This window comes from Balaenoptera physalus (assembly GCF_965194825.1).
Source record: "Balaenoptera physalus genome assembly, chromosome: 1".
NCBI lineage: Eukaryota > Metazoa > Chordata > Mammalia > Artiodactyla > Balaenopteridae > Balaenoptera > Balaenoptera physalus.
This window is the reverse complement of record NC_138882.1, coordinates 150502795-151061424: the sequence shown is the minus strand read 5'-3', so window position 1 is coordinate 151061424 and position 558630 is coordinate 150502795. Positions and strand designations below refer to the sequence as shown.

Sequence of the window (558630 nt, the reverse complement as noted above, 5' to 3'; positions counted from 1 at the left end):
AATCTTCTTCAAAATACCATGCCGGTCTGCTTTCAGCGGGAGGGTTTACCTTTAGTTCACTTATTCTCTAAGGGTGATGACCTTTGTGGTACCTGGCTTTATGTGGGATTCTGAGCCTACACCCCATTCTAGCTGATGCAAGACACTGCCTTATGTGCCTGGCAGGAGGCCCAGGAAACTCAGGCTCTGACTCTCAGAAATTGGCAGATGCCCTCGGAGTGGCCCAGTGACTTTAATGCTTGTTCAACTCCCCAGAGTGAAGCTCTCAATTGGTTCCTGGCCATAGAAAACTTTATTTCTGCTAAGTTCAGCCATTAACTTCAAAAGGTGTATTAAAATATTTTATCCAGCATTGTTAGATGTTCGATTCCAGGATATCCAATTGGCCATATAGATTACATCATTGAAAGTCTCAAGTATGCAGTTTTTTGAAGAAGGGCACACGGATCCTGTATTCCCTGAAGTCTTACATGCTTCTAACGACCAGCTGTTGTCCTTAAGCCTGAAGGATATCTGGCTGGGTTTCAGATTCTTATGTTTCAGTCTCTTTACCTCAGAGATTTGTGGACATTGTTCCACTGTTGTCTAGCTGTTATGAGAGGAAAAGTCTGAGGCCAGCCTAATTTATTTCCCCTGGCACTTACTTGCTTTTATTCTGCCTGGAAACTTGTCAGATTCTTTCTTCATATTTGAAGTTCAGTAACTTCACCAAGACGTAGTCTAGTGTTGATTGTTCTATGACAAAATTTACTGCTGTGGTCTGAATGTTTGTGTCCCCTCAGAATTCATATGCTAAATCTTGAAGCCCAGTGTGATAGTGTCAGGAGGTGGGGCCTTCGGGAGGTGATTAGATCATGAGGGTGGAGTCTTCATGAATGGGATTAGAGCTGGCTTGCCCTCTTCCACCATCTGAGGATACAAGAAGTCTGCAATCCTGTAAAAGGGCCCTCACCTGACCTTGCTGACACCCTGATCTCAGATTTCCAGCTGCCAGAACTGTAGGAAATGTTTCTGTCATCTATAGGCCACCCAGTCTATGTTATTTTTGTTATAGTAGACCGAAAGGACTAAGGTAAATACAATATCCTCTTTTGATCTTAAGATTTTTTTTTTTTTAATTTCAAGGACATTTTTTGTTGCCTTGAACATCTTCTCTGTTGCCTTTTGTCCTATTATCTTACTCACAGACTATAATTATGGGTATGTTGTATCCTTTTTTCTTCCATAACTATTATCTTCTCCATAACTTTTAAAATCTTTGTTCTTTTCGATTCCATGTTGTGATTTTTCTCAAAATTTTTCCTCTGACCCCGATTCTTCTTAAGTTGGGTTTGTTATTGTTCCAGATACGGCTTGTTTGTTCTCACTCTTTCCTACTCTTCCACAGTCTCCTCTGGGTTTCAGGAGGTAGAAGCTTGAACACTGCATTCTGGTTAGGTTCTGCCAGTGGGAAGCACTGGTAGAGATTAAAGGTGGGCAGAAGGCAGAAGTCATTTTTTCCACCTCTGGCTGTAGGGATTGCAGGAGACTGTGCATGTTAGCTGCTTTGGGATCACCAGCCATGGTGGTGGAGTGGCTTCTGTTCAGAGCCAGTAATGGTGCTTCCACTGATCAACAGTGAGTGTGGCCCATGGGCTCCAGCTCTGGGTTACATTCCCATCTTCTGTTTGTTTTCCCAGCCTTTTCAACACTTTGTAACAAATTGCCTGAATTATTTCCTTCCCAGCTTTAACTATATATCTAGATTGATTTCAGTTTTCCTAACTCAATGCTGACTGCTACAATTATCATCATCATCCCTTTGCTTCTTATGTGGCTCTCACCTCTGAAACAGTTTATTTTTCTCTTGCATTTCTTTTCTCAGCTCTGCCAGCTCAATTTTCATCTTCTGTGTCTTCTTTTACTTTAAATCTTCACATCTCTTCTTTGAGCTCTCTGTCTTTTTTTTTTAAATTAATTTATTTATTTGGCTGTGTTGGGTCTTAGTTGCGGCATGGGGGATCTTTCGTTGTGGCTCACGGGCTGTTTGCTGCAGCGTGCAGGCTTCTCTCTAGTTGTGGCGCATGGGCTCTAGAGAATGCAGGCTCAGTAGTTGTGGCACGTAGGCTCTCTAGTTGTGGCAAATGGTCTCCAGAGCGGGCGGGTTCAGTAGTTGCAGCACGTGGGCTTAGTTGCCCTGCAGCACGTGGGATCTTAGTTCCCCGACCAGGGATTGAACTCTCATCCCCTGCACTGGAAGGTAGATTCTTAACACTGGACCACCAGGGACGTCCCTCTTTTTGACATTTTGAGAGATAACTATTGGGTCTCCATTCTTGATGTGTTCTTTGTGTAATTTCTGTTGCAACAAGGGTCCTGTAACTGCCTTATTTTTCTGGGCCCCCCTCCCATCTTTTTGTTTTATAGTTTCTAGTCATAGGTCCCTATAGCACAATGGTTCTCAAACTTTGACATGCATCAAAATCACCTGGAGGGATTGTTAAAACAGATTCATGGGTTTCCCCCTGCCCCCCCAACCCCGAGTTTCTGATTCAATAGATCTGGCGTTGGGCTAGGGAATTTGCATTTCTAACAAGTTCTCAGATGAGGAGGAGGTTGCTGTTCCAGGGACCACACTTTGAGAACTATTGTTACTATAGATGCTGTCGGTGTTCTGCCCAGATCCCTTTTCCACATCAGTGCATCCATCTGACAGCTGCTGTGAGTGTTGGCTGCTAATGGTTCAAAGTGTCTTTTCTCCTGAGAATTGCTCTAAGTGACAGGAGCTACAATGCCTGAGAGGTCATGTTCCCCTGAGGGTGGCCCATGGCCAATGACTGATGGATGTGAGAGCACAAAGGCCTGGTCCCTTGCCTCCAAGTTGGAGAGCTTACCTCTCTGGTGTCATTCATGCTCCAGAGCTCCCTATGGCATCAGGCTGAGGCCAGACTTCAGCTGAAGCCATCTTTGATTAACTTTCTCCCCTGACCTATTCTGCTTCTGGAGAGCACTCCCTCAGTAAATCACTCTTACAACCATTCCTCTCTAAAGCTCTGTTTCTAGAGACCCTGACCTAAAGTAATCCTCTTCTGGGTCTTTTCTGATTGTTCTTTTTTAATAGGGCTTGTTATTTGCTGAAACATAATATAGAAAGAGGAACTGTAAGCTAAGGCAATCTGCAACTTTGATTTAGATTGGTTGTCTTGAATACTCTCGTTATTTCCTTTGCAATAGGGCTCATAGAGCCAAGGTGAGCTGCCTTCTGACCACCTGCTCTGGACTTAATGTGCCCTCCCCCCACCCCCATTCATATGTTGAAGCCCTAAGCCCCAGTGTGACTGTATTTGGAGATAGGACTCATTTAAGATTAAATGAGTTCATGGGGTGGGTGGGGGGAGGCTGATACGATAGGATTAGTCATTATAAGAAGAGACATCAGAGGGACTTCCGTGGTGGTCCAGTAGTTGAGAATCCGCCTTCCAATGCAGGGGACGCAGGTTTGATTCCTGGTCTGGGAACTAAGATCCCACATGCCGCAACCACTGAGCACGTGGGTCACAACTGGAGAACCCACATGCTGCAACTACAGAGCCCACATGCTCTGGAGCCCAGGCACCACAACTACAGAGCCCACGTGCTCTGGAGCCTGCGCGCCACAACTGGAGAGGCTGTGCACCGCAACTACTGAGCCTGCACCACAACGGGAGAGAAGACCACATGCCACAATGAAAGATCCTGCAATGAAGACCTCACGTGCCACAACTGAGACTCGATGCAGCCAAAAAGAAAATAAATAAATATTAAAAATGATACCAGAAAGTGCTCTCTTTCCTCTCTCTTCCTCCCTCCTTCCCTCCCTCCCTCCCTCTGCATTTGCACAAAGAAGAGGGAGCACACAGCACATATGCGCACACAGCAAGATAGTGGCCATCTACAAGCCAGGAAGGGACATCTCACGAGAAATTCACCATGCTGACACCCTGATCTTAGACTTTCAGCCTCCAGAACTGTGAGAAAATAAAGGTGTGTTAAGCTGCTCAGTCTATGGTATTTTTTACCGCAGCCCGAGCTATCTAAGATGCCTTCCTTCACCATGCGTTACCTCCAGCAGCCTCTGCTGGTATATCTTGCCTGGTTCCTCCTTCAGCTCCACCTCCTCCACCATTTTGAATGATTAACCCTGTGGAGACATTCTCCATCCTCCTGAAGCTGCCTACAGACCAAGATCTCTTCAATCTAATCAAAGGATTGTTGGATAAACCTTTCAGAACTGTGACACGTTTAAGAAAGTGTCTAGCTCTGGGAGAGCATGTCAAGTCTCATCTTCCTCCTTCACTGAATCCTGATTTCACAGTACTTAGCGAGTATGCTTCCCAGTTAGAGGTTGTAACTACTTCCTTGAAGAGAAAACTTTTTTCTTCCTCTTTATAATCTTTTTTGTTGTGAATGACTTTTGAGGAAGAGGGTGGAGTAAAAATCCCTTTACCATCTTTAACCAGAAGTAACCATTCTATATTTATACATGATTTATATCCCATTATAAAGTATGATATATGATGTCTGTATATATCATACTTACTAATGTATGGATGCAGAGTCGTCTCCAGATTCCCATTTTATAAACAGCATTGCTAGACATCTTTGTCCATTTGTCACTTATCTGATTAGTTTATTAGAATAGATTCCTAGAAATGGAATTTCTGTGTCAAAGGCTGTACACATGTTTAAAACTTTGATGCACTCTGCCACATATTAGTTTTTAGAAGGTTTGTTACCGGGGTCAAGCTACAAAGGGCTGTTGGAATATCACCTAGAAGGGGAAGGTCCCAAAAGATGCCTCACACAGAGAGGCATTCTTGAGATATAACTCACAGCACAGTGCTTTTTGAAAAAGTCTGTATAAGTAAGTGATAGACACAATTTTCATCTGTATAATATTTCTTTGCCTTGCTTGAGTACATGGTTAAAAAGTTATTAGATTTTTACTTTTTTATCCAATCCTTTAAATAAATACTGATTGGTTAACTTTACGCAAGGCATTGTGACAGGCACTGGCCCACAGTAAGTGATCCAAACATGTATATATTATTAGCTAGCTTTATTAAAAACTCCTCAAGGATTTTACAGTATAAAGAGATATAGACATGCAAATAAATGAACAATGTTCATTTAGTCAACAAATATTTATTGAAAATCTGCTATGTGCCAGGCACTTTTCTACGTCCTGAGGATAAAGTCATGATCAAAAGCAACAAAACTCCCAGCCCTGTGGAACTTACATTCTAGTGAAGCAGAGAGACAATAAACATGATATACAGGATAAGTAAGACAAAATAGATAGTGATGAGCAGGGCTGTCCCTAAAACGGTATGGAAGCCAAGGGCAATTCATTCATTTGAGCCCCCAACCCAAGATATTCACGCTTGAAAGGAGGCTGCACTGCCCTCTTTCATAGTATGCTTGGGATATCATTAACGAAAAAAGAATCTAAGTTGAATTTTAGAGGTAGTGAGAAAAGAGGAATAAGGTACAAGAACCCTTGAAGCACAGGATACAGACTGGCTACCTCAGCTGCCTAAACCCATGGGCAGGGGGGCAGGGTTGGGGGTGGGAGTCTGGTGGTGAGGGTAGGGAGGCTCCGTAATTTGTGAGGAAGGCCTCACTGAGAAGAAGATTTTGAGTAAGGATCTGAAATAAATGAGGAAGCTAGCTGTATAGATACCTAAGGAAAGAACTTTCCAGGCAGAGGAAACAGCAAATTCAAAGGTCTGAATCAGGAGTTCCCTGGTGGTCCAGTGGTAAAGAATCCGCCTTCCAATGCAGGGGAAGCAGGTTCGATCCCTGGTCAGGGAACTAAGATCCCACATGCCGCGGGGCAGCTAAGCCCGTGCGCCACAACTACTAAGCTCGCGCGCCTCAGCCAGAGAGCCCCACGCCTCAAACTACAGAGCCCACTAGCTCTGGAGCCTGTGCGCCACAACTGGAGAGAGAAAACCCACATGCCACAACTAGAGAGAAGCCCGTGCGCCGCAACAATGATCCCGCATGCCGCAACTAAGACCCGACGCAGCCAAAAAAATAAATTAAAAAACCCCCCAAAAAACACAAAGGTCTGAATGGCAGTCAGGAGTTGGTGGGCAGGTGGAGACAAGGCCAAAGGAGGGGGATAGAAGTAAGCCAACTGGGGACAAATGAGACTTTAAAAAGATGATGGGTTCAGCAGTGAAAAACAAAAGGTAAAGCCACATATTATTGTAGCTATTGCTTGAGACTTAGAGTGGTTTTATCAAGTGAAAATGAGTTTTTAAAGCCTAGGAAAATGAAGGTGAAAGGATGCTGTTTTCAAATATCGTAATGTGGTATTACAAGCACTGCACTGAGAACTTCTTCTCTGCATTCACAGAAGAGAGAGACAGAGAAAAAGACTTGAAGATAATTTACTAGGCTTGTGCCAAAGAGATCAATCAGATAACCTCTGGAAATCCCTTCCAGCAATCTGTAAGCCTAACACAGTGTTTCTTTCTTTTTGTTATTTAGTTTTTTAACATCTTTATTGGAGTATAATTGCTTTACAATGGTGTGTTAGTTTCTGCTTTATAACAAAGTGAATCAGCCATACATATATATATATATATATATATATATCCCCACATCTCCTCCCTCTTGGATCTCCCTCCCACCCTCCCTATCTCACCCCTCTAGATGGTCACAGAGCACTGAGTTGATCTCCCTGTGCTATGTGGCTGCTTCCCATTAGCTAGCTATTTTACATTTGGTAGTGTATATAAGTCCATGCCACTCTCTCACTTTGTCCCAGCTTACCCTTCCCCGTCCCCGTGTCCTCAAGTTCATTCTCTATGTCTGTATCTTTATTCCTGTCCTGCCCCTAGGTTCTTCATAACCTTTTTTTTTTTTTTTTTAAATTCCATATGTATGTGTTAGCATACGGTATTTGTTTTTCTCTTTCTTACTTCACTCTGTATGACAGACTCTAGGTCCATCCACCTCACTACAAATTACTCAATTTTGTTTCTTTTTATGGCTGAGTAATATTCCATTGTATATATGTGCCACATCTTCTTTATCCATTCATCTGTCGATGGACACTTAGATTGCTTCCATGTCCTGGCCATTGTAAATAGAGCTGCAATGAACATTGTGGTACATGACTCTTTCTGAATTATGGTTTTCTCAGGGTATACGCCCAGTAGTGGGATTGCTGGGTCATATGGTAGTTCTATTTTTAGTTTTTTAAGGAACCTCCATACTGTTCTCCATAGTGGCTGTATCAATTTACATTCCCACCAACAGTGCAAGAGGGTTCCTTTTTCTCCACATCCTCTCTAGCATTTATTGTTTGTAGATTTTTGGATGATGGCCATTCTGACTGGTGTGAGGCGATACCTCATTGTAGTTTTGATCTGCATTTCTCTAATGATTAGTGATGTTGAGCATGCTTTCATGTGTTTGTTGGCAATCTGGATATCTTCTTTGGAGAAATGTCTATTTAGGTCTTCTGCCCATTTTTGGATTGGGTTGTTTGTTTTTTTGATATTGAGCTGCATGAGCTGCTTGTATATTTTGGAGATTAATCCTTTGTCAGTTGCTTCATTTGAAAGTATTTTCTCCCATTCTGAGGGCTGTCTTTTCATCTTGTTTATGGTTTCCTTTGCTGTGCAAAATCTTTTAAGTTTCATTAGGTCCCATTTGTTTGTTTTTATTTCCATTTCTCTAGGAGGTAGGTCAAAAAGGATCTTGCTGTGATTTATATCATAGAGTGTTCTGCCTATGTTTTCCTCTAAGAGTTTTACAGTGTCTGGCCTTACATTTAGGTCTTTAATCCATTTTGAGTTTATTTTTGTGTATGGTGTTAGGGAGTGTTCTAATTTCATTCTTTTACCTGTAGCTGTCCAGTTTTCCCAGCACCACTTATTGAAGAGGCTGTCTTTTCTCCACTGTATATTCTTGCCTCCTTTATCAAAGATAAGGTGACCATATGTGCGTGGATTTATCTCTTGGCTTTCTATCCTGTTCCATTGACCTATATTCCTGTTTTTGTGCCTGTACCATACTGTCTTTATTACTGTAGCTTTGTAGTATAGTCTGAAGTCCGGGAGCCTGATTCCTCCAGCTCCGTTTTTCTTTCTCAAGATTGCTTTGTCTATTCGGGGTCTTTTGTGTTTCCATACAAATTAACACAGTGTTTCTTAAACGAAGAATTACTGACATTCCGGTTTAGGAAGTTGGCAAAAGGAAAATCCTCAGTGTTTGATTTTATTGAACATGAACACAATTGCTCTAAGTCCCCTTCCTTTTCAAAAACCTTAAATGGCTCCAGCATTACAGGAAAATATCTGAAAGCATTAAAGGCTCTTTCTGATCTGGCTGCAATGTCTGGTTTTAGTCTTCTCCTTTGCCCTAGTCAGACATATGTATTCATCACTCCCTAAATACATTTTATGAGAGTACTCACCTTCATATCTTTGACGGCACCAACGTTACTCTTGAAGTACCTTTTCTACTCTCCTCCACTTATTTAAAACTTACCTTTCTGAGAGTAAGTAAATTTGTGCAACAAATCTTGTTAAGCAAATTATCAGAAAGTATCAAAAGCCTTATAACTGTTCCTTACTTTGACTAATTCCCTTCTGGGAATCTCTTCTAAAAAACTCATCTGAGGGACTTCCTTGCTGGTTCAGTGGTTAAGGCTCTGTGCTTCCATTGCAGGGGGTGTGGGTTCAATCCCTGGTTGGGGAACTAAGATCCTGCATGCCGCAGCACGGCCAAAAAAAAAAAAAAAAAAAAAAAAAATCATCTGAGGGGTAGGCAAAGATTTATGCACAGAGATCTCCTCCGTAGCATTTATTGTTATTTGTCTATTATGAAGAATTTCAAGCATACATTAAAGTAGAAAGACTAGCACAATGAAGCCCCATATATCCATAACCTAGATTCAACAATTTATTGTTATATTTACTTCAATGAACACTTTTTCCTTTAAAAAATATTCAAGTATTTTAAAGCAAATCCCAGATACCATGTTATTTTACCCTACATACCTTAAATGCATCTCTGAAAAATATGGGCCTTTTCTTAGATAAGCTTAATGCCAGTATCACACTTAGCAAAATGAACAATAAAACCCAGTCCATAAGCAGATTTCCCCAATTATCTTTAAAATGTCTTTTTTTCAGTTGGTTTGCTCAAATCAGCAACCAAATAAAATCCACACATGGCATGTGTTTTTGGGGGCTCTTACATCTCTCTGAATCTAGAGTGGATCCCCTTCCTTAATTAATTAGCATTTTTCATGCCACTGACTTGTTGAAGAAACCAGGTCACTTGTCCTGTAGGATAAGCCATATTCTAGATTTGTCTGTATATCAGCCAGGATAGGCCAGGTTATGCCGGGGTAACAAGCAGCTCCAAAATATGTGACTTGGGAATTCCCCAGTGGTCCAGTGGTTAGGACTCTGCACTTCCACTGCAGGGGGCCCAGGTTTGATCCCTGGTTGGGGAACTAAGATCCCGCACATGGCCAAAACACACACACAAACAAAAAAAAACAATGAAGCTTTATTTCTCCTTCTATGTGTGCCTCAGATTGACTGGGACCTCTGCTACCTGTTATCACTAGTCTCACTCCCAGACCTAGAATGATGAAGTAGTTACTGTGGAGAATATCATTGCTGGTCATTGTGGGAGAGAGAAAAGAGCTTTGAAGGGTCTCTTGAAGGCAATTAAATGCTCAGCCTAGAATTCAACTACCCTTCATCTCATTGGCCAGAATTGGTCACATGGCCCTACCCAAACAAAGAAGGCCAGGAAGTATATCTTACCATGGGCAGAGAAGGCACAGATCTGGGCATTTCAGTGAGCTGCATTAATGGCTACAAGTCTATTTGCTTCTTTGTGGTGTCATTTTACTTGTTCCTCTCTCTCTTGAACTTCCTGAAAGTGAAAGATAACTCTAGAATTTGATTTGATTCAGGCTCAGTAATTTCGGCAAGTGCACTTCATAGGTTGGTCTATGTGCTTCATGTTGCATCATATCAGGAGGCACCATGTTTAATTGTAGTAGATTCTAGCAGTAGTGGCCACCACTTCCTCCCCACTCCCAATTTAGTCGCACCTCCTTACATCCATGCCCTTGGGTAGACCCCTCTTGTTCTGACTCTGGGCTTGGCCATATAACATGATTTGGGAAACAGGACAATAGCAAATATGATACAAGCAGAGACTCAAAGTGTTGGCACTTTGTGGCTGTCCCTCTTTTGCTACTTTTTAGAATGCTGAGACTGGTAAGAAAGTATCATGTGATAACAAGAAAGCTGGCAAATCCAAAATTTGTAGGGTTGGTCAGTGACCCAGGGAAGAGCTGATGTTGCAATACAAGTCTGAAGGCCCATCTGCTGGCAGAATTCTTTCTTGCCCAGGGGAGGTCAGTCTTTGTTCTACTAAGGTCTTCAACTGATGGACGAGGCCCACCCACATTATGGAGGGCAGTCTGCTTTACACAATGTCCACCAATGTTACTGTCATCTAAAAGATACCTACACAGAAGCATCCAGAATAATGTCTGAACAAATATCTGGGCACTGTGACCCAGTCAGTATGATACATAAAATTAACTATCACATATAAATTTCACTAAGACTGTGTTGTGGCTTGAACTGCATCTTCAAAAAGATATGATGAAATCTTAACCCCTGGTACCTGTGAATGAAACCTTACTTGGAAACAGGGTCATTGCAGATGTAATTAGTTAAGAAGAGATAATACTGGAGTAGGGTGCACCTTTAATTCAATATGACAGTGTCCTTATAAGAAGAGGAGAAGACACAGAATATGCATTGAGGGACGATGATGTGAAGAAACACAGAAAGAATGCCATATGAGATGGAGGCTGAAACTGGGGCTATGGTGCCACAAGTCAAGGAATGCCAAGGACTGCCAGAAACACCAGAAGCTAAGAGAAAGGCATGGAACATATTCTCCCTCAGAACTCTGGTAGGAACAAACCCTGCCAATACCTTGATTTCCAACTTCCAGCCTCCAGAACTGTGAGAGAACAGATTTCTATTGTTTTAAGCTACCAAGTTTGTGGTACTTTATTACAGCAGCTGTAAGAAACTAACATAGACTGCATAGATAAAATACTATATTCTAATGCCATTTTTTTCCCTGTGGGTTTATTTTATCAATTGTAATAGAGTTAGGTTCATGCATTTGTTTTCAACATTTTGGAATTGCTTTTTAATTTTAACTTTTGGCTATATTAGTTATTTATGTTTTCAAATTCAAGTTGTATAATAAGATATATTCAGAGAAGTCTTATATCCCCGAATCTGTCCTATCCTGTTCCTTACCTCCCCAAAATATAAAGAAAAGCAAATAATATCAATAATGGTTGTCTCTGGGAAGTAAGATTATATGTTTCCTAACTCTTCTCTGAGGTCTTGAAATCAAAACAAAATAAAGAGAAAAAAATAAAATGATTTGTCCTACAGGGCCCAGTTCAAGTTCCATGAGCTCAAAGAAACCATCCCATAAATACTTTCTCGTTTTTGAACTCATACATTGTTTACTTTCCATATTGCTCCCTTAGCCCTTTGCATCAATCAATCAATAAATTTAAAAATTAATGCAGTGATATCTGAAGGGTACTATGTTAGATGCTGTGGGGACACAATGTATTACCAGTTGTTTTCATGTATAGTCACGTCCTTGATTAAGCTGTATACCGAAGCAAAAGCTTTCTTATGACCTACATGGTGGCCGTCACTGCTGTCTGATGAACCAATTTCCTACAAAATGTTGAAGAGAAAATAAATAAAAACTGAAACAGATTGATACAAATCCCTTTAATAATAACAACTTCATGTTTAAATAAATATATTGTTAAAAAATAGTGCAAGAGTATTTTGTTATAATTATTAAGAAAGATTTGAGACTGCTATTCCCTCTGCAGAAACACTATGCACAGATGCAAAATGATCAAAGGCTGATACAATAATGAATCTCAAGTAAGTGGCGTGGCCATCACGTGCCTGTAGGGGAAAAATCAATACAGATGATTTAGAATTCTAGTTAACTGTTAAACAAGCAGTTAGCAGAAGAAAGTGTTTGATGCAAGAATAATATTCTAAATATATAATGATTTATAAGATATAATGTTCAGAAGAGAAGCCAGCCACATGTAACAGTACAGTTATTCTGATATGTAGCAGCCAAATATCAGCCTTGGTTTGAGGAAGAACATCAGGTGGAGCTAAAAATTGCACTGTACAATTCTGATTAATTTTTTTAATTAATTTATTTTATTTATTTATTTTTGGCTGCTTTGGGTCTTTGTTGCTGCGCATGGGCTTTCTCTAGTTGCGGCGAGCGGGGGCTACTCTTTGTTGCAGTGCGCAGGCTTCTCATTGCGGTGGTTTCTCTTGTTGTGGAACACGGGCTCTAGGCGCACGGGCTTCAGTAGCTGTGGCACAAGGGCTCAGTAGTTGTGGCTCGCGGGCTCTAGAGTGCAGGCTCAATAATTGTGGCACACGGGCTTAGTTGCTCCGTGGCATGTGGGATCTTCCCGGATCAGGGCTCGAACCTGTGTCCCCTGCACTGGCAGGTGGATTCTTAACCACTATGCCACCAGGGAAGCCCTGATTAATTTTTTTAAAGTGTTTTTCTGAAGTATTTTTCATAATTAAGAGATTTCATTTGTTGGATGATGCCTCAGAATACACTACCCTGAATATTACTATACTTTTACATTTATATAAAAATGTAAAAAAATGTCTCTGAAAAGCAATTTGGCAGTATATATAAGAAGCTATAAATATGTCTATACCCATGGACCCAGTAATTCCATTCCTTGAAATTTAATTTTAGAAAATAATTAAAAAGGTGAACATTGTGGTAGCAGGAACAGGCATAAGATGTCCCCTGTAGTATTAGTTATAATGACAGAGAGAGGAAAAAGGAAATCAGTTAACATCTGTCTATCTGCATACACTTAATTTTAAAATTATAATTATGAAGCTTTTGATACAATATTAAATTTTTAAAAGATACAAATTTTTTCATACATACTATTATAACTATGTAAATGCATCTGGTTAACAACTAGAAGAAAATAAGTATAGTAAAAGCTGTTGTGACAGGGTACTAAACTTTGGGTGATTTACAGCCTTCCATTCCCCCTTACTTTTCTCCAAATGCTCTATGATGCTGCATCCCTCCCTGATCCACAGTGAGTCCTGAAACAAAATACTCAGCAGAGGCTTACTAACCATAACCCATTAATAAATATGGAGAAAAATAGGAAGATAAAATTCAGTCTAATTAATCATTTTTCTGCTCCCTACTGGCCTCCCCAGTCATTGGGCACACTTAGGTGGTAGAGAAGATAATTAACAGGATTCAAAAACTCCTACAGAAGCATTTGAAACACCGATTTCATAGCAGCTGCCAGTAAGTTGTGAAGAAGGAAACCTAATGGACAAAGTACTCTTTAACCCTTATTTAGAGACACCTTAGTTAAATAAACACTACCACCTAAAAAGCACATATTCACAGTTGTTTGGCTTTTTGTGTTTGTCTAAAACCAGGACCTGACAAACTAGCAAGAACAGAGAAACTCCTGATGAGGCAGCAGCTTCCTCATCAACGGGCATTCATTCCACTTGACAAGCAAAGCCCAATGGAATGTTGTTGGAAAATGCTGGTTCTCTTTTCACCTCATCTCTCTTTGGCTTATTTGTTGCTGATCCTATGCTCCAGTTCCCTTATCTGAATCTCCCTTGTCCTTTCATGCTTAAATTAACATCCGATTTTGGCATCTCAACCTTTTTTGATTCCTATTCTATAAGGCCTACAGAATCAAATGAAAGGAAAGCAAGTACATACTTCAAAATAAATGAATAAACAAAATAAAACAAAAACAAGTGAATTCTGTTCTATCCTTGCTGTCATATTATTATTATGCTGTCATATATTATTGAGAATAACCTTCTCTATTGGTTGATGAGACACAGAACCTATAATATTATGAGGGTATTTATTAACTTTATGACTATGGAGATAGGTTTAAAATTTAAATACGTTGTGCTGGCTAAAGATAATGTTTATCTCTTCAAAGTATATTTACTTACCATAATTTCTTCATTTTGAAGCTGCCCCTCTGTATGTACCAGATCTAAAACACAAATTCAACAGAATTGAGGTAGGGCTCAAAATGCATGAGGACATATTGAAATTTATATTCAGCAACACATGATATCTGGTAAACTATAGTCAGACCAGATTTACCAGTGTTTTGGGGTTAAAATTCAATATAAAAATAGAGATATTTGATATAAAAGGTATGAAAGATAAACTATGAGCTATAAAACATCTCTAGTGAGTATAAATAAAAGTAAATGTAAATGTAAATTACAGTAAAGGAATATAAAGTGAAGAATTGATAAAATGTGAAAGTCCTTTTTAAGGATCAAGTTACTAAGAGTAATTGCAGGCTTGAAAGGAGCCATCTTACCATTCTCATGGGTACTGACTAGGGCTCAGCTTCTCACAATGAATTTTCACTGTGATGCTGAGTTACGCCACCCATGAATTGATCTTTTCTGGTGTCCAGCTATAGAAAACCTTTACTTGTTTAATTTTAGGACAGATTAACTTATCTGGTCATGAGTTAATCACATCAAACATTCATCTGGAAACATGAAATATTTAATTGATATAATAATGTCAACATTATTTAGAAATTAATTTTGTTTGTATCAAAATAGTGTACATAATTTTAAAAGGCATGTAGTACAAAAAAGGGAAGTTTCTGGGAAGTAAGATTATGTATGACTTTCTTTCTGTTTCGTAACCTTTCTCTGAGGTAATGAAAAATAGTAATTCCCTGCTTGACCCCTTTTCCTCCAGTCCTGCTCCCTAAAGGTAAATGTTTTCAACACTTTAAGCTGTTTTTCCTGGAATTATGTTTTATACTCCTTTTCTTGATTTATCAATTTTTTACTGACTTTATATTACGGTAGGTAAAATTTATGTCTCTTGGACCAATATCCTCTTCCTCCCCCTCCTGCAAATTTTCCCTCCTACCATCCTCTCAGTTTTGAAATCAATACTTGATGGTTATACTATTATCTATATAAACATTATTTACTGCTGAAATAAGTAATAAATTGTGACACATTTTCTTTCTTAGACAACTCCTCCTCTACTAGAAGTTAATAATAACCTCTTCTTTCATTTGCTTCATTTTTTTAAATAATGAAAAATTGGAAAATCTCAAACATACATAAAAAGGACAGGATATAACTCCTATATATACCCATAATCTTGAATTTGCAATTACTAACATTTCACCATACTTGATTTATCTAATTTTTTTTGCTAAAGTATTTTAGAGAAAGTCTAATACATCATGACATTTTACCTTTAAATATTTGGTTATCTATCTCTAAATAAGAATATTTTCTTATATAACTACAATGCCATTATCATATTACAATAAAAAAAATGCTTTAATACCCAGTCCATATTCAAATTTCCCCATTGTCCCCCTAAATGTCTTTTTATAGTTGGTTTATTCAAATCAGAATTAAGTCTCTTTTAATCTTGAACTGCTTTCTCTCCCACACACACATTTTTTTCCCCACACCACTGACTTATTGAAGAGACCAGGTCAGTTGTCCTGTAAAATGTCCCACATTTTCTCATATTGCCTTCTCGTCGTTTCATTTAATTTGTTCTCTATCCCCTTTTCCTATAGATTGGAATTAGAGCTAAAGGCTTCATTATATTGAGGTTTTAAGGCCTTCATCATAAGTCTGGTGATTTTTGGCTTCTGTTACTCACGAACAGATCATTTGAAAAATGTGCATGAGCCAGACTCATTGACTACTGGACTTTGATAGGGTAACCAGGAATGAGCTAGCCTGTGTCAGTATCCATAGATCTTCTGGGACCATTCAGTTTCTCCAAAGATGAATCCTCCAATCTGTGGCTGGGGCTATATTCCTGGTTGCTGAACAGAGCACAGGAAGGAGGCTGGAGTTCCCACCACTCAATATGTAGGCTTCCACTTAAATCCCTTGTTTTCCACTCTGTGTCTCACTCACTCTCTTTACTATGCCTGGTCTCCCTGAGTCCTGAGCCTCAACATTCAATGTTCCTAGTCACCTCTTGGGGGTGGTTTGTGGGAGGAAAGACTGGTCACTAGCTTTATAGGGTAGGAGAAGGTACCTAGGATCATTTTTAATATATATATACATATATATACTTTGTATATAGATGTTCAACTAATCACCTTTGTTTTCTGGACCATGCCTCACTCACACTTTCCATGGTAACTTTGCCTTCAAGTTCTAGACCTTTCTGGGATTCTGTTGGATAAACTGGTTTGCTTCTCAGTTGATATTCTCCTCGGCAGGTACTTAGGTTATACTCTATTCTGCTACAGAAGTTACTACTCCTTCATCTGCTTCCTCTCTTCCATAATATATATTGATCTCTCACATCTGTTTTGGTTTCTTGGCTTTTTGTTTGTTTTTATTTTTTGCCCTTGTAGATTTATGCCTCTTTTTATTCCTTTATTATTATTTTCATGGTATTTTGGGAAGGAACGGAGATAGACATATGAAGGCAATATGCTGTTTTTAACTAGAGGCTACCAATTCTGTTGATGATATTTAAATAGTACCATTAATCAGGAAGGACGGAAAGATGAAAAACTAATATTTATGTTTGTCTACCGTATGCCAGACACTGTGTTCTCAAAAACTTTAAATAGTAGGTATCATCTCCATTTTTTCAGATAAGGATACTGAAACTCAGAAAAATTAAGTAACATGTTAACAATTACATAACCAGTAAGTGAAGAAGTATCTTTGTATTCAAACCTGGGTTTTCTAGGCTCTAAATATGTCACAAGAATCATTCAAGTCATGTTTATTCACCAAAATGCAGCCCAGTTGGAAATACAGAGTAAAGGACAATTCTCTACTTCCTCATGATCAGAACCACATTGGCGAAACAGCACATACCTCTTTCAATCCACTGCTCAAAATCAACTGGCTCTTTAGAAGTGCTCTTTTCAATCCTCAAGGTCCGCACTGACATTGTAAATAAACAAAATAAAGTGTTAATTATCTACCTAATTCTATGTTGCTGTCACTATATTGCTTTTTTCCTTTGTCTGAGACCATCAGGCATTGGTGGGACTGCACAAAGTACTGGGATCAGGAACAACATGTTCTGAAAATCACTCACTCACTCTGTTTTTTCCATAAGTCCCTATGGTAAAATCCAGACTGTGTAACTGTAATCTTACAAGTGTTTGCAAGAATACAACACAAAGCTAGTAGGGCCTTTCTGCATTTGGAATCATCTAGTTTTCGGGGTTTTTTTTTGTACACTGGTAAATAATACCATTAGTGGTCTTGATCATAAAGCTTTATGGAGAAACTACTATGAGTCAGACATATTCATTGACTCTTGACTTCACTCTTAGGAGAACGGTATTATTAACTTACTTTACTGACGAGGAAACAGGCTTAAAAAAATCAAGCAACTTAGAGAAGTCAGGTGAAATGTTCAATGATATAGAGCTAGTAAGTGCCAGACTGGAATTCAGACTTTAGGTCTGACTCCAGAGCCTTCACAATTAATGACAGAAGACAGAATGCAGTCATCTTCCTTCTGCACTGGTTTTTTTCCTTTACCCCTAAACCAGTTCCCTTCACCCCAAATCCATTCTTCCCCTTCTCTGTTCTGTGCCCTGCGGGGAGGACCCCGGGGACTGCTTCACCTGGACTCACTTGCCCACTGACTACTGGTTGTATTTGGCCAACTGGAGGCACTGGAAGGAAATTGAAGAGCAGTGGGGAAGTGACATCAGGTTGTATTTCCTCCGCGCCCTTCCCATTTCAGTGCCGTGTCTGACAGTTGTTATGTCCGTTCATGGTTACAGCTCCTGTTGGGCAGGCTCTTATGCATGGGCTCCAGCACTCACTGGGCTCCACCAATACTATTTCCTTCCCTTGGTCCAGGGGAGGTAATGGCTTACTGCTGTAGCCACTTTCTGGGTGTCTCACCATCCCTAGTTTGTTCCCTTAACCCAGGCCATAATTCTGTAAGTAGTCCCATCAATAAGGTCTCTTCATTTGAGTCATCTGGGATATATCCTGTTTCCTGCCATGATTTTGTCTGACATACTTTATCCTTAAATAAACAAAAGACAGGATTAGGATGATGTTCCAGTGGGAGATATTCTTCCTAAATCCCTCAGAAAATGCCATTATTAATAAAAGAATCAAAATTACCAAATGCAAATAATCAGGGTTATCAGATTTTCAGAAATAATTTGACAGAGAACCCCTAGTCAAAAGAATCTGGAATAAAGATGTCAAGAAACCTAGTGTTCTGGCAAGCTGGCTTCTTATATTCATAACACGGTCTTTTGCCAAAGGCTTTCACGTAGTAAATTGCATGGAAATTATGATGTCCTTTGGAAGGGTTTCAAATTTGCAGTTTCAGAGAGGCTAACTGTGTTCAAGGCAGTTAACCCATACTCCCCACCCATCAACCCCAGCAATAAAACTGGATTCCATGCGGTAAAAAAAAATTAGTGTTTTGCCAAAAGTTTACATATGTGCCTTCTGCCTATGGAAAATCTGAAAGATGATGAAAATTAATGAAGTGAAATGAAAATATCATGCTTACCAAAGTAACTCTGGATTAAAAGCCTTTCAATCCTTACATGTTTGTGAAAACAAATAATGAACTCTTGGGGAAACATTCCTGTGGTAGTCCAAAATGTTTCTGGATTTCTATTGTTAATTTTAAAGAAAAAGAGAAAAGAATAGCCAAATGTTTAGAAATGTTTAATCACAAAATTCTAGTGAATAACTATTTAAAAAAAATAAACGACCACTGGATTCTTGCAACCCCTTTCTTTTTTTTTCTTTTTTTAATATTTATTTATTTATTTGGCTGCACCGGGTCTTAGTTGTGGCACATGGGATTTTTATTTGCGGCATGCGGGATCTAGTTCCCTGACCAGGGATCGAACCTGGGCCTCCTGCGTTGGGAGCGCAGAGTCTTAACCACTGGACCACCAGGGAAGTCCCACAACCCCTTTCTAACTGTTCATTCTGCCTCTAATCTCTCCCCAACTTTAATAATTCTTTACTACTACCAGATATATTTTTTAAAAAATGGAACTGATGTCACTCTTGTGTAAAAGCAGTGACCCCTTATTGCCTATGAATCTAAACTCCTCAGTATGGCATTTTATGACCCTGTACAATCTGGTCCCATCATTAAGTATATCGTCCCCCATCATGATATCATCTCCCATTATCGTTGGACCAATTAAAATTCTGCAAACACGTCATGTAGGCTCATGCCTCTGTGCCTTAGTCCATGAGGTTCTCTTGACCTAAAAAGCCCTTCTTCCCATGCAAAAGTTTATTCACTTTTTGGTCACATCGCTCCAACCCCAACAAATCACAATAACTTTCTCCCTCCTTTGCACTCACCTCACACACAGCATCCATTTTTACATTAGCACTTTTCTCTTGTGTTTTTATTGCTCCAGCTACACCCTCTTTAAGTCCAGCCACTTTCTCTTAGTCACCTTTATATCCCCAGCAACAATCACAATGGCTGACCCACAGCAGATACACAACAGATGTTTGTTGAAAAAAATTAAAACATGCACTCAATGTGGGTCATATACTATGTAAAATTACATATATACCTAGACACACACACACATATATAGTATTGACTACAGAAATAATCACTTCTATTTTAATTATATAAGGTTTTTCTTTCTTTTTTGGAGGTAAAATTTACCTACAGTGGAATTTCTCTTAAGTGTGCAATTCAAAGTTTTGATAAATGTATATGCTTATGTAACCAATATCGCAAGGTAACCAATACCCTAATCAAGATAAAGAACATTTCCATCACTCTAGAAACTTCCCTTCTCTTCCCTCCAAACAACCTCCCTTATGCAACCACTGCTCTGATTCCTATCACCATAGACTATGCTATAGCTTGTTTTTTATTTTTTTTAAATTAATTAATTTATTTATTTATTTTTGGCTGTGTTGGGTCTTTGTTTCTGTGCGAGGGCTTTCTCTAGTTGTGGCAAGCGGGGGCCACCCTTCATCGCGGTGCGTGGGCCTCTCACAATCGCGGCCTCTCTTGTTGCAGAGCACAGGCTCCAGATGCGCAGGCTCAGTAGTTGTGGCACACTGGCTTAGTTGCTCTGCAGCATGTGGGATCTTCCTGGACCAGGGCTCAAACCCGTGTCCCCTGCATTGGCAGGAGTATTCTCAACCACTATGCCACCAGGGAAGCCCTTAATTGTGTCTTTCAATGAGTATTAGTTTTATTTTTGGTGAAGTCCAGTTTTATTACTTTTTTCTTTTATGCTTAGTAATTTTTGTACCTGCCTTCCTTCCTTCCTCCCTCCCTCCCTCTCTTTATTTTTGGCTGCGTTGGGTCTTCGTTGCTGTGCATGGTCTTTCTCTAGGTGCGGCGAGCAGGGGCTACTCTTCATTGCAGTGCGCGGGCTTCTCACTGAGGTGGCTTCTCTTGTTGCGGAGCATGGGCTCTAGGTGTGTGGGCTTCAGTAGTTGTGGCACAAGGGCTCACTAGCTGTGGCTCGTGGGCTCTAGAGGGCAGGCTCAGCAGTTGTGGCACATGGGCTTAGTTGCTCCGCGGCATGTGGGATCTTCCCGGACCAGGGCTCGAACCCATGTCCCCTGCATTGGCAGGAGGATTCTTAACCACTGCACCATCAGGGAAACCCTGTGTCTTTATTAAGAAATCTTTGCTACTTCATTGTCACAAAAGTACTTTCTTAGATTTTCTTTTAGAAACTTATTTTAGCTTTGAATTGAGTTCTATTATCCATATTGAATTAATTTTTGTGTTTAGTATGAGGTAGGGGTTGAGGTTTATTTTTATCCACGTTTATTCAGTCGTTCCAGCAGCACACGTTAAAAAGACTTCCCTGGTGCCGCAGTGGTTAAGAATCTGCCTGCTAATGCAGGGGACACGGGTTTGATCCCTGGTCCAGATAGATCCCACATGCTGCGGAGCAACTAAGCCCATGCACCACAACTACTGAGCCTGCGCACCACAACTATTAAAGCCTGTGCGCCCTAGAGCCCACATGCCACAACTACTGAGCCCGTGTGCTGCAACTACTGAAGCCCATGCACCTAAAGTCCGTGCTCCGCCACAAGAGAAGCCACCACAATGCGAAGACCATGCACCACAATGAAGAGTAGCCCCTGCTCACCACAGCTAGAGAAAGCCTGCGCACAGCAATAGAGACCCAATGCAGCCAAAAAAAAAAAAAAAAAAGACTTTCCTTTTCCTATTGAATTACCTTAGTGTCTTTTCCTAAAATTAATGGACTGTCTATGGGTGTATGTACTTCTGCCCCTCCATTTTATTCCATTGATCTGTTTCTGTATCCTTAGCCTTTTGTCAAAAAGTAATTGACTTTATATGTGTGGGTCTATTTCTGGGCTCTCTAGTCTGTTCCACTGATCTATATAGATCTATCTTTACAAAAATGCCTTGCTGTTTTGATTACTGTGTATTTATTTTAAATCTTGAAATCAGATAATTTAAGATTTCTTCTTTTCAAAATTAGTTTGACAAGATTAGTTTGCATTTCCATACACATTTCAGAATCAACTTGCTAATTTCTATGTAAAAGTTTATTGAGATTTACTGAATCTATAGGTCATTTAAGGGAGAAACTGCCACTGTAACAATATTGAGTTTTCCAATCATGAATATAGTATATCTTTTCATTTACTTAGTTCTTTAATTTCTCTCAGCAACATTTTATAGTTTTGAGTGTAAAGGTCTTGCATGTCTTATTAAATTTATTTTTAACTATTTAATGTCTTAAATGCTAATGTAATTGGAATTTTTTAAAATTTCATTTCCTAAATGTTTCCTACTAGTATATAGTAATACAATTGATTCTTGTGTATTGACCTCGCTAAATTTACTTATTAGCTCTAGCAGTTTTTTGCAGATTCCTTAGGGTTATGTAGATTCACATAATCTGTGAACAAAGGCAATTTTTATTTTAGTGGCCAATAGCTCTTGCTTTACACACACACACACACACACACACACACACCCCTGGAGAAACTGAAACTCAAATAAATATTATGAATAGTTCAAAAGGCTACTTGGTTACAAGATATGTAAAGAGGACTCATTCCAAAACTTAGTTTTCCTTGTTGCCATCTGGAAGAGGAAAGCTCTTTGGGGAAATACCACAAGGGTGCATTTTGATCATTATCCTCATTATAATATGTCTACTAATTTTCTTTAAAAAAATTTTTTTTTAAATTTTATACAATTTTAAAGGTTACTTTGCATTTACAGCTATTACAAAATATTGGCTGTATTCCCCATGTTGTACAATACATCCTTGAGCCTATCTTAAACCCAATAGTTTCCCCCTCTCCTCTCCCCACTGGTAAACACTAGTTTGTTCTCTAGATCTGTAAGTCTGCTTCATTTTTTGTTATATTCATTAGTTTGTTGTATCTTTTAGATTCCACAAATAAGTGATATCATACTATACTGAATAAAGATAACTTTGCTTTCTTTCCAATCTTTAAGACTTCTATATCTTTTCTTGCCTTATTGCATTGTTTAAGACCTCCAGGACAACAGTGAATAGAAATGGTGAGAACAAACATCCTTGATTTGTTTCCAATACTGGGGGGAAGCATTTTTTTTTAACCGAACATAGTTGATTTACAATATTATATTAGTTTCAGATGTACAGCACAGTGATTCACTATTTTTATAGATTATACTCCATTTAAGGTTATTACAAAATAATGGTTATATTTCCCTGTGTTGTACAACAGGTGTCCCCAACCCCTGGACCACGGACCAGTACCGGTCTGCAGCCTTTTAGGAACCAGGCCGCCCAGCAGGAGGTGAGCGGTGGTCAAGCGAGTGAAGCTTCACCTGCCGCTCCCCATCGCTTGTGTTACTGCCTGAACCACCCCCTCCCCAACCCCTGGTCCGTGGAAGAATTGTCTTCCACAAAACCGGTCCCTGGTGCCAAAAAGGCTGGGGACCGCTGCTGTACAATATACCTTTGTTGCTTATCTATTTTGTATGCAGTAGTTTGTATCTCTTAATCTCATACCCCTATCTTGCCCCTCCCCACATCCCTCTCCCCACTGATAGCCACTAGTTTGTTTTCTATATCTGAGTCTGTTTCTGTTTTGTTATATATACTCATTTGTTCTATTGGGAAAGCATTTATTTCACTATTACGCTGAAAATTTTTAGTAGATGCCTTTATCAAACTGAGAAAATTCCCTTCTCTTTTTAATTTTTTGAGAGTTGTTATCATGAATGGATGCTGAATTTTGTCAAATGATTTTTTGGAATGATCATATGATTTTTTTTCTCCCTTGTTCTGGCAATATGGTAAATTACACTCAATCTGTATTCCTGTGATGTGGTGAATATGCCAATCTTGCATTCTTATGATAAACTCCATTAGCTGAATTCAATTTATAAGGTTTTTTGTGTCTATGTTTACAAAGAATACTGTTCTGTAATTGTCCTTTCTTGTAATGTCTTTGTCAGGTTTTGGTATCAGGGTTACGCTGTTCTCATAAAACAATCTGGGAAATGTTTCTCCTCTATTTTTGAAAGGGTTTCTGAAAGATTGGTACTATTTTTTCTCTAAATATTTTATATAATTTAATTTCTATAATCAATATAAACTATTCAAATTATTAAATTTCATCTTGTGTCATTTTTATAGGTTGAGTTTTTCAAGGAATCTGTCCATTTCATCTAAGTTGTCAAATTTATTAGCCTAAATCTGTTCTTGATATTGACTATTGTTTTAGAATCTAGTGATATTGCTTCTTTCAACTCTGGTACTAGTAATTTGCATTTTCTCTTTTTATTTTAGTCAGTCTTGCTAGAGGTTTATAACTTTTATAAACCTTTTCACATAGTCAACTTTTGGCTTTGATAATTTTTTCTATTTGTCTATTTTCTATTTCATTGATTTCTGCTCTTACCTTTGTTATTTATTGTCCTCTACTTTCTTTTGGTATAATTTGTTCTTTGTTATCTAGCTTCCTAAGGGAGAAATTTAATTACTGGTTTTAAAACATTCTTTTTTTTTTTTTTTGGCTGTGTTGTGTCTTCGTTGCTGCATGCGGGCTTTCTCTAGTTGTGGCAAGCAGGGTCTACTCTTCATTGTGGTGCGTGGGCTTCTCATTGCAGTGGCTTCTCTTGTTGCACTGCATGGGCTCTAGGCGCATGGGCTTCAGTAGTTGCAGCACGTGGGCTCAGTAGTTGTGGCGCACGGTCTCTAGGGCACACAGGCTTCAGTAGTTGCGGTGCGTGGGCTCAGTAGTGGTGGCATGCAGGCTCAGTAGCTCTGCAGCAGGTGGGATCTTCCTGGACCAGGGATTGAACCCATGTCCCCTGCATTGGCAGGTGGATTCTTAACCACTGTGCCACCAGGGAAGTCAGAATATTTATGTATTTATTTATTTATTTGGCTGTGTCAGGTCTTTGTTGCGGCATGCAGGACCGTTAGTTGTGGCATGCGGGATCTTTTAGTTGCGGCACGCAGAATCTTTAGTTGTGGCATGCGGGATCTTTAGTTGCAGCATGCAGGATCTTTAGTTGTGGCATGCGGGATCTTTAGTTGCAGCATGCAGGATCTTAGGTGCGGCATATGGGATTTTTAGTTGTGGCATGTGAACTCTTAGTTGCAGCATGTGGGATCTAGTTCCCTGACGAGGGATCGAACCCAGGCCCCCTGCACTGGGAGGGTGGAGTCTTAGCCACTGGACCACCAGGGAAGTTCCCATCTGTCAGTTTTTGCTTTATGTATTTTTAATATCAATTATGAGGTCAATGTACATTTAGATTGTTATTTCTTCCTGAAGAATTGATATTTTAACATTATAAAATGTCCCCTTTATATCTGGAAATACTCCTTATCTTATATTTTACTTTGTCTGATATGACTATAGCCACAGCCACTTTCCCATGCTTACTATTGATAGGGTGCATCTTTTTCATCCTTTTATTTTCAACATATTCATGACTTTATATTTAAAGTACATCTCTTGCAGACACCATATACTTGGGTCTTTCATTTTTACCCAGTATAACCCTCTCTGCCATTTAATTGAAGTGTTTAGAATACTGGCATTTAATATAATTATTGATACGGTTGGGTTTAAGTCTTGCTATTCATTTTTTATTTGTCCCTCCCATCTATTTTTTCCTGTACCATTTCTCCTTTCCTACCTACTTTTTTTAAAAAAAATTTATTTATTTATTTTGGCTGTGCCGGCTCTTAGTTGCAGCACGTGGGCTTATAGTTGCAGCATGCAGACTTCTTAGGTGCGGCATGCAGAATTTTTTGTTGTGGCATGTGAACTCTTAGTTGCAGCACACATGCGGGATCTAGTTCCCCAACCAGGGATCGAACCCATGCCCACTGCATTGGGAGCGTGGGGTCTTACCCACTGGACCACCAGGTAATTCCCTCCTTTCCTATCTACTTTTGAGTGAATCAAAAAAAGTTTTAATGCTGCTTAATTTCTTTATGAGTTATTTAACTATACCTCTTATTTTTAGTGGCTGCTCTCAAGGTTATCAAACCTCATGACAGTCAATTTGCACTGAACTCCACTTTTGTGCCACTGTTTTAATATATTTTATACACACATACATATATAATAAATCCCACAATACAAAATGTTTTTTCCCATTAAGTGGTTAGTTGCCTTTCAAAAATATTAAAAGAAAAGATAATCTTTTATATTTACTGAAATATTTACCATTTCCAATGCACTTACTTTCTTCCTGAATGTTTGAATTTCCATCTAGTATTTTATCATTTCAACCTGCAGAACTTTCTTTAGCATTTCCTGTGATGCAAGTCTGTTTGTGGTAAGTGAAAAGTCTTTCTTATATCCTATATTTTTTAGTGATATTTTAACTAGACACAGAATTCTGGGTTGACAGTTTTCTTATTTGTTTGTTTCTCTTTTTTCCCCAGCATTTTAAAGATACGGTTCCATTGTCACCTGAATTCCACTGCTTGTGATGCAAAGTTGGCTGTCACTGGTACCACTGTACTCCTGTATGTAATGTATTTTTTTGCTCCAGTTGTTTAAAAATTTTCTCTATCTTTGTTTTTCAGCAGTTTGGCTATGATGTGGGCTCTTATTCATCCTGCTGGGGGTTTGCTGAGTTCCCAGGATCTGTAAGTTGGTATTCTTTAATAAAACTGGGGAAAATTCAGCCAAAAAGTAGAAACAATTCAGATATCTATCAACTGATGAATGGGTAAATAAAATTTTCCATATACATACAATGGAATTATTTGGCAATAAAAATGAATGAAGCACTGATACATGCTACAACATGGATGAGCCTTGAAAACATGTAAGTGAAAGAAGGCAGTCCAAAGACAACATATATATTATTCCATTGATATGAAATGTCTGGATAAGCAAATCTATAGGGACAGAAAGTAGATCTGTGGTTGTCTAGGGCTCATGGGGATAGGGGATGACAATGAAAGTGTGTGAGGTTTCTTTTTGGGGTGCTGAAATGGATTGTGCAGATGGCTGTATAACTCTGAATATGCTGGAAGCCACTGAATTGTATATCTTAAATGGTTGAATTTTATGGTATGAGAATAATATGTCAATAAAGGTGTTACAAAAAAAAGAAAAAAACAGAATCCAGGTCTCTAACTCACAATTCTTGATTTTTTTAATACTATGCTTACTATTTCATAATTTCTTTTTATTTATATGGTTTAAAATTTTATTTATTTAAATAAATTAAACAATATTTACTTGCCCTATGTTTTTTCTTGGGTGCTTTTAATGAACATGATCAATGCAATGACATAAAGATATGTAGAGATGCACTTGGATTTTAAAATAACATATAACTGAATTCCTGTAATTAAGTAATATGAAGTCATCAAAATAGTAGTTTCCTTTAAAAGAAGGCCTTATAGCCATTGACTGTTCAACATCTATCATCTCATGTGATAATAAAAAAAGTCATGTAATTTTTTCACAACTCTGAGGTAGTCAGGGAAGGTGGTATTATTCCCATTTTTCAGATCAGGAAACTGAGGCTCAAAGAATAACACATATATTCTTAGCCCAAAGTAACACACATAGTTCACTTACCCAGGAATTTTAACTGTGAATCTCTCATTCTTTTACATTATGCCAAAGGAACCAATTCTTTCTCTCTTCTACTTTTTCTAACTCATTATTTTTCTTGTGTAGAATTTTTCTCCTTTTTCATTGACATGTTAAACACCAGGGGTCAAAAGTAGAGTCAAGAGGAAGTAGAAATATAATCACTTTTTAAAACTCTATTTCTGAGGAAATTGAGAATTGGGAGCACTATCCATTAGAGGCAAATTTATAGCACTGTTTTCTCCGAATAATTCTATTGTTACTTCCACTTAGATAAATCAACTTATGAGCAGAGAATAAATTTTACTATCTACTATATAAAATCTAATTGTATTTGTTGGAAATGCATATGAATTAAAAGTCTCTGACGTGCTCTGTTCAGTTATTGGGTCAGTAACTACTTTACTCCATATAGTTTTCTGTATTAAGGGTCTTTGTCTAATCTAAAAAATATTATGTACTTATTCATTAGTATGGACTGATAAAGTCTAAAATATTATGTTACATATAACAACCAATTTTAATGATCTATAAACATATTCCCTTGAAAGAAAGGTCACCAAAAGGGTGTAAGGTAAATTGATCTTGCCTTGAAAATTTGATTTATCTCCAATCAAAGACAAGGAGTATTTTTGGAAAGATCTCTATTTCTGGCAAACGATTTAAGGTAAATCTCTATAGGTCTGTGATCCTCATAGCAGTTCCCACATTTATATCTCTACTCTAAGGCAGAGTGAGATAAATAACTATTACCTGAATTTCAGAAAATAAAAAACTAAGAAGGATTAAGAGGCACATATATTAAGTTTTTTATTCAAACCTTAAGTTTTAGAAACTGGGAGTTAGAAGACATGAGTGTTAGTTTTGATTCTGACACTTGCTTATCTGTATGATTTTGAGTAAGTCATTTTACCTCTGATCATTTTTTTCGCCGTCTTTATAATGAGGTTGAAAATACTTTTTTTTTTGGCCTCTTACTCCCCAAGCTTACTGTGAGGGTCTAATGACATAACATCTATAAAACTATAAAGCCATATGCAAATATATGTTAATATATGTAAGTATGTGTGTATGTATATGTGTATACGTGTGAGTGTATGTATGACTAATCTTTGATGGTCTAATTCACAAGCTACTCCACAAATATTTTAAGACACTGTGGAATCAAAGATGAAGTCATAGTCTCTGACTTCTAGAAATTTCCAGTTGAGAGGGGAGACATACATTAAAAATAAATAATTATATAATAAAGGAATAAATAAGATAATAGAGGTATATATCAAATTCTACTGGAGCCCACCAAAAAGGGAAACTATCCTACCTGAGGGAAAGGGACAGATGTCAGTCAGAGAGGAGGTAACAATTGGGCTTAAAGGAACAGGTCCAATTACTAGAATTTTATACAGATACATGGACCTCACAATAGAACACAAAGAGCCACGAGATCTGTGTTACAACTGGCTCTGCCTTCAGTAGTTAAAACAAGTACCTGACCTCTTTAGACCTCTCTTACCACAAGTTTAAATGAAAGGTTTCGATAAGATGAACTCATAAGTCCTTCCAGCTCTAAAATTATATGATCCCATGAGTCAAACTCAGATCACTGTACAAATACCAAGAAAGAGAACTCAAGAGGGTAATAAAATTGCCAGAACTATTAAAAAAGGAGTTTTTCTTGGATGGACTTGGAGGGTATTTGCTAATGAATTAAGTCAGACACAGAAAGACAAATACTGTATACCACTCATATGCAGAACCTAAAAAATAAAACAAACAAGTGAATGTAACAAAAAAGAAAGAGACTTACAGATAAAGGGAACAAACTAGTGGGGAGAGGGAAGTGGGGAGGGGCAAGATAGGGCTGGGGGACTAAGAGGTACAGACTACTATGTATAAAATAATTAAGCTACAAGGATATACTGTACAACACAGGAATTATAGCCAATATTTTATAATAACTATAAATGGAGTATAACCTTTAAAAATTGTGTATTGCTACACTGTACACCTGAAACTTACATAATATTATAAAGCAACTATACTTCAATTTTTTTTTTAATTTTTTGGCTGTGGCATGCGGGAACTTACTTCCCCAACTGGGGATTGAACCCGCGCCCCCTGTAATGGAAGTGTAGAGTCTTAACAACTGAACCACCAGGGAAGTCCCATATACCTCAATCTTTTAAAAAAGGAAGTTCTTCTATTAACTACTTTTTTCCTGGAATTTAGAAGTCTGAGAATGATATCTATCTCTACCCAGAATAAGCTCTAGCACAGTGAAGAGCAGTAACTGGAATGATATCAAGAAGCTGAGAACCAAACAATGCAGGTGGGTAGCAAGAAGTGAAGCATTCAGTTCAGCAAAGATGTTGCTTAGACCAGAAAGAAAATAGGCAGTAGATAGTAAGCCACACTGTTTATATCCCTATTTACCAAGAAAAACTTGGAATAAAACCATAACCAGATATTAAAATGTATACTTCCATAAAATGAGGTAGCTGTTGTTTGAAGTTTTGCCTTGTTAGACCACATCTTTAAAAACTATTTTTATAAAAAGTTCAGTTTAGGAATTATAAAGAAAAGGATCAGGGACTTCCCTGGTGGCACAGTGGTTAAGAATCCGCCTGCCAATGCAGGGGACATGGGCTCAAGCCCTGGTCCGGGAAGATTCCACATGCCGCGGAGCAACTAAGCCCGTGCACCACAACTACTGAGACTGTGCTCTAGAGCCCACACACCACAACTACTGAACCCGTGTGCCACAACTACTGAAGCCCACACACCTAGAGCCCATGCTCCACAATGAGAGAAGCCACCGCAATGAGAAGCCCATGCACCGCAACTAAGAGTAGCCCCCGCTTGTCACAACTAGAGAAAGCCTGTGCGCAGCAATGAAGACCCAACACAGCCAAAAATAAATAAATTAAATAAAGAAATTAAAAAAAAAAAAAGGATCAAGACCCTAAATATACACAACTGAATTAGCTCCAGGGATGGTACTAAAGTGGGTAGTCAGGTAATTTAGTTCACCAGACATTTATTAAACTATGTTTAACAGTGCTAGTTGTTGTAAAACACATAATCTCAGTACTCAGGGGGTTCACTGACCTAGTATTAAGACTTTAAGGAAGAAAGAACAGTAACTCTTACCCATCAATTATATTTTCAGGTGGGTGTTTTTCATCACTTGATGTAGCTAAAATCACTTCAGTCCCTTCAGAGCTCAAACAAACATCAATGTTTCTCATCTTAAAGTGTTTAACCTGCAAGGAAAACAAAACAAAACAATAACAACAAAAGCAACCTTTTTATTCTCTGAATTTTATCTGAGCAAAGGAAGAGAGAGAAAGCCTGTTGCCTAGCACAACGCTTACCAACCAAGTTATTCAACAAGTGGGAGGGACTCTTAACATGTTTATTTACTTATGTAAACTTCTGACCTCTCCCAGGGATAATCTGTGAGATATGAGTATTTACACTACTCTACTCCACAAAACAAGTCCCTGACACCAACATAATTTTTCTGTTTCTAAAATTAAAAACCCTCAATAATTATATGGAAACAGTTAATACGCTAGAGTGACACGACTTAGTAGGTAAGTGTTTTAAAAGTGTTTATGTAGTTATAATTCAGAAATTTTAAAAAATGAAGAGTATAAAAACAGACACTTTATAACTATTTATCCATACACTTATCAATTGAAATGGCAAGCAATATTATTTAAATCTTAAATAATACTTTACAATCGGTATTTTTTTTTTTGAGCAGAAATGTGAAATGAAAAAAGACAACTTTTCCCTTATTTTTAAATTCTAAATCAGTCACTTGGTTCTTGAACTTAAACACATTTCTGTTGAAGAGTAATATTTTAAGTCTGATAAAAAGCATACTGAAAAGATATTGTTGAGCTCTACTATGAACCCCAGAGGGTAAGACACAAGGAAGACCATAGAAGATTACATCAGAACTCACCCTTCTCCTTGATCTACTGGTGATAAGGCACAAACCAATATATAGATGTAAAGTGATGGGGAAAGCTGTATCTATAAAGAATTAAAAGATGAAGAGTGTTTGGAAAAGGAAGAAAGGCTTCCAATACACCTCATACCCTAGCCCCAGTCTAACTTTAAAAAAAAAAACTATTTCAAGTAAACAAACAACAAGGTAGAGCGAATATTACACTTATTCAACAGCTATGTACTGACTTCCCAGATTTGATGTTAACATTTTTCCATATGTACTTTTTTTTTTTTTAAGAAATAAGTAGCCCCTTACTGTCCTTATTTTCTTCCTTGCCCAGTGGTAACAGCTATTCTGAAATTGGTGAATATCCTTCCCATATTTTTATTTATTTATTTATTTATTTATTGGCCAAGTCACGCAGCATGCAGGATCTTAGTTCTCCAACCAGGGATCGAACCCGCCCACTGCAGCGGAAGTGCAGAGTCTTAACCACTGGACTGCCAGGGAAGTCCCTGACTATATTTTTATACTTTTACCATATATGTATCAATATGTACTGTTCTTTTAAAACTTAGATGTTTTCACAGTATATATACCCCTTGCTACTTGCTTTTTTCATTCAATATTATGTTTTCAAGATTTTATTATGTTGATACATGTAAATCTACTTTATTCATTTTAACTGTTGTAAGGTATTTCTCCGTTTCTCTAATGATGGATATTTAGGTCTGTTTCCAATTTTTTGCTATTAAAAACAAATTTGCAATGCACATCCTTGTGCATGTATCCACTGGCAAATGTGGGACAAGATCTTTATAATAAAGAGTATCTTTCTTTGTAGAATTGTAGAAATTTAGAATCACTGTATCTCCAAGTCAATAACTGATCTATTTGATCTCTAAATTATAACAATTTACATTACCACTAGCAGTGTATGAAACTTTCTGCTCCCTCATATTCTCACCAACTTGTTATTGTTAGACATTTTAGCTTTAGCCAATCTCGTTGGTGTGAAATCGTATCAAATAAGCTTATTTTTTTTAATACATTTATTTTATTTATTTATTTTATTTTTTGGCTGTGTTGGGTCTTCATTGCTGCACATGGGCTTTCTCTAGTTGTGGCGAGCGGGGGCTACTCTTCATTGCGGTGCGTGGGCTTCTCATTGCGGTGGCTTCTCTTGTTGTGGAGCACAGGCTCTAGGCACAAGGGCTTCAGTAGTTCTGGCACATGGGCTTAGTTGCTCCGCAGCATGTGGGATCTTCCTGGACCAGGGATCAAACCCATGTCCCCTGCATTGGCAGGCGGATTCTCAAACACTGTGCCACCAGGGAAGCCCTCAATAAGGTTTTAATTTGTATTTCCAGGATTACTAGTGAGGTTGAATACCTTTTCATGTTTATGGGCTATGCAGGCCTCTTCTTCTCTTATTTGGTTTTTCTTATCCTTTGCTCATTTTCTATTGGGTTGCTTTTTCTCCTTCTGTCCTTTTCTTTTTGATTTGTAGAAAAATTTAAAACAAAATATCCTGGATAGAGCTCTACGCACCACCAGAGCCTACCATCAAGCCTCTTAGATAGCCTCAACCACCAGAGGGCAGAGAGCAGAAGCAAGAAAAACTACAATCCTGCAGCCTGTGGACCAAAAACCACAGTTACAGAAAGATAGAGAAGATGAAAAGGCAGAGGGCTATATACCAGATGAAGGAACAAGAAAAAACCCCAGAAAAACAACTAAATGAAGTGGAGATAGGCAACCTTCCAGAGAAAGAATTCAGAATAATGATAGTGAAGATGATCCAGGACCTCGGAATAAGAATGGAGGCAAAGATGGAGAAGATGCAAGAAATGATTAACAAAGACCTAGAAGAATTAAAGAACAAACAAACAGAGATGACCAATACAATAACTGAAATGAAAACTACACTAGAAGGAATCAATAGCAGAATAACTGAGGCAGAAGAACGGATAAGTGACCTGGAACACAGAATGGTGGAATTCACTGCTGCGGAACAGACTAAAGAAAAAAGAATGAAAAGAAATGAAGACAGCCTAAGAGACCTCTGGGACAACATTAAACGCAACAACATTCGCATTATAGGGGTCCCAGAAGGAGAAGAGAGAGAGAAAGGACCAGAGAAAATATTTGAAGAGATTATAGTCGAAAACTTCCCTAACATGGGAAAGGAGATAGCCACCCAAGTCCAGGAAGCGCAGAGAGTCCCATACAGAATAAACCCAAGGAGAAACACGCCGAGACACATAGTAATCAAAGTGGCAAAAATTAAAGACAAAGAAAAATTATTGAAAGCAGCAAGGGAAAAACGACAAATAACATACAAGGGAACTCCCATAAGGTTAACAGCTGATTTCTCAGCAGAAACTCTGCAAGCCAGAAGGGAGTGGCATGATATACTTAAAGTGATGAAAGGGAAGAACCTACAACCAAGATTACTCTACCCAGCAAGGATCTCATTTAGATTTGATGGAGAAATCAAAAGCTTTACAGACAAGCAAAAGCTAAGAGAATTCAGCACCACCAAACCAGCTCTACAACAAATGCTAAAGGAACTTCTCTAAGTGGGAAACACAAGAGAAGAAAAGGACCTACAAAAACAAACCCAAAATAATTAAGAAAATGGTCATAGGAACATACATATCGATAATTACCTTAAACGTGAATGGATTAAACGCTCCAACCAAAAGACATAGACTGGCTGAATGGATACAAAAACAGGACCCATATATATGCTGTCTACAAGAGACCCACTTTAGACCTAGGGACACATACAGACTGAAAGTTAGGGGATGGAAAAAGATATTCCATGCAAATGGAAATCAAAAGAAAGCTGGAGTAGCTATACTCATATCAGATAAAATAGACTTTAAAATAAAGAATGTTACAAGAGACAAGGAAGGACACTACATAATGATCCAGGGATCAATCCAAGAAGAAGATATAACAATTATAAATATATATGCACCCAACATAGGAGCACCTCAATACATAAGGCAACTGCTAACAGCTATAAAAGAGGAAATCGACAGTAACACAATAATAATGGGGGACTTTAACACTTCACTTACACCAATGGACAGATCATCCAAAATGAAAATAAATAAGGAAACAGAAGCTTTAAATGACACAATAGACCAGATAGATTTAATTGATATATATAGGACATTCCATCCAAAAACAGCAGATTACACATTCTTCTCAAGTGCGCACGGAACATTCTCCAGGATAGATCACATCTTGGGTCACAAATCAAGCCTCAGTAAATTTAAGAAAATTGAAATCATACCAAGCATCTTTTCTGACCACAACGCTATGAGATTAGAAATGAATTACAGGGAAAAAAACGTAAAAAAGACAAACACATGGAGGCTAAACAATACGTTACTAAATAACCAAAAGATCAATGAAGAAATCAAAGAGGAAATAAAAAAATACCTAGAGACAAATGACAATGAAAACACGACGACCCAAAACCTATGGGATGCAGCAAAAGCGGTTCTAAGAGGGAAGTTTATAGCTATGCAAGCCTACCTAAAAAAACAAGAAAAATCTCAAGTAAACAATCTAACCTTACACCTAAAGAAACTAGAGAAAGAAGAACAAACAAAACCCAAAGTTAGCAGAAGGAAAGAAATCATAAAGATCAGAGCAGAAATAAATGAGATAGAAACAAAGAAAACAATAGCAAAGATCAATAAAACTAAAAGTTAGTTCTTTGAGAAGATAAACAAAATTGATAAGCCATTAGCCAGACTCATCAAGAAAAAGAGGGAGAGGACTCAAATCAATAAAATCAGAAATGAAAAAGGAGAAGTTACAACAGACACTGCAGAAATACAAAACATCCTAAGAGACTACTATAAGCAACTTTATGCCAATAAAATGGACAACTTGGAAGAAATGGACAAATTCTTAGAAAGGTATAACCTTCCAAGACTGAATCAGGAAGAAACAGAAAATATGAACAGACCAATCACAAGTAATGAAATTGAAACTGTGATTAAAAATCTTCCAACAAACAAAAGTCCAGGACCAGATGGCTTCACAGGTGAATTCTATCAAACATTTAGAGAAGAGCTAACACCCATCCTTCTCAAACTCTTCCAAAAAATTGCAGAGGAAGGAACACTCCCAAATTCATTCTATGAGGCCACCATCACCCTGATACCAAAACCAGACAAAGACACTACAAAAAAAGAAAATTACAGACCAATATCACTGATGAATATAGATGCAAAAATCCTCAACAAAATACTAGCAAACAGAATCCAACAACACATTAAAAGGATCATACACCACGATCAAGTGGGATTTATCCCAGGGATGCAAGGATTCTTCAATATACGCAAATCAATCAATGTGATACACCATATTAACAAACTGAAGAATAAAAACCATATGATCATCTCAATAGATGCAGAAAAAGCTTTTGACAAAATTCAACACCCATTTCTGATAAAAACTCTCCAGAAAGTGGGCATAGAGGGAACCTACCTCAACATAATAAAGGCCATATATGACAAACCCACAGCAAACATCATTCTCAATGGTGAAAAACTGAAAGCATTTCCTCTAAGATCAGGAACGAGACAAGGATGTCCACTCTCACCACTATTATTCAACATAGTTCTGGAAGTCCTAGCCACGGCAATCAGAGAAGAAAAAGAAATAAAAGGAATACAAATTGGAAAAGAGGAAGTAAAACTGTCACTGTTTGCGGATGACATGATACTATACATAGAGAATCCTAAAACTGCCACCAGAAAACTGCTAGAGCTAATTAATGAATATGGTAAAGTTGCAGGATACAAAATTAATGCACAGAAATCTCTTGCATTCCTATACACTAATGATGAAAAATCTGAAAGAGAAATTATGGAAACACTCCCATTTACCATTGCAACAAAAAGAATAAAATACCTAGGAATAAACCTACCTAGGGAGACAAAAGACCTGTATGCAGAAAACTATAAGACACTGATGAAAGAAATTAAAGATGATACCAACAGATGGAGAGATATACCATGTTCTTGGATTGGAAGAATCAACATTGTGAAAATGAGTATACTACCCAAAGCAATCTACAGATTCAATGCAATCCCTATCAAATTACCAATGGCATTTTTTACGGAGCTAGAACAAATCATCTTAAAATTTGTATGGAGACACAAAAGACCCCGAATAGCCAAAGCAGTCTTGAGGCAAAAAAATGGAGCTGGAGGAATCAGACTCCCTGACTTCAGACTATACTACAAAGCTACAGTAATCAAGACAATATGGTACTGGCACAAAAACAGAAACAGATCAATGGAACAAGATAGAAAGCCCAGAGATTAACCCACGCACCTATGGTCAACTAATCTATGACAAAGGAGGCAAAGATATACAATGGAGAAAAGACAGTCTCTTCAATAAGTGGTGCTGGGAAAACTGGACAGCTACATGTAAAAGAATGAAATTAGAATACTCCCTAACACCATACACAAAAATAAACTCAAAATGGATTAGAGACCTAAATATAAGACTGGACACTATAAAACTCTTAGAGAAAAACATAGGAAGAACACTCTTTGACATAAATCACAGCAAGATCTTTTTTGATCCACCTCCTAGAGTAATGGAAATAAAAACAAAAATAAACAAGTGGGACCTAATGAAACTTCAAAGCTTTTGCACAGCAAAGGAAACCATAAACAAGACGAAAAGACAACCCTCAGAATGGGAGAAAATATTTGCAAATGAATCAACAGACAAAGGATTAATCTCCAAAATATATAAACAGCTCATTCAGCTCAATATCAAAGAAACAAACACCCCAATCCAAAAATGGGCAGAAGACCTAAATAGACATTTCTCCAAAGAAGACATACAGACGGCCACGAAGCACATGAAAAGCTGCTCAACATCACTAATTATTAGAGAAATGCAAATCAAAACTACAATGAGGTATCACCTCACTCCTGTTAGAATGGGCATCATCAGAAAATCTATAAACAACAAATGCTGGAGAGGGTGTGGAGAAAAGGGAACCCTCTTGCACTGTTGGTGGGAATGTAAATTGATACAGCCACTATGGAGAACAATATGGAGGTTCCTTAAAAAACTAAGTATAGAATTACCATATGACCCAGCAATCCCACTACTGGGCATATACCCAGAGAAAACCGTAATTCAAAAAGACACATGCACCCGAATGTTCATTGCAGCACTATATACAATAGCCAGGTCATGGAAGCAACCTAAATGCCCATCAACAGACGAATGGATAAAGAAGTTGTGGTACATATATACAATGGAATATTACTCAGCCATAAAAAGGAACGAAATTGAGTCATTTGTTGAGACGTGGATGGATCTAGAGACTGTCATACAGAGTGAAGTAAGTCAGAAAGAGAAAAACAAATATCATATATTAATGCATGTATGTGGAACCTAGAAAAATGGTACAGATGAGCCAGTTTGCAGGGCAGAAGTTGAGACACAGATGTAGAGAATGGACATATGGACACCAAGGGGGGAAAACTGCGGTGAGGTGGGGATGGTGGTGTGCTGAATTGGGCGATTGGGATTGACATGTATACACTGATATGTATAAAATTGATGCCTAATAAGAACCTGCAGTATAAAAAAACAAACAAAACAACTAATACTAAACTTTCATTGGGTTATTTGTATGGAAATATGTTAATATAAATGTTTCAGACATTACATGAAATTCCTAAAAATCTTTTATTTGTATTTGTATGGAAATATGTATGGAAATATGTTAATATAAATGTTTCAGACATTACATGAAATTTCTAAAAATCTTATATTTGTATTTGTATGGAAATATGATGGAAATATGTTAATATAAATGTTTCAGACATTACATGAAATTGCTAAAAATCTTATATGTTCTGGTATAATGTTATAAGTAATAATCCTAGTTATTACTTTAAAAAAAAAATATCCTGGATATAAGTCCTTTGTTATAGAATTGCAAATATCTTCTATTCTATAGCTAGATTTTTCTTTTTAACTTTGTTTTTTTGTGCAAGAGCTCCTCCCCCACCATACACACTTTCTTTTTTGTTTTTGAACTATAACACACATAGAGAAAAGAACACAAATCGTTAAGTATATGGTGCAATAGATTTTCACAAAGTAAACACACCCAGGTAACCACCACCCAGGTAAAGAGACAGAACATCACCAGCATTTGAGACAAGCCCTTCTTATGCCCCCTCCTCATCACTACCCCTTTCTCCTTCCCAAAGGTAGCGTGGTTCTTATTTCTAATGCTGCAGATTAATTTCACCTGAACTTTATGTACATGGAAATCATACAGTTTGTACTCATTTGTATCTGGCTTCTTTCACTCATCATTATGTGTTTGAGATTTATCCATGTTGTTATGTATAGCAGAGTTGAAGTGCAACTAAGTAACCCAGTCCCCACCCAGCTCAACTCTTAATCAGATCAAGGAAATCAACCCCTAAGTGGAGCTTCACAGGAAACTGGGTGTGAGCTAAAAAGCAAAGAAAGATTTCTATGGCCTTGGGTACTTAGATCCCAAAGCCCTGATGAAGGAAGGAACTGATCTCACTCTCAAATATGTGAAATCAGAGGTAAACTTAAACAATTTAAATAAAACTACAACTCGGTACAATCCCAGCATAACCCCTAGTTGGACTGAAATGATCTGCCCCTTATCCTAGCTACCAGACAAAGAAAATGGTGTGTTCTCTCTGGGAAAAAATACATTATCTACTTCAGTGTCTACTGTTCTTTTAAACACAATGTCGAACATGCAAAGTCATCTGAATAGCACAAGGAATTATAACCATTATCTTTTAATAACTTTTAGCAGAGTATAATCCGTAAAAATACTGAATCACTATATTGTACACCTGAAATTAAGATAATATTGTAGAGAAACTATACTTCAATAAAAAATTTAAAAATAAAAACTTTTTAAAAATTAAGAACTTAAAAAAAAGTCATTTGAAGCAAATCTACAGATGACCCAGGTGCTGGAATTATAAATTGATCAGAGAATTCAGTGAAAAGATGGACAAAATGGGTGAACAGAAAGGGAATTTTAGCAGAGAAATGGAAACTATAAAAAAGAACACAGTGGAAATTCTAGAACTGAAAAATACCATATCTGAAATAAAGAATTCATTAGATGGGTTTAACATCAGATTGGACACAGCACAAGAAAAGGTCAGTGAGTTTAAAGATAGGTCAATAGAAATAATCCAAAATGAAACAGAGGGGAAAAAAATGAAAATAACAGAGCATCATATACCTGTGAAACAATATCAAACTAGTCTGAAATACATGTAATTAGAATCTCAAAAGGAGAGGAGAAAGAGAATAATATAGAAGAATAATTTAAGGAGATATGGCTGAAAAATTTCCAAAATCTATGAAAGACATAAACCGACAGATCCAAGAAGTTTAGTGAACCATAAGTTGCATAAGTACAAAGAAGATCCCACCTAGGCACACCTTAGTCAATTGTTGAAAATTAAAGAAAAGAGAAAAAGTTAAAAGCAGTCAAGGAAAAAACACCTTATATGCAGGAAAGCAAGAAGAATTAAAACTGACTTATCATTAACAGTGGAAGCCAAAAGAAAAAGGAATGACATCCTTGACGTGCTGAAAAAAAAAATAGAATCCTATACCCAGCAAAAATATCCTTTAAAAGTGAAGGCAGGGACTTCCCTGGTGGTGCAGTGGTTAAGAATCTGCCTGCCAGTGCAGGGCACATGGGTTCGATCCCTGGTCCAGGAAGATCCCATGTCCATGGAGCAACTAAGGCCGTGTGCCACAACTACTGAGCCTGCGCTCTAGAGCCCATGAGCCACAACTAATGAAGCCCACATGCCCTAGAGTCCGTGAGCCGCAACTACTGAAGCCCGCGCACTCTAGGGCCTGAGTGCCACAACTACTGAGCCCGTGCGCCTAGAGCCCATGCTCTGCAACGAGAAGCCACTGCAACGAGAAGCCCGTGCACTGCAACAAAGAGTAGCCCCTGCTTGCCGCAACTAGTGAAAACCCGCATGCAGCAACGAAGACCCAACGCAGCCAAAAAAAAAGATGAAGGCAAAATAAAGACAAAAAAACCAGAAAGTATTTGTTACCAGTAGACCCACAGTACAAAAAATATTAAATGAAGTACTTTAGGCTGGATATGATTCCAAGTTGAATCCTGGATCTGTAGGAAGGAATGAAGAGCACTGGAGATGGCAAATATATTGCTAACATAAAACAATATTCTTAAAATTTCTTTAAGAGACTACTGAGTAGGGGACTTCCCTGGCAGTCCAGTGGTTAACACTCTGCACTTCCACTGCAGGGGGCACAGGTTTGATCCCTGGTCAGGGAACTAAGACCCCACATGTTGCATGGCATGGCCAAAAGGAAAAAAAAAAAAAGACTACTGACTAAAGTGAAAACAATATTAATGAATGGTAGAAATTTAATAGATGTAGAAGTAATAAATATAATAATAACACAAAACGCAATAGAAAAGTAAATGACACTGCTTTCTGTGAAGTACTTGTGTAAAGTTCTTATGTTGAACATGAAGTGATATGCTATTAATTCAAAGTAGAGTAAGATAGTAAGGATGGGGCGGAATCAAGATGGCGTACTAGGAGGATACGGAATTCATGTCTCCTCACATCTAGGGCACCTACCAGGCACCGGTGGGGGATCACGGACACCTAAGGGGACGGGAGGAACCCCCAGCGACTGGCTTGCAGGATCTTGGTCCCCAGGCCGGAGGTCGGGCCCAAGCTCCTGTGGTGGGAGCTCCGAGTCCAAACCGCTAGACTAACAGAGAACCTCAGACCCCAGGGAATATCAATCGTAGTGAGGCCTCCCGGAGGTCTTCATCTCAGCACCAAGACCCAGCTCTATCCAACTGCCTGCAAACTCCAGTGCTGGATGTCTCAGGCCAAACAACCAGTAAGACAGGAATACAAGCACCACCCATCAAGAAAACAAAAAAAAATGGAACGACAGAAAAATACATTACAGACGAAGGAGCAAGGTAAAAACCTACAACACCAAATAAATGAAGACAAAATAGGCAACCTGAAAATGAATTCAGAGTGATGATAGTAAAGACGATCCAAAATCTCAGAAACACAATGGAGAAAATACAAGAAACATTTAACAAGGATCTAGGAGAAGTAAAGGGAAAACAAACAGTGATGAACAACACAATTACTGATATTAAAAATACTCTAGAAGGAATCAATAAGAGAATAACTGAGGCAGAAGAACAGATAAGTGAGCTGGAAGATAAAATGGTGGAAATAACTGCCAGGGAGCAGAAAACAGAAAAAAGAATGAAAAGAATTGAGGACAATCTCAGAGACCTCTGGGACAACATTAAATACACCGACATTCGAAATATAGGGGTCCCAGCAGAAGAAGAGAAAAAGAAAAGTCTGAGAAAATATTTGAAGAGATTACAGTCAAAAACTTCCCTAACATGGGAAAGGAAATAGTCACCCAAGTCCAGGAAGCACAGAGAGTCCCATATAAGATAAACCCAAAGAGAAACATGCCAAGACACATACTAATCAAACTATCAAAAATTAAATACAAAGAAAAAATATTAAAAGCAGCAAGGGAAGAGCAACAAATGACATACAAGGGAATCCCCATAAGGTTAACAGCTGATTTTTCCGCAGAAACTCTGCAGCCAGAAGGGAGTGGCAGGACATATTTAAAGTGATGAAAGGGAAAAACCTACAACGAAGATTACTCTACCCAGCAAGGATCTCATTCAGATTCGCCGGAAAAATTAAAACCTTTACAGATAAGCATAAGTTAAGAGAATTCAGCTCCACCAAACCAGCTTTACAACAAATAATAAAGGAACTTCTCTAGGTGGGAAACACAAGAGAAGGAAAAGACCTATAAAAACAAACCCAAAACAATTAAGAAAGTGGTAATAGGAACATACATATCGATAATTACCTTAAATGTAAATGGATTAAATGCTCCAACCAAAAGACACAGACTGGCTGAATGGATACAAAAACAAGACCTGTACATATGCTGTCTACAAGAGACCCACTTCAGACCTAGGGACACATGCAGACTGAAAGTGAGGGGATGGAAAAAGATATTCCATGTGAATGGAAATCACAAGAAAGCTGGAGTAGCAATACTCATAGCAGATAAAATAGACTTTAAAATAAAGACTGTTACAAAAGATAAGTAAAGACACTACATAATGATCAAGGGATCAATCCAAGAAGTAAACATAACAATTATAAATATTTATGCACCCAATATAGGAGCACCTCAATACATAAGGCAAATGCTAACAGCCATAAAAGGGGAAATTGACAGTAACACAATAATAGTAGGGGACTTTAACCCCCCTCTTTCACCAAAGGACAGATCATCCAAAATGAAAATAAATAAAGAAACACAAGCATTAAATGACACATTAAACAAGATGGACTTAACTGATATTTATAGGACATTCCATCCAAAAACAACAGAATACACTTTCTTCTCAAGTGCTCATGGAACATTCTCCAGGATAAATCATATCTTGGGTCACAAATCAAGCCTTGGTAAATTTAACAAAATTGAAATTGTATCAAGCATCTTTTCTGACGACAACGCTCTGAGACTAAATATCAATTACAGGAAAAAAACTGTAAAAAATACAAACACATGGAGGCTAAACAATACATTACTAAATAACCAAGAGATCACTGAAGAAATCAAAGAGGAAATCAAAAAATACCTAGAAACAAATGACAATGAAAACACGATGACCCAAAACCTATGGGATGCAGCAAAAGCAGTTCTAAAAGGGAAGTTTAAAGCTATAAAAGCCTACCTCAGGAAACAAGAAACATCTCAAGTAAACAACCTAACCTTATACCTAAAGCAATTAGAGAAAGAAGAACAAAAAACCCCCAAAGTTGGCAGAAGGAAAGAAATCATAAAGATCAGATCAGAAATAAATGAAAAAGAAATGAAGGAAACAATAGCAAATATCAATAAAACTAAAAGCTGGTTCTTTGAGAAGATAAACAAAATTGATAAACCATTAGCCAGACTCATCAAGAAAAAAAGGGAGAAGACTCAAATCAACAGAACTAGAAATGAAAAAGGAGAAGTAACCACTGACACTGCAGAAATACAAAGGATCATAAGAGATTACTACAAGCAACTATATGCCAATAAAATGGACAATCTGGAAGAAATGGACAAATTCTTAGAAATGCACAACCTTCTGAGACTGAACCAGGAAGAAATAGAAAATATAAACAGACCAATCACAAGCACTGAAATTGAAACTGTGATTAAAAATCTTCCAACAAACAAAAGCTCAGGACCAGATGACTTCACAGGCGAATTCTATCAAACATTTAGAGAAGAGCTAACACCTACCCTTCTCAAACTCTTCCAAAATATAGCAGAGGGAGGAACACTCCAAACTCATTCTATGAGGTCACTATCACCCTGATACCAAAACCAGACAAAGATGTCACAAAAAAAGAAAACTACAGGCCAATATCTCTGATAAACAGATGCAAAAATTCTCAACAAAATACTAGCAAACAGAATCCAACAGCACATTAAAAGGATCATACACCATGATCAAGTGGGATTTATCCCAGGAATGCAAGGATTCTTCAATATACACAAATCAATCAATGTGATGCACCATGTTAACAAATTGAAGGATAAAAACCATATGATAATCTCAATAGATGCAGAAAAAGCGTTTGACAAAATTCAACACCCATTTATGATAAAAACTCTCCAGAAAGTAGGCAAAGAGGGAACCTACCTCAACACAATAAAGGCCATATATGACAAACCCACAGCCAACATTGTTCTCAAAGGTGAAAAACTGAAACCATTTCCACTAAGATCAGGAGCAAGACAAGGTTGCCCACTCTCACCACTATTATTCAACATAGTTTAGGAAGTTTTAGCCACAGCAATCAAAGAAAAAAAAATAAAAGGAATCCAAATCAGAAAAGAAGTAAAACTGTCACTGTTTGCAGATGACATGATACTACACATAGAGAATCCTAAAGATGCTACCAGAAAACTACTAGAGCTAATCAATGAATTTGGTAGAGTAGCAGGATACAAAATTAATGCACAGAAATCTCTTGCATTCCTATATACTAATGATGAAAAATCTGAAAGAGAAATTAAGGAAACACTCCCATTTACCACTGCAACAAAAAGAATAAAATACCTAGGAATAAACCTACCTAAGGAGACAAAAGACCTCTATGCAGAAAACTGTAAGACACTGATGAAAGAAATTAAAGATGATACAAACAGATGGAGACATATACTATGTTCTTGGATTGGAAGAATCAACATTGTAAAAATGACTATACTACCCAAAGCAATCTACAGATTCAATGCAATCCCTATCAAACTACCAATGGCGTTTTTCACAGAACTAGAACAAAAAGTTGCACAATTTGTATGGAAACACAAAAGACCCCAAATAGCCAAAACAATCTTGAGAAAGAAAAACGGAGCTGGAAGAATCAGACGTCCGGACTTCAGACTACACTACAAAGCTACAGTAATCAAGACAGTATGGTACTGGCACAAAAACAGAAATATAAGATCAATGGAACAGGATAGAAAGCCCAGAGATAAGCCCACGCACATATGGTCACCTTATCTTTGATAAAGGAAGCAAGAGTATACAGTGGAGTAAAGACAGCCTCTTCAACAAGTGGTGCTGGGAAAACTGTACAGCTACATGTAAAAGAATGAAATTAGAACACTTCCTAACACCACACAGAAAGATAACCTCAAAATGGATTAAAGACCTAAGTGTAAAACTCTTAGAGGAAAACATAGGCAGAACACTCTATGACATAAAGCACAGCAAGATCCTTTTTGACCCACCCCCTAGAGAAATGGAAATAAAAACAAAAATAAACAAATGGGACCTAATGAAACTTAAAAGCTTTTGCACAGCAAAGGAAAACATAAACAGGATGAAAAGACAACCCTCAGAATAGGAGAAAATACTTGCAAACGAAGCAACTGACAAAGGATTAATCTCCAAAATATATAAGCAGCCCATGCAGCTCAATATCAAAAAAACAAACAACCCAATCCAAAAATGGGCAGAAGACCTAAACAGACATTTCTCCAAAGAAGATATCCAGACTGCCAACAAACACATGAAAGGATGTTCAACATCACTAATCATTACAGGAATGCAAATCGAAACTACAATGAGGCATCACCTCACACCAGTCAGAATGGTCATCATCAAAAAATCTTCAAACAATAAATGCTGGAGAGTGTGTGCAGAAATGGGAACCCTCTTGCACTGTTGGTGGGAATGTAAATTGATACAGGCACTATGGAGAACAGTATGGAGGTTCCTTAAAAAACTAAAAATAGAACTACTATATGACCCAGCAATCCCACTACTGGGCATACACCCTGAGGAAACCATAAAGAGTCATGTACCACAATGCTCACTGCAGCTCTATTTACAATAGCCAGGACATGGAAGCAACCTAAGCGTCCATCGACAGATGAATGGATAAAGAAGATGTGGCACATATATACAATGGAATATTACTCAGCCATAAAAAGAAACGAAGCTGAGTTATTTGTAGAGAGGTGAATGGACTTAGAGTCTGTCATACAGTGAAGTAAGTCAGAAAAACAAATACCGTATGCTAACACATATATATGGAATCTAAAAAAAAATGGTTCTGATGAACCTAGGAGCAGGACAGGAATTAAGACACAGACGTAGAGAATGCACTTGAGGACACGGGGAGGGGGAAGGGTAAGCTGGGACAAAGTGAGAGAGTGGCATGGACTTATATATACTACCAAATGTAAAATAGATAGCTAGTAGGAAGCAGCCACATAGCACAGGGAGATCAGCTCAGTGCTCTGTGACCACCTAGAGGGGTGAGATAGGGAGGGTGGGAGGGAGACGCAAGAGGGAGGAGATATGGGGATATATATATATGTATAGCTGATTCACTTTGTTATAAAGCAGAAACTAACACACCATTGTAAAGCAATTATACTGCAATAAAGATGTTAAGAAAAAAAACAGTAAGGATACATGTTATAATCGTAGACTTAGGATAAAGCAACCGCTAAAAAACATAAAGTTATAGGAAGGAGGCCAACAGAGAGGAAAAAATGGAATACCATAAAATACATGGTAAATTTGAAAGAAGGTAGAAAAGGAAGAAAAGAAGAATTAAGACAGATAGGACAAATTGAAAATAAATAGCCAGAAGACAGATTTAAGTACAAACACACAGATTATTCCATTAAATGTTAGTAAACTAAACATTATAAGACTGAAGAAAAAAAAACAAAACTAAGTACTCTTTTCAAGAGACACACTCTAAATATGAAAGTAAAAGGATAGAATAAGATAGAATAAATCTTAATATCTGGTAAGGTAAATTCCCCTACTTAATTTTCAAAAATTTTTTGGTTTATGCTTTATACTTGATTATTATAGTTTTGTTAAATTATATTAAAACATTTTCTGAGATGTTATTATAATTCAATTCCATTATAGATTAATTAGGAGAGAAGTGACATGTTTATGATAATGAGTTTTCAAATCCATGGATCTGGAGTATCTTTTCATTAATTTAAGACTTCTTTTAAGTCCTTAAATTGTTTTAGTTTTCTACAAACATATCTTCACCTCTTTCATTAGATTCAGTCTTAGATACCTCATCATTTCCATTGCTACTATAAATGAGAGCTTCAAAAAAATAACATTATTTTTTAAAAAATCTTATTCTTTACCATACAAGGAGTATTTCTAACATTTCACCATTAAATGTGATGCTCACTGAAGGTTTTGTTAGACACTATTCATTGGGTTATAGAAATTCCCTTCTTTTTAGTTTGTTAGCTTTTTTTTTTTTAAGCACAAATGAACGTTGAATTTTATCAAATGCTCTTCTAACATTTCCTAAGGTGATCATATAGATGTTTCTACAGGTTGTTAATGTGATAAATTAAATCAAGATTTTCTGTTATAGCATCCCCAGTTCGCAGCATAAACTCTATCTACACAGCCAAGGTGTATTGGTATTTTTATCCATAGTTGGATTCAGTTTGCTATTATTTTTAGAAATTTTGCAAATATATTTCTAAGTGAAATTAGCCTATAATTTTTTTTGTTGTTATTTAGTCCATGTCTGGATTTGGAATTTAGACTGTACCCCAAACATAAAGAAGTTGGAGAGCTTCCCTTATTTTTCTATTTGCTGGGTTATTGGATCCTATAAGCCTAGTAAAGTGTTTGTACGTAGATTTTTGACTATTTTCAATTCAATAGTTCTTTTCAGGTTTTCTACACTTTCTTGAGTCAATTTTGAAATCTGTATTTTGAGAAAATTCTTTCTTCCTAGTTTTTATATTTATTGGCACAAAGTGCATTTTCTAGATTTTTAAAATCTAGTATTGATAGTGTTAAAAGCTGTGGTAAGATTGGTCAAATGTTAAAAGCAGTGGTCAAGAAAAAAGCATATATTCTAATATGTTGTTATTTTGCCTTTTTTCTTGCCAATCTTATTACAGCTTTTAATACTACTGATACCAGAGAACAGGTGTTATATGAACACTGTTAACATTTAGTTTGAAGACAAAAAAATACGGTGAATTCCTGGAAATAGAGACTGATGTACTTGGATGTGAATTTTCAACAAAATTCTAAAATTACTAAATTTCATTATTATTAAAAGGATGGCTATGAAAATCTAAACAAGAAAGTAGTAAAATTGGAAAGCAACAGTACCATTAATTCACAAGTTATACCAAACCTACATATTTCTTTTTGTTTGCTTGACAGAGTTACTAACTATTAGGGATATTTCTGAACATTTCAACAAAACTTCAGACAAAGCATCCCAAGACAACCTGTGGATGAGATGAATAAATATGGGATGGGTGATAGGCAGTACTTTAGGTAGATATTTATAATTCTTGGAATGGTAGTACTCAAAGAATGGTGATTAATGGAACAAAATGAACTACGGAAGACCTTTATCCTTATCCCATTCAAGATTATTGTTAATTAAGGATGGAAAAAATATGTTTATCAGTTTTGCAGATGATACAAAGTTGTGATGTCAGCTAATATGCTGGATGAAAGAATTAGCACACAAAAAGATCTGAGCAAGCTGGAAAGATAGGTTGCAATGAATAAGATATTTAATATATCTCAGACTTAAAAAATCAAGGAACGGCCTAGATCAGGGACTGGCAAACTACTGCCTGTGAGCCAAACCTACCCTGACACCTGTTTTTGTATGGCCCATAAACTAAGAACGTCTTTTACATTTTAAAATATTTTTTCAAAGTCAAAATATTTTGTGGCACATGAACATTATGTGAAATATGAAATTCACAGTTCAGTGTCCATGAATAGTTTTATTAGAAATGGCCACACTCATTCATTTATATATTGTCTATGGCTACTTTTGTGCTATAGTGACAGAGCAGAATAGCCGTGACAGACTATAAGGCTCATAAAACCTAAGATATTTATTATCTATCTTTTTTATTAGATAAAAAATTTGCCAACCTTTCATCTATAACATGTAGAGGATTAGTTGATTGCAAAGTCACTATAAGGCAAGAGTGTACTATATCTGCCCCCAAAGGTAAAGGAATGTTATTTTAAATTACATTAATGTAGCTAAGAAGGAACTACATTCTACCAAAATCTTTGAAAACCAACTAAGGGCCAGGCACTGTGCTAGTAATGCAAAGACACCACGCAGTAATCTTTGACTATGTAAACCTAAGACAAAGATGGTGACGTAAGAGTTGGTTTTTGCCTTTAAGCTCAGAGTCAGGGAGAATGGACAAACATGAAACTAATAATTTGTTATGTGCAAATAGTGTGATCCACATCTAGAATACTGTGTTCAGTTCTAGGTAGTATAATTTAAGTAGGACATTGTCAGGCTTGATATTGTTCAGAGGAGAACAGAAAGTTCATGATGATCTATAAACTATGTTACATGGAGGGAGTTGAAAGAATATCGTTTCAAGAAGAGATAATTTAGTGAGAGAAATGTGACTACAAGTTTTAATATCACAAGTCTTCACAAATGGAAAAAGGATTTGAACTGGACTCAACAAATACAAACTGTAAGCAGGAAGACATCATATATGTAAGAACTTTCCAGCAAAGTAAAGATTTTTAATCTTTTCCATCCCTGAAAGTGTCCAAGAAGACTAGGTGATAAGCTACGGAGGGAACCAGAGAAAGAATTCTTGCACTGGGGTTCTTTTAGCCTGAATGAAATTCTAGGAAAGGTAGATTAGGAACAGATAATGAAAAAACTTGAAAGCCAGGTAAAGATGGTAGGCTTTAGCCTGTAGTCCAGTAGTTCTGAATTGGACTGGGGGTGATTCAGCCCCCCAGGGGACATTTGTCAATGTCTAGAGCCAGTTTGGCTGTCATACTGGGGGTGGGGGGGTGATTCTATTGGCATCTAGTGGGCATTTCATGATGCTCCTAAATATTCCACACTGCACAGCACAGTCCCCCAAAACAAATAATTATGTGGGGGTTGGAGACTTAAGGAGAGAATTTGCTTTAAAAAAGTAATATGTTTTAGGGAAATATATCTAGCATTGACGTGTAGTAGATAAATAAAGAAGAGAGTGTATTCTCCAAATGTTCAGTTCTTTTCTTACGTCACATTCTTACCACCTAAGTTGTCTGAAGGAAGCAAACATGTACTTTAATACAAAATTCATTTCATACATCCTATAGCCACCAATACCCTTCCTTTTTCCTGTGTTGGGTGGAATTATTTAAATAACAAGTAAGAAGTGGCAGAATTTGGGTTCACTTTAAGGTTCCTTTGTTGCACTTAATGCGAAAGAGGCACACCAATCCCGAAGAAACCCATAAAACAACTCAACATATATGTTGCTTCCTTAACTCCAAAATGCAGGTTCAGGATGTAATCTAACCCCCCATCCTGGGATGCCTTACTTAACTCACACGTGTTCACACAGGGCCTCAGCTCATCAAAGGTGGTGTACTCTGGGGTGCCATCCTTTGCATTTTTAAAACTCCCTGACCCTGGACTTCCCTGATGCCTTATCCTCCTCTAAACCCAGTGCCACTTACCCAACCCTTTCACCTCCAGTTCACGTAACCTTTCTTTCTGAAAAGCTTTCTGCGCCAAGCCTTCAGTTCACTTTCTTCCTGTGGTCAGGAAAGAGTACCCCTTGCGTCTGGTACTCTTAGAATCAGACTCCTCAAACCCTTTCCCATAACATCATCCACTGGGAACTTTTGTGTAAATAGAAAACGGCCATCCTCTGCCTCCCCAGGGCCAGGGCCTACAGCTTGGTATCACTTGAAAGGCAACCAGCCCTGACAACACCCTTTCACCTCCGTCCCAAACGCTTCTACTCAGTTCAAGACCATTTCAAGAGCTCCAAGGGCCCTAAACATACTTTTGGACGCCCGGCCCCAAATTACATAAAATATATTATATGAACCCACATCCTACATCAAATATAATTCTTAAGTATGTGGGTTACGTTCCAGTTAATAGGTTACATTTGGATACTTTATTAATTTCTATTTGGAACTGATTTTCCCTTTTGGGGGTCAAAACATTATTTCTGGCTTCCAGAAAGTTCGTGGGATGGCACTAGTGTCTCTAGGACTCCGGGGAGTGCACAGACCTGCGTCATGCGTCAGTCTTCCACCATCCCGGTCACCTCAGCGCCCGCCCACCGTCCGCCTCCGCGCCGCGCGTCTCCTCACACCCCCAGCCACGCTCGCTCTCTCTCTCCTCCACCAGCATCCCCCCAACTCCGTCGGCCTCGCCTAGCCAGGCTCCCACCTCCCCCGTGCCAGCCGAGCCCGCCGAACCACCCTGCTCGCCTGGGCCACCGGTTAGCTCCAAACGCGCTGATTGTCGGGCCTCGGGTTCTCCCTACCGCCCCCTTCCCTTCCCTTCCCGCAGGCCTCCGCGGAGTTCGCGGGCGCTCAAATCCTACTCCCGGCTCTTCGCTCCACCCCACCCACAGGCTCTGCCCCGTCCCGCCCCACCCTGCGCGGCGCGCCGGTTCCCAGCTCCGCCCCTCTCCCGCTCAGCCTCCTCCGAGATCCCGGTCGCGCACAGCTGTACTCCCGGATCTACGCGCCCAGTCTCCCTCAGGTTCCGCCCCCAGACCACGCCCCCGTGCTCTTCCTTAGTGCGCGGGCTGAGCTCCGCAGCCCCGCCCAAGGGCCTTTCCCTAGGCAAGCGCCTGAACACGCGCTGCTTACCCTCCCCCAGCTAAGCTGGATCCCTGGGGCTTGTGAGACCCACGGGACCCGCCCTCGCGCGAGCACGCACGCGCAACCCCCACCTCTCCCTGCTCAGAGCCCTAGGCCCTCAGGTCGCCGTCCCCGGGTCCGGCCCCGCCTCCAAGCGCGACCCCGCCCCTCATGCCGGGTATCGCGCAAGCGCGCCTCCCCTGCCCAGTCTTCCCCCCGCCCCCGCCGGCCCCGCGGTCCCAAGGCGCAGGTTGCCCCCAGCCCCCTCCCTTCTCCCGCACACTCTCTGTCCCACCCTCCCGAGCTTTGTGCCGGGGGCGCGGAGCCGCTTCCCCCCTCAGCTGCGCCGCGGGAGGAGGGACCCGTCAGCGAGGAGCTGCCGCTGGCTGCCCCAGGCAGGGGCACAGGTAGGTGGCGGCCGCGGGCTGGGCCGCTCACCGAGCCCGGGGCTGCGAGTGGGGGCGGGTGTGAGGTTTGAGGGAGGGGTGGAATGGGGGAGGGGAAGACCGAGAGGGACGGGGCTGGGGTGTGGTTGGGTGAAAGGTGTGAGGATCTAGGGTTGTCAGAGATGGGTTTAAGGATGGAGTTGGGGTGCTGGGGTAGTGTATGGGGGCGTGTGAGACTTGGGGTTCGGGGCCTGGGTGGGAAATGGAGCAGGATTAGCTGGGGTGGATTTGGGGAGGGACATGCGTGGAAATTTAGAGAGAGAGGGAGAACTGCAGTACTGGGGAGGGGGAAAGTGGGATTAGAGGAGTGCAAGGAGGAAAGGATCTAGGATGGGAATAGGAGAAGGGGTGGGGTTTGGGGGCAGGGAGAAGAAGTTGGGGCTGTGGATTGTGAAGTTGGGCATAGTGAGCCGTGAAGGAAGGAGATTTTGAAGGTTGAGGGCAGAAGACAAGGAAAAAGATGGAGAGTTTGGGGTCCTGGGCGAGGGAATCTCAGAATGGGAGGAAGGGAGGAGTACATGGTGAAGGACAGAGGAAGAGTGCATGGGGGTTAGAGAGGGCGCGGGTGGAATGGTGGCGGGTGGGGGGGGAAGGAAGGAGAGCCAGGTGGAGGTGGGCTTGCAGCTGGGCGACAGGGAGCCGCATTTCAGAAGGGATGGAAGGATTGGAAGGGCGTGAGGTTTGAGAGGTGGGGGCAGGGGAGCTGGGCGTGGGTGAAGGGGACGGATTAGGATTTTTGGTGTGGAGATTGGATTTTGTGTGAGAAGCTTTGAGTTGGCAGGTAGAAAAGCTGTGAAATGTCAGGATGTAGGAGAGATTGGCCTGTTCTAAGAGGGAAGTAAGGAGCTAGGTATGGGTGAGAAGGCAGGTGGGAAAGTGCAAGTTATATAGGACAACAGAAATGAGTTGAAAACTGGATAATGGTGGTGACCCAGAACAATAAACTTGAGATTGTTAGTTGGTTATTGGTGGTTTGGAACTAGTTTCTGTTCAGGTTTTTATGTTAGAAACTTTCTTCAGAATACTGCATTTTCAAATAAACCAAGGGTGTCTGCAGCCTTGGGATGAAGGCCATGGATTGACAGGTGTTTTCCTGGTGTGTGGATTTGGGTAATTTCTGCCCTGGCAGAGGAAGGAGGGGAGGCCTCAGTGTAGCTCTGTCCTGGCTCTGTTCCCACCAACTCTTTCCTCAGTTGTCCACTGTTTTTTTTTTTATCTCCTCCCTCTCTCACCTCCCCCCCCACCCCAGCTTGAGTCAGTGAATACCAGAGGGATCCAACAGGTGGGTGAGATTAATTTTTAACATTTTTTTATCCTTAAGGCTGATGTCATACTTTTATTCTTGAGAGACAGCATCATGCAGTGGAAAGAGCTTGAGCTTTCGTGTAGTATTTGTGCCATGGTATAGAATAGGCCCTGTCTCCTGAGGGGCTCCCTTATAATAGATCACTCTGTGTAACAGCCAGGCCCAAGCAAAGCCAAGTTACAGAAGCTTTGTTTGGAATTTTCTCACCTTTATGGTTCTTAACCTTGAAAGGCTTAAACATTAATTCAATTCTTAGATCATTTTATAGTACTTCACAAACTCTCAGGAAACTCCTTATTGTGAGAGTGCAAGATGCACAAATTTAGTAGGAGAAATCACAGGTCACCAGGATTTCCTGACCATGATCAGTTCCTCAGGTATCATAGTTGAAGAACAGAGAGCCCTTGGGGTTTCTGGACAGATGATGTGGGTTTACGCTTCAGGAAATATTTGATTTTTTTCATCGTTTAGAAAGAGAACTAGCATTTGATGAGTAATTTAAAGGTAAAATATAGCCAGAACTGTGCTGTTTTTGAAAATGATCCATGGAAGCCGAGGCAGCCTGGCTAAGTGTCCTCACTTTGGTCCCAAGCTACTTGTGCCCTCTGCTGGATGGAATCAGATTTTTTGGATTTTCACCGGAAGTGGTCATCCATTCATCCATTTGTCCATTTTACTCCAAAGTTTATGGAAGACACTATTGCAGGTGATGGTTAGGGGTACTACAGATAGGCAGACCCTATTTCGTTGCCAGGAAGCTTATAGTGTGCTGATTACTTATAATATGTTATCTTCCATGGAATTTGTCTTTCTACTTTTAAAATTAAGTCATTCTTGTTTGGGGCCATACCTGGTTTGGGGCCATACTTTCTGATCTACAGGTAGAGTAGGACTCTGAATGTCCAAATCCAGAGATAAAGACCAAAAGGGATCTGCTTTATCTCCTTATCAAGATTAAACTCTGTGAGCCTGAAGGGGCCAGGTGCTTACTCCTGGAAGAAAAGCTTAGAATAAGTGAAGTATCTCCTTAGCAGCAGGCACTGAATACTGGCGAGAGTATGGGTTATGAGAGCTAGCCAATTTTTTTTTTCTGGTTTTTAGATTTTTTTTTTCCTCCCTGGTAGTACCAGTAGCAATATACTCCCATCATCCTCTTTGCTTCTACCACCTGCAGAAGGGTCTGGTGAGAGGGGGAGGAGTCTGCAGCTGTTGCCTGGTAGAGGAGCTGGCTCCTAGCAACAGTATCAGCAGGCCTTGCAGCTCAGAGTACTAAGTCTGTCCTTTTGAGGTCTCACCCTTCCTCTTCATTTGGTTCAGCAAATATCTGTTGAGGACTTATTCAAGCTAGGCTCTGTGTTGGGCCTGGAAAAGAAAAGAGAGATGAATCAAGTTAAGTGCCGTGTACTCAAAGAGCTCACAGCTTTGGGAATATTAGCAAGTGAACGGACAGTACACAGTGCAAAGTGCTATGTAGAAAGAGACATTGGTACTCTGGGAAAACCAGACAGACATGTGCACTAGTGCAGGGGTTAGGAAGTTTTCCCAGGAGAGGGATGGTGGGTGAGCTGAGTGTTTATGATAACTAGGAATTAGCTAGGTCAGGGAAGCAGAGAAGGGTGTGCCAGCCAAAGGGAGCAGGATGTGCAAAGACCAGTGAGACAAGAGAGCACAGCCAACTTACCTGGGTAGTATGGCTTAGCCAGAGAGTAGGGCATAAGGAGATGGGCAGGGAGGAGAGAGGCTCTCGGGCGTGGCAGGGCCCTCTTTTCTGATGTGCTTTTACACACATAATTATCCTCAGGAGAAACATGGATCATACTGATACCCACAAACAGGATCAGTGTTTGATCTCCAGAGACTCAGCATTTTTGATCACTGACTTGATTGATTGTTGACACTTTTAAGTGGCTTCAGAGCTACATCCTAGACCTGCATTGATGCAGAAGAAGCTGGGTTTGTTCACTCTAAACGTCAGAGTCTTTTAGAGATAATAGTGGCTTTTTGACTTATATTAAGTTTTACCTAAAAATTGTAGCAATGATAATCATATACTTTCATTTTATTTAACGTGGCAATTTCTCGAATATTTTGAAACCTCACGGTTCCTCAGGAAAGCAAGTGTTTATTTCAGTTAACGCTTAGACCAAAATGCCACCCATATGATTGCATAAATACCCTGCTGTTTTTGATATGTTGCCTTACTTCGGAAGTGCCAGCTAACTGAAGAAGTTAAGGCACAGGAGCTAACTAAAAGCTATTCTAGCCCTTGGAAGCATCACACCTTAATAGCTTTTAGTTAGCTCTTGTGGTGGAGGTCTTTATTTGTGGATCCAAAAAACCATGTTGCCTGTGGTCTGTGTAAGGTTTAGCAAAGGAGTAAACTTTAGTTCCATGAATATCTGCTCAGGGACTATTACATGCCAGAGCACTATGTTGTTAGGGTGGATGAATTAAACATGATCCCTGCTCTCAAGGAGCTCAAATCAGCAGAACACGCCCAGAAATAAATCAGTAGCAGAACTGTGGGCCAAGTGCAATAAAGAAATGTGTGGAAGGTGCCAAGGTAGCAAGGGAGCTATTAGTTTCTAGCCTTTGTTCTGTGTGTAAACATGTTTTAAAAAACAGAAATAGTTGGACTTCCCTGGTGACGCAGTGGGTAAGAATCCGCCTGCCAGTGCATGGGACATGGGTTCGAGCCCTGGTCCAGAAAGATCCCACATGCCTCGGAGCAACTGAGCCCGTGTGCCACAGTTACTGAGCCTGTGCTCTAGAGCCTGCGAGCCACAACTGCTGAGCCCATGTGCCACAACTACTGAAGCTCGCCTCCTAGAGCTCATGCTCTGCAACAAGAGAAGCCACTGCAATAAAAAGCCCGTGCACCGCAACGATGAGTAGCCCCCGCTCGCTGCAACTTGAGAAAGCCCACGTGCTGCAACGAAGACCCAATGCAGCCAAAAATAAATAAATAAAAATAAATTAATTTAAAAAAAACAGAAATAAATTCCACGTGTATGATTTGTAACTTGCAAATCAATAAAAAATTTTATCATTTTAATGGCTGCATAACATTCCATGGTGTGGATGTATCATCATTTATATAATAACACCCTTGTTGAACATTTAGGTTATTTTCAGTTGTTTTGCTAATATCAGCTGTGCTGCCATGACTTTCCTTGTAGGTGACTCTTTGACCACTTCTGTGATAACTCCCTTAGAGTGAATTTTAGAAATGAGATCTGAGCTGACTTTTGAAAGATGAATAGGAGTTCACCAGATAGACAAGAAAAGGGGAAGCATAGGAGAGGGCATTCCAGGTCGAGGTAATAGAGGTAACCTCCAGTGCCAGAGTTCACAGGCAACTGGTAAGCTTTGATTCCCCAAAGCAGCCACAGGGCCTGCCTGGAAGGCTCATAAAGCTCTGGGCACAGCAAGATGAAGTTACATGTTACAAATGGCATTTTAATTGGATTTGATTTCCTTGTGCCTTGCTTTTACAGTTGCAACCAAGGCAATGTCTTACTACCTCAACTCAGAAAACCACCTGGACCCAGGGCCCGTCTACGTGCGAGAAAATGGGCAACTGCACATGGTCAATCTGGCCTTGGATGGTGTCAGGAGTAGCCTGCAGAAGCCAAGGCCTTTCAGACTGTTTCCCAAAGGCTTTTCGGTGGAGCTTTGCATGAACAGGGAAGATGATACTGCACAGAAAGAGAAGACTGATCATTTCATCTTCACATACACTCGGGAGGGGAATCTTCGGTACTCTGCCAAATCCCTCTTCAGCCTCGTCCTGGGCTTCATCTCTGACAATGTTGATCACATTGATTCCCTTATTGGCTTTCCTGAGCAGATTGCTGAAAAGCTGTTCTCTGCTGCTGAAGCCAGACAGAAATTCACAGAACCAGGTGCAGGGCTGAGGGCTTTACAGAAATTTACAGAGGCCTATGGAAGTCTGGTGCTTTGCTCCTTGTGTTTGCGAAACAGGTGGGTGTTCTGATTACGATAGTGAGTATTTTATTGGGTGTGTGAATTCTGTCAAGCTCTGGGGCTTAGTGGGCTTGGGCACTTTCCCCATCAAACAGCACTTGAGTTTAGAATTTCCATACACAAAGTGGTAGGCCATTTTGAGAAAAATCATTGTCTTTCTCCCTTCCCTTACCCTCCCAGACAACACTTAGGTTTATTTTGAAAACACTTTACAAGGATTAGTTGATTGCCACAGCTCCTCCATTAGGTAGAAAATACTCCTCTACCAACTTTTCTAGAAAGAGAAAATAGAAAAGACAAAATGTGATTTGCTAAATATCTCTTGATATGCTCTCGGGGATGTGAAGATTAGTAACCAGAGTTCCCGTCTCTATTCCAGTTTTCAGACCACTAGATATTGAGCATTAGATAAAAAGCAACTTTAGAAGAATAAGTGATTAAAATTTCAAGTGTCTTAAAGTTTGGAAATTTTCAATAAGGTCCCAACATCAGAACCAAGGTCTATTTGCTAACAAATCAGATGTTTTCTCTTATGACCTGCCTTTGCTCATATACTTTTATTGATTTATTTAAAAATCTTATACCACCATCGTGTAAAATGACTTTCAAGGCATCTAATAATTAAAAAGAAAAACTTGAAAAAATACACAGAAAAGAATTTAAACACAAACACAAAAAGGTATAAAGTGGAACATAAGCCTCCCTCCCATCTCTCTCCTGTTTCCCTTCCCCAGAGGCAACTACTGTTATCAATTTCCTTTACATAATTCCAGAGATATTCTGAACATATACATGCATGTATAGCTGTCCCCTTTGTTATACAAACGGCAGCACAGTGCTCACACTGGTAGGCACTTTGCTTTCTTCACATATTTTGAAAATCATTTACCATCAATATGTGTAGATTTTTTAAATAGCAGTATAGTATACCATTATATATATCTTTATACATTTGGGAATATACTCTATCTATAAATTGTATTCTGTTTTTTCCTCCACGTACCATTATACCTTAAGTATTTCTCACAATAGTGAAGATGCTTTTTATCCATTTATGATGCATACTGTTCCGGTGGTCAAATTGGATGAGAATAGCACTTTCATTCACATTTGATGAGCACATAAATTAATGTAACATTTCTGGAAAGAAGCTTGGCAATATGTATCAAAAGCTTTAAAAATATTCATATCATTTGTTTGACCCATTAATTCCATTTATTAAGAGTCTGTTCTAATTTCTAATGTAATAATCAGATATGAGAACAAATACTTCACATAAGGGTGTTCATTGTAGTACTATTTGTAATAGTGAAAATCTGAAAGCTGAATATCCAACAAGAGGAAATTAAGTAAATTATAGTACATTCATATAATGAAATAGAGTATAACTTTTAAGATAATATCTAAAGATCATTTAAAATGATGTGGTAAAATGTTCATTATATAATAAATGAAAAAAATAAGAATTAAAATTATATGTATGATCCCAATTTTGTTTGTAAAAAAAATAGAAAATTTTATATGTATTGCATATATAGGGGGGAAAAAAGAGAAACCCACTGAAATGTAATTTAGGTAATGAGATTGAAATTGGTTTTAATTTTCTTCATAGTTTTCCAGATTTTCTTAATTTTTTTCTCCAAGGAATGTATATTATTTTTATAATCAGAAAAATATAAGAAACATTTTTAACAATCTTTTGGCTCATATTTTATTGCAACAATTACAAATAAGACAATAACTAAGACAGTGCTGCCTTATTCAGATATAAGAGTAAGATTTTTCAGTTGTGATCAGAAACTTTCCTTCTTTGAATCCCCAGAGGAAAATAGAAGAAGGCAGGAGATTTGGGTTTGCATTTGCAATTCTCAGCTGAAGCTGCAGCAGCAAAGGTTTTACCAGCACGAAAGGGTTCAGGTCATGGGGAAAGAGCTTGAGAAAATAATTGAAAAATAAGATAATCGTGTAGGTACAGGCACTTGCTTTGTGGGGTTGGGTCATAAAGCTGCCTGCCAAAAGGAGAAGCCAGTGTCTTTACAACTGGGTTTCAACCCTACAAAACTGTCTCCTCCCTGTGATTTTTAATCCCACTGGTGGTCACAGGGAGGCAAGTTATTTGCCTTAAAATATCACCCTGTGTAACCGAAGTAATTATAATAGCTACCATTTAATGAGGGCCTATGAGATGCTGTTTACTTTTGGAACATTTTTTCTGATTTTCTTAATAGTCCTTAAAGGAAGTGATCATCAGCTCCATTTTCTAGCTGGAGAAATTGAGGCTCACAGAGGTTAAGTAAGTTTCTTACAATCATACAAGTAATTAGCATTGCTAGAATCCAAACTCAGGTCTGACACTAAAATATCTGTGCTGTTACTGTTGCTTCTCCACTACACTCTGCTGAACTTTTTAAGGGGCAAGTTGGAAGACTAATTTTGAGCGAGACCCTAGAACTTCAATTATGTCCTAGATAAGCATGTAGTAGTGTCTGTGGTTCTACGTGTTCGTTTCTCAGCCTTGATTTTTGTAATGTTTGTTAATCATGTTATCTGTTGTTGTGTCCTTCCCAGATAACCCTTGTTTCAGAATTACTAAATATCTTTTGGTTAACTGATGAAAGGATGTGTGTTTTCCTTTCTGTAATTGCCAGTAATTCCCCAAATTCCCATTAACCCACTTCAACTCTGTGATTGGAAGATGGAAAACAGCAGCTTTATTTACAATGCAATTAAAATATGTCTGAGTAAATAAAGCTCATTTGTGTACCCAGCTGAGCTCAGTCACCAGGCAGCTTAGAGGGGGTATCAGTGCCCCAGGCCATCTGTACCCAGCAGTCAGGCCAGCGATCAGCTTCAGTACATCTTATTCTGATTGGAAGTAGGAAGAAAAGAGATCTAACTCCCTTCTTGTCCTTGGATTATTCAGTGCTGTTTTTGGTAATTATGATTCTGGCCACAGTAGAGAAATGTGAACACTTTTAAGTATAACCCCACTGATCCTAGCTTACCATCTCGCTGTGGAAACTTCTAGACATCCATGAGAAAAGTGGATGAGAAAGGCATGCTCTTGCCCACAAGCATTTCCCTGTTCTCTTAGACTCCTCTCCTGTTTCCTGTCACTTCTAATCCCTTTTCATTTTTTCTCACTGACATCATATGAAATAGATGGACAACTAGAAAGCAGGGTGGAGGCCATAGCCTGGGCTGTGCAGTGTCTTTTTGATCTTTTCCTCTCCAGAGGCCTCCTGATACTTCCCGATAGCAGTTTGGCAAGATGCCCCAGTGTAATTAAAGTGTTCATGCTCACAGGTTTGCCTTAATAACCGTCTAGTTTAGAGTGAGTTCTTATAATAGTCATGCTGCACATACTTTCGGAGTAAAGTTAGCAGGATAACAGTGGCACAGTGACGTGGGCAGCTACTCAAACTTGTGTTTGAATAGAAAAGATAAAACCTGACTGTCAAATATATCTTGGTATGTTCTTGGGGATGTGCAGGTTAGAACCCAGAATTCTTGGCCTGTTCCAGTTTTCAAAGCACTAGATACTGAGCATTAGATAAAAAGCAACCTTAAAGGAATGAGTGATTAAAATTTTGAGTATCCTAAAGTTTGGGAATTCTCTGATAAAATCCCAGCACTGACACCAAGGTCTGTCTGACTTCTAACAAAGCAGATTTTTTCTCTCGTGTCCTGCCTTTGCTCGTATGTTTTTATTTATTTATTTAAAGTTTTTATTCTACCATCACGTAAAAAGATTTTTAGCTTAAAAAATTCAACCTGTGCCTACATAGTAATCAGTAAAGTCTGCTTATTACATAGTACCTTGTCCTGATGGAATGTTGATGTGTCACAAAGCCACAAACAGTGATGTTTTAAAAGAAGGAAAAGAAAAGCTGTTGATTGCTCTCCACGCCCCACAGATATCTGGTGATTTCAGAAAAACTCGAGGAGATTAAGTCTTTCCGGGAGCTGACCTGCCTGGATCTATCCTGTTGCAAGCTTGGAGATGAGCATGAACTTCTAGAACATCTCACCAATGAGGCCCTGTCTAGGTATTGACCTGCCACCATTTGTAGATGAATTGTTTAGTTTCTTTTTTTAAAGGATGATCCAATGGGATCATCTTGAAGAATGTTGATTACTTCCCAATCCTGTGTTTATTTGCTAATTTTTTTTCTAAAACGATTCAATCTCCATTTACTTGGTACAAGCAGTATAGATTGGACAACTCTTAGGAAAGTAAGTCACTAGGTTCTTTACCTAAATAAACTTTATTTCAACATATAGTACTTGACGCTACCTGCGTTGAAAAATTATTTTGCCCTGGTTTATTCTAGCAAGGGATGAGAAGTTATACAATTTCCACAGTCATTATCATTTTCTATTTTAACTGCCAGTGAACTATAGATTATTTAAAAAGTGAACTATTAAAAGACAGACAAATAAATCCTTTTCAAGAACCATAATTTAAAGAAATCATCCAGTTCACACCAATCACAAATAATCCGACTGATCTCAGTATGGCCAGCAGAGAGAAGGCCAGATGGATTCCTTTGTGGTTTAATAAACACCCAGAAGGATAACAGTACTACAAACCTGAGTCTAACCTGTTTCTTGGGGCCTGCCTAGGACAGTGACACCTATGTACTGCCCTGTACAAATGTTTTTTTTTTTTAATTTAATTTTATTTTTTTATACTACAGGTTCTTATTAGTTATCTATTTTATACATGTTAGTGTACACATGTCAATCGCAATCTCCCAATTCATCCCACCACCAGCACCATACCCGCACCCCCGCCACTTTCCCCCACTCGGTGTCCACACGTTTCTTCTCTACATCTGTGTCTGTATTTCTGCCCTGCAAACCGGTTCATCTTGTACAAAGGTATCTTTGTACAAGGTTAGTAAAGGTTCGGATTTCTTGCGTGGGGGACGGTGGAACACATTAATAACACCAGTTACAGGTTAGCTGAATGGATTGGGTTATGTCTGTACCTTATAAACTCAGTCTGAAATCGGATTTATAAAATAATTAGAATGAAAGAATTGTGCTTTGCATAAAGAATTCTCAGAGGAGTTCTTTAGCAGACTTTCCCAGTATATTTAGAGGGGTTTTGGTTTTCACATAGCATTTGTCAGGAATGCAGCTTTTGTGATAAACAAGTGTATTTATATCCTTAATGAAGTCCCTGTTTACCTCATTCCACCATATACCTTTAGTGCCCTCTGCCATCTGAGACTAGTACTACATGACACTTTGATCTGTAAGTTAACCCTCACTTAGCAACTGAAGTAGCACCAAAAGATCTTTAACTCTGTTAAATGCATTGTGTGTGAAATAGCAGAGGTTAGAAGATATATTTTTGAATGAAATTTATGAAAGTATGTTCTCATGACTAGACTTTCTCAAATGCTCTTTAAGCAATTTACTTATGGACTTTGTTTTCTAGTGTAACTCAACTCCACCTGAAGGATAATTGTTTATCTGATGCTGGGGTGCGGAAAATGACGGCACCAGTTCGAGTGATGAAAAGAGGCCTTGAAAATCTAACATTATTAGATTTATCTTGTAAGTTTTATTAGAAGTTATAGATGATTAATGTTGGAAGAATAGACTTAGAAATCATTTAGTTCTTCCCCTTTGTTTGAGAGGTGATAAAATTGAGGGGAGGTGACTTTCTTAGGTGCCACAACAAGTTAATGGCAGAGCAGGACCTAAAGCCAGAGGCTCTTGACTTCTGGCCAAATACCTTTCCTGGCATGGTGCCACCTCTGTAAGGTAGTAAAAGCCCTTACAGATTCACCCATGCCACTTACTCTCTGCAGACAGAGCAACCTTTCATCATATTCACAGCATATATAAAGGACGTTTGGCTCATTTTTACTTTCTTTGAGTTGCTGATCCATAGTGTCTGTCAGCTAGGTCATTTTTTATCAATAATTGCTTGGTGAAAATCAGGATGAAATTCACAGTTTTGATAACTTACTCAGAATGAGCCAGTTATTGACTCCAGTAATAGAAAGATGGTAAGATGATTTATGATTTAACTGAGCATTTATTAAATATGTGGCAGGATGGTACGGTGTCAAAAAAATAGAAGGAGCAGGGGTTTGAGGCCAGAGGACACTCCTTGCTCTGCTACTGTGTGCCCTTGCGCAAGTTATTTAACCTCTCTGAGCCTTGGTTTTGGCTTCTGTGAAATGAAGATAATAATGAATGCCCTCCCTTCCTCCCAGGGAAGTGTATTCATTTAACAAATATTTTGTGAGTGTCTACAATGTGCCAGGCACTGTGCTCATGGTCTTTAGGACTCAGTGCTAAATGCAGTACTCTCTGATATGAGAAGGTGATATGTAAGAAAGGATTAAAAAAAAAATGCAGGTTAGTGAGACATTAATAGTCTCTGTGCCTCAGTATCCTTGAAAATCTTTTTAAAATAAATCTTTTACTTTGGAGGTAAAATGGCTGTGAACAAAGTCTAATATACCATTCTAATACATGTTTATGTATGTTGTTTTCATATGGTTCCAAATTAAACCCTTTGGAATAACTATCTGTTTCATTAATTTTTCTGCTAACCCCCAACTCCTAGAAAGTTAAAGCTATGAAGGATCTTAAGGATCATCTAGTGTGGCTCCTTCACATTACAATAGGAAAGATAAGATTTCTATATTCAATTTACTCTGAAAAGCTTGTTTACTCAGTATTTTCTATTTTATCATTGTTTGGCCTTTTTTCCTGAGCTTATTGTTGGCATTGTAGCAATACTTACAACTATAACAGAATACTATCTATGTTTTGACATTTAGGTAACCCTGAGATCACAGATGCAGGGATTGGATACCTCTTTTCTTTTAGAAAACTAAACTGCTTAGATATCTCTGGGACGGGACTCAAGGTAAGACTTCTACTCCCTTCTCTTACTTTTCCAAACTTACAATTTGATATTTTGCTTCTGCTAATTGACATTTAGAAAGGACTGGTATCTGTGATGGTGTTTATTTCCTACTGAAAGCAAGTAAGAGTTAACCAGATGTGTGTGCATTAGTGTTCTGGTTTTCCCTTACTAGGACGTCAAAGCTGTCAAACACAAGCTTCAGACCCACATAGGTCTCGTTCACTCCAAAGTGCCTTTGAAGGAATTTGATCACAGTAACTGCAAGACAGAGGGCTGGGCTGACCAGGTAAGGCAGAGTTTTCTCCCCTACAGTTAATGTGGCTTCATTTTAATTCCAAGTGTCTTATTCAACACTTGAAGAAATGTTAATCCTCTTGGTATTCCTTGGCTGAATTGTCGTCTTCAGTCAGATCCGAGACACTGATGGCCTTGTAACTAACCCAGTTACTTAAGAAAAGGTGTTAGATGCCAGTCCTTAAATCTCATGCTCTGTTTGTTAGATTGTGCTTCATCCATATGGGACCTAGAAGAAAACGCCTTCTTATAAATGACTCAGAAAATAAATGAATTCTTGCTTGCTATGCAAAAAAGCAGTATGACCCAACTTCACAAGGACAGATTCTCTTAGCAGTGTGTGTGTACTGGAAAGAGAATAAGTCACACTGATAAGAATTCAAATCTAACTCTTCCCGTTTTTGGGGGCAAATTTCTTAACTCTTAGAGCCTTAGTGAAGAAACATCTTTTTTTATCCTGAGTTCTCCCATTTTCTTTCTTTCTTTCTTTTTTTTTGAAGTTTTAAAAATCTTATGTACAAAGAACTAGGACTGTTTCTTTGGAAAGGTAGATGTCCGGGATGAACCATTCAAGGAAGTTCGCTTAGTCCAACTCAATGAAGCCGATATCCTCCAGGTACTGGCAGAAACACTGGTGACACGTATTGAGGCCATATTTCCAGATCAGACCATGCTAGTTTGAGCAGACTGAGCCCTTCTATTTTCAGCTTCTTAGCTGAACTTTGATGCTCTCTTGTCTTTTTGATGGTCTTCCTTAAGTTGGTAAAATACAGACTTAAGTAGAGAGTCAGAAGGTAAACAAGTAGTAGAGCACCAGTAGATGCCAGCCTCCCTGTGGCTGGTGCCTTTCTCCTTCAGATACTTTAAACCAGTGTTTATTGGTGGAGGCCTAGAGGACCCACCAAACTTTTTGTTCTGGATCCCTCCTTGGCTCCAAGCAATAATGCATGGTGGTGGAACTATCCAACCACCTGATTGTAGCATCACCTCTCTATAAGTAAGCAAGAAGGGGTGCTGGTGAATCAGTGTTTCAGAAACACTTTGAAGTTTGTGAAAATGCATGCTGAAATCATTACAACAGTTCATTGCCAGACAAAGTTTATAGTGCTGGAAGAATCCTAGATACATCCAGTAGACTTGGAACAGGTGTGGGATGGTCTTACAAGGACTTGGTGTAGTTTGGTTATGGTAGCAGGTGACATGGTGGAAAGAGCATAGGCTGTAGGGTCAGAGGCCTGAGTTTGGGATCCTAGCTCAGCACCCCAATAGGGATACGACTTAGGCAACATTGAGTCTCTGTTTATTTATCTGTAAAATGCAGAAACCAGGACCTTTCTTGCAGAGCTAAGGATGAAGTAAAATACCTAACAGCCTGGACTGGAAGCACCATGCAATCTCAGCTGGGCCCTAAGACTTGGCAGCAGTGCTTTATCTATCTTTTGTTGATCCTTATTGAAACTGTTTCAGGCTGACTCCATCCTCCTCCTGCCTCATTCTCAGCAGGTGACACAGAAAAATGAGGCCATCTAACAGGAGTCCATTTACTTCCCTCTGTCTCAAAATTTCTCCAATTCTGCAATATACCCCACTTTCCTCCTATCTAAGGGAACAGGTATGCCTCTTTATTCCAGTGATAAGCCCTTTAGTGGCTTCTTTTCCTTTCAGTTCTGTTCCCTAAGATCTCCAGCTTACTCTGTGATATTTTACTAATAATTATTTCCCCTCTACTGCCCCACCACTACATCTTCAATCTCGCTCTCTGTCGGCCATTTTCTTTCTGTGTATAAACATGTTACTTCTTTTCTAACATGTTCTTCACCCCCCCATTGCAATTGTGAGTTGCTTTTTTTTCTTATCTTCCCACCTCCTCACTGCCTACTCAGTTCTTAAGCCCTTGTGAGCTAGTTCTGGCCCCCACAGCTCTGCTGCAGGTGTTGTCTTGAAGGTGGCATGTGATCTCATTCTTCACCTTCCTTGGCTTTTCTGCAGTTCTGATATAAACATGCATGCCTTATGCTTTTTCTCTCTGGCCTTTCTGCTCAGTATCCCCTAACTTTCTCGCTTCTCCCTTTAGCTCTTGCTGATTCCTCATTTCCTCTTCTCTTCTCTTCTATCTCCACCCACTGTCCTGGTGATCTGAACTGTTCTCAGAGCCTTTACTGTCCCTGCGGGAATGATATCACCTTCTCTTACACGTTAGACCTGTTCCTAAATATTCTCCATAAATCTCTGCCAGGCACCTCAAATTCAGCTTGTGCAGAACCAGGCTTGTCTTCTTCTTCCCCATCCCCAAACAGCTCTTCCTAATTGACATTCTTATTTCTGTTAGTAGAAGCACAGTTTTCCTTATTGTCCCCTGAGCCACCAGATTCAGTTCATCTAGCATTCTTTTAGATCTGTCCCCATTTTCCATGCTCAGGGAGGTATCATAGAGGGGATGACAACTAAGATTTATTGAGTGCTTCCTATATTCCAGACACTGCTAAACCCTTCATGTATGTTATCTCATTTAATCCTCACAACCGCCCAGTGGGCTATGTACTATTATTAATCCCGATTTTACAGATGAAGAAATTGAAAGACAGAAATTAAATCACTTGCCAAGGGTCCCCTGGCTAGTAAGTGGTGGAACTAACTCTGGAACGATATTCTTAAACTATGTGTTGTGCTGCCTCTGTGACCTGAAAATGTTTGTCTTGACCTTCTTTTATGATCATTTCATTGCATACCATGAGAAGTGTTCAATTTAAAGTTCTTGCTACTTGTGCTATATGTGAAATAATTGTTTACTTTATGTGTAGTTTATACTAAACCAAATTTTCAAAAGAATTTGTAGTAGCTTGTAATAAAAATATATTTGTAGCAGTTTAAAAAAATGGAAACTGATCATGAAGTGTCATGAGAATATGGAAACATGGTCCTTTCACACACGTACAAGAGTGAGTTATGGTTGGTATAGTTTAAGGCATGGAAGTGAGTCTAGGAATGTGTGAAAAGTATTATGACTAAGGTTTTAAATTTTAGTATTTAGTTTAAGGATATGCAGTTTATTTCTAGATTGGAATAGAGATGAAAATAGGGAGTCAGCTTTGTAGATTTTTTCTGAGTCTTGCAAATATGTATATCCAGCATGTTTGTATTCTGACCAACTCATGCCTTAAAACAGAAAATCCAGACTTGACTTGGTTCTTTTTCTTATCACCATCATCTGAAGTAAGATTACCACGGGGGTTTGTGTTTATGGAAAGAGAGGGGTGGGGAACAAGGAAGGCTTGAGATTAAAAGCTTGAGATTTTGTTTGGATTCAGATCTTTCCAAATACATTTTAGATTGTTCTGCAGTGGGAGCGTGTGACTTTGGAAGCTGTGAAGCCACGAGAAACCTCGGAGCCTGGAGCAGCAGCTCAGCATTTCTGTGAGAAATTCCCTTTCCTTTGGAGTGTTTTGCCCTTAGGTTATTTGCCCTTAAAGCGCTTAGCTCATCTTCACTCAGTGGGAAAATTAATTATGATAGCATTGACTTAATTAGATCACTGAGACTTGTATTCTGTCAGCACAGCTTACAGTGTAAGTTCACACTTAGCTTTGAGTACCAGCACCAGGGAAATAACTTACTAAATGTATGTATGTATGTACATATGTGCTTATTGATATCCCATCTTGTTCCAGAAAAGATTTGCAGTGGTACAAAAGTAGATAGATACAGAACATTAAAAAGGAATTAAAGTGTAGCCAAAAGGGACAAGCAACCCAAGTGTCCATTGACAGATGAATGGATAAACAAAATGTAGTGTTTACATACAATGGAATATTATTCAGCCTTAAGGAGAAAGGAAATTTTAACACATGCTATAACATGGGTGAAATTTAGAGACATTCTGCTAAGTGAAATAAGCCAGTCAAAAAGACGAATGTTGTATGAGTCGTCTTACGAGATTCCTAGAGTGGTCAAGTTCATAGAGACAGAAAGTAGAATGGTGGTTGCTGGGGACTGAGGTGAGGAGTGGTAGGGAGTTATTGTTTAATAGATACCAAGTTTTAGTTTCCGGATACCAAGTTTTAGTTTCGCCAAGCTGAAAAAGTTCTGGAGGTGGATGGTGGTGATATTTGCACAACAATGTGAATGTACTTAATGCCACAGAACTATACACTTAAAAGTGGTTAAAATGCTAAATTTATGTTATGTGTATTTTACCGTACTTTTTTCTGTAAGGAGTTAAAGGATGAAATCGAAGTGAAGAAAAAATAAAGGTAGAAAAATAAGAAAAATTCAGGGCAAACCAAAAAATATAGGATAAGGTTGTATCATTTGCTAGAGTTGTGCCGCAAACTTGACTGTTTTTAGAAGACAGAGTCAAGTCCAGATTTTGAGTAATGACAGCTGACATTTTTCGAGCTTTTACTATTGTGCCAAGCATTGTGCTAAGCACCTTATATTACTTTATCTTCACATCACCCTTATGAAATAGGTTTTATATCCCTCTAAAGATGAGAAAACTGAATCTCAGACAAGTCACTTGCCCAAGGTCATTTATCCGGGAAGTGGCAGATATGAGATTTGAATCCAAATCTGTGATACTCTAGTGTGAGTACATACCTTCAACCTGTGCTGGTGCATTTGCTGTAAGTTACTTTACAGGGCACTCAAAAGGGAATAAAATTAATCCAAACCTCACCCTGTTTGGGCCTCTTATCACTTCCCTTGGATCATCTTTCTGGACTTAGGCAGCCGTTAGCAGCGGCATAGGAAAGCTCATTGCCCTTCCGTCTGTCACCCTTACAGATGGGAAGCGGGCTCGAACAGAAGCCCCAGTGAAGTGTCACCTGGCAGATGCCCACATGAATTCTTCTGAGAAGCTCCAGTTCTATAAAGAGAAAGCCCCAGATTGCCATGGACCACTGTTGAAACACGAAGCCCTCTCAAGCCAGGAGTCAAAGAAGAGCAAGAAGAGAGCTTTTGAGGAGCCAGAGAAGGAACAGAGCAACTCTTCACAGTCTTCAAAGCAGAAATATGTGTGTCTTGCTGTGGAAGACTGGGACTTGTTAAATTCCTATTGATTGGCAGATATAAGTTGACCTTTTTTCCCTCCAACTCTAATGTACGAGGAAGGGGGGCTGATGCTGTTTTCCTTTTTGTTTGAATTTACCTATGGCATTAGCATAGCAAGCGGATATTTCTACTTTTGTGGTGGGGGAGGGGAATGCTATGGAAGTATGTAATAATTTCTAATGTATATTTTCAATACATAGTAATTTTTTCAAGTAAACGTTTTTGCTGTCCTTAGGTTCTCCTTGTGAAAAATAGACTGGAGCCACAGGAAGTAACACTTTGGTTTGGGACGAAGGCCATGTGAACTAACAAGGCAGCTTAGCGTCATTTGTTACTACTCCAGTTTGGCCCAGCCTCAAGTGAGTTGTTTAAGGTCCGGAGCTTATAAGAACCAGAATTTATATTTATTTCTGTCCAGTTGTAAAGCCCACTCTATTACATTGCCTTCTTAAATAATAGTTACCATTCATTAAAATTTCAAATATTAGGTCTATTAAGTAAACCACCAAGAATCTTCACAATAGTCCTGCCAAGTAAGGATTATCACCTCCATTTATCAGATGAAGAACCTGAGACCAATGACTCACCTTAGACCAGTGCTTCTCAAGCTTTATTGTGCGTGCAGATCACCTGGGGATTTTTTTTTTTTTGGCCACGCTGCGTGGTTTGTGGGATCTTAGTTCCCCAACCAGGGATCGAACCCACGCCCCCTTCATTGGAAGTGAGGAGTCTTAGCCACTGGACCCCCAGGGAAGTCCCCTGGGGATCTTTTTGAACTGTAGATTCTGATTCAGTAGATCTGGAGTTGGGCTTGACATTGAACATTTCTAACAGGTTTCCAGATGATGCTAGTGCTTCTAATTTGTGGGCTACACTTGGAGTAGCAAGACTCTAGACCTTCACTGTCCAGTACCGTGGCCCCTACTCACATGTGGCCCCTGAACACGTGAAATGTGGCTAGTCCAAATTGAGATGTGCTGTAAAATGCATACTGGATATCAGATATCAGAGTCCAAAAGTATGAATGAAAAAAATCTCCATTTTTAAGTATTGATTACATGTTAAAATGGTAATTTGGGGGTTAAAATATTAATTTCATCTGTTTTTATTTTTCTGATGTGGCTACTACAGTATTTACATGGCTTGCATTCGTGATTTGCATTATATTTCTGTTGAACAGTGCTGCTCTAGACCATATTCCATCCATAAAAGGTGAGCTTAAAGCAAGACTTACTGGCAAGTAAAAGGAAGGGAGAGAATGCCTCGAGGAATTGAGAATATCGGTGTGATAGATTTGACATCTGGAAATGCTCTGGAGTTTAACCAGGATTTTAATAAAAGTAGATCTTGGATCTGATACGTGTTCTATTTGCTATTCAGAGCTAGTCAAGGTGCTACTCTGTAAGTGTGGCCTGTTGCCCAGGATCATGTCAAAAGTTCTGATTTTTGAAATTTATCCATTGAAAAAGCAGATTCAGTGCAGATTGTTTTTTGTTGTGGAAGTAGAGTTGAGCTTTAAAATGTCATTTGGGTGAACAGGAGCACAGCTTGCCAAATTCCTAGTACAGACAGCCTTACTTGTCGAACTTAGCATATATTGTTAGTCAAACCTGAGTCTAATTTGATCACCCCCCACTATCACCACCCCCTTGTTGCTGTGGTGCAGTGCTGTGTCAGAAAGTGGCATCTGATTACTCTTCAAACATCCCACCTGTTCTGATCATTTTGGAGGGCAAATCTTCCTTCAAAGCAACTTACGATTACTTCTCTTTTATAAACACAGTATACTTTTGAAGCTAAGATTTCATTTTCTTTAATCCTTTTTTTCTTTCAAGGTTCTCATTTTCCTCTGCTGGTGAGTCCTTTAAGCAAATATTTCTTGTTTGATCCGAACAATTCATTGTAGTCATTCAGATGGAGTTATGAAAGTCTAGTCTTTGTTTTAATGATTGAAACAAATGATGAAGGTCAAGAAATTATGACTAGTGTAAAATAGATGAGGTAATCTGTGTGTGTTTAACTTACATGTAAGATTAACTTTTTTTTTTTAATTAGAATTTCTTGTTTCTTCTTAGAATTCACTTTCTGACTCATTATGAACTTTGGGCAAGTGACTCAGTTCTGCTAACACTCAATTTACCTCTTTAAAACTAGGCCACCTACCTACATAATGCTTGCAAGAATGAATAAATCAGTGTTACTCAAAAGTATGGTCTGTGGACCCCTGCCCCAGAGTCTCCTGGAGATTTGTTAAAATGAAAATTCCTGTACGCCACCCATATTTACTGAATCAGAATCTTTTAGTTTGTTAGAATTACGTAATAATCTGACATTAAGCCAAATATTCTTTTCATACATTTATTCCAAAAAATGCTGAGCCATTCATATATTCATTTGAAAAAGTATCCATTGAACATTTAACCTGTGCCAAGTGTTGGGGATTCAGCACTGAACAAGACAAAAGGTGGTGTATGCCTTCAAGGAGCTTCCATTCAAGGGAGGTGAGACAGACATGTAAGTAAACAGGAAAGTAAGTCAGCAAGCTAAGTTCACATAGTGATCAAGTGGAGGTGGTAATGAGATACGGGGGGACAGGGATGGGGAGAGTTCGGTTTTTTTTTTTTTTTTTTTAATTTTTTATTTTTTTAATGCTATTCTTGTCTGCTTACATTCTTTTTATGTACGTATGTATGTATGTATGTATGGCTGTGTTGGGTCTTCGTTTCTGTGAGAGGGCTTTCTCTAGTTGTGGCAAGCGGGGGCCACTCTTCATCGCGGTGCGTGGGCCTCTCACTATCACGGCCTCTCGTTGCCGAGCACAGGCTCCAGACGCGCAGGCTCAGTAATTGTGGCTCACGGGCCGAGTTGCTCCGCGGCATGTGGGATCTTCCCAGACCAGGGCTCGAACCCGCGTCCCCTGCATTGGCAGGCAGATTCTCAACCACTGCGCCACCAGGGAAGCCCGAGAGTTCGGTTTTTAATTAATTTAGGGGGTTGCAGAAGGCCTCTCTGAGGAAGAGACGTTTGAGCTGAGAAGTATGACAAGAAGGAGCTAGTCATGCAAACATCTGGGTCTGAGGAAAGGAAAGAACAAGTGCAAAGCTTGAGATGGGAAATGCTTGACACATTCTAGGGACAGAAAGAAGAAAAAGAGTGAAAGCCAGGTGGCTTGTGCATAGTGAAGAAGTGGTAAAAGATTTTAGGAGAGAGACAAGTGGCAGATCATCTAGGCCTTGTGGGTCATGGAATTTGAATTTTACTTCAGTGTAACAGAAAGCCACTGATTAAGCATAAATCACATGTCATCTGACTTCTCTTTTGAAGAGTGAACCTTTGCTGCTCTATGGGCCCAATGTGTAGGGCATGGATCACAGTGGGGGCAAGAGTAGAGCAGGGAGGTCCAATCAGGACCATTAAAGAAGTCCAAGTGAGAGATGCTGGCAGCTAGGACTAGATAGTAACGATGGTAGTGATGATGAGAGGTTGGATACAGGGGCTAATTTGGAGGTCGAGCTGATAAGTCATGTTGATGCATTTGGTGTCAGGGAGTAAAGGAACAGAGGGAGTAAAATCAAAGGTGACTCCTTCCTACGGTTTTGCCTGAGCAACTGAATGGATGGTAAAATGCAGGAGAGGAATAGGTTTGGGGTGGGTGGGGAAATCAAGACTTCTGTTTTAGACAAGTTTGAGAGGCCTAATGAGATGCACAAATAGGCCGTTGGACACATGAATCTGGAGCTCAGGGGAGTGATCAGGACTGAAGATACAAAGTTGGGGTTCTACAGTATAGAGTTGATATTTGGAGCCCATGACTGTATATGATCACCTAGGGAGAGTGTAGATAGAAAAGAGATACGGGGCCTGGGGCCTTCCCACACTTAAGATCATGCAAAAGAGGAATGGGTGTTGAAGACAGAGGTAAAACCAGGAGAGTATAAGCCTAGAAGTGAAAATGTTTTGATAAGAAGGGAGTGGTGAGTTGTGTCAAATACTTCAAATTGGATGAGGACAGGTGATTTGGCAATTTGGAGGTTGTTTGTGGCTTTGATTAGGTTTGGGGGAGAGGTGAATGTTAAAAACCCAACCGGAGTGGATTAAAGAGTGGGAGATGAGGAAGTGGAAATAAGAACCACAGAAAAAATGCCTCAGACCATGTCTCTTTTCTATTTGTACTATGTAAAGGAGTATAAATTCCAAATTCTTGTAGTAACTGGGATCTTGGGGTCAAAGAAATATTTTCTTTTGTAGATTTTTATTCAAACATTTAAAAGTAGAATAGAGCAAACCCTCATATGCTTGTTACTCATTGTGATAGGCGTATAATGGCCCCCCAAAAATGTCCAGGTCATAACCCCTGGAAATATGTTACTTTACATGGTAATGGGGACTTTTTGCAGATGTGATCAAATTAAAGATCTGGAGATGGGGAGATTATCCTGCATCATCCAGATAGGCAATGTAATCACAGGGGTCCTTCTAAGAGGGAGGCAGGAAGATCAGGGTAAAAAGCAGGAGATGTGACGACGGATCCAGGAGGTTGGAGTGATACAGTGAAGGGGTCACAAACCAAGGAAGACAGGCGACCTCTAGATGTTGAAGAAGGCAGAGAAATGGATTCTCCCCTGAAGCCTCCAGACAAAGCTAAAATACAAGAGAATGAGAAAACATGAAGAGTGTTAAAGAAAGAGCAAGGAATTAGCTCTCCTAATAATGGAAGTGCTTGGGACACTTAGCTTCTTGACAAGTCTTGCAGAGTTAGCTTGCAGCTTTTTTTCTGGTCTTCAGATTCTCCCCACTGCCTTTTTAGTGTTAAACTTAGCTTTGATCTTCTAGAGTCCTGTAAGTAATACCATGTCAAAATAAATAGAACATCTTACCAGAAGGCCTTGCTCTGTTTCTAGTCCTTCCACTGAAGGTTTTTCCATACCTTTGGGGATAACATTAAGGCCTAGCTTTGCAATAGATTTATAAGAGAATATTCTGGTAACATTAAATGCAGTATGACTTCTGGGTAGTAAAGAGCAGCGACACAGCTTTTCTGGCCACCTTTAACCATGTGTCTTTGGCCATCCTTATTTTTTGAAATTTATCCTAAAACCCAAGTTAGTACTTGATATACCAGTGTTGAGCCCTGGCCATACCTGTATCCTCTCAATTGGAGAAGAGAAATTATATTCTGGAATTCCTAGATTGGCCTGACCTGGCTGATTTTGACATCCTGCTGTTATGGTCTTGCTCTCAGTATCTGTAGCAAAAATTTCCCCTCTGCTTCTGCTTCAGCCTCTTGTTCCTGGCAACTTCCTCTCTCTATCAACTCTCAAAGATAGTTCTTTGGGCTGTGAAGGATCAGCTCTAGACTAGGAGTCAGAAAACCCAGGCTCTAGTCCGTGTTCTGTCACTTACTAGCAAATCTCTTCCCTTCTCTGGGCCTTGATTTCCTCATCTGTGAAAGAATGTAATAAACCTCCTTGTTTGATAGGATTGTTATAGGAATTAAATGATATAATGTGAGTGAAAGTGCTTTAAACTATAGAGTCTAATTTAGATGTTATCTAATTATTTATTTCTTTGTAGAATCCTAAAACATTACCACATCTCTTCATGTTACAGATAGGGAAGCTAGGTCTCAGAGAGAAGAAACTTATTCATTATGGCAGTTAATTTTATGTGTCAAGTTGGTTAGGCTGTGATGCCCAGTTGTGTGGTCAAAACCAGTCCAGGTGTCACTGTGAAAGTGCTTTATAGACATGATTAACATTTAAACCAGTAGATTTTTAATAAAAGAGATCACTCTCCATAATGTGGATGAGCCTCATCCAGTGAGTTGTAGGCCTAAGAGAAAAGACTGAGCTCCCTAGAATAAAATTTTCTCTCTCTCTCTCTCTCTGTTTGAGAATACACATATACACATACACACCCTACTGGTTCTGTTTCTCTGGAGAACTCTTACTAATATATTCATTCTTTCATTCATATGGCAAACAGTTACTGGGTATCTACTGTGGGTTTTGTTAGAGCAAATAAGACAGGGGCCCTGCCCTCAAGTAGGGAGCAGACTAGTGACTTCCCAAGTACAGTTTAGTGTGATCATTACTGTGATTTGGGTGTGCTTTGGGAGCTTTGGGACCACAGTGAAAGAATGCTCAAATGGGTAACCAAGACCTTTGAGGCAGGAGATGCTTCCTGAATGATGCTTGAGTGAGTTTTGAAGGATGAATATGAGTTAGCAAATCAAAGAGAGGGACCAGGCATTTCGGGCTCTATAGAGTGTGAAAAAGAGTGACAGCATTTCCACGTGTGAGTCCCTTAGGAGTTCTGGGTGGCTGGAGCAATGGGAGTTGGAGAGGGTTGAGTGATGAAGCCAGAGCAGTGAGCAGGAACCATTTAGGGGAAAGCCTTGATCCTGAAAATCATAGGGAGCCATGCAGGGATTAAAGTAGGGTGACAGAGGTCTGTGTTTTAGAAAGATGCCTCTGTCTACTAGGTGGAAGCCAACCAGGAGGGGAAGTCCAGTGAGAAGCCGAGGGAGACCTAAGCCAAGGCGTAGGGATGCAGCAGTGAGATGTGATCATTCACTCAATACATACTTGTTGAGCATCTGTTCCGAGCCAGGTACTCTGTTTGGCGATGGGGATCCATAATGGACACAGACTCTGCTGCTGTGGAGCTTGGTGTGGAACTGAAAGGATTTGGCATTGACTTACAGGAGAGAAGGGGTCAAAGAGGACTTCAAGGTTTCTAGCCTGAAGTAAGTAACCACTGAGATGGGAGTGTTGGAGCAGGAAGAAGTTCGCGGGTCAGATGAGTTCAGTTTTGGAGCTTGTAGAGTTTGAGGTGGTACAGCCAGATGAAACTGTCCAGGAGACTACTGATCTGTTACTCTGCAGGGCAAGAGAGCTTTGGGCCTGGGAGAAAGATTGGGAAGAAGCTGGGGGTGGGAATGAAGTCACGCAGGAAGAACAGACGTCAGGTTAAGAACCTGGAACTGTATGCAAAAATGCTGCGTGTTTGGATCATGTGGGTTTACCCCCTCCCTGTGAAGTAGATCCATAGCCGTCATGATGGTCTCAAAGGGGAGAAGATGTGCGCTTCCCCCTCACCCCCTGCCAATTATTAACCACTGAGATAATGCATTTTAATTAAGCAACACATCCCCACCCCTCCCAAAATCTGATGTGGCAGATCCCAGGACTGTCTTTGAGAAACTGAATGAAGGTGTGGAATGAGGGTAACAAGGATCCTCCAAGTAAAGTGCTCTGTAATTTCAGTGTACTTTGCAGATGGGAAACTACTCTCAGACGTGTTGGGAGCTTGCTGGGAAAGTCAAGATGTAATCTCAGATTGACTCTCAGGTTCAGTATTTCCCCACAGCGTTGAGCAGGCTAAATGGAGTTTTGCAGGCCTTAATCTCATTCACTCCCACATTCCCATCTGAAGAGAATAGAATCCGCAATGAGATACCACTTAACACCACTTGAGTCATTGCCTAAGTCTCCCAACCTTTAAAATGAAATAATGATGGTTGGACTCTGTCTTCTCAATGAAGGAGGTAGAACAAATCTGGAGGTATAGACCCGTGGCCTGGTGGGGCCGAAAAACTCTGGGAAAGTGTCTCCCCCTGCCTTGCTCAAAGGATTCAGAAAGCAGCCACAATGCAGTAATGGGACCAGCTTTGCCTTTCTGCCTGGAACAACTGAAAAACCAGGCAGAATATATGAAGCGTCAGTTTAAAAACACTGGACATCAGGCAATAAAGGACAGTCATCCCCAAGAGACAGGAAACAAAGTGAGCCCTATGACTGCTTCAGCTTACTGCCTAGAGAGAGTTCCAGGCTGCAGCACAAAGACAGGGAGTCCAGGCAGAGCCTAACAGAATCCATGAATTGAGGAGTTGGAACTTAGAGTTCAGGGAAAGCAAGGCAGCTAGAGTTCACAGGACAGATAGTAGAGAGGAGAAAGCTGCAGACACAGAGAACTCTGGAGATATGCAGAGAGTGCCCCTCCAGTATTCAGTAGATACTGATCAGCACATGCATGTAAGGAAACTACATCAGGCCAGGGGAAGAACCGCCCAGAAGGGTTAGAGAAAGCAGTGCTTGATGGCCACACAGGGCTGGGAATACTGGAAAGCCTCATTATCCATGGGTATTAAATTCAGAGAAGTCTTAACTCAGTAGTGGAGAATAATTAGTCATAAATAGTAATTAGCCTAGGCTAAACAGCTCTAATCCTGCCCAATAAGTCTTAAAAGCAAGACCTTAAAGGATCAAGTGTTACAAGTAACTTAACCACATCCAAGAGCAGTATCAAGAATATTTATAGGAAATGAAAAATATCTAACACCCAACAAATTAAAATTCACAATGTCTAGTATCTAATAAAAAATTACCGGGCTTCTCTGGTGGTGCAGTGGTTAAGAATCTGCCTGCCAAAGCAAGGGACACAGGTTCGAGCCCTGGCCTGGGAAGATCCCACATGCCGCGGAGCAACTAAGCCCGTGTGCCACAACTACTGAGCCTGAGCTCTAGAGCCCGCAAGCCACAACTACTGAGCCCACGTGCCGCAACTGCTGAAGCCTGCGCGCCTAGAGCCCGTGCTCCGCAACAAGAGAAGCCACGACAATGAGAAGCCCGCGCACCGCAACGAAGAGTAGCCCCCGTTCACCGCAACTAGATAAAGCCCGCGCACAGCAATGAAGACCCAACACAGCCATACACAAATAAATAAATTAATTAAAAAAAAATTACCATATATAGTCTAGAAATAAATCCTCAATTTACAGTTAATTGATTTTTGACAAGGGTGCCAAAATAATCCAATGGGGAAAGAATAGTCTTTTCTACAAATGATGCAAGGCACCTGGATAGCCACAAGCAAAAGAATAAAGTTAGATCTTTCCTCATACCATATAAAAATTTAACTAAAAATGGATCATAGACCTAAATGTAAGGGCTAAAACTGTAAAACTCTTGGACGAAAATATAGGCATAAATCTTCATGACCTTGGGTTAGGCAAAGTCTTCTTAGGTATAACACCAAAAGCACAATCGACCAAAAGTAAAAAATAAAGAAGACAGGTTAGACTACATCAAAGCTAAAATCTTTTATGCTTCAATGGGCAGCAGTGAAAAGACAACCTACAGGATGGGAGAAAATATTTGCAAAGCATGTATTTGGTAAGGATCTAGTATCCAGAATATATAAAGAATTCTTACAACTCAGCAATAAAAAGTTAAATTACTAAAAAAATGGACAAAATATCTGAGTAGACATTTCTCCAAACAAGATATACAGATGGCCAATAAGCACATAAAAAGATGCTCAACATCATTAGCTATCAGGGAAATGCAAATCAAAATCACAATCCACAATGAGATACCACTTCACATCCACTAGGATGGTTATAATCAGAAACAATAGCAAGTGTTGGTGAGGATGTGGAGAAATTGGAACCCTTGTATGTACTCTACTGGTGGGAATGTAATATGATGCAGCCACTGTAGAAAACCATCTGGCACTTCCTCAGAAGGTTAAACATAGTTACTATATGACCCAGCAGTCCCACTCCTAGAGAAATTAAAATGTTCATCCATACAAAATCATACATGAATGTTCTTAGCAGCATTACTCTCAGTAGCCCAAAAGTAGCAACAACCCAGACGTCCAACTGAGGAACTGATAAACCAAATGTGATATATCCATACAATGGAATATTACTCAACAATAAAAAGGAATAAAGTACTGATACATACTACAACATAAATGAACCTCAAAAATAATTAAGTGAAAGAAATCAGCCAGAAAAAAACACATATTATATGATATCATTTATACAGAATGCCCCAAACAGGCAAATCTGTAGAGACAAAGTAGATTAGTGGTTGCCTAGGGATAGGGGGTTGGGGAGAAATGGGGACTGACTGCTAATGGGTATGGGGTTTCTTTTTCAGGTGATGAAAATGTTTTTAAGGTGATTATAGTGGTGGTTGCACAACTCTATAAATATACTAAAGACAATTGTACATTTTAAAGGAGTGAATTGAATGGTATATAAATTATACTACAATATAGCTGTTACAGTATATAAAAATAAAATTACCAGGCATGAAAAGAAGAAAGAAAATAAAATCCATAGTTAGGAGAAAAATCTATCTAAATTTACCCAGAACTGACACAGATATTAGAATCATCAGAGAGGGACATTAAAAGTCATAATTGTGTTCCATGTATTGAAAGAGTTAAGCAGAGACATGGAGGATACAGAAAACACCCAAGTCCAGCTCCTAGGGATGAAAATAACATTGTATAAGATGAAAAACGCATTGTCGGCATTAATGGCAGTTTAAAATTGCAGAAGAAAATATCAGTGAATTTGATGACATAAAAATAGAAACTATCCAAAACAAAATATACATAGGGAAAAATAACTTCAAAAAGATGAGCAAAGCAGCTTCAAGCAGCCAATATGTGTGTAATTGGATATCAAGAAGAAAAAGAGAAAAGGGGACAGAAAAAATATTTAAGGAAATAATGGTAAAAATTTTTGCAGATTTGATGAAAGGAGAGCCAAGAAGCCCAATGTGCCATAAGCACAAGAAACGTGAAGAAAACCACACCAAGCACCATATCATAATCAAATTGTTCAAAAGTAATGATAAAATCTTGAAGCAGTCAGAGGAAAAAAAGTGCCTCATATACAGAAGAACAAAAATAAAGATGACCATAGGTTTCTCATGGGAAACAATGCAAACAGTGGAACGACCTTTTTAAAGTACTGAAAGAATTTATCACCAGCAGACCTAAAGTACATGAAATGTTGAAGTCCTTCAAGCAGAAGGAAAATAATATGAGGTGGAAATATGAATCTACACACACACACAAATAAGGAGCACATGGAAATAACTACATGCTAAATACATAATGGCTCTTTCTTACTATTTAAATCTCTTTAAAGGCAATTGGCTATTTAAATGAGAATAACAGCAATGTATTATAAAATGTATGACAATAATTGCACACAGAGTTCAGGTAGGGAGAATGGAATTATACTGTTGATACTATTAGGTTCTTAAAAGTGAATTGGTGTAAAATCACTTAAAGGTAGACTGTGCTAAATTTAAAATGTATACTACATACTCTAAAGGAACCACTAACATAACAAAACAGAGTTTTTGTTTATAAACCAACAAAGTAGATAAAATGGAATCATAAAAAGTATTTAATCCAAAAGAAATCAGAAAAAAAGGAAAAAGGGGAGAAAAAACAAATGGGGCAAATAGAAAACAAATAGCAATATAATTTCAACCATATCAATAGTCACAATAAATGTAATGTAAATGGTCTAAATATCCCAATTAAAAGGCAGAGGAGACTGTGAGATTGAATAAAAAAGCAAGACTCAACTATATGCTGACTAAATGAAACACATTAATATTTAATTTAAATATATTTAAATTATATTCAATTTAAATATATTTAAATTATATTTAATTTAAATATAAATACACAAATAGGCTAAAAGTAAAAGAATGGGAAAATGTACCATACTGACATTAATTAAAAACAAAACTGGTGTGGCTAAATTAATATTAGACAAATAGATTTCAGAGCAAAGAATATACCAGAGATAAAGAAGATCAATTCATAGTGATAAATAGGTCAATTCTTCAAGAGGATATAACAATCCTACATGTTTATGCACCTAATAACAGAACTTCAAAATGCATGAAGCAAAAGCTAATAAACCTGCAAGGAAAATAGACAAATCCACAATTCTGGTTGGCTATTTCATTACCCCTCTCTCAAAAAATGATAGAACAAGTAGACAGAAAATCATCGTTTATAGTAGACTTGAACAACGCTATCCACTGTCGACTGAAAAAAGAAGCACAACTTGAGAGTTGTGAGTTAAGTTTTATTGATATTTGGGGCAAAATGAGGACTGCAGCCTAGGAGACAGCGTTCCAGATAGCTCTGAGAAACTGCTTCAAAGAGGTAGGGGGGGAAGCTCAGTATATGTGTGATTTTGGAGAAGGGGATGCAATCAAGCACATTTTTTTTTTTTAAGAGCTATTCTTTTTTTTTTTTTTAATTAATTAATTTATTTTTTGGTTGTGTTGGGTCTTCGTTTCTGTGCGAGGGCCTTCTCCAGTTGTGGCAAGCAGGGGCCACTCTTCTTCGCGGTGCGCGGGCCTCTCACTATCGTGGCCTCTTGTTGCGGAGCACAGGCTCCAGACGCACAGGCTCAGCAGTCGTGGCCCACGGGCCCAGCTACTCCGCGGCATGTGGGATCCTCCCAGACCAGGGCTCGAACCCGTGTCCCCTGCATTAGCAGGCAGATTCTCAACCACTGCACCACCAGGGAAGCCCAAGCACATATTTTTTTGCAGAAGGTTTCTGCTAGTCTCGTACAGGTAACTGCTAGTCACAAGGAGCAGATGTCACCATGAAGGATTTTAGTGCTTTTCTAGATATGAGGAGATGCAAGAATTGGGCTCATAAAATCCTCTCCTAAAAATAACTATCTGAAGACCTGTTCTGCCGGTTTTTCCCAGAGCACAGAGTGCCTCATTCCTGATCTCCACCCTGAACTCCTTTCAGGGGGTGTTGAAGGTCAGCAGCTTCAGCGGCTCATAATTTGATCCTTGTAGAGGTAGATGGCAAGTGCCAATTTGTAGGTGATACCACCAACCTGATTTATAGAATCCCACAGCAGCAGAATACACATTCTTCTCAAGTGCACACAGAATGGTATATTTCTACCAAGACCAGCAAAAAAAGAGAGAGAGAAGACATCAGTAAAAGTGATAAACCTCTAGCCAAACCGATCAGGAAAAAAAGGGTGGAGACACAAATTACAGTATCAAGAATGAGAGAGGCAGTATTACTACAGATTCTACAGCTATTAAAAGGATAATAAGGGAGTATTACAACCAACTTTATGCCAATAAATTCAACAACTTTGAAGAAATAGATAAATTCCTTGAAAGACATTACCAAAGTTCACTCAAAAAGAAATAGATAATCTGAATATTCCTGTATCTATTAAAGAAGTTGAATTTGTAGTTCAAAACCTCCCCTCAAAGAAAATTCCAAGCCCATATGGCTCCACTAATGAATTTTACCAAACATTTAAGAAAGAAATAATACCAATGCTACACAAACTATTCCAGAACACTGGAGAGGAGGGAACACTCCCTACCTATTCTGTGAGGCTAGTGTTACTCTGACAAAGACATTACAAGAAAAGAAAAATGCAGGCCAATATCCCTCATGAACACAGATGCAAAAATTCTTTTTTTAAACAATTTTATTTATTTTTTATTGAAGTATAGTTGATTTACAATGTTGTGTTTGTTTCAGGTATATAGCACAGTGATTCAGTTATATATATCTCTCTCTCTCTATATATATATACACATATACACACACACATATATATAGTTATATATGTATATAACTGAATTTTTTTCAGATTCTTTTCCCTTAGAGGTTATTATAAAATATTGAGTATAGTTCCCTCTGCTGTACAGTAGATCCTTGTTGATTATCTACTTTATGTATAAGTAGTATGTATATGTTAATCTCAAACTTCTAATTTATCCCTTCCCACCCTGCAAAAATTCTTAATAAAATTTTAGCAAATTGAATCCAACAATATATATAAAAAGCTTAATACATTGCAACCAAGTGAGGTTTATCCCACAAAAGCTGGATTAATTTAACATTTAAAAATCAATTTATGTAATTCACCACATTAACAAACGACTAAAACATAGATCATCTCAACTGACACAGAAAGAGCATTTGACAAAATCTGACATCAATCCTGATAGAAACTTTCAGCAAAGTAGGAAAAGAAGGAAAATTTCTCAACTTGATAAAGGCCATCTATGAAAACCTACAGCTAACTTATCCTTAATGGTGAAAGACTGAATGCAAAGCATCCAGATTGGAAAGAAGAAAGAAAACTGTCTTCACTCACAGATGATATGGTTATATATATAGAAAATCTGATGAAATCTACAAAAAAGAAAATCTACTAGAATGTACAAAATTTCGCTGTATTTTTATATACTAGCAATGAAATATGGGAAGTTAAAATTTTAAAATATGACTTGCTGTCAAAAAATATGAAATAAGAATAAATCAGACAAAGGATGTACAAACCTGTACACTGGAAACTATAAAACATTGCTGAGAAAAATTAAAGGTGAACTAATAAAGGGAGAGATGTAATCACAGGTGAGAAGACTCAACAATATTAAGATGTCAGTTCTCCCCAAACTTGATCTGTAGTTTCAATGCAATCTCAATCAACATTCCAGCAGAACTTTTCTGTAGGAATTGGCAAACTGATTCTAAAATTCATATGGAAATGCAAAGGAGCTAGAATAGCCAAATCAGCTTTGTAGGGGGAGGGAAATGGTAGGAGGACTAACACTACCTGATTTCAAGGGTTATTGTAAAGCAACAGGAATCAAGACAATGTGATACCGGCATCAAGACTGACAAATAAGTCAATGGAACAAATGGACCACAAATATATGAATTACCGTTTTTTTTAACATAGATGCAAGAACAATTCAATAAAGGATCGTCTTTTCAACAAATGGTGCTGGAACAATTGGATTCCATGTGCGAAAACAAAAACAAAAAGAATTTTGATTCATTACTTGCACCATATAAAAAATGAACTCAAAGTTGATCACAGACCTACTTATAAAACCTAAAACACCAAGGTTGCCTCATAACTGGAGAGAGGTCAGGACAGATGTTCAACTCTGTGAAAAGACTCTGAAAGCACTCATGGACTTCCCAGAAGCCTCTTCTTCCAGATGTGATATGTATTGGATAGCCATTCCAAATAGGAAATACTGATACTTTAAGCAGTTTGTTTAGGTTATACTTAGAGTTCTATCTAGGTCACAGCAGAATACCCTTACTGCAACTACACACCGAGTACCTGATTCCAAAACAGAGTAATTCAACATGGAGCATGAGGCATTGGAAACTTCTGGATTCTTTTTCTAGGCTTTAAAAATGCTTTACTGAACAAGTCTAATTACTCTATTTCTTTGCCAGAATTTCACCACTGGTTAAATGAATTCAGTAGCATTCACTTCAAAGTAATATTTTGAAGTTTAATTAATGAATGTCTTATTTATAAATCCTTACAAAGAATTGTTTGACTTCAAACCTTCAGGATGAAACCAAATTGAACTTGAATATATTTTTGCCAGTGACTTTTCAGAGAAATGGTCTCTTTTTTCTCCCTGTGGAGAAATCAGCATAAACACTATTGGAATTTATCTAAGCAAAAGAATGGAGGGCTTCCCTGGTGGTGCAGTGGTTGAGAATCTGCCTGCCAATGCAGGGGACACGGGTTCAAGCCCTGGTCTGGGAAGATCCCACATGCCGCGGAGCAACTAGGCCCGTGAGCCACAATTACTGAGCCTGCGCGTCTGGAGCCTGTGCGCCGCAACAAGAGAGGCCGCGATAATGAGAGGCCCGCGCACCGCGATGAAGAGTGGCCCCCGCTTGCCACAACTAGAGAAAGCCATCGCACGGAAACGAAGACCCAATACAGCCAAAAAAAAAAAAAAAAGCATTTTTAACATTCCATGATAAAATGGAATTTTTCTTGGAAAGGAAAAAAAAAAAACCCAAAACTATAAACCTTCTAGACGAACATATAAGATAAAATCTTTGTGACCTTGGGTTAGGCAATTATTTCTTAAATACAACACCAAAAGCATGATCCATAAAAGAAAAAATTTGATAAATGGGACTTCGTCAAAATAAAAAACTTTTGCTTTTTGAAAGACACTGTCAAAAGAATGAAAAGACAAGCCATAGACTGGAAGAAGTATTTGCAAATCATAATCTGATAAAGGGTGTGTGTATTCAGAGTATACAAAGAGCTCTCAAAACCCAACAACGAAAAAACAAGCAATATAATAAAATTTTAAAATATTTAAACAAACCTTTCACCAAGGAAGATAAGCACATGAAAAGATGCCCAACATCATTAGTCATTGGGGAAATGCAAAGTAAAATCACAATTAGATGCTACCACACACCTATTAGAATAGCTAAAATTAAAAATACTGATTATACCAAGTGGTGGCAAGGATATAGAGCAACTCAACTCTCCTACTCCAATGATGGGAATGTAAAGTGATACAACCACTTTAGAAAACAAGTTGTTTCATAAAAAGTTAAACATACACCTACCATATCCAGCCATTTACTTTCCAAGATAAATGAAAGCATATGTCTGTTGCAGGAGAGTGGACTCGAATACTCAGAAATGAATTGTCCGAGGAGACACACATGCTGACAAAGCAAGAGACTTTATTGGGAAGGGGCACCCAGGTGGAGAGCAGGAGGGTTAGGGAAACCAAGAGGACTGCTTTGCCATGTGGCTCACAGTCTCGGGTTTTATAGTGATGGGATTAGTTTCCGGGTTGCCTCTGGCCAATCATTCTGACTCAGGGACCTTCCTGGTGGCGCACGCATCGCTCAGCAAAGATGGATTCCAGCGAGGAGGATCTGAGAGGTTGGTAGGACATATGGACTGGCTTCTCCTTTCTCCTTTTGACCTTTCCCGGATTCTTCCGATTGGTGGTGGCTTGTTAGTTCCGCATTCCTTACCAGGACCTCCTGTCGCAAGATAACTCAAATGGTTGCTGTGGCGCCTGGCCAGGGTGGGCGAATTCAGTCAGTGGTTCCCCTAACATGACCATGTAAAGACTTGTGTATAAATGTTCAGAGCAGCTTCATTTGTAATAGCCCAAACTGGGAATAACCTAAAATCTATTAACAAATGAATGGATAAGTGGAGAATGCATTTCTTCAGCCTGGAATTCACAAATTATGTATGGTACACGCACATGATGGAATACTACTCAGCAATGAAAAGGAATGACTATGGGCATGCTACGACATGGATAAATCTTTATATGTTTTTTTTTTTTTTGCCTGCACCTCTCAACATGTGGGATCTTAGTTCCCCGACCAGGGATCGAACCCATGCCCCCTGCAGTGGAAGCTCAGAGTCTTAACCACTGGACTGCCAAGGAAGTCCTTGGATAAATCTCATAATAGTTATTCTGAATGAAAGAAGTCAGAGAGACCAAAAAAAAAAGAGTATATGCTGTATGATTTCACTTATATAACATTCTAGAAAAGTGCAAACTAATCTATACTGACAGAAAATCAGTGGTTGTCTAAGTATGGGAGTGAGGATCAGGGTGGGGTGAGAGTGAAGGATTACCAAGGTGCACAAGAACTCTTGAGCGTGATGCACACGTTCACTATGGACATGAAACTATGTGATAGTTTCATGGGTATATATCAATACATGTGTCAAAACTTATGAAAGTGTACATTTTAAATATGTGTAGCTTATTGTTTGTCAGTTATACTTCAATGAAGCTGTTTTAAAAAAACTCACTGGGCTTCCCTGGTGGCGCAGCGGTTAGGAATCCGCCTGCCAATGCAGGGGACACGGGTTCGAGCCCTGGTCTGGGAGGATCCCACATGCTGCAGAGCAACTAAGCCCGGGCACTACAACTACTGAGCCTGTGCTCTAGGGCCCGCAAGCCACAGCTACTGAGCCCACGCACCACAACTACTAAGGCCTGTGCGCCTAGAGCCCGTGCTCCACAAGAGAAGCCACCATAATGAGAAGCCCGTCGACACAACTAGGGAAAGCCCATGAGCAGCAACGAAGACCCAACGCAGCCAAAAATAAATAAGTAAAATTTTTAAAAAAGACCAAAAACTCACTGAACTATATACACTTAAGATCTGTGTATTTCACTAATGTAAATTACAACTCAATAAATGTTTTTTTAAAAAAATGGAATCAAAGAAATTGCTTCTACCTGGCCTGAAGTTGCTGGGTGGCCCTCAGAATCCCAGTGACAGCTACCAGGCAGTGCCAGTTTGGGCTGGAACCTTCCCTCTCTGCCTCTCTGAGAAGCAATGTCCTCCTATCAAAAGTCTGGCTGGGCTCTGAGCTCCTCGCCAGCTCTGATGTCTGTGGTTTTGTTAGTCTAAGGATGAATGGAGAGTCCTGGGAAACAGTGATGGCAGAAGGTTAAACCAGACCAGATTTCCAGTCCAAACCCTGCGGTGAAGCCTGAGTCACTTTAAATTCCATTCATCTGTACCTGCGTGTTTGCACAGCAAAGAACCTGTTGTACTTAAGGTACTGATCTTGGAGCCAGGGCCAGGGAGGCTGGGAGATGGCAAATGTTGACGCTCCACGCCTAAGTTCTCTCTGCAGGCTGTGGCATTAAATCCCCTGCTCTGCTGATGTGAACCAAGGGAGCGGCCTGGCTGGCCGCCCCAGGCTCTGTGTCTTCCTGGACCTAGCTTATGGAATGCTGTTTGGGAGGTTGCTACAGCACCTGCTTCTTTGTGAAAGGAAGAACCAATAAAGCAGAAAAGAACAAACACCGTTCTTCCGCCAGCACCAGCCACCTCCTGTTTACAGGCTGCCTCCCCCTGGCCTGGACTCCAGCTTTCTCTTCTAGGGAGTCCTGGCTAAGAAAGAGTGAGCCATCAAGGAGTGGGGATGGTGGACTCTGGGTTTGAGCCTATCAAGCTTTGATCCTGACTCCACCCTTTAAAAACTGTGTGATCTTAGCCAAGCAACTTCATCTCTCTTAGCCCCTGTGAGGTACAAATAACCAAACCAGGTTCCTGGAATGGTTGTGAGGATAAGAGAAAATGGGATACAAGAGCTAAGACATGTACCAAATGCTCACTAAATATTGCCTGGTAATATTTGTGGACAGGGACTGTTGCCCGCCAGTCCAGTAAACAAAGAATGTTGCCCACCATCCCAATTCTATGAAGATCAAGCCATTAGGCACTGCAACCTCCCACCGATGGTGTACCCTGAGGGGAATTCAGGATGGAGAAAAACAGGAAGCATTCTGGGCTTTGAATACAGGCCTAAATAATTAAGATGCATATGTAAAGAATAATTTCAATGAACCCAGATCCTTTCATTTTTCCATACATAGAAAAGTGCCAAAATCTTTCATTTGTGATGTCTGCTCTTTGTGATTAGCAGTAATCTTTTGGTGTTAGACAACATGTTTTTGTTTTTTCAGCAAAAACCTCCTATATACCCTGGTTCCTCCCTTACCTCTTCAGAGCAGTTCCTAGAGCTGTCTGAGAGGCTGTCTCCTGGGCTATAGTCCTCAGTAAGGTCCCTGGATAAAACTTAACTTGCAACTTTTAGTTGTGCATTTTTCTTCTGTCGGCATATTCATTAAAGGCCCTCTCCTTTCTTCTGCTTGAAGCTTTACTGTTTCGCAGCAGCATTCACCTTTTGGATATCACTTTTCCCCCTAATGCCTGCAAAGTAGTCTGATCATGACATCCTTATTCCTGCTGTACAGAGGAGAGCCTTCTTTGCAGCCTCTCCTCAGAAGGAAGAATCAAATGTGTTTCTCCTGCTGAATACCTCTGCCAGCACCCAGAATCCAAGACTCTTCCTCATCCTCCAGCCATGGGGGACAACTTCACGTGCCCTTAGGTGCCCCTCTTGCACTGGCCCCTGTGGCTCTTCAGCCTGGTCTGCCCTGTCCCTGGCTCCTTCATCACCCTGCTCAGGCATCACTGCCACTGGAAGCTTCCCAGACCTCCTGAGACATAGCACGAAATAGCCAACTGCCGTGGCTAAGTGCCCAGACTCCTGGTGTTGTCAAACCCAAGTCCATGTGCCTGAGGCACAGTGAGGCCAGACAAACGGAAACAGAGTTTGGAGCAGAGAAAGGTTTATTTCAGAGCCAAGCAAGGAGAACAGGTAGCTCATGCTCCAAAGACCCAAACTCCCCAGTGGCTTTCAGGGGAGCATTTTTAAATGCAACATTTGGGGGTGAAGACTGCAGGACTCATGACTTTCTTCTCACTGATATGTTGTGAAGTAACAGTGTGGTGTTTTAGGAATCTTAATCATCAACTTTCTGGTTCTGAATGGTCTGGGGTCTCGTGCTTGTGCTCAGCAGGTAGTTGCCATCCTCCACCTGAGTGCAGGGCTCTCAGTTCCTGTAGAACAACTTAAAGATATGCATCAGATTGTTACGTATATTCCTTGAGGAGGAACTAGGACTCTGTTTTCACTAAACTATTATCATTACTTTTCTTGTTTAACTGCTTTTCCTTTGTTTCTATATTCCTGCACATCCCTAGTTAGTAACTGCTTGAGTCCATTCTTTGGAACTCAGGGAAGGCCTAGGAGACTAAGCAAGAAATGAGGGGGTGGGGCACGGAAAGGCTCCCCCCTCGCCTTCCCGGGAGGCCCTGCAGGGTTCTTCTCAGTTTCCCTGGCTCTGCCCCTACCAGTCATACACACTTCAACAAGCTGCCTGGCCCCTCTAAGCCTCATATAAACACAGTACCACCCTCAGAGCCTTGTTGGAGGATGAGAGGTAAAGCTCCTACTTAGCATAGTGCCTGGCTCATAGTAAGTGCTCAGCAAGTGCCAACTGTGTGCACCTAGAAAGCTGGCTTTTGGTCTTCCCCTGCTACTGACATGCTGAATTGTCTCGGGAAAGTTGGTCTCAGCTTTGGTTTCTCCGTCCTGTAAAATGAAGCATCTTAACCCCATGGGCCTGTTAGGGAACTGTTGACCAAAACCGCCCGCCTTGGCCAGACACGGTGATAACTATTCATGGGTTGTCTCACAACAAGAGGTCCCACCAGGAAGGACCCTGAGTCAGACCAAATATGGGCCACGCAAGATGATTGGCCAGAGACAACCTGGAAATTAACCCCATTACCATAAAACCCGAGACTGTGAGCCACGTGGCAGAGCTGTTCTCCTGGGTTCCCTTACTCTCCTGCTCTCTGCCCAGGCACCCCTTCCCAATAAAGTCTTTTGCTTTGTTGGTATGAAACCGTGCACCTCAGACCGGGACGTGAACCCATGTGCCGGAACTCAAACCCGGCCAAAACCCATAGTATTCCAACTGAGATCACACACCTGGTCTCAGGACTTAATGAAGCTCAGGTTCTTGATGTCTCACTGCAGAAAGAATTCAGTGAGAGACAAAGTGACGGGTAAGAAGTGGATTTATTTAGAGAGAAACACAGACAGAGTGTTGGCCATCTCAGAAGGTGAGAAAGGCACCAGGGTATGGGGTTGTCAGTTTTTATAGGGCTGGGCAATTTCATAGGCTAATGAGTGGGAGGAGTATTCCAGCTATTTCGGGAAGGGGCAGAGATTTCCAGGAATTGGGCTACCACCCACTTTTTGATCCTTATGGTCGGCCTTGGAACTGTCATGGTGCCTGTGGGTGTGTCATTTAGCTTGCTGATGTGTTACAGTGAGTGTATACTGAGGCTCAAGGTCTAGTGGAAGTTGACTGGTCCTCCATCTTGGACCCATTTGGTTCTAATCAGTTTATGTCATGTCCTTGGGCTATGTCATTCTTTCAAATGTTGTGCCCTAACCCCTTCCCTCCTATTTCAAGTACACATGTCTCCTCAGACAATTCATTTCCAAGTGTTAGACAAGAGGCCCACTCTCAGGCCCTGGAAGGGGTCCCCTTCCTGCAACAGGCCCATAGATGGGCTTGGTTGGGAGGGGAGGGCAGAATTATGTGCAACCTGTGGTGCCAGTGCCTCTGGGCATTTTTCTGAGAAAGCCACAGCCCAGTGAAGAAGCCCAGGAATGGATGACCACTGAGGTCTCCCTGTCTCTCTCTTGCGGGGACCAACCGCGGCACCACCAGCCCCTGGCAGGAACTGGGCCTCACCTGCACCTGAACCACCGAGGCTGACTGATATTGAAACAGCAGGGAAGTGGGCAGGGCACAACCTATAATAGAATGACATAGCCCTTGAGGATACAACAAACACTGGTTAGAACTGTTAGGTCCAAGATGGTGGAAGATTCAACTTCCAGTGGACCTTAAGTCTCATTATACACTCATTGTAATATATTAGCAAATGCTAAATGACACACCCACAGGCGCCATGACAGTTCCAAGGCTAACCATAAAATGTCAAAAAGTGGGTGGTGGCCCAATTCCTGGAAATTTCTGCCCATTTCCCAAAATAGTTGGAATAATCCTCTCATTCGTTAGCCTATGAAATTACCCAGCCCATAAAAACTAACCACCCCATATTTTGGGGCCTCTTGCCTTCTGAGATGGCCCACGCTCTGTCTGTGGAGTGCTTCTCCCAGGGCCATTCTCAACTTTTGAGACGGGCCACATTCTGTCTATGGAATATGTATCTCTCTAAATAAATCCACTTGTTACCTATCACTTTGTCTCTCATTGAATTCTTTCTGCGAAGAGACATAAAGAACCTGAGGTTCGTTAAGTCCTGAGACCAGGTATGCGATCTCAATGAAAAGACAGTGGGTTCAAATACCAATGTGAGTTGTGCAGTTTCAGCATGAGCAAACATAGGCTCCTTCTTCCTTGGCCTCTCCCCAGTGACCTTGTTTTCAACAACCGATGCTCAGGATGTCAGGAACATGTTGGTATTTGAACGCTGGAATGAGTTTCTGAAACTTTTCTTGTTCCTCAGGGGTGAGTCAGCTCAACTCTCTTGTCCTCTCTCAGGCTTCGGGGTCCCTGTTGTCCTCATTCTCACTACTTCCCTCCCCCCACAACACGTGTTCCACCAGTAAATAGCCCTTGATCATCCTCTCTTCTCTGCCCACTTGGTCATGCCCTGGCATGTTCTTCTTGGACTGTTACTGTTACTGTTGTAATTAAAGGTCACTGTAGCTCCAGGTGACTTCCTTGCTTACCATGCCCTGATGACACCCACTGCCCTTAGGTTGAAGTGTGACACACTATGCCCTCCAGGATCATGTCCTTGCCCACCTCCTCACCTCCTATTGTCCTATTGCTTTGGCCACGTGGCCTGCTGGGCATTCCCACACCTTTCTTCATGAGGCCCCTCAGCCGGAAATGCCTTCTCCTCCACCTGTACTACTGGAAATTCTCCTGCCCTCCAGAGCCAGCCCAAATGCCCCTCCTCTGGGAAGGAGTGGCTGCTCTGGATCAGTCTTCAGAACAAGGATGCCCTGAGTGTGCCCGTAGTACCTCACTTGTGCCGCACTTGGAGAGAAACTCAGCCAAAGATGCCAGAGCCCAGGGCTGAGGCTCCCTCAGGCAGGATCCCTGAGGCATCCCGTTCCGGGAACTGATCTTCAGGTCATCAGAGCCCAAAACATGATTGTGTCCTGGCTCCCGAAGGCCCCTCCTTGGTGCTCTCAGCCCAGCATTTTCTGCTGTCCCACCCCTCCTCCCAGTGTAAGGTGCCTCCTCCGTGGGATCCTGTGCTCCTCCAGCGTTGGACCCAGGCCTGCTCACTCCTGGGTGCCTGGCGCCCGGCTTGGCACAGAGCAGGCGCACAGCGTCTGTTTAGTGTGTGAGTGAATGAATTAACGTGGCAGTGAATGAACTAGAGCTCACCCGTCTCTCTTGGTGCCCATATTTATTTCAAAACTCACGTGAGACTGATACACAGAACTGATTTTATTAATTTCCAGTGGGGATATGTCCGGCTCCCTCAACAGAAGTCCCCTTATTGGCCAGATTCCAAGTCCATCTTTCAGAATAAGGGTGGGGCACTTTCTGACCCTCAAGCCACCTTTTTAAATACGCTACAGAGACTCTGCCTCCACCCTGGCCAAGATAGAGTCACACTGGTAGATGGAAAGACTTTGGGGTTGGGACACCATGGATGGTATTTGAGTCCCAGTTCCAGCCCTTGCCTTGCTGTATGATCCTGGTTATTTCTCCCTCTGGGCCATAGTTTCCTCATCTGTTTAATGGGGATATCCATCCTTGCCTGCCTGGGTGCTGTGAAACTGGAAATGTACGCCGAGAAACAACTCTTTCACTCAGGCTCCGGAACCCAAATACAATCCCTACTTGAAGGAACCTGGGCTGTTTTGTTGGGCAGCTGGTCACGGGGTGAGGGTGGGAGTGGTTGGGAAGAGAAGGGATGGAAGGGGTGGTGGCAGGGGGGCTCCTCAAGCTGTTCTTCCTACAGCTCAGAGCTTCCTGGGGTGGCTTCCTAGGGGCAGGATGACAAGTACCCCATCTCACGTGTATCTCATGTGATCCATCAGTGGGACCTGCTAGGCTTACTGAGCTGAGAAAACACTGAGGCTGCATCCAAGCCCAGCAATATCTGCCTTAGGTACCAAAAGGGCAGGAAGTGGCATATATTTCATATATGTGCCATTCATAAGGGCTAAATTTCTCAGCTTGGTGTTTAAGCCCAAGACTTATCTTTTCTCCAAGGGGTGACAAGGTCAGTATCTGCAAGCCTGTCTTGGAGTGGAGGAGCAGATTTCCTCTGTGCGGCCCCAGAGGCAGGCCTCCAATCATGGAAGCAGATTCCCTTCGTCTTTGTTAGGAGTTGCCTAACATGGTAGTGAGCTCCCCGTCACTGGAAGAATTCAAGCAGAGGCTGAAAAACTTGAAAGCAGGAGAGGCAATTCCTATTCAGAGACAACGGTGTGTAGATCCCACTACATGATCTCGAAGGCCCCTTCCTGCCCTTGTGTACTTGGATTCATAGCACGTGTGATGGGTTATCAGTGCCATTCCAACCAGCCTCCCACTCTGGCCTGGGTGACCCATTCAGGGTCCAGGACACGAGTACTCGTCAGACCAGTCGGAGCAGTGCTGCACGTGATCACGGCAGAGGCTCCTGGGGATACAGCTGCAATATTTGAAGACAGTCGAGGGACAGCGCCACCAGCCAGGGCCGCAGGGCGGGCACGTAGTCACTGGGAAGACAGAAGAGCAGCTGCTCTGTCCTGGAATGCCCTGTGCACCAGGGCACTCTTTAGCTCTGAAACCTACCATTGCCTCCACAGCCCTGCCCCATCTGACACTGGTTGACTATATTCCTTATTTCCCTGGAGAAGAGAGAATCTAGACTCCCCAGCTCATAGGCTGTGCGACCTCAAGCAAGTCTCTCACCCTGTCTGAACCTCAGTTTCCTCATGTGCTCAAGGCTGTTATTAAGGAAGATAGGCAAAGTGCCAGGTCCACAGTCAGTGTTCAGTTACTAATGGGCGTATATAGTCTCCCATCCTCTTCTCTCACCCTGATTCGGTCCCACCAGCCTGCTTACGATTCCCTGAGGGCACCTCGCAGACCTCCCTCCTTTGCCCTGGACCCTGGGCCTCCAGCATTCTTCCCTGCACACCCAGCCTCTGCCTGTTGAAACCCTGTCCATTTTTTAAGGCCTGCTTGAATACTGCCTCTTCTGAGAAGTCTCCCTTGATGATTACTTCTCCTATCTGCCCCCTCCACAAAAAACCTCTCCAGGACCCCGGCACTTCCTTTTGGCATCAGCATGATGTGAGTCCTGGGGGTGGGACATATGTTTGACTCCTGACTGTGTCCCAGCAGAACCTGGCACCAGGCCAGCCCCCAACAGTGCTCAGAACATGTTTGTGGGTTGAACACTGGGGAAGAAATTGAAAGGAAACTCTGGAGCAGTGAAAGAACTCGTCTCAGAGTCAGGAGACCTGGGTTTACACCCAAGCCCCCTTCCTATCACTCATCATATTAAGTCACTTCTCCTCTCTGGTCTCAGTTTACCTACATATAAATTGGGGCCAGCGATTCCTGCCTTCCTTTCCTCGCAGGGTTGTTGGGTGGTGCAGAGAAGATGAAGGAAGCCCAGGTTCAAACCCCGGCTGGGCCACGTACGTACTCCTTGCACGACTGCCCTCTGGGTCCCAGTTTCCTCGTCTGCGACCTTGAAAGCAAGTTTCCCACCACAGAAGAATAACTCTCCAGAAGGAGCCCCTTGGAGTGGTAGTGAGCACCCTACCACTTGCGGCATTCCAGGAGGAGTGGGAAACTTCTTCCTAGGATGCAAGAAGGGGATGCAGGGGGGACTTCGGAGATTCTCTCTGTTTAACTTCTGCCCTCTGGCCACTGCCTGGCCACCTGCCCCAGCCAAGCTCGTGCCCAGACCCCCACCTGGGCTCAGTTCATCTGAGCAGTCCCCACAGTTGTTGATCCCATCGCACTTTTGGTCTGAGTAGATCCAGGAAGCGGGGTCTCCGCAGTGAGCCACGAGGAAGCCAGGGAGGCTCTGGGGCATGTCTCCTGCAGAGGGAGAGATGAGGCAGGAGGAAGTCCACATCTGGCTGCAGCTGCCTCAGGACTATCGGAGGTGGATTGTCCTGGCCACCCTGGCAGCTGTCAAACTCGGGGTCACCGCCCATCTATCCAGGAAGGGCAAAAGGAGGTTTCTTGGGGAGGAGGTCAAGTCAAGGAGAGAGGAGGGTTCTTTCCCTGTTCACCCAATAGAATGCCCAGAGCCACTTCTCCCTACTCAGCTCTTGCGCCTTCCCACTCCACACCATTGCTTGCTTTATTCCTCCCTCCAGAAAAGTCCTTCTTGACACCTGTCCAAACCCATTCCACCTGCAAGTCCAGGTTCAAGTTCCTTCACCTCCAGGAAGCCTCTTCCGACTGGAACATAGCAAGAATAAATATGAAGCTTTGCACTTGGGTCCCAGAACTCAGGGAATGTGGGATCACATGCTTTGTAAAAGAGAGTCAGAGCATCTTTCTTGAAAGTGAGTTCTGTGTTAGACAGCAGTGTGACAGGTATACCAAAAATTAACACAAACTCAGGCCACATCACTGGAGGTATAGCCCAGACTTGGGAGGGGAAAAGCCTTTGTTCCTTGGACTCCCCAGAGCCAGCCAGGGGACAAGAAAACAATCTCCAAATCCATGCAGTGCCATCATCATGGGAGACAGATTGAAATGTGGTTCTTGGGGGGCAGGGGTTAATGAGGGCAGAGTTGGAACCAGTGAAGGATGCTACTGGGAGGCAGCTCTAAACTCAGTACATGGGAGACGTTCCCATGGAAAAACCAGGCAATGATGGGAGCAGCTGCCTAAAACTGTAGTGAGCGTCCCATCCTGGAAGTGTGCAAGGAGAGGCAGAGGGGATTTGGGCATGAGCTGGGACATGGACTAGATGACCTTTAAGATCTCTTCTGGTCTTGAGGGTCCATGATGCAATGACCCTCCCCCCATAAGCTACCCCATCCCACCACTCCGGCTCACCAGGCTCTCTCCCTCCTCTGTGGCAAGTGCCACGCTCCTCTCTCTTGAGAACTGTCAGGTCTTTAAGGTCTGGGACTAGACCTTCCCATTCATTCATTCATTAATTCACTCATTTCATCATTTATTCAGCAAATCATTCCCGATACCTCTCTGTGCAGTGCCCTGTGCCAGGCACTGGGCCCCAATATCAAGCAGATTAGGTTTGCCCCAGAGGAGTTCACAGTCTGATGGGGGTGGCAAACATGCCAATTGAGAGTGACAACCAGTGTGACTAGGGCTGGGGTGCAGGGAAGCACAGCAGTTGTGAGAGCCCAAACGAGGGAACTTAATTTAGTTCGGGCGTCAGGGAAGGCTTCCTGGAGGAGGTAGCACTTGAAATCTGCCTTGAGGGTTGTACACAGGTTCTCTGGGCACAGAGATGCACAGAGTGGAGGCATCCCCTAGTGTGGGCACATGTGTGTGCATGTGAGTGGGACAGGGCAGGGGAAGATGTTCCTGGCTGAGGGCAGCATATAAGCAAAGGCCTGAGGACATCAGGGTGCCTGGTATGTTCAGGGGTGGTTGAGCTTCAGCATGGCTGCAGGGAGAGCTGGAGCTGGGGGGCAACTCCCAAGGGGCCCTGGAGTAGCTACTCACGGCACAAGGCCTCCTCCTCATCCTCGCCGTGGGCACAGGTGCGGACGCCATCACAGATCCTGCTGGCTGGGATGCAGCTCCTCCGGTCATGGCATAGGAAGCCCGTCCTGTTCATCTGTGTCACGCAGGGCTGGGCCCCTGAGTGGGCAGGGCGAGCCCCGGAAGGGTCAAGGGTGGTGTTTACAAGGGCATCACCAAGTTCTCCCCGCTGAGCCCCACCTGAGCTGGGGTGAGAGGCTGGGGCAGTGGGGAGGACACTGAGCTCCAAGCCCCAGCTCAACCACTTGCCAGCTGTGTGACCATGGGCAGATGACCCAACCTCTCTGTGCCTCAGGTTCCTTTCTGCAAGATAGGGATCATAGTACACACCCCACAGGACAGTTGGGGAGATTACATAAAAGCCTCTGTGTGAATAACCCTAGAGAGAGTGCAGAGAAAGTCATGGTTTATTGAATGACTGTCTCACGGGAAGTTCCTGAGGACAGTGCTCAAGTTAGTGAAGTGGCTTTCATGGTGGGGCTCCTGGTGCAGGTGTAGGTGTCAGAGGCAACCTCCTGGGGCTGGCTGGGGACTGTTATGCCACAATCCCTTACATCTGGGACAACTTTACGGGCTGCAAAGCGCCTTCACATTTTTATTCTATTGTTTCCCCAAAAACCTCTGTGAGGTGTGATCATTAGCCCCATTTCATAGATGAGGAAAGTAAGACTCAGAGGTGCAACATGCCCGGCCGCACGGCTGATACCCCAGGCTGCTGCCTCTGCTCTTTCCTGAGGCCGGGTCGCTTCCCCAGTGTCCGGGAGTGGTGGGGACCATCTGAGTGTCCATCCTTCTGAGAGTCTTCCCTTGCATCCCACTGCGGGGAACACCCAACCCTGGGGCTACCCCCAAAGAATTAGGGGAGAGAAACTGACAGACGGGCTGGGAGGTCCGGCTCCGCAGGCTGTGCATGTGTACACGCGTGAGTGCAGGTTGGAGGTGGGAGCGGGTTTGTGCCTGTGTGTTTGTGCACATGTGAACCACAGCTCATCTCCTGGAACTGCCTCAGCTAGTGTGAGGGGGCCGGCCCTCAGAGACAGTTACTTTGTCACACACACACATACTTCAGTATACTCGCACATACACAGACATGCACACACACACAGATATGTACCTGCATACACAGACATGTGCGTATACACAGACACCTGCACACACACGTACACACACACATAAACACACACACAGGTACATACACGCAGGCAACTCCTTGCGTGCTCACATCTATCCCCAGTGCCCATGCTCAGGCATGTAGGGTACTGTGGATTTTACCCCCTACTCCACCTGTCCCCTTAGCACCTCCTGCTAGGTGACAGAGCCATCTCTCAGAAAGGTAGGTCTGCTGACACTCTGCCCCCGGCTTAATCCCCGCCCATGGCTCTCTGGATGGTGACCTCCCTCCCCAGTGCAGCCTTAGAGGCCCTGGGCCTCGGCCCCACCTGCTGCTCTGTCCTTCGTGTCCACTGACCTTCTCCTCACATTTCCTCCCATCCCAGGGACTCTGCACAGGGTGTTCCCTGTGGTTTTCCTGCCACCCCTTCCACTAACCAATCCCACTTTCCCTTCATGCCTCAGCCCCCTTTCACTTCTCAAGGAGCCCTTCCTGACTCCTGGACTGGGTCAGAGCCCTGCTCCAGACTCTCAGAGCCCCCATTAACCCTGCCTTACTGTACTTATTGGATTAATATCTGCCTCACTTTCCAAACTGTTAGCTGCATGATGGCAGGGTCGGTGTTGGGGCTCACCACTGAAGCCGGGCCTCAGGGATATGCTGGACAGGTCCCTGTCCTCTGTGGTGAAGGCAGACATGCAGATGGATGGCACCACCCAGGGTGACCAGACTGGGGGAAGAGGAAGTGTGAGAGTTATGGGAGCTGAGACAAGGCTCCTAAACCAGGCAGGCAGGGAAGGCTTCCTGGAGGAGGTGGCATCAGAGCTGGGTCCTCTCAATAGCTCATGCTTATAGGTGTGCAAATGGAAGCTCAGAGACGTATATATGTCAGTGTCTGTGTGTGTCTGCACATGCACCCTAAGGAATTGTCCAAAAGTCATTTCATGGAGAAGCCAGGCAGGGTCAGTTTTCCCCCATCTCTCTGTGTCCCCATCCCCTCCCAACAAGTCTGACCCACCCTCTCTTGCCCACCCTGACCTGGCGTGCGAGGTGGGGGTCCAAGGATGGCGACCAGGGCAATCAGGGCTGCAAGAGTTGCCAGCAGGAACATCAGGAAGGCTGAGAGGCAGGCCCCTCGGCACGAGCAGCAGAAAGGGCTGCAGTCTGCTGTGTGGGGTGGGAAACCAGTGATGGAGCAGCCAGTGCTGGGGCCCAGGGATTTCCTGCCCTGACCGCTGTAAGTGGTCCCTCCCCACTGGGGTCCTGGGGGGCAGGACAGGCTTCCCTGGAGGAGAGGGCTCCCAAGCCCACCATGATGTTCTCAGCTCTGCCTGTGGGCCCACCCCCACAAAACACCTGTCTCTGGCCCAGGTCCAGTTGCTGGTGAATGGCAGTCAGGATGAGGGTCCCAGGTCTCTGCTCCACCCCCCTCACCCTCCTGTCCTTCCATGAGGCTGTCTCCTCAGGAGGAAGGGAGAGATGTACACCTGCGTATCAAGCCCCTACCATGGGGCAGAGACCAAAGCAGGCCCTTCATAGCCATTATTTGTATTTTCCAAGACAACATTTATTTTATAAATGAGGAGACTGAGGCTCAGAGAAGAAAAGGTTCAGGTCACCTTGTGTGGAGCTGGGATGTGAATCCACACCTATTTGCCACCCAAATGGGTGCCCTTTCCACATACCAACTGATTGCTCATTCTGGAGCCCGTCAGGAATTGGAATCCCAGCTGCACCACTTTCCAGTTGGACCACACTGAAAAGCCACTTTACTTCTCTGTGTCTGTTTCCTCAAGTGGAAAATGGGGGTCATAATGCCTACCTTAGAGTTGTTGAGAGGATTAAGCTAGGTACTGTATCAGAACAGTGCTTGGGACATAGTAAGTGCTGTAAAGGTTTTAGCTACTATTCATGTTTTTGAGCATCTACTATGTGCCATTCTGTATCTGAAGTACTGTGGAAATAGGTGATGTCCTCCTCCTTTAACTAACTTCGATCCTTTAATATTTGCTTGCTTGTGAAATAATGAAACAACGTCTTCTTGGGATCCTACTAGATGCCCTGCTCTGTAGAGGACACAAAATCAGTCACAACTCTGATCCCCTTGCCCTCCAAAAGCTTGTAGTTGCACTTAGAAGACAAGATGTAGACAGAAGAGTGTGGGCACTCCTGCTGTCCTCTGGGGCACAATTATCTCAGAGAGGGGGCAGGAGCGGGTCTGATGCATCTACGTCCCCAGGATCCAGCCTGGGGACATAGTAGGCAGGCACACAGTAGGTGCTTTCTGAATACTCTGATATAGAGATCCAGGAAACAAGGGAAGGGCCCAATTCAGGTCAGTTCAGGTCATTTCCATGTAATCCATTCACATTTCCAGAGCTGCCTACTCTGTACTCAGGCTATACCTATACACCCGCTGCTCACAGAACCAGGTGGCAAATGTGGTTAAGAAAGCGTGAACAAGGTGTCATGGGTGCTTGAAGGAGGGTGGGATTTCCACAGGCAGGCGAGGGGAAGGTGCAAGGAGAGGGCACTCCAGGCAGAGAGCGCCTGGATGGCATGCGGGGGACAGCAAGTGGCCCCGTGTGTCTGGAGCCCGGGGTGGGCGTGCATTGGGAAGGGAGACGATAGCCGATTTATGCTGTAGGAGATGCAGCATAAATCTAAAACCCATATTCCCTGCAGCCTTAGTCCGTGGCTCCCTTGTAAACTCAGGTAACCAGGGAGACAGCGGGAAGGCTGGCAAGGAGCAGCATGGTTGGCCAAGCAGCCACTCCTCAAACATTTGTGCAGCACAGGCCGGGTGGGTGGGGTCACAGGAGAGCCTCGGGGCCCACGGCCAGATGAAGGCTGCACTTCAAAGCCTGAAAGCCCTTAGGTGCCGATGCCCCAGGGGACAGACGGGAAAAGGAGGCCATTTTCCCACATCACGCCCACCGTGAGCCAGGCTTGAAATAAACAAGCGCCAGTGTGGAGCAGCAAAGGCACCGGGGCTCTGCAACCAGAGGGACCCTGATTCGGATTTGAACCCTGCCTCCCTCCTCCCATCCGTGTGGGATCCCAGCTTGGCTGAGCTACCTGACCTCCCTTCACCTCAGCTGCCTCATTATTGCTGTTATTGCCCCCTAATAGGAGCCCCTCTCAGAGCTGTCCTGAGGGCTGAAATAGGCCCTGCGATGCCGGGCACATAACAGGGCCTTGATCCTTGATAGTTATTAGTAGTAGCTACCTCTCTGGGGCTGTTTCCTTAAACGATCAAATGAAGGCCAAGATTGGAAACACATAACAGGTGCTTAATAAATGTGTTCTTTCCTTCCTTTATTCCACAGAGGTAAAGCAAACTGTCCTGGTCACATGGTGAGCCAGTGGCCAAGAGCAGGTGCTAAATAAGTGCGTAATCCTGCCTATTTTATCCCTCAGAGATAAAGAGAATCACCCAGGTCACCCTCTGAGCCAGGGACTCGACTCCAGAGCTCTTTCCTCTATAGGTTACCAGGGGGTACTGTATGTGGCACAGTGCCTGTGAGGTGGGCAGCATACAGTAGGTGCTCCACACGTGCTTGTGCATGGAGAGAATGAACCACCCTATTAAGCAAATGGCTGTCATCATGGTTGGCCAGGACGCTGGGAGCAAGGGGACATCAGCAAGGGGACAGAGAGCGGGACAGAGCTCTCTCTGTCTGAGAGAGCGGGAGCCTTAGGGATCCCCCTTTGTGTCTCTGTAGCAACAGCCCAGCTTCAAGGGAGCCCCACGTGGGGAGGGACTGGCACCAGGCCCCCCGTCCTTTACCTTCCCTTCCAGGGAGGGCTTGGCTTCCAGCGGCAGCAGCATTGCCATCCCCCTGCCCAAGAGAACAGAGTGAGGGGTGGGCTGAGGTGAGGCGAGGTCCAGCCTCAGGGAGCCAGACTGAAAAGTTTTTCAGAAGTGTCACCAAGAGCCTCGGGGGAAACCACGGGCCCTCCCACTCCAGCATGCTGAATGCCCCAAACTCATCACGTCCACTTCACGTTCCCACACCCATGCCTGTACTGTGCCCTGGAATGCCTTTTCCTCCACTGTCCACTTGGCAAACATTCATCCTTCAAACCAGCTCAGGCGGCTCCCCTAGGATCCCCCTGATGCCCCCTCCCATAATGTCGATCGTTCTCTCCCTTGGCCTTCTGTCCCCTCCCAGCACGTATCACCTGAACCGTGTACCTGGTTCACCTGTTGGGTCCCCATACAACCTGGTAGAGAGCCTCCAGGGTGGTGGAGGACCCGAGTCACCTCAGCGTCTCCCCTCTTTACTGCCCACCCTTAGCCTGAGGTTGGCTCCCCCTGGTCAGGAGCTGTCTCAGGGCAGCTCTTACCTGGGGGAAGATCTTGTTCATGTCTCCGGCTCCCGGCTCCAGTCTCCGGGGCCCTGGGTGGGTGCAGAGAACTCAGCGCAGGCTCCCTGCCTGTCACCAGGGGCAGCCTGGGGGAGGGATGACAGAAGGCCTCGCCTGGCCGCACCCACCCTGTGGGCAGGCCCCTCCCCGGCTGCCTCCCATGCCGAGGAAAGGGCAGCAGGGCCCTGCTCCTGCCTGGCCCTTCCCCACTCTGCAGTCTGACAGCCACACTCCAAGGTTGGAGTTCTCATCCCCATGTTACAGGCGGAGAGTCTGAGGTTCATAGAGGGAGAAACTGCCCTCAAGTCACACAGTGTGGGTTTGGTGCGGGCGTTAACCCAGGAATTTCTCAGGGTGTGATTTTTCCTCCACATCAGTTATGAGACTGGAGGATGTCAGGCCCCGCAACTGCATGAAGATCCAGGTAGAAATACCCAGGATTAATGTTCCAGTGGCTAAAAAGCAGGGGTCATTTTTTTCATTGATGTTTGTTCAATTAAATATGTAACCTAGGTGGAAAGAGTATGCATTTCCCACTAAAATTATAAAGCAAATATAATTTTAAATTATTTTCTTTTTTTTTTTTTTTTTTAATAAATTTATTTATTTATTTATGGCTTCGTTGGGTCTTTGTTGCTGCGTGCGGGGGCTACTCTTGGTTGTGGTGCGCGGGCTTCTCATTGTGGTGGCTTCTCTTGTTGCAGAGCACGGGCTCTAGGTGCGTGGGCTTCAGCAGCTGTGGCCACGGGATTAGTTGCTCCACAGCATGTGGGATCTTCCCAGACCAGGGCTCAAACCCGTGTCCCCTGCATTGGCAGACGGATTCTTAACCACTGCGCCACCAGGGAAGTCCCTAAATTATTTTCTTTAAAAAAGTGGCCATATACTTTTAATGTTCCGGAGATGATGCCTGTGATGGGGGAGGGGTGGGGGCAGGTTGCTTCCCTGAATAATGCCTTCTACCAATTCAGCTCATCCCTCTGCTGAGGAGACCAAGGTCCTGGGAGCTTAAGGGTCTGGTTGGAAGCCCTAGACCAAGGGAGGAGCGGTGTCTACCTCCAGAAGTGAGCTTGGGGGCTCCAGGGAGGGTCCCTCTGTATGTAGCCTGCCTCTGATGCCCATGGGCTGCCTAACCTGTAACCAGCCTTTTCTTTTTTGTTGGGATATAAACTACCAAGTCCACGGGGATGGGGGTTGGGTTGAGGGTGGAATGGACAGACTCAGGGGCAGCCCTCAGAAGGCGGCAGCGCTGGGAAGGGCTAAGCTATAGGTCAGGGGAACGCGGTTCTCCTGAGGGCCCTGCCACTGGCCCTGCCGTGGGCAAGTCACTTCCCTTCTCCGAGCCTCAGTTCTCTTGCCCAGAAAGAGAAGGAATTGGACTGAGTGAAGAGGATGTCTTAGTTTGGGGATCCCCATAATCAGACCTAAGGCCAGTGTGAAGGCAAGCAGATTTAAGAGGGGGCGGGTCCGGGAAACACCGGGGGAGTGAGGGAAGTGAGGCCCCAGTAACAGGAGTGCTATCACACCTGTCCCACTGTGGGCAAGAGGAACTTTCTCTTGCTAAGGAATTCGGGAGAAGATGCACCTCAGAGTCACCCCACCCGAGGGTAAGGGAACTGAGATATGCATTTGCCAGTTCTTGCCAGTCACTGGCTGAGAACTGCTGGAGGGTATTTATTCCTGGCACCCCTTGGCCCACCTTAGGCAAAGAGATGCCAGTGTTGGCAGCTGCAAGCTAGGCTGATGTGCCCTGAAATGGAAAGGGCTGAGGGGTACGGGCAGGACCCTCATGGCATGTGCTGAAGATGCATCGAGATTTCACCTTGCATGCCAACTCCAATTGATTGTTGAGAGTGTCTGGAACATGAGGTTCAGAAGGATTCTGAGGTCAGGACTCAGGGTGTTGTGATTGAATAGTGATGTCTGCCATGGGTATAAGAATGGAGAGTGGTATCATGCATGATGACCATTTTGCCATTCTGGGACCAACACATGTCCTTCAACTCTGGCCTTTTTTTTTTTTTTTTTTAATAAATTTATTTATTTTATTTTTATTTATTTCTGGCTGCATTGGGTCTTTGTTGCTGCTTGTGGGCTTTCTCTAGTTGTAACGAGCGGGGGCTACCCTTCGTTGCAGTGCACAGGCTTCTCATTGTAGTGGCTTCTCTTGTAGCGGAGCAAGGACTCTAGGGCACGTGGGCTTCAGTAGTTGTGGCACAAGGGCTCAGTAGTTGTGGCTCGTGGGCTATAGAGTGCAGGCTCAGTAGTTGCGGCGCACGGGCTTAGTTGCTCCGCAGCATGTGGGATCTTCCCGGACCAAGTCTTGAACCCGTGTCCCCTGCGCTGGCAGGCAGATTCTTAACTACTGTGCCACCAGGGAAGCCCTGGCCTTTCTTGACTGTGATTCTTTAGTGTTCCTTTACGAAAAGACTCTTCAGGGATGTGAAATTTCCCTTCCTCTGGACTCCTGCTCCAGTCCAGGTACAGCCACACCTGGCTGTGCTGGCAGCATTGTATCTCTCCAGGGCTCAGGCTGTCACCAAGAACCCTTGAGTGAAGCGCAACAGGGGGTCCTGGAAAGACGGAGGAGAGGCCCTGGTGCCTCAATCCCTGAACTCCCTGGTGTCACAGCCAGGTTATATTGAGGAGAGAAAGGACTTGGGCTGCATTGTACAACCTCCACCTCCACCCTGCTGGGCTCCCTTCCCTGCTTGGGCCATGGCACACCTGGGTAAACTTCTAGCAAGAGAGGGAACTTTGGAGCTGATCGTCCAAATGGTCCCACCACTAGCTGTGTGACCTCTGATATGTCACTTAACCTCTCTGAGCTTCAGCTCTCCCATCTACCTCTATAAACTTCTTTTCCACTCATTCCTGAAGAAAGGTGGTGCCCCAGTAGATGGACCTCTTCGCCCTCCCCACTCAGTACCCAACACTGCATCAGGCCCCCTTGGCCCACCTGCTCCAAATTCTCCCTTCTTCCCCCCTCCCTTTCCCTGGGAAAAAAGTTTCAAAAACTTAATACAGAAAACTTGGAAGAATAATGTATCCACCATCCAGAGATAACAAATGTTAAAACTTTTGTCATTTTTGCTTCAGACTTCTTTTTCCATCAAGCATAGCAAAAATTGAAGGTCTCTTTTCTTCCCCAGTTGTATTATTCCTTCCCTCCCTCCCCAGAGTTAACCAGTTTCCTGAATATGCCTTGCATGCTTCCAATGGCTGGGTTTTACACACTCTCTAGACACACACATACACATACATCTAGAATCACAGTGCAGGGGCCCCTCAGCTTTACCAGATATGGCCAAACTGCTCTTCCAGGTGGCTGTACCAGTTTGCACTTCCATTAGCAGCGTGTGAGAGTTTCTGTCTCCCCAGTCTTGAGTGTCAGACTTTCTGACATCCATCTGCTGTCTGGTAGGTGTGAAATGGTATCTCGGTGTGGTTTTTTTTTTTTTTTTTTGGCTGTGTTGGGTCTTCGTTGCTGTGCGCGGGCTTTCTCTAGTTGCAGCGAGCGGGGGCTACTCTTCACTGTGGTGCACGGGTTTCTCATTGTCGTGGCTTTTTTTGTTGCGGAGCACGGGCTCTAGGCGCGCAGGCTTCAGTAGTTGTGGCACGTGGGCTCAGTAGCTGTGACTTGTGGGCTCTAGAGCTTAGGCTCAGTAGTTGTGGCGCACGGGCTCAGATGCTCCGTGGCATGTGGGATCCTCCTGGGCCAGGGCTTGAACCCATGTCCCCTGCATTGGCAGGCAGACTCCCAACCACTGTGCCACCAGGGAAGCCCTCAGTGTGGTTTAATTTGCATTTCTCTAGTAATTCTTATGGCCACCACCAATTGCTAACATTTATTGAACACCTATTTTGCCACATGCTGTACTACATGTGTTACATATATTGACTCATTTAGTCCTCCCAACCACAGATGATGGGAACTATTATTATCTCCATTTTACAGATGAGGAAATTGAGGCACAGAAACACTAAGTTACTTGCCCAAGGTTCACAGTTGAAAGGAGGCATAGCTGGGATGCAGACTTGGGTGGCTGAAAAGTTCACACTCTACTCCTACCTATCCCCTCACTTCTCAGAAGTGTGGTCTTCGGACCAGCAGCATCCTCATCATCTGTGAGAGATGGGGTCTGACCCCAGAACTACCAAGCCAGAACCTGCATTTTAACAATGTTTTTCCATGTTATGGAAAAAACCAAACGAACTTTTTGGCCAACCCAGTATATTGGTCATATGGATTTCTTCCCTGGTGAATGGCTTTTTCCTATCTGTTGCCCACTTTTCTATGGGTGGTTTATCTTTTTCTTATTGATTTATGGATTTCTTTATGTTGGATTTGAACCATTTGTTGCATGGATCATACATCTCTCTCCCAGTCTGCAGCTTGTCACTTGCTTAGAGTGATTTCTGCTGGCTCCCTCCACCTTTCTAAATCCATCTTTCTTGCCCAGAACCAGGCAATAATCTCACTTCATGAAGCCTTCTTCGACTCTCCCCCTTACCCTGGATTTACCTTTCCCTATACTCCTTATGGTCTAGGGCCCCATCTTACCCTGGCTGTGGCTAGCGGAGACCCTCTGCACATGAGATCAGTAAACCTCACCTTGAGTCAGGCAAACCTGGGTTTTTATCCCGATTCTGCCAAATTAATACCTACCTAATTTAAGATGGCAAGTCACAGCCTCTCTGTTTCCTCATCTGAAGAATGGGGATAAGAATACTTACCTCAAATAGTTGTGGTTAGAACGAAGCGAGTGCACATATGTGAAAGGGTTCTGCACCCTGGGAGGGTGCAATATTGTTTCTGGATGACTTGGTTTGTTTATAATTACAAAGAGATCTGCTTGAGGGCTGGGACTGCTTCATAGTCCAGTGCCCAGCTCTGGGTTGGACAATGCTAAGTGGGAACAACTAGATTGACCCAGGGACCTGAGAGATCAGCTTCCAGACCTGCCTAGAGGTGAGGCCAAGTCCCTGCCTCAACATTTACCACTCCTCCCCTGTGCCTTCCATAACTCTGAGAGCCCTGGCTGGCCACCTCCTCTCTGAGACTGTTTCCTTAATTCTAAAATGGAGATGTTAAACCCCATTCTGCTTTCCTAGAGGGATGCTGTAAGGACCCATTTAAAATGACAGAGTGCTATAAAGGGCTTTGCAAAAGTCATGGGGAATCAATAGACAAACTTCATCATGAAATATCTAAGTAGACACTTTTACAAGATAGCATTATAATATTGCTTAGTGCAGATGATTCAAATTTTATTGATGCTTACAGACTTAAGTGTTATGAAATAATCAGATGTGGGGCTCCAATAATGACTACATGATGGTATATCCTGAGGTAACATTATCAAGAGCTTTTGTTGAAACCTCTCATTTCTAATCAGTTGCTGATTTCTTTCCATCCAAGCCTTCAATTATTGCTGCAATGTTGCAAAATAATTCAAGTATGAAAAGCATACAAGAAACAGTAAAATGAACCCAAATAATTTAGAATTGAAGAGGCAAACAAAAATATTTTACTCTTAAAACGACAAAGTAAAATTAGACAACCTCTAAACCAGGGGTTCAGTGAACTTGGATGAGAAAAAAATTAAATATTTTCACTAACTTCGAACTGAAATATAGCATTTCCTTCAATTATGAACATAGGCAACAAATGACAGGGCTGTTAGCAGTACTGTGACTTTATCACTAACAGAAATCAGACATGTAGATATCACAGATGTTGCAGAGATTTCAAAACAATAGTTTGAAATTACTTTGAAATTCCAATAGATTTAGAACCACCAGTAGGCCTTATTTTATGTGTTAATAAAGAAGTACATATATACATAATTGCAAAATTTTGAAAATACCTTAATAACTGTATTTTAATATAGTTTCCTTTGCAATCCTTCATACTTAGTTTTATGCATGTGAAAACATTATTCTGAGGAACAGTCCATAGGCTTCACCAGATTATCAAAAGGGTTCATGGCATGAAAAAGGGTTAAGAACACCTGCTCTAAAGAGATAAGTCATTAACATCACAGGAAGAGAATACTTAATAGTGAAATATGTAAAGCTGGCTTCAACAATTACACATTTCAGAAAAGGTATATAAACTGTACTTCAGAACCTAGTTACAGTATTGCAAGGAGTCAGAAAATCCACACTAATTGTACAATCTAGCTTTCCACAGAAGGCTGCATTTCCCACTATCTCAATCTTTTATCTCTGTCACTGTACATACCTCCACCCCCAGACTCTAGTCTAGAACAAGTAGTCAAGGAAAGAAAGATAAAAAAGGTAGCTCATACTGATGATACTCATATGCAAACATAACCTGCTCAGCAACTGGAAATGTGGTGGGAGGGGCTCAGGAACACCTGGGTTAGTTGAGGCTGGGCTGGCAAACCTAGAATTTGAGGACGGTGATAAGTTGACCAAGTATTGTGGTTTAAAAATTTAGCCCAACGTGAAATCTGGTAAGAAGATTAGGAATGCATGGGACAGCCTTCCCAGTTTGCTTGGCAATACTCAGATTGTGACTGTGACCCAAAGACTAGGCTTACCATCCAAACAGTAAGGTGGAGGAACAGACAGCCTTATACATAAAAGCTCAAACATATACGTGAAACAAAATGAAATAGGATTACTGGGCATTCAAAACCAAAAACAAAACCCTGGGAAGGGAATGGAATTTCCCATTTCTCTGTGGCTGGATAAGCACAAAATTTAATAGACCCGGGTGGTTACCATAGAGCTAAGACATTGCTGGCCTCTGGACTTGCCCCTCTGGTCTATCGGGCACGCTGTTGCCACGTGCATCATTCTAAAGCATTGCAGCTCTTGCTTAAAACCTTTCTATGCTTTCCACCTTGCTCAGGACCAAGTCCAGGTTTAATGAGGTCCTTTATTATGTGATCCGCCGAGCCCTATCTATAGCTATACTTTTGTATGCTCTATGTCTGCCTGCTAAACAATTTGCTGTTCTCCACCCTCTTGCCTCTAGGTCTTTGAGCATACTGTCCCCACTGCCTGGAACACTGCTCCCTGTATTTTGTTTGGCTTTCCTTTAGGTTTAAGCTTGGAGATCACTTCCTCCCAGAAGTTAGGGGTCCCCTCACAGTACTCCATGCTTATCTGGTCACAGCACTTACCACATTAATAATAGTCTGTCTCCGGGCTTCCCTGGTGGCGCAATGGTTAAGAATCCGCCTGCCAACACAGGGGACATGGGTTTGAGTCCTGGTCCTGGAAGATCCCACATGCCGCGGAGCAAATAAGCCCATGCGCCACAACTACTGAGCCTGTGCTCTAGAGCCCGTGAGCCACAGCTACTGAAGCCTGCACACCTAGAGCCCGTGCTCCACAACAAGAGAAGCCACCACAATGAGAAGCCCGCACACTGCTATGAAGAGTAGCCCCCGCTCGCCTCAACTAGAGAAAGCCCGTGCACAGCAGAAGATCCAATGCAGCCAAAAAATAAAAATAAAAAAAAAATAATACTACTAGTCTGTCTCCCTCTTTAAAATCTGAGTGACCAGAGTTGGGCACTGGGTCTTGTTTGTTGTTGCAGTCCCATCTCCCAGCATGGGGCTTGGCACTCAGGCTCTCAAGTTGTTGTTGAATGGTTAAACTGTGGATCTCTAATATGGTATCTTGGCAAAAATCACTACCATGGTGTGGGGACTCAGCTGAGAATGTTATATACACTGCACCAAAGGTTGGGGGATTAGCTTTATCAAAAAAGGTCTAGAACCCTCTGATTCTCCACATGTGGTCCTAAGATACTTAAGAGCCCACAAAAATTATAATAGAACTATTTTATATATTTAAAAAATCATAATGGAAATGGCACATTTATCTAAGATAAAGCCACACAGACTAATAATAAGGGATAAAGTTGTTTGCTTTTGGCTCAGAGTGAAAGTACCAGGTTTCACATGCTAATGAGCAGCTCAAATTGGCTGATAATACATCATAAGAATTTTTGAGATAAGATTGATAGACCAGATAATCTGGTAATTTCTGATTTACAAAAAATATATCATATATAAAAGGTATTCATGAAGTTTTGTGAAAAGATTGGGAATCTTGGGCCTAAATCATTCATTATGGTGATTACTACTGTGTTTGTAATTGCCTGAATCAGTGTATCTCTTACACCAGGGACCTGAACCAAGCAAGAAGGACCTTAGGAGTCTGGGAGGTTTGAACCAGACTCAAGGGTCTTGATAATTTGCCTAGGACCAAGGCAAGCTTCCCAAGAAGATGCTGTGTGGTAGGAAAGGTGATACCTGTCTAATGGAGACAAGTAAAGTTGGGCCCACCCAAAGGGCTAAACTGTTACTTTAGAAGGGGCCAGTTTCCTTGCTTTTGTTGCAATTTTCAAGTCATATTTTTATGCTGTATACCTTTGGGGGGTGGTGGTGGTGGTAATTTTTCTTTTCTGTTTTAAAAGTAAAACTGTTTTTGAAAACGTCAGTCCAGTTTAATCATGCGAAAATAAAAAGGCAGGACACAAATATTTGAGTGCCTACTAAATAACAGGAAAGATTGGGTATTTCCTCATACAAGGAATTGTCTCTTACAAACAAGAGGGGAAGGTTTGTCTAAACTTGGATCAATGCTTTCAAGAGTAATGAGGGTATCTCAGGGGTATCTCATTCGGGAAGCAAAGAGAAACAAAACCAAGGGAAGGTGGAAGAGCAAAGGACAATTATACAGTTGCTCTTTCTTATCGAGATATTCTTTCGTATTGTTTTGTTTTTATAAGGGAGGCCTTTCCTAATAGTGGGATCTCTGACTCCTATAAATCTGCAGCATTTTGAATATATTCCCCTCAGTTGGCCTCACTGGGTGCACTGCAGTTAAATGTGTGTCTGATTTGTTTTTTTAAATAAATTTATTTATGTATTTATTTATTTATTTTGGCTGTGTTGGGTCTTTGTTTCTGTGCGAGGGCTTTCTCTAGTTGCAGTGAGCGGGGGCCACTCTTCATCGCGGTGCGCGGGCCTCTGTCACGGCCTCTCTTGTTGCGGAGCACAGGCTCCAGACGCGCAGGCTCAGTAGTTGTGGCTCACGGGCCTAGCTGCTCCGTGGCATGTGGGATCTTCCCAGACCAGGGCTTGAACCCGTGTCCCCTGCATTGGCAGGCAGATTCTCAACCACTGCGCCACCAGGGAAGCCCCTGTGTGTCTGATTAATGACTATAAGTGTATACCATGGGTGGTAAATAAGACAACTGGGCTTATTTTAAGGTAAATCCAGTCCATTTCTCATGTTTTATAACTGTTTTCTCACAAAAAATCAGAAAGAGACAACTGCCTGACATACTTTCTAACCCTCTTCCAAATCTAGACAACCTACTATTTAAAAAAGCAAAACCTATATTTTGTGACCAAAGCCTTACTTGATTAGTTAATTGTATTTTCTTTTGACTAAGAGAAAGCTAATGACTAGGCTGAAGGCAAGTGTGTGACTCACTCTTTATTCAAACAGCACTACTGCAGTTGCCAGTAATGCCCATGTGAGTGAGGAAAGTATTGGTTAGCAAAGTCATTTAACATTTCACGTCTAATGACACTGAATCACATTAAGACTGTGGTGTACTATGTTACTTGATGTCACTCTTATTTTTGTATCTGTATTATTGATAATAATAATAAAGGAATGATAATAACAGCTTTTGCAAAGTGAATTCTATACTTAATTGTGCAACACGAGAGTCTAATTCTTACTATCAAAATGAAAAGCTTTCTCTGATAATATCTTTAACTTGTATGCTTTCTAACAGAGAAAAATAGTTCTTTGGAAAGATCCATCCAACAAAAAAATCTATAGCCTGTGCAAAATAACATAAAATGCATTTGTGAGAGAATCATTTTTGCTTTAATTTGCTCCCTGATCATCATATAGCAATAAACAGACATAGAACATTTCCTAATTATCTTCTGGGTTGGGTAGGGGTGAAAGGGAAGATCTGGAAAATTAGGAGTATATTAACTCAAATTTCAACACATAATTATTCAAATAAAATTTTAATGATTTCAGTTCAATACAACTGAAAATGTAGTGTATTAAAGGGCATTTTCTACTAAATTTCAAATTACAGGTTGTGGGCCATTGCTGAGCAGGAGTGTCATATCCTACTGAGTATTCCGCTTATTAACTAAGGTGATTGACATGGTAGGAGGTAGGGAAGAACAATGATCAGCTCACAGAATTTGGCTAAGAAAGGAAACAAACAAAAACAATGCAAATAATAATTAAAATAGCACAGATATTAGTAAAATAAAAATACAATCCCAAATATCCATCTCTTAAATTATTAGAAAAAAATTACAGGTAAAGTTACAGCAAATACAGTCGTCACAGATTTGGGTAACTTTATTTGCATTTAATAGTGATTTTTAAGTCCTATAGCCAATGAAACCATTTTAAAAAGCACTATGAGGAATGGAAATTTAGATGTCTATACACTTTTCTTAAAAAAAAAAAAAAAGCTTAAATTTCTGAATGAGCAAGATTCACTTTTGCAGGTAGAGGCCCTGCTTCTTCATAATCTTCACCTTTAGATCTAACAACCACAAGAGAAGAAGCTGGATATCTGTTTAGCTTTTGTTCATTCATGAATTCCAAGTCACCATAGATACTCAGCTTCTGCAAAAAACAATCAATGAACATTAGCAATTTGGATAATTAGGAACCTCTCCAAGTAAGTCTTCAAATAGCAATTTAATCTGTGGTTATTTGGTAAAAAAAAAAAAAATTTCTATAAACATCCTCAAAAATGCTTTTACTCAAAGTGTTAACAGATACGTGATTCTGTTCCCAGTGGATGGCCAAAGAAAACTTTTCCACATGTACTGACTTAAAATACTTAGACGTTAACAACTGAGCATCAAGAAAAATTGCTCAGGTTTAAATGGAGTAAGTGTGGTCATACAAGAGCATGGATTCTGGATGCTTGATGCCTTAAGTGATCAATTCCTTTAAGATCTTAGCTCTCCAACCAAGTGGTCAAATGATTTGGGGTAAGTTTCTCTGCTACTAAATGTTCTAAATTAACATATATGGAAAATGGTATGTACTATTTTAAAAGGCTGTGAGTAGAACAAAGAATGTACATGAAATACTTTAACATTGATAGAAAGGTCTTCAGAAACATATAAAAGCTCAAATTATTACTAACATATCCAAGAAGATAGATACTAAAACGAAAGAATGAAAGCATAACACAGAATCAGTGCAAATGTCATAAAACTCACTGAAGTATAATGGAAATGTCTAATATCTTTTGAGAGTAGGTCTATTTAGATATAGGTCTATCTCCTAAAGGAAAAAAGAGAAAATGAAAAGTTTTTACTAACAAATGGGATAGATTTTGTTGTTAATGCATATGGCAATAAATCTCTGATTCTGTAAGTTAAAAACTGAAGTGCTGACATTATTGACAGGGCAACTGACTATATTAAAAAGACAGATCCACACAGAAGTACCTGATGTTGGAAAGGTGCTTTTAGAAGATGCTGAATAAAGAGCACCTTCAAAAGTTTAACTATCTACAATACTAATACATGCTACAACATGGATGAACCTTGAAAACATTATGCTAAGTGAAAGAGGCCAGTCACAAGAGACCACACATATTGGTCGTCTATGGCTGGTGAAGATGCTTGGGAGGAAATGGGGAGTAACTACTAGTATGAGTTTCCTTTTTGGGGTGATAAAAATGTTCTAAAAGTGATTGTCATGACGGCTGCTTACTTGAAGACATTTCAGATGTGGTCTGCTGTCTACTGTTTCAAGCCAACAACTATCCTGCACCAAGGAGGTGGCCCAGTACCTGACACTTTTCCAGTAAGAGAATATTTTCAAGACAAATTCAGTGGTTGATGGATTGGACATGGATCTGATACACTAAGGCCTCCTTAAAACCCAAATTAATATGTGATAATTTGCTCTGGGGCACAATGAAAGAAAAACTTTCACAACTCTAACATTTAAAAACCTTGAAACAGCGACCAGGAACTGTTTAAATGATTTCAAACATCTATATGGAAGAAGCTATCTAGAAGATCAGGGAGAAAGAGTAAAATTCGTGCAGAGAAATGGATGGGAGCATATGGATAACCTCTAACCAGTATGTTTAGAGATTCTGTGGCTACTCTGTATTCTCAAATTACTAATCAAATACAAGGGTACAATAGAGGTATTTTCAAAAGTGTTACCTTGGGAAGTTTATTGCCCAAGTACCCTTTATGAAAAAAATTACTTAAGGAGGTCCAGCAAAAGTAAAGAGGAAATCAAGAAAGAAAATAACATACAAGAAACAGTAGCAACTGAGATGACTTAGAAAATGGGAAGAAAGCCAGAACAAAACAAAAATGGGTTCCATAAAACAGATATATGGAAGATTCTCCTGGGAACACTTTGAAGTAATTCAGGTTTATATTTGCCAGTGTTCTAATAGAACCAGTGTTCTACTCTGAATATTTATATAATCATAATATTGTAAATGCTGCCTAGTGGATTTTAATTTTTCAGATCAACCTATGAAAGTATATATACAGAAGAATGAGTATATTTTATTGTCAAGGATCATAATAATTAATGAAAATTGAGACAGTATGAAAAGGGAGAAGGAAAGGCAGTAATGAGGAATCAACAGAAATTTGTAAAGCACTCACTAAAAGTATACAAAATAATAATATACATTATAAAAACCAGCAACTGGGGGCTTCCCTGGTGGCTCAGTGGTTAAGAATCCGCCTGCCAATGTAGGGGACACGGGTTCAAGCCCTGGTCCAGGAAGATCCCACATGCCGCAGAGCAACTAAGCCCGTGCGCCACAACTACTGAGCCTGTGCTCTAGAGCCTGCAAGCCACAACTACTGAGCCCACATGCCACAACTACTGAAGCCCGTGCGCCTAGAGCCTGTGCTCTGCAACAAGAGAAGCCACCCCAATGAGAAGCCCACACACCGCAACGAAGAGTAGCCCCCGCTCACCTCAACTAGAGAAAGCCCGCGCACAGCAATGAAGACCCAACGCAGCCAAAAAACAAATAAATAAAATAAATAAATTTATATAAAAAAAAAAACAAAAAAACCCCCCAGCAACTGAAGAGATGGAAGTGAGAGACAGTATAAGGGAACTAAACTCATCCTTTAGTAGGAGGACATCAGATAATGTCTAAAATTGATAAAACAAAAAATAGAAGATAAAATTGTAAAATGGCAACTGCTTGGAAAAATTTTTAAAAACTATTGACTGGTTTATCTGAGAAGTGAGGAAGAGGAAGTCAATTTTATGTCACATGTATTACTTCTAAAAGTTAAAAATAAACTCAATTAGTATGTATTTGGGCTTTAGGCCTGCCTTTGCCACTAACCAGTTATGCAATCTTAGATAAGTTACATAAATCTTTTCTAAAACTCATTTTCTTAACAGAATTTAGATTAAAAAGCTATGGCATTTACATCGTTTTCTGATTGTCTCTCTTGAGACTTAAAGCTTTTAAACAGCAAGATTCTTAGTCTTTTTTTTTTTTAGACAAATAATGTTTACTATAGTTTAAGACATGTTTCACCCTACTTTTTTTTTTAATTAATTAAATTAATTAATTTATTTCTGGCTGCGTTGGGTCCTCGTTGCTGTGCGTGGGCTTTAACTAGTTGCGGCGAGCGGCGGCTACTCTTCGTTTCGGTGCACTGGCTTCTCATTGTCGTGGCTTCTCTTGTTGCGGAGCACGGGCTCTAGGCACGCGGGCTTCAGTAGCTGTGGCTCGTGGGCTTTAGAGTGCAGGCTCAGTAGTTGTGGCGCTCGGGCTTAGCTGCTCCACAGCATGTGGGATCTTCCCTGACTAGGGATCAAACCTGTGTCCCCTGCACTGGCAGGCAGATTCTTAACCGCTGCGCCATGAGGGAAGCCCCCACCCTACTTCTTGAGTCGTTGCAGCCTTTAACATTTAACTTTGTTCCACCTTCATGTTATTCTTCATTGTACCTCTAATCTCTTGAACAGGGCCTAGCACATAGTATGTTATCCGTAAGTGTCCGTGATTTACTAACATGAATGTTATTTGAAGTCTTCTAAAACCTTTCTTAACTAACCATTTGAAATCAGATGATCATGGTCTTGACAAATAAGAAAAAAGAATGCAAACAGATAATGAGATAACACTGAGGTAGCAGTTATATTATTATTTGTTGCTTTGGCAATTTTCTGAGGCTGCCTGGTCTCTAGAAAGGAATATCCAATATTGCTAAACCTTGTTTTTATAAGTCAGGTCTGACCTGCCTGACAAGGACTGCTGTGAATGACAACTCTTTATTATCTTAAATAGACAGCTCAACAAGAGAAAAGCATTATTTCATGAAGTTTCAAAAAAACGACATCATAAATGTGAAAGAACAGAGAAAAACAGTGGAGAAAAAAGGATCAAAATCTTTGTAAGTCACTCAAAATGATACTGCTTTAAGATCAACAAATGCCAACTCTTTCTGGCATTACTATCAAATGGTATATGATTAGTACCTATTATATACAAAACAGGCTAAGGATAAATTATTTCAGAACTTTCCTAAATAAAAAAAATAAAGCTGCTCATAAGTTTCCAAGACCACATTCCTGGCCCTTATTAGCACCATTTTAAGCTTTATTTGTAGTGACTGAAAAGGAAGCTTTTTATATTTCATGTTTGAGCTCAAGATACCAGGTCCATACTGAAGAGAAACATTCTCTCAGCAGGTTTATAATTTCCTATAAACACATAGGATTATATATATAAATAATATAACAAAATATAAATAACATTGCTCATTGCTTGTATTACTTAAAATGGAGTCTCATGTTACTATGGAGAGAGGTCAGAAGTAACTTATGTTCCAATAATAAAATCAATGAAAAGGTTTTATGAAAGTAAAGTTTAAAATAGGTGGCTTTTGATTAAGAAAATCTGAATAACTTTCCTAATGCTAAATTCTCGGCTACTTTTACAATAAATAAAGGAGAAAATACCAGGGAAGGAGTATTTACACTGCAATATTTTAAAATAAGAAACATTAATATTGAAATAGTTTATACAGCTTGTTTTTTCTCCTTTTTGTTTTGGCTGCGCTGTGAGGCATGCAGGATCTTAGTTCCTCTACGAGGGACTGACCCAACACCCCCTGCAATGGAAGCACGGACTCTTAACCACTGGATGGCCAGGGAAGTCCCAGTTTATACAGTTTTTTTTTTTTAATATACTTTATTTATTTATTTATTTATTTTTGGCTGTGTTGGGTCTTTCTTGCTGTGCACAGGCTTTCTCTGGTTGCGGTGAGCAGGGGCTACTCTTGGTTGTGGTGCACAGGCTTCTCACTGTGGTGGCTTCTCTTGTTGCGGAGCATGGGCTCTAGGCACGTGGGCTCAGTAGTTGTGGCTCACGGGCTCAGTAGCTGTAGCTGTGGCTCAAGGGCTCAGTAGTTGTGGCTCGCGGGCTCTAGAGCGCAGGCTCAGCAGTTGTGGAGCACGGGCTTAGTTGATCCACGGCTTGTGGGATCTTCCCGGACCAGGGCTTGAACCCACGTCCCCTGCATTGGCAGGCGGACTCTTAACCACTGTGCCACCAGGGAAGTCCTATACAGTTTTTAATTGTGAAAACAAATCCACTAAAATGGCAATATGAAATAGTTCTGGATGAGTGATTTTTTTTCCTGCTTCTTTATATATAACTTTATAAATTCTATACCAAGTAGATAGAATTTTTATAATTAAAAATAGTTGAAAAACCATTATTACTTAGCTAAAGTGTGGTTTCAGATACAAAGTAAAGCCTAAAAGCAGTGAATTCAAATGAGTGTTTTCGCTATATTTTTCTAGAAAATGTATCTTAGGAAAGCATAGGCTCTTTGAGGGTGTCACCGTACTTTTGATTGTTAAGGACAGGAAGAAGAGTTCTAGAGAGGGGAAAGAAAGTGACACCCATATACAGATATCAGGAGGGAATGTAATAGCTGCCAACAGGACTCCACGTATGGTTCTGATGCTTTAGGCTTTATGATCCAGGGGCCTGGGCATATGTGGGAACAACGAGGCGTTCTACAAACAACTTAAAAATAAGGGGAAAGAACTTCTCACAGAATTAAAGCTATACAATCAAGACAAAATTTATCACAGCAGAGACAACATCTAAAAGGAAGAAAAAGATCAAGAGTAATCTGAAAGGGAGGGACAGATCCCCAGGTCTGTAAGATGTAACCAAAACCACAATGTGAAGCACTGTTATGTCTAAACAACACCAGAAGAGGAGGTCAATTCCATAAGTCAAGTAAGGAGGTAAGAGAGGAAAAACTATGAAATGTCCATCTAAGAACTGTTTCAGTAAGAGAGTTTGAGCATCCTGGCTCAAAAACATGAAACATGTGGTCCCAGTGGTGTTCAACTTCCTAGTGTCAAAAGAGGTTACACAAAAGATGAGCTCCTGATACAAGTAACATAATCAACTTCCCTAGTGATGATTCCAGGTTAACTAAAAAAAATTAAGGGTACTGGCTTTGGAGTCAGACGACCTGGGTTTAAATTCTGGTTCTACCACTTACTAGTTATGTGACACTGGGGTAATAATACGTTCTTTCTTTCAGTTTTCGTATCTGGAAAAGAGGATAATAATAGCAGCCATCTCACAGAGTTACTGAAAGGACTAAATGAGCTAATTCATATAAAATGCTTAGAACGGTGTCTAGGAGAAAGTGCTCAACATTAGTCAGTAGTCCTGGGAACCAGAAGCCAGGTAGTGGTGATTTTATCAAGGTAAATTCCACCTGAGGCCAGTAATTCAATCTTTCCAGGAAATAACCACACCAATCTCTACGTGTATCTTTCTTTTACAAGGGGCATCCTAGAAGTAAAGAGAAGGAATTGTGCTTATTGGAAGGAATAAAGTACCACAGTGTCAATAAAGATTTACTACTCTGGGTTTGTAGCTTTGTTGCCATGAGGATTTAGAGTGCATGGGGCAGTTCAAAAGCAAGTAATAGGCAAAGGCAATCCTATGTAAGATGTGTAATTTCAACTTTATCAGGAACAATAAAATGATTAAAATATGGATATCAGAACTAAACAAGAACACAAATAGGTAATTAGCAAGAGGATGTTCAGATCATGTCATAAACAGATGAGTTCTACAGAAATTTACCCATTGTCTAACACTTCCACAATTCAAGGTTCTTCCCAATCCTGTCTAACTTTATTCATTTGGTTTAATTTCCTAATTTAAGTTCTTTTAATCAAGTCAGCTGCTTACAGTCCTTCCCTGATAGTAGCTTATTCTTGTCTGTACCTGGGAATATTGTCCACCCTCCTGTCTCTGCTAATCCATACCATTCTTCAAATTTCCCTCCTTTTTCTTTTCTCTCTTTTTCTATTGCATTCTGGAGGCATATGAGAACTAAAGTTTATTTCAGTTGGATCTGATGTCAGTAGAATTTATTATCTTATGTTTAGTTATATAAATAATTTTCCTTCCTTGAAAGCTAAGTTGACTCATCAAATTAGACTTTTTTTTTTAGAGCTCAAAAGTCATTGTTTTTATTTATTTCTATTTATTTATTTATTTAAACATCTTTATTGGAGTATAACTGCTTTACAATGGTGTGTTAGTTTCTGCTTTATAACAAAGTGAATCAGCTATACACATACATATATCCCCATATCGCCTCCCTCTTGGGTCTCCCTCCCACCCTCCCTATCCCACCTCTCTAGGTGATCACAAAGCACTGAGGTGATCTCCCTGCGCTATGCGGCTGCTTCCCACTAGCTAGCTATTTTATATTTGGTAGTATATATAAGTCCATGCCACTCTCTCACTTCGTTCCAGTTTACCCTTCCCCCTTCCCATTTCCTCAAGTCCGTTCTCTACGTCTGCGTCTTTATTCCTGTCCTGCACCTAGGTTCTTCATAACCATTTTCTTTTTTTTTTTGATTCCACATATATGTGTTAACATACGGTATTTGTTTTTCTCTTTCTGACTTACTTCACTCTGTATGACAGACTCTAGGTCCATCCACCTCACTACAAATCACTCAATTTTGTTTCTTTTTATGGCTGAGTAATATTCCATTGTATATATGTGCCACATCTTCTTTATCCATTCATCTGTCAATGGACACTTAGATTGCTTCCATGTCCTGGTTATTGTAAATAGAGCTGCAATGAACATTGTGGTACATGACTCTTTCTGAATTATGGTTTTCTCAGGGTATATGCGCAGTAGTGGGATTGCTGGGTCATATGGTAGTTCTATTTTTAGTTTTTTAAGGAACCTCCATACTGTTCTCCATAGTGGCTGTATCAATTTACATTCCCACCAACAGTGCAAGAGGGCTCCCTTTTCTCCAAACCCTCTCCAGAATTTATTGTTTGTAGATTTTTGGATGATGGCCATTCTGACTGGTGTGAGGTGATACCTCATTGTAGTTTTGATGCATTTCTCTAATGATTAGTGATATTGAGCGTTCTTTCATGTGTTTGTTGGCAATCTGGATATCTTCTTTGGAGAAATGTCTATTTAGGTCTTCTGCCCATTTTTGGATTGGGTTGTTTGTTTTTTTGATATTGAGCTGCATGAGCTGCTTGTAAATTCTGGAGATTAATCCTTTGTCAGTTGCTTCATTTGCAAATATTTTCTCCCATTCTGAGGGTTGTCTTTTGGTCTTGTTTATGGTTTCCTTTGCTGTGCAAAAGCTTTTAAGTTTCATTAGGTCCCATTTGTTTATTTTTGTTTTTATTTCCATTCCTCTAGGAGGTGGGTCAAAAAGGATCTTGCTGTGATTTATGTCATAGAGTGTTCTATGTTTTCCTCTAAGGGTTGACAGTGTCTGGCCTTACATTTAGGTCTTTAATCCATTTTGAGTTTATTTTTGTGTATGGTGTTAGGGAGTGTTCTAATTTCATTCTTCTACATGTAGCTGTCCAGTTTTCCCAGTACCACCTATTGAAGAGGCTGTCTTTTCTCCATTGTATATTCTTGCCTCCTTTATCAAAAATAAGGTGACCATATGTGCGTGGGTTTATCTCTGGGCTTTCTATCCTGTTCCACTGATCTATATTTCTGTTTTTGTGCCAGTACCATACTGAAATTAGACCTTTTTTCTGAAACAAAAATCCTTTACCTTAACAGTATGTTTCTTGAGCCAGTTAAATTTTAATTACCAAGAAAGTCAAGACAGTTTTCCATCTCTTTCAGGGTATACCAGAACACATTACTCAAAGTCAAAAGCTCTAGCCTTGCTGCTTCTAAAGCAGCAATTATTCCTTAACATTTGTGGCAATGTTAAATTTAAAATTTTAAGTAGTTCTACAAGTCTTGTTTCTTATATATCACCTTAGAAACTGATGTCAATGGGTTTTTTTCAGTCTCAAAGATCTAGGGAGAAGAGAGACACTGTACTCAAATCAGCCGGCATACACTGGTCATTATGGTAGTTAGCATCACAGAAAATTGGTAAGTGATTCTTGTGCTGCGAACCTGTAATTCTCATGTGTGCCAACCCCGGTGTGTGATTAAAACCACCAAATCTTCTCTCATTCTATTAGTAGAAAGGTTTTGTGTTTCTAGCTAAACCAATAAGGCATTAAAAAAAGCAAATCATATGGCTCAGTCTTCAAAAGGCCTAAGAGTTGGAATTAAATTTACCTCAGAGGGAACATACTGCTCCACAGCTGTAGCAACAGTTGCACAACAAATCCAGAGCAATACCATCACGGAGAGGACAAGAGTCATGGTTAAAATCCAGCCGGAGTTACTGGGGGAAAAAAAAAAATCAACAATTAGTTATGTTAAAATTGCATAATATAAAAAATAGGAGGCTCTTAACAATTACAGGCAATCAACCTTGTGTACTTACTTAATAATATAATTAAAACTTTATGTGTACTACCTTTAAAACTATTTTAAAAAACATACTTATAGAAGAAAATATTATAATAGCTATTATATTAGGGTGATATGATGTCCTTTCCTCCATTACTCAAGTTTCTATAACATGGCTACGTTACTTTTATAAATTAAAAAATCAGACATACTGGCTTTCTACTAAATATATGAAATTAAAGCAAATTACTGTTAAGGGTATTTTTTTAATTACTAAATGAGATAAGGCAAATCAAAGTGTCCTATAAACTGTACAGTGCTACACAAATGTCATATATTATTTTTCAAGGTATTAAGATAATACTTGCTTTAAGAAAACCCAATATTCCAAAGAATTAAGGTACATAATAGGTAAATTATGAAATGATCATTTGTTTTATAAATGGATTCCCAACAGGCTTCCAGAAGTTAGCTTCTCTACTACATTTCAAATATTTAACTTAGCACAATTTACTTGAATTTCAACTTACAAGAGCATATCTATTATGAAGCATTCTGTATCCATTAGCACATATCTTAAAAAGATATAGTTATATTTTTCTTATGATTAAAATATCTTAGGGTAGAGGCCAGTTACAAGAATCAGCAACTGGAGTTTTTTCCATAAGTGACCTATTGTTTGCTAAACTATAGATTAAGATTTAAAGAAAAAGTGAAGCTATTTTTAAAATGTTAGCTTTAAAAGAATAACATAAAACATGACAAAGTGTTAAAAGGCAATAAGGCATCAATAAGATGCTAGGTAATGCAGTATTAAGGATAAACTGTAGGGAATTCCCTGGCAGTCCAGTGGTTAGGACTCAGTGCTCTCATTGCCGGGTCCCCAGGTTCAATCCCTGGTTGGGGAACTAAGATCCGGCAAGCCGCGTGTCGCGGCCAAAAAAAAAGAGAATAAACTGTAACTTAAGATTAGATAATTACTTAGGTTTCATAAAACTTATTAAACTGCAACAAAAATCCAAAATACTGAGAGAGAGAGAAAAATTGCCTTTTTTTCTGTACAAGGTCAAAAGCAAGTTTAGCAATGAAAGGAAGGGAAAATTTAAATTCTCATTTCCTTATCCAGTCTTTAAAGAGTTTATTCAGTAAAAAGTATTAATTTTTAGGTTCTAATATAACCCTACTGATATCTGATAAAACCTCTCAAGAAACTATTTCTACTCTAAGAAATTACAGGAAGCATGTAGTGTGGACTACTGAAGTGTTACACTTGAGACAGAACAGTCCACTAGAGTATATACACACTTGTTCACCTCTCTACTCAAGTGCTTGGTCTGGTACCTGACACAGAGTAGATAATTATCACCAAGTGCTATGGCCTACTGTCTCTTTCTCTCTCTTTTTTTGGCGAGGGGTGGGGAGTGGTTGCAGGGAGAAGGCTCATATCAGAACTCCTTGGAGGAGTAGAAGCATGCATACTTTGATAAAACCCTTCTCACCCTCAGAAGGCCTGATATTCCTTCCCAGGAGGGCACAAGGTACCAATTACCCTCGCCTGCCCACTTTCTCTTGCCACCCTTAAGAATCCTTGGCATGGGTACTTCCCTGGTCGTTGTGGTTAAGAATCCGCGTTCCAATGCAGGGGATGCGGGGTCAATCCCTGGTCAGGGAACTAAGATCCCACATGCTGAGGGGCAACTAAGCCTGGGTGCTCTAGAGCCCGTGCGCCACAACTAGAGAGAAGCCCACACCGCAACTAAGACCCGACACAGTCAAATAAATAATTAAATTAAAAAAATAAAAAGAATCCTTGGCATGGAGATGACACTCAGTATAGAACACAAAGCCCTCCTTTATCTATAGCCCTTATCTACCTCCCGTAGCCTCCTGTGTGGCCATATAGATAAAAACAAAAATCCAACCCCCAAACCATTCAGACACACAGTCATCCGTTGGTATCCCCAGGGCACTGGTTCCAGGACTGCTGCCCCCTCCCATACCAAAATCTGAGGGTGCTCAATTCCCTTATATAAAGTGGTGTAGTACTTGCATATAACCTATGCATATCTTCCTGTACACTTTAAATCATCTCTAGATTGCTTATAATATCTAATAAAATGTAAATGCTATGTAAATACCATTGACCCTTGAACAACATGGATTTGAACTGTGTGGGTCTACTCATATGTGAATTTTTTTCAATAAATATTAAATTAAAGCTTAACTGAGATGTCTGAAGAAGCACATATCGTAACATAAATCAAAGACTCCCAATAAGAACAAGGATGCTTTTGTGCTGTGAAAAAAACTACCCGCTTGGGTTTGATTAAAGTAGTATGAGAATTACCTTTTAAACAAACTAAAATATCCAAAAGTACAACTTTGGATTTGGTAGGGAAAAGGTAAAAGGTGAAAAAAAGTTTTCTACTTTTGAGCAGCTAATATAACTCTAAAATAATAAAAAGGACTGCATCTCTCTGATACAAGCCAGATTTTATCTCCTATATGCATAAGTGAAGATGAATACATACAGAGAGAGACATCTTAAAAAACCATCACGTTCTCCATCTTCAAGATAGTTCCTATGTGCTTGTGAACTTCTCATTTGCAGATCTGCTGAAATAATAAGGTACAAGTTTATGATATCCTATTTTCCAAAAGCTAGTCTCAAATGACTGCTTCTAGATATATACACTGTACAGATATCCAGCTGCTTTTGTAAATGTAATCTGACATATTTTATAATGAATGCAAGTTCCTCTGGCACATTAAAAACCAAGTGGATATTATACAACATTATGAATTTCCTATTTTACTTTCAAATTCTTATTGACATTGATGCTTTCTGTTTAATTATATTTCTGAATGTAATAATAGAATTTGGTTTGTTCAAGTCTAAAGTTAAAGATGGCCTTGTGTTATGTGCTGTCATTATCCACCCACCAAAATAATTAAAAAGTTAATAAAATCAGTGTCTAAAATAAGGTATGAGCTAGCACATTTTAAAAGGTAAGCAGTTTTAGCCTGATGTTTTCTATTCCTATAAGTTTAAATTCTCTTCTAGCATAGAAATAAAAATAGAATAAAAATATATTTTCAGGGTAGTTTCACTATTTGGTTAGTTTGTTGGGAGATACCAGAATCTCTCATTAGTTCATACTCAAAACATCCTTCAAAGCAAACTAAATGTTTTTAGAATAGTGATTCTAAAGTGTGGTCCCCAGACCAGCAGCAACAGAATCCTGGGATTTGTGAGAAATGCAAATTCTCATGTCCTATCCCAGATCTAGTAAACTGGAAACTTTGGAGGTGGGGCTCAGAAATTGCTTTAACAAACTCTACAGATCCAATGCATATTAAGGTTTGAGAACCACAGTTTTAAAAATTATTTATTCACCTTCCATTAGTGTAAAAACAATCATACAACCAATTCTACCACCACCAGATTGGACTGTTAATGTTTTTAATCCCAAGCTACTTAAAATAAAACTTACAGGACATTTTGCTTAGCGACGGTTCTTTCAAATTTGTAGGCTCCTGCTCCAACTGTGGTGCATACTGGATTTCTGGCTTAGACTAAAACGATAATGAAAGCAATTAAGTCATTTGTACTTCTTCTTAAGCTTTTCTCAGTAGGAAGTTCTATAACATATCATCTCTACAAACATTCAAACTGAGAAAAAGTAACAGAAGTATGGTATAAAAAATAAAACATGTTAACCACAATATATTTTAATTGCACTTGCTAAACATTAGATCCAGTGCCTTGCAAAGAAACAGACTTCGAGCATCATCAAGAATTTAGTCAGTTTAATTTCCTGACAACATAAAAAAAAAAAGAGGGACAAATTACAACATAGTACATTAAGTATCATACCATGCAAAACTGAGTTCTAATTCTGGTTGATCAGGAATAATTTAGCAGACTGCCAAAATTTCTGGTTAAACACATATTATCTTTATTCTTTCTCATCTGAAACATTCCATTCTTCCCTAAGTATGAGTAATTCATAAATTATAGCTCAGTTCTCCATACTTTACATCTTCCATGTAGCACTGATTCTCTGGAGTGGCGTTTTCTCCATCATAGCCACACTTAAGTTGACATAAAGAGAGAAACAGAGCTAATCTCACTTCTAATCAGGAATGAAGGAGGACTCCGCTCTGAGAATCAACTTAAGCTTTAACTTAAGTAGCTTTCAGACACAGAACTTATTCATGAACTTCAAGAGAGAAAACTCCTTCTGTGTTTTACATATTACCAAATTAAGTACAGGGGACCCAAGACTCAGGACGATGCTAAAAATCACAACTAGCCTTATAGTAAGCCACTCAATTGGCAATAATAATTAAAAGGTTTACTTTAATTATTACCTGAGAGAAAGCATCACAACATAATTTGTTGGCTGGTAAGTTTGAGGAATTTAACAACCAAATTAAAAGGAAGACAGCATGGTAGGGTGGTATATGAGCCTTGGAGCTAAAGTAACCCAGGTCTGAAGCCTAATTCTGTTACTTACTGGCAGCGTGACCTTAAATAAGTTAGACTCACAGTTTACTCATCAATAAAATAGTGATAATACAACCTCATGAAGTTGTTTGAAGATTTGAGATAATATATGTAAATGCCTAGTACACATGAACCTTCAAAGACAGCAGCTATTATTATCATATCACATGGTAAATAATGAGGTAGGAGAAAAGTTACCTCTCTAGAAGGCAATATGCTTCTTCAACAAGCTCTCTTATAAGAGTTATGAGAAAAAGCACTATTAACAACTAAAAATTATGTTCTATTGCTTTTCCCTAATATCCATGTGATATAAATACACACCATTATTTATATTCAAACTACATTAATTTTTCTTATGTCTCATATCTAGAGGTTTCATTTTTATCAATTTAACCACTCTAAAATTTAGCAGATTCAGAGTTCTTGTAAGATAAGGAACAACAGGCTTTAAATAGGTTTCCAATGGGCAGAGGGAAGGGTAAGTCACATTGGGTCCTGATGCCCAATGTTTTAATGTAGGTTAGTAAGTAATTATTATTTGATGATAAATATTTGTAAGGGACTAAGTACATGGCTCTATACTAAGACATTCATTTAAGACATATACGTTACTACTGTCAGTATTTAAATGAATCTATGAAGCACAGTCATCACCTGGAATATAACTATTTTTCCATCATCAGCTTGAAGATAAAAAGTCCATGAAGACGTTATGAAGCTCTGTGCAGAGTCCATCATATCACTCCAGAATGACCTTACCAGAGTTAGAGGGAAGAGTAGATGCATTTTTGGCATCAGGGACATGAGCTTAAAAAAAAAATTAAATCATGAGAAATACATTATTTTTTATATATGTACATTCAAGAGAGCAACATAATCAAATCCTTATTGGGACAGAGTATAAACCATTAAGTGATTCTACCATAGTCATCAGCATTACAGTAAACGCTTCATTACCTATGCAAATTAACTATGAGAAGCTTAAAAATCCCAGGATCCTTTAATTTGCGACCAAACACACGTATAAGCTACCTGTCACCTCTATCAAAATAACAGGCTTTTGAATTAGGTCCAAAAATGTGGAGAATCTTAAGATTTGATTAAATAAGGATTAGCAAGTCCTCAAGAGGTAGAAGGGGAAGGGACAAATCATACTATTCTCATCTTTAATGCTTTCATGTAAAATAAACCATGCTATAATGAACACCAATGGGAAAAAGGGAAAAATCAATCAAAAGAATATATGCATCATAAAATGTGAGGTATCTGATAACAGGGCGAGTGAGGGAAGTATTTATGGGCTGACTATATACAGTAAGCTACTGATGAGATTTTTACATTAATTGGTATCACCTCCCCTCCAATTCTGACTTCTTGACTTATTTAGCAGCAGTGGGCCCCTCTAGAGCACAAGTGTGGGATACAACTTGCTGAACTCTAGGGATAGCTTTTGTTCTGCTATATTCCAAAAGAGAGGCAGTATGGGGTATTAAGAGAGAAGAGTTTTTAGAATCAGAAGACCTGTATTCATGATCCAATTTTCCCACTTAATAGCTGTGAAATCATTCATTGATTAGTTCACTAAACAAGCATTCGTTAAGATTATAAATTTTAAGATTTTTAAACCATGTGTGTTTACTTATCACTGTATATCTGTGTTTAATCTGTATAGGACAGAGGTGAAACACAGGGTGATACATGTGTATGGGAAAAGGCACATAACCCAAACTAGGGTGAGAGGTGGTTAAGAAGGCTTCGCAAAGGACATGACACCTGCCCTGAGTCAAGAGGATTCACTGAGCAGATGGGGAGTAGAAGGGACAGAGGCAAGAAATAATGTCATATTACAAACATTAAGAACTGTTCAGTACGTACATAAATTAAGAGAAAAGGAAATAAAAATGGGTCTTAAATATTAGAAATTATGTTTAAAGTTACTCATAAGAGAAACACAAATTAAAACTGTAATAAAAGTATGTTGCCAAGGACTGGGAGGAGGAGGAAAGGAGAGTGACTGCTAATGGGTATGAGATTTCTTTTTTTGATGATGAAAATGTTCTGGAATTAGGTAGTAATGATGGTTGCACAGTTTGTGAATATACTAAAAACTACTGTACCGAACACTTTAGAATTTTATAGAATGAATTATATGTCAATTTTTAAATCTGATACAAATTCCATGGAGGGCAGTTTTGCTCTATTTCTCAAAATTAAAAATGCATATACCTCTTAACTCAGCAATTCTACTCCTGTGATTTTATTCTATAGATATAAATGTGAAAAATATGCAACATCATTTATAAATTTAAAAAATTAGAAACAACCTACATGTCCACAAATAAGGGACTGCTTAAATAAATGATACATCCATACAATGAAACATGTATGCAGTGAAAAAAATGAGTAGACATTCTTTATTACTTATATTTTAGAAAAGAAAGAATACATGTATTCTTGTATATATATAAATTACCTCTGCATTGGTAACCCTGGCTACATTAATGGAGCAAAATGGAGTGGCTAAGAGATACAGAAGTAGGAGACTTTTCATTATACAGCTGATCCTTGAACAATGCAGGGGTTAGGGGTGCCAAAATCTGTGCATATACACAAATTATTGTTGGCTCCCCATATCCACGATTCTGCATCTGAGAATTCAACCAACTGCAGATCATGTAGTGCAGTAGTACTATGGGTCAACTGTATACTTTTTTTTTTTAACCATTTGAGTTTTGTACCATGTGGCTGTACTTCCTATGCCAGAGTTAATAAAATTAAAAAACTTTTCCCAGCATGTTTGGATAGAGTATGAGGGGTGGGGAATTATAAGAGATGATATAGAGGAGGTAATCAGGAGCCAGGCTGTGATAAGTGGTTTGGACTTAAACCTGTATGTAATGGGGAGCTACTGAAGTATGTAAGATAGGAGAATGACATGACGAGACTTCCATTTAGAAAATAAATATCTGGACACAGACTAAAGGATGGACTAGAGGGGGCTGAAGTGGGAAAACAGATTGGAATTTAATTTAGTAATACAGATGAGAAATAATGATGATTTGAGTTAAGGCAATGGCAGATGGGATGAAAAAAAGGAACTCTCAATTTTTCTGAGCCTCAGTTTTTTCATATGCAAAATGGGGATAATATTGTCACTGGACCGAGAAAAAAACCAAAATGAGATTATAGGTGTGAACATACCTCTTAACAGTAAAGCATTATACAAAAGTAATTAAATCAATTGACTTTTCTATTTGCAAACATATCATTTGTTTGCTGAAGACTAATTATAAAATACAACACTAAAATAGGATCGTGTGGGCAATATACATTTCAATACAAAGTGCGATCTAAGCAGTCATTTCTGAAAGGCAGAATTGTTTCGTACTTGTTCTTGTCTCAATTCAGCAAATGGCAGCTGATTCTGGCAACCAAGGTGACAAGCATATTGCTCATCAGATTGGGAATATGCTTCTGTACATGCTGGAAGAGAAAAACAGTCAAATTACAAGAAAAAAAGAGAAGGAGAGAAAGAAAAGGGAGAGAACATTGGCATCTTATAAAGAAATTTTATAAAACTCCATATCTTCTGCCTCCCACAAGTCAGATCTTCCAGGTATAAATCTATTAATTACATACTCAGGCTCTGGCTACATGATGACATTCATATGAGGTGATCCTCATAGCTAAGGTTTGCATAGTGGAAAAAACACTGAACTGGCATCCTGAAATTCTGGCTTCACCACTTGTTGGCTGTGTATGTGACCTAGGTGGAGCTGTTTAACCTCTCTATTGATTTCTGTATGTCTAAAACTGAACTACCACCACCTATTTCATGGAGTTGAACATAATAATATACTGTAGTAATTTACACAAATATATGATATTACTGTTAGGAACTGAATCACTTAGTTGAGAAGCAAGGGTATTCACATGGTAAGGAAAAATAAAACAAAGCAATCAGTCTAACATCCTAAATTCTGAGAAATCTGAACTTAGAAAATGTTCCACAGCAGGATTCTAAAGTTGGAATGAGTCTCTACCATATATACTCTTCATTTAGTTCACTAGAGCCATTTCTTTCCTGTGATATAACACTTCACCACTATAACAATTTTATTTTTCTTTCCACCCAGTCATGCATTTGTAATATACTTCCCAAAGGTGCTAGATAATAAACTGAACCGCATTATGCACATATAAAGATGGCCATTTAGGAGACTGAGCCATAAAAAAAGTTTATGATATCACAGAGGCTAAATGTGAGTACTGGCATAGTGATAGGGAGAAAGGTACCTCCTGCTACACTGAATAAACAGTGTAAGGTAATGAATGGAGAAAATTCCATTACAGTTCTTTAAAAAGCTAAATGTCAATTTTGTCCTGATTACAGGTTTATTTTATTAAACACATCACTTTTGGTAAAAGGTAAGAATAGTGGTTTAAGAGACGACAAAAACTCTGGTTACTTCTTTTATTGGCATGACCCACAAAGAATACACTATTAAATACTGAGTCAAAGGCCTGATTCAGTAAAAAACTTGGAGCTAAGTCAACTAGCCTATGAATGAAAGGCTTAGGAAAATTATACCATCCATTGAAAAGGTAGTGATGAATTATAAGAAGGGTAATTACTATTGCATTTGTCTAAACCAAATGCTTACTTAAACAAAGGTGTCCTATCCACAGCATAAAATAAACATTGTCTCAAAAAATAGATGAAATTTAAAGCCCATGAAATTTCTAGCAGTAGCTACTAAAAAGTTTAACTTCATAATAATTAAAGTATGCTGGATGAATAGTTTAAACAGTATGCCTGTCATCTTCTGAGGAAAACACATAAAAAGCATAACACAACTCAAAGAAAACACCAATGTTATATACTGCTGATGTCATTAGCATAGCATCTTACCAGATTCACATTCCAATTTGGTCTGATTTAAATCAATTCCATCATCCACAAATTGACAAATTGAAAACAGCCTGCAACCTCTCTGACATGCGTACAACTCCTCTTCCTAGGGAGTTCAAGAACAGGGAGGATTACCAAAAACTAGCATTTTTCCTTCAGGGGGAAAAAAGGTCAAAAAGAAAGCAAAGTTAATAGGGTTTATTATAATTGTCCAACAAAAGATTTATGACTGAAAGAAAAATGATAGGAGCCAGGTAATACCAAGACCTTTGCCATACAAAGAAGTTTTAGTTTCTTATTTTAACAGTGACATCCAAAATAAATAAATAAACTAATGAATAAATAAATAATAAAAGTGATATCCAAGAAACAAACCTAGTGGGTAAAAACATCACCCTTTTCCCATATTCCATAGTCATATTTTGGGGGGAAAAGTTGAAAATAAAAATAACAGTGACATAATCAGAACTTTAATAGAGGTAGAAATGAGTAAACAAGTACTTTAGGGACCAATGGTGTACTTCTGCCACATAAATGTTTATACGAATCATCAGGCTTATCAGGAAAAGTATCACGACTAGCTTCACGTGGCAAATAGTGCCATAAATGCCCCCACAAAGTGAGGTATACATCTAAAAAAATGCTTAAATGAAAGGATTTTTTTAAACTTGGTTTACCTGAACTGAGAACACAAACAAGGCCAACATGTGACATATGGGAAAGGCCACTGGAATCAGCCAGACTTGGAATAAAACCTTTTAGGTCAGTGTGTACAAGTTACTTTACATATCTAAATCTCAAAAAGGAAATAAAAGCTATAAATTATCTCCAAACCCCTCAATAATGCTGGAAGACAGCTATTCCTAGTGCAGTGCCCGGGACACTGAAGGTGCTCAATAAATGGTAGTAGTGTTAATCATAATAATTGGTTTTAAAAATAGAAAACAACAGTTATAAGCATCATTGCATATGTGTGAGAGCTCAAGATAGGAAAGACTCTTCATCGCTGGAAAATGTGAACTGCTTAATAAGACTAATGACAGCGTCTTCAACAGGCTTTTCTTTGGTTAAATGTATAGTATTTGAAACAAACCAGTACATGTGGGGGAGCCCCCTCAACTTACTGTGTAGTTCACTGTGTACAAACTGGCAGGCACCTAATAAGGAAGGAAACAGCATGTGCATATACCAGTTAGCAACCAACGGAATACAAAGGTATGCATTTCTTTCCAGCAGGATTAGTAAAATTTATGTAGCAGCAACAATCCATTAAGAGGAGATGGCTGCAGTCTAATATTAAACAAGCTTTATTACACAACTTTGAAGGTAGTGCATTTTTGGACTTCAGTTCTAGCTGCATTTATTGTTATGGTGAAATTGAAAGAGTTAGCAATTAAAATAAATTTCATACCTGAGTAGCTTTTGCAGGCTTTGTAAAACAGTGGAAGAATTCTCTTACGTCTTTGGAGCACCACATATTTCCTTATATTGCATAGGGGAAGCATGAGCTCATTAGTATGAGCTATACTGCATACCATTTCATTTTCAGATATGTTTTCATTTGTTAAACCAATCCAATAAGCCCTCCAGTACCATTTTCAGAAGAGACTGTAGCATGGTGAAAGAGCCTAGGTTCAGGAATTAGCCCTGGTTAGAAGCTCAGCCTCACCACTTATTCTGTACAACCTTGGGCAAGGGACTTAATCTCTCTCAGCCTCAACTCCTTAGTTGTAAAACAGTGACAATATTCATATGCCAATCTTGAAATATGAGGATTTTATTTTATACTTTATTATTTTATTTATATATTATCTTATATCTACATAATTAACATTATGCTATACTAACTAATAAGTAGACATAACATTAATAATATATTTCATGAGCACTCATAATGTGCCAGGCATGGTGCTAACACTTAATGTATCACAGGATACCTGGCACAGAGCAGGCACTCAATTGATAGCTATTAAAAATCATAACCTTATTCCAAGTAAGTGTTTCATGTTCTAGATAATATTTCATGCCCTATGTATCCAAAGTGACTGGCAAGCTTATATAAAATAGACCTTCCCTAATTTAGAACACAAGGAAATGGTGCTCCCCACCAAACTGAATACCAGCTAAATAATTAGAAGGAAACTTAATGAATCCTCCTTAAAGAAGGAACCCTACTATCCATAGATTTTACATGCATTTTCTTATCCTGAGCTAAGTCAGGCTAACTATTCTCCCTCTTATTCAGTATTACTAATATACTGTATGTACCAAATTGGTTTTATGACACTGGGCAAAGGAAATAACTATCTATTGCCACGTGTTAGGCACTGTGCTAAGAGTGCCATGTATACTATCTTTAATCCTCACACTTGCTCTGCAAGGTGTGAGGTGTTTTTTTTGTTTTTTTTTTTATAGTTGACAAAATGAAGTCATGATAAGTTAAGTAATCAGCAAGGACGCACAGATAGTAAAAGTGAAGCTGGGGGGCTTCCCTAGTGGCGCAGTGGTTAGAGTCCGCCTGCCAATGCAGGGGACACGGGTTTGAGCCCTGGTCTGGGAAGATCCCACATGCCGCGGAGCAACTAAGCCCGTGCGCCACAACTGCTGAGCCTGCCCTCTAGAGCCCACGAGCCACAGCTAGTGAGCCCTTGTGCCACAACTACGGAAGCCTGCACGCCTAGACTCCGTGCTCCGCAACAAGAGAAGCCACCGCAATGAGAAGCCCGCGCACCGTAAGGAAGTGTGGCCCCTGCTAGCCGCAACTGGAGAAGGCCCACGTGCAGCAACAAAGACCCAACTCAGCCAAAAATCAATCAATCAATCAATCAATCAATCAATTTACTAAAAAAAAAAAAAAATGAAGCTGGGAATGGAACCCAGGTTTGTATGGTTCCAGAGCCCACACTCTGTTAAAAAATGACCAGGCTACCTCTATAATTATCTTTGTTATTAACATGACTTATGTCTCCTGCATTTGGACCCAGACAAGTTAAGCAATTATACTTCTGAGGAAAGTTAAAGGGTAAAATATAATAATTTTAAGTATCTACTTACAAACAAGTAAAGTATCCTACTTTCTTGAAACAAATAATTAATTCTGAAAAAGAGTCATTAAAATGAGAGCTCTATCTGCCAGTCACAAATACCAGACCAAGAGAGGCTACAGGACCTTGTAAATTCATCTAATTTCTTATAACACACACTGCTTTTCCCTGAACTGTAAAGCACAATAATTTGAAGGAGGACTGACAGACATCAGTGAAATAAGTAAATTAAATATTTGTCATAATACAACTTTATTAACAGAAGGCACCATAATACAGCCAGTTTTAGGACTGAATTCCTATTACTCCACTACTTCTTGGCTATGTGACCTTGGGCAAGTCACTGAACCTTTCAGAGCCTCGATTCCCTCAACTGTAAAACCCAACTTTGCAGGGTGAGAATTGGGGATAATGGAGGTAAATCTCCCATCATACTGGCTAACAGAGAGCAGACAGTTAATAAATTTTAAGGCCAGGACACACAGGGAGCCAGATGATTTAGAGTTCCTGGGGAGAACAGCTTTACTGAATAAGTAAAAAACACTTAAGATATCACATCAATTGTTAGAAACTAGTGGATATTATAAAAATACCTAGAGGTTTCAGAAATGTTTATCCTTTTAAATTGTTTATTATCGCAGCATATGTATTCAAAAAACTACAAATTTGCTAGGAAAATCTCAGGAAAAAAAACCAAAACAACCAACACATCCAAACACTAGAAAGATACAAAATAAGTCTCTGCCCAATTCCAGGCCAAGTCAATATTAGTTTCCTCATACAATCCTCTTACTTATGAGAGGTTTATAAGAAGAGAAAAAAATAATGTATCCAGGAGCAGTACACATGGATTTGAAAGTCTGGAAGTCAGAATTCCTCATTTCTCTCTCTTGACTGCTATATTTGTCTCTGACTGAAAATTTGATAATCCCCTCTCCCACACTTTTTCTTGAAAATTGATAATCCTCAAGCAATGTAAAATCCAGCAGTAAACAAACATACGGGCAGTGATAGCATTTAGAACTTCAGAATTTCAAAAGCCTGAAAGCACTTGCCAATAAGGAACATCCTAAACCTGTCACTTTGTAGTTTGAGAGAGCAAAGAGGGCTAGCCACACAGTTAAGCATACAGCATAGGGAAGATGAAGGAAAAGCAAGGGCAAAAAGACCAGCAAAAGCTCTCATAAGGAAAGGCGGGGGAGGAAGGATGATATACCCAAATTATATATTTGGAAGGGTGGGGGAGTCACCACGCAATTTAGGATGTTGAGTCAACAGTTCTTCTAGAAGCTGCAAAACAACTCGATTAGCGGAATGGAATTAAAGGAAAGGCAGCACCTGAGGGCGGACAAGGAGGGGAGGAGGGGTCACTCTGTCTGTAAGTTGTGATCCCCCTACGAAGGGCAGTCTCATTTCTTTCCCACTCCACTTATTCCCTCTGTCTTCTGCTGCACTGAATGGTAAGTTCTCTGAATGCAGCAACCTAACTGCTTTTTCTCTAAGCCATTCCAGTCCCAGTGTGAGCGCCTTGTACAGTTACTCAACACAGGCGGAAAGCCCTTCCTGAGCGTCTCCCAACTCCTTGATGTATTTCATACTATGGTGGAATTGTCTACTTGTTTCACTCCAGGAACAGACTGCAGGCTCCCAGCCCAGAGAGGTGCTCAGGGAACAGGGGTTAAGAGTTAACATTTTCTGGGCTGGCGTACCTGCAACTGCCCCCCTCCCCCCCCGCCGTCCCTGGAAGGTGAGGACCCCGCATTAATCATCTGGATACTCCTCCCCCTCCGAGTGTTCGTCTCCCCTGCTGCCTCGCAAGGCCCCAGAGAAAGGGGTTGTGTCTTGCTTATTTTTTTGTGTCCCCAGCCTATTACAGGGTAGGTGCGGCACAAACTTCCGGTAATTACAGCAGAAGCGCGGTGCGGGTAAGATTAGGGAAGAAAACAGGAGCCACACAGATGGGAGACAGCGGTTGAAGGGTGGATTCAACAGTCAGGCTCCCAGAGCCGACAGAGGTGCGGGAGAGCGGAAAGATGGGAGACCACGGAAGGGTTGTAGCCCGGTTTGGACGGGCCCTACCTTGGGGTAGGTGTGCAAGGGGTAGGTCAACTGACAGGCCCGGTGACAAGACGCCGTATCACCCAAGACCGAGTCAAAAGCTTCAGCCGAAGCGGTCCCCGAGCCTCCGGTCAGGGCCATAGTCAGCAGCAGCAGCAGCGGCGAGAGCCCCAGTTGGGCCCTGACCCAGAGGCTCCCCTTCGGCGCCGCCATTTTGTTTGCCTCTGTCACAGCACCTCAGCTTGTTGCTGTTTTCTTTTCAGGTTTCCTCCTCCTTCCGGGACCAGCCCCTTCCCAGTCCCGCGGGCCGCTGCTTCCGCCTCTTCCGTCCTCTCAGCTCCGCCCCGACCCGCCCGAAACTGCCGCCTCTAGCCCCACCTCTAGGTCTACGAACTTCTAGGTTGGCGAGAGGAAGTGGGTCCAAACATCGCGAGTACTAGAGCGAAGCGACACCTTAGCTTCGCGAGGCACGCTGGGGCATGTAGTTCTCCGTAGGCGGGAGGTGCACAGTGGGTTGGGAAAGTTGGTCTCGGAGAACTACAGCCGTCCTAGGTGCGCCCGAGCCCGCCCCTTCGCGGTGTATTCTGGGGAATGTGGTTTGGTTCACACCCACCCTCTCCACCCCGCTGACGGGCGTCGGTGATCTCCCGGCTGGCTGAGCCACAAACGAGAAATTGTAGCCGTGGAAGGAAGCGTCGGTTTAGTTCTGACCCCCAAGGTCTAGGCTTGGGCCCTCAGAGGGTGCGTTCTGGAGAGGCCCAGCTGCTGGCAGGGCTGTTTTCCTGGTGGGTCTCACATGACATCGTTGTTAGGCTTCCCCTTCCTGGGCTCCTGAGTGCTGAGGGCAGAGGAAGGTGGTGGTTCCCTTTGCTCTGGGATCAGAGCAGGACAGTCGTGGTTAGGGTCCTTTGACCACGGAGTAGTTCCTGGAGATGACTGGTTGCTGTGAGGACCCTGCTGAGATCTGGAGGAGGTTGTTGGTTATTGGTTACTAGGGGAACCCTTGGGGTTGTGGCTATGGTGCGGTAATTAAGACAGCTTCATAGAACCCGGGGTAACTCTAACCCTGCCACAACCCAACCTAAGTTGGAAGAGGCTTTAGAAGTCACCAGGTTCAACGCCTGGCCCAGTATTGGAAGCCCCTCTACAGTGTGCACTTCTGAAAGCTAGGCACCTCCTAATTCAGGAAGTAGACCCATCATTGTATACAGTTTTCATTTTTTAGGAAGATGTTTCTTTTTCAGGAGGAAATCTTCCTGTGAATTGCACCCAAGAGTCCTAATAATTCAGGAATGCTTCCAGAGTGTGTAGAACCCAATTGTGTCACTTTAGGGAACACACATCACAGAAGCTTTGATGACGTTTTAGAACCTGCCCTCTTTCTTGAGCAGAACACGGTGCAAACACGTGAAGGTAGTTGGAGTCCCCTAGCAATGGATAAATTCGTCCTTCGAACACCCAGAATCCAGAATAGTCCTCAGAAGAAAGCTCCTGGAGGAAAGATTTACAAGCAGGCCACGATTGAATCTCTGAAGGTGAGAGGGGATCTGGGAGTGGAGAAAATGTGCAAAGGACTGTGATAGCCAGGAGGTCTGGAGGAGTTCTACTATGGAAGACCTATGAATTACTTATTTCTGTGCCTCCTCCCCAGAGTGTTCCTGACCACTCCAGGTTTGTTTCCCCCATACCTTGTTTATCAATTCCTGCACTTACGTTACACTCTTCTAATTACTTTGACTTTGTGGTATGTTTTGCTAGCTGGTAGGATAAGCCCCCTAAGTTATTCTTCTTTTGCAAAATTTTCTTCTCTATTAAATGGAATGTTAAAGTACCAAATATGATTTTGTGTTCCCTGTACAAACTCAGTAAGATTGGGTGATGATACCGTACCTTCATATCCTATTGACCAGAACTGTATCACATGGCCTTCACAGCGACAGCTGAGACTGGAAGAGAGACTGTTAAAATACTCTTTGCAACCTCAAACTGTCTGATTTCTGTTAGCAAGGAAGAGGCAAGGAATAGATACAGGATAGACAACCAACAGTGAATCAATGGATATAAGCACCCAATTAGTGGTAATTATTACTTCACTAAAAACAAACAAAAAACCGTTTGTAATTAGTTCCCTTTGTCTTCTTGAACCTCTCCTCCTACATTACTGACTTTTCTTTTCGGTTCCCTTTATTGCTTCCTATTTTCTCCTCTAGACTAATGTTTGTGCTCCCCAGAGCTTTGTCACATTTTATGTATTTGGCCAGGGTGATCTTTTTCATCTTAAGGCTTCCCATGCTGCTGACTGCCAAACTTGCACCTCTAGACTAGATCTGTGAAGGTGAGAGTGAGACCTGGGGCTAGAGAAAATGTACAAAGGGCTGTGATAACAAGGTGGCCTTCTGAGTACTTGACTGATATACTCAGTTGGATTTCTCTTCTAGATGTGCCACAGGTTTACCAGACCCAGATTAGAAAGCAGTAAAGGGGAGTATAAACAAAAGCCCTGGGTTCTAGGCCCTACTGTGCAGCTGTGTGATCTTTAGCAAGTCATTTCCTTCTCTGGGATCTCACTTTGTCCTCATCTAGAAACTGTGGTGTTTGACCTATAGCAGTGTTTCTTCAAAGGAACACTGTTGTCCTTTGGGGCAAGATAACTGTTCATCATTTGGAACTGTCCTGTGAGTTGCACAAAATTTAACATCCCTGGCACTCAGACAGTAAATGTCAGTAGCAGTGTCCCATTGTGATGACCAAAAATGCCCTACATATTTACAAGTACCCCTTGGTTGAGACCTACTGAGCTCTAGATGGTCTTTAAAATCTCTCCTAGTTTTGCAGTTTTGTGACTTCCTGGAACACATTCAAGGTTTTCAACTGTTTGTCAGAGTATCCATGGATAATTGTACACAGTAGTGATTCTCAGTGAGGGATGGTGGTGGGCAGGATTGTGATATCAGACTGTCTGGAAGAAGAAGAGGATGGTAGTAATTGAACTACATGTACACTCACATACAAATACCCAGATTCTAATATACCTTCACCCGACCCTTCTGCCCTTTGTGTCCCCACGTGGGCCCCAGTTGAGAATCACTGTGTGTGATGATGAGAATGAGCCAAGTGAAGATTATGGAATCAGAATAAACAATATGCATATGGAATAACATTCTCTTTAAATGCAATAGTTTTTCTTCCAAACCTGTTTTTTATTCTCCTGTATTTATTTTATATCCATATACCAAGAAACTGGGACTAGAAACTTAGAAACAATCCTTAATTCTTCTCTCTTATATCTAGTTTTTGATTCTGTCTCCTAAAAATCCTTTTTGTCCTAACATCTCCCACTTTAAATTCAAAATCTTGTTGAGGGCTTCCCTGGTGGTGCAGTGGTTAAGAATCCGCCTGCCAATGCAGGGGACACGGGTTCGAGCCCTGGTCTGGGAAGATCCCACATGCCACGGAGCAACTAGGCCCGTGCGCCACAACTACCGAGCCTGTGCTCTAGAGCCTGCGAGCCACAACTACTGAAGCCCGCACACCTAGAGCCTGTGCTCTGCAACAAGAGAAGCCACCGCAGTAAGCCCACGCACTGCAACCAAGAGTAGCCCCCCCTTGCCTCAACTAGAGAAAGCCCATGCGCAGCAACAAAGACCCAACTCAGCCAAAAATAAATAAATAAGTAAATTTATTTAAAAAAAAATCTTGTTGAATTTAGAGCAGTGCCATGGTCTGTTAACTTGTCTCCGTGCCCTTGGCATCCCCTGTCATTCCAGCCTCCACACTTAAGCCAGAGAAATAAGTCTTTAAAAAAAAAAAGAAAATCTACTCAGGTCACCTTCCTGGCCGAGGAAACCACTTCCCTTAGTGGTTTCAAATTACCTTTTGATAAAGACATTTCTTTACGTGGTACCCAAGGCCCTCTTGTGACCTGGTACCTGCTTGCCGGGCTGCTCTTCTTATTTACATTCCATCCAGTGTCAACCACTCACAATTTCCCAAAGATGTTGTGTTCTTTCATACCTCTGTACCTTTGCTTATGCTGTCCTGTTTGCCTTGAACGGCTTTTTTCTCTTGTCTTGGAGGCAATATAGTGTAGTAATTAAGAACACAGACTCGAGCCAAACTACCTGTGTTAAAATCCCGGCTCTGCCACTTAAACTACCTGTGTGACCTTGGACAAGTTAACCTCTCTGTGTCTTTCCTCATCTATAAAATGGGATTAGTAATAATATCTATTTTATAAGGTAGTTATGAAGTTTGAGTGAGTCGATGTATGTAAAGTGCTTGGAACAGAGCCTGGCACATACTAAATACTATGTAAGTGTTTGCTGTTATCAGCTACTTTATGAAATCCTTTGTTCCCATGACCTAGTCAAGAGTTTCCTCTGCTATAAGGTCTTTCCTAACCACCCTCTGTCCCCCAGATACAGAGCCAATCTAATCTCTCCCTTCTCTAAGCCATCCCTATATCTTAACATGCCTCTACCATCGCACTTAACTTGTGCTGTATAATAAGTGTTTCTTTACATGCCTGTGTCCCGCTACACTCTCAGCTTCGTGAAAGACTATGTCTTTTTGGTTTTGTGGCCCCAGTAGCTGGCATGGGGCTTGGCATATAGAAGGCCATGGTGCATTTTTCTGAATGACCAAATGGTTAGTTTTTTGTTTTTTTGTTTTTTGGCTGCACCCTGCGGCATGCTGAATGACCAAATGAATTAAACTCTAAAAGCCTTGGCATGGCATATGAGACCCTTTCTATTCTGTTCTGTCTGAGGTGCCATCTCACCTCATCTCTTATAGCTCCCCATTCACGGGAATGCATTCCAGCCACACCCCATTTCTTGCTCTTCTCTAGCTAAGCTATTCTCTTTCATGTCTCCAGGGCTTTGACTTGATGCTGGTCCCCTTTCCTGCATCTTTTACAGAGTGAATTCCTACCCATTTGTCATCCCGCTCAAGTGAATCTTAGATTGTTTCATGAGTACAGGGACCTTGGACATTTCATTTACCTCTCCACCCTTGGACCTATCACAGTGCTTGGCACATACTTAGTGGTCAATAAATATTTAAATAAGTGAATGATGAAATGCTTCCTGGGTCCTTTGTGGGGAATTAATCTTTCCCTCTTCGATACTCTCTTGGCACTTGGTTCAAATGTCTGTTGTAGCACTTACCTTACTATATTGTAATTATCTGATTACCTGTAGTTTCCCCAATCTATTATGAACTATTAGGACTGGGACTGCAGTCTCTTATGTTCTGATTCTGCTTTAAGACCTAACACAGTGCCTGCTACATTGTATGTAAAAATTTATTGAATAAACAATAATCATTATTTGGGGATGCCCTTGCTGGGTCTGGATAGTAAGCTACTCCACAAATGTTATTGTGAAACAACTTTATGCTCAGTACTATGCTAGGTACTTTAGGGAACATAAGAAAAATTTAAGATAAAAGTATGAGCCTTTAAAAAAAAAAAAAGTATGAACCTTTATGGGACTTCCTATTAGGGCATCATATCATAAGAAATGAAAAAGTAATGGTACAAAATCATATGTTCTCCATTACAAAATTGTTGATTAGACAATAAGGGTTAAGAGTTAAAAGAGGAGGGACTTCCCTGGTGGCGCAGTGGTTAAGAACCCACCGGCCAATACAGGGGACACGGGTTCGAGCCCTGGTCCGGGAAGATCCCACATGCCGCAGAGCAACTAAACCCGTGCACGACAACTACTGAAGCCCGCACGCTCTAGGGCCCGTGAGCCCCAACTACTGAAGCCCGCACGCTCTAAGGGCCCACATGCCGCAACTACTGAGCCTGTGTGCTGCAGCTGCTGAAGCCTGCGTGCCTAGAGCCCGTGCTCCGCAACAAGAGAAGCCACTGCAATGAGAAGCCTGCATACTGCAATAAAGAGTAGCCGCCACTTGCTGCAACTAGAGAAAGCCCACATGCAGCAACAAAGACCCAACACAGACCAAAAAAAGAGTTAAGAGAGGAAAGAGCTCAGCATCTGTTTTAGTGGTCAGAGCACCTTAAAGAGATGGAAAGATTTGGCTAGGTAGAGGGAAGTCGCGACATAACCATTCAGTAAGTGGTACTTGCTGTTCTCTTTCGTTTATGCATGCACGCATGCTTACTTTCCTGTGTACACAATGACAAATTAAAAACAAGTTGAGTTAAATATGAATTCTAGAGAGTTAACTAGGTCCACGTTCTGCCAAGTGACTATTCCCACACACCACTATCATGTTTTAATGACAAGAATCTGCTGAATATTCAAGCCTCAGTTTCCTCATCAGTAACATCAGAAATAATATTTAACCTGCAGGGTTGTTATGAGGGCTAAATAAATGCATATTGAAAGGGCTAAGCATTGTGCCTGGCACATAATAAAAACTAATAAATAGTTCCCTCTTTTCTTGTATGGAAAAAAAGAGGCTGTGTAGTAAAACTAGAGCTGAGAATGATGATGATGATGGTGATGATATAGTAATAATGATTCCTGCTTACATTTATTGAGCCCATTTCTGTGGGCCAGGCATTGTGCTAAGTCTTTACATATATTAACTCTTTAAATTCTAATAATAGCTCTGTGAAATGGATGCTTTTATCATTTATATTTTACAGATGAAGAATCTAAGGCACAGAGAGATTAAGTAGCTTGTCCAAAGTCATGAAGCTTTCAGTGGCAGAGCTGGGATTTGAACTAGAAAATCTGGTTCCACAGTCTGTGAACTAAAAAAAAGTGGAGGTTTCTGAATGCCAGCAGAGGAGGTATAAAAATCTTGGAATATTAGGACCACTGTACTTCTGTTATCAGCATATTGCAAGTAATTTTGCCATAGCTTTATCACATTCAATTAAAGTGACACTCAATAAGCTCATGTGGTGTACATTTGAATAGTAAAGGTTAATTTGGTTAATCTCGTCTTTCTCCCTAAGGGAAAGTGATTTCTTCTGTTGGTTGCAATAGGAGATTATTTTAAATGGAAAGATTCTGAAAAGATACTAATTATTTTAGGTTCTGCACTTAAGAATGCTCTATAAATCTTTACTCCCTTTGTAGGATTGACTAGCCAATATGTTGTCCCCTGCCCCCACCAGTGGAATGGTGCCCATTTTATTGCTTATGAGCGAAGCATTTTCCTTAATTGGTTTTACCAAACCTGATATTCCAGCTATCCACAACTGTAAGACCAGATGGTATTTTGGAGAGCACGTTTTCTTTCTGGCAGTAACCATTCCACTACTCATTATAGCTTCCCCATTCATATTTTATTTCCACTTCCCTTTTTCCTCTAAATAATTCAGATAAGAACGTGTAGTATCCGTTTTGGGGCCCATATGTGGACAGAAATAGGGAAACATTCTTTGTATGTACATGGAATTCTTCTCTGGAACGGGCTGCTATATTTTTCTATTTTTGCCCTAATATTTCAGATCTGAAGACTGTACTGTACTTAGTCCTTGAGGGTAGATATAACTTTGTTCAATTACATCTACTGCACGCTGGGGATAGAGAGAAAAATAAGAAATTGTTCTGGCCCTCAAGTTGTTCATAGTCTGATGGAGAAGACAGCCTTGTACATAACTATTTGCAGAAAGTACAGATGGGGTAATTGAAGCCTGTGCAGATTACAAACTCAAAAGGGAGTTTGGTCAGATGTGGTTGGAGAGAGGCAAGCAAGGCTTCATACAGGAGGTGATTCTTGAAGAGTCTTTCAAAATAAGTAGGTGTTATCACGTGGTTCAGGCAGAGAAAGAGCATCTCAGGCAGAGGATGTGAAATACTGTGGTTTGTTTAGGCAGCTTCAAATAGTTTGATGTATGTTGAGCCAATGGTGAGGCTGAAAAGGATGTCAGGAGCCAAGTCATGTTTGTTAAGACCTTTTATGCCATACTAAAGAGCTTAGGCTTCTGTAGTTCCATATGCTGGAATGATCTGATCTGAAACCCCCAACCTCATTCCAGCCATGTAGAAATGCTCGATAAAAAGTCTCCAATACAGGTTTTCCCTGGCAGTCCAGCAGTTAAGAGTCTGCTCTTCCACTGCAGAGGGCGTGGGTTCCATCCCTGGTTGGGGTACTAAGATCCTGCATGCTGCATGGTGTGGCCAAAAAAGAAAAAAAAAAAGTCTCCAATACAGAGCTGAGCTTGAAAAGAAGAAAGAGAAACCCTCAGGTGCCAGGAAGAAAGAGGAAATCCAAACCCAGAGCTGGAGATAACAGGCATACCTTGGAGATATTGCAGGTTCGGTTCTAGACCACTGCAATTATGCGAATTTTTTTGGTTCCCAATGTATATAAAAGCTACATTTCCGCTATACTGTAATCTGTTAAGTGTACAATAGCATTATGTCTAAGAAAATGTACATACCTTAATTAAAAAATACTTTATTGCTAAATAATGCTAACCATCATCTGAACATTCAGCAAGTTGGAATCCTTTTGCTGGTGGAGGTCTTGCCTCGATGTTGATGGCTGCTGACTGATGAAGGTGGTGGTTGCTGAAGGTAGGGGTGGCTGTGACATTTTCTTAAAATACGACAATGAAGTTTGCCGCATCAATTGACCCTTCCTTGCAGGAATGATTTCTCTGTAGCGTTCAGTGCTGTTTGATAGCATTTTACTCACAGTAGAACTTCTTTCAAAATTGAAGTCAATCCTACCAAACCCTGCTGCTGCTTTATCAACTAAGTTTATGTAATCCTTCATTGTCGTTTCAACAGTCTTCACAGCATCTTCACCAGCAGTAGATTCCATCTCAAGAGACCTCTTTCTCTGCTCATCCATAAGAAGTAACTCCTTATCTATTAAAGTTTAATCATGAGATTGCAGCAATTCAGTCATATCCTTAGGCTCCACTTCTAATTCTAGTTCTCTTGCACTTTCCACCACATCTACTGTTAATTCCTCCACTGAAGTCTAGAACCTCTCAAAGTCATCCATGAGGTTTGGAATCAGCTTCTTCCAAACTCCAGTTAATGTTGATATTTTGACTTCTCGTGAATCATGAATGTTCTTAATTGCATCTAGAATGGTGAATTCTTTCCAGAAGATTTTCAATTTACTTTTCCATCAGAGGAATCAACTATCTATGGCAGCTATAGCCTTATGAAATGTATTTCTAATGTATTTCTAGATGTATGTATCCTAGAAATGTATTTCTAGGACTTGAGAGTCAAAATTACTCCTTGCAGCAGAATGGATGTTGTGTTAACAGGCATGAAAACAACATTAATCTCGTTGTACATCTCCATCAGAGCTCTTGAGTGACCAGGTGTATTGTCAATGAGCAGTGATATTTTGAAAGGAATCTCTTTTCGGAGTAATAGGTCTCGACAGAGGGCTTAAAATATTTGGTAAACCATGTTGTAAACAAATTTGCTGTCATCTAGGCTTTGTTGTTCCATTTATAGAGCCCAGGCAGAGTAGATTTCGCATAATTATTAAGGGCCCTAGGATTTTCAAAATGGCAAATGAGCATTGGCTTGTACTTCAAGTCACCAGCTGCATTAGCCCCTAACAAGATCGTCAGCCAGTCCTTTGAAGCCAGGCATTGACTTCTCTCTAGCTATGCAAGTCCTAGATGTCATCTTCTTCCAGTATGAGGCTATTTTGTCTACATTGAAAATCTGTTGTTTAGTGTAGCCACCTTCATTAATTATCTTAGATGGATCTTCTGGATTACTTGCTACAGCTTTTACTTTAGCACTTGCTGCTTCCTTGTACTTGTATGTTATGGAGACGGCTTCTTCCCCTAAACCTTATGAACCAACCTCTGCTAGCTTCAAACTTTTCTTCTGCAGTTTCCTCACCTCTCTCAGCCTTCATAGAATTGAAGAGAGTTAGGACCTTGCTCTAGATTAGGCTTTGGCTTAAGGGAATGTTGTAGTTAGTTTTTTTGTGTTTTTTTATGATTCTGATATCTCTCCTCTTTTTTTTTTTAATTTTATTTATTTATTTATTTATTTATTTATTTATTTATTTATTTATTTATTTATGGCTGTGTTGGGTCTTCGTTTCTGTGCGAGGGCTTTCTCTAGTTGTGGCAAGCGGGGGCCACTCTTCATCGCGGTGCACGGGCCTCTCACTATCGCGGCCTCTCTTGTTGCGGAGCACAGGCTCCAGACGTGCAGGCTCAGCAATTGTGGCTCACGGGCCTTGTCGCTCCGTGGCATGTGGGATCTTCCCAGACCAGGGCTCGAACCCGTGTCCCCTGCATTAGCAGGCAGATTCTCAACCACTGCGCCACCAGGGAAGCCCTCTCCTCTCAACATATCAATTATACTTCTTTATTTTTTTTGAATTTTATTTTATTTATTTTTTTATACAGCAGGTTCTTATTAGTCATCCATTTTATACATATTAGTGTATACGTGTCAATCCCAATCTCCCAATCATCACACCATCACTCCCCCTCCCCGGGAATGTTGTAGTTAGTTTGATCTGTACAGACCACTAAAATATTCTCATATCAGCAATAAGGCTGTTTTGCTTTCTTATCATTTGTGTGTTCACTGGAGTAGCACTTTTAATTTCCTTCAGGAACTTTTCCTTTGCATTTATGACTTGGCCAACTATTTGATGCAAGACGCCTAGCTTTTGGCCTGTCTCGGCTTTCAACATGCCTTCCTCACTAAGCTTAATCATTTCTAGCTTTTGATTTAAAGTGAGAGACGTGCTTCTCTTCCTTTCACTTAAACATTTAGAGGCCATTGTAGGGCTATTAATTGACTTAATTTCAATATTGTTGTGTCTCAGGGAACAAGGAGGCCCAAGGAGAGGGAGAGAGATGGGGAAATGGCTGGTTGGTGGAACAGTCAGAATATTTATCAGTTAAGTTTGCTGTCTTGTATGGGCATGGTTTGTGGCACCCCAAAACAATTACAATAGTAACACCAAAGGTCACTGATCACAGATCATAACAAATATAATAATAATGGAAAAAGTTTGAAATGTTGCAGGAATTACCAAAATGTGACACAGAGACATGAAGTGAGCAAATGCTGTTGGAAAAATAGCATCTGTAGACTTGCTCGTTGCAGGGTTGACACAAACCTTTAATTTGTTAAAAAAAAAAAAATGCAATATCTGCAAAGTGCAATAAAGTGAAGTGCAATAAAACAAGGTATGCTTGTATATGGTTCTATGCAAATCAGGTACAGAGTTTAGGGGCTGGGGTTTTAGGGCCAGTATGGGGACAGCAGATAAGGCTTCAGGCCACATGAAGCCGGGAGTCAACACAGGGCTATTATGCTTTTGAAAAATGAACTAGAAAAATTCTATCCACCAGTCCAAGATATCAGCATGAAGATTGTATCATCTCAGGGTTTGAGTTCAAAAAGAGTTGACCATAATAAATTAGAACCTCACACTTATTACTATGTGTGTATATATATTTTTAACTTCGTGCTATCTGCAAAGCTGGAAAATTAACATAAAAACTGGCCCAGAACCAGGGAAATCCAAAGGCCTTGGCAAAGGCAAAGGTGAGATTTCCCTGTTAAGACACTTCACAACCTAGAGTACACAGGACTCCTGTGGAAAACAGTCCCCATTAAAGATGAATTCATGGTCAAAAATTACAAAACTCTACAATAAAATAAATTACCAGGAGGGAGGATGAGCAGGTAGATGTAAATAATAGAATTTCTACTCCAAGAAGCAGAGATAACAGTCTGAAAGAGACCTTAAATATGTTTAAAATGTTCACAGGATAATGAAAGTAATAGAAATGATAAGAATAGGATAGTATGAAAAGAAAACAGGCAGATTTAGAGAAAAAAACAAAAACAGAATTTGTCCAATGAAAAAGCATATTTGTTGACAAAGAAACACATTGAACAGGTTAAAAGTAGGTAAGTCATAGCTACGGAGAGAAATGCTGAATTGAAAGCTTGATCTGAGGAAATCACTTAGAATGCATCCCACAGAAATAGAAATATGACAGAAAAGTTAAGAGACTTGAAGGACTGGCAGAGACCAAGTATATTTCTAATAAGCGTTTCAGAAGGTAGAGAATTGTGAGGAGGATACTGGTATAGATTTCATTGAGTATCTTAAAAATTGTAAGGGCAAACACTAAAATGATAGAAATAGAATGTATAACTTCTAAACCATGAAAGAAAAAACAAGATTAAAGAAAACTCAGGCTGTTAAATAAAAGATAAGAAAAGAAAAAAGCAAAGAGAAAGTATGTCCATTGTATCAGTAATCATAATAAATGCAAATGGATTAAACATGCCTATTAAAAGATAGAAACTCTCAGATTGGATAGGGGAGGAGGAGCAAAATAAAGCAGCCATAGGCTATTAAAGCATAATGACCCAGAAAAGTTGAAAGTAAAGGATGGAAGACATATGAATGTATAATAGGCAGGAGTTCATTGAAGCAATGTTTATAATAGGGAAAATGTGAGGGGGGAAAAAGTCCCTAATTATCCATTAGGGGACTAGATTTTAAAATTCTAAGACATTGTATATAAAAATAATGGAATAATATTCAATACTATTAAAATAGATCAACTGGGTTTATACGTATCAGTATGGATAAATCAAGAAATTATACTGAGTGAAAAAAAGCAAGCTGCAGAATATTATATTTACACCTTCTTCCTACTGAAAATATCCCCTACCTGGCTTCATCGATTTATTTGTCATACCATTTAACACTAATAGTATTTTATATTGTAACAGATCATAAAAAAGGGCTCTGTCTCAATTTTGGCTAGGGCTCCTAAAGGCTGAGAACAAAGGAATAGCTATAAAATGTGTTCCCAAATGTTATTCTAGACCATCTATACAGAACTTGTGAAGGCAGAAAATGAAGACCAGTTTTGGAATTCTCAACCTATCACCTACCTTAGGCAATAAAGAAAGTTGAAGGTAAAGAAAGAGAGGAGATAGAATTCCTTTGGATAAAGTGGGAGGGCTATGGTATTTTCACTTGGAGAATGTGACCTCAGTTCCTGGAGTTGGTGGACACAGAGACCAGACCTGTGCCTGGGAAAGTCTAAAAACAGGGTGGCAACTGATGCCACAAGAAGGAGAAGTGGCTGCTGTGGGAAAGCTGTTATGCACAGAGTTTTTCAGGGCAAAGATATGGGCATAGTGGAGAAAATGCTAACTGGCCTGGAGTTGAATTAAAGGGGCTCAGTTCACAAGGACCCTTGGAAGGGCAGTGGGACCCCTACAGAGAGAGTGGGTGAAGCAATTGCCAGAAACTGGAGACTTAGGGTGGACCTGTAAGCGGCTGGCTGGAAGAGGCCTTGCCAATGTTGTGGGAACTGCAGGTGAGATCTCAACCATGGGCGCTCTCTACGGAACCACAAAAACACCTCATGAATATCTGCCAAGTCTAGAGAGCACTGAAACCTGATGAGCGTAGCATCACAACCAAAAATAAGGCTTTTGCTTTCCCTTACTGCTTTTTTTCCCAGTTTCGAACCTGGAAGGGCCAAAGACCAAAGCAAACAAGCAGATGGGGGAGGAGGAGAAGGAAAGGTGGGGAAATAGAGAAGTCCCCAGACATCCCCTTCTCCCACCACGGGCAGCTAGGCTAGACCCCAGCCAGGGAGGGAGTTGAGACTTTTTGGGTTGCTTTTTATTGAACTATCACATGCATGTAGAAAAGTAGACAAATATGTACGTCTTAACAGATTTTCACAGAGAGAACACACCTGTGTCACCAGTATCCAGATCAAGAAACAGGACATTTATCAGAGGCCCCTGTGCCCCTTCCCAGTCCCTAACCGGGCCCACCTCCCCAGGGTAATAATGATAAAAACAAGAAAAAAAAATTTTTTGTGTAATTATGAAAGCGACTTTTTTTTTTGTCTCCCAATTTACTTAAAAAAAAAATTCTTGAAATAATTTCAAAACTACAGAAAAGTTGCAACACAGTACAAAGACCTTCCTTTTGCCTTTCACCCAGATTCCTTAATTGTTAATATTTTACACTTAATGGAAAGATTTGTGTCAACTTTAAGATAGTGGTTTCTTCCAGAAACGGAAGGAAGGGAATGAAGGGCGAAAGGTGTAAGGAGACTTGAACTTTACAGTGTTTTATTATTTTATGTGTAATGGCAAAATGTGAACTTTTTTTCAGTATAAATAGTGAGTTACTCTACCTTTTTATGTGTTTAAAGTTTTAAAAAATTCTTCAAACAAGAAAGGGTTTGAGTTTTACCATCTAGGAAGTAGGGAGCTGTTGAAGTGTGCTTTTTATTGTTGAAATAAATATCTCTTTATGACTTCTCTGCTCTCTGTCCTTGCCTATGAATTAAGATACTTAAGTGAGCTATAAGGTTGATTCACCTCAGCATCGTTTTTCTTTTCTTCCCCTCCTTACTGCCTCTCAGTGCTAAGTGCCCAGTGGTGTCTGACATGGTAAGATTAAAACTTGCACTTTTCCTAATAGATGTAACCCTCTTCCTGATTTGCAGTAAGCAGGAGCTGCTTTTAAGCAATTACCCATCATTTGGGGCCATCACATATATTGTGCTTTGGTTCAGGTCATAATCAATAATTCATATGTCAATAGGAGCCCCATTAGCTCAGGTGAAGGCAGATGTCTTTCTAATGAAAATGTTCCATTTTCCAAATGACTTTTCTTTTTCTCAGAGAGTTGTGGTTATAGAAGACATAAAAAGATGGAAAACTATGTTGGAGCTTCCTAATCAAACCAAAGAGAATCTAGTTGAAGCCTTACGAGAATTAAAGAAGAAAATACCCTCCAAGGAAGTGTTAAAATCAACAAGGATAGGTATGTTCCTTCCGAATTTTATAAGTGCTTATATTTTATCTCCTTCTTTCTCCTTTCCTCCCTCGCTCAGACATTATCTATCATATCAGTGCTTCTCAAACTATCTGTGGTGAGAGATCATTGTTTAAAAAATTCTCCATTGGTTGCAGACTAATACTTTTAAAATATAATAAAAATTACCAGAAAAATGAAATTAAAATATACAAAATGTAAGCCCTACTTTTAAAAAAAATTATACTCAACAAATGTAGAAGTACTTTGTCAAACTGCTATAGAAGTTTTAAATGCTTACTTCAGTTTCTGTACTTACTGCATGAACTTGTAACTAGCATGATCTGTGGATAACGTTTTGAGTGTCCTTGATGCTAGGTGTGCAAAAATGAAGAAGACATGATTTGTGACCTCAAGGAACTTAGGGTTTGGTGGAGAAACAAGCAGGTAGACAAATGGGAGTAGTAAAATAGTATAGGTTAAAAATAAAAGCATATAAATAATGTCCATGGTACCATTCTGATCTGTACAAGGTATATGCTGGCACAGAGGACAGAGTAGTCTTACATCTGGGGAATTCAGAAAAGGCTCCATAGAAGAGGCGACATTTCACTTAAATCTTGGCTTTTCCGTCTTGAGTAGAAATAACTTCCAAAGCATGGTTTGTAAAAACAAAATAATAGCAACATTTGCTGCTACATCATTTATTACAGCATTGGAGATATTTTAAGAGGTAAGTCAGGAACTACGTTGAATTACCATTTTAGTACAGTACACAACTGTGAATAATATGCGAGGGAGGACCAACATGTGTTCCTCAAGCTGCTCCCAAGTCCCCAGGGAGTCCAGGGTAGTCGTTCACAGCTGCTGTTCTTGCCCTCACCAGTGCAGCCATTGCCTTCTCTGCCTCCCCTTGACCTCTTGTTCATGAGAAGCAGGAGAGAAAGCAGCTTCAGACTGGCGCTAACAGCTGGCAAGAGCTGTGTGAAATTCCCCCGAGGTTCCCCCAAGAGTCTGGAGAGTTGCACCCCTGTAATATAAACCAGAATCTGAGAAAATTAGATGCTTAAAGAACATAAAACCCTATCATTATAGCCAAGGAGAGTCTCCCATCTGCTGCTAGATTTTCTCTTTATAGGTTGTGGTCACTAGAGGGCAATAAGACCATTCATATGAGCAGATAAGGTATTTCCACCAGTAGAGGGTACTAGTGGTTAATATTTTATGACATGTATACATGTACATATGTGTATGTATATGTTCATATTTAAGCACACCACAAATACCACTTACAATCAGATCTTAAATATCAACATAATAGTCTGGAATTGTCCTACAAATACAGAACAGATGATAATTTTTAAAAAATCATTTCTCTTTGTCCTTTGAGTACCATTGTGAATATGCTTTCAAGAATGGGTGTGTCTGATGTTCAGAGATTTCAATTCAAGAATCATAATGAAACCACAACAAGGGAGTATAACTTAAGAGGAGCTGGAAACCATCCAACTTTTGAGTCTTGACCCTATCCCAAGCCTTGCCATAACCTGAGGTTGTGTGGAATATACAGGTTCCTTGGTCAGTTGCTAGCCTGAAGATTCATTTGGATCATTGCCTGAGAATGTTTACATTCTTCCACCTTTAGCCTCCTGCCTGTCCCTATCCTGTGGGCTGTAAGGGACAAATATTTACTGAGTACCTTCTTTGTGCTAGGAACTATGCTGGCATAATGATGAAGGAGACAGATACTGTCCCACCTTTTTGGAGCCTGCAGTCTAGTGGAAGGACAGGCAATTTAACAAGACTTTATCATACAATGCAATGAGTGCTCTGATGATGAGAAGTTAGCCCAAGGAGTATATGTGTTGGGAGTAGAAAAGATGTTAAAGAATGTGTCAGGCCTGGGTATATCACGTGAGCTGTACAGAGGGCTGGAGGTGGGAGAGAGCACGGTACATTGCAAAAACTAAAAGAAGTTTTGTTTACTTGAAATGTAATAAGCTGGAGACAGAGTCTGGACCAGATGGAGAAGACTCTTTGTAAGCCATTCAAAACTGTTTGGTCTTAGCATGCGTATTAGTTACCTGTCCCTGTGTAAAAATTATGCCCAAATTTAGCAGCTTAAGTGTCTGTTATCTCACACAGGTTTTCTGAAGGTCAGGAATCAGGGAGCTGCTTATCTGGGTGCTTCTGGCTCATGGTCTTTTAAGAGGTTATAGTCGAACTGTTGGCTGGGACTGTAGTCATCTGAAAGCTTGACCAGGACTTGAAGATCTGCTCCTAACTGCTCACTTATGGGATTGCTGGTAGGAGGCCTCAGTTTCTCATCACCTGGGCCTCCCCATAGGGCTGCTCATGACATGGCAGCTGACTTTCCCCAGAATAAGTGATCCAAGAGAGAATAACCAAGATGGAAACCATAGTGTCTTTTATCATCTAATCTTGGAAGTAACATACCAACACTTCTATTATATTCTGTTGATCACACAGACCAACCTGGGTACAGTTGGGAGACAACTACACATGGGTTATGAATACGAAGAGGTGAGGATCATTGGGGGCTATCTTGTAGACAGGCTATCACAGCATGTATTTCTTTTAATTTAACCTAGATATATTCTACTTCTGAACCTGCAGATTTATGTTCATTTGTAGAAGTTTTACAGCCATTATCTCTTCAAAAGCATGTCTCCTTTATTCTCTCTATTTCTTTGTTCTGGGATTCTACAATTAGAAATTTGTTAGATCTTTTATTTTCCATGCCCCTTAGCTCATATGTCTCCTTGTCTCTCAAAAAATTCTGGGCAGTTTCTTTAGTGTCCCACTATTGTGGGACATCCAAGAGGAAATGTCCAACAGAATGTTGGATGTACAAGGCTAAAGCTAAGGAGGGACAGTAAATATATACTTGAGAGTCATCATCAGCATATAGTTAGAAACTGAGGCAGTTGCCCAGGGAGAGTATGTAGGAAAAGCAAAGAGCCAAGTCCCAAATCCTGAAGCACATCAATATATGAGGCTCACAGGAAATGGAGAAGGTGTGTGCGGGGAAATGGGAGAGAACGCTGTCACGGAATGGGAAGGAGGGCTTCTGAGAGGGGATTCGTCAGCAGTGTCCATCGTTGTCAAAGGGCCAAAGAAGCTAATTCTAAAAATTGCACATTGGATTTTACAAAGTAAGGTCATTAATGATTTTGGTAAGGACAGTTTCAAAGGCAAGGTTAAGGGCAGAAGCTTGAGGAGTGAGGAGGAGGTAAGGAAATGAACTGTGAAAATAGACAACTCTTTCAAGAAGTTTGGTATTGAAAGGAAAGAGAGAGGTGGCAATATCAGAAAGGAATGTGGAATTGAAGAAAGTTCTAATTTTTAAAATAGGAGAGAACCTAACCTGTTGAGTGACAGGTTCGTAGGGAGACCTTATCAGGGAAAATGGACCAGACTTTGTAAGGATTGACTGTGGAGATGAGGATGCCATGATGCCTCTCATTTTGTTGTCACCCACACCCCCTTTACTGGCTCTTTATTTCTACCTTCGGATACACTTAAATCTTCTCCTTTAATTGTCTGCCATCTTTTCCAGATACCTCGTTTCACTTCTTCCTTTTATAACCAAATTCCTTTAAATATGATTAATAATCACAACTCCCATTTCTGCCCCTTACCCTCCTTCATTAAATTATTTCCATGCTGGCTTCTCCCACAAACACTATTCTTCTCTCTAAGGACACAAGTTATTTCATTCTATCCAAATCCAGTAGTCTTGTCTCAGTTCTCATCTTCCCAGAACCATGAACTTGAGACCATTGATTACTCTCTTTTCTGTCAGTATGAATGACACTGAACTTGTTGCCAATTCTTTATCTATTTTTTAAAGGTTTATTTCCTTCAAGCCCTTATCTGAGTTTGTAATTACTTATTTAATTATTTACTGAGTTATTTTTTGTTTACTGTATAGTAACTCTATGCCAGCAAGACCATGCAATATATTTTATTCACCAATGCATTTCAAGCATTAGTGTGGCATATAGCAGATGCTCAGGATATGTTCATCAAATTAATGAAAATGACAGGATCAAACAAGATTTTCTCCATGGCGCTTTCTAGCTTTCTGTATTCCTGTTTCTTGCCTTTCTCTGTTTCCTCCGTCTTTGTCCCCTGTCCTCTCACAGGAGGTACTTTTCCAGAAAGCTCAGACCTCAGTCTTTGGCTGCTGCTTTAGAGCACTTAGCCAGAGAGGCCGTCCACTTCTCCAGCTTAACTGAGGCCTTAATTCAGACAACTCCTGGGTATGCATCTCCTGTCCTGATCCATTTCTGAATCTTAGATTTTTAGAAATACAGTTCCAATTTACATTGCTACCATTTTCTTAAAATCTTACTAATTTACTGGGTAAAAATAGCATCTTGTTTTCATTTGCTGTATAGAATGGATTGTTTTCTATTTGTTTATTGGCACTTTGTCCTTTTTTTGTGAATTGTTTGTGTTCTTTGTCCATTTACTGTTGAGATCTTATAGTTTTTGTTTTCTGTTTCTGAACTTTATAAATGTCAATATCATAAACATTTAAATCCGTTTAGCTACCTCAGTTTATAAACACGGAAATTCAGATTCAGAGAGATGAAGTGACTTATCCAGGGCCATATAGTGAGTTAGCACCAGAGATGTAATGAGAACCCAGGTCTCTTGGGGCAGTGTTCTTTCTTGGTTAGCAGACTGCCATTGTGCCCTGAATCCCAGCCATATGTGCCTTTATTTTACTGGACCATCTCTATGGGTTCTGCCATCTGCTCAAGCTCACCTCTTTTAAATCAGAATTTAGTGCCTTTTCTTGTGTACTTCAAATGGGAGTTTTCTCCTAGTATTTTCGTTTTAGTCAGTGTTTGCTCTGACATAAACTCTTTAGGTGCAAATGTCCAGCAGGCAGTTGGAGATGTAGGACTGAAGCTCAGATGAGAGATCTAGACTAAAAATATGTATTTGGAAGACATTCGCCTGGAAGCATTTGCTTAAAATCACTTAAGTGGATGAATTCTCTGAGTAAAAGAAAAGATTAAAGGGCTGAAGGATTGAGCTGGGGAGAATATCCGTGGCAGGGAAATGGGAGGAGGAAGAGGAGCCGGTGAAGAGGCAAGAGTGTAATTAGAGAGCGGAAGAGAGCCAGGGCTGTGCAGTGACACGCGGGCTGAGGAGGAGAGTGTTTTGAGAGGCAGGGGAAGTGAGTAACCTCACTGCTCTCAAGTGGTCTGGGGAGTTGAGGGCCAGCTGGGCAAAAGCCTTTGGATCTGGCACCCAATGGGGCCTCTGTGACCGAATACCTTTATTATAAAGGAAACCAGTGGGCGTGGGTATTGAGTAAATGGCTGATGAGGCAGTGGAGTTAGACCTTGCACTCAACCTGGTAGGCAAGCATGCCCCACTTCTGCAATACTGTAGATATAAATATTCTGGGAGAAGTTTTAAGTCCATCATATTGATCTGATTTTCATTTATAATTGATTAACAACAAAAAAACCTTGTACTTACAAAGTGCTTTCACATCTACGACTTCATTTGATCCATATAACAATTCTATAAGGTAAATATTATTATTTCCTCATTTTACAAATGAGAACACTGATTTCCTCATTTTACAAATGAGAACACTGAGGCTTAGAGAGTTTACAGTAACTTGCCCCAGGTCGGGAAACCAAATAATAAGCGACAAAACTAAGGTGGACTTATGCCATGTCATGCCACCTCCTGAAACCCAAAGATGCACCCTTGTCCATGGCAAGCTCTTACTTGTCTTTTAAGACCCAGATGAAACATAATCTTCTTGGTGAAGCTAAAAATGTTTGTTGAATGAATAAATGAGTTAGTGAGTGAGTGAATGAATGGGTATGTGATTGACTTGCCCAAGTTCATGGGATAAGTTAGTGGCAAGGAACTTTCAAATGGCCTTCTGTTCTTAGGTTGTCCCATAGATTCAGCAATCCTGAACTGCTGATAAGCTCCTGTATTCATTATCTATGAATAGTGCCATAACAAATTGCCAGAAAATTAGTGGTTTAAAAAACACAGATTTATTATCTTACATTTCTATAGGTTAGAAGTTCAGTACAGGTCTCAGTGAGCTAAAATCAAGGTGTTGGCAGGGCTACATTCCTTTCTGGAGACTCTAAGGGAGAATCTGTTTCCTTGCCTTTTCCAGTTTCTAGAAGCCACCTGCATTCTGTGGCTTGTGATTCTCTTCCTCCATCTCCAGAGGTGGCAATGGTGGGTCGAATTCTTTTCACACCTCATCTCTCTGACCCGCTCTTCTGTCTCTTCTGCCTTTAAGGACTCATGGGATTAGATTGGGCCCGCCTAGGTAATCCAGGCTCATCTCTCCATCTCGGGGTCCTTAACCTGAATCACATCTGCAAAGTCCCTTTTTCCATGGAAGGTAACATATTCACAGGTTCTGAGGATTAGGGCATGGATGTCTTTAGGGACTATTATTTTGCCTACCACAGCCCTCCAATTACTCTGTGCTCTTTCAGGTTCTATGCTTTTGTTCACTCTACTGCTTGTCAAGACTCAGGACGAGAATTGCCTCTTTCATGGTATTCCCTGGCCCGTTTGCCACCCAAATTGACTCCTCTGTCCTTTTGGCCCTCCCTTGGTTTCCCCCTTCAATACTATCTTAGGACCTGTAACACTTTGGTGCACTGTTTTTGTTCAGGTGTCTTCTCCTGTGCTTAGACCTACCTGGAGCTCCTTGAGTAAAGGGCTGTGTCTTGTTCAACATTCTATCCCGAGGTCTAGCACAGGGCCTGGTACTTACTAAGTATTTGATAATGTTTGTTAAATGAGCAAAAGACCACTTCCTGCAGGGAATTTGTCTTAACAATGTGCTGGGATGCAGAAGCCCCGTACTCTTAAACCCAGGGGACTTGACCTAGATCATAAGACCAGCCAGTGGCACTGCTTGCTTTAACATAAACTTCATGGAGCAAATAATGACTTTTTGCAGATCATTAACTTCCTCGATGTAGCTACTGACCAGCTTGTGACCTTGGGGAGAGGTCATGGAGCCTCATTTTTTCCATCTGAATCAGGAGGAGGTAGGACTGTGTGATCACTGGAGGCAACAGTATAGGGTTAATACGTGAGCTCTGCAGCCAAACTGCCTGCATTTGAAACTTGGCCCTGCTTCTTACTTGCCATGTCCTGCACAAGTTCCTTAACCTCTTAGTTCCTTAGTTCTTTACCTGTTAAACGGGGAATCATTATAGCACCTACCTCGTAGGGTGTTCTGAGAATTCCTTGACTTAAAGGTAAAGCATTCAGTGCAGTGGCTGTCATTATTGTTATCATGAAATTCCCTTTTTCATTTAAAGTTTGTCATTTTGTCTTGTTTTTTATAGAAGAGTGTTCCCTAGGCCTCCTCTTTCCTCTTTTCCTGCCCCAGACTCAGTGCCTTCCCTGCTGTTACTCTTCCTTCTGTCACCCTCTTGCTTGCAAAGCTTGCATCCCCCAGGTCTCCTCATAGCCCCTGCCCTTCTTGGAGTGGTTTCCCTGGTGTTGGGAGAGCCTCCTGACCAGTCCAGGTGGGGCTCCTGTGGGAGTATCTGTGAGGTGTACTGCCCCCTGCAGGCCAAGAGCAGTGATTCCCTTGCCCTGGCCTGAGAGTCGAAGACTTCTGCCCTTTGGCTCTTCTGATTTAGGAATATCAAGAAGGTGAACAACATTATCTCAACAGAACTTTATTAGACACTCTCTGTGTGCCAGTCCCTAATAACAGAGAGGGACAGGGTGTTGGGGCGTTAAGTATGCAGGCTCTGGGGTCAGGCTGCTGTGCTCAGATCCTGGCTTCCATGCTTACTAGCTGTGAAGCCCTGGGCAAGTTGCTTGGCTGAGCTTCTTTGTAAAAAGAGATATAATAATAGTATTTACTTCATTGTGTAATTATAAAAAATTAAATGATATAATTCCTATAAAATCTGGAGTAGTAAGCAGGAAGGATTCTTAGCAATGGGTAAGAATTAGAAACTTTTCATTCAGTTCTTTACAGTATAGTTCCATTATTTTGTTTGCAGTTGTGTGATTTTCCCAATCAACTGCATCCATATTCAAATGTTAGTACAAAGCCAATTTGAAAGCCAAATGTAAACTTTTTTTTCTTTGTAATATAACTGTTTGATTCAGTTCAGCAAACATTTCTTGATTGTTTTGTGGTAAGGCACTATGCTGGGAGCTGGGAATGTATCTTGGAGTAAGGAGTAAGGTATGGGGTTCTGCCCCCAAGATGTTTATGTCAAGTTTAGAGGGAAAAGTGGGCATTTAAACCTTCTAGGCAGAGGGAGCAGTGTGAGCTAAGCACAGAAATGTAAGAAGGCCAGACAGCCTGACCCTATCAAGGACACGCCAACTGCTTTCTATGGCTAGAACTTAGCACCTGGAGGCCAAAGGGGTAGGAGGGCTGGGACTGAGGAGAGGAAGGAAAGAGAGATATGGTGAGAGGTATGGCCAAAGAGGTTCCAGGTCATCGAGGGCTTGAATCTATACTTAGAAATTAATTTGAGGACAGAGGAGAGAGCCATTGAAGGGCTTCTGGTAAGGGAATGATGTGATCAAATTGTGTTTTTAAAAGGTTAATTTGACTTTAATATAGAGGATGCATTGGAGAAGGCCACTCTGGGGACAAAGATTGATTAGTAAGTCATTGCAGTAGACCTGTGGAGAGGTGATGAGGACCTGAATCAGGGCAGCAGGGAGAATAAAGAGGGACGTGAGGAAAAGGAAAAGATGCAAGAAATGTTAAGGAGCCTAGGGACTTCCCTGGCGGTCCAGTGGTTAAGGCTTCGTCTTCCAATGCAGGGGGTGCGGGTTTGATCCCTGGTGGGGGAGCTAAGATCCCACATGCCTTGGGGCCAAAAAACCAAAACATGAAACAGAAACAGTATTGTAACAAAGTCAATAAAGACTTTAAAAATGGTGCACATCAAAAAAAAAAATCTTAAAAAAAAAAATGTTAAGGAGCCTAAAATAATGGGTGAATGCTAGTGCCATGTGTGACAAGAAATACAGGAGGAGGGACTGAGGGGGATAATAATGAGTTCCATTTTCCATTTTAGAAGTGTTGAGCTAGAGGTGCTTGCAAAATAAGCAGGTAGAGATGTCCAGTAGGGGACTAGATATTTGGGTATTGTGCTCAGTGAGAGCCTTTAGGCTAGAGATACGTATTTGGGAGTCATCTGCTTGCAGATGGTAGTTGGACCACAGGAGTGGGTAAGATTACTCAGGGAAAACAGGTGAAGAAAGAAGAGAAGAGGCCAAGGCCAATGTCCCAGCTGGGGTTCACAGGTAATTAAAGGTTGGGCAAGGCATATACAGCCAGCAGAAGAGATGGAGAAGGAAGAGGAGAATCAGTAACAGGTGGTATCTCAAAAAGCAATGGAAGGGCTTCCCTGGTGGCGCAGTGGTTGAGAATCTGCTTGCCAATGCAGGGAACACGGGTTCGAGCCCTGGTCTGGGAAGATCCCACATGCCGCGGAGCGAGTGGGCCCGTGAGCCACAATTACTGAGCCTGAGCATCTGGAGCCTGTCCCCTGCAACAAGAGAGGCTGCGATAGTGAGAGGCCCGCGCACCGCGATGAAGAGTGGCCCCCGCTTGCCACAACTAGAGAAAGCCCTCGCACAGAAACGAAGACCCAACACAGCCATAAATAAATAAATTTAAAAAAAAAAAAGAAAATTCTTAAAAAAAAAAAAAAGCAATGGAAGAGACTATTTCAGAAGGAAAAAAGCAGCAGTGTCAGATGCCACAGAGGTATCAAGTAATGTCACGATGGAAAAGGTCCATTGGATTCGACAAGAAGAAGGACTCTCTGTGGAACTTGTGCATCTTCATTTCTTGTATATAAAGGTGGATCAACGGTGCCTGTCTTGGGGAGAGAAAAGGATAAGGTGGGGAACACATGAAGGGAAGGATCTCTATTCCAAAGAAACCTGAATGCACTTCTAGTATAGCATATCCCGTGCTGTTAGGATTGCTTACAGGTTGAGCCAGCCCATGAGATTGTGAGCTGGACTGCATAGATACATACAGTCCCACTGCTCAGAGGAGACCCTTGTTAATAATTTCATTATAAATTCTTTTAGACTCTTTTTCTCTGTGTATAAACAAATATATGTGTTTGTTTATGTATATATACACAAATGTAATTTTAAAAATAAATATTGGCTTATACTGTGCGTGCTCTTCTGAGAACCTGAGTAAAGTAATCATCTTTCCATGTTACTACACGTAGAGCTATTGCAGTCTTTAATGGCTGCCAAGTATTCATTGTTTGAATGGACTATAATTCATTTAACAAATTGGACCCTTAATGGTGAGCTTGTAGGTTGTTTTTAACTTTTTGCTGCTGTACACAGTACTGTAATGAATATTTTTATACATGAATCTTCTTTGCACACTTTGGCAGGGTGAGTGTAGGTTAAATTCCAGGGGCTATGTCTCATTCATGTCTGTATCCTCAGCACCAGGCATTAAGTAGGTGCTCTGTAAAAGTATTAAAATGCCCTGAATTTAGGTCTTTGAGGTCCTGCAGTATCTCATTTACCTTTCTGTTTTTACCATCCACAACAGTGACCAACAGCACAAAAAATTGTTTTCTGAATGAATAATCTCAAGGATATGGAGAACTCCAGCCAGAAAAGGAAAGTGTTGAGTAGTGACTTCAGCTTTAAGTGGCATATGTTTCAGAAGCACCTCACTAAGCATCGCTAGCTAGGAAGCACCTTGAGATATTTCTAATGAGGGCTCTGCATTCCTCCCCTTCGCCTTCCTCCTTGTGATGAGTGTTGATGTACTTCTTTCCCTGGTCAGTAGAAAGACTAGATAAAAATTCTTGGGAGGTAATTGGATAGAGAGAGAAGTTAAAGAATCTTGTCTTCCCTTCAAAGTTACCTCCAGCATGCTCTTCACAGAACCTTTAAAGCAGGGACAGTTTCTTGTTCAGCCCTGCATGACTAGTACCTAGGGTACCCAGTACAGAGAGTAGGCCTTCAGTTGACATGTGAGGAGTAAATAAATCAAGCAAGTGTTGAGCTATGCAGTTGGTGTCACCTGAGAAATTTTCTAAATGTTTTGACCATTTTCCCAAAATTGAATTCTTTTCCATTTCCTTTTGTTCATTGATGCCTCTTTTATTGTATATTAATTTTTATATACAATACGGTTTGTTCCTGAGCTTAATTATTTATTTATTTATTTATTTATTTATGGCCGCATTGGGTCTTTGTTGCTACGCACGGGCTTTCTCTAGTTGTGGCGATCAGAGACTGCTCTTCGTTGCAGTGCGCAGGCCTCTCATTGCGGTGGCTTCTCTTGTTGTAGAGCACGGGCTCTAGGCGTGCAGGCTTCAGTAGTTGCGGCACGTGGGCTCAGTAGTTGTGGTGCACGGGCTTAGTTGCTCTGCGGTATGTGGGATCTTCCCGGACCAGGGCTCGAACCCATGTCCCCTGCATTGGCAGGTGGATTCTTAATCACTGCACCACCAGGGAAGTCCCCTGAGCTTCACTTTTTATTCCACAGATCTATCCATCTGTTTTTTTGGTGCCAGTCCATATAATTTTAGTTGCTTTATAATATGTTCCAATAGTGTATAAGGCTAGTTATACCTCATAATACATAAGAGTATTTTTTGCTATTACCCATTTGTTTTTCTAAAATAAGTCTAAAGCTATTTGGATGTATTCTAATAAAAGCAGCCTACTGAGATTTTTTAAATTGTAATTACATTAAACCTACAAATTAATTTCTGTATTGACATCTCTGTACTGGTCTTTCCATCATATAATATGGTATATTTTCCCCTTTCATTCATATTTTCTGTTATATATTTTAGTAAAAACATATGTATTTCCTCATCTGGGTTTCTCATTCCCCAACATTTACCAAACACCCACTCTCCCGACCCCCTCTCCTGCCCCTGTTTTCTGCTGGAGATACAAAGATTAACGTGTCACAGCTCTTGCCCTCAAGGAGCTCTCTTTGGTGGGCAAGAGAGATAACTGATCAGATAATTACAACTAATTGTAATAGTTATTGTGATGAACAGGAGCATGAGGTGCTAAGGAAGCACAGAGGAGAGGTACCAGCCAAGACTGGGGGTTATTATATTAAGGAAGACTTCCTGGAGAAGGGGACTCCTGAACTGAGTCTTAAAGGCAGAATGTAAGTTAACCAGATGAAGAGAGAAGAAGGAATATTCCAGGCAGACAAAATGCTCATTGGAGTATATGTTCAAAAGTAAAGAGGTGAGAAAAATATTGAAGTGTCTTAGGAGCTGCAAGTAGCTAGAGTATCAGATGACAGTGGGGTAATAGCTGGAAATGAAGCTAGAAGGTAGATGGGAAGGTGGCAGATTGTGAAGGTACTTGTGTGACTAGATAAGAATTTGGATATAGGATTGAAAGATTTAAGTGGTGGAGTGTAATGGTCAGATTAATGTTTTAAAAAGTATCCCTGAAAGAGAAAATAATAAAGTTAAATAAAGGCCACTCTGGCTGCAGCGTGCAAGGTGGCATTAAGGGTTCCAGACTTTGGCTGAGAGGACAGTCAGGCTGCTGGAGTCATCTGGAGGCAACATGCCCTAAGGCAAGGTCAGTGGTGATGGGGATGGAGTTTGAGTGGTTCCAGAGCTATTAAGGAGATAGGCACATACACAAGCTGCACATGGGCATGCAACCCCCTCTTGTTAATGAGCTGCTAAGTGGTTTATGGTTTTTACTAGTTTAAGCATGATTTTCCCCCTATTATACTCTGACTGTTTATTGCTGACATAAAAAAGCTATTGATTTTTTTTTTTAAAGTATACCTATCTTATATTCTAACATTTTTTGAACTTTAATTCTAAATGTTTACTTGATTTCTTTGGCTTTTCTATGTGTTTATTTTTATCTAAGTACTTTTGCATATGATATTTTTTGACCCTTTCCTCTTTTTCCATTTTTATTATGAAAATCTCAAACATTCACAGAAATAAAGAGAATAGTACAAACCCCCATAGGCCTTTCACCTACATTCAGTAACTATTAAGGTTTGGTCGCATTCACTTTATCTTTCCCTTTTTTGTGTTTTTGTGCTGTTACTGAAGTATTTTAAAGCAGAAGCTCAGACCTTTTGTCATTTCAGCTCTACATACTTCAGTATGCATCTCTAAAAAATATGGATGTTTTCTTACATAGCTACAATGCCATCATCATGCTCAACAAAATCAACGATAATTCTTTGATATAATTTAATAACCAGTGTATATTCGTATTTCTTGTTTATCTCAAAATATATTTTAATTAGTTTATTCCAATCAGGATTTGGATCACACATCACATTTGATAGTTTGGACTCAAAAGACTCTTTTATTTATTTATTTTTTTTTAAAAAACTGGAGCTGAGTAGTGGCTGCCCTTTTTTATTTATTTATTTATTTATTTATTTATTTATTTATGGCTGTGTTGGGTCTTCATTTCTGTGTGAGGGCTTTCTCTAGTTGCGGCGAGCGGGGGCCACTCTTCATCGCAGTGCGCAGGCCTCTCACTGTTGCGGCCTCTCCAGTTGCGGAGCACAGGCTCCAGACGCGCAGGCTCAGTAGTTGTGGCTCACGGGCTTAGTTGCTCCGTGGCATGTGGGATCTTCCCAGACCAGGACTTGAACCCGTGTCCCCTGCATTGGCAGGCGGATTCTTAACCACTGCGCCACCAGGGAAGCCCTCAAAAGACTCTTTTAATCTTTAGCAATCCATAACCTTACTCCCTTTTTTTTAAAGCGCCATTGATGATTGAATGTTGTCCTGTAGAATGTCCCACATTCTGGATTTGTCTCTTAGGCTATAATTTAACTTATTCCTCTGTCTCATATTTTCTATAAGCTGGAGGTTAGCTTTGAATGACTAGTTACTAGGGTTATGGTTCATCTTTTCCTTGGGAGGAGGGTGCAAGACTACTTCATAGGTAGGGCTGTGAAGTACTACCTCTATCTGATAGTGCCACTCTTAGGGATGCTAAGATTGATCAGTGGAGATGATGACACCTCACCTTTCCATTGTACATTTCCCCATCAACTTTTCATTGACTGATTTCATCCACTGTTGATTGTCACCTGAATGAATTATTTCATCATGGGCCACAAAATTTTTTAAAATTCTGTCAATTTTATCACATTTATTAGCTGAATAAAGAACATTCTGTGAATAACTAGGACTGTTTGGTTGTCCTGAAATATAATATGTACTGAAAAGACAAGATAAATGCTTAATTCATTTTCTTTTATTGCAATTTTTGGATTAAGGAGTTGGTACCTTAGGTGTTCCATTTTAAGTATCTATTGATCGTGCTTCTGTTTTATGACTTATTTCATTGGCTAGCCCAGTGATTCTCCCCCAGTGATTATCTTGTTATCTCAGCCTTTGAGAAACAAGTCTTCATTTGCACAAGAGCCTTTACATCCTTAGGTGTGTGAATGACTTGCTAAGTGCCACACATTAGTCCTTCCAGTTCTGTACTTTTCAGAAGAATACAGAACAATCTTTTCTTTGGTTTCTGTTCTCTTGTTCCAGGTCACACTGTGAACAAGATGCGTCAACACTCAGATTCAGAAGTGGCTTGTCTTGCCAGAGAAGTTTACACTGAGTGGAGAACTTTCATTGAAAAACACGTGGATAGACCTTCTATAGAAGTCCGAAGTGATTCCAAAACCGAGACATTTAGGAAAAACGCCCAGAAATTACTCTCGGAAGCCTTGGAATTGGAGGTAATGTCCTGGTTGGAATGTGATGACTAGGTACTCTGGGTTAAATGACCTTCATATTTTCATAATGAACTTTCATGGTCTTAAGTGCTATGGCTTTATTCTAACTTTTTTTTAAAAGATTCTGGATTTGTAAACATTCTGGGGGACAGTATTGTATAAAGAGTGCAGGCTCTGGAACTAGCAAGACATGGATTAAAACCCTGGCTCTAGTATGTGCTGGTTGTGACACCTTAGGCAAATCTCTTAACATTTCAGAGACTTGATTTTTTATCTGTGAAATGAAGATTATAATTCCTAACCTAAGATTATTGGAAAGATTAAATGAACCATATATACAAAAGAATAGGATAGTGCCTGGTGGTTAGAAGTCACTTAATGAATGTTGGTTCCTTCCCATTTAAAATTCTTACCCTAACAAATACCATATGATATCACTTATATAAGGAATCAAAATATGACACAAATGAACATATTTACAAAACAGAAACAGACCCACAGACACAGAAAGCAAACTTATGGTTACCAAAGGGGAAAGGGGTTAGGGGAGGGATAATTAGAAGTTTGGGATTAGCAGATAAAAACTACTATATACAAAATAAATAAACAGCAAGGTCCTACTGTATAGCACAGGGAACTATATTCAATATCCTGTAATAAACCATAATGGAAAAGAATATGAAAAAGAATATATATACACACATATATATATGTGTGTGTATATATATATAAAACTGAATCAGTTTTCTGTACACCAGAAACTAACACAGCATTGTAAATCAACTCTACTTCAATAAAAATAAATAAATAAAATTCTTTCCCTTTCCACTGAAGCAAAAATTCTGAGATGGACTCTGTTACGGAATATCAATGGCAAAATAAATAGCTGTCTTTTGAAAAGACTGTACTCCATTTTTGGTCAGCACTCATACCTTTAGTTCTAATGCATATAGTCAATTGCGCAATCCCTATCATCTTCATGACCAACAGTTAGATGGTGTTAGCGGTTTGAGGTACACATGCTGGAAGAATTTTTGCTCATTAGCAATAATATTAATCATCATCATCAAATAAATCTTATAGGTCAATTAATATTCTGGAAAAATCAGACATACAACATCCATATTTTTTCCTCTTCTCAGGGTATCCCTAATAATGTAGCCTTAAAGAATAACTTAATATTATTAACAAAAGAAGCAATTCAGAAGTCTGATTTAAATACTAGATCTGTCACTGCATTCTCTGAAAAAATATTTTAACCTTTCTATCTCTATTATGTATCCACAAAAGAAAGGCAAATGGGCTTGTGGTATATTATTTACTTTTTAAAAATAAAGTTTTGGGTTTTTTAATACAAACTTACGATAGAAAATGAAAAAATATGGAAAGGAAAAATAAGATCACCATTGAACCTACCATCCAGACATAGTCTTGTTAACATTTTGGTGCATTTCCTGTTTGGTAAATTATTGTAGCTCTTTCTTTTTTTTTTTAATAAACTTATTTATTTATTTATATTTTTGGCTGCGCGCGGGCTTTCTCTAGTTGCAGTGAGCGGGGGCTACTCTTCGTTTCGGTGCGCGGGCTTCTCATTGTGGTGGCTTCTCTTGTTGCGGAGCATGGGCTCTAGGCACGCGGGCTTCAGTAGTTGTGGCACGTGGGCTCAGTAGTTGTGGCTTGCGGGCTCTAGAGCGCGGGCTCAGTAGTTGTGGCACACGGGCTTAGTTGCTCCGTGGCATGTGGGATCTCCTGGACCAGGGCTCAAACCCGTGTCCCCTGCATTGGCAGGTGGATTCTTAACCACTGCACCACCGGGGAAGTCCCTGTAGCTCTTTCAATGAATACTGGGCAAGTTATGATTATCCCAGACTTATTAAGAGCCAGTTATGTACCAACTGTTCCATAAGATATTTTTATTGATTATTTAAATAACGTTGCAGAAAATTGACAATTATTCACATTTATGTTGTATTTTTAATCTTGATCAATATCAGTTAGTGTCATTTTGTATATACTTTTCTATATATTTCTATTCTTATATTTATAATTTTTAATGTCCATTTGATGGTTCAGTGAATTAATATACTGTAAGTTTGCTTAACTTTTCCTAAGAAAGTATTAATATGAATATTAAGCCCTTGGAAGAGAGGAAAAAAAATATAAAGGTTGTAAGTCTAATTTTCTGGAGTATCGATTAGCCAACAAGACTCGCTATTTGATGTTTTAAAAGAAGTTTATTTTTTAAATAAACCAAAATTATTGCAGAAACATAGAGTGTGGGTATATAATATGTAGTTAATGTGGTGGTAAATACCAGTTCCCTGTGGTATCTTTTTAAGTAAATGATAATAACGAAGCTATGCTTGTAAGGATTAATGAGCAGTTTGCCTGCTATATTAAACTCAATAATAATTATCCTTTTAGTTTATCCATTAATTATCCTTTAACTGGCACATCAAGTGGTAAGCACTCAAGTGTTACAAAGCAAAGTTAAAAAAGTGTGATACATTCGTTAGTGCTTTCCAGTGTAATTGGAAAAAATATCAGATTAAGCATAGTTGAATGGTTTTGTTCCCAAAGAGTAAATTTTGAAAATTAAAAATGTGCGTCTTAGCCATCTTCCTTGGCCGAAGAAAATCAATCTGTTTTCCCTGCATAAACAACATTTTATAGTATTTTCTTATCAGTTTGGTATGTCAGAAAATATAAATACAGACACTTTTTACATAAAGTTAACTCTTAGCACCCATCATCATCTGAAACATTTTCATATTAGGGCAAATCAGTGAACCATCTAATCCAGTATCTGGTCTTTGACAGTATCCAATGTTGAGTGCATTCAAATCAGACATCAGATCTCCATAAATGTACTTTATCAGGCAGTAGTAAACCATTGGGTAAGTTATTGGCCCAATAACTAAAAAGCTTTTGCAATTTGATCTTAGCATGTGTTTTTTCAAATCCACTCATTACATTTTTATAGAAAATAATGTTTCTGTTATTTGTTTGGTCTTATCCTTTAGTAGTGAAAGCCACAGATAAAGAATATACACACACAGCCCAAAAGTGCATCTCTTTATTACTCTACAGATCTTGCTTTCCAGATTCATGGATTGTTTCCTTGTTCTTGGAATAAAGGAATAGATGAATAAAAACTCCATTGTTGAGACCCACACTCCATTCCCCTTTACTTTCTCCCTTCCAGATCGTCTTTGTTCTTCCCTGTCTTTTAGATCTTTCCTCATATGAACGTCCCCTGTGGTGTCATTCTCTTACTTCCCCTTCCTCATTATCCACTCTCCTTCCTACCTCACGGCCTGTGATCATTTTCCTATTATGTCATTTTAAAAAAATGAATCTGATTCTCAAAGTGAGCCTGTTATCGTTAAGAGTTATGAAACACTGGCTGGTTGGCCCAGTTGGTTGTCAGATGGTGCTAATGAGATCCAGGTCAGGGGTACATCCCCATATGGGACTGTTAGTTTTTTTTTGTTTAATGGCCTCAGACTGTACCTCTGGCTTTGACCAACTCTTTAATAAATGTATTCAACTGGTCAAAAAGGAGTGTGGGTATATATGTACAAATCCAATCATGCTATTGGAAAACTCATACAAAGTTTGCTTCTAGTGGATATTCAATTCACCAAATGTTTAGTTCTACTACTACTAGTGCCAGAGGAGAATGCAAACATGAATGAGTTGCAGTCCTTATCCTAAGAAAGCTTACTGTCTCCTGACTAAGAGCCTGTAAATGACTGACTAAATACGAGGCAGGATGAAATATGTCTGAAATAGTGTTACTAGCAAGTGGTATAAACACACAAAGGACAGAACAATGAAATCTGATGGGGAAATCTGGGAAGGTTTCATGAAAAAGACAGCACTTGAACTGGCCTTTGAAAGAGTGGTTGGATTTTGCTAACTAGAAAATACATATAAAATAGAAACATATTTCATATTTCATATGCTATGTATAGGATGTTACTGAAAGAGCAGAAAAGGAGGGAGGTATATGTGGGGAAAGAGGAAATTCATTTCACAAATATTTACTGAGCACTTAATATGTGCCAGTACCTATGCTACTAGGCATGGGGAGTTTAGAAGTGGATCCAAAATGGTACCAGCCCTGGAGGGGCTCACAATCTTCTGAGGGAAGTAGGCAAATGAGTAGTTACAATACAGTGTGGGAAGTTCTGCACTTAAGGTAAACACATGAAGAAGAGCTTCTTCCCTTGTTTTTAAAGAGCTTACAGATGTGGCAAACATCACTAATTGATTATGGCACCATTTCTTCTGAGTTCAGAATCCTTGACAAAAGACAGCTCTGGGTGGATGTGTTTTATATCTTCACCCAGCTATTGCCAGTTTGTCCAGGATTGGACAACTGAATACCACATACTCAACTCACAGGTACAAATAGATAAGGAAGGCAAATCAGATTCTCTGTCTCTGGGAAATTGAACTAGGAAATACCAAGAAGCAACAGTGGGAGTTTTGAAACAGAAGGGATATTGGAGGAGTTATGAGGAAGCAGAAGCTATGGGTAGAGATGTGTAGAATAGGGGGAGAGAATAAGGCAGTTAGAATTGATAGTCAGTAAAAAAAAGCAAATGTAGAGGAACAAAAACATGTGAAAAAGAGACCAGGCAAATCATGAGAGACACAGAGAAAGGATATGGTCCATAAATAAATCCCTAGGTTTCTTACAGCATTCTCGTTCCCATTCATACACATGTATCTCATAGTAAATCCCCTTTTTCTCAAGGTCTCAGTAAGGCTCTGGTCCTTTCACCCAAAAGGGCTTACCTAAATTATCAGATTAGAACCCATTGGGAAGGACTCTCAACTTGGGTAGGTTTGGATTATCCAAAGGCAGTTATAAGGTAGGCATTCTTCACTTTGTTCAATGAACATGTTATACACAAGGATGCATGATGAATCATTTTCCCTTATGGTATACATTTTAATATTACAAATGTTTTTCTTCATTTCTTCATTCCGATTGGCCTTCATTTAACAAGAAGCATGCATGAGAATTGATAGCTACTTGCTTCTTATTCCCATCACATTGCTGGTATAGCACCTATCCTGCTGCCCCTTGGTTTTCTGTGTACATGCCTCTCCTTTCTAGGTTGTGACTTCTTAGAGGGTAGGGGGTCAGGTGTTTTCTGCTTGGGTGTCTCTAATACCTAGATCAGACCATACTCAGAGTAGCGACTTAGTAACTATTTGCTGAATGAAGTATGAATAAGTATCCAGTTCTGTGAATTTCAAGGCACTCTCAAGGTTCTTTTTTTATATATACTACAGTTTGATGGAATGGCCATGACTTATTTTTGCAAATGCACACATACCCTTCTTCCCCTAACAACCACTCCCCTCAAAAAAAGAAAATTAAAAAAAAAAAGCCTTTTTTCTTGCCTGTCATATTAAGTGAATCTCTAAACAGTCAGTGACTAACCATCCTCACACTGGGACGAGGAACCCTCATTGGGGTGAGGAGCCTCTTTTGCAAACGTTGCTGGACAAATGCTGGGCAGACGGCCAGCCACCCTTATAGCCTTGTAAAGTAGTCTGGTACCCGGGATGCCGCAGGCTGGGGGCTAGTTCAGTGCCCACCAAGGAGGCCATGAAAAGCTCGAGGAGTCTGGGTTCTGGAGAGCCATGGCACCACGTCCACTCACTCCAGCACCAGCCTTGGAGATAATCAGTCAGTCATCAGGACCCCAAACTTCCCTGAACACCTTTTGTCTGTTACACCTAGGCAGATGTCTGGACCTGGATATTCATTCTCTCTCTCCCTTTCTCTCTCTCTCTCTCAGTCCTGTTCTGTTCCCTGCGTGGTCCTCATTTCTTCCAGGTTTCTTTATTATATTCATTTTGGTCTGCTGGTCTCTCTCTTTTGTTAGGACACTTATCAAATGTCTGGTGATCCTTTCTTTATTTTGGTGCATTTTTTCCTTAAACTTTTCCTTTTTAAAATATAAGTATAGTACATATATGGAAAAGCACACAAAAGATATATGTACAGCCCACTGAATTCATCACCAAGCAAGTGCCTGCCTCACCTGGCCTGATCCTACTCATTCTCCAGGTCTCACGTCAAATGCCATTCCCTCCTGAGGCCAGGAGCTGCCCTCCTGGGTCAGGTCCCTTTGCTGCAGCTCTGTGCCCCAGAACTGGCTCCTGTCCTCTTTCCCAGCCCTCGGTACACTTGCAATCCCTGCTTCTATCTGTCTCCAGCCAACCCGTGCTCCCTGTGGAGTCAAGAGCTATGTTGACATTGTTCACTGCTCTTTCCTCAGCCCAGGCACATAGTGCTGAGTAAGTTTGAATGTGTGGTAGGGTAGGGAGGGAAAGAGTGAAGGGAAAAAAGCAAGTGAGAGAGAAATTTGTTTCCTGTTTTCAAGGAACTCACTCTCAGGGAAGACAAACTCAAAAAAATAGATCATTATAATATGTTATGAAAATGACTAAGGGAAGCTCGGGACACTGGCAGCCCCAAGGGGAACTTTCAGTCCTTTAAACTAGGATTTGCTTTTTTTGCTTTTTGTTTTTTAGCTAAGCTTTGACATACAAATAGGAATGAGTTTCCTAGGGAAATTGCGCCTTGCTGAGGAAACGTGTACCTGTGCAGAGGCGTAGAGGTGTGTAAAAGCAGCTGAGGTTGTTCAGGCTGGGCCAGGGTCAGGACCAGGGAGGCGAATAGTGAGCGATGCGCCTGGAAAGGAACGAAGTGAGGGGGTCCCTGACCAGCAACCCAGTCTGGCCTGGATCCGGATCATGTGGGCAAAAGTCTCAGACCTGTCCTGCTGTCATTAGGCCTGTGACTTCAGCAGGGCTTGGGCCTGAGCCAGACCACCCCAGAATTGCCACAGGTCCTATCCTCTAGGCCCCTTTCTGCTTAGCTGATCCTGCAGAGGTCTCTCCAGACTCAGCTGGTCTCTCAGAAGGTTAAGGGGGCAGTGAGTATGGTGAAAGGGAAGAAACATGGGTGTTGGAGTCGGGGGCTCCGAGTCAGAGTCCTAACTCTGCCTCTTAATAGTTGTAAGATCTGGAGCATTCCTTTACCTTTGAACCTGTTTCCTCATCTATAAAATGAGATAATAGGACTTGTGAGCAGTAAATGTGAAAAATGATTTATAAACTGCTTTACACACATATTAGAATCCAGACCCAGTGTTTTTAAAATACTGTAAGGGGTTAAAAGGCACTTAAAAAACAAACAAACAAAAAGGTATAAACTGTTATACTGATTTATTATCCTTGATCTTCGTTTCCTGGTTGGTAAAGTACAGGGCCCAGGGCCCAGAACCCATTGCTTGGTTCAAGCCAGTTTCCTGTTATAATGGCAAATATTACCACCCGGCAGGGGTTGTGAATGAGGTCCCTGTCACAAAGCACATGGCCTTGTTCCTTAATTGCCAGGGTGGAATTAATTTGCTCTTCCTGTTTCTTTTGTGACAGGAAGTAGATGTCCTTGAATTTCAGTTGATTAATGGAGGCCTCTGAGCAAAGTGCTCCAGCCTCTCTTGCTTTTAATCCTTATGCAATGCAAGACCCTAATTTGATAATTTTGCTGTTTTTTTAGATGGATCACCTACTGGTTGAAAATATTGAACGGGAAACGTTTCATCTCTGCTCCCGCCTCATTAATGGGCCATACCGGCGGACAGTGAGAGCCCTGGTCTTCACATTAAAGCATCGAGCTGAAATCCGGGCTCAGGTGAAGAACGGCACGCTGCCAGTCGGCACGTTTGTACAGACCCACAAAAAGTGACCTGAGGATGGTTCCAACCCTGGGCTGGGCAGAAAGGAAAATGGGCCTTTCTCTGCCATTCAAAGACTCTTTTGAGTTTGGGCGATGGCTGATGCTGGCGGTGCTGAATTTTCCCATGGTGCCATTCCTTCAGACAGAGGATACAGAGAGCCCCGGGAGACAGACCTGCAGGAAATGCTTCATTAGCTGGAGTGCGCTGGTGCTGCCTAACAGGATGTGCGCTCGCTGTCGCTAGGAAGCGCAGTACGGTTGCCATCACCCAACACAGTGAAAGGGTGACGGATTCCACTGTGAATATGCCAGGGACACCTCTAAACTTCCCCCGTGTCAGGCAGATGAAATTACTGCTTTATTTTGCCACCCTGCAGGTAACTGAAACTCAATTACCGCAGCTGCTCACTCGGTTCCATCCCCCTGAGTTTAGATAGCTCCAGTGCCTCTCAGAACTCCCCTGTCTGTTCTCTTTGCTCTACCCCAGGGGTGAGCCTGCCGGAGCCCGCCAACTACCCCTTCTTTCCAGAACTCACTTATCTGAACGTTTCAGCTCTCCCTGGAAGACCTTCTGCGTTGGTCTCCAGAGCCCCCGTGCTGAGGCTTCTAATGAGGAACTGGCCTGAAGCATCCCCACACCTTGGGGTTGATTTGAATATGTTGGCTCTCTTGGTTTAGGGCTCTGTAGAAGATACATAATGAAATTGCTCTTGAAATGAATTACTGTAGGAGAAAAATTATATACATATGTATTTTCAAATGAAATACCCATATATAGACTTGCTTGAACAATTATGTAAGTGATATTTGCTTTTTTAAAAAAGGAATAATAAACTGGGGCTTTTTTGTCCCTAAAACCAAAGGTATGGCTTGTTCACTGAAAAGTGTTTTGGGTTGAGAAAGAGTATAGTTGGTGAAAATAAAGAATGATTGGACAGGAATTTGAGGGAGATAACAAGACCCAAAGAAGGTTTTTTAGGTTAGGGGAGCCTGGAGCATGTTTGTAATCTGAAAAGAAGGAGCCAGTAGAAAGGGAGAGATTTAGGGAATTCTCTGGCAGTCCAGCGGTTGGGACTCTGTGCTTCCACTGCTGGGGGCCCGGGTTCGATCCCTGGTCGGGCAACTAAGATCCTGCAAGCCTCACAGCGCAGCCAAAAAAAAAAAGGGAGAGATTTAAAATCCAGAAAAAGAAGAGATGGATTAAAAAGGAAGGACACCCTCTCTCTCACACTCACACACACACTCACCTTTTTTCTGACACTCTTTTGACAGTAAGTTGCATACATCACAGATCTTTACCCCAAATGACCAATAAACAAGAAATGATGCTTAGGGACTTCTCTGGTGGCACAGTGGATAAGACTCCGCTCTCCCAATGCAGGGGGCCTGGGTTTAATCCCTGGTCAGGGAACTAGGTCCCACATGCATGCTGCAACTAAGAGTTCACATGCCACAACTAAGGAGCCAGTGAGCCGCAACTAAGGAGCCTGCCTGCTGCAACTAAGACCCGGTGCAACCAAATAAATAAATAAATATTAAAAAAAAGAAAAAGAAATGATGCTTAACCTCAAAAATATTCAAGAAAATGCAAAATAAAGCAATAATACAATGCCATTTTTCACCGATAAAACTGGAAAACATTTTAAATTAGGACACAGGGAGGGGGAAGGGTAAGCTGGGATGAAGTGAGAGAGTAGCACTGACATAGTATATGTGTCATAGTATATATACTACCAAATGTAAAATAGATAGCTAGTGGGAAGCAGCTGCATAGCACAGGGAGATCAGCTCGGTGCTTTGTGGCCACCTAGAGGGGTGGGATAGGGAGGGTGGGTGGGAGACGCAAGAGGGAGGTGATATGGGTATATATGTATACATATAGCTGATTCACTTTATTATACAGCAAAAACTAACACAACATTGTAAAGCAATTATACTCCAATAAAGATGTTAAAAAAAAATAAAATGCCAACTTCTGGTGAAGATGTGGGGAAATGGTCACTTTTATACACTGATGGTGGGAATATGAATTACCACATCCTTCTTGGAAAATAATCTGCTGATATTTACAAATATTTAAACATATATGTACATTGACCCAGCAGAAAGTTTTCCTAAAGAAACACATAATACATACAAGGATGTTTTGTGCAGCATTATTTGTGTGTGGGGAAGACTGACAATGAATAGTCATTAAAAAGGAGGGGACTTCCCTGGTGGCGCAGTGGATAAGAATCCACCTGCCAATGCAGGGGACACGGGTTCGATCCCTGGTCCGAGGAAAATCCCACATGCCGCGGAGCAACTGGGTCCGCGTGCCACAACTACTGAAGCCCGTGCGCCTAGAGCCCATGCTCTGCAACAAGAGAAGCCACCGCAATAAGCTCGCGCACTGCAACGAAGAGTAGCCCCTGCTCGCCACAACTAGAGAAAGCCTGCGCACAGCAACGAAGACCCAATGCAGCCAAAAATTAATTAATTAATTAATTTTAAAAAAAGAATGAATGACTTCTGTATCCATTGACCTGAAGGGTTGACCAAGATGTATTATTAAGTGAAAAAATTTATAGAGAAATGTCTTTAATAAGAACCCACTTTTATAAAAAGGAAACAAACAAATCCTATATATGAATGTATGTCTTTGTACAGGATTATATGAGCACAGAGAAATGTATGAAACGATAATATATCAGGTCATTTCCATTGGCTGTCTTAGGGAGGAGAGGGGAGTCTAGAAGATGGCATGAGAGGAGATAGGAGATGGGGAAGAAAAAAGTCTGTAGCAAGATGAAATCTGCCAATGTAATGATGTTGAATATACTCGTATGATTTTGTGTGTTATTTATGTTTATATTGTTGTTCTTTTAATGGATTAAGCTTATCAGAGATTTATTTGAGAAATTTAAAAGAAGAAGCAAGGACAGAAAGGAAGGAACTAACATTGTCTACCTTCTAAGTGCTAGATACTTTTCCTAAGATAATTTATTAGCATTTACATTGATCTTTATATAGTTTTTTAAAAAATCCTGTTGAATCATCTCATTGTATTCGTAGGTACTGTTTTAGTTTTTTAGATTTCTTCTTTTATTCAGCAGCCATTTGCTGAGCACCCTTCCATGGAGCCTTGTGGATACCTAGCAGGAGCTACCGATGAGACCCTGAGGCTCACCAAGCAGAAGTATCTTGTTCAGTTTCCCACTGCTGGTAACTATGGGGGCTGGAATAATAATTGCTCAGCACTGTGCTAGACATTTTAAAAAATACCCAATTAAAGGTGAGAAAAGTGAGGCTCAACAGTGGTTTAGTAACTTCCTCAAGGTCACACGGATAGTGAATAGCAGATCTAAGATTCAAAACCCAGGCCTGTGCTCAACATCACTAATCATTAGAGAAATGCAAATCAAAACTACAATGAGGTTTCATTAGGTCCCATTTGTTTGTTTTTATTTCCATTTCTCTAGGAGCTGGGTCAGAAAGGATCTTGCTGTGATTTATGTCATCGAGTGTTCTGCCTATGTTTTCCTCTAAGAGTTTGATGGTGTCTGGCCTTACATTTAGATCTTTAATCCATTTCTTTTTGTAGTGAGGTGGATGGACCTAGAGACTGTCATACAGAGTGAAGTAAGTCAGAAAGAAAAACAAATACCGTATGGTAACACATATACATGGAATCTTAAAAAAAAAAAAAAAAAATGGTCAGAAGAACCTAGGGGCAAGACGGGAATAAAGATGCGGACCTACTAGATAATGGACTTGAGGATACGGGGAGGGGGAAGGGTAAGCTGGGACAAAGTGAGAGTGGCATGGACATATATACACTACCAAACGTAAAATAGAAAAGCTAGTGGGAAGCAGCCGCATAGCACAGGGAGATCAGCTCTGTGCTTTGTGACCACCTAGAGGGGTGGGATAGGGAGGGTGGGAGACAGGGAGACGCAAGAGGGAGGAGATATGGGGATATATGTATATGTATAGCTGATTCACTTTGTTATAAAGCAGAAACTAACACACCATTGTAAAGCAATTATACTCCAATAAAGATGTTTAAAAAAAAAAAACAAACTGCAATGAGGTATCACCTCACGCCAGTCAGAATAGCCATTATCAAAAAAGCTAGAAACAATAAATGCTGGAAAGGGTGTGGTGAAAAGGGAACCCTCCTACACTGTTGGTGGGAATGTAAATTGATACAACCACTATGGAAAACAGTATGGAGGTACCTTAAAAAACTAAAAACAGAACTACCATATGACCCAGCAATCCCACTACTGGGCATATACCCTGAGAAAACCATAATTCAAAGAGTCATGTACCACAATGTTCACTGAACCTCTATTTACAGTAGCCAGGACATGGAAGCAACCTAAGTGTCAATTCACAGATGAATGGATAAAGAAGATGTGGCTCATATATACAATGGAATATTACTCAGCCATAAAAAGAAACGAAATTGAGTTATTTGTAGTGAGGTGGATGGACCTAGAGTCTGTCATACAGAGTGAAGTAAGTCAGAAAGAGAAAAACAAATACCGTATGCTAACACATATATATGGAATCTAAAAAAAAAAAGGTTCTGAATAACGTAGGGACAGGACAGGAATAAAGACGCAGACGTAGAGAATGGACCTGAGGACACGGGGAGGGGAAGGGTAAGCTGGGATGAAGTGAGAGAGTGGCATGGACATATATACACTACCAAAAGTAAAATAGATAGCTAGTGGGAAGCAGCTGCATGGCACAGGGAGATCAGCTCAGTGCTTTGCGACCACCTAGAGGAGCGGGATAAGGAGGGTGGGAGGGAGACGCAAGAGGGAGGGGATATAGGGATTCATGTACGCATATAGCTAATTCACTTTGTTATACAGCAGAAACTAACACAATATTGTAAAGCAATTATACTCCAATAAAGATGTTAGAAAAAAAAACAACAGGTTTATTTGCCTGTATATAGCCTCCCAGTTTGATTTCATCCACTCTCATGGTTTCAAGCAGCTTTTACATGCCGATGACAACTCCAGTTTGTATCTTCAAACCATCCTTGTCCCCCAAGTTTCAGACCCTGGATGACCAGGATCAAATTTGAAGGGTCTTTGGAGCACTAGGCGAAGGCGTTTGGACTGATTCCATGCAGGAACTATGCAGTTAGTTTTCTGGTTAAGGGGCTGTCTAGAAGAGAAGCTGGAGCAGGGAGAGAGACCGGAAGTGGGAAGCTTCATTTTTAAACAACCAAAAGGTTCTGTTAACTTAGGAACCCAGAGTAAGTTGAAGACAAATTGCTCTCTGGCTGAAAGGCTTCAGTGGTGATAGTTGGAAACTACAATGATTGCAGAGATGTGCTTTGGAGATTTGGAAAGCAGACTATGTTATTTGTGGCTGTTTTCTCCTTGATGCATGTGCAGAATTTCCATGAACACTAATGGGGCTATTCTGAGTGCTTGCTGAAGGGAAGGAGGCTTGCAGATATCCATCCAAGCTTGCCCACCCACTAAGAAGCACCTCTGAGTTCCAGCCTCTTAAAAATGAAAGGGTCAGCTCGTGAAATGAAGTGAGAGAAGTTCCTGGGACCTCTGAGTTGCCTGTAAGCCTAGGCATGAATATGTTTTCTAAATGTGTTCAGTTGCTAGGGGAAATTTGGGAGAATAAATACCAGTAGAATCTGCTCCAGCAGCTTATTGATCCTTTTCTTGTGGTCGTTAAATTGGAGATCCTGGTCTTTGGAGTAGGGAGCTTGTCTATTTTCATTCACTCAACAAAAAAAATGTTGCCCAGCTCCTCTGTTCCAGGGACTAGACTGGCCCTGGGGAAACTACAGCAAATGAGATACAATTTCTACCCTTCAGGAACTCTTAGTTTGGTGGGGAGACAGACAGGTAGGGAAATAATTACAGTATAGCATATTAAGTGTTTACTGTAGATATTTAAAATGTTGAGGAAGTGGAGAAAGCAGTGATTAACACCATTCTAAGGGAAGGAAAGTCTTCACACAGTTAACGTTTGAACCACATCTCTAAGGGCAGTTATGAGATCTTAGCAGAGGGGTCAGTATGTGTGCAAAAGCACAGAGGTGTAAAGTGCATGGCTTGTTTCAGTAAAGGCAAATAAAATGGGTGGTCGAAGCATAAGGGTCTTAGGAATGGAGAGAAATGGGGCGAAAAAAAGCCTGGAGGGCTTGTGAAAGAGTTTGCACTTTGACCTTCAGATCATGGGAAGCCATGAGAAGTTTCTGAGGAGGTGAGGGAACTAATAAGATGTGTGTTTTAAAAAGATAAAAGTGTTCCTGTATAAACAGATATTTAAGAAAAAAATTTTAATGAAAAAAAAACACAACTATTTAAGGCAAAGGAAAGAAACACTTGCGATTCAGTAAGTTAGAGATTTTTTTTTTTTTTTTGACAAATGAAGTTTAGAGTTGACCAAACAGATATCATTAGAGAGTCCCAAGTTTGAAAAATGGCAGAAAGCTGAGATAATGCATTTACTGTGTTCAGTGGTGAAGGAACAGGCAGCTGGCCTTTCTTCATTTATAGAATATCAGGTTTTTAAACTTGTGCTTGTCAACCTTGGTTTTCTTTTGCTACAGCCTCAGGCCTCAGAGCCTCACTCTGAGATTTGTAATGTGTTTTGGATGCGTTTATCACAGCCAGATGGGCCAAGGGCTCAGTTTGTTACTGCCCATTATTGCTATCGAAGGGAGTCCATCCAGAAAACAAGGCTTTGGAGCTTCGATTAGTTTAGTGACACTGCCTTGGTTTCAGAAGAGAGATGATTTGATTGGATGACTTTGTATTTTCTTTTAAATCAACCAAAATGATACAATTGCTGCCAGGAATAGGCTTACCCATAAGCTAAGGAGGTTGGTTTCAAGATCCAAGAAGACCAGGATGTCCAATCAAATGCTACTTTTTCATCTTGTTAAAATCTTTGATTTAAGGAATTCCCTGGTGGTCCAGTGGTTAGATCTCGGTGCTTTCATTGCCGAGGGCACGGGTTCAATCCCTGGTCGGGAAACTAAGATTCCACAAGCCACACAGCATGGCCAAAAAAAAATAAGAAAAAAATCTTGGATTCAGGGCATATTTACTGAGTTCTCATGTGCCAAGCCCAAGGGTCAAAGGGATAAATAAAACAGACTCTGGCCCCAGGAAGCTCACAGTCTAGTGAAGGAGACAGATAAACCATTTTTTAAAAGGCAGACAATTATGAATTATGAATTTAAAAAGAGGAAATAAGCCAATTAACATATTAGAAGATGCTCAACCTCACTGGTAATCAGGGAATGGCAAAGATTAATGCCATCTTTAAAGACCTAAAGGATGCAGGGATAGTGTTCCCTTTAACTCTCTATTTAATTCACTGGTCTGGCCCCTACAAAAATCAGATGGATCCTGAAAGATGACAGTGGACCACAGCAAGATCAACCAAGTGGTAGTTCTAATTGCGGATGTGGCATCTTTCCTAGAGTACATTAACATGTTCTCAGGTACATAGTATGTAGCCAATGATGTAGTGAATGTTCTTCTTTTCCTTCCCTATCAGAAAGGAAGATCAGAGTTTGTATTCACTTGGAACAGACAAAAGTATACATTTAGTCTTGCTGCAAGACTGTTAACTCTCCCGCTGTCTCACAACCTAGTCTGTGTCTGGAAAGACCTGTACTGCCTAGGTATCTTGGAGAACATCACACATATCTACTGTATTAAAGACATCAGCTAATTGGACCAGATGAGAAAAAACAGCGAGTATATCAGAAGCCTTAGTGAGACACATGCATTGCAGATAGTGGGAGAAAACCCTATGAAGTTTCAGGGGCCTGACATATCAGTGAAATTTTTAGGGACCTGTCATCTGGGATAAGCCAGGCATATTCCTTCCAAAGTAAAAGACAGTATTGCATCTACTCCCCCATTATGAAGGAAGCACAATGCCTGGTAGGCCTCTTTGGGTTTTGGAGGCAGCATATTCCTTCCATACCTGCGAATACTGCTTCATCCCATATACTGGATAACACAGAGGTTGCCCATTTTGATGGGGACCCAGAGTGGGGAAGGTCTCAGCAGCAGGTCTAGGCTATAAGACAAGTAGCCCTGCTGTGTGGACCATATGATCTGGCAGAACCCATGGTATCTGAGGTATCTGTAGTGGGAAAAGATGCCTATGGAGTTTATGACAAGGCCTAGTAGGAGAGTCACAGTCTAGACCCCTGGGGTTCTGGAGCAGGGCCATGTCATCTGTAGCCAGGAATGACACAGTTTTCAAAATACAGCTCCCAGGGACTTCCCTGGTGGTCCAGTGGTTAAGAGTCTGCCTTCCAATGCAGAGGACGTGGGTTCAATCCCTGGTCGGGGAACTAAGGTCCCACATGCCGCGGGGCAACTAAACCCGCGCGCCACGACTAGAGAGAAGCCTGCAATGAAGACCCAGCGCAGCCAAAAAATAAATAAAATAAAATTTCAAAAAAAAACCCTCAAACAAACAAACAAAAAACAAAATACAGCTCCTGATTTGCTACAGGGTTTTGGTAGAGACAGATCGTCTGACCACGCATCATCAAGTTGACCATGCAGCCAAAGCTGCTCATCGTGAGCCGAATTCCTTCAGATCCACCAAGTCATAAGGTCAGACAAGGCCGGCAGCAATTTGTCATGAGATAGACCTGGCACAAGTGGGATTGGGCACAGCAGGGCCACAGGGCAGAAGGTAGCTGCATGAAAAGGTGGTCCAGACACCTATGTCACCCACCACATTTGCACCGGTGTGTCTTCCTCAGCTCACCTATGATTGTCTGGGGAGCTCCTTATATCCAGCTGGAGGAGAAAAAAACCAAAATTTGTTCATGAGTGAGTTGGCTCAGTACATGTGAGCAAGCCAAAAATAGACCGTTGCTGCACTGCAGGCCCCACATAGGGGTGTCCTTGAAAGACAGTGGAGGAGAAAATACTTTCAGTGGGCAGAGCTTTGAATAGTACGTGTAGTCATCCACTTTTTGGAGAAAGAAAAGGGGCCCAAGGTTAGAATATTACTGGATCTCATGGGCAGCAGTGAATGGTTTGGCTGGTTGGTTAGGGATCTGGAAGGATAAGATTGGAAAACCGGGGACAAGGAGACCTGGGGTAGAGGCATGTGGATGGACCTATGGAAATGGGCACCAAGCGTGAAGGTCATTGTATTCTGGTGGGTTAACACCCACCAGACAGTGTATACCATGGAAGAAGCATTAAACAACCACGTATATGCAGTCGACATCAGCCAGCCTCTAAGGCCACCCCAGTGCTGGCAAAAGAGATGCCTATAAACAGAGTAACCATGATGGCATGGAGAAAGGGCACGTATGGGCCCATTAGCATGGGTTCCCTCTCACCAAGACTCATCTAGCTATTGCCGATGCTAAGTGTTCAACCTGCCAGTTACAAAACCCAACTCTGAATCTCAGATATGTTTCTTTCCCTTGAGGAAAACAACCAGCCACTTGACAAGTTGATTATATTAAACCCCTTCTACCCTGGAAAGAGCTGTGATTCATCTTCACTGAAATAGACATACATCCTCGGTATTGCTTTGCTTGTAGGGCTTCATCCTGTGTAACTCTCCAAGGGTTACAGAGTGTTTAATCTACTGGCATGGGATCCTGCATGACTCTACAGCAGTGGGCACATGGCCATGGAGGCAACTCATCCCTTCACATACTGCACTATCCTTAAGCTGCCAGCTTGGAACTATCTGTAGAAGGCATGGCTGAGGTACCAGCTCAGAAACAATACTCTGTGAGGACAGGATGTTGTCCTCCTATAAACAGCATATATTCTAAATCAAAGACCATTACACAGTGCTTTGTCTCCAATAGGTGTTATAGAATACATGGGTCCAGGAACTAAGGGATGAAAGCAGGAGTGGTCTCATGCTTACCATCACTCTCAGGAAGCATCTATGCTTCCTGTCCCCACAACTCTGGGTTCTGCAGGTTTAGAGGTCCTGGTTCCCAAAGAGGCAACTCTTCAGCCAGGGGAAACATCAAGATGACTATTGAACTTTTCGCCGTGTCTGACACCCAGGCATTTTGAGCTCCTGGTGTCAAGGGACCAGCAGGCAAAAAGCAGAGTCACCATTCTTTCAGGCATAATTAACCCTGATCATCAGGAGGAGGTAAGGCTGTTGTTAAGCACTGGAGAGCAGGGAGGTATATCTTTGGTACCCAGTTGATCCATTTGGAAACCCCTTGGTACTCCCTTGCCCAATACTTACAGGAAATAGACAAGTGCAGGGGCCATGGCTTGAGAAGGATAAGGTGACCACAGGCTGAGACGTCTCAGGATGGAGGGTCTAGATCATGCCACCATGTAGGTCACTGAGACCAGAAGAGGTGCTAGCCAAGGGTAAGGGGAATCGAGAATGGATAACAGAAGAGGAAGATGATGAGTGTCAGTTGCGGCCTCAAGACCAGTCACAGTGGTGAGGGTTGCAGTCTGTTCCACTAACTTTCCTCTGTAAGTTTCCCCCAGGAAAAAAAGCCCACCAGAATCCTGGAAGAGATGCTCCCAGAACTTAAATGAAGAAGCGGGGCTGGATGGCACAAGGTGTGGGCTCTAGAAGATGCTGTTCTACACTTCCCAGAACCCCAACCCTATGACCGATGCACCCATTCCCCCTCAGCTAGCATCTAGCAGGGGATTCCCTCAGCTCAAGAGAGTTACCTCACCCCAGGTCAGACCCCTCCCCCAGGGCAGGTTGATTCAGGGTTATAAAGGCCTATTTCCACTGCCCCAACTCAGCACAACTCTGAAGGACCAGGGCTTCACAGCTCTGTGGCACCAGCTGAGGTCTTACTACTGCATCTTACTACTGTGGTAGTAAAACTACTGCACCAGGTCTTACTACTACTGGTCTTACTATTGGTCTCTGCCTAATCTTGCTCCTTTCCCTTCCACCACCCAAGAGCAACCCCTAATAACTTCTTGTATGCTAATCTCCATCTCAGAGACTCCTCCCCAAGGAACTGGGCCTGCAACATGGCTCTTCTAGTTGTTGGTAACAATTCTTAGAGCAGGTGTCAGCAGACTTTTTTAAAAAAGGACAGATAATAAAGATTTTAGACTCTGTGGGCCTTATGGTCCTTGTCACAACTACTCAACTCTGCCCTTGTTGTGCTAAAGCAGCCATAGACAGTATGTAAATGAATGGGTGTGGCTGTGTTCCAATAAAACTTTATTTGCAAAAGCAGGCAGTGGGCTGCATTTGGTCCATGGGCCTTAGTTTGCCAGCCCCTGCTCTAGAGAAATATTTTTACATGTGCACAGAGTAGGCAAGTACAAAGATTTTAATTGCAACATGGTTTGTGATAACAAAATTTTTGGAGCAAGCTAAATATACATTAGAAAAAGAAAGGTTAGAACTAACTGCTGAACAATCATCGACAGGAAGACACTGGAACTCACCAAAAAAGATACCCCACATCCAAAGACAAAGGAGAAGCCACAATGAGACAGTAGGAGGGGTGCAATCACAATAAAATCAAATCCCATAACTGCTGGATGGGTGACACAAACTGGAGAACACTGATACCACAGAAGTCCACCCACTGGAGTGAAGGTTCTGAGCCCCACATCAGGCTTCCCAACCTGGGGGTCTGGCAACGGGAAGAGGAATTCCTAGAGAATCAGACTTTGAAGCCTAGCAGGATTTGATTGCAGGACTTCGACAGGACTGGGGGAAACAGAGACTCCACTCTTGGAGGGCACACACAAAGTAGTGTGCGCATCGGGACCCAGAGGAAGGAGCAGTGACCCCATAGAGACTGAACCAGACCTACCTGCTAGTGTTGGAGGGTCTCCTGCAGAGTTGGGGGGGTGGCTCTGTCTCACCGTGAAGACAAGGACACTGGCAGCAGAAGTTCTGGGAAGTACTCCTTGGCGTGAGCCCTTAGCCCCACCAAAGAGCCTGGATAGGCTCCAGTGTTGGGTCACCTCAGGCCAAACAACAAACAGGGAGGGAACCCAGCCCCACCCACCAGCAGACAAGTGGATTAAAGTTTTACTGAGCTCTGCCCACCAGAGCAACAGTCAGCTCTACCCACCACCAGTCTCTCCCATCAGGAAACTTGCACAAGCCTCTTAGATAGCCTCATCCACCAGAGGGCAGACAGCAGAAGCAAGAAGAACTACAATCCTGCAGCCTGTGGCACAAAAACCACATTCACAGAAAGATAGACAAGATGAAAAGGCAGAGGCCAGATGAAGGAACAAGACAAAACCCAAGAAAAACAACTAAATGAAGTGGAGATAGGCAACCTTCCAGAAAAAGAATTCAGAATAATGATAGTGAAGATGATCCAGGACCTCGGAAAAAGAATGGAGGCAAAGAGCGAGAAGATGGAAAAAATGTTTAACAAAGACCTAGAAGAATTAAAGAACAAACACCTAGAAAAATTAAAGAACAAACAAACAGAGGTGAACAATACAATAACTGAAATGAAAAATACACTAGAAGGAATCAATAGCAGAATAACTGAGGCAGAAGAAGGGATAAGTGACCTGGAAGGCAGAATGGTGGAATTCACTACCGCAGAACAGAATAAAGAAAGAATGAAAAGAAATGAAGACAGCCTAAGAGACCTCTGGGACAACATTAAATGCACCAACATTCACATTATAGGGGTCCCAGAAGGAGAAGAGCGAGAGAAAGGACCGAGAAAATATTTGAAGAGATTATAGTTGAAAACTTCCCTAACATGGGAAAAGAAATAGCCACCCAAGTCCAGGAAGCACAGAGAGTCCCAGGCAGGATAAACCCAAGGAGAAACAAACTGAGACAAAGAGTAATCAAATGGACAAAAATTAAAGAGAAAGAATAATTATTGAAAGCAGCAAGGGAAAAATGACAAACAAAATACAAGGGAACTCCCATAAGGTTAACAGGGATTTCTCAGCAGAAACTCTACAAGCCAGAAGGGAGTGGCATGATATACTTAAAGTGATGAAAGGAAAGAACCTACAACCAAGATTACGCTACCCGGCAAGGATCTCATTCAGATTCGGTGGAGAAATCAAAAGTTTTACAGACAAGCAAAAGCTAAGAGAATTCAGCACCACCAAACCAGCTCTACAACAAATGCTAAAGGAACTTCTCTAAGTGGGAAACACAAGACAAGAAAAGGACCTACAAAAACAAACCCCAAACAATTAAGAAAATGGTAATAGGAATATACATATTGATAATTACCTTAAACGTGAATGGATTAAATGATCCAACCAAAAGACACAGGCTTGCTGAATGGATACAAAAACAAGATTCATATATATGCTGTCCACAAGAGACCTACTTCAGACCTAGGGACACATACAGATTGAAAGTGAGGGGATGGAAAAAGATATTCCATGCAAATGGAAATCAAAAGAAAGCTGGAGTAGCAATACTCATATCAGATAAAATAGACTTTAAAATAAAGAATGTTACAAGAGACAAGGAAGGATGCTACATAATGATCAAGGGATCAATCCAAGAAGAAGATATAACAATTATAAATATATATGTACCCGACATAGGAGCACCTCAATACATAAGGCAAATGCTAACAGCTCTAAAAGAGGAAATCGACAGTAACACAATAATAGTGGGGGACTTTAACACCTCACTTACACCAATGGACAGATCATCCAAACAGAAAATTAATAAGGAAACACAAGCTTTAAATGACACAGTACACCAGATAGATTTAATTGATATTTATAGGACATGCCATCCAAAAACAGCAGATTACACTTTCTTCTCAAGTGCACACGGAACATTCTCCAGGATAGATCATATCTTGGGTCACAAATCTAGCCTCAGTAAATTTAAGAAAATTGAAATCATATCAAGCATCTTTTCTGACCACAATACTATGAGATTAGAAATCAATTACAGGGAAAAAAACGTAAAAAAGACAAACACATGGAGGCTAAACAATACGTTACTAAATAACCAAGAGATCACTGAAGAAATCAAAGAGGAAATCAAAAAATACCTAGAGACAAATGACAAGGAAAACACGACGATCCAAACCTATGGGATGCGGCAAAAGCAGTTCTAAGAGGGAAGTTTACAGCTATACAACCCTACCTCAAGAAACAAGAAAATTCTCAAACAAACAATCTAACCTAACACCTAAAGGAACTAGAGAAAGAAGAACAAACAAAACCCAAAATTAGCAGAAGGAAAGAAATCATAAAGATCAGAGCAGAAATAAATGAAATAGAAACAAAGAAAACAATAGCAAGGATCAATAAAACTAAAAGCTGGTTCTTTGAGAAGATAAATAAAATTGATAAACCATTAGCCAGACTCATCAAGAAAAAGAGGGAGAGGACTCAAATCAATAAAATTAGAAATGAAAAAGGATAAGTTACAACAGACACCGCAGAAATACAAAGCATCCTAAGAGACTACTACAAGCGACTCTATGCCAATAAAATGGACAACCTGGAAGAAATGGACAAATTCTTAGAAAGGTAAAACCTTCCAAGATTGAACCAGGAAGACACAGAAAATATGAACAGACCAATCACAAGCACTGAAATTGAGACTGTGATTAAAAATCTTCCAACAAAAAAAAGTCCAGGACCAGATGGCTTCACAGATGAATTCTATCAAACATTTAGAGAAGAGCTAACACCCATCCTTCTTAAACTCTTCCCAAAAATTGCAGAGGAAGGAACACTCCCAAACTCATTCTACGAGGGCACTATCACCCTGATACCAAAACCAAAGATACTACAAAAAAAGAAAATTACAGACCAATATCACTGATGAATACAGATGCAAAAATCCTCAACAAAATACTAGCAAACAGAATCCAACAACACATTAAAAGGATCATACATCACGATCAAGTGGGATTTATCCCAGGGATGCAAGGATTCTTCAATATACGCAAATCAATCAATGTGATACACCACATTAACAAATTGAAGAGTAAAAACCGTATGATCATCTCAATAGATGCAGAAAAAGCTTTTGACAAAATTCAACACCCATTTATGATAAAAACTCTCCAGAAAGTAGGCATAGAGGGAACCTACCTCAACATAATAAAGGCCATATAAGACAAATCCACAGCAAACATCATTCTCAATGGTGAAAAACTGAAAGCATTTCCTCCAAGATCAGGAACAAGACAAGGATGTCCACTCTCACCACTATTACTCAACATAGTCTTGGAAGTCCTAGCCACGACAATCAGAGAAGAAAAAGAAATAAAAGGAATACAAATTGGAAAAGAAGAAGTAAAACTGTCACTGTTTGCAGATGACATGATACTATACATAGAGAATCCTAAAAATGCCACCAGAAAACTACTAGAGCTAATCAATGAATTTGGTAAATTTGCAGCATACATAATTAATGCACAGAAATCTCTTGCATTCCTATACACTAATGATGAAAAATCTGAAAGAGAAATTATGGAAACACTCCCATTTACCATTGCAACAAAAAGAATAAAATACCTAGGAATAAACCTACCTAGGGAGACAAAAGACCTGTATGCAGAAAACTATAAGACACTGATGAAAGAAATTAAAGATGATACCAACAGATGGAGAGATATACTATGTTCTTGGATTGGAAGAATCAATATTGTGAAAATGACTATACTACCCAAAGCAATCTACAGATTCAATGCAATCCCTATCAAATTACCAATGTCATTTTTTACAGAACTAGAACAAAAAAATCTTAAAATCTGTATGGAGACACAAAAGACCCTGAATAGCCAAAGCAGTCTTGAGGGAAAAAACGGAGCCGGAGGAATCAGATTCCCTGACTTCAGACTATACTACAAAGCTACAGTAATCAAGACAATATGGTACTGGCACAAAAACAGAAATATAGATCAATGGAACAAGATAGAAAACCCAGAGATAAACCCACACACCTATGGTCAACTAATCTATGACAAAGGAGGCAAGGATATACAATGGAGAAAAGACAGTCTCTTCAATAAGTGGTGCTGGGAAAACTGGATAGCTACATGTAAAAGAATGAAATTAGAACACTCCCTAACACCATACACAAAAATAAACTCAAAATGGATTAGAGACCTAAATGTAAGACCGGACACTGTAAAACTCTTAAATGAAAACTAAGGAAGAACACTCTTTGATATAAATCACAGCAAGATCCTTTTTGATCCACCTCCTAGAGTAATGGAAATAAAAACAAAAATAAACAAATGGGACCTAATGAAACTTCAAAGCTTTTGCACAGCAAAGGAAACCATAAACTAGACAAAAAGATAACCCTCAAAATGGGAGAAAATATTTGCAAATGAATCAACAGACAAAGGATTCATCTCCAAAATATATAAACAGCTCATGCAGCTCAATATTAAAAACACAAACAACCCAATCCAAAAATGGGCAGAAGACCTAAATAGACATTTCTCCAAAGAAGACATACAGATGGCCAAGAGACACATGAAAAGCTGCTCAACATCACTAATTATTAGAGAAATGCAAATCAAAACTACAATGAGGTATCACCTCATACCAATTAGAATGGGCATCATCAGAAAATCTGCAAACAACAAATGTTGGAGAGGGTGTGGAGAAAAGGGAACCCTCTTGCACTGTTGGTGGGAATGTAAATTGGTACAGCCACTATGGAGAACAGTATGGAGGTTCCTTAAAAAACTAAAAGTAGAATTACCATATGACCCAGCAATCCCACTACTGGGCATATACCCTGAGAAAACCATAATTCAAAAAGACACATGCATCCCAATGTTCATTGCAGCACTATTTTCAATAGCCAGGTCATGGAAGCAACCTAAGTGTCTGTCGACAGATGACCGGATAAAGTAGATGTGGTACATGTATACAATGGAATAGTACTCAGCCATAAAAAGGAACGAAATTGGGTCATTTGTAGAGACGTAGATGGATCTAGAGACTGTCATACAGAGTGAAGTAAGTCAGAAAGAGAAAAACCAATACCGTATATTAACACATATATGTGGAACCTAGAAAAATGGTACAGATGAACCGGTTTGCAGGGCAGAAATTGAGACACAGATGTAGAGAACAAATGTATGGACACTAAGGGGGGAAAGCCGTGGTGGGTGGGGGTGGTGGTGGGATGAATTGGGCGATTGGAATTGTATACACTGATGTGTATAAAATGGATGACTAATAAAAACCTGCTGTATAAAAAAATAAATAAAATAAAATGCAAAAATTCAAAAAAAAAAAGAAGAAGAATGGTTAAATAAATTGTGGTATGTGCAGATTTTGGAATACTATACAGCACATGAAAAGAATGAGTTTAGATCTATGTAACAACATTGTACAATAGAATTATAATATGAGCCACATAGGTAATTTCAAATTTTCCAGTGGCCACATTAAAAATGTAAAAAGAAACAGATGAAATCAATAATAGATTTTGAGCCCTATCCACCCAAAATATCATCACTTCAACATGTAATCAAAATAAAAATTATTAATGAGATAATTTACATTCTTTTTTTGGTACCAAGTCTCTGAGATCTGATGTGCATTTTACACTTAGAGCACATCTCAGTTTGGGCTACCTGCAGATGGTCCCCTACTTACAGCTGGCTGACTTAAGATTTTACGACTTTAAGATGGTGTGAAGGCGATACATACTCCGAAGCTTGAATTCTGATCTTTTCCCAGGCTGGTTATGTGCGGTGGGTCCTCTCTTGTGATACTGGGCGGCAGCCGCAGCTCCCAGTCAGCCACGTGACCACGAGGGTGACCAACCAATACACTTACAACCATTCAGTACCCAGACAACCGTTCTGTTTTTCACTTTCAGTATAGTATTCAATAAATTACATGAGCTCTTCAGTACTTCATTATAAAATAGGCTCTGTGTGAGGTGATTTTGCCCAGCTGTAGGCTCATGTCAGTGTTCTAAGCACGTTTAAGGTAGGCCAGGCTAAGCTCTGATGTTTGGTAGGTTAGGTGTATTTTTATCAGGAAGCAACCCCATCGTTAGTCGAGGGAGATCTGTACATATTCAAGTGCTCAGTATCCACTTGTGGCCAGTGGCCACTGTACTGGACAGCACAGGTCTGTAAGTACCGACATGGAGATACCACTGAGACATATTGTTACATGCAAAAGGGAAGTTACAGAATAATACGTACAGTATGATGCGTCTGTGTAAAGTGAAAAAAACTATTTCTATAGGAAAATATTGAAAAAAAAAAGCAAAAAGAAAAAGATGTATACAGCTATATACCCTAATTAGGGAGAGGCTTTGAATGGAGTGGGGCTGGTCTGGCGGGGAGGGACTTGCTCTCTCCTTACTGATTTTTAAAAAAAAAATTTTTATTCAGGGATAATTTTAGACTTACAAAAGGTTGCAAAGATAGCACAGGGAGTTCCTATCTGCTCTCACCCAGTTTCCCCTATTGTTAACATCATACATTAATGTAGTTCATTTGTCAAAATTAAAAATCCACTATTGATACATTACTGTTAACTAAACTCCAGACTTCATTCGGACGTCGCCAGTTTTTCCCCTCATGTCCTGTCTCTGTTCCAGGATTCAGTCCAAGCTTGAGTTGCGTTTAGTCATGATGCCGCTCCAGTCTCCCCTACTCCATGACAGTGTCTCAGTCTCTCCTTGTTTCCCATGACCTTGACAGTCGTGAGCAGGGCCAGCCAGGTAGTTTGTAGAATGTTCCTAAATTTGGTTTCGTCTGATGATTTCCTCATGACTAAACTGGGGTTATGGGTTTGGGGGAAGAATACCACAGAGGTGAGGTGCCCTTCTCGTCACGTCACTTCCGGGGGTACATGATGTCCTCAGACTTTATCACTGGTGATGTTAACCTTGACTGCTTTGTTGAGGTGGAGTTTGCCAGGTTTCTCCCCTGTGAAGTTTTCTCTTTTTCCCTTTCCATACTCTATTCTTTAGAGGCAAGTCACTGAGTCCAGACTCTACTCAAAGGTGATGGGAATTAAACTCCACCTCCTGGGGGAGGGTGGAGTATCTACTTATATTATTTGGAATTCTTCCCTAAGGAAGACTTGCCCGTTCTCCCCTATTTATTATTTATTTGATATGAGTATGGACTTTATACTTTGGGTTGTAATCCAATCTGACTTTTTTCACAGTGAATATCGACTCCTGTATTGTATTTTTTTTTAATGCAGAAAACATATAAACAATGATGCCGTGTGAAAAATAAATTCTATGACTGGCGAGATTTTTTTCTTCCAAAGCACTTCATGATTGCCTTTGAGTAAAATAGTCATTGGCTTGTTGCTGTTCAACTAACAACTTTAGGCAAGCTATTTCAACTCTCCATGACTTGATTTCTGCTTCTGAATGAGGGAATGTTTCATGAGATGGAGTCAGAGGCCAAGAAAGGGATGATTTTTTATGTTTATAGATGTACAGGTGTTTTGTTGTCTATTAATAGACCTTAAGTTCTTAATGGCAAGGGTTATCGTCTCTTATTTATGTTGGAAAACGGACCCAGAGCTAATAGCCTTTGAGAACATTGTGTAAACATAATTAATATTTATATCCCCTATCATAATCCCAAATAGTTCTCCTTCCTCGCTCTTTCATCTCTCTAAGTGGGATTTAGTTTTCCTGTTCTTCCTCAGCTTTTTCTCCAGTGGCTGAAATCCACCCCAAGGCCTGGCATTCAAGGCCCTGCCCTAGCAGGTGTCTGCTGGCCTCTTTGGCCTCATGCTTTTTCCTCTCATCCACCTATAACCATGGCCACACTGATGGGCTTATCACCCAACAACGATGCTTACTGACTATCTCCCTCCTCTACACCAGGCCCTGTGATGGGCCCCAGGCCACAGAGATGAACCGAATAGGGGCTCTTTATCACAGCTCACAGTCCAATGCAGGGACTGAGTCATTGACCTGTAGCAATCTGATGTACTAGAGCGATGAGTGGAGGACTGTGGGAGCATCGTGGGGAGGGAGCTAACTGTGCCTGTGGAGGGCCCTGGTCTGGAGCCAATCAAAAAGGCTTTGCCAAGATGCTAATTTTGGAGCTGGGCTTTGATGGGTGTATGGAGTTTACCAGGTAGTGAATGGGAAAAGTGGTATTCCAGGTACGAGGAAAGGTAGCTTAAGTCAGAGAAATATCAGAGAACAGGGAACAATAATAAGTGTCGTGTGGCAGGAGGCAAAGTGCATGAAGAGGAAGAATGGCATGGAGTGAGACTGGAGAATGAGGTGGGGGCCAATCTATGAAGGGCCTGGATTCTGGGCTGGGAGTTTCTACTTGGAGAACTTTAAAGATTTTGGGATGAGGAAATACCAAAGTAAAATTATCGGTACGGTATCAGGGGCTTACTGCGTGGGTAACTGTTAATTAACAAATACTGAGCACCTACGAATATTGAGCGCCGTCAGGCGCTATTTGTTTCCCCCTCCAACTTAACGCGAGCTCCAGGGCAGGGACTGTGTCTGGTTGCTTTCTGGGTCCTCAGCATAGTCTGCTACAGAGCAGGAACTCAGTCCACAGGCACGGGATGAGTGTGATTGGAAGACCAGGGGAGATCCTGGCCTGGGTCCTGCTTGGGATCTCCCCTTGCAGGCCTGGGGCCAAACCCTCCCTCAGCTGTGGATTTCTCTTGATTCTGAAGTTTGTGCTGGGTCAGTAAATCTCTCTGTGTTCAAGAGTCCCATCCCCTCCTGCCTGATGCAGAGAGCAAGTCTCCCTGAGGAAGCACTAAAGGTTGGATTGCTTCAGAGCCAGAAAATGATCGCCTGGCCCCTGGGAGGTTCACTTCAGAGGAAAGCAGCCCATGTGGCTTTCAGGGACATGACTTGAGGCCAGCCCACCAGGGAAAATGCCCAGAGCATTGTCATGGGGGCCTCGGGGCCAGTACTTGAGCTGACCAAATATCAGGATTTTTAAAGGGTATTATTTTGGAGAGGCTGTGTGGCAGAGGAAAATCAAAATAATCAAAACCCCAGTCGTCATGGAGTGAGCTCCTGCTGCATGTTAGACACTGTGCTATGTACGCCACACTCTGTATCTTATTCACATTGTTACCTCCAAAAGGTAACCCCGATCCTAACTCTTCCCCCATCTCCAGCGCCAGAGCCTCTTACCTGGTCTCCTGGGGGCACTCTTGTCCCTCCTGTAATGGATTCTCCACCCAGCAGCCAGCATGAACGTGTAAAACAAACTGCAGGTCATGCCACTCAAAGCCCTCCAGTGGCTCCCGTCACACAAAGTCCCTACTGCAGCCTACAGGGTCCCACGTGGCACCAGGGTTCTCCATCTGGTCTCCTACCCTGGCTCCAGTGCTCTGGTCTCTGTCCCTCAAACTCGCCGGCCGTGGCCCTTCCTTGGGGCGTTTGCATCTGCTGTTCCCTCCACCTGGCGCACTCTGAAGGGCCCGGGTGACTCACCTCCTCAGTGAGGTCTCCCCTGGCCACCCTCTTGTTAGGTCACTCTCCGACACATTTTTTTCTTCATGGGATTTAACCCTATCTGAACTTACCTTAGTCACTTATTTATTCATTTGTGTTTTCGCCTCTCCCATCAGAGCGCACGTTTCATGGGAGCAGCGACCTTGTCTGTTTTCTCTCCACCGGGTCCCCTGCGCCTGGCCCAGGGCTTGGCCTCCAGCAGGGCTCCGTACATATGTGCTCAATGAATGGCACCTCCAGGCTGGCCCACGAGGGCTCACGCAGCCCAGCGGTAGGGCCCTTGCTACCCAGGAAGAGCTCCTCTTGAGCGAGACAGACAGATGGAGTGGAGGCCAGAGCCAAGGCGCCGCTTTTATTAGTGAGATGCTTTTGCTGGGAATAGGATTAGCATAAATACCGTCCCGGGCAAGCGGATAAGGAAAAGCTCTCTTAGTTACACTCCAGAACTCTCCTTTTGTGGGGCGAGTCCAATTCATGGCTGGGGCTGCTGCTCAGAGAGGTTAGATGGGGTGGGTGTGAGGGTCACAAGCAGAATCCTTTTCAGTCCCCTCCTCGCTCTCCCCCTCCAGTCCCCTCTCCACACTGACCTCCAGAGCAACCTCTCTAAGAATGCTTAAAATCCAACCTTACCGCACCGGGGGGAAAGCCTTTTACTGGCCCCCACTGTGCCCAGCTGAAGGCCAAATGCCTCACAATGATAAAGATGAAGATGTGATGATGGTAGGTACCACATAACTCTCTGAAAACCCTCCCAACGGCCCTGCAAGGCAGACCAGTCTCATTGCCCTCATTTGTCAAATGAAAATCTGATGGCTCAGAGAGGTTCCTTGACTTGCCCAAGGTTACTCCGCCAGCCAGCGGCAGAGACAGGTGCCAAGCCCAGGCCAGTGGACCGATTGTTTGACACACATTCAAGGCCAACCTCCCCCTCCAGTGAAGCTGCCATGATCCTCCAGGTGCCCAGGTGTCAGCCTTGCCTGCTTCAGCAAGAAGCCCAATCAAAGGCAGGCATTTGCCCCATGAAACTCCTGTTTTCTGGCTAAGAAGCATCCCTGGTTTTAGCCTCTTCCTCTTCAGCTCCATCAAGGTTTTCACCTTTGGTGGGGAGGGAGTCATTTTCCACAAAGAAACAGAGTTCATAAAAACTGCTTTATACTAACATGTATAATAACTATAAAAGCTAACATTTATGTAGTATTAAATGTCAAGACTGTGCTAAGTACTTTATATGTATTATCTCACTTTTTGAAATTCTATTAATTTATTTGAAAAGGAACCCCCTACACATGATTAAAACAAAACAAAACAAGAGATTACAAAAGAGTATATGGGGAGAAGTAAACCTCTCTTCCTCCTCTGCACCCGTCTCCCACTTCTCCTCCCAGAGGCCACACTGCACCACCCAGTTCCTTGGTTATCCTGAGAGTCCTGTCAATTACTACTATCTCATTTAGTCCTCTCAACAGCCCTTGGAGGTAGGTACTAGTATCCTTGTATTACATATCAGGAAACAAGTTCAGAGACAGGAAGCTACTTACTCAAAGTCACACAGCTTCAAGTGGCAGAGCTGGGACTGTCTGTACCCCTGTGTGCGTTCAACCCCAGGCCACCCTGCCTCCCACAAGAAGGGGAAAACCGGAAAGTTGAGCTGAGAAGCGTCCACTGGCCAGTCAGCTGGACGGGCTCACTGACAGGCTTTTACCCCACTTACTGGTTTTGCAGCAAAGAATTCAAATTTGGGCCTCAGTAAAATGACAAATTATGACCTGTCACAGACCTTCGAGGTTACTGACCTATTATTCCAACCCTGAATAGCTCTAGTCATCAGTCCTTGCTGTTTCCTGCCTCCTTGTACCTTCGGGCCCTTGGTTTGCCCTTTGGAAGTGTCAGCTCTGACAAGCTGCTCAGTGTAAGCAAGGCCACGTGAGACAGTGAAAAACGCAACTGTTCAGCTTTAACCCCGGCTCGTGCCTCAGCTCTGCCCCTGACCTGCGCTGGCTGTGACGGGTGACGTCACCTCTCTGTGCCTCAGTGTCTTCACTTGTAAGATGGGAATGATTACATCTAACTTAAAAGGTTTGAGGATCCTCAAGTGAGGTGATAAAGGCCAAATGGCAAGTAGCAAAGCCTCATGCAAATGCTGTTACTTTTAATAACAATAAAAGCTGGAGGCAATCTGGTAGTCTAGATAAAAACAGCTGGCTACTTTCACAACTGCTGTCTGTTCACTTCTTTTCATCCCTCCCACAAACCTGCATCTGTCAAATCTGTTACAGCTTATAAAATCCGTTTGGTCTATTGTCTTATTAGTCCTTGCCCAAGCCCCGAGAGGCAGAATGCTACAGGAATGATCTCCCCCAGTTTACAGATGAGGAAACCGAGGTTCCAAGAGGGGCAGTGCCTTGCCCGAGGTCACAGAGCTGGTGAGAGGAGGTCCTCACACCCGGCCATGTCACTGCCCCACCCTTGCCCATGGGAGAGAGCCTGTGCTCCTTAGCCTGGCACCAAAGCTCATCTGGATCTGGCCCCTGCCCTCCCCCCGCACATGCATCTCTCAGCACACCCCGTTATTTTCCAAGTGTACCATTGTTCCTCAAACATGCAATGACCTTTCTCAGTCCCTTGTCTTTGTACCCAATGTTCCCTCTGCCAGGCTGCCTGGGGGACTCCTGCCATCCTTCATCAATTCCTCCTATAGTCCCTGTGATGGGTGCCCCACACAGTAAGTTATCACTCTTATTATCATCACTACTGTATGGACCATTTTGCAGAGTGATCCAGCGCCCAGACTTGGAGCCAAACTACCTGGGTTTAAATTCTGGCTCAGCCACCCACTAGCTAAGTGATGCTGGGCAATTTACTTAACATCTCTGTGCTATATGTTCTCAACTATTCTCATGAGGGTAACCTCTGGCACTGTTGTGAGGAGTAAATAATATATGTAGAACAATAAGCACAGGGTCTGGCACAGAATAAACACTCAATATTAGTTATCATTGCTATTGTCTATTATTGGTATTCAGCTATGCCTCTCTTCTCCCTGTCCCTGTGCTGAGCACCACGAGCTAACTCACACACAGTGTCTGGCTTCAGAGTCCAGGGGAGGAAAGAGGCGTGTAAACACTCCATGACAAAGCATTCATTCTGACCAAATCGCTGTTTTGCTTAAATCATCTTGTGCCCCTGTTCACGTGCCCCTGTTCACGGGCCCCGAGTAGAAAAGAGCATTCTGCAACCACTCCTTCCCCGCCCGCGGTGGCCTGGGTCCTCGTGCCGCCCACTCTGTTGGGTGTCTCATCCGTGGGGAATGGCTTTGTCAGCTCCCCTTCTCTCCATGTTAACCCCAGAGACAGGCTGCCCCCAGAGCCAGGAAAGAGCCAGCCGCAGTACAATTTAGCTCCTTGGGCCGCTTCCCCAGCTGAGATTTGCAGGCTGTGCCTGTCACAGTGACCCTGCAGGCTCAATTACAGATCTGCTTCTAGGCTAGACGGTGGCAGGAACCTGCCTAGATTTGCCAAACAGCCCCAAGGGAAAGCCACGGGCCAAACCTAGGACCTCAGAGAGCTTGGGGCTCATTTGGCTGCCTCACTTGTTACACATGAGGAAACTGAGGCCAGAAATGGGCGGGGGGGGGGCATTCCAAGCTCCTCTTGGGAAAATGGGCCCAGTGTGAAGTCTAATGTGGATCCCTGAGTACCGTCAAGGGAGCTTATTTTTTTTACTGTACATGAGCGTATGACTTCATTATTACCCAAATAGATTTTTTTTTTTAATTTATTTTTGGCTGCGTTGGGTCTTTGTTGCTGTGCAAGGGCTTTCGCTAGTTGCGGCGAGCGGGGACCACTCTTTGTTGCGGTGCGCGGACTTCTCATTGCGGTGGCTTCTTTTGTTGTGGAGCACGGGCTCTAGGCACGTGGGCTTCAGTAGTTGCGGCACGTGGGCTCTAGAGCACAGACTCAGTAGTTGTGGCACACGGGCTTAGTTGCTCCACGGCATGTGGGATCCTCCCGGACCAGGGGTGGAACCCGTGTCCCCTGCATTGGCAGGCGGATTCTTAACCACTGCTCTACCAGGGAAGTCTCAATAGCTTTCTTTTTATATAACAAAATATTTTATATGGAACCATGCTTTAAAACTTAAACCTAAAGCAAGACATTGACTGCCATAAACAAAGACCATATTCTGTCCACACAAACACATTTAGAATGTATTAGACACTGAATTGGGCGATTGGGATTGACATGTATACACTGATGTGTATAAAATTGATGACTAATAAGAACCTGCAGTATAAAAAAACAAACAAGCAAACAAATAAAAAAACAACTAATACTAAACTTTCTTTGGGTTATTTGTATGGAAATATGTTAATATAAATGTTTCAGACATTACATGAAATTTCTAAAAATCTTATATGTTCTGGTAGAATGTTATAAGTCATAATTCTAGTTATTACTTTAAAATGTATATCTCAGAAATAACTAAATTTCCTTGTCAACTGCACTATTATGAACTTTCATCAAATCTTTAACCGTGGTCATTTTTAAGTCTTTTGTCATTTACAGATAGTTCTGGGTGTACTCTGATGCTTTTGCAAAAATGTTCCTATAAAAGGGTTTCATCTTCAAGGAATTCATGGAAAAGACTCTGACAAGTACAGGTTTCTGGTAACTGACTGTACTGCTGAGCTGAATGAATAAGCATTTTCAGAACTCTAATGGAAAACTGATGAATTCATAAAAGTGCTAACAAGAGATTAAGATAAAAAAAAATTAATTACATGGGACTGAGTGAACTGATGAGGATGATTATAATTTTTGTGACTTTCTGTTTGAATAAATTAAAAAAAATAAAAATTAATTAAAAAAAAAAGAATGTATTAGACACAAACTAAACATTGCCTGGCTTCACCGACCTGTGATTACAAAATGGAGTCCCATTTTTGTCCAAAGAACAATGATCTTGAGCCGCCTTCTACGTAAGCGGGAACTTACCCTTCTCAAAGGGTTCCCCGGCTATTCCTGGGAATCCCCAAGAGTAGCCAAAAGACAGCCTGTCGATGGCAGTCATCATAAGATATTTGCCTGTTCTTCCTCTGCAGCTCAGGGCTACATCTTCATCAATATCCTCAACTAGTGACACCCTTCGAAGGAACCCACTGCTGCCACTGTTCATGGTGCCTGCCGTGAGGACTGTGTCAGGGCTTAAAAGTGCTCCACACTGCCTTTGTTCTGGGTGCGACCAACCGTTGAGGCTGGGCCCCTCGGCCAGGTCTCTTGGCACCCAGTCCTACCAAGTGCAGGGAGTGGACCCCCACCCCCTTGTGGATTGAAAGCTTGCCAGCTAAGAGTCCTTGGTCAGGCCACCTCCCCTCTGAACCTGAGCCATCTCAACAGTGACATAGAGGTGATAATGTCCACCTGGAAGTATTGTCAGGAGGATCACATGAAGCCTATATACATGAGGCCTGGCACATAGTAGGTGTTCAATAAAAGGCAGTTATCATTATCATTATTATACTGTCTGAGGCTGGGTTTCCCCAGGAACTGTCCTTGAAACAAGGATCTGAGACAAGAGGAAGCACCTGTAGACATGTTGGAAGGTGAGACAAGGAAGGGAAAGAAGTGGAGGATGTTATCAAATAAGTTTCTGATAAGCAAGGATTCCACCAAGGGATTCTGGATGATAGTGTAGAACGTGATTCAAAGTTGTCCCAGTCAAGGAGCAAGGGAGCTGGGATGTGTATCCGCCACTCATTGGCTGCGATCTGCTGTGCTGTGTCTGTGTTGGTCTCTGTATGGCAGTTTGAAGACCTAGAATGTCAGGGCATTAGGCAGTCAAGTGAATCCATGGTAGAGACGAGAAACAGCCCTGGAAAAGAGGAGCCCTAGCCTGCGGCCACTCAGTGAGAAAGTGAGAAGCCAGATCCAAAGCCCCGGTGTCCATATTCTTCCCTCAGCTCCTACCACCGATGTGGACATCACCTCTGGGCTAGCAGCAGGTGGGAGTGGGGGTCCTGTGAGCCATCTGGATTTAAGGCCAGCCCTCCCTTTAACTTTAGGTGCTCCTGGGGTCTCTCGGCCTCTCCCAGATGCCTTTCCTCTTCCCATCTGATGTGCCTGGGGCTTATGAAAAATCTCAGCTTCCGAGAAGAGAAGGAAAGCTATTATGGAGCCCTAGAAACTCTGGGAGAACAGCCAGAAGCTTCTAGTTCTGCCTTCTCCACTTACCTGCTTCCCAGGACCACTTCAAAACAGGGGACCCATCAGTGTTCCTTGAGGTAGGGAGCCCTTCCCTATGCAGAGCCAAGGGGCCTGGGTCACAGTCCCAAGTAAGGGGGTCCTGGGGAGAGTCGGGGGGTGGGGGATGTGCAGCTAGTGAGGATGCAGTAGAGTCACTGCAGATTCTCCAGGAGCAGCCGTTCAAATGCCTGCGAGGGGAGGGGACTCAGCCAAGTCACTCAGTCAGATCCCGGCTTCCTGCCCAGGGCCTAGGCTGACCAGATGGGACCTCGCAGCTCACCCTCTCCACTCCGAGCACCTCTCCTGCAAGGGCTCTCGGGATTGCCCCAACTTTGCACCACTGCAAATCTGACTCCACGCTCACTGGGCATTGACCTTCGCCTTCACCATGTCACTTGCCTGTGTCACCAGTGCTCTCCTCATTCCTAAATATAAGTCAAAGCTGTTGGTTCTTAACAGAATGATGGCTGGCTGCAACATCAGCACCGCTGACCACTTCATCCTTGAAACACATTCCTCTCGATTTTTCCAACATCATATTTTTCTGGTTTCTCCTCCTGGGTCTCTTGGGCTTCTGTGGATTCCTTCATTCATTCAACTAGGATTTATCTGGCTACTTTTGTGTGTTAGTCATTGTGCTTCAGCCTGGTGAGTCAATGGTGAGCAAGATGGTCAGGACCTGCCTTCCAGAGCACACAGTACAACGGGACCCTCAGGGTCCTGTTCTGAGCCTCCCACTATCTGCTACCTCCCCATTCCCTCCTGATAATCTCAGCTACAGGTTGATGACTGTCAGACTCCAATCTTCTGCCCAGACCTTCTTCTTGAGCTCCAGGCCCACACCTCTCACTGCTTGGAGGACATTTCCATCTGGTCCATAAGCAACTCAAACTTGCAAGGTCCAAACAAAACTCATGACCTTCTCCTCAAAGTTCCCCTCCCCTATAGCTTGTCTCATGAGCAATGAACTGGGGAGTCATTTTGAACGCCTCCCTCCAGCATCTTACAACCATCTGCCCTCTATACCGATGCAGCCCTTCTGTCTTCCCACAGTCAGTGACCTAGGTCTGCATCACAGACACAGCCTCCAGCCCATCTTCCTCATCCAGTCTTGTTCCCTCCAAACCATTGCATGGACATTGCTAGAGGGATCAAAAGTAAACCCAGACAGCCCAAAGGGCCATCAGTGGATAAATGGATAAACAATCTGTGGTTTATACAGTTGGCCCTCTGTATCCACATGTTCTTCATCTGTGAATTCAGCCACCTGTGGATCGAAAATATTTGGGGGAAAAAAAATCCCAGAAGTTTCCAAAAAGTAAAACTTGAATTTGTTGAGGGCTGGCAACTATTTACATAGTACTTACATTGTATTTACAACTAAGTCCATTGGATTAGATAATATAAGTAACCTAGAAATGATTTAAAGTATACGGGAAGATGTGCCTAGTTTATATGGAAATACTAGGCCATTTTATATAAGGGACTTGAGCGTCTGTGCATTTTGATATCCACAGGGGTCCTGGAACCAATCCCCACAGACACCAAAAGATGACTGTACATACAATGGAACTTATTCATCCATAAAAAGGAATGAAGTATTGATAGATGCTACAGCACTGATGGACCTCGAAACCATCAAGCAAAGGGAAAAAAAACAGGCACAAAAGGTTTCATATCGTATGGTTCTATAAATGAAATGTCCAGAATAGATAAGCGTCCATAAAGACAGAATGCGGGTTGATTGTTGCCAGAGGCTGCGGGGAGGAAGAATGGGAAGAAACTGCTTAGTGGGTAAGGGATTTTACTTTGGAGTCATGAAAATGTTTTGGAATTGGATGTTGGTTGCACAACAGTGTGAATGTACTAAATGTCACTGAATTGTTCACTTTAAAATGGTTAATTTTATGTTATGTGAATTTCACCTCAGTAAATTATTTTTTAAAATACCTTCTTACACACATTAGGATGGCTAATATCAAAAAAGCAAAATAACAAGTGTTGGCACGGATGTAGATAAATTGGAACATTGTGCATTGTTGGTGGGAATGTAAAACAGTACAGCTGCTGTGGAAAACAATATGGTGATTCCTCAAAAAATTAAAAATAGAATTACCATATGACCCAGGAATTTTACTTCTGGGCATATATCCAAAAGGACTGAAAGCAGGGTCTCCAAGAGATATTTGTACACCCATGTTCATAGCAGCATGATTCACAATAGCCAAAAGGTAGAAGCGACCCACATGTCTATAGAAGGGTGAACAGATAAACAAAATGTGGTACATACGTACAGTATTCAGTCTTAAAAAAAGAAGGAAATTCTGCAATATGCTACAACATGGATGAACCTTGAGGACATTATACTAAGCGAAATAAGCCAGTCACAAAAAGACAAATACTGTATGATTCCACCTATATGAGATGCTTAGAGTGGTCAAAACCGTAGAGACAGAAAGCAGAATGGTGGTTGCCAGGGGCTGGGGGGCCGGTGGTGGGGAGAATGGAGAGATCTTGTTTAATGGGTACAGAGTTTCAGATTTCCAAGATGAAAAGAGTTATGGGGATGGATGGTAGTGATGGCTGCACAACAATGTGAATGTATTTCATGCCGTGAACTGCACACTTAAAAATGGCTAAGATGGTAAATTTTATGTTATATGTATTTTACCACAATAAAAAAATTCTTTAAGTAAATCTGACCTTGTCACTATCTTTTCAGTTCCCTGCAAAGGCCCCATTGTTCTTAAGATTAAGTTCCAGCTCCACAGCTTGGCAGCCAAGGCCCTCTGTGACCTGGCTCCCTACCCACTTCTGAGGCCTCATGTTCTGCTTCTTGCCACACACATTCTTTAGTCCACATCCTAGTTATAGTTTGTCACACAAGCCAACCATTTTCTCTAACGCTCTGGGTGCCCTGCACATGCTATTCCTTCTGCCTGGGACACTTTTCCCCATTTCTTCAGGCTCACGTGCCATCCTTTAAATTATGCTTGGGGATTATTTTCTCTAGGAAGACTTTTTTGCTCCACTGGTCCCTGGTCCAGGGCCTCTGGGCTCCCCTTCATCATACGATACTCATGTCACAGTACCATCCATTTATGTGTCTATCTCCCCCTGCCCCCCAGGCTTTGTGCTGAAGGAAAACCCTGACGAAGTTTTGTTCATCTCTGTGCAGGAGTCAGCAGAGAAGAAGGAATATTAGAGTGGAGATTACTGAGGCGGTAAGCTCTCAGGCTAGGCATGTGAGTAAGACAAGAATACAGGAGGTAGAGCCAAGCAGGGTGTACAGAGGAGGGAGCAATCCCATCCCTGCCATTGAGCCCCGGAAGCTTCTTGGAGGTAGGGGCATTTGAGAGGGTAGCATTTCTACAGACAGAGATGGAGGTCTTCGAAGAGCGTGGGTAAAGCACAGAGATGGGAACCCGCTTGGCATGGAGGAGGAGCAGAGAGCAGCAAGTCATCTTAGGGCAGCGATTCTTCATAAGCCTTTCAGAGCTGCAAAAGCCTCCTTACAAGTGAAGTCATGTGAGAAACCAATGCTTTGAAACAGATGCAAGTGGATCTGCTCTGGTTGAAGTAGACTTGAGGGGTCTGAAAGCCCTATTCTGTCCCCACCACCACACACACCATCGTCCCAGCCACTACACACACCGTCGTCCCAAACAAACACCACACCATCATCACAACTATCACATACACAAATACCACCAACACACACACCATTCTCACACACACACACCATTACACACATATCCTCTTTCTCTACAGAATGCAGTTAGAAAATCAGCAACAAACCCACGCACCTATGGTCGACTAATCTATGACAAAGGAGGCAAGGATATACAATGGAGAAAAGACAGTCTCTTCAATAAGTGGTGCTGGGAAAACTGGACAGCTACACGTAAAAGAATGAAATTAGAAAACTCCCTACCACCATGCACAAAAATAAACTCAAAATGGATTCGAGACCTAAATGTAAGACCGGACACTATAAAACTCTTAGAGGAAAACATAGGAAGAACACTCTTTGACATAAATCACAGCAAGATCTTTTATGATCCACCTCCTAGAGTAATGGAAATAAAAACAAAAATAAACAAACGGGACCTAATGAAACTTAAAAGCTTTTGCACAGCAAAGGAAACTACAAACAAGATGAAAAGACAGCCCTCAGAATGGGAGAAAATATTTGCAAACGAATCAACGGACAAAGGATTAATCTCCAAAATATACAAACAGCTCATGTAGCTCAATATTAAAAACACAAACAACCCAATCCAAAAATGGGCCGAAGACCTAAATAGACATTTCCCCAGAGAAGATATACAGATGGCCAAAAAGCATATGAAAAGCTGCTCAACATCACTAATTATTAGAGAAATGCAAATCAAAACTACAATGAGGTATCACCTCACACCAGTTAGAATGGGCATCATCAGAAAATCTACAAACAACAAATGCTGCAGAGGGTGTGGAGAAAAGGGAACCCTCTTGCACTGTTGGTGGGAATGTAAACTGATACAGCCACTATGGAGAACAGTATGGAGGTTCCTTAAAAAACTAAAAATAGAACTACCATATGACCCAGCAATCCCACTACTGGGCATATACCCAGAGAAAACCATAATTCAAAAAGACACATGCACCCCAGTGTTCATTGAAGCACTATTTACAATAGCCAGGACATGGAAGCAATCTAAATGCCCATCGACAGATGAATGGATAAAGAAGATGTGGTACATATATACAATTGAATATTACTCAGCCATAAAAAGGAACAAAATTGGGTCATTTGTAGAGACGTGGATGGAGCTAGAGCCTGTCATACAGAGTGAAGTAAGTCAGAAAGAGAAAAACAGATACGGTATATTAACGCATATATGTGGAACCTAGAAAAATGGTAGAGATGAACCAGTTTCCAGGGCAGAAATTGAGACACAGATGTAGAGAACAAACGTATGGACACCAAGGAGGGAAAGTGGCGGGGGGTGGTGTGCTGAATTGGGCGATTAGGATTGACATGTATACACTGATGTGTATTAAATTGATGACTAATAAGAACCTGCTGTATAAAAAAATAAATTAAATTAAGTTAAAGGAAAATCAGCAGCATAGCAGGTACAGGTAGAGCAATGGATATAAGCATCACTCTGAGAGTGATGCGAGCTGGTCATCAGGGCCTTGTGGGCAAGGTTGAGGAGCTCCACCCTCATCCTGAGGACAGTGGGGAGCCATGGTGGGGTCTCAGCAGGAAGATCTCCACTGCAGTGTGGGGATGGAGTAGAGGGGCCCGCAGCCAGGATCAGCCTGCCCAGACAGAGGCCCTAAAGGATGGAAATGGGACCCTCACAGCCCCTCCAGTGCAGGGTAGGTAAGGAGTGTCCTCAGGCTGGCATGGCAAGAATTCTCAGGACCCAGAACTTGGAACCAAGTCCAAGCTAACATTTTTACTTATCCTCATGCTGTGTCCAGACTCCATGGTCTGCCCATGGTCTAGATGAACTCCAGGCAATGGCTGGAGGCAGGGGAGGCTAATGATGGCAGTGTAGTGGCAGTGGGGATGAGAGAGACAGGAACAAACTGGAGACATGGGGGCACATGGAATTGACAGGCTGGATGTGGGAGGCGAGGGAAGGGGAGGGATCAAAGATGAGCCCAGGTATCTGTTGGGGTGACTCACTGAGATAGGAACACAGGAGGAAGAAGAGGCTTGGGGAACATAATGATTCCATTTGAGGCTTACGGGGTGGCTTTGCCTGTGGGGAAGCCTGGAACTGTCATCTAAAGCAGCGGAGGAGGGGACTGAACCCAAGAGAGAGGTCTGGGTGGAGACACAGGCTGGGAGTCACCAAATACCACAAAGATGGTACCAAAACCCCCAGGAAAAACAAGATTGTCCAAGACCCTACTGGGTGAGGGCAGAGGCCTCCTCTGACCCTTCAGACTTAGCTAAGCTCCTGGGAAGTTGTCTCCACTACACTGGCTGTTTTCCCTTTGACACACTCACTCATCTAGGAGACTAGCAAGTCCAGTTTGCCCAGGACTTCCCTGACTTTAGAACTGAAAGTTCCACATCCTGGGGAGCCCCTCAGTCCTGGCAAACCAAGGCAAGCCAGGACAACTGGTCAGCTTTCACATATCCCAGTTTTAAGGATTTGGTCAGTGTAATAGGATTTAAGAGTCAGGGGAAGGAGAAGGATGCCAGGAGGATTCAGGGCTGTGTTTGGGATGTTGGAGAAAACCCTCTAGGAGGCATTTCAAACCTTTTTCCTGCTGGGAAACTGGCACAACCCGGATGTAGTGGCTGAGTCTGGCTCCACGGGTGGTTTGGCCTTCCTGGTCCCCCAGGCCACGCTTCCCCATCACCATCCGTCCTCCCCAGGGAGTGCCATCAGCTTCCTGGTGATGCCACGGATCCCTCCTTGCGGCTCCACAAGGTGGCGCTGTGCCCAACGCCAGCCCAGGCCTCTGCCAGGTGGGCAGAGGGGCCTCCAGAGCCTCCAACCCACCCTCTGGGCTGGCTCCCCCATTCTCCCCAGGCCTCGGGCCCTTAGGAAACCTCTGGTGGAGGAAGACACCCCAGTGCAGCCACAGTACACACAGGGGTTCTCTCTTCTCTCTCACCAGGCATGTACTCCACACTCTCCTGCCCACACAGGCTCCCCAAGTACCCCAAACCCGACAGCCCTGAAGGAACATGCTCGGCAGAGCCAGGAGGGATCTGAGGGGTCACCACTTCCGGTCCCGTCTAGTGATGTGCACACACACACACACACACACACACACACACACACACATGGGAACACCCCTGTACATGAACCATGTAGCTGTCTCCTGCCGTCAAGTGCCCCTCCCCTCGCTTCCCTCTCAACCTCCCTTTCTCCACGACCCCCTCACAGCCCTTTGGTGGGGATCAAATGAAACGCTGGAGGATATGGGGTTTCATAGAGCGAAGCAGGTCGGGCACACATGAGAGTGCAGTGGGGGTAATGTTAGACACACACATATATTTCCAAACACACCTGCACACGCAGCAACATGCAGCCTCTCGCACCTGTGACCCAGCCACACGCGAGGGAAATCCTGTCCAGCCGCACGTGTGAAGGTCGGCACAGGGACTCACGCACACAAAGTCGCCTGCTCTTCAGAACTGCAGGCCTGGTCTGGACACCCAACGCCCAGCTGGCCCCTCCCTTCCAGGGTCTCTTTCAGCTTTGAAACAGAGTTGGCAAAGAGAGCCATTGTCCAGGCAGGGTTTCCCCAAACCTCCAGGCAAGCCCCCAGCCAGCCTCAGTTTCAGCTCCGGATGGACATGTGCTCTTGAGACCTGTCCCCCACTGCCAGCCCTTGTTCTAGCTCCCTCCACTGGCTGTGTGACCTCAGGCAAGGCCTTCCCCTCTCTGGTCCCTCCTCTGTTCCCTCCTCTGTTCCCTGAGACTGGATTGCCCTCTACAGACCTTAAAGGGGCTTGGGGGTCCTGGTGAGAAACTTGGGCAGTGAGGGACACATTGCTCTGGGGGGTCCCATCCACCTAAGTCGGAACTCCCTTTCCACCTCTGACTCTGGGTGACCTTGGGCATGCTCTCCAGGGGTGACACTGTTAGTAAGGAGTCTGGCACATGACCTGGTACACCAGAGGCAGATGGGAAATCTTTGCTTCCTTCATGATAGGGAAGCATCATTTTGTGCTGGGGATTGTGTGGACAGGGACGACTGTAAAGAAAGCATTTCCACAACCCTGACACAACTAGAGTTGCCTAAGGACAGGGAGCTGCAACCCAAGGAGAAGTGGGTGAGAGACTCAGAGCCCACCTGAGCATGGGGCTGTGGCCTGGGCGTCCATGTTGTGTGCGTCCATATCTGTGTATGTGTGTGTGTGTGTGTGCACATACGTGTGCAGGAGGACATCTCTCCACATGCCTGAGAGCATGTGCAAAATTTCTCCGATGAGCCTGTGGCTTGGGTTTGAATTCCAGAGATACTTCTGGGCTTTGTGACTTTGCCCAAGTTACTTCACCTCTCTGTGCCTCTGGTTCCTCATTTATAAAATGGAGATTATTATGATAATACAATTTAAATGCTAGCACAGGCCTCAAGGGATTAAAGAGAGGATACATGTAGAAAGCAGTTAGCCAAGCACCTGGTGGCACACAGTTGGTGTTCAAAAAGCTGTTAGCTGCTATTTCATATGCAGCCCCAGCACTGTGGACTTATTCATTTATTCATTTTTATTCATTCACTTACTCCATCTCTATGCCAGGCCAGCCCTGTGCTGGAGGCTGAGGACACAGAGATGAACTGGACAGGGTCTTTGACCTCCAGGAACTTCCAGAATGATGGGGGAGACAGATCTGAACACTGACAGTGACAGCAAAGCAGATGTTGAGAGAGGCAGCTGGAGACAAAGGAAGGGAGAAGGGGGCCCCTGGGATGGAGGGAGAGCACCTCCCACATCCCCACACCCCCTGTGCACCAGCCCCCTTGGAATACTCCCTGTTCTGGAACTGTCCACCTGCTTTCCTACCTCCAGGCCTTTGCTCACTCTGTTCCCTCTGCTCAGAAATCCCTTCCCCTGTTCTGCCTGGTGACTGCTGTGCATCTTTGAAGGACTCCGCCTCAGTGTCACCTCCTCTGTCCCACTCAGACCAAATGCCTCCTGGCTTTACCCACCACCCTCATCAGGGACGAGCCATCTGGTCGATGTGTGGGCAGCAGGTGCAGCCTCCTGCGGCTGCTTGTTTCTAACCTTAGATCTGTCATCAACTCTCAGTGTGACCTTGAGCACATCGCTTCACCTCTCAGGTCTCAGGTTCCCCCTCTGCAAAATGGGCAACACCTCGGGACTTCCCTGGTGGCGCAGAGGTTAAGAATCCGCCTGCCAATGCAGGGGACACTGGTTCGAGCCTGGACTGGTCCAGGAAGATCCCACATGCCGTGGGGCAATAAGCCCGTGCGCCACAACTACTGAGCCTGTGCTCTAGAGCCCATGAGCCACAAATACTGAAGCCCGCATGCCTGGAGCCCGTGCTCCGCAACAAGAGGAGCCACTGCAATGAGACGCCTGTGCACCACAACGAAGAGTAGACCCCGCTTGCTGCAACTAGAGAAAGCCCGTACGCAGCAACAAAGACCCAACGCAGCCAAAAATAAATAAATAAATAAATAAATAAAATTTTTAAAAAATGGGCAACACCTCCTTCTCAGGACAGATGTGAGGATCAAAAAGACAGAATATTTGGAGAAAGCACTTTGCAAACTGTAAAATGCTGGGCACCCATCCAGGGGCGTTTTTATCCAAACAGCTTCCTTCCCTCTCCTGAGTGTGAGCCAGAAGGTGTGTACACCCCATAGGCTTGGGCTGTGACTACCTGCAGCTCAGGTGTGGGGAAGTTTCTGTTTGGGGTTTGTTTGTGTTTGATTTCAAAGACAGGGAAACTCCCTCACCCAGGTGATATGGGTGGGGCCTGGTCAACAGAGTTGCCAAGGGAATCCCAGGGGTTGGGGGCCCTGATCGACCCCCACGGTTATCAGGTGGAAACTCACCCCCCAGGAAGGAGAAGGGCCATGAGATTGCGCTGCAGGGATAGAGTGTCCCTTGGAGTCAGGCGACCTGGGTGTGATTCTGGCTCCTCAGGGTAACCTTAGGCCAATCGCCTTCTCTCTGGGCTTCGACTATAAAGCCAGTGCACAGGCTTTATGATTTGGGGAGCCCTTTATACTCCATGGAGTCTGGCAGCACCAAATGGGGACCAAGAGCTGACGTGGCCACCCAAGATCCCCCAGGCCTTGGCCTTGCTGTGTGGGAAGAATTTCGACAGCCAGGCGTTGTCCCCACCTGCCTTTCTGGCCTTGTCACCTCCATTCTCTGCTCCCACTCTGTGCTGTCCCACCTGGTGAACTTGGGGTTCCCTCGAGGCTCCCGAATCTCTGATCTACAGCCGTGCCCTGACTGAAATGCCCTTTCTCCCCTTTCACCTGTTTAACGCCTCCTCATCCCCTAGGACCCTGCCCAGGCATCACTGCCTTCAGGGGACCCTCCCTGCTTCCAGGCAGTGTTGGGACTCCTCTTTTGGCCCCAGTGCTCACCTGCTTTGTGTCACTGTTGGTTTAGGAGCAGGTTACCCACACCACTCACATCGCCCTGTCTCCCCAGCACCCGTAAGTTCAGGGCCAGGCACCCAAAGGCATGAATAAATACCCCTGAAGTGTCCTCTTGGCACAAACAGCAGGAGGACCATCTGGGAGAATCCATATGGTTTTGGTTTCATGGAAAGATCCCCAGAAGGAGCTGGGCTCAAGTTCCCCCTCCACCACTTACCAGTCAGGTGGTCTTTGGTAAGCTCCTCAGCCTGGCTGAGCCTCAGCTTTCTCATCTGTAAAGTGGGATAGTCATGAAGAATAGGGTGGGTGAAGCACCCATGTCCCTGGGGGGCTCAGTGAGCAGGAGCAATTGCTACTATGTCTCCATTTCTGCAGCAACTCTGAAAGACATGGCGTCCAGGCTCTTTGCAGTGCAGCCCCCAGAGCTGCAGCCAGGGATGTTCAGTGTAGCCGTGGGGTCCAGGCCCAGGTGGAGCCAGGGTGCTGAGATCGCCGGAGCGGCCTTCTCAGAGCCTGGGTGGGCTTGGAGGAAGCCAGCAGAGGGCAGTGAGCCCACTGATTTTCCAGGAGGGAGGCCAGCTGGGGCGTCGTTGACTTTGGAGGGGAACGTAGAGTGGCCCTGGGAGGCCCTGAGGCTCAGTGTCCAGGACAGCTGGGCCTGGCTTCGGGCACTGTGTGTTCCGGGGCCTGCAGGGACAGAACAGCAGGCCAGGGTAGCCAAGGGCTCCTGGAAGGCTCCACCGGGAGCAGCCTTTGACAAGGAACCCATGATGGGGCAGCAGTTTGTCAGGGCCTCTCTGGGACCTCAGGAGCCCCAAATCATTTTGCAGCTTCAGGCTGGGACTGGTCAATACTTACCGAGTTCGTGCTCTGCACTAGGCACTGTGCCCCAAAGTGTTAGTGCTGCTGGACTCTGAAATCGGAACTCCTGATTTGAGGCCTGGCAGCACCACTAACTAGTGATACGACTGTGGGTAAGACACGCACCCTCTCTATCCAACCTCCTCTCCTGTGAGGCCTAAACAAGCTGATCCACGTGACGTGTCTAGAACAATTCCTGCTGTCAGTATTAGCCTTCACCTAATGAGAGCTACAAGCTGTGACCTCAAGCAGGTTACTCAATTTCTCAGTGCCTCAGTTTCCTCATCTGTGAAATGGGTCTCATAACAGTGCTCATGCCTCATAGCATTATTACAAGGATCAAAGGGACTAATTTATGGAAAGTGCTTAGATTCTTAGAAGAACACCAGGCACAAAATGCTCAGTATTAATATCTAAAATGTATTTTGTTACAGCTACAAGCGTGAGTTACAGTTGTTATCTGTTTTTCTCATTGACTCTCCTCATCTGCTCTACTGTAAGGTCTGGGCTCTGCAGACAGACCTAGTGCCTGGGTTTCAATCCTGCCTCCACTGTTTCTTTGAGGAAATAATAATAATAGTTACTGTTTAGAGAATTAAAGGAGAAAGTAAATGCAAAAAAGAATCTAGGAAAATGCCTGGCATAGAGTAAACTTCAAAAAATGCTTCTACTATGATTCCCAATTCACAGATGAGGAAACTGGGATTTGGAGAGGTTATGGAAGCTAGTGGCAGAGCCAAGATGGGAACCCTACTCCCAAGCCCAACTCCTGACACCACCTGTGCCTCAGTCCTCTCTGGACACCAGCGCCTTGGCCCAGGTCCTGGCTTGTGGTGGGTGCTGGGGATGTGCCTCTTGAAGCGGACCTAGAGAACTGGTGGATGGACAAACCGAGGTTACTTGGCCAGGAAGCGGCAGAGACAGACATGAATCTAGGGTTCAGCTCACGGTGCTAAGCTGGTTTACTCCCCAACAACGTGCGTGGTGCCAACAGATTTAAGAGCTTTTCTACGTGGTGGGCTGTGTCCCAGGAGAAGACATCAATGACAGCTAAGAGCGGCCACGTGGCCGTCTTGGTCCAGTGGGTTTCATTCTGAAGCCAAGGACACAGGGGCTGCTTCCATCATTGTTCTGAGAGAAGCAGCTGGTGTCATCCAGGTGCCCTAAATAATAACTTCCCAGCTTGCCTTTCCAGCTTCGCCCCCCAGCATCCCTCCCAGCCCCTGCCCCCCGCACCCTTCCTGTCTCCCAGTCATGATGTGCTCTTTTGTGCCTCTTGTGTTAGCACATGCAGTTCCCTGTGCCTGCATGCCATTCCTCCTCCTCCGCCTGTTGAGCCTCCTGGCGCCAGGAGTCTCTCTGGGCTCCTCTAGCACTTACACAAGTTGAGTCAGTAATTTTAACCCTGTCTTGTTCCCAAAAGGCTTTGAGAGGAAAGTACTTTGCTTATTTCTGTGCTAGTCTCCATTTGTGGCTCCAGATCCACTGTCACTCTTCTCCACCCTGCTCTGTGCCCCTCCCTCTGGGTTCAGCCAATGAGGAGCCCCCCCGCCTCTCCAGAAGACTAGAGGGCAGGAGGAGCCAGGGGTCCCCTGGCTGGCTGTGTCCCTCCAAGCACAAGTCTCCTCTCCTCACCTTTCAAGCCAGAGGACAGTAAGGACCCCACTGTTAACTAGCCCCAGGTTCTGCACACTCCCCTGTGGTTTCTCTGCACCCTGCCCGCACATTTGTAAACAGCCCTTTTATTTAACTCGCTTCAGATTCCGGAATTCAGTGGGCTGTCTGCTGGTTCCTGCCAACCCTGACTGACTTAGCTGATACAGTCCCTTTGAGCACTGTGTGCCTTACAGCTGGCTCGTCCCCCAACATGTGAGCTCCTGAAGGGAGGGGTCATGTCTGAGCCAGTCTTCATCTCCGTGCACAGGTGCAGTACCCAGAAGACATGGGAAGTGTCCTTGACTCAGAAAGCACCAAAGTACCAGTATTGCCACACACGTGGGGTTGAATGAAGGGAGTTGCGTGAAATCGTCCATTCATTCACTTGTTTCACAGTCACCTGGTCACGTGTACCAGGTTCCAAGGAAGACAGACTTCATGGAACTGGTGTTGCACTGAGGGAAGCGGGCGTAGATAGGCAACAGCAAGCACAGTCCTTACACCATTTCAGGTGACAGTTCATTCTGTGAAGGAGGCAAAGCAAAGCAAAGGGATACAAAGTGACGGGGTGGAGGTGCAGTTTTAGATACGTGGTTGGCGGCCCACTGGGCAGAGAAGGATGTGCAGGAGCCAGGTCAGGGGACGCTCGGTGCAAGCACATTCCACACAGGGGGACCAGGAGCGAGCAAGGCTGAGGGTGGGAAGGACCTCGGTCTATTGACGAACAGCAGGGAAGCCGGGAGGCCAGGGCAGGTTGGGTGCAGGGGAGACTCCTAGGAGTGGGTGGGAACTTGCTTTCTTGTAAGGCCCTTCCAGCTCTGGGATATGAGAAAAGCCCAGGGCCGGCCAGCAACCACCTCCTGAATGGTCCAGGAGGAGGCCCCATGTGGGGCACACTCCCTTGTTCTCTCAGTCCTCACAATGACCTCATGAGGAGGGTTTTTCTACCCCCAATCCACACATGAAGAGACTGAGGTTCAGAGAGCTTAAGCAACTTGCCCAAGGTCACATAGAGTCAGAGAAAGAACTGGAAAGGAACCCAGGTCTGCCTGACCTGCAGGCCAGGAGAGGTTTTCCCAGGACCAGCACAGCCATTTGCCAAGGGCTTCCTCATCAATAACATTGGCCCTACAGGGACAGGCTGGCAGGAGGAACCAAAGCTCCAGGCTAGGGGGAGGCACATCCCAAAGCCATACGCCAATAGAGAGGGACCTGGGGTCTAAGCCTGGCTTTTTCCACAGTCCCCTACCCTCTGAAAAGGGGAAATGGTAGGTGAGCAGGAAAGCAGCCCCATGCCTGCCCCCTCCACCCCCCGTGCCCGATACTTCCAGGGCCAGGGCACACTGGCTAATGGGTATCATTTCAGCCCTTTCATTTCTGGAGACACTATGCTGTCATAAAGACTGTCATTTCCTGCAGGATGATCAATGCACTGGCTGCCCGGAGGGCTGGGAATGGCAGTATCTGGGTACGTTCTGGAAGATAAAACCATCCTCTCTTTCTCTGCCATTCCAGTCCTTTCCCAAGCAGACACAGCCCTCGTGTTTCAGAGCATTGGCCTGGGGTCCCAAGAGGCCCCAGATAGATGCATAGTCCCCCCAGCTCAGGGAAGAACTGTCCCTCTTAGCCTAGTTTCAATATGTCATAGCCATGTGACCTTGGGCACAGCACTTTCCCTCCCCAAACCTCAATTTCCTCATCTGTAAAATGGGGGCAACTATGTCTGCCTCACAAGGTGGCTTAAGTGGGATGATATATCTTAAACCCTTGCCATGTAGGGGTGCTTAAGAATAGTGGCTATGAAAATGATGGTGCTGGGGGTGACAGTGATGCCTGCCACATTTTGGAAATAGGGAAACTGAGGCCAGAGAAGGAAATGGGCTCCCCCAAGGTCACACAGCAAGTCAGTGGCAAAGCCAGGCCTAGAACTTGGGTTTCGAGGCCAGAGCCTTTGCTCATTGACTCATAGGTCAATGGTAATAAGTGAGTTTTGTTGACTCCTTCCATGGGCGGGCACTGTCATGCATTATCTCATTTAATCCCCACAATGGGCTGATGAAGTCAGTGTTATTATTATTCCTACTTTGCAGGTAGAAGGCTGCAGCTCAAAGAGATGAGGTGACCTGCCCAAGGTCACACAGCTAGCAAGTAGCGGAGCCTGAGTTCAAGCCGGGTGGTCTGTCTGCAGAGGCGCAGCTGCAGCCTCCGTGCTGGGGCCCCTGAAGATCAGCTGCTGAGGGTGGAGATCGAGGCTCCCAGATTTGTGTGCAGACGCCCTTGGCCCTGCCCCAGGCTGGCCTATCGTCTCCCCCATCTGATGCACTGATGAGGGCAAGGCAAGCTTAGGTCCCGCTGCCACCCCAAAACCCAGCTCATGGGCCCTGAAGGGCAGAACCCCACCCAAGGTCGTCCTCAGAGAGTGTATGCTGTGTGTCCAGTCCTGCCCAGACAGGGAAATTGAGACCTGGGAAGTTTATGAGGTGTTCACAACTCAGGCTGGTGGAGGAAGCCCGGCTCAGCGGCTGGAGGAGTCTGAGAGCAAGAAGTGGGTGGGAGAGAAAGAGGCTGGGGCCTCTGCTCCAAACACCCCAGAGTCTCCTGCTGGCACCTGACCCTGACAGACCTCTAATTCATCATGTTGCTACGCCCTCACAACAAACCAGGAACTGTGGTCCCATTCTGCAGGTGGGTATATCAAGGCTCATAGCATCAAAGTGGCTTGCTCAGGCTCACTCAATTAAAAAGAAGAGTGTGGACTTGAACCCAGTTCTCCCATTGTCCAGGCTACTCTTTTTCCCTTGCTTAATTCATTTCTTGCTTTATCAGCTCTTTTCTCTCTAGGTCTTTTCTCTGCAAATTACCAACTTATCTGCCCTCCCTGTCCCTGATTTGGCTCCACTTAACTGTAAGCCTCTTGAAGTCAGGAATCTCTTTTGACTTGCTCCCCTCTGTATGCCTGGAGCCTATCACAGCAATAGGCACAAGGCTAGAAACCAGTGGATGTTTGTTGGCTTGTTGAAGGGATTGTAATTGGACTACAAATTTTTAAATTGATGTCAGTGGTCGGCACGGTCAATTTGGAGATTTTTGTTATTATGAAAGGACTCACTTGAGTGATTCATTATGCAAATATAAAGGTGAACAGGGGAAAGTCATGTATTATAAATGTATTTTTTGTTTATTTTTCATTAACAAGATTGCTCCACTTCTTGATATATAGGGCTCTGGGGAGTGCTGGACCAGTTCGCATAAGGATCCCAGAGGTCTTCTCACAGGGGAGCATTGGAAATCCAACCCCTGCTCACTGTGGTGTGAACTTAGAAAAATGTGGGTGGACTGGAGTAGCTCTGAGTGAAGTCGAATGGCAGGAGAAAGTCCAGAGGGCTCCAAAGAGAGCTCAGCTGGAGGAAAAGGATGGGCTAGTAATCTGAGCTCAACATCAGGGTGAGGACAGAGACACATGGGACTTCAATCAGTTTTTCAGTCAAGGATCATGGTTTATTTAAGGAAAAATGCCAACATGAAAGAGACACTGGTCCTCAGCCTCCAGCCTCACTACTGAGCATAGTATGGGCCTGCCTGTGGTTTATACTCTAGGGGTCTGTCCACCCGGTGGACAGGCAACCACCAGGATGCACAAGACCAGTCTTCAACAGCGCCACCATGTGGCAGGGGCTAAAGCAACAGCACTAGGTGGGGTTTCAGCTTCCTTTCTCTCTGTTCCTGGAGTTTGGAGGCAGGACTAATCTGCTTTAGATAAAGTCTTCAGGGTTCCTGGATCAGTTCAGGAGAGTGGAGGCCCCTGGATGGATACCGAACTTCCTGCTAATGAACACTTAGGATGAGCAATTAGTCAGAAAATTAGGAGGGGCCTTATTTGTATCCTGAGTTGGTGAAGCAGTCGTACAAGCTATAGAAAAAGTCAGTTTTATCAACTCTGTCACCAGTGACCACAACTATCTATGCTGACAAATAAACACAGGAGAGTTCTTTTCTATAGCAGAAAATCTTCAAAATTAGTAACAACAACAACAACTGCACACACATGCATGGCATGCTGTAGTTTATGCAGCTCTTATCCATGCTCTTCTCTGAGCCTCACGCCAGCCCTGTGAGATAAGCAGGGCAGAGTAAAGGTCCCCAGGAAACTGAGGCTCAGAGAGGGATAGTGACTTGCCCATGGTCATCATAAAGTCAACAAGGCCTGGTCCTGCCCCCTGTTGTGGGGTGCCCAAGCTGCCTCCCAGGGATGCCAGATGCCACGTCCCTACCCTCCCGGCTTACAGCAGCATCAGGACCACTATGGCAATGACCATGAGAACTCCAGCCAGGATGCAAAGGCCCAGGAAGACGATGTCACTGGTGTCCTGGGCCACCACGGCCACGGGGCCCTCCAGTGCCTCTGCCTCGTCCCTGGGTGGTGCCTCCTGAAGGTGCTCAGCCGTGGCAGCATAGGGCCCAAGCCAGTGGGAGCCGGACAGCAGGTGGACAGAGGCCTCCTTTCGCCTCGGCTCGCAGCGGACCTCGTATTCGTGGATGTCCTCCTGTCCACCCGTTGAGAAGTCGATGTACAGCACACTGACGATCACTGAAGTGTTATTTCTTCTCTGTGGGGGTCAAGGGGCACTTGCTCACACCTGAAGGGGCCAGGCCTGACCCTGTTCCCCTGGATAGGTAGGCACTGAGTGCCAAGGGGGCAGAACTCCAGAGCCTGGTTTCCAGTCCCAGCTTGGCTACTGACTCCCTTCCCACTCAGAGCCTCAGTGTCCCCACCTGTAAAAGGGGCACTACGAGGGTGTCTGAAAGGACAATATATATTTGATGGGTCAGTGTTTGCTCTGGCTTGAAGGAGGTGGTGTCTATGAAAGGTAGTAACAGTAACAACAGGGACATTCGCCATGTTCCAGGCTCTGCATTTTGAGGGCATTATCTCATTTAATTCTCACAACAACCTTCTCTTATTGGTGCCATTAATATCCCCATTTGCCAGATAAGGAAAATGAGGCCCAGAGGTTAAACCCCTTGTCTGAGGTCACACAGCACACAATTGACAGGGAACGTATTCTCTTCCAGATCTGCCTGATTCTTAACCGGGCTCTCAGCCATCACACCTCACTCAAACCAAAGAATGTAGAACCAAAGGGGAATTTCAGGACATCTAGTTCAATCTCCCTTCCTTGGCAATTTACAGATGTGGCTACTGAGGCCCAGCAAAGGCAGTAATTTGCCCAGAGCTAGATCCAGAAGCCGAGTCTCCTGCCTCCCAGTTAGATGCTCTGTCCCTGGTGTTACGCGACTTTCCTTCTGGAATCGTTTTGCCCAATTATGTCTGTGGCAGTTATGTGTCCCTGTGGTTGAGTACTGTTCAGCCCAGCAGCACCACCCCGGGGTTGGGAAGAGCCATTGAGGAGTGTGATGTGGGGAGCCTGTCACGCTGCTGCCCTCCCCACCCCGACGGATGAAGGAGGCAGGAGTTAGGACGCCCTGAGACAGTGGAGTGTTTCGGCTGGGGACTGAGGGACAGCATTTTGACGGGCAGTCTGGTGTGGTCTGGATTGGGGGCTGCAGTGATGCCGGGCTACTCTCCCCACCCACCCCTAATCTAGAGCAGCGGTTACACTCCTCAGGCCGCCCAGCTGCCCCTGTCCAGTCATGGCTCTTCTGAGCTGAGGCTTCTCTAAAAACCAAAGCTGCCTAGAACAGAGCAAACGGGCGTGACCTGCAGGAAGCTGCCATCACTGGACACTGGGTGGTCCTTTTGGGGACGGCAGTGAAGGGGAATCACGGATCTGGAGTTTCATGGACCAGGTGACCTTGTGGGTCTCTCCCAACTCTGGGCTTCCAGAAGGCTCTGCGTCCATGTCCCCAGAGGAGCCTTCTGCATTGCGCCCTCAGCCTGTCTACCACCGCACCCTCTGAGGAGAACCGGTGTCCTGGACTTTTGTGACACAGAATCGGAAAAAGAAAGACAGAACCTGAGAGTGGAAGGGGACCCAGTGAAAGGGCCGAAGTGAATCTACATAATAAAGAAGGGAGGGAGGGCTTCCCTGGTGGCGCAGTGGTTGAGAATCTGCCTGCCAATGCAGGGGACACGGGTTCGAGCCCTGGTCTGGGAAGATCCCACGTGCCGCGGAGCGACTAGGCCCGTGAGCCACAATTGCTGAGCCTGCGCGTCTGGAGCCTGTGCTCCGCAACAAGAGAGGCCGCAATAGTGAGAGGCCCGCGCACCGCGATGAAGAGGGGCCCCCGCTTGCCGCAACTAGAGAAAGCCCTCGCATGGAAACGAAGACCCAACACAGCCATAAATAAATTAAAAAAAAAAAAAAAAAGACAAAACATTGCCTATGGGAGTTAAAACATTAATTATAAAAAAAAAAAAAAAAGAAGAAGGGAGGGAAAAATCACACAAAACAGGTGTGTGGGGAAGTTTCAGGGGTTTTTGATGAATGAGACTTGAGGAGGAAAGAAAGTCCACACAAATGTGGTGTTACGGTTATGAAATCAAGTCTCTGTGGTTTTAAAGGGATGCACAGATAGGTTGTCATGGCTTTTGGCCATTTGAACTGTGCATCTTTGAAAGCAACTCAATGCAGAGACTGGTCCTCATGGGTCTAGGACTTATAAGTGTTACACTAAGAATCCATGAGTCTGAGGTTCGCAGCTTTTATGTTTCCATGATATTGATGCCAAGATTCTATGATTATGTGGCTCCAGGTTCTAGTGGTGGTTCTGTGACTTTGAAACCCTGAATGTCTGTGAGTTCTTTGTTCTAGATTTCATGATTCCTTGCTTCTGGGGTTCTCTGTCTCCATCATTTTATGACTCTATGGAACATGGTTCTGCCCCCAAAGAAAACCCCAGGGGGATTTAGGGCATGGAGTAGAGGTGAGGGCAGATTATCTTGGCAGCTAAGACAGACTCCCGCTTCTCCTCTACTCAGGTTAAAAGGATGGTGGCCGCCAGGAGGCTGGGGAAGCAGAGGGTGGACTTGAGGGGCCAGAGGCATACATCCGGTTAATGTTGGGTGGTGGGGAAATACGGTTTGCTGGAAAGCACGTGATTTCTGCCAAGGCAGTCTGACAAATTCCCAGATTCGTCACCAAGGCTGCGGTGTTGTCCCCGATGGAGACCACTGTGCCTTCTCCCCCTTTCCCCTTCCCAACCTGTCCCTGAGAATACAAACATCCAGGGTTCTTGGGCCACTGCCAGGTGACTTCTGAGGGCCCCAAGCCTGGGTTCTAGGCCTCCGAAATACAAGGATAGTAGAAAAACTTCATTTGTACACCTCGCTCCCTTTGGAGGGAGGTGGATCCTGTCTCTTGAAGGGCCCCTTTGTTTTGCGGAGCCCAGCGATGGATTTGGATCACAAGGTTGGGGAGGGGGTGGGCAGGAGGCAGCAGCGCTCAAACAGCTCTGTGCGTTAGAGGGGTGGGGACCAGGTGGCCCTGGGGAGCTCCAGTGGGGGGGGCAGCAGGAAGGCCCCCAGGAACAGTCAGTTCACAGGACCTTGAGGGAGGGGCCTCCAGTAGGGGCTTTTGGCTGTCGCCAGCTTGTGCAGCAGGACACCTCTTCTCTGTCTCCCCTACCTGAGTTCTTTGTTGTGTCTACACTGAGCAAGTTTGTTGAGGTAAAATCAAAAGAGGCTGAGTTCTGCATCCTGGCTTGTGGGGTGACCAGAGCCAGGAAGAGAAACTGAATTCTCAGGTCTGGCAGGTGCCTCTCCCCAGGGATCAGAGCCCCTCCCTCATGCCTGCCCTCCTCCCCCAGCCCCTACCTGAGACTCAGTGCCGCAGGTGTCAAAGCGGGCCTGGATCCGGAAGTTGCTGCCAACTTCCTGAGCAGCACAGCTCCGGCTGCCCAGGTAGACTTTGGTCCGTTCTAGAGGGGCCAGTGCCTGCGCGGAGATCAGGATCTGGAAGTCCGTGCGGGAGCAACTCACGTTCATGGGGACCACTGAGGATGGATGGGAGCAGGGAGCTGGAGGCCATGGGGGCAGGCGGTCTGACCCCCACCCTCTCCAAGCCCCTATCCAAAGGGTGGTGGATGGAAAACCGAGGCCCAGAGAGGGGATGGCTCTTAATCAGTCCTACGAGGACGTTTTACAGGCGTTACTCCATTTAACTCCATCAAACTATGAGCTCCAGGGCAGGCCCCGTGCCTACTTCTCAGCGTCCTCTGAGCCAGCACAGAGCTTGGCAGGTGCAGTGAATGCTGAATAAACGACTGACTGACTGAACAAATGAATATTCTTAATCAGAATGAAAGCTATTATTTGCTGATCATGTTTGCCATATACCAGGCAATTCATTTAATCATTTGACTAGTATTTATGGCCCACTATGTGCAGGCACTATTCTAAACACCAGATACAGAAATGAAAAGAAAAAAACCAGCCACAAATGCCTACTCTCTTGGAGCTTACATTCTAGCTGAGTGAGGAGGCAGTAAATATGTAAGATACACCTAAGCGTCAGAGTAGTCTGAAGGAAAATCAAGCAAAAAAGAAAGACGGGGAGCGGGGAGAGCAGAATGTGTGTGGGTAAGGGTTGCGGTGGCTGCAGTTTGAAAAGGGTGGTGAAGGAAGCCCCACTCTCCCTCCTCATGATGACCCCTTGAGGTGGACATGACTAAATGCATTTGAAAGTTTTGGAACCCAGAGCTCTGAGAGGTGAAACTGTCAGCAGTGGCTAAGCCAGGATTTTAATCATTGCGTCTGTAAGATCCCACAGTTCCTGGTCTCTCCACCTTATGTGGTGGCCCCCTGCAGCCCCTCCCAGCCAGGCCTGTGTGACTCTAAGTGTCTGGGATCGTGAGAGCCTGTGTGTGTGAGCACGCGTGTGTGTACCGGGGCAGTGCTTGCTGGGGCAGGGGTGAGGGTAGGGGGAAGGAAGCGGGGTGGCTGGCGGGAGGAAAAGGAAAGAGCTGGTAGGCAGAGGCCTGGAAATCTCAACCCCTCTCCGGGAAATGCCTCAGACATATTTCAGCCTCTGGTGTCTGGGCAGTCGGGGATTTATGGGCCCGCCATCTCCCACGATGATCTTGGCGATGCTGAACTGTGTGTCACCCCTGATTGATGCTGAGGCTGTCCTCCAGCCGGGAGGCCGCCTGCAGCCTGGGCCACATCTGGAGCCTGGCCCAGCATTAGTGCCGTGTCTGACCCTGGGCTCCCACAGGCATCTGGGCTCCCACAGCCATCGGGGAGGTGTCTTTGGAGGCACCAAAAGGAGAAGGAGCTTGTCCAAGATCACATACAGCTGGGAGAGGACCCAGAGCAAGACCATCAGACCATCAGAGCAAAAGGGACTTTACAGCTCCTTCAACTGATATCTTCATTTTACTGAGACCCTCAGAGAGAAAGCGACTTGCCAGCTAGCTGTGGCAGAGCCCCATGGCACCTGGCTCTCTGAGTGCACTCCGGGAAAGGGGTCGCTCTAACAGAGGGACAGCTCTCCTCCAGGTTTATGGATGGAGATGACTGAGGCCCACAGAGGGAGCGTCTGCCCAGGTCACTTTGCTGCCACTAGCTTGCTGCAGCTCTACTGTTTCCCTTCACCATTGCTGGGCCCCCAAACTCCTCTTGCACATGGGTAAGGAAAGAGGAAGAAGGACTTCCCTGGTGGCACAGTGGTTAAGAATCCTCCTGCCAATGAAGGGGACACGGGTTTGAGCCCTGGTCCAAGAATATCCCACGTGCTGTGGAGCAACTAAGCCCATGCGCCACAACTACTGAGCCTGCGCTCTAGAGCCCGTGGACCACAACTACTGAAACCCGCACGCCTAGATCCCATGCTCCGCAACAAGAGAAGCCACCGCAATGAGAAGCCTGTGCACTGCAGCGAAGAGTAGCCCCTGCTCGCTGCAACTAGAGAAAGCCTGTGCGCAGCCACGAAGACCCAACGCAGACAAAAATAAATAGACAGAAAGAAAGAAAGGAAGGAAGGAAGGAAGGAAGGAAGGAAGGAAGGAAGGAAGGAAGGAAGGAAGGAAGGAAGGAAGAAGAAGGAAAGAAAGAAAGAAAGAAAGAAAGAAAGAAAGAAAGAAAGAAAGAAAGAAAGAAAGAAAGGAGGAAAGAAAGAAGGGAAGAAAGAAAGAAGAGGAAAGACCTTTTTTTTTTTGGTTGCACCGTGTGGCATGCAGGATCTTAGTTCCCTGACTAGGGATCAGACCTGCGCCTCCTGCACTGGGAGCACGGAGTATTAACTACTGGACCACCAGGGAAGTCCCAAGGAAAGATCTTTTGAATGCAGACCAGGACTGAGACACATAAGGGAAAGAAATCCACACTCAGCAAGGATGCCCTCCGAGGCAGGCACTGTGCCCTGTGTTACCTCATTTCATCTTAAAGACCACCTGTCTAGAGCATTCATCAACCCCTCCTACAGGTGAGCACCATTGGATGGTCAGTAAATGGCAGCATTTGGATGTGGTCCCCATCCGTCTGAGCTCAGTCCTGGGCCTCCTCCCCAGGCCCTGCTTAGCCACACAAAAGGCAAGGGTGTGAGTTCTAGCCTTGGCTGTGCCACCCACTGCCCGTGTGACAGCAGTGAAAGTCGTTTCCTCTCTGCACCTCTGTTTCTGCACCTGCACAACAAGAGGCTCTAGCTTAGTCAGGCAGAGGGCAAAATGGGTCCAGAGCACAGGCATTTCTGGGACCGTGGCCCAGGGAAGGGTGATGAGAGGAGGGGATAGATGATAGCTGCTGTCAGCTGGCCAATCTAACTAGCACTATGGAGGATGGAAAAGCTGAGTGCCAAGTTCCCTAGCCAGCTCTTCATCTAGGCATGGCCACATGACCAAGTTCAAAATAATGAGAATAAGAAGAAGTCTTTTGAGGGCTTCCGAAAATGCTTTTACTTTTCTGATAAAGGAACATTTGTGGCTGGCTCCTCCCCTACCCTCTTCCAGCCTTGAACATGGACATGATGCCTGGAGTTGTGGCAGCCATCTTGTAGTCATGAGGTCAAGAGAATCCCAGACATACCAGCTGGGACACTGTTGAGTCCCTGAACCAATACAGCAGCTGCCTAGCTCTAGGCTTCTTGTTATGTAAGGAAACCAAATGTCATTTTTTCAAATCTCTGTCAGTCAGGACTTATGACTGTACAAGCAAGGTTGGTCGGCATCTCCATGATTATATCAATTGTTTTCCATAAATAGTATTACCATATCTTGTGTATTACCCCTGGATACAGAGGATTAGTCATAGTACAAGAGAGGCCAGGGGCCCATGGAGGAAGGTGACAGATAGGGAGGAATTAGGAATTGTGGATTTGGAAGCTGGAAAAATAGGGCACTGTAATAGTGAAAATAAGCAAGGGCCATATTGATATAGCCTCAGAGGTCCCAGGGCAGGAGTTGGCAGTTGTGTAGCCAACCGAGAAGTTGGTGAGATGGAGCAAGGAGGCTGCAAAGACCAGGAACCCCGGCCTCACCTTCCCCCACCAGCACACCCATACCCTCAACCCCAGCTGACCTCCAATGTAGGCCACAGAGAAGCCCCTGTGGGTGGTGCTACGGTCTGTGTGCAGCAGAAGCAGGAGCTGGTTGTGGCTCGAGGTGACCGGTGGTGGCAGGTGGTGGCCACACCAACTCCCCAGCAGGGGCGCCTCCTCGCTGGCCCCGTCGAAGGCTGTCAGATGGTCAAAGTCACAGGTCCTGGTCAGGCTGTTGGGCCCCTCCAGTTCCAGGTCCAGGAAGAACACTTTGACCCGGTAGCCAAGAGGCAGGTGGATGGTCCAGTGGCACCGGATGTGGTTGGGGTAGGAGCTGGGGTACTGTGGGCTGGAGAAGTTGCCCCGCACCGCCGTGTATACCTCCTGGCATTCTCCTGGATTGGGGAGAGCAGGACAGAAGGAGCAATGGTGAGAAGGGTGTAGACTGTCACCCTCTGCAGCTACAGCTTGGGCAGTAGACGCTAAAGGGTCCTAAAACCACCCTGGCAGGTTGTCGGCATCATGGCCAGAAGACCAGAAAACTGATCCCAAAGCCTGCTTTAAACTGAAACTAGCTGAAAGCTGAGACTGTCATTCCAATTGGTAAACCACTTCATGAGTGTTGACCCTGATTGGAATTCAATAACAATGCCTAATACCTGTCCTCGGAGTTGAGTCCAACTTGGACTTGACAGACAAGGTGGCTCATGACCTGACCTTGCCCTTTTTCTCCCTGCCCCTCATCCAGCCCTACCTTCCAGCCTCACCAAACATTTCCTAGCAATACAAGCACACAAACCCTCTCTGTCCTCCATGCCTCTGCACACGCTGATCCCTCTGCTTGGAACACCCTTCCCTTTCTTCTGCCACTGGCTTACACCTTCAAAGCACTGCTCAATTCTCTCCTCCTCCAGGAAGTCATCCATGATTCTTACTGTTAGACAGCACATATCACAGTGCATTGTCATTGTCTGTTTCCTTCTCTATCTCCTCCACTAGACAGTTTACTTCCCAAGGGTTCATTCATTCATTCGTACAAACATTAATTGAATACCCTCTATGTAGCAGGTACAAAGATAAGTCCATAGGAACTCACAGTCAAGCAGAGGAAATCAGCATGCAAACCAGGTACAGAAGTGATGTGTTAGATCATCGCTATGAGAAAACTTCTCTAAGGAGTTGAAGGAAGGGAATAATTCTGAGTGAATCAAGGAGCCTTCCCCGAGGAGGTGACACGCTTGTGCCTTGGCATCGGCCAGACGGGAAAGGGTGTGCTAGAACATTTCAGGCAGAGAAAGAGCAGGAAGTGTAAGGCCCAGAGGCAGAAGAGTACAACCCCTCCCTGCCCCGCCGCAAGCGTGATGGGGAGGCAGGAGCCCAGCACACACGGGGCACTCAGGGTGCAGCTCCGGCCCTCCTACCTGAGAAGTAGTAGGCCTTGAAGCCCCGTCCCCCGATGTTAAAGTCAGACTTGAAGACCACCTGCAGCTCGTGGCCCAGTGACACGAGCGTGGGGGGCCTGGAGCTGCCGCAGTAGTGGTGCCCACGGGTGGGGCCGGGCCCCCCAAGCACAGCCACGTAGTCGTAGGTGCACTGCTCACTGCCCTCCACCTGGAAGTCCACGAAGACCAGCGTGACGGTGGCGGGGCCAGCGGCTCGGATCAGCCAGCGGCACTCCACGTCGTTGGGGTAGTCGCTGGGGTGCTCGGGGCTGGTGAGCACGCCCGACAGGCCCGTCAGGACGCCGCCACACGCGTCTGCAAGGGAGTCCGCTTGAACCGAGCTTTCTCCCTCCCTGTGGCTCCCCCAGCTCCTCCCTTGGGAAATGCCATGCCCACGGGTGTTCACAGGACTCTTGTCACCACCCACTGAGCGCTTGGTAAGTGACAGGCACAGGCCATCTTTCTAGCTCATCACCATAACCCCATGAGGAGCGCACCGTGGTTTCCCCCGTTTTACAGCTGAGAGACTGGAGGCAGAGAGAAGTTAAATAACTTACCTGTGTGAGTTGGGCTTCACCCAGGCTGAGCCTGAGACAAGGATTTGAGCCCAAGTAGTTTATCTGGGAGAGACAGAGGACCGCAGATGGGCAGCAAGGGAGAGAGGGTGGGGGAGCGGGGGCATTCCCCAGAATCGAGGCTGAGGGCCGCTGGGGGTAGAGGTGACCTGCCAAAGCTTCGGAAAAAGCCCTGGAGCAAAGAGATGTGGAGATTGGCAAGAGCCATTGCAGTGGCAAGGCCCCAAGGGACAGGGCAGGACCCTGACAGCAGGTCACACCCCTGGTATCAGGGAGGGCAGGATTTGACTAACTTCAGAGTCTGTGCACGTGACCTTATCAGTCTCACTGTCCCCTCCTACCAGGCCAGTGGAGCATAGAGGCTGAGGCACCTGAGACCAGGAACATTATCAAATCTCCCGAACAGATGAGGAAACAGAGGCTTAGAGGGAGGATCTGAAGGAGTAGAGATGGGCTTGAAGTCTGAAGACAGGTCTCCTCTCAGCTCAGTCTTCTATTGCTGTGTGACCGTGGGCAAGTAACTCAGCCTCTCTGAGCCTCATGGGAATATCAGAAATCATAAGACCTGTTCAGACTGATCCACGAGGCTCAGACTCATGCAGAGTTTAAGAAGTTTCTGGTGAAAACCCTTTGGAACCCAGTGTAGCCAGTACAACTGGGAGCTAGGTGATAATGAATGCCAGGACTAGCTGGAGGCCACCAGCAGGGAGGGGCACACTCGGTTGTGTCTCCTGAGACTCCAGAATCTCACTCCATGGCATGGCTGTGTGAACAGAGCACTGTGCTGGGCGGCTACGGACTTGTCTTCTTGTCCCAGTTTCCGCTTCCCAGATGTGTGACCTTGGGAAGGCACATTCCCTCTCTGGTCTCAGGTGTATTGTTTGTCAAATGAGAGGGCAGGTTTTGACAGTCTGTGAGATCCCGTCTGCTGTCAACACCCTTAGCAGAGACTTTCAAAATGTGTTCTGGGGCTCCACGGTGGCCCCAGGGCATCTATTTGCAGACATCTGATGTAAATGTCATTCTTTTTCTGTATTCAAACTATTTTTTAACTCAATGAAAGATAGCATCCACAGTCACATATCTTATATGTAAAAATTTAACTAATCAGAGGACATCAATATTTACTTACGTTTTCAATGACTGGCTTATAATAAGTAAATGTTAAAAATACGAACTTATAAATGCTTACAACAAAAATGCTGCCTTTGGGACTTCCGTGGTGGTGCAGTGGTTAAGAAGCCGCCTGCCAATACAGGGCACACGGGTTTGATCCCTGATCCGGGAAGATCCCATATGCCACGGAGCAACTAAGCCCGCGCACCACAACTACTGAGCCGTTGCACCACCACTACTGAGCCCTCGTGCCACAACTACTGAAGCCCACACACCTAGAGCCCATGCTCCACAACAACAGAAACCGCCGCAATGAGAAACCCACGTACCGCAACGAGGAGTAGTCCCCGCTCGCCACAACTAGAGAAAGGCCACGCACAGCAACGAAGACCCAACGCAGCCATAAATAAATAAATAAATAAATAAATAAATAAATAAATAAAAATTTATTTTTTAAAAATGCTGCCTTTATCTCTTTTACATATCAGAGATTAACATAAGGTTCCATTTGGTATAAGGGTACTCCTGTTTTAAAAAATATTGGAAAACATTGCACATGGTATTATAACTTTGATACCCTAAGAGTCTAAAAATCTAGGGATCTAAAACTCCACTGCTATGATTAGATCGGTCTGTGGTTCTTGTGTTTTACCATTCTACAATACTATGCCTCCAAAGCCAGTGGGAGCGGGTGTCTGGCTTTGGAGGCATAGAACTGTATGCACCCTCGCCCCGGCCCTGATTGCTGCTGGTGAACCCTGTGCACCAGGAGCCTCTGTGGAGCCTATTGCTTGAGCTGTTGTGAGGAAGGCCTTTGGTTTTGGCCTTGGGAGAAGGTAGGAGGTCTGAGTCTGTGCAGAGAAGCCTGAGGAAAGAGGAATGAGTCAAGGAGAAAGAAAGGCAAGGAGGGTGAAGCCTCTGCTCCCCTCACTAGCCTGAGGGGTAGGCTCCAAGCCTGGCTGGGGGAGGGAGGGGTTAGGGACCACGATATAGGAGGCGAGCTCAGGAAAGGCTTTGGGAGGGAACGCGTCACCAGCTCCACGCAGACGCTCATGCACCTTGCACTCCCGAGGACATGATGGGGAGGGGAGAGAATCCTGTGCCCGTGACATGAGAGGCCACAGAGGGGTCAGCAGCAGTGGCAGCACGGTGCCCCCTCCGGTGTCCCCTCCAGTGTCCTGATGCCAAGTATGGGGTGAGAAGGACAAGGATAGGAGAGCCCGAGAGGCCTCATTCCTGAGCACAGTGTGACCCTCCGAGGACTCCCGGAATAACGGAGGGAGACGTGGGGAGTGTTGCCATGAAGGTGGGAACACACAACCACCAAGACTACCAACAGAAAGAAAAAAAAAAAAAGACTACCAACAGAGGCTGCCTTTGCCCCGTGCGCTATGAGAGCAGGGGCAGCCAGGTTAAAGAGCAGCCTACACGCTAAGATGCTGAGACCCTGCCCGTCACCTTACCCCGCCGCCCTCCCCCCATCCCCACCCAGGGCCACCCTCTCCACTGCCAAGTCCCCCTTGCCTTTCTGGTAGCCCGCGGAAAAGCCTCGGCTGGCCACGTGCTTGTCTGAGTGGAAGACCACAGACATGACGTGCCAGGAGGAGGTGAAGGGCGGCGGGGGCACCTGGCCGCAGAACCTCCCCAGCAGGTTGCCCTGGTCCCCGGAGGCCCCGTTGTAGATCTCCAGGAAGTCGAAGCTGCAGGTGTCATGGTACTCCAGGTCGAAGGCGTGGAAGGTGAGCAGCACGGAGGAGCCCTCAGCCACCACAATCAGCCAGCTGCACTCCGTGTTGTAGGGGTAGAGCCTGGGGAAGTTGGGGCTGGAGAAGTTTCCAGAAGGTGCTGAGAGCACACCCCCACATTTGACACCTGTGGTGAGAGGCAAGAATGTCTCAGAGTCAGCCCTGAGGTCTTGGGTGGTGGCCCAGCTCCAAAGCGGGTTCTTTGGGATGGGATGAGGGAGCATGAGGTCATGGCCCTAAGTCAATTCATTTATTCATGTAGCTGTTCATTCATTTACTTATTCTTCAAATACTTGCCAAACATTCTTTTATTCATTCAAGAAATATTGTTTGAGTGCTAAGCATTGTTTTAGGTGCTGGGGTTACAGCAGGAACAAATAGACTAAAATTCTGGTGGGGAAGACAAACAATAAACATAATAAGGAAAATATAGAGCATATTAACTAGTGATAAGTGACCTGGAGAAAAATAAAGCAGGGAAAGGAGACAAGAAGTGTCAGGTGGGACTATAGTTTTAGATAAAATAGTACCAAATGCTAGGCACTAGAGATGTGCATTGGGGAATTTGAAAATTAAAAATAATATTACCTGCTCCCATCCTGAGTGAAAATGTGCACAGTCTACTACAAAGTTAAAACTACATTCTTTTTATTATTATTATTTATTTATTTATATTTTTGGCTGCGTTGGGTCTTTGTTGCCGCGCGCCGCGCACGGGCTTTCTCTAGTTGCGGCGAGCGGGGGCTACTCTTTGTTGCAGTGCGCAGGCTTCTCACTGCGGTGGCTTCTTTTGTTGCAGAACCCGGGCTCTAGTCATGCAGGCTTCAGTAGTTGCAGCGCGTGGGCTCAGTAGTTATGGCACACGGGATTAGTTGGTCCGCGACATGTGGGATCTTCCTGGACCAGGGCTTGAACCCGTGTCCCCTGCATTGGCAGGCGGATTCTTAACCACTGCACCACCAGGGAAGTCCCCAAAACTACATTCTTATATGTGCATATTTGCTTATATTTTGAAAACAATGGAAGGAAACTAATAAAAATTGTTCTCTGACACGGGAAGATGTAAGCCAAGGGGAGGAAACAGGCGTGACCGCTAGACCTCTTTAAACGCAATTTATTTTATAATTTTAACTTTATAATCATGAGTAATTTTTAATATAATTTTTAAATTATCAAAAATATTTAAGTAACCCATATGCCAAACTAAAACAAATAAGCTTAACTATATGTCAAGTTGGAGGCACATTCACATGGGAAAAACGATTTCAAACGATGTTGAAATACACTATTTTGACTGTACCTTCCTAGTGGAATAGATCCCAAGAACAAAATGAAACACAAAGAAATATTAAACTATATTCAGTAGACTTACTATTAGTAGTAATAGTGAATACTGTTATTTTACAATATTTTATATATTGGAATAAAGGAAGTATGTTAATGTCAATAGAAACTAAGATTTGCAGTGTAAGAGGAGAGCGATACAAGTATAAAATTAAAAAACTAAGTAGAACTCTTGAGATCCTTAATTTGAATTGAAAACATCAGTACGAATTTGATTTATTTTTATTTCTAAAAATATTAATTTCCTAGCTTTGTTCATTAAAAACCCTAAAAGCAATGATATTCCAGTAGTATTTGTACCACTTGGACTTAGATTAGGATTATTATGTCCAACTAAATTAGATTAGGATCATTATGTCCAACTAAAATGAAGCAGGGCTCCTTAGAGAAATAGTTAGTCTAGGGCAGTAAATATACAAAACACACTTGGGATATCTTGTCACACCAGAATGTAAAGAAACTACCGGAACTGCTGGGATTGTGTCAAAAGACACAGAAACTTTCTTGAAGGGGCTCCCACTGGCTAAAGAAGGTATACTTTGAACTTCAAAAAAATTTATTGCAGGGACTTCCCTGCGGTCCAGTGGTTAAGACTCTGTGCTTCCAATGCAGGGGGCGCGAGTTCGATCCCTGGTCAGGGAACTAAGATCCCACATGCCACGGGGAGTGGCCAAAAAAAAAAAACAAAAAATATTGCAGTGGGTTGAAACCCATCAAATATATAAAAATTCATGAATTCATAATACAACTAAAAGAAATTAAAAAGGAACTTATTGATTTCCTTTAGAGATTGCTCGGGCATGAACTCATTTTCTTCTTGATACGTGGAGAAAGAATTAAGCATTTACTTTGCCTTTCCTGTTACAAACTATATATATCAGGATAACCAAATAGCTGATGAAGAAAAATTGTTATTTAAAGAAGACTACAGAAAGAATAACAACATTAGAAAAACATAACTTTGCAAACCTTAATGAAATCATCATTATCATTGTCTGTTCTAATCACTGAGAAAAAAGGTAAATGATGAGAGGTAAAACCTAGATGGTTGAGTAGATAAATATTTTCTGTAAAATTCTTTCACCTTTGCTAATGTATGAAAATTTTTATAATTAAAAAATGCCAAAAAAGTTACCTTTATAGGGAACTTTATAATGGATGGATCAGGCTAACAACCCCTGAACTCACTGACCAATCTTAACGTCAAAGTGAAACACTGGATAATCGGTGCCCTGATGAAACACCTGTAACATCTTCTTGGGGGAAAAAAAAAGGAACCTTTATCTAATGGAGTCTCTGGATCTGTCTACAAGTTAGAGTGAACATGGAAGCTAGAGGAACAATCTAAATGACACCGTGAGGACACATTCAGTCAAGTCCAGAATGTGGGAAATTCTAATGACCCAGGTGCTTCAACAGTAAGTAAGGTTGTGGGGGGGAGACACAACTGTTATATTAAAAAAGACTCATCTAGAAGAAAACATAGGAGGTAAGCTCCTTAACACTGGTCTTGGCAATAATTTTTTGGATTTGACACCAAAGGCAACAAAAGCAAAAATAAACAAGTGGGACTACGTTGAATTAAAAGCTCTGCACAGCAAAGGAAACCATCAATAGGGACTTCCCTGGTGGCGCAGTGGTTAAGAACCTGCCTGCCAATGCAGGGGACACGGGTTCTGAGCCCTGGTCCAGGAAGATCTCACATGCCGCAGAGCAACTAAGCCTGTCAGCCACAACTACTGAGCCTGTGCTCTAGAGCCCAAGAGCCACAACTACTGAGCCTGCGTGCCACAACTACTGAAGCCTGCGCACCTAGAGCCCCTGCTCCACAACAAGAGAAGCCACCGCAGTGAGAAGCCTGCGCACTGCAACGAAGAGTAGCCCCCGCTCGCCACAACTAGAGAAAAGCCCACGCACAGCAGAGAAGACCCAACACAGCCAAAAATAAATAAATAAATAAATAAATATAAAGAGGAAGGCTTTCAACACTTCACCATTAAAAAAAAAAAAAAATGAGTAGAGGACTTCTCTAGTGGCGCAGTGGTTAAGAATCTGCCTGCCAATGCAGGGGACACGGGTTTGAGCCCTGGCCCGGGAAGACCCCACATGCTGTGGAGCAACTAATCCCATGTGCTACAACTACTGAGCCTGTGCTTTAGAGCCTGCGAGCCACAGCTACTGAGCCCGTGTGCTGCAACTACTGAAGCCCGCATGCCTAGAGCCCATGCCCTGCAACAAGAGAAGTCTGTGCACTGCAATGAAGAGTAGCCCCCAGTAGCCGCAACTAGAGAAAGACCGTGCAGCAACGAAGACCCAACGCAGCCAAAAATAATAAATAAATAAAATAAAATAAATTTAAAAATGTAAAATAAAAACGAAATGAGTAGAGAAACTGAATAGGCAGTTTTCCAAAGAAGGCGTACAGATGGCCAACAGGTATATGAAAAGGTGCTCAACATCACTAATCATCAAGGAAATGCAAATCAAAACCTCAATGAGATATCACCTCCCATCTGTTAGGATGGTTATTATGTAAAAGACAAGAGAGTAACAAGTGTTGGCTACGATGTGGAGAAAAAGGAACCTTTGTGCACAGTTGGTAGGAATGCAAACTGGTGCGGCCTCTATGACAAACAATATGGAGGCTTCTCAAAAAATTAGAAATAGAACTCCATATGATCCAGCAATTCCACTTTGGGTATATTTCAAAGGAAATGGAAACAGGGTATCAAAGAGTTATCTGCATTCCCATCTTCATTGCAGAATTATTCACAATAGCCGAGATATGGAAACAACCTAAGTGTCCATCAGCAGATGAATGGAGATACATATGACATGGAATATTATTCAGCCTTGAAAAAGGCACCCATCCTGCTATTTGCAGCAACATAGATAGACCTTGAGGGCATTATGCTAAGTGAAATAAGCCAGACAGAGAGAGACGAATACTGCATGGTATCACTTATATGTGGAATCTAAAACGTCAAACTCATAGAAACAGAGAGTAGAAAAGTGGTTGCCAGGGGAGAAGTCGATTAAAAAAGAGAGAGAGAGACTGAGAGAGAGAGAGAAGGAGGCAGACTTGAGTCAAATATCAACCAAAAGCAATGTGTGGACCTTGTCTGGATTCTGAGTTGAACAAAAAAATTGCAATGGGATTTTTTTTTTTTTTGCCGTAATGGGGAAAATTGAACATGAACTGAGCATTAGATAAAATTAAAGAATTATTATATCATTATAATAATATCGGGAATATCTATCTATCTATATATCTGTTAGATATACTCTGAAATATTTATGGGTGAAATAGTGTGATATCTGAGATTGTCTTTAAATTTCTCCGATCTGCCCCCCTAAAATGGGGGTAGGGGTAGGATAGAAGAGCCAAGAAAGGCAGAATGTTGATAACTGTTGAAGATGGTTGCTGGAGACATCGGGATTTATTATACTATTTTCTCCACTTTGTATGTGAAAATTTTCATAGTTAAAAGTTGAAAAAAATGACCTTCTCAGTGAGGCTTTCCCCAACCACCCTATTTACAATTGAAATCCTCTCCCCATCCCTGTACCCCTTCTCTCCCTTTTCTGCTTTATTTTCACCATAGCACCCATCACCGTCAAATGTACTATTTATTTCCTTATTTGTTTGGTTCACTGCCAAGTCTCTCTCCACAAAACTGTCAGCTCTATGAGAGCAGGGATTCTCGTCTGTTTTGTTCTCTGCTGTCTCCCAAGCACCTAGAAGAGCTCCTGGTACAAAGCAGGTGCTCAGTGTATATTTGCTGAGTGAATGAATCAGTGAACAATCTTATATCATCCTCACAATATCCCCATAAAATAGGCAGCGCAGGTGTTATTGACTCCATTTAACAGATGAGAAAACTGAGGTCCAAAAATGGAAGTTACTGCTGTGGCTGACATCTCCTGTTTTGTTCCACCCAGCCCTCATTCCTTCACCTCTTGCAAGAACATGCCCTCGATTTTAGACACTGCTCCCTTCCCTTGTCTCCATGTGGTAACCCTCCCTCATCTTTCCCAGGCCCACAGGAGGACACAGGATCCTTGCTGGGCAATCCTGGGGCCTCCAGCATTGCCACAGCGACTGGCCTGTGGGGTGGGCCTGTGCCACCAGAGTCCTGCTGCTGAGTGCCTGGGTGAGAACCCTTTCCTGCCTGGTACCTAAGCTGGGAGTGAGAGCCCTGGGTGGACCCCGCTCAGGGCCCATTAAGAGAGCTTGTCAGCAAATGGCAAGAACCATGTGAAAAGAGGAAATGGCCCAGAACCCAAGCTGCCCAACTCAGCTATACTCCCGCCTCCCTGGCACCAGCCACTGCATTTCTCTTCTTGCTTAAATTCATCCAGATTAGGTTTCTGTCCCTTGCAACCAGAAGCATCCTGAAGAATATACTTAACCAAAGTTCCTGTAAGAGAGACATATTTGCCAAGCATGTGCCCTGTACAGGCCTGTGCTGACTCAAAATGGGCCCCTTCCTGGGGAGCTCCCAGTTGTGGGGTAAGATGGGGGGAGTTAGGCAAATGAGACAAAGCCATGTGGCGTGATTGTGCTGGGGCCACACGGGCTCTGGGGTCCAGAGGGAGGTGGGGGCAGTCTTGCCAGGGCCAGCACTGTTAGGGGAGGGACACAGGGGAGTTGATGTTTGAGTTTGGCTAGAAGGAGCAAGAAGGCTTTGTGAGTTGGGGAAGATTTGGAGGGAGGAAATGGCATGAATAAAGGCTCAGACTCACAATCACTTAGCCTACCTGAGCCTCAGTCACGCATCTGTGAAATGGGGATAATGACCTTGCTGGGCGGCTGTGAACACGGATGAGAGAAAGCAGTGCAGAGGCTACAAGATGCACATCCAGTTCACATCAGGGCTCCCTGCCTGGCCCTGGGGGCAGGCCAGGGCGGGAGCAATGTCTGATTCATTACTCTATGGCAAGAGGACAGAGGGATATCCTGTTCATTGCCTGTCCTTGTCCTTCCCCCAGCCTTGCCCATTGGACGGGAAAAGCCATGAGAAGGTTGGAGCAGAACTCCTGGTGGCCCAGGAGGTCCTGGGTCCCAGCACAAGTAGAGGCCTTGTCCGGCAGGCACCCTGAACTCCAGGGTCACTCCAAGGCCGCTGAAGCCCCAGTGGCTAGAAATGGGAACAGTTAGCTTCTCCCACCACCCAGGCATGGGGTGAGACACCTGGGTGCCCAGGCCATCTCTGCCACCAACTAGGTGACTGGAAAGTTACATTTCCTTCCTGAGCCCCCCTTGAACCTGCAGGAAGACAAGGCACTGGCAACCGCTGGCTGAGCCCCCGCTACACACACGCCCCTTGAAGACGGGTGAAGTGATATTGCCCTGGCTTCCCAGACAGGTACACAGTGCTCAGAGGGCTGGCAGCACAAAGCAACCCGGGACCAGGGTGCCAGCAGAGGGTTCTAAGATCTCCAAGGGGGGAGTTTCTGAGGCTGATGAAGGGATGCAGAAGTCTTCCTGGAGGAGGTGGTGTTTGACCTGAGCTTGATGGATGAGCCAGATGTTCTCAGGTGGAAAAAGAGAAAAGGGACCTTCCAGGAAGAGGGCACAGGGGCTGAAAGCCCTGAGAGTGGAGCATCTCCAGGAGGGGGTGTGATCCTCTGCCAGAGCATGTGATGCCCGAGGGACTCTGGGAACCGAGGCTGGTTGTTATATAGAGATTGGAGCCAAACCTGGAAAGGCACTGAATGCCTTTATAAGGAACTTTGATTTCACTTGGCTGGCGATGGGAAAGTACAGCAGGCTCTCAGGAGGAAAATAAGGACTCATTCCAGCAACAAATCTTTAATCGTTCTCTGAGCCATTCCCTTCGCCCTTGGTAAGCATGTAGTCTTGGACAGGTTACTTAACCGCCCTCTTCCTCAGTTTCCTCATCTGTAAAAAGGAGGACTAATACCCACTTTGAAGTTATGAAGATTAAATGCATTCATACGTGGAAAGCACCCAGCACATAGTAGACACTTAATAAATATTGTCTTTCCCCATCTCAGAAGCAATACATCCTCAATTCGGCCAACTGCCCCCAAAAGGGCCTTCCGCTTTCTGGCCTTCCACATGGAAACCTCCTGAGACCCCGCTGCTACCTGCCACCCCTCTGCCCCCCTCCAGGTTTCCTGCCTGTCCCCAGCAGCTCCTACCTTTCATGGCTTGGGCCCTGGGGACTGGGCCCAGCAGTGTCACTGCCAGCAGCACACAGAACTCCAGCTCTGCCAGCATCTCCTCGCTGGGGGCCCCGCAGGTCTGCCGAGCTCGGGGCAGGCCAGGACCTGAGGGTCTGGAGCAGGGGAAAGAGAGGTGAGGCTGAAAGGGCCTCCAAGTTAATGGTGGTGTGAATAATTCATCAGCACCTTGAATTAGTAAGCTGATCCCCAGGTGCTTCCTTCACTCCACCCTAAGGTGACGGATCTAGTGTCACCAGGTTGACACTTCGGAGGTCTGCACTGGCCACACTGGATGGGGAAGGGAAGCAACTTAGGGCTGGGAGGGAATTTGGTGGTGGAGAAAGGGCATGAGTTTTGGGGCTAGGCAGACCTGAGATCATCCCTGATCAGCCTCCGATTGGCCAGGTGACCTTGAACAAGTCATCCAACTCCTCTAGGTCTTGACCTGACTCATCTGTCCAGTGGGGCCATTCAGCCCTGCCTCTAGGGCTATTGTGGAAATGAAACGTGGTAACATACACTAAAGCACACAGTGAGCGCTTGCTATAGGTTTCCCTATCCCCCACCGATGGGGGAGTGGGACAAGCATCCCTCAGATATGCTTAGATGAGCTCAGAGGGAGAGCGAAGGGAAGAATGCAGCAGGGACAACAGAATGGGAAAATCGTATAGGACAACTCCTAATGCAGTCATGGATCTGGGCCACAGTGTAAATTCTGGCCAAGGATATTAAATGTTCACCTTTTTATTGATCCACAAACCTGGCTTGAACATCACTACGTGCCAGGCCCTGTGCTAGGAGCTGGGCCGCAGCAGTACCCTCAGGGGTGCCGTGTCCAACAGGAAACAGGATCTTTTACTCTAGGAGCCCTATTTGGTTCAGTCCGGCCCAAGGCTCATTTCCTAAGCTCCTTCTCTGTGCAGAGCCTGCACCAGGCACAGGGCATCCGAGGTGAACATGGCATGTTCCTGCCTCCCAGTGAGGAGCCTGGGCTCTGGCTTGACAGACAAGGGCTGAATCCAGGCTCTACCCTTCACTGCTGGGCTGCGGGGGCCTCTCTGAGGCCCAGTCTCCTGGACCACGACAGGAGAGAAGTGCAGTGCCTGCAGTTTGTGGAGAGGATTAGATGAGATAATGTAGGGGAAGCCCAAGCCTGTGCCTGGCTCAGTGCATAGGAGGATATTTATTGACCTCTGAGGAGCTCAGACGTCCATCTGCCAGACCACGTGTTGCCTCTGGCCCATCCTTTTGTCAGGAGGTCCCCAGGGAGCCCTTTGCTGCCAGCATGGGAGGGAGGCCACCTGGAAGGTTTTCAGCCAAGAGCATCGGGAATGGTCAGGCCTGAGGGATTGGCTTACCGGTGGGGCCTGATTGGCCGGAACAGAGAGGTTCTGTGTCCTGAGCCGTCTGAGGGGACCGGAGCTTTTATTAAACACCTACTGTGTGTATAAGTAAGGGCGCTAACCCAGTGCCTGCTGAGTACTGGGCATGGTGCTGAGCCTCCCAGACCTGTGCTTGTGTCCCCCCAGTTTCAGAGGCACGTATCGGACCCTCCATCTTGCAGAGGAGGAAGCTGAAGTGCAGAGGGTTTGAGCCACTGTCGTGGCTTGAGTCGCTTCACAAGAAGACCCTGTGGCAGGGAGCTGAGGACGAGGAGTTTATCCGGGAGGTGATCCCCGGAAGCACAGGTAGGGGAGGGGGGCAGGGAGATGGGGGTGAGAAGAAGCCGATTCTAGGTATGTTAGCCAGCAGCTGACCTCCGTGGGCAACCGAGGCTCCACCCCCACGGGCAGCTCTGGGAGATGGTGTTTCAGTGAGGCAGGAGGAGGCAGCGTGTTTGTCCACCACTGCCAGCTGCCCCTGGGTGACGGCCGCTCGAGGCCATCCTCTCCCAGGCATTTCCAACCTGCCTGTGTATGCCCCAGTGTCCAGGGGTCGCAGCAGGAGCTTGGGAATGGTGAGGGCCACAGGGTGTGGGCAGGGCTGTGACAGCATCCACTTGTTACCCCCTGAATCCCTCATCTGTGAAGTGTTTGTCCCACTCCTGGAGCAACCGCCTCTCTCCCTGCACCCCAGTGAAGCTCCAGTCTCCTTTCCCTGCTGTTCTCCCCGCCCCGCCTCGCATATCCCTCACCCCATCTTCCCCCTTGGGCTGAGATTCCAGGCTCAGGGTCATCCTGCCCTCCCTTCATTGCATCTGCTGGACGAGCCCCGCTGGCCACACTCTCCGCCGGGTGTCTGGACCTCTGGGCGCTGCTGGGCAGGGTCCCGTCACCATGTAGTCAGCACCAGCACCCGTTGTTCATGGTCTCCAGCCTCGTCTAGGGTCTCGGCTCCGCCCCCCAGCCTTTCCATGTTTCCCCAGGTGACTCTCTCTGTGACTCTCCACAGACACCATCCCAGGCGGTCACCAGTCTCCCCGAGACAGTGCATCCCCACCTCTCCTGCAGATGACCCCATCCCTTCCCGTGGAGGGAAAAAGGCAAACAGTAAAGCAGGAACCCTTTCACCTTACAGACCTCACCTTGTGCTCATACATCCCTCCCCGCAGCCTCTGGGGAAGGTGTTCCCACCTCCTGTCTGAGGCCAATCCCTCCAACCTGTGCCGGGAGCCCAGCCCTCCCACTGCTTTGGGCACCTAGCTCTCCAGTAGCTCTCGCCTCCCCCATATCCTTAGAGCCTCTCCTGCCCAGCTGGCGCTCTCCATCCACAGTTAAGCGCATGCAGGTCTCCCCACCGTGGCTGGGGATACAAACCCTTTCCGTGAGCCTGTGTTTCCCTCCAGCTCTCACCCTACCCATCTGCTGGCTTTCACTGCCAGGCTTCTTGAGAGCAGTGTCTACACTTATCTCTTCCATTTCTCCCCTCCTCTCCCTCTTCCAAGGTTTGCTGGGCTGTACTCCCCCGCTGCAGTCGAACTATGTGTCCTGGTCACCAACAATTTCTGGTCACTAAGTCCCATCAGTGTTCCCCCTTTCTCCTAAATAAACCATGTGCTTTCAAATCCTGTCTCAAGGTCTGCTTTTGGGAGGGCCCAAACTGGGATGCACGCCCACTCCTAGAACATCACTGGCAAGAGGAGGTTAGCATGATTCATCCCAAAAGACCAGGCATTTCACTTCCACCATGCTCCAGAATTTTGGTTAGCAAGAGCAAGGATGGCCGTTGGGCTGGTAACCACCGTAGTGCCCCTCGGGTCCCCCACAGCTCCCAGCTGAACTTATCGCCACCCCTCCCCTAAACTTGCTTCTCCCTCAGGTTTCCTATTCAACGTGGCAGCACAACCAACCCACCAAGCCAGAAACGCAGGAGCTGCCTCGACTTCCCCTCATCCCCATATTGGCAGTCACACTTGAGTTTGGTCACCACTCTAGGCTCTGACACAACTTCTGAAACCATCACTACCCCCTCCCCATCTCTCTCTGCATTTCTACAGCAGGCTCTTCCATCTCACCGGCTCGCGTGTCTCCGCTCTTGCCTGCTCCTTGCCCACCCCACCCACTCTCTACTCTGATCTTTCTAAAATGCTAATCTGACCATGTCAGCCCTCTGCTCAGGATAAAATCCAAAGTTCTCTGCTTGGCATTCATGCCTCTTCAGGACACCCCACCACCCTCCCACACATGGAGCGCATCTCAGACTTTGTCCCCATCCTGAGAGTCACATCCCAGCTACCCGTGTCTCTCTCACTTCTCCTACATGCTGTGCCCTGAGCCTGGATTGCCTTTCTTTCTGCTCTATCTTCCCTTGACAGACTCTTACTCATCCTTCAAAACATTGTCACCTCCTCCAGGGAGTCATCCTGACCCCACCCCAAGCTGGGAGTGTGCCCCTCCCTGGGCACACCCCCTAGCACAGAGAGGACCACCCGTGCTCTGGCTGCCTGGTTTTTCTGTGAATACCCTCCATCTACTTGGGTTTTCATCCCACCGCCCAGCACAAGCTTCACCCAGAGCATATCCTTTCATTGTCTCCATCCAACTGCAATGAAGAGTAGCCCCTGCTTGCTGTAACTAGAGAAAGCCCGTGCGCCGCAGTGAAGACCCAATGCAGCCAAAAATAAATAAATAAATAAGAAATATATTTAAAAAAACAAAACAAAAAAACAAAGGCTGCAAAGAGGCTGCACAGACCCCAGGTCTCGCACGTGTCTTTCTAACCCATCTCTCCTTGAAGTCACCTCTGGGTGGGGCCTCCCCTGCCTGGCTGCCCCTCCCCCCAATCAGCAGCCTGGCCTCAACTGCTCTCCCAGTCCCCAGGGGAGGTGGTGGAGAAGGAACAAAGGCCACCGCCGCCACCCCGCCAGGGTCACTGGGGAGTGCCTGTGCCATCAACAGGACCGTCACCCTGCGCAGTCGGGGGCCTTCCAGTGTCTTGCTGTGCAGACTCCCACGGCTGAGCCCTGAGGACCCACCTCAAACTTCCAGGGGGAGTCTTAGTGTAGAGAGGACCCTCCTTTCTGCAGCACCCTAGAGCTACTGGACACAGAGCTGTCCCTGAAACGGCGTTGTGAGTATGTCCGGGGGTGGTGTGCTGCCATGCTGTTTCTGTCACTGTGCATATTTGTCTGTCTCTGGGTGCACCTGTGTTGCCATCTGGTCACGCTGTTTTCTTGGGCTCATGAGCCCACTTTAGTGTCTATGCATGGGGCACCACGTACGTTGATCTCTTTGTGGGTGACTGTCCATTGCTGAGTGTGAATATGCCCTTTTGTGACTAGAGCCACTCATACCTGTTCCTTTGCACACATCTCTGATGCCCCTTCCACACTCACTGGCTAGACGTTGTGTTGGATGGGATGGTGGGCGGGGATGGGGCAGGCTACAGTGCCTGCCCTCATGCAACACCACTTTCTCCACCAGCTGTTCTACCCTGTGAGCATCCGTTTCTTTGCCTATAAAACAGGGAAGCTACTGCTCTCAAGATGGTGAGAATTAAGTGAGATAACTTAGTGGACACTGTTGATGTGCCGCCTCTGTCACCCTGGCCCAGCTGGAGGAACACGCACCGGGGGCTTCCTGCGTCTCCCTGCCTGGGGGCTTCTCTGGCTGCCAGGCTGAGCCCACACCTGGGAGGCCACAAGCGCCAGGAGTTGGAACAAGCCTCAGTCCCAGAGAGACAATGGATGTTGGTGGATAAACACCCCAGCTCCCTCACCCCTGGGTGGGGTAGTTCTGAGTGCCTTCTGCGGTCAGTGGCAGGACCCCAGCGGATGAGCTCCAGCTGTGCAGGGAAAAGCTGCCCATCAACACACGCTGTGCTGGCTTCCCTCCCCACTCCCTCGCCGTGCTTCCCTGGATCCCCTCCCACATAAACTTCTTGCATCCACATCCCCACTCAGAGTCAGCTTTGCGGCACACCCAGCCTGAAACAGATGACTCAGACCTGGAGCTCAGGAGACGTTCAGCAGGTGCTACTTACCTCCATGCTCACTTTTCCAGAATTGGACGTCTTCGAGAACACAGTCGTGACTCCAGCTGAACCGCCACCTGCCCATCAGCATCATCCAGGAGCAGGTGTGGGCCAGAGGCCTGGGGATGCAGGGAGTGGGAGGGGAGTCGGGGCCGTGGGTGCTCGGGCACCTACCACAGGCTGAGCGCCTTGGAAGCACAGGACTACAGAGTTGTACAATTACGTTCTTGTGTCCCAGGTTCTACATTCCATTGTCCACCCCACTGCTCAGACTCAGGGTTCTATGTCCAACATACAGGCTTCAATCCCCAATTCTGTAGGCCTTGTTGCAAAGACTCCCCACCATCACCCCCCTCCTCCCCTCTCTCCATGTCCTCTTGCAGGCGGCCAGGCCGGAGGTGAAGTTCCTCTGGGTCCGGGCGCAGGAGTTGATGCAGGCTCACCTGCCCAACAAGCTGGCCGGTGTGGCCTACCATCCGGCCCTGTGTGCCCACCTGGCCGCTGTGCTGTGCCGAGATCCAGGACCTGGTCAAGACTGTCACCCCGCCCTGCTACAGGCTGGTGTGCTCTGTCAGCATCGGGAGCAAGGGGCAGGACAGCGTGGTGGTCTCCAGCGGGTGCCTGTGGGACCCACATGCAGACAGCTTTGCCATCTCCCACTACGTGAACCCCACGCTCTTCAGCATGGCACTGGTGCATGCCATCTATTTGGAGTGAGCCCTGTGGGATGAAGGGTCTGGGACCTTCATGGGGCCCTGTACTAGAGCCTGGCAGGGAAAACTCAGCCCCGGACCCATCAGTCAGTGACCTGGGAAAGCAGCACCCACCCAGGCAAGGCCAGCCGCTTCCACAGCTCTTGGTCAATTAAAAGGAAATGAGTAAGGTGCATCTACATTTGCCCTCCTTGGGCCACCCAGACCACACACACCGCTGAGTTCTTTTGCCTCTGGCTGGAATTATGTCATCCATGTGCGGCTCCTGGCGGGCTGCACAGATCAGAAGCTCTGAGGGGCAGCTATCTATGTCTTTGATTAATAAAAAATGGGAAATAAATTAGTAATGACTTAATACATGCAATTTGGGATCAAAATCTTCCAAAGCATGGGGAAAATAACAAAAAAGGGAGTTCTTTTTTAAAAATAAATTTATTTATTTATTTATTTTTATTTATTTATTTTTTTGGCTGCATTGGGTCTTCGTTGCTGCGTGCGGGCTTTCTCTAGTTGGTGGCGAGCGGGGGCTACTCTTCGTTGCGGTGCATGAGCTTCTCATTGCGGTGGCTTCTCTTGTTGTAGAGCACGGGCTCTAGGCACACGGGCTTCGGTATTTGTGGCTCACGGGCTCTAGAGCGCAGGCTCAGTAGTTGTGGCGCACGGGCTTAGCTGCTCCGCGGCATGTGGGATCTTCCCGGACCAGGGCTCAAACCCATGTCCCCTGCATTGGCAGGCAGATTCTTAACCACTGCACCACCAGGGAAGTCCACAAAAGGGAGTTCTTGATAGTGACAAGTTTGAGAACAAGTGCTGTCATCCAGAGGCCAGCATGAGCCAGGCACTGCTGGGGAGGGCCTCCAGGGAGAGGAGAGAAAGGGGGCTGGTTCTCACACTCGCTCCGGGCCAGGCGCTGTGCTTGGGCATCACATACGTTTTCCTCATCCTCACACAGTCCCGGGAGATGGCGGTACCATCTCCACTTTATAGATGAGTAAGTAAACTGAGGCCCAGAGAGGCCAAGTTACTTGCCCTGTATACCTACAGCATCAGTCAGAGATTTGAACCTAGGTCTGCCTCACTTAAAAAACGAAAACAAAACACAATAAAACAAAACAAAAAGTCCAAAACTGTGGTGTCTGGAAAGTCACTCTGGTCTGAGTTTACGAGGAAAAGAAGAGGGACAAGCAGAGGGAACAGCATGTAAGCTATGGGTGCTGGGCATGGTTTATACTATTGACTGTTGTGACTAATCAGGGCACACGGTAGGTACTTGCAGTAGTTTCAAATGAAAGATTGAAAAGCTTGGAGGCATAAAAGGGCACAGCCTACCCTGAGGTGGGAGAGAAGGAATGAATGTTTTTAAGCCGCTAGTTTCTGAAGCACTTTGACCAGGCATATTTAATCTTATTTTAACAAATCTCTAATTATGGAACTATTTCAAACACAGAAAAAGATAGAACATTAATAAAGCAGACAACGGTGAACCCATCACCCAGATTTACCAGATGATCATACTTTGCTATATTCATTTCAAATATTTTTATAGTAAAGTGACACAGATAAAAGCCCTCATCCCATCCCATCCCACTCCCTTCTCTCTGTCAGAGGTCACCACTGTCCTTGAAGTTGGTGAATCTCCTTCCTGAGCGTTTGGTATTATTTTGTGTTTTTAAATTTTCCAAATATGGCTATCTTACTGTACCTTTCCTTTTACAATTCGGTTTTCACTCAATTATTATGCTTTTAGGATTTAGTCTATGTTGATACATGTAAATCTAGTTTACTCACTTGAACTGCTGTATGGTATTCCACTGTGAGTCTACACAGAACAGTGCATTTCTCCGTTTTCTTACCGATGAACATATAGGTAGTTTCCATTCTTTGCGGTTTCAAACAGTACAGCAGTGAAAGTCTTTATACACGTCTCCTGGTGCACCCTCGTGTCACATACAGCCTTTATAACAATTGCAGCATGTACCCCTGCGTGACCTTGGAGAATTGTTTAATGTCTCAGAAACTTAGTTTCCTCATCAGTAAATTGGGATAATAAAATAGCATGCATTTTGGTGACGACTGCATGCTTCAATGTAGGTGAAAAGCCTTTTGCAACCTGTAAAGGACTCCATGAAATGTTAGCTGTTTATCACTCAGGTGTTTGACATCCAGGATGTACTGAGCACCCTTCCACGCTGGGGACACAATGAACAGGGACGACCCCTGATGTGCTCACATGCATAAGAGACAGTTTGATGGGTGCAGCAACAGAAGAACGCGCAAGACTCTGCTCAGTAATCTAGCCTGGAGTATAGAGGCAGGCAAGGCTCCCGAGAGGCAGTGACACTAAGCTAAGTCCTCTAAAGACAAGGAGGCTTAGGCGAGTGGAAGATGGGAGGGTGGAAGGCTGGCCCAGGCAGAGGGAGCAGCAAATGTGAAGGGACTGAAGGACGCAAGAGAACGTGCTTGGAACATAAGAGTTGAGGGGAGGGGTGGTAAGACAGAATCAGCCTGGAGAGGTAAGCAGAGCCACGATGCTGTACCCTGAGGGCAGCAGGAAGCCACTGAAGGATTTAAGCAAGGGAGTGACAGGCTCAGATCTGCGTGTTAGAAGCAGCAGTCTGAATAAGCTCTGGAGAGCTGCAACACGGTACTCACACTCAACAACAACGTATACTACACTTAGAAATTTGTTATGAGGGTAGATCTCATGTTAAGTATTGGGTTGGCCAAAAAGTTCGTTCCGATTTTTCCATAACATCTTACGGAAAAACCCGTACGAACTTTTTGGCCAGCACAGTGTTATCACTACAATTAAAAAAAATGGGTCTGGCCACAGTGTGAAAGGGGGTGTAGGGGAGAGGCCGGAGGTTGGAGGCTGAGGACGGGAATGCTGCAGGCAAAGCATGATGAGGGCGGAACCAAGGCAGCCATTGATTTTGCCACCAACGCCCTGACAGCATCACCAGGAGAGATGGGAGGAACGGGCCAGCTCACCCTGAGCTGGGAACCTCACCCTGATTCAAAGAGGTTTGTGCTCACGCACTCCAACTAGTCCCCTTCTTGGACTCACTTATCATCTTTCGAGGCACAGGACCCAGCCATGAGCTCTCAAGTTGCCGGATGGTATGAGCCCTTTGGCATCTTGGCACCAAGGGCGTGGCTTGGTCTTTACCAATGTCCCATACGGAACCCCACCAGCATCTAGACTGCACAGATCCCACACGGAGTGAGGGGAAGGGCAGGGTGAAACATTCTAGGGTAAGAGGGGCTGTTGGTTATCACTGGATGGTAATAGCTAAACATCAAATATCTAAAATGGGAAAAGACAGACATACAGACCCAGACCCCTCACTCCCTAAGTGGGGACCACCTACCACCCCTAACTGTGAGTGAGAGGCCTCTACCCTCAGGGCAGTGGTGCGCCCTGGCCTCCCCTAGGCCAGGCTAGAGCACTGCCATCCATTCTCCTAGCGCGCCATACTTCCCTTTTCAGCACACTCATCCCTTTTAGAATTACAACTTTAATTTCTGCCTTCCTTGTCGGACTATAAGCTCCCCAATGGAGCTTCCCAGAACCGTACCCACCTTGTTCATTGTTCTTCCCTCAGTGCCTAAGAGCCTGGCTCCTAACAGGCCCTCCAGGAGTATTTGTGAGTAGAATCAATAGGACGCACTAACTGAGGGAGAGGAAAGGGCGGAGGAAGATGAATAGATTCAGAGGCCCTGAGAAAGTCTTGCTCAAGTCACAGGAGAGGCTGAACGAAATCACAGTTCCTGCTCGGGACCTCTGCCTCCCAGGGAAGGGCCTCCCCACTGATTACGCTATGCTGAAAAGAGGCTTTGCAACAGACCAGCATTTCCTGAAGTAGTCCATGGAATGCTGGTCTCAAAGTGTTCTCTAATTAAGTAAGCTTGGGAAACTCTGGGTTAAACAAAATGAAAAACGTTTCTTCACCACTGGACATTTCAGAGCCTTTAATATGCTCGTGTGCACGTGATTCCTGGTGAAGGTCACATGCAGTATTCCCCACATCTATTTGACCATGGAATTCTGTCTGTGAAACTTGGTTTGAAACCTTTGGCACCATCCCCCAACTGCTTGCCGTAATTATTTATTGAACATGGCACAGCAAGGAGATTTGTTGCAACTTTTTGGGCAGTGCAGGAAAACCCTGTTTCACAAATGAAAATGACTCCAAGCTCCAAGATATAAATGGGATAAAAACAAAACTGTTCTGGTTGGAAGGGGGCCTGGAGATCCCACCTGGAAATTCCTTCACTGCTGTCGTGCCAGGAACTGTAGTGTCCTGCAGAGCCCAGTTTAAAAGTCACTGGTACAGAACTCTGAGGACAGGGCTGACATTAGAGACCTGGCTTCTGACCCTGGCCTTGCCATGAACTGTTTTACCTTGGGCAGGTCACATGGCCTCGCTGGGCCTTGGTTTCCCCATTGATACGATGAGTCTGGTAGATGGGATGCTTTTTGGAGTCCTGAGCTTTAACCTCTGATATGATGAGAGCTGTGATTCTATGACTGCAAAATTCCAACTCTACGATTCTATGGTTCTTTGATTCTGAGATTCCATGGCTTAATATGGCTCTGGGACTGCCTGTAGCCAGCCTGAGCTGGTGCAGCACACTGGAGCCCAGGCTACAGAAAGCAGAATTCATTAACTGCGGTGTGCTGCCCAGGATTGCTAGGTTCCCTGCGGAGGGCATATGCCCCATGAAGGATGGAGGGGGAGGGGTGGGGGGCTCAGAAGCAGCAGCAGCTCAGTGGGCAGAGCAAGGAGAAGGACCCAGGTCTCCGGACTCCTGCTCTATCTTTAGATCTCCATAGCAACCATCACCAGGGCGCTGCAGCTGAAGGCATGGCTGAGCTGGCTGCCTGCAGGAGGGAGGGGCATTTGCTTTCACGACTCTTTTGCTGGGGAAAAGACTCTGGGCTGGGCTCTTGAGCCAGGAAAAGGAGACTGAGAGTGAAGCCTTTTGCAGCACCAAAGGCCTGGTGCCAAAATAAAGGTAATCTAGGGCCCCACCTTGTTCTAAGACATGGTCAGGTCACAGAACCCACGACCTTCATTGTGTCAGGCTCACGCCACTGGAGGTACATACAGCAAGTGCCTCCTCTAGCCTCCGCTATGGTCATTCCCTAACCAGTGAGCACCTCATCTGAGCCAGCCCTGAGGGCACAAGAGACACACATCTCCAGGGAAAGCAGGCTTTGGCACAGGCATTACAGGGCAGGGCCCAGTGGGAGCCCCTCTCAAACCCTTGAAGCTGAGGAACCAGGAAAGCCCCTCCTAGTCCTTCTCCTGCCAACTCCTACCCAGCCAGGACCTGGCTCCCTCCAGGGAGTCCCCCTGACTCCCGGCCGGATACTCTCCTCCCCAAGGTTCCTACAGCTCCATCTCCCTCCTCCCAGTAGGATGCCTGCTTGAGGCAGTCAGGAACCGCGTGGGGTGGATGAGAAACGGAGGTGTGCAGAGGTGAAGACATGTGTCCCAGGTCACTTGGAGAGTCAGCAGCGGTCTTCCATTCATGTCTTTGGATTCCAGTCTGTGTCCCTTCCTGCGTCCCAGTGTCAGGCCCCTGGCCTGGGCTTTAGAAGGGAGGCCAGGCCTAGAAGAGGAAGTAGGAGTCCTCGGCCAGGCCTGCGCTCAGCAAGTACCCGGCCACGTCCTTGGTAAACTCAGTTGAGCCACAGACCAATGCAAATGGCTTTCTCCGACAGGAGCCGACCAGCTCTTCAATCAGGTCCTGGCCCAGGCGGCCAAAGTGGGTCTTGTCCCGGTAACTCCAGGGAAGCTGCTCTAGGGAGTTCTCCTGGGAGGATGAGAAACAGTGGGGGTGACTACTGGGGGTCCTCAGAGTTCACATGGTCAGCTCCTCTCTGGCAAAGAAGGAAGCTGAGGCAGAGGGGGTGGGAAGCCAACCTTCACGCAACCCCACCACGGGCCAGGCACCTCCTCACCCTGGGACTCAAATCACCCTCACAGAAGCCTGTGGGTAGGTAGTTATCCTCTACAACAGCTGATGCACAGGGAGGAGGGACGCCTCTCGGGGCACACGATGACGCAGGGGCAGCAGCAGGACCAGAACCTGGGGCCACTGCACCTGTCACTCTGGGGGGAATGTTTTCTCACCATGACTGTGGGTCTCCTAGCATCTTTCCAAGGTTATCCATCACCATCACCCTCGGAGCATAACTTTTGTTCATTTAAGATTTCAATTAGCTTGTTGAGTTAACAAATGTTTACTGAGTGGACTGTGTGCCTGGCCCGGTGCTAGGCAATGGGGATACGGCAGCTGCCCTAAACAGACAGGGTTCCTGGCCCCATCTTGCTGTGTGTCAGAGATCCCGGACTGCAGTGCCCTAACCAAGAGAAGGGTTTATTTCTCTCACATGAAAAGGCTAGAGGTAGTATTCTCGGGGTGTGCAATGCCCCAGGCTCCTTCTCTTTCTGCCCCTCTAGACTTAGCTTGTGGTTTTCATTCCCAGGATCACAAAAGAAAATCTCCACTACTTAGAAGAATATCTTTTAAGTAAACATTTTATTGGAGTATAACATATGTATAAAAATCGTAGTTTATATAGTTTGGAGAATTTTAACAAAGAGAAGAAACCACGTAACCAGCGTCCAAAACAAAACAAAACTCCCAACAGAACAGGACAATCACCTCTGCAGACCCTATTGAGATGAACTTCTGGTTCCTGGGGCCAAGCAGCGAGATAGGATGGAGAGAGAGGGGTTGGGGCTGGAATCCAAGCTTTGCCACCATTTTCTGGTGAGGAGCCGTGACCTCTCTGAGCTACTGAGATGAGCGCAGCGGATGGGAAAGCGCAGAGAGAGGCTCCATGAATGCCGGCCTCGAATCTCAGGCGCACTCACAGAGCTCATCAGACCCCGAGGGCCTCTGAGGACAGTGCTGTGCTGCTGACAGGGGACACTCTCTGATGATCTGCATCTTCTTGCGTGCCCTTCGTGCTCTGACCTGCCCGATGGGCCCTCGAGGCAGGAACGAGTAGGGCCCATTGGCCTTGCCCCTCCTTCCCAATGCCCGATCCCCCCAGGCCAGTTAGGTTCAGTGCAGCTGACCTTGACTGTGCACCCAGAGATGCACAGGGTCTGGTTGCTGCTCAAGTGGGGAGGGGACCCATAAACAATGATGATGCAGTGGGGTGGGGTGGGTGCTAGGAAGCAGAGCCTGGGCCGTGACAGCAGAAACATCTACACCAGCCTGGAGGCTCAGGGAAAGTTCCCAGGATGGAATTACACCTTAGCAGAGAGATGTGAGGGATGAGTGGGTGTTAGGTGAAGAAGTGGGAAAAAGTGTGCCTGGCAGGGGGAACCGTACGAGCAAAGACCCAGGAGCCAGAAAAGCACAGAGCGCTTGCGACCACAGGCAGACCAGTGACACCAGAACGCAGCATGCAGCGGGAGTGGACCAGAAGGCGAGGCCATGGAGGGCTGGCACAGCCATGTGGGCTGGCACATAGCCTTGAGAGCGGTGGGGAGCTAGGGAAGGACAGGAAGCAGGGCAGTGATGTGGTCAGAGCTGCCCTTCCGGCTGCAGGATGAAGGACAAATCGTCAAGGAGTGGCTGGAGCAGGGAGACCCTTGATGATGCTGTCGCTATGGCCCAGGCAGCACCCAGAGTGGAGGGAGCACGGCCAGGCAGGAGGCACCTCTCACTCCATCATCCCTCACCTTCCCCGGCTACTGCCAGCCAGCCCACTCGCCTGCCCAACCCCAGGGCACTGGCCTCATCAAAGCCCCGGCCCAGGGTAGAAGGTCCCCTATTGCTGGTGAACTTTAACTCTGCCCTCAAGCCCGGGCTCAAATGCCATCTCCTCTGTGAAGCCCTCTCTGCTTGCCTCCAGCACCCTGAACACCCTCCACAGCACCTATCCCTGTGCTGTCTTACACTGACAAGCAATAAGAGCATGGCCTCGCCACCAACTTGCTGTGTTACCTTGGGCAAGGTTCTTAACCTCTCTGTGTCTCAGTTTCCACATCTATTAAAAGGCCATGATGGCAGGATAAGCCTCCTAAGATTGTGGTGGGGATTAAATGAGTTAATACACATAAAGTGCTTAGAACAGTGCTAGGCACAGAGAAAGTGCTCGATGAAGGGGAGCCCTTGTCAGCCATCTCTGTGGCTGTCTCCTCATATACAGATGAGCACCTGGAGGGCAGCAAGAGGTCATCTTCATTTTTATCTATTAAAAAAAAATTTTTTTTGGCCGCCCTGTGTGGCATGTGGGATCTTAGTTCCCTGACCAGGCATTGAACCCCCGTCCCCTGTAGTGGAAGCACAGAATCTTAACCACTGGACGGCCAGGGACGTCCCATTTTCGTTTTTAAATCCCTGGCACCTGGCACGTGGTGGGGGAAAGGAAGGCTGGCCAACAGCCAGGGCATTTCTGCCAGGTGCCTGCCTTCCTGCCACCTTCCCCGACCAGCTCTTGGGCAGGGCTGAGCGTGCTCCCGGCAGGAGTGGCCCTTCCCTTGCCCCTCTCCCCTCGGCTGTACCTTAGCCCTCTGCTTCATCCCTGACCTTGGGCACTGCTGTCACTGCTAATGTTCACCAAGCACGACCCCCTCGGTGTTCATGCCACTGAGCATTCTGTCCCATACAGGCCTGTGGACTCTGGCCCCTGGGGACCTCAGGGCCTCTGGTTTCCTGACACCCTCCCCCACCCAGCCACAATGTCGAGGATCATGTAAGTCTTTAGGGACACTCTAAAGTTGTCTCAAGAGGAAACTGATGACAAGGGTGCTTCAAAGTACAGGGCAATGAGGCTGACCCTGACCAAGAGAATGGAGGGGAGGCACCAGCAGGGAACCTCAACCCAGGGCGTGCAGGAAAGAGAAATAAAGCTACAGACTAGGCGAAGGCCCGTGAACAAAGATAGCTGAGGGCCTGGCTTGAGGTAAGGGGCAAGACAGACCTCCATGCTGCGGCCCTGTGGGGAGGGCCCAGAGGGGTGGCTTGAATGAATGGAGGGGATGGGGAACCAGAGGGAAGAGGGCTCAGGAGGCAAAGCCGCTTCCAGCTAGAGTGGCTGTAACTTGGAGGATTTGAAAGCAGCTTTGTTCCCAGGCAGGAACAAAGTGATGTGGAAAAGACCCTAACAAATGCAGTGAACTGGATCCGGTTTACTCCACCAGCCATTGCCGGGGTGAGTGCCTACTCCGTGCCTGGTGCTGTGTAAAGCACTGAGAGTGTGGTGATCCAGACACGTGGTCCCTGCCTCAAGGAGCTATCACAGCCAGAGGACGTCTGTGCCTGGCCCACTGATTCTGCAACAGGCCCCCTGCCCATACAACAGAGGATGCCAGAGGGTGGATGGCAGGCAGCAAAGCATGGTGGGTGAGAGCTGGCGCTCTAGAAGCAGACAGTCTCGGGTTCATATCCTGGCTTCACCCTGTCTGGCAGCAAGACACCAGCTGGTGCCTTCACCTCTGAGCGTCAGCTTCCTCATCTGCATAATGAACACGGCAACACCTGCCTTCCTTGCCAGGCACACACTGGGGGTTCCACCAGTGGCAGGGATGACTATTATGGCACGGGGCAGAGAGCCCACAGCATGTCCTCAAGATGGGTGCAGGGGACAGCAGAGTCTCAATCAGGGAAGGAAATCATCCCCCTGGGCTCACCTGGCTGAGTACAAAGAAGGTGCGGACATTCCAGAAACGAGCCTGCTCCCGGAGGAAGGTTTTCAGGTAGATGCCCTCAAAGGTCTTGAAGCAGCCGACCAGGGTGATGAAGGTCTCATCCTCTGCGTTGTCTGTGATGCTCTGCAGGATGGGCACCATGGGGGCCAGGCCGGTGCCAGCAGCCAGCATGAGGAGCTCACCGTACTAGGGAACAGGAGGGTACATGACAGGGGTGGGCTGGGAAGGGGTCTGACCCCACCCATCCACTATGGGGGCTTTTCTTGGGCTTGCTTGAACTGGATGGCACTGCCCTTCCTGGGTGTCCCACCCATCTGAGTTCGCCTCTCTACCTCCTCCAGAAAACCATCCTTGCCTGTGAAAGGCCACAGCTTATGAGGTCTATGGAACAGAAATCATGGAATCTGGAGGCTGAAAGGGAACATGATGGTGCAGTCATCCTGTAAGTGGCTTGGCTGCCTTCTAAAGCATCCCCACGGGACTCTGCTTACATACTTCTGCTGATAGGTAGTCCACTACCTCCCAAGGAAGTCTGCTCCATTACAGACTGACTCCCCTTGCCAGGGAAGGCTTCCCACCTCATACTGAGCTGACACCTGTTCCCACCAAAGCTTTGCCCTCCCACCCCCATCCCAGCCCTGCCCTCCGGGCTGCTTCCTCTGCCCCAGGGCAACCCTGCAGAGATCTGGGGGCCCTGGCTTGGACCCTGAGCCTGCTCGTCTCTAGACTAAATGAGATACTATACTTCAGTGCCTGGCACAGAGAGCCAGGCAATCAAAGTGAGCTCCTAAGAGGCACTTGTTCCATCAGCTCCCCATCACCAAACCTATTTCCTGGCTCTAGGCCTCCTTAAGATCAGTGCCTAGAAGGTTAGTGCCTGACCCACACAGTGAGGTATTCACCGACATCTTTCTAGAGATTAGGCCTCTGTGTGCAGTCTGAGTGTTCACCAGCTTTAGTGACAGCCGCTGCACACCACACTACTGCATGGAATGCTTCCTGGAGTACCAGAAGTCATGTAGATCTGGGGGTAAACCCCCAGTCATGTGATCTGGGCAAGTTCTTTCACCTCTCTGAGCCTTGGTTTCTTCACTGGTAAAAAAATAACAGCACCTCCCCAGAATAGCACCTATCTCAGAACTGTCATGAGGATTAAAGAGATGACATAAAGTACCTGGTATGGGACTTCCCTGGTGGCGCAGTGGTTAAGAATCCGCCTGCCAGTGCAGGGGACACAGGTTCGATCCCTGGTCCAGGAGGATCCCACATGTCACGGAGCAACTAAGCCCGTGCGCCACAACTACTGAGCCTGTGCTCTACAGCCCACGAGCCACAACTACTGAGCCCGTATGCCGCAACTACTGAAGCCTGCGCACCCAGAGCCCATGCTCCGCAACAAGAGAAGCCACCGCACCGCAACGAAGAGTAGCCCCCGCTCACCACAACTAGAGAGAAAGCCCACGTGCAGCAACGAAGACCCAACGCAGCCAAAAAAAATGAATAAAATAAAATAAATTCTAAAATAAAATTTAAAAAATAATCAAGTGCCTGGTATGGAGCCTGGGGCTTAATACAATTAGATTCCATCCCTCACTGAGCCCTACTGCTAGCCCATCATCCTGTCCTGTGTTCATGGTCTCCCAGCCTCCCAGTCACGGAGCGTGCCGTGCTCCCCCTTTCTCCCATCACTGCTCAGGCTCTCATCTGGGGAGCCTTCCCTGAGCCAGGGGCAGGTGAGGGGCCCTTCTTGTGTTCCCACAGCCCTCTGTGCATCCCTCCTCACACTTGTCACACTGTGTTGTTGTCATCTATTTGTGCGCCTCTCTCCCCATCAGACTGTGAGCTTCTGGAGGACAGGACTCATCTGACCCATCTCTGGGCCCCCAGGGTCCAGCACTGGCCTGGCCCTGGGTGAATACCTATGAAAGTCTGTGGAACGAATGCAAGACAGATTCTAATGTGTCAGTCTCAGGGCTGACGTGATCCATCTGCATTGAAGATGGCTGCAGAGTGGCAAGACTGGGCTGCATCCCAGCATCCTCACAGGCGCAGAGCCGAGCCTCAGCCACAGTTTCAGCGGCCAAGTGTTCACGTGTGACACACCATGTCTCTTCCCTCATGGCCGGGCCCTACACCCTCCCAGACAGGAAGTGCAGGGCTTTCCAGTGGGGTCTGTGGATGCCAAGGTAGTAAGACTGGTATGTCCAGGAAGATGGCCTGCAGGTATTCTTTATTTCTTCTTTTAGCTTCTTTATTTATTTTTGAAAATGTTTTTGGCTGTACCAGGCAGCATGCGGAACTTCCCCGACCAGGGATCGAACCCGTGCCCCCTGCAGTGGAAGTGCAGAGTCTTAACCACTGGACCACCAGGGAAGTCTCTTTTAGCTTCTTTATATCTGCTGAATTTTTTTTTGGTAATGAACAGGTGCTGCATTTGTAGTAAGGAAAATACCAATAAAAGCTATTTTTAAATCAAACAAAAAGAATGGACCCACAGACACAGAAAACAAACTTATGGTTACCAAAGGCGAAGGGAGAGGAGGGATAAATTAGGAGTTTGGGATTAACATATATACACTACCGTATATAAAATAGGTAACCAACAAGGACCTGCTGTATAGCACAGGGAACTATACTCAATACTTTGTAATAACCTATAAAGGAAAAGAATCTGAAAAAGAATAGATTTATGTGTGTATGTGTATATATATATATACACATACACACACATATATGTATGTATAACTGAGTCACTTTGCTGTACACTTGAAACTAACACAACATTGTAAATCAACTGTACTTCAATTAAAAAAAAGAATGGAGAGGAAAAATGATTTGTTTTTGTTTTGCTTTGTTTTCCTAATTGTAAAGGTAATAGGTACTCATTACGGATAATCTGGAAAACATAATGAAGAAAATAAAAATCACCCATAATTCCACTACCCAGAGCTGCTAACATTTTATTGCTTTTTTTAAAAAAATATTTTTTCTGGGGACTTCCCTGGTGGTCCAGTGGTTAAGACTCTGCACTACCACCGCAGGGGGCCTGGGTTCAATCCCTGGTTGGGGAACTAAGATCCCGCATGCCATGCGGTGTGGCCAAAAAAAAAAAAAAGAAAGAAAGAAAGGGAAAGGAAGAAAAAAAGAAAGAAAAGGAATCCTTTAAATATATATATTTTCTGTGCAATTTAACTTAGTTTCCTAACGTTGTATATTCAGTTTACCTAGTGTTTGTCACTTGATCTTACAGCTTAAGCATTAACATCATTTATAATCATAATTTTAAAATCCAAGATAGTAGTCTATCACGTATCTGTAACCCAGTGTACTTAACTGTTCTGCTGTTGGATGTTCAGTTGTCTCCAATTTCTTGCTATTATAAATAAAGCCGCAATGAACATGTGCAAGAGGTAGCATTTTGGATTCTTTCCATAGGACGGACTTCAGAAGTGGAAGCACTGGGTCAAGGGTGTGAAGATTCCTAAGACTCCCAGTGCATATTGTCAAACTGCTTTCCAGATACGCACCAACTGATGAGAAATTACTGATTCTTCCTGGGAATGTCAGGGGAGGATGTGAACATGCCATGAAGATGAGGGGAAGAGCCTTGGGGTTGGGAAGCAGGGGGCTCCCAAGCAGTGAGCCACAGGGCGTATTTAGGGAGTGGTCTCATAGTCTTGTAAATGGAATGTGAAACTGGAAAGATATCTGAGAGTCAGATGGCATAAGGGCCCTAAATACCTAGCTCATAGTCTGAATTTTTCCAAGCAATGGGCAGGCAAGGATGGTTCTGGAACATGGGCAGGCAGTTTTGTTTCTTAGTGCCTATTCCCATCTCCTCCCATGTCCAACCCCAAGGATACTCTCGGGATCAGGTTTGGGCTCAAGAAGAATGGCACAGTGAGATTCTATGGCCTGAAACATGAGAACCACATTCCTGGAAGCTAAGCTGGGAGGGGTCGCCTGAGGACTCAGTGCGGGCACTGACCTGGTTTGGTTTATAGAAGAAGCCTCCGAAAGGTCCTCGCCAGAAAGCCGTGTCTCCTGCTTTCCAGGACTCCACATACTGGGACATCAGCCCTGTCTGGTAGCACTGGGAGGAAACGAAGGGAGACCTCATTAAGACAGGCACATGTTGCCAATACAAACCACGTCAGCCTCGAAAGTGGAGCCCTTCCTGCACTCTCAGTGCTTTACACGTGTTGTCTCATTTAATCCTAATTACCCATGAAGTTGGTACTGTCGTTCCCCGTTTTCAGATGAGGCCAAGAAGCTTACACAGAAGGTAAATGGTAAGACTGGGATGAGAATCCGTAAGACCTACGGCCTTAACTACAGAGGTCTCAAACCAAATAACTACAAGGGCCATGCGGGTAACATAACTGAGTGAAGAACTGGGTATGAGATGACTGATGGCAACTAACAGTCTCAGCGTCAGGGAGACAAGAGTGAGTGGTGGGGACTACAGTAAATTGGTGAGTGAATACGCTTTCTAAAGGAGGAAACCACTCTGCAAATTCCAGTACACAGTCCACGGGGCCAGCGACGCCGGATCTTCTGACTCTCTAAGAGGGGCAGGAAATCCATATTTTTGTGAAAATTTTCCCATTTTTGAAATGTTGGCAATTAATTCAAAATTTTAAAACACTGTGCAGGCCAAGACCAAATATATTTACGGGCTAGAGTCCGCCTCATTTGCAATCTCTGCATATCCCTGCACTGTCTTCTGGCTGGATGAAAAAAGTGAAGATTGTGGAGGGGATTCCTCCATGGGGGAAGTACACACTGCCCTGACTCTGTGTCAGGCACCATGCTGGGGCTGCAGGGGAGACAGCTGGACCTTAAGCTCCATGGAGGCAGCCAGTGCCTGAATCATGGAAAGGACTGAATGAATGAATGAATGAACCCAGATTCAGGCCCTCCCTTTAAGGAGCTCACAATCTAAGAGGGACCTAAGTCTCAGACATATACAAGGTAGAGACTACCTAACCCCCCGTGAGAAGGATGAAGTGCTAGGAGAGCCCCGAGGAGGTGCAGTCACTTCCAGTGGAGTGGGATCGAGGACAGCTTCCTGGAGGGGGAAGCTAAGCTGGACCTTGAAGACTGGGTAGACTCAAACTCACTGGGGATGCGGGAAGGGCAGAGAGAATTCTGGGCATCAGGTGTGGTATGGTCAGGGGTAAGACAGCCCAGGAAGGGTGTCTGGAGAAATTATAACCAGGGTTGAAGGAGAGACTGGGCTTTGGTCACCAGACATGCTTTTTAGCACCCACAGCTACTTCTGGTACCATCCCTGCCTTCCTTAGGCACCACATGCATAAAGCAAGGGAAGTCTTCTGCTGACCTGAAGAGGTCTTGGGAGGAGGCTAAGTTTTTCTCCTAACTTGCTGGAGGCTGTATTTCAGCGCACACCTTGTTTTGTGGCCCCAGTATCGGGGAGGCACAGCCCCAGGGGTGGCCTTAGTGGCCCTATGGCACAGACAGCACTCAAGGAGAAAGGAAGGATTTTTCTGTGCCTCTGGTACCCACACGGAGCCTGGCACAGAGTAAATGCTCAATACATACTTGTTAAACAGAACTGACACTGAACTTGTTCTTCCACTTGAGATCATATTACCCCAGGGACCTTGGGACAATGACATCATCTCTCTGGGCTTCAGTTTCTTCATCTGTAAAGTGGGGAGAATATGATCTACTCTGCAGGGTGATTATGAGGTTGAAACCAGGTAATTAAAATAAAGAGCTGGAAGCAGTACCTGGTGCCCAGAAGGTGCCAGAGAAATGGGAGCTCCTCCTTCCCATCTACATGGGAGGGTAAACCTTACAAAACCCTCCTGCCTTCCCAATTTGCAAAGACATTTCCAGCTCTTCCCAGCCAGCGGCTTAGGGATAATTAAGCATCTCTCTAAAGAGAGGCTTTCCGGTAAACGAAGGAGAAAATCAGCCTTACAGCTGGGAGAGATCCAGCTGCCCTGAAGAACTGTCTCCAGGCTTATCCTTTCAATAGAAACACACCCAGACAAGCAGCTTGGGGAAGCAGGCCATTTGGAGAGGATTTGTGGAATCTCCCAGACAAACAGTTGCGTGGAAAAGGGATCCCATCCAAGCTTATGTGTGAGGGAATAAATACTCCAGCTCTGAAGGCAGGCGGGGATGGTTGGGAGCCAGAGACGGTGCTGGGGACCTGGAGTCAGAAGGCCAGGGCTCACCTACCAGCTGTACTTCTTACTACCTGGGGAGCCTCAGGCCCTCCTGGGGCCTCAGTTTGCTTATCAGTGAAATGGGGATAATTCCCGTCCTACAGGGGAGACAAAGGATGTGAAAACTATTCCTAAATATAGGTGTTCCCTAGGATTCCATTTGGGAAATGATCTAGAGCTATGTATTAGGCTGATCCATATGAAACTGCTGTTTCTGTAAGTCAAAAATGTTAGCATGTCAGCAATTTCATGTATTTCAACCTAATTATTTTTGCACATAATTGGACCTTCATGAGGTCTTATACATTTGTTGCCTATTCCTTGGGTCTCTGGGATATTTTGCATCCAGCCCACTTTGTTCATCTCATCTCTGCCAATTTCCCCACCCATCTCGGTTGCCCCTACAAGCAACTCTCCTCCCGCCACTCAGACTGGGTACAGTTCCCAGAAGACCCTGCTCTATTTCACCCCTCCCTGCCTTCGGTTATCCGTCCCCCTGGAATGCCACTGCTAACTTGTATTCCTTCCTCAAGGCCCAACTCAAATGCCCCGACCCCTGCCAACCCGCCTGTGAGATGATTTCAAGTTACTTTGGCCCCCAAGGTCCTCCATGTCCCATCTTTTGCCTACAAAAGTGTTCCAGGACAAATGACTAACAGTTCCCCAAATCATGCCTCCTTCGCCGCTGTACGTGCTGACACAGCACTCAGAGCTTCCTTCCCACTCCTGAGCTTAAACATAGAGCTCAGACACACAGCTTCCTCTGGGAAGCCCAGCTCACCTTCCCTGCAGCCCCAGCTGCCCTGAGTTGGGTTGGGGCCTCCTGTCACAGCATCTACCACCTTGTACTGCCCCAGTCTGGCCCCTGTCTGAGGGTGGGCGCCGTGTCTGACTCTCCCTGGACACCCGTGCCCAGCACACAGTAGGTGCACATGACTTGGTTCCCCTTTCCCCGGCTCAGTGCTTACGCTCCATCAGTAGGGAAGAAGGTGAGGAGGAACAGCTTTACTTTTCTCAGTCCAAGCCTGTTTTTCATAAAATCTATCAGGAACATGCCCTCTGTTGGTGGACCAGTAGCCTCCTTTCCCCAGGAAAGGAGGAGATGAGAAAAGGCCTCTTTCATTGTCCTTGCTCTTCCCTCAAGCCAGCCTCCTCCCATGTGAGCGCTGGCTTTTCCCACGTCAGAGGGAAGTGCCCCACCCTGACCAAGCTGGCAAATGGAGGTCCAGTCCACAGCCTCTTAGAGCATCCGTGTGAGTTGGCTCACCTTGATTAAAACTTCAAAGTATCCTTTTGCGTTGGCAGGGCTGATGGGCGTATAGGCTCTCTGAATTTCTAAGCCATCTACTATCCCTCTGGGAAAGAGAAGCACTCAGTCAGGCAGTCAGCCAGTCATTCAACAAACCCTTAGAGTACCGAATCTGTGCCAGGCTGGTGAAAGTGAAGGTGGGGGCCCAGTCATCCCCAGTGGTCCTCACTGAGGGGCAGGCAAGATGGAGCAGAAGAAAATAGCACTGGGCTCCCCCCACTGCCACGTGCTGGCTGTGAGACCCTGGGCAGGTCATTTAAATCCTCAGCTGCCCCTTCTGTAAAATGGGGACAACTGTCTATGCCCCTGCTGTGTGGCTCCACAGGGGTCACAGATGAAAAAGTGCTTCAAGAAGTACAATGATGGGCTTCCCTGGTGGCGCAGTGGTTAAGAATCCACCTGCTAATGCAGGGGACACGGGTTCAAGCTCTGGTCCGGGAAGATCCCGCATGCCACGGAGCAACTAAGCCAGTGCGCCACAGCTACGGAGCCTGGGCTGTAGAGCCCACGAGCCACAACTACTGAAGCCCACGCGCCACAACTACTGAAGCCCACGCGCCTAGAGCCCATGCTCCACAACAAGAGAAGCCACTGCAATGAGAAGCCTGCGCACTGCAACAAAGAGTAGCCCCTGCTCACTGCAACTAGAGAAAGCCCGCGTGCAGCAACGGATACCCAATGCAGCCAAAATAAATTAAAAAAATAAAAAAATAAAAAAAGTACACTGATGATGTGAGCTATTTTAGGACATCACTGGGATTTTTCCTGACCTCTCCTAGACCACAGAATGATCAAGATAAAAATAACTATATTGGGCTTCCCTGGTGGTGCGGTGGTTGAGAATCTGCCTGCCAATGCAGGGGACACGGGTTCGAGCCCTGGTCTGGGAAGATCCCACATGCCGCGGAGCGACTAGGCCTGTGAGCCACAATTGCTGAGCCTGCGCGTCTGGAGCCTGTGCCCCGCAACAAGAGAGGCAGTGATAGTGAGAGGCCCGCGCACCGCGATGAAGAGTGGCCCCCACTTGCCACAACTAGAGAAAGCCCTGGCACAGAAACGAAGACCCAACACAGCCAAAAATAAATAAATAAATAAAAACAAAACAAACCAAAAAACAACTATATTTAACAAGCGTTTAACATTTATCAAACACGACCGCATGCCAGGAGCATCAGAAGTGAAAGGATCCTCAAAGGTGCCCTAGTCCAAAGCCTGACGCCATGCATGAGTCCCCTCCAGTGTTATCAACAAGGGGGCCGGGAGCACAGTCATGAGTAATAATAAGAGCAGCCCTGTTGTAGTAAACGCCTATGATGCACCAAGCATATTATATGCAGTATCTCATTTATTTCAAACAGTAACCAAAATGAGGAAACCAAGGCTTCCCTGGAGCACCTAAGCACTCCTCTCTTGAGCCCTACTATGTACAAAATTTTCTTCTTTGAGGTGTGCAAAGATTAAAAAGGCCTGTCCCAATGTATCAAAAGTTGGGCAGAAATATTCAATAAATGCTTACAGAACAAACAAGGAAATAACAAACAGAACATATGGCATGGCTCGGATGCAAAGGGCACTGTGACATTTGCTATGACAGAGGTAAAAGTGACAGGCACTCTCACCTAGGGAACCTCAGAAGGCCTTGAGCTCAGAAGGTCTTAAAGGACAAGCAGGCCACTAATAGGTAACAATGGGCAGGAAGTAAAGTAATTCCAGGCAGAGGGAACAGCCTGGGCAAAAGCCTAGAGGTAGGATAATGTAGGGCAAGCCAGGAACTGGCGAGTGGACCTCGGGGCTGGAACAAGGGGCACGTATGGGGGTGGTTGGGGGTGGGTGGAGAAGAACTTGGTGGGCAAGGAGGCGGGGGCCTTGGGTTAGAGTGTCACTGGGGAGGCACTGTGGAGTACCAGAAGGCGGCTGAATGAGGAGGGATGTGGTCAGCTGCATGTGTTAGGAATGTCACTGGAGGGACAGAGAGGGGCCAGACTAGAGGCAGGTAGTTCTGGGCATCCCTGACTTATGGATGGAGGGTTGCTTGGGGCTGTGACCTGTCCTGTGGCCCCTCTTGTCCACTGGAACAGTGACCTTTAAGGACCATCAGCCAGGCCACAGGCCAGAACAAGCTGGGCACAAACACCAGGGGTCAGTGCGAGGCAAGTGACCAGAGTGTGATGAGTAATAAGCTCTCTCCTGGTTTCCTTCCTCGTCCTCTGGCTATACTTTCCGTCTCCTTTGCTGGCTCTGCCTCCTCTTGCCAAGACCATAAATGCTGGAGTTGCCAGGGTTCGGTCCTACCTCCTTCCCTCTTTCCATGCCCCACATGCTCCCAAATGCCATCCAGGCATAACAATATACCTGGATGATTCCCAGATCCACGTCTGCAGCTCAGATTTCTCTGCTGAGCTTCAGACCCAGAGAGTCAACTGCCTGGCAGTCACCTCCATCTGGAGGTCCCAAAGGGTCTTGTCCCTGTGTAGGTGGAGGTGGGGATCAAGGTGGGAGGAGAGTACAAATGTAAGCTGGAAGGAAGAAGGAAGTTCAGAGGAGGTGAAGGGTGTAACTCAGGAGGCGGGCTGTTTGGGTTTGAATCCTTATTAGCTGTGTGATACTGGGCAACTCCCTTATTTTCAACAACAGTGTCTTCTCTATCAACTGGTGCTAATCATATGAGGTTAATACCACAAGCTCTGGAGCCACACTGCTTGCTTTCAAATCCTGGCTCCAACATTTCCTAACTGTGTGATCTTGGGGAAGTTACTAAACCTCTCTGACTTCAGTTTCCTCTCGGGCATGATAATGGTGTCTACCACACAGGATTTTGTGAGGAATGAATGAGCTTATACATATGAGCACACAGAACTGTGCCTTGGATACTAAGTGCTAAAAAAGTGTTTGCTGTTACTGTTATTATTATTTATTATGAAAATGCATTATCTAGTTCAATTCCAAGAGCTCTCTGAGTCATGTATTACTACGTTTATTTTGAAGATGACAAATGGAGGTTTAAGGAAGGTTAAGCAAGTTGCCCTAGACCACACAGCTAGCAAATGGCAGAGCAGGGCTGCAAAGCCTGGGTCCTCCCACTACCTGAGTGTACCGTAGGATGAGGTGCTGGCCAGGTCGCAAGCCGAGCTGGCTGTTCCCAGGTAATGCAAACCGGACAAGGTAGGTGTCCTTAGTGAGTCTGTCTGTGGCACTGATGAGGAAGGCCAGGAAGGTCTCTGGGCTCAGCTTGGAAGGACAGCTCTGCAACAGGAAAAGATTCAACAGCTAGAAGCTGGGACTCAAGAGACGTGCAAGCATCCATGGGCATCCTCCCCACAAGGAGAGGCTATCAAGGCCAATAAGTTTTCTCTGTAATAGCGTAGTCCCACCTTACTTCCCTTTCAGGCTCTAAGAATGCCAGAACACTTTACACTGGGCTCACCCTGCTCTGAAGCCTTGTATGGCTCCCCTCAGCCCCAGGATAAAGTGCAAGGTCCTTAACTGGACACTCAAGGGCCCTGTGGATGGGCCCCAAGGCTCATTTTATCTCCCAGGCATCAGACACCAGACTTTTCTCTGTACCCCCAAGAATAACTTGCGGCTTCCTACCTGTGAGTCTATTTGCTCAAGCTATGCCCTCTATCCAGAACACTCATCTCCAGTGTATGAAAGACCTACCCATCCTTCAAACCCGCTAAAATCCAGATTTGCACAATTTAGAAATTGATGGGACCTTACGGATGATCTAATCCAATATCCTTATTTTATATGTGGGGAAACTGAGGCCTGAGGGGTAGTGACTTATTTGTACAAGGTCACACCATAAGCAGGGACTCAAATTCATGTCTTCCAAGTCTCAGGCCACTGTCCTTAATATTCCACCCCACCTCTACCTCCTCCGGGAAGTCTTCTCTGAATGCCACGACTCACAGATCTCCCTCTCCTGTAAAATGCCCACACCCAGTTCATTCCTGGGACCTCCCCTCGCCACCTGCCCCATGCCCCACTCACCAGCTCAAGGCCAGGCTTTGAACCTGGGTCAGTCTGCTTCCATTAAGCCCACTCTTTTCTCTCTGCTGTACAGAGTCAGAGGATGCTTCCCCGAGCAGGTACACTGCACAGGGCTGAGGCCAGGTGGACGCTGCCACCTGGCCCTCATGTCTGAGGAGCGGCTCCCCCTCACCTGTGTCTCTTCTCCACTCAGCAGGCTCCTGTCCTTGCTGGCTCGGGCTGCCTCCCAACTTGCTAGGTCTCGCTGGTAGAGGTCGAACACGCAGGGGGAGCAGCCACTGCCGCAGCACTGGGAGGGCAAGGGCTCCACCGGCCGAAGCTGCAGCCAGGCTTCCTCCTCGTCGTCTTCCTCCCCCTTGTCCATTGTCAGTGGGCCTTGGTCAGGCAGGGGGTGCGGGCAACTGCGTGCTCTTCCCAGGGTAGGCCCAGGCCCTGCTCCCTTGCCAGCCTGGGAGAGGGAAGACATGTGGTTACGCTCTGGTCACCTCTATTCCGCTCATTCTCCCTGAGGCCTGCAGGTGCCAAGCTCTGTGTGAGCACTGGGGACAGGGATGAATCAATCCTGGGATCTGCTGCCTGGTGGGGGAGGGAGGGAGACAGGGCACAGCGATCGGAACGGGCAACCACGGTTTCTTGACCTCTTCCTGTGCTCTGAGGAGTGCTGGATTAAGATTACATAGAAAATCTCACTGAATTTTTAAAATATTTTAAATGATGAAGTACAACATTTATGTACAACTTAATACTTATAAAAGTTATAAAAATAAATTATAGATAAATTATAAATAAAAATAAATAAAAGAACCCTTTCGTAACCACCACTCACTCAAGTAAAAAGAACCTTGCTGGCATCCCAGAAGCCACACATTTGTGTTCCTTCCTGATCACACCCCCGCTCCCCATTACCACCACCCTGACTTTTGATATAATCATTCCCTTGCTTTTCCTTAGTTGTGCCACCTTTATTTGCAACCCTATCCACTATTTATCAGCTTTGCTTAGTTTCTACCTTTAAACAGAATCATATGAATGCATTCTTCTGTGTCTGGTTTCTTTTACTCACCACTGTTGGTGAGTCACCTATCAAATTGCTGCATCTCACTGAATCTTATACAACAAGCCCAGTCCTGGAGGTGTCATTTTATGGATGGGAAAACTGGGGTCCGGAGAGGTTTAGTAACTTACCCAGGGTGACAAAGGTCCCCAAATGATGGCACTGGGACTTTAACTCTGCTCTGTCTGGTTTCAGAACATATTGTTCTTCAATCACAGGAAAACAGGAGGAGGAGGAAGTCATGATGGTCCAGGTGAGAGGTAATGAGGACCTGGACCAGGGGAGCTTCAGGGAGGACGAGAGGACAGGGGTCAATTAGAGAAATCCTGAAGCAGTAATTAACAGGACACAGAGACTGATGGCTGTGAGGTGAGCAGGTGAGGGGGATAGAGGGGTTGAAGGGACATCCAGGTGTCTGGCTTGGATCTGTGGGTGGATAGTGGGTCCAAGAGAAGTTGAGTTTTAGGGGAAAGAGGAAGTGGGGGAAATGGTTAAGTTCAGTTTGAGGTACACTGAGTGCCTGTGGGACATCCAAGGGCAAAATCCAGCTGCCAGTTGGATTAAATAGGTCTAGGTACCTGAGTCTGGAGATGGAGCTCTGGGTAACTGACAACAAGGGAGGGATGAGTGGGTAAAGGAAGAGAACAGGCTGCAGCCTCTGAAGGCCTGCTTGGCCTCCTGCTTCCTGCAGCACTCACTGCACTTGGTCCAGCCCTGGTCACTGCAGGTGCTCAATAAATGCTCTTCCAGTGAATGAATCTCTACCCTATAGCATTTCACACTGTTCAGAAATTACATGTTTACGTGGTTTTCTCTTCTTTTGAGACTGTGAACTCCTTGAGGGCAGAGACCTGTTTTTTATTCATTTTATGAACTAGCACAGTGTACATTTAAAAATACGGATGTTGGCTTCCCTGGTGGCGCAGTGGTTGAGAATCTGCCTGCCAATGCAGGGGACATGGGTTTGAGCCCTGGTCTGGGAGGATCCCACATGCCGCGGAGCAACTAGGCCCGTGAGCCACAACTGCTGAGCCTGCGCGTCTGGAGCCTGTGCTCCGCAACAAGAGAGGCTGCGATAATGAGAGGCCCGCGCACCGCGATGAAGAGTGGCCCCCACTTGCCGCAACTAGAGAAAACCCTGGCACAGAAACGAAGACCCAACACAGCCATAAAAAAAAAAAAAAAAGAAAAAAAACAAATCCCCCCCCCCAAAAAATATGGATGTTATATGAAAGGAAGGAAAGAAGGAAAGGAGCTTGGTTTCAGGGCCATTAGGTAAACATTGTCTGAAAGAAAGATCAGGGAGGAAAATTTAAATGGTTATGATTTATTTTGAGATGTTTCTGTGAGGGCACTTTGGGATTTATCAAGGTTCTCTGTCTTTATATGTGGACCTCTACAGTTTATATAGAAATAGACCTGGTCATCTCACCTGTAAGGAAACTATTCATTGAAAATTCCACAGGCAGGGACTTCCCTGGTGGTCCAGCTGTTAAGACTCTGCGCTCCCAATGCAGGGGGCCCGGGTTCGATCCCTGGTCAGGGAACTAGATCCTGCATGCTGCAACTAAAAGATCCCGCATGCCACAACTAAAGATCCCGCATGCCGCAATGAAAATCCCACACGCGGCAATGAAGATCCTGCGTGCGACAACTAAGACCCGGCGCAACCAAATAAATAAATAAATATTTTTAAAAAATCCACAGGCAAATCAAAGTAAAAGAGGGTCTTCTCTCCCTCTTGTCTGAGAACAGAACTTAGGGGAAGTTTGATGTCCCAGAGCATTATTTGATGTAAATATCACTCCTCTAAAAGCTCCAGTCTTGGACTTCCCTGGTGGCACAGTGGTTAAGAAGCCGCCTGCCAATGCAGGGGACACGGGTTCGAGCCCTGGTTGGGGAAGATCCCACATGCCGCAGAGCAACTAAGCCCGTGCGCCACAACTACTGAGTCTGCACTCTAGAGCCCGCGAGCCACAACTACTGAGCCCACGTGCCACAACTACTGAAGCCCACGTGCCTAGAGCCAGTGTTCCACAACGAGAAGCTACCGCAATGAGAAGCCTGCGCACCGCAGCGAAGAATAGCCCCTGCTTGCCGCAGTAAGCCCGCGCACAGCAATGAAGACCCAACACAGCCAAAAATAAACAAATAAATATATTTAAAAATATAAATAAATAAAATTTAAAAAATAAAAGCTCCAGTCTTTGATTTCCTCCTATTCATTCCTGCCTCTTAGACACTTACTGGGCAGGGGCTGCTGAATGAGGTGCTGGGACACAAGAGGTGACTGACACTTATCTCTGTCCTGGAAGAGTCATCCACTAAACAGATAAGAACCGGGATAAGAACAGATGCACTGCCTCACTCAGTCCTCTCCACAGCTGTACATAAGTAGGCCATGCTCTTCCTCATTTCACAATGGAGAAAACTGAGGCCAGGAGGCAGGAGTGGTAAAGTTAGTGCACATACCTGGTCTCTTAAGACTCCAGGCTGCTCTTTCTCTCTGGATTTCATGCTCTAGAGGGCAGAGGAGAGTGTCTTCATCTCCAATTCCCAGTGCCTGGCACTGGGCTGGCACAGAACAGGGACCCAACTTGCCAAATTGCCACTGAATTTTATGGGCACCCTGGAGCCTCCCAAGGGCAGTAGCTTCATTCGTGCATAAAGTGCTAGAATCAACGTGTGGGCCAAGTCTGTGGAAAAGCAGAGGAGCAAACCACCACACCTGCTAGAAGACAGTGAAGTCCCATTTCTTGGTTACCAATCACTTCCCAGGAGCCCTAACCTTTAAGATCTTTCCCACTTTTCCTGCTTTCCACACCCATTTACACTGGAGCTTCCCATGGGCCCAAATGATGTGCTTCCAGTCTCCCCCTACACCATCCATCAGCACACCTCCCACCAGCTCTGATCACACCAGTCCCCTGCTTAGCAACCTTCAATAGCTCCCTGCTGCCTACTAGATACAATCCAATCTCCTTGCGTGGTGCCCAGTGTTCTCCTGATCAGAACTTGTCCAAGTTCTCTTACCACTTACTTTCATTGGTTTTAGAAGGGTAGTTCCTCTGTGTGCAATAAATCTTTCTCTTATAGAGGAAAGGTTTCTCTTTAGAGGAAAGAAAACCTGGTTCTACTGCTGGTTCTATGATTTCAGGAAGGTTTAGCAGGTTGAGAACCCCTTGAGGGCAAGCATGGTGTCTTATTCTTTCTGTATTCTACCACCAAGCACAGGCCTGGCATATGGAAGGCTCAAGTGAGTGGTGAGTACTCAGTTTACATATAAGGTCTGGGAGCCAGGCACAGTGCTAGGTGCTGGGATACAGCAGAGGTTAATAAAATATGGGCTCTACCTTCACAGAGCTTGCAGCCTAGCTTGGTGTCACATCAGTTCAACCGATTTTTCTTGCATGTTATGTACCAGGTTTGTATTAAGAGTGAATGAGATCTGATTCCCTCTTTATGCTGATTTCTTACTCCCAAAAGGTTTTTCAGAGATAAAGTGAGGTAAGTGAAGGAACCCTATTAACTGTAAACTGCTGTACAGTGTGAGGGTTATTCATCCTTCTTTGCCTTAAATTTACTTTCTCCATGTTTTACTAATCCCACTCTCCCTAGTATTTTGGAAATTAGTAGAGAAGCTGGCCACGTCAGTCATGAATTTTAAAGACCAGGTTCACGTCTTCTCTCAGCCTCTACCTTTTCAGTCTAAGAAGCCAGGCCTTGACATGTTGTTGCCTCGGCCTGGATGGCTCTCCTCACCCTCAGGCCTTGCTTCAAGGTCACCTGCCCTCAGAGCCCTCCCTGAACCACCCCCTTCTCATTCTCTAGAAGGTACCCTATTTGCTTATTCATCACATTATTATGTATTCATTCATTAAACATATATTTACTATGTGCCAGGCACTGGTCTAGGAGCAGGCTTCACAGCAGTGAAGAAACAAAAACCCTTGCACTCATGGATCTTATATTCTAGTGAGAGCGTCATTAAATAAGATCAAAATAGAAAACATGTTATGTTAGTGTTAAATACTGAAGACAAAAATAACTGGGGAAAAGGGATATGAAGTGTGGGTGTGTGTTGCAATTGCTATTTATTTACTTTGCTTGCTTTCTGTCTGTATCTCCCACTAAACCGTACGCTCTACACCGCACAACTGTTTTATTCACCAGTGTAAACCCGATGCTCAGCAGTGCCTGACACTCAGTGGGCATTTGATAAATACGTGCTGTGCAAGGAGCAAGGTACACCTCCGCCGCTCTGGCCCTGCTTCTAGGAGGCGAAACGCGACATTCCGAGGAAAGGAACTAACTTTGGGCGCTGGGGAGGAGGCGTGCAGTGCAGCGCGGTCGATGCGGCGCCGGCGTGGTGCCAGGGCCACGCTCAGGCTCCGCGTGAGAAGGGCTGGAGAGGCAAGGAAATTTACGGCGTACCCACCGCGCGCCGGGTGCTGAGCGGATGCGCTAGTTTAGGCATTTCTATAGCTATTTTTACAGCGAGTGACTTTAAGGCTCAGAAGGAAGTGCCCTGTCCAAGCTCCAATTGCTCGTAAGCGATCAAGGTTGTCCCGAGTTCAGGCTTGAAGTCCTGAAGCTCTTCTCCTAGTCCCCTTGCCCATCACAAGCACTCACCTACTCTCCTGCGCTTCCCCGGGGAGGCAGGCAGGGTTCCACTTGTGGGAAATTGCTGACGGCCTGCAGGGTGGGGCAAGACAACGATGCCCTGACGATGATTGGTTAAAGTGGCTGCCGCTCATAAAACGAGTCTCGGCGTTCGGCTCCTTTCGTTCCCAGCAGGCCTTGAGCGCGGGAAGATGGCGGCGTCCAGGTGGAGATCTTGAAGCGATCGGATCGGTATGGCGTTGGCGTCGGGGTCAGCAAGGCTGGCGCTTGCTCGCCCCGGGCGGCTCGGTCTTGGGAGCTGCGGGGCCCCAAGACGCGGGGCGTATGAGTGGGGCGTGCGCTCCACGCGGAAGCCCGAGCCTCCTCCCCCGGACAGGGTGTACGAGATTCCTGGACTGGAGCCCATCACCTACGCGGGGAAGATGCACTTTATGCCCGGTCTGGCGCGGCCAGTCTTCCCGCCCTGGGACCCTGGCTGGACGCCCCCGAAGTTCCGCCGCTTGCCCCCGCTTCACGAGCACCCGCTGTACAAAGACCAGGCCTGCTACGTCTTCCACCAGCGTTGCCGCCTCCTCGAGGGTGAGGCCCCAGGACGGGCGGGAGGGGACCTTGGTCCTCTACCCAGCACTGACGCCGACCTTCTGTGGCCTTGGGCAAGACGTTGAAACTCTGTGGGTCTCGGTTTCTCCGTCTGCGAAATGGCCCGATATTGATTCTCATCTTCTGCGAATTGTTAGGATTAAGTGAGATGTAAAGAGCAGTATGTGTGAGGGAGTATTAGAGTTTTAGTGGCCAAGTGAAAAGATCTGGTTTCTAGGCTTAGCCCTGCCCCTCACCCTCTGTGTGATTTTGGGCAAGTGGCTGAAGCTTTCTCAGCCTCCATTTCCTGTAAAATGAGTGGTTTTGACTAGGTGGTTCACATTGACCCAGCTCTTGCACCCTGGAGATGTAACTATGTTTGAGAACTAGTTGGAGGGGGATTATAGTGCAAAGAGACAACAGAAACAGTGCTTAATCTGCAGGCCTATCGCCTCATTTCAGGCTAGTCAAACAAGTTAGTTGGTAATTAAGATTGGTAATTGTGACAGAGGGGAAGTGATTTGCCAGTGATCTGCTCACAGGTGCACTGTGGGTTACTAGTGAAGCCAGGGCTACACCTCTGGTTTCCCAGGTCGATGTCCTTTGTCATCAGTCAGAGCTGAGATGTTTTCAGGGAAAGGATCTGGACCTAAAATCCGTCTAGTCCACTTCTGCTCCCTTTCACTCTCACTAAGAACAGGTCAAAATGACTTTAGCCAAAACCATCTGTATGTCTGGGGCAGTACCGGAAATTATGTTCCAGAGTCCCTGGAAGGGGTTGTTTATCGAGAGTCCTCTTACCCATTTTTTCCTCCTCATTCTTCCTTAGTCCCTAAATCAGAGTGGGTTTAGGACTGGTCCTGAAAACACAAAATGGTCCAGGTAAGTGGGAGCAGAATTTTCCAGTAAGTAATTAGGAAAGAAAGAGACCTGGCAGGATTTGGGGACTAAGCCAGATAATAAATCCTAGGTTTGAAAAAAACTTATGTCAACTGGCCAGCCTCTTAAGCTGCTCAAACCCATTCCTGAAAGCTGTTTTTTTGGCCTTTAAACACTTCCAGTATCCTCACAGGGTGCTGTGAAGGACCTCACAAGACTTGGCACCCTTGAGTGACCCTGGTAACATTACCATGTGGATGAAATGCATTAGCTGTGTCTTAGAAGTTAAGGTTAACTTGTTTGACTAGGCTGAAAACATACGCTATGCTTTCACCATATGCAGAGAGGTCCTGTAAAGTCTGTAATAAAACTGCAAGATACAGGGCTAGAGAAGCAGATTGGGGTAATGGAGAGATCATGGGCTTTAACATAGACAGACTCAGGTTCTCCTCCCAGCCCCATCGCTTACGAGGTTTGGGACTTGAAACAAATTCCTTAGTCTCTTGAGTTTCATCCTCCATTCCATAAAATCCCATCCAACTTGTAGTTAAAGCTCCTGGCACAGAGTAGATGGTAATGTTCAGTAAATGGCAGCTCTTACATATTATTCATACACTAGTGAACCATAAATTCTTTGTATTTTATCCATTTTCAAGTTTAAGGAACAGTGGCAGTGTTGGGACTAAAAGTCAGGTTACCCGACCCCCAGTCCAGGGTTCTTCCTGCTGCACCACAAAATCCAGAAGTTAACATTTCTAAATATTTGTGTTTCTGATGTCTTATGAGCCTTAAAGTGAAAAGTCTCATTACCTTTCATTTATCACCACAGAAGAAATTGTGTGAGGGTGTTTCCCTCAAAGTGTGCTAAGTTTGCTTTAATCCCAGACATAGTTTTTCAAATGAAGATATATCCCTGAGTCGAGTGATGTTTTTTCAACTGAGATGAGTAGCCTGCACCACAGCCCATCCCGCTGAGAGTAAGGGGGTTAAATTAGTTTAGTTCTTAGAGACTAAGCACTCTGAATCAAATCTTTTAGTTTATTTATACTCCTTTTCCTGAAAAGTATTTTGGGCATCTTACAGAAATTTTGTAGCACAGCCAGATTAAATTAAAAATAGGTGAGGGGATCAGCACAAAGGAAAAATAAAACAGTGAAGTGAATACAAAAAATCCATTCTGGGGCTTCCCTGGTGGTGCAGTGGTTGGGAGTCCGCCTGCCAATGCAGGGGACATGGGTTCGGGCCCTGGTCCGGGAGGATCTCACATGCCGCGGAGCAGCTGGGCCCGTGCGCCACAACTACTGAGCCTGTGCTCTGGAGCCCGTGAGCCACAACTACTGGAAAAAAAAAAAAAAAAAAAAAAAAAAAAAATCCATTCTGTGAGGTTGTACTTGTCCAGGGGAGCCCCAAAGTTGGCCCTCAGCTTGCTAGCAGTCAACAAATGGTACAGAGATGGGGTCCGCTGACTAGGCCAGTTGCCTCTTTCTATAAATAGCTTTATTACACCGAAACCATGCACACCTGTTTACTTATTACCTATGGCTGCTTTCGTGCTACAGTGGCAGAGCTGAGTAGTTGTGACAGAGACTGTGTGGCCCAGAAGCTGAAAATATTTACTGTCTGGCCCTTTAAGAAAAAGTTTGACCCCTGGTATAGAGAAACATTGTGAGTTATGCAATTCACCATGTCCAAAAGACAAAACAGTACTCTACCCAGGAAAAGCCCAACCTTCCTGTACAGAGGCCAGGGAGAAGTTCAGAAGGTCTCAGGCAGGACCCTGCATAATAAATTGAGCAATATCCTCAGTATGATTCTTTTGACAAATACAGCAGTACATTTCATAGGGCTTCATACAAAAATCTGCTTATAAAATAGCTTGTTACAGAATCTTAGAGTCAGATGCTAAAGATTATCTAGTGCTCCCAAACTCAGGGCTCCTCAAGTTATTCATCATCCAGAAGTTATTTCCATTATTTTCAAAAGCTCTTTCCCTTGATAGAGCAGTATGCACTTAATCCCGGGCCCATATCTATTAAATGACGTATGTTTGGCAGACATGAGCTTTTCCAGTCAGGGACTAGGGTGTGGGTTAATAGAAAGGATCTAGGTTTTGAGAGGTTGGCATCTATTGATCTAGTCCTGTAATCTGGGGTCTGAATTCTGCAGGTAACAAATCCTTGCCTGCAAGATTCAGCCTCATGATCTCAGCCATCTTAGTGGCTGTTTGAATTCCTCCTGGGGCAAGTACTCACTGCCTCAATCAACTGTTAACTGTCTTTAACTAGATGGTCATTCCTGAAGCTGAGTTGAAATCTGGCTCTCATAGCTTCTGCTGTTTTAGTTCTCACCCCTCAGATGTCGGAACAAATCCCATCTCTCTCTCAAGGCTGCTTTTTCCCCAAAATGCTACCCGGCAGGGGTAAGCATCTCTTCCTGAATGATTTTTTTTGTTTTGTTTTGTTTTGGTTTTTTGTGACTGATGACTCTAAAGGTGTAAAGCAGGCTCTCTGGCTTACCAAGACCAAGTTAATAGAAGGCCTTCCTGAGAAAGTGCTTAGCCTTGCTGACGATCCAAGGAACCACATAGAGAACCAAGATGAATGTGTTCTGAATGTGATCTTTCACGCTCGTCTCTGGCACTCTACTGAAGACATCCCCAAGAGAGAGACCTACTGGTAAGTCTCCCCCAAGTCAATAAGGTTTCCAACTGATGGATCTTGGAGTCAGCCTGTTGCTTTACATCTCCAAATGTCTCTTCTTTTCTCCAAGCCCAGTCATTGTGGACAGTCTGATACAGCTGTGTAAATCCCAGATTCTCAAGCATCCTTCTCTGGCCAGACGGATCTGTGCCCAAAACAACACGTTATCCACCACCTGGAATCGAGGTTGGTCCTCCTGTATAGCAGAAAGCCTTTGTCTGTTCATTGTCTTTCTGCTCTTAGCCCCATCACCAGCTTATATTCCCTTCCCTGCTGCCATACCTACTCTCACTCCCATCCTTCATGGTCCAGTTTTGTGGCTCAGACATTGAAATGACATCCTCAATGTCATTTCATTAGCCATAACCCAGCCTTTTTCATTTTTAATCATTTCTTTTCAAGGCTTAATTCAAACCGTATCTGTTGAGTGCCTCTCAGTGCCTAAATGTTGAAGATAAGGAAGTAAAAAAACATACAATCTGCGCTCCAAAGCTCGTATTCTACTGCAAGAGCCTTCTTACTCCATTCATGCTTTTCTCATTTTCCAAATCCATTCTCCACATAGCTGCTAGAGTGATCTTTCTAAAGTGCAGGTTGTCTTATGTCCCTTCCCTGTTTCAAATCCTTTATTGTCTCGCAATAGCTTGACCATTTATCGTGGTGTCCAAGGCTTTCTGTGATTTGGCCACCACCTGGTCTTTCTAGTCTTATCTCCTGCTCTCCTGCCCCCACCTCCATTCCCAGTTTACACTTAGCCACTTGCAGCTTTTTGGCATCAAGCTTTGCCTTTGCATGTGCTGTATGTTCTGTCTGGAATGCTCTTTTCTACTTTCCTCATTTGACTAAATTCTACATGTCTGCATGACTCAGCTCAAGCCCCCTTCCCATGTGAATCCACAGGTTAGCTCTGAGCTCCTTGTGTCCATATGCCTACTTTTATCATAACACACATTATACTATATTGTGATTATCTAACATCTTTTCTGTCTGCCCCACTAAACTGAACTTCTGATGATAGAGACTGTGTCATATTCATTTTTGTCCACAGTGTCTAACAGTTCATGCCACGCAAAAGGTGCTGACTGAAGGGACGGGTGGATTAATACCAAACCTCAGATGTTTTAGACAGGGATGTTCTGAGATCACAAGTGCTGTCTTTGGTGGAATCCTGGAGCAGGAAAACCAGCTGTGGAGTAATTTGGGGTTTTCAGGACATCTGCTTGGTCAGGTTTCTCCAACTTGCCCTTTGAGTATGGACTTCCTGGCAAGGAGTCAGCTTTGTAGAGGTAATGGCACCACTAAGGAAGTTAGTGAACCTCATTAATAGAGGAGTACTTGTTGGCCCATTATCAAGTATTACCTCTAATTAAACTGCCCCATTTGGAGCTGTTGCTGGAGGAGGGATGTGGAGGGAATTGAATTGGAAACCACAGTAGAGTGGTCTGTGGGGAGAATCTAAAACCCAAGGTTAGGAGAGGTCCAGGCACATTTATCTTCCTTGCATATTATGTGTGAGGAAACAGGAAATACTTGAGAAAACTGTTCTTGAGGTGTGGGTATGATGTTTGCATACCCAGTAAGGGAGGACACATGCTAATTAAATGACAGTGCTGTTGGCCAAACCAGTTTTTTTTTTTCCCACATCTTTATTGGAGTATCAGTGCTTTACAATGTTGTGTTAGTTTCTGCTGTACAACAAAGTGAATCAGCTATGTGTATACATACATCCCCATATCCCCTCCCTCTTGAGCCTCCCTCCCACCCTCCCTATCCCGTCCCTCTAGGTCGTCACAAAGCATCAAGTTGATCTCCTTGTGCCATGCAGCAGCTTCCCACTAGCCATCCATTTTACATTTGGTAGTGTATATATGTCAATGCTACTTTCTCACTTCATCCCAGCTTCCCCTTCCCCCTCCACCCGTGCCCTCAAATCCGTTCTTTTATGTCTGTGTCTTTATTCCTGCCCTGCCGCTAGGTTCATCAGTACTGCTTTTTAAAATTCCATATATATGCGTTAGCATGCTGTATTTGTTTTTCTCTTTCTGACTTTCTTCACTGTATGACAGATTCTAGGTCCATCCACCTCACTACAAATAACTCAATTTCATTCCTTTTTATGGCTGAGTAATATTCCATTGTATATATGTGCCACATCTTCTTTATCCATTCACCTGTTGATGCACATTTAGGTTGCTTCCATGTCCTGGCTATTGTAAATAGCGCTGCAGTGAACATTGTGGTACCTGTATCTTTTTTAATTATGGTTTTCTCAGGGTATATGCCCAGTAGTGGGATTGCTGGGTCATATGGTAGTTCTATTTTTAGTTTTCTAAGGAACCTCCATACTGTTCTCCATAGTGGCTTTATCAATTTACATTCCCACCAACAGTGTGTGAGGGTTCCCTTTTCTCCACACCCTCTCCAGCATTTATTGTTTCTAGATTTTTTGATGTTGGCTGTTCTGACCGATGTGAGGTGATACCTCATTGTAGTTTTGATTTGCATTTCTCTAGTGATTAGTGATGTTGAGCATCTTTTCATGTATTTGTTGGCCATCTGTATGTCTTCTTTGGAGAAATGTCTATTTAGGTCTTCCACCCATTTTTGGATTAGGTGGTTTGTTTTTGTGATATTGAGCTGCATGAGCTGCTTGTATATTTTGGAGATTAATCATTTGTCAGTTGCTTCATTTGCAAATATTTTCTCCCATTCTGAGGGCTGTCTTTTTGTCTTGTGTATGGCTTCCTTTGCTGTGCAAAAGCTTTTAAGTTTCATTAGGTCCCATTTGTTTATTTTTGTTTTTATTTCCCTTGCTCTAGGAGGTGGGTCAAAAAGGATTTTGCTGTGATTTATGTCATGGAGTGTTCTGCCTATGTTTTCCTCTAAGCGAATTATAGTGTTTGGCCTTACATGTAGGTTTTTAATCCATTCTGAGTTTATTTTTGTTTATGGTGTTAGGGTGTGTTCTAATTTCATTCTTTTACATGTATCCATCCATTTTTCCCAGCACCACTTACTGAAGAGGCTGTCTTTTCTCCGCTGTATATTCTGGCCTTCTTTGTCAAAGATAAGGTGACCATATGTGTGTGGGTTTATTTCTGGGCTTTCTATCCTGTTCCATTGATCTATATTTCTGTTTTTGTGCCAGTATCATACTATCTTGATTACTGTAGCTTTGTAGTATAGTCTGAAGGCAGGGAGCCTGATTCCTCCAGCTCTGTTTTTCTTTCTTAAGATTGCTTTGGCTATTTGGGGTCTTTTATGTTTCCATACAGATTGTAAAATTTCTTGTTCTAGTTCTGTGAAAAATGCCATTGGTAATTTGATAGGGATTGCATTGAACCTGTAGATTGCTTTGGGTAGTACAGTCATTTTCACAATATTGATTTTTCCAATCCAGGAGCATGGTTTATCTCTCCATCTGTTTATGTTATCTTTGATTTCTTTCATCAGTGTTTTACAGTTTTCTGAGTACAGGTCTTTTGCCTCCTTAGGTAGGTTTTATTCCTAGGTATTTTATTCTTTTTGTTGCGATGGTAAATGGGATTGTTTCCTTAATTTCTCTTTCTGATCTTTCATTGTTAGTGCATAGGAATGCAAGAGATTTCTGTGCATTAATTTTGTATCCTGCAACCTTACCAAATTCATTGATTAGTTCTAGTAGTTTTCTGGTGGCATCTTTAGGATTTTCTATGTATAGCATCATGTCATCAGCAAACAGTGACAGTTTTACTTCTTCTTTTCCAATTTGTATTCCTCTTATTTCTTTTTCTTCTCTGATTGCTGTGGCTAGGACTTCCAATACTGTGTTGAATAATAGTGGCGAGAGTGGACATCCTTGTCTTGTTCCTGATTTTAGAGGAAATGCTTTCAGTTTTTTACCACTGAGAACAATGTTTGCTGTGGGTTTGCCGTATATGGCTCTTATTATGTTGAGGTAGGTTCCCTCTGTGCCCACTTTCTGGAGAGTTTTTATCATAAATGGGTGTTGAATTTTGTCAAAAGCTTTTTCTGCATCTATTGAGATGATCATATGGTTTTTATTCTTTAATTTGTTAATATGGTGTATCACATTGATTGATTTGCATATATTGAAGAATCCTTGCGTCCCTGGGATAAATCCCACTTGATCATGGTGTATGATCCTTTTAATGGGTTGTTGAATTCTGTTTGCTAGTATTTTGTTGAGGATTTTTGAGTCTATGTTCATCAGTGATATTGGTCTATAATTTTCTTTTTGTGTAGTATCTTTGTCTGGTTTTGGTATCAGGGTGATGGTGGCCTCGTAGAAAGAGTTTGGGAGTGTTCCTCTCTGCAGCTTTTTGGAAGAGTTTGAGAGGGATAGATGTTAACTCTTCTCTAAATGTTTGATAGAATTCACCTGTGAAGACATCTGATCCTAGACTTTTGTTTGTTGGAAGATTTTTAATTATAGTTTCAATTTCATTACCTGTGATTGGTCTGTTTATATTTTCTAATTCTTCCTGGTTCAATCTTGGAAGGTTGTACTTTTCCAAGAATTTGTCCATTTCTTCCAGGTTGTCCATTTTATTGGCATATAGTTGCTTGTAGCAGTCTCTTATGATCTTTTGTATTTCTGCAGTGTCATTTGTAATCTCTCCTTTTTCATTTCTAATTTTATTGATTTGACTCCTCTCCCTTTTTTTCTTGATGAATCTGGCTAAAGGTTTATCAATTTTGTTTATCTTCTCAAAGAACCAACTTTTAGTTTTATTGATCTTTGCTATGGCCAAACCAGTTTTTAGACAGATAGGATCATCAGTCTTGGTCAGTTACCATCACATTGCGATTTGTAGTATTTGATTTGTATTTCTCAAAACCCAAGCACCATGAGGAAGGTTTGACCCCATGGAGAATCCTTAGGAGGCCATTCTCCAGGAGTCTTTCCAGATGGCATTTGGCCTCCTGTGGGGACCTCTATGAAGGGCATCTGGACACATTCACAGCGAGCAGGCTTGCTGCTCAGTCAGATGTCAATTCATTTCCTCATACACCTATGTCTCCCTGTGGCAAATATGCTAATCTGACTTAAGTGAGGCTTTCTGACTGGCTCTATTTTTTTTTTTTACTCTGAGCTATTGAGGGCAATCTGCCCCTTTTCCTGGATTTGGTAGCCTTTCTCCTTAGCCTGTAGTTTCAGTACTTCTCTCTCTCCATCCCTCCTTCCCTACCATATCATACTCCAGTTATCTGGACTTATTTCCCTAAGCTCTGCCATGGAGCAGCATGCTTTGTGCTGTGGAACATGTTACTCCTCCTTCACTAGAACAGTTTCCTCCCTTTTCTTTGCCTGGCAAACTCTGACACAGCAGTTTTCAACCAAGGGCGGTTTTACCCTCTAGGGGGGATTTGGTATTGTCTGGAGACATTTTTGTTTGTCATAACTTGAACCAGAGCCGGGGCTGGTAGTGGAAGTTCTGTTGGCATCTAGTGAGTAGAGGCCAGGGATGCTGCCAAATATCTACAGTGCATAGGACAGCCTCCCTCACCAAAGAATTACCTCGTCCAAAATGTGAAGAGCGCCAATGTTGAGAAGCTCTGCTCTTATCCATCTTTCAGAAGCAAGTTTAAAGGCATTGCTTCCTTCAGGAAGCTTCTCAGGCATCCCAGAAGAGGTCAGTTTTCCCCACCTCTGCTATCTCCGAGTGTGGTTCATACTTTTGTTGTACTCCCTAGCCAGCTCCGTGAAAGCAGAGAGTTACTCTCACTCATTTCTGCGTCCCCAGCTTAACGCAGGTGCCTGGGAAGATCTGAACCCACAGCCTCTGAGCCCACAGAGATCCCCAGGCCTCAAGGCTCATTGGAAAGAGAACACGGGAAGAAGAGCGCATTGGTCAGTCCCTCTCTCAAGAAACCCGGGATTAACACCTTAACAAATGTTTTTTTTTTCTTTTTTCTTTTAGGATAAAAACTATTCTTAACTAATCCTTTTTTTTTTTATTTTTAATTTTATATTGCAGTATAGTTGACTTACAATGTTGTGTTAGTTTCAGGTGTATATCAGAGTGATTTAGTTACACATATACATATATCTATTCAGATTCTTTTCCCATATACATTATTGCAGTAGGTCCTTGTTGATTATCTGTTTTTTGTTTTTTTTTATGGAAAGAATTGGGGGAGGCTTCCTAGAGGAGGTGATGATTGAGGTGAGGTCTTATTTATTTATTTGTTTGTTTGTTTTTGGCTGTGTTAGGTCTTTGTTTCTGTGTGAGGGCTTTCTCTAGTTGCGGCGAGCGGGGGCCACTCTTCATCGCAGTGCACGGGCCTCTCACTGTCGCGGCCTCTCTTGTTGCGGAGCACAGGCTCCAGACGCGCAGGCTCAGTAGTTGTGGCACATGGGCTTAGTTGCTCCGCAGCATGTGGGATCTTCCCGGACCAGGGCTCGAACCCGTGTCCCCTGCATTGGCAGGCAGATTTTCAACCACTGCGCCACCAGGGAAGCCCCTGATTATCTGTTTCATATATAGTAGTGTGTATATGTTAATTCCAACCACCTAATTTATCCCTACCCCCGACCTTTCCCCCTTTGGTAACCATTAGTTTGTTTCTAAGTCTGTGAGTCTGTTTCTGTTTTGTAAATAAGTTCATTTGTGTCATTTTTTTAGATTCCACATATAAGTGATATCATATGATACTTGTCTTTCTCTGTCTGACTTACTTCACTTAGTATGATAATCTCTGGGCCCATCCATGTTGCTGCAAATGGCATTATTTCATTCTTTTTTATGGCTGAGTAATATTCCATTGTATATATGTACCATTATTCCATTGTATATATGTATCTTTTTTATCTATTTCTCTGTTTATGGATATTTAGGTTGCTTCCATGTCTTGGCTATCGTAAATAGTGCTGCAGTGAACACTGGGGTGCGTGTATCTTTTCAAAGTATGATTTTCTCTGGATACATGCCCAGGAGTGGGATTGCTGGATCATATGGTAGTAGCTCTATTTTTAGTTTTTTAAGGAACCTCCATACTGCTCTCCATAGTGGCTGTACCAATTTACATTCCCATAAACAGTGTAGGAGGGTTCCCTTTTCTCCACACCCTCTGCAGCATTTATTGTTTGTAGACTGTTTTTTTAATTTATTTATTGTATTTATTATTTATTTTTGGCTGCATTGGGCCCTCGCTGATGTGCACGGGCTCCCTCTAGTTGTGGCAAGCAGGGGCTACTCTTCACTGTGATGCGCTGGCCTCTCATTGCAGTGGCCTCTCCTGTTGCTGAGCACGGCCTCCAGGAGTGCAGGCCTCAGCAGTTGTGGCACACGGGCTCAGTAGCTGTGGCTCGCGGGCTGCAGCGCACGGGTTCAGTTGCTCCGTGGCATGTGGGATCCTCCCAGACCAGGGTTCAAACCCGTGTCCCCTGCATTGGTGGGCAGACTCTCAACCACTGTGCCACCAGGGAAGTCCCTGTTTGTAGACTTTGATGATGGCCATTCGGACTGGTGTGAGGTGATACCTCTTAATAGTTTTGATTTGCATTTCTCTAATAATTAGTGATGTTGAGTATCTTTTCATGTGCTTTTTGGCCATCTGTATATCTTCTTTGGAAAAATGTCTATTTAGATCTTCTTCCCATTTTTTGATTGGGTTGTTTTTTTTGATATTGAGCTGCATGAGCTGTTTATATATTTTGGAGATTAATCCCTTGCCAGTCGCATTGTTTGCAAACTTTTTCCTATTCTGTGTGTTGTCTTTTTGTTTTGTTTATGGTTTCCTTTACTGTGCAAAAGCTTTTAAGTTTGATTAGTTTCCAATTTGTTTGTTTTGTTTTTATTTTCATTACTCTAGGAGGTGGATCAAAAAGGATATTGCTGCAGTTTATGTCAGAGTGTTCTACCTATGTTTTCCTCTAAGAGTTTTGTAGTGTCCATTCTTACATGTAGGCTTGTGCAGGCTTCCTCGTGGGAGGGACTGGTGCTCGCCCACTGGTGGGTGGCACTGGGTCTTGTCCCTCTGGCGGGCAGGGCCGTGTCAAGGGGTGTGTTTAGAGGCGGCTGTGGGCTGAGGAAGACTTTAAGCAGCCTGTGTGCTGATGGGCGGGGCTTTGTTCCCGCCCTGTTGGTTGTTTGACTGGAGGCATCCCAGCCCTGGAGCCTGTGGGCTGTTGGGTGGGGTCAGGTCTTGGCATCAAAATGGTGGCCTCCAGGACAGCTCACGCCAATGAGTACTCTCCAGTACCTCCACCACCAGTGTCCTTGACCCCGCTGTGAGCCACAGCTGCCCCCCGCCCCCCACTTCCCCAGGAGACCCTCCAAGATCAGCAGTTAGGTCTTGCCCAGGCTCCTATGAGGTCAGTGCTTTTTCCCCTGGGTCCTGGTGCACACGAGACCCTGTGTCCGCCTTCCAAGAGTGGCATTTCTTTTTCTCCCAATCCTGTCGAGTTCCTGCAATCAAGCCCCACTGGCCTTCAAAGCCAAATGCTCTGGGGATTCCTCCTCCTGATGCCAGACCCCCAGACTGAGGAGCCTTTTGTGGGGCTCAGAACTCTTACTCCTGTGGGAGAACCTCTGTGATGTAATTATTTTCCAGTCTGTGAGTCGCCCACTCAGTGGATGTGGGATTTAATTGTATTTCGAATGCACCCCTCCAACCATCTTGTTGTGGCTTCTTCTTTGTCTTTAGAAGTAGAATATCTTTTTTGGTAGGTTCCAGTCCTTTTTTGTCGATGGTTGTTCAGCAGTTAGTTGTTTTGGTGTTTTTGTGAGAGGAGGTGAGCTCAGGTCCTTCTCCTCCACCATCTTGTTCTCGTGTCCCCTTCTATTCTTTAGAATGACTTTAGAATGAAGATCACTAGATTAGGAATGATGTGACCTTCATTTCAACTGCAGTCCTGTTACATGCTTGTTGTGTGACTTCAGCCAGGCTACTCAGTCCTTTGGATCTGATGTTTCCTTGTCTACTCCAAGGCCCAGCAGAGGCAGAGGCAGAGGAGAGGATGGCACCCAGACATCAAGTGAAGGAGGCTCACCTGCTTACATGATAAGCGCAAGGATGAATTTCCAAAGTTCTGTTTTCTGTGATGAGGCAGATCAGATAGTAAAGCTGTAAAAGACTTGAGGAGCATGGCAGGATGAAAGCTTTAGACTTTGCCTAGCTAAGGCTTTAGACCAGGTTAGACTAATCGTCTTTCTCCCCCTTTAGGGTCTACTCTTATTCAGGTCCATGGTTCCAGTGGAGCCCAACTGAATGCCAAGGATCCTCTGCCCCCCATAGCCTCCCGAGAGGAAGTAGAAGCTACTAAGAATCATGTTCTTGAGACCTTCTATCCCATATCTCCCACTGTGGGTCTTCAGGAGTGCAATGTTTATGATGTGAACGATGACACAGGTAAGTATCAAAGCCTTTGACTTTTAGGCAGTGTGCAGATGAGGGACAAGCTTTCTCCAAAGAGAAAGGAAACACTGAGTACTTAGTATCTGCTAGGCACCTCATGTGCATTTTCTCCTAAGAGCCATGTAGCAGCCCTGTGAGATAGGTACCAGTAAACCCCATTTTATAGGCAAGGAAACTGAGACTCAGGGAGGTTTGGATTGGCTCAAAGGCTGACTTTACTTTTGACCCCTGAGAAGTAATTCTGTTACATCAGTTGTAATGGGTAGCTTGAGGGGCCTTTGACCAGGCATCAAATGTTTCCTTTATTCATAGTTCCCTTGAAAGGCACCCCCTCTCTGTGTACCCTGTAAACTCTGCCAACCTCCTGCTAGGATGGAGGAAGCCCCACAGACCTTGAATGGGGCTCTTCATCCCACCTCCGTCAAACAAAGCACCACCACCTCCCCAGTGAGCCAAGACAGAAACTAGGGAGTCAGGCTGCGCAGGCCTGCAGTTCCTGCCATCCACTCAGTCATTAAGGTAGCACCTTTCTCCTTAACCTCTCTCCATTTCCACAGCTACACTTCGGTCAGTTCCTACTGTCTCTCATCCAGCCTATTACTGCAACCTCTCAACCGGTTAGTCTGACCCAGGCTGTTTTTCTCTCTGGTCCCTCTAGTTCACAGTTCCAGAGTAGTCTTTTGTTTGTTTGTTTTATAAATTTATTTATTTTATTTTTGGCTGCATTGAGTATTCGTTGCTGCACGCGGGCTTTCTCTAGTTGTGGAGAGCGGGGGTTTACTCTTCGTTGCGGTGGCTTCTCTTGTTGCAGAGCACGGGCACTAGGGCGCGTGGGCTTCAGTAGTTGTGGCACACGGGCTCAGTAGTTGTGGCACACGGGCTCAGTAGTGTGGCTTGCAGGCTCTAGAGCGCAGGCTCAGTAGTTGTGGCTCACGGGCTTAGTTGCTCCATGGCATGTGGGATCTTCCCAGACCAGGGATCGAACCCATGTCTCCCCTGCGTTGGCAGGTGGATTCTCAACCACTGTGCCACCAGGGAAGCCCCAGAGTAGTCTTTATAGAACACAGATTTAATCCCATTGCTCTCTGTGCCCACCTCCCCATTGCCTGTTGGATAAAGTTTGGACTCCTTAGCTTATCACATGAAGGCCTTCACATCTGCCCTCTGCCCCTCTTTCCAGCCTCATCTTTGTCTCCTCCCCCACAAACCCCCTGTATTCCAACTGTGCCTTTTCTCACCACCATGCTTTGGCACTCCCTTTTCCCTCTGCCTGCACTTTTGACCATTCACCTCTTTTTGTCTTCGTTTAATGACTACTCATCTGTCACAATTCATCTTAGGACTCACTTCTTCCCAGAAATGCTCTGCAACCTCGCAGTCTGGTCAGGGGCCTTTCGTCTGTCCTCACACAGCCCCCTGGCTTCCCTCGTGTCTTGACATGTCCTTCTGTGTGGATGTGATCAGTCTTCCTGTCTGTCTCCCCTCTAGACTTGGTGAGCCCCTCAAAGGCAGCGGCAGGCACCACGTGGGCTCTGTTCCTGGTTCCTCTGTTAGAGCTTGGCAGAGAGTGAGTGCTGAGTATTGGGTACTCACACATGCGGAGGAACTGAGGCAGACAGGAAAGTCATGTCTCTTTTTCTTAAGTAGTGCCCTCCTCTGGGATTTTCAGAGCCCACACTTTCCCAGCCTCTTTCTGCCTCTGTTTCACCCACTTTCGCTAATCCAGGTCACTCACTCTAGGAGCCCCCAGCCTCCGAGGGTTTGCTCATGGCCATGTAGGGGAAGCAGTGGTGACCTGGCAGGGTTGTGGCTGAGATGAACAAGTGCTGAACTTTGATGCTCAGCATAGTGTTGTGAGGTATGAGGCAAGTCATTTGTTACTAATAATCAAGTATTGAATTTTGCAAGTGATTTGCTTTTTAAAAAAATAATTATCATAGATTTCAGGTTATCCTTCTAATATCACTATCAACTGTGTGCTTGAATGAGCGAGAAGGGGGTGGAGTTTGGAGTTAGAGCTAGCCTGCAAGAATCACCTGGAACAGGTTGGCAAACATTTTCTGTAAAGAACTAAATGGTGTTTTAGGTTTTGCAAGCCACGTATGGTCTCTGTCAGAGCTACGTAATAGACATATGTAAATGAGTGGGGGTGGGTGTGCTCCAGTAAAAATTTTATTTTCAAAAACGGGCCAGATTAGGCTGGCAGCTTGACGTTTGCCAGCCCCTGAGCTATAGTGATAATATCTACCTCTACTGAGTCTCTGTCGTGCCTGGCACTAAGCTGAGGTCGGGTGACTTTCCTGAGGCTTTGGGGCAGGCTGATTAATCTTTTCTACCCCTCCACATGATGACATGTCTTGCAGGATTCCGAGAGGGTTATCCTTACCCCTATCCCCACACCCTGTATTTGCTGGAGTCAGCCAATTTACGACCACACCGCTTTCAACCAGATCAGCTGCGGGCCAAGATGATCCTGTTTGCCTTTGGCAATGCCCTGGCTCAGGCTCGGCTCCTCTATGGGGTATGTATGTGGGGAAGACCACCAAGCTGCCTTACGTTGAGTTGGTTTCCTGCCTTACGTTGTGTTGGTTTCCTGCCTTCCGCTACTCAAAGGAAAGGGGGCATGGAGGGATTTATTTTTTTGCTTGACTGAGGAGTTTTAGGGAGAGGCACTTGCACTCACCCTACAGAGATGAGGTGCCATCTGCTGGGGGCCTACGATGTGCTTGTCTCTAACATAAGATACCTCATTTTTTTTTTATAACAATAACCCACAAGGTTTCATTATGATCCCCATTTTTCAGATTATGCCTCTGAATCCCAGGGAGGCTTGTCCAGCATTACGCAGCAGTAAGTGGTGGAGAAAGGATTGGGACTAGGTAGACCCAACTCCTAAGGCTTCAGTTGTCTGTGCTGCAGCACACTGCCTCTGTTCTGTACTGTTGGAGCCCAGAGCACAAGGCTCCATCAGGCAGGCAGGAGGAAGTGAAGCAGGAGATGGCCCAGGCCTGCCTGCCCACTCAGGACAGGTTCTGAGGACCCAGGATACCACTTGGATGGTAGCCCTTTGATTCTAAGAGGAGGTCTCAGGGACCTAGATGTTACAGAATGCAGGCTGAGTGGTTGTCACACAGTGCTGTCCCAAGATTGGAGGAAAGCCTGGCGGGGAAGCAAAGGCCTCCAGGAAGGGGATGGCAATATGGGAGTCCCCAAGCAGGCCTGGGACACCAGATCCCTGGCTTTTTGTGTGTGTTGTGGGGCGGGAGGGGAGGGATGATTTTGAGGGCTGCTGTTGGGCTCCCAGGTCTTGGTTAGAGCCTAAGGCCCTCCTGGAGGAGTGATGAACTTCAGAATGCTTTGTTTCCCATCTTACTTGGTCTCGGTGGGGTTGGTACTGTGTGGTTAGCCTAATGAGATAGAGAGTAGTATGGACCTTGCCTGTATTGAGCATCTGCTACATGCCAAACATTTAATTCGGGCTCTTTATAGCAGTGGTTCTCAAAATATGGTCGTGGATTAGCAGCGTGAACATCATCTGGGGACTTGTTGGAAATGCAACTTCTCAGACCCACCCCAGACATCCTGCATCAGAAGCTCTGGGGGTGGGGCCTGGCAGTCTGTTTTAACAAGCCCTCCAGGTGATGCTGGTACAAGCTCAAGTTTGAAAACCACTCCACTAAAATTTGAGAACCATTGCATTATTTAATCCTTGTAGCAACCCCCCATGGCAGATACTATTAGCTTCATTTTATAGATGAAGAAACTGAGGCTCAGGGAGGCTCAATAACTTCCCCAAGGTCACACAGCTAAGAGATTAGCAGCTATCACATCTTTATGTGACCTTCTTGTGTCTTTCCAGTCCTTGGGAGGTTATCTTAATTCCCATTCTCTGACATACTTTCTGAAGGCTCTGGAAGGTTTGGTAACTTGCCCAAGATCCCACAGCTAATGAGTAGGGAAGCAGGCATTGGAGCCCTGATCTCTCCAGCTTCAAAGGACATGCTGCCTCCTGACTCTGGGGGAGGATAGGGAGGCAGAGATAGTCACATGCCAGGTCCCAGGCCTGCAGGCTCATTGTAGCTTCTGTGCCAGCAGAGCATGGGTAGCAATGCTGTCACTAATTGCCACCCAGTTGGGTAGGAGAGGAGGCCTCCCCCACCCCCTCCAGGTACAAATTATTCCTGGGGATGTGAAGTTGAGCAATTATGGGAAGAGCCTCTGTGTAAAAGGTAAAATTGCTGAGAAATTTATGTACTACCTGCAGTTTTATTGATCTGTAGAGGGAGATAAGAGTCAATACAGAATTCTCAGCTAACACTTAGAGGTACTTTTCTTTTTTATTTCTCATGCAGCTAAAAACAGGTATTTCTAAGGCCAACGGTCCCAGTGTGGCCTACACTGAGGTCTGACATTAGCTATTCCTAATGTCAGATTCAGCCCTGGAGCGGTGAATGTAGGCAGCATCTTTGAATCAAGGATGCTTTGCTTCATGGGGCCTGCCTATTGAATCTTTGTCCAGTGGATAGCAGTCACCAAACTGGACTCCTGCAGGCTCAGTAGGGTGAACGTATGATTTGTCATCCAGACTGGGATACTTTTGAGAATGGCAGAGGAGCTACTATCAGATACAATGGGACACTAGGTGTAGACCAGAACAATAAGATTCCAAGTGATTTAATAGCCTGGGGTCTGATCCTGGGTAACCTTGAGCAAATTATACCACCTCTCTGAACCTCAGTTTCCTCATCTGTTAAGTGGGTATATACCACTGGATTTATGAGATTAGAGGTGACTTTATGTGAAACTGGTGTGATGCCTGGCACATGAGAGGCCTTCAGTAAATGGTTGCTAGTAGTATTACTGTTACCAAGTGGCACTCATTGAAAGAGGTAATCAGCAAATGTGTTGACTGGTGGAATCCTGGGGCCAACACAGCTGGAGTGGACACTCAGGAATCTGACACATACTCAGAGTTGCACCGAGAGGCTGAAGCTCAGGTGAGATGCCTGCCGGTAGGCTTAGGGCATTCCAGATGCCCAGCCCTGAGGAGTAAAGTAAGGCAGACGGAAAGTGTGACTGGTCTAGCACTAGCCATTGTAGGTTCTGATGCCACACATCGTTGTGACTTCAGATGAGTCACTGCCTCACCCAGTCTGTTTCCTCAACTGTCAAATGGAGTGAGAACCGAATGAGATTATATATATTATATGAATTGACCCTCCAGGTTAACATTTGATAGACATCACTGTTGTCACTGTCAGGTTACGGCCATGAGTTTGAGGGGTTTGCCGTCATTAACCTCCCAGCTCATCCTTCTGTACTGTGCAGCTTGCCTGGCAATCACCTCTCAGTGGCAGGAATTAGTACTTTAATGTGCTCAAGTTGAAGAGCAGGTACCCCGGGGCCACGAGGCATCTGAGGCCAGGCAGAGCCAGGCTGGGTGCGGGTGAGAAGGCCTGGCCCTGGACAGTGCCCTCAACTCCGCATTCTGTTTTCAGTGTCCTGCGGGGTGAACCACTAAAGAGGGGTGGGGGTTTATTTCAAAGGCCAGAACTAGAAATTGCCTGGTTTGTGCTGCTCCTTTCAGCCCACCATTTCTGATTTGATTTACTTGTCCTCTTTTCCTCTCAGAACGACACTAAGGTTTTGGAGCAGCCAGTAGTCGTGCAAAGTGTGGGCACTGATGGACGTGTCTTCCAGTTCCTGGTGCTACAGCTGAACACCACAGATCTGGCGTCTGATGAGGGTGTCAAGAATCTAGTCTGGCTAGACTCGGATCAGCTCCTCTATGCGCATTTTTGGTGTCTCCCGGTGGTCAGAAGGAAGGCAGTTGTGGTAAGTCCAGCCGCCTCTGGCCTGGTGATGGGCCCAGGGCCAGGACTCACCCTCCCCAGAGTGAGCCTGGCTTGGGGTTGACGGGATGCTTGTGAGTGGGGCCCCGGCTTTAGGGTCTTCACGCTCAGGACCTCTGCCTGGAGGGCTACTTCAGCCCTGCCCATTACCTAAACCAGCGCCTTCCACCCTGGGCCCCAGCCCGCTCTTCACCTCACCTCCCGCGCTCCTCAGCGCCCACCACGCCCAGCTCCTTGTAGCTCTCCAGTACGCGCCGCTGCCTGAGTAGCTCAGGGTCCCAGTAGGTGCTGTTCCTTTTACAGAGGAGGCTGCTTCCTTCTTGCTCCCTCCTCCCTCTCCCCCACCCAACCTTTCCCATTTCTCTGTCATCTGGTTGTCCTCTATTTGTCATTCCAGATTTAGCATAAAGACCCACCATCCCAATCCCAGCCTTGCTTAAGTACCTTGGGTGGGTTCCCATAGCCCCTGGGTCCCCCCATCACAGCGCAGTCATGCTGCTGTCCTATAGTTATCTGTTTATGTGTTCTTCTCCTCTGTTAAAACGAGCACTGAGCTCCTCAAAGGCTGAGTCCATGAATGATGCGTTCATTTCATTCCTCCATGGCATTGTCACTCACTGCCGCACCTCCAGTGCTCAGCTGACAGAGACCAGGCCTGTGTTCTGTGTAGTGGGCAGTGGCAGTATCTAAATAGAATCATAATATAATATCAGGCAGTGATAAGCACTCTGAAGAGACAAAACAGGATTGGGGATGGGAGAGAACAGGGTGGGCTACTGCTGGATCTGTGGCTGACTAGCCATGTCCCACACAGGGCCTGAGTAGATTTGTTTAAGCGTCGTTGTTGAGCCTTTGAACATTATCTGTATGTTAGTGGAATGATGAGTTCTCCAGCGTCTGTCAGTATCGTTTACCCTTGAAATGCCTACTGGTCTGGTCCCTTCTCTTTGGCTCCAGACGCCATTCACTGTCCCTCCCCTTGTGGCCACGCCAGCCTCCTCCGCGTCCCTCTGCGCTCAGCTGCGCTCTCCCTCTCCCCGTCACGTCTTCAGGTCCTCGTCTTTCAGCCTCTTCCTTCCGAAGTAGTGACTCAGTGCCAGGCCTGTGCTGGTGTGCTCATGTGACTCCTCCTTCCCTGTCTCTTCCCGCACCCACCCCACCTCCACCAGCACGGACCCTGGGCTCCAGCCTCGCCCTAGCTCTTCCCACCTTCGTTCGTGCCTCCGGACCGGCGCATATACTGGCCTCTCTGGAGTCTCCTTTCTTTTCTCTTTCTGGCCCATTCTGTTGTACTTGCCCTTTAAGACTCATTCATACATGCTCTCTTCCATGTATGGAAGTCAATGAGTTAGTTATTTTCTCCCCTGTTTTCTTAGCGTCTTTTTCCTACTTCTATTATGAGGCCCATCACCTTGTATTATCACTACTGCAAACCTGGCTGGAAGCTCCTTGAGGGTGGGAGCCAGATTCAAGTCATTATTGGGTTTCCAGCACTGGGCACAGCTCAGATACAGAGAAGGTGCCTGATAAATGTGTGTGGAAGGAGTGAGGGATTATTGTCCCTGGGAATTAAAAGGGGCAACAGAACATTTGTTTGTGGTGGTTGAGGTGAGCAGGATTAGGGATCCAGGGCAGTGTCAACAGACGATTTGGCTGAAAGGTGCTGGGATGCTTCATATCCTCCTCGCTAGCCCAGCACCCCCGGCATCTCTTGGCACCAGCTCCCCAGCGCTCCTCCTTGGTCATGAGAGAAAGAAACAGTTATTATCCAGGCACTTAGGATTTGCATGAAACCGACCTTTGTTTTAATTGCTGCCATTAAACCTAGTAGCAGGATCCTAATGGGCTGTGTTCTTTCCAGGAACCTGTTGGGCCGACTGGTTTCCAGCCAGAGACATTCAGGAAGTTTTTAGCTCTGTATTTGCACGGTGCTGTGTGAGCCAAGGACCGTTCTGAGGCCTGGAACTCCCTGTGCCCCTCTCCCCCTGAGGATCCTGGGGCCTGGGTGGTGCCTGGGGCCTGCTCGGAGCCCAGTGCTCCTTTGGCTGGTGGTCTCGCTGACAATAAAGAGCCCTTCCGGTGCACTGGAGCCTGTGCTTGTTGTGGGGGGTGCCGTCAGGAGGGGCACCCACAGTTGTGTGCTCGCCCTTGCCATGAGCCTGCCTCTGCACAAATGCTGGCCCTGGAGCCTGACCTACCCCAGCTTTGTCCGTGACCCATCTTGTGACTTTAAATAAGAATCTTCATCTCTCTGAGTTGCAGTTTCTTCATCTGAAACTTGAGGCTAATATGACCTACACTGTTTGCTTCATATTAGGTGTTCTGTGATGGTCGCTAGGTTCTATGGCATTACTTAAATTGTGGACACATTCCACAATGACTGCAGAAGATCTGAATAGAATATTCATTGTAAATTTCTCACTAGTACCTTGGTTAATGGACTGAGTACATCCCTGGTTCAGCTGGCCTCTGTTCAGATAGCATCAAGTCCTGCTCTGGGCCAGGCAGCTTATACACAGCATCTTGTTCAGTCCTCACAAAACCCTTGCAAGGTAGATGTTTCCATATTCAAGAAAAGTGTTGAATTCCTACTGTGTGCCGGGCAGCATTCTGGGCCCTGTAGATGAGGAGGTGCAGATAGTGTAAGGAATTGCTGAAGGTCATGCAGCTGGTGTTGTAGGTCGGCTCCCGTAGGAAACCCTGAGATGGAGATTTGCAGGTGAAAGCTTGGGGAGAGCCTTGAGGATCAGCACCTGTGGGGAGTGATGATCGCAGCACCGGGTGGAGGAGGGACTGAGCTCAGTGAGTTTGCACCTGAGACCTTGGCTGGTTCCCGGCTCCGTGGGCCCCCTGGAACAGAGTTGTCCTCATGGAGCCGAGGTGCTGAGCCTTTCTACAAACACCAGTGACTTGTCACCAGTCACTGGATAACACTGCTCCCAATGTGGGAGAGACCTCAGGTGACGTGGCTTTGTTGGGCTGAGTGCAATTCCCGAGGGACTTTACTGAGAGCAGGCAGCCAGGACACTTTCTGCTGTGGGAGGATCACTCTGAAGAGGGGTCCGGGAGCCCATGTCACCTTCATCCATAACAGTGCTGTTTCCAGCGCCGTGTCCCTGACTCCCAGGTTGTGCTCCTTCCACTTTACAAGGTACCTTTTAGGCTGGGCGGGGCAGGGTTTACCAGGAAAAGGACAGATTGGGCTGGTGGTGGTGTGTGTGAAGGGGTTACTGGGGAAGGCGGCGGGTGTGCAAAAGCAGGGAGGCGAAGAAGATCCTGGAGCACTGGGGAGTGGTTGGAAATGGGGAGCGCAGGGAGGTCGGGGGTGAGGCTGGAGGGGCCAGCTCTCAAGGGCCTTGAATGCTGGCACATCAGGCTTCCCCAGATAAAAGTTGTCCCCCCACCCAAGGCAACCCTGGTCCTTTTCCCTAAGGGTAACCACAACTTAGAGTTTCTCATGTAGCGCCATTAAAATGTATATGTATAATAAGGATGCATATATTTACATTGCTTAGTGTCATCCTATTTATAGACCATTCTGCACCTTCCTTTTTTCACCTAATACCTTGGGATCGCAGGATCTTGCCCCATCAGCACATATGAGCTATGTTGTTTTTTTGAGCAGCTGCAATAATACCTGTCGATGGACATTGGAGTTATTTCTAGTTGTTAGCTATTACAAATAATTCTGCAGCGAGCATCCTTGTTCACATATCTTAGAGTACTTCTGCCAGCGCAGCCACTGGATAAATTCCTAAGCAGAATTGCTGAGTCAAAGGGATTTTTTTTAAAGAACACTCTGTGGGCGTGTGGAGGGCGAGTTGGCAGGATGACGGTACCGAGTAGAGCTGGAGGCCTTGCAGTCATTCTTGGATGAGTGATGGTGGTGGCTTGAAGCCAGGCTGAGGGGGCGGAAGCCCCCTTGCTACTAGTGGGAGAGTGGGGAGTGAGAGGGCGAAGCCAGCCTGGGTCTTGAGCGTGTGGGTCAGAGACTGCAAGTAAGTGGGCCATCAGCAGGTGACCTTGCAGCTTGAGGACTACCCTGGAAGGTGCCAGTGTTACAGGGCAGGCCTGGGTGCTCATCCCAGCCCCTGGAGTGAGGACAGCCCTAGTGGTTGGCCTTGGTCTGTCCGCTTGGACCTTGCAGCTAAGCTCTGGAGCCTGGCACCCACTGCTCTCTCCCTTCAAGCCCCTTGCAGCCGGTCCGCAAAGTGAGGCAGGCAGGACTGGCGTTTCTGTCCTCCCCATGCAGGTGAGGAGACTGAGGCTCAGACCCCACGTGGTGTAGAGTGAAGAACTGGGAAGTTCATATGTGATGACAGCTGCTTCCTCCATAGAGCTGTGCCTACCTCCCCACATCCCAAACGCCCACCTACCTCATCCTCCCCACCCTCTTACCTTCCTCATTAAACGCAGGGAGGGAGGAAATACAGGATGATTTTCAGGCCCTATTTGGCCTTAGACTTGAGAACAGACTACTCACCTGGTCAGAGCGAGTCTGGGAGAAGGAGGCAGGAGGAGGACTGTGTGAGGAGGGTGGACAGGGATGTCCCACTGTTAGTATGAAAGTCGCCCCGTATGGACTTGGACTTTTAAGCAACAGGCATTTGGAACCAAAATTTTGACAATGGCATTGTGAGCACATGTGAACGTACTCTCATTTGGTCATGTATTTAAGTGTCATGTTGATCCATTAGAAAGCTCAGTTCATTTCTGGCAGGCATCAGTGGACTGGGGAACGCCATTTCCAAGAGTCTCCTATATTCCACCTTCCACTCAGATCCTGAGTTTCCTCATCTGCAGAGTGGGAATAAAGTACCTCCCTTTCAGGTTTTCCCTACTTTGGGATTAACAGGCTGCATTTGACCAGGAGGTTTCAAGTAGATGGGTCTAGAGGTTTTCAGAAGCTCCGTGAAAAGGTGGGATTACTTCGGGGGGCCCTTTAGGCCGTCTCTGCCCTCTCCCAAGGCTGACTCAGGCTGGACGTAGGACCGGTGCTCGCCAGAGGCTCTGTGACTTGCTGGGCTCTGTCCTTCAGCAGCAGGCCCGAGACTGGTGTAGGAGCAGGCCAGGGTCACCTCAGGCTTTAGACAGCATCTCCCTGCTTCCTCTTTTGTGGCGGGACAAAGTCCTTTAAAGTGTGTATGTGACCTGGGTGTCTCATACCGTCTTCCCTTTAACATGAATACACAAATCACTGTGACTCATGGGGCCTACCTGCTTGGCTGCTGGAAGACCACCCTGTTATAGGAACCCTCTCCCCAGAGATGTCTGGGAACCTGCAGAGAATCCCAGTGTCCCCTCCTCAGCTCAGGATGATAAGCTCTCAGCCACTTGGTTCGTTCCACGGGTGTGTGTGAGCATCTAGTATGTGTTAGGCATGAGGCAAGGCCCCAGGTAGAGAGCATTGAGCAAAACAAGGTCCCTACTGTCATGGAGTTTACATTCCAACGTGGGGAGATGGTGCAGAAAGAAAGGTATGTCAGAGGATCTGAAGGCAAGTGTTCCCTGGCACAGACTCTGAGACGGAGAGTTGTGGCAGCAGGCTTACTGGGGCGCACTCCCCAGAGACCCATGAGCAAGGGAGGAGGGCGTGACTGGGCAGGGGGAGCTGAGACCCCCGCGGGTCCTCTAGAGAGCTCGGTGCCGGGTGGCTCTTCAGAGCCATCCTGAATCGAGGCCAAGTGTGGGGCCTTGAGGTCCCATGTCAGCCATTGGCCACTGGCCACCGTCTGGGAGGAGGTGAAATCTTGGGTGAGGCAGTCCCCTGGGGCCCAGGGCAGCACCCAGGAAGGGACACTGAGCCACCAGCAGCTGGGGACGGGGTGTGTCGGCCCTAACCTCACAGGGTGAGGCCTCTGTGAGAAGGTAGTGTTTGAGTAGAGACTGAACGAAGTGTGGGGCAGGCTGGGAAGGCGCTGGGGAAAACGCGACAGCTCTGAGATGGACGTGGGGTTGGTGTGTTTGTGGAGTAGCGAGGAGGCGGGGAGGCCCTGCTGGAGCACTGGCTCCACCACCAGAACCCCACCCCGCACCCAGCCTGCAACCGCCAGCCCGCCTTTCTCTGCAGAGCTCGCAGAACCGGGCCTGGTGTGGTCTTCGGCAGAAGGAATACGAGTCACATCAGCAGAGTCTATGGAGATCTCTCGTAGAGGTCATGGGACAGCTGAAAAGCTGGGAGGGACTTAGAAGTCAGAGTGAGCTAGTTCTGACCCCAGTTCTGCTCCTGAGAAGGGGTTTGTTTATCTTTCCCTCTGCCCTCCACCTGAGACCCCGGGAACCAATGCCCCCTTGTCCAACACAGGTAGCCCCCTATTCTTCCCCTCCCCACTGGCTCACACACTTCCAGCGATGCGGAACTTATTACCTCTCGAAGCAGCCTTTTTCACTGTGGCTGCTAAGCGTTCTCACACCTCAGGAGGAATGTCTTCCTTTAGCTTCAGTTCCGGGGTCCCGGCTCTGACTGCTGGGGCCTCACACCCCCATCTGCTTTCTGAGCCAGGGGAGATTTGAAGCTGGGAATAATAGGCCTCAAAGCCAAATAGCCCAGTGTCTGCCTCCCACTGAGCCTCTAAGCCATTTCTCAATCCACAGCTTACCTCGGCCACCTGCTCCAGGCTGTATCACAGAGCAGGGACCCAGTGCTTCAGCTGGGCTGAGGATGGCAGGGTGGAGTGAGGCCAGCCTCTCCCCTGTTCTGGACACTGGCTATTGCCACCTGAGATCCCATGCCAGACGACCTGGCTATGTCTCCTCATACCCAAAGCCCGTATCCAGGGTGCGGGCTTGTTGCCCAGGGCAAGAGTCTAGCCTGTCAGGAGCAGCGTAGCCCCGCCCAGCTTTCTGTCACCCACCCCACAAAACACATCTGTCTCCTCATCCTCAGCTGGGCTGATGGAATCCAAGAATAGGCTAGAATTGGGGACTGAGCCCTGAGGTTCCCCACTACAGACCTCTAGGGGATCCAGCAATTCAGCTCCTTTTGTAAGTCCCTAGTGTGTGCCAGGCCTTGTGCTGGGAGCCAGAGATACAGAATGAGACATGGTCCTCCAGGAGTTCCCAGCTGGCGGGTGGGCAGTGACAGAGTAGTCAGTCTCCTTTGGATCTGCTGAAGCCATAAAGGCCACCTCTTTCCCCACACCTGAGCACCTACCCCCAGGTGACAGCATGCAGTGGGGAGGAGTGCAGGAGTAACTGTACTCAGCAAGCATCCACTCACTCCGTGAACACTCCCTGAACACCTGCTGGGCGCCAGGCCTTGTGCTGGGTCACTCACTCTGGGGACAAACACTCAGGCATGGTCCCAGGCTTCGAGGAACTCCCAGTCTGATGGGGGAGGCAGACGTTGAACCATTTACAGCATAGGGGTCGTGGGGGCTCAAAGAAAGCCTTCACCTCAGCCTACAAGGCTTCCTGAAAGGCGGCCCACATGAGCTGGATTCTAAAGGGCAAGTAGGACAGGCGTGCCGAGAGGGAAGAGCAGGAACAAAGGCCCCAGTGGGCAGCGATCCCTGAGGAGTTCTGCATCACCGGAGCATGCAGTGCTGAGGGTTGAGAACAAGCAGGAGAGGCCCGCAGGGCCTGAATGAGGCGAGGAGCGTGCCCTGGATCCCAGGCCGTGTGCGGCACTCTCCTCTCTGCAGCTTTCTTCCCTTGATGTCCGGGCACCTCACTCGCCTCCTCACTGCCTGCTTTGCTGGTTCTTCCTGTTTCCCAGGGCCCAGTCCCTGGGCCCTTCTCCATTCACTCTCCAGATGATCTCAGTCTCATGGCTTTCAAGAGCATCTGAAGGCCAACAACTCCCTAAGTATGTCTCTAGCCGAGACCTGCCTGCTTGACTTCTTTACCTGGATGTTGAACAAGCATCTCGTGGAGCGTCACCTCAACCTGCTCTTCCCGCAGCCCCCCTCACCTCAGTGACGGGCGTCGCCAGCCTCCCACAGCCGTTTGTTCCCCTCTGTATCCCTAGTGTTAGGACAGTCCCTGGCATGTTAACAGGTGCCCCATAAATATGTAAACTGATGGATGGAAGAGTTTAAGGATGCTCAGAAGTGAGTGAGTTCGGTCTTTGTGGTATTGGAAGGGCTGAGATGGAGGCAGGAAACCAAGGTGGTAGCTGAATGTCCAGGTAACAGATGGCAAAGACTGGGGCTCCATAGACACCTGGGAATGGAGAGGAGAGTGCCAGCGCAGGGCAGGATGGACCCTCTTTCAGCACCCCCTCGCTTGGTCTGGTCTTCTGTTTCCAGCGCTCCCACCCAGTGAGCCCAGGGGAGCTCCAGCTCCACTCAGTTCAGGGCAGAGCCCTCCCAGAAGCCTGGGATGTACTCTGGGCTCAGGCCCCTGGAGTCTGTGGAATCCTCAAGGGACAGCAGAGGCTGGGAGTCAGAGATTCCCCAGGGTCACCCAGGGCATCAGGCTGAATGGCCCCAGCTGAGCCCAAACTGGAGTCCTGCTCTGGCTCTGTGCCTTGGTAGTTGCTGACCCACCCCTTCCAAGCCCCCTCCACACACACCTGTCCCCTGCCCCAGGCAGGCCCCGCCGGCACCAGCTAGTTTGCCTCAAGGCTCTCCTTTTCTGGATCCAGGGAGGGGTGCCCAGCCAGGAAGGACAGGGCCCTCACTTCGACCCCCAGGCTGGCTGGTCACTATAATTAGGCCCTTGTGGGTAGTGATGAGTAGTAGGAAAGCAGCTGCTGAGCTGGGGCCTTTGGCCTGGCTTGTCCACTCCTGCCCAAGTTTCAGTGATGGGCTAAAGCCCTCCTCTGTGAAAGCATAGGAATGACACCCACCTTCTGCCTCTCACTCCGAGACCCTCATCCTGGCTGCAGAACCTGGATCTGGCCCGGCCCTGCTCAGTCAGGCCTGGACAGGACAGGGTGGTGAAAACACTGGGGGTAACAGGAGCCTGTCCTCTCAAAGACCTCTTGCTGAGAAGGCCGACCCCAAACCAGCCCTCATCAGGGCCATGAGTGTGGCAAAGGCAACTCTGGGGGTGCTGGGGGGAATCACAGGCTGAGAGGTGTGTTAGGGTGCCTGGTGTTCGAACCCCGCCCCCAGCAGAGGTGGGCAGTGAGGCCCACAGCAGGCTCTCATTACAGGCTGGGGGCCCTTTCCTTCCTCTCTGCAGGGACCCCTGTGACCTGGGCTCCCTTCTCCAGGCCACTGCTCCCACCTGCGCCTGAGGCCTGCTCTGGGGAGCACAGGGGCAGCGAGGGTATGGAGTGGATGCTTGCCCGTCATCTCCACCTTCTTTGCTCAGCGTTGGGCTGGCACGTGGCAGATGCTCAGTGCTGGTGAACAAACACCTCTTCAGGAATGTCAGTGCAGGTCAGTAACAGCCTGCGTCTCCTCATGTGTCCAACAGTGATGTTTTCCCAGTAGTTCAAAGGCGTCTGTGCTGAGGAAGAGCCTAGGAAGCCTTATTCCCCGATGAGGACGGAAGGACAAATGGAATTTTCTAGGCCCTCCCAGCTAATCATCACACCCATTTAGATGCTCCCCAAAAGAGTAATACCACCAACAGCTAACACTGCTGCTCTTACTGCTTAAAAGGCACTGTTCTCTAAACACTTTACAGATGTTAACTTATCCTCACAACCACCACATGATAGGTAAATCGTTATCCCCATTTTATACATGAGGAAACTGAGGACAGAGGTTATGAACTAACTTGCTCAGGGCCACACAGATCCTGCAGGATCTGAAACTGGTCCCTTCAGACCTTGTAAAGGCGGGCTAAAGCCACACTTTGCTCAGACATCGTGTGTTTCCCTCCCCTCCTGCTGTGGGCCTGGCCCCAGAGCTCCAGGGAGGCAGAAAGTTCTACTTTCTAAATGTTGTTCAAATCAGCATCCACAGCTGCTGACTTGGTGGGCTCGCAGTAGTTCTTGCCTAGACGGCGGCTGGGACCGGGTCTCCCCGCATCTGTCCAGCCCCACCCAACCATCTTCCAGGATGCGGCTAGCACCGTTTTCAAAAATTCAGGTCAAAGTGTGCCACTCTTCAAATCTTTCAAGGGCCCCCTGTTGCCTTGGAGGTGAGAAAATAAAACTCAATGCCCCTGTGGCCCGGCACCCTAGGACCTGTGAAGCAAATTCCATCTGAAGGGAGAAAGCAGGGCGTGGCTGCAGCCCATGGGGCCAGCCTAGCCGATGCTGACTCTCCACTGAAAACAGCACACCGGGAACCTTATCCAGAAAAATATACTCTGGCAAACCAAAATGCGTTTGCAAGATGAGAAACCGCAACTGCCTTTTAGAATGTCCCCGAATATTTGAAGTGAGACAGTGTCCTCCCAACCCATCTATCTTCCCCAACTCTCCACAGAAGATTAACATACCCAGGAAAAGAAGGCCGACTCCTGAAACAGCACAAACCAAAATCTTGCCCTGCACCAGGAACAAAAATTCTGCCCAAACAGTTGCCTGGCATTTTGTAATCAGTATAATGAACTCCAACCCACGTTCCCCCGAAACATGTCAGGAAGGGCTGCGGAAAAAAGATGTCCCTTTAATAAAACGTTATCAACATATATCGTACACAAACTACAATGTATCATAATTACTTTTTTTTCCTCTCTTAATTCAGAACCAGACTACAAGGTAAGAAAAAACACAGAAACAGCTACAATGTTCCCAATAATCCGCACAAGGTCTTTTTTCAGGCAGATGATATCTCACATAATATGATATACATGGATCAGAAAGGGAGGGACGAAAACAAAGACCAGCTACAGGGGAGGAGGAGGAGGAGGAGGGATGTAAATGTACAAAGAATTCTGGTGTCTTCAGGGCAAGACACAGAGGTTTCGATGGGGGGTGGTGAGGTGAGGGAGGCCACAAGTCACCCCTCCTGGGAGGGGACAGGCTCCACTGTCGCATTTGTCGGTTTTTGAAAATAAAAACAGGACCGGAAACAGCACATCTGTTTGGTTGCTGGCGTCCCCCCCTGCCCCCCACAGCTATTCCAAAGTCTCTCTGTCCAGTTCCAAGCGCACACAGAGCAATTCTGGTCAATATCCCATTTTTGAAAAAGAAGAATCAAGAGGGAAAAAAAAGAAAACCCAAACTCCAGCCCTCCACTGCCTGCACACACAAGGAGGACGATTCGAGGGATGAGAACGCGGAGGTCACAGTTTCCATGTCCCAGGTCATAGCCATCCTGTCGGGGCGGCCTCCCCCACTCCGCTCCAGGCCACCACCCCGCTGGCAGGATTCTCACTGGGAAGACTGGAGTGGGGGCTGAGGAGGGGGTTGGAGGGCGGGACGCTGGGCGGGGAGAGGTCCAGAAGAGAGAGGAAGCAGTCCTGGGAACACAGTGCATGCCACTGGGTCGCAGCATGGCTCCGCTGGGGCGGGATCCTGAAAGCGGTCGGTGGTCTGGCCCCTCCGGCCACGTAACGGGGGAGGGGGTCTGGGGTCGAAGCTGTGCAGCTGCTGTTGCCACCTCGCCAGGAGACCAAGCAGAAACAAGACAGGTTCCTGCCCTTCCCTTGCCCGTCAGCACAAACCAAAAACCCCAAGTGGAAAAGGGTGACTCCTTTTTTCTTTCCCAAAAAGGCCGTTTGAAAGAAACCACCGATTGTAAACTGCCCAGTTTATTATAATTATTATTATTATTTTTAGATGGCTACAAAGACAGGTGAGATCTCACACCTAGACTAGCTTTCCTGGTGGAAGGGCTTGGGTACAGACAGACAACAGGGCTTGGGTTTTTGTTTTTTGTTTTTCGTTTTTCGCTTTTTTTTTGTCCTTTTTTTTTTTTTTTTTAAAGAAGAAAGCAAAGAGGTTGATTGGGGTCGGGGGGGCTTGCTAGAAGCTTCCATTTTTAAAAATTTTTCCCCCAAAAAACCCCCCTGAAAACAAATTAAAAAAATCCCAACAACGGTAAAACCCCAAACAAAAAACAACAAAAATGTGTCATGTACATAAAAGGTCCTTTTGGGAAAGGGCAAGGGGTGGGATTTTTCTGGTCATTGACTTGAAATATATTTTTGAGTTTTGTCCTTCATGTTTTATGGAATAAAAAGTTCGGCCTTTTTATTGCATGAAACTAAAATTGAGAAAGGTTGGGGGAGGGGAGGGGGAGGGTTGAGGGGGAGCAGGAGATGCCCCTCCCCCAGCTCCTGGGTAATGACACCTCACTTCTTCTTGCATAATTTCTGGCATCTTCCCGCCTGCAATGCCGGCTCTCTCAGCGTCTCAGAGAAGAGGAGGGGGGATCACACACTCATCGTCATGCTTGGAGAATACTGGAAGGGGAGAAGCAGAGAAGGGGGGTCATGAGGGCCAGGGTGTGGGAGAGCCCTGTGGAGGTCTGACTGCACAGAGCTGGACTGGGCCTGTCGGGGGGTGGCTGGGCTGAGACACCCATGATGGCACTGGGTGGGCAGGGGGCCAGCAGTAGGGACTTAGGAGCCACCTCTCGGCACCAGCCTCTGTCCCTGACTCCTCTCCCCTGGCCCCTTTCCCTCTCCAAATCACCCCTTCTTTCCAAGCAAAGCAGCAGCAGCCCCTGCCCTCCCCTCATGGGGCCACCGACTGCAGAGAACTGGGGTCTGACGAGCCGGAGCACAGACAGGGTGCCCTGGGGTGGGAGCCGGCCTGGGGTTCTCAAAAGCTGCTTAACCATGACATCGTTTCCTCAGATGAGACTGTAAATAGAGGCCCAGTGTGAAAAAGCAGACGGCCAGCTCCTCTGCACTGAGACCCCGGGAAGTCACTGGTTGTGTGAGACTCCCTCCCCAGGACAGGAGGAAATAGACTGGGACAGAGACCCAGTGGGCCAGAGCCCAGGGCTCGGCCAGCCACGTCAGCTTCTTCAGTGCTGGAGGCGCTGCGCCTCCATGTGGATGCTTCGGGAAGGTCAGATTCAGGTAGCAGGGGTCAGCGCCACGCAGCGGGGGGTGGGGGGGGGTGGGGGAGGTGAGGGCTCTGCACTTTGTGTGGAAAGATAACCGAGGTGAAAGGCCCACGACACAGCTGCCAGGACACTGGCCCAGCAGGCAGGTCTTGGCCAGGACACTCTGAAACTTAAATCAACAGGCCCCAGGGGATACGGTGAGGACCCAGGGGTGAAATGAGGGTGGTGGCAGGCACACTTACATTGTCGTTCTGGAAGGAGTGAAGGAAGTTCCCTCCTAGCTCACCATCGTCTCGAGGGGTGCCTGGAGGATTGCTAATGCCACTTATGTTGTTAGGAGAATTCTGCAGAGAGAGCAGAGGAGGTAAGCCCCCGTGCCCCCAGCAACCTGCCCCCCAGATGGGGGAAAGGCTTTCTGCGTGGTGCTGTCAGGGAGGAGACATGGAATACACACTCACTTTTGGAAGTCCATCTATGTCACCTGACCCTGAAAGGAAAAAAGAATCCAGTTCAGTTCCTTGCCCACCGTTCTGTGCAGGGGCCTCCAAACCCTTCCACCCAAGCCCAAACATCTCTGCAAAGAGGATCTTCTACTTAGGCAACATCTTCCTCTTGGGATCTTCCTGTGGGGACGGGGCCTAGTGGAGCCAGGAGCCAAGGCAGAGAAGGCTTCCCGGAGGGTCGGGCAGGGGGCAGCATGATGAGGTCAGGGCGCTGACTCACCTAACGAGCCGTTCATGTGGTGTGGCTCCATGCCACCCATGCCCCCCATCGGGCCGTCCGAGCCTGGACCCATCGGGAACTGTGGGAGAAGCACAGAGCGTGGCAGCTGAGTGGGCCCTCGGCTCGGCCGCAGCCCTCGCGGGGCTCCCACGCCCAGCTGCATCCCCGGGGAGCTTCCATTCTGGTGGGGTCACTCTCACACACTCAGGCATTTGATTTAACACCAGGAGGCCGGAGCCGGTGCCTCCCCTCGGCCCTAGGAATTGTGCAAGGCAGAAGGGCTCACTCCTATGCACCACGGGAGGAAACAAACCCGGAGAGAGAGAGGGACTGGCCCAAGGCCACCCAGAGACAGCTCTCAAACCAGGCCTGCTGGATCCCATCCCGGGCTCTTTCCATCCCTGGGGCAGCGTGCGGGGCTCGCCAGTGAGAACCTCACACAGACTGAGTGACCAACTGCCAGGCCAGGAAACAAAAACATTAGTGCTTTCCCTCCCCATTTTACAGATGAGGAAACTGAAGCACAGAGTGGACCATGCTTTGCCCACGATCTCCCAGGTAGGAGAGATGGAGGAGCTGGGGCTGGGCCGTGGGCAGCCTGGCCCTGGAACCATCACACTAGCCTCCTCCAGGCTCTTCCTCAGAAACGTGTGGGGAGCTGGGGTGTGGGTGGCAGGACTTCTCTCGCTGGGACTGTGTGGGGGAGTTCACTAATGAGCAGAACTGACGGTGCAGACAAACCAGACACCAGACGTGTAATCCGCTCTACCCGCCTCCTCGGGTCTGTCTGGAACTAACCCCCCCATCTCAGCAAAGCAGCAACCAAAGGCCAGAGGTCACATTACATGGCCACCAAGGGATGGCTGAGCCCACTCTGGAGAGCCAAGGCCCAGGGATACAGACTGGATGCCAGGGTGGACAGGGGACAGAAGTGGCAGAATGGAGGCCTGTGCCGGGCAGTAAGGACACAGAGCTGAGTCACACCTGGGCCTCAGTCTGAAGGAGCACAGCCACGGACACCCAACTTCCCCACAGGATGCCGAGATCCAAAGAGAGCTGCAGACAAAGCACGGGTGCAGCTTCAAAAAAAGGCACTGGGGAAAGGGCAGAGAAATCAGAACAGACTGCATGGAGGAGGAGGCAGAGCGCCAAAATAATTGAGGGGTAGAATCTGGACAGGCAGAGATGGACCATGGCCTTGTTCTCAGCAGGGGTCCTGCCTGAGCAGAAGTAAGAGACCTCCTAGCAAGTGGCAGCACGGAGTGGCCGGAGCAGGAACTGACGCGACGAGACTGCAGGGGAGGGGCTGGGGCACCAGCCGCTTCCTCACCCCGCCGCCCACTCACACACCCCGTGGGGGCAGGATCCTTGCCTCCCCAGTGGCCTCCCAGGGCCACTCGCAGGCTTTCGGGCACATTTTGCCATCTGGCCACCAATTTCATGCTTATGAACCCAAGTGATAGCAGGATGAGGGTGACCAACTTTTTAAGGAGCCAAACCCAGACACAGTCATACCAGACCAAAAGAATCCCAAAATGTGATAATAAACAATTATGCACATGCGTTATTACTGTAACATATATATTTAAAAAACAGGTATCTTAAATTACATATTATGTGTATTTTTGTTATTCTTTTTAACAGTTTTATTGAGATATAATTCACATACCATACAACTGACCCATTTAACGTATGCAATTCAGTGGTTGTTAGTGTATTTAGAGTTGTGCAACCACCACGACCATCAATTTTAGGACGTTTTCATCACCTGCATCCATTAGCAGTCACTCCCCATCCCCCCCTTGAGTCCCCAGGCCCACTCAACCAAATTTATTCTCTGTCTCTACAGATTTAGCTATTCTAGACACTTCATACAAACAGAATTATATGTGACCTTTGTGGCTGGCTTCTTTCACTTAGCAAAACGTCTTCAAGGTTCATCCATGTTGTAGCATGTGTCATGTACTTCATTCCTTCTTACGGCCAAGTAACATTCCACTGTATGTATATACCACATTTAATTACTCATTCATCAGTCAATGGGCATTTAGGTTGTTTCCACTTTTTGGCTATTATGACTAATGCTCCTGTGAACATCTGTGTACAATTATTGTGTGGACATGCTTTCATTTCTCTGGGGTAGATACCTATGAGTGGGATTGCAGGGTCACAGGGTAACTGTTTAACCTTTCGAAGAACTGCCCGACTCTTCCACAGCATCTGCACCACTTCATGTTCCACATTCCCACCAGCTACGTGTGAGGGTTCCAATTTCTTCCCATCCTTGCCAACACTGCTCATTATCTGTCTTTCTGATTCTAGCCATCCTAGTGGATGTGAAGTGGTATCTCATTGTAGTTTACATTTGCTTTTCCCTAATAACTGACGCTGAGCATCTTTTCATGTGCTTATTGGCTATTTGTACACCTTTGGAGAAATGTCTATTCAGATCCTTGGCCCACTTGCTTTTAAATTTATTTTTTGGCTGCGTCGGGTCTTAGTTGCGGCATGTGGATCTTCTGTCGTGGCGTGTGGGCTTCTAGTTGTGGTACGCAGGCTCTTCTCTAGTTGTGGCACGTGGGTTTCTCTCTAGTTGTGGGGCGCAGGGTCCAGAGCGCGTGGGCTCTGTAGTCGCAGCATGCGGGCTCTGTAGTTGTGGTGTGTGGGCTTAGTTGCCTTGTGGCACGTGGGACCTTAGTTCCCCAACCAGGGATCAAATGGGCATCCCCTGCATTGCAAGTTGGATTCTTAACCACTGGACCACCAGGGAAGTCCCCTTGGGCCATTTTTAAGTTGGTTTGTTTTTTTATTATTGAGTTTTAAGAGTTCTTTACATATTCTGGATTCAAGTCCCTTACCAGACATATGACTTGCAAATATTTTCTGTGGGTTGTCTTTTTACCTTCTTGACAGTGTCCTTTGAAGCACGAATTTTAAATTTTAATGAAGTCTAGTGCAGCTACTTTTTTCTTTTGTCACTTGTGCTTCTGGTGTTGTAGCTAAGAAGGCTTTGCTAACCCAGGTCACAACGATTTACTCCTACATTTTCTTCTAAGTGTTTGATAGTTTTAGCTCTGACATTTAGGCCTAGGGTCTACACTGAGTTAATTTTTGTGTATGTTGTAAGAAAGCAGTCCAACTTCATTCGTCTGCACGTGGATATCCAGCTGTCCCAGCACCACTTCTTTATTCTGTATTTACTTTTCTGTTACTTAAATGCTATTAATTAAAGAACAGCTGAACTAGTTAATAGGGGCAAACAGTAGGAGGACTAGTTAAACAAATGACGTGTGGAAAAAACACAACACTTTTATAATATTTCTGTCTTCTGACACAGTAAATTATTTTAACTCTTTACTGGATATTTAAATGTTGTAGGCTATATTACTGTGTATTTATTGAACACACACGTAAGATTTTTTCAAAAGAGAACCTAAATACAGTAAGACTGATTAAACAGATACTACCTATATTTAGTTTCTAAGAACTGACTTTTTTTCTGTCCTGTATCACAATAGGATATTTTTGCTCTGCCTTTTTTTTTTAATTATTTTTTTAAGATTTTAAAAAAGGTTTTACATACAAAAAGCTAGCAGTTTCTTTCATTGGGTAGATGTCTTGGATAATCCATTCAAGGAAGATCATTCAGTCTTATATCCTCTGTGTACTGATGGGAACACTGGTGGTACCTCCTGAGGCCACGTTTCTGGACCAGACCATGCCAGTGTGAGAAGACATGGCCAAAGCAAGAGCCTGGCCGATTTTTTTTTTTTGTGGCGGGGCTGGTGTCCATTAGAGCTGCTGGGGACCCGTCTTGCTTTCAGGGGTCCAACAGGGCAAATGGCGCTTGCTTTTCCACTAATACTTCCCTGAATTGCCTGCAGGCTCTCGGGCATCCTTCTTTCCTTTTATGTAGTGGCAAAACTGAATACAGGGTCAAATGGAAAATGCACTGATGTGCCGCTCTGCTCTTATCAAGCCCTGGTGTCAGTCCAACGTGGTAACACCAGACTATCCTCTCCACAAACACGTCTGCACGGACTTCCCTGGACACGGGTTCAATCCCTCATCTGGGAAGATCCCACATGCTGCGGAGCAACTAAGCCCATGCGCCACAACTACCGAGCCTGCGCTCTAGAGCCCGCAAGCCACAACTACTGAAGCCTGTGCGCCTAGAGCCCATGCTGCGCAACAAGAGGAGCCACCGCAAGGAGAAGCCCGCGCACCACAACGAAGAGTAGCCCCTGCTTGCTGCAACTAGAGAAAGCCCGTACGCAGCAACAAAGACCCAAAGCAGCCAAAAAAACAAAACAAAAAAAAACAAGTCTGCACATAGAGTGCTTAGGATTTTGCTTACGTGCACAGGTTTTTGGATCTGTAGGAATCGCTTCCAGCTCTCCAAAGATGTCCAACCACTTTGTATCTACAGGCGGGTTTTGGAAGATCAGCTGCTTGTCAGTCAGGCCCTTTTCATCTAGCAGCTCATCAGATGGGCTATGCCTGCCTACGATGTCCATCATTTCTAAACATTTCGAGCACACTGAATATCATTATCGATTAAACCTCTCTTTCTTAGGGAAGCTGGTTTTAAAGCACAAAGGTAATCTGAACTTGTGAGATCTAAGTTGGATTCTAAATAAGTTACAGTTTTAATACAGAAATTGGGAAAGTCCTAAGTTGGCTGCCCTTACCGGTGACACTTTTGAGTCCTCAAGCAGCCTCACTTCCAAAGGTGAGCCATTACTTTGGCTGTATGAGGCTTTATCACAACCCCCCACGAATCGGAACAGCTCAAGTGCCGTCCACTCAGCCTCATCTAGGCTCCTCATGGCCTCTTTAAAGATTATCAAACAGTTCTGGAGAAGCAGCAACTACATTTCTATTTTACTGTAATTCCTTTCTGCATTCTCATCTCGTCATATTTCCAAATCAGAGAAGAGCATCACAGCAGGCTGACATTTTAACATCTTCTCTGTGGCCAGCAACAATGACAGCCATCTGTGGGCGTGTGTCCAAGGCTCTCTCCATTCCTATAAACTCAAAAATCTCACTAAGTGCTTCTGCACGTTTTGAGCAAATTGACAAAGTGACCAAAACGTTTCATTTTGAAAGCTGGATTATCACAGGTAAGCAAATCTCCCCCCTTGACAGCAGTGTCGGGGACAAGGTGTGTGGGGCATTTAGTAGGTAAGAAGTTTATAGACTAAATGAAACTTGCCAAATTAACTGCACTGTCTGCCAAATATGCAGATAAACGAGCAAAGTCTGGTTTGCATTTGGACAAGAAGAACAACAATCTTTTATTTGTTTTCTGCAGTTTCATTAACATCTTCTTTGTAGAAATCAAGATTATGATTTGAAGCTCCAGTTTTCAAGTCAAAGTACGTAAAAGCTAGGGAGACTGTTTTGTTGCCATGGTGTGATGAACCATGTGATATGATGAAGGAAGCTCCCTGATTTTCTTGAAGATGCAATAGAATCAGCTGCACACTGTAAAGGACCAACACACTTGTCATCAAAATTCCCCCTTCTGTTCACCCACAGGACTTAGTTGCAGCCTCTGAGTCAGGAAATGTAACCTTCTCAGTTCATGGAGTCATCTCAGTTCATGGACCAACATGGCGATGGTGTTCATTCAAGGGCCAATAGTGTTCATGCCCCGGCCAATGTGGCAGCTGCTGTTTTGCACTGAGCACTGGTGTCTCTTTGGAGGACGCACAAAACTTTTGATTGATTTAGAAGGATGTGCCTGTCTCATCCCAGACTGTGCAGTTCTGTCTACAATGCGCTCTCCCACCCTTCCTCCACCCACACCCCTTCTCATCTTTTCGGTACACTTGCCGGTATGTTCCGTTTTGGTTATTTGCCTCCCTGACCCAGTTGTATGTGTCCTCACACCTGTCATTAAAATTCATTCAGCCCCCCCCCCCTTTTTTTTTTTGGAGGTGTCGGGATCACGCTGGTGCTGGTGGTCTCATCGTTCTCATTTTCATTATCTGAGCTCTTAGAAAACATGATCGTGATACTCAACAATGTGAAAAATGAAAACTGCACTATCTTGACACAAACAGTTGAGCCGCAAGCAGAGTCAAAGGTGGACTCCGCCAGGGCCCGGATGCAGCGCGCTTGAGCCGTACCCCTCGGAATGATGCAACACGATGATCCACCACTGAGAGCCACAGACCACGACTGCGGGCATCTGTGCTCAGGGAAATATGGTGACGGCAACCATGGGAAGTGGGGAGTCTATGCCACTTTCGTGTGCTCAGTCCTGTCTTTGGGGCCCCCATATGGGTCTTACACTTTTCTGCCCAACCTGCATCCATTGCCAAAACCCAGGATTTTTGTGTCCTGGGAAGTCATCTCCCAGGACACAGGGCTTTCAGTGCTGAAACCCAAATGGCTGGCCACCCTAGGGAGAAACAGGGGCTATGGGAGATGCTGGCTGCCCGGGAGAGGTGGAGAGATGGTGGTGGGGCAGCAGCTGAGGAGCCAGGTTCCCACACTTCTCAGTCCCAGGACCCCGGGTAAGGTCCCTCTCGGCACCCCCAGGAGGCAGCCCAATGACCCTCACCCAGAGGCTGCTGGAGGACGAAACACGCCCAGCGGCCAGCACAGGGCAGCCCATAATCAGGGTTTAACACATGGGGTGATTCAGGAGGCACATCAGGAACCAAACTGGCAAAACCAAACTGCGCATCCCTAAGGGCCCGAGCCAACCTTGGGGCCACACGCCCGCCCTCTGGCTCTGCAGCCCACAAACTACTGATTTGGTCACGTGACAGCCTCCTTTCCAGACCCTGAGCTCCCGGAGGGCAAGGCCCGTGGGACTCACCTCCCCTGCCTGGCAAGGAAGGGTTGTCTGTGGGTCCGACCAGCCCTGTCCTTAGGGAGCTCCCAGCCGGGAGAGGGAGACAGGCCGCCACTGCACAGTCCAGTCCTGACATGGGCACGGGAACATGAGGGAGTAGGTGAGCAGGAATCAGAACAAGTGGAATTTGAGCGACAACATCATTACGGGTTGGGACTTTGAGAGGCCAAGAAGGGAGGAAGTGGCTTCTAGATGAGGGAAGGGCCCGAGGAGAGGCAGAGAGGTTACAAGATGGGGGGGTCTGAGGGCTCCCAGAGGCACACAGCAGGGAGGCCCCTGGGGGCCTCCGCCCGAAGCTCCACAGCCAAGGATACGGACCTGAGACATTGCCCAGGTGCACAGTCAGCCGAGCAGGGACCGGCCCAGGCCCACCTGCAGCCTGCTGCTCTCCCCCGTCAACAGCCGGCTCGGGCCAGCAGGGGTCCCCACCGTGAGGCTGGGCGCCCCACTCTGACCAGAGGTGTGGGAATCAGCCCACCCACTTCTCTCCCACCCGCTGCCAGCTATGAAATGGGAACCAAGCTGCCCAAGAGTCAATCACTTTTCTGATGGTTTATTTTATCCATCTTTGGTAACAAATGGCTGCCATCAGCTAAGCTTGCTTTCCGCTCAGCCGACGAAGTCAGTTGGATCTGTCGCAGTACCTGATGTGTAAATTATTAGAAGCTGACTTACGTTGGACCGGCTGCCTCCAGGCGGCACCGGGTTAATCATTGTGTAGATGTTGTCACTGGAATTTGTTGAATCTGTAGAACAGTGGAAACCCGCAAGTCGGAGTGATTAATTCACTTCTTAATTAAAACAAACTCATGGCACTTGAACTCATTCTTTTGTATTTTATCACCTAAAATTTCCTCTAAGTACCACCATTTTCTGGCTAATTTGTATTTAATGAAGATTCACAAAGTTTTTAATCACAGAAAATTCAACTGTGAAAACCACTCAACCCTGAAAGGAAGGATTTCAGGGTGCCTGGAAAGCAATGTGGACATGGCAAAGCCGTCTCCCCCATCGCAAACCAAATCTGGTCCCCAGACACTGCCTGGCAATGCAGGGGCGGCCAGACCACCACCTGTGCTCTCCCCGCAACCCCGCCCGGCATTGTTAATCAAACTGGGAAAGAGAAACACCACAAGCTGATGGGGCCACCCTGCCAAGCTGATGGGGCAGGAGGGAGAGGCAGGGATGGGGCTGGAGACGCAGTAACATATGGAGTGGTTTAATGTGACCCAGTCTGAATGTAGGTCATGCAGCTCATAAAAATGCAGCAGCAGAAAGAGGGAGCAGGAGCGGGAATATCACGGTCGCCGCCAGATCCACCCTTGCCACTGAGCAGCTTCCCTGCTACGGGGAGCTGAGGGGATGGGAGAGAGGGACTCCTCCGTGTCCCCAATTAGCCAGAAAAGTCTCCTTAGGAAATCAGCTAACATGTTTATATCAGGAGCAGGCACCATATTTCTCGGGCGGAAATCCAACTACGTCTCACTTTTTATTTTGGAGGTGGGTAAAGATAGTATGTTGAATTCCTTCTAGTTGATGGTACGCTACTCTTAGCAGGCAAAAAACACAGGTGTGTGTGTGTGTGTTGGGTATGAGCACATGCCCTCTTCCGATTACAGAAAAGGGGAAATCTAGACACTCAAGAGGCATCACACTGTAGAGTCCTGGTCCCAGGATGCCAAAACCCAAAAGCCCCTTTTCAGTCATCTAGAGAAATGACAACCAGGACAGGATTCTCTCTGATCAGTGGGAGCCAAAAGCGGTGAGACCCCTTGTTCCCGGATCTCCTTGCTCTGCCCTGTCCTTTCACTGGAGATAAGGAGTGACCCGGCTGAGGCCACATCGCAGGTTGGTGGCACCGGGGCCTCCTGCCCACTAAATCCCTGGTGCCAAGATGCCGGGTGGGGGGTGCACTGCTCAAGAAGAGCGGCTTGCAAGCCCTGGCTCTGCACCCAGGCCCCTCCAGGACTCCCTACTCCCTCAGCGGCACCCCTCCCCCAGCATTCTTACCTGCAGGACTAGGCATGATGGGTGTTCCTGGGGGGCCGCCACCACCAGGGGGTCCCTGGAGATGAGATAAAAACGGACATCAGAAACCCACGGTAAAAAACCCATGATGACACACGTGGGGAGATCAGCGGCCAGTGCTCACCCGGGGCCCAGGTGTTTAAGGCTTGGGGGCACTGGATTCCCCCTTTCCTTTCTTTAAACCAAGAGGTAGCCGTGGGCGTGCGTGTATGCTCACACACATGGGGACCAGTGAAACCAGAGGCCTGTAGTGGAAGCTGACTGGCCTACTGGTCAGTCCCCCGAATGGGGGTCCCAACTCTGGGTCTTGTTTGGGGACTTCTGGGCCACCAGAAAGTACAGATACCTGAATATTGACAGCAAGTTCTAGCACAGTTTGGAATCTGTGCTCAGAATATGTTGTGAAAGGAAAGAGACAGGGCCCCCACCCCGCCCCAAGTACTCTTGTACACACAGTCACATGGGGTTAGACATGCAATGCCCCAAACCTGCACACACTTACCACGTAGGTGCCGGGTGATGAGGAGGAATATGGAATCTAGAAACAAGAGGGGGATGAGCCACACCTCAGAGACACCTCCTCTGACAGGCAACGAGTGCTCTACCTTCCAAATCCTTTGGGCGACACAACCCCACTCTTGATGGGAAACACACTGAGCCAGCTGGTAAGTGTCTCTAGGGGGGCCAGGGATGTGAGCCAAGTCCAGTTCCTATGCTGAACCAATCCTGAGAGCCTTGGCAGGGAGCCTTGGGGGGCCATAGGCGCGGGAGACCCTCCAGTTCTAGGACAGGAAAGTGAGAGCTTCCCCCACCCCCGGCCTCCTGCCCTGGACTGTCTGTGCTGAGCCCCTTCCCAGCTCCTTTCTCTGAATGCTGGAAGCCAGCTCGGCCAAGGAAGGGGAGGTCGGCAGGAGCCTCTACACAGACAGAGCTCTGAGCCCGGCTCTCAGCTCACACCTCAGCTTCTGCAGAGCAGCGGGGAGAGCCCCTGATGGCCCCAGCGTGATACTCCCAAGCCTCCCCTTACAGGTGGGCTTCTCCTTGGAAGCATCAGGTGGAATCCTGCCGCATCCCACTCCCCATGACACCTCCAACCTGGGGACAGGAACCACCCTGCGCCCTAGAACCCAGTCCCTCGCAGACAGCGCCCCCCGCCAACCTGGGTACTCACTGAGTTAGCACTGTTAGGATTGGGCCAGGGTCTGCCAGCTCCCGGGCCCCTGACAGAGGGAGAGAGAGATGGAGACAATGAGAAAGATGCTGTAAGCACCAAGGGGGTGGTGCCAGCGGGGTCAGAACAAGAGGGCTGAAATCACTAACAGGAAGTCCTTCATACAGTCCTAGAGCTGTTCTGGGGTAATAATGTGTAGTTCCGTGGGTAGAAATCTATAGATTCCTATAAATTATGTGCAAAATTTGTGAAAATAATATTTCCTCTGCACATGCATTTTCCTAGGAAGGGAATACAGAGATTCTCATAGGGATCAACTACCGCAAAGGGGCTACACCACTGAAGCCCTGAAAGAGTGATCAACCGTACAGGGCTTCAAATCTTGACCCTGCCACTTATTGAGCTGTGTGAGCCTAGGCAAGTTACTTCACCTCTCTGTGCCTCAGTTACCCATCTGTCAATAGGGGTAATAATAAGCACCTCACAGGGTTATCATGAAGATTAGGTGAGCTAATCCATGTAGCAAGCTTGGAAGACTGCCCGGCACAGACAAGCACTACATGGGGGTGTATGAGGTCTCATCACCGGTATGCTCAACACCCTCACTTTACTGATGAGAGACTGAGGTCCAGAGAGGTGCCAGTAATTACTCCCATCACACGCCTCTCAGGGGGAGCAAAGGGCGGGGAAAGCCATGGGCTCTGAGCCGCCAGCAGGGCGGTTGGCCTTACATGTTAATCCCGGGCATGGCGGGGCCAAGGGAGTTGGGTGGTGGTCTCATGCCGCTGCCGTAATTCTGCAACGATAACCAAGCGTCAGTCTATGAGAAGGAGAAGGGGAACCGGAGAGAGAAGGAGGGGGAAAAACAAACAGAACATAAGCGAGAGGGTTAGTCTGTGAAAAGGATCTGATGAGAAAGTAATACATTCATTAAAAAAATGCAGGGAGGGAACCAACTGACAGGAACCACAATGACAAGCCAGCACAGAGGGACAGTCACAGCTTTAGATGCATCTTCAGGGGTTTCAGGATGGGTCTCTCGAAAGCACATGGGCATCCAGGAAGGAGCTCATGATGCCGGTTGGCACCTGCCCTCAGGTCTCAGGCAGGAAAGGGGAAGAGACTCAGTAACAGGACCAGCTGGTGACCACCACCCACCTTAGAAATCTGGGGAGAAGAAATCGCCAGCAGGCTGGGGGCAGGGCTGAGTCAGCACGTGGAAGGGGAGGCGTACTCCTAAAAGGCCTGTCCCGCACCCCGGCGTCTACAGACCCCACCCTGCCCCAGGTCTGGGCTGTCCCACCATACAGTCACCTCATTCAGGTGTCAGCACGTGCGGCCCTCAACAGGCACAGTACTGGAGGAGCAGGAGGAAAACTCTGTCTCCCTGCTCAAGGGAATCACTGCTCCATTTAAGAGAAGAGTCTACACAGAACTTGGAAACTTGTAGGAGTCCCAACTCAGCTCGGCACAACCCACCATGGCAGTGGGATGGGTCAGAGCAACCGGACCAAGTACCCAGGCCTTTCACCTGGCTCATCTCCTTCACCACTGCTCCCCGACTCCCCTCTTCCAGAGCTATTTTCTTCGCAGGAATAAATATCTTGCCTTCCTTCTCCACTTGGCAGGCTCCTACACATCCTCCAATACCCAGATCAAACAGCACCTCCTCTGTGAGGCCTTCCCTGCTCATCCCGTGGGGTTAACTGCTCCATCCTAGTCACTCCCAGAGTGCCTTGTAATGTCCTCCCCCAACGGCCTGCAGCACTCTGGCTTATGATCGTGGCCACATGTCCATTTCTCCCACTGGACTCTGAACCCCTTTGGAAGGTGGGAACTCTATCTTACTGATCTTCATATCCCCCGTCACTGCACACATCAGCTGGCACAGACTGGGCGCTGAATCATCAATGGAGTGAAGAAGTGAATGAGTGGAAAGTAACATGAGGCTGGTTGTAGCTTGAGCTCTGCCTTTGTAGGAGAAAGTAGTAGCTGGTGGAATTTTGATGGCAAAGGAACAGCCAGCATTGGCCGTTTTTTACTGAGCACATAACACATACAGTCTCTGGTTTGGACCTTGTAACGATGACATGAAGCTGGTATTATTCCCATTTTATAGAAGAGGAGACTGAGGGTCTAGGGGGAGAAAGATGTGCCCAAGTTCACAGTCAGCTAATGTCTCTGCTGGGGTTTAATCCTGGATCTGCGAGCCTCAGGGTCTGCTCTCTACACCACACATCTGGGAGGTGGGGAGGAGGGTGGGAGTGGGGACACAACAGGAGGCTCAAGGGCCCGAGCTGACAAACAGAGCCGCCATCAGGCTAGTGGCAGGTTCTCCAGCCAGGGACCATCTCGGGACCACCTCCTTGGCTTGGTCACCCAGAGAGGGGTTTGGAGTGAGAGTGTCCAGACAGGGTGTGCACAATGACAGCAGCAGCGCCAGGCTGGCTGGCAGACAGCAAGGCCTGCAGTCGGGGGAGGGTGGCCACGGAGGGCTCCTCGGGCAGCCGGCATCCCCTGTGCCTGCTCAGGGCTGAGTCCCTGGGCCAGAAGACACTCACCTGCCCTGGAGCAAATATGCGGCAAGATCAGTGAACAAAGGGGCCAGTCCCTCCCTATAGACGATGTCACGCGTGGTGAGCAGAGCCACAGATTTGAGGTCAGAACACGGAGAGCCTGCGCCAGCACAGCCTGACTCTGGGCAAACCACACAAATAACAATGCTTCCTCCGTGCCAGGCTGTGCTACGGGCTTAGTATCACCTACATTTAACCACCACCACCTCACTACTATCCCCACTTTAAAGACTAAGACACTGAGGCGCAGAAGCAGAGTGATGGCCCCTCGTGCAGCTATGATCATGGCTTCAGAGCTGCAACCCCTCCGCTGTGCTGCCTCGTCCATAAGATGGGGACAAAGAGCCCCCAGCCTTACAGGGCCGTGTGAGGATCAAATGAAATGATGGCTCTGAAGTGCTCCCTCAGCCCTCAGAGGTGTGTACTGATTTGGGATGTTAGCAGAGCAAACGCCAAAGCCTTTAATGCTGCCTTAAGCGTGAGGTCTTAAAGGGCCCTTTCTAAGCCCACGTGCAGTTACTAAATCCCCTGTACAAATCTCAGCCTCGCTTCCGCTGCTCCAGAACAGGAAGCTCACCACCTCCCCAGGCAGCCCACTCTTCCACTGTGTGCAGCCTGGCCAACCAGAAAGGTCTTCCAGATAGAGAGTGAGATCTCCTCCGGGGGCTGCAGCTGCATCCTGCTCCCTCTCACACCCAGGAGAGCGGCCGGCACTGTGGGGATGGAGTGGAAGGCTGGCCTGGGGGCCGGCGGGAGCCCAGCACGTGGCAGCAGAGTGCGGCGAGGAGACGGTTAAGCACGGTGCTCACTCCTGAAAGGCGTCCGGACACGCAGCCCCTCAGGGGAGGCTCCGGGTGCACCACCTGCTGCCCTAACCCGACCCCCTCAGGAGCCTCCCAAAAGCCGGCACGGCCGCTGCCCAGGAGGGAGCAGGCCTGCCAGGTCCTCCCTCCTGCAGAGGCCCAGACCCTGACCGCCACTTACATGTTCCCACTTCGCAGATGACAAGCTGGAGGCCCAGAGAAGCCAAAGACTCGCCCAAGGCCATACAGTAAATCAGGGGTGAAAGTAAGGCTGACAGTCAGGTTCTGGAGGCAAGTTTTCAAATCAGAGACACTGGCCTTTTCACAGAGGATGGGAGGGCTTAGAAGCACAGCTTCACGGACTCAGTAGAAATGGTTCTCTCTTCTCCCAGTGCCCACCTGCCCGCAGCACTGGGTTCTGAGGTGTGGCCATAGCCAGACACCCCCTCTTCCTCTGTCCTCAGCACTACTCTGCAGGGACGGGGCAGTTGGAGACCTGGGAGGAGTCCTTGGTGCAGCCGTGGAGCCGGCCACATCCACAGGGGTGTGTGCATGTGTGTGTCTGTCTACCTCCCCACACCCACACCTTGTCCCGACGAGGGCGCTCCAGACCCTGGGCAGAGGGGCTGATCCGTGGTCAGGAACTATAAAGGGTCAGGCCCCACCCTCTTGGTCTCAGTTCTGCGCTCTTGGGCAAGGTCCACAGCGATGCAGAAAGGCACCCTGCAGCTGGCAGGGGCCGGGGGCTGCTTCTGCTTCCTGCAACTCCTTGGCACAGGGGCTCTTTTTTGATGTTGCCTGGGGCCCAAAAGAATAGTCTTTAGGACAGACCTGTCAAAGGGGTCTCCAGGTTGCTGGGCAGTTTCCTGGGCTTTGGGCCTGCCCTCCACCACCTCTAACCATGTAGCAGCCTGGCCAGCCCCACTGGAAGGTCTCCGAGGAGCCATCAGGGAAAGTGCCTTGAGTGGCTCCACTCTCTCCTCACCAGCCCAGGGTGCCCTGGCCTGGTTTACGATCCTTCCATCTCTTTCTGGGGTCTCTGCTCAGAGGCATTGAGCTTGGACTGTCCTGGCTCAGTGGGGAGATGCAGCTTCTCCTGGTGGCACAGGACTGTCTCTAGGGATGGTGGATTATCCTTCACCTGAACATTCTGAAATGCAGACAAGCCAGGTTGGCATCTGATTCTAGGCTGTGCTGACCCCACCCCAACCAGAATACCAGACGCGCTGCAAGTGGCATCCGCGAGAGCCTTCAGAGCCCTGCCAGTTTCAGCCTCACCCCAACAGGATTCACTTTTGAAAAACTGAGCCAGAAGTTCTCACCTGACACAGGCATAGGCATAATTCTTTAAAGAGAGAATACAATTATTAAGTGGAAATACTACCTCCTTTCTCCACTGGCTGCTTCACAAAACCAGAATAAAATCTGCCTGAGGCACTGAGGGCAAAGGGCAGGGTGATGCCTAGTTTGCTGGTTCCTTTGTGACATTTAGGTCAAAATGATACACAACCTCAAAAAGTATGATGTTACTCCATTCGGTTTTGAAACCTACAAAGTAGCCCCAAGACCACACTGTACCTATTCTTTGTTCAGAAATTTCTAGAGTGGTCCCACTATTAGAAATCTTATTCTCCTCTTGGAATAACAGGCTGAAGTTTTCCCACCTCTGTGTCCAGTCTCAGCACGGCCCTGTGCATGCAGTGGTGCTTACTAAAGACTGCCTGAAGGGGCTTGGTCGCCTTTCTTAACAGTCCAGGCATGGCAGAGACAGGGCTCCCTCCCTAGGCCCAGGCTCTAAGGAGGAAATGGGATCCGTGCAATGCTTTGCGGAGCCTTGTGCTGCGGTCTGTCTCACAGCTGCTGTTTCACGCAGCCCCATGATGAGCCCTGTGAGGTCATCACCTGGCCACCCATTTTGCAGATGAGGGACTGGAGGCCCAAACAGGCTGAGCTGAGGCCAGGACGGTGTTCCTAGCACTAAGCTCATCCCTCTCCTGTCCACTCTGAGTGATCAGGGCAGCACCCTCAGGGGACAGAGAGAAAGGGCTTGGGGGGTAGGTCCTGTCCTCTCCCTACCCTCAGCTTGGGGGTCTAAAACTTCCACGCTCTACGATGCCCACTCCTTGGCTGACCCCAGAACCTGCAATCCATCTCATACCCCAATCTTGCCCAGGCCCAGGCTCACGCAAGGCCAGGTCTTTCTGCCCCCAGTGAGGGGCTGGTGAGGACATCCGGGTTGCTCTAAGGGAGGTTTGGCTCTGGAATTTAATACTGCACCCTACCCAGAGGGGCACAAGTGATATGGGAAAGGAAGGAAACAGAACACTAATTAGAAAAGATACATGCACCCCTATGTTCACTGCAGCATTTTTTACAATAGCGAAGATATGGAAGCAACCTATCCATTCATCTTGGATAAAGGAAATGTGGTAAACACACACACAGAGGAATATCATTCAGCCATAAAAAAGACTGAAATCTTGCCATTTGTGACAACATGGATGGACCCTGAAAGCATCATGCTAAGTGAAATAAGTCTGATAACGAAAGACAAATACCGTATGATTTCATTCATACGTGGAATCTAAAAACCAAAGCAAAGGAACAAACATAACAAAACAGAAGTAGTTACAGATACAGGGAACAAATGGGTGGTTGCCAGAGGGGAGGAGGGTGGGGGTGGGGGTGGGCGGAGGAAACAAATAGGTGAAGGAGATTAAGAGGTAGAAACAACCAGTTGCAAAATAAAATGAGTCATGGGTATGAAATGTATGGTGTGAGGAATACAGTCAGTAACTACATAATATCGTTGTATGGTGACACATCATAGTAACTAGACTTACTGTGGCAATCATTTTGAAATGTCCAGAAATACTGAATCACTATGTTGTGTAACAGGAACTAACACAGTGTTGTAGGTCAATTATACTTCAAAAACAGATGAACTCATAGAAAAAGAGATCAGATTTGTGGTTACCATTGGCAGCAGGTGGGGCTGAGGAGGTTGTGGGGGGAGGACAGGATGAAGACAGTCAAAAGGCACAAACTTCCAATTACAAGATAAGTAAGTACTAGGGATGTAACATGCAACACGATAAACAGAATAAACACTGCTCTATGTTATACATGAAAATTGTTACGAGTAAATCCTAAGAGCTCTCATCACAAGGAAAAAACATTTTTTTCTATTTCCTAATTCTGTATCAATATAAGATGATGGATGTTCACTAAACTTATCGTGGTAACCATTCATGATGTATGTAAGTCAAATCATTATGCGGTACACCTTAAACTTACACAGTGCTGTATCTTAATTATATCTCAATAAAACCAGAAAAAAAGAAAAAAAAAAAAAAGGAGAGATGTTTTCAGAGCCCCTGAGGTTGGCGGGGTGGAAAGGGTCAGCTGGCCTCACCGCAGGGCTAGCCTCTCCCTCCCCTCTGGGCACCGACCTCGGAGCCTACGAGAGCTCCACCCCTGTACCCTGCTTGGTGAGGCCAGGAGGGCCCTTTTCAGCAAGACCTCAGCCTTCAGGACCCCCACCCTCTTTAAATGTGCCATGAGAGTGTGCCAGACTGCTGCTCAGGGACATGGACACGACGAAACTCCCGCTAAGCCAGCAGGAAGTCCTAGACTTCGGGACACTCTGCCCTCGGTCCGTCTGATAATTATCCATTCCCAGCTTCTGGAACCTCAGTATTACTACAGACTTAACAAGCTGTTAATGACCTTTGCCAGAAAAAATAAAAAGAAATGCGAAGCAATCACCAAACCCAAGCAGCTCGAGTCCTGAACACTGGTTTTAAGGCCCCAAGTTGGAAAACACGAACTGCTTCCTAAGAGGCTACCCTGGGCCAAGCATCGCGCCAAGAACTTGAGCCTCCTCCTTTCAGCAACCGTACAAGGAAGTACTGGTCTCCTTCCCATTTTACAGATGCAGCTGCTCAGTCTCCAAGAATCAAGAGGGGTGGGTGGTGGACTACTCCATCCTCTTGCGTCCCCTAGACCCCCCCACCCCCCGGACATCCTGAAGTCCATGGGCACTGCTTATTTCCACACCAAGAGTATCTCTAGTGTGTGGCTGAGGAATCTGAGAGTTTCTGACTCAGGAGAGGGAACACTTGGCTTTCAGACCCTGCCACCCCTCCCACGGGTTCCTGCGGAGGTCAGCTCAAGCCGGCCGCCTGGCAGGAAGGGGCCACTCTGGTAGCTTAAAAGGAGCTGGTGAAAACACAAGCTCTGGGGGATTTGAGGAAAGAAAAGAAAACTGGAGCTGCAATTGGTGTGGGCTTGCTTCCTTTTAGGATTAAGGGGCCAACGAAAGACAAGGACCTCCCTAAAAATCTTTCAACGCCACAGATGTTGCTGCCATCACCGAGAAGAACGCGGCAGCTGGGTGTGCTGTAAATACAATTCCAGACACAGTGGAGGGCTGTGGGGTGTGGCAGACGCCTCTTTCTCCAAAAGGGAGGCATGTGTGCGTGAGTGGGGGCATGACCTCACCCCCAGGGAACCGGAAACCTGTGCAGGGGCCCAGAGCATCCCAACAACGACAAGCAGGAGTGGGAGAGACAAGCAGGCCTCCAGGCAGGGCAGAAAAGAAGGGAAGGAACACCCTAGAACAAAATCCTCCTGCTCTCACTGTGAAATGCCCCTCCCCTTACTCAGACTTCTGGCTTTAGATAGTCAGATACCAGAGAAATCCCAAGGAGGACAGAGCACAGCAAACTCTCTGCCACAGCGCCTGCAGGACCCAGAGCCGTGTTCAAATACTCAGAAGAGCGGGAGCTAACTGTGAGAAGGTGCTGGAACAGGAATGGCCTGCCAGACCCCTGTCTGATGGTGCTGTGGGACCCCGGACCTGTGGGTATGGAGCTGTGTCCCAAGGAGCAACCGCTGTGCTGCTGCTATAAAGGGGTGGGCAGGGCACTTGAGATAATTTCCTCTAGAGGTTTCTAAACTGTCGTTTTTGGCAATGGAGCCCCTCTGGGCAAAAGAAAGCTTAGGCAGGAGCTTGGTATATGAAAATGACAAAAGCTCTGAGTTGAAGGGAGCACCGGGGCCCTGGCAGACCTGGCTCCTCACAGCTGGGTGGTACCACCAAGAACCACAGCTACAGATTCACCCCCCCACTGGACTGGCGGGGACGCTGGGGCCTGCTGGGGCCACCGAGGTGAAAGTGATTCGTCCAAAGTCAGACAAATGGTGAGTTGCAGACAGAATAATGTAATATCCTGCCTTGGGTCCCAACAAACTGTGACCGTTGAGCCAGCTCAGGCCCACCCCACCTCCCAAGGGTGGGAGGAAGCTTTGGGGACCCACACTGCTGCTCGGGGACATAGACCCCTGCCTTCCAAATTCCTCAAATCCCTCCCATGGAAGGCTCCCAAATGCTCCTCTTCCCCAGCTCGCTGGGGGTCCCCTCAACTCTGCCAGGTGGGCTGCCCAGCTGTGGGCATAACGGGCCGCTGGGGCCCTGGTCACACCCTCTCCCCTCACCCCTCCGAGCTGCGAGACATGGAAAGACTAACAGACTTGGAAAGAGGAGAGAAGGCGGGTGCACACAGATGGCCGGGAGATGGACAGACAGACAGGCGGTCGGTTACCTGTGGGCCGGGCCCCATGGGCCCCATGCCTCGGGGAGGGTTCATTCTCTGCATTGATCCTCCCATGTTGGGGTGCCCTGCGTGACAGAGCGGGTGAGCCGTGAGTGGCAGGAGGTGGAGGCAGACAGTGGCGGGGGGAGTCCCTCCCGATGCCCCCCCCACCCCGGTGGCCCACCCTGCCTTGTCTACCTTGTTGTCGCGTGGGATCCATGGAATTGGGCAGCAGTGGCTGTGTCCCAGGAACTCCTCCCGGAGGCTGAAAGAGACGTAAGACCCGAGGTGAGTGGCTGCCCCCCGGAGCTGGGGACAGAGGGGAATGCACCTGCCTGCCCAGGCTCCCCACCTGACCATTTAGGGCCACTCATGGCCTCCCCGAGACCGCTCCTGCTGCCTGCCAGCTGGGGGGTCCCCGGGCAGCAGCAGTCAGCTCCAGCTGGCGTTACGGAAAACTGCAGCATGGGTAGGTCAGCATGGGGGCTTCATCTCTGGGAGAGGAACCATGGCCCAGCGCTGCCGTCTTGGCAGGTTTGCATACCTGCCAGAGCCCAGTCACACTCTGGCCGGGCCACCAGCCACACCCCCTCAGAGGCAGCACTGCTCCCTCCCTCCCTTTTACCACCCAAACTCCAGCTAATGCAGTTTAGGCCAAACCCTGTCTCTCCTTTGCCTCGTGGAGAGTGGAGATATAACTCGTTTTATCCCCAACTCCCAACTGTGGGGACCCGAGAGACCCACTAGCTAAAATCCTGCCACCGTGGGAGGTCCTTTTTCAAGGGGGCAGGGGAGGAGGCGGCTTTTGAGATTTAGACGAGGGAGCTGAGGTCCAGAGGCCTGAGGGCCCTCAGTCAGCCCTCAGTTGCCTGCCGGCAGAGCCAGGAAGAACACCGGGGACCCTGACCCCAGGGGTGGAGGAGGCAGCCTCTAGGAGAGAGTGAGCAGGATGCTGAGTGACAACCTGCCGCCCAAAGCCTGGTGCACGTGGCACACGCTGGTGTGACTACTACAGAGGTGAGGACGGGGCCAGGGGTTTCCTGAGTGAACGCTTGGCACACTGGCTACGAAAACCCCTTCAAAGCGATTTATTTGAGACTGAAGTTATTTCAGCTGCAATATGAAAAAAGAGGAAAGAGCTGGGGGAGGGGGAGGGAAAAGGGAACTTTGCTTTTAGAACCCCATGCCTTAGGACTAAGCACAGGCCCTTGGCTTGGAGAGGAAAGCCTCTGTGAAAGCTGGGCACCTGTGATGGAGACCTCCACCCCCGCCCCCCGCTTCGCCCAGGGTCCCCCAGCCCCGACTGTGCTGTGGGGATGATGGCCGAGTGGGGAGCGGCTGGCCCAACAGGAAACTCCAAACCAGTTCTGGAACGAGGTGGTGGGAAACAAAGGGACAACTTCTCACTGTTTAGCTTCAGAATGGCCTGTGTGTGTGTGTCTGGGTAGGGGGAGGCTTCTGGGAGCGCCATGCAAGCCTGCGGGTACTTGCTGTTTGAGAAGTGGCATCTGGCACCTGCTGCTTCCATCTGCCTGGGGCTGCGGAGTGTCCCTCTCTGTGGCCCTGGGTTTTAGCTGTTCCGACCTCTTGCTTTCTCCCAGCTCTGCTTCCTCTCCCGAGTTCCCAAGCTCTGAATCACTTGGCTGGTTTGTGTCTGCCCACTTGGGGGTCTGGGATATTTCTCGAGCCTGGTTTCAGGACTCCGAGAGGACACAGGAAGACCTGCCACTGAGGCTGTTTGGTCTGGGGGCTCCTGGGATGTTGAGATGCCAGGAGACCCCCACCCCAGGCCTTGGTAAGCCCCCATCTAACTCTGATGGAGTGGCCGTAGGGGGTTGGACAACCACTTCCTTTCCAGGTAGCCCAGTGTTGACCACTAGTTCTGGCCGGAGGCTCTTCCTTGGGTTCCCCTAACCCTGCTGTGTGTCAGAACTCAGGAGCAGAGCAGGGCTTCCCGGAGGCCCAGAAGGGACCCGGGAGTCACTTCCCTCACTGGAGTGACCCTGAAATGAGGCAGTCTGGGCCTCCTCTACCAGGGAAGGAAGGTGTGCAACAACCAAGGTAAAAGGGGCCGCACTGCAAGGGCTGAAGCCCTCAGGCGTGAGAAAGGAGAAAAGTAACGGCTCATATATGGGACTGCAAGCACGAGCCGTGCACACACCCTTGGGGCCTGCTGGGGAGAGAGGTGCTCTGGGGCTGTCCCACAGGCTCCTGGAAGTAGGCCAGCCTACAGCACCATGGGGCAGGCGCAGGAAGTGTCTGCCCAGTGAACGGACAAATCCCACCAGAATCTGCTGGGTCACTCAGCTGCCTGCCCGAGTCCGCGGGCTGGGTGGGGTAGGGGCTCCGCTGGGATGTGATGTCAGGGCTGCCTGACAACCCCAGACTCTAGCTTTCCTCTCCTTAACCCTGCTGAACACCACTGCTCACCGCCCACCCATCTACCCTGGCTTGAAACACCACAATGCTCTCTGTACAAGGCTCCAAACCCCTAGCCAGGGAGGCAGATGGAGGACGGCCTTGCAAGGCTTTAGGGCCAGGTCAACGACCCTGAGCTCCTGGTCTCCCTAAGTGCCCTTCTCATTGCCCTAACCCAGGAGGTCACGTGGGCCTGAGCTGCTTCTGCTTCCTCCTCCTGCCCTGGGGAAGGCTGAGCTAACGGGTGGCATAGAGGCTTCTGTGGGACCAGCAGCCCCAACTGAGGCACTCTCCAAGAGATGCCCAGGGGCAGTTCCTGGGACAGGGACACATCCCCCCTTGGAGGACAGAAATGTCTTGAGTCCACAGGAAGCTGGAAATCGGTATAGATTTCCAATGGGGGAGTGGTGGGGAGGTTGGCCTGATTGATTTGTAATGCAAGGTACAGATGATGGATTTATTCTCCATGTGCCCTCTTGGGCACTTGCTCATGCTTAATTGATAAATAGAAACAAACGTTTCCTCTCGTGTCCCTTAATTGCTAGAGGAAGGGCCACAATATATGATAAGGAAGCATCTGTTCCGTCCCTGGGGCAGAGGCCAGTTTGGGCTAAGGAGAGCCCTGGGTGGGCAGGAGGGAAAGTTGCTGCTGGGGTCCGTGCATGTGATGGCAGAGGAGGCCCACTTGATGGCCTGTTAAAACCAAAGGCAAGGGGCAGCACTTTTACACCTATGAAAGCTAACTGAACCTGGTGAGGTGGAGAGGAAACAGCACTGGGCCAGGAGCTGCAGACTGACACGAGCCCAGCTCACTGAGACACTTAAGGAAGTCACTGCTCCACTCTGACCCTGTGTTTCCTCATCTATGATATATCCTAGGGTCCCTCTTTGCTCAAAAAGCTGGGTCTCTAATTCTTGTCTGAATTTTTCCCCTTCATGTCAGAGAAAACAGGAAAGAAAAGATTTTTGGAGAAAAAGAATTAGTGGAAACTGGTAGGCTATTTAACTTTAAAATCGGAGTTCCCTGGTTATGAGCATCTCTCCAAAGTCCCTGTATTGTCTCACTCAGGAGTTTTCTTGCAGAGCCTTGAGAATGAAAGGGATCACATTCAGGTAATGCCAATCTAGCTGGTGACCTAACTCCCAGCTCCAAAGGCAACAAGGGCTGGATGTACTGGCACTTCTGGTCAGACTTTCTGAAGGGCTTCTGCAAGGTCACTCTAAGAATTGTGTATACAAAGATGTATGGGCATGAAAAGAAATTTCCCTGATTTTTTATTTAAAGTTTAAGTCTGTCTACCCTAAAAAGAAGATAATTCATCTTTACCTCTGCAGCTCTCTTCCCGCCCCTGGATGGGCTGAATCAGGTAGGGCAGCTGGGGACCGATTTCTCCAGACCACCTCGAATTGCCAACTCTAATGGGCCAGCATAAGGCCCACAACTCCAGGCTGAAAACCCCTCCCCGTAAGCAGACCACTTTTCTAATTACATGAACAAATCCTTTCTTATTTTGAGTTGGGTCTGGGAAGCAGGCAGACATTGCTTAAAAACTCACAAATGTCCTCCTCGCTGCATCCAGGCTCCTGATCTAAGCATTCCTACTGGCCATTTCTCCCCTTAATAGCAGGATTATATTTACCAGCCTTGGCAATTCTCAAAAGCTTCCAGGAAAAAATGCACGTTGTCAATTAACTTCATTAAGAAGGAAGACCCTTTTCCAAGAAGGGGATGGAAGGGAGGGGCTGGGGCGTTACCACCTTCTCTAGGAGAGTGGAAACCCTGCATTCCCGGCCTGCTGCTCCAGAACTGACTGCCCAAAGCCCACCGGTAGAGGCAGGTGAAATGTTGGGAGGGGCTGCATGGGGACCTGTTTATAAGCCTCCCACGCTAAAACTGTCCCTCCACCTCCCAGCCCTTCTCTCAGATTGTCATCTGAGTCCAAATCCAGCCGGGTTCACGGGTGGCCGAGTGAGGGGAGAGAACATGAAAAGGTACAGTACCTGGTTTCCCATTCTGATCGGGGGCCGGGGGCCGCCTGCGTATCGCGGTGACATAAAAGGCTGCAATTACAGGGCATTAGTTCAATGACAGCCTGCACTGAACGGTGACAGACAGAAATGCGCTCCTCTCCACAAAGTCCAGTTTTGTTACAACTAGTCATCTTTTAAACTCTCTTCCTCCCGGTGGCCTCTTCCCTCCGGGCAAAACTTCCTTTGGGTGGAGGGAGTGATAGATGCATACACCCTGCACCTGTTGGCGGAGATCTACTCTGGATGCCTGCCGGGGCAGCAACTGGGACCCGGCACAGGACGCGGAGGAACGGTTACAGCAATGCAGGGCAGAGGAGGAGACCTCTGCTCTTGGTAAGGGCAAGTGAAAGAATCGGAAAGGGACTTGTACAGGAAATTTTCAAGCATGCAGACAAAGCTGGATGCGCGCTCACACGCACTCACAACACCGACAAAGGGGGTGGGGAAGGGGAGCGCGGGTGGGAGGGCGGGGGAGGAGGTACACAATGAAAACAGTGAGGGGACAGCGGGCGCCCTAACTCAATGCGGGGGGGAATGGGCAAGAAAGCTTTCTCAGCAGCGAGAGTGCACAAAGAAAAGGCCAGGGATGCAGCTTTGGTTACAAACAATGGTTAACCAAACTCAAAAACCAAACCAAAAGTGAGAGAGGAATAAACAAAAACGCAAAGGTCGCTGACAAGGTCACAGAAATAGTTTTCCTTTTCTTTTGGTTTTATATCCAAGCGGGATGTGATGTCCAAGGAATGAAGACTATCTTTAGGAAAAAAAAGATATATTTTGGGGGGGGAAAAAAATCTCCTTGGTCGAATCTCCTCAAAAGCAATGGCTAGAGCACATTTTGATTTTTGTTTTTCCTCTGCTGGCTCTGTCCTCCTGGTGCCCCGCGCCCCCCGGCGGGCGGGCGAGCCACAGTGCGTTTACCTGACTGTGGGGTCCCATCATGCTGCTGGGATTGTGAGGTGGAGGCTGTGCGTGCGGCGAGGGCTGTGACCCCGGAGGACCCTGTGAGGCCAGACAGTAGAGGCAGGTTATAGATCACAGCACATGGAGAAGCGCAGGAGAAGCTTAAAAGAACAAAAATTAAACCAAAACGAAGGGCGGGCGTGCAGGCAGAGGGCTCTGGTTGGCGGGGAGGTGCAAGCTGCTGCTTGGGTCGCCGGCTCAACTCAACGGTGTGAACGGCGGGCAGGAGGGAGAGAAGCTGATAAAACACATTCACGGGGGATTTACAGGCACGACAAATAAAATCAAGCTCCTTTGTGGAAGCACACAGGAGCGGGCCGGAATGGTCTGCCGTTGCAGCGGAGTTTGCCATGTTAAATACGTTGATTGAGATGGGATCAGGGCAGAGCGCAGGGACGCACAGAAACTGACCCACCCTGCAGGGCACCCACGAGCCGCCCCCCGGGGCTGCGGAAGGACCAGGAGGCCCTGCCCTCCGGGAGCTCCCGGGCTGGGTGGATGGAGACGGGTCGTGGGCCAGGACCAGTGACCAGTCTACCGAGGGGAGGGGCCCTGATGGATGAATGGGAACAGACAGGAGGAGCGAGGTGGTGCCAGAGACTGAACACATGGGGGACAAGAGGAGGAGACGGTCACCGAGCGCCCACTCAGCGCACTCATTAACATGCCTTCACTTGCAATTGGTCCCGTGACATGGGTTTCTCATTCCTATTTCCACCAATGATGAAACTGAGTCTCAAGGATGAGGAGATTTGGCCACGGCCACATAACTGGTAGATGGCAGAGAAAGGAGGAGAAGCCTGATGGGTCCAAGGCTGACCCTGATCCCTGCAGCCGGACCTGAGCTGGTGTGTGCGGGAGCAGTGGGATGGGGCTCTCCATTCCAGCCACCCCCACCCCAAGCTGACCCGTGAAGCCCTGGGCTATGCTGGCCTCGACTCCCCACAGAAGAGGTGGGCAGATGAATTCCCTTAAACCACGGACTTGGTCAAACCGTGGGCTGCAGTCCATTAGTGGATGGTGAAATCAATTCAGTGGGTTGCAGCCATTGTTTTTAAAAACGTGGAACACAATAAAAAGTAGAATAGAGGGCTTCCCTGGTGGCGCAGTGGTTAAAATTCCGCCTGCCAATGCATGGGACACAGGTTCAAGCTCTGGTCCGGGAAGATCCCACATGCCGCGGAGCAACTAAGCCTGTGTGCCACAACTACTGAGCCTGCGCTCTAGAGCCCGCGAGCCACAACTACTGAGCCCGCGAGCCACAACTACTGAAGCCCGCGCACCTAGAGCCCATGCTCTGCAACGAGAAGCCACCGCAACGAGAAGCACCCCGCGCACCGCAACGAAGAGTAGCCCCCGCTCACTGCAACTAGAGAAAGCCTGCAGGCAGCAACGAAGACCCAACACAGCCAAAAATAAATAAATAAATTAATTAATTTTTTAAAAAGAATAGAAAATATTGGACAGCCTTGTGTGTTTTAAGGCAGATACTTTTTTCATTAATCTCTGTTTACAAACATACGTGTGTGTGTGTGTGTGTGTGTGTGTGTGTGTACTGGGTCACTCCATCAAAGGTATTTTCTGGGCTTCCCTGGTGGCGCAGTGGTTAAGAATCTGCCTGCTAATGCAGCAGACGCGGGTTCGAGCCCTGGTCTGGGAAGATCCCACATGCCGCGGAGCAACTGGGCCCGTGAGCCACAACTACTGAGCCTGCGCGTCTGGAGCCTGTGCTCCGCAACAAGAGAGGCCACGATAGTGAGAGGCCCGCGCACCGCGATGAAGAGTGGTCCCCACTTGCCGCAACTAGAGGAAGCCCTCGCACAGAAACGAAGACCCAACACAGCCAAAATAAATAAATAAATAATAATTTTTTAAAAAAATGTATTTTCTACTGCGGGTCACAGTCAAAAAGCATGAAAATCCAGTCAGGGAAGTGCCCTGCTGCCCACTCGGGACGTTGGGAGTGGGAGGCTGGTCCTGCTGATGAGGGCACACCCTAATTCACTCTGCACTGGGGGCTGTGCTGCTACCCTTGGAAATTGAGAAAAATTCAAAACACGCGTGGGGGATGAGTGTGGTTTCATTAAGAAAAAGAGGGAGAAGGGCTCTTTGAGAGACCCAGGCAGGGTTTTCTTCCTCAGCCTCCTCCCTTGAAGCCAGGCTGCCCAGCCTGCTGCTGGCTCAGGAACCAAAGCCCAGAGCTGGGAGCGGGCGGAGGGGTGGGCTCGGGCCGGCGGGCATGGAGACAGAGAGAGGTGTGCAGAGAGAGGCGAGGGGGCCATGCCCAGGACAGGCCTGGAGCTTCTCGGCCAAGTGAGGGGCTGCTCACTTCCCAAAAGCTCCGCGGAGCAGATGTTCCCCTACCTGCCACGCTACTAATTTCAACAAGTGTGTGTCTTTCTAGCGGCTGCCAGCAACGGCATGGTTTGTTACCATGAGCAATTTTCTTAATTAACAGACATTAATTAGCCATTTAGCAATTTTGCAAGCATTTGTTTAGCGGCTTTCCTAAACATGAATACCACTGTGATAATGGCACTGATTAGAGGGTCCCCTAATTAACAGTACAGGGAAGGAAAATTGAAATCACATAAATTAAAAAGGGAGGGGAAGTTAATGAAGGCGGGACATATTTGCACCTGCATGTCTTTTGTACCGTGAAACTTGGGTGCAATGTAAACAAAATAAGATAATTTGAAGCCAACCCCCAAAAAAAGGAAAATGAAAAGAATGGAGGAGGAGGGTTCAAGGGTGAGGTCCAGTCTCCAAGAGGGGGCAAAGGCCTTCTGTCAGGTCCTCAGCTCTTGGCAGGAAGGAGTGCCTCCTCCCTCCCAATCCTTTGCTGCTCTCCCTGGTAACATCGTGACCCTCAGGGCCAGCAGTGTGGCTCGGGCAGGTCCCTCACACCTGTGCACCCCGGCAGCCAGGGGAGGTCAAGAGCAGCTGACTCGCTGAGTGATCAGAGAAAAAGTAAGTAAAGCCCCTCAGACAGCCACAGACAGGGGCCTCAGTCAAAGCAGTCCTTGCTAAAGGCCAGCACTCAAACCCGAGTTTTGTCATTCCAAGCTGCCCCTTGGCCCTGCATTCCGGCTGCCTGGGCCGCCGGAGGTCCAGAGGGCAGGGCTGGTGTGTGTGCTTCACCTCTGCACCTCCCCCAGAAGCTCTCTGCAGGACCCTGCTGCCTGGGCCCTGATGAGTGGACAGGGAACAACTTGGCGTCCATGCCACTGCTTCAAGACAAATGACAAGGAGTAGTAGTAAGTGAGTGTGGCTGGTCAGTGAGGCCCTAGCCCAGCAACTTCCTTGTCCTGGGGGGAGCCGTGGGGAGCAGGCTGATAAGCCCTGAGAGGGGGCAGTGGTTCTGAAGTCTCTCCTCTGACTTGGAGCTGGGGTTTGGAGTGCCGAGGACACGAGAACCCTAGCCCAGGCCAGCCAGTCACCCAGAGAGAAAAGCCCACGACAGTCTGGACACAGGCGAAGATACAGCTCAGCATTCACCTTCCCAGGGCATGAAGCTCCTCTCCCAGGCCCAGTCAGGCTGCCCAGGCTCTGCTTATATACCTCCCAGCATGGCCCCCAGCACTACTGGGAACGTCACAGCCAGAAAGCTTTTATTCCACGGAGCCAGAAGCCCACCTTTGCCAATGGGTCACCCACATCCTCCCAAATCTCCATCCTCTGTATCTCTGCTACCCCCACTCAGCCTGACAGCTCTCCGTCACTATATCTGTGTCCGGGTTCTGTCCCTGAGACTGGATGCAACAGCGCAGGGAGGGCCCTGCACACTTGGGCTTGTTCTCAGCAGCTAAGAACGGGGCTCCACAGTGGGAAAATGTTTGCTCGTGTAAAGATGATGACGGACGTGTTGCCCATCTCCATGAGGAGGTATGGCATCTGCTGCCCTGTGCTTTATTAAACCACAAAAACGTGTTCTCTTTCTAGTCTGCATTCTCAACAAGAGACTGACAGGTAGGTTTAGAGAAGACAGACCTTTAGTCTTTTCAACTTGTTACCCACTCGAGCAAAAGCCTATGTAGGAGGCAGACCAAAAAAAAAAAAAAAAAGAACTTGTTTTAAGATTCTGACCTTTGTTGGGATGTTGGCTTTTCTCTTCCCCAGATGCTGCACAGATCTGGCAGGCAGGTGGAGAGGACGGAGGTGGAAGGTGAGAGAGGGCGGGAGTCTTAAAGCTGATAATACTGGGTGTTCTCACACAGGACAACTCTCCCCCGCTCCCACCCGCCCTCACCCCGCCAGTGGGGCCTTCCTGGCTTCTACTTGCTGAAAGCTTTAGAAGAACCCAAAATAGGTGCATCTGGAAGCCTGCTTGGCCAGGATGACCCTCTGCATCCAGCTCCATTTAGACCATCTTCCTCACAGACCTTGGAGGCTTTCCATCCTAGGTGCTGCCCAATCAACCCTCCTGACATGCCAGAGAGATGGATACGGGCAGACATCTGAGGTGAGCAGAATATAGGGCTGGACCAGGCTGGGGGTCCCACCAGAAGCTTGGGGAGAACCACACCTGCCCAGCAGTCACCTGTTTGTTGGCGGCCCTGAAAGATCATCACTTCTTCCAATGCTCTTCGTTCATCGGGGGGGGCGGGGGGAAAGAGGCGCAGGACAGAGGTGTGATTTGTCCAAGGCCACAGAGATGAAGCTGGCGGCTGAGCCACCTGAGCCACATCACCTAACTCCAGCCCAGGGCTCGCTCTCTTCATGATATCATGTCCCCATCCATGCAGACAAAGAAGCAGGCTTTGGAAAGAACTGGGTTCAAATCCTGACTCTGCCACTGACTGCACTTCTCTCATCAGTGAAATGGGAACAATTACAGTAATAATAATGAAGCCACACCTGCCACACAGTACAGATGGCCTTCACTTGCATCAGCTCATGTCATCTCAACTCCTCACTGGAAGGGCTCTTAATTGCTCCATTTTATAGCCACAGAACTGAGGCTCAGCAAGGTGAAGCCACTTGCCTTGGATTACAAAGCTATTAAGTGGTGGGTCCAGGCTGATTCTAGAGTCCTGGGCCGCCTAGCTGGTCCACCATTCTACAAGCCCGTGAGCAGTGCTCCTAGAGGCTGAAGGACATGTGGGTGCATCCAGCCACTCACCCACATACATATCCTGGGTACTGACCTCCCATGCGTCTGGCCAGCCCATGCTGGGGTGAGGGAGGGTCACAGAAGTGCACTGGACTCGTCTTGGCCCTGGAAGCTCCCAAGCTAGCTGGGGAGAAGGATGAGGACACAGTGACAAACAGGCTGGAGTGCCGGTTTAAACTGCCACGGGTTACAAGAGAAGGCGACAGGTAAACCAAGGCCCAGGGAGGCCACAGAATGGAGGCCAACAGGGAGAAGGGATGAGAACTGGAGACCCCTGGCGGGTCAGAACTCTTTCCATCGTACAGTACTGCCTCCATGGGGTGACGGCAAGGAGACCTGTGCCGAAGGGACACCCCAACTTGGAAAATCCCTGCCACTGAATCTGGGAAAAGGAAGGTGACTTGCCCACTTCCTGTCTGGGCCTCGTTCTGCCCCAGACCCTGTTAATGGACTTGCCATTCCCCTCAGACGTTACGGAAATACGTTAACTCCCGCACTTCCTTATTCTTTTTCCTGCCACTTTGGCACTGGGTGGGAGCCTCCGAGAGCCACTTAGGCAGGGCCCGGGGAGGCTCTGCTATGGACCATTCCACTAAAACCCTAGACGCTGACAGTTGAGTGAAAGTGCCTTTGCCATCATCGACATGCTGGGGAGCAGAGTACAACAGATCCAAGGTCTCTGCAGAAAAGCACCTCAGAACCGTCAGCAGGACCCACCTATGCACACCCCCCACCCCCCGAAGCTATCCTTGAGAGATGCGCTTGTGCACGATGGGGAAAGCTTCCTCGCATCCATCCCAGCTCCTCCAGGACATGCTGTGAGTCCAGTTTCCTCATAAGGAAAATGGGATATTCTACAGGTATTGCAGGGAGGTGGTACAGCTGACGGTGCTAGGCATAGGTCCCCAAGCTTCCACAGTCCCCACACCTGATGCTCCAGAGCCACTCACAGCCCATTTACAGGGAAAGCGAGAGCTAGACATACTCTGTGGGATCGCCCTCCTCAGCCTGTTGAAAGCCCACACATCCTCCTTTGCGAAGCCTGGCCTATTCTACCCAGCCAGGTGCACTCCAAACGTGCGGCATCCTCTTTGGACATCCTGCCTTATTTGTGGATGCCACGTGGGCTCCTCCAGGGCAGTGACAGTCTCCACGTGGACATCCAGGGCAGGGCCCGAGCTGAGCAGTGAGGCGTGGCCAGCAGGCGGACCCCTCAGCCATGGTCAGCCAGCCCCTGGGTGGGCACATCTAACACTTTTGGGTTCAAGGAACCAGGAGGAAACGTTAGTAACAACAGGAATGACCACGCTGGTCTTCTGACCTAAAGACTCTTGGGAATGAGGGAGGACAGTACCATAAAATTAAAAACCAAATAAAAAAGAAAATCTGTATTAAATTTTTTTTTTTTTAAAGGAGAAAGGTAATAAAAGCTATGTGCTAAGTTTATCATTTCCAAAACTCACGGCTCCTTCGCCAAATGCCACCCGATACTCCCCAAAGCTGCCTTCAACCTGCCTGGACATCATGGACTCTCAGAGAAACAGAGATGAGACTGAGTCCCACGTTTTCTGTGTGCAGAGGTGGGCCAGTGGGGAGAACTTGGCTGTCAGAGCCCAAGGCACTGGGGCTGGAGTCCTGCCTGACAGCCCCAGGCATGGGGCTGCTCCTCTGTAAGGAGCGAGGAATCCAGGTGACACTCTCCTTGCAGAAAAGCTGTGACAGTGCTCTGGGAACAGCTGAACACCCCGTCATTACCATCAAGGCCAAATCTGCCTTTAGTCAGAAGGCCTTTGGGGAAAGGGGACTTGAAGTTTTAGGTTGCCAAGAAACAAAACGCTCCACACATCCCTGTTCCCCTCACCCCCCGACTCCTGGGGATACTGGCCAGTGGTGTGGCAAGAATGCAGGGGTGGGTTTCATCAACTGGCAGCGGGAGACAGATGACCCGCATTACTGGTGGCCTGTGCAATCCGCCCGTTGGGCGTGTCACTGTAACTGAGTGAATATAAAATTACATTAATTATACACATGGCAACAGGCATGCAATGCAACAGACAATCCAATTTGCTCCTTGGACACGAATGCTGACAGGAAATGCCATAAGCCCATTCTGGGGAGAGGGCCAAGGTGTGCCCGTGTGCCACCGACATCCCAAATCTGTCAACACGGTGTGCCTCCACCCATAGCCTCCCTGTGGCAGGAGGCTGACCACCTGGAGGGGTGATGGAGGGAGGGCTTTAAACCCCCTCCCTCTGACATGCAGCTCGTCTCAGAAAAAGTTATTTCTTCATTTCGATCCATGGGAATGAACTTGGCAGTGACTTGGACAGTTGCCTTCCTATCCTGCTTCTATCTGTCCCCTACGCGGAAGAGGCATCTTTATGTGTGTACGTGGGCAGTAGAGGCTGGCGACAGAGCTGAAGTTACCAACTCAAGGCTAGAGGGGGCTGAGCTGGGCCACACCCAACCGTGGAGCAATGGCCGGGCTGCAGCACAGCCCTGAGAGCTCACAGTCAGGGGGCTGCCGGCCTCCGGGAGATGAGCCCACAGCAATCACGGCCCTCCGTGGGCACCAGGTAAGGGGGGTAGGTCTGGCAAGTGGTGGTAGCCCATCTTCCTGGAATGGTGGGGAAGTTGCCAGTGAGAGGAGCAGGACAGTATACGACGTGTCTCCCTTGGAGTCACCTCTGCATAACCTCAGGAATCCTCACAGCTTCCGAGGTCCACTCTGTGCAAGGATCAGTGAAAGACTCATTGATTTCCGGCTGAGCAAACGCCCCGGCTGACCTCCCCTCCTCCCCGTGCCTCTCTGAGGAGCCAGGACAGTGCTGGGCAGGTGGCGAGGGCGAGAGGTCTGTGCGCTTGTGAATCTGGCTTCCCAGGACGGGCTGCCAGGACACCCCGCAGGAGGCACTCAGATCATGTTTTACTCAAGAGGTCCCATGGAGACAGAGACGCAGAATCAGCAGGCGACGGTTTTCAAAACAAAGGGAGGAAACATGGCAAATGAAAGTACAGGCGGCGTCCAAGACCTAACCAGAGCAACCCCCCAGTGCTGCTCCCTGACTCTGCCTCAGCCCCGCGCACAGACGGGAAAGCCAAGCCCCAGGGACGTGGGCTCACTGGTCCCACGTCCTGGCTTGGCACCCTGCACCACACCCAGCGTGGAGGCTGGGGTCAGCAGCCGCGCGAGGACCCCAAGAGCACGGCCACCACTGTGGCTGAGCTACAGGAAAAGTCAGCAACCTATGGCTCAGGGCCAAATCTGGCCTGTCACCTGCTTTTGTAAATAAAGTTTTATTGGAACACAGCTATGCTCATTTGTGTACCGTCTGAGACTGCTTTCATGCTGTATCAGTACAGTTAAGCAGTTGTGACAGAGATCAGATGGCCCACAAAACCTGAAATATTTACTATCCAGCCCTTCACAGAAGAAGTTTGCTGACCCTTGAGCTTAGTAATGGTTTTCAAGACTGAAGAGGGAAAAAACTGGAGTCTTTTTAAATTCTCAAGGAAAAGCAAAACAGTGCTAGATCTACTTTCTGATTTTAACCTCACATCTCTTTAATAAGATAAATGAAGCAAAAATTAACCCCATTTTCAAAGGAGAACACTGAAGTCCAGCGACATTACAGCATTATTTACCAGAGCCAGGATCTATCCCACTGACGACAAAAGAATGAGTGCCCGGATCCAGGGTCAGCAAATCTGAGTTCTGGTTCCCCCACCAACATGCCATGTGACCAATCTCTGAGCCCCGGTTTTCTGGGCCATTGGTCTTAAACAAAATGATCTTTCAATACTATAACACAATAACCAGCATTCATGACCAGTTGTTTGGTCCTAGAGCATCTCCTTGCTCACCATCTTCCCTGCGTTCATTCTTGCCACAATGCTGGGGGACACACTCTTCCCTCGCTCGCCAGCACAAAACATTCTGGGGGCTTGATTCCAACCCTGAATTCTTTCAGCAGGTTCGTGCTGTTTGACCCTCACCTATGCAGTGAATTCAGAAGAATTCTCTAGGGTTATCTCAGGAAAGGGCTCTATCTACCTTGAAAGGCTGTGCTTGGGGTGGGGGAGGGGCAAGGAGAAGCGACTGTGCTTCCAGCCGCTGCTGCTAAACCCTTGAGGCCTCCCTGCTGAAGATTCTTTGTATGTGCCTGTGTCCACAGAACTCAGCACTCTTTCCAGGGACACAGGAAAAAGCATTAATACGCAGAACTTATGGGCAGAACCCACGTCCACCTGGCAGTGCACCCAGCCACTGGGTCCCACCACCCTGGGCTGAGTGTGTGCTAAGCGCTGGAGACACAAAAATAAGCAGTACTCTGGCCTTCCCTGAAAGAGTCCCAGGCAGTGTGGAGAGAGCAAGGTGTAACTGTGACCAGAGCAGCATTCCAACAGAGGCAGGTACCAGGTGTGCGATTACAGAACCATCACATTGCGTAGGCAGGGCGTGGAAGGATGAACAGGCGTCCTCTGGCAGAGCAGAAATGAAAGGGGCTTCTGGGCTGAGATCGGCATCTGTGTGGCAGAGGCAAGAGTGGGCATGGTGCTGGGGTGGGGCCTCATGCACAAGATGGTGACCCTGGGGCTGGGACCTTCAGGCTGAGGAGTGGGGTCATTTACCTTTGGGAGCTCATGCAAGGGAGTGGTGATCAGACCTATGCCTTGGGAAGCACACATCCATTCCATTCCTTTCCAAAGATGTTTCTGTGCCCTTCCCCGAGTTAGAAATAAAGACCTGTGGCCACTGGAAAACAGTGAGTTCACAACTGGGGTGCTAATTCCCATCTCTTGCTAACTACACATGGAGTGTTTACCTGCTTCCCCACTAAGCCACACTCCAGCCCTGAACAGCCAGCCCTCTTTAATGCTGGCGAGGGTTTCCGAGACCCAGTCCCAGCCATGTGGGTTTCTGGCCGACATCCGGATAGCACACTCTCTCCTCCCAGACGTCTACTGGTTGCAGTAGAGACCGGCTCTGTGGGTAAGTGGGAGAGGCAGAGACACACCCAGGATCCAGAACCATGCCAATCCTGCAGAACACAGGGAGGACACGCCTACCTTGCCAAGAGAACCAAATCTCCCCCCAACCCAACAAAAGACTGCCTTTCGCTCTGAAAGTGGACAGGGCTGCAAAGACGCATCCCGCTCCTGCCCGCCAGCCTCCACGCCACCTCTCGCCAACACTCAGGCTCCACTGTTAATCACGGCAGCACAGTGAAGGCGAGGTGCATGTTAAAAAGGCACTGCCTCGTCCGCCCAGAGAATTCTTGCTCTAGTTTTAGCTCTCCGGGCACATGCGTGCACACAGCCTTCCTGCCCTACCCCCTTATGCCCAGACAGGCGATCCCAAAGGTACAGATTCGTCATACCAACTAGGGCAGGGAGACCAAGGCTGTGGAAGCTATAAATCCAGATGCCAGAATTCAACCCCAACTGTCCACTGGGCAGAAGAGGGCTGAGAAGGAAAGAGGAAAGTTGGCCAAGGTTCCCCCTTTAGTTTTGTGGCTTCCAGGATGACTGGGTGGTTTCTCGTGCCTCTTCTCCCCTGAGAAGCTTGGGGAATGGCCCAAGATCTTGTCTTCCTTCCTCGGCTAAGGAGAAGCAACAGGATGGGGTGAGGGAAAGAACCAGGACACCAGGGAGAGACGGGCTGAGGAAGTCCGCCCACTGTCACCCAGGCAGTGGGCTATGAAACCTGGAGAACCTCAGTGGCAACACGAGGGGCAGCCATGTGGAAGAGCTCCAGATTCATGGGCCAGGGGCACGTCTGCAGTCCCCTCCCAAACTCCCTAACCTCGCCTGTAAAACAGGCCACCCCACCTCCCCACAGAGAGCCACAGATACCGAGCGTCCAGTACTTAGTCCCGTGCTGGGGACCAGCCCTCACCACAGGGCAGCTGCCGATACACAGAGCTGTGCTCAGATCCTCCCCGCCCCAAGGAATCCTTCAGGAAGCCCCTCTTTCCCTGACTAAACCTTCCTATTACCCCACTCCCAGGGAGCTGCCCCCTTGCCCACTAACATGTAACCCGTCCGAATCGGAGCTAGTCTCAGGCTGGACTCATGGCCTCACCAACCCCACCTGATGTGGGGTGCTCTTCAGCCAACTCCACAAAAGCCATCTGGCCCTCGAAGTGCTCCATTACTTCTTCTGCCCCCAAAGCCCTTGATGCCCCCAGAGGACAGGGCCTGGGTTTCTTCTGTTTACCACTGCACCTCCCATGTCTACTCCTTCTAACGTTACATTTTTCTGATGGGCAGACTGAGAGGCCCAGAAAGATAAAGGCACTGCCCCAGAACAGACTGCGAGTCTCCAAACTCTTAGACCCTTTCCATAACTCCAGAATAAGTCTCTCGGGGTCAGATATTATAATTAATCTGGGGAAGAGGCACTTAATCAGATTCACATTTTGGGTGCACATTTTTTTACCTTGAAGCAAGGATGGGACAAGACTTTGTCAAAGTCTTCTTGAATAAAAATGACCCGAGACTGAAGAGGCTTCAAGAAGGGGAGGGGAGAATTCTGCCATCTGCAGAAGAGGCCCTGCAGACGTGCTGGGCGGGGCAGGGCTGGGTCTGAGAGCAAAAGCTCTGGCCCTTGTCCCAGGGACCAAGAGCTGGTTCAACAACGGGGTGAGGGTAGTAGGGGCTAGATCACAAAGAGGTCTGGATGCCTTAAAAAGAGCCTGGACTTTATGCTTTTAACGAAGGGACACCACTGACAAGAAGAAGACCACCTGACGGAGGGGATGAGCCACTCCATTGACCTGCAGTGAGCCCAGGCTGGAGTCTGCCACGTGGACCAGGAACAGCTGGAGCCAGGGACTGCCTTGCCTCCCAGCCCTGGGAGCCCAGCAGGGCCAGGCGGAGAGCTGTCCCTCCTGGATGTGCGTGGAAGGAACGGATGCCCAGAAACCAGCCCCTGGGAAGAAGCCCTTGTGCAGACACCTGATCTGCCTTTCATTCTGAACACATTCCCAAACTCAGAGCTGGTGAAGCAGGTAGAGCTGTTCCTGTTTCACAGGTGGGGAAACTGAAACTCCAGTGATGCCCAGGTGAGTCACTAGTGACAGAACTCAGGAGTACAGTCAGCCCTCCATATCCATGGAGGCAGAACCCAACGACAGGGAGGCAGACTGCACTTGGCCATTTGATATAAGGGACTCGAACATCCACAGACTTTGGTTCCAGTACCCCTCACCGATACCAATCTCCCCGTGGATACCGAGGAACAACAGTAGAAGCAAAGACCCAGCCCCCTGGTGGGAGAGCTGACAGTAACTCACAATAGCAAGCTCACCCTGATGAGCTTGGCAGGAACAGAGTCAGAGGCTTTTGGACATACAACCTGCTTCCCTGCTTCCACCTCCCCTGTCAGCTCCTGTCGGTGGACAAGGGACAAGGAGTCAAGGTGGCAGGGCCCAAGGGGACAGCCACGTGGGCAGGGTTAAGTAAAGTGACATGTCAGAGGGCCAAATAAGACCTGGTGCTTAGCAGGTGCCAAAAGCATAAGTCTAACCGAAGGATTAAGCACTAAAAAGCCAATCAATCTCGAGAATACCCCGAACCTCTCCCACACTTCACTGCCACCAAGGCTGTAACTGAGCCCGAGATTCCTTATGGAAAAAGGAGAAAACTCACGGCGACCCTTGCTCTTGGTTGAGCTGAAGACCTACCTCCATCCTGGCCTCTAGCTCGCAGAAAAGAACAGCCCAGGACACCCGTGCTTGTGTCCACAACACAGGACCCAGAGTGTTTGCCTGCACCAGGCAGGGCTTCACAGGCATCATTTCGTGGTGTCCTCCTATCTGCCCCAAGAGGTAGGGGGTATCTTCACCCCAAACTGTCAGGTGAAGCAGCTGAGGTTCAGAGAGCTTAATGGACTTTCCCAAGGCAACCAATGTGCCAACCCAGTCTGCATGACCCCAGGGCTGTCAGGAAGCACATTTAGAGAGGGTGAAGGAGGGATGGGACACACAGGGGGCAGATGAGCTAACAGGCAAGTGGGAGCTCCAGGGGCCCAGCCGCTGGGCTTCTGACCATTGGTCAACACCGGGTCACGTTTCCACGGCAGCAATAAACCATCACTGAACACGAGTATACGTGTATGTGTATAGGCCATCCTCACCAGCGCTCTGAAAAGGAAGCACCGCGATGTGCCGAATGACTGCTTCCCAGCACAGCCCAGGAGATCAGTGCCTAGAGAGCTCGGCTAACCCGCCCAGAACACGTCACCAGGAGTGGCAGTGGGCTGTCTTGCTCCAAAGCCCCTGCTCACAGCCACTGAGCATTGACAACCCTCTTTGGCCAGGCCTCTCCTGCAGCTGGGTGCCCTCTGCTCCCCTCCACTGCAGACACAGCTGAAGTGGTGTCCCCAGGGTCAGAGAGCCCCTTGGAGAGCCCAGCACGGAACTGACACTTCATGAAAGCCATGGCCCCACCCGTGCTCTTAAAAAGTCTAATCCCACCCTTTTGGTCTTAGCAAGAGATGGGGCTTCCTGGAACCTAGGGGTGGGCCTAGGCCAGAGGCTTCACTGATTCCAAGGCCTTCGTTTAAGGGAAGGAGCTTGTCAGGGAAAGGTCAGCTGGGGGGTTAACCTAGGCAGAAACAGGACATGAACCCAAAATCCACACTATGGGTCTCCTGCTATGTCCCCAGCTCTTAGAAGAGCACCTCAGCAAGATGAGAGAAAGCCCTCTGACCACCCGGTCTGGGCCCAAGGCCCTGGGCCCAGCCCAGACTCTTCAAAGGGCACTTTCCTTTCAGGGCAGCACAATCTTATTCAGGGGGTCTATCTCAATCCACGTAATGCCAAGGTGTGTTAATTCCAGGATTCTGCTGGAATTCCCTTCCTCAAACCTCTTCTGCTACAGGGCTGAGAAATTTGATTTTTTTTTTTTAAAAGGAAAAAACATCTCAGCATGATTTGTAGAGAAGGGAGCAGGAGCCGAGGAGGGTCTACCCCACCCCCTGCCCCCCACCCATGAGAGGTGGGGAAATCTTCTGGGGGAACGGAGGCACCCATGGCAGAGCAGCTCTCCAGCACAGGGGGAGAAATTCAATTCTAAGAGAAACCCAGGTCCAAAGGGGAGAAGGATAAACCAGCCCAAGCTCTTAACAAACCAGAGGTGAAGGCGCTGCTGACACCAATCCTCCGGCATCAGATCCATAAAAGTCAGAGATTCGGGAGTCGGTTTAGAGCTCAAGAGAAGAGGCCCAGAGCGGGGGTCATGGCCCCTGGGGTCTCCCGGGGTGGGAAGAGCAGCAGCTGAGCACAGCCCCCGGGTCTCCCACGTCTGAGGGTCCCTCCGGAGCCGCTCCCCGGCCTCTCCCTGGAGAGGGATTGGAGCCAGGACAGGTCTGGGGCAGCAGGGGCGGGCGGCAGGGGCAGGCGGCAGGGCCGGCTGCAGCCCACGCGTTCCCGGGTGTGGGGCTGGCTCCACGACAGGGGGCGATCGAGGCCTGAGGAGCCGCCGGGTGCTTTGTTACTGAGCAAACCTCCCAGGCACTGACTGCTGATGCATAGCTAACAGGGTGGCAGACACTGATTTATGTTCAACTTTCCATTTCATCAGCGAGAGTGGAGTTCACATTTTGGGGAGGGGGAGGTGGCCTGCGTGTGCAGACACAAACATGCCCACGCGTGCACTCAGGCACAAGCACCGGTCACGGTGGCAACTTTTTTTTCCCCTTTTTAGGAAGGAGGGCGAGGGGGCGAGGCAGCCTGGCACGTCAGGAGTAACCTTTTGTCCACGGTTGCTAGGAGCCCTGGCCGGTCATCTGCCGCTGGGCAGACGTTAGGCACCAGGCTGGTTGCCGGGCGGGGCGGGAGCACAGACTGACCTTTGTGGAGGTAGTGTTGGCAAGAAAGAAAGTCTTTTTTTCCCCCTCTCTCCTGCCCTGGCCTTTCCGCACAGGCCGGGTGAACATGGGGCGAGGTCTGCGTGTGGGTCCACGGCAGGGAAGGGAGGAACAGCCCAGTGCACAACGCTTCAGAGTGGCAGGGGTTCATAAAGGCCTCTTGGGCACCCCTCACTAGAGTGATGAGCAAACTAAGGTCCAGAGAGGGGAGGGTGGCCCCCCAAGGACACACAGCAGTTTAGCAGCAGCGGGGCTGGACTCAAAGCAGGCGTCCAACTCCCAGGGCAGGGGTCTTCAGGCTTAAAGGCTGCCCCTGGCTTCATCTCAGTAACGGGAGGGGCGTGGGGTGGGGGGGCGCGTTCCGCTGCTGCGGGCAGCAAGTCAGCTTGGAAGAGGCGGGGGCTCAGGGTGGGAACAACAAGCGCTCCCACCTCCAGCCGTGGCCCAGGGCCCAGCATTTGCAGCGCCCCGCCTCCGCTCTAATCCTTCTCAGCAGGGGTGACCCTGCCTTCTGTCAGTCTGGAGGCAGACAGCAGGGCGAGGGGCGGGGACGAGGGGGTGTTTCTGTCCCCCAGAGGACCTGGCGTGCTCACCCCGGACACAGCTCCTCTGTCCTCTCCCACAGACCGGTGCACCTATCAGACCCCCTCCGCCCACAGGGAAGCAGACAGGGCAAGGGGCTGGGGTCGGAGAGCCGGCCCAGAAAGGCGAGCAATCTGCTCCCCAGCAGACAGGGAGTTCATCAAGAAGCCCCGAACCCCACCACCCCGCCCAGGCCTGTCTTCCCTGAGCAGCACTCTGGCCAACTTGAGCCGTGCTTTCCTCATCCAGACCGTGGGAATGCTAGCAGCTCTCAGGCCTACCTAACAGGCAAATGAGATCACAGAGGGGGCACCTTCACTGATCCGGAGAACGTTCCACCAGCAACTATGAGAGGGCTTCGGCCAGTTCCACTTTAGGACCTGGGAGCACGGCTGGGGAGGCCAGGAAGGGCTAGCCTGGGAGGCCACGAGACCACATACGGGGTCTCGTCCCCTGCAGAGGGAAGGCTCCAACAGGGTAGGAGGTACCGGAGACTCGGCAAGAGGCTGACTCTCAGCCCCACACCTGCCTCCTGCTCTGGCCTCACCCCGTGCCTCAGTCCAAAGCAGGCCTCCTCCTGGCCCTGCTCCCCGCGCCCCCCGCCTCAGCTAAAACATGCAGCACGGGGGTCACCCATCGGGGGCAGGGGGCACCAGCCACCGCACTCAGTCATCACCCCAGCTCAGGTCTGGCCACCTCCCATGGGGACCACAGCCTGGGCTTCACACCTCCACGCTGGCTAGCCTGCCATGAGCCCAGCCCCTCCAGGCCACTGGTGCTCTTCCTGGGACCATATCACTCCCCTTCTTAGGGACCTTCCACGGCTCCCCTCTGTCTTTAAATTCAAGTCCTTCGTGTGTCTGTCCGGACCTCCTGCCATCCCAAACTTGCCCTTTCACATCCACGCCCAGGCACAATGGCCCCTCCGTGTTATCACCCCTGCCTCCTTCACCAGACAGTCTGTGTGAGCCACTGAGGGCAGGTTCCCTGGCTGACTCCTTAGTCTGCAGTGCTCAGCATGGCTGGATGGCTGGGAGGTCGCTGAGCCCTTAGAGACCATGTCTGGCCGATGAGTTAACAAGCCCGGGCCAGGCCTCACATGGTTCTAGCCTCAGATTCACCAGCTGTCCAGTGGGGATCTGGGCCCTCACCCCTCAAGTCCTCCCTAGTAGCAGGCTTTGAAAGCCACAAAAACAAGATGGTTTAATTCTTCCCAAGTCTCCCCTAGTCCCAGACTTGCCCTCATCAGCACAGAGTAGTCCTTCCTGTTGCAGCAGCTTTCTGGCAGGAAGAATGTCAGCTCACTCTGCTGCTGCCTGCTTCCCGCTGGACAGGAAGGCAGGAAACGGCCCAGCTCTTGCGAACTGCCCGAGCTGCTGCTGCCAGCATGTTCTCATTTGCTGGGCTTTGATCTTCCCTGGAAACACATCACCCCACCCCAAGGCTCACAGTCCTCAAGGCTCTCTGCTGGGCATCTAGTCTCTGCTTGGTTACCACCAGTGTCAAGGAGCTCACTACTTCATCGTTAAATTAGCAGGTGGTAGAAATGTCTTCCCTACAAAGACTTCAAGTGGTCTCCCTCTCTTTTTCTCAGAAGGATCTGCGATCTACGGGCTGACCTCACAGAGGCAGGGCTGAATATCTTATACATGGCAGAACTTCAGATACTTCAAGTCAGTCATCAGAGCCCTCCTGAGGCTGCTTCTCTCCCAGAGAAACCCCAGCTACTCCAGTGGGAGATAAGCAGAGAAGTGTATCATATAATCTCAATAGCAAAGGACCAAGGTCATGTGTACCTCTCTCCCTCTTATTTCTGGATCATTTCTCTGCTTCCTGGGCTATACACATCATTTGTTTCTTCTTCTCTCTCCCCCCTGTAACTGACGGGGAGGGGTTCTCTGGGGCAGACCTCAACCTCCTTCAAAGGTGGGTGGGCTGGGCCAGCAGAAATGAGGACTCACTGGAACGGGGGACATGTCAAGCCCTACATGTCCCCCACCGTGGCGGAAAGTATCTGGTTATGTTCAGAGAAGGATGGGCTGAGCTTGGCAAAGGGAGCTGGGTCCCCCAGGGCTGTCTTTTCCAGAGAAGGCACAGTCTGTAGACCTATGACTTCTGCTGGCATTTGAATGGAAACATTGGCTACTTTTTTTTTTTTTAATTAATTAATTATTTATTTATTTTTGGCTGTGTTGGGTCTTCGTTTCTGTGCGAGGACTTTCTCTAGTTGTGGCAAGCGGGGGCCACTCTTCATCGCGGTGCACGGGCCTCTCACTATCGCGGCCTCTCTTGTTGCGGAGCACAGGCTACAGATGCGCAGGCTCAGTAGTTGTGGCTCACGGGCCTAGTTGCTACGCGGCATGTGGGATCTTCCCAGACCAGGGCTCGAACCTGTGTCCCCTGCATTGGCAGGCAGATTCTCAACCACTGCGCCACCAGGGAAGCCCTGGCTACTTTTAAGAGAAGATGGCTAGAGTTTCTCCTTCTCCTTCCATTATTTTTCCCCCCTTTTCTCTTGTTCTCTATTCTCTCTTCTTCTCCTAGACAATCAGACATGTATCTACATTAGGACCCTGACTGCTGTGGAAGAACACGAGGATCAGGAAGCAGGAAGCTGGGTTTAGGCTCTGATTCCAGCCCTCGGTTGATAACTTTGGGCAGGTCATTCACCTTTCTGAGTCTCACTTTCCCAATCAGCCATGCCTCCTCTGCAGAAACGCTGTGATCAGAATGAAAGCAGGCTGCATGTCTAAAAACACTTCATAACTGAAAACAATTATTGGAATTTAAAACAAAACAAGAACAAAAACAGCCTGTACCCAATGCTCCCTTCTCCGTGACCCCCTGCCCTCCTGCAGTTCTCCAGCTCTGGACCTAGAAATCCTCATTGGACGGCGCCTCCCTTCAAACCACCTTAGGGCCAAGGAGCTGGGGACCCACCCAGACCAGTAGGCCTGGCCAAAGCCAAGCTGAGTTTGCCAGATGTGCAGCCCAACTGACTTCAGCTGCATGAAAAAAAAATGCCACTGCTTGATTATGTAAAATCCATCTGGATCCAAATCAGAAAATCCAAGTGCGAAGGGCCCTCAGAGACCATATGGTCCACCCTGCTTTGTCTACTGCTGAAGAAACTGGGGCCCAGAGATGGGGAGCAACTTGCCCAAGGTCACTCAGCAAGTACATGGACAAGCAGGGGGCTAGAACACGTGTCCTCAGGCTCCAGAACTCCAAGTCCTTCCCCACTCTCCACACCACCACCCCTGGACCCGCCTAGCCTGGTCAGAATGCTGGACCTAGAGCTTGGGGGCCGGTTGGGCTCCACTCCTAGTAACACGAGCAACACAAACTCAGTTCAAACATTTCCTGGGTCCCCAGTGCACACCAGGTGCTGGGGATGCCAAGATTGAGGTGGTCTTTTTGTAAGGAACACAAAGAATTAGAATGTCCTTGCTACGGTCTCCCATGACCCATAGAACCCCACAATATTCCCCAATAGAGAGGTGTGGTTAGGTCAGGTCCCAAACCATCACCCCGTCAGCCCTCAGCTTGCTTCCAAACACATCTCATGCCACAGGACCACGGGCACTGTCCACCTCGGAAACCCCAACACCGAATAAGGAAGAGCAAACAGATGGGACCTAATGTGAAGATGGCCAAACCTTCTGACCCCAAGTGGAGCCTCGCAGCCTGACAGTCAGAGGCCTGAGGCAGGAAGTCCTCTGCGTTGCTTTCTAAGGGGCCAGGAGTTGGGGTGAAAAGCTGGTCCCTCACACCCACCTTGGAGTCCTCAACTAAATTTAGCACCAACTAGGGTTGGAGTCCTGACCAGAAAACCAGGCTGGCCACCTTGGGGCAGGGTTTGGCCAAAGCTGGATCAGCCAACCCAGGCTGGCTCCTTGGTGCAAAGCCCCTCCTGCAGCAGAGCTGCCTGCCAGGCCGTGACCAAGTAGGGGAAGAAGTGCAATTGTTGGCAGGAGATAAAACCATGATACCATCTCTATTTCCCTTCTAATATCAGAGTGGCCGCCTGCAAGGTGCGCGAGGGTCAGGGCCGGCAATCAATAGCTGATACTCCTGTTGGGAGCCGGCCTGCTCCGGAAATGGGCAGCCACTACCTCCTTCCAGAGAGATATCCTTTCCCCGCAACAGTGACCCAGCCCGAGCAGTTCAGCACCCTGACCAGGAAGGACCTCGTCCACCTTCATCTGACTAATGGAGAAATGATGCCCCTTGGGGTGGGAGTAGGGGTAGGGGTCTAGCCAAAGTCACCCAGGAAGCAGAGAGGCTGGGACACAGCCCCCTGCTCAATGATCCAGCAAGCTCTTGATGGTTCACCCTAACTGGGGATCAGAGAAGACCTCAAGTCAAGAGGGTGGGTCCAGGAACTTCCCTGGCGGACCAGTGGTTAAGAATCCACCTTCTAATGCAGGGGATGAAGGTTTGATCCCAGGTCGGGGAACTAAGAACCCACATGCCACGCGGCAACTAAGCCCGTGCGCCACAACTACTGAGCCTGGGCGCCACAACTAGAGAGCCTGTGCATGCCTCAACCACTGATCCCACATGCTGTGGAGCCCACGCGCCACAACTAGAGAAGCCGACACCCCACAGCGATGAGCCTGCACGCCGCAACAGAAGATCCTGCATGCTGCAATGAAGATCCCACGTGCTGCAACTGAGACCCGACACAGCCAAATAAATAAATATTTTTTTTAAAAAAAAGGGGGCGGATCCGAAAGTTACCTCTCTTTGATGGTAGCTGGTAGTGGCTTAATAAGGACAGGAATCAGTCTGGGCTTTCTGACCACACACCCCTGAATGTCACATGGGAGGGCCTAAGAAGTATGTCTGGAATTAGGCCTTAACCATGGACAATTGTACCAAAGCAGGAAGTTGGGAGCTGCCCACATATCAGGCAGACCTCTCCTTGCCCCGGACTCAGGCCAAAGAAGACGACGACGGCCTATTTAAAAAAAATACAGCTGGCTGTTGTCCACCTCTCCTGCCACAGTGGCCTGCACTGGGCACCCAGATGCCAGCAAGCAGCCTCAAGAGGGATGCACACAGGTGGAGCCTGGTACCTGGGTGAGCTCTGCCCACTAGGCAGGAAAGCCACATCCGCACTGTGTGAAGGGCAGCCATGGCATCACTGGTGAGGATATGTGAGCCTGGGAAAGAAGTCCCAACCAGAGAGAACACCACGGGAAAGACCACCAGCTGGGTCTGCAGTGGCCAGGAAGGCGGCTGCCCCTTGGCATGGATGACCCTCTCAGGCAGTAGCCCCTTGGGTTTCTCCTCTGGGGAAAAGGGAGAAGCCTGTCAGGCTCCTGTCTCTCTTGGGTTCATGGGTTTCCAAGGCTTTGAACGTCTCACTCTCTCTTCGAAGTCTGGTCCCTCTACCCAATGTCTGTGCCCTTACCCCAAGCCTCACCCGAGGCAATGCCTGGTCTGGTCCAACCTGAAGCCTATACACCCATTTCCATCCCTGGGACAAGGTCCCAGTGTGGACCATATGCTAGGAATGCATATAGACACATGCATGGCCATCCAGTGCCTTGAGTTTCCATCCCTAAATCCCTCTCACTCCTCTCACCGCCATCTTGGTAGGCGACCTGCTGTTTCTGTTGGAGAACACCCATATTTCACTGATTCCCTTTCTTGGCTGGTAAGCAGCATGTCCTAACCCTCCTCTCCTGGGAGTTAACATCAACCATAATGTGAGACCTTGCAAAGCAGAAGTGTCTTCCAGGTCACCTCCTATCCTGGGAGGAAGTCATGTTAACATCTCCTAGAGGTGCCTGTCCCATTTTCGCTAAGATACCTCCAGTGCCAGGGAGCCCCTGCCTCCTGTGGCCCACGGCTCACGGCAAGATGCACACGGCGCGAAATTCTGGCTGTCACCAAGCCAAAGGCTCCTCAGACTTTGCCTCACTGGTACCAGTTTTGAATTCATGAGCTACACAGAGAAATCTCTGCCTTCTCTTCTAGACAACAACTCTTTCCATACTCTTATCTGGAAGAGCTAACCTTTCAAAAGGTGTGGGGAACTCAGGCAGATTCTCAAACCCGGCCGCAGACTGGTTGGAAAGAATGTCACACTCAAGAGCTTCATCATAAAAGTTCCTTCCGGCCCCAGACGCCGATTTCTCTCTGACGGCCTTTCCCAGTCTCAGTCTGGTTTAAATTCAACGAGTTCCCGGAGGGGACAGCAGAGATGGAGGAGGAGGCAGGGTGAGGGTGAGGCAGGTGCACCCACCCCAGCAAATCAGAAAGCCATCTCCCCACACCCCGCACCCAGACAGCCCAACAAGGTGTCTTTCAGAGAAGACCAGGCTCTCAACCCACATGAGAGCTGCTCCTGCCTTGGCGGGCAGAGCACGGGCACAGATGCTTGTGGGACGCCGTCTGTGATCACACTCGGAAAAAATCAAGTGGTTAACCAGAGGGAAAGGATTCCCAGACCTGCCAGGATGGTGGGTTTTTTGTTTTTTTTTAGATTACGCCTAAGGTTTGTAGTTTTTGGACAGGCAAAGTAAACAGTGACAATGACAGCAGCAACAAAACAGAAACAAAGAACAGTTTACTTGTTTAAAAAAGAAAAAAAAGCCTTTTGTTAAAAGACAGCTCTACACGGACTTGGAAGCAGCCCGCTGCAGCCCCGACCAGGGGCGGGCTGTGTCGTGAGTGCGAAGCTGGTGTGAAGAAAACAAACTCCGGCAGAAGTGACACAGCACATGCAGGAGGGTGTCTGCTCTCCATGTTTCTTTTCTCCCCTCCTCGGTTTTTGGAAGGGGTGGAGAGAGGGATGGGATGGGAAGGGTCTGAACCAGCATAAAGCAACTGTATTTAGACCATGGCAAACTGAGCTACCACTTACTTCTCTCTCTCTCCCTCCCTCCCGCCTGCCCGGGGCCTGGCCTGGAGTGAAAGGAGCAAAGGATGGAGGGCCCAGCACGTACCTGAAAGAAACCTGGCGGGATGGGGCCTCCCGGCATCCCATCGTTGGGGGGAATGTTGCCAAGCACGGGGCTCGGGGCGGCGGCTGCGCTCTGTGGGGAAGAGAAGGTGCAAAGTGAGAGGCCACACCCACATCGAGAGATGGGGAGTTCCCACCCCCACCCCACCCCCATCCACCCACATCCTCCACAGACCGCTCCCCCCCCGCCAAACACCACCTTCCCAGGTGTGTCACTCAGTGGGCGAGGGATGAACTCTCTGAGCCTCCATTTCCTCATCTCTAAAATGGGAGGACAATGCCCACCACGTGCACACACGCTGCCGAGCAGCAGTAGCTGTTATTGACCAAGGATGCCCTGGCTTCCCCCTCGGCTGCTTTACGAAGCTCCTTCAGGGCAGGCGAGGTGCTTCATAAATGCCTGTGCCCTCTCCAAGAGGCTGGCATGTTGTACAGAGGAGAAGATCAATAAATACGCACGACTTAGTGAATAAACAGACAGCCCAGCTGGGAAACGTCCCCAGAGAGGGTGGGGGCAGACAGGCATGTTTCTGGCACCATCTGGGTCCTGGGTGCCGTAGATGGGGTAGGCTGCACGATGGGGAGACTGTCGTTACTTTTCCTTTTAAATGCTGCTATTCTGGCATTTACCTGGTACATCTGCCTCAACAAATGCCTCCCGGGGTGAACAGACGTTGCTCTTCCCAGCCTGGCCTCCTTCCAGACAATCTGTGTCCCACCTGTTCATGTGGCCGGCATGTCTGTGCCTGGCCCTGTGCTCACATGGGAGGGTGAGGCTGATCAGGAAGCCCCAGGCCTGACTGGCCCACCTGGGCCCTGCTCCTCCCCACTGACTCTACACCTCCCAGGGGCTCCTCCTGCAGGAAACCCACCTCCAACCTCGAATGTTCCCACACCCCACCAGGACTGAGCCTCTGAATCACCAATCATCTCCCAGGGGTCTGACTGGTTCTCTGGGACGAGAGCGAGCCCCTTGGGGTCAGGAAACGAAACGAATGCAGCCTGCCATCAACACCTTGAAGGAGTCACTTCTCTTGTCCCTTCCTCAGCCAGAAAACAGGACCCAGAATGCCTAACTTCCAACTTGGGTGGAAGGGAATAAGGGAATGTGTGAAGCCCCCAAACACACTGCACGCAGCAAGAAAACAGACAGCCCCGGGAATCAATACATTGGGGTTCAAGCACTGTTGCCTGTACTAGCAAGGGACGACGATGGCAAGCCACTCAGCCCTTCTGCACTCGTTTCCTGTCACTGTGGTCCTGCTTGCTCATAAGGGTTGGGGAGGATTAAGCAATGGGATGGGCTGTGTTTTGTAAACCAGGAAAGCTGGTAATGTGGAAGCAAAGAGGATTCAGCAGGCCCACAGTGGCTGTTTTAACAGACCCCAGGTAAAAAACAGGGTGGGATAGGGCTGGCTACTCCGGCCCAACCTTTCAAAATGATCCTGCGTACAGAAAAGCAACACTCCCTGTAAAGAGATTCTGCCAACTATCCTGTAATGCGTTATGAACACCCCAGAACACCAGGATCAGGTCTTCCCCTTCCCACCTCCTCAGCTTGGAGGAGAAGCCACACCTACCCAGGCCGAGCCCCTGCCCCAGGACTATCCAGGATGAGGGTCGCCTGGGGGAATATGCCAGGTTATCCATTAGCTGCATTGTTTGTTTGTGGTTGGTGGTTCTGTGAAAATGCAACTTTTCATGATTTACAGCCAACGATTACTCCTCAGCAGCAGAAGCAGAAAAGTTTTTTTTTTTAAATAGGGGGAGGTAAACATCCTCCTGTATTTTCTTCAAGTTCTTTCAGAGATCGGTTTTACGTTTAACTCTTTAATCCTTCAGGAACTTATTCTGGTAAAGAATACGGATTTTACTCCTCAGTCAGTTGGTTCAGTACAATTTTTCCCACTCATTTGAAATCAGAGACAAAAATTCCTACACAGGCATGGGCCTGTTTCTGAGCTTTTAAAATTCTGTCCATTCTAATGATCAGAGTTTTACAATGTATTTTATTATCTCCTTCAATTCTTTAGTGGAAGTTTTCTTGTTTATTTTTATTTACTTATCTCCCCAAACTTCCTATTGTTTATAAAAGTCATCTTCCTACCAAAAGAAAAGAGTTCTTATATACATAAAAATTTGGAGGAGAACTGACACCTTTCCCAAACAGAGGCAGGATGTGATCCTCCCAGGATGTGATCTTTCTCCAATTATTCACATCTTTGTTGAAGTCACCAGTCAAGCATGGTGACTGGACCAATGGCAATGATCAGAAAGGCGGGTGAGTGTAGGCGATACATCTGGGAAAACCAAAACCCTCTCTTGCCCTGACTAAATGTTTTGTTCGGCAAATGTGGCACTGACTTGTTCTCAGGGTGAGGATGGAGAAGATGGAGCTCCTGACAACAGTGTGAGAAGGATGGAGTGGATGGCCCAACCCTGGGCGGGGTGGATGGCGGGGGCCATCTGGCATGATGCTCAGAAACGAGCAGGGTATTTTCACACCACCTCTCCCTGAACCCCCAGGCGGCCTTCTGAGGCAGACATAAGAACCCCGACTTTACAGATAAGAAAACAAATATCTATATGGAGAGCAGGCTGAAGGAGGCCTTTTTCTACTGGTCCTCCTGAGAGTCCACATCTACTCTTCCTCAGCCTTCAGCTCAGAAACTATGCTTTGTTTTTAAAGAAAGATCTGGAAAGCTTCAGCAACTCAGTTCTTTAAATTAGCATTTATCGTTTAATATAAAACACTTGCCTATTATAAAACATAGCAAAGTAAAAAGAAAATTAGTCACTGTATTTTGTTAAATAATGTCATAAGCACTTGTCCCCCTCTCGTTAAATGGCCAAAGAAAACATGATTTTTCAATGAGCCTAATATCATTATTCAACCAATTTAATTAACAGGGCATTGCATTCGTGTTTGCTAACTTAGTAGGTACAAAATCTTATCTCTTTGATCTCTTTGGTATTTTGACTTAATCTTTTGGATCACTAACCTTTTGAAACGGTTTCCACTGGCCATTTAGTAAAACAAAGGGCAAATCATTCATGTCCTTTGCTATTTAGTTATTTGACTTTTTTCCTTAGTGATATATAAGAGCTCTTTATATATTAAGGATATAACATATGGATATCTTAACAATTTTTTAAAAACCTCTTAAATGAAAACTTGAACCTGGGCTCATGACTTACTAGGCTCCCTCACGCCAAGATCTCATTTTCCTACGAAATCAGGAGTGAGCCCGTGGTCCTTTGAATGTCAGGGCTGGAATAACCATGGTTCTAGTAAATGGATAGTATAATTCATTGACATCTGGGTGGAGAATGGACTTTTGCTATCCTCCAATGAAAGGAAGCTCATGTTAATGGTGACTCAAGTGTCAGGAAGCTGAGGAGATAACTTATCCTTATCCTCTAAAGGCTCTTCCAGCTGTAAAATTAAGTAGCTCTTCAGTGCTTAACCCTGTGTCCTAGAGTATGACAATCATTGCTATTCTTTGATTTTGAAGTGAACATGTGCTCCTAATGGAAAACTTTCAAAAGAGCAGAAAAGGACAAAGAACAGAATGAAAGCAGCAACCAGTGTCATAGGGTGACAAAAGGGTTAAGAAATAATTCTTGCACATAAAACCCAATCCAAGGCCCCCCCCTCCACATCCATCAACATGACACTGCCCTCACCCCACTCCTCAACAGCAGGGGCTGTTTTACCCATCTCTAAGACCCAGAACAATGTGAGGTATACAGCAGGTGTTCAATAAATGATTACAACTTTTTATTAGTCAAAGACTGGCTCAAACCTGGCCATCTGAAGCCAGGCTTTTCCGGATTGCTAGGAATTGGCCTCTCCCTGCGGTTTCCAACTTGGAGTTAGAACTCCATTAAAGCACTCAGCAAAGCGTCTCATGTGAGTTTTCTCTAAAAACACAAAACCCAAACCCAAACCCCGTGACATTCACTGAGGCCTACACATCGGGGCTGCGGTAGGTGCCCAGGATGGAACTCCCCACTGGAGCAGGAGAGGAAGGAGTCAGAAGCCAGAGACCACCTGCGTGGGCTCGGGTCCTGGCTGGGAGCCCGTGGGCAAGTCCCTTCTCTCTCTGGGCCTCAGTCTTTCCACGTGTCGGATGGTGGAATTAGAGAAGGTGACCTCTAGGGCTCTTCTTCCAAGGTGCTCTCCCCAGCCCAGTCCATACACCCAGGGTGGGCAGGGACTGGAAACTGCAGCTCCTGCATGAACAGGAAGACCCTGAATTTCAACTCTTCTCCGTTCATTATAGAACACTCAGAGGTCAAAACTTAAAAACCGCCTAGAAACCTACTGTTACCAAAGCCTGCAGATAACAGCTGATGACACTTGGGCTCTCCCCTGCACCAACCGCACCCCCTAGCAGCCCCCCTCACCAATCTTTACCCATATATGCGTACGTGCATACATGGACTAAAAAAAGCAGAATCAAATAGGGCACGCAGTTTGGTAACTCAGGCATTTTTTAAAAACTAACTAAAATTCTTTTCTAAATAGAAAACAGGCCTTGCACTGAGCGGTGTGGCCCACTCCAGCCAGCTGCCTCCTCCAAGCCTCCGGGATACTGTCCACTTGGAAAGCCTGAGGTGCCTTCAGACATCTGCCTGAAGCTGTGAAAATTCTCCTCCCTGTAAAGTATTTTATTTTTGTTCACAGCCAGGGAGACTTCCAAGGAGGGCTCATCCTACAACTTTCTCCCTAAAGAGTAGGGTTTCTTTATGATCCCAGGGTGGTTACACAGCCACCGGGGCTTAGGGGTTCCCTGCAGCCCCTCAGCCTTGTTTGTGTGCTCCAGACACACGTCAGCTGGTTTCACACATGCCACTCCACCTACAGGCCTCCCCTGCCATCCAAATATGGTTGTCAATAGTGAGGGGAGATCCAGACACCTCCCCTGGAGGTGTGCGCCAGCCAGAATAAGCACATTCTCCCCCCACCCACCCTTCCCCCCCCGTAGAGATGCAGGGCTCAAACCTGGGGCCTCGGGATCTGAGCTACTGGGAGGAGGCTTGAAAGCTGTGCTAGGGAATCTGGACTTGCTGCTCTAGGCAACGGGGAAGAGTTCCCAGCAGAAGAGGCCCAGGACTTCTGAGAATCCCACCTGACCCCATCTTACCCCGTGCCAGGCATCCCAATGCACCACTGACAACCCACCCACCACCACCAGAGTACCCAAGGCTCCACAAATGAATGGAATTGGCAAGTCCTGGATGTGGTGCTGGGCCTTTTCCTCATTCCGTAGCAAGGAGTCCCCTGCGGCTCAAGGAACAACAGGGTCAGTCCAGAGGGACCAAGTGACAAGCTCCCAGGAGCCTCCCACCTCAGATCTTGTAGTATCTTGTGGTAGGTGACAAACATTCATGCTTCCTTCAAGAAGGGGAGACCTGGGGGATGTTCCCTACACGATATTACCTTCCAGCCTTACCCTGAGACCCCCAGTTAGCCTCACTCACAAACTAGCATGGGAATCCCCCCACCCGTTTTTATTCTCTTTTTAAAGTAGTTCTATGCACATGAAACTCCTGGAAAACTGAATAAAAACATGCTCAGAGTGAACGGCGGGACTCCTGCCAGGTCGGCCAACCCCTCCTGACTGGTTTACAAGGCTGCAAAATGGAACTTTGTTCTGCAAATCCCCTCCCTCCTCGCCCCACCCCAATACTCAGGCATGTAGCAGCACGGGGCCCACATGTGAAACCACCAAGTGTAGCCTTCCTTGACTGAAACTCAACACAGGCCACGTGGCCAAGCACTCAGGACACCAGAGGCACGTGGTGTGTGGTGTGTGGCTGTGTGCTCGCAGCTGGGCAGTGGAGGACTCTCGGGGGGGCGGGGGCACTCCTGCACTGAGAAATGAGGCCCTTTGAGGGATGCTCGTGTCCCGGGGAAGGAGGGACGCTTACACACGTGTCATCAAGACAGAGCCTTCAGCATTCTGTGCAAAATATTGGAGTGACCTGGGGCCCTCTGGGCCAAGTTTCCTAGAGGGAATTTTAGCAGTATCAACTGACTGAAGATGTAGCTGAGGGAATGGAGGGAATCTCATCACCCAGACGGAAAGGCCAAGACGGACAGAAGCAAGGTCAAAAGGGGAAGGTAAGGAAGAGGTCTCTTGGTTTTGTGTGCAGACCACAGAAGGGAATGTGTGAGAAAACACAGAGCTGTTGCTACGTGAAGAGACAGAACCAGCTGGCATTAAAAATAGGTTCGGATGACACACGGGAGTGAGCGACACAGGGTCCCTGCCTCCAAATAGCCAGGGGGTCGTCACGTGCACGAAGGAATGGGCGTCTCTCCCGTTGCCGCGGGATGGCCCTGGGTCCAGAGGTAGATGCTCCGAGCCACAGAAAGCACAGGAAGCAGTGGGCCATGCCACCTCGGGGTGGCTCAGCGGGGACAGGGCACAAGCGCACTCAAGGTCAGAGTACCTGGGTTTCATCTCTACTTGGCCACAACAGAGCCATGGGGACTGCCTCAGCCTCCCCTCTGAAAAGGGGAGAGCCACACTACCCAGCACCGCCTGGCGTTCTCTGGGGATTATTAGGAGAGGAAAGAGCCCTGGACAGAGGATCCTGGGATCAGGGTTCCAGCTCAGGCTGCAAACCACCTGCTGTGTGACTAGGGCTAGCCTTCCTGCTAGCCCTGCCCCCGGGCCTCTGCTCAGCTCCAAGCGAGGCAGCTGAGGTCCTGCTGCTACAGTGAACCAAGTGGGCATCACACTGAGCTCTCAGCCAAGCAACCTGAGAAAGGGTGACAAAAGCCCCAGCTCGCACAGCCAGGCCATCAGGCCCAAGTGAGGGCTGTCCTGACACCAGAGCTTCTTCCCCAAAGTCCCCATCTCACTTCTGTCTCCCCTGGGCAGAGAGGATGGATGCAGGAACGCAGAGAGGGCAGAGAGAAGCAAACGCCTTTTTATCCTGATCCCAGAGACCAGGAGAGAAGGAGGGGGGTACAATTTACTCCTCAACATCCCTGGGAAGGTGTCACTGCTGTTTACCGGTAAGAAAACAGGCCCAGAGAAGTGCATTATCCTAAGTGTTCTAACTTTAGTCTCTCTGTCCCTCCACCCCCAATTTCGGCCTGAGAAACCCAAATAATGCACCCCCCCTCACTCTGCCACCAACCCCTGCAGTTCTCAAGGAGAGTTCTGTGTGCTTTTTGATGCTTATGAAAAGAAACGACAGACATCATTACAAACATAAGGTAAGCACAAGGCATTCTCTACATCTGAGATCATCCACATGTTTTTCTCTTCCCAAAGTAGACTGGCCTTCTAACTCTGCTCCTTCCGGCAAGTATTTCACTGAGCTGGCCTCCACTAAGGGTGTGTGTGTGTGTGTGCACGCGTGTGTGTAGGAATGCAAGATCTCGGTGAAGAGTCTGTTGGATCTAATAGGCAAATTACCCTGGGAAGAGAAGGAGAAACAAGGGAGGTGGGGAGTTTAAAAAGGTTACGAGTGCTTTATACATGTCCATGCGTTCAGCAGACACTGGCTCCTGGGCCGCCAGGGATGCACTGTGCCTGCCGGGGTGGGAGATGACAGAGGCTCGGCTCTGCCCTTAAGGTCTAAGGGATGAAATGGGTCTCCGCGAGAGAACTGAGGGACGTGGGAAGGTGCTCCGGGCGGGCGCCGCGAGGCGGGGATTAGGGGGATCAGGGAGGCTTTATGGAAGAGGTGGCACTCAAGCCAGGGCCTTAAAGGACGGCAAGCCTCGGAGATGCAGGAGGTGATAGAGAGGTGAGAGATTACTGCTGTCATCTTAGCCCTCCCCTGGAACCAGGCCTTCTGACAGCTTCTCCTTCAGAGCATAAATCCCGCCAGGCCTCTCTGCCCTCCCCAGAGCTCCACTCCATCTCATTGACGGGGTGGGCGTGGGGCTTACCCACTTCCCCTCCCCCAGAGGGAGGCTCTTCAGAAGAAGGGGGGCCAGCTGCCCACCCAGCTCGCCAGCTAACCTTGGTGCAGCTCATCCCCATTCTCCCAACAACCCGGCAGGGACTACAGATGAGAAAACAGAGGCTCAGGGACTTGTCCAAGGTCACTCAGCTCGGACCAGGCAGAACTGGAAGTCAAGCCCAGACCTTTTAGCCGTGTTCCGGCTTCTCTGGTCTGTTTTGAAACTGACGCTTAAAGATGCTGCCCAAAGGGGTGGGGGGAGAGGTCCAGGCTCTAGGCCCAGCCCCTCCATTCTCCAGCAGCCGGGGTACACGGGCACCTCACTTTACCTTTCTGAGCCCTTCATCATCGTCTAGTAAAGGGGGGGGGGGTCTCTACCCTGGGCAGGGGTGTGGGGAACCTGAATATGACTCCTCAGATAAGGGGCTCAAACTCCTGAGCCAGCGACACAGCACCAGGTGGAAGACAGGCGCGTTTGCTTTTTACGATTCCATGAACATGGGGCAGGCCAGAGCATGGAGAGGGTCAGGGCCATCAGAGGACAACGTCCTTGGCTCGACAGAACCCAGTCTTCTGAGGAGCGACCTCTCTCTACTTTTTTAAAAAATGAAACAAAGGCACCCCAGTGGGAACATTTCCAAGAGGAAGAGGAGCTGGCTTCTCTGTGCTGAGAAGATCATGGCCACCATCCCACCGGGCCCTCCCCATCCATCCCAGGAAGCACTCAGCTTCTTCTTGGAATTGGATCAGAGGGCATCGCTTGTGTGAGAGGTGGAGCCCCGTGTAATTAATACCTGGTTATGCTGCGGATGCCAGCCAGAGTGCCCTCCCCCGTGTGCAAACACCTCCCCAGCTGGGCCGCGTGGCAGAGGGCGCGGGTCCTAGGCGTGTACACGTGAGACAAGGGAGATTAAGGGCTATAGGTCCCCCCTGCAAATGAACAGTGAGGAGTGGATCAACAGCACGCTGTTTGTACAACGCTGATTTTCTTCTTAAAGAGAGATGAGCTTCAGGCCCTGGTTTACACCATTAGCAAAACACACACACACACACACACACACACACACACACACACACACACACACACACACACACACACACACACACACACACACACTTCCCACTGTCTTAAAGGAGCCTCTTACAACTGCAAACATGTCATAGTAGGCCAGTGACAGCTCCTTAACAAGAACCCTGGCAGTTGCTTCTGCAAAGTGGAAAATTCCCTGGCATGGGCCTGCACACATGCTCAGTTCCAATGACAACTTAATCCTGCCAGGACTGAGGTGTGCAGAGAACAAAAAAACCACCCACTTCAGAAACTTTCTTTTTTTAAGTTTAAGAGAAATCGTTAAAGGTATGGCCCCTGGAACACCTTTCAAGAATGGGGACCCACACTTTGCTCAGCTGGCACCAGATTCAGTGGGGACAGGGTCACCCTCCCTCGGCTCAGCCTCTGTCCTGACAGGACAAGGTGCACAGTCTGAAAAGTTCACCCGGGTCCCCTGACCTCAAAGTGGGGAAGTTTACACTTGGCTGGGGAGGGGTGTGTAAACGAAGGAGCCGGGAATCCTTGGGCTCTCTTGACGGGCCAGGAAGGTCTGTAGGCGCATGGGCTCAGCGCTGAGCAGATGCCGCCTAAGCCTTTAAAGCGAGCACTAATTGCGCTAATTTAGCTAACAGTCTCTGTTTCGTCCCCCATGCCGGTCAAACAGGGTCCTTTGGTACTGCTGGAGAGATGCAAGCTGTTGGCCTTACTGTTATTTTGTCAGCCACTGAACGACTCATTGGAGTCATTAATTGATTTATTACTGCTGCCTGCTCAGAGGGTTTAGCAAATAAGGAATGATGTAGGTCAAAACACAAAGGAAACTGGACCAAACAATGCCACGAGAAGCTGGGCACTTAGAGTCTGCCACTGTCCACTTGGGCAGCCCTCCATGCCCAGCTGTCACATGGGGGACAGGCTCTCCTGCCTGCAATCCGGGTGCCAGCCTGCCTCCAGCTCAGGTGTCAGTGCTGCCCAAGAGGCAGAAGGTGGAGAAGCTCATCTGGAGGGCTCCTGGGCATCTGCCAGGCGAGGTCACCAGCAACTGGGTTGCAACAGCTGGGCCTGTGGCTCGGCCCTCCAGGACAGGGGGAAGCCAGGGAGAGGGCCCCAGCCAGGGCTCTACTCCTCCGGAGATGGCATGCTCTGGCCACACCTTCCCTCTCTCCCTGTACTGCCCACAGGAGTGACAGGACAGCAACAGCTGACAGTAACACGCAACTCCTAATGCCTGGCCCTTTTGTACTTATCTCTGATCCCCTCAAAGTCCCAGGGGGCAGGTGGCATTATCATCCCTATGTTACAGAAAAGAAAACTGAAGCTCAGAGAGCTGATCTGCCCATGGTTCCACAGCAGGCCAGGAAGTTAGCAGTCCTGGGATCTGAACCCAGGTCTACCTGACTTCAAACCCCACATTGCTTCCCCTCTATCAAATTCTTTAGCTCACACAAAACGGCACTACAGTTCGGCCTCAATGATAACGCCCCAAAAACTAGCTAGGTGAATGAGAACAGGGCAACCCCCACCCCCTTCTCGGAGCCCCAGGTACCTCATTTATAAAACGACAGGGTTAAGGTGGGTGAGCCCTGAGGCTACACGAGGAATGAGATGACAGAACTCAGTCCCTTCTACTCCCCACCCACTGCCCTGGCCCCCTGCGATGCTGACGGGTTGGCTGTGCCATCAACACACGCCTAGCGCTCCCTTCCTTCTGTGAAGGCTCCTGCCTTCCCTATGGTTTCCCCTGCTGCCCTACCTGCCCTTCAAACCTAAATGCAGCAGGTACAGGAAGTCTTCCCAAGACAAGGCCAGGCACCCAGTAGGTGCACAATGAAGGTTTGCTGCACTGGATGAGACTGGAGAAAAGTACCCGTGTCCTGCCCTGCTCCCAGTCCCTGGGGCTCTGAACAAACACAGGGAGTGGTGTTGAGACGAGGGAGCCAGGACGGGGATTTACAGAACTGTTAACACCCCCAACAAGACGATTCACGAGGTCACAGATCCTGGACACGTCTGTGTGTGCACGTGTCTCTCTCTGTCTCTGAGGCAGGAACGGTAATAGCTCTGGAACTCAGTGTCCCTAAGGAACCAAACACAGCCAGTCTGACTGACTCAAACTCTGTGATTACAGGTATCAGCCCCTCAAAGACAATTCATACCCCACGCTGCCTGGTGGCATTCTAGAACAGAGCCTACCCTGGCAAGCTTGCAGGAGGCCCACTAAGGGTGGTGGACTGTTTAATTTGCTCCAAAAGTGATGCAGAGGGGCTAAAGAGGTAGGTCCTGCATGAACTAAGACACACGCTACTTCAGTCCTCGACACAGGCCGGCTGGCAGAGCAGGTTTCTGCGGCCTGTTGAGGCCTGGCCAGAGCGCTGCAGGGCAAGGCGGGGCTGCCCTTCGGAGGTCATCACAAAGAGGTCCACAGATATTTGTTGAGTGTCTACCAGGCACACAAGGCAGGGCTTTCTTGTTAGCGTCCCCCCAAAATGGGGCCAGAGCGTGCAAGGGCACACTCAGCCTTTTGGATCCTAGTGAGAACACTGATAAGGGAGTAGGGCCAGGAGCCCAGCCTGGAAGGACCAGAGATGACCTGACCAGTCAAAGGCTTCAGAGGGGCCAGGGGACTTTATCTACTGCGACTTCTGACCCAAACTTGGCTTCTGAAACATACACGAGATTTCCCACAGTGGTCCACGCCCAACTCCCCCCCATCAATCCATACGGTATTGAAAGCACAAAGGAAGGTCTTTATACAGAGACCTTCATCAGGGTCCAACAAATTAGATCCTTTAAGCCCCATTAGAAAAAGAATAACCTATTACTATTCACATATATTTAGTACTCTCTAGCTTACAAGGCCTTTCTTTCACCCAAAGTCACTTGATGAATATGCTCAACCACCCCACCGCACAGGCCGGCCCCTCTCTCTGGAACACTCTCCTGCACTCTCTCCCCCTGGGCGATACCTCTTCATCCTTTATGTGTTCCTCATCACTGCACGTGTCACATCTGACTGTTAATTCCTTATTAAATTAGCCAACTGTCTTTGCAGAGACGGGGGCCGGAATGGTGTGCACAGCATAGAGAAGGTGCTGGCTCAGTAAATATTTTTTGGATGAATCAAGTTCTTGCAGAAATCCTGCTTATCAAGAATAGTCGCCATGTCCACAAGGTCGAACTGCAAGACTAGCTAACTCAGTCAGCAACTAACTTACCATTTGGCTACATCCATACAATTACCTTCTTCCCTCCAAACGATCACACACACACACCCACACACACACACATGCGCGCACCCCACCATCCCCACACACATCTTAGAACAGGCCGTTTCCTCTGCCTGTAAAATCCAAGCTTTGGGTGTTCAGAAAACCTGGGCGCAGGTGCTGCTCGGCCTTTCTGGCAAATGACTTGGGTGGCCACTTCTCCTAGAGTCAGGTCAGTAAAATGAGATCATCATTATACCTCCCCTCCCAAGACAGCTGTGGAGACAGCTTAGGTTAACATCTGGGCAAAGCATCTGTAGTTCCAAGAAGGACAAAAGCAATGAGAGGGAGTGGGGTGGCCTCTAGGAGCTAAACTGCCATTGTCTATCATTCCCACTTAGGAAGGAAGCCAAGCCTGGGCCCAGCGGGCTGGGTGCAGCTGAGGGGACCGCATGGTCTTTATGAGTTGCTGAGATCTAGCCACCTCTCCCAGCCCTCTGGGTCAAGCCTCCCTTCCATCTCCAAAGCAGAGCCTGCTATTTATTCTCAGACAGGTTGGATGCTCCGGTTCTCAGCCTCCCTGAAAGCAGATGTCTGCTCCGCTGGCCCAGGGAGCCACTTTTTCCACAGGCTTCTTAGAGGGACCAGAGAACTGGCCTACTACCTCAGGGCTTGCGGACAGGCAGAGGTGGGAGGGGCCCCTCCTGGGCCTGGGCGGAAGGTGAGGAAGACATCAAGGCAGAGTTCTCACCTTGAGATGCCTTTCTCTGTGTCCTAGAAAATGCACCCCACAGACAGAGGAATCCTCTGCCAATGTGAGGACTTTCCTTCGCAGCTGGACCCTCCAAGCCACAGGTTTGAAAAAGACATGGTTCTTGGAATCAGAGACAAGCCACAGAGCAAGCCCTGAGCTCACTCAGTAGGAATGCGTCTTCCTCCTCCTCCTCCTCCTCCCCCTCCTCCTCCTTGATTCAATCCCTCACTTTGACCAGGCAGAGAAAAGAGAAGGGTAAGAGGCAGAGAGAAGGAGGAGGAGGGTGGGCAAAGACCAGGCTCTCTAAGCCTACAGGGACCTCTGGCTGCACCCCTGTTCTGTGCTTACCATGTCCTGAGAATGGCTCCAGCTCCTCACCAATCAAGTCTCAGCGCCGCCCGCCCCCCCACCCCCGCAGGACACTGTTTGTGCTACTTTTACTTTCTCTGCTCAACAAGCTCCTCCACCACCTTCCCTTTATCTGCCTATAGAACTCCTAGTCACCTACCCATGCCCAGCTCAAATGTCCCTGCTTCCCAGCCCAGAGCAAGCATGAAAGTCCCTGAGTAGGTTCGTGAGCTAGAACTCCATGTTAGAAGATACCTGCTTCCACCTGCAACTGTCTCAACAAGGCATCCAATGGAACATTCAATACCAATGAACTCCTAACCAAGGGCTGCCATGGTAAAGTGAACAGAGCACTGGACCCAGGGGAGGAGCTTCAGCTCCCCAGCTCCCTGGCTAATTCAGAGGCAGACACTTCACTTCTGTCTTGAAATGCTCTCCCCCAATACAAGACAATACCTCTACTGGGGTTGGCATGAGTTAATGCAAACAAGGAGATAATGGAAGGGCTATGATCTCATCTCAGCCTCTCTCTTCCTCCCATTCCAACCTCCCTCTTTTCTTGTTCCCCAAGCTTCAGCCATGAGAAGCACATGCTGGTCCCCAGCCTTTGCACGTGCCATCCCTCCACCCAAAATGCCCACCTCCCTGCTGGTGTCTGCCATTCCAATCCATCCATCCCTCCTCATGCTGCCCTGGGTACCGGGCAGGATGATTTTTTCTTCTTCCAAGTCCACGTGAAACTCTGTGACTCCTCCAACACTATCTACTTGGCCTTATTACATGGACAAAGGCTATCTCCCTGAAGGACTACTGGTTCCAAAAAGTAGAATCCAAATATTTATTATGTCTAATAATCAATAACCACTGAATGACTTGGGGCTGTGAGAGAGTTTCTGGACAAGGCTAGGTCTGGCTCTTCTGGGAAATTTCTTCTTGTTTTTCTCCTTTATAAAGATGCAACTTTAAAGAACAGAACATACTCTCATAAACCCAAATGTCAAAAGGGACAAAGAGGGGCCTTATCTTCCAAAAGTTTCCATGTTTCTCTTCTCAAGCAATCACTGGAGAAGAGAAACACGGAAACCTTGGAAAAGGGTTGAATATGAATCTTAGTTCTGTTCCTAGCTTGAAAGGTGTTAAGTCACATAGACATGGCAGGACCATCCTTAAAGGATGATGACCAAGCTTTCCACTCTGCTGCAAATCTGGTCTAAAAGAGTCTGGTTTTCTTCTACTTTTGTCTAATTGCGTTTGAGGCTGTGGTCTGTCTGGTCTTCTCCACTGAAGACAGGAGTTTTTAATCAGATTTGGGTAATCCACAGGCCTTCAGAAAATGTGAATCTAGAACCTTAAAACAGGAAGAAGTCCCCCAGCCCCTCTGCTAATAGACACAGCCTCGGGTCCACGGACCTGGGTGGAGGGCAGGAAAGGTCTAAGACCTGGGTCTCCTAAGACGTCATGCCTTGGCAGTCTTATCTAGAAAATGGGAATAATACGCCCTGCTTCACAGAGTTTGTGAAAGTAAAGTTTCTGCTTCCCCCGGAACAGTGCCAGGCCTACATCCATCAGGTGCTCAATAATTACTTTGTTGAATGGACACTCCTTCTAAACCCTCCTCTCCACTTTTTCTCCACCGAGGAAGGCCCATGGCCTGTAGGGACCAGGTGGGAACTGCTTACTTGTAGAGCCTCTCAGTGCTCCCATCTCTGCCCCCCCAAGCTTGCTGGTTCTGCTTCCCAGGGACAGAAGTAACCCACCACACTACGTAGGCGCCAAAGGAGGCTGGTCTCACTTAATCCTCCCAATAGCCTGCTCCTTTGTTTCCTATCCGACCTATCTTGCCAATGAAGACCACAACGGTTAAGTGTCTTTACAAGGTCACGCTTCTTCCTGGCTGGGTCCAGTCATCACACACCTACATACCATACTCCCTCCAGTGGGAACCAGAAGGAAGACTTCAGTCATGGAAAGGAAAGACTTTAACCCTACAATCAGGCCCTCCAGTGCTGGCACCAGTGTGAGGCAGGTTTCTTCAACCTTAACGTGCCCATCTGTGAAATGGGAAGTCACCATTCCCTGCCTGGCCTACCTGACACAGGAGTGTGAAGAAACAAACAGGAAACTGGGTGTGAATGGAAGGGCAACTGCATCCCCTGCCCCCAGACAATCCAAGGGGCTGGAAAGGAAGGGAGGACACTATAGTGACAAAGGCTTGTGGCTAGGAGTCACTGGCTGGTTGCCCCCATGAGTCCCTTCCCCTCACCTATAAAACAACAGGGGTGGATTCGACTCCTGGTTCCCAAACCTGGCTGCATATCAAAATCACCTTGGGGGGAAACTTCCCTGGCAGTCCAGTGGTTAACACCCCCGTGCTTCCACGGCAAGGGGTGCGGGTTCGATCCCTGGTCAGGGAACTAAGATCCCACATGCCATGTGGCGCAGCCAAAAAAAAATCACCTGGGGACTCTCAACAACGCAGCCGCTGCTCTCCCGAGGCGGTAGGGATCCAGCTTTGGGGAGCTCCTGGATCAGATGTCCCAGAAGATCCCTCCTGGGTCCGGCCTCCGCCCTGACCAGCCCCCGGTCTGGGGGTGCCTAGCCAGATGGGCAGCCTCTTCTGCCCCTCACCCTCCCCAGCTAGGCTCCCAGGAGGCCTGCAGGAAGCCTCTGGATGCAGGTCGGGGCTTAGACAGCCGCCCAAACAGGTACGGGCCCAGATTTAATTGGCCTCTCGGTTAAGCTTTCTAATCTCATTAAAGCTGCCTCCATCATGCAGACCATGGCTCTGAATTTAATAACAGAAGAGCACTGCCCCGCCCCACTGTAAGCTGATCAGGTCTGGGGAGGTCCGAGAGGACCACTCTGGACCCAAGGCCCCCGGCTGCAGTCGGACCCCTCTGGGCCCTACCATGCCATGCTGCCATGCCGATGGCACACACTCAGACTGAAAGAAGAAGGGCACACTGCAAAGGGGGCAGGAGGGAAGGAAGTGGGAGAAAGCGCTTAGAGCAGGGGTGCAGGGCCAGACCTGCCTACCCCACCCTGGAGAGCCGGCGCTGTCTCCACGACTTGCAATAAATACAAACCACCAAGTAATTGTCTTCATCTTATCAGGGTGCAATAACGTCAGGAGACAGCAGCCCTTCTGGGCAGAGTGCAGGCCTCACAGCTGCCATCCCCCATTCGTTCTGCAGCTCTCGACCCCGACTTCATTCACAATGGGAGGGAGAGAGCAGAGGCCTGGGGTTTGGGGTCCACATGGCTCCTCTGGCAGAGAAGGCTTGTCCTGCCCCCCACCCTTACCCCACCCATCCCGTCCCCCTGAGAGGAGGTACACACAGCCCTTCCCCGACAAGTATGTGAGGAGGGCTGAGCAAGGAGCCAGCTCTTGGACATCGGCTCCAAAAACACCACGGTCAACGTGTGCAAACATCCCTGTGCAAATACACATCGCCCACTTCTCGCTCATCTCGCGCTATCTAAATATATCCCGAGGAAGTAACTTGGCAGTGATGAGAAATTCTGCAGTGGCTCCAAAGTAGCAACAACAAAACACACACACACACACACACACACACATGCGTACTCTGCTCTGTTCTGGGTGCCATGCTGGGTCAAGGACAGGCGTGGAGACACACACACACAGGTGATAACCGCCCAGAGTGTGTTGGGGGCTCAGTCTTAGTGGTCAGTTATTATTAATGTTTAACAGGGAAGACGAGATCTTAGAAGGGAAGGGACTCCGTGCAGGTTCCAAGCTGGATGAGCACAGATGCCCTGTCCAAGGGAGATGCTTGGGGGCACACCCAACCGAGTACACACACACCCATCCCTACCCCCTCTGGAACTCGCTTTAAGACACTGGCATTTCCCACTCCACTTGCCAAGAATGGAGCCACCCTGCCCTGCATGATCCTCCAACCCCTGGAAACAAAGGCAGCAGTCATGGGGGTAGGCTAGCACACTGCAGGCACTGGTCCCATGCCTTCCCCCACCCCTGCCATCTTCACCAAAGGGGAAATGGAGGCCCACAGTAAGAGAGACACGCCCAGGACCAGGCCAGGGCGCTCCTTATTCCACCACACTTTTGCTCTTTGGATAATCTACATAGAGGTGGCTTTTAATTTTTTTTCAGTGCCTTCAGCAAATCTAGGCTGTTTACAATCACCCCTAAGCCCACCATCTTGGGTACAAGGGCAGCAAATTATTAAGAAAATGTGCGAGAGTTGGGGGGTGTGGGCAATCCTCCCAATTCTCAATAGGCCAGTTCTCAATAGGCCGGGCTGACTCCTAGCTTCCACACAATACCCCAGGCCACGTCTTCCCCACCCTTCAACTGGACTCGCTCCTCAAGGCCGGATCAGTGCACCAGCCTCCTTGCTGGTGGATCTGCCCCAGTCGTCCCCTTATCCCTCCTCCTTTCCCCAAGCAAACCTAACCAGGCCACTAACAGGCAGGCTCACAACCTCAGAGGACCCTGCTCCAAGCTTCGCGCTGCCCAGCTGGGCCCTTCAGAGCTCCGGCTCCGCCCCCACAAGCCTTCCTTCCTGAACGTGGCAAGTCTTTTCAACCTTCCAAGCGTTTATACAGACTATTCCCTTACCCTGGAATGCTCTCATCACACTCTTCCCTTTCAGTCATTATCTTCTGCTTTTTTCTCTTGGGGACCCACACAAAATGCCACCGCGCCCAGGAAGCCCTCTGGGTCGAGCCAGGAGAGACTTCTCTTGGGACATGCAGTGACGGGGCCCCGTGCAGCACCATCGTCATCTGCTTACATCCGGCTTTCTCACTAGACCATCAGATTCCAGAAGGCAGATGGCCTCTTAGGCATCTCCATAACCAGCTAAGGGTCCGGCACACCAAAGGCATTTCCAGGCCAACACAACTTCCAAAAGAAACTTGAAGTCTCAGAACCAACACCAGAGACATGGTTTACTCCAATTCCAGCTTTTTAAAGTCAGGAGAAGGAAGGCCCGAGGAGGATAGGGGAGCGTCGACATCACACCGCTGGTTAGCAGTGCTGGACCGGTGGCTGGCCAGGGTCTTCATCGACTCCTCCAGGTCGGCCAAAAGCTCCTACAGCAAGACCCAACTCCGGAGATGGCTACCAGGATGAAACATCCAAGAAAGAGGGGCATCAGACAGGTCGAGAGGCAGCACGGGAAGAGCCGGCTCAGGGGCTCTGGAGCCTAGCAGCAGGGAACGCACCGGGCAGCCTGGAAGCCCCAAGCGGAGACACTGGCCCAAGTGTCCTGAGCAGGTGCTTAACCAAAACAGGAGGAAGGACTGAGGACAGGACCTGGCACGTGAAGCACTCAAGAAACATGTGCTGCTGCACCATTAATGGCACAAACGACCAATTACATACCAACGCAACACAGGATACCGCGCAGGCCTGCACCCAGCTCCGGGATCCCAGAGAAAGGAGGATTATTTCTGCTGGGGTGTGGGGCAGTCTGGGGCGGTGACATCTGATCAGACACCATCTGTTATTTTTCTCTAATTGCTCTACATGTGTAAAATTTTGATTCTAAGCTAGAATCGTGGACTCCAAGAGGCCGAGACCACGGCTGCTTCCCCTGCCTTCCCCAGTCCCTCTCTCCAAAACACCCATTCCACAGCAGGGCTCCTAGCAGAGACTGAGGGACCCCGACAAGAGGGACAGCCCTTCTATTTCAAAGAGGAGGTAAAACCAGCGCTGGTTCCCCACAAGCCTGCTTTACCTGCAAAAGCTTCCTGAGCCCAACGAGAAACCCAGCAGCGTCCACGGGCACTACCAACACCCCCATGTGCCCTGTGTCCCCGGAGTGGCATGAAGACATGGGCACTCCTAGGCTCTACCAAACACTTCTCTGGTCTGCCAGGTGGCGCTGGGTATCTTACACACTGACCTACATCCCCCCCTGAACAAGCCTGCATGATAGGAATCACAATTCCCACTTGACAGACTGGGAAGACAGGCTCAGACAGAGGTCCCTTGACGAGGTCAGTGGTAGGCCCACACGGAGTCTCTTACCACATCACACAGCCCATAGGACCCATTCTCTGCCAACAGCTGCCTGCAACAGAAGCCTCACCAGGATCGCCTGGTATGAATTAGAGCCCACTCAGACACCCCACTTGCAAGAACACCAGATCAACTTTGCTTTCCCAGCACCAACTAACCTGAGGGGCACCCCGTACCAGGTGGGGTCATTCACACAGACCATACCATACCCCAGTTTTAACGGCCGCTCCCACCTTCTCACTTTCCCGAGGCCTCACTCCCACCCGCCCCCAGCCACGTCCCAGTTTCCAAAGAAGCCCCAAAGAACACAAACTCCAATTATTCCCTTTCTTGTTTGAATAATGGCCACTTCACAATTCTCCCTTCCATGCCGGGACCCTCGCAGCTCTGAGCGGGCGCTCAGGCCAGGGAGAGAGAACAAACGGGAGGGGGATGAAAAACACACACAACAGTAAGCTCCAACCCAAACAGAACTAATCCATTCAGAGCCAAAGGAGGCCAAGCAGATGGGAAGCCGGCATCCCCCAGCCGCCGTCACCCCGGGTTCCAGGGCCTTCACCACAGTGTTGTAATTATAAAGGGTTACCCAGCCACATGCTCCCGGGGCCGTCCCCAGCTCCCAGGCACCCGTAGGCAATGCCTTCATCTGGTTTGGGTTTAGAGCCCTTTCCGAGCCTCCCCCAAATCATACATGCAAGGCAGTGGCAAAACACCCCAGCCTTAGGACACTTCCACGGGAAGCAAGGAGGCACCGACTTTGTGCTTTTCACTCTGGATTCTGCGACTCTTAGGACTCTGGGCAGGAGGCGCAAAACCCCCCCAGGAACCCCCCACCCCCATTCTTCTAGCCTGGTGCCCCCGACTCTTCCCACGTGCGTGATGACATCTTCCTGTGCATGTGTCCGTGTGTCTGTTTTCCCCTCCAGCCGGTACGCATGAGGGCACCTCCAGTGCATAGTACGGGGCAAGGCTCTGCAAAATGTATTCAGATCTTCTAAACGAATACAGATCAAAACTCTGATTAAATATAATATGGACATTTTTACTCCTTTACATCTGTTCCCTTCTCTAAACCGTAAGCATCCTGAGGGTAGAAATCTGTCTCATTCATCATGATCTTCCCAACACCTGGCACTTCGTGGATGCTCCATATTTACTTGTTAAGCAAAGGAGGACAGTGCACCACTTGGAGCACATTCAAGATCAACCAGTGGAGGAATACCCACTAAATCAGAGGATGTTAGGGCTGAACGGGGCTTAAATATCCCCGTGTTACCCTGCTTGTTTGTAAAAGGAGGGAGAGTGACTTGTCTGCAGCCACAGACCAAATCAGCGTGGTAGATGCAGGATTCGAACCTGGGCCCTGATGCCCAGCCCTCCCTGGCTGGGGAGACAAAAGCCACGAAGACAGCGCAGGCTGCTCAGAAGGAGCAGGTAATCTGGCAGGGAAGACGAGACAGACACGTGAAACAATTAGTGAACAAGATAACTGCCAGCCTCACAGTATTATACCCTGACATAATAAAGTACATGCTGTACAACAGAATTAGAGACAAGAGGGAGGCACACCGCACTAATTACACAGGACAAAGAGTTAGCAAACAGGAGCTGCAGGGGCGCCAGTGTTGTCACAGAGGGCTCTGGAGGCCAAGGAACAGAAGGTAAGCTTGGGGTGGTGGCGCCTCCACCGGGAAGCCTCTCCTGATTACCAACTCCCTCCTCTATGCTCCTGCTAGCTCCTGTCCTGAGTGGGCCCATCTCTCTGCCCCTCATGGCCCCTGTGTAGGCAGTTCGATATTGAACACCTTGATGGTCAGCCCAGGGGCCAGGGGGTAGGTCCTGGCACCAAGCCAGCCCCTGGTAGTCACTCAAGGGGTCATTGTTTCAACATAAACAATCACCAATACTATGTGCTGGGCGCTGTGCTGAGCCCATGCATGCACCGTCTCATTCAGTTTTTCCGACAACCCCATGAGGTGAGGGTGCATGCTTTTGCAGATAACCAGCTCAGAGAGGGAACGTCATCCTCCAAGGCCACAATGCTAATAAACGGCAGAGTCAAGAGACAACATAAAACAAGCCCACCACTCTACAAACCTCGTGCTCTTAACTCCCCACACCCACAGGTCTAGCGTGGAAGCCCCAGCCCCAAGGGGTTACTGAGTACTTGAAACGTGGGCAGTTCAAACTGAGATGTGTAAAATATGGACCAGATCCCAAAGACTTGGTATGAGAAGAAAGTATGTAAAATAAGTCCAATAATTTTTATACTGATCACTTCTTAAAATGACGATATTTTGGACATGTTTGCTTATGACTAAATATATTCTTAAAATTAATTTCATCTGTTTCTTTTTACCTTTTTTATGTGCCTACCAGAACATTTAAGACGACATCTGTGGCTCCCATTCTATTTCTATGGGACAGCACTGACTCCAAGATGTTTGCTGAATGAATGACGATGTAGACAAGAGAAAAGGAGAAAGAAGAAGACAGGGCAGGGGGAAGCTTGGGGTGGGGGCAGGGGGACCCTGAGCCTGTGCAGGATGCCTGGGCAGGGGTGAGATCTGAATATAACTGGGGGAGGGCGTGCTGGGGTATGTGGGAGCCGAATGACAGAAGGCATGGGAAGTGGGCAGGACTCTGACCTGGGCCTTCTGCTAAGAAGAACAGGCAGCCAAGCTGTTTACCGTGAGGAGCTGGGAGCTGGGAACAATGACTCCATGTGACTCCAGGGGCCTAGAACCAGTCACCCACCTAGCTGCCTTCCAGAAAACAGCAGCAATGCCTCAACTTCCTGAGCTAAAGAGCTCTAGAGCGGGTCTCCCCTGAGGACCAAGAAACACACATTCCAACCGAGCACCAGACATGTGGGCCACAGGGGTGCTGAAGAGGCCTTTCAGAGGAAGAGGGCCCTGAATGAGGGTTTGGGAAGTAGGGGCAGGCAAAGGGTGCAGCAGGTGGGGCTCCAGAAAACCAGATCATTCCAGGCAGAAGGTCCAGCATGTGCAAAGGTCACATGCACAGGGGGCAGGCGGCAAGAGGGCAGCCGGGGCAGAGTTGGAAAAGCAGAGTGCCGAGGGGTCGCTGGAGCCAGACCCCAGGATTTTCTGCTAATAGGGAATACTGTTGGTACAGGCTGAAGGTTGAGTTTGGGGATGCTCTCAGAGAACAGACTGGTCCTCACTTCATGGGAACAACCCCTGGGCCCGAGCTGTCCTCTGCTGAGATGAGCCTTGGTCCACTACAGCAGCTGCTGAGAAGGCGACACAGAAAAACCCGTAACACCACCACCGTGAAGGGGCGAGGATGCATGGGACCTGGTGCCGCTCTTAGTGGAGGACTCTTAGGCCAGCACGTACACGACAGGAGAAAGGGCAGAGAACAGGGCTGAGTGCATCTAGGGGGAGGTGTGGCAACGGGAGCACAGCTAGAGGTAACATATCCCAGCTTTGATTACGTTTGCAAGCTGAGAGACTTCAGGCTGTTTACCGAGTAAGAAGGGAACTGCTACCTTACTCCACAGGGTCCTTATGAGGAACCAAGAGATTCAGTAAATGTGAATTACCCAGCACAGACCCAGGCCCTTCCCTTCCCAGTGTCACTGGTCCCCCAAATGCCTTCCTTCCCTAGTCAATGGGGTCACAGCAACTGCCTAGCACGGTGGGCAGCACACAATAGGCATTCAATAAAGAGTCAAATTTCTATTATCAGATGTCACAGCTGAGGAACAGCAAATTAGATCTAGTTAGGAGAGCAGAAAGTTACCTTAGTGAGCAAGCACAGGCTGATGGAAGGTTCCTAAAAATGGAAGAAAGCTTCAAGCCGGAGGCCACTGGCTTCCTTTGCAGGCTAGGCAATTGGGAGACACAGAGAAGCAGCAAGGGGTCTCAAGTTTGGATATTTTTATAAAAGATGCACCATAGACAGAAGGAAACTCTCACTTGGTTTTAGGGCGCAAAGAGAGTCATTACTATCTGGTTCTCCATCTAGCAGACCTTGTTTTTTCTCTCCCAGTTTTGTCCCAAGCCCAGTCACCCTTACCTGCTAGCTGTTTCCTCTCTTCCATCTATCTTTATCTTCTACCAAGATACCCTCCCATCCTCCGCATGTGTGCAAACTCCCTAACCTTCAAGGTCCTTGGAAACGCTACGTTCCTCAGCAGCCTCTCCAGACTCCCCCCTACTTGAATGGATTCCCCGCTCCCATCCTGTCCTCAACTCCTGGCACCCTTTTGTCCAGTCTGGCAGCTCCTGGGTTCCTTTCTTACTCCTCCTCCTGGAATGGGAAGCCCTCCCAGGACAGGACCAAGTCTTGCTTGCATAGAACCCAAGGAGCCTTCCCAAGGAGGCAGTGCTAAGGGAAAGAATGGGAGGAAAGCGATAATGCACACCTTGGCGTGATAAGCCCCAGCCCGGTGTCGGCCATGTGTCACAGAGCGCATCCACTGGAGGACTGGGAGAAAGCTACAGGTCCAAACAGGCATAGAGTTTCAGGCCAGGACACCAGGCTCATTATCGGCAAACATCAGGTTATTCGAAACCAGGCTGTGTAACAGAAGGAGAGTGCCACGGTCACATCAAGGCCTCACCCAACCATGTTCACCCCTGACCTGGGCTATCCCTAGGATGAATGGGAAAGACGCTGGATGGGCAGAGTGAGGCTAGCACCCTAACATTTCTTAGGAGCTGTTACTGGTAGTATCATTACATAGATGATAATCATGGTACATGTTTATTTGGTGCTTCCAAGTGCTAAGCACTTATGATCACTTCTCTTTATCAACCTTCCCACCAACCTCAAGATATATTGATAAATACTTTAGAAGATTCATTCCACAGAGCAGGAAACTGAGGCTTAGCTTACTGAGGATCACACGGTGGTAGCTGGCAGAGCTGGCGTCTACCTGACACCCACAGGCTTTTCCACTGGGGCCCACCACCGTTACTGACCTTGACACTCAACCTCGGGACTCTAATGGTGAAACAATGAAGACTCAGATAGGATTCCAGCCGTTCCCTGTCCCCACAGTGCCCAGGATGAATGAAGCCCAGGCTTTAAGAAGCCACACAGGCCCTGCTACCTCAGGGTACCCTACACTCCCATCACATTCTCCTCCTGCTCTTCCAGCTCCAGAATCGAGGGTACATTGCCTCCCCACCGTCCTGGCTGCTCAGCAAACACCCACTCTCAACTCCTAAGTAATTACCTCCTCCACCAATCTTTATACCCACCCCACCTCTCCCCCGACCCTGCAGAACCAACCTTCCCCATCCTCCCTGCCCGACGTAGCCTGGCCCGGACCCTGCATGGAACCTACACCACTGTACTGCGTTCAGTGCTCTGTCTGCCTTTACTTGATGGTGGGCTTGACCCTTGAGGGCAGAGACCCTGTCTTCATTTATCTTTGAATCCCTAGTTTATAGAATAAACTAAGCAGGGACTTCCCTGGTGGCGCAGTGGTTAAGAATCCACCTACCAATGCAGGCGACACGGGTTCGAGCCCTGGTCCGGGAAGATCCCACATGCCGCGGAGCAACTAAGCCCGTGCGCCACAACTACTGAGCCTGTGCTCTAGAGCCCGTGAGCCACAATTACTGAGCCTGTGCTCTAGAGCCCGCGAGCCACAACTACTGAGCCCACGTGCTGCAACTACTGAAGCCCGCGTGCCTAGATCCCATGCTCTGCAACAAGAGAAGCCACCGCAATGCGAAGCCCGCGCACCACAATGAAGAGTAGCCCCTGCTCGCCACAACTAGAGAAAGCCTGCGCACAGCAACGAAGACCCAACGCAACCAAAAATAAAATTAATTAATTAATTTTAAAAAAAGAGTAAACTAAGCAATATTTGAAAGCACATCTCCACCCTCCCCAAACAAACAACTCCCAAGCCCCTCACCAGAGTTGCTCATCAATAATTAACAGAAGAGTAGGCTAGGCCACTGATCAGGAGGGCAGGGATTCACTGCTAGGTCCATTCTGAAAATTAAGAATACATAAGAAAGGGAATTTCCTGGCAGTCCAGTGGTTAGGACTCCGCACTCTCACTGCCAGGGGCCCGGGTCTGATCCCTGGTCAGGGAACTAAGATCCCGCAAGCTGCACAGTGTGGCCAAAAAATAAATAAATAAATAAGAGAATATCTGAGAAAAAGGCAATCTCTGCCAGTGGCTTGTAAAAGAAAAATTCCACTGATCTGGAATAATTAGGGATAGGAGATGAATGGCTGGTCTGATTACCACTGTAACACAGTTATACCGCACTTTTGATAGACTGTATGAGGCACACACAGTGCATGTAAGCACACAGAACACATTGATTCTGAGCAGCCAAAGATCATCAAGCAGATTTCCTCATCTTATCAACACCACTAGTTTGCTTGGCAAACCTGCCTTCCAGTCTCGGCCTGAAGGAGTGAGGCGTGAGCTCTGTCTTGAGGAAGGTTATAAAATTTCTACCAGACCCCATCAAGCTGAGCGGCCCCCAAACAATACACATTTTTGCAAGTAGCCTAATGAGAGTGGATGCTGCTGCCGTGACAGGCCAGATGGAGTCAACGCTGGCCTGCGCAGACTTTAACCAAGACGTCGTAACCAGGTAACCAAGGAAACACTAGCATCCTTTCTCCGTGCAGATAGAGAAGGGAAACGAAGGTGGTTCTCAAAACAGTCAGCCTTGAGTTCCACTGACATTTTGGGAAACGTTCCTACTAGGATTTCAGGCCGACCGCGCTGTGAGAAATTACTTGTCCCTTACACACGTACACAATGGGCTGAGAAAACGCCAGGTGGTCAGAAAGTTGTCTTCTCTGCCGCTCACTGTTCCTGACACCACACGGTAACTCAAAGACGCTGGAGTGGTCCCGAAAATCCCCAACTCCCCAAATGCCCTATGCTCAGAAATAACCAAAAGCCTTAGCTGCTGCCAAGAAAGGAAAAAGAAAGAAAACCCCAGGAACACACCAAATCCATGTCCAACTCCTTTGCCCCTTGGAACAAAACCCATTGCAGGCGCACACAAAGCAGGGGAGGCCGGACAAAGGAGAGGCCAGGTCACACTCGACAAGGCGCTTTCTTGTCGTTTCCAAAACAGAACTGTCCTCTATTAAAACGCTCTTGTTGCTCGGATGTTGACGTGGGAGGGAGGGGGGTACAAATCTCAAAACAAAAGGCGAGCCGTGCGGGTGGGGAGGCCCCGAGCAAGGGAGCCGCTCCCTCTCCCCGCACACTTCCCAGCCTTTGAATGCCCGCAGACCTCGGCCCAGAGCTGGCAGCTGTCTGTTATTATCCCGGCAACTCCAAGGGCCCCAGCACCAGGGAGCGCATCCCGAGCAGGTGAACGCCATCTGCCCGGCTCTGATGAGATGCCCGTCTCCGTGCCTGCTGCTGCCAGCAGGCCGCGGGGACTTCAGGGAGGCCCAGCCAGCCTCCCACCCTCTCTCCGCCAGTTCTTCAACACTCAGCCAGGCTTTCTTCTCTCTCCCCGGGGTGGGGGTGGGGGGGTGGGAGCGGGCTCAGTCACTACCTGGCATTTATCGCAGAGGGGGAGCTCTTTTAAAAAACACTTGGTCACCTTTCACAGAAATTTCTAAAGGCGTTGAGAGTATGGAGGTTTTGGCGGGGGGATTAGTTTGCACAGAGTTGGGTATACATAGGAAAACAGAGCCCACTGACACACCTTCCAGGGGTTAATTTTAAGAAGGGTCTTTAATTGATCTACAAAGAGGAAAAAGTTTTCTACCTGCCTTTTAAAAAGCACTCCCTGCATTAGCTAAAACATCCCCAACACACCCCAGCCCATTTCCTCCTGCTCCCACCCTGGCTGTTTTAATTGGGGTAAGTGGTTCCCTGATGCGATCTGCAAAGTACTAGTCCAGACCACAGGGAGAATGAGAGCTAAGTGGAAAAGCAGGGCTGGGGTGGGCAGTGTCCCGGGATGGGAGTCGGAAGGCCGGGGACTGGGCCCTGCCTCTCTTACTCCTGGGAAGAGGATAGGTCCCCCCTTCCGGTATTTTCACTGTCTGGTCTGTCAGACAACTGAAATGCCTACAACACGTGATGGGCAGGGGAACAACTGCACTTTACAGGACGAGGAGAGCTGAGGGAGACGGTGAGCCTGCCTGCCGTCTGCGTGTCTGGGTCTCTGCACTGAGGGCTGATGGCAGCTGGAAGGAGCCGGGTCCCCACCCTCATCTCTCCAGGGTCTAGAGCAGTTTGAGGTCTTCCAAGCCACACGTGCTGGGGTCTGTTTCACCGACACCCACCAGTGACAGATTTCTCCCCCTGCTCCCGCCACGCAAGGTGGAGACAGGCACGGGGAGAGAACGGGCCACCCCAGAAGGGGGCAGCAGAGTGACAGTCTGGCCCCGGGCAGCCTGGGCTCAAGGCAGAAACCCACCCACAGCTCTGAGTGAGGACCAAGGTCCTCTTAGGCTGGAAATACCCACGGGAAGGGCCGAGCCGGAAGCACACTCTGCTCCTCAACAAAAGCCAGAGGGCAGCGAGGTGGTGTGGAGAACCTGGAGGGCAAAGCCGGCTCCAACCCCCACTAAACTCCCAGGCCCTGGGGGACGCGGGGCCCGAGTGAAGGAAGACAAGCACCCTGCCTAATCTGTGGGACTGTTATGGGGCTCACGAAGGACAGGAGGAGCAAAGGCCTTGTACAACTATAAAGGACCGTACCAACAAGAGCCCCATCGAATCTACCCCGCCTACCTCATAGGGCCCTCATCAGAAGCACGTGAGCCAGACAGGCAGCCCACAAGGGAAGATGTGACGACAGCTGGCCGTGTCACCACCACCGTCACAGCGGTTTCTCAGGGAGGGAGCTACACGTCAGCGGGCTCAGGAAAGCAGCCCCACTGCACTGAGCCCTTCTGCCCCCAGCCCCACTACCCTGTGCATCCATCGACAGCTAGAGAATGAGCCAAATTATCATCACTATGAAAAAGCAAGAAGACGGCACAAAGAAACACTCCTTGTGTTACTCTACCAAAGCCCAGGGTTCTGTGGCCTCACATCTACAGCAGCCAGGCCTCCCCACAGCTGGTGGAGGCTCCGGTACACGTCTGTCTTAGCCTAAACCCAACTGCCTCTCTCCAGCACTCACTGGCCAATTGGCCTTTCTAATTCTCGTGCAACAAAGCAGCGGCCCACAGGAAAAAGGGCTCCAGCACACAGCACCAGCTCTGAACTTTGCAGTATTTCAAAGGAAAGGGAGAGTGCCTGGGGCAAGTGGTCAGAGGGGGCTTCCGTTCACAAGGAGGGTGAAAATCACGATAAGCCGTGAAGAATGGCAGGATTTCATAGAGGACCAGAGAACCCCTTCCATGCACTCCTTCACAGACCCCACCCGGAGCCCAAAGGCGAGAGACAACCGTCCCTGGGCCCTTAAGGCTGTCCCATCTTATTGTCCTAGATCCTGAACCCAGTGTTCAGACAGACCAACCCCCATGCCAGGGGGGTGCCAGGGCTCACGACCTGCTGGTCCCACCTGGGGACAGCACACAGCTGAAGTCCCTGGGTGTCTCCTCCCCTCCAAGCTGCCCCTCTGGTGGGGGGGGGTGGGGGGTGATGGTCCAGTTTCCTGGAAACTCCTGCCCGTTGAATCCACTTTGGAGAGGCAGGCCGAGGGCGGGCAGAGGCCTGGGAGGGGCTGGGATGGGAACATCCTGTCTGCATCACAGCAGAGGGGGGGAACGTGAGGGCTGCCCTTGTGTGCTTCAGGCTTTTTTTTTTTTTTCCTACATTGAGCAGGAAGTGTTCATTCGACTGACAAACAAGCATCTGGGGGTCGTGGTAGGGTTAGGGCGGTGAAGCCAACCTCTGATTTGCGGAAGTGAACGATCCAAGACAATAGGTGTGTGACAGCGGAGAAATCGGCTCCAGATGCAGGCCAGAGCCAGCTGCCCAGGGACCAATCTGGTAATCAATCCTGTTGATATGTTTATTCTCAAAAGGATGGGGGGGGGGGGTGGCGCGCTACGGTCACTGCCACATCAGACAATGGAAGGCAGCTGGGAGCAGGGTCCTATGACCCTCCGTTCTCCCAGCACAATCTGCAGGTTGTGCAGTTCTCTCCTGCCTCAGGTTCCCTGCTCCACAGCCAGGAACTTGGGGAAGGTGGGGGGAGGGGGAAGATGACCACACCAAAGCCTGCTGTGTGCTGCTTCCTAACATCCACAGTCAAGTCCCCTGGGGTCCTATACGAACATGCTGAGGCCTAGAGGGGCCCCTCTCCCCCATGGCTGCAGACTGCCCATCACCTCTGTGCAGAGGTCTTAAGTGGACGCTACTTAAGGGTCAAGATAGCTAAGCTTTCCCAAGCCTCAGGCAGCTGGTAAGCACAAACTCTGGGATTTTTACTTTCCAGGCCTGGAAGGTACCAGAAGGGCCAAGATGGAAAATGGGGGCTGGGAGGGGCCTTGCCATCCAGTTAATAAGTAGCAGGGTTAGGACCAGCACCCAGGTTTCCCCTCCTATCCTAGGGCTCTTCCCAGGAACCCAAAGAGCACCCACCCCCAACATGTAACCCTAGACCCAGTCCGCAAGGAGAGATGGGATCACTTGGTTCTCTGCCGGGGGCAGGGGAGGGTGACCACACAATGACAAACCACACCAACCCAATGCGTGAGCTCTTCTGAGGACCTACCATGCAGCACAAACTCTGGAGAAGAAGAAAGAATAAAGGACTTCCCACTTCACAGACCCACAAGGAAAAGGACATAAGCACACATCTGTACATCACAGTGTGACCAAGAGATGTGGCCTTTGGGCCTGAAACCTCTAACCCTGCTTCCCAGGACAAATATTCTATGACCTTACATTTTTCTTGAGATCCTTCCTAAAAAGGACCTCCAAGGGCTCTGGAGAAAAAGTCTGTTGAGTGAGCCTAGTTAGGTAGAAAGCACCCCAGCAGGGACTGGGGTGCTGGCTTCCAACGTCCCTTCCCAGCATGGAAATTCCATGTGGTCGAAAGCCAGCTGGGTACAAGCACGGGACGAGGAGGGGATACTTGTTGATTTGCCCAACCTTCCTTGCTGGTAAGTAAGGGAAGCCCCCAGTGCTCAGGAAAGGGAGAAGGGAGTCAAAAATCTGAAGAACAAAAGAACGGCAGTGCTTGTCACTCCGGCCCTGATCATCCATGGCACCCTCTCCAGCCATCTGTCACATCATATAGAAACTCCCTGTGTGATTCTGTCTGCCTGGAGAGACTGCTGGCTCTTATCCATCTCCCTATCCCCACTAAGCCTGGTGCCCAGGAGGCCCCATACACACTGTTGAACAAAATGATGAACCAGGGCACTCCCAGAGCCTTCTCGTACAGAGCAAGCACCGGCTGTGCCCATTCCTCAGGGCCACGGCTCTCCTGGTCTTCCTCAACCTCTGAGAGCACAGGCAGCTCAGGCAGCAGCGCGAGATCGCGCCTTGCTCTACCTTTGTTCCCACCGGCCACCTGTCTCTCCTCTCTTGGGCGGCTGTGAGTCCCTGGCAGTCAGGGAACAGAAAGGACTCACTCACCATGCTCCCCCTGGCACTACGAGAAGCACACCGCAGTTGGACTTGGTGGTTGGTACAAAAAGTAGAAAAGTCCGGGTTACAACATTTTTCATCTAGAGCAAAAAAAGACCTTCCTTTAAAAACTTGTTTTATAATCCCCAATACAAGTAAAAATGCAGTTAGAATACCAATTTATACCTGTTCGAGCATCAGTATACATGAAGATGATCCTTTTGAAAATAATCTGGCAAAGTGACACAAGGATCTTGAAAGGAGCGGTCCATACTTTCTGACCTAGTAATTTCCCTTCTGGGAATTTATTCCAAGGAAATCATCCAAAATGAAATGCAAAGATGTTCATTGCAGTGTTATATACAATGGTGGGGTGGGGAGGGGGAGGACAGGAAGGAATATCCAGTAATAGAGGAATGGTTAAATAAAGCCTATGCAGCCATCAGAGGATAATTAGGAATAACTGGAAACACGCTTATCGAAAGAAAAAGCAGCAGACCACAAACACATGTGCAGACCGGGAGAGCGTTTTGTCCAAGTCTAGAAGTTGTGATAAGATAATGGTAGAGTGAATGTTTTCCTTTCACTTTCCAAACTTCCGCTAAAGTTGTCTTTAAAAGACAAGGGGCATCAGACCTAAGGTAGGAGGAGAACAAAACCTGGGTCTCCATCCGGCTCCGAGCCATCTACCTCATCTCCAGGCTGGCTGGGGACTTCAGCAAGGGGAGAAGAGGTGGGGGAGACTCTGAACCATGGCAAACGAACCTGGTTTCAAGCCCTGTTAACATGACACCTCCAAGAATGACATTTAACCAACAGGATCCTTCTGGGAATATTGAAATACCCTCCAAAAAACCAAACCAGGCAGGCAGGCTTTATAAATAGTGTGCAAGCACGTACAGAGAGCCATCATTTTCAATATAGAGAGACAGAGACACCATTCCGTTCCCCAACAGCAGCAGTGGCCAACTTTCTACACCAATCAGCCATCTGGGGCTCAAAGGGAAGGTGTCAGATTGATCACCAGGGTTGGATTAATTTTTTTTTTTTCTTCTTAAATCCCCTTAACTGAGAAAGCAGCTTGAGCCAATTCTGCTTTTCTCACAGACACCAAAACACCAAGCTATAGTTACACCAGTTCATCTTCACACCCCCAGAGTTTGGGGGAGGGGGAAGATGAAGCTTTCCAAGCAGCTCTCTGCAGAGTCTCACCTCCTGGTGGAGAAGCTGGAAGCCCGGGCTTAAAGGAACAGGATGCTGGGAAAGGACCACATCCCTAGCCTTCCCCCACCCACCAGGTCTCCTTCTGATGAAGCAGGTGGCACGACCTCCCAGAAGTCTCTCCAGATCCCCTACCCCCAGTCAGGAATCTTCCCCCCTCCTCTGCTCTCCTACTGCAAAAATTTTCTAGACTATTATACTATTTGCACCAACCTGACCTACACACCAGTTAATATATCCTTAAAACTTATTGAGGGAGTGATGGGAAGTGTGTGTGTGTATATATATACACATATATATATATATCTCCTGTCCCAGGATATACCCATCACCTTCCTCCCATGATTTCATTTTCTCCCCTCAGCAACCTGATGAGTATTTCCATTTTATAGATGAGCCAACTGAGGCTTGCAAACGCTGCAATTCTGTGGCCGAATCCTTAGTGTTCTAGGTTTTCATCACCACACTGGCTGCTGCAGACCATGCTCAATGGAGAAGAGCAGGGGACCAACCAGTATTAGCACCGAGTCTGTGTCAAGTGCTTCTACCTGCATTTTTTCTAATCCTTATAACAAGCAGGAGAAGCAGGGACTACATCCTCATCCCCAACCTCTAGATGGGAAAACTGAGGCTCAGAGATGAGCCGACTTCCATCTCACAGAGCTTCCAAGTAATGAGTTGGACTTGAGTCCAGGTCACGGAACTAGATCAGAGATAAAGCTCACGTCCCCCCACACGGCGACTGTTTAATCGTCAAAAGCTCCTCCAGGAACGGGACTGTAAACCCCTGTGTAGCTCCCAGCCAGGTCTACACCAGCCACCATGTAGGTACGCAGATGTGCTTTTGTTGGGGAGGAAGGGAGGTAAAAAGCAGGGCAGGGGAACCCTCGAGGTCTTCCCCCTAACAGGGGTTCTCCTGGAAGGAGTGCACTGCCTCGTGGCTCAGCTTCCTACTGAACCTTATAACTGCTTGGAACCCACTCTTAGCCCAACTGTTGGAAAGGTCCTTAACAGTCCCCCTCCCAGGGCAAGCCCACTCTCTGTGTTACTGCCTTTACCACCCAGACCGCGCCTGAGTTTGTTAATGATCAACCCTCCAGGCAGGCGCCAGCTTTCCAAAGGGACAATGACCACCTCCAGGAAAAATGGCCAAAAGCAGGTTCTGCATCAATTTATTAGCTTGTAAAACAGGGTCCTGAAGAACGCTGGCGGGGGCGGGGGGCATGTGGGCGTGGTGGCAGGCAGCTAAGACATGCTGCTTCCGGTATTTTTATTGTTCTTTTGTTGGCCCTTCTCTTTGAAGGAGGCAGGTGGTCTGGGAGGTCCAAAGACTGAGCCAACCACAAAGACTAATGCTGGGGAAACTGGTCTCAAACTCAAGAGTCTGGAGAGGCCTCACAATTTTTCAGGCTCTGACAGGAGAAGGGGGGGCTCCCTCAGTTCCCAGACGCCTCTGCAATGCAACAACCCCTGCCTCCTGCCATCCACCCATGCACTGGGTACCTGCTTCACCCCAGGCAGATGGGTGGGAGCGGGACTTCAAGGTGACTCAGCCGTGCCCCTGGCCTCCAGGGGCTTCCAGTCCAGGGGAGGAGAGAGTCAATGCAAATACCAGTGACTCTGGGGGGGAAAAGCACCAAGTAAAAGTTACGTGGAAGAAGAGCCCATTTCTGAGGTAAGAAATGCTGGCACTGCCAAAAAAAAAAAAAGACAGAGGAGGGGAGAGGTCCGACTTCAAAGAAGCCAAAGACAACACCAAACAGGTTTTAAAGTTAACACCCGAGTTGCTGGGTAGTCAGTCAGGATCTTGAGCATCATTCAGATGCTAAGAATCTGGGACAGAGACACAGAGATGGGCCCCAACTTCAAGGAAACTGGGCGGGGGAGACAAACAGATAAATACCTTCTATCCACAGAGGTAAGCTCCAGAGGCTGTCTCGGTAACTCTAGCAACTAGCACCACACCTGGCATACAGGAGGCATTCAACCAGTGAATTTGTGGAATGAATGAAGTACAAAAAAAGGAGCAGCTTGTTCTACCTTGAGGAGGCAGAAAAGGTTTGCTGGGAAGAGAACCTAGAGCCCAGCTGTCAAGGGACACTTGCCCTCCAAGCAAGCAAAAGGAGCGTCGGGCATCCTGGGCAGAGGGGACTGCATGTGCAAAGGTACCGTGGTGCGAGGGAATGTGCAATGTCCAGGGAACTCCAAGGAGCCCCTCTGTTCATGCCTGAGAGATGAGGGATGCCGTGATTAAAGGAGAGTCTGCTTCATCCTGAAGCAGAGGAGACAGAGATTCCTTGAGATATACAGACACAGGTGTAGCAGAGCCAGATGGGCATTTCGGAGAGAACTCTGGCGACACTTGGCAGTCCCTATTCATCCCAGTGCCTCCAGTTTCCAGATGAGGAAACTGAGAACTCAAGCAGGACCTCACTTGCCTGAGGTCAAGTGGCTGGATGGTGTCCATCCCTGGCTTCCGTCCAAGGGCTTCCATCCTGAAAGCTCTCACTGCATTACCGAAGTATCCCACAGATACTGCAACGTAGCCCTTGGGCCAGGGGCTTGCAAGGGTCTTCACCTGCCTGAGCCCCAGCCTCTTCCTCCTGTGCAAAACAGGGAAATCGATGCCAACCCTTGAGAGCTGCTGAGCACATCAAATGAAGGATGTGTACCACTTCAGCACGATGACTTGCACACAATGAGCCCTTCGAGGACAGCAGACTAGACTCCTTCATTCATTCAAACATCCTGGAGTGTCTACTCTGTGCTGTTCTGATCATTCAGGGCAGGATAAGTTAAAGGGAGCTGAAGTCCACCAGGGTACAAATAGATAGAACGGCCCTCACAGTGGAGGACTCGGGGAGAGAGGGGATCTGAGCCCTTTGGTCTATAAAGTGAGGGGGTTAGGTAAGCAAGGAAGAGAGTAAAACCATAAAGTTTTATGCATTGCTTGATAGCTTGGACATAAAAACAGAAAGCTGGTCAGGAAAGGGGCTGGAAAAATGGAATGCCAACTGCTCTACCGTGCCCCTTCCAAAGCTCCAGGAGCAAAAACTTAGTAGGTCCACCTGACATCCAAGGCTGCAGGTGGGGAAGGGAGAGGGCACAGCTCCACAGGTGTAGCCCTCGTTGCAGCCTTCCCAAGGAGCAGTTTTTAAGATCACTGCACAAGAAGGCGCTGGTCTGGTCACGTGTCTCTGCTCTACCCCCATGTCCCTGGCTGCCGGGACAGGTGGACTGGGCAAGAAAGAGTAATACACAGTTCCGGCGATAGGAGGTGGTAAACAGTGTTGACGAGGGCTAAAGAATCTTGTGGACTTGAGATCTTAAGCAGCATGAGGCAAGGAGAACGCATCAGTGGGTTGAGGTGTACGTGCGTGAGCAGCCACGGCCAGCAGCCACCAGCGTGGACAGGGGCCAGGCTTCTCTGATCCAGGTCCACACTAAGCCACTGCCCCTGGGCCAGGAGGCAAGCCCCTCAAGGGCCCGCCCACAATGTAGCTCGTTCTTATCACCACCATCTAATAATGCATCTGGCACATAAATGTAAGATGGCACCTACCGAATACCAAAAGGTAATAGCCAGGCCAAGTCAAGCAGGGTGTCCACTAAACAGTTGCAGAAGACAAGGCTCTTCCTCCCAGGATGAACAGAGGAAGAAGCTATGGGCTCCAAGCAACAAGTCAGCTGTCCATACCCCACCCCCAACCTCAGCACCCCAATCAACTCAGCCAGGTTCAGGTAAAACCAACAACCCACTTATGCCTCCAGGTCAACTGGCATTATCAGGTGGCTTTGAAAGTCCAACGCAGCACCTGTCATAGGGCACACACCCCACACAATCACTGGTTTCCTCCAAAACTGCACCAGATACCTTACTGGGGCACTGGGAATAAAAACACACAAGATCCCTGCCTTCCGGGACAATACTGATAAATAATGACTTACACCCCACAGTTTGTTCACTGAACTCTAGCCTAAGAGTTTCAAGGAACTCAGGAGGTGACTCCAGGCTACCAGGACTAGGAGATGACAAGGATATTTGAATTATTAGGACATTCAGGAGGCAGGAGGGTGGCTGTCAGAAGGGAAAGGTTCTGGGTCCTTTACCCTCCCCCATCCCAGCCCCCGGATCCAATGATCAGCCCTTGAGCAAGTCAATTAAGCTCCCAGAGCACCTAAAACAACTCTTTAGTTGGGAAAGAAAAAAAATCTAGGCCCCAAAACTCTGCCTCTAGGGCTTAATTAGCTTTGCAAAAGGCCAGGAGATGCACAGATAATAGGTACTTTCGCCAAAGGGGGAGGAAAAAGTAAACTACTCCAAGAAACACAGACCAGATCCGTGGCCCCAGCCCCCAGGACCCCTACAGCAGGTGGGGCTGGGAGTCAGGCCCTGGAAACCAGTTCCTCCAGCAGGGCGGGATGCCAAGGTGTCCTGCTGGAATGAGGCTCCCTCTCTTCCCTGGAGAAGGGGGTGTTCCAGCCTCCTGTCCTGGCCTGCTCTCCAGACCCTGTCCCAACAGGCAGGAGAGGACTGGTCCTGGCCTCACAGCCACACTATCTGCCTTCAGGCAAGCAGAGGGCAGGGAGAAAAGCCTGCAGAGGCAGTAGGTGCTTGGGGGGAAAGCTCCGTCTTGGATTCCAGAAGCCAGGATTCCAGTGACAGCAGAGACATACACTGAATTCACAGAATTCTCACCTGTTCTCGAGGTGAAAAGGACTGACTCTGGAAGGAGCCAGGGAAAGCCCTGACCTACGGAGACATTCCAACTCTGCTTCTTCTACCTGTACAGTGAGACTGCAAAGACTGGGGGGAGGGCAGTGGGGACTTAGCAAAAAAGAGGACTTCCTCCTTCAGGCTGCCATGGGCCCATCTCAGCAGGATGAGCAAGTGGGGTGCAGCAGGTATGCTGTGTGCCCCCCATCAGATTTTCAGAGTATCATTTACAGAAAGCCAGCATTGCGCCAGGTATTATCTTAAACATTTTACAAGAATTGACTCATATAATCCTCAAGCATGCTTGCAGAATAAGCTTCATCCCCATTTTACAGATGCAGGATGGAGGAGGGGGAGACGGGGGACTTGGAGACCATGGAGACCATCGCTGTTCCTTGTCTTCCTTTTGCTCAGCCCAGGCCCCCTCACTTCCAAGTCACGTATCTTTTCTTTTTCAAATGCCCCTGAATTCCTGAGGTTACTGACCAAGAAAGCTGGCATTCAAACCCAGGTCAGTGGGCTCCAAAGCCCCAGCTCATGGATATCATCTTCTTCCAAAAGGAGGAAGCCTCTAGTCATCGGAACCAGAAGTGTGGATGGACCAACAAAGACCTACTGTATAGCACGGGGAACTCTGCTCAATATTCTGCAATAACCTAAACGGGAAAAGAATTTGAAAAAAAAAAACCAGATACATATATATGTAAAAAAAAAAAAAAAAAAAAAAGTGTGGACGGACTCTCACTAGCCTTTAGGGCCCTCTTCAGCAATCAGGGATGAATCAGTGAACGGGTCTGCCCCTCCCAGACAGTCCTTGACAGGGTCCCATCCCCTCAGCAAGACTGAGCTCAGCTAAGCCTCTGTGCCCTCACTAGGGGCCCACTGCAAGTTTCTGTAACCGCTCCTGATGGCGGCCCCAAGCCTCACCCAGAGAACACTTCACTCAGGGATTCCACAGGTCAGGGTGGCCTAAAGAGCAGCAACCCCTGAAGAGTGCTGTCCATCCCCAGGACACTCCCCGGAAACCCCTCGAGGCTGCAGCTTCACCCGCCCACGTGGCATCCCAGGTATCCCATCACCAAGGCGATCGAGGCAGGCCTGCTGGGGAGTGAGGAGAGGAGAAAACCAGCCTGATATACAGAATTTACCAAATGGGTCCGTTTTTCACCACGTTCCAGTCCTTTTGGGAAAACTTCAGGTTTTTAGGAGGAGTAGATTAATGGCAGGGAGTTAATGGGGCAGTGATATATCCTGCCTGAACTTTTTTTGAAAAGTTCTGCGTTGAGGCGTCCAAGTCCAGTGGACCTGCTGTGATTTAGGATGGCGGCCCTCGAGAACAGGCAGGCCCAATACGTCAGTAAATCTGCTAAACGAGGTAGTTTCTGGAGGGCGGTTTTCAAGATATATGGCCTGACGTGTTGCCAAACTTCCCAGCTAGCTGAGCCCCAAATATGAAGACAAAGGGAGAGTGCCCGCTCTTCCAGGATGTAGGAAAGTACGTCGGAGCAGACGGCAGGCACTGTGGAACCAATGAGAGCCGGACTGAAGTTCTCTGCCCTTTTGCCTTGGTGGGAGAGGGGGTTCAAGAATAAAGGAGCTTCAGAGCGTAGAGCCAAAAGGGAACTGAGTGATCACCTACTGCAGCTCCACTGTATCAGTGGGAAGACAACGAACGCCCCGGACACCAGCACACACGGCAGCCACTCTTTCAGGCCAGGACCTAACTTTACGTAGGCAACGGCACCCCGCCCGCCCCTCCAAATCCCAGCCAGACCCCACAGCCCAGGCCAGCCTCTGATCTCATGGAGAGAAGGCAGGATGGAAACATGTTTTTCTAGCTCAAGTATCACCAGGCTCTCCAGCCCCTCTGGGATCTACAGACACTGCCTGAACAGGGGAGCTGAGGGTGGGCCCTGAGGGTGGGCCCCGAGGGTGGGCCCCTCCCCTCTGACAAGCCCTGTGGGGTAAGGTCACACATACCTTACCAAATCTTCCCATGGGTCACTCACCATCACTCGTGATGCTCCCTTACTTTGCAGCTCCCACTGATGTAAGAGTCCGTATCAGATCAATTACGATGCCATCATTCCCCATTACCTTTGCTGGAGGATTCAATGATTGGATTAATTTATAATCTGCCTTCCTGGTTGTTTTTTGCCTATTGCTCTCTTTATACCAAAATCACATGTAAGTAGAACTTAATCGAACGGTCCAAAAAGGCATTTGAATGTCTTGACTGCTGATGTCAATTCATTAGAGGCATTACTGCTTCTTCTCTGGTTTTCTCCACACTCCTCAACCTTGTTTTGAAATCCCCAGAACCAAACCTCTTATCTGTGGACTTAACACAGTGGCAAAGATAATCCAAGGGGAAGTCCTGCTTGACATCAGAGGTTGAGCTTTCGGGTGGATTTCCAGGGCCCATCCCCGGGCACCTGTGACCCCTTCATGCGATGGCTTTGCAGGCACTGACTGGGAAGCGGCACAGTGGGCCAGGTGCTACCGCTGGGTCCCTTTCAGTGGAGATGGTGCTGCTGGTGGCTGCCACAGCAGCTCAAACTCAAATCTCCCTCCTGGAGCTCAGGGTAATCTGATGATCGCAGTGGATAATTACGAGTCTCTTATCAAAACAATTAGCGGATGAATGAACAGACAGTCCTGTCTCTGACACAACTGCACAGGAGCAGCAATGAGAGGGGAAGGCGGAGGCAGGGGAAATGACGAACTCCAGCCTCCCGTCATCCTGCCGGGGCCTCTAGAGCGGAGACACAGTGCTCCAGGCCCACCTCCGACTCCCCCAGCACCTCCCCCATCAGCATCTGCCCGGAATGCCCTCCCCTCCCCAGTGCCTTCCCTTTTTTAGCCAGGTCAGGCTCCCTTCCCTCCTCCTCGTGAGGTGTCAGCAGCGCCCTCCTCCCTGCAGAAAGTCCCCGGCATCCTGAGCTGTGCCTCTCCTCCCGCAGTCCCCATCACAGAGGCTGTGTTCTCTATTTGACGGAGCTGGGACACCCCAGGGCAGGACTACGAGAGCTCTTACTTCACGCAGCTCTTGGCACAGGGAAGGGGCTCCATAAATGTTTGTGGAGCACATGAGCAAGCCCGGCCGGCCTCTCCCTTACAGCTGACGGAGAAACGTTCCATGGGAATACCCAGGCCGTTCCACCCAGTGCCCCCGTCTGCAATTTCATTAGCTAATGTTTAAAATTCAAAGCTCCTCCATCATTCCCGTGTCTCCCCATCTGTAAACAGGCCTGGGAGTCTGATACCATTTGTTTCTACTGGTGAAAACACACAAGGATTAGCCGGGAAGCCCTCTGGAAACATAATCCTCAGTAGCCCAGATCGTATGGTGGGAACGATTTGCCCCAAGAGTTGGTCCTCCCTGTTTGGTTTTCAGATTCAGAAGATGGGGCCAAGGAGAAGGTGGGGGGTGCTTACGGGGCTTTTAACAACGGGTGACGTGATGGAAGAGCCTGGTGGTTTTTAAGCAGACACCTGCTTCGAATGGGGGCGCCCTCTTGGGTCCGGCCTCTCTAGGATCCTACCTGGTGTCACACCCAAAAGCGATACTCCTGGGGTGTGCTGATGGAGTGAGGTGCCCCCCCTACTTCCTAACGTTCAACAGAAAAGGGAAGAAAAAGGAAAGAGAGAATAAAGGAAAAGGCAGGGGCCAAGGCAGAGTTCTCCATCTGCTTTGTTTTCCACCGAGTTCCTTTCAAGGCCTGGGTTCTGCTAAGCCCTCGAAAGCCAGGGCATCATCTGTCCACTTCCCCTTTGCAATCTGCCGCCCTGCCCGCTCCTGACAGCCATCAATCACTCCGTAATGTGCTGACCTCAAGGCTCAGGGGACGGAATTTTCAAGTCAAATGTAGCCGTTAACATAAATAAAGCATTGCCCTGGATTTCTTTCTTTCTTCCTTTCTCTCTCTCCCTCTCTCCCCTCTCTCTCTTTATGATTCTGCAGCTGCTGCTGGGGACTCGGTAGGCAACAAAAGTGAGGGCAGACAGGCAGAGTGGATTGGCAATTCTACTTTTCTGAGTCATAACAATTATGACGTTGTGATAAGAACATTTTCTATGAATTTTTAAGTACCAGTTATCCTGTTTTGCAATTGTCCCCGGGGAAAGGACGGCAGATTCAACAGGACTGAAGGCTACAACCCAAATGTCCTGAGCAACGCAGACCTCGGTCCGGGTCCCTTCAGCACCCACCCGCCACGTGCCCCGCTAGCTGGGGCTCACTCTGCTTCTTCAATAAAGCAGTTGTCCTTTAAGCACATTTATATGCAAAAGACTTCCATATACCAAATATAGTTCTGTATGCCAGCGTTTATTTTTAAACATGAAGAAGAGTCGCCCATAATAAAGCTCATGATGAATGTTATGATCCTCAAAATGGTTTTCAGGGAAGAGGAAGAGCAACTAGAGGGACTGAGAAGGAGAATGGGGGCTTTTACCCCAGGGTCTCCCCTTTCTGTTCCACAGCCACCTCGACCTCATATCCAGGCAGATCCCATGCAGGAAGATGCCTCCCACCCTCCCATCCTCTCTCCCTGCACCCTGACAGCAACACACTGGGGACCCAGCAGGGGAACAATGAGCACAGGCAAGGTCCTCAATGCCAAAGGGACGGTCCTCAGAAATCTAACCCACTGACCCAGAATAGGGCAGGCGGCCCTGCATGAGCCCGGTGTCTGGCCAAGCTCTGTTCATGTGCTGCAGTCAGGACCTCTGAGTCACCAGTGAGGCCCACCTGAGATAGTAAATCAAGGTGATGAAAAGCATCAGACTGGGGTCAGGATACCTGGGCTGGGCTGGGCTCTGGTTCTGGCTTGGCAGCTGATCTTCTGTGTGACCTTGGTCAAGTCACTGGCCCTCTCTGGGCCTCCATTTCCTCATCTACATAATGGCAGGAGCTAGAGTAGAGAGACCCCTCCAGGTTCCTTCCAGGCCTAAACTTTCATGACTACCTGTCAAACCACAAGCTCCCCTGGCAGCTCTCCCCCAGGCACAAGGCTGCATTGGCCACTGAGGTTTCTAAGTTCCTCAGCCAGCCTAACAATGTCTTGACATCCACACTCACATCTTGAAAAACCCTGGGGTTCCTCTAATTCCTTCTGGGACAAAAATCACCAGCAGGGATGCCAGGGTATCTTGCTAAAAGTCACACACAATGACAACAGGATATAAACCCCACGACCGATTCACCTTCCAGCAGCATCTCCCTCATCTGTGGCCCAAAGCCCTTCCAAATCTGAACTGAGCTTAGAAGGCGCCATTACCCCAACCATGGAAGTGAAGTGCTGGCCAAAGGCACCACCACAAGAATGGGGCTCCCCTCACACCAGGCCCACCTTCCTCAGTTCTACTGCCACAGTAGCCGGTGCATGCCCATCTCAGAGGGCAGGGGCTGGAGCATGCATTTTCCCTCTTTGGCTCCTCTGGCTGGTGGGTTGGGAAGTGAAAAGGGTCCCCTGATAGATTAAGTAGCTAGAAGCCAGTGCCTGTTTCACAGGTCCAACAGAAAGTTCCAAAAAATATTTTGGAAACTCTCTGTACACCTTTAAACTGGGGAAACAAATGTATCTCCTGGACTTTTGGGACAAAGGGACTTTGAGGCCCAAACAAAATTCTGCTCATGGAAGAGAGATGGACACACCACACCATCAAAGGCAGGAGCGGGGGAGGTGGGGGGGGGGGGGGGGGTTTGAACACACCTGTGACCCTGAGGATGAATGATAGACTTTTTTTTTTAAAGGCTGTTCAAGGCAGACACATTAGGAAACCTGCATATTTATCTCTCTGACATTTTAAAATATGCTGCAAAAAACTGAATCTTAAATCAAGATTCATTTTTTCAAGGCATGTTGTACCAGGGACAAATCCACTTCCTTTCTCCCTTCAAGGAGCGAGGATTACTGTATATGACTGAGTCTGGGCCTCCTGCACAATCAATATTGAGTTATGTTTTGGAGGTGGCAGGCTGGCCGGCCAGGCTGGGGCTTGCAATCACACGTGGCCCATTGTCAAGGGCCTCTGCCTCCCCCGGGGGCCCTGAGGCTCAGCCCAGGCCCCACGCTACAGGGGAGCTGAACAAAGTCTCAAGGAAACCATAGGCTCTGTGAGGGTTCACCAGAAATGGACATTTTCCAGACCCAATTCAGGGAACCAGCTCCCCATCAATTGTTCCGAGGCACCATCCCAAGCAGGGAGCCCCCAGCTTCTTAGAACCTGGATGCCACGGCAGCAAATGCTGTACACAAAACAGCTGCACCTCTCCCTGAGACCTGGGGGAAGGCCCTCCTCACCTCACAGTTCCCATCAGGCTGCTAGGGCTGGGGTGGGCAAGGGAGAGGAACCCTGGATTGCTTTTCAGGTGGATTTTGGTCAAATGTTCCATAAGCTGCGGGGAGAACCTTCAACATTCACTAAAGGGCTGTGCATCCCAAACAATCCGGGTTTACCTGCTGCCCTGACACAATGATGCATGGCATGGCTTGTTATGAAAGTATCCTGGCTTAGGAATCATTTGGCCCCTAATACCCCCACCCCCGACCCAGAGCCTTGAGCAGAAGGAGGAAAGAGACCTGCATTATTCTCCCCTTAGGCAGTCCCCAAAGCAGAGAGGGCAGGACTGAAAATGCTTAAGAAAGTGCTCTCAAGGGCTCTCATCAGACCTGAGCCAGAGGGAGACCTGGGCCAAACTCCACTGTCACCAGAAAAAAAGCAAAAATCGATAAATGTAACTGCTGCCACCACGGAGGGAGGCTACCCCAGGGGGCACTAGTGCCAGGGGAAAGAGGATTAGAGGGTGACCATGAGGGACTGTTACCAACCCCACTTTACCTTACACCCCCCCCCACCTTAACCTGCAGTTCAGAGACGAGTTAATAACACGCCCCAGGCATCATCCACCCAGCCTCGCTCACCTCCACCTGCCTACTCCAAGGCCCATTCCTGTTTTATTCACCCTTGTGGTTACCACAGTCTTCCTGGCATTGAGTCTAAGATGTTACTATAAATCAGCCTCCCAGCAGTCCCTTGGGGCAAAAGGGAGCAAGGACAAACCCTAGTCCATGGGGGAGTGAGGGGGGTGTCCTCTCTCTCCACCGTCATCTCACTTGCCTCCCCCTCCCCTGGCCATCCTCCACCAGATTGGACAGAGGTACTCAGAGCCCCCTGCCTATCACCCTCGAGGTGAGGACACAGGCTCTACCTGCTGATGCAGCCCAATCTCAATACAACCCACAGCTCCAACCTTGTGCCGTCAAAACATTCCTTCCCTGAGCCCAAATCTGAGGGACACAACGGGCCCAGAAATCCCCAGGACAGGCTCCCATCCACGCCAACACCAGGCAGCGAAGAGATACCATTAAGAGATGGTCAACAAGGGGCACCTTGAACCATGCCATCTCTCTAGAGCACCCAACTCTGGGTGGGGGCCGCCACACTATAGTGGGGACGGGGTCTTGGGAGGCCTGTTAAGGCAGAGCCTAGGAATAATGCGGAAACAGCTCATTACAGTCATGAAGGCAGTGCTAAATGGTTTATTAAACCTCTCAAAGAAAAATACATCCATCAGTGCAAGTGCCCTTGCACCGCACAACACACATCAAGCCCTTGAAAATTTCCTCATTCTAAGTAGAAATAAAGGTTTATACATGTATACACACATAAGCATATGTCCCGATATAATGACCTCCATATGTAAAGTCATCTACATAGAAAGAAACACAGGTATATGGAGAGACAAAGGCGTACTATGTGGGTAAGGGCATGTTATATTCTAGAAGTGTGTGCATGCACGCACACATACTTAAACCAGATGCCAAATCATTTCCAGATGCTGCAGTCTAGGATATCCTTTGTTAAGGAAGAGGAGAAAAAAACTTGCCCTTCATGGCCAGATACTTGGGTTCAGGTTACATGAAACAGGATTAATTCAGAAAATAGTACAACTTCACAGCCAAGGCAAAAACCAAAGAATGAAAACCATGTAAACAGCCAACACAATTGCAAGACTGAACACAGTGACGAAAGGCCAAAGGCTTCTGGTTTTACGCTGACACCCCTCCCTGCACCTCACACCTGTGATCTAATGTGGAGTAGAGATCTCTTGGGCCTAATAACAGGGCTTGAATTCCTCTCACGACAAAATCCAGCAGCATTCAATCCAGGTGAAAGGCTGCAGGATTTGACACCTGCCTGTGCCCGGCTGGCCCAGGCCATGCCAATCAGCTGGCCAACCCTCCTCCGGCAACCTCTCTACTCTGAGTGGTCACCATCAAGGACAAACACTGTCCATGCCCACAGCATGCATGCAGAGAAAGAAGTAGCAAAGAAGGAACAAAGAATGGCGGGGTCCCTTGCCCCGATCACCCACCAGCACCCAAAGCCAAGGCAACAGCCTCCAGTGAAGCCAGAATTCTAAACGCATGCATGCCCTGTGCCTCCCAACACAGGCCTTATCCCGCTAGTCTATGTCACCTGCCCTTCCCAAGAGCCTCCAAACGCAGGTCCATGTGGGTCACACTCACTTTCATGAAAATCACTAGTCAAAGACCTGCAGGACTGGAAGGCCACTGGAGGTTATCTAGTCCAAATCATCTTAACTCCCAGATGAGAAACCAGGGTTCAGAAAGGTTAAGCAACTTGCCTAAGGTCACACAGCTCACAAGTAGAAGAGCTGGGATTGGATCCCAAAGCTGCCTGGCTAAGGCTACGCTCCCTCCACTTGGCTAAATTCCTATAAGCCAGCTGCTGCTACCAGTCCTAGGAGGCAAAGGAAGTGACAACTGGGATAATCAGACACTGGCAGTCAAAGAAGGCAATGGAAGCAGTGGGGGAAAGGAAACCTGTGTGGCAGTTACAGTCACTGCACCAGCCCTGCAGGAGAAGCACCAGCAGAAATGAGATGCCAGGAAACCAAAAGTGGAGGAGGGGGCTGCAGAGTAGGGAGGACACGGTATTTGGGGGCAGGAGACCTGGGTCCTAGCTCTGGCTCTGTCACTGATGACCTGAGATGCCTTGGCCAGGTCAAGCTGCAAATCTGGGCCTTGTTTCCTCATCAGTAAAATCAGAGGTCTGGACCAAATGATCCCTGTTTCAAGTCACCAGGACCTGATTATAGCTTCAGCCATACTCGCTGGTTCTGTGGCTTCCAATAAGTCACTCCGCTTCTCCGTGCCTCCATTCCCTGATCTGACAAGGAGGTGCCAGGCTCCCAGGCCTCCTTGGGAAGTGCTCTGAGGAGACCATGTAAGCCGAAGGGGTGCTCCCAACTTCCCTGGAATCAGGACAAACCAGAGCCAGTGCCCCCAGCTCCCCTGGCATCAGGAGGGACTAGGGCCAGCTGACTGGCTTCCCTGCCTGCAGCCGAAGCTGCAGCTGGACCAGGAGCCCAAGTGGGAGTCAAAAGCATCAGAGAGCCCGGCTGAGTGCCCACAGGGGACCAGAGGGTACAAATAAAGTGTGTCACTGCTGGCACACAGGTCAGGAGGCGAGCAAACGCATGCACACACCTCCTCCCACGCAGCATTGTTCCCGGTGCCTCCGTCAGCAATTCTGCTGGGCTTGACAGCCGGGGCTTCCTAATAGGGCAGGCTGGACCTGGCAGACACCCGGTCACTTCCCCTCCAGCGGTCCACAGGGACACACCACTGCCTGGGGTGGGGGACGTGCCAGGAAAGCTGGGCTTGTCCTCAACAAAAGGCTGGGAGCCAGCCAGCTACATGGGTGGGCCCTAGTGGGGTGTCTCTCGTCCCCCACACAGGTGGTCTCCTCCACCCTCTCGCCTCTGCAGGAGCCCCAACGGATGAGGAGTCACCGGCAGCAGGGAGCTCACTGCCTCCCCTCAAAGGGCCTACTCCACAGGCACCTGGTGTCCAGATTTAGGAGAGCTGACCCTCTCGCATTTACACACTCACCCGCAGGCCCTGGTCTGCCCTGGATCCAAACACAGCAGCCAGCATCCTGCAGACAGTCTGCCGCAAAGAACAAAGAGGACAGTCGGCTCTCTCCCCACCCCAGCCAGTCTCCCCAAGCCTGCATGGTCTAAAAATTAAGAACACTTATCCATGCTAGTTGGCTCTGATTCCCAGCTCAGCCACTTAGAAGCTATATCATCTTGGGCAACTCACTTAACTTCTCTGTGTTTCAGTTTCCTCCTCTGTAAAACAGAAATAATAATGGAGTTGAGGTATATATATATATGCACACACACACACACACACACACACACACACACACATACATCCATCAACTGTTTAGAATTGTGCCTGGCACACAGCAAGGACCATACAAAAGTCAGACGTTATTAAAACTGCCTTCAAGCTAAATGCCATCATTTCCTTCAGCGTTTCTTCATTCAGAGTCTCCACCATCTACTGACCCTCTACTTCACTCAAAATAGCACAGGCTCTGGGGTCCAGCTGATTCTGCCACTTTTTTTCAGTGTAACACTGGGCACAGTGTAACTTCTTTTTTCCTCTTCCGAAAAAAGAAGATCCTCTGACTTACCTCAAAGGATGGATTTAAAGATGGAATGATAATGCGTGTAAAGCACCTAGCTATTATTATGAACTATTAACAACATCATCCTTCTCCTTATGGACACAATCCTCATTCAGCGAGTCTGTGTCACTTTCTTTCAGTGATGGCCAACTGCTGGCACACAGAACTGACTGACTGGTACGTTCGAGGGTCACTTTCTTGCTCGCCATTCAAATGAAGCTTCCTCATCCTGTGCCTGTGAAGTTGGGTTTGTTTTTTTTTTTTAACCCACCTATGGGACTTTACATTTATGCCTATTAAATTTCATCCTGTTGTTTCCAAGCTAGAATGGGAGCGGGAGGATTCACTAATCAGCTCTGACTCAACCAGCACAGAGGCGCTGTCCCTGGAAGAGCTGAAAATCCCGAGAAATGACAGGGCCCAAAGAAGTCAGACTCTCAGAACTAAGAAGGTGACAGCCACAGCTGGGAAGGTCTTGGCCAGCTCTGCCCTCTGTTTGTCCAACACCCCAACACCCGGATACATGAGACAGCTCTTATTACCAGGGTTCTATCAAGGAAGTGGGAGGAGGAGGGGTAACCATGCTTTCAAAAATAAAGCCACATGTGCAAACTGCTGTCATAAACACAGCCCCCTTGCAAGGCATCTCCTGCATTCCTCCCCACACAGTAATGTGTTTCATTTCTTCAACATAAACACAATCAGATTTATTGCATTCCAGCAATATTTCCAGGATGGGGACTGAGAAAGCTGCGTTTCTTAGGAATAAAAGGCACTCACGCATACGTGGGCAAAGCAAAAGGAGAGAAAGGGCAAAAACCACCTTCCAGACTCTGGGGCCAGGCAACTGTGCACCATGCGAGAACATTTATGCAATCAGCCCGCAAAGGCTGCAGGAAACAGAGGCCAATTTAAGGGTGGGGTTCAAGGTCATGTGTCAGGCCAGCCTTAAAACTTGCCCACCACAGACTACAGAGCTTCACACCGCTTAAAGTCCATCTCCCCGATCCCAGATGCATCAATTCACAAACCCTTCCTGGGACCTTGAGAGGGCCGACAAGGCATGAGCCTCATCTCTGCCTGTCCCCAGGAGCCAAGTATGCACGTAAGATCCAGGAAGACAAGCACTCTGTCCCCTGGAATGTGGCGGAAAAGCAGTTGGGGGCGGGGTTCTCTCTCAAACTTTCAGCTCTTACTACTTCTCCCAGGCTGGATGAGGCAGCACCCACAGAGGGATTCCTGGAGAATGCAGGCAGGAAAAGGAAGCAGTTGGGGGAAGGGCAGGAGAAATGAGTCTCACGAGAAGGGAGGAGTCAATGTGATGTCATGGGACAAGCATGGGCACTGGAGCCAGAGAGACTACTCAAATTCCAGCTTTACCACTTCCTGTGTGGCTTCGCACAAATTACTTAACCTCTCTGAGCTTCAGCTACCACATCTTTCTGCACATCTGTAGAAAGAAGGCAATGACACTCCAGGTCCCAGCCAGGTACTTCTGCACCTTTGGTGAGCACTAGCTTTTTAAACCTCTCACCATCCATTCAGAGGGACTATAATATGGCAGGCCATCTACTTCCCTTCTTACCTACCAGTCTCAACATCAGGCAACGCAAACACGAGTTTAAACAGATACTGACTGACATGCCCCCCCTACTTTGGGGGACCCACTCAAACCCCTTCTGAAACCTCAGAGACTCTAGCTCCTCACCTCCCACCCTCCTCCCCTCTGCTCTCACTAAGGAAAAGGGACTGGACTCAATTGCTGTGCAAGCTCAGTGGGCACCGCCCAGCTCCCAAGTACCTGAAGGAGAGAGCAGCACTGGCCAGGCCCTCCCAGGCCCAGGAAGACAGTGGGCACCTGACAGACGCCCCCACCTCTGCAGAGCAGCCCGGTTCAGCAGCTTTTCAAAGTCAACAAAGTAAGGTTTTCAAATCCTAAAAGGCTTCTCAAGCCCCTTCTAATCTGCCTGCCATTTTGTTTCGTCTGCTCAGCTCAAGTCAAGGGGAACTTGACATTTGGAATACTAACTGCAAATAATCCCACGCCAAGGACAGGGCCTGGCATGCTGCAGTGTCAGCATGTGGCTCACAAGGATGGTGGGAACACTCCAGACATTCCAGCTATTTGCAGAGGGTCCCAGAAGGCACATGTCGGGTCAGGCCCCTGTGGCCACCTGGGCGGGGACCACCCAGAACTGTCAGCTACCCCAGAGGCAGAGCTGTACCTAATTCACTGGCTTCCTCAACACCCCGCCCTGGGCGTGGCAGAGGAGAGATGCTATGCAGGAACCTATGTTAGATGAATGAATGCATACGTACAGAGTGGAAGTGGAGAGAGCACTGAACCAGGACATATTCTGCAAACTCCAGGTGTGAGCCCTGCTCTGAAGCAGCCTCAGGTGAGCACTCTGCTTCTTGGTACTTCCACTTTGCGACAGACCCCACAGCTGGTCTAAACAGTGAGATCCACCAACCACCCTCCTCCCCCAGGGCCACAAACCCCAATCAGCAGGATACGCAGGTAGGACCCGATGCCCGTCCCTGGCATACACACTCAAGGCCTTGTGCACCAGCCAGGCCAGGGCCCAGGGTTTGTGGACCTGGGTGTCTTGACCCCTGCTGTGCAATAACCCACTCTGGCCTGTCCTTTTAAGAGGAAGAGGGGCAGGAAGTGCCAAGAGGCCAGAGGAGGCAGAGACTTCAAGGGCAGGCTTTGCGGGGCTGAGGCTGACCTCCCATCTCTGACCTCTGAAGCAACAAGGGCTTAGGCGACATACAGTGCTTTTCAAAGGCAGCGAGCCCTTTGGGCATAAAAATAAAATTCCACGACCTCAACTGAATAAGATACAATGACTATAACCATAATGTCACATATGTATACCCTCGGCCCTCCACAGGCACAGGTTCCTCATCCGCGCGATACGCAGGTTGGCTGAATCTGCGGAAATGGAACCTGTGGATACAGAGGGCCAACTGTACTAGGCCCTTTTATATAAGGGACTTGAGCATCCATGGATTTTGGCATCCACCAAATCCATGGGATCCTGGAACCAACCCCCGCAGGTACTGAGGAACCGACTGTACAAATGAAGCTCAACAGCAAATAAACCCATGTACACACGTGAAACCCAACGCATTAGGTCAACTCCTGCAACTCATCACCTCCTCCAGGAAGCTGTCTCTGACCATGCATGTGATCTGGGCGCCCCTCTTCTGTGTTCCCACCGGCCCTGTTCCCCCTACTATGATAGCACTGGATCCGCAGGACCTCCAACAGAACCTGGCACATATGCTCGGCTTGCATAAGCTAAAGCAAACGTTTATCTTCCATTTCCCCAACCAGACTATAAACCCTTGAGGGGGACTTCCCTGGTAGCACAGTGGTAGGGAATCCGCCTGCCAATGAAGGGGACACGGGTTCAAGCCCTGGCCCGGGAAGATCCCACATGCCGCGGAGTAACTAAGCCCGTGTGCCACAAATACTGAGCCTGCGCTCTAGAGCCCATGAGCCACAACTACTGAGCCCGCGTGCTGCAACTACTGAAGCCTGCGCGCCTAGAGCCTGTGCTCCGCAACAAGAGAGGCCACAGCAATAAGAAGCCCACGCACCACAATGAAGAGTAGCCCCCGCTCGCCGCAACTAGAGAAAGCCCGCGCACAGCAAAAGACCCAACGCAGCCAAAAAAATAAATAAATAAATAAATAAAAATAAATAAAATTTTTTAAAAAAATAAAATAAGGGATAATACTTTATTTGACTTCACTTTGCAAGTACCTGAAAAAGATCTAGCATGTACCTCAAACTGGAAAACCATCTGTTGAATCAATAAGGGAGGGGATAAGCCTATGGTCTCTTACCTATGCTGCCCCCCCTCCACTCCAGGAAGGAGTCTGAAGAGCCCTGGAAAATCTAAACCTAAGAAGACAACTCCAAACTACCCAGGGTGACGGCACAGCCTTTAGAGAAATATATGTACCCAAGGGGCATGAGCTTGAGTTTCCATACAGACCCAGGCAGCCAAGGGAGTTCTCGCTTCCCGGCTGAGGCTAAACAGGGACCCAACCACAAACATCCAGTAATACTGAACATGACGTGAATGGTGTAAAAATAGCTCCTGTATCTTGTGCCCCCACCCTTCTACCCAGCAACACAAAGGGCAGAACAAAGTGACACCCCTAACAAGCCTCAGCTTGCTCCAGCACAGACAGCCCCAGCCTCCTACATCTGGACCAGCTGCTGGGAGCCAACTGCGGATTCCAAATTACATTTTAATTACCGTAATTTTTCACAGGTACCTGAAACCAGACCGTGACAACCGTGCTAGAAATCCCCAAGTATGACACGTGAGGTTGGTGTTACAAGTCAGTGTTCTACACACATACCTTTTCTCCCGTGCCCTTCATTTCATGGGGCACTTTACAGTTTGCAGAATGATTTCAGGGCCCTTCTCTCACCCAGAGGCTCTGGATTAAGCCAACATGGTTTAATTCCAGCCTCTGAAGTACAGTGCCCTCTACAGAGACCTTGGATTAAAGGGGGGTGTGCAGATTGGGGTTGGGGCGTGCTCCCTCATCCCACAGGGTTACTAGGAATATTAAAGACCAAATAGAAAGCATAATGAAGATTTTTAAAGAGAAAGCGTCTATTTAGAGTACTTCATGCTGGGCAGATAGTGGATGTTTAGCCGACAGACGTTCTCAGTGAGGACGTGTCTATACAGCTAGCGGTTAGGAGAGTGAGCTCTGGAATTAATCTGCTTACATTTGAATCCAGGCTCTGCAACATTTTAGCTGTGGGATCTTAAGCAAGTTAATTCACCTTTCTGGGTCTTAGTTTCACCAACTGGAAAATAAGGACAATAGTAGTAATTACACAAGCACGTTGAGTCCAGTGAAATAAAAACAAGTGAAGTTCTAGCAGGGTGCCCAGCCCCAGCACATAGTAAACACACACAAAAAAGTATTTACTGGGGGAGAGGGGAATTGCAAGTGTCTTAAAAAAAGTGAAAGGCACAATGTACGGTTCAGCTTTTAGCTCCCCACTCAGGCACACATCGTAAGTGAATTCTAGAAGAAAGGGTGGTGAGGGGAGCAGGACTCTGTGTCTCCCCTGCTCTAGTTCTGTCTGAAAGCTCACATCTTTCTCCCCCGACCCTGAGGATAAGTGCCTTCAAGGAAGGGACTGTGTCATGTTGCTTGTTGGTGAGCCCTCGGGTCCCTGACATGTGACTGGCATAAAACTTCTGCTCGGTCAATATTTACAAAATTAATTGAACAAATTAATTTATCTCTCTTGCCTCTGTGCATTCCTGATATCAAAAAGAAGCAGGCTACACAAAGAAAATCCTCGAAAGGTGGCTTGTCTCTTCGGCTGCGGTAATATTTGCCAAGGGAGTAGACCTCCCCGGGTGGCCCGTGTGCCAGAGGGCCCGCCCGACCATGCGGCTGTTTGCTGCCACAGAGAAGCAGAGCGCTTCCTCAGAAAGGCCCCAGGGGCGCTGCTCTCAGAGGCGATGAGTGGCATCAAGCCCACCCATGTCCCCAGATTGTGGGAAGCCCCACACCCGCCGAGAGTCAATAGGGAAAGGGGACAAACGGAAAAGTGGCTCCCACTGAAACCCCAAAAGAAAGCCTACAAGCAGTGCAGAGCAAGGACACGTTTTATTTTTAGCCACAAATGATGGAAAGTTACTCCCGGAATGGTGCAAATTCTGCTTTATCACCCTCAGAACCTTCCCAGGATCCCCAGTGGCTTCCCAGGGAAATGGCGACTGGTAGGAGGAGAGAGGAATTTCTGAGGCTTCCTCAGCAGAGGAGAGGGAGGACACAGAAAAAGGAGGTGAGCCAGGTGGAGGAGGAGAGGGGGGTTTCCGGGAACCATCGTTCCCCTGAGCCCAGATGGCTGGAAGCAACGGAGGCTCCTACAAGTGGTCACAACTCCCCTGGCTAGTAGGAGGCAGGGGGTCCCCACCAGAGCCAATCCAAGACCCAAGGCTGTCACCAACCCCCGCTCACTGGGAGGCACCGGGCTATGAAATCAGAAAGACTTGAGCTCCAACGCTGCCTCTGCTGTGTTCTGAAGCAGGTACCAAAGTTCACCGAGCCTCCATTTCCTCTTCCACGAACTGGTGTCACCACGCGGGGCAGTAAAACGATGCCTGCCCAGTAGGTAGTTGGTGCTTGATTAATCACCTTTTAGCAATTAAACCGGGGCCCAAGTAAAAGCCTTCACAGGCTCTGCTGTGTGATCCTAGCCAAGTGGTTTCTGTTCTCTGACCCCACGTCTTCCCACCCACCAAGAGAACGGGCAACCTTTGAGGGGCACCAGCTCGGGGACCCTGCACCCTAACTACTGCTCTGTTGGCAGAAGTCTCCTCCTTTCAAGGGTTGGGGGCTCCACTCTGAAACCATATCCTGACCTCAAAGTGCGCCCACACCTCTGGAAACATTAGAAAATCGCAGCGAATTTTGATTACAACGTTTATTCCTTCTACCCTCACCCAAACCGTATCTATGGGCCAAATGGAATAGACCCTGACCCGCCATCCACCCATTCCTTGAGGATTTACTGCTCCGTTTCAGTGCCAAGCTGGACAGTGAATACTTAGCAAACAGGACAGACCAGTCCCTGCTTTCCTCAAGCTTCATTACTAAATGCTGTAAAATGTAAGTTAATTCTTTTATTATGCTTGTGGTAAGAGCTACAATGGGGAAGTACTGGGAGACTCAGGGGTATATAACAGGAGGCCTGACCCACCAGGGTCAAGAGGTGCCCTTTAGGCTGAGATCTGAAAGATGAGTGCAGGTGCTAACCTGCAGCCCAGGGAGAAAAGCAAGAGATGGACACCCCTTCCAGGCAGCAGGCAGAGAGAACAGCACGTGCAAAGGCACTTCTGAGAAACCAAGAGAAGGCCAGTGTGGCTTGAGGGCCAAAACAGAGACCAAACTGCCCAGATTGGGGGCTGGCAAGGCAGGCTTTCAAACATGGATTGCCTCCACGCTCCAGCCTGCCACACCCCCAAAGGGTTTCCTGGAACCTCTGGATTTGGGGAAATGTCCTCTGCACAGATGTCACCAGGAGAGATGCAGATGGTCCAGGGCACAGCAAAGCAGGGCAGTCCCGAGCTCCAGAATCCAGGCATGGCATCCTGGCCTGGAACTGGCACGGACATGGAGAAGGACCCTCTTCAAACACCCTTTTCCTGTCCCCATTCCTAATTGTTTTGCTTCTTGTCTTACTTTTATTTATTTTTAAACTGGGGCCTGCTTACGGTCAGGTTAATGCATTTTTAAAAAGAAAGCTTGAATGTGCTGCGGCCCTCCCTCAGAGGAGAGGGTGGATCAATAGCCCTCTTAGTGTTTTTTTCCTCTACCACCAGCAGGCCGGAGGGGTGGGGCGGGGGGCAGGCCTGGAGTACGCCCCGCCAGGTGGGCCTGAGAGCAAGGCTTACCCCCTCCCTCTCCTCACTGCCTCCCTCTCCCAGGGAGCATCTCCCACCCAGCCGTGCACCACCCAGAGCCGGAGAACCCAGGAAACAGGAGGAGAGCCTCGGCTAACAGAGAGCACTGGACAGAACCTAAAGACTTCAGCTCAATCTCAGCTTGGTCTCTTAGCAGCTTCAAAATCTTGGACAAGAGCCTTAACCCCCCGTACCTCAATTTGCTTAAGGAACAAGTGGGGATCTGTCTAAAAAAGGAGTGAAGTAATGGGAAAAGGGATCTGCGAGGCTGCTGGCCAAGGCACCCAAGGACGCCCCACCCCTTCTCTCAGGCTCCCGGCCCCCCAACCAGGTAGACGGCACCCTCCCTGGAGGAACAGATCCACTGGCTGTCACAGATCCTTCCTGCCCACCTCTCCCCACCCCCCCACCCGCCCCGGGTGAGCTGGCAGGCTTTGAGCTCCGTCAAGTGAAAGCCCTCCCCAATGCTGACAGATGGGGAGTCCTAAAATACAGCGTATGGATCATGTTTCGTGACTGGCAAAACATGCCAGCCGGGACACTCTGAGAACCCGGCCGGTTTTCAGGAACAGGATTTTACACATTTCCCAGGATTGGCGGATCTACGCTCGCCTCCGCCTGCCCCACAAACCCCGGAGCCCGGATCCTGCATCGGGAGGATACTTAGGACAGGTGGGGGCCGTGGGGGAGGGGGAGCCCCACTACCAACAGGTTGGCTGTGCCCTAACCCTCTGCCGCTTTTAATATCGTTGATACCCTTTACTGAGCACCTACTACGTACCTTGATGAGAATCAGGCGTTTGGCACTCGTTCTAAAGCCACACAGCCGGGGTTCCAACCCTGACTCTCACTTTATGACCCTAGGCACATGGCTTTACCTATCTGAGCCTCCGTTTTCTCATCTCTGAAATGGGGTTGGTAAGACTTCCCTCACTGGGTCACGGTGAGCACTGGGGAAAGAACCGAATGTGAGCAGCTAGAACCACCACAGTCCTTGTCACAACCGCATAACTGTCGGGTAACTATTGTTGCCACTGTCCTACAGAAGGCGAAACGGACACCGAGAGGCCATGTCAGCCAGCGGCGGGCGGGGTGGGGGGTGGCATGTCTGCCTCTGAAGGGCCTCAGAGATGGGTTTCAAAGGGTCTGCAAACCCCTGGGCTTATTATGCACAGTTGTTTGTACATGCGAACGTGCAGTACCGGAAGGCACCAGAGTTTATCAGTCTCACAGGGCTCCGTGGGCCCGTAAAGGTTAAAAACCATAGCTCCATACAAGCTTGTCTGCTCGACACATGAGGTCCACCTGGCAGTCCTAGACTCTAGGATTTGGAGCAAGGATTACACCCCATTTCCCTCCCCCCAAGGGAAAGAAAGTAGTTCTTGGCAACATCAGTTACAAGAGCTCCCAACCAGAGAAAAGAGTCGGGAGAACCACAGGCAGTTAGGTGTGTGGGCAAGCCCCCTGGAAGGGAAGCCACATGCTACACAGGTTCTAGAATCTCAAGATCCACCATCTAGAGTCTCAAGAGGTACCTCTGGTTAGGTGATAGGCTGAATCAGCCAAGTGGACAGATATTACCTCCTGAGGGCAGGGACATGTTTAGGAAATAAGCCACATCAACAGGATATAAATCAGGGCTTTAACAACATTAATCTTTGGAGAGTAGAAGTGCCAGAATTTTATGTTTACTATCTAATTCCCTTCACAATGAACATACATCCATGAACTTTTTTGTAAATAAGACATGAAACTAATCTACTTACAAAGCTACCTAGGTAAAGCACACAATCAGGCTTGGCCTAATAAATACTTATGCTTCTGCCCAAAGCAGGTTCCTAAAGGCCCCCTCTGGGAATGGGAAAGGTATCATTCTGGGGGGCGAGTGGGGAGACTAAAGCATATTCCAGAAACTTCCTTGGGTCCTCTGTGGTGTGGTCATTCAGGGACACATAAAGAGTTCTGCCTCTCTGTAATGATGGCTAGAAGGGAGATCGCAGATCTAGTTGACCTCACATATTCTGAGAGGTGATGGTCTGGTAAAAAGGTGACAGAATTGGGGGAAATGCCTAATTAATTTTTCTCTCTTTTTTTTGGTTGGGGGAGGGCAGGTCAAGGAGGGGAGGGATGGAGAACAGAACACGTACCCCCTACCACCTGAGCCCTCCACAGCAGACAGCGCTCTGAACCGTGCACAACTGTAAATTTCTTTTGGTGCATGTGGTTTTCAGTCCCAGCGTCTTGAGGATACATATAATCCAGACTTCCTATTTACATTACATTGGTTTTCACCAACACAATAGCTACAAATGCTTTCTGCTCCACTCTTGTTGCCTCTGTGGAAATCCTTCTCAGACCAGGGAGATTGTAAAGTCATGGGAAGAATTTTCAGACTCAGTGTCAGATCCTTCTGCCTGAATGGGAAACTTCTGTGAGGGAAGACAAGGCACCGGCCTGAGCCATCAGATGCTGACCCACGTGTATCCACAGCAAAAACACAGGAGCCACTATAAAAAAACTTCCTTATTGACCCTGCCCAGTATTTGCCATTCCAATAAAACCATTCCTAGCTCCCAAGGCTGCCTGAACAGCCAACGCCAAGAAGCACACTTCAAAGACCTTCTAAGTCCCACCCTCACTGGCAGGGAAGAAACGAAAGCACAGAAAGAGGCCTCCAGATCCACGGGTTCCCGGCCACCTTCCCCATCTCCTTCTGCCAGAGGGCAGGGAGAGTAAGTCCTGGCTTGATCGAGCTGGCCTCAAAATTAACAGGGCCGGAAGGAAAAGCTTGTCGGTGTTTCTAAGGTCATCCCCGAGGCACTTGCATGAACATTTCCTTTAAGCTTTCTTTTAAAAACCCTGGTTTCCACAGAAGTAGCCTCTCACCATAAGGGCCATGAGGCATCTCATCTCTGTGCAGGGCCAAGCCCGGAACCTGGCACATAGTGGATTCCTTACATAAATTTACTGGACTGGCTGAAATTACAGAGTCGATTAGGATCTTTAAGGCCCCTTAAAATAGGAATTTGAATACCTCCTCTGGATACAGGCGCTGTCGCCTTGTATTGTGGGTTGAATTGTGTCCACCTAAAAGATATGTTCAAGTCCTAACCCCCAGTACCTATGAACGTGACCTTATTTGGAAATACAGATCATCCTCGACTTACAACGAGGTTACGAGAATATCATTAAGTAGAAATGCACTTAATACCCCAAACCTACTGAACATCAGAGCTTAGCCTCGCCTACCTTAAACGTGCTCAGAACACCTACTTCAGCCTACAGTTGGGCAAAATCACCTCACACACAGCCTATTTTATAATGAACTGTTGAAAAGCTAATTCATGTAACATACTGAATACTGTACTGAGAGTGAAAAAGAGAGCGGTGGTCCAGAAATGGAATGGTGGTCAGCGTTATCTTGCTCACCCTTGTGGTTGCTGGGCTGACTGGGAGCTGCGTCCACTGCCGCTGCCCCAGCATCACAAGAGAAGATCTACCTCCCATCACTAGCCTGGGAAAAGATCAAAATTCAAAATCTGAAGTACGGTTTTTTACTGAATTCATATCGCTTTGCCACCGTTGTAAAGTCAAAAAATTGTAAGTCGAACCATCAACTACTATGTTCTAAGTCTGTAGATCCTTTGCAGATGTAATCAAGTTAGGACGAGGTTGTACTGGGTTAGGGTGGGCCCTAATCCAATGACTGGTGGTGTCTTTATAAAATAAGGGAAATTTAGGCACACAGACACACAGGGAGAACGCCATGGGATGACAGAGGCAGAGATCGGAGAGATGCAAGCCAAGGAACACGAAGGGGTGCCAGCAACACCAGAAAATAAGAGAAAGGCACAGAACAGACTGTCCCCCAGGGACTTGAGAGGGAACGTGGCCCTGCTGACACCTTGATTCTGGACTTCTAGCCTCCAGAACTGCAAGAGGATAAATTTCTGCTGTTTAAAGCCACCCCATTTGTGACAGTCTGTTACTGCAGCCTAGGAAACTTATACACCCTGAATTATTTCCAACCCGCCAACCTCCAGCTACGCCCTTACCCACCCCTCTCCTCCTTCTCTGCACTGCTCCCAGTTCAGGGTAATGTGAGCCACCTTGACAACCGTGCAACCACCCTTGACTTTCCACCAACATCATCTGGGACAGGTCAGAGTCCCCATTCCCAGGCTGGGTCACAGTGACACAAGGTGACCTTTACTTGGTGGTGGACTCTGCCCCTTGCCCTGTCAACTGAGAACAGCCAAGGAGTGTCTGAGGCAATGCACAAGGTGTTAGGAAATATAGAGAAGATGTGGGGAGGGGGTGGAAGGTAGGTGGAAATTAGCAGAGTCAGCAGAAAGGGAGAGAGAAAAGGAGAAAGTTCAGAACAGAGCCTGAAGGTCAAGGGCACAGACAAGAGGCGAAGGAGGTAGCCCATCTCCCCTGCTCCCCATGGCCAGCCACATGCCTCCCCCACTCGCCTGACGCCTGTTGGAACTTTCTACTCCAACAGCCTGCCAAGCAGGTTAACACCCGGAGAGCAGTCTACCCACACAGCTGTTGCACTTTGAGCTTCCCCAAAGAGAAAGCCAACCCGCTTCCGTCCAGAAGCTGGGCTTTATTTGTTTTGTATTTCCAATACCTGGAACTTGAGGGGGCCAAGTCAACATCAGGTGGCCAAAGAGTTGGCTGGGCAGATGAATGGGGCCCAAGGTTCCACACGTTGCCTCACCTGTGCCCGCTTAAGGAGAAGAGTCACCTGGGGTCCTGGGGCATCGGGGCAGGCGCATCCTAGTCTCAATCCCCTACCACACTCACAGCTCACATGGCAGTACCAATGTGCCTCAAGTGGAGAGGGCAGGAGACTGACAGCAGTCGCCGGGGAAGCAAGTGGCCTCTAAATCTCACCTCCACTTCTATAAAACCACCAGAAACAAAGCATCCTCCAGCAGTGGCAGTGGCAGAGATGATCGATAATACAGATCTAGTTGGTTAGAGACCACACCAAGACCTTGTACCACAATCTTCCTGGGCTCTGGCACTCACACTCAAAGCCAGTCCACAAAATAAAGCCAGCCTCACGGGACAGGTGCAGCACTGGAAAGGCAGCCTGACAACTTGTTGAGAACTTGGGCTGGGCTAGAAACCCAGCTCCACTATCTGCAAACCGCACGCCATTCAGCTGGCCAACAAGGATTTATCGAGCACCTGCTATGTGCTCTCTGAGGCCTCATCTGCAAAAATGGGGTGACAATACCCGCCTTAAAAGAGCTCATCTGAGGATGGAACATGATGGCAAACCTAAGATGCCCCGCACAATGTGGGGTATAAAAAAAGAGCCACTATGAAGGAGAGATTAGAATTATTACAGTCCTATCTTCCAAATCAGCTCGAGACCCAAGGTCCACAACCGATTTCTGTACCATCCACTAGAACGTCAGCCCCACGAGGACAGACAGGGATGTCAACTGTGCTGTTCCCCACCATGCTCACAGCGCCTACAACGGTGCCTGCCACATGGTAGGCACTCAGATGTTTGTTATACGAATGAAAAAACTGCTGGCTATCCAAGGCAGAAGCATCAGAACTGCCATGACACACTGAACATCCTGGCGATGAAAGGACAGAATATGAGGTTGTAAACAAGCAGTCCTGCCCCCCAGCCAGGAACAAAAGGCTCTGGTGCCCAGTGGTTCCCTCCCAGTGAAGCCAAATTAGAAAGGGAGCCCAGCACTGCACTGCCTCTGAAGAAGCATGCCGGCTCCTCTTGGATAAACCAGGTAAAGGTTAGTGCTGCCTTCATTGTATTCATAAAATGAGGGCCAGAAAAACATATCAAAATCTAGAGATGGCTCCACTTCAGTCAGGATTCATGGCAACGTCATCCACTTTAACCTCCCTCTCCTCTACCCATTTCCATTTCAGGTTCAAACATATCTGGTGAGTGTCCTGGAACACATAACAAAAATGGTGCCATCTGGAACCCCCTGGTACATCACCCACCCAGGGGCCCTTCCGCCGTGGCTTCTGGCTGTCACTCCAACTCTAGATCTGCCCCAGATTAAACCTTACCAAACCCCATCCCTGGGTAATTCACTGGAAAGGCCTTTACCATATCCATCCCTGCTGGCTGTGCCCCACATGCCACTCCCAACCTGGGGCCATTAAGACCCACTCAGATGTATGACTCAGGGGGCATCCATGTGAAAAAGGCTTTATGACAGAGGGACAGTGTACAGGCTCATCCACTGCCTTCCTCGAGTGTGTGACTGGAGGACCAGATGCTTTAGCCTCTCTGAACTCCAGTTCCGCCATTCCTAAAAATGGGCATATATATTATAGCAACAGTACCTCCCAAAGGGTTGGTGTAGGGGACTCCAGGTAAGAACATGAGAATGGCCCCTAAACGATTCTTTTTTAAAAGTGCGGAACAAACGCTGTTCCTAGGGACTCTAGTCTTCTCTTTCTCACCCGTGGAAAAACGGACAGAAGTACCAGCTAGAAAACCATGCCAAGCAAAAGGCAGCCCTGCAAAGCAGTAGTAGTCCCATTTTTCTCAAGTGATTAACAGGTCCAAGAAAGGCTGGGATGCGATTTACGAGGGCCACAGCCAAGAGAGATTTATAGGCGTATGGCCTTCCATGGTTTTCGGAGACTGTGCACAACCCTCCTTTGGCTGAGGATCTCAGCAGCAAGTAATTTTCTAATTGATTCATTAGCACTCCAATCAACTACTGCTTTAGACACAAAGGGCCCTGCTTGGGTCTGAATGCCTGAGCCAGGGACGCTGAGCTGAAAGGAACACTCCGGCTCCCCGGTGAGCTCAGCCCAGGGGCACGGAGACAGCCCCACACAGAGACCCTCTAAAAACCACGCCAACACCAAAAATGACTCAGAGACTGGAAACAGAAACAGAGCCTACACAGCTTCTTAAATGTTACTTTTTGCAATGAGAATTTTCTGACTGGAACATGATTATGCAAAAATGCTAAGTGAAAGAGGAGGAAAAGAGCCTGAAAGGAAATACTCCCCCAAAAAGTTAGCACTAAGTTAGTCTTGGTGGTGGAAAGACAGGTAACTTTTTCTTCCTTCTCCTTTTCAAAATGAGCATGTACGGGACACATAATTTCTTCAGTTTTCTCAGGTGTAAAACCACAGCAATTATGCCCGATTCCCAGGGTTACTGTCAGGATGAAATTAGACCATGCATGAAACAACCAGAACCCAAGAGCTGTGGGCACCGGACAGAGCACCAGACTTCCCTACCAGCTCTGCGACTCACGAGCCCACCTGCCTCTCTCGGGCCAAGAATCAAAGTTATGCTCAGGGAGGTTACAAATTACTCCTGTCACTTGTGAATTGTTGAAGCTACAAATGCTAAAATTCACAGATCTCAAGAGCAATGCTGTAATAATTTAAATATAAATTAAGCTTTAAAACCAGTCTTCCTTCATCGTTCCATACTCCTTTGGCATGTGGGATATTCACGTAAGACAGGGTTCCTCAACGGACCAGGGCATTAGGAAGGAATCTCCAGCAGATACCCTAAGGGAATGATCAGAAACTGTGCTGGACCCTCGTGAGATTCGGGACCTGCTTGCTGCCCGTACACTCAGCTGTAGAGAAGTCCTCAAACAAAACGTGGCATTTTGGAAGGACTCCTGACTCAACCCAGCCTGGATAAGCACTGCTCCTCTACCCAGCCCGCCACCCACTCACCCATCCACCCAATCTATCTATCCACCCACCCATCCATGCAAACATCAAGTTTATTCTCCACAAGGAACTCCGGGTGAGCCAAGCAGTGGGAACTCCCAGCAAACTAACAGTCTTCCTTATTATGAAAGACAAAACACATCAAGTAGCCTCAGTCTGCACAGCCTTGGGCTAGACCGGGGCTCAAGGTACATAAAAGGACCAAAGGCCTAGAGACGCGACTTTGCTCATCAAAGCCCAAAGCTTCAGAACTAGCACAGGACACCTTAGGAAGCCGGAAGGGAACTGGTTCAAGCCCTAGTTCCCCTAGCAAGGAATTAACTTGTTACCCTAGGAAGTGACATCCTCCAGAAAAGCCAAATGGGTCCAAATTTCTCGGCTGGTAAGTAAGGTGGCTTCTTCAAGTGACACAGTGAAAAGAAGTCAAACTTCCGCAAAACATCCCTAGGGAACCTTTGTCAGAAACTGTCCCACCAGGTCTCCCCCACTTCCTCTGAGGCTCCGTATCTTCTCCAAACCCTTTCCTCCCTTCCCCTCACCTCCCACTCTCTAGAGTAGAAAGTCACCCATGTCGTGTCTTACTATGGCAACGTTAACACAACAAGGCAAACATAAAATGTGGGTGGCTACCATCTGATGAGTCTCATCTCGCTAGGATCCGTAGCAGGAAGCAGCTGCATTTCACTCCTCTTTTTCACCATCCAAGCATCTACCATGATCAGCATTGTACTCACTACTATTATTACTGTTAACAGAAATGTGCGGACAGTGTAACTGCTCTGAATTTCAATAAGGGGGTAAATTCTTTGTCAATTTTTCCTACTCTAAAACGGAGGATGGGGACTTCCCTGGTGGTGCAGTGGTTAAGAATCCGCCTGGGACTTCCCTGGTGGTGCAGTGGTTAAGAATCCTCCTGCCAATACAGGAAACACATGTTCGATCCCTGGTCTGGGAAGATCCCACATGCTGCGGAGCAATTAAGCCCGTGCGCCACAACTACTGAGCCTGTGCTCTAGAGCCCGCGAGCCCGCGCGCCTAGAGCCCATGCTCTCCAACAAGAGAAGCCACTGCAATGAGAAGCCCGCGCACCGCAACAAAGAGGAGTCCCTGCTCGCCACAACTAGAGAAAGCCCACACGCAGCAACGAAGACCCAACACAGCCAAAAATAAATTAATTAATTTTAGAAAATAAATAAATAAAATAAAAAAATGAAACAGAGGATGACTAATGGTAGAAGAACCTCAACAAAGCCCATGAGGCTCAACCAGGACCCCCCACAGCAGAGCACAAAACCCACCCACCCCCACAAAACATAAGCAGACTCTGAGGGGCACTCTCTGAATGGCAAACCCTAGAACTGCAGGAGAAACTTGAGATTTGGGTGAGAGTGAGGAGCTGACCCTCAGGAGCCCCAGGTTTTGCTGGCGGCCCTGCCGGTAATGCATCCCCATGTGGTCGACCATCCCATGTGGCCCTTGGTTTCCTCATCTGTAAGGAATCCACTAAGGTTCCCCCCACACGCTAGCAATGGGGAAGGCAGTTCTCTGAGGGCCTCGACCCACTTTGGAGTGGAATACACAGTTTGTTTTATCTATTTTGCATCTAATGAGACCTCGGCCCTCTAATTAGAACAGGGCAGATCCATTCCTTCCATAGAAATCAGGCCCATTGTGAGAGGAAGAACTCTGGGCCAAAATCTAAGCCAAAATGGGAAAGATGCAGGTCACCTTTACTTTTACATCCTAAAGGGTCCCAGAAATCTTCAGTTCAAGCCACCCCTCCCCCCACCCCACTCCACCCCGTGACTTACACACACACACACACACACACACACACACACACACACACACACACACACACACACACGCAGAGCTAGCCCAATCCCAGAGGCTTCAACCTTGAAGACCTCTCCTTTTAGCTGTTCTGAGATGCTTCCACTTGTAAAGGCCCTGTGTACTTGCTACACTCGCCGCCACCACCACCCCAAGCCAAGAAGATCTCTCCCCATAGGAAAACTAGAGTTTGGAGGATCCAAGTGAACTACACGCAGAGTCGGAACCCAATTCCAGCCACCCTCTCCCAGGCCCCGTGGAAGTCAACAAAAATGGGCAGGGTCCCGACGCTGCCCCCAAGGTATGGGCTGACCCCCATTCTCCCCTATGCTGCAGCTCAAAGACAAAGGAGATGGCACTCAACAAACCCTTATTGAAATGTATTGAATTAGATGAAATTACAGATAAAAACTAGACAAAGCCCTAAAGCCACATTCCACACTGAGAAGCCAGTCTGAGGTACAGCAGAGGAGAGAGACTTGGCCAAGATGCTTTTTCCATCCACGGAAATGGACCGAGGGACCCAAGGGGCCGAGGATGATGAGGTTAATTCCTGTGTTTTACAGACAGGAGACTGTGGTGCAGAGGGGACCAGAAGATGAGCTGGACCATGTGTCTCAGCTGTAGGTGGCAGACCACGTCCCCTCCCAAGAACACTGGTGTGTCCCACCCAACGCCAGGCCAGGCTGGCCAGCAAGGGATGAATCTCCCATCCCACTGCCCCCAGCCCCATCCTCTGAACCCAGAAAGCTGAAGCCCGCAGCCAGTGCGTCCTGCTGTCCATGGACACCCCTGGTCTTACAAGGGGGCGTGTCCCTTTGCCATCTACAGTGTAGGTGCACCTCCTAATCCCCCAAACTCCCACCCATCAAGAATCACATTCTGGCCCAACCTTTCCCATGCACCTGCACACACATGGGTGGGCAGCCCATCGAGGGCACGGTACAGTGTGGGGCAAGTCCTTGCCTGGGATCCCAGAGCCCCGAAAATAGACACACTCTCGCTTCTCTGGTCCTCTGCTTCTGCATCTATGAAGTGGAAGCAGTGATCCTCCAAACTGTCCACTGGGCCTTTAACCCACACACCTCTCTTCAGAGAGCTCACGACTGCGATGGGAAGGAAGGGGGAGTAAGTCACATAAAATTCCCTCACAAATCCCAGGAACCCTCAACCTCTCCAGAAGGGAGAAATCCGGAGAAGCGAGAAACCCAGGGAGCCACCAATTGTCAATCCCTCAGAACCTGGGCATAGGCTAACACAGAACTCTGCATGTTCTGTGTTTAGGAAGGTCTGGACTTCTGAACATGCCATCTACACGTGCCATTTATTGGGCCCATGGATTTCCGGGTAATTATAGGCAAGAGGAAAAGGGGACAAACAGAGCAGACCCCTCGGAGAAAGGTGGGCTGAGAAATGTGAATGCCTCATGCCTTTCCAAGCCAAAAAACCCCTCCCTGTCCTCGATACAAGGTCCCTCTAAAAGTAAGGGGTAAGGTAGGCAGAAGCCCCTCACACACCCGGAGCCCCTCACGCCAGGACAGTGATCTGAGCTGCCCCTTCTCCCAAATGCGGCATCCAACCAACATTTGCCGAGTGAATGAATGAAACTAGGTATTCCGTCCTGCGCCTCTCTACTCCAGGCACGGGGCTGGGTCCACAGCAGACACGCAGCTAATGTGCTGAACTGAACCAAATTTCTGGACAACATCCAGCTGAAGGTAAATAAAAGAGGAGGGCATCAAGTGTAGAAATTGCAATGGGAGTCTCCCCCTACTTTAAACAGCGCGCCCCCCCCCCCAAATCTAAGGAGGATTCTTGGCAAACTAAAGAAGTTCTCCTAAAATCCTCCTAAAAAGTCAGTCCCTCTCAGGGCACTAAAAAACAGGATTCAGTTTACACGGTGGTGTTTCAAGAAGGCAGCTATTGTGTGCAGAAAGCGAACCTGAGTGCACACCCTTTTACCCACACCCCCCTCTTTGTGTGAGGGACACAGTCCCATGTTAGGGCTCCTGGAACCCAGCTCCCTCTCCTCTGCCCACCCGGCCTGGCCAGACCCCCATTAATGCACTGCTCGTGCCATCAACACTGTTGTTTTGGAATGTGCCAGTAATTCTAGTGGCAGGAACAGCAAGCTTTAAGCTCAGCAGAGAAACCAGCTGGAGAGGCAGCCTCATGAAATAATGAAATGCCAAACCAACCCCTACATCTTCTCCAGTCTTTCAGGTCACCTACCAGATTAGAAGGCCTGTTGCCACGGCAACCATATCTTGCAAGTGCCGGCTGAACTTCCCCATAATTTTTAACCCTTTAACTAGCTTGGAGAGGGTGGTGTGCGGATGAACCCAAATGGCGGGAGAGTTGGCCTGCTCTAGGCTGCGCTTTTACAAATTAAAGCAAGAAAAAAGAAAAACAGCAGCAGGAGTGGAAGGGGTGCGGGTGCGGGGCGAAGGTCCCCAGTTAAGCCAACAGACAAACCATGGAAAGGAAGCGCGGCACACATCCACCTTTCCTGTCCACCTCCACACCACAAAACCGTCGCGATGCGGTCGCGCAGCAAACTTTTCATGCACCTGGCAAATCGTCCAAAGCGCAGGAGCCGAAAATTAGATGGGAATAAACAAAGGCAAGATGGGCCTCCGCCTGCCCCTCCCGGCCAGTCTCCGCGGCCTCGCCGGCAGACGACTGCGGGCCTTCTGGGGTAGGCAGAAGGCGGCCAGGAGCCAGGCGGACGGGGACAGATGGCCGGGCAAGCACTGGCACTTTCCAGTTGTCTGATAGGCGCCTGCTGCCAAACAAGCCCTCCCCAGCCCCCAACCCCACACACAGCTCGGGGGTGCAGTGCAGGCTCTGAGGGACACGGACGCCAGGCCAGGCCAAGCGCTGGGGCTCAGGGGAGCCGGCTTCTCCCGCTCTGACCCCCACATCTGCAAGCCCTGCGAGGTGCGCCCGGGGGCCCCCCTGAACTGCCCCGTACTCCCTCTCCATTTCACAGGAAGTCTTCCTCCCCGCCAACCACTCAGCCCTCTCTGTGCTCAGGGACCAAAGTTCCTGGGGTCTTTCAAGAATATATCTTTAAAACGACTTTCCTCGGCCTCTCGGATTTGACGGGGGACACTGAAGAACACCACCCAGAGGCAGAAAAACGCTGGCCATGGCTCCACCACTGGGGGTGAAGCCCACCAGCTCACACCTCACCTTCTTGGGGGCAGGGGGGAGTTGGGGGGAGCGAATGGGCCTCCTGGTGGGAGCACAGGCTCCTGACTGACTGGCCTAGGGACGGACCAGCGGGAGGCCTGTGTGGCTCCCCGAAGGACCAAGAAAGGGCCTCTGGGAAGGAGGGGAGGCAGAGAGGAGAGGCAAAAGATGCCAAAGAGGGCAGGAGGAGGGGAGGAAAGGAAGCAGGCAGCCAGGGAGCGAGGAAGGTTCAGGGGCAAACGGGGCTCCAGCGAAAGCCCTGGCAGTGGTGGCAGGGGGGCGGCCCACCAGCATCTCCCCAGAGAGCCCGGCACGGTGCCTCCCCCCACCCACCCCCGGCAGCAGGCCCTTGATAAACGAGGCCGCTGGGCCGCACACAGCTCACAGCCCTGCTCCCAACAGAGGGCTCGGGATCCACTGAGAGTGGGGCAGGGGGACGCAGGGCAGGATGGGACATGCTTCGGTAAGACTGGGGGGAGAGGGAGACGGTGCTGACACTATTAGCAGAGAAAAAGGAGCAACTTCAACCCCGCACACCCTCCCACCACCGCACCCCCTGCTGCTTGGCTGGCCTGGCCACCTCCACCTCTCACCCGTGCAGGGGGACACCTGGGAGGAAGGCCAGTCCAGCGAATTAAAGTCCTAATGTTCTCTCTGCCAAGTAATTAACGAGACGTACCACAAACGGCCCGGCGCCCGGAGTGGAGTGATGACTTTTATTAGCATGTTCACGGGTCACCCAGCCCTTCTGCACGCAGAGAGGTCAGTCGGGTTAAAGAGGAGCCGAGGAGAGGCCATGGGGTGGGGGTGGGGGTGAGGGTGAGGGTGAGGGTGGGCCCTGCCCTTGGGGAGAGGGAGGGCGCAGCTTCAACCGGAGTATTAGCATCAGGCTGCACGCTTAACAGGCACCTATCTGGGCACCATGTTACACATGCGACACTGATAAAAGCAGCTGGGGAGGGACCCTCAAGGGAGGACCCTCCACAGCCAAGGCCGGTGGGCAACCAGCGCTTACAGAGGACCTCCTGTACCATCCAGGCATGGGACAGTCCTTATTTTAGGGTCTCCTTCCCTAACCTACTCGAGGGCAGGGCTGTGACCGCACCTTTATATCCCTCTGTAGAGTCCAGGACAGGGCAGGAGCTCCAAGAACATTTGCAAGAGAAAAAGGAATCTGTTTTTTCCATTTTAACCAACCAGATGGGAAGGCTGCCACCAAGCTTATGCATTGTTTGGTCTCATTTATACAAAACCTTTGGTTCATTCAACAAATCCTTATTGGGCACTTACTATGTGCCGGGCACAGTGCATTCAAAAACGAAGACTCACACACCTGTCTGCCCTCAAGGAGCACCTCTTATCTGGCAGCTCACCGTCGTGCTCTGACAGCTCTCCACTCCCGCCTCGTGCACGGTAGGCCCTCGGTATATAATGGATACCCTGAACTCTTGGATTCTCATTATGTGTGCCCCCAAGGCCTGGTCAGCACGCCAAGCTCAGGTGGAGAGGAAAACAGGGGTAGAGTCTCAGGGCTTCTGTGCACATCCCAGTCCCACTGCTAACCAACCAGAAGCTTCATAAGCAATTCTACAACTGCTAAACTAAAGCCCCAATTTTTTAGGGAGTGCAGCTGGGGGCTCACTGCAGGGCAGAGAGAGCACCAGCGAAAGAGACAAGCCTGGCTTCCAGCCACAAAGGCTAACCTGCTGTGTGACAGGAGAATAGGGACAGGTGGACTTTGACCCTCTGGGCCTCGGTTTCCCCTGCTGGTAAACCGAGGAGGTTGTCCAGTCTGATCTCTAAAGACATCCTAATAAACAACAACAGGAGAACAGTACCATCCGAGCTGGACAGGGCTCCGGGAGCAAAGGATGCAGGAGGAGGATTCCAAGCAGAGCCGGCATCCCACTGGTACGTCCCCACCCATGTGCTCAACGACACAGGCAAACTCTACCCACGGCTCTGAATAATAATAGAAGCAACATTTAGGTAAGGTTGGGGATTAAACTAAACCTCACTTAAGAGGCAGAGTTGTTGGCATTTGGGAGTAGGAAACAGGCCTGGGAACGTACTTAATACCTACCACAGAGTAAAGCAGATCACAGCCAGCTCCTGACTCAAGAGCATCTTCGGCCCCTGCCACACTTTTCCCTCTTGCCAACTGCAGATACTTCAAGGGTGCCCAGCCAAAGCGTAGGGGTTGGAGGTCAGTTCTGGAAGTTACGCTTTCAGAAGAACACTGGCAAACCAGAAGCCAGGCGAGATGCCTTCCAAAACAGAACAGGAGCTATTTTAAATGGAAACCCATTGGTGGAGGCGGAGGAGTTTTATGGGAAGAACAGAGAACATGAATGAGTTGCTATAATTAACCCCCAGAAAAAGCTGTCATAAGGAAGAGGAAGTCTTTCCACTTGACGGTGGTAATACCGAGAATACAGACTTCTAACATTCTAACCGTCTAAAACTGAAATGTGCTGTCCTGTCAGGTAATGAGTTCCCCGTCACTGGAGGCGAAGCAGAGGCTCTAGAGGAAACCTGAGCCAAAAAGACTCTCATGTTCAGAAGGGACTTTAAAGGTTATCAACTGATAAAATGCTGATGGCAGAAAAATACAAAGGGGATCATTCAAGTCCTTCATGTTTTAAAATAGCTTTTCCTTAAAAAAAATAAAAAAAAATAAAAAGAGTATAGGACTCCTAAGGGGATATGGAAATGTTCTGCCTGCCTCTCACTAACCTGCAGGAGGGCTTTTGATAAACAGAAGGTTTCCCCAATATCCTCGGTCAAACTCCACCCACACTTCTTCCCGGCTGCAGAGGTCACTGTGTTTTTGTGGCAAAAGCTGCAGGTGGTGACGGAGATGCTGGATAAGTAAGAAAAGCTCCATTATGTAAAGACTCAAATGTTTACGCCGCTTCTGTGGAGCAGAGAATCAGATCAGAAAACAAGTTCGGACAGCAGACCCTATGTAAGAAATGTAGTGGGTCAGCATTCATCATCCTAGGAGGACGAGCTGGCCCCGATCCTCCAACACCAGCAGCACCCAGCCTGGCCTACTGACGTGGACGGCAGACCACAGCAAGCACTCACCGCCTACCCTGGGGAAATGTTCAGATCACAAATCAGTGATCACCACGCAGGCAAAGGGGGACCTCCGACCACTACCGGGTCTCCAAGAGAATCAAGTGCATTATCCTAAGTGGCAACTCCTGCAGAGCTTTGTTTACTTGCTGAATTCTCAGGACCTAGAACAGGGCCCAGCACACAACCTGTGCTCTGTAAACGAATAAGTAATCCAAGTATCTCTTTTTCTCTTGTTTTGGAAGCAATTACATAACTTCTTTTCTCCAGCTGATTCACCCATCTCTTTGCATTCAGCTCAAAATATTAAACTAAAATTATTTTGCCTTCCCCGAGTCCATGGCGGGATAAAGGAGCTAGCTATCTAGAAGCTTGGGGAGAAAAGTTGTGGTGTGGGGATGTGGAACGCTCAGTTTGAGCTTCAAAAGGGTAGGAATTTTTGTCTGTTTTGTTCACTGCTTTATCCTCAACGATGTGGTATAATACTGGCGCTCGGTATGCACTCAAGTATCTAAAAAGAATCAGCAACTATATCCACTGTATGATCCTGACAACTCACTTTTCTCTCTAGGCCGTCTTTTCTCAACCATAAAATGACAGCGCTAGAGGGGCTCAGGGGTCCCCAGCCAGTTCTAATGCGTTTGAAAGTCTCTGATCCAGGTAAGCTGGCCTAGGAATGGCTTTGATCAGAGAAAGCCTGCCTGGGTCCTCGCCCCCGCCTCCCCCCACACCCTGTGTTTCCACAAGGGAGGAAGCTAGGAGGCAGTGTGGTCCCACAGAAAAAGCACAGGCTTTAGAGCCCAAATATTTCAAGTCCCAGCTCAGCTTGGGATATGGAAACTTTAGGGATGTCACTGAATTTCCCTGAGCCTCAACTTCCTCTTCTGCAAAACGGGGGCCATGCCTAGGTACCTCTGCAGGTTGCAGCCTGGATTACACGAGGATAATGCATAGAAAAGCACCTTGCAAGGGTTAAGGTTAGCAGAGAGCGAGGCTCTACAAACCCTCCCATAAAGAGGCACCCATGTCACTTCCAGCTCTAAACCTTAAAATTTACTTCTACCCTCAACGGGAGAAGCCAATTCAAGACAAAGGATGATCAAGACCAGTCCACAAAATATCATTATTCAAAGATTCATGATCTGTAACTTGACCTGTCCTAATGATGAAGACATAAATTTTTATATAACGGTTCATCTTGAGCTTTTTGCTCCCTTCTCAGAAGACTGAACAGACAGAAGTTTAAAGGAGAGAAGGAGAAATATTTGGAAAATGGAACACCCTGAAAAAGAAGACAAGAGCCCTTCTGAAGCTGCAATTCAACCCACACTGGTGGCCAGCAAGGGATAAGCAGAGACTGACTGCTGCCCCCAATAGAGCTAGGCCCTCCCAGGAGGTGTGGCATTTAGGAAGAGCCTCTAGGATAGCTTTGGTCCCAGCGTGGCCTCAGAGAGGCGGTATGGAACCTGTTCTCACAGAGCAGGGGCCGCTCCACCCTCTTCCCCACAGCCTGGCAGCCAGGCAAACAAGCAAGGCCCTCATCAGGGGTATATATCAACACAGCATCTAGGAGCAGCAGAAGTGACAGCCAAAATCAAGATAACTGACCCTTCTGGACACACCGGATGCATTCAGGACCACCACACCACAGTGATGCTGCCGGGCAATGTGTGTTATCATTAAAAAGTGAAACGCCTCATTTTTAACGCTCCCTGACTGGGAGGTGTTACCATCCCTTACCATCCCCCCCACCATGGGTTCAGTTCTCCCTTCCTCACTAAGAGAGGGTGCAACGAGAAGTTCTCCTGGACAGGGACTTGGGCGGGGGGGGGGGGAGGGGGGGAATAATTAAAAGAGATCAGGAAAGAAAAGGGCTCAAGGCCTGACAAAGGTTTCTCGGGTGGCTTAAGGCAAAATTTAGAATTTACATCTTATCATTCGCAGGCTGGCATTTTATTTAAATCATCTTCATCCAGGTCTTCATCTCCACGGTAAGGACAAGAAGAGCAGACCACAAATAAACACATCCACAAAAATATCCTAGCGAGGAAAAAATCCTCTCTCTTTTCTCACTACTCACTCATTTCCTTACTCTACACCAGGAGCTCCCAGGAGCACACCAGGAGGTTACTGCCAGCACTGCATCCCCTAGACACTCCCAGCACCAAGGAGGTGCTCAAGTAAGAACAAACTTCCTAGGAATTTCCCTGGTGGCGCAGTGGTTAAAAATCCACCTGCCAATGCAGGGGACACAGGTTCGAGCCCTGGTCCGGGAAGATCTCACATGCCACGGAGCAACTAAGCCCATGCGCCACAACTACTGAGCCTGCGCTCTAGAGCCCACGAGCCACAACTACTGAGCCCACATGCCACAACTACTGAAGCCCGCGCACCTAGAGCCCGTGCTCCGCAACAAGAGAAGCCACCGCAAGGAGAAGCCTGCGCACCGCAACGAAGAGTAGCCCCTGCCCCCCACCCCCGCTCACCGCAACTAGAAAAGCCCACGCACAGCAACGAAGACCCAACGCAGCCAAAAATAAATTAATTAAAAAAAAACTTAAAAACCTATAAAAGAACAAACTTCCTCATGGCCAAGGCGTGCAGACTCTCTACACTGACAGTCCTCATGTCCCCAAAACAACCTGGCAAAGAGTGGGGGTCACCAGGAGTTGCTTTGTGGAAAGAGTGACTTAACTAATGAATGGGGGAGGGGCATCTGGGCTCAGACCCACCCCTCCCCCTCTTAAGGCCACAAACAGTGGCCGCCCACTTGGTGAGTGAGGACCCAACAGGTGGAAGCTCCACCCCACCCCTGCTCCTCTAGGTGGCCCCTGCACAGGCACAGGCTCCAGAGATCCAGGGAAGAGGTTATTCCATCGGGAATGGCAGGTTTCCTACCCCATAAGCGCCTGGCCTTGAAAGCTTCAGGAAATAGCAGGCCCCCAACTCTAATTTTTCATAGACCAGATAGGGGGTTTTATTTCTTTAAGTTCTAGTTTATCTTCTTAAGCTGTCCAAACATTCGTCAGAGCATCTCAGCCACATGTTAGGCTGCCCCGGAGGTTAGTAGTGCTTTTAGTGTGGTGAATTTTTTTTCCCCTCATTCTCTCCCCCAGATAACAGCAATACCTCATATTTACAAGAGCTATACGCTTCCCAGGGGTCTTAATCTTACTGGATGGGGGTGGTGGGACAGAGGGAATTAATTGTCTCAAAGTGGGTTTGCATAGCACACTGTTGTTTTACTTAGACTGCATATTTACACGGGGAGTCTGGAAAGAGGGGTGTGGCATAATCCTCCCAGCCACCACCTTCAGGATACACCACTCTCTGGAGGGCATTCCTGGGAAGGGAGGCACCAGGCCTTAGGAAACCCCCGCCAGCACAGCACCCCTGAACGCCCAGAAACTGTTTGCTAAGTCACGGTTCTGTTTCCACAGGGAAAATGATAAAGACACTTTGCTTATCACAGTGAGATTTTCAATCCAGAACTGCAAACCTCTTAACTGCATGCTGCCTTGTTTTACCAATCTGGGAAAAGGGGATAAGTGTTCCTTCTCCCCAACACAAAGGAGGACACACAGGGCCTTCAGCAATAATGTGAATAATGAGCATTTCTTCACCTGGAAGAAAAGTATTTAGCACAACTCAAGGAAATGAGAGACAACCCTGCTACCAGATCAGCCATCTGATACCACACTGAACAGTTACAAAGAAGAGGGATAACCTTTATTTAGACTCCTTTCCCCCCCCACTAACCAGTCTTCTCTGGCTCTCAAAGAAACAGCCTCTTAAAAAACCAAGAAGTTATGCTGGTTATGTGGGGGAGAGCACAGTACAATTGTCCCTGAAACCACCTTATGCACCACCAATTTTTTTTAATGTCAATAAAACCACAACATTGACAAGAGCAAAAAACAAGGTTTGATTTTTTTCCCTCCCACTGTACAGGTATATCACAGGGAAAGGTATATTATTTTGTAATAGTTTCCTTAATCGGATTTAACCTGGGATTTACCAAATCTTAACAATCCTTCAGGAAACGGAGATTTGCAGAGAGGTAGGCACACCTCCTCTCTAGAGATGTCTGGATGGGCCATCTCCCCAGCTATCAGAAGAGGAAACACGGGCGACAGACCAGGTTCCTGGCAAGGTCGGCCCTCAGGAAGGCTCAAGCGGTCGGTCCTTAATTCAAGTACTTCTTTCCTACAGACTAGCCTGGTGTATGAGAAGATGTTATAGCATCCAAAGAGAACACGTCAGAGCTGGGGTTGGCAAGCTAAGGTCCATGAGCCAAATCTGGCCCACCACCTATATCTGTAAATAAAGTTTTATTGGAACACAGCCACACCTATTCATTTCTGCGTTGTCTGTGCCTGCTTTTGTGCTACAATGCAGAACTGAGTGGTGGTGCCAGCGACCATACAATCTACAAAGCCTGAAATATTTACTATCCGGCCCTTTACAGAAACAGTTTGCTGAGCCCTACTCCAGAGTCAAATGCACTCCATTATAAAGGATATAGTAGTAGACGGGATTTAAAGAATGAAGACAGCTAGTCCAGCATCCCCACTTTACAGATGTAGAAATTGAGGCCTGGAGAGGAGGAGGTACCTGCCAGGGTCCAACTGCTGGACAGACAGGTCCCACCTGCCCTTCAGCCCAGACTCCATTTAACACAAAGTAAAGTGTGAGCCTTCTCAAAACAAAATACCAGCAGCAGGGAAAAATATAAATAGAAAACCAAATCCTACAAACAAATATTAATGCTTGACCCAAGCTTAACATCAGAAATGTGAAAAATGGGGAGGGGCGGACGACAACATGGGATGCACTAATCAAATTAATATCCAATAGGACAGACTATTTTAAGCCCTTAAGAAATACCCCTTCCACATACCCGAAGCACATATGCTAATTACAAATCCAGCCCAGGCACTCCGCCTCTCCGTAGACAGTGAACTTGGCAGTACCAAACCCAAATAGCCTTTTTTTTTTTTTTTAACCAGTTGTCTGCAATTTCAGTTTTTTCCTGGTTCTCACACAACTCAGCCCTTGTAGAGACCAAATTAGTGAGGTTTGTGCTCAATTTTAACACCCCCCAGTAATTAAGACCGCTCCCAAAAGGAGTGCCCAGCATTTCCCCCAAAACAGCTGTGGAAAATCAGGCAGAGAGGCAAACGCAGATGGAAAGGACCCCCCTGGGTCCCCTCACAGAAGGGGCAGGAGGGAGGAGGGGCCCAGAGGGAGGGTCAGAATCCACATCCTCCGTTTCCAGACCTTTCCTCAAATCTGCACCAGGAAAACACCAGACAATGTGAACGGTGCATGGAGATGGGGCAACATCACAAAGTTAAAATTAATTAGCTGGCACGTCGACAGAGGCTCCATTGTGCTGTGCGGTGAAGCAGTCAAAGTGCAAGGGCATCACACACAATGCTGAAAGCGCCATGGCAGCCACGGGTACAAGAGGTGAGGACATGCTCTGTCGTGTCACCAACATGGCACCCTAAAGGAAGGCAAGGCATGTTTTCATACGTGTGCATGCGTGTGTGCAATGGCTAGTGGAAAGACAGGTCTGGAGTTAAGATTTCCTTAAATTACTTTCAAAAAAGCAATAACCAAAATGCCGATAATAGCTACTCTTCTTTCTGAGAACTTGAAGTGAAAGACAACAGCTCAGGAACTGCGCAGCCCAAAGCTTGCCTGTAAGCTCCCGAGTGGCCTGTGGGAGGAAGCCAGGCGTTGGGAGTAGCCACTGCCATGGAGGATGCCAGGGAGGGCAGGTGCCCTCCACTCAAGTGACAGAGCTAGGGTGGGATGAGGCCCAACGATGACAGGTACTGGGGACTCTGGGTGCCCCCTGATCTGCTTGCGATCACCCCATCCAACCACATCATGAACCACCACTCCCATGCGCCTGCACACCCTGCTGTTTCCCAGATCTGCCAACAGCTGTCTCGCTCCCCAGCCTTGTTCACACTGTTCCTACACTGCTCTGGCCACAGTCTCCTTGAAATCCGGTGGGCTGTGCAACCCAGCTGTTAAGAGCATGGAATGCCTATGCTCAAATCCCGGCTTAGACATTTACTGCTGTGTAACCTTGAGCAGGTTACTTAACCTCTCTCTGCCTCAATTTCCTCATCTAGGAAACTAATTCTAGTTCTGACCTCATAGTTATTGGTGTAGGTTAAATGACTTAATTTACATGGAGCACTGAGAACACTGCATGGAACAAAGCGAGAGCTAAATAACATTACTAATGTCCCCACCCCTCCTTCTTGGAGGGCACTTCCTCCAGAATGCCTTCCCGAATTCCCTTTGTGGGTTAACTGCTCTTTCCTGGAGGCTGGAGCTGCAAGTGTCGCTAATACCTCTCTGATGACATTTATAGCTTATTTATAGTTTATTTATAAATAAATAAAAGACCTTGAAACCATTCAGATTTAATTCTAATAAAACTTTAGAAGTGTTCGATTTTCCTGGATAAAAAGCATGATAAGAACTGGCTTTGGGGAATTTCCTGGCAGTCCGGTGGTGAGGACTCCACGCTTTCACCGCCGTGGGCCAGGGTTCGACCCCTGGTGGGGGAATCGGGGAACTAGGATCCCCCAAGCCACGCGGCTCAGCGCCGCCCCCCCCCCCAAAAAAAAAGAACCGGCTTTGGATTCAGACAAACGTGGCTTCCAGTCCCAATACCACCCCTCTCCTTACAGCGGAGGGACCCTGTTCAAGTTTCTAAACCTCTTGGAGTCTTGAATCCCTGTGCAGAAAGGGAGAGGGACCCAATTTACCCTTGGATTTCCATGAGGCTTCACTTGAAGTCCTGCTCCGGCACTCGGTCACAGGAGGCCAGAGTATGGCTGCCTCCCCCTGGTTGTGAAGGGTTAATCCTAGTCTATTCCTAATCTATATCCATGAGTCGGTCCCTCTCCAAAATGATCTACTTGGGCAAAAGAAAGGAAGAAAAAAAGAATGCCACCAACCACTCCTGCCCATAAATCCCCACCCCCAAGACTCCCCTTCTGAGAACACCAGCCCTCACTTCGGAGTCAGGCAAGATTCAGGCAATAAAAGTGGCGACAGAAACCTTGCAAGTGAGGTCTCCGATGCCCCATTGTCTCTGCAGTCCAATCTGCGCCTCTCATGCAAGGTTTCAGGGATGTAAAAAGCATTCAGATAAATGGGTCTCCACTACCGAGCTCTTACACAGGGAAAAGCATCTAAATCTAAATCAATTAATATGTATGAAGTCCCCACAGAGCCATGCCCCGGAGACAACATCGGAAGGGTGAGAGCACAAAGAACGAGCCTGATCCCAGCCTTCCAGTGCCAGACGGGCCAGACAGCGCAGCACAGCCAACGACAGGAGGCCGGCTCTGACTCCCCAAGCACTGGCTCCTGGGCTAGGCCACCTCTGCAGCAGGTCCCTTCCAAAGGCACTCATGAGTAACTTCACCAGAGACAAAGCCGGGAGGTGAAACTCAGCTTGTGAAGCAATGTGCTGGCAGTTATGACAGGCTTTTGTTTTTTTTGTTTGTTTGTTTTTTGTTTTTTAAATATTTATTTATTTAGGCTGTGCCAGGTCTTAGTTGTGGCAGGCGGGATCTTTGTTGAGGCATATGGGCTTGGTAGTTGTGGCATGTAGACTCAGTTGCAGCATGCGAACTCTTACTTGTGGCATGCATGCGGGATCTAGTTCCCCGACCAGGGATCGAACCTGGGCCCCCTGCATTGGGAGCACGGAGCCTCACCCACTGGACCAACAGGGAAGTCCCCAGGTTTTTGTTTCTAAAGTGTGCTGTATATACCGTACGACCCAACCACTCCACGTCTAACGTCATCACATATATGTGCACAAACACTTAGCCACAAGGGTGTTCACCACGATGTTGTTTACAGTATGAGAAAATTGGAAACAATCTTAATGTTCCACAGTGAGGGACTGATAAATTATGTCACATCCAAGAAGCAGAATACTTGGTGATCACTGAAAAAGATGGAAACTATCTAATGACACGGAAGGGCAAAGGCTTACAGGAGCCCTTCACCCAACAAAACAGGTGCTTAGTGAAGACAGACAGATGGCTCTAAAGGATGGAAATACAGCCCAGGAAAACGTGAGTGCCGACTGGACCCACAGTTGTCCGTTATCTCGAAAAAATTCGGGGACTAACTCACAACCCAGTCATCTCCCAGCCTGCACTATTTATGAAAGTTTTAGGATTCCTCAACAAGATGAGGTCCTATGGTCAAATAACTGTCAGACTCGTCATATTTTACACTGTTTATCCACCCTCTATATCCTATCCCACTTCTGAGATCTGCAATGCATCCTAACGCACTGCAAACTCTTGAGAAGCCCTACATTAGAGAAACTGCTGAATCCTGCATTTCCCACAAGATCCGGCTGCAGACGCTTTACTGAAACATGTCTGAACATCGCACTACAGAGCTGGGGAAGGCTGACAGCTTGACAGCACCCTGGATGTGGCTGGGAGGCCTGGGGACCCCCGTGCCTCTCACTTCCTGGGGAATCTTCAGCCAAGTCATCTCCTTATCCTGGGCACCACCTCTCCATCTGGGAGCTGGACTAAATCAGAGGGCCACGGGGGCCACAGGGGGAGGCATAAAGGTGGGAAGCTCAGCAGGCAGGACCCTTTGCACCCCACTCCCCTTAAACTGCTAGATGGCTCTGTTCTTCTGTTTTATTATTTGGCCTTCCATCTAAGATTTCATTTAAAGAAAGGGCTCTCCAGCTAAAAAGAAAAAGAAAGTAAGTTAAAAACTCCTGAAGCCTATGTCCTGTAAGGTCCCTCTAACCATTACAGTTGACTTTCTTTAAATCTGTATTTCAGGTGGGAAAAAGTCCTCTCAAAGGGAGGGGCCGAGCCAAGCCAGGCTATCTGGAAAAGGCGAGGGTTTGAGCTGAACTTACTGCAAAAGAGGCTCTGCGGGTTTAGGGTTGGGGATGAACCAAGGAGCCTGCCTATGGGCAGGAAGGCAGGGAACAGTGGTGACACTGCTGGGGGAGATGAGAGGGACTGTGCAACTAAGTGGATGGATGAAAAGGCATCTTGAAAACCAAGGTCAAGAATATCCATGTGGAGGCTGACAGCAAGAAATCGGCTAACGTTTGAAGACTTACACGATCAAAACAAGAGAGCCACTAGTTAGGTGACCGTGGCGCACAGTTTCTGTGACTCAGCGTGGGGGAAAGGCTGAGGAGAAGAAGCACTGCGGTCACCTGTTCTCATGGTCCAGCTATACAAGGGCAGCTGCAGAATCCAAGGTTCAACTTGAATGAGGACTTCAAACTCAACCTAAAGCTCAAACCCGGTACGTGAAGATCACCAGAACAGGATTAGAACTCAGACTCGCCCACCTGTCTCACAACTTGACCTTGTCATTTTGGCCGAGATAGGATTCCCACGGATGGTACCTGCAACGCCATGCCAGCCACACACACCCCGACTTTCTCATTCCTCCACTGCTCGGGATCGCCACATCCTAGGAGGGTCTTGTGTGGTTTGAAAGGTCATCCTGGGAACATCCGAAGAGAAATCAAAATGTGGAGTGGAACTCAGCGTGTCTGGAAGAGAAGGGCATTCGTGCTTCCTCCAACGAAGAGGGTTCAATCACATTTCGGCAATTGGCCCGTCCCCCCGTCCATTCGCTTCTGGCTGGCCAGCGGGCACTCCAATTCAAGCAGCTCTTCTCCAGTCAGACACCACACACCCTACGAGATCCTTCCAAATGGAATTCAGTGATGCTCTGCATCCAACTTTCACCTATCTGGAAACTCGAACAGCCAGGAAACTCGCACGACATCACTGGCCAACTTCCAGCCTGGAGTGTGACACAAGGAACTCATCTCGCATGCTGATGTTGTTTGACTGATGATGACTGACTAGAATGCTGTATTGGAAAGAATTCTGAACCCGGGTCGGAAGGAAGAGAGTTACTGTGATCCACTTGCAACATCTGACGTGAGTGAGGAGCGTCGGCCTGTGTGCCAAGCATCTGCCGTCTGTCCTGGATGCCAGGACTAGCCTTCAGGCTGGATTTTGACTCTTAGCTTCATCATATACTTGGATCTGTGACTCTGGAAAGTCACAAAAGCCACCTACCTGCCTTTCCATCAACAACACGGGATAACAAGCCTGGTCCATCGCCCCCGGAAGACTGCTGGAGGGAGGGTGCCAACGGGCTCACGTATAGGAAGCTGTTCTTAAACATGTCCAGCGCAGGGGATTATTATATTTAAGGGATTACAGCTCCTCTCCACAAGAGTGGCCCCGAGGCACTACACGATCCTGAAGAGGCTTCTAAATCAACAGAGAATTAGCACGAGCGTGCTGGCTGCGAGCGGTGGCAGCCCTCAGGGAGGCGAGCCTGGAATCTCCCCTTGGGAACGGGCTCAGGGCCTGGTTCTCTGCTGTGTCACACGGGACAAAGGGATGCTGGGATCCCTGTGTCTTCACCGGTTCTTCCCACTGCTGCTTGGCACAGGGCTGTGGGCACACAGGGCCCGAGACGGGAACACGCAAGGCCACACGGCCCAGTTTGCAAACCGATGGGACCAACCACCTCCTCCCAGCAGGGTGGGGTGGGAGGAGAGCACTGATGTGGCTGCCAGAAGACCACCCACAGGGGCACACCAGAGGGCCGGGGGTGGGGGGGTCTCCAGGCAACCCCTAAGCTATGGACACTTCTCCCACTGCTTTGTTTTTATAACCACACGGGCCGCCCTACAGGTCAACACCGCACTCTCTGGGCCGGAGCAGCCTGTTCTTGGAAGACTCAGTAGCCCAGGGTCCGGACTGGGTTTAGGGCGTGCTCACACACCGGCTCACAGGATCCCTGTGCTGCTGGTGGAGCAGAGACACTCTCACGAGCTCAAGCGCCCAAGTGAGAGAAAGAGCATGTGTGCACACCACGTGCCGTGAGCATGCTTCACCTTACACAACTAGCGTGCTCTGGAAGGCCGTCTCCGAGGAAGCCCTGTTTTGCTGGAGCCTTCCCGTGATGTACCACAGGAGCACAGGATAGGGGTGCGACACGCCCAATTTGGAGTCTCAGCGTGTCTGCCAATTACTGTGACTTTGGAGGCGTTATTCACCCACCAAGCTATTTCCTCTTCTATAAAGTGTGGCTAAAATCACGCCACAGGACTGATGAGCGGACCATCAATAGTAATTACTAATATGAAGAGATAAGACAGAATCATGAAAATGACTACTGCTTCCAGGGGCTATGACCTCCCAGTGTTGTACTGGGCACTCTGCCCACGTTCCATCTAATCCTGCCCCGGTCCCACAGGCTCCCGAACAAGGACAGCCGGCAGGGGCTGCCTGAAGACTGAGTATCGGCTACCTTGCAACCACGGCCTGCTCAAGCAGCTGGGGCTGACGGCGAATGCAGCCCACAGAGCACACTCTACCCAAGAACCGCATCTCATTTCACGGACATGGGTGATTCTCATTGTACAGATAAAGAAACTGAGGTGGGGGACTCCTCAACCTGCCCAACTAGTGGGTCATACCACTAGTTAACAAGCATCTATCTCCCAACAACCAGTCCTGGGTCCTGTAGGGCAAGGCAGTGACTCAAGCAGCCTGTGTGTGGGCTCTGGAGCCTGAGTCTCGGGGGTTGAACACTAGGTCTTCCATGCTGTGTGAGCCTGGAAAACGTTTTTAACTTCCCTATGGCCCAGTTTTTGAACTACAAAATGGGATCATATCTGCCTCACAATGTCCGTTATGGGAATTCAATTACTTCACACATGCAAAGCACTCAGACCAGGGCCCAGCACAGACTAAGAGCTGACGAAATGTCAGCTGCTATCAACGTCCACTGTCCACATCTTCCAAGACGAAGCTCTGCAGCTGCCTCGGAGGCCCTCCTCTCCACTTTCTCCTCTCTGTCTTCTTTGAGGCCCAGCTGCAACGTCCCCTCCAGGAAGCCCTCCCAGCCCCTGAAACAGCCAGCAACACCCCTTTCTGGGCTGCCTTCAGATTCTGCCTGTGTCCCCTTCCCAGCACTGACCATGACCTGCCTATTCAATCGTCAATTGATCTGTCTGCCCTTCTGGACGACAACCAACCTGATCCTCACCCAGCTTTGAATCCCCTGGGTGTCAAGCCTCTGGCAGGACCTAGATGTCACTCAATAAACGGTAACCCACCCACCACAGGTTGCCAATTCTTCTTAGAGCAGCAACCCCTTACTGAGGGCTCAGGGGTGTCAGGCAGTGCTAAGCACTGCTAATGGACACCCGTGCCTTGATCCCTGTTTTATGGATGAGTAAACGGAGGCTCAGAGGGGCCAAGCAATTAATGCAAGGCCACAAAGCTGGAGACCAGCTGGGCTAGGACAAGAGCAAAGTCTGCCTGACCCAAGGAGACCTTACTTTTAGCCTTTACTTTGTCTTTGCTTCTCTTCAAATTTCTTTTGTGTGTATAAGGAGGGGGGGGGGAGTGGGGGGAAGGCATCTTTTTGCACAAAGCAAGGCGTCCCTGCATGTAATTTCCCCAGTACCGGGAACAATTAGTAGCAAGACCTCGCCTGTGCACTGGATGACTCTGGTATGCCCCAGCCCTCCGCCCAGTGTCACCAGCCCTAACCCACTGACACAGACACTCAAATGTCACCTGACTGACAGCCTGGCTTCCACCTTCTTCCCTCTTCCCCTCGAGGGCCCCCAGAACCAACAGGGGAAGTTGGTTGCTAATGGTAACGGCCTTGGGAGCAAGGTGAGACCTACCAGCCGGCTGCTAAGGGCTGAAGGGAAATTTTCAACAGCCTCTGGGGCCCCTTTCTGTCACTCAAGGCCGCCTCTTCCCTGCCTGGGCCTCAGTTTCCACTTCTATAAAAAGCAGGTGCTGCTCTCCATGATTCTGGTTATAGAGCTGGGAAGGGTTAAGGGAATCCAGTCAATCAGGCCTCTGGGGGTGCCCTGGATGGATTTAGATGGCCTAGCAAGTGTTTTTAAAAAACAGGAATGCCTCTCAGCACCTTAGCTCAGCAGACCCCCTCCCCCACCAGCCTATTTATACCCAGGGGCTACACACCAAGGTGTCCAGGCTGAGTACCCTGGGCTGAGCCAGTTCTGGGCTGTGTGGGATTTGGGACCACTGGAGCTGGAGCAACCATTGCTTTCATTCTGTCATCTCTACTAGACTGTAAGCCTACTCAACAGGAAAGACAGGCTATTACTGATGCCTCCCCTGAGAGCCGGCACCCGGGAAGTTCCCAAGAAAAGCTGCCTGAAGGGCTCAAAGGGCATGGGGCTGGGAGCCCACCTTCGGAGAGTGCCAAGCCGTCCAAGCAGCTTTCTAGGAGCAGCTAAGAGGCAGGGGAACAGGAATGTGTGCAGGCATCGGGTGGTGGGCAGCACATGGGGTGTCTGGAGCCAGTGGCCAGAGCAGCCAGGTGGCTGGCAGGCCTGACCCCCCACTCCTACAGCTACTCACCAGGCGGCATGGGCTCCAGGAAGATGGCCCCTCTGAGCAAACACCCTGGGAAAGCTGTCTCATCCCAGTGACCTTTGTTATTAATCCCGTGGGCAAGCCACAAAGGGCAGCGTCATCAATTCCTTCAAGCACCACTGGCCCTACCCCTCCCACCCATCAGTTCTTGACCTGTCCAAGCCTTTCCAGGATTATCAATGCCAAATACCTAACGTTTTCCAGAGTGAAATTTGTTCACCAACCACCCTCAACCCATCCTGCAATGGATACTTACATTCTCCCCACCTCACAGGTAAAGAAGCTGCGGCTCAGAGAAACCAAGCAGTCAGTGAAGCTGTACCACGTGGAGCAAGCTTCCCCATCCCTCTCCTCCATCCTCCACCCGGCCTGGCATCAAGGATGCCAAGCAACCCCACACTCCCCGCAGGGGACCTGCCAGGTATACCAAGCACACAGCCCCAGCCCCCCAGGAACCCAGAGGGATTTGAAGCTGATGGCTCAAATACCATCCCCACCCAACCCAACTTGGGGTGTCAGGGAGCTAACTGGCAGCTAAGGCATGAACTTGCTTTAAAACGTTTTCAGTCCTCACTGTGTGAAAGGACCACAGCCTGAGCATAAATACAAAGATCAATCTTGGGGTGGGGGAGGGGGCACCCCCGGGGAGATGTCAATGGCAATACGGTACCTACCTCCTCAGTACAACCTAGGAGTCTGACCTCACAACAGATAACCTTGTCCTACGGCAAAACAAACAGGGGGGCAGAGGATGCTGGCCTGGCCTGCCCCTTTAGGTCATCTTCCCGCACTGCCCAACCGCTTTCTGCCACGTGGTTCTCTACTTGTTCAGGGCCTGCTTCTGTCCCTATGTCCCCAGATAATGGGCAGGACCCTCTGGTCAGAGCCTGGAGGGCTCAATGTGCTCAGCATTATGGCAATAATCATCATGGGGCATCTCAGTTGAGTCTCATGACAGCCTGACCAAGAAATATCACCACCATGTTACTGATGGGGAAACTGAGGCCCGGACAGGGAGACGGGCCTCCCAGAAGGCACCTGATACACAGACATGCTAAACAGAAAAGCCCAGAAGTGGATGACAAACTGCTAGGTCGTATGTATTTTTGTTTGGGGTCACACCACATGTGCCCATTCGTTTACTGGTTTAGCAAAGATGCGTGGTGGACCCACCAGATATTACTGTTTAGGGTCTGCAGGGGTGAGTCTCACGTCCACGCTGGTACACGGGTCTCTACCTCATCTCTGTGGGATTCCCTGAGGCTTGGTTGAAGCTGCTACGGGACAGCCCAGTTACCAGCCCCCTTCCTTTCCAGCAAGTATCAAGCTGTGGGTCACAGGAAATAGCCCCGGAAAACCACTTTACGTGAGGGGACACCAGACATGGTCTCCCTCCAAAAGCCTCCAGCCTCTAGGCAGAAAAGATGATGGGGGCAAGAACTTGAGAGCTCACACAGAAACCGTTTTTATAAAGTACCAGCCTTAGAAGACAGACGCGCACAGCCAGAGGCCTTCCTTTTGGACTTTATCTTAACTTGACAGGCGGCTGCGGTAGCCCTGCCCGCAACTGGAGACCGGGCAGTAAAACCCTGTCCACTGGGCAACAAGAGCAAGGCCAACCCTGTGCCATTAATGGGGGCACAGGTGGTGCTGACCAGGCTCAGGGGCCTGGCATGGGAAGGGGCAGGGGAGGGGATGGAGGGGAAGAAAAGGGATAGAAGCAGGGCGGGGAAAGGAGGGGTCAGGGAGGGGAGAGGGAGGAAAGCGCCTTTGTGCTAGCCTCCCATCCCCCATCACAATCCCCAAGAGCAACAATCAGTTATGCAAATAGTGACCCCTCCCCCAGCCTGAGCCATCCACCACTCCTAGGCACCCCCCCCTCGCTCTGGGTCTCTAGGTTTGTCTCTGCTGTCTGTCAGTCTCTCTCTCTCTCTCTCTCTCTCTCTCTCTCTCTCTCTCCCCCTCTCCCTCTCCCTCTCCCTCTCCCTCCCTCCCTCCCTCCCTCTCTCTCTCTCTCCCTCCCCTCTCTCTCTCTCTCTCTCTCTCTCTCTCTCACACACACACACACACACACACACACACACACACACACACACACACGGACCCTGAGGCCTTACCCATTCAGAAAAGAAACAGGCTCCTGCCCCCTACCCCCTCCTGTAAGACCTTTAGTCTTTTGAAATTAAGTTTACCCTGATTTTACCCTTGCCAGCCTCTTTCTCCATTCTATTTTCTCACTTTGGGGCCAGGAACAGCTAACCCAGGGATCGAGTTCACAAATGGAAGAAGGGATGCATCGCTCAAAGCTTCGCAAAGTAACTAAACACACCGCCCGTTTCCGTTTCGTTTCGCCAATTCTCCCAACGAAATACAATAATCTGAAGAGGGAAAACTGGCTTCAAGGTGGCACCCTCCACATGAGCTCAGTCTGGACCCCTGCCATCCACCTGGAAAGTCGCAGCCAGGTGACAACTTCCGGTCCGAGCTGTTAACCCCCCTGCTCTTTTTTTTCATGAGATACACACTTCTGATTGTTTCAGTTTCAGATTACCGTCAGCGTCTAAATTGGGAATCGCAGCTCCTCCACCAGTGGCGCATCAGAGGTGGATATTCAAAGCAGGACTTATTGACAAACGGCGATGCAAATCTGCCCTGTAAACCTGGGCACGCATGACAAACACACCGAGGCCACTGTCCATCCCAGGAGTTTCCATCCCAACCAAGAACTGGGGGATGTGAGTGTCATCTGTCACCCGCAGCCCCAAGATGGCAAACAATGACCACAACCATGATGACAGACATCTGTGGGCACATGCAGAACCCAGCGCCTGTTACACCTCCAGCTAAGCTTTTGCCAGCTTTGAAATAAAGATCTTTAAAAGACAAAGCCTAAATGTTTTCTGAGTCCCAACTACAGACTGGTAAAGGCTTCTCTTACCTCCTGGGCACAGGGGCCCCAAACCAAGGACTTTTAAAACATTCCACTCTGGGAATGCCAGAGGACAGGACGCAGGGACGATTAGAGGGGTCCACAGGCCTCACCTCACCCCATTACTGGGTTCTCATCAGCTGAAACTGCAACCCCTTTCCTTTTCCCCTGGCAAGTTCCCACTCCCAAAACGCACGATGGTCCGTCCCGGCTTTCCCCACAAGGGCTGCCCCCAGGCCTCGCCTGATAAGCCCTCAAAGTCACTCTACAAACCAGAAGGGCCAGAGTGCTCCAACCAGTCCAACCTCCAACGATACGTCTGCTGAGTGCTTGCTGTATACAGGGCACTGTCCTGCGTTCCTCACGTACTTAACCCTGAGAAGCGAGCCTTAGGCACTGTTATCCTCTGTTTTTTACAGAGGACGCTGGGGCTCAGAGAAATATCAGGGTCACACAGGGACGCTCAGGAAGGGTGTCCCCCTCCCACTCTCCAGCATCAGAACAGGGGTCTCCTATCTGCTGGAGCATTTCCAGCAATAGAAACTTAGGAGACAAATCTTACAAATTCAACTGTCTTAACTTTATCATGGGTCCCTGTGGCTTTCGGATAAAATTCCTAGCGACAGAAATCATAAGTAAATTTGAAAACACGTGATCTCAAACAACTTAGATGGAGTGTGGATGATACACATTAGAAAGGTGGGTCAGAAGATAAAAAGTGGCTTTGGTGACAGCATTTAGGACACTGATGCCAAAAATGCATGTGAAAACTTAGAAAAGTACTTTTTATGAAAGTTGAGGGCAGAATACAATATTTCTAAATTTACGCATTATCTTCTAGGACATATTTTAAACACGTGTAATTAAATTAGGAACTCCAATATTCTAAGTAGGGAGAACCATGCCAGCAACAATGAAGCCACACTGACCAGCCACAGTTCTGCTCTGCCTCACAGATGCACACAGACTCCAGCGACCCCCTCTGCAGGCCTCAGGCCCCTCTCTCTCTCCTGCGCTGGGCCACACCACCCAGGAAGCCATCAGATTAGAAACCAAGCGCTGAAGTTCCCATTTGCAACATGAAAAACGAAATCAAGCCCATCCTTTCCCATATACTCAGCAAATTAAGTTAATGGATAGAGTTTTTCCCCAACGTTCAGGTTTTCTCCCCCAATCTTTGCTTAACCCCCCCAGGTGATTGCTAACGCTTGCTTAAAGATGATTAACACAATCTTTTAACAAAGGTGGGTGTTTCCGTACCCAGAAGTGTAGGTTCGGCTCTTTTAGAGTTCAGCATGTCCTTATTTCTAGGGGCTGCACACAGAACTCATGAGTGAAAAGGCCCAAGACCACTCAGAGCAGGAGAAAGAGGGGCTTCACCAGGGAAGAGGGTCCCCCAGCTACAGCTGCAGCCCCAGACCGCTCTAACTAGGGCAGCAGGTGCCCCCAATAACACTGCTCCCTCCGAAGGGGCTGCCAACAGCCAGTGGCAACCTTCAAAACTAACCACCACCTTTGGGGGCCGGGGCCCCTGCCTGGTTCCTTTGAGTCCTCGTGATGACAGCCAAGCCAGGACCTACCAGCTACTTTTGTTTCATGGGGAGCAGAGGAGGTAGGGGCCTCAGGCGGCTGGAGGCCCGAGTTAAGTTTCGCTGGTGAGTGGCGGGGGCACAAAGGAAGGAACCTGGTGGGGGGGGCGAGGGGAGGGGAGGGGAGGCCTCAGAGCTGGAGGGCTGGGACAAAGGGGACAAGAGACAAAGGGACAGGAAAAGGGAGCCTGCTTTCTCCTCTGAGGAAGGAACTCTCCACTGAGCCTAATATTTCACTCACACATCCCCAGAGGCAAGAAATGCAGGATCACAGGTTTTAGGAGGTGGTGGCTTCAGGTGTCACCCCTCCTGCCTCTGCGGTGTGTTGGTTTTCCTCGTCATCGTCCCCCTCCCCGCCCTGTCCAGACCCCCTCCTCAGCCCACTTGTTCAAAGTCAGCAAGGCTGCCTTTGATCGGCTGCCTCTCTCCAGCCCTGATCTGCCACCCTGAAGAGAGACAAAGAATTATTTATTTGGAGAAAAGAAAAACCCTCAAAGTGTCAGCCAGTGACAGACGTGATACTCTCTCTACAGAAGCAAGATGGCAGGAGCAAGGTGCCGGCTTTTCTAGTCTGCGGGGGCTTTCACCAGCAACACACACCCCGGGGCCCCTCTGCACCCTCAGATGCTTTCTAAAATCCCACGTGCTTGGTCCTTTCGGGTTTTTCCCCTTTACACCACTGCCTACCTCACTGGGAGGTTGTAATGATTAATCTGTAGTGACGGTGAACGTGCCAAGCACCAAGGTGAGGTCTGCAATAAAGATGGCAAAATCTGAAACGCGGGCAAGGTCAGACCAGAAAGACCCTGAATGTCTGGCTCTCAGTGCCACAGTCAGGGAAACCTCGGGGCTGTCTTCCTTGCAGCTCCTGATTTGTTTTATTTCAATTTGGGTTTGATTTTGATTTTAGTAAGGGAGAGACAAGACGCCCTCGCATTTTACATTAACAAAGCAGATCTGACATCCACACGGAGGCCAAGCCAACCAGCCAACCAAGGGGCTGTTAAAAGGGTGAGGCCAGGAGGCTGTCTGGAGGGACAGGAGGAGAGAGCCAGGAGCCACTGGAGCAGCCCCCTCCATAGACCACAGCCCTCCTACGCAAACAAGCTTGGCTCCTTCCCTCCATGCTGCTGCCCACGCCAGAGCCCTGCTTCTCTGGACACCACTCCATTCACCCAAAGAGTGGAGGACCTGCGATGCGCCAGGCACGACACGTGGCAGTACGGTCCCCGCCCTCCCAAAAGACCATCACTCATAACGCGTCAAGTCCTTCACGCACGCTGTTTTAAACCAAGACTTTTACGAGTACCGACTGGGTGCCAGGCACTGGGGGCTCACACATTTGTTGGGGCCTGGGGAGGGACATTCCTAGGCTCGCAGTGGGGACAATGGGGCTTGAGGAGTGGTAGAGCCTGTACCCAGAAGAGGAAGAAGGGAGCCGGGCCAATCAACAAGAGAGAGGCTGGGAGAGCTGCTCCAGGTTCCTCCCTCCTGTGTGGGCTGGGCTGGACAGCCAAGCTGGTGGTGGCCGTGGCTCCTGCGTCAGGGTCAGAGGCAGATCCTCAGCCAGAGCAGCAGATGCTGCTGTTCCGGAGGGGAATGGCGCTGTCTGTGGCCTGGACAGGCTAAATCACCCCTCCCCCGACCCTTCCCTTCACTGTCACGGCAGCTCCTCCCCATGGTTCCTCCTCACCTCTCCCCACCCACCGGCCCAACGCTCGAGTCCCAGTTACACCCTGGTCAAGCCCCAGCAACTGCCCCGCCAAATAATCAGACCAAGGATCAGGCCACAATCGGCTCTGGATCAGAACCAGCTTTTGTCCTCGTGAAAAGAACTCTGCGGTGACACATGCTCCGAGTTAAAAAACATTTTCAGGAAGAAAAAAGGGAGTAGGAAAGAAGCCATGTGTATCTCGAGTCTGAGAAGCAGTTCTGGATGGGGCCAACACGGCTTCCTGAGAAACGGCGGCCCAGAGTGGCCCCAGTCCGTGACCCTGGCCCTCCCCAGGGCGGGATATTCCAGGATAAACTCACTGACTCACCGGAAAGGGTGGCACTGTGGCAGGCACCTGTGCCTCGGAGGTGGCCTGGGCCTGGCTGCAATGCCCAGCCCCCAACCGCACGGAGAGGGATTGTGTTTTTGGTAAAGCCTAGGAAATTTAACTCAGGTCGGAGAGAATGTAGACCCCCGAAAGCTTCCTTAAAACCAGCGTACCCTTCATTCTTTTAGTTTATGTCCTTGCGGATTTGTGTTTCCAGTAACCAATTCTTAAAAAATTTTCACTAGAGTAACAGCCATACAAGAACATTTTTGTTCCAACTCCTCTCCTGTCTCCAAGGTGCAATCAAATCATCACTTTCGGGCTTCCCTGGTGGCGCAGTGGTTGGGGGTCTGCCTGCCGATGCAGGGGACACGGGTTCGAGCCCTGGTCTGGGAGGATCCCACATGCCGCGGAGCGGCTGGGCCCGTGAGCCACGGCGGCTGAGCCTGCGCGTCTGGAGCCTGTGCTCCGCAGCGGGAGAGGCCGCGATGGTGAGAGGCCCGCGCACCGCGATGAGGAGTGGCCCCCGCTTGCCGCAACTGGAGAGAGCTCTCGCACAGAGACGAAGACCCAACACAGCCAAAAATAAATAAATAAATAAATAAATTAAAAAAAAAAAAAAATCATCACTTTCTCCAAACTCTTAGCCACACCTTGACGAGGTCCTGGATGGCTTGGCTCCGTGGAGCCACACACTAGACGCCCGGACCACAAAGGTATCCTTTACCATCACTTTACAGACAAAGAAGCAAACACTCAAGTTATCTTCAAGTGACCAGTCCAAAAATCACAGAGCCGGCCGGCACGACAGCCAGGGGCCTGGGGCAGGTGGAGACAAGGGTCCACCTGGCTGTTTTCCGGTCCGGGGCAGCAGCGGCAGCCGAGGGGAGGCTAGAATGCATTCCGGTGCCTTCTTGGGGGAAAAGCCCATCTGAACCTGCAGGATATGTCTCCCATTTAAAGATGCTCGGTTAGCATCTTAAAACACACGAGCCCCAGATAGAAGGGAAGAATAGTCTGTAAGCTCTCTGAGGACAAAGAATTTGCCCATGTCCTTTTGTCTGGAGCCACATCTCAGGGGCACCAGCTATTCAAAGGAAAGACTAGACTGACCGGATGAATACCTGGGAAAAACAAGTATGTGCACTGACCCCTCAGTGGATTCTGGATAAAGTGTTCTCCTGAACTGATACGCTTACGATAGCCTTACTAGAAAGGGGTGATTTAAAGGGAGTGAGCATTTCATGTCCTAGGAAAAGCCTGAATGGCCAGCTTGGAACCAAAGAAGCACTCCCCCCACCCCGCCCCTGCCAGGGTGTGGCCAGACCTTCCCCGAAGCACAGATAAGAGCCACTCGCAATTAGAAGCCACACTGCTGCTGCACAAAAAACCACAGCCCAAGTCTTGAGCCGCCCCCTGGAATCTTGTTTATCCTCCGCGGCTAAGCAAACACAAGTCTTCTCAGATAATGCAAAGGTCAACTGTAGACTTGTGTGGGCTGATAAAATCGCCACCAACCCTGAATTACAGGGGGTCAAATCATAAAATATTCCTGCACAGATAAGCAGGGGGAGTTAGAGGAATCAGAACCAGGCTGTTTCCCATCATCCGAGGTTAACATCCCCCTAAGACTCCAGCTGAGTAACACTGTTCAGGATTCCAGACCACACCCCTGCCCACCCACTCCTCAATCCTCTTCACAAAATGCAAAAACTGGGCAAGAGAAGAGTCACAGGGCTTTCAGCCTGAGAGGCATCAGAAGTTGGCAAAAGTTGGGATAATTCAATACCGGTCATTTTTGCATACATCTCTGAGGACACTTCACGTCTAAGGCTCCATCAACGTCAAAAACCTATTTCGGAAAAGACAGGCAGGGACTTCGCTGGCAGTCCAGTGGTTAAGACTCCACGTTGCCAATGCAGGAGGCACAGGTTTGATTCCTGGTCAGGGAAATAAGATCCCGCATGCCACACGGTGTGGCCAAAAAAAAAAAGAAAGGCAAATGCCAAGGCCAGGGCTCAAAACAGGCAGCCACACTTGGACATGTTCTGAGGGCACTGAGGCTTCAGGGAGCCGTTCAAACACAGAGACAGGGCCCTGGGAAGTGGGGGTTCTTCCTGGTCACTCTTTCAGTCCACAAATATAAACTGGGTATCAAAGCCAGCAGGTGTCAAGCCCCCGAGTTTACAGGTCCTACCCCATGGGCTCAAAGATGATTGTGAGAATTTTCTTAAAGTTAGGTGATGTCAGGGACTTCCCTGGTGGCGCAGTGGATAAGACTCCACGCTCCCAAAAAACAAATACCGTATGCTAACGCACATATATGGAATCTAAAAAAAAATGGTTCCGATGAACCTAGTGGCAGGGCAGGAATAAAGACGCAGACGTAGAGAACAGACTTGAGGACATGGGGGGAAGGGGAAGCCGGGACGAAGTGAGAGAGTAGCACTGACATATATACACTACCAAATGTAAAATGGATGGCTAGTGGGAAGCAGCTGCATAGCACAGGGAGATCAGCTCGATGCTTTGTGACCACCTAGAGGGGTGGGGTTGGGAGGATGGGAGGGAGGCTCAAGAGGGAGGGCATATGGGGATACATGTATACTTACAGCTGATTCACCTGTTGTACAACAGAAACTAACACAACATTGTAAAGCAATTATACTCCAATAAAGATGAAAAAAAAAAAAAAAGACTCCACGCTCCCAATGCAGGGGGCCCAGGTTCGATTCCTGGTCAGGGAACTAGATCCCACATGCATGCCGCAAATAAGAGTCTACATGCCACAACTAAGGAGCCCATGTGCCGAAACTAAGGAGCCTACCTGCTGCAACTGACACCCAGCTCAACCAAATAAATATTTAAAAAAAAAAAACAAAAAACAGGTGACGTCTAAACTGAGACGTGAACAATGAATAGGGATCCCCCAGGGAGAGAGAGAACAGAGAGAGGTGCTCCAAGCAGGGAGAACACCTGTGCAAAGGCCCTGAGGTAGGAAGCCTGGCCCTTCCTTTCCTTAACTATAGCCTGGCAACATTTCGTATCTAAGTCTCAGGGTTCACACTCCACCCTAATGACAGAAATACACAGTCATAATTTTTATTTTCAAACACAGAAACATTCCGAACTACCCCAATTTTTTTTCCAACATACAAGGTCCACCACCCCCTCAGCTCTCCCTGCTGACCACCTTTCCATTTCTGCAGTGGCTTCTTGGGAGCAGGAGCTTCTCATTCCTGAACAGCTCACATAGACCTACAGTTTAGGACACACCCTAGCTCCTCACTGTCCAATGGTCACCCCAGCTGCCCGTCCATGTCTCCACAGCAGGCCTGGGCAGGGACGGGGGAGGGCGTGTTTCCTAATCCAAAGAAAAGAGTGAATCCGATCTGTTCTGGACAGCGTAGGCCAGGAAGGAAGTAGGAAGTCATCGCAAGTGCAGGAAGTCCTCGCTCATCCCTAGATGAGACCAGAGCACAGCCCCGCAACCGGCACTCTGTTCCGGGAAGGGAAAGATGGTCTGGGGGCAGGGAGCAGGGGTGAGAACACGGCTCTGGCCCTGCACATGGTGTGCACTGGAGACACACAAACACTTCTAACTTAAAAGCACTTGGAAGCTCCATCCTCACCCTCAGTCCCCACCAAAAACAGACTTCGGGAAGAAAATGAATCAAGTTTTTACAAGCTTCCCTCTTTACCCAGAGCTACAAATCTATCAGTGCGGAAGCTTTTAAAATAAACTCTCTCCCAGCACTGTCACTTCCTTTCTTCTATTTGCTACAACCCACTCCCCCATACACACACACACACACACACACCCCACCTCTTTAACCTTGGCTGTGGACCCTGAGTCTGAAAGAGAAATTCCAAATTCAGAACACACACCAATCCACCACTTGTAAATACTTCCTGCTTTTTATTCTGTTCCTCTCATTTACTCATGCGTCTAAACATACCCAGCACAGCTCCCTAAGAAGGGATACCTTCCCAAGAACTCTGGCTACCTTTCAGTCTCTCATTCAGGCATTCCAGAAATACTTACCAGGCATCTTCTAGGGCACTCTGCACCACTGCCTCAAAACAGTACTGCAAGTTGAGTGCAATCTCCATTTTACAGATGAGGACACTGAGGCTCAGAAGTAAAGCAACTGGCACAGGTCACACTGTGGTAAAGGCCCAGGTAGGGATTTGAACCCAGGTGGCTTTCCCCAGTTCTCTGCACCCTGGTTCCCAACATCCCTGCCATATATCCATCACACACAAAAAGCAAAATTGCTTCCTTTAAAAACAAAAAGAAAAAATGACTCATTCTAAATCACTAGCAGCTCTAATACTAAATCTTGAAAACTGGTGCTTGAAAAAGGCCATTTTAACTGGTGCTTCCAAAAAGGATCACGGAAAACCCAGCCAGCAGAAAGTCGAGCCTGTGCTTCAACACCGATGACACCATTCATGTGGCTCCTGGACGCACAGGGTCTAGGGCAGCTTTCCCCAGGACAGGGAGGTTGCCCAAAGGGCTGCAAGGAGCTGGCAGCCCAGCGGCCGAGGTTACCCTCTCACTGCCCCCAGAACTTGGGGAAGGAGAAGCGAGGGCTGGGTGGCCTTCCTGCTGTGATCCCTAGACCTCCTCTGAGGCTTGAGGTTCTCCAATTAATGTGACCCACAGGCCTAGCATCTTACAGAGCAGACCATGTCGTGAACTCCCAGGAGCTGGTGGGTAGCGGGGGAGAAGGGAGGGCCCCTCTGCAGATGAGGGGATCCAGGCTATACATTGGGGTCTGTGGCTGGAAGCAGCTCAGACCTCACTCCCAGTTCCGAGGCTGCTTACAACCCATAGTCCAGCCTCGCAGCGGAGGCAACAACACAGCATCCCCCAGAAAAACAGAACAGGAAGAAGAACTTGCTCCATTTTAAAACTGGCCTACCCAATTCGTCCTCAACTCTCTGGCTGGCTTTCTGTGCCTTGAAATCCATAAACAGGCCCTACTTTCTGATCCCATCTTCCTCCCCGGCAAGAAGTCCCTCTCCTCTCTGGCCTCTGTCTGTCCCCAACCACTACCTAACGGAATTCCCTTGCTGCCCGTCTGCTAGCATCCCTCCTCCCCCACCAGCCCCCAGCCCATTCCCGCCTGGACCCTCCACACCTGGGCACCTCCTGTCCCAGCTCTCAACTTGCCTCAGTTGTAAAGGAGGGCAGTAAGAACTTTCATTCCTCCTGTCCCTCCCACTGGGTTGCTCAGCATATCAGAAAATACTTTATAAGAAGTCTGACGATGTTATTCACATGTGCTGGTGGTGTCTATGCCATCCCACTGTGCTTCATACACACAGTAGTGTCCTCACTGGATTCTGTCTCCTATTGCCTCTCGCCTCCAGGACGCTGGTCAGAAAACCCCCTTGAGGTGAGAGACTGGGAGAGACACTAAAAAGAACTCTAACTCAATGACTGAATTGCTTGAATGTGAAATCCAACTTCTCATTCAAAGCAAAAGCAAAGCTGCCAAACGCCGGGCCATCCTTCCTTCAAGAAAGGAAGGATTTCCAACTAACCCTTTCAACCAAATCCAATGTGGCCTCTTAACTAAAATCCCTCTACTCTACAGAAGGGCCTTCTCGGATTATTTTCCTTCAAAAAAACATAATTTACACATCGAGTGTCTTTACTTTCCAAACCATTCAAAATTAGGAAAAGGGGGGAGAAACACGTCTGTTTCTCTTTGAAACTGTCAAAATTAGCATTCAGTAATTAAAAATCACACCCTTTCTCTTAATAACCTAACCAGCATGATACAATCAGGTTGTGCCAACTCTTTAATCCAATTGACTAATTACAGATTTTAATTTAGTCAGTTACTGAACAACTGTTGACAATTTGTTTTCATTAGGGACAGAACAGAATAAATATTTAGGCTTCTAGTCACAGAGACTCCTGCGATCAGCTCTCCACCGTGACCCCAACTTCGGAGTGAGCTCTGGCTCCAACAGCACCCTGAAACTCAGGTAAGCGCGTGGCTGGAAGCCACTTCTCGGCTCCACCCTGCGCCCGCACAAATCCTCCCCCGAGTCGCCCCTCTTAAGGCAAAATCCTGAAGTGCGAGCAGCGGCCTCGATCCCCAAAGTACAGGCAATTCCCAGATTCACACACGTCACTCAAGAAGGGGCAAACACTTAAACGCTGTGAAGAAAAATAAATTCAACGCTACATGTCACTGGCTTTTAAGCAACAAAATAAGTTAACAGTCAAAATAGGTTTATCTGCATTCATATCACTGGGAAGCAAACTGTCACTAACATCTTTTTTTCTTTTTTTTTTAAAGACACACGTTTACAGGTTTCTACAGAAATGATTCAATTCTTTCTAAGAACATTTTTTTTCCCCAAGGTTCCTCATCTCTCAAAGTCATCTTAAAGTTTATTAAAATAACGGTGTGGCTCAAAGACTAGGAATGGGGCCCTGGGTTCAAATCGGGCTCCGTTATTTAATGACTTCATAACCAAGGCTAATGACTTCACTTCTTGGAGCCTCAAGTTTACTCATCCAAGGAGTGGGATAAAAACAGCCCCTGCCTTGTAGTTACAGGACTAGACGGGATGCCCATGCACGGCGCCTAGCCCAGGGTTAAGTGTGCAATAAAGGCTGGTCCCTGCTACATCAGAAATCGCTTCTGTATCCCTCCCTGTCCCCATGCTACAAATGGGGAAACTGAGGCCCAGAAAGAAGACAATGGCCAGTCAAAGGTTACAGCTAATAAGTGGGGAAGCTTGGTTGAGAAGAACGATTTCTGGACTCACAGTCCAGTGATCCATCTCCTCCACTGGATGCCAGCTCAGAACAGCAGGGAACATGGTACTTGAGTGTAGGGATGGGGCCTCTGGAGCATCATCCAGAGGTGGGAGCTCTCCACCCAGGAGCTTACACCTGTGGTGTCCATTTTCCAAGCCACATTTTCCCTCACAGGGAAGCCTTGCCTGCACTTTGGTAGATGACCTAAGAGCAAACTCTGACCTCTGACCCTCCTGACTCTCAGGGGAGAACGTGAGGGCCTTTCTTCCACCAGAGCCCAACTCTGGCCATTCTAGAACACAGCTAGAAGGAGCCACCTACACTGCTAGGTAGGTGGGGGAAGCACAGACGTTAAGTCAGAGGTTCCCAGCCTGAGGACTCCAACCAGGTCCCTCAAAAACTTCAGGGACTCTGGAGTCGGGCTGATATTTTTTTTTTCATTCAACACCAAAATCGGGTCTACCTCAACTGAAATAAACCCCAAATTCCCAATTTTTTCTGAGCTGATGAAATGTTCTAATCAGCAACTATATAGCTCTTGTTTTTCCTACGTCTTCAGTAAAATTAATGGTAACAATGTATATAATCTATTTGTAAATGAAATATTTTCAAGCATGGAGTCCACATGGGGTGGTAGGGGATTAATAAAAGGGAGCCTTACAAGTGAAGAGATGGGGAAACTCTTCCTTAAGGTATATGATGAGCCTGAAGCAAAATATCTCCTTCCTGGGTGAGGTCACTGAAAACCAGCCCAGCCCCTCTGCCTCTGGGAAGCACAGCACTGATAAGGAATCACACGACCCACAGACAGGGCTTCAGGTCATCTGCCCCCTTGGGACCACTCCCACCTAGTCCTGCCACCTAGACCCACCAGGGCTGGGCAGTGGGTCACCAATTACTTAAGCAGCAAAGATGCCAAATCTGGTATTAACTCTTAGGGAAACAGCATGGTATAGCAGTGCAGAGCACTTTAGTTTAAGTACACCTTCAACATTCCTGAATCCCTCTAGTGCCTCAGTTCCCTTTTCTACAAAATAGGGATAAAAACAGAACTTAGGGACTTCCCTGGCGGTCCAGTGGTTAGGACTCTGTGCTTCCACTGCAGGGGACACAGGTTCGATCCCTGGTCGGGGAACTAAAATCCCTCATGCCACACAGCACGGCCAAAAACAATAATAATAATAATTAAAAGAAAAAAAAAAAAAACAGAACTTGACCCATGGGGCTGCTTTGAGGACAACATGAGATAAAACCCAAAGCACTTAGAAAGGTGCCTGACATACAGTTAGCACTCAATCATTGTTCGTTGTTATCAATTCTTCCTTCACGAAATGGGAAGAATGTCCTGTCCCCTACCCAGCTTGAATAGGGTGAGAATTGAATAAGAACACTTTAAAAAAAAATAAAAACTTGGCACATAGTAAGTGCTCAATAAACACCAGTCTCCTTCGCTAGAGAGTCATCATTATTAAAGCACGACGCTGTAGTTCAGTAACTCATCCCTCACCAGGAAACCACCACCCCAACTCCCAGCGGCTCACTCCCCCTGGAAGATCTTCGCTCCCTCAAATCGGGTGTGGCCACAGGCAAACACGGTGATCTGTACCTGCTCTTTTCCCTTCCAGTTCCCTTTGACAAAGATGCTGCTAGCAAAATAATGCCGAAGAAAGTATGTGGCGACAGCCCACTAGATTTAAGTTCATTTTCCGTAGCTTGGGGTCAGAATCGACTGAAGCACTCCAGTGATCAGGTTTTCTGCGATGCCCTGTGCTGCGCGTTAGCCCGCTGACAGAAACTCACTGCGGTATTTAAAGTGGCAGCCATCACGACTAACTCAAATTGTATTGGCTTCCCCGATGCTGAAATGCTCTGCTGAAACCATCAATTGGCCAATTCGGAGATAACACGGTGGCTGAAATTCCCTGTCATGCTGTAAAATCCCCTTTTGAAGTGGCTCCGCAGCCCGGAGACCCGCAGGGAAACCTGCGCCCAGAGCTGTGGCCAGAACTGCTCGTGTAACACCAGTGGGCACTGCCAAGAGGAAGGGCCTCCAGAGAGAGGATAACATTTTCTCCTGGAAGCCTTCTAAAAGACAGAACAGAGCGGCCGCGTGCACACACCCGGCACCAGGCCTGCCCACCGGGCCGTCTGCCCCCTCAGCACTGGCCACACAGCCAAAGCCACGGGAAGCCCACGACATCTCCCAAAGAAAGCTGCAAACTCCTACCGAATGGCACAGAGGCAGACCCAGGCGCCAACCTCCCAGGTGCAGGTTTTCTAAAGTCAGTGGCTGCCACGGATATCAGGGGCCCATCCAGTCACAGATTTGTTACCACTCTACCCCAAGCCTCAGTTTCCCCCTCTGTAAATTGAGAGGCTCTTTCTTGATATACGTTCTATGATTTGATGATTTGTTCACATTTGAAATAGACCACAGTTTACAAACCATTCTTATCTGCTCTCACCTGGCTTCAAAAAAAAGCTTGAGAGGCAAAAAAAAAAAAAAAAAACCAAGCCTTGTTTCACATCATTTGTTATCACAGATAAACCAAGTCTCAGAGAGGCCAAATGACTTACCCAAGGCCACCTGAAAGAAACAGAACCTGAACCCCGGTTATCCAAGTCCAAATCCTCTGTGCTGTCCATGACACTGCCTTAGTCCCATCACCAACCAGCACAGGGCCACGCATGCAGCAGGCTCACAGGAATAACTGCCCACCAGCCGACTGCTATCCTGGGCCAGTGTGCAAAGCCACACTCTGTCCATCCCAAGAACTCGCAAAGCTGCAGCCAGCATCCCGGGCAGGGGGAGGGCTGCCACCCCAGAGCCTGCTCTCTCAAACAGCCTTTTGTGACTGGGAGAGAAGGATCAGAGGAAAGCCTCAGACGGGGGCCCCAGGGAGCAGCTGTGCTTCTTAAGGTCAGAGGACTGTAAAACAGAAGTGAAATGTCAGGCGCTTCACCCAAACACACAAAGAGCGGGGGACACAAAGCCCGCCTCGGAGCTGTGCAAACAGCTGTCACCAGGAGGGGACAGGGAATTTGGAAGGCTGGGCCAACCTGGGTCAGACAGGATGTCCTGAGACCTATTCTCAAGATTCTTGCTGTGACCAGAGCCTGAGCCCTGCAGATGTTCAGACAACAACCACCACAAGGGGCTGGAGACCACCACCACCCACCCCCCCGCCGCCACCTCAACTGCAGACAGGCAGAGGGAGCTGCCACCCAGCAGAAACAAGCGATGGACTTCAAGTGGGAGCCACTGCTTATTCAGCACTCAGCAAGCAACTGCTGGGCACCTCTCACAGGCTCCATGAACTAAGAATATGGCAGCAGCAAACACCAAAGGCAAAGGTCCCCAGGAACCACCAGGCGCCACCCTGGAAGCACGGCAGGGAATCAATTCTCCCAAGAACCCTCAGAGGTGGGAATGACTCCCTCCTTATTACCCATCAGGAAACTGAGGTCAGCAATCGCTTGCCACTTGGCCAAAGTCACACAGTCTATAAGAACCAAGATTCAACTTCAGCCTTTTCTGGGTAAGCGGCTTTCAAAGTTTAGACTGAGACCCGCAACAAGGCAAATTTTACATTGAAAACCCAGGGCACATGTTTGCTTATAGGCACCCATAAATTGCTGAAAACAGAAGTTTCCCGAAACAATGCTTATGTTTACTCTTTGCAACACAGAATTTCTTTTTTTGTTCTGTTTTGTTTTGATTTTTTTGGTTGCGCTGCTCTGCTCGGCATGCAGGATCTTAGTTCCCTGACCAGGGATCGAACCCACGCCCCCTGCAGCGGAAGTGCGGAGTCTTAACCACTGGACCGCCAGGGAAGCCCCAGAGTTTCTTTTTTTTTGTAATTGCCAGGTCATGACCCACTAAGTTGATTTCACAAAGCACTAACGGGTCACAACTCACAGTTACCATTCACCACTTGTCCATCTCCATTAAAACGCATATTTAACATACTTGATCCCTGGGCAGGGATCAAACCCTTCTCGCTTTTCAAGGCCCAGAGCCTAGCTCACCACCCTCAGGATTTACTCAAAACTCTGCAACAGGCCCGAGGAGCAGGGGCAGCAAAAAGGGGGTGGAGATAAGGGCTCCTGCCCTCAGGAGCTTTCAATCTAGAAGAGGGAAAGGAAGAGATACAACGTTGACCCCCATCACTCTACTTGCAGGCAGCAAAGAGCAAATGAGTAAAAGTCACAGAGTTCCCGGGGGGAAGACAGAAGAAAAGGTGGGTGTTCCCCTGGGCGCGGCCCTGGCAGGCCTGGTAGAGGCAGCCACATTCCAGGTTGGCATGTGCTCTACAGCAGGGCTGGAGCAAAAAACCCATCTCAAGTACCAAGGAGAAACACCAGGGACGGGTCAGAGGGGCCTGGGGAAGTTCCAGATTCCCAGAGCAAGGGAAACGGCTACAAGAGGAGGGAACTGACAATGACTGAACACCACAGGCCGGTGCTGGCCAGGAGCGTCCACGCGTCAGCACTTCATCCTCACGAGCAGCGGGGCTGGTTTGGAGGCTGCATGTGTGAACCCCATCCCCAGTCACTCGCGGCTGCTTGAAGAAGGTGGATTCAAACCCAGGGGTCCAGAGTGCTAATCAACCAACAGGTGGGTCACGTATCCCAGGAGCACACCTCTCACACCAGCATCGTTCTGCTGCTGCCCCCCCTTTTGGCCATCAGAAAGCCAGGACTCATACCAGGCCTGAAATGAGATAATAAGAATGAGAGCACAGGGGGTTCCCTGGTGGTCTACTGGTTAGGATTCGGTGCTCTCACTGACGTGGCCCAGGTTCAATCCCTGGTCAGGGAACCGAGATCCTGCAAGCTGCGTGGCATGGCCAAAATTAAAAAAAAAACAAAAAACAATAGCACACGTTTATGACACTTTTGTACCAGACACAATATGTATTGTGTGTGCGTGTTTAATGTGTGTGTGCGTGCATAAACTCATTCAATCCTTGTAACAACCTCATGAGGCAGGTATACTTTATTAACCCCATTTTCCACCTGAGGAAACTGAAGCACAGAGAGGTTAATTAAGGTGCCCAAGTTCACACAGCTTGTAAGTGCAGCAAGACAGCATAAGGCAAAGGAAAGAGTTATGGAATCTGATACGGTTTACAGGTTTGAGTCCTACTGATGAATTCAGGTGGGGCATCTTTCCCCTCTGGGCCTCAGGGTACCTCCTTGTAAGACGTGACGTGACCTCCAATTCTACCACCTGCAACCCTGCTACTACACACACTACATTAAATACCCTTCCTGGCCACCACACGGGAATGGGGCTGTTTACCTACTCCCACGACCAGTCGTGGTGCTCTGCATCCTGGTCTCTCCAAAGAGAAGGCTTTTTAAGCACACGCAGCGCATCCTGGGCGGCATCTGTCTCCTCCACTGGACACGGAGCAGAGCGGGCACTCAGTAATTGGACTGCATCAATACCTCAAAACTTGGCAGTGTCTTCTGCTCCTGGTCTGGGGGCCAGCTGACCAAGGCCTCGGGCACCCAGAAACAGCTTCCTGTGGACGTGCGACGGCTGACACACCCCTTCCTCACCTTCTCCTGAAGGGCCCTTTTAGGGACTCCTCACTCAATCCAAAGGTCAAGTGAGGCCCGCGGCCGGCCAGGGCAACGTATGTACCAAAGAGGACAAAGACAAGACCCCAGCTGCGGGGCTTTTGAGGCTGGTCATCCCTGCAAACATTGACACAGCACTGCCCTGCACAGGTAACCTTCCCTGGACAGTTTTCCATGCCTTTCTCACAGTTACCCCCACAGTGGGCTGAGCAAGTACGACCCTTGTGCCCACCTTACAGTCAAGAGAACGGACCTTGAAAAGTGGCGACCCCCAGCAGCTGACAAGGGGTGTGAAGCCGAAATTTGCATCTAGGTTTCCGCACGTGCCAAGCTGCAAGCTCTTCCCATTCAGCCATGCGGAAGCAACACACGGGAGTGGGACAGGACCACTCTGTCCGACACAGATAAGGGGCACAGATGTCTCAGGGGAGCATTTATCAGTGCCAGCCTATGCCAGGACCGCCTGCTCTGGCCCTGGCAGGGGTCTGGGGGGTGGGGAGACAAGACACTGGTATTTGGGGGAGGACTCCATGACACATCAGAGGAGCCCAGGCACCGGAGGGCATCATCGGGAAATTAATGTATCCAGTTCCCTGGGGTCAACTTGCTCTTCCAGAAAAACATGCTGTTATCGCCATCATATTAAAAGGTTCTGGGGAAAACTTTGGGGATATAAAAAGAGAGGAAACAAACTCACCAAGCACTGGCCACAGAGAGACAACCATTTTACATATATAATCCAACTTAACCCTCACAACAAACCCATAAAGGATTCACCATTTCCCCATTTTACAGATGGGAAAACCAAGGCTCCAAAAGTCCACCCTTCCAGGAAATGACAGAGCAGGAACTGGAACTCAGGGGTGCATCCCAGCCACCAGTCAGAACCCAAACCCTTCAAAACCCAGAGGATTCAGGGCCCAAGGGGGGGAAAAAAAGCATAACATGGGAGAGAAACATTCCTAAAACTCATCTTGCCAAGGCTACAAAAAACCCCATTACCCCGGCGAATCAAAAACAAACAATCATTATTGTCTATTTTCTGTAAGCTCCCAGCAACATGTATTAAAGAAGTTTATGTGAATCGTCTAATGCACTTGTGCCGTGGTCAGAATTATTACCAAGCTAAAAAAGATTAATTTTTCTAAATACTCTAAACCCCAGACACTATTATAAAGGCTACAGCTAGTGTAACATTTCTGTTATCTTGGCTGACAGGCCCTCAAGCACACACACCTCCCCTCCACCGCTCCCTCTTAAGCTCACACACACACACACACTCACCCACAGAGGCGGGAAGGTCAAGAGAAGGGGCGAGGAGGCTCTGGCCCGAGGTCCCCGCTACAGAAGCAGCTTGCCTTGGAAAATCGAGCTGGGTGTCTCCCAGCTCCCTCAGAGCGGAGAATGGCACACAGCTAACTCTTGGTCCAAGTCTGCAAAGGCTTAGCTAACAAAGATGGCATTATGCACAGACTGGAGCGCACGGCTGGTCCTGGAGTTCAAATGAAGTGACCACTGCCAAAAACTTTGTTTGGGTCCCCCCTGCTCCCCCCGCCCCACCTCCCGTCTTGAAATAAAGGGCAAGGATTTGCAATTTGGGGTCTTGCCGCCACTTGAAACCCATTAAGATGGCCACACTGCCCGGGTTCTGGCAAAAAAGCAATTCCAGTTACTCATTTAGTGTTTAATTAGCTACCGATAGAGGAGGCTGGCAGCCTCTGGGGTTAAGAGGAGCTGCAGCAAACAGGGTGGAAGCCCGAAGAAAGGCCACAACACACAGTCTGAGCTCCAATGAGGAGGGTTGGGGGGGGAGAAACAACCGTGTGTATGTTTTGTTTTTATAATCTGCCACACAAGGGTGCCAAGGGTCAGAGCCAAAGGCAACGCCGTGAACTTGCCAGGACCTCTGGGCAGATAGCTAGGCCGGCTTATCGCGGGGGAGAGCACGCCCCCAGCTCCTCAGAGCCCAGCTGCGGCCTTCTCCTCCCACTCCTGCCCACGCTGCCACCCTCTCACACCCCTGCCCCCAAAGGGTTCTGGCAGGCGGGGACGCTCCCTGCCTGGCAGGAACCTTAGCTCGGCACATCCAAGGAGAGCCCTCTCAAATATCACTTTGCTATTTCAAACCCACCAAGGACGCTGGACCCCTGCCACAGAGCCACAAATACCTCAGCTCCCATCCACGCCCAGGACTCTGGGGCGCTTTCCGACTTTAACCAACCCGCCTGGAGACACAGGCTCACAGCTGGGAGTGGAGGGGGGTCAGCTGAGTCCTGCTGGGGGGAGCACAGGGGTAAGAGAGCCAGCCCCACTGAGGCTGACCTGAAAGGGACCGCAGGTCTTCAGAGCAGGGAAACTGAGGCCCACGACTCGCCAAGGTCATGGGACTCCACATCCACTTGGCACCCCACATTCTTCACTGGGGATCACAGAGGGGACAGCAGCCATGAACCTCCTGAAATCATGTACAAAGTCTCCCCAGTGGGGATACATGCGTTTTCTGGAAGGAAAGGCCATAGATTTTACCACATTTTCCCTGCCAAAAGAGCCACCGCACCATAACAAACCCCCTTCTCGGAGGCCAGGTCCCACCTCTGCCAGTGACTCTGCAATTCACCTCTCAGGGGTTTCAGTTTAATTCTCTGCTAAATTTATTTCTTCAGTGACTATACATGGGCATACTTTGGGTCAAATGATAATATCTTCCCTCTGTTTTGCAGGAATTCTGTATCAAATGAGGGTTGTCAAAAGCTCAGAGGTGGAATTTGGAAGAGTGGGGGTCTAGTCCCAGCTCTGCCACCTCCTGGCTACATGCCTTCAGACAAGCCATCTAAACTCGAGAACTCAGTTTCCTCATCTGTAAAATGGGGGTGAGATTAAATAATAAAACCCGACCAACAGGCAGCTGTGAAGCCAAACCACAACCATGTACTGAAAAAGCGTTTTGAAAAGTACAGCAATGTGAGGGTCACTGCTCTCCAGCACCTTCAACTCAGAAGCACTGAGCTAGTAGGCGGGACTGTCCACTCCACAAAAGGCCAGGACCAGACAGACGTTGGCATCTAAGAGAACCCAAGGGACCCAAGGGCTTCACCAGAGAACCTCTGCTCTGGCCGGAGGGGAACAGCAAGGAAACCACAGGCAGGGTCCCTGCGAGCCTCCTCCTACGGCCTCTGGGCTCTTCTGACTTCAGGTAAACCAATTTCTCAGAAAAGTACATTCTGGGTACCAAACCCTGCATCGCTCTTCATTACGTGTGGTCCACATCAGGGTGCTCCGGCTTATACACAATGAGCCAAGCAAACTGAAGTTTCCAGGTGTGTGGAGGAAAATAGACTGTGACTCAAATAAAAACTCACCAATTCAAAGAAAATTTAAACCCCCTCTCCGCTGAGTCACCTGGTTCATTCCCGGCCCTGTAGCCTGGCTTGGACTGACCCACCACCAGGAAGGGGAGACCACTTGCCAGGAACACAAATTCATTTCTCTAGGAGAGCTGAGACCAGGATCTTCCCGGATGAGGACCTTCCCAGCGCCACAGGAGTCCCTCCTCACCCATGCCCCACACACACTCACTACTCACTACCCACTGAGGCCCAGGCAGGTATACCTGAGCTGCACGGACAAACCATGAGAATCTCTGAATCTCCTTGATTGAAAACAGAAGGCCAGTTACCGCATGCTCTTATTTACACTCCACTTTATCTTCTAAAAAGGAATTAAGGTAACTAGTCAACCCACATTAAAATCACCTGACTCAAGATGACCCAGCAAAAACGAGTCACTAAAAGAACATCTTCCAATATTCTACTGGCTATCCAAATTACCAAAATGCCCAAAAATGAGTATTTTTTCTTACCCATAGTTCCTTAACACCTTCATTCATTTAGCATGCGTGCCTACTATGTGCAAGGTATTGTGGGAGCTACAGAAATGAATAGCTCTTAGACGAATGGTCTCTGGCATGGAAAAAATGAATAAGCTGTGGTTAGAAAGACAAACCTGAACGAGAAGTTAGCAGGAATAGGTGCAAACGGGTGACATTTGCCATGGACCTGTGCGGCCAAGTCTTGGCAGTGTTAGGAACACAGATTCTGGAGTCAGTTATGACCTAAGTTTGGATCCTAATTCTTACAGCTATGATAACCTCTCTGTGCCTCAGTTTCTTCATCTGCAAAATGGAGTTAGCAACATGTCTTCTCTCCCAGGGCCGCTGGCAGCTTGAAATGAGAGCCTGAACCTAGAGTGCCCAGCACAGGGGCCCAGCACATGGAAAGCCACCAACAAAGGCTTTGTACAGGTGGTTTGTATAGACACTGAGATGAAGGAGTGATCAGAGTGTACAGCAAACTATCACCAAAGTCCTCCACAAAGCAGCTGAAAAGTGGACAGGATGTGACGGATAAGAGAGGCATTCACCCCAGACAAAAGGAAGGGAATCCAAAAAGAGGCTTCAGCAATAACTCTAGCAAGAAAGATGAGGGTGAACAAGATAGTAGCCATGAGAATGGAGAGAACACATGAAAATTTGAGGAGGACAAAGAGAAAAGAGGGTTCCTTTTCTTCATTTTCTTAAATATTTTTTCATTTTCCCATTGCTTCTCCTTCACCCCTGCAACTCAATACCCACCCCCCTTAACTCCTTCACAATAGAGACGTTCCCTCCCCATCCCCATTCATCACTCCATCCCTCCTTTCACATGACCTGACTCTCAGGCCACATGACACCAAGTGGATCCCAAACCAGGAGAAAGGGTTTTGATCCCAAGATCTGTGAATCCTGGGCCACAGTCACTGTGACTTCAGCTCTTGGTAGCTACTTCTAAATGTCTACACCAACCTCAGCAGTCTCTACACAATTCTGCTGCCCTTCCTCAGCAAATTACTGAAAGAAAACCCATGCAAACTTTCACTACCACCATACTGTTCCAAGATGGCGGACCAAACCACAAATTGCCAAAGAGAGTCTCACGTTATGTACTAGAGAGCCAAACTTAGTTACAAATTATTAACTTCTCTGAAAGTTAGCACAGACATCCTATATCAAGAGAGTGACTGGAAATAGGCACGTCCCCCGCCCCACTCTAAAATGAAACCATTTGCATAGCTGTCAAATACAGGCCACACAGGAATTGGCCGTCCACAGGTTAAAACACACACACACGATTTTTACTAGGTAGAAAAGTCAAATTCACCAACTATTTTTATACGGCTAATGTAACTCTTAGCCTCTACCCCAGGAAACCCTGTGATCATCACCACCGATTTTCCCAGAAGAACCACATCACAAGTGAACCAGCCCTCTCACCTTTTACTACTAAAAGTTCACCAGGCCATAAGTACCATTCAGCAGCTTCTCTTTTTCAACCCTGGAGAGGGCACAAGAACTGGTCAATTTCCTCAGCATTCCACTCCAAGGGTATTAACCTTACAGTCATAGCAAAATTTCATTGCACTGAATATTCTCAAAACCAGGGAGCCCCCAGGGGAGTCTCTAAGTCCTCATATTACAAGGAAAAATTTTCACCAGAAAGATACTTGTGGCATGGGATCTGACCACTTGTGAAACTCAACCAAATGGGTTCTGGTCTCCCAGGCCAGTTTCAAACTGCATGCAGGGGATGCAGATGGCCTGGCCAAGTGGGTGGGCTCTGATGACATTCAAAAAACCAACTTCCATGCCCTAGAGCTTTGGGACCATTTCTTCCCACCTCATGCAGAAGTGCAAAATCCAATAAATCACCTCTTAAGTGCACATGTGTGTGCACACATACAGGCACACACACACACTTAACCTTCTACAAGACCAACAGGAAGCAAAGGAGGCTGGGAAGATCTTCAGACACTTCCCCTTCCATCCCCCCCCAGAAGATCCTAACCTGTTTCATCTGATCATACGTCTGACTCCACCCCAACTGGAGTCCAATTTTTTTTTTTTAAGGGGACCTTGGTGGGATATGGACATGTGGCCGACATCTCTCTTATAAGCATTTCATTAATCTTAAGAAACTCACCCAGGAAGAATGAATGATAGAGTAGAAAGCACTACAATGTGATGAAACCATCTTCACAAGAACATTTTCAAAACAGGTTTATGGACCAGCCAAGGACCTCAAAGTACACACTGTCTTAATGGACACAACACAAGCCCCCCCCATAAACACACACACGCACCCCCCCCTCCAAAAACATAATTTGGAAGATCACTCCCTGGAAAGTAACCTAAGAATCTATTTCACCAAATTCTCACTCAAACACGCCTTCTACTCCAAAACAGAAGTTTCATATTTACTTTTTATTTTTCTTGGTTGTGGTCAACTTCTTCATAAACCAGCACCAAAGAGGCTCAGCCCCACCATCCTCCCAGGTGACCGCCCGATCAGAACATAAACCCCACATGGTTGAGCCCTGCAAAACGCCATTTAATTCTCCAGATAGGTATCTCCACTCTTTTGCATAATTATAACATTATGAAATACCATTCACCAAGTTAGACCGCTGCTGGAGGAGAGTACGGGGCGAGGGCAGCAGGGAGGTGGGCAGGACAAAAAGAAAGGCAAGGAGAAAACAAAGACCACTGCCAGTCGGCTGTGCATTTGCTTTTGGTACTAAAGAAGTTCGAGTTATCCAACCCTGCAATTATCGCCAGGATTAAAAATTTGTTACTCACGTAATCATGAAAGGCTTTTGCTTCACTTGAATGTTCACAAGTGTCTCGCCTTTCAGGAGCTGCACAGTAAAGGTCCCAAAATACGCTGCAAGTTGAAAAATAAAATAAGATCAGGTTACTAATTATTACTTGTGTGCCCAACAGCAAGTGTACAATGCACGGTGCTAACAGCACCACGTCTCCCCAAGGCTCAATCCCACCTTCCCAGCCTTCATTGGGCATACTCAGCGTAACAACAAAATGGACCCAACCTCTTCTGACAGCCTGACATTTGCACTAAGAGTAATAGCTCTCATCCATCAGACACCTACTATGTGCTGGATGCCTCACGCCCATGACACTGCCTGTAACTACCACAGCGCTGTAAGGTAGGTGATTTTACCCCCATGTTATACATGGGGCAACTCGAAGCTCAAGCAGGTTAGTGTAACCCACCCACTGATGCCCAGATGGGACAGACAGGAATCTGGATGAGAATCCAAGCCTGTGCTCCTGTTACCACCTCCCACCTCCACCCAAAATGGCTGCATTTCATAAAAAGGTTAAATTGTCAAAGTCAGGACTATGACTCATATGCACAGCAAACTGGGTGACTCTGGCAATAAAGGGAATCTACAGGTTCTTAATCCCAGAGCCCACACCCCCATCTCCTGCCAGCTCACCCGACTCTCAACCAGGCCCTCGCCCAAGGTAATATAGAAACCATTCCTCCCCTGCCCACCAAAGAACATATATCAATTAGCCAAAGGTTATGTTATGGATAACCAAGTATCTCGTTCTTTCACGTTGAAACAGAGCCCTCCTCAGACAACCACCTGCCCAGCAAAAGGAGGAGGGCGGATTTCCCTGCCTAACCCCCCTCCATGATTCTTGTACGGTCACCCCAACACTTTGCACTATGTGAAAACAGACATACAAATCCTCTGTCAACCAGTAAAACCCTATACAAACACAGGGTAGTCACTGGTATCAACAAGGGGCCTTAGAAACCCTCTCCAGGTCGGGAGCCCAAGGCCCAGGGATAGGAACCCGCTTGAAGGGTAAAATGTGCACCAGAGCGGAAGTCTATGACTACCAGACCAGTGCTCCTGTCACCATCACAAACAGCCAGCACAGAAGAAACCATCTCAACTGCCAGCTCTGCCAGTCACCAGACAAGCACCTCACTCCAGGTGCGTGAAGAACGCGGCCTGGCCCTCTTCAGATCAGCTCCACCACTTCCTGCCACCCCAAAAGCCACGGTCGGTGTCAAATCACAGAGCCACCACTGCCTGAGCCCAGCATGACACGCTCTTAGTTCCCGGAGCTGAGATAAGGCTGGAGAAGTTGCAGAGGATTAAGGCTAGAACAGGATAATCGGGGACTTCTGCTGACTGCAGAGGGAGGCTCAAGAACATTTCTTTCTGTGCTCTGAGGCTGCACACATCTGACTAACTTCCTCCACACACTAAAAATTTCTAACACTACAAACTCCCCAGTCCCTTCTGAGTAACTTTTACTCAAGAGCCTAAATTTCTGCAAAATCCACGATGGACAGACCTGCCAGCTCCAACCCCACACTCCTCTCCAAAAACCGCCCCAGAAAACCTACCACCCACTCCTACAGACAGAATCCTTACACCACACCGAATGCCTCCAACTCCGCAGTTCCGAGGTTGGCAAAAGCAATTAAAACCTCATTTTCTCCGTGCAAGTTAGAACAGACACTTCATCCCCATGCATTTCAAAGACACTTGAAACAGTTACCCCAGCGAGCTGGCGGTCAGGTAAACGCACTAAGATCCCAAGACAGGGCACTCCGTTTTCCTGAACTTCACCAAAATATCAAAAGCCACTCTGCTCTCTTTTCCTTTTGAAAAGGATGTCAAAGACTCCACCAATCGGTCTCACAAAACACCCAAGTCTTACACTCACAGCAACTCCTTCCCGCTGACCCTAAGCCTCCCTCCTGCGGGCCGCAAACCGGGAGCAGACCGGCGGTGGTCCCACCCGGACAGGGCCCAGGGGCCTGGGAGAGGGTCACGGACAAGAGAAGAGCCCCCATCTACCAACTACAGGCACTCTGCCAGATTCTCAGTAAAACGAAACTTGGTGGTTTTAGGAATACTTAGAGTGGTGGTGGTGGTGGTGGTGGGGCGGGGGGGGAATAGAAGGTCCAGTCAGTCTAAATCAGTATCTTTAAAGGAAGTGGCAGCCCCTTCTTGCTCTTTCTCAGGGTGCCTGGAAAAGGTCCCCATGGATTTCTCTCTCAAGGTTTTGAGCTCACAGAAGAAAAAGGAAGGGGCAGGCCAGTTGTAAAACAGACCTGGTACCCCTCCATCCGCCCCACCCCCACTCCCTCTAATTAAAGCAACGTGCAGAATTGACAAAAACCCATGCAGGTTTTTTTTTTCAAGCCCATGCCTAGCGCCTCAGAGTGAGATGTAAAAGTAAGGAGTTTCCAGCCAAACACCAGGCACGATTACTAGGGTTCTCAACAGTGGGCAAAGAGGAGGCAGAAACTTAGGCACCGACCTCGTATGCCCTTTTCCTCCTTCGCCAGTCCTGAGGGCCCCGTGGCACCCTGTTCTATGCAACGCTGGAGACTAAGGCATGGAGGGACCCGCTCCAGACCTCCCATCTTTGTTCACTTGGAGCCGGGGGCTCAGAACAAAACAAACACACACACAAAACTATCACACAAACTTACCACCACCACGAGTGCAAAAACCCAGGCGGTTCTCCCAACGTGATGTTTTTTTCCCATCGAATCTAGAAAGGAGAGAGCAGAGACAGCTTAGAGGAGCAGAGAGAAGGGGTGGGCTAGGGGCTTCCCAGAGCCAAAAGGCTGTGAAGACCAACTAACAATAAATGCCAAAAGGTGATAAAAATTCAAAATGGTGGCCACAGTGGCTGCTCCAGAAAACAAAGGCTTTAAGAATAGTGAGGAGGAGGAGTGTCAAGAAATTGGATGATGGGGGGAGTTCCACTCACCTCCGACAAGAAGGTCTGTGCAGATTTCTGTGCTCCTACGTGCAGTAAATATTCGTAGACGTATAAAGCTAACCTGGAAAGTGGGTAGCGGGCAGAGAGAGAGAGAGGGAAGGCGTCAGACCACACCGGGTGCAAGCTCCTGGACCTTGCCAGTCGGCCTCCAAGCCTGTCCTCCAATCCTGTCCGTGCTGTCCCATTGTGGCCCCGACCAGAGGTGAGCAGCTAGCTCGGTCCTGCCTAGGGCCACGGGTGCCAGCAGTTAGGAGGTGGGTATCAGGAAACGCGTTTACTTCAAGCCGCGGGGGCTGGAGAACAGCCCCCGAACTTGAACTTCCAAGTACTGTCGGGACCAAACCCACCTAGGTCTCTCAAACTCGCAAGTCACCCGACCCCCGAGCCTCGCTCCTTTTCCCGATCCACTCCTTGCCACCAACCCACCCTCTCCCCACGTTTGAGGGTCCGGAGAGACTCAGTCCTGGACTCGGGGGTGCTCCGCGAGCTCTGGAGAGGGCAGCAAAGCGCCGCCCTCACCACCTCCCCCCGAAACAACTGTCCCCCAAGCCTAGGGCCAAGCCGGCGCCGCCGTCCCTGCCCAGCCCGGCGCCCCGGAGGGCGCAGGGCCGGCGGCGAGGCCAAGGGCAGGGAAGGGAGAGAGCTCCCGGCCGAACAAAGCCCCCGGCACGCACTCCTCACGCCGCGGGCGGACAAAAGGAGCCTTCGGGGCTGCAGAAGCCACGCGCCCCCTGCCCGCGCCCGGTGGGCAAAGTGCCGTCACCGCGGCGAGCGCCCCGGCTGGAGCGAGCGCCCAGGCTCGCTCGCGGGACCTCGTCCACCCCTCACCGCGGGCCCCCGCGCCCGGCACGCCCCAAGGCCACCAAGTGCCCCCTCCCCCGGCGGCGCCCCCAGACGCCCCAACCTCCGCCGGCTCCCAACAATGGGCTCTCCCACGCCGCCTGCCGCGGCCTCGGGAAGGGGCCAAGCAGGCGGCGCCGGGGCCCGGGGCTCAGCAGCCCCCGCCCGCCCACCTGCCTCCCACCACCCGCCCGCAGCCCGGCAGCGGCGCGGCCGCCACTTGGAAAATAGGGCTTACTTTTCCCGAGCCTGCCCGTCCGAGGGCACCGCCGAGCCTTTGCCTTTGGCAAACATGGTTTGCAGAGAAGAGGGCGCCGAGCCTCGCCGCCGCCGCCGCCGCCGCTACCGCTCCGGCTGCTCCCGAGCTGCCCCCTCGCTCCCGGCCCCCTCCCCGGCGTTCGCTCGCTCACTAGCTCGCGCTCTCCTCGCCGCGCTCCCCTCCCTCCCCCCCAGGCGCTGGCTCCGCGCTCTTTCCAGCTGTCAAAGCGTCAGCCCCGGCCGCGGCCCCATCGCCCTGGAACTCCTCCCGCGCCGGCTCGGCCTGGGGTGCCGGTGCCGCCGCCGCCGCCGCTCTCCCGCCGGCCCGGCTGCCCACTGGCTCGCTCGCGCGCCCGCCCGGCTCCGCCTGCGCCTCCCTCAGCGCCTCCGGCACCGCCGCCGCCGCCGCCGCCGCTGCCGCTGGTCTACTTGGAGCTCAACCGAACGTGGCTACCCGGGCGAGGGAGCGAGGCGGGCGTCAACGTCCCGCGATTGATAGGCGCCTCGGCCAATCGGCGCGCGGGGGCGGGGCCGGGGCGGCCCGGGAGGGACGCCCTGTCAGCGCCCGACCGCGGCAGTCCCCGCTGCGGCCGCCACTGAGGAGCCGCTATCCCTGCTCTTGTGGGCCAACTGTGGGGGGGGGGGGGGGTGTCCGGGGGCGCGATCCTCTGTTTTCTCTAGATGTGGGGAGGGGACACGAATCGGGACAGGGGAGCTCTAGTCCCCCGGCCCCCGCGAGAAGGGGGTCCGACGGGCGCTCTCCACGGCGTGGACCGCTGGGGAGCGGGGGGTTGCTGCGGCGTAGTCGGAGGGGAGGGGGCGCGGACCCCTGAGCGGAGCACCGCTGGCTCCCCCCCGCCACGTCCCTTTCCCTTATCTGCCCCTCACCTCCCCCAGCCTCAGCCCTGCGCCAGCCCAGCTCTTATCTCCCCCTCCCCCTCGCCTGCCCTCCCCTTGGGCTCCGACCTCGGCCCCCTCCCCAGACTCCCACTCGTCCCCCACCTTGGCCGCCCCGCCCCCGGTCCTCCCTCTCGCCCAGTCTGGCTTCGGAGCGCCGGGCCCGGGGCTCCACGCTGAGAACTGGGCGGCTCGAGCCGGCGCCGAAGCGCGAGGCTGCTCCTTTACTAGATCATTAAAATACTTTGGAAAACCCCAAAGTGGAGTCGCGCGAAAATGGCCCTTGGACTGCTTTGGGGAGCCTGGGGGAAGGGACTGAGGACTTTGGCTAAGAGAACGGAGAGTGATTGCTCCCAAATTTCCAAGGTCTGCCCGCCCTAGCAAGTTAGCCCCTCGGCTTCTCCACGAGAGATGGTGCCATTCCGGGGTAGGGGGGCGTCACCTGGGCGCCCCGCTACGCGGAATGCGCGCCAGAGAAATCTGCGAACTTCAAATTAATGGAGCTAAATTGGGGAGCGGGGGACTAAGAGTCAGGCGTGGGGGGAGGGGAAGCTTCCATTGTCAGTGACCCAGGTGTACAATGGGAAATTGGGGGGGGGGCTGGCAGAGTGACCCAGCTATTTGCTGCTGACTCCTTTCTGCCCACGGCGAGAACCCGAGGACACACTGAGTGTCCCTCATTAGAGACTCTTTAAGACGAGAAACCAGCCAAAGGAGAAGACTCCCCCATTTTCAGACTGTTTTTAGAGCGCGGTTCTCTTTAAATGTGATAAAACACTGTCGGCACTGTCTCTTTAAAAGAGTCAAGCAGAAAAAGCTGTGTAAGCGCTGATTGGCTGCCTGTTTGGATACATCTTTAGGGGAGCCTTGAAACTGTTAGCCTAGGTTGATTTTTTTTTTTTTTTTTTAACAGCGCTGTTCCAATAAACAAGTAACGCCCCTCCCCCTAACATGCCTCGCACCAAACAATTAAAGGATAGGTCAGTGTCCTGGGGAAACACGTTTCAAGTAGGAAAACTCAGAACTAGATTCAACAAAATCAAGTATAATTCACTACCATTAAAGTTTGCTTATTTTGATTTGTCGAAGAGAGAAAAAGGGGCTTTAAAAAGAAATGCCCCGCAGCAAACAGATCTGCATTGGTTCAGGAAGGAGACTCTGCGTGCATTTTTGGAATAATGTTCTGCTCAGTGTAGCAGCCTCCCTAAATTAGAATACAGCCAGGCCCTACCAACGCTTCTGGACGCACTGTGTTCTCTGTTGGGACCTAGCGCTGGAAGGGGAAGGTTGCAGAAAAAGGAAAACAGTGAACCCTAGTCTCTGGTTGTCTGTGCTAGCTCCCAGTTTAAAGGTTGTTTTGTGAATGAGAGAAGCATGGAGGTTGGGAGGGAGTTGAAATACAACGATAGGGGAGAGAAGGAAATAATTACAGTTATTTTTTTCCCCCAGGCGGTTTAATTTAATAGGGCTAACTTAAGGTACCTTAGAGCCCACACTAATTAAATCGGCCTGCTCATACCCTTCCCCTGGACTTCTATTTTTGATGGGCTAGGAATGGCCAGGAATGGCTTGTCAACAGACTGACTCACAAGAAGCCTGACTCATCTTGGGTCTGCAAGGTCCACAAATTATGAGTGTCATGAGTGTGGGTTAGGTCCCAGCTAAAGGAAAACACTGCCCTTCTCTGGCCCTACTGCATCACAGTCTACCAACTTGGCCATGCTGTGTCAGAGTTAGGGCTGCAGCACAGGTATATCTGTTTGTGCATCATTTTCCTCATCTGTCAAATGGGAAGGGGGATCTTTAATATCTCTTGAGAGTCTGATGTTCTATGTTGCTAAGATTTCCTTTCTATAGTTTTCTTTCCCCACACCCCACCCTGAAAAAAGGACGAGCACCTCCTTTCAGATCAGGTGTGGCATGCATTTGGGGAACCTGTGCCAGGCTGTCTGTCCTTGTGGTCTTCCCTTTGCTGGGGCTTGACACAGAATGTTGGTAGGTTCATGGTGGACCAAAAAGAGATAGTGGGAGGGCCCAGGCAGGGCGAGAAGGGAGGGTGCCATAACCTCCCAGCCTGCTGGAGAGAGGGGAGCTGATGGGTTCCCAGGAAGTAGGACCACTGAGCAGCCCCAACTAGGTGTGCAGTTGCTAGCACAATGATCCAAAATGCAGTCAGATCAGAAGCAAACACCCTACCCCAGAATGGCACTTTCTCTGGAGAAGCCGAGGGACTAACTTGATAGGTGGGCAGACCTGGGAAATTAGGGCGCAGTCGCTCTCTCTTCGCTTACCCCAAGTCCCCCATCCATTCCCCCAGGCTATCTTTCCCCACTGGATCCCCCAATCCCCACCTTCCCCACCCTCCCCCACACATCTTCTGGCCCGGAGTGCCTCCCACCCCAGCCCCCTTCTTTGCTCATTCTTTAAGGCTTGCATCCCCTCCAATGCCTCCTCCATAAAAACCTCCCGGCTTTTCACTCCTGGAGTAAAACCCATCCCTCTAACCCTCTGCTTGGTCTCATTTTGCTTGAACCTCCAGAATAGCTCTCCATTCATTCTGCCCATTGTTGTGGCCATTTGTTTACTGTCTGTCTCCCCAGCCAGAGGTGGTTGGGGGGCTGGGAGGGCAGGAACTAACTCTGAGTCATCTGTGTGTCTCCAGCACCCAGCACAGGTTCAGTACCTGTGTGCAGTTAGCACTCAATGTACGTACCAGGGGCTACGGGGAACAAGAAAGGAAAAAGTGAGCTCATCCCCAAAGTAGCTCTGGGACAGGTAAGGAAATAAGAAATGCACACCAACAACAATAAGATTAGATAAGGCCACACCCCCAGCTCAGCCCCACCGCCTAAACTATAGCAGCTTGCAACTACTATACTTTCAGTTCCCAGAATACACCAAGCTATTTTACACATCCACCCTATACTCATTCTTTCTTCCTCTCCCTCTCTATTCCTCCCTCCCTCCCTTCTTCCCTCTTTCCTTCCCTTCCTTTTTTTTCTCTTAGGACATGTTTATTGAGCATCTACTATGTACCAAGCACTGTTCTAGGCACTGGGTAATAATCTAAGGCAGAAATCCTTATGCCATGTTGCTTACACTGGTGTGAAATCCTCTGCCCTAAAGGCTCTTCCTGTGACGGACTTTTAATATTCTAAAATCCAGCCTGAGAAAGCCTTCCCAGGAAGCCATCTCTGTGCTCCTGGTCTGGGCTAGGGATCCCCTGGTGGCCCCTCTGCCTCTCCCTGACCATGACCTATTGCTGTTGGCCTCTGTGCATGGGTGTGGTCCTGTGTGCATTTCCCCCAAGGGAATGTGAGCGCCTCTCCTCTGGGTCAGGGAATGATCATCATTCACCTGTGGACCTCCAGTGCACAGCAACAGTGGTGAAAGGAACAGAACAAGTGAGTAACTGAGTGACCAGAATGTGGAGGGACAGGCAGGTGGGGTGGAAGAGGGGAAGGAGAGGTGAAATACAAGCTTAGGCTAAGATGACCACTCCTTCACTCAGGTGCCAGAAACTGGGGGGGCAGAAATCCTGGGCTCTGGGATCAGGTTGGCGGGGGCCAGGCCTCCAGAAGGTGGCACTTAAAGGAATGAGGCTTCAGGTCCATGGGCTCAACCCAGGAGGCTGTGCTTGCCAAGAATGCCAGAGGATCCCTTTTCCTCTCCCTGGTTTGCAGCTCTGTTTCTGTGTTCCCCACAGCTGCTGGGAGTCTGGGGGCTGCCGCACTGTCCTCCACACCCCGCCCAGGGACGTTCGAATGGATGCTGAGCATGCAGCCCATCCCCTTCCTCCCCGCTGGGTCCTGGGATTTTGAGGAGGCACCTCGTGTCAATACCTTGTGTTACTCTGCCCAGGGAGGCTCAGGCCCAGGCTGGTCAGCCCCAGTTTTAGCAGAAGTTTCCTCAAGGGCGTTGGGGGCTTCCATGGGAGGAGTGCAAAATCCAGGGCCTGGAGACTTGGTTTCAGCCTGGCTCAGGGCCTCGCTGGTGGACCTTGGGCAGATGATATTCTCTCTCTGAGTCTGTCTGTGAAATGAGGATGTTAAATGAGGGAACTGATGGGGAAATCACTTGCTGGTCTGTCCGTCAGTGTTGACGGAGCCCACGGTTCTGACACCCCTGGACAATGGAGAGTCACTACTGTGAAGGTTGTGTGGAGGCTCCGAGGAGGTAGTAATTGGGGTAACATTTTGTAACTTGAAAAAGATGATTACTCCTGATGTTATTAGCATAGCAGAGCCAGCAAACAGAGAGGTTCTCAGGAAGAAGGAAGAGGATTTAAGTTTAAAATCTAATGTGTTTTTACATCTTCTGATGACGCCTTCTGATGTCCTGAGCCACCTTGTAGCAAAATGGGTTTTAGGCAATTTCTTGGATGGGTTTAGTTCTGTCTAGAAAGTACCTACTATGTGCTGAGCCCTGAGCCAGGGACACTGGGAAGTACAAAAATATACAAAGCAAGTTCATGCCAGGGGTGGCTAGGGCGAGGACGCTGACACTCTGCCCCTTCCCCGGTTCCTGCTACACCTCCGTCACCTCCTGTCCAGAGTGCCCCAGCCTGGAGTTCATTCTCATGAATTCAAGGAGAAGGCTCCATGGAGGGTCTAGGTCCGGGCAGCTGAAGAGTGTGGCAGGTAACGGTCGTCAGCATAAGGGTCATTTCGTCCCTGGGAAGGGACGGCCCTTGCCCGCGGTGATGGTGGTTAGTAAGATGAACAAAGATGCGCAGATGAGAGCAACGATTAACCAAAAGTTGATAGAAACTGGAGAAAGAGAATGCCTCAAAGAGTAGCTGAGAGCTAAATTAATTGAATGTGGCTGGAAGGATCAGTTGAAGGCACACTGTAAAGAGGTAATTAAAGAAAAAGGACTAGAACACGTTACTGTTGATGACTTGGTGGCTGAAATCATACCAAAAGGCAGAGCCCTGGTACCTGACAGTGTAAAGAAGGAGCTCCTACAAAGAATAAGAACATTCCTTGCTCAGCATGCCAGCCTTTAAGATTGAATTAGAGGGCTTCCCTGGTGCCGCAGTGGTTGAGAATCCGCCTGCCAATGCAGGGGACACAGGTTCAAGCCCTGGTCCAGGAAGATCCCACATGCCGCGGAGCAACTAAGCCCGTGCACCACAACTACTGAGCCTGAGCTCTAGAGCCCGCGAGCCACACTACTGAAGCCTGCGCGTCTAGAGCCCGTGCTTCTCAACAAGAGAAGCCACCGCAATGAGAAGCCCGCACACCGCAACGAAGAGTAGCCCCTGCTCGCTGCAACTAGAGAAAGCCTGCACGCAGCGGCGAAGACCCAACGCAGCCAAAAATAAATAAATTAATTTAAAAAAAAAAAGATTGAATTAGATTGTGTTGTTTTGTGGTTTTATTTCTGAAAGTAAAACTGTCCAGTCCCGTGACAGGGTTCCTCCTTGCCTCCTCTACCCTGCCTTGAACCAGCATGCCTCTGTTTTCACTCACCTGCCATACCTTTGCTCCTGCTATTCCCTTTGCCTGGGACACTTTCCCCCAGATCAAGGCTTCCCTCATTCCTTTACTGCCTGTAGGTCCTTGATCAAACATCACTGGAACCCTCCCTAATGCACCTCTGTGGAATGGCTCCCGCCCCCCCTCCTTATCCTGTTCTATTTTTCTCCATAGCAACCATTACCACCTGACATATGTTTGTTTATTTTTTTCTTACCTATTTCCCTCATTAGAATTTAAGCACTGTGCATGGGAGTTTTATCCCCACTTTTAGAACAGATTCTCAATAAAAACGTGTTAAATGTTGAATAAAATAATTCACTTAACAAACACTTCCTGAACATCTGGCATGGGCTGGGCATCGTGGTAGGTGCTGAGAATACAGTGGTGAATAAGATGATCGTGGTCTCCTCCTGGAGCTTACAGCCCAGCGGGAAAGACGGGGTTAATTCCATAGGCACACAGGTAAACACGTTCTGACAAACTGTGGCAAGTAGAGGATGATCCCATGGGGGTTAGTAGTCAGGGAGGCCTTCTCTGTGGAGGTGACGTTTGAATTCTAAAGGCTGTGTGAGAGTGAACCACCAAAGGGAGAATGTTCCAGGCTAGGAAGGGACGTCTCTGCAGCAGAGAGGAGCCTGCCAGGTGGAGTTATTGATAGCTAGTCCTCGTGGCAGGAGCAGAATGCCCAGCCGTTCAGCAGATGTCTCTTGCCATGGTATCAGAGAATCCCCGGAGCAGAAAATAAGAGCTCTTTCCCACAGCTGAGGGGAGGTACTGTGAGGTAATACTTCAGGAAGGGAGGCAATGGCTGGAGTCAAAATGGGCTGACCACTTTCACACCCATCATGATGCCTGTTGTAGAAGAAGGAAGAAAAAGAAAATATCAACTGTTGGCAAGCACGCAGGGAAATTGGAACCCTTGAGCACTGTTGGTGGGAATGTAAAACTGCGCAGCCACGATGGAAAACAGTATAGTGATTCCTCAAAAATTGCACACAGAATTACCATATGACCCACCAATTCCACCTCTAGATATATACCCAAAAGAATTGAAAGCAGGACTCAAACAGACATTTTTACACCAATGATCATAGCAGCATTATTCACAATAGCTAAAAGATGGAAACAACTCAAATGTCCATCAACAGATGAACAGAAAAACAAAATGTGGTATATCCAATCAATGGAATATTATTCAGCCTTGAAAAGGTAATACAAAATCTTACACATGCTACAACATGGATGAACCTTGAAGACATTATGCTGTGTGAAATAAGCAGACACAAAAGGACAAATGTATGAATTCACTCATATGAGGTACCTATAGTAGTCAAAATCATAAACACGGAAACTAGAACTGTGGTTGCCAGGGTTGGCGGAGGAGGGATGGGAGTTGTTGTCTAATGGGTACAGAGTTTTATTTGGGGAAGATGAAAAATTTCTGGTGATGGTGATTACACAACAATATGAATATACTTAATGCCACTAAACTGTACACTTAAAATGGTTAAAATTGGCAAATACTATGTTATGTATATTTACCACAATGAAAAAAAAGAGAGAGGAAAAAAACTGGGCTGAGAGCTATGAGGCAGGGCACAAGAGGGGTCCAATACAAGATATCATGAGGCCTCAAAAGGGGCACCAAAAAAGGGTGGAGGCGGGACTTCCCTGGTGGCACAGTGGTTAAGAATCTGCCTGCAGTGACATGGGTTCAGTCCCTGGTCAGGGAAGATCCCACATGCTGCGGAGCAGCAAAGCCCGCGCTTCACAACTACTGAGCCCACGCACCGCAGCTACTGAAGCCTGCGCACCTAGAGCCCGTGCTCCGCAACGAGAAGCCACTGCAATGAGAAGCCCTCGCACCGCAACGAAGAGTAGCCCCCGCTCGCCACAGCTAGAGAAAGCCCTTGAGCAGCAGTGAAGACCCAACGCAGGCAAAAAAAAAAAAAAAAATGGTGGGAGGCATTTAAACTAGCCCAGTGTGTGTGTGTGTGTGTGTGTGTGTGTGTGTGTGTGTGTGTGTGTGTGTGTGGAGGGGGGGGATGAAGTGGGAGGTGGTCAGAGAAAGCTGTCTGGAGGGGGCCAAGGTTGAGTGGGAGTTAGGCAGTGGGGGCAGGTGTAGGATGTGTTTCAGACAGAAGGGACGACATTCATTAATTCATTCAGCGGATGCTGGACCATTCAGGGCCTTGGGTGTCACGCTAAGAAGTTTGGTCTTTGTCCTGCCGGCAGGGGCTTTAACCAGGGGGTGACCTATTTGTGCTTCAGAAAGAGCCCTCAGGGGGCCATTGTGGAAGAGCCAAGCATGGAATGCAGTGAGGGACCCAGCGGCAGCTGCGGTGAGGGATGCTGGGCCAGTGAGGTAGAGAGAAGCTGATGGATGGGAATCTCCTGGGCTCGGTAGCTGACAGGATGTGAGGGTGCTAAGGAAGACTCCTATGCTTCTGGCGTGGGTGACGGGGCTGCCAGTCAGGGAGTCCAGGTGGGGGAGCAGGTCTGTGGGTGGGGAGTATGAAGAGGTCAGTCTTGGATGTGATGAGTTTGAAAAGCCCATTGGATGTCCAGATGGAGACATCCAGGAGACAGGTAGGTAATGAGCCTGGAGCCCCGGAGAGCAGCCTGCCCTGAAGATGTAGTTCGGAGAGTCATCAATATCTGGAATTTAGATTCAGGCCTGGAAGGGTAGCTAAGGTGACCCAAGCATAACCTGTCAGGAAGAACAGGCGTGGTGCAAACAGTGCGGACGTCGGAGCATCAGCAGCCCTGATGCTCCTGAAACCCGCTCCTACCACAGTTTCAGGAATGCAGCTCTCTCCTGATTTCCTTCCTTCCCCTCTGACTGTTGCTCCTGTTATCCTCGGAAGGATTCTTTTTTCTCCAGCCTCCTCTTAAAATTTTATTAGTCAGGCCATTGCTAATCCAATGTTACATAACAAAGAGCCCCCTTATCTCAGTGGCTTATAATAAAAGCCGTTTATTTCTCACCCACAGGTCCGCAGTCAACTGGATGGCTCTGCTTCAGGGTGCAGTTCGAACCTGCTCCGTGGGTCTCCCCTGCCCGGACCCAGGCTGAGGGGCAGAGGCTGCCTGGCATGTTTTTTTAGAGTGGGTGAAAAGAGCACCAGGGGCCAAGCCAACCCATGCAAGCATCGCATCTGCTCCCAAGTCACATGGCCAACCCCAACCTCAGTAGGGAAGGGAAGAGTATGCCTCCCACAGAAAGGGGGTGGATGTTTGCTAAACAGTAACACAGTCTACCGCAAATGAGCATCTCTCAGGCTCTATCCTTGACCTCTTTCTCGCTGGGCAAGTTCAGCCATGCACATGGCATGGACCACACCTGACCTCCATGACGATGACTCTTGAATCTGGCCCAGAGCTTTTTCTCAGCACCATGTCTGTGTAGTTACAAGGCATTCCCACCTGGATGTTCCTCAGGTGCCTCAGAGTCCAAGTATCCAGAACTGCACTCCTTCTTTCTCCCGATCTGATTCCTGTTCAGTCCCTATTCCTGTACACCACACCAGCACCTAGCCAGTTACCTGGGCCAGAAACCTGAGTGGATCTCTGCTCCTTTTCTTCCTCACCTCCAGCCAACACCAGGGTTGGTCAGCTGTATCTAATAAGCACCCCACGTTCTGTCCGCTCCCCCCAGCCCCTCCCTGCTCTGTCATCACTGCAGTCCAGCCCCGGATTACAGCCCCCAGTGGATCTCCCTGCCTTCAGACTCTCCCCCAACCATCCGCCCTCTCCTTGACAGCCAGAGGGATGCGTTTAAGGCACAGATGTGGCCATGGCACGCTCCTGCTTAAGACTCCTCAGTGCTTAAAACTCTTTCTCTTAAAACTCTTCATCTCCTGCAGGATGAAGCCCAAGGTCCTCAGTAAAAAAGTTCAAGGTCCTTCACGATCTGGCTCCTGTCTCCCTCTGCAGCCCATCGCTCACCAGTGTCCTGGGCACCAGGGGTAGACGTGATCCCCGGGACTTTGCAGCCTATGGGGGCAGCAGACAACTCCACTGGTACTTATGATACAACATGACAAGTGTCACGACGGAGGATACAGGCATTTTACATATTGCAGTGGTGCTAAGCTGGTCTGGGGGGTCAGGGAAGGTGGCCTGGAGGAGGTGGCCTTCCTTGGACCCTAATGGGAGCGGACAAGCGCTCTCAGGGAGAAGCTGGAGATGGAGCTCTGAGGAGCACCTGCAGGTCTGATGGAAGAGGAGCTGGTGAAGGAGGCTGAGAAGGCCTGTCCAGAGGGGCCAGTGGGGAAGAAGCCTGGGGAGGGGTGCCAGGGAAGACAGTGCTGCAAGGAGGATGTTGAATGCCTGACAGTGGTTGAGTAGCAGAGTGCATGAACATGGCTTTCAGACAACGCTCTGCAGAGGGCATGGTGGGCTGGTGAGAGCAGTTTTAGGGGAGCGATGGGGGCAAAAGCCAGATTATGGCAATGAACACGTGGGAGCAGAGACAATCAGTGCAGACTACTCTTTCAAGAAGTTTGGCTGTGAGGGGGTAAGAGACAGACCAGCACCTCAGGGTAAGGAGCTTTGCTGTGTTTGGGTTGAAGACAGGAGAGACTAGACCTGTGTAAATGCTGATTGGAAGGATGGAGTAGAGAGGGAGAGGCCAGAGGTCCTGTGTAGAGGTCGAGGATGACGTTAGAGCAAAGTCCCTAAGAAGATGGTAAGGTAGCAGCCAACACAGATGGGAACCTCTCTGGGAATGAGATGAGGAGACTGGGCCTGGGCCCTCGAGGTACTCACCGTCTAGTGGAGGGGGCTTTGCAGAGGAGGTAAGCTTGGAGCTGGGGCTTTGAAGGTTGAATAGGAGTTTGCTAGGCAGCCCAGCAGTGGTAAAGGGATCCCAGGCAAGGGAGCAGCATGACGCCTAGGACAGCTAACAGGTCAGAGTGCCACAGTTGGTTTGGGAGTTTGAGGGGGTGGCATGGTGCAAGGAGGGGGCACCAGGGAGCTTCGGCACCTTCTGCATTGACTTTGTGAGCACCTGGGAACTCGGGGCCCAGCGTAGGCACCCATGGGCCCTGAAGGAAGCCAATGATTGTGTCCTGTTCACCTCTGTGCTGCCCAGGACCTAGCTTACATGTGCGTTGAGTGAACGAAGGATCTGTGCTCAGACAGAATACGTCCATCCTGAGGGTGAGTGCTGTGTAGACCACAGGCTTTCCTCATCCGAGTCATTCATGGCTCCGGGCCGGGGCACCCAGTGAGCATTCAGTCAATGTCCCTGGGAGCCACCCCTCCCGTGGGGTCAGCCCCTGGGGCGCTGAGGACTCCAGAGCCCACAGAGAAAGGAGGGTGTGGTGGCTGCCCTCTTCCCCAGCTATCTGGGACACTCAGAGCAGAGCTCTCCAGCTCATTCTCCCATTCTGAGCTCCATTTCCACGGAAACAGACATCAGCAACTGTCAAAGTCCCGGCTTTCAAACACGGGTCTCTTCCAAAACTTACTCTCACATGATTCATAGACTCCACGGTGGTAGCAGCCCACCCTCCACCGCTCTGTGAGGAGGAGAGCCAGGCATCACGGGCAGAGCCAGACTCAAAAACGGGGCCCTGGCTCCCAGGTCAGCACTCTGTCCTTTGTCTAGCGCTGCCCCCAACCCAGGAAGCCCAGCAGCCCTCCTGCCTCATTAGCCTGGGCCTCAGTTCACCCATCCATCCGTATAATGAGAAGATAGTACCTGAAGTCCACACGTGCTTGTTGGGCATCTCAGGGTCAGACTGGGATCTTGACCCTAGAGCAGCCCGCAGTCTCCAAGGCTGATGTCACTGGAACCCGAGATCTGCTTCCTGCTCACTGAGGGCTGGGGACCTGCCCCCAAGCACACCGGGAGGGGGGAGGGGGAGCACAGAGCAGGCTAGCAGGAGAAAGGCTTCTCGGCACTGTCCACCGGGCTGTGCCCTCTCCACCCTTGGAACGCTGTCCGTCCGCCCGCACTCCCAGCCTACACCTTCACGTCCCTCTGCTCTGTCTCTGTCTTGAGGTCCACTGCTCTCTCCATCTCTGCACTCCTATCCTCTGTGCCTCTTCTGTCTCTGGGTCTCTCTATACAGTTGCCTCTTGGTCTTTCTGTGGGCTTCTCTGGGTTTTTACCTGTCTCTCTGGGTTTCTCTATTCTCCCACTAGAGAGACCCACGAGGACAGGGTTTTTTGTTTTGTCCATTGTTGCATCCACAATGCCTAAGGCAGCACCTGGCACGTAGTAGATGCTCAGCAAACATTTGTCGAATGAATTATCTTTTTATATGTCTGTTGGTTTTTTTTTTTCTCTCTCTCTCTCCCTTGCTGCTTATCTTTCCCTCCTCTCTCTGTCCTCTCTTGGCCCAGCTGTTGTGTTTCTTTTAACTTCTGCTTCTCTCTCTCTTTTTCTGTCTTTGTCTATCTCTTTTGCTCAGTCTCTCTCATTCCCTCTCTCCCTCTCTCCCTGTTCTGCCTCGCAGTTGCTGCCGGCCTCCCTCTCCCTCCCTCTCTCTCTCTCTCTCTCTCTCTCTCTCTCACACACACACACACACACACAAAACCATCTGTGGCATTCTTTCCTGTAAATGTTTCCTAGGTTGATGTGGGTTTAGGAAGTCTAACTTTAAGCCTTCAGCTTCAACCCTCAGATTCCCCCCACCCCCAATTACCATTATAAACAGGACCAGGCACTGGGGCAGCTGACAGCAAAACTGGGAAGTCAGCAAGATGTTTCTAATGCCTTCAGCTGGCTCCTGAGTCACTGTCTTCCTCTGCCCAGTGCCCCTCCTGACCAGTGAGACCCTCCCAGGGCCAAAAGACTGCCCCTCCCAGTAATCCACTGTAGGGAAAGGTTCTGAGGCAACCACTCACTGCCATGTGTGACCCTAGTCACCATCAGCCTTCTTCAGAGGCCTGTCTAAAAGTTTCTTCTTGGGGGCCTGGGGGAAGACAACGGTTTTGCCCCAGGAAGAGGTGTTTTAGGCCCCTAGAAGCATGAGGGGACAGTATGTGGTGGGTTCAGAGAAAGAGGCTGTATACCCCTAGGTAACCAGCCTTGTAGACAGCCCCTACTTGAGAGATAGTGGGATGTGATGGTGGAACACCATGTGGAGTCCCACAGTAGATCTGGTTCAACCTCAGCTCTACCCCTTCTTCTCTGTGTGGCCTTGGGCAAACTACTTGACCTCTCTGAGTCTCTGTTTCCTCATTTGGAGAATGGGGGTCAGGATACCATCCTTTTGGGATAAGATTTAGAGTAAAGTATATAAAGCACTTCACATATAGTACATGCTCAGTGAATACCATTTTCACTTCTCTCTTAGGACACAGGATATGCCAAAAAAAAAAAAAAAATGGAGGAAAGATATATGAAACATGTGCTGTGCTGGGAGTAAAGGCCGGTCTTATGTGGTTAAGAGCTCTAACTTTGGGGTCAGAGAGGCCTAAGTGTGAGGCCTCGTTCTGCCCCTTACTGCTGTGTCACTGACCTTCTGTAAGCCTGGGGTTCCTCGTCTGTAAAATAGAAGTTGTCCCACCAACTCTTTAGGTTTGTTGGAGGATTAAATGAGATAATAGCTATAAGTGCTTGGCCAAGTACCTGGCCTGGTGTGTGATCAGGAACTATTAGATGATACTAGTTTTCCAAATGTTAGCTCATTGACTGTCTCAGCTGTTCTAAAAGCGGGTGTTATTTCATGCATTTCCGGGGAAGGAAGCTGGGTTTGGAGAGAAGGAGTGATTTACCAGGTGACCCAGCGGGCAGGAGGCAGGGTGAGGACTGGAACCTGGGTATCCTGACTTCAGCCATTTTCTTGGCATCATCACCCAAAATTTAGAAGTTGAGCCCTAGCCCATAAGTCTTCCCTGAACAAGCTCAGGTGCCCACTCTCGCCAGGCAACGATGTGATTGCGAGAGGAAGCAAGTTATAGGAGCAAAACCCCTGCTCTGGGAGGCTAAATACCCAGACCCATCCAGGACACCCCAAGCTCTTGAACTTGACATAGAACCACAAATAGTGGGAGAGCGGTGGGGAGAGCCAGGAGCCAGGAGCAATGGAACATGTGAAGTCCTTTAGCAAAAGGGTGTCTTCTGATGTGAGTTCCAGGGGAGTGTTATTCATGAATGTGGTTCATCTTGTATAGTGACATGGAAACAAGAATAGTAGGTGTGGCACCCCACTGGCACTCCTCCGAGGCCTCTTACGGAGGGAGGGAAGAGATGGAGGTGTTTGCTTACAAGAATTATCCTGGGAGACAGTGAAAGGATGTCATGGCAGAAAACAAGGCCAGGCCCACCTGGAGCCTACAGACTCCAGGACGGAGCCCCCCAAATGCCTTGGGGCTGGGTTCAAACCCAATGGATAGCGTGGATGGGAGGACCCAGCTCAGTCACAACATCTGGGCCACATATGCCCCATTCTATTCTCTACATAGGTCAATTCCGAGAGCAGCATGGGACTGCTAACTGAGCCATCTGCGCGTGAATGGAGGGTTCCTTCTGGAAAGAGAGTGGGAATAGAGATTACCAGCAGTGACTTTGGCTGATGGAAGTGCCTGATAACACTAATTCCCCCATTAAAAAAAATTTTTTTCAACTTGTCAGAGCTGTGAGTCACCCTCTAAGTGAAGGGATTCCCACGCCTATGTGCTAGTCGGCTGGCAGATGCCAAAACAAATCAAAGACCCAGTAGCAAAGTGCTTGGCTAGGTTTGAGCAAGGTGCTGGGGCGGTGTTGTAGGTGAGGCACTGTCACTTCTTGAGAAAGAACTGTCTTCAGAGCAGCAAGTTTCTCTACTAGGCATTTATTTATCCTCTGCCACTTTGCAAAGATGATTCCAGTTCAAAAACCTTGCAACAAAGAGATTGTGTTTGAGGTTAATTAAAGAGAGAAAAGAAAGCAGGACCAGGGAAATAAAAAGAGAATAAAAATGAAAGATACATCTGCTGGGACTGAGTACCAGATAAAGCTATAAGCTCCTCACTGGCCAAGGCAAAAAGGGAAACATCACTTATGGAGCTCTTGACACAAGGGGATAGAAACTACTTTTGTTGAGTATAATCTGGTATTTTTAACATATATAGTATTATTTCCTCACCAGTACCCTTGCCAATAAGCCATTGTTATTCCCGTTTTCTGGGAAGGAGAATGAATCTCAGATGTTGCAGTGGATACTGTGATGGTGCTTCACTGAGATGTCCTCTCCAGGACCAATGCACTCATCCCTCAGCTTCTGGGAATTTTGGCTGCCAACAGCTCACAACAGCATTCCTCCCTGGGAACTGACTTTGGCTGTAGGGAGCTACTTCACCCAAAGTGACACCCTCCCCGCTTCCCCTTCAAGTAGAACTTCTTAGTCCTGCTCTTAGGGTCTAGAGGTCCCAAATGGGGTAACATTTCCATCAGGGGACACAGGAAGTTTTACAATGAACTTCAAATATGGCTGTTACTCGATTATTTTGAACTCCTTGACCTAAAGATCATCAGCAAGGAGAGGAATCCCCATCCTGGCAGAGGTGATTGACCCTGGTCATCAGGAGGAGGTATGGCTAAGCAGTAGGAGCAGAGGAGAATCTGTGTCATGTTCAGGTGATCCACAGGGGCATCCTGTGTGCTACATGCCTGGCTTTCATGGTACGTGAACAAGCTAGGCAGAGTGTGGTAAGGTGGGGTTCAGACCCTTTATGGTTGAGGGTCTGGGTCTCCACCAGGAAAGTTGCCTAGACCAAAAGAGATATTAGCAGGTGAGGAGAATCCAGATCAGGTGGTAGAATAGTGATCGCTAGTATCAGTTGTAGTCTTGAGAGCAACTTCCACAGCTGGTGGTGTAGTTCACCCTACTAACCCTTCTCTTTCAAGTTTCCCAGGAAACAAACCCAACTGGAATCTTGGAGAAGTGATTCCCAAATGGGTCAAACTTCACGGAAGCAAATGGTTCAGGACAGTGCAAGGGGACACTCTGTAGTGGACACTCTGGTCCCCACCTAGATCTCTTCTTTAAGGCTGACCCACCCATCCTAAGCTGCTTGGAATACTGCTGCAGGGGTCCTCACCCAATGGTCTGCCCCCTCCCAGGGATGGCTAATGTGGAGCTGCCGTGCCCGGCTACCTCACTTCAATTTGGGACACCTCTGAAGGACCATCCCAGGTCCAGGGCTCTCTGTAGGATCAGCTGAGGCCTCAATTACAGCTACATTGCAAGTCAGCTTATACCTGTGACCAATCCTGCCTTCCTACCTTCCTTACAGGCATATCTTCCAAGAGCACTTTCCAATAAACCTTGAGCTACAACTCTCAAAGTCAGGGTCCGTCGATTTCCAGAGAACCCAATCGAAAGCATGTTGGTGTAGTTGCTCAAGATATCAACCCAGATATACATATGCCCCCCTGTGTCATGGAGGCACTTTCTCAAAGGAAGCAAAAGTGTTCTTCCACTGAGTTGTAAAATTTTATTAAGTATTTAATAAAGAATCAAAAGTTTTAAAATGTGTATGCTCTTTAGAAGAGGAATTTCCAGTTTTCTGGGTACTATTGTTGTATAACCAACAACATTAAACTTAGTGGTTTAAACAACAGCTGTTTTATCATATTCAGGGATTCTGTGCACCTTGGGCAGGGCACAGTAAGGATGGCCATCCTCTGTTCCATGGTGTCTGGGGACTCAGCTAGCAAGACTCCAACAACTGGGGCTAGAATCTTCCATATGCTTCTTCGCTCACACATCTGGTGCCTAGGCTAGGATGACTCAAAAGTTAGGTTCAACTAGGATTGTTGTGGCCTCTCTGTGTGACTTGGGCATTTCACCGTATGTCACCTGGGTTTCAAACGGGAGAGTCTTGAGAGGGTGCTTTCCAAAAATCCGAGGTGGAAGCTGCATGAATCTTTTTTTTTTTTTGGCTGCCTTGGGTCGTCGTTGTTGCGCGCGGGCTTTCTCTACTTGCGGTGAGCGGGGGCTACTCTTCGTTGCGGTGCATGGGCTTCTCATTGCGGTGGCTTCTCTTGTTGCAGAGTACGGGCTCTAGGCGCGTGGGCTCAGTAGTTGTGGCACGCAAGCTCTAGAGCGCAGGCTCAGTAGTTGTGGCGCATGGGCTTAGTTGCTCTGTGGCATGTGGGATCTTCCCGGACCAGGGCTCGAACCCGTGTACCCCGCATTGGCTGGCGGATTCTTAACCACTGCGCCACCAGGGAAGCCCAGCTGCGTGAATCTTTATGACCTGGCCTCAGAAGTCAAATAGCATCACTTTTGCTGAATTCTAGTGGTTAAAGCTGCACAAGTTCTCCCAGATTTCAGGTGGGAGAACTTGATAGGAGGAGTATCAAAGAATTTGCAACCATTTGTTTTTTTAGACCACACACCACTTGTGGGGATTTATCATAGGGAACTATGGGATTTATCTTAGTGGCTAAGATCTATGTGAAAGGAAGTTTACCACAACATTGTTTCTAATGCAGAAAAACTGGAAGCAATCTAAATGACCAAAGACTCATGGGGTTGGTTAAATAATTTGTGGTACAGTGTGTCAATACTATGAAATACTATGTAGCTATTTTAAAAGACAATATAATATGATGGAAAGATTTTTATAATGTATCGTTAAATGGAAAAATTTGGTTGTAGAGAGAATATATGGTAAAATACGTTTTGATTTAAAGAATAGAGTTTTTGGGAGTTCCCTGGTGGTCCAGTGGTTAGGACTCTGTGCTGTCACTGCCATGGGCCTGGGTTCAATCCCTGGTCGGGGACCTAAGATCCCGCAAGCCGGATGGTATGGCAAAAAAAAAAAAAAAGAAAAAAAGAATAGAGTTTTTTAAATTACAGAAATATTCAACAAACTAATTGAGGTTTTCCTATGCCAGCTCTGAGCTAGGCACTGGGGATACAGAGTAAATAAGAACTTGCTTTTTGCTGTGAAAGAGCTTACAGTCTGAGGGTGAGGATGGTAGCAGTGGTGGTGGTGATGGTGACAGACACATAAGAGGAAGAATGTTTCTATTTGGTGACTTTCCAGAGGAGATAACACTTCAGTTGAGTTTTGGGTTTTTTAAAATTATTTATATATTTTTAAATTGATTTATTTTATTTATTTATTTTTGGCTGCTTTAAGTCTTCGTTGCTGCGCGCAGTCTCTCTCTAGTTGCGGCAACAGGGGCTACTCTTTCTGTGCGCGGGCTTCTCATTGCGGTGGCTTCTCCCATTGCGGAGCACAGGCTCTAGGCTCACGGGCGTCAGTAGGTGTGGCACAAGGGCTCAGCAGTTGTGGCTAGCGGGCTCTAGAGTGCAGGCTCAGCAGTTGTGGCGCATGGGCTTAGTTGCTCCATGGCATGTGGGATCCTCCCAGACCAGGGCTCGAACCCATGTCCCCTGCCTTGGCAGGTGGACTCCCAACCACTGCGCCACCAGGGAAGCCCCTTGAGTTGAGTTTTGAAATAAATTGGCCAGACACATTAAGTGGGGAGGTGTTGTAGTCATGGAGGTTGACCCCCACCCCTGTCTCTTCAACCAATTATAACCTCATTTCTGTTGCTGGTGATTGGTTTAGAAATGGGCATGTTTCCAATCCTGAACAATGTGAGGTGAGGGGGGAGTCTGCTAGGGGGCTCCTAAGAAGAGTTTCCAACTGCCTAATAAAGAGACACGGCATGGTCTCTTTCTTCCTGTTGATGTTGTCATGTCTAGGAGTGAAGTACGAATCTACTGCCATCTTCTTCCAACCTGGAGAGGATTCTATTTTAGAATGAATCTACTCCCAAGGGTGGCAGAGGAATGAGGCCGAAAGAGCTGACTCCTCCACATTTTTGAGCTGCTAGTTGTATAATGCCTAGGACCCATCTTGCCTCCATGCCAAGTGAGAGGGGCATTTCTTGATTGTTTAAGCCAGTTTGAGTCAAGGTGTTCTGTTACTCGCAGCTGAAAGAATGCTAACTCTTGCAGAAGAGCATTCTAGGCACCAGGACTAGATGAGAGAGAGTGGCTTGTAGTTCAGTGTGGCTGCAGGGGAAGCTGTATGGGAAGGAGGAATGGCAAGGGCTGACAACAGAGAGGCCAGTAGGGCCAGGTCATGACAAGATTATGCCATGAGGTTTCCAAGACTTCATCCTGAGGGCAGTGGGGAGCTGGCCAAGAGTTTTTAGCAGTGAAGTGATGTGTTCAAATCTGTATCATAGGAAAATCACTCTAATAGGTAAGAACAATTTGCAGGAGGGAGAGAGATAGAAAGAGAGAGAGAGAGAGAGAGAGAGAGTTAGGGTAGGGAGATCAGTTGGAAGACTTATGCAGATGGGAAGAGATGATTGGGCAGTGGCAGTGAGATGGTTGGAGAGCAGGAGAAAGTCAAGACACAGTAAGCAGGCAGAGCTGGGTACCAGGCTGGGTGATGAACTGGCTCTGTGGGGATGAGAGAGGGGATGAGGCAACCTCCCAGGGCTCAGGCTTGGGCATCTGGGAGGATGGTGATACCATGTACTGAGAAGGCAATGCCAGAAGAAGGTTTGTGTGGGTGTTTCCAAGCTTTGTTAAGAGCTCGGTTTAGACATGGTATGTACATGGTGCCTCAAGATACTAGTAGTGTAGGCAAGCTTACTAAAGGTCATCTCTCGCCTTTCTTCTGATAACCATCTTGATTGGGTTTGGGAAACTATCCCTCCACCACTGGATAGAGTCTTGGGGGCGCTGCCATCATTCTGACCAAAGGATGGACCATGATCTAAGCCTGGACAATTAAATGCTTCCTTTGGAATCTGAACCTTGACCTGTCTCAAGCAAAGTAATCAATCATCCATCCCCCAATATGAGGTTTTGTCACAGTCTGGGCTCCCCTGAACTTAGAGCTTGAGCAGGGCTTTTGTGCAGGAAGTATATTTGGGAAGTGATTCCAAGGAGCAGGAGAGAGGAGTTGGGAAGAGAAATCTAACCCAAAGGTTATCACGTTGGATGCTCCAGTCCACTGGAACCTTCTGAGGAGTGGAACGTGAGTCTCAGAACAGCCTGCAAGGGGGGTAGAGGGAGACACCCATGTCCATTTGACTCCTGACCCTACTGGGTAAAGATGTTCACCCCTGCATCCCTGGGAGGCCCCAGAGTGCGTGCCCAGACAAGTTCCCACAGGCACCACAAGTGGCAGCCTGAGAGAAGCTTGGGGCAGGAAGTGAGAGGCTTGGGCGCATCTCATTTTGAGACGAAGCACTGTCAGGGCAAATTGGGTCAAAACCCTTGCAGAGAAGACCACAGTGGCAGTAGAAGGGAGCCTGAGAGGATGTGAGCCAGGCAGAGAGATGTCTGATACACACCTCGGAAGGCTGTCTGCTGGCTCCTGCTGCCGGGATCTCCAGAACTATACCCACGGTGTCCTCTCCAAGGCCTGATGGTCCACCTGCATGCCACATCATAGCCTACCAGTGGACTCCTTTCAGGCTCACGTTTGCCTATTTCTGTTGCTTAAGATGAAAAAAATGCTAATGGTTGCAACATGTGACATCACAGAGAGCAAACTCAGATACTGTCATAGAGCAAATAACAAAACATTTTCCTGTGGTGTTTCTTGAAAAGGTAAAGTTGGGGGGCTGAGGCATGTCTTCTGACGGTGCTCCCCCCATCATTGTCCTCCCTGAATCCAAGAGAGCACTTGGACTCCTAAAGGGAGGGGTTCACACACTCTTGCCTTTCTCCCCCTTACTCCTGTCTGAGAACAGCAAAGACATACCTTTGACTCATCAACAGCCCTGGCTGGGTGTGCTCCCAGGCTAAAAGAGGGTCCTTAATGTACCACAACTGAGAGAGGGCCTGCTTAGACCAAGGTGTCGGCCCTGGGTGGGGGGCTTCATGAGTTTATGGGCACAGGATGGAATCACACTGTAATTAAAACATATGAATTTGTGTGTGTGTGTGTGTGTGTGTGTGTGTGTGCTTTGCATATACATTAAGCCAGCTTTCTTCAGCAGAGATAGTACTGATGGTCACTGACCAGGTATCACTTTTAGGGAACCGTGACGAAAAGGCAGGGAGAGACTTAAGTAAAGACTTAAGAGTCTTGGAATAGAGACACTCCAAGTGGTGTGTTCATTTTTTCAGTCTATAAACATGAACTAAGCTTAGATATTAGGTACCCATGTCTAATAAAGCTGACAGACACAAATATAAAGTTTAATAGGAAATTATAAGAGCTAAGATAAAGGGATGTGTAATGTATCACAAGGAAGTGAGTATTTTATTATGGGAAATCTGGAAAGACTGCCCAGAGGAGGAAGTGCTTAGGTGGGTCTTAAAGGATGAGGAGGAGTTTCCAGGCAGATGATGGGGGAACAGGGAACGGGAGACAAGCAATCAGCATAGCAAAATCACAGAGGTGTAAAGCAGCATGGTGCACAGGGGACACGGTGGAGAGTAATGTTGAGAGTTAGCTAGGAGGGTCGTACTTGATTCTACAGGAAAAAGGAAGCCATTGAGGATTTAATTTGGGAAATAATATTCCCGTATGCATGTTTTACATATTTTAAATAAAACATATGTGTGATGTAAAAAATAGTTCAAATAGTACAGAAAAAGTGAAAAGTAAAAGCCCTCATTGTCCTTTCCTCCCACCTAAACCCCCTCAGTTAACCGTAACAGCTAATAGGTAGAAGTTTCTTGTGTATCCTGCCAAATATTTCTATATACCTCTAAACACAAATTATGTGTATATCCTTTCTATTTCTAACAAATGAATTCATGTTATATATACTATTCTGTAGCTTGCTTTCTTCTCTTAGCAATATATCCTAGACATCTTTTCATATTACGTATAGGGACATCTCATTATTTTTAACAGCTTCATAGTATTGCGTAGCATAGGGGAACAAATTACCCTCCAAAATTACTATGCCCATTTATATAGTCGCTAAGTGTGTATGAATGTTCCAGTTAGGTTTCCTCCTTGTCAACATTCTAGCCATCTTTTTCATCTTGACGATCCGATATCTCATTGGGATCTCATTGACAGTCTTGACAATCTGGTATCTCATTGTTTTAATTTGCATTAATTAATTGAATTATAAGTAAGGGGCTCATCTTTTTACTGTGTTTATTAACCATTTGTTTTTGTTTTTATGCAAACAGCTTATTCATATCCTTTATTTACTTTTATGTCTGTTAGTCATTAAATTATTAAAATTATTTATATTTTAATGAAATTAGACTTTTGTTTATAAATAAGTTATAATAGTGCATATATATATATTATATATATATATAATGTATATTAATTGTCTTTTGAGTTTGTTTACAGAGTTTTTGCCACATGGAAATTTTAATTTTTTTATGTTCTCAAATTTATTATTTTTTTCTCTGACAGCTTCTAGGTTAGTGTCATGCCTGAAAGTCTTTGCCCTCCCTAGGTTATGAAATAATTCATCCATGTTTTCCTCTAGCACTTTTTCGATTTCATCATTCGTGTTAAAATCTTTTTAAAAAATATTTATTTATTTATTTGGTTGCACCAGGTCTTAGTTGCAGCAGGCGGGCTCCTTAGTTGCAGCTTCTGGGCTCCTTAATTGCAGCTCACCAGCTCCTTAGTTGCAGCACACGGGCTCCTTAGTTGTGGCATGTGAACTCTTAGTTGCAGCATGCATGTGGGATCTAGTTCCCTGACCAGGGATCGAACCCAGGCCCCCTGCATTGGGAGCGTGGAGTCTTATCTACTGCACCACCAGGGAAGTCCCTATGTTAAAATCTTGATTCTATCTGGAATTTCATTTAGATGTGTTCATTCCTGAGCGCACACTTTGCTAGCAACTTGCTCTCTTCATGGTCTTGTATATTCCCAACTACTTCTTCCATTTGTTTAATCATGTTTGGATTTTCTTAACCAAGAGAGAGTCTTCTATTTCCAACTTAGAGGAGAGGCTTGGAGTGAGGACCTGTGACCAAACTGCAGGTGATAAAGACAAAAGTAATAGGAAATTCTGAAGCCTGCTGTCCTGTTGGTATCCGAGACCTTTCACATTCTACACAAGAAGGGTAAGTGCAAATGTAGACACTTGTTATGTCATGGAAATGTGAGGTGGGTGGGCAGGTGAGTAAAATAGTGACTCGTGCTAGTGAGGATGTGGTGGCCAGGACACGCTCACGGATGCTGCTGGGACTGTCCCTGGGAACAGCCCCTCTGGAGGGCAGGGTGGCAGACAATTCCTGTTCCTTGACCCAGTAAGTCTGCTTCTGGGGATTAACTTGAACAGATAACCAGAGAAGCCAGCTTTCACATACTAGAGAGTTTATCATCACAACAAAATGAATAAGAAAGAAACATTGAAACAGTTGTAATAGCCAGAGGTTATGATGAGATAAAAGTAATAATGCTTCAGCCATATCAGAGAATATTTTGCAGCCATTAACAATCATGTTTTAAAGAAATACTCAATGTCATGGGGAATGTTTATAATATAACTTTAAGTGAAAAACATAAAATCTAAACTACTTATATAGTATGAGACAATTTTTTTCCCAAATTATGTGTGTGTGAGGTGTGTGTCTGTGTGTTATGTCTCCACCAGTTAGTAGCTCTGAATAAGTGAGCAAGTCACTTATCCTCTCTAAGTGCCAGGGTTTTTTTTGTTTGTTTGTTTTTTATATTTGGCTGCGTTGGGTCTTCGTTGCTGCGCGGGCTTTCTATAGTTGTGGTGAGCAGGGGCTACTCTTCGTTGTGGTGGGCAGGCTTCTCATTGTGGTGGCTTCTCTTGTTGCAGAGCACAGGCTCTAGGCACGCAGGCCTCAGTAGTTGTGGCTTGCAGTCTCTAGAGTGCAGGCTCAGTTGTTGTGGCACGCAGGCTTAGTTGCTCTGCAGCATGTGGGATCTTCCCGGGCCAGGGCTCGAACCTGTGTCCCCTGCATTGGCAGGTGGATTCTTAACCACTGCACCACCAGGGAAATCCCTAAGTGTCAGTTTTATCCTCTGCAAAATGGGGCACTTGTGGTTCTTATCTCATGGGGTTGCTATAGGTATTAAATAAGACTGAATAACAACAAAACATGAAAAGTAATTAAAGACCAAATAGAAATATCTTAAAATGTCAACCATAGCAGGGTTACAGATGCTTTGATTCTTCTTCTTTGCAATATTTTGGTATTTTCAAATTTTCTAAAATGGCATAATATAACTTGGAAATAAGGAAATGTGCTTAGGTAAGTGAGCAAACTATTACTGTTGTTCTTTCAACAACAAGCTATATGGCTTGAATGTAAACAACTGAATTTTTTAAACAGAAAATATAGGGAATTCCCTGGCAGTCCAGTGGTTAGGACTCCGTGCTTCCACTGCTGGGGCCCTGGGTTCGATCCCTGGTCAGGGAACTAAGATCCCGCAACCTGTGCAACGTGGCCAAAAAACAACAAAAAAAAGATAAACAGAAAATACATTCTAATTGTCAAAAAATTAAAGGTATAAAACTGGACAGATACGAAGAAAGTAAATCTTCTGCCCAGCCCTGTCCCACAGGCACCCAGGGGCTCTCTGTGGTGACCCCCACTATCACCAGTTTAATTGCTTTTTCCTAGTGTGACTTTTGAGAAATAAAAAGATTCCCACACCTAGTGACTTAATCTGGATTTGACAGCAACCTAACTCGAAGTGGCTTAAGCAAAGCAGGGAATTTTTTGGCTCATGTAGTTGAAAAGCCCAGGGGTGGCTCTGGCAGCAGGTTTGGCTGGGTCCAGGTCCTCAAACACCACCATTAGCATGTGTTTCTAACTCTTGGCTTTGCTTCCTTTGGTGTCAGCTTCATTCTCAGACAGACTCTCCCTAAAAAGCCAAGATGGCCATTGATGGTTCCAGCTTGGTAAGTCCCACGAAAAAGCAGCATTCCCTTCTGGTAACTCTGCCAAGAATCCCAGATTTTCCTCTCATTGGCCTGTTGTGGATCAAGTGACCACCTCAGGCCCCCATCCCTGTGCTCAAAGGCCATAGAATGCTCTGATCAGCCAGGCAGCGTGAGGTCAGCCTCATCAGAACCAAGAGGAAGACGGAGAGAGTTCCTCCGAAAGGAAAAGCGGGTTTTGCCACCAAAGAAGGGGAATGAAAGCTGAAGGGGCAGAGTAAGATATGTGGCCACCACCCTACCCTAGTACGTCTAGAAAAATAGTCCATTTGCTAAGCAAGTCATCCTCTCCTTTTCAGAGATCCATGTAAAAAGGGAGGTGTCTGCATTCCTGCCAGTGGCTTCACATGTGCATGGTGTAACCATCCCTGGGAGGCCTGGGTGTTGCCAAGTCTTCTGCCCAGCAACTCACACGGACTTTGCTTCATCCTGGGGAGTTAGCTTCTTAAGGTACTTTTTGTATTTCAGTGAATTCAATAAGCATTTTAAAAAACACCAAAAGGGAGGTCTTCCCTGGTGGCACAGTGGTTAAGAATCAGCCTGCCAATGCATGGGACACGGGTTCGATTCCTGGTCCGGGAAGATCCCACATGCTGCAGAGCAACTAAGCCCGTGCACCACAACTACTGAAGCCCGCGTGCCTAGAGCCCATGCTCTGCAACAAGAGAAGCCACCGTAATGAGAAGCCCGCACACCACAACGAAGAGTAGCCCCCACTCGACGCAACTAGAGAAAGCCCACACGCAGCAATGAAGACCCAAGGCAGCCATAAATAAGTAAATAAATAAATGAATTTATAAATTAAAAAAAAAATTTAGCAAAGTTTCTAGATACAGGACAATATACAAAAATAATTATATTTTTCTACAGTAGCAACAAACAATTTGAAAATGAAATTTGAAAATGTAATTTATAATAACATCAAAAAGCATCAAATACCTAAGAATAAATGCAATAAAATATGTGCAAAGCCTTTACTCTGAAACTTTAAATTAGTGCTTCAGAAAGTAAAAGAAGACCTAAATAAATGGAGGGATATACCATGTTCATAGATTGGAAGACTTAGTACTTTTTTTGTGTGTATGTGTGGTGATAGGACTACAGCAAGGGGACAGTGAATGTTTCATTCCTATTCCTATGAGGCATTCAAATAGAAATAATTCTCATATCAATGATAAGTAGCTTTATTGCTAAGAACTGCCATGGAAAGTGCCAGAGGATCACCCCATTTTTAATATGAGGTCCATATATGGAGATGCTCTCACTAACTCAGTGACAGTAGGGTATACAGTTTGAGTTCTGTCTTTAGCTGTGGCATTGAATGGTTGAGCTGTCCACCTGCTCTGTCTCCAACTTCATTCCTTACTTTGATGAACTGATCAGATTGCAGAATTAAGAGTGAAGGCAATGGCAGAGATTAAAGTGACAACTTCTGAGATGTAAAGTGACTTGGATTCTATCCATCCATCCATTCATTCATTCAATATAAGGTGTTTAACCTTATATTAAACACTTACCATATACTATGCATTTTACTAAGTATTAGGATACAAAGATGACTTGGTATCTCTTGACAAAGAGATCACCTCTTGGGGAATTCTGTGGTGGTCCAGTGATTAGGACTCCATGCTCTCACCTCTGAGGGCCTGGGTTCAATCCCTGGTTAGGGAACTATGATCCCACAAGTCATGTTGCACGGCCAAAAAAAAAAAAGGGATCACCTCTTAAGGAAGATACAGACATCTAATCATCTAGTTTACTATGCAGTCTACTAAGTTTATACACAATATCAGTATACCTAAATATATAGAAAGTACAATGAAAGTTCAGAAGGAGCAGCATCTAAGCTGGCCCGAGGGTCAGATGGAGTTTAAAGGAATAGAGAGTTGTCAGGTGAATAGCTGGGGATTTCAGTATTGTTAAGGTGCTGATTCTTCTCAAACTGACCTGTAGATTCAATGTAATTCCAATAAAAAATTTAACAGCTTTTAAAAGTTAACACTGATTCTAAAATTTATATGAAAATGCAAAGAACCTAAACAGACAGTGCAATTTTGGAGAAGAACAAAACTTGAGGACTTAGACTACCATACATAAAAACTCATTATAAAACTTTAATAATTAACACAATATAGTATTGGCACAGAGTAGACAAGCAGACCAATGATACAGAACAGAGAACTCAGAAATAGGCTTATACATACATGAACACTTGATTTATGACAAAAGGGCCATGACAATTCATTAGAAGAAAAGGGGTATTAAAAAAAACAACTGGTGCTAGGACTTCCCTGGTGGCACAGTGGTTAAGAATCTGCCTGCCAATGCAGGGGACACGGGTTCGAGCCCTGGTCCGGGCAGATCCCACATGCCTTGGGGCAACTAATCCCACGCCACAACTACTGACCCTGAGTGCCACAACTCCTGAAGCTCGTGCGCCTAGAGCTCGTGGTCCGCAACAACAGAAGCTACCGCAATGAGAAGCCCACGCACTGCAACAAAGAGTAGCCCCTGCTCACTGCAACTAGAGAAAGCCCGCGCACAGTAACGAAGACCCACCGCAGCCAGAAATAAATTTATTTTTTAAAAAAGAATATTCATAGCATTATTTATAATAACCAAAAACTGGAAATGACCCAAATGTCTATTAACAGTAGAATAGATAAATAAAATATAGTGTGTGTATATACAGGTACATATATAGAGAGTGAAATATTATATAGCCATGAGAAAGAACAGGCAATTGCTACATGTAGCAACACTTATGAATCCCTTGGACATAATGTTGGGCAAAAGAAGCCAGGCACAAACAAGTACATACTATATGATTCCATTTATATGGAGTTCCAAAACGGACAAAATGAATATGTGGTGACAGAGATCAAAATAGTGGTTACTCTGTAGGTGATATGGCTGGGAGGGCACATGAAAGAGCCTTCTGGGCACTGGAAATGTTCTGAATCTTGATCTGAGTGGTGGTTATAATTCATTAAGAAGTGCACTTAAGATTTGGACAATCTACTGTTTGTAAGTAGACTAAAAAAAAAAAAAAACATAAAAAAGTTTAAAGCATCAGTGTTCATCAATGTCTCCCCGTTGCTTACAGGAGGAAATCCAGATTTTTCTTCAGAGCACTGATCCCAACAGCAATTAGCTCCTTGTTTGGCTTCTACTCATCCCCCCCACCCCCCGCAGACGGGAAGCGTCGTGAGGTCAGAACCACGGCTGTACTTTTCACTGCTGTCATCCCAGCTCCTAGCACAGTCCCCAGCAAAGAACAGATGCCCAATCAATACATATTTTAGATAAATGAATAGATGAGTAGTGGCTTTATCTTGTTCCAATAGCAACACTTCTGAGTTGCAACACTTCCATTGCTCAGATCCCCCCCCCCCGCCCCCCGGAGGTTTCTGGAAGTTTCCCAGCTCTGTCCAGTCCTGGCGAGTAGCTTACTCCTGCCCGTCACAGTTAAACCACCAGCGGCTCTCACCTGGACCCTCCCACAGCTTCCCAACTGCTCTCCCCGCCCACCTCCCTCCCCTCCCCTTCTCCACCCAGAAGCCTGGGTAGTGTTAATAGGTAATTATCAGATCGCTCTCTTCTTAAAGCCCTCCCGGGGTGACCCTTTACACTTAGGATAAAGTCCCATGGTTCACAAGGCCCTTCTGGACTGGCCTTTGCCTGCCTCTCTGACTGCTGTCCTGTGACGCCCCCTTCACTCAGGCACACTCTGGCCACGCTGGACTTCTTTCTGTGCCTCAGTCAGGCTAAGCTCGCTTCCGCCTCAGGGAGTTTGCACTTGTGCCCTCTGTCTGGAATGTTCTTCCTCCAGATCTTGGCCCGCCTAGTGGATACTGAGGTGTGCCCCCCATGTCTCCCTTCGGGGCTGAGGTCCTCATTCCCCCAGCTGCCGAGAGTGTTGCTGGCAGCAGCTGGCAGTTGAAACTCCGGTAATGACTCTCTGCTGAAGACAGCTGGCTTGCTCAAAGTCTTGCCCCTTCCTGGGGGCAGCTACCCAATGGCTGGTCGGTGTGAGGGTACAAAGGCCCGTCCTGGTTGCCTGGAGCTGGGACAACTCTTAAAGGCTAGCCTTGCTCCTTGATCCATGGGGGTGAGTGGAGGCCTTTGCTGTGACTCCAGCGTAGCCCAGCTTCTCCCTTGACTCTGCACTGCCTCCCTCCCTGGCCCATAGGTGTCCAGCCTTGAGCAACCCAACAAGCTGCCTGCGTGCAAATCTCCATCTCAGCATCTGCTTCCGGGAGTCTGATCTGAGCCACCTGGTGGGCATCTCACCAGCATTCCGGTTTCAGCTAAGCATCCTCCCTGGCCAACATGGGCAATGCTGCCCCGATCTGTCACCCTACCCTATTTTATTTTTATCACCTTTTGAAACTACCTCTTATTTTTGTTCATTCATCTGTTGTCTCTCTTCCCCACTAGAACATTCATTTCCACAAAAGCTGCTGTCTTGTCCTCACGGTGTCCCCATGTGCCGATGACAGTGCCTGGTGCATAGTTGATGCCCACTAAATATTTGTGGACTGAACATATGTGGGCAGACGAGTGAGTGGGTGCAGGAATGAATGATTCTGTGAGTGATGCCTGCCTTTCCTGCTCTCCCCTGCCCTGCCCCGCCCCACCCCCCAGAGTCCCTGAGCCAGGCTGCAGCCCCCTCCCCCATGTGACCCCGGCTGAGCTTGGGGCCTCCTGGGAGGATGGAGCCTGCAGCCGTCTTGGCTGCTTGCCCTGTATTGATCAAAGCTGGGAGGCCTGCTGGCTGAGGTCTGTCCCAGCCCATGGGGGCGGGGGAGTGGGAGGGGGTTTCTGGCTGAGTTTCGAGCAGGGCTTGCCTGGGGCAGAGCAGTGCTGGCTAAACATCCATCTCCTGACAGCACCCTTTCCCCACACCTCTCAGGTGGACGGCTGGGCAGGAGGGTGGGTGGACAGAGGCAGGGCTGCGGCGGGGCTTGGGCAGTGAAGGCTCCTGGCCTCTTGCAAAGGTGCACATTTGATCTCACATCACTGTTTATGGAGATCCTACTATGCACCCTCTCTTGGGACCAAGGAGTGGACATTTATACAGACTTGTTGAGCATCCCCTGAGCGAGCAGAAAGCACTGTGCAGGACCCAGGGGTGAGGTTCTCAGTGAGCTCACGTTCCAGTGGGAGTCATACTTGTAACAGCTCACTGTAATCCAGGGCACAGAAAAGGAAATGCTGAGTGAGGGGAGGTGCCAGGGAAGAAGCCCAAGGATGGTCTCTCCCTTCAGAGTCCTGACTTGAGAATGAACAATGGAGATAATTCCCATGTGGCCAAAAGGGACCTTTATCCAGAGAGGAGAAGTGACTGGCCCATGGTCACAGGGTTGTTAGCAGTTAAGCTGCGGCTGAAGCCCAGTGTCCTACCCTGTAGGTGGACTCAAGGAGTAGAATGTTCTGGCATCCTCAGTCCTCTGCATGTGCTGAGCACCTCCTCTGGGCCAAGCCAGGTGATGGGTGCTGGAGATGATATGGGAAGGGACGGGGCACCCACCCTGACCTCAGGAGCTCACAGCCCAGGCAAGAGTGCACACACATGCATGTACACAAACGCACACACACCAATAATTCAAACTCATCCCATGCTGAAGGTGCACAAAGCTAGGAAACTGGATGGCAGAGGAGGAGTTCATTAACTGCATCAGAGATAATCTGAGAAGCCCTCATAGACAAGGTGGTCCTTGAACTGTGTCTTAAAGATGAGTGAGTTTTAAAAAGCAGGAGATATTGGGAAGAGGCAGGGCAGCCCAGGCCTGGGGCATGGCATGAGGAAAGGCATGGAGGCTGCTATCTTCTGCTGCCTGTGCAAAGGCAGTAGCTCCCTTCCAGGTCTTCAGACTCCAGACTCCTCACCCTTCTCCGCATAAACCATACCACTGCCAGAGTGAGTGCTCTGAAATACGACTCTTAGTATATGCCACTGTCCTGCTCAAAGCCCATCAGTAGCTCCCCACTGTCCTCTGGATAATGTCCTGTCATCATAGAACTTGAGTGCTAGAGGTCACGTCAGGCATCCTGTGTCCACTCACACCCATTTTACAGAGAAGTAAACTAAGGCCCAGAGAAGATCATACAGCAAGTCAGGGCCCAAGCTGGAACTAAAATAGTGCCCTTCTAAACCCTAGGCAGGGCTCTTTCCCAATCACCTCACCCTCTTCCCTTCCCCTACCACCCAGCTGATATTTAAGGAACCTAAGAAAGTTTGGGCATCCTCATCACTGGTGAAAGTCTCAGAATATCATATATCAAAGCTGGGAGAGACCCTAGCTAGCACTTAACTCAGGCCCGCATTTTACAGATGAGCAAATTGAGGCCAGCAAGGCAAGAATTGAATCATTGTGACTCATCAGCTTCGCGGTTCATAAAATACTTGCACGAAGATTCTCACTGAACTCTCACAACTCTGGAAAGTAGACTGGGTTAAAAAGTTCTCGTGCCCATCTGATAGACGAGGAAATTGAGTCCCCAAGAGCCAAGCAATGGCTCAAGGTCACATGGTGGCTTCATCTGTTCATTCTGCATGTATACACTGTGCATTCGCTCTGTGGTAGACCCGGTGCTGGGGGCAAGCAGGCTCAGGACCATTCTGTTCTCTGGGTGCTCACAGCCTACTTGGTGATTCCGACAGGCTGCAGCTGCGGTGCCCTGCAGTGAACACCAGCATAGGAAACCCGGGACCTGGGAAGCCCGTGGCAAGACTTTGTGGCGGGGTGGGGCAGGCGGGAGGTAGTCTTTCGGGGGAATTCAGGGTGGGAGCAGAGAGAGAGGGAGTTCCACGCAGGGCCCTGGCCAGCCTCATGCTTCCCTCCTGCCAACTCCAGCTCCTTCCTGGAGGATTTAAGACTGTGTAGAGCAGTTGTTTTAAATTTCCGGGCAGGGGGCTGCAGGGGGGGAGGGGGCTGCAGGCCGTCTGGGGTGCGGGCTGCTATTTCCCAGGGCCCTTTGTGGGATGCAGCTCTCCAGGCTAGAGGCTCCCACAATTGCTTCCAGCTGGGCTGTCAGCCAGCCTGGAGGAGCTGGAGGTAGGTGAAGGGGAGGGGGCAAGAGAGGAGCACAGCGGCATGAGGGGTCTCCTCCAGCCCCGTGTCCCCTTGCCTCCCTGGGTGGCTGCTCTTGCAGGGGTATCAGGCCTGGCTGGGCATCCTAGAACATAAATGTATCTATAAACCGGGAATCCATCCAGCCTGGACGTTTCTGAGCTTTATGGCCTTTATGCGCTTAATCTTTCATTTCCTCTCCCCTGCTTCATCTCCCCACTCACTTCCCCTCTTTCCCGGGAGGAATTGCTCCATTCCTCCTCCCCCATGGCGTGTTGAGGCTCCTCAGGCCCCTTTGTCAGAAGGTACCTGTGTGTGCAGCTGTCCCTTGGTCTCTGTCTGGGCCCCCACCACACACTCCCTTTACTACAGCAGCGGTGAGCAAATACCGCCTGGCATAAAATCCCCCCTTAGCTACTCAGCACCCAGAGGACAAACTCCTAAGCCAGGCAGCCAAGACCCCCCAGCCTCCTCTTTCTGCTCTCCTCTGGCAAACCCCGAGCTCCAGCCAAAGGAACCGCAGCAAGTTGTGTCAGTGCCTCTCCCTTGCTCATTGGGTCCCTCGACCAGAATATCCATCGCCCATCTCTCCCCACTGGGCTCCGTGCTCAGGCATCACTTCCAGACACCAGCTCCCAGGGCGGGTTGGGGCCTGTCCTCTGTGTGCCTTATTTTCTGTAAAAGGAGAACACTATTTGGTTGGTTTGTCTCTCAAGACTATTGATAGATGAAGGGGCGGGGGTAGCTTTGGAGGTCGTACAGGACTGTATCAATTTGAGGGAAGGGATGCTAGTTCTCCTCTACCATTTGGCAGTGGGGATGGGGGGGTGGGTGGTTCTACTTTCATGGAAACATATTGCTTTTACCTTAAAAGTCATTTTGTGACTCTTTCCGGGGGAATCCTAGGACTAGATTCTGGGGGCATGACTTGTCTCTGGTATCCTAGCACCTGGCCAGGGTCTGGCTAAGGAAATCTCTCATGTGAGAAATCCTCCAGTTCCTTCTCTTCTTTTATACAAGGGAGACCAAGGCCCAGAGAGGGAAAGGAACTCACCCAAGGTCACACAGCAAATCAAGGCAGGGTTGGGACCATTTCCTTTAAAAGATACTAAAAAAACTGTTAATGAAAAGAGCCCTTGGGTGGGAGCCCAGAGAAGAGTAGGTTTTAGCCCCAGTTTAGCCCCCACCCCAATCCCAAACAAGACACATGCCGGTAATCTCCTTGGACACCTCTCCTGTCCCCCTCCCCCACTTGGTTTCCTTCCTGCCAGTTCTGGTGGTGGGGGTGGGGAATACTTTCTGAGAGCAGACTGCTCCTTTAAGGACCCTCCCTCCCTCCCTCCCTCTCCTCTAGACTCTTGGGAGAGCTGGGTCAGGACTGGGGGGGAAGGGGGAGGACTTGGGGGAAGTGGGGCGGCGGCAGGTCCCAGCTGCAAGGCCTGGTAGGTCCTACACTCAGAGAATGAGTCTGCACAGGACAAAGAATGTCAAATGTCCCTTTTGTTCTGGGGGTAGGGTGGGACTAGAGCCTGGGCCAGCATGGGGAAGAACAGAGCAGGATGGATGTGTACTGGCCAGGACTGGGTAGGTTCTCTGAGGGTCCAAGAGCGTGAAAGGTCAGACAGATGAGTCTCTAGTCTGCCCTCCCAGGTCCAAGAGTGCTTTGGCCTCTTGTGGGGGAAAAGCCACTTGCTTGAGGTGGGAACTTGGTAGGCCTGGGCCCCACACATCACAGTCACTAGGCTTTCTCACTGGGTTCTCTCCACCCCTCGCCCACCAGCTGTGGAGCCCTCAAAGGTGCCAAGCACTGTGCTCTCCCAATGTTCCAAAGACCCCATGTAGTGGTCTCATCACCCCATCTCACAGGGGTGGGAAGTGATGGTCAAGGAGGGCAGTGACTTGTCCCTGGCCACTCAACTAGGAAAGAGCAGAACCAGGATTTGAAATCAAGTCCAGTTCCAAAGCCCAGGAACCTCTCCCCTTTCCCTTGAGGGCAAAGGTCACTCCAGGACACATTTTAACTGGACAAAGGGATCTTCCAAAATGTGAAGTAACTTGCCTCAGGTCACCGAGCCTGTTTGGGACAGGGACTGGCCAGTCCAGCGCAACTGCCTGCTCAGACTGGCTTCAGACCCGAAAGACCTAAGCCTCACAGCCTCAGGATGTGGGAGCCTCTCTTCTTCCTTGGGGTCAGTTGAAGCACCTGGGTTTCACCTTGGAAACCTAGGCTGTAGGTTGGCTCCTTATCAGCTGTGTGTCTGTCACAATGTCGAGGCTCCTGGAGGCTGAATTTGCTCCCCTGTACAATAGGTTCTGCCACGTTGGGTGGTTGGAGCCCTAGGAGACCGTGGCGGCAATGGTGAGCTGTGCTGACCGGGCTTCCCTGGAGGCCAACTCCCTCCTTCCCTTCCTTTCTTCCTCCCTCCCTGCCTCCTCTTGCCTCTCTGGTCTTGAGATCAGATCAGGCCTGATTGATGGGCCACAGGAAGCTAGTTCAGCAGAGGCTGGGAGACACGGCAGGGGAGCAGGAGCGGGAGGAGGAGAAGGAAGTGGCATGAGAGAGCCTTGTCTTAAGGTTCCTGTTCAGAGGCAAGAATTCATTTCATGGGGGCTCATAGCTCTTGAGTTACTCACTGCCGTCTCACCCCCCAGAACCCCAGACTGTCCTGGAAGGGAGCGTCCCCCTCCTTGCCCCAAAGTGTCCTTGGGAAGGCCCTGCCCAAGCACTAGAAGAGCGGGTCCTAGAGCTGGGTGGCCCCGGGGCCTGCCAGCAATTCCCCACCTCATGGGTCCACCGCTCAAAAGGGGACTGGAGTGGGGGTGGGGGGTGAGCTTGTCTTGAAGCCGGTGAACACCCTGTTCTCAGTCAAGTGCATGTTTATTTGGGGTGGCCTGGGGAGCCCAGAGGAGACTGGGGGAGCTCTAAGGCTGCGAAAGCCCCCCACCTTGGTGCCTCCCTGGACCCAGGTCTCCCAAGTCTGCTCCCCCTACACCCACATGTTCCCTGCCTTCCACTTAGGCTGAAAAATTACCCCCTACCCACAAAGGAGTGGGAGATTAACTTCAGCTTGTCCCCCTCTGCTGGGCTGGATTGATTTCTGAGTCTTTCAGGGAAGATGCTCAGGCCCTTTAAAAATAAATAAATAAATAAATTGAAGACCAGATTTAAAGTCTTGCCTGAATGCTCCCAACCCAGCTTCTCCCTCCCTCCTCCCCCTGGAGCTCCTGCGGCCCCCACTGCCTGAGTCCCTCCTGGGCATTTAGGCCTTCCAGTTGAATGGGAAGAGCAGGCAGGCACCTGGTGTTCTTTGAGGGCCTCCAAAGTGCCGGCTTTGGCTCTGTGCTGCAGGCCTTACCTCTCTGACCTCTCTGACTTCAACCTCCTAACAACCCTACAGGCAGGTGGTGTGATCTCCACACCCCCCTCCTCCCTAGAGCCTGGCAGAGGGGAAAAGTCAGGCTGAGAGAGGGTGGGGAACTTGCCTGAGGCGGCAAACAGGCAGAGTTGGGGCTGGTCTTCAGGTCTTCCCAACTGAGTCCAGAGTTGCCCCCTATGCCACCCCTGCCCATGATCTCCAGGGTCAAAGTGCAGGGTGGCCGAAATGGGCAGGCATCAGAGCCGGGAGGAGCCTCACAGGCCGTTTTAGAGGAACTTGTCTCATCTGGCTAGAGAGACTGAGGCCCAGAGAAGGCAGTGGGCTTAGCTAGGGTTCCACAGCAGTTATTCTTGGGGCCACACATGGTGCTAGGGGCTGGGGAACACCGTGAACAAAAGGACAAGGTGCTGGTCTCATGGACCTCTGATGGGAGACAGCAGTGCACTTAGGGCTCTGATAAGGGAAGTATGGGAGCCTCTAATTGCACAGAGCAGCCCCTAACACAGTCTACAACTCTTAGGAAGGCTTCCTGGAGGAGGTGACTTCTGAAAATTAAAAGGTAGCTGAAGATTGTCAGAGAAGGACCAGTGGGGAAAAAATGCTCCAAACATGGGAGTTTTCTCCATTCTCTGCCCCCAGGACACAACTGGAGAGTTTTAAGTGGTGAACTACACGCTGGCTTAGGGTTGCCAGGTAAAATACAAGATGCCTGGTAAATTTCAGAATTTCAGATAAGCAACAAATAGTTTGTTTCTAGTATAAATAGGTCCCATGCAATATTTTCGACATACTTATACTAAAAAGATTATTCATTGTTTATCTGAAATTCTAAGTTAACTGAGAGTCCTATATTTTTATTTTCTGTATCTGGCAACTCTGCACTGACTGCCACAGGGAGTTGGGTTGGAGGGTCTGAGACTGGAGGCCAGAGTCAGTGAGGAGAGGGTAGAGACGTTAGGAGATTGAGTTTGGATGGAGTGAGGAGGAGAAGGAAGAGGCAAGGCTAACACCCTGACATCTAAGCAACCAAGCTGGGGCAGGGAGGTGGCATTGCCAGGGAGGATGGTGGGAAGAAGTCAAGGAGCACAGTGAGTTTAGTTATGGACAGTTATGGCTGAGATTCCCCAGGGGCATCCAAGTAGAAATGCTTAGGTGACAGTTGGGGACAGGGTTAGAGGCATAGTGACTGAGGTGTTATTGGCAAAGTGGGAGAAAGGAGATTCCAACTGAGGTAACAGCAGGGGCAGGGGTATAGCAGTGTCCCCCATCACATGCCCCAGTTGTAACTACTGGCTCAGAGGGCTGGTGCCTGGCTGCAGCTGGCCCTGGTCCCTGGCAGTACCACCCCAGCTCTCCCAGCTCTGCCTCTGCTGGTCTCCTGAGTACTGGAATTTGACTTTATCTCCCCAGAGGTCACTTTGCCCAGGGCCTGGACCTGGGGGTGGACATTCCTCACATTCCGTGGTCCTCACAGGAGACTGCAGGCCCAGGTTTCCAATCAACCTTAGCTCCTCTTGGCAAGACTTACTGAAGGCCTACTATGTATCCCTGGGGTCTGGGCTCGGGGGTCTGACCAGTTTGAGTCTGAATTCTCACTCTGCCTCCTACCAACTGGGTGACCCTGGGCTGGTTACCTCTCTTTCCCGAGCCACAGTGTCCTCTCCTGTAAATTGGGGATAATTCTGACAGGGGCATTGGGTGGTCATGTCTTCAAAACACCTACCTCACGCTTGGCATTCAGTAGGTGCTCTATAATACTAATTGCTCCTTTGCCTTCTCTGAGCCTCTGTTTCCTCATTTTTAAAGGAGAACAGGGACTTCCCTGGTGGCCCAGTGGTTAAGCATCCACCTTCCAATGCAAGGGATGAGGGTTTGATCCCTGGTTGGGGAACTAAGATCCCACATGCTGCAGGGCAACTAAGCCCGCGCACCATAACTACTGAGCCCGTGCGCTTTAGAGCCCATGTGCCACAACTAGAGAAGCCTGCGCACTGCAACGAAGAGCCCATGCACCGCAACTTGAAAAGATCCCACAGGCCACAACGAAGATCCCTTGTGCCACAACTAAAGCCCGATGCAGCCAAATAAGTAAAAATTTAAAAAAAAATTTTTTTTTTAAATAAAGGAGAGCAATAATAGAACCTCCCATGACAAGCCAGGGACTGGTCATGTACAGGCTGTGATGCCCCACAAGGTAGCTATGTGGGAGGCCTCAGAACCCCATACTTCTCAGGGTCAGCAGAGGCTGGAAGCAAAGTCTGAGGTGACCTCAGCTGGGCAGGGAGCAGGCAGATGGACAAATGACTGTAGCTTCCATGATCTGGCTGTTGGGAACCACTGGGCTGGCCAGAGGGCCTTGGTGGGAAAGGCTGATAGAAACTGAGGCAGGGGAGCCCACAGACCTGGGCAGCTGGGCCTCTGCTCTGAACTCTGTTATGTAGGGTTCCCCTCTGCCTTCCTCCAGCCCCACTCCTCCCTGCAAGGTGAGGTGTACTTGGGGCCAAGGGGACATGCCCACCTGGGATCTGGAATTCCCTGCCCGAAGCATCCGGAGCCCACTCCCAGGACCTGGGTCTGTCCTCCCAGTGGACTGTGCTGCAGGTGTATGCAAACCTAGGCCTGTGGGGTGGACAAAGAACCTGTTTGCGGGGGTGGAGGGGAGGTGCCCCTGCGAGCTTGGACATGGGGCTGAGTCCCCAGGTCTGAACACAAGGACTCTTGCAGAAGGGAGGAAGCAGGTGGGGAGAGAAGGAGGAACCTGGCAGGTGGCCTGCCATTTGAGCTCTTGCCCCAGGCCGCAAGTGTTAGGGGTGGACTGCCCTATGGAGGTACCATTGCCAAGGAAGTCCCGTGGTGGTAGTTAGAAGCTTTGATCCAATGATGGGCCAGTTTTGCCTGCCGATTCCCAGACCCACCCTCCCTCCCCCATGGAAATTCATATTCCTGGGTCTTAGAGAAGTTCCTGGAATTTGCATGTTTAACAAGGATGGCCAGAGGCCATGCCGGGAGCTTTGTGTCCAGAAACTTGTTTAATTCTCACAATAACCCTGCAAGGGAGGTAGCTAGGAGGAAACCCAGCTGGCAAGGAGACTTGCCTAAGACCTCACAGCTGCTATATGACAGAGCTGGGACAGCTCAGCACAACATGCTATCTCCTTGGACTCTCTTGCCCCTCCCAAACCCCACAACCTCAGAAAGAGATAATGGCACACATAGAATTTGGGTCAAAATTCTGAATTCCTTTTGGTCAGATTCTACTTGGTCCCAGGGAAACAAAGCTTAGAATTCAATCATGAAGCAAAAGTCCTCTTCTCTGTGCAAGAGGATGTGGCCTGGTGAGGGTCCTTACCCCCTGCTGCCTCTTTGTTACCATCCAGGCACTGATGTCTCCCATGCTGGTCTCTCCAGCCCAGGTGTCTTGGCTCCCAAATCAAATGTTCTCAAGCTGGGCAGTACCTCCTGCGCCCTTGTTCCACACTCACAGCCCATCATCTTCCTCCCCAACCCCAGACCTGCCCCTCTTCTGGCCCTGCTGCCCTCCCAGTGCCCAAAGCAACTGCCTGAGTGTCCATGGCCATCCTTAACTCTGCCCTGTCTAGCCACATTGGTCCACAGGTCACCATCCTGCCATGTCTACTTCCTTAACAGCCATGAATAGGTCCCCACCTTCCATTGACCTTGCATCTCCCCTTGTTCAGGCCTCACCATCTCTCAGAAGGACCACTGGCCCCTCCAAGCCATTGAATGTATGGCAGCCAGAGTGATGTCTAAGAAAACAAGGGACATGTCATGCTTCTGTTCAGACTCCTCAGTGGCTCCTGTCTTAGTGCCCTTAAGACTAAAAGCCAAGCTCTTCTATACTCTCTAGCAACACTGAGGGGCTTCATAAGTCCCCCGTCCCCCATGCCCACTCTCCTCTTTGCTATTTTTCACCTCTCTGTCTTTGCTGTTGCTGGTCCCTCTTCCCTTTTGCTTCCTGGCTAACTGTTACTTCCTAAGATTCCAACCAGCACGGCCTCCTCTGGGAAGCCACCCATGCTGCCCATCCCTGCCCCACCCCCACCCCCGGCTGGGTTAGGCCCCTTACTCTGGGCTCCAGCTCTCTCTTGCTGCACTTGCCACCTGCAGTAATAATAACAGCTGATAGTTATTGAGTGCTAACTCCATGTATTTTTCTTTATTGAACCATTTAACCCTCAACACCACCCTTTGAGGCAGGTTCTATGATCACCTCCATTTTTCAGATGGGGAAAAGGTTGAGTAAATTGCTTAGGGTCACACTACCTGGGGATTTGAGCCCAGGGTGGCTGGCTCCAGAAAGCCGTCCTCTAATCCCGTGGCTGTCTCCTGCCACACTGGGTGGATATTTTGGGGAGGGTTCTCTCTGGAATGTGAGGTCCTGCAGGGCAGGGTGGCGTCTGACCCATCAGGATGAACCCGGCAGCCAGCCCAGGTGCTGGCATGGGCAGTATGAGTGCTGGCGCTCCAGCCCTGGTCTCGGGCCCCTGGGGTGTTGTGAGGGTCCCTGGGCGGCCGAGGCCTCAGGCGACCCAGCTGGGGAGGGCTTGGGGCCAGATGGGCTGCGCGGCGGCAAAGAGGCCAGGGCGGCCGGCCCGGGGCGCGCGTTGCCATGGGGACGGGGTGGGGGCGGCAGCCCCTCCCGGCGGGCGGGGGAGCAGGTGGCAGGACGGTGCGCAGGCTGGGGGAGGGGCCGGAAGGGGCCCGCGGGGCCGGGGCGGCTGGGCGCACCCCCAGCTGCTCCTCCTCCTCCCGACCTCCCGACCTCCCGGCTCCTGCTGCCTCTTTGGCGACTCGGGGTCTGCGGAGTAGCTGGAGGAACCCCCTTTGACCAGGGGACCAGGGCTCCAGTCCTGGCTTGGGCTCCCAGTCCCTGTACATCTCGGGCAAATCATTACCTTCATCCTCCACCTCCCAGCCTCAGTTTCCTCCCCTGTGAAATGGAGGAGATGGACCAGGAGACGTTCACGGACACTTAAGCGCACCCTACTTTTTTGTGGCTCTGGGAAAGGGCCTGGAGGATTCAGGGCTGGGTAATTTCTGATCCTCTTCCAATGGAGACATGTTATCGCATGATGCCCGTCATAGGACCCAGAACCAGGGAATGTCAGAGCCAGAAGAGCTGGTAGATTCTCTGAACCCAATGTCTGCATTATACAGAGCAGGCAGCGGCTGCCCAGAGAGGGTAGGGGACCTGTCCAGATTCAGGCAAGGAGTCGGAGGCTAAGGCAGAATGAGAAACCAGGTCTTAGCCTCTCAATGCTCCACCCATCACCTCCTGCCTTGGAGCCAAAACCCTGTGTGAGCATGGGGGGAGGGGCAGGTGGCTGTGGGAAGAAAACAAACACCCCTGCTCTTGGTTCTGCACGCTCCAGCTGCCAAGATGGCAGGAAGGCTGCCTGACCTGAGAGGGGGCCTTCTCGCCTGCCCTCGAGGGTGTCCTGCCACCACCCATACGCCCATGGTCTCCGTCTGGGACTGCTGCACAGCTCTGTTCTGAGTCCCCGCCCTGTGAAAGAGTGTGGAGGTTGTGGCCTCCTTCCACCCACCCCGCCCTTAGTAACTGAAGAGCTGGGACCCTCAACCGGGCAGTCTCGGCCCAGAGCTGGGCCTCCTGCCCACACCAGCCCCCAGTCCTCTGGGAGGCCCTCCTTTCCTTAGGGATAAAGCCCCTCTCTTCTTCCTCCTGTAGGACCCGTTTTTGAGCTCTCAAAGCCTCAGCCAAGGCGTGGGGCTTGCTTCTCTTCTCTCAGGCAGGAGTCACTGGGGACTGGCCAGCTCTGGTTCCCAGCTGATGGTGGTGGGAGGTGTTTCTGGCTGGGGTGGAGGTGGAGTGGAGCAGGGCAGAGGCAGGGTCTGTGCCTTTAAGGTACAGCTTGCTGATGGAATGACACACACACACACACACACATACACCCCGGTCTCTCTTGCACGTAGTCGCGCAGTCACACAGCCACACACACACTCCCAGGCTCTGTTCTCTGTCCCTCCCTCTCCCTCTCTCCACACAGACATACACACTCAGTCACACACACAAAAGCATCCGCACTCTCCCCTCTCCCTCTCTCCCCAAGGTCTAGTTTTGAAAAACATGGGCTGGGGGAGGAAGGGCAAGGACAAGGCGTTCTGACCTAGAAAATGGGCCCTGCCTCCTTCTGTCCCTCCCCGGCCCAGGAGAGGGGGCTTATTTTCCAATTTGGTATCACTGCCCTGGATCAAGGCTGCAGGGAGAAATGAAGGAGCTAGGCAGGGTGGGGATCAGGCTTTTGGAGAGGGAGGGAAGGGGGCTGCTTGGCCCTGGGCCCAGACTGTTGGCTATAAACCCAGGAATCAGAGGGGAGCCTCCTTCTTCTTCCCCTCCTCACTTAAGGAGGGACTCCCTTCTAGCACAAAGGAAGCAGGTTTAGGGAAAAAGTAATTGGGTGGCTTAGCCATAGGGGGATGGACAAGTTGGCCTTTGACTTATGATGAAGGGGCCCTTGACCCTTCTTGGGCCACTTTACACCTTTCGTCAAATCTGGACTAGAATTGTCCCCAAGCTCTGGAGTGAGAAGTCCTTTCTTCTTCTTAACTAAAATTCTTCTTGCTGTAGTTCCATGTAGAGGCTGGGAGTGCTCTCCCTATGTGACACTCTGCCTTTTCATCTCAATTTCCTGTTTGAGGAACTCAAACTCATGGGGGAACTCGTATTCATCCTTCAAAGCCCAACTCAAAAGTCCCCTCAAGTAGAGAGCTTTCCCTGCTTCAGTCCCTTGGGCAGAATGAGTTCCCCCAGATGTCTGGGCTTTCTGCACTTTCTACAGTTCTAACACTTCCATGTTTTAATAAGCAAGTGTGTCCCTGACCCGTGGATGTTGCTCTTCTCACATTGTTTCCTGTATTCATCATGCCCTATCTTCCTCTGTGGTGGGGATTAGGATCCCCTTTAACAATACGCTGGTTCAGCTAAATCAGTTGAACAGAAAAGTAGGATTTGAACGCACATCTATCTGATGTTAGATCTTGACCTTTCCCCTGCCTGTCACTACTCTTCACAGGCAGCTTTCCCTTTAGGAGACTCAACAGAGGAAAAGTAATCCCATGAAAGGTCCCAGAGAGATTGGAACTAATGTCAGCACCATGCACACTAAAAAGTACCCTCTTCAATTCAGCAAAGCTTTATTGAGCATCTGCTTTTACAGACCTTGTGCTGGGCGCTGGGATGTAGAGACACCATAGGCACTGTCTCCCCATCTATGGGACAGTAGGCACACACACAGGCAATGATGACTTAGGATGCCTGGGATGCTAAGGAAGCTGGAATTCCACAGGAGGCCCTGACTCAGGTTGGAGGATACTGGGGGGATTGAGAAAGGGCTCCCCAGCAGGGGAGTAGGAATCAGCCAGGTAGATGGGGCACACAGAAAGACAGTTCCCTCCTTAGAGCACCCCCAGAATCAGGAGAAGGACATTGACAATGGCTCAGGATTGGCTACCTTCCTCATCCCCACCTTCACGGAGGGCATGGTTAGAGTGTTGTAGCTGGCATTGAAGTGTGCTGAGGGAAATTCCTCGGTAAACAGAGTTAATTCCATTGTGAAATGCCCAGTGAGATTCCTAACTTTTCCTTTTTATATTTTTAATTTTTTTTGGCCACACACACGACGTGTGGGATCTTAATTCCCTGACCAGGAATCGAACCTGTGCCCCCTGCATTGGGGGTATGGAGTCTTAACCACTGGACCTGCAGGAAAGTCCCATTCTCCCCCTTTTTAAAAAAGATGGGGACTTCCCTGGTGGTCCAGTGGTTGAGAATCCGCCTTCCAGTGCGGAGAACGCGGGTTCAATCCCTGGTCAGGGAACTAAGATCCCACATGCCGTGGGGCAACTAAGTCCGCGCGCCACAACTACTGAGCCTGCGCTCTAGAGCTCGTGCGCCACAACTAGAGAGAAACCTGCGCACCGCAATGAAGAGCCTGCACACTGCAACGAAAGATCCCGCGTGCTGCAACCAAGACCCGACACAGCCAAATAAATAAATAAATATATACATATATATTTTAAAAATAAAAAGCAAAAAAGATGAACAGGGGACTTCCCTGGTGGTCCAGTGGTTAAGACACCGCTCTTCCACTGCAGGGGGGCGGTTTTGATCCCTGGTCCGTGATCCCGCATGCTGCGCACCTAAACTCTAAGTTTCCTAGAAAAATGTCTGATGTCAGAACTGAAGAGTCAGAGGTGCCCCAGCCAGGATGTCCCTAAAGCCTGGTCATTAGTACCGCCTCCATGATTTTTGCTGTATCTTCTTACCTCATCTGCTTAAATTAACTCACTTTTACCAAACTTTAACAAAAGAAACTATTTGTACTCTGTTTTGGCTTTCCAAAAACAGAAGGTAAATACAAGAATTAATTCAATGAAAACAAAGCAGTTCTAGCTTAGATAACTTTTGCTTGCTAGGTAGCCTCTCTCTTTGCTATGAAGGGAGGTTAGCAAGCATCAGAGAGGCCTTAAAGACATTCCAGCCTCAAAATGGGCTTTTCTCCTTCTCCTTGACTTAGTCAGGAGCAAGAATCAAGAAGGAGTTAACTTTCCTGAAATGAGCTGAGGTTCCATGGTCTGTGGCCAGGTCTGCGTCCTCCCTGACCTCATCCCCCATCCCACTGGGTGGACCTGACCCACATTTTGGAAGACTCTACCTTAGTCCAAGCCCTTTGGTCCAGAGAGAGGAGGAGAGGTACTCAGAAAGGGAGTTAGCCACCTGGAGCCAGAGACCCAGGATTTTGACTGAGGGTGGGGCTGGACTGGGGGAGAGCTGAGAGACCTGGTACAGGAGGCTGAGCCCTGGGCTGTGGGACTCCAGAGCTAGGCCTACCTAGCTGTCCCTGAGCAAGTGCCAACATAGCTCAGAGCGTCAGGCTCCACATCTGCATGGTAGGACCCCTCCCATGCTCTAGTCCTATATTACCATGATTTCTTCCAGAAGATATCAACCCCCTCAGCACCCCCCCCCCCGCCCATACCTTACAGGGCAGAGTCCTGACTCCCTTACAAAACACACAAGCCCACCCCCACTCCTACCACTGCGGTCTGGCCCCTGCCTCCTCCTACAGCTCATCCCCTTCCAGTCTAGCCACAGCCATCTGCAGAGCACAGTGCCTGGACCGTCACAGGCGCACCATCAATATTTGTTTTTTTTTTAAACACCTTTATTGGAGTATAATTGCTTTACAATGATGTGTTAGTTTCTGCTGTATAACAAAGTGAATCAGCTATACGTATACATATACATATATCCCCATATCTCCTCCCTCTTGCGTCTCCCTCCCACCCTCCCTATCCCACCCCTCTAGGTGGACACAAGGCACCAAGCTGATCTCCCTGTGCTATGCGACTGCTTCCCACTAGCCATCTATTTCACACTTGGTAGTGTATATATGTCCATGCCACTCTCTCACTTCGTCCCAGCTTACCCTTCCCCCTCCCCATGTCCTCGAGTCCATTCTCTATGTCTGTGTCTTTATTCCTGTCCTGTCCCTAGGTTCTTCAGAACCATTATTTATTTATTTATTTATTTATTTTAGATTCCATATATGTGTGTTAGCATACGGTATTTGTTTTTCTCTTTCTGACTTACTTCACTCTGTATGACAGACTCTAGGTCCATCCACATCAATATTTGTTGAATGAGTGAATCAATGAACACTTTGCCACGTGCTCCCTGCTGCCTCATCTCTGCATCAGCTATTTCCTTTGCTTGGAATGCCCTTTTTCCCTTTCTTGGACTCCAAGCTTTGATTCATTTCTTAAAACCCTGCTTAGATGCACTCCTCTTCTAAGAAGCTTTCCCTGAAATTTCCCAGAAGAGTTCATCCATGAATTCAATGACTATCTATTGGGTGCTTTCTCTGTGCCCGACGTGATGCTAGGGGCCGGGGACACCAGCATAAACAGGACAGATGAGGCTCCTTCCCTCTTGGATCTTCCATTCTCCTCTGAGCCTCCAGAGCCTTGCTTTTGGTGCTGTTCTGATGTTGGCCACGTGGCACGGCAGTTATTTGTACCTGTCGCTCCTGGACTGTGCACGAGCTCTCAGCTTCAGTCATCTGGGGGCCCCAGGGCCCAACCCTCAGCTTGCCACGCAGCAGATTGCATTGTCAACCACTGGGCACCCTTCCCCACGCCCAGAGGTGGAACGTGTAGAACAGTGTAAGCATGAACAGAAGCACTGCTGGTCCCCACTTCCTGGGCCCACGAGAGCCTACTGGGTGCCAGGCACCTGACCCATGTTCTCCACCTGCCTGACAGCACACTGCAAGTTGGTAGCCATGAACTGGGACTCAACCGGGCCCTGGGGGCCAGGCTTCTTCCCCAGCGGGCCCCTCACCCTAAGGGAGCCTCTTCCTGCGGCCAGATTCCAGGGGCCTCCGCATTCTGAGCCCTGCTCTGAGCACCCCCCCGCCCCCAGCACTGGCCTGGCTTCCTGGAATTTGTCCTCCTAATTGAAACCAAACACCGGGGCTCCTCAGGGCTGTGTCCCAGAGGCCCCGGTGGGTTTCTCTTTCTCTCCCTCCTCCCTTCCTCAGCTGGGGGCGGGGTGCTCAGCCCTGGGCGGCCTTTGGGGGGGAGGCACTTCCCCTGCACAGGGTGTCGGGTAGGGGCCCTCCCTACTGCTGGTGTCTGCATTAAACGCAGCCTTCTCACAGGCTGGAGACATAGAGGGAGAAGGAGGAGAAAGCAAGTAAAGGGAGACGGTGAAGAGCAGTCTACCGGGATAGTCCCAGGAAAACCCTGCATGAGCCCTGTCTTAGGCCATAGGCCTGGGAATTGGAGGGTGGATTTGTGAAAGTCAGCTCCATCCTGACCTACCGTGTGACCTTGGCCTTGGGCAAGTCACCTCACTTCTCTAAGCTTCAAGTTCCTCACCTGTACAAAAATGGGGATATAGGGAATCTATCTCACAGGATTATAGAGAAAATGAAACAGGATAACCTGCATAAGTACTGTAACCATGGTCGGTGCTCAGTGAAACCCAGCACCGTCACTGTTCTGGGCAGCAACGTGGGTTCATTCGGTTGGTTGGTGGAAGGCACGTTTCAGGATGTGTGGGGTTGTGGAAGGATGTAGTTGGAAAGGTCGCTCAGGGTCAATGGATGTTTGTTGAACGAAGGAATTCATTCAACTTTCAACAAACATTCACTGAGGTCCCCCCTGTGCCAAGCCCTGGGACACCACTGTGAGGACGTGAGGTGCCGCCCGCCCTCAGGCCTGAGCGGGGAGGGTGGGCAGATGGTCACAAGCATCAGAGGTGATGACAGCGCAGACTGCTCAGTGCTGTGACTGGGAAGGAAGCAGAAGGGCTGTGGGAGCCCTCAGGAGCACTCACCCAGGCTGGGGCATGGGACAGGGGGTCAGGGATGGCTTCCAGAGAAAGTGCCTGGGTGGGAGCTGAGTGAGCTCTGGATGTACTCCTTACCTCCCTTTCTGCACTTGCTTCTGCCAGCACTTGTCCTTGTGTGCCAGCTGGACCAGGTGCTGCCTGAGGACACGGCGTGCTGGCAAGCCTTAACTCACCACCATCAGATGGGGGGCTGCTGCCTTCACCTTGGCCTCTAGCACTCTGTGTTTCCCCCCCATCATCACTCCCCAACATCATCATTCGAACCACTGGTTTCCACGTCTGTACTCTTGGCTGCGTTGTCTCGCAGACATACCCCTCAAGTCACAAATGGGAGGCACACTGGTACTTTTAAATTCTTTAGTAGCCACGTTGTAAAAAGTAAAAAGAAACAGATGGAGGGCTTCCCTGGTGGCGCAGTGGTTGAGAATCTGCCTGCCAATGCAGGGGACACGGGTTCGAGCCCTGGTCTGGGAGGATCCCACGTGCCGCGGAGCAGCTGGGCCCGTGAGCCACAACTACTGAGCCTGCGCGTCTGGAGCCTGTGCTCCGCAACAAGAGAGGCCGCGATAGTGAGAGGCCTGCGCACTGCGATGAAGAGTGGCCCCCGCTTGCCACAACTAGAGAAAGCCCTCGCACAGAAACGAAGACCCAACACAGCCAAAAAAAAAAAAAGAAACAGATGGAATTACTTTTACTAATATATTTTATGAATCCCCAAATATCAAAAATATGATAAACATGGAGTCAACATAAACAAATTATTAACAAGCTACTTTACATTACTATTATTATTTCTGTAATATGTCTTTGAAATCTGGTGTGTATTTTGCACTTACTGCTCACCTCCATTTGAATTAGCCACATTTCATAGGCTCAATGGGTCTGCATGGTGAGTGGTTATCATAGCGGATAGTGCAGCTCTAGAATGTGGGTTCTTCTAGGGCAGGGACCCTGTACTTTTCATCTCTTTCTTCAATGCCGAGAGGGGTGTCCTAGGGGGAGGGCACTGCATGGACAAAGACACCGGCATGAAAGATCAAAGTGTGTTCAGGGAACAGCGCGCCATTCGGTGTGGCTGTGTTGTGAGGTAAATTTGCCGGGAGGAGTGGGCGATGCGATCGCATTGTGTCTGTACCACATCGAGAAAGGCCTTGAATACTATGCTAAGGAATTTTGGAGTCTGGTCATGTGGGCAACTCAAGTCATCATTTATTTATAAGCAGAGGAGTGTCATATTCAGGTTAAGGGTTTAGAAAGAGCCCGCTGGTAGGCAGCATGGAGAGTAATTTGGATGGGACTAAACAGGAGACAGGGAGACCAGCTAGGAATCAGCTGCTACCATACAGGTGAGTGATGAGGAGGCAGTGGGGATGAGGAGGTGGGACTGACTGGAGAGACAGTAAGAAGGCTGAATGTCAGGACTTGGGGACTGACTCATTGGAGGGGGAGCGAGAAATCAGGAAGAAGTCCTAAGTTTTTACTTTGTGGTGCCAGTTGCCTGTGCCAGGATACGTGGGAGGAAGTGGAAGAGGACCAGGTCTATCGAGGACAACATCAAGAGCTCAATCCTGGTACATTCTGGCTTTGAAATCCTAGCAGGACCTCGTGGTGGACAGGAGCAGTAAGTGGTGCACTGTGCTGGGTTCACAAGGGATAGTGCGTTCCTTGTCATGCGACGCATTCAAGAAGGGGCTGGACGAACACTAGCCTGGGATGTTGTAGAGGGCTTATGTGCATCCCAGGTGAGCTGGGCTTGGTGACCTATCAGCCTAGATGGTGTCTGAACCTAGGGTTTTGCTGCATTTGCGTGTGGGAGACACTGTCTATTGGAGCTTGGGCATGTCTACAATTTGGGAACCTTTGTGGTCTAAAGGTGGTTTGTGTTTTTGGACCTTGGCCCACAACTGGAACTGGGGGCAGGATACAGGCATGTTGACTGCATGGGGGCAGAGGTTCCATCCCAACAGACCACGAGGGAAGATAGCCCTGAGGTCCTGTTGGACCCATATCTTAGAAGCAGAGAGCGAGAAGGATCCTTGATCTTCAACCAACCTCCTCTCCCTTCCTCAACTTAATTTGTGGGAAAACTGAGAGCCTTGCTCCAGGTCACACAGCAGGTCATGACACATCCGGTCCAGGGGTATGGGTGGGAGGTGGTGGGGTGGGTTCATGCTGCATCCGGGTACCCCCTCCCCAAATCTCAAGTGCCCATAGCATCTGCATCTCCTCGCCTTTCCTTGGTGCAAGAGACGTCCTTTCACACATGTGGTAAGGGATCCTGGTCCCTTTTAATTAGGAGGATACAAAGAGAGGAGTCAGACAGCCGCCCCCACCCACGGTTGGGAGAGTCAGTGCTCCCCAAATTACACAGCAGATGCCAGGACTCTGGGAACAAGACCCAGCTTGATAGCTTTGTGGTAACCTCAGCCAGCACAATTTTATTTTTATGTTTTAACTCCTTGGCGATATATAGACCTCTCACAGGCAGGAGAAATGGCATCCAGAACTTCTCCCTTGAAAATAAAATATTTTTGAACTTGCGCAACACACACCCAGTTTAATTAACCCTTTTGTCGCGAAGCTTGGTCTGCCCTGGGCTGGGTGAGAAAACTGTTTCTCTCCTATGAGGTGCGTGTAGTGCAAATTACTTGAGAAGGAGACAAAAAATGTGGAGTGATATGATAGCTGGGCCATGGTCTTGCTGTGGGACCCCCGACTAGCCCCTGATCCTCTTGGGGTCTCTGGGTCTCAAATGATAATTCCCTGGACAAACAACCTGATGGGCAATTAATTATATGTGCCTCCTCTGGGGTCTCTATTTTTTTCTGTTTTTAAAATTTCAGTCTAAGGTGACTCTTCTATAGCAGTCCTTGCATTTCATCTCTACACCCTTCAAATCTCTATTTCTATACAGACTTGCTGTTCAGAACTGGAACCAGAATGTTTTGAATCAAAGCTCACCTCTGACCCCTCCCAGTCCCTCATCTCCATGTGCTAAAGGTAGGAGGCTACCCCTGTATCCTTTTCTCTCTAGCCATACTGACTCCGCCTAATGACGCCTGTATCTTTGCACCTCTGTCTGGTCTCCCGCGCTCAGATTAGTTTTTTAATGCTCAGCTCTGCTCTGTCACTTCCTGGACCAGAAATCTGGAGGGGTGAGCCCCTCCCCCATTGTCTGAGGACTAAAGTCCCAACTTTTATGCCTTCAAGGCATACTGCCCCAAGACCTAGCCCCTGGCCACTGTGCAACCATTTCCCACCCGGCTATTTTCTCCAAGCTCCATTTGTTCAACGTGCAAATATTTGTTGAGCCCTTACTATGTGCCAGGAATTGTGTTGGGAACCCAGGAAAAAACTGATGCACAAGTGCTCAGAAACCCAATGTGTTTTGAGAGCTCAGGGGTTTGGGGGCTCTGAGGAGGGGCACGGAATTGGGAGAGGGACTGGGCTGCAGCCAGCTCTCTTCTTGCTGGTTTCCTGTTTACTATTAACAGCTGCCCATCCAGCCTAGCACACAAACGCCCAGGCGAACCTTGGTATGTTTTCAGACCAGCAGCTCAATCACAAACATGAGCAGGCTACTTGAAATTCGCCTTCAGCTGCCTTGAAAATCTGCAAAGGGACCCCCTTTAATCCTTCCCTTTCTTACCCCATGCACTCCCCAACTTCTGCCTTCCTCTCCCCTCCTTGGAGGACATATGGCCCCTTGAAGTTTTTGCTTGCAGGGAGGAAAAAAAAAAAAACCAAACACCAAAATACCCAGCTTCAGTGTGGAGGGTTTTTCCTTTTTTTAAAAAAAAATATTATTAAGCATCAAGAGACAGAGCAATCTGCTTGCAGATACTATACGTGCATAATTAATAAAATCTCATTATTTATTTATAAAGAGACACGCGAGGAACTGGCGGATTAGGGCTATCCCCATTATATATGAAGAGAAGGAGAGAGACAGTGGGGGAGAGAGGCAAATACTTTTTAAGCGTTAGAGCCTTCCAGAGAAGTGAATCTCTCAGTAGGCAATGAATAAGAAGGCATCTTCTCCTCATCCGAGGGCTGCTCCGAGCTCAGGAGGCACCAGAAAGCAGAAACCTGGTTCAGTTTTAAAAAGGAACGGGACCAGCTCGGTGCTCGTAGTGCCCAGGATACCGGCTTCGGGTAGCTGGCAGGAGAGCAGGAGGCACCGCGGAGGGCCTGGCGGCGGGGAAAGAGGCTCGGGAGCCAGCCCGGGGCTTCTAAAGGAGGGGGACTTGGGCACAGAATCCCCCTGGTAGGTGGGGGGAGAAGCGGGCACGGTCACCTCATGGGCACCACATAAATAACCCAGAGGCCGGCCGAGAGGAGCCCCTGGTTCCTCTGGTCCAGTATAAAGAAGGTAACAGTAACTGGAGGGGGGCTTTTCTAAATGCCAGCTTTGCCCTTGGACCTCTGCATGCCAGATGCCCGGCCAGGGCCGCCAATATCAATAACCCAACTTATGTAACAGCCCCTGCGGCCAGGCAGGCAGGGGTCAGAGCCTCCCAGGCTTCTTGAGTTGGGGTGGATCTTCGCTCTCCCCGTTCTCTCTCTCTCCTTTCTCCCTCTCTCATTTTTTCTTTTCTATGCTTTAAAATAGAAAACAGGCTTGTGCAGAACCAACCCCACAGAAAGGGGTAGTTTGGAGGGATTTTTTTCCCCCACCTCCCTCAGCTGCAAGCAACTCAAGCAGCGGAACGCTCAGCCTTCCCAGGGCGGTGGGCTCCGAAGGGGGGCGAGGAGAAGGGCTGGGTAGGGGGTTGGCCTGAGCAGCAGCCCCCGCAGGGTTACCCGGGCGCGTGCAGGGAAACGTCTCAGCAATTCCAGCGCCCGAGCGGAGCGCGCGCGGGGGGGGGGGGGGGGTTGGGGTGGGAGGGGGGAGGGGGGGCGCGCGGCGCGGGGCACCTTGAAACCGCCGGCGGCCGCGCGCTGATTGGCCGAGCCGCCGCCTCGGCGTTCCAGCCAGGCGCCCCTCCCCCCTCGCCGTCCACCCCGGAAGGAATTTCCTCCTCTGGCGGCCGCTATTGTTGTCCGCCTTCGCTGTTTGGGTCGGATCGCGTAACCATAGTATCCAAACTGTGTCCGCGCGGGGCCCCAGCCTGGGACCCCGGTGCCCCCAGCCCCTCCAAGCCCCCCCCCCTTTTTTTTTGCAGCCTACTTATCATGACTTCATCGGACTCCGGGGAGCAGGAGAGGGGGATGGGGCGGCGGGGGGGAGCTGGCCCGCTCCTGGCTGCCTTTACTTCGAGATGTTTTCAATTATAATTTTTTAAAAAGTCTGCTTCGTGGGTTCGGGGCTTTTAAATTCTTCCTACTGCCCCCCCCCACCTCCATTAAACCGTTGGACCAAACTTGAATGGGGTTTTCCCTGCGTTTCCCCTTTACCGTCTTCACTCCAGACCCTGACTTTGCTGCTCACAGCTGGGGCTGGGGGGTGGGGGTCCTTAGCAGCAGAAGTCACCCCCCAAACCCAGCCCCTCAGACGCGGGCTGTGTCCCGGCCCCTGGCCCTGGGCTTGAGCTGGGGAAGGCGAAGCTAGCGGTGGGGTCGGGGACATCGGACCCTGCAGCCCCGACCCTCCGCCTCGGGCTGCTTCCTGGCGGGGTTGGGGGATCCTTGCAGAAGGATCTGGGGGGAGGAGGTGGATGCCCGCCAACCCCTTATCAAAGGGATACGTGGTTGACGGGGGAAGCAGCTGACAGGTTCTTGGGAGAACAAGCCCCCTTTCCCCACAAATTTCTCCCTCGATCTCTGAGCACAGAGACATCCTAGTCCGCGCGAGCAGCCTGAGACCAATACCTGCCCCCCCACCCCCCACTCCTGCGAGAAAACAAAAATAAAAGCCCTGTCCTTGCGAAGTGTATTCTGCTGGGAGAGGTGGGAGAGCCAGCAGCTAGTCCGCACCCGGGCTGCGAGCGGCGCGGGAGCCCCCGGGGCTGGGGCTGGCAGCGGGGGGCGGTGTGTGTGCTGGGGGGTGTCAAACATTCCCAGAACTCAAGTATTCTCCCGGCGCCCGTTGGGGCGGGGGCAGCAGCCGCGGCGGCCCAAGTTCGGGGCAACACTGCCCCCTAGGGGCCACCGCAGTAGGTTTGCAGCCGGGGTGGCGAGGGGCCTTGAGGGCAGGGGTGGCAGTGATTCCCCCGGTGACCCGTGACAGGCCTGAAGAGGGCTTCCAAACGCCAGTTCTGCGGTCGTGCGTGAGGTTTTATGTTGGCTCTAGAATTTAAAACTTTGGCAGACAGTGGGTGCATCCTACCGGCTTCCAGTGATGGATTGGACCTTTAAGATCAATGAATCTAGCACCCTTTTGAGCAGTTGGGGAAAGTGAGTCCAGGAGAGGGGAGCAACTTGCTAAGGGACATGGGTTTTTGCCCAATCCTCCTGGGGTTCTGTGGCTTTTTTGGATTCACAAAGTCTTCCTTCATCCCTCAGTGGCTCCTTGTAGAGAGGTTTATCAGAAGCAGAATAGGGCATTTTACAGATGAGAAATCAGTCCTACAGCAGAGTGAGAACTCAAGCCCCCTGTCTTTCAGTCCAGCCCTCTATACCATGGGGACTTCAGAGGGACTGAATCATAGGCTCAGCTAGCTGGCCAGCCCTCCACTTGAGGGGTTGGCTGTGGTGCTCTATACTCAGACTAGGGTGGAGGTGGCTGCTCCAGGCCGAGGAGTTCCAACAGAAGAGTGTGGGTCTGCTGAAACTTGAGTTCTAGGCTCCTAAACTGTTGCCATCTCTGGACCTCAGTTTCCCCATCTCTAAAATGGGGGGTGGGCAAGAGGATCAGGAAGGCATCTTGTGTCTCCGGTGTTTGGTGCCGCTGTACTACTCCTCCTCTTTTGTCTGTCACACCCTCTCTTCTTGGCTCTCCCTTGCTCCTCAGTTGGGGGTCTGCTGGGCTGGTTTCCTCAGCTCGCTGTCCTCCCTCCCAGCAGGGCCTCTGTGGCCGCCCCTCCCCTCCAGGCAGGCACAGAGCAGACTGCGGGAGGGAACGGTGGGCAAGGAGCCAGCAGAGGGTCCAGTCAACCCCTTGGGAAAATAGGGTGAGGGGGGCACTGTCAGAGGCTGCAGCTCGGCGCAGCGGGGGCAGGGTCCTTGGGGGTTATTTGTGTCCAAGGTGACTGGTGTCCGAGCTGGCTGCTAGCCTCCTTCCTCTCTCCCTAGAGATGAGGGGAGCTGCACCAGGAGTCATTTCCACTCCTTCCTCTCCCTTATCGCCCACGAACAATCAGGCACCAAGTCTGGTCCTTTCTCCCAGTTGTTCTCTCTCCCCGTCCCTCAGCCACCACCTTAATCTACCGGCCTGCTGGTCTACAGGGAGCTCTAAACTGGCCCCTCTGAGCCTTCCTCCACACTGTCCCCTGCACTATGCCTTCTGAGCCACAAAGCACATCCTCCCCTGCTTTAGTCCATGCCCTGCCTTCCGTTGCCCTGGGGATCAACCCCAGGCTGGTGAGACCCTCTGTGATCTGGGCCTTCCCACCTTGACAGTCTCATTTTGAGTATCTTTTGTGTCCTAGCGATACTGCATGTGACTTCCGGAGCCTGCCCTGCTCCTTGGGCTTGCACAGGCTGTCACTGTCAGGTCCTGCCAGGCCTTGGCGATACTGAGGTGAACAAGACCACCCTTCCCTGCAGAGAGCACACAGAAGCACAGTGGTATAATGACTGTTGGGGTCTTAAGAGAACCCTCACCCAACCTGGGGGGAAATCAGGGAAAGCTCCCTGAAAGAGGTGACGCTTGTGCTAAGTCCCAAGGGAGAAGTAGGAATTTGTCAGATACACAGAGGCAAAGGGAGAAGACAGTCCAGGGAGAGGCATGAACAGGCAACAGCATGGGCAAGCACAAGTCTTTTTTTTTTTTTTTTTTAAATTATTTATTTTGGCTGTGCCAGGTCTCAGTTGTTGCGTGTGGACTCTTAGTTGCGGCATGCATGTGGGATCTAGTTCCCCGACCAGGGATCGAACCCGGGCCCCCTGCATTGGGAGTGTGGAGTCTTACCCACTGGACCACCAGGGAAGTCCCAGGCAAGCACAAGTCTTGAGAGAGCATGACCCTTAATGAAACTGAAGATGGTGTAGCTGAAATGTAAGGAGAGAGGGCAGTGGGGAGAGATGTGGCTGGAGAGGAAGCCAGATCCAGGTGGTCCTTGTGTGCTGGCCTAAGGAGCCGTGATTTCCACGTGCAGTCTCTGGGGAGCCCCAAGAGGCTTCTGAGCCCTGGGCTGGACTGCACGTTGCGAACACCCTCCCTTTTGAAACCAGGCCCTGGGAATGCAGAAATGACTATTTTTATTTACCTGCCTCATTCCAGAAAGGATCTAAAGAAAAATCAGATATGGTTCTTGCCTTCAAGGAGCTTGTAGACTGAGGTAGATAAAGAATAAACCGGGTCAAGGCAGAATGAAGAAGGCACAGTGAGGACTTTCTAAAATACACACCTAGTGGCCCTGCTCTTAACCTCTTTGTTGGCTCCTGGGTGTCCTGAGGGGCAAGCCCTCTCCTTTGCGTGGCATTCAAGGCCATTGCTGGCCTCTCCAACTCATCTCATCCCAACCCTCACACTCCCATTACTCCAGCCCATTGAGTTACTTGCAGTCCCCCCAATACACTGTGTTCCATCCAACCATCAGAGCAGTGCCCATACCATTGGCTCTGCCTGGAATCATATCTTCGTTCAACTGTTAACTTTTTCTTTTTTTGGCCATGCGGCATGCAGGATCCTAGCTCCCTGACCAGGCATCAAACCAGTGCCCCCTGCAGGGGAAGCGTGGAGTCTTAACCATTGGACTGCCAGGGAAGTCCAACTGTTAACTTTTTCAAGATGCCACTCAGGCATTACTCCATCTGGGAAGCCCTATTTGATCCCCAAAACTGAACTGGGTTCCTCCTTTCAAACCCCATTGTCCCTTGTGCTTTTTTTTTTTTTTTTAATCACAGCACCCATCTCAGTATAGTTTAATAATCCATAGGAGGCTGGTAGCCTCCATTTCTGATTTCCCCTGGGTCTCTAGGTCATACATCCCCAGGGCACAGAGTAGATGCTCATTTAAGTTTTTGTGGTTGAAGACTGGGTACAAGCTGCTTGTGAAGAACAGTAGTAACAGACATTCACTGACTACCTGCTATGTGCCAGGCACTGTGCTGGCCACTTGTCATATTACTGTTCCCTCTTACTACAACCCTATAAGGTTGACATTACCCCATTTTGTAGATGGGGAAACTGTGACTCAGGGAGGGAAACTGACTATCAAACTGATGAAGGTATTTGTCAAAACTCATTGAATTTTTTGAAGTTAAAATCTGTACATGTAAGTTACACATCAATTTTTAAAAATAAAAAAGAAAGCAGCCAGAGCACATATTTGTCATGTCTGAAAAGACTCTGAGAAATGTTTTGTTTTTGTTGTTGTTTTTGTTATTACAAAAGAGATAGAGGGAAGACACAGTTGGTGAGAGGCAGGGCCATGTGGTCTCTCTCTAAGCCCTGTTGGTCTGCCATCACTCTAGTCCACTAAGCCATCAGGAGGCCCCAGGAAGGCTTACCAGGAGAAGGTGTTTCCTACAGATTGCGGGGTCCCACTGGCAGAGAAGGGCTGAGCGAAGACATTCAAGGTGGGTGTGAAAGGCCATGGCACGTCAAGGTCAGAAGCTTGGTCTGATGTGGAGCCAGCGTCAGAAGCATGTAGGGGAATAATGGGGGATGAGGCTCCCAGGTGAGCGGGATCCGACTGTGGAGGGCTTTGAACACCCGGATAGAGCTGGACTCAGTGTACAGGCAGTAGGAGCCATTGGCTTCTAGAGAGTGCTGACCTGAGCTTTTCTTGGAGGAATGAATCCATTCTTGGGGGAGGGGGGCGAGGGGTGTTGTTTGCTGGCTCATGTGAGGCTGGATTTGGAGGAGCCAGAACTGGGGGGGAGGGGGAGTCCCAGGGTATGGAGACACACAGAAGAAAGGCAGGGTCTGAAGGAAGCTGGGGTTTGAATGCCAGCAGCCTAGTGCACACCCCAAGGCCACAGCACCAGGTGGAGGAGCAGGGCCAGACTCATGGAGCTGAATTCAGAGTTCAGCAGAGCGTGGACTGGGGTGAAGGCAGGCAGGGCAGGGAGGAGGTGAACACTATGGCCAAGGCCTGGGGTCCAAACCTGGCCCTTCTACTCACTTCCACAGCGGTGTGACCTTGGATAATATAACGATCTCTCTAAGCCTCAGTTTTCCCATCTGAAAAAAATGGTGCTATTAATAGTATCTATCTCATAGAATATTCCAAAGATAAAATGAGATGGTACATACACAGCTCTGAATACTGGGCCTGGCTCACAGTAAATACAGAACATGTGTTGGGTTTTTCCCTTCTGATCACCCTCTATTCTCAGTCCCCTCCCCCAGTCTCTTCTTTCCATGAGCACCCACTCCAGTGAATTCCATATATGACCCTAAATATACATGTATCTTTGTAAAATTTGTAGCGTTGTTTTGGGTGCCAGAGGTCTCATTCTGTATCTTTCATTCCCCTCCACACACATACTCAACACTACATGTTTGAAGAGCTCTTTGTTGCCTCCTGTTACTCTATAGTTTTCTGAGCATACATCCACCCCGTTTTACTCATTCATTACCCCCTGGTGATGGACACCTACACTGCCTTGAATTTCTCCCTCTTATAAATAATTCCTTGACAAACACCCTTGTATACATCATGGATGAGTCCCTTGTGGACCTGTGTGAGCATTTCCCTGGCATACCCGGGGGTGCACCGGGGGTACAGCTGCTACCTTACGGGACACACGCCTACTTAACTTTACTAACTATTGTTAGGCTGCTTTCTAGGATGACCCACCAGCAGCATGTGAGAGCATCTACGTCCTGCATGCCTGCCAGCACTTGGTATTACCCACCATTCTAATTTTTGCCTCTATGATGAATGTAAGGTGCCAACACTTTAATTTGTGTTTCTTGCATTGTTAGCGAGTATAAGCAGCTCTTCATGCACTTGTCGGCCATTTGGGCTTCTCCTTCTGGAAATTACTTGTGTCCTTCGCACATTTTTCTGCTGGGTTTCCTGGTCTGTCTTCCTGTCAGGGGCTCCACAGCCAGCATTGAGGACAGCCTACATACAGCACCTGCCTCAGAGCAGGTCTGTCCTCTGGGGATGGGGGGTCAGGTTGGCATGAAGGGCCTGAGCTCTGGCAAACCATTGCCCTTGGTCCTGGGTGACATTGCCATCGAACTGCTGTCATTTCATAAGTCTTCCCTGAGTGCTTACCCTCTTTGGGCTCCAAGAACCCAAACGACTTGTGCTGCTCTTGCATCTAAGGACTCATGGTGCAGTGAGGGAAGCAGACTGGGCAGAAGAGACTTACTCCAAAGATTAAATGAGATGCTGCATATAAAGTCCTTCCCCGTTAGAGCCCCTGTCCTGCTTGATGGTCCTGGCTTGGGTAATGGAGGAAAAATTCATCACTGCAGCATGGAATCCACAGCTACCTTCTAGGGAAGGCAGCTCTGAAAATGGAAGGCCCTTTGGGCCTCCAAAAGGATGCCTGGGGCCAAGTTTAGGGCAAGGGGTCTTGGAGAACAGCTTAGCTTACCTGGGGAAAATTTGGGAGGGGGATGGAGTTGTAAGGAAGAACTGAGGAAGAGGGAAGAGGGGAGAGGAGAAGGGAAGTCCCTGGTGGCTTAGTGGTTAGGATTCTGGGCTTTCACTGCTGTGACCCAGGTTCAGTCCCTGGTCCAGGAACTAAGATCCTGCAAGCTGCGCAGTGTGGCAGAAAAAAAAAAATAGGGGAGAGGAGATAAGAGATGGGGTGAGGTCTGTAGAGTCAAGAGGCCCAAGCATAAATCTCAGTTATGAGCAGGGATGTCTAATATTCAATTTCAAGTCACTGGAACTACTCCTCTGTCTCCTTAACCCTTAGCAAAGCCCACCACCTCCTCATTTGCTATAGCTGAGTGTTTTGTGGAAATGGAGGCAGGGGGTGAGTTTCTGACCAAGTTTCATGGCTTATGACAGAAGTCTGCACCCACAGGCCAGTGAGATAGTCCAAAAATTGAGCAAATACAGCCAAAGCAAGAATTTGGAATCGGGTGATCATGGAAATACAAGTCAGTCCCTGGGTAATGTGCAGAAATGTGAAATGTGGAGGAGTTAACTTCCAAGGGTGAATGGAGGGTGGGAGGTGATCTTATTTAATTCGAAGAGGGTTTTGTAGCAGATTGTATTTTCTTTTTCTTTTTTTTAATTTTATTTATTTATTTTTGGCTGCGTTGGGTCTTCGTTGCTGTGCACGGCCTTCAGTAGTTGTGGCGCACGGGCTTAGTTGCTCCGTGGCATGTGGGATCTTCCTGGACCAGGGCTCGAACCCGTGTCCCCTGCATTGGCAGGTGGATTCCCAACCACTGCACCACCAGGGAAGCCCCAGCAGATTGTACTTTCCAAAAATAATTCCAATAATATAATCCCCTCCCATATGCTCCTCTTTTAATATGACTTTGACCCTCCTCCTATCAAATCAAGAGATGGGGTCTGTGTATCCTTTCTTTGAACCTGCGTGGACCTTGATGACTGCCTTGACCAACAGAGTGTGGCAGAAGTGACACTATTGAGGACTTCCCTGGTGGCGCAGTGGATAAGAATCTGCCTGCCAATGAATGCAGGGGACACAGGTTCGATCCCTGGTCTGGGAAGATCCCATATGCCACTGAGCAACTAAGCTTGTGCGCTACAACTACTGAGCCTGCGCTCTAGAGCTTGCATGCTGCAACTACTGAGCCCACTACTGAAGCCCATGCGCCTAGAGCCTGTGCTCCGCAACAAGAGAAGCCACCGCAAGGAGAAGACCGCACACCGCAATGAAGAGTAGCCCTCACTCGCCACAACTAGAGAAAGCCTGTGCGTGGCAACGAAGACCCAATGCAGCCAAAAATAAATAAATAAATAAATTTTAAATCTTAAAAAAAAAAAGTGACACTATTTTTATGACTAAGCCTAGGTCATAAAAATGCCAAGCATGTCTGCTTTGTTCTCTTGGAGAATTCATTGTGGTGCAAGCCAGCTACCATGACTGCCCTAAAACTGCCATGCTGTGAGGAAGCCCAAGCTCTTTACGTGGAGGGATCACGTGGAGAAGTCCAGAGAAGGGTGCTTGGCTATCCCCCAGCTGCTCAGCCCTCTGCTGTTCCATCTTCAGCTGCTGTCTAACTACATCACATGGGGGATCCTGAGCCAGGACAGCCCAGCTGTACCCTTTCCAAATTCCTTGCCCACAGAAATCACGAGAGGGAAGACAACGATTGCTGTTATTTTAAGCCAGGAAGGTTTGATATGATTTGTTACACAGCAATAGATAATCCAAATGGGTTTATACTTATTTTATTATCAGTCTTTCCTGGTAGACTGTAGTTTCTGTTTTCTGCTCTATCCCCAGCATTTAGCCCGGAATGTACTATGCTCCACAGACATTTGTTGTATAAATGAAAGTTAACAGACCATATCAGCATGGTGTTGGGGGAACCAAAGGGGATGTGGGAGCCCAGGGAGGCTCCTAACCCAGACTGGGAGATCTGGGAAGGCTCCCTGGAGGAAGCAATGCTGCTCTGAGTCCCTGGGCAGGGCTAGACACACAGGAATATTATTCCTCATCTCTGGTGCAGCTTGTTTGTTCTTAGCCCAAATGAGGCTTCCTGGCTTGATGTGCATCCACTAGGCCGATCCCTGTGTCCATTTGGGGGCTTCCTCTTCCCCCTCCCTGTTGCAGTTGCAGCTCTCTTTTCTCCCTCCTTTGTTGGGCCTGCGGGCTCACTCCTTCTGCCTCCTCTGACTCTGGGTCTGGCTGGAGAAAATTAAGTCAATGGGGAGGGAGGAGTTGACAAATAGATGGTCTAGTAATTGAATTTTTTTTTTTTTCCGGCTCTAGCCCTCTCTCCACCCCACAGAGAGCAGGAGGAATTAGCTCTCTAGACAGTGGGTTTTCCTTGCTAAGGAGCTCTGGTGTTGCCTTCCCTGCCCAGACCAGCAGGGAGGAGAGGGGAGTGGCAAGCAGGAGCCTTCTTAAGATCCTCTAGGCTAAGCCTTGCCCGGAGAAGGAAACTGAGGCCCAGGGAGGGGAGGGATTCTCTGAAGGCCCTAAGTGGGTTAACATCTGAGCTAGGACTAGAAGGGAAGGCAGCTGGGGCCAGCCCTTGAACTGCCCCAGGATCGTGGCGGGGAGCAGAGACTGCGAAGGCCTTGGTGTGTAACAGGGACACAGGGGCAGCAGTCTACAGGACACCTGGGGCTCCGGGTCCCTGGCAGTCCCTATACCATTGGTTGGGGTTTCCTTGTCTGGGAGGGGGTGGAGTTGGTAGGGTGGCCAGGCTGCTGGGCACCCAGGAGGTGATGCCTGTTGCTCTGCAGGTCCAGCCACCCTGCAGGACCTGGCTACCTTGCAGGACCTGGCTACCTTGCAGGTCTCTCTTCATTGTAGAGTACCCTCTACGGGCAGAGGTGGGTGCCAGGGGGTTGGTAGTGACCTTGGGCAGAGGGTCGGCAGGACTGGAAATAACCCGGCCACGTGCTCTAAATCTCACCATTCTGAAAAATGAAATGGCCTCTTGGATCTCACGCAGCTGCAGTGAGTTATGGAGGGCACCGCTCATAGAAGCCCTCCATCAGTAGGGCCCGTTACTGCCTCATTGTCCAGATGATGACACTGAGGCTCCAGGAGGCCCTCCCTGGTTCTGGGTTGCAGGCTACCAAGTGGCAGCCCCGGGATTCAAACCCAGGATCACCGAGCTCCCACGCCCTCTGCTCACCCAGGCTTCTTGGCTCCTCCTCCTCCAACCCTGCGGGGGGTGGGCCCCGGGGCGGGGGATGGGGGAGGGGGGAAGGGGGATGAGGGATGGGGGATGGGGGGATGGGGGAGGGGGATGGGGGGATGGGGGAGGGCGGGGGGGTAGGGGGGAGGATGGGGGCCCGCCTTGCCTGGGGGCGGCTGCGGGGCTCCGGAAGCGCTTGATTTATTAAGCTAATGTTCTAGCGCATTTACCCCATCCTATAATGAGCTGTTTCCACCAGGGGGTGTCTGCAGAGCGACTGCGGGATTCCAGCCGCTCCAGGAGGGAGGCAGGGGTGGCTGGCGGTGGGCTGTGCGGGTCTGGGCGTCTGGCCGCCCGGGGAGGGGTGAGGTTGGAAAATCTGGGTTGAAAAATCACCCCCTGGTGCGGGGGGTGCTGAGGGGAGGCGGGAGGCTGGTGCAGTCTGGGCGCAATCCAACATTTCTCCCTGGGCCAGCCTGGTGCAGCCTCCCAGCGACCCAGGGGCCTGGGAGGGAACCCTGGCTCCAGCATTCTGGCCCGGTTCCTCCCTGCCTGCCCGTCTTCCTCAAACTTCTGAGGATTCTGAGCTTAACCTGCCTACTGTCTGCTTGTCATCCCTACAGAGCTGGCATTTCTGTGGCTTGATGTGACAGTTACGTACTTTGCAGCCAGACAGATCTAGGTTCAAATCTAAGCCCCCCTGTGACCTTAGGGGGGAATGCCTGACCTCTCTGGGCCTCAATTTCCCATTTTAATATGGGGATAAGAAGCTGTGTTTTGTGGGGTTATCACTGAGGATCAGTGATAATGCATGAAGAGCTGTGTACAGGGTGATAAACGCTGCCTTGGCCACCTGGCCTGCTGGCAGTGGGGCAGACCTACCGGGCCACATAACCCGGACCCGGTATGCCCCGTGCACAGCAGATGCCATGATCCTGAGATGGGCCCCTCACACGCAGCAAATGCCTGCTGACAAGCCCATGCTGCAGGGCTTCGCTTTCCTCAAGCAGGGCAAGCAGTGCTTGGTATTTGGCTTTAAGAAACCTGATTCCTGGACTTCCCTGGTGGTGCAGTTGTTAAGAATCTGCCTGCCAATACAGGGGACACAGGTTCGAGTCCTGGTCCGCGAAGATCCCGCATGCCACAGAGCAACAAATCCTGTGTGCCACAACTACTAAGCCTGTGCTCTAGAGCCCGCAAGCCACAACTACTGAGCCCACATGCCACAACTACTGAAGCCTGTTCACCTAGAGCCCGTGCTCCACAACAAGAGAAGCCGCCACAATGAGAAGCCCGTGCACTGCAATGAAGAGTAACCCCCGCTCGCCACAACTAGAGAAAGCCCATGCGCAGCAACGAAGACCCAACACAGCCAAAAATAAATAAAATAAAAAATTTATTTAAAAAAACCCCCCCAAAAACCTGATTCGTTTCTCCTTCACCAAAGTAGCAATCCCTCAGAGCCTGGACTCTGTGCCAGATTGGGTGACCCGCTCAGTGGTAAAACTGTTCCACTTGGCACTCATTCTTTTTTTTTTTTCTTTAACGTGTTTATTGCTATTTTGTTTCTTTAGCATGTGCCTGGTATCCAGAAGGCACTCATCAAGGGGTAGATATCACTGCTCTTCAGATTGGAGAAGATGCTCTCCCACTGACTCTGTCCCCTAGGAGGGAAAATAGGACGACTAGCACGGGTCTTTTGAGGTGGATACCTTCTGGCATGGTGTGCAAGGCCTGCTCATCTTCCCCAGGAACTGTCACCCCAATTTTCCACAGTAGGGCAGTTGAGAGACTTGTCCAGGCATCTGGCACACAAGTGGCCAAGCAAAGACTGACACCCAGTCTGCTGGACTCCCAAACCAGTGCCCCTGCCTCTCCTCACTAGAGGTCACTGAGGGAGCAGACCTGCTGAAGACAGGACAAAGGTGAGTTCTCTCAGCTTCTTTCTTGCAGCAGGTTAACCAGACTTGGGCTCTGGGTGAATATGGGATATTGTGGACCCTTTTTAGGAAGGGCTGAGTTTGGAGGAAGAGACTCTTGGAGGGGCCTGCCCCACTACTGGGTACCTTGCCCCTGTTGCCTTGGTTTTTGTCCCTCGCTCAATTCAGAACCTCCCCTACTTCCTGAAAGAGAACTGAACTGCCCGAAATCGTTCATAAGCAAGTGGGATGGACTGAAGGTTAAGGCAGAGATGGACGAGGCTGTTTCTGGTCATGCTTTATAGCAAAGAGCCTAACAGAATCCATACTAGATGTTCTGTTCCCCGTGCCCCTACCCGGCTGCCTGCCCGGGGGCACTGCCCCGTCTTGCCCTCTCACAGACGGCTTGCTCACCTTCGCCAGCCTTGGTACTACTGTTCCCTCCTTGCCGGCTTCCCTCTGCATGGCCGGTGCCTGGAGTGGTTAGTCCTTTTTCAGTCCCTGCCTGATCCAGGGAGGCCCTCCAGCCACCCCCCTCCAGCCCGCCCCCCCCCCAACCTTCCTGGCTTCTGTTGTCTTTGTAGTCTTCATCTGCAGGGCCTTTGTTGATTGACTGTCCCCTTCTAGAATGGAAGCTCTGTGAGAGCAGGGACTTGGGCAGCTTTGTGCCCAGGACACCCCCAGGAATGCGGTGGTGAATAATTCACTTTAAGCTCTTTTTTTTCTCAAACTCACCTGTGCCCCAGATCCTGGCTTAAATTTGCACACCTGAGTTTACCTCAGGACTCCAGGCACTTTATAGCCACACCTTCTCCCACTTTTGCTAACACTTGGTGTTTGCCCTAAACAGACACTACCATGTGCCTTCCACATATTAACTTAATCCTCACAAAACCCCCTTGAGGTAGGCACTGTTATTATCAGCATGCCCATTTTACAGATGTGGAAACTGAAGCTAGAGAGAGCTGGTCCAGTCCTACACCGTGAGTGAGTGGCAGGGCTGGGGTTGAAATGGAGATGGTTGGTCCTCTGGAACCCCTACTGCAGACTGCATCTAGAAGCAGCAAGATGCTCTCACCTGCCGCTCAGGGGGCAGCCTCCCCACCACCCCTATCCCCACTGCTCCCTAGATGGCTTTTCAGAGTATTTCTTCCAAATACATATGATGTTTGTTCCAAACTGTACATGTCTGGATGAGCAAACTTCCCTCCATCTTTTACACATTTAACAGAAACCAGCGTGAGAGAAAAGGACAGTGCTTAAGGAGATGGGAGCCTCTGCTGGAACCCAATGGAACTGGGTCTGGGGGAGGGATGGGCACGGTCTACAAAGCCTCCTGGAATCTTTTTGTCTCTCTGAACCCCTCATCTGCCCCTTCCTCATGCTCCTCCCTTTCATTCGTCCTCTCTGGGCTCCAAGTGGACGATAACCTCCCTTATCTGGGCTCTGAAGCACTTATACACCTTTCAGTTCCCAGGGGAAGAGAGAGAATCTAATTGGCTGAGTTTGGACCAGGTAGGTCCAGTGGGGCCCTGTCACCTGTGACTGGGGGAGAGGGTGTGAGGGACACACATGGTGGTTGGTCATGGCCTTGGCCTGTGTGTGGAGGTGTAGTCTTCAGAGGAGAGGGGCGGCAGTGAGCTGTTCAGGCAGCACTAAAAGTACCTGCTATGGCCATGAAGGTCCTTGAAGGCTAAACTAAGGGACTTATCCTCGAGGGGTTGTTCAAGCCAAGAAGTAGCAGAAGCTGATTCACAGCTGAAGGCTTGCTTTGGCTGCTGGAGGTGGAGGTGGGCTACGGAGACACCAGTGAGGGGCCCATTACTCCTGTGTTAGGTGGTGAGGGCCTGGACGTGGGCACAGGGCCCCTGAAGAGGAAGCAGTGGCACATGCTGCCTCCTTCTCTGGGCCATTTTTATTTCCTCCCTCCCGGGCCAGCTCTAAGACCCATCTATTGATTCTGAGCCCTTACTCCATGCCAGGCCCTGTGCTGGGTGCTGAGGCGCTCACTGCTGTGGGAGAGACAGGACATGGACACATACCTCACTTACACCGGGGAGTTGATGTGTGGGGAAGGAAGGTCAGGCGAAGTGCTTCTGAAGATCCCAGGAGGCCAAAATTACTTGGGGTTGGGGCCTGGGGCGGGAGGGAGGATCTGGGCCATATCCTGCAGAGTTAGCATGAGGCAGGCCCGGAAGAACAGGTAGGAATTGAATGCATGGAGCCATGGGTGAAGGACTTTCTGGGTGGAAGGGACAGCGTGGGTAAAGGCCTGGGGTTGGCAAAGTATGCGGCGTGGCTGGCAGCTCTATGAGTGGGGTGTGTGGAGCTGAGTAATGGGAGGTGGAACTAGAGGAAGGCAGGAACCTTCCTTCGTGGAACATTTTAAATGCCAAGCTAAGGGGTTTAGACTTTATGCTGCGGCAGTGAGGAGCCCTTGACCGTGAGCAGATAGTGATGTGGTCAGTGTTTCCCTTCAGGACCCTGATAAATTAAACCAGTGAGGAAGGCACTCAGGCCTTCGGAGTGCCAGGGTCTGGGGGACACGTTGGTGCCTTGAAATCCTCCTCTGAAATGCCCATCCCCATATCCCAGGGCCTTTGGGAACACAGCAGGGTGGTCGATGAGGCCAGGAGAGGTTTGTGCAGGCACAAGGTGGCCGTGGTAGCGGCCACAGGGCTGAGGGCCTGCAGAAGCTGCTGATGGCTGAAAGGTAATTAACAATTGTAATCACTCCTGTCATGACATCATTAAACTCCGATTGCACTGGCTGGGCAGCTGATGGATGGGCTCAGGAGTCACAGCTCGTGGGAAGGGCAGGATCATTTGTCAGTAGGCAGATCAGCAGTGGGGCCCAGGTCTGTATATGTGAGGTGCTGGTGGGGCCCCGAGGTTCTGGCTGCCATCCTGGGCCAGGTCAGGGCAGGTGAGGCTGGGCCCAGACCCCAAACAGGTCCAGATTCTAGCATTTGACAGTAGATCTGAGCTGGGGGATCTTGAGCAATCAGGCAGTGGAGGTGCCCCAAGGCCCTGTGATGGGGGCTGAGTCGGGGCACAGGTTGTGGGGCTCTGGGAGTCCCACTCCTTTTGCTTCAAATCTTTTTTCTCTCTAAATGGAAGTGTTATTTTTGTTGATTATACATGATTACTGAGAAAGAAATCCAAACAATATGGAGGAAGTATGTCTTTCATGATCCCGTTCCCCAGACATCCTCATTCTTAAAAGTTTGGCTTATGTTCTGGTTCCCAAGGCCCCTGCCAAGATTCTACCTGCTCCGTGGGCTATCCTGGTGACCTCCCAAGAAATCCCCTTCTGGGCTGAAAAATAGTTTGATGCTATTCCTTCCAGGTGTGGTCAAACTCAAGGAATAGAAAATTCCTACCCCCTCCCCACCAACCTGTGCCCCCCCAGCCTATCCCCCTCACCCCACTGACAGGGCTGGTTCCTAGGGTAGTCTGCCACTTTCATTCAGTAAGCTCAGGAACAAGCTGTAATGTCCCAGCTTCTGCTGGTTCGTTGTGTTGCCAAGAGCAGAAGCTGCATGGAAGGCTCTCGTTTAGCCAGGCCCTGCGTATTTGCAGATGCTGGCTCGAGGCCTGGGTGGAGGGTGGGGAGGGGTAGGGGTGGAGGGGAGAGGAGGAAGGGCTCAATTGCTTGAAAAAGCAACAGGAATTGGGGTTGTGCATGGGCAGCTGGGCACAGGGGTGGAGAAAAACAAGGCCCAGGTGTGTGGGCGTGGGCTGCAGGAGTGTCTCCTCCTGTCTGCACTTCCCCTTGCAGCTGAGGTTGAAGGTGTGTTGGAACGAACACTCCTGGCCTCCCTCTCCACTCCTCTCGCTTGTTCCACATTGCGTGGGAGGAGGGGTGCTCCATCTGACTGATATGATTGCAGGGAACCTGACATCCGCGGACCTGGTTAGCCTGGGGCAGAATCACTGCTTTAAAATGCAGTGTCTTTGGAGATGTGGGGAGCGGGCTGTTTGCCGCTGCATATCAAATTATCCCATAACTAAGTGGCATAAAGCAGCCCTGTATTCTGCTCACAGGTTCTCTGGATCACATTCTGGGAAGTTCTTGTTCGGGATCTCCTCAGGTGGAATGCAGGCAGCCTCTGGGGCAGATTCTCTCTTTTTTCCCGGTGGTTGTTGGGCGGATGGGAGGGGGATCATCTTGCCAACAAGTAGGGGAAGGTAGAAGGCCCCCCCCACCCCGTTCCCCAATCTTGCCTCCCCAGCAGTAAACTGAGTCTTCCTTCTGGCCCTCCTGGGGCTTCTGGTCCCCACAGGGCAGCAGGTGATGACGGGGCTCCCCTCCCTGCCTCCAGGAGCCCAGTGGGCTTGTAAGAGGAGCATGGCCTGAGAGAGGAACGCCGAGGGGAGTGGCTGATGAGTGTCATGACAGCGATGCCTGATGTGGGCTTTGGAGACATTTCCTGCTCTGGCCCGTGTGCCTCTGCTGCCTGAGTACACATTACTAGACACCACAGTCTCGTGGTCCGGGGACTCAGGGTGCTGGTTGTGGAGGGAGGGGTGCATCGGGGCGGGAGCAGAACTCAGGGAGCAGGCAGTGTAGACTGCCCGGGGGTGGACAGGCCTCCAGTGAAGCATTCTGTGGTAGCCAGCCTCCAACATGGCCTGCTGACCCATACCGCCTGTGCGGTTCTTTCCACACTGAATCCGGGCTGGCCCCATGTGGCCAACAGAATAAGATGAAAGTGACCACGTGGCTCCCGAGACTGGTTCACAACAGGCATTGCAACTTCTGCCTTGGGTTCTTGGCTCTTCTGCTCTGGGGAAGCCAGCTGCCGGGCCGTGAGAACACTCGAGCAGCCCGTGGAGAAGCCCACATGGGGCAGAGCTGAGGCCCTGGGCCAACAGCCAGCACTCCCGGCCAGCCGCGGGAGCAGGTCACCTCCAAAGTGGATCCTTGGACCTGGTCAAGCCTTCAGATGACTTCAGCCACGTGGGAGACCCAAGTGAGAATGGCCCAGTGTCCCGAAATCTTAACCCAGAGAATTTGGGAGCATAATAAAGTATTGTGTTGGGTCACCAAGTTTGGTGTGATTGGCTACACAGCATATGATAACGGATAACTTCTATCTCCAAATACTCCCTAGGAAGATGGCAAGATGATCCTTGAGAGGGAGAGGGTGGGGAGGATGATTAAATGAGACAGAAAGATAGAGCTCTCCCGTCCCCTCAGGAAGCTGGAGGAGAAACCAGCCTGGACCCTTCAGCATGGCACTCTCCGGGGTAATGTAAGAGGATTTTGTACAGGTTTCCACAGTGAGTGGCATGAGAGTTCTTGTAGCATACTTAGGCCAGAGTTATATTATCAGAAAGAATATGTAGACACAGCGAGGGTTTTTGACAAGAAGCCAGTTTTTGAGGTGTGGAATTTGTGTGATTTTTTAGATGCTCGGGGAGGGAGTGAACTGTAATGGTTTCCAGGCCCTCCCTCTGGCCCTCCCTCACCAAGGGATCCAAAGTTTCCGCCTCCCCTCAGCACGTGACCTGGCAGAGAAGAAAATGCCTTTGACTGAGAAGATGCCAGGGGCTGAGAGATTCACAAGACTCAAAAGCAGTTGTGGGAGGGATGTCCCTGGCGGTCCAGTGGTTAGGACTCCGCGCTTCCACTGCAGGGGGCACGGGTTCCATCCCTGGTCGGGGAACTAAGATCCCACATGAAAAAAAAGGGTTGTGGGACACCTGAAACTCAGTGGGGCGAGGGGTGGCGCAGGGAGAGGCCTGGATTTTAGGAGGGGGAGAGGGATGAAAGCCAGACAGAGAAGAAGAGCATTTGAAAAAGCATTCTACTAAAAACATTTGACAATCATTGATTTAGCCAAACCCCCTCAGGCGTTCTATACCCTAATTTTATAGAAGAATGGGGGTAACTTAAGTTGTATTTTCCCGTAAGCAGATCCTGAGACCAGGGTTTGAAGGCAAGCCTGTTTGAGAGGTGACCCCAGGAAGCAGGGAGGGGAGCAGGGGAGTGAGACAGGGCGGGGAAGGCAGCCAGGAAAGGGCGTGTTATGGCCAGAACAGGCCCCACTTTGTCGTGCCAACATGGGGCCAGGAAGTTGGCATTTATCCTCCACCTCCCATTGGTCCTTCCTTGTCTGGGGCTGCTCCTGGGCCCTCCTGGACTGTCCCCTACCACATATGGGCAGAGAGAAGCCTGGGGAGAGTTGCGCTGAGGCTTTCTGCCTGTCCTGGAGTGAGTGCAAAGGGGCATGGGGGCCCCCCATGGATGGAGCAGGTGCCTCTCACAGAGTCCCCAGCCTGGAGGCCTTTCCCAGGCAGTCAGGAGGCCCTGGTGGCCCAGACTCCTGATTGGCGGACAGCAGAACTGGGGAAGGTGATTCACTGTAGACTGGATGCCTGGAGAGTGCTGCCGGGTGCTTGTCTGTGGGGGAAGGGCTCAAGGAGGAAGGGAGAGGAATTGGTTCAAATCCTGGCTCAATCCCTTACTCACTGGATAATTTTTATTAGGCTTATCTCCTTTCTCAGCCTCAGTTTCCTTAGCTCCAAAACGAGGCTGATACTTCCTACCCCTCCGACCTTGAATGCTTAGAACGGCGGTCCCCGACCTTTTTGGCACTGGGGGCTGGTTTCGTGGAAGACCATTTTTCCACTGAGGGGGGGCGGGGGATGGTTTCGGGATGATTCAAGTGCAATACATTTATTGTGCGCTTTATTTCTACTATTATTACATTATAATATATAATGAAATAATTATACAACTTACCATAATGTTGACTTGAGGTGGAGCTCAGGCAGTAATGCGAGCAATGGGGAACGGCTGTAAATACAGATGAAGTTTTGCTTGCTCGTCTGCCACTCACCTCCTGCTGTGTGGCCCAGTTCCTAACAGGCCATGGACTGGTACCGGTCCGTGGCCCAGGGGTTGGGGACTCTTGGCTTATAAGAACATTGTAGTGGGTATTGGTAGCTTGCCTCCTAGTCCTCTGTCCATTCTCCCTTCTTCTGACAACATTTGGGGCTCTACCTGTCCCCACTCTGTTCAAGAGGTTTGGCTGGAGCTCCACCCCCGGATCCAGCCAATCTGAGCATGGCATCCCCCTGGCTGTGGAGACTGGTTCAGAGACGGGCGTGCCTGAGCCCATCCAAGCACAGCCAATCCCAGTGCTTCTGTAGGAGCTCTTGGAAAAGTTTCTCTTTCCTGGTGGACTAGAATCTGAGAGGAAGAGAAGCTTATTACCAAGTGCAGCTTTAGAACAAAGCCAGCACACACACGGGATAGACTAAGAACAAGAGACAAAGAGAGGCAGGTCCTAATGATGTTGCTTGAACCCCTGAATCAAGCTGTGCCTGAAGCTGCGGTACCCCTTGCCTTCTCTGTATCCGAGACAATATATTCCCTCTACTGAAATTTGTTTGTGTTGGATTTTCTGTCACTTGCAACAGAAAGACTTTTTTTTAACCATTTTAAAAAATTTTATTTTATTTTATATTTTATTTATTTATTTTTGGCTGCGTTGGGTCTTCGTTGCCGCACGCGGGTTTTCTCTAGTTGCGGCGAGCGGGGGTTACTCTTTGTTGCGGTGCGCAGGCTTCTCACTGCGGTGGCTTCTCTTGTTGCAAAGCACGGGCTCTAGGCGCTTGAGCTTCAGTAGTTGTGGTGCACAGGCTCAGTAGTTGTGGTGCACGGGCTTAGTTGCTCCGTGGCATGCGGGATCTTCCCAGACAAGGGCTCAAACCCGTGTCCCCTGCCTTGGCAGGCAGATTCTTAACCACTGCGCCACCAGGGAAGCCCTAACAGAAGGACTTTTAACTGATAGAAATTGCAGAAGCTGCAAGTTTTTGTTTATTTGTTGGCTTAAAAGAGTGTTTGAAACCATACAGTCCTAGCCCAGAGGAATTCTCTGAAGTGTTTATCGAATAGGTAGATAAATGAATCACCTAACTGTGGTCTCCTATTACTACTTTGGTCAATGGACATGAGAATTGGTAAATGGAGACGCTGGAAGAGGGGTGTTGGAGAATTTTCTTGTTTTTCCCTAAAATCAGAGAAACTTTCATTCTTGTTTTGTGGGGTAGGCCAAACCCTGCCATCATTATTAGGATGATGAAGGGTGTGAAGGGCCAGGGCAGGACCTCAGGGAGAAGGCCTGAGAGAGGAGGTGAGAGTCCTTTGCAGGGAGTCAAGGGGTTCATCTTATGCTTTTGGGCCCAGCCCCTGGAATGCAGGAAGAAAGAGGGAGCGTGGAACACGGGGAAAGTTTAGGCTCTTGATCCAGACAGCCAGGTTGAATGCTTGCTCTTCTGGTGACAGCCTATGTCCCTCTGTCTGCCTCACCGAGCTGTGAGCTCAGATCTTTACCTTGTGTCCCGAATGCCAGGCTTGGCACAGAGGTGGCCTCAGAGCAGACTCATGGGACGAAGCCGAGGATGACAGGAGATCCCTTTCCCAGTGAGAATGACATTTGTGGTAGAGTCCCAAGTGTGTGCCTCCCTCTCCTCCCATCAATGCTCTTTCTCATCAGTGTTCAATTTTTCTTCTCATCTTTGTGGCACAAATATTCTCCTCACTCCTTAAGCAGTTGGTCCCCCTAAAAGAGGTTGTTTTCCCAAGAAACAATTGGTTGTTTCCACCAATTGCAAACAGATGAAAACCCCCTTGCCTGGGACTTCCCTGGTGGTCCAGTAAGACTCGGCGCTCCCAATTCAGGGAGCCAGGGTTCAGTCCCTGGTCAGGGAACTAGATCCAGCATGCACGCCACAACTAAGAAGTCCGCATGCCACAGCTGAAAGATCCTGCATGCCGCAACTAAAGATCCCACATGCCGCAACTAAGGCCCGGAGCAGCCAAAATAAATAAATAAATAAACAAATTTTAAAAAATAAATAAATTTTAAAAGTATATATTAAAAAGAAAGAAAACCCCCCTTTCCCTTCCCCTGACCCCTGGTGCATGTGGTCATGGAGGTGTAGGGATTAGCCTCACCTTTGCTACTTACCAGCTGTGTGGCCTTGGGCAAGTGTCTTGACTTCTCTGAGCCTCAGTTTCCTCATCTGTGAAGTGAAGATAACTCATTCTTTGTGGGGTTATGTGAAGGTTAAATGAAATAACTTATGTGAAAGGGCTGAGCACAGTGCTTACCGTTAAAGTTGGGTGCAATAAGAGAGAATTCCCACCCTCCAGCCTCCAGTGAAGGTAGGACTTGAAGAAAATGTCTGTGCATTGATTCCACATGACCCCACGTGTCCGTGTGTGTGTGTGTGTGTGTCCACGTGTGTGCATGTGTACTGTGCTTATGGGTATGTGCATGCTGTGTTTGCGAGCACGTAAGTGTGTGTGTAAACAGAAATGTGCATATACGAACGTGTGCTTCTCTGTGCGCATGAGTGTGTGTGGGTGCGTGCGTGTGTTTTCCCAGCACTACTAGTGGAAAGCCGTTAAGTATGCTTTATGGCAGCGGCAGCAGCAGCTCCGTCCCCCCAGCCATTAAGCTGCCTCCCTCCTCTCATCTGGGGGTGGGGAGCTGCTGCAGCCTTGGCGCCCTCCCTCCCCCGCCCCTGCATGCTGAGTGAGCACCGTCGCCCCCCTCTCTCACCATATGCCTGTCTTTTACAGTTCTTTGGTGCGTGGTGCCCATCGAGTGGGTAATTAGCTAAAGGAATTAATTGACATCCATACACGTAATTAGCAAATGGTTATAAGCAGCTATTCTCCTTGGGATGTCTAAAATTTCTAGGGGTCAGACGCTGGGGGGGGAGGGGGAGGGTTCGTGATGTTTTAAGGAGGAATAAAAGCAGCCAGTGTGAGTGCCAAGGACCAGGACGGGCCTGGGGTGCTCTCCAGGCTCAGTGGCCTGGCTGTGGTGGGGGAGAGGGGCCAGGAAGGAGGGGAGAGGGGTCCATGAACTTGGTCAGGGGAAACTGACTCCTAAGGCACTGGGAGTCAGGAGGCCTGGGCTTCCCGCCCCATCCATGTGACTTTCTCTGTGACCTTGGGTAAGTCTCTTCTCTCTGGGCCACAGTCTCCACTTCCAAGAGAAATGGATGGGACCAGCTGTCTCTTAGGACTCTCCCAGTTCTGACATTCTTCTCTACTTTAAGCCAAACTTTCTAACAGCAAACAGGGTTGTGCAAAGATGGAGCCATGTGCCCCCTTCTTCATTCCAGAGCACGGCGTCACCATGCTCTCTCTCACCTGTAGGTTTGGGTACATGCTGTGCCCTCTGCTCCAAATGCCCTTGTCCACCTTCTCTGCCTTTAAGGTCGTCCAGATCAGCGCGGTCCAATAGAACTTTCTGAAATGATGGAAATACCCCATACAGTAGCCACAAGCCACATGTAGAGATTGAGCACTTGAAATGTGACTAATGCAACTGAGGAATTGGATTTTAAATTTATTCACTTTTAATTTATTTACATTTAAATAGCCACAAGTGGTTCGTGGCTATTGTATTGGACAGCACAGCTCTAGATCTTTTAAGATCCAGTTGATTCATTTATTTGTTTACTAAGTCATTCATTCATCCAACAAAATTTATTGAGTGCCTGCTGTAGCTAGGCACGGAGGAGACTACCAAGAATAGGCAGGCATGACCCCTGCCCTCATGACGCATTTGTAATGGGAAGGAATTGGAGGGAGAGAAGAGAGAAAAACAAATGGACAAAATAATTGGGAATTATAATAAGAGCTATGAAAGAAATCAACTAGGGGTTGAGACAGAGACTAGAAAGCCCAGGGAAGACCTTCTTTAGATGGGGTGGTCAGAAAACGTGTTTCTGAGGAGGTGTCATTTAAGCTGGGACCCAAGGGATGAGAATGAGCCCTCCAGGGAGAGAGTGGAGGAGGGGTGCTCTAGGCACTGAGGTCAGGAGGCAGGAAGAGCTGGTAAGTCTGCAAAAAATCAGTGGGGTTGGGGTGTGAAGAGTGTCAGGGTGAGGCCAGGAAGTGGGGGCAGGTGCCTGATGGAGAGGCCACAGGGAGGGCTATGGATTTTGTGGTAAGAGTGGCGGAGGTCCCTGAGGGGGCCTAGGCAGAGACGTGGCACCATGAATGAGCATCTTCAGAAGCTGACATGGCTGCTCCAAAGGGGCCAGTGGAGGGGTCCCTAAGGGAAGCCAGGGGATGGTCATCTAGAGGAGGGCACCTGGCCAGGGTGGTACAAGGACAGCTCATAGTCACTTCCACCAGGAAGCTTTCCCTGGCTCCCCCAGGCTAGACCAGGCACCTCTCCATGATTATGTCACCCCCAGGCCTAACTCTGCCACGGCACTTTCACCACTTGTCATCACCTGTTATGGTCGGACCTCCCCACCATGGGATCACATCTGATTCTGCATCCCCACCTCAGCAGAGGGCCTGGTGCAGAGTGGGTGCTCAGGCAGGACAGCCCCTCCCCAGCTCAGCCGGGGTGTCCTCCATCTCCTGGGAAGGGGCCACCTGGGAAGGTGACAGTGGTGGTGGGAGAGATGCCTGAGCCCCTGCCTTCTCTACTATCCCTGCTGCCTCATGTGCTGCACTTTGCGGTTTATGGAGCCTCTTTCCCATCCATGGCCTCAGTTGTCTCTCCAAACAGCCCTGAGAATTGGGTGGAGCAGTAACCCTCATCTACCCATTTTATAGATGGACAGACAGGAGCCCAGGGGGACCAAGTACCTTAGCCTGGAGCAGAAGTCCTCAACCTCTTTGGAAGTTACAGATTACGGAGGTTCAGTGTATAGCTTTCAGGTCGGACAGACTGGGTTTGAATGCTGGCCGTTAATTTCTTAGCTGTGTGACTTCAGGCAAAGTACTTAACCTCTCTGAGAATTAGTGTCCTTATCTGTAAAATGGGGGAATAACCGCATGTATTTCCCAGGGTGGTTGTGGGACTTGTAAAGTGCTCAGGGGAGTGCCTGGCACATAAGAAGCATTTAGAACTCTTCACAATGGTTGTTTGGGAATCTGATGGAAGTTATGTACATCCACAAAATGCATATACAGTTTCAGAAGATTCACAGAGCTCCTGGAGCTCAGCCATGCATGCCTTGGTGACCATGGACCCCAGGTTAAGAAAATGTAATAAGAAAGACCCTAGTAGCAAGAGAGATATCTAAGGAATATAGTGTCTAAGGAAAAAAAGATGTGTAAGACTAACATGGAAAAAATTTTTAACACTTAACCAAGGGACATTAAAAACTACTTAAATGCAAAGACTTAACATTGATAAGGGTATCAGTTGTCCCCAAATCAATATATTAATATATAAATATATTTAACGCAACTCTAACATTCCAACAGGGATTTCTATGGAATTTGAGATATAGATAGATAGATAGATAGGTAGATAGATATAGATATAGATAAAGATCCAAAAAACAGCCAAGCCCTTTCTGAAGAAAAATAAGGTGGGTAGACTTGCCCTACCAGGTATCAGTATTTGTTTTAAAGCTCTAATAGTTAAAACAGTGTGGGTAGGCTCAGGAATGGACAAATTGACCAGTGTAATAGAATTGAGAGCCTGACATAGAACTCTGCATTTAATCTGCATGACGGAAGCAAAAGGCAGTTACCAGGTGGTTCAAACTATGGCAGATTCCAGAGCCAGACTGCCTGGCTTTGAATCTTGGCTTTGACACTTACAGGCTGTGTGATCTTGGGCAAATTGCTGAATCTCTCTGGCCTCAGTTTCCCCAGGGGGGAAAGAGGGGCTATTCAATAAATGGAAGTGGACAACTTAGTTGTTGATATGGAAAAATGAAACAATCCATACCCCACTTCTTACCAAAAAGTCAATTTCAAATGAGTTAAGTACTTAAAGGTCCAAAGCAACACTTTGAAACATTGAGAAGAAAATGTAAGTGAACATCATTCTGACTTTGGGGTAGTTTTTTAAAGAGACCTCAAAAGCACTAACCATGGGACTTCCCTGGTGGTGCAATGGTTAAGAATCCGCCTGCCAAAGCAGGGGACATGGGTTCGAACCCTGGTCCGGGAAGATCCCACATGCCATGGAGCAACTGAGCCCATGTGCCACAACTAATGAGCCTGTGCTCTAGAGCCCGTGAGCCACAACTACTGAGCCTGCGTGCCACAACCACTGAAGCCCGCACGCCTAGAGCCTGTGCTCCTCAACAAGAGAAGCCACCGCAGTGAGAAGCCTGTGCACTGCAACAAAGAGTAGCCCCCGCTCGCCGCAACTAGAGAAAGCCTGCATGCAGCAACAAAGACCCAACGCAGTCAAAAATAAATAAATAAATACAATAAATAAAACTTAAAAAAATAAATTAATTAAGTAAATTTTAAAAAAATTTAAAAAAAGCACTAACCGTAAAACACTGATATATTTGACTATATTAAAACGCAGAACTCCTTTTTCTCAAAAGAAATCTTGAAGGAAGTAAAGTACTACAAACACAAGAACATATTTTCAATACATATAGTAGCTAAAAGATAAGTATCAAGAACATGCAAAATTGGTAAGAAAGAGAAACAAGCCCAATCAAAAAATGGGAAAGAAATATATGGCTAGGCATTTCTTAGAGAAGGAAACATGTATGGCCAATAACCAACTGAAGAGATGCTCAACTTACTAGTAATCATGGAAACAAAAGTCAAGACAACAAAAAAATGTCATTTTACAACATTTGATTGGCCAAAATCAGAAGCCTGACGATTGGAGTGAGTGTGGATCATGGGATTGCTTACTTGTCACTTTTGAGTACACAAATTGATACAACCACTTTGAAAAACAAGTTATTATTATTTTGTAACTTTGGACATTTTCATACCCTATACCCCAGCAATTCTAGTAGGTATATACCCACTCCGAGGTATATACTCCTTGTATTGCACCAGGAGTCATGTAGGAGAATATTCATAACAGCAATCTGTAATAGAAAAACAACAACAAACCTCCTCCTCCAAGCAAGGGAATGATAAATACAAAATTCAGGATAGGGACTTCCCTGGTGGTGCAGTGGTTAAGAATCCGCCTGCCAATGCTGGGGACACAGTTTTGATCCCTGGGTCTGGGAAGATCCCCCATGCCACAGAGCAACTAAGCCTGTGAGCCACAACTACTGAGCCCACGTGACACAACTACTGAAGCCCGCGTGCCTAGAGCCCATGCTCCACAACAAGAGAAGCCACTGCAATGAGAAGCCTGCACACTGCCACGAAGAGTAGCCCCCACTCGGCCCAACTAGAGAAAGCCCGCATGCAGCACCAGTGCAGCTAAAAATAAATAAATTAATTAATAAAAAAAAATTCAGGATAGTGATTCCCTGAGCTGGGGAGGGACATGGGATGAGGAGGACAATATAGATAGATGAAAGTTATCACTAATGTTCTAAAATTTGGGTGGTGGGTTCACAGGTCTTGATTATATTATTAAAAATAAATTGGTGAGAATTAGAAGACAAGCCACAGACTGGGAGAAAATATTTGCCAAAGACACATCTGATAAAGGACTTATCCAAAATATACAAAGAGTTCTTAAAATTCAACAATAAGAAAACAATCTCATTAAAAAATGGGACAAAGACCTTAACAGACATCTCACCAAAGAAGAAATACAGATGGCAAATAAGCATGTGAAAAGAATCGCCACATCATATGTCATCAGGGAAATGCAAATTAAAACAACAAGATACTACTGCACATCTATTAGAATGGCAAATCCGAGGACTTTTTTGGATTTGGCAAAATCCAAAACACTGACAACATCAAATATTGGGGAGGATGTGGAGCAACAGGAACTCTCATCAATTGCTGGTGGGGATGCAAAATGGTACAGCCACTGTGGAAGACAGTTTGGTTTCTTACAATACTAAACACACTCTTATTGCATAATTCAGCAATCATGCTCCTTGGTATTTGCTCAAAGGAGCTGAACACTTATGTTCACACAAAAACCTGCACATTGATGTTTATAGCAGCTTTATTCATAATAGCCAAAACTTGGAAGCAGCCAAGATGTCCCTCAGTAGGTGAGTGGATAAACTGTGGTACATCCAGACAATGGAATATTATTTAGCACTGCAAAGAAATGAGCTACCAAGTCATGAAAGACATGGAGGAACCTTAAATGAACATTACTAAGTGAAAGAAGCCAATCTGAAAAGGCTATGTACTGTATGGTTCCAACTATATGACATCCTAGGAAAGGCAAAACTATGGAGGCAATAAAAAACAGTGGCTGCCAGGGCTGGGGAGTAGGGAGATGAATAGGCAGAGCACAGAGGATTTTTAGGATAGTGAAAATATTCTGTATGATATTTTAATGATGGATATATGTCATCATACTTTTGTCCAAACCCATAGAATGTACAACACCAAGAGTGAACCCTAAGGTAAACAATGGACTTTGGGTGATTATGATATGTCAATGTAGGTTCATCCTTGGTAAAAATGGTACATTACTAGAATGGTACATTCTGGTGAGTGATGTTGATAATGGAGGGGGCTATGCATGTGTGGGGATAGAGGTATATGGGAAATCTCCGTACCTCCCTCTCAATTTTGTTGTAAACCTAAAACTGCTCTTAAGAAGTCTTTTTATTTATTTATTTGGTTGAGCCGGGTCTTAGTTGCGGCAGGTGGGCTCCTTAGTTGCGGCTTGCTGGCTCCTTAGTTGCGGCATGCATGTAGGATCTAGTTCCCTGACCAGGGATCGAACCCAGGCCCCCTGCATTGGGAGTGCGGAGCCTTATCCACTGTGCCACCAGGGAAGTCCCCAAGAAGTCTTAAAGTAAATAAATAAGTAAACAAACAAACAAATGGATGTTTGTCAAAACCCACAGAATGTACAACACAAAGAGTGACCCCTAATGTAAACTGTGGAATTTAGTCAATAATAGTTTATCAGTATTAGCTCATCAACTTGTTCTGCTAATGCAGGATGTTAATAATGGGGAAAAAAAACTGAGGGAGGGAGGGGCAGGTGGGAATTCTTTGTACTTTTTGCTCAGTATTTTTGTAAATCTGAAACTGCTCAAAAAATAGTCTATTAAAAAATAAATAAATGGATGAACAAATGAAGAATAAATGAATAATCAATAAGTATAAAAGATAGCCATGGTGTCTTGAGCCAAGTATTATCATTAATCCAGTTCTGCACATCTGAGAGTTTTTAAAAAACAAACAAGTTAATCAAAGACAAATAGGTCCTGGACTAGAACCCAGACAAATCCAACATGAAGAAATAAAAGTAAAGTCCTACGGTCTGTGCCCAGCTATCAACCTTATAAACAGAATGCAGAGATTAATAGGGATTCAGATAGGGCTAGGAGTTTCTGTTGGCTGTCAGCTCAAATGGAAACAACAGTGTAATGCCATGTTTTTTTAAGACAACAAAAACATAATCTTAGGATATTTTAATAATATTATTACTAACTCAGGGTTTGAGATGGTGGACTGACCATTTTAATTTATTTTTAAAATGTTCTCTCGGGCTTCCCTGGTGGCGCAGTGGTTGAGAATCTGCCTGCCAATGCAGGGGACACGGGTTCGAGCCCTGGTCTGGGAATATCCCACATGCCGCGGAGCAACTAGGCCCATGAGCCACGACTACTGAGCCTGCGCGTCTGGAGCCTGTGCTCCGCAACAAGAGAGGCCGCGATAGTGAGAGGCCCGCGCACCGCGATGAAGAGTGGCCCCCGCTCGCCGCAACTAGAGAAAGCCCTCGCACAGAAACGAAGACCCAACACAGCCAAAAATAAATAAAATAAATAAATTAAAATGGCCCCTCATCATCGAGTCCATTAAAATGCCAGTAAAGGAAATAAAAAGGTACAAACCCACAATAATGAAAAGGCTGGAAAGGAGGAGCATCAGCACATGTGAAGTTTTAGCAATAGACCGATATAAAAGACAATTGACAATATGGTCCTCCTCAGTATCCTCAGAGGACCGGTTCCAGGACTCCTGCGGTTACCAAGATTTGTGGATGCTCAAGTCCCTTATATAAAATGGCGTAGTATTTTACATTTCGGCACATCCCCCCATATACTTTAAATCATCTTTAGATTACTTATAATACCTAATACAATATAAATGCTACGTAAATAGTTGCCAGCAGGCAGCAAATTCAAGTTTTGCTTTTTGGAACTTTCTGGAATTTTTTTGAATATTTTTGATCTGCAGTTGGTTGAGTCTTCGGGTGCAGAATTCACAGATATGGAGCAGCTGACTGTATTTATTAGATATGTGAAGAACTCTTATTTAAAACATTTTTTAACTGTGGTAAAATATACGTAACAAAATTTACCAACTTCATGATTTTTTGTTTTTTTTTTTTTGCCACACCACGCTGTTTGCGTGATCTTAGTTCCCTGACCAGGGACTGAACCCCCAAACTCGGCAGTGAAAGTGCAGAGTCCTAACCACTGGACGGCCAGGGAATTCCCCAGCTTCACAATTTTTAAGTGTTCAGTAGTGTTAATTATATTCACATTGTTGTGCAACCAATCTCCAGAACTTTTCTTCTTGCAAAACTGAAACACTACACTCAGTAGAACAACTCATTTCCCCCTTCCCCAGCCCTTGGCAACCACCATTCTACTTTGTTTCTATGGATTTGACTACTCTAGGTACCTCATAGAGTGGAATCATACAGTATTTGTCTTTTTGTGTCTGGCTTATTTCACTAATCATAATGTCTTCAAGGTTCATCCATGTTGTAGCATGTGTCAGAATTTCCTTCCTTTTTAAGGCTGATTAATATTTCATTGTATGTATATACCACTTCTTGTTTATCCATTTATCAGTCGATGGATATTTGGGTTGCTTCTACATTTTGCTTTTTGTGAATAATGCTGCTGTGAACATGGGTGTACAAATATCTTTTGCAGAGCCTACTTTCAATTCTTTTGGATATACAAAGAACTCCTATAACTCAATAATAAGACAAGCAATCCAATTTTTTTAAAAGGGGAAAAGATTTGAATAGACATTTTACCAAAGAAGATACAAAGATTGTGGCAAATACAAATACAAAAAGATCCTTAACAACATCAATGAACAGGAAAATAGAACTCAAACACACAGTGATATACTGCTATGAATCCACTGAAGTGACTAAGATTAAACTGACTGACCAAATCAATGCTGGTGAAGATATAGAGGAACTGGAATTCTCATACACTACTGGTGGGAATGTGAAATGATACCACTGTTTTGGAAAAATTTTGGCAGTTTAAAAAAATGTTAAACCTACATCTATCATGTGACCTGGCTATTCCACTCCTAGGTAAATACCTAAGAGAAATGAAAGTATATGTGCACACCTAGATTTGAACATGAATGTCCATACCAGCTTTATCTGTATAATAGTCAGTACCAAGAGACAACTCAAAGTCCATCAATAAGTAAATGAATAACCAAATTGTGGTACATCCATAAGATAACATTCTACTCAGCAATAAAAAGGAACAAATTACTGATGTGTGCAACAGTATATATTCACTGCAAAATAATTATGCCAAGTGAATGAAGCCAGACAAAAAAGAACACATAGTATATGATTCCATTTATACAGAATTCTGGAAAATGCAAACTAATCTAGAGTGACAGAGGCAGATTATTGGGTGCCTGGGGGGTGTGGGGGAGGGGCAGTGTGAGGCAGAAGGGAGAGATTATAAAGGGCCATCAGGAAACTTCGGGGGTGATGAATATGTTCATTACCTTGATTGTAGTGATGTTGTCATAAATATATGTACATTACATATATGACAAAACTCATCAAGTTGTATACTTTAAATATGTACAGTTTATTGTATGTAATGATATTTCAATAAAGCTTACAAAAGCAAGCAGGAAGAGATTAGTTAAATAAATTTGAGTAGGGACTTCCCTGGTGGTGCAGTGATTAAGAATCTGCCTGCCAATGCAGGGGACACAGGTTTGAGCCCTGGTCCGGGAAGATCCCACATGCCGCAGAGCAGCTAAGCCCGTGCGCCACAACTACCGAGCCTGCGCTCTAGAGCCCAAGAGCCACGACTACTGGAGCCCGCGCACCTAGAGCCTGTGCTCTGCAACTAGAGAAGCCACCGCAATGAGAAGCCTGTGCGCCGCAACGAAGAGTAGGCCCCACTCGACGCAACTAAAGCAAGCCCCCGCGGGGCAGCGAAGACCCAACGCAGACAAAAAATTTAAAAATATTTTTAAAAAAGTGATTAAAAACAATAAATTTGAGTAGACCCATAAGGAAAGAAATACTATGTAGCAATAAAAATTATGGAAAGATGTTTATGATAATTGTTGAAAGAAAAAAAAGCAGATTACAAAACAGTATATCCAATAGGGTCACTTTTTATTTTTTTTTAGATAACCTGAATATCTCCAGGATTCACCATTTGGTTACAAATAATGTCTCATTAAAATTAAACCACGGTTTATGTCAGCCCAGAGCCATCCTGCCTGTGTGGGAATTCCCTTTCCCTGCAAAGTCCACCTGTCGCATATGTTTCTGGGTGTTCCCTAACGTGTCTCACTGCACTTGGAAAGCAGTCTCGAAGTCATTTGCTGTTGTTGGCACTGGGGCCTCTGCTGAGCTGAGGCTCCTGCATTAACGCCTCTAGCAGAGCCAGAGGTTGGCCTGTGCTATCGCCCAGGCTGCTGCCAAAGCCCCATGCATGGGGTGCCCACCATTCCCGTCCTGACGCTCACACCTTAGGGTGCTCCGAGAGCAAAGTGATGAGGGAAGTCCCCCATCTTGTTACCCAGCCAGGGGTCCCCACCGGAGGGCTGCTTGGGCCCCAGGTGTGGTGAGCTCAGCATGGTAACTCTCTGTGTTGAGAGAGTCTGGGGCAGGGTGAGTTCAACCACCAGCCCCTGTGAGGTGTCTGGAATGACTGATCCTTCCCACTCTCTGGTCCTGGTGTGGACCAAGTTCCTCTTCCTGTGACAGTTGTCTTTCAGGGACCACCAGCGTCCTCTGTCAGGTTTCTTCCAAGTCTGCCAATGAGCCTGTATCCCAAATGTGAATACTGACGGAGATTCTTCTAGCGGCTCCTTCATGCCTGCGATCACATCATATTATATAACATAACATATGTACTTACACATGGGGGAGGGGGAGGGGAGTCCCCACCTCTCCCTGTCAGCATATTTTCCTCTTTCAGCTCTAGTGTAGCTGGAAGCACATACCCGGAAAATACTAACAGTGATTCTCTCTGAGTGAAGAGAGCATCGGTGGTATTCATTTTCTTTGTTCTCTTCTGAACTGTCCATTCTCATTTTTTTCTATCACTGTCCATAAGGCCAAGGCCAGTGTGTCCTGCTCAAAACCTCATCCCAGCACCCAGCTCCGTGTTTGGCACATAGTAGGTGCTCAATGAGGTGTGAACGAGTAGCAGGTATTACTTTTCAAGACTGAGGGGCTGGTTTAGCAGTGGCAGGGAGACAGCTTTTGCACCCCGCCGCCCGCCTGGCTCCACCTCTAGCCTGTCAGGTCCCGCCACCGGCGTTTCCGCCTCTGCCGCCCCGCGGCGCGGAGTGTCTGGCGCCGGTCCTGCAGCCCTCGCCCTCTGCTCGGCCGCGGCCGCCCGGGGCCGCCTCACCGGCGCTGGAGAGGGGAGGGGAGGGGAGGGGACCAGACTCGTCTGGGAACTGGCCTGGGCCGCTCCTGCCTGTGCCTCTGCCCGCTTCCTGCGCCTCCCTCCAGCCTCCCGCAGCCTCCCCCATCAGGGTCTGCTCTGGGACCTCGGATGCCCAGTCGCTGAGCCTCGCCCCACGGACCTGCTTCTCCGACGTCCCCAGCAGGCTCCCCGGCCTCGCCTCTGCGAGCTGTTGGGTCCTGAGCGCCCCGCCACTTGGGTAAGACCCGTGCCGCCCGCAGGCCCGCCCCCACCTCCCCATCTCGGAAGGGCCGAATTCCTTGAGATCCTCCTGCTGCTGGCTCTTCCTCGACTCCAGCAGCCTCTCCAGGCAGACCTGCCTCTATCCCAGGAGCGGGCTCCGGATAAGCCAGGCGGTGCCGGGCAGCGCTCTTGCGTGGGCAGGCTGGGGCATGAGGCATCCTGGGATTTGAGCTGGGATGGGCAGGCCTCTCACGAGGATGAGGAGGCTGGCCCTTGGCAGTGCCTAGGGCCACAAGACTCAGAGCCCAGAGGGTGCAGCCAATGCTGACTCACTCAGGCCAGGCGTGGGGTGGGGGGAGCACCAGCCCGTGGGTGAGCCGCTCCCTGGCAAGGGTCCAATCCTGGAAGTCGGACTGGGTTCAGACCCCCAGCAGCTGGGCCAAGGAGGGGGTTCAGCTCCTGCAGGAGGAGGTGGTGAGAGAGAGAGAGGGAGAGCTCACTCCGAGCCGCTAGGCAGGAGGGAGTTCAGGGCTGGCTGGGCAAGTCCAGTACTCTGCTCACACATCCTGAATCTGGCCTCCACGACTTGTAGGCATTCCCTCCTCTCCATCCCCACCATGCTGTATCTTCTCCCCTCTGGACCATTCACTGGGCTTCTCACTGCTCTCCTTGCCCGGCTTCTCCATAAATGGCTGTGGTTCCAAGGGGGGGCCTGGCCTTGAAGCAACGATGAAGTCATCTCTACTTCCTCTCTTGCTGGTATCACTACCTACTTCCGTTGTTCCTCCCTTCTGCTCCCTCTCCATTTATCCTACAACTTCCTTTATTCTGCCATGCCAAGCCCAAGGGGCCCCCAGAAGGAACTGAGAGCCTTAGCTTGGAGAACAGGAGAGCATGACGACATTCTTTCATTCACTCATTTGATCATTCATTTACACGTGGATTTACTTCCATTCACTCACACATTCCCTTGTTTTTTCCCATTCCATTACTCACTCCCTCATTCTCTAGACACTTACTGAGCATCTACTGTGTTCCAGTAACTGAGTGTTTGGTGGGAGAGGGGCAGGATATTTAGAGGAACCAACACCATCCCTTCTACCTGCTTGTTCAAGGTCAAGAAGGAGAAATGAGCACAAGTCAGTCCAATTTAAGAGAAAAAGCAATGTGAGAGAGAAATAAAGAGCTCTGAACTGCGGCTGTGTGTTTATGTGTGGGGAGTGAAGATACAGAGGAGGAGGATGTAATTTCCACTTAGGAGGAGCCCAGAAGACTTCCTGGAGGTGATGCCATTTGAGCCGGGCCCTGACTTGGGGGAGGGTTTGGATGTTGAGTTATTAGAGGGCATCAGGGTAGATGGAATAGCAGGAACAAAGGAAAATCCAGATGTGTGAGGGAACAGTGGGAAGCTTTGTTCATGACTTGAGAGGATTAGAAGAAATAAGTCTGGGACTTCCCTGGCGGTTCAGTGGTTCAGACTCCATGCTTCCACTACAGGGGACTTGAGTTCGATCCCTGGTCACGGAGCTAAGATCCCACATGCTGTGCGGTGCAGCCAAAATTTTTTTTTTTAATTTTAAAAATTAAAAAAAAAAGAAGTCTGGACAGGGAGACTAGGGCCAGTAGAGGACAGGCCATGTGCTCCCATGTCTCATGTCACAGGCTAGGGGAGCAACCTTGTTCTGGGTGACACAGAGCCTTGGTCATGAGGTAATGGCCTTATCCTCATGGCTAAGGATAATGGTAACATCCTTGTGGATATTAGAGCTCTTTAATCGTACAGGCAACCTTAGATGGAGTGAGTTCTTCAATCTTAGAGGTGTGTTAATGGAGGCTGGGACACTAGGTATGTGTGTGGAGATGGGAGAGCTGCAGGTTCTGGCCCCTGGAAGGGTTCGGCTAGGACAGTGCGGAAAGCGGGAGTTGGAGTGGATGATGTCAGAGGTCCCCTCCCACCTAGAGAGTCTGTGGTCCTATGGGAAGGCTAGAAGGTCCAGCAGAGGGAATTCCTGGGAGTTTGGTCATTTATTCACTCGTTTATTCCCTCATTTGCCCCTATACCCAATCATCCATTCGTTCATTCATTCATCACTTAGTCACTAAACCCTTGGTCTGGGCAGATCCTGTGCTGAGGACTCAGATGACACAGATGAGGTCTCTGCCCCTGTGAGCTCCCATCTGATGGGGGAGCAGACCCACACCTGACAGTGACAACCCAGTATCATCGTGGAGTAGGAATGGAGATTGTTTTATTGTGTTTTGTCACTGAGTGGGAGGTAGAGCTGGGACATGGACCTGAAGAATTAATGCAGATATTTGTCCTCCAGCCAGGAAGGCCCCGTCGGTGGGGCCAGATGAAGGATGTAATGTGGGAAAAGAAGTGTTTGAGTGAGAAAACACTCTGGGTTCATGGGGCTTAAGAGGCAATCTTCCTCCAGACATGGACCACTCGAGAACCAGGCCTTTGGGCTGAGGGCACCACAAGCTCATCCCTCACCAGAAATGAGCCTGCTGGATTTGAGAACCTCTAGATAATTCCTTGGTCAGCATAAGCTGTAAGAGGTTATGTAGAGTGGTGGTTAAGCTTCTGGGCTCTGGACCTAGATCAGAGTGCAAGTTGTGGTGCTAACTATTACCAGTTGTGTGACTTTGGACAGATGACTCTGCCTCTGTTCTTTCCTTTGCAGGAGAATATTAATCATAATACTGTCCTCTTAGGGTGAGGCCCAGAGATGGTAACAAACATGAAGTGCTTGTACAGTGCTGGGCAGGTGAGAAGGGCTATAATGACAGGGCTAAAATGACAATGATGACGATGACAGTGATTATGATGATGATGATATAGTGATATACAGTATAGTGATATACTGTCAGCTGCTGCCTTTAAAACCTCTGGGCCTCATTTTCCCCAGCTTACAATGGGAGGACTGACCTAGCTCACTGGTTCTCAAAGTGTGGTCCCTGGACCAGCAGCATCAGTATCACTTGGGATCTTGTTGCAAATTCTTGGGCTCTACTGCAGCTCTGCTGGAGGTAGGGCCTGGAAATCTGTATTTTAATAAGCCCTCTGGGGCTTCCCTGTCAGTCCAGTGGTTAAGACTCTGCGCTTCCACCTCAGGGGGTGCTGGTTTGATCCCTGGTCAGGGAAGTAAGATTCCACATGCCTCGCGGAGCAGCCAAAAAAAAAAAAAAAAAAAGCCCTCTGGGTGATTCTGATGCAGGCTGAAGTTGGAGAACCATTGACTAGCTATCACTTAAGACCTCTTCTGGATTCGCCTTTCCACGACTATGATTCATCAGGTGTGTTTCATGCCTTCTGCATATAGGGCCCTGGTCTGGGGACTCGTGGGATAGGCACAGAGATGAGTAAGATGTGATATCAGCCGTCAGGGGGCTCCCAAGTGAGTTGGAAAGGGGAGACAGACACCTTTGGAAATACCTATTGGAGTAACAGACCAAACAGAGCTGCTAAAGAGACACAAGAGTCAATTCTGTAATAAATAGAAAAGGGAAGGGAGACCTTTGTGGGCTGGAGGGGACTCTGTAGAAAGGTCTAGCTCCTGATAGTATCTTGATTCAGCCTTGCTGGAAGTCTTCTCATAAGTCTAACTGAATGCTGTCTTGCATATTTTATGCCTTGTTGTGGTGTGGGGTGGACAGGACTCTAGACTTGAGGCCAGGAGTGGTGATTCTAGACAACTTCCTTGCTCTTTGACTTTGGTGGGCTCACTTTTCATCCCTGTGTCTCAATGTGTTCATCTGTAAGACGGGGACACTAGACTGAGTCCAGTGAGTCTGAGTCCAGACAGCTCTGGAGAGAGGGTAGGGTTGGGGACCAGAAGCTCTCTGGGTTTCTATCCCCTCATCTGCATAGTGAAGACCCTGAAATTGTCCTGACTGCCTGCCTTACCCAGTGAGACTGGGGATCCAGTGAGTTAAGCTATCCCCTTTCTAGGCCAGTTTTCTTACCTGTCCAGAAAGGTCTCATGACACCTGTCCTCTTCACCTCACGTGGCTTTTGTCATACTGGGCGTGTTCTTCAACCTCAGAGGCTCCTTGATGCCTAAACCCTGTTGCCTGGCATTCAAGGTCCTCCACGATAGACTGCCAGCTTTTTCCTGAAAGATGAGGGCCCTCACTGCCTATGACTGCATCCTGTGCTGTTCCCATTAGGCCTCCCACCTCACCCCTCTTGTCAGCCTATTCAGTCTTCAGTCCGGCTCTAGCACTACCTCCTCCACAAAGCCTCCCAGCTTGCCCCAATCCTCAGTGCCATCCTTGGATCATCTTGCCATTTTTAAGGCGTGACTTTAATTTTGCATTTGTAGACACTGAAGTACTGACAGACCATAAACTCTTTGAAGGTAAGGCCTGAGCTCACAGTGATGGACATTAGAGTCCTTGACTCCTAGAACAGGGCGGCCCAGAGAGAGGAGAAAACTTGCCCAAAGTCACGTAGCACATTAGTGAAAGAAACAGACCCAGAAACCAGTTGTCTTAGGCCCAGGAGGAGACATTATTAGGGGTGTGGTGAGTGAACTAGAGGGGCAGAGGAAAGGGCAGAGGCCTCAGAATTGGACTGACCTCTGTTCTAGCACAGCTCTGCACTCAGTAGCTGTGCCACCTGGGGCACCTCACCTACCCTCCCCAAGCGACCTTCAGGTGGGCTTGGAATGAGGACATGGTGAGGCCTGGCACACAGTGGGTGCTGGGTTATTGCGAAGTGTTCATTATTATTCGCCATATGCTTGTCCGTCCCAGCTCCCCTGCCTGCATTCCACTCCCCTCTTTCTTTTCTTAAACACCAAGCACTTGATTTTATTGCCCTGTCATGAGAAATCCAATGTGAGTGTCAAAGCTGCCTCACGATGTGCCTTGCAGAAGTGAGAGGGAGAAGGGAAAGTCCTGATGGTCTTTTAGTCTTTTAGGGGCTGGGGTGGGAGCCCAGGAGGATGAACTCTGTGGAGCGGATGGGTGGAATTTGGCAGGTGTCACTTTTAGAAAAGTCACGCCACCTATTTTAAGGAAGTGAGGGGGTGTGCCCCATCGCTGGCCAGCAGCTGCTGGATGCTGGTGGGCTGGAGCGTTGGGCGGCACCTCAAGGGTGAAGAGTCCGAGCAGGTGGGTCTGGTATCTCTCTGGGAGGCTGCTGGCAGCTCCCCACACTCCTGCCACCTTCCAGCCTGACCCCTTGTGGATGGATGGAAAGCCGGTGCCTGTTTTGCCAATGTCACTGGCTGGGGCCGGGAGCCATCCCAGAGCCAGAGTCCCTGTGGGGAGGATGTCAGGGGCTGGAAGTGGGGGTGACGAAGTTTGGCTGTGGCTGGAGGTGCAGTGAGTGTCCGGCTGGGTGCGCAGTGGGCGGGCATAGGGCCCCCTGACATGGCTGTGGCCCAGCTGGCAGCCTCCCTCCTTTCTCTGCACTGGGCAGGCAGGCGGGCTGGCACAGGAGCCTCCGTGCGGGGTGCTAGGGGAAGGGGGGCCCAAGGGCAGTCTGAGGAAAGGTTGGGACACGTTGATAACTGATAACGGCTGGCTCAGGAGGGGCGGGAGCCGGGGAGGAGGAGTGCGAGGAGAGGCGGACCGGCTTCATTTGGAGCTGGAGCGGGGCTGTCGCTCAGGTGACCAGTGTCTCTCCGAGGAGGGTGCGAGCAGCTAGCGGGGTGTCGGCAGCAATGATCCAGAATGTCGGAAATCACCTGCGACGGGTATGGAGGGTGGGCTGGGGGCGGGTTGGGGGCAGAGGGGAGGGGACTGGGGGCTGGGGATCCCAAAAGAGAACTGAAGTTTCCATTTTAAGTCAGAAGTCCTACATCTTCTCTCTCATTTTCCATGGGCCATTTTCTAGCTGTCTTTGCAAGGAGAAATCACAGAACTCCTGGGCTGGTTTATTATAAGCAACAATCCCCAAACAAGCCCCAGGGGCCGTTAGGAGGGCTGGCTATGTTGAGTGGAATCATCTTCGGCAAGTTCTTTGCGTCTGGAATTCTATTCTGGGGGTGTGTGTCTCTCCCCATGGAGTTCTGTGCCGGTTTCTGCCTGACGGCTGAGCTCTGTGGCTCTGTAGTGTTTAACTCTTAGAATGCAGGGCTTGAGGGCCACAGAGCTGCTAGAAGATACAGGCTAGGGATGTGCGTGTGAGTGAGTGTGACAGGCTGAAGCCAGGGTTCTTGGGAACAATGACCTCTTTGCGACAGCACGTGCAGGACCAAATGAGGGCTGTTGGAAAGGTGTTCTGCAAGGTGACCTCGCAGAGAACGTTTTCCTGGAACCTCTTAACAGGGACTTTGGAGCTGAGATTAGATGCTGAGGCACCAGACAGACCCAAGTGCTCAGCGGTCCCTGTCGGGAGCCTTTGATCTGGGGAATGGAGAAGCGTTCGGGACAGACTGGCAGACGTGCAATGCTGGGTGTAGAGCTACCATCCTCTGAAGACATTTTTGGGAAAAGCCTTTTAAAAGGGACAGGGGCAAATAAAGACATCTCTTCTCCACCCCCTCCCTCTATCTGTATAACTGGCCTTGATCACCACCTTTGGATCATTGCCTGCATGGCAGATCTCCTTGGACTCCCCTTGTTTCCTCCAGAATTCTCCAAATTCCCCTGGAATACAGGAGGAGACCATTTTCTGGGTTGTTACCAAAGCTGCTGTTAATGAAAAGCAAGCAAACCCACCCACCAAACTCTTCACTGGGGATAAAGAAAACCGGGTTAAAGGAGGGCCTCAGATAAACCACATGCCCTGCTTTACAGGGTTTGGGAGCCCTTGTCAGTATCCCATGGCACTGCAGACAGTGAGCATTTTGGAGTCGGATGGTTCTTGCTTTCACCCATCACTGGGTAACCCAGCAAGCACTCGGCACATGTGAGTGAATGAGTGAATGAATGAGGTGGTGAGTCTCCTGCCAGGCTGGGGTTGGGGGGGGGAGGTTGCAGGAGCATTGAGTGCCTGTGTGGTGGTGCTGGAAGGGTCACCTGTCCTGTTTCTCTCAGTGGAGACCCTTCTCCTTCCCCACGCAAGCTGTCAGTCTGTACTGGGCACTGAGTCCCGCACTCCTGGGCTGGTACCCTGTGGGAGGCTGGGAGGCTGGGAGGCTGGGAACCTCTGCCTGAGTTCTAGCCTGGTCCGGGCAGCTCCCAAGGGGGCCCAGGAACTTCATTTACTCTGGGAATGAGGATGGAGCTGTTTGTCCCAGTTCCCCCTGAGAAGCTCTGCACCCGGGTAGTGCTGCCAACAGGGTGGTGGAAGGTCAGAAACAGGCGTGAGCATCTGTGCACGTGTTCACACACCCACAGACTTACACGTTGTTCCTGACCCCCTGTGGCGATCCCCCTGCTTCACCTTGAACCCGAGGACAGCTGGAGGTGCTGCTCCCCACCCCGCCAGCACCAGCCTCAGTCAGGGTCTAGTTCACAGTGCGGGGAGGCTTAGGGCATACCATTTGGCCACCTCTGGATTAGAATCTCATCTTCACCCCATCATTGACAAGTAACCTTGGGCCAGGCGCTCCCCATCCCTGGTTGTTCTCTGAGGTCCCCATCAGTCTTGATATCCTGGGGGTCTGGATGTTTGTGAAGGGTTTGTGCACCACCTTGAGGTTGGTCCTGACAGTGAAAAGTAGGGGCCCAGCTCCCTCAAGGACCCTGCTGTGCGATGGGGGAAGGGAGACCCCTAGACGTAAAATAATGTGCCTCTCATGTAGCAGGAGCACAAAAACTTGTGAACAAATGAGCGGCCATGGGAGCTCAGAGGGGGCTGAAAGAGTCCCAGAAGGCTTCCTGGAGGAGGAGATGAGACTCAGACACTTAGCTTCAGCCTATTTGGGAGCCACATTTGAACCCTAGTCTCAGACATGGGCAGATAGCCTTGGTGTTCTTAGTCTGGAGGACTCATCTTCATCCTTCAAAACCTGGCTCAGCCATCATTCCCCTTCAAACCCCCATCCTGCTGCTCCCAGAATTAATGGTGTTTCCTCGGGACGTTATACTGGCCTCAGTTGTTCCCTCTACAGAGATTAGCCTGTGTCAGCGCTGAGTACTCTGTGATGGGCCCAGGCTATTGTGTGGAGCTGACAGCTAATGAGGGAGACACAGTGAAAAGGTAGTCAAAGAAACATACAATGAAAATCTGTGATAAGAGCTGTGAATATTAATAATAAATGTCATATAAATGCTAGCTATGTGCCAAGCATGCATTAATTCATATATTCCTTATAACAACTCTGTGAAGTAGATAGTGGTACCATGCCCATATTAAAGATGAAACTGAGACAGAGAGGTTAAGTAACTTGCCCAAGGTCACACAGCTAGTAAGTGGCACTGCTGAGATTAAACTCAGGCTGTCTGGAGAACAGAGAACTGTTAGAGAATAATGAGAGAGGTCACAAGAGAGCTCTGTGACCAGGTGACAACTGAGCGGAGACCCAGTGGCTGAGAAGGAGGCAGCCATGGGAGGAGATGGGAAGAGCGTTCCAGGCAGAGGGAATAGTATTCATTTACGGGCTCCAAGGTGGGGGGAGCCTGGTGCATCTGAGCTGCCGAACGAAGGCTGGCGTGGCTTAGGGTGGAGTGAGTGAGGGCAGAGCAGCTGGAAGGGGCTGAGACGTGGTTACGACATGCTGCAGGCTGGGGGCCTGGACCCCGGAGGCAGGGTTTGGGGTTTGGAGTGCTGTGGGCCCTATTGCTCTGCCCACCAGACTGTGCACTCCTTGGGGGCCCTCTGGTCCCCAGTCTTGGTGCCAAGGTGTGCAGTCCCTGCACACTGAGCTCAGGAACCCGGGGGAACACATCATCAGAGTTCCTCTCCTCCAGCGCC

At 47.5% G+C, this 558630-nt stretch overlaps 11 protein-coding genes, 2 long non-coding RNA genes and 1 pseudogene across 64 annotated transcripts in view; 7 read left to right on the top strand and 7 right to left on the bottom strand.

Moving 5' to 3' along the window:
• Positions 1-11828: 11828 nt before the first annotated feature.
• On the bottom strand, positions 11829-51586 carry IFT25 (intraflagellar transport 25). Of its 17 annotated transcripts, none has more exons than XM_082431009.1 (8): positions 51182-51290; positions 41335-41423; positions 31237-31307; positions 30414-30526; positions 18706-18812; positions 17028-17096; positions 14127-14170; positions 11829-12029 (listed from the first exon to the last, which is right to left on the bottom strand). In XM_082431009.1, exons 4-8 carry the CDS (start codon positions 30509-30511, stop codon positions 11916-11918), a joined length of 432 nt encoding a protein of 143 aa, XP_082287135.1. In that variant the 5' UTR covers positions 30512-30526; positions 31237-31307; positions 41335-41423; positions 51182-51290; the 3' UTR covers positions 11829-11915. The 17 variants fall into 17 exon arrangements, with proteins under 17 accessions (XP_082287135.1, XP_082287133.1, XP_082287134.1 ...); XM_082431008.1 differs by lacking the exon at positions 11829-12029 and adding an exon at positions 12036-12918 and having other exon boundaries at positions 51182-51303; XM_082431014.1 differs by lacking the exons at positions 11829-12029; positions 41335-41423 and adding exons at positions 12036-12918; positions 50414-50491 and having other exon boundaries at positions 51141-51221.
• An 89-nt stretch (positions 51587-51675) lies between these two features.
• On the top strand, positions 51676-69769 carry LRRC42 (leucine rich repeat containing 42). 4 transcript variants are annotated; one of them, XM_082430130.1, is made up of 9 exons: positions 51844-51966; positions 53255-53287; positions 56809-57295; positions 61216-61347; positions 62748-62866; positions 64108-64196; positions 64369-64482; positions 67820-67904; positions 69273-69769. In XM_082430130.1, the coding sequence occupies exons 3-9, from the start codon at positions 56823-56825 to the stop codon at positions 69545-69547; spliced, it is 1287 nt and encodes a 428-aa protein (XP_082286256.1). In that variant the 5' UTR covers positions 51844-51966; positions 53255-53287; positions 56809-56822; the 3' UTR covers positions 69548-69769. The 4 variants fall into 4 exon arrangements, with proteins under 4 accessions (XP_082286259.1, XP_082286257.1, XP_082286258.1 ...); XM_082430133.1 differs by lacking the exon at positions 53255-53287 and having other exon boundaries at positions 51676-51966; XM_082430131.1 differs by lacking the exon at positions 53255-53287 and having other exon boundaries at positions 51831-51966; positions 67832-67904.
• A 16109-nt stretch (positions 69770-85878) lies between these two features.
• On the bottom strand, positions 85879-102884 carry LDLRAD1 (low density lipoprotein receptor class A domain containing 1). The gene is made up of 8 exons (XM_082430816.1): positions 102777-102884; positions 102217-102268; positions 99465-99593; positions 99061-99156; positions 97277-97414; positions 95537-95665; positions 92413-94326; positions 85879-89609 (listed from the first exon to the last, which is right to left on the bottom strand). The coding sequence occupies exons 1-7, from the start codon at positions 102795-102797 to the stop codon at positions 94178-94180; spliced, it is 714 nt and encodes a 237-aa protein (XP_082286942.1). The 5' UTR covers positions 102798-102884; the 3' UTR covers positions 85879-89609; positions 92413-94177.
• Positions 102885-112821: 9937 nt separating this feature from the next.
• TMEM59 (transmembrane protein 59) lies at positions 112822-137569 on the bottom strand. 5 transcript variants are annotated; one of them, XM_082430474.1, is made up of 9 exons: positions 137208-137538; positions 133209-133241; positions 132085-132190; positions 130561-130655; positions 127827-127979; positions 126154-126235; positions 125191-125275; positions 122483-122591; positions 112822-113459 (listed from the first exon to the last, which is right to left on the bottom strand). In XM_082430474.1, exons 1-9 carry the CDS (start codon positions 137397-137399, stop codon positions 113304-113306), a joined length of 1011 nt encoding a protein of 336 aa, XP_082286600.1. In that variant the 5' UTR covers positions 137400-137538; the 3' UTR covers positions 112822-113303. The 5 variants fall into 5 exon arrangements, with proteins under 5 accessions (XP_082286600.1, XP_082286601.1, XP_082286604.1 ...); XM_082430475.1 differs by having other exon boundaries at positions 125191-125272; XM_082430478.1 differs by lacking the exon at positions 133209-133241 and adding an exon at positions 133496-133566 and having other exon boundaries at positions 137208-137327.
• Positions 137570-137984: 415 nt separating this feature from the next.
• On the top strand, positions 137985-176966 carry TCEANC2 (transcription elongation factor A N-terminal and central domain containing 2). Of its 3 annotated transcripts, none has more exons than XM_082430885.1 (5): positions 137985-138721; positions 143809-143955; positions 151805-151946; positions 166520-166713; positions 174302-176966. In XM_082430885.1, the coding sequence occupies exons 2-5, from the start codon at positions 143941-143943 to the stop codon at positions 174488-174490; spliced, it is 540 nt and encodes a 179-aa protein (XP_082287011.1). In that variant the 5' UTR covers positions 137985-138721; positions 143809-143940; the 3' UTR covers positions 174491-176966. The 3 variants fall into 3 exon arrangements, with proteins under 3 accessions (XP_082287011.1, XP_082287010.1, XP_082287009.1); XM_082430884.1 differs by lacking the exon at positions 143809-143955 and adding an exon at positions 139053-139264; XM_082430883.1 differs by lacking the exon at positions 143809-143955 and having other exon boundaries at positions 138592-138721.
• A 39157-nt stretch (positions 176967-216123) lies between these two features.
• CDCP2 (CUB domain containing protein 2) lies at positions 216124-239482 on the bottom strand. The gene is made up of 6 exons (XM_082431269.1): positions 238581-239482; positions 230848-231195; positions 227612-227947; positions 226232-226585; positions 222533-222711; positions 216124-219365 (listed from the first exon to the last, which is right to left on the bottom strand). The coding sequence occupies exons 1-6, from the start codon at positions 238657-238659 to the stop codon at positions 219039-219041; spliced, it is 1623 nt and encodes a 540-aa protein (XP_082287395.1). The 5' UTR covers positions 238660-239482; the 3' UTR covers positions 216124-219038.
• Positions 239483-248227: 8745 nt separating this feature from the next.
• CYB5RL (cytochrome b5 reductase like) lies at positions 248228-271673 on the bottom strand. Of its 5 annotated transcripts, none has more exons than XM_082430593.1 (7): positions 271598-271672; positions 266084-266359; positions 265013-265161; positions 261877-261964; positions 258398-258502; positions 254392-254595; positions 248228-250552 (listed from the first exon to the last, which is right to left on the bottom strand). In XM_082430593.1, exons 2-7 carry the CDS (start codon positions 266273-266275, stop codon positions 250349-250351), a joined length of 942 nt encoding a protein of 313 aa, XP_082286719.1. In that variant the 5' UTR covers positions 266276-266359; positions 271598-271672; the 3' UTR covers positions 248228-250348. The 5 variants fall into 5 exon arrangements, with proteins under 5 accessions (XP_082286719.1, XP_082286720.1, XP_082286721.1 ...); XM_082430594.1 differs by lacking the exon at positions 271598-271672 and adding an exon at positions 267097-267849; XM_082430596.1 differs by lacking the exon at positions 248228-250552 and adding an exon at positions 251263-254216.
• A 70-nt stretch (positions 271674-271743) lies between these two features.
• MRPL37 (mitochondrial ribosomal protein L37) lies at positions 271744-310510 on the top strand. Of its 3 annotated transcripts, XR_014254803.1 has the most exons (8): positions 271744-272167; positions 275538-275721; positions 275816-275931; positions 284917-285102; positions 287472-287629; positions 290740-290943; positions 300090-300289; positions 310091-310510. XR_014254803.1 is itself a non-coding variant. In XM_082430171.1 (7 exons), the coding sequence occupies exons 1-7, from the start codon at positions 271822-271824 to the stop codon at positions 300099-300101; spliced, it is 1206 nt and encodes a 401-aa protein (XP_082286297.1). In that variant the 5' UTR covers positions 271744-271821; the 3' UTR covers positions 300102-302740. The 3 variants fall into 3 exon arrangements, 2 of the variants coding, with proteins under 2 accessions (XP_082286297.1, XP_082286296.1); XM_082430171.1 differs by lacking the exon at positions 310091-310510 and having other exon boundaries at positions 300090-302740; XM_082430170.1 differs by lacking the exons at positions 300090-300289; positions 310091-310510 and adding an exon at positions 292822-293044 and having other exon boundaries at positions 271745-272167.
• On the bottom strand, positions 302543-465406 carry SSBP3 (single stranded DNA binding protein 3). Of its 15 annotated transcripts, none has more exons than XM_082430261.1 (19): positions 465248-465406; positions 464158-464230; positions 463874-463935; positions 461185-461269; positions 351533-351622; positions 328963-329043; positions 328012-328071; positions 323791-323857; positions 323602-323678; positions 315348-315436; positions 314617-314665; positions 313948-313983; positions 313428-313482; positions 312093-312163; positions 308904-308969; positions 304547-304625; positions 304282-304310; positions 304066-304167; positions 302543-303212 (listed from the first exon to the last, which is right to left on the bottom strand). In XM_082430261.1, exons 1-19 carry the CDS (start codon positions 465301-465303, stop codon positions 303183-303185), a joined length of 1257 nt encoding a protein of 418 aa, XP_082286387.1. In that variant the 5' UTR covers positions 465304-465406; the 3' UTR covers positions 302543-303182. The 15 variants fall into 15 exon arrangements, with proteins under 15 accessions (XP_082286387.1, XP_082286394.1, XP_082286396.1 ...); XM_082430268.1 differs by having other exon boundaries at positions 315348-315412; positions 465248-465405; XM_082430270.1 differs by lacking the exon at positions 328963-329043 and having other exon boundaries at positions 465248-465405.
• A 4316-nt stretch (positions 465407-469722) lies between these two features.
• On the top strand, positions 469723-473568 carry LOC309645610 (transcription and mRNA export factor ENY2 pseudogene; annotated as a pseudogene). Its single transcript has one exon. The product of its transcript is annotated as a transcription and mRNA export factor ENY2 pseudogene (transcript).
• A 37797-nt stretch (positions 473569-511365) lies between these two features.
• Positions 511366-532629, top strand: LOC309645598 (uncharacterized protein). 3 transcript variants are annotated; one of them, XM_082430919.1, is made up of 5 exons: positions 511366-513673; positions 513822-513948; positions 515242-515327; positions 528708-529058; positions 529993-532629. In XM_082430919.1, the coding sequence occupies exons 1-4, from the start codon at positions 513619-513621 to the stop codon at positions 529016-529018; spliced, it is 579 nt and encodes a 192-aa protein (XP_082287045.1). In that variant the 5' UTR covers positions 511366-513618; the 3' UTR covers positions 529019-529058; positions 529993-532629. The 3 variants fall into 3 exon arrangements, 1 of the variants encoding a protein (XP_082287045.1); XR_014254975.1 differs by having other exon boundaries at positions 511375-513673; positions 528234-529058; XR_014254976.1 differs by lacking the exon at positions 513822-513948 and having other exon boundaries at positions 511376-513673; positions 528234-529058.
• Positions 532630-532716: 87 nt separating this feature from the next.
• Positions 532717-545755, top strand: LOC309645778. The gene is made up of 3 exons (XR_014255048.1): positions 532717-533243; positions 533339-533444; positions 533762-545755. It is a non-coding gene; the product is annotated as an uncharacterized lncRNA (long non-coding RNA).
• Positions 545756-548304: 2549 nt separating this feature from the next.
• Positions 548305-555310, bottom strand: LOC309645754. Its single transcript, XR_014255038.1, has 2 exons — positions 549754-555310; positions 548305-549035 (listed from the first exon to the last, which is right to left on the bottom strand). It is a non-coding gene; the product is annotated as an uncharacterized lncRNA (long non-coding RNA).
• A 46-nt stretch (positions 555311-555356) lies between these two features.
• The window catches only part of ACOT11 (acyl-CoA thioesterase 11), a 52587-nt gene continuing 49313 nt past the window's right edge, over positions 555357-558630 (top strand). For 2 of the 4 annotated variants that reach the window (XM_082429729.1, XM_082429731.1), the window contains exon 1: positions 555396-555523. In XM_082429729.1, the coding sequence (XP_082285855.1) occupies positions 555491-555523 (33 nt within the window). In that variant the 5' untranslated portion in view covers positions 555396-555490. Of the gene's footprint in view, positions 555524-558630 lie in introns of all 4 variants that reach the window. The other 2 variants (XM_082429732.1, XM_082429733.1) reach the window with 2 other exon arrangements.

What these genes read in the sequence shown, in the direction of transcription:
- CDCP2 (XM_082431269.1), bottom strand. Translation starts at nt 238,659, where the DNA reads ATGCTGGCAGAGCTGGAGTTCTGTGTGCTGCTGGCAGTGACACTGCTG. An exon ending in CAGGGCCCAAGCCATGAAAG is followed by an intron (nt 231,196 to 238,580) that starts GTAGGAGCTGCT and finishes CTCTCACCACAG; the next exon opens with GTGTCAAATGTGGGGGTGTG. An exon ending in CAAGGCCTACTACTTCTCAG is followed by an intron (nt 226,586 to 227,611) that starts GTAGGAGGGCCG and finishes TCCCCAATCCAG; the next exon opens with GAGAATGCCAGGAGGTATAC.
- MRPL37 (XM_082430170.1), top strand. Translation starts at nt 271,822, where the DNA reads ATGGCGTTGGCGTCGGGGTCAGCAAGGCTGGCGCTTGCTCGCCCCGGG. An exon ending in ATCCACCACCTGGAATCGAG is followed by an intron (nt 275,932 to 284,916) that starts GTTGGTCCTCCT and finishes CTCCCCCTTTAG; the next exon opens with GGTCTACTCTTATTCAGGTC. An exon ending in TCAGAAGGAAGGCAGTTGTG is followed by an intron (nt 290,944 to 292,821) that starts GTAAGTCCAGCC and finishes TGTTCTTTCCAG; the next exon opens with GAACCTGTTGGGCCGACTGG.
- LDLRAD1 (XM_082430816.1), bottom strand. Translation starts at nt 102,797, where the DNA reads ATGAACAAGATCTTCCCCCAG. An exon ending in TGAACAAGATCTTCCCCCAG is followed by an intron (nt 102,269 to 102,776) that starts GTAAGAGCTGCC and finishes TCTCTTGGGCAG; the next exon opens with GGGGATGGCAATGCTGCTGC. An exon ending in TGAGGAGGAGGCCTTGTGCC is followed by an intron (nt 95,666 to 97,276) that starts GTGAGTAGCTAC and finishes CTCCCTCTGCAG; the next exon opens with GAGACATGCCCCAGAGCCTC.
- LRRC42 (XM_082430133.1), top strand. Translation starts at nt 56,823, where the DNA reads ATGTCTTACTACCTCAACTCAGAAAACCACCTGGACCCAGGGCCCGTC. An exon ending in ACCAATGAGGCCCTGTCTAG is followed by an intron (nt 61,348 to 62,747) that starts GTATTGACCTGC and finishes TTTGTTTTCTAG; the next exon opens with TGTAACTCAACTCCACCTGA. An exon ending in TCTCTGGGACGGGACTCAAG is followed by an intron (nt 64,197 to 64,368) that starts GTAAGACTTCTA and finishes TTCCCTTACTAG; the next exon opens with GACGTCAAAGCTGTCAAACA.
- LOC309645598 (XM_082430919.1), top strand. Translation starts at nt 513,619, where the DNA reads ATGGGACTAAACAGGAGACAGGGAGACCAGCTAGGAATCAGCTGCTAC. An exon ending in CCTCGTGGTGGACAGGAGCA is followed by an intron (nt 513,949 to 515,241) that starts GTAAGTGGTGCA and finishes ATTTCTATACAG; the next exon opens with ACTTGCTGTTCAGAACTGGA. An exon ending in CTCATCTCCATGTGCTAAAG is followed by an intron (nt 515,328 to 528,707) that starts GTAGGAGGCTAC and finishes TTGTTTCTTTAG; the next exon opens with CATGTGCCTGGTATCCAGAA.
- TMEM59 (XM_082430474.1), bottom strand. Translation starts at nt 137,399, where the DNA reads ATGGCGGCGCCGAAGGGGAGCCTCTGGGTCAGGGCCCAACTGGGGCTC. An exon ending in CCTTGCACACCTACCCCAAG is followed by an intron (nt 133,242 to 137,207) that starts GTAGGGCCCGTC and finishes CTTCCTTATTAG; the next exon opens with GTGCCTGCCAGTTTGTACAC. An exon ending in CAAATTGGAATGTGAATCTG is followed by an intron (nt 130,656 to 132,084) that starts GTAAGATGCTAT and finishes TTTCTCTTCCAG; the next exon opens with CATGTACAGAAGCATATTCC.
- SSBP3 (XM_082430261.1), bottom strand. Translation starts at nt 465,303, where the DNA reads ATGTTTGCCAAAGGCAAAGGCTCGGCGGTGCCCTCGGACGGGCAGGCT. An exon ending in ATCCTAACAGTGCTAACTCA is followed by an intron (nt 313,984 to 314,616) that starts GTGAGTACCCAG and finishes TCTTGTTTCTAG; the next exon opens with ATTCCATATTCCTCCTCATC. An exon ending in CCACATGAACGGCTCGTTAG is followed by an intron (nt 304,311 to 304,546) that starts GTGAGTCAGCGC and finishes TTTTCCTTTCAG; the next exon opens with GGTCAGGTGACATAGATGGA.
- IFT25 (XM_082431001.1), bottom strand. An exon ending in TTTAATCCAGAGTTACTTTG is followed by an intron (nt 17,097 to 18,705) that starts GTAAGCATGATA and finishes TTACAATGTCAG; the next exon opens with TGCGGACCTTGAGGATTGAA. An exon ending in TTCAAAATGAAGAAATTATG is followed by an intron (nt 12,919 to 14,126) that starts GTAAGTAAATAT and finishes CTAATACTACAG; the next exon opens with GGGACATCTTATGCCTGTTC.
- TCEANC2 (XM_082430883.1), top strand. Translation starts at nt 138,620, where the DNA reads ATGGATAAATTCGTCCTTCGAACACCCAGAATCCAGAATAGTCCTCAG. An exon ending in CCACGATTGAATCTCTGAAG is followed by an intron (nt 138,722 to 151,804) that starts GTGAGAGGGGAT and finishes TCTTTTTCTCAG; the next exon opens with AGAGTTGTGGTTATAGAAGA. An exon ending in GTTAAAATCAACAAGGATAG is followed by an intron (nt 151,947 to 166,519) that starts GTATGTTCCTTC and finishes CTCTTGTTCCAG; the next exon opens with GTCACACTGTGAACAAGATG.
- CYB5RL (XM_082430593.1), bottom strand. Translation starts at nt 266,275, where the DNA reads ATGGACAAGGGGGAGGAAGACGACGAGGAGGAAGCCTGGCTGCAGCTT. An exon ending in GGCCAGCACCTCATCCTACG is followed by an intron (nt 261,965 to 265,012) that starts GTACACTCAGGT and finishes TCTCTTTCCCAG; the next exon opens with AGGGATAGTAGATGGCTTAG. An exon ending in TCTTCTATAAACCAAACCAG is followed by an intron (nt 254,596 to 258,397) that starts GTCAGTGCCCGC and finishes CCTGTTCCCTAG; the next exon opens with TACGGTGAGCTCCTCATGCT.